The sequence below is a fragment of the Aythya fuligula genome, chromosome 1, assembly GCF_009819795.1.
Source record: "Aythya fuligula isolate bAytFul2 chromosome 1, bAytFul2.pri, whole genome shotgun sequence".
Taxonomy (NCBI): Eukaryota; Metazoa; Chordata; class Aves; order Anseriformes; family Anatidae; genus Aythya; species Aythya fuligula.
The window spans coordinates 42,259,354-42,773,178 of NC_045559.1; the positions used below are offsets into that span (position 1 = coordinate 42,259,354).

General features: G+C 37.5%; 6 protein-coding genes and 1 long non-coding RNA gene across 9 annotated transcripts; 5 read left to right on the forward strand and 2 right to left on the reverse strand.

Annotated features, from left to right (window-relative positions):
- Positions 1–39,831: 39,831 nt before the first annotated feature.
- On the forward strand, positions 39,832–43,070 carry RPS16 (ribosomal protein S16). Its single transcript, XM_032208052.1, has 6 exons — positions 39,832–39,887; positions 39,978–40,033; positions 40,661–40,762; positions 41,511–41,607; positions 42,685–42,732; positions 42,875–43,070. The coding sequence occupies exons 2-6, from the start codon at positions 39,986–39,988 to the stop codon at positions 43,018–43,020; spliced, it is 441 nt and encodes a 146-aa protein (XP_032063943.1). The 5' UTR covers positions 39,832–39,887; positions 39,978–39,985; the 3' UTR covers positions 43,021–43,070.
- Positions 43,071–49,869: 6,799 nt separating this feature from the next.
- Positions 49,870–146,588, forward strand: OTOGL (otogelin like). Its single transcript, XM_032207556.1, has 57 exons — positions 49,870–49,921; positions 50,875–50,914; positions 52,004–52,052; positions 54,281–54,341; positions 55,922–56,020; positions 56,723–56,877; positions 61,279–61,400; positions 62,894–63,099; positions 65,937–66,064; positions 66,693–66,799; positions 69,011–69,117; positions 69,877–70,002; positions 70,703–70,811; positions 71,066–71,112; positions 72,545–72,690; positions 74,158–74,281; positions 75,890–76,067; positions 76,990–77,114; positions 79,007–79,216; positions 79,953–80,118; positions 81,598–81,672; positions 82,841–82,893; positions 83,590–83,752; positions 86,153–86,260; positions 87,427–87,565; positions 100,388–100,536; positions 101,077–101,206; positions 102,902–103,021; positions 105,560–105,676; positions 108,524–108,680; positions 109,227–109,253; positions 113,195–113,362; positions 114,937–115,215; positions 115,864–115,981; positions 117,203–117,282; positions 118,226–118,863; positions 122,362–122,539; positions 123,437–123,579; positions 124,659–124,682; positions 124,796–124,888; positions 125,552–125,741; positions 128,048–128,262; positions 130,008–130,149; positions 130,486–130,671; positions 131,165–131,377; positions 132,281–132,385; positions 132,700–132,807; positions 133,291–133,392; positions 133,821–133,925; positions 134,012–134,052; positions 135,032–135,095; positions 136,055–136,233; positions 136,547–136,651; positions 137,449–137,568; positions 139,558–139,603; positions 143,782–143,861; positions 146,388–146,588. The coding sequence occupies exons 1-57, from the start codon at positions 49,870–49,872 to the stop codon at positions 146,586–146,588; spliced, it is 7,518 nt and encodes a 2,505-aa protein (XP_032063447.1).
- Positions 146,589–183,118: 36,530 nt separating this feature from the next.
- PTPRQ (protein tyrosine phosphatase receptor type Q) lies at positions 183,119–287,400 on the forward strand. Its single transcript, XM_032207501.1, has 45 exons — positions 183,119–183,280; positions 183,758–183,869; positions 184,630–184,856; positions 187,334–187,403; positions 189,741–189,940; positions 191,221–191,470; positions 194,688–194,816; positions 195,568–195,714; positions 197,194–197,366; positions 199,565–199,775; positions 201,437–201,589; positions 201,710–201,889; positions 202,652–202,759; positions 205,333–205,614; positions 207,256–207,438; positions 208,106–208,207; positions 210,580–210,700; positions 214,337–214,497; positions 216,017–216,162; positions 222,659–222,824; positions 223,300–223,590; positions 223,909–224,184; positions 224,995–225,146; positions 228,100–228,241; positions 230,145–230,414; positions 239,575–239,907; positions 246,669–246,790; positions 249,355–249,541; positions 251,624–251,868; positions 252,787–252,853; positions 253,393–253,551; positions 254,711–254,933; positions 255,401–255,474; positions 259,647–259,746; positions 260,577–260,705; positions 267,757–267,783; positions 268,487–268,568; positions 275,292–275,382; positions 276,784–276,860; positions 280,371–280,505; positions 280,609–280,734; positions 282,640–282,788; positions 284,413–284,548; positions 286,794–286,917; positions 287,201–287,400. Exons 1-45 carry the CDS (start codon positions 183,227–183,229, stop codon positions 287,236–287,238), a joined length of 6,930 nt encoding a protein of 2,309 aa, XP_032063392.1. The 5' UTR covers positions 183,119–183,226; the 3' UTR covers positions 287,239–287,400.
- Positions 252,443–270,398, reverse strand: LOC116501880. The gene is made up of 3 exons (XR_004254529.1): positions 270,342–270,398; positions 263,284–263,291; positions 252,443–252,454 (listed from the first exon to the last, which is right to left on the reverse strand). It is a non-coding gene; the product is annotated as an uncharacterized LOC116501880 (long non-coding RNA).
- A 22,823-nt stretch (positions 287,401–310,223) lies between the features above and the next one.
- On the forward strand, positions 310,224–311,202 carry MYF6 (myogenic factor 6). Its single transcript, XM_032205914.1, has 3 exons — positions 310,224–310,742; positions 310,896–310,980; positions 311,084–311,202. Exons 1-3 carry the CDS (start codon positions 310,224–310,226, stop codon positions 311,200–311,202), a joined length of 723 nt encoding a protein of 240 aa, XP_032061805.1.
- Positions 311,203–316,307: 5,105 nt separating this feature from the next.
- Positions 316,308–317,496, forward strand: MYF5 (myogenic factor 5). The gene is made up of 3 exons (XM_032207942.1): positions 316,308–316,814; positions 317,116–317,191; positions 317,312–317,496. The coding sequence occupies exons 1-3, from the start codon at positions 316,308–316,310 to the stop codon at positions 317,494–317,496; spliced, it is 768 nt and encodes a 255-aa protein (XP_032063833.1).
- A 20,965-nt stretch (positions 317,497–338,461) lies between these two features.
- LIN7A (lin-7 homolog A, crumbs cell polarity complex component) lies at positions 338,462–388,666 on the reverse strand. 3 transcript variants are annotated; one of them, XM_032181722.1, is made up of 6 exons: positions 388,348–388,446; positions 371,152–371,270; positions 352,623–352,694; positions 350,051–350,260; positions 344,116–344,324; positions 338,462–341,915 (listed from the first exon to the last, which is right to left on the reverse strand). In XM_032181722.1, exons 1-6 carry the CDS (start codon positions 388,388–388,390, stop codon positions 341,873–341,875), a joined length of 696 nt encoding a protein of 231 aa, XP_032037613.1. In that variant the 5' UTR covers positions 388,391–388,446; the 3' UTR covers positions 338,462–341,872. The 3 variants fall into 3 exon arrangements, with proteins under 3 accessions (XP_032037613.1, XP_032037621.1, XP_032037604.1); XM_032181730.1 differs by having other exon boundaries at positions 344,112–344,324; XM_032181713.1 differs by lacking the exon at positions 352,623–352,694 and having other exon boundaries at positions 388,348–388,666.
- Positions 388,667–513,825: the final 125,159 nt, after the last annotated feature.

Consider the following 513,825-nt stretch of genomic DNA (forward strand, 5'->3'; position numbering starts at 1 on the left):
TACTGACAAGTACTCACTTAATCCCTTCGGGTTATTAGCAATCAATTCTCCAAATGCAAAGTGCAGCCCAGCACTCTCTGAGGTCAGTAGAGAGACTGCTGTTAAATTCAAAAAGGTTTTGAACCAATTAATGCAAAAAATAAGTCACAATATGCTGTCTGCACTAGGATAGATTTGGATTTGAATTCCTCAGTCTGTGTTTGGAATGAAAAGACCATAGGCTTCCATTACGTGAATGGCTTCCACCAGCACAAAATTCAACAGCAGCAAAGGATTCCTGTAATCTGTTTTCAGGGGACTAAAGAGTCTTAAAGGCTAAATTTTGTTCTGGTATGGTCATAAATGATCATATAATACACAAAGGATATAGCAGGTTTTGTGTATTTCCTAATAATTGCTGTTAAACTGCCTGATCCTAAATGTGATTATATCCGCATCTACATCTTCTAAGACTTCATGATGCCTACAGTCGTAGTTAAAGCAGTACATTACCTAAATAGGCATCACATTGCTCACCGCTTAAATTTAGCCATTTCTGGGATAATATCTGGCAAGTAGTTAAAAGGCTACACAAAAATTTAGAGTAGGAAATAAATAGCAGGTCCATTAGAAGAGATAGCACCTCGAACGGCACACTGCCTCCTAGCAACTGGCCTGAGAATTTGTTTAATAATGAGTCAGAAGAAAGGGTCCAATATACACCAACACTGCTTTCCATGGCGCTGCATATTTTTCTTGGAGGATTTCCAGCTAAGCACAGGCTTAGCTCAACCTTGCTCAGCTCAGGAGCAGCGAAGAAGGCATAGGTCATTATGATAGCAATTCAGGATAAATTTGTAAAAATATAATACCTTTCTCTGCTGTTTACCTCAGTCAAATGGCAACACCTCTGACACTGTTTATCTCTGCCTTAACTAAAGTCAAGAACTGATAAAATATTTTCTTTCTCTATTACGTTAGTAATGTTGATGGATTGGGGGACGCAATGAAAGTGCAACAATGCTCCTTCCCAAAAAACCATGCAATAGTTTAGAAAGAAAAATATTTCTGAAAGCCATTGCTATGTTACACTAAAAATCAGCAGGTTTAATCGAGACAGGATTGCTTTCAATGATTTTGATATGCAAAATGCATAAAATGAATATGATACATATTTCTAATTCATTTTTCTTACATTTATTTCCTGTGCCTGTTTCTGTGATCAGATCTTACACTTATCACTGGAATTTCACAGAAAATGCTGTAACAGCATTTAAATATGGAGGTGATGAGTCCCATCAGCAGCTCTTGCTACTGCATAAAGAATAAACATTACTACATACTGTAAACATTATGAAACACAAAATTATAAAACATGATAATAAATGCTGTAATAAACACCATTCTTAATTTTTAAAATTGTATATACCTTGTACCAAAAATAAAGCAAGAATAATATGCCATATTGGAGCATTATTTACCATTCTATATTCTTTACAAATCCAAACCTAAGAAATGGTAGAGCATCTGAAATCTGCAGCTTTATTGAGAAGTGAGTACTTGAGAGATCTATGGAATACAGTCAAATCTTCAAATCTGTCATGCAATTGGAAATTTTCACTTGGTCTCCTCACTGCAGAGCACCAGCAATGATTGTCCTCTGAATAGAGCCTTCTTAGCAGCCAAGAAGACAAAGCTGGATCATGTATCCTAACAACACCCCACCTCAACGCAGGAGTTTCCATATCACAAGTATGTCAGCCACTTCAGTGAGGCTATCTGTGGAGTAATACAGTTCATGTGGTGTGTAAATACAGGATGATATGGCCCTCTGTTCAGCTACAGAAAAGAGCCAATCAAATGGAAAACAGGAATCTAATAAACAACCTCCTCAACATTCTCTTTATGAGGCTTAATACACAATATTCAGGTCCCAGGGGAGGCACCAACTAAACTCTCAAAAGAAATCACGTTGTTATCACATAGCTTGTTTGTTGTGGCAAGCGAGCAGATGCTAGTCAACAACCAGAATAATAAGGCTTTGATATAATTATCTGATACAGACCTGCACGAGACATAAGGAATGCTGAAAAGGTGGTTTACCACAGATTCAGTCCAGGGATACAAAGAGAAATCTGAGGTTTTTGTTCCAGAGCTCTAGTAAATTCATTGTGCACCATGCATTTGGGGTTATTTAGACTTACATGACTTACTGTTGGAGTGTTTGTATATATGTTAGTTTATAATGTCACCTTCCATGATGAAAATATTTTGCAGCAACTGTTTTAACATCATACTGTGTCAACCTTAGTGGGGATCTGATGGCTTAGTTTCCAGCCAGTCTGCTTTCCTGGAGGGTTTTCTGCTTGGAAAGTGTTTCCTGCTTGGAAATGCCCACTACAGTGAAGGTATAGGTCGAGAACATCCTCTTAGATTACAGGAAACCCCAAAATAGAGCTTTTTCCTAATGTAGCGTTCCCTAATGGGAACGCTACAAGGTAGATTTAGCTACACTATTCCTATTCCTATTATTGCGCTAATGCCTCCTGAAACAGGCATTAGGTTTTTGGTGTCTGCTAGTCAAATATTAAACAAAAGAAAAAAGGACATTATTGAAGGTGCAAGTTGCCCAACCAACATTTGAGGCATATTTGGTGACAGTACACTCACATAGATTAAATTAGGTCTTTAGGTTGGTTCAGGTTCGTAAGAGGAACATTTCAGCTCATATAATCATGCAGGGATCAAACCTAGCTCTTAGTTCTCTGCTGGTTAATGGAATAAATGGCATGAGGGCACAAGACTCCAAAGTAAATGGGAACACCAGTATCACAGTGTACATTAGTAAGTTCCTGTAGTCTCTGCATTTGTGGGGGACATTTTGAAGATCAGTTCTCTGACCTCTGTGTCAGAGAATATTCAAGTCAGTTACTATTCCCAAAATTGCACTTAAAGTCTTCAGCAAACTGTTGATTATAAACAATGGTCTGAGGAGATATGACTCTCTTTGACTTCATTATAAAGTGAGCAGGTTCATAGTTTATAGCTGAAGTTTGATCCTGACTAGCAAAAAGATGTAAATGTGAATTACTCTTTAATCTTGTTGGTTCCCCAGCAGCACAATTATTTTGATCACCTGACCAAAAGTGGGAGAAGAGTCTCATATACAAAAGTGTGAATTATCTCATATGTTCCTGGAGAAGATTAACACAGAAACAAAGAGAAGCAAACTGTACTTAAAAACTATTTGGTACTACACTTAATAAGTGGCATGCCTTAAAATAGATCCTTGTCATTTTCCATTAATTTTCTTAAATTGGAAACAGCAGACAAAAATTAAAAAAATATATAAATTAGCCCAAACTAGGCATATAATTTTCCTCAAAGAGGGTGGTTCTGTTCAAACTCGAGAAGCCTGGCACCATTATTGACTGTTAGAAAAACATATTGCGTTGGGAGGATGGGTTCCTTAGAACTGTGAAGTATCCACACAACCCTCCGGGCTCATTTGTTTACTTATTTGGATAGTTCTGTTTACGGCCATGCAGCAAAAGCCCTAAATAAAAAGCAACATATGTAGTCAATCGTATACAACATTAAAATCAAACAGATGTATACAAAATACATCTTACAAACTTAATACAAACTTAAACATATATAATCACCTTTACCAAACACAACAAATAACAGGAGATACAATCCAGGCTAGAATTATCTGGCCCAGTTAAATTATAAAGTATAGCAGCTTCAGATTTATTTAAACTAATTACAAAGGTGATGATATAATATGCCTGTGATGCTGCTGTCAGTAAAGATAGCTTTTGCAATAATAAATATAACTTTTCTTTCTTGTTCCTCTCTTTCATTTTTTAAATGTGAGGTAGCGAAGAGTAAATAATTTCTCTAGGTAATACACAGCTTGTGGAAAAACTTGGTTTACTTCTCTGATGCTGGCATAACATAATAATAAGTAAATGTTATTATGCAAAGTATGTTGTTAAATTAATTGTTTCTGCCACGAGAAAAAAAAAATAAAACCTGCTTAAATGAGAGAAATACTACCCATCCTATTTCTTCAATAACATATGCAATAATATAAAAGGTTTTGATTTGACAAAATGAAGAATAAAAAAATTCACACCTGTGAATACTGGTAAATGTCTAAACAGGAATGCATCTTAAAGGCCCAGATCCCTTAGATTATGGAGACCTTTCCTTAGTTTTATGCTAGTGTCTGCTTTGGGACTGCACAACAACTGTACTGAATGCCTAGGAAGCTAAAAAGAGTTGCCTTGATTTGTATGGTACCAAGATAGTTTGTCTAGACTGTAAAACCTGCACTAATCTAACTAAATTTACAGCGTTTGCCTAGTTACAAACAGAAAGTCCTTATGAACATGTTCAGAAGGCTGAAACCACGCAAAAGCCAGTTATGTTTGTATCAATAAATTACCATATAAAGCTAAACTAAAATTTGGTTTGGTCAGAACCCTATCCACTCCAGTAAAACAGTATGAAGCAAATTATCATCCCCCAGTTAGGTGATCCCTAACTGGTTGAGCAATCCTTGTCAGTAGCATACAAAGTAAATCACTCATGATTTGTTTAAACAAATGCATTTGCTTTGCGTTGAAACATATCAGGGATACATGGTTTCAACTCCTCTCCTGCAGATGTGACCTAAATCGTAAAAACCCTATAAACCTTGTTAAACCATCACGATCCTTCCAGCGATTCTGCAGTGTTTGTCATTTGAATACACGGCCTGAGATGCCAACCTCCTACCCAGGTAGGTTTGAGCCAGCTTGAATCTAAGTTTTGTTTTCATCCTGTAAAAACAAGGAGAGGTTACAGAGCTGTCACTGGGATATGAAGTTTCCAAAATATGAGGCTGCCCATGCATGCTGTCAACAATCAGACCCACGTAAGCATTTAATTTACAATCACGAACAAAGAATATGCCGTGAGGTGCAAAACTGAATCTCTCTCCTGGTTGTGCAAGCTGCTGACAGTTCAGAGGAAATCCAGATGCATTTGCATGGAGTAAACTTCTGTAAACATGTTCTGCACTCCAGCAAAGAAATAAATGTCAAGGTAAGCTTGGCAAGCAACAAAAAAGGATGAGTCATATTTCTCCAGTTTCATTCCAAAGATGCTATCTTTTACCTTCCTCAGTCCTGTAGTCACAAGACTGACAGTGTTTCTGCTCCTTTATGGGAAACAGTATTCAAACACTGCGGGTAAATGATTTAGTGGAGCCCCATAGTCATTTTTCACACATACTTTGTTTTCATTACCAAAATCTGGAAGGAATAAGTTTCCATATGCAGCGATCGATGTGAAATTACCTATCTAAAATGTTTATAAGTCACTCCTCATCCATTCTTGCAGTTGATGTATTTACATTGAAATATATAAGATGAAGTCATTTTATGAAAGATTTGTCAAGTAATTAATGTAAAATGCTATTGCAGATTTTGCAAAAGAAACTGAGGTGGCATCCCTAAGACTGGGCTTCCAAGCAGTCATTAGATTAGGGGTGTTTAAGTTCAGATTAACCACGTTGACATGCCTTGGAAACTTGTTTTCAAGAGTGCTATGCATTGTAATTTTCAATTAACATTAACAGGGTCTATATACATCTACTGCATCTGAAATTCAGGCCAAGTACTCAGAAATTAAGGAATTGGGAAGGAAAGGCCACTTTGGAAAAGATCTGCACAAGATTACATGTGATGTCTAGGACACAGCCCAGAACTAAACTCTGTCCCATAGTCTCAGACCAGAGAATTAACAGAGTAATTATTGTTCCTGCTAATGCTACTGATTAGCAAGTCCTTTCCTAACACCGACGGTTAAAAGATGAATAAAAAGTACTTTCTGTCTAGCTCATCCCTATTCCCTACAGGTTTGCTAATCTGACTGTGCCTAATTAACATTATTTTTTTTCCCAGAATGCTTGACTATTTTCACTTTGGTGAACAAAAGTCAGTACATGATACAAATATTATGTATCCTTGAAAATGCAGTGGAAATGTTCTAATGACTTTGTGTTACTCTGCATGATTAGCATTGCAGAACACAGCCATGCTCTTTTTTTTTTTTTTTTTTTTTTTGGTAAATTTCTATCTAACAGAGATAATAAAATCTGGATTATAAAACCATTTGTGATCTGTTGAATTCATCATATTTCTACGCATATCAACTCAAGATGAAATAAGTTTAATATATACAAAGCTCAGCATTTACAAAGGAGTTGGAAGTTAGGCTTTAAGGACTTTATTCATGCTTACGTACATCGATATGCATGCTGATGCATAGAGAAGACATTTATTTGGGTGCCAGTGAACAACACCATGACTATTTTAAAAAGCAAAGTCACCACATTTTCATTCAGTTCTGCCTAATGTCATTAGCTAAGCGCAAGAAAGAGCAGTATCCAGAAAATCCATTCTGAAACCTTACAACAATTATCTCTAACAGAACAATAGAAACATTTCTAAGACATGCATCTTGCTGTTATTGTTTTATAAACCTCTCAAAAGCAGGTTTCTGTATTTTTAAGATATTTCTGGTTCCTCTTAGTTATGAAGAAATCAGAAAGAGTTCTTACAGCACGGGCTCTGGAAGCTTAAGTTTTGCCATTTCCAGGCTACAGAAATAAGCACAGATGTGCAGGAGAGAAACACTAAAAGCAAGAGAGATGCAAGGCTGGTTCATGGAAGCTCTGACCTTTTCTGTGTGGTGGATTCATTCAGCTTTGCTTTAACCACATTTAGTGATGTGATTCCCCCAGCTGTGCCGGTGCACATCCCTTGTCACTGGGGTGGCAGGAGTACAGCTGAGGAAGCTATCTGCCCCTCTGTGAGAGCAGCCAAGCAAGATCTTCCTTTACACCCCCTGTCCCAGCTCAGCTCTCACATATCTCTCCCTTTGCATTTCCATGTGTCAATGCTGTCACTTACCTGCTTCCTGCTACTTTCTCATGGTATCTTTATCTTTGTTTTTTCAACATTGGAAGAAAAAGATTAAAGTTAAACCTGTCAAACGATACGCATAGTCATGCATATTATGCTCTGTAACAACAAGATGTATTTACTGTGTCCTCCCACTGTACCTTTTCCCCTGTTACTGAGCCTCAGATCAGAGTTTCAAGGTGAAATTCATCTCTCCTGAATTCAGACATCAGCCCCTGAGCCAGTCTCTTGTGGGTCTGATGTATGATCATGGAAAGAAATAGGTGCTTAGAAACATGATTCATCCCCTGTGTTTTAGATCCCCGCGTGATGAAACGTGCATTTTAGAAGACCCTCTTTCTTTCTGCTGATAATAAGGGTAGCCCAGAAGATTCGCTCAACCACAGATAGCCCTGTTTCAGATAGTTACATTTGGTCAGACAGGTCCTAGTAATACTTAGGAGGCTATGTCAATTATTTTGTGTTTTTCTGACTCCTAGAAACTGTGAAATTTCCAATTCTACATGTAGAGTACAGTGGCAAGTTGTTCTGACATAGGACTGCAACACTTTAATTGTCCTACCACATATGGACTGGAAGAAGCCAAAGAGAATTAGAAACTGGGTGACAGATGAAAACCACAATTTCAGCTGTAAGAAAAATGAATATTTAGAATTGGCAGTACTAAATAACCCTTTACTTATGAAGGTTTTTCCATACAATTGCTGTTTGCAAGTGTGCAATTCATATGTTATAAATAAAATAAAGTTTCAACAAAATCCGAATCAACAGAAACTGTAACCCCCAACATGATCTTGTAAAAATACCCTTTTACACTACAGGTTTGGCTTGATGCTTTAGATATTACGGCTGCCACTCTTTAACTGGTTTCTAGACATGAAAGATTGGATTTATGGCCCTACAAGCATGGAGGTGAGGAATCATAAGAAAAATAAGCACATTGATTCACATGAAAAGTATGTGCCAAATAAAGCCTTAAATCATTTTATGTAGCCTGTCACTCAAACATATTTGACTGTCATCCAAATTGTTGGAATTGTCTTTCATACTGAAAAAAAATCTGTTTATTTTTAGGCTAATTGGAAAAACAACAGATTATCTTTAAATTAATGAATAAGTCAACTTGTTTTTATAAGCTTAGTAATATTTTCCATTGTCACTCCCTCCTTAACACCTATCTTTATTGCCTAATCATTCACATACTTTATCTTTTTGCATTTAGATGAGTCATGAAGAGCACATTACGATGATAAATATATCATCTGCTTCCTCTTAGTGTTAACTCAGCTGCATGATTCACGCCGTAAACCTATTTTACTCATTCTATCCTTTGTTGTTCATAACCTTGACTGTTCACATCAACAGTATTGTTAGAATCACGTTCTTACTTAAAAACTAACATAAAGGTGTTATCTGCTTTGCATATAATAAATTCAGTCTGGCACTTATATATATATATATATATATATATAAATATATATATATATATAAATTCTTCTATGGTAACTATTCACATGAAATAAATGTAATTGTAATGCAAGCTGAAGAAGATAGCCTTATACATGAAGGTGGTATTTCTGCATTGTGGTGCTATCTAACTGCTTTGTTTGATTTAATTAATTTTTGTAAAAGATGTTTTCTTTTACAGCTTAGACCACTGTTTGAAGCTCAGCTGGGACTGCTTCCCAGTGATGTGTTACAAAATTGATGCACCCCCTGTGTGGGGCCCACACAGAATCCCACTCAGGGCTTTCTTGCCTGACCCCAAGGGCTACACTTAAATTCACAACATCCCTGAAACCCAGAGTACATACCTTGCTTCTCTGAATTCATGTGAGTAACAAATGAATTTGTAATAGTTCTTAGACTGTAATGTTTGATGATCCCGACTGAGAGCAATTACATGTGTCATTAAAGCAACATGTAGCTGATATGAAACGTTCTAAAGATAGTAATACAGTCTTACGTGTCTGTGTGACTGAGGAGCAAGGTAACATAAGCTCTTCCTTAATAGGAAGTTATTAGAAAACTAAAAAAAAGGCAGCACAGCACAAGTTGTTTTCTGAACAATTCTCTCTGAGCAATAGGAGGCTCCATCTTGAAATTAAATTGCTGGTTCACCCGGTTCATGAGCCTGGAGGTCAAAGGCGCACAGGACAATTAAAAGTCACTGGCTAATGATGAGGTGGAGAGCAAATTGAGAGATCTTCTGGAAGTGAACATAAGGACACACACCTGCTGTAGGAGTCTCTGGATGCAAAAAGAACATTTTTCAGTTTTCAGGCTCCCAGCCTTAGAAAAAGACAAAGAAGTATGGAGGTGGTTTTTTTTTTTTTTTTTTTTTTTTTTTTTTTTGTTTTTTAACTCCTGAAATCAAAAAAAATTAAATAAAAGTGTTCCCTCTTCCCTCTTCCCACCCAGCAATACCCAATAACCAGTGGTCTGTCTTTCCATTCAGGGCTGAATGTATGCCAGATTTATTTGGAAGGGGCTTTGCAGGAGTGTGATGTGGGAGTATGTGTGTGAAGGAGACTGGAAAACTTCTTTAGCTGGCTTATCCCTGGTAAATTTTTATCTGTTGCTTCGAAGGATCAAGAGCTACTGAATACAAATCTGCTATGGTTTGCACTGAATAGCCCTAGCCCAGTTCTTGGTCCAGCCCTATACCAGGAAATTGTGTGGCAAATTGGCCAAAGGATGTATTTTTCACTGATGCAAATGAAAATCTTGCTATTGACTTCAGTGGGTCAACTAAAGCTCCTGCTTGAACTTGCTTTTAAAATGCCTTGACCATGGATCTTTGAACTCCTTTGGTAGCCATTTCATTCCAGACATTTAAACAGCAATTAAACTCAAATTTCCATTTTCATTCAAGGATGAAAGTCAGAGTAAGTTTTTACATAACTCATATTTCCATGGTTAATTTTAATATGCAGATTAAACAAAACAAAAATAATAAAAAAAAATGATGTGATACTAGAAAAGTTCCTTTCCTTGGAAATCGCCTCACCAGCCTTTCCCCCATCCACTCATTTGGTGGCAGGCTGCAGGCCACCTGCCCTCTCCAGGTGGGATTTCAACATCCTCCCACCCACAGCCCTGCCTCCTCCGGTGCTCAACAGCATCTCCCCAGCAGGTCCAACTGGCTCTGACATCTGCAAGAGCCCTTCAGAAGCTGGGTCCAGGAAATAAAACACGGTGACTGAAAGAGGCTTCTCCCAAGAAAAACAGGACATACATAGGAGCAGTATCACACTTGAGGAGGAAAACGTTCAACGTCCTTCTGTGTTCTGTGTCTACAGTCTGCTCTCGCCAAACTCATCTGATGAAGAAACAAGTTGACACTGGAAACATTCCACTGACCACCGTGCTTCACGTACTGCGTGTGGCACATCAGCACAGGAGGACTCCCTGTTTCTAAAATTGAGCTGTCTCTTTATTAACAGATTCACTTACCAGGACACTGAGCCAGCAAATCAGATGCACACAGCTCGCCTTTCTGTGCTGCCTTCAAGCTCTGCCTTCCTGCAACATGTGCTTTTCTCTCCAAGGTCAGAGCAGGTAATTTAGTGTGTAAGTCCCTGCAGGTGGCTGACTATCTACTTTCATGCTGTTTATTGCACTGGTAATCTGTGAAGAGCTCTTAAAATGATTTATTTATGCTATGACAAAGGCACATGTAATATTCAAAAAGATAATGAAGTGTCTCCCAAGATTTCTATAGTTGATTTTAAAACTGCTTAGAAATCTACTTGTTTTGTGTTTCATCTCATTATTATTTGAAACAGATGAATTATTCTAGAATTTATAGTCACACAGTAATCAGAAAAGTATTAATGAATACAGATAATACTTTTCAAAATAGTATATGTATATATAGAAATTCCTACTTATTTTGTGTGTTTTAAAATTATTCACATTAAATATGAATTGCCTTATCTGAAGACATAATCAAGGGATTTCTTTTTCTTATGAGCAGTGACTATTATCTTGATTCAGGAAGTAAATTAAATACTTCAGAATATAGACTATCTTTCCAAATATAGAAAAAAATGGGTGGGACAAATATTTGCTGCATCTTATATTACTTGCAAGGAGTAGTAGCTTTCCTTGTGTCATTGCAAACGATATAAACGTGTTATTGCTTGCTTGCTGGCATACAGGCTAGAAATAAACTTATTATCTATTTAATATATTCTCTTCCTACTAGATCTCAGGTTTCTATCCAATTGTTTAAAGAGTTACTCTTAACTTTCATGCTGTGAGTTAAATCTCAGCCCCACAAAGATCAGTGGGAGCTTTGCCATTAAATTAATTGGGACCAGGAATTCACACAATCAGTATTTTTTGGAGAAGACCTTAAATACTGTGTTAAAAATCAAATGAGAGAAATCTCAACCTACAAATATGTATGGCATTCATTTCTATCCTAATGTTAAATGACTTAAGTCAATACCCAGAGGCAGTTAAATCAAGCTTGGTTAGAGCTTTTACTTTCAGCTAAAAATTCAGCAACTCACATCCAGAATAGATTTTGTTTTCACTAAGACAGAAACAGACTCCAGATATTTAGCCTGTGACATAGCTATGATAGTTATTTTAGACCATGCATCAGTCTACAGTCGATGGCTTAAGCTGTCAATGTCAAAGTCTTAAGGTTGTCTTAGAAGTCCTTCTTACTGTGCTGGAAAATACATACAGGTCTGTGGAAGGCACAGCATGCAGGCATGTTTCCTGACAAAACAAGCAAATACCTTAGCCAAGGATTTCTGTCTTAAAAAGCTGTCGCTTCAATGACAGCTGAGCAGTAGTGCCCTTCCAGCTGAAGAAATTCAGTTGCCCCTTGACAGCATGAGTATTAGTAACTTCTTAATATACAACAGCGTTTTGAATTTGGAAATTACATCAGTGATACTATAGCCTTTATGTACCACCCAATAATATGCAACATTTTCACGGATGCTAGCCTCCCAACCATTTGGCTTTCAATTGGAGCAGGAGGAAAATACTACAAACACACTACCTAAAAATACAGCCTTGCCATTTCTGCGAAAACCTCAATACAAGCGCAAACTGGGATCATCAGAGTGAGGACGAGAGTGTTCAGTGCAGCACCCAGGCTGTGCAAACACGGCATTGAGCCAACTTTATTTTCTCCTGGTTGGAAGCCTGTCAGGGCCAGTGTATAGCAGGGTTTAAAGGCTAGTGTAGATGCCAGCAGTCTCAAAGGGCTATTTGAGTAGCCAGGATTATTGGGGCATAAAGGAACCACAAAGCCCCTGCTCTCTGACTGCCATGTGCCAATATCACGCAGCGAGGGAGCGACAGGAGATGCTTCCAGCAGATAAAGATTTTGTTTTTCCAAGGGAATCTCTTCGTAACCAGCTCCTGTGGGATCCCAGACTCATGCAGATATGCCTCAGTTTACCAGGGCAATGGTTCTGTAGTTTTGGGGAGACAGCTGAAGTGCTGCAGATTGCATTTTAAAGACGTGATGCTGACAAATTAAGTTCAAAGTCTTAGCAGGGCCCTTCCAAATGGCAGCTCTCCAGGGCTAGACAGTTATAGCAGTAAGTTCTATAAATCTTTTCAGAAGCTCCTTGGGCTTCAAATACTTCCAACATTTCATCATACCCTTTAAACAGGGAAAATTGCCCAATCCCTTTTTGGAGACCAGCATAATTATACTCTTGGAAAATAATAATAATAATAAAGTTTAAAAACCAGAGCACTGTAGTTCACACCACATGATAGAATTAGTTAATTCACACAGTAAATACTGGCAAAAATGTTAATACAATGGCTGTCTTAGATGCAGTCCTGAAAATGTATGTTGATGCAAAGAAGTGCAAAAAGAGCTTTTAAGAGATTTGTTTGGGGCTTTTCATTGTAGCTTGGGAGAAGTTTAATTCCAGATATAAAACTTCTGTCAAGCTATTGTACATATCTCACACTGCAATGTGCATTTCGTAATTTAAACATGTCCCATACAAAACCAACTGGACAAAACTCTTGTGTTTCTTTCAATCTATTGCTTTTTCCTACTTCATATTTGCTTGCTACAGCTGTCCAGGTTAATTAGCATTTCTGAATATTTTGGAGGAAATACATGTGAATGCAAGTGTCAGAGAACTCCCTTCTCTTCTTCTACAGCAATAAAGCTGATCAAATTATTACAGCTAAATGCCTACAGGAGAGCTCACAGGACAGTATAAGCTATGTATCTGCAATTGGCTAACTCCCTGAACAATTCAAATACAGCATCACTTCTTTAAAAATGAAAACTCTTGTGTGAATTTGCACTTTACAATAACACTCTAAAGAAGACTTCCTTTTCTTCTGTTGTGACTGAAGTAATCTTGGTAAAATTTAGCATCCATCCTCACATGCTGTGTGTTTTTCTTACAATTTTTTCTCAGACAAGCATAAAACAAAATAAATCAGCTAGAACCTAGGACAGTTTTACATGGCTTCAAAAGAAAAAAATAATCAAACTAAAGAAGATTTAAAAAAAGAAAGGAAATAATGATCTGACAAATTGAAAAAATGTGATGCACTGCATTTGGACCCTGTTATATTTCAGACTCTCACAATACCTTCACTTGGCAAGACATTAATCATTCTTCATTTATTTTTTACACTGATGGATGATGAAGGTGATTTTGGTGTTCACAAAATACTCTAATTAAATTAATTCATCTGACACAAAGTGCTGTCCTATTCTTACATGAAAAATGGGAGACAGATTTAGTGCCATTTATATCATCTTAATTGAATACTCACATAAATGAGTTGCTGGATTTGTGCCAAAATTTCAGGAAGGTAGAGACCACAAAAAGAGTAAACCCAGAGGAATGCTGGACATGTAAGACTTTTCCTCAAGTGTATGTTGTTGACAGTTCATAATTTCAGGTCAAGCAAATTCTTCTCTGGATTTCCTCTTATGGGTGCGATCTAAAAGAGAAACTTTGGGGTAATGAAGAAGAGAAACAACTTATCTGGGTATAAACGGGTAGTAACTGGAAGAAACTCATAGGCATGGCTGCGATGCTGGTGTGTTTGCCATTTCAGCACTAGACGGTAGGACTGATGAAGCCAAAAGGCCAGCAGAGGTAAGGCCATTCCAGGCAAGTATATGCAAGCCAGAGGATGGAGCTGGGGAAGAAGACATCTCTATGAAGCAACAACTTCTCACAGGGAGAAGAGCAGCAGTAGCAAAGAGTGGTGCCAAACCTGAAGAGATCAAATCGCCTCAATTTCAACAAGTGGCTAATTACACACACACACACACACACACACACACATATATATATACAGTCAGTAAAGAAATTGTATATTCTCCTGTGAATTAAAAAATGCATACTTTCAACAAAATCTCAGCAAGGCTTGCATAGCACCTTAAAAAAAACAAAGCCTATATTTAAATGAGGAATACTCACAGAGCCAAGGTACATGGACTGTGAGGAAAAAGGAGCTTAGCCTGTTACAGTACTTAAATACTGAATCATTTCCAGTATTCTGTGCCAGATAATCATTCAAATGTAAGTTGTACCAGTATGATCTGATACATCAAGAAACAAGCAAGTTACATCAGTAGTCTTGATCTTATCTGAACACAAAACCTGTCTCTTTTTTTTTGTGTGTTCACTGTATCATTTCCCAAAGTTTTTTTTCTCATGTTCCCTTCTCAGATGAACTGCTCCATTCATTGTCTGCTAATTCCTCTATACAATTAACATGCCCCAGTATAATTCCTTTAGTTCATTGTTTGCTGCCTGAGTGCAACCCCAGAATTTGTTTAGTTGTCCTTCTAGTAGCCTGAAGGCTATTTCAGTCACTAAGAGAGTGATTCGATTGCTTAACTTAGGTACCTGATGCTATTTGAGAAGCTCTGGGGTATCTAAGCCACCCATCAGAGACTGATAACACAGGATCTGTGGGAGTCCTACACACTTGGCAGGTAGAGATGAGGATGGGTGACCTTTGCTTCATTTGAAGTTATGCAAGATGCCTATATTTGGGTAGCTGAACTGAGCCTCAACAGCTGATTCTTATGTGTATTATTGTACTTTTCAGTTTAACTATAAACCAATGTTTTCATGCCTAATGCTGTAAATTTCTTCTTGCAATCTGTTTTCTGAATAGCAATTAACAGGTAATTATACTCTACTTCATCTTTAGCTCATGTATGGGAAACTCAAGTACTGGGAGTTAGAATAACATTCAGAAATAATCTGTTATTTACACATTTATTCATTTACCGTATTTAACATGCATCATTCAGTTTCTAAGCTTGGCTTTCTGTATCCATAGAAACTGAAGAACACTAAAAATGGCATCACTTATTTCCTTTTTTGTTTACTGATCTTGAAAAGATTTTCTGAATCTGCAGTGCTGTATCGTATCTCATGGGTATTGTTTACAATCTACTTTTATGTCAAGTGCTGTATATGACTTAAAAAACATATAACATACTTCATATTTTAGCAATAAAACTGCATTGTGGTTCATTGTGGTACTATTCTTTCATGTCATTGCATTAAAAAAAAATTGCCCTCCTTGGTTATTCTGTCCACCCTATGAGTAGATGTTTTGTGCGTTCCTGTTCCATAGTTTTATCATTTTTCATAGCTTGCTACATACCTTTCTTGACTGCTACTGAGAATGATGTTTGCAGGAGGAAATAGATGGTAAAGACCTGATGTTAGAAAAATACTTGGCACCTCAAAGCAGTTCCTATGGCAACTGAGGCCTACAGTGGTACTAGAACATCTATGAATCCTTATGTCATTTTTAAATATGGTGTTTTTGCAAGTGCAGTTAATTTTGAAAATACCACATCATACCAATTTTTCTCTGTTAAATTTCAGAGACATACATGAACATATGTTCAGTGTTTCTAGAAGCGGACTTCTTTTGATACCGTGTCATTAGATGACAATTGTCATACCATATTACTGCCAGATTTACAAAATTTAATCCTGTTAATATTAAAAAAGGGAGAGAGTGGTCAAACACGTTCAAGTATTTTATCTTGAATGATTTATTTATTTATTTATTTTTAATGAAGCATGGTTGTAACTATACCTAAGACTAAAAACTCCTTATTCTTCTTCACTGCCTTGTTAGTATATAAATACATACCCAGTTAAAAAATTAACTGTGTATGTATTTCCTGTGTGAGTTGCCTCCACTTTCTGAAACAGTCCCTGGACTAGGTCAGAAAACAGTGGTCTTGCCCAGGAGCCTGAGGTGAATCTTGAGATTTGTTGCTGGTGCTGGAGTTTGCCTGGCCAAGGTCACCCCTCTGGCTAGGGCTGAGCTTGAGCTTCTGCACATCCCTGGTACTAGCATCCAGCCTGCCCTGCTTCTGGGTCCCACCTGGGGCAGAAGGGATAAAACAGGGACAGTAGGGTAGTCAGTGGAAAGTGATTTGTCTTACAGGCTGGGTGAAGGGAATTTTCCACATTAATTCATCTCTAGAAGTGTATTTCCTCTTGTTCTCATGAGAATTGCTTTTTTTTTTCTACAGAAGTTTCTCTTATGCTTCAATTGGTTTCTTGTTCCAGGCTGTTTCCAACTCAACAGTTGACTACAGAAATTTAACATTCAAATTCTTCTGTCAGGGAGATACAGGAGCAAGAGTCTTGTCAGAAAAATGAATATCCATGCAATGGGTTTCATGATACAATGTTTTTTAAAGTAATAATTGCTTTCCAGTGTTCTTTCTCAGCCATTGTGTCTTTTGTGCTTTCCCCTAGGATGGTCTTTTAATAATATAATGCAAATACAGCAAAGTAATTGAAGAATCTATTATCGTATATCATTAGGATCCTTAAAAAGATATTTCAGGTTGTGTTTATGTCCTGCTTCCTACCTGAGCCTAGGTGGGGGACTACAGTCACCTCTACTGTGATCAAAGAAGTCATGTGCATACCATTCTTCACTGTATACTGCACAGAAAGGGGCCTGGATTAGTGTCTCTCACAGAACCTTCACTGCTTTTAGATTATATTTTTATTACAAGTTGTTTTCCTTCTATAGTCCTCATTTAGCATGACACAGAAGAAAGCGTAATCGTCCGGGAGATTTGTCTGGAAGTAGAGAAGTAGAAGACACCAGGTGACATCCTTTTCCACCACAGGCACTGCATCAGATATATGTCTCCACATAAAAAGATAAAGGTCTTATAATTCAAGATTTTGTTCTATAAGTGTAAAGCAAAAGTGACATCCAGTGGTCTGCAAATCCAGACTGTTTGGAGTTCATATTACAAAAGCACTGCAGAATGTTTCAAAGAAAATTTCATCTTCTTTGCTGACTTCTGTGAATTTGTTATACAAATTATATATTTTTTATATATTCAAAAGAGACTTCATTAGTCTCTTTTATAAAGTTATAATTTGACTTAAAAAATGAAATCATAATGCTAAAATTGTGAACAAATTTGGTGTGAACATATAAGGTCCTCAACTGTAGTAAATAAAACATTTCAAATTTGCATGGAAGTCAAAAAGGAGAAAGATTAACTTTACAAAGACTTGAATGCTTCATTCTTGACACAAAATTTATGCAATATTTTGGAATAGTTTTCTAAAGTTACTTTAACACAAATGTAGACATTTTGTAGGAAATTTTTTAAATGTGAGTAAATAATGAGCCTGTTTAGCCTTCTGGCTAAACATTTCCCAGACTATTCTGCAAAGTAAACCAACAGTTCTGAGCAAAACTGGGCTAGCCACTCATACAAATGCCACGATGGGAGGGAACATAACCCCCCACATGAAAGAGTTAAGAGCATCGATAGCCTGAAATCAGGGCACACAGAGATGCACTAGACAATGACATTTTGCACACCAAAACTATTTTGTACTCTGTGCTTCTGTACTGCCTTCTTAACCAAGACTGATTTCAGATAGATAAACCTGCCCTTATAACTCTGCTAATGCATTTCTGTCCAGAACTGCTGAAAGGGTTTTTATTCTATGAAGAGCCCAGAGCTTTCAACTGCTGGACTTCTGCCTTTTGATACTCAAGGCTATCATTACACAGAGTAAATTTCAGAAAATAAATGGGAGAAGACAAAAAAAATAAAAGCAATCCCATCACTCTCCACTTGTGATTCAGATGTACCTAAATAAATAGGCCTTTCTGTATTCAATAAATTTTAATAATAGTTGAAGAAAAATTAGTAGAACACTAACTTTTTTGACTTTTCAGGGCAAGAGTGGCTCCCATCCTGACTCAGGGATAATGGGACTGAGGTGGTACTGACTCTTCTACTGCCACCACTGCAGTTACATCTGCTGGACTAGAGGTACATTTCATAAGGGGTTGGTACTTTTCCAATTAAAAAATAACTAAATAACAGATCCCTGTCCGTTTGATGTACCAATCAGGCAACTCTGTAATCAACCTTTCTGCAGATGGACATTCTTGTTTGGGTGACTTTCATTTGCAGCACAAAGCTAAAAGAGGAAAGAGAGTTTAACTAGGACACAGCCACCAAATTTGGCAGTGTTCCCTTTGAATATTTTTCTAAGGATTTTGTCCATATGAGTTCTGAGAGCAAATGCCAAATGACATGCAGGAGAAAAAGATTAAGCTGATAAAACTGCAGCAGCTTTTTCCTACTATTTTGGCTGTCTGTGGTACACAAATTACATTTTTTTTTTCTTGATTAAAATGAAAGGAAGTAAAAGTAGGTACTAGCCTTCCTTTTAATTAAACTGATTAAAATAGACCATCTGCATGTCTTTCCTTTTTATTTCATATTTCACTAGCCAAATGGGATCCCAAAAGCACTATGTTGCAAGATAGGATATCTCTAATGAGATAGCAATTTTTTTTGCAGGTATCTGCTCATTTTATCTGGACGCCGTATTGTTAATAGTCTCCTCTGCCCAGGCAGCTGTGCCTGTGACAGCAGAACAACATGTTCCCTCCAGTACAGCCTGTGGAGTTATTTCATGTCCGACAAGAGATAAAATGTAAGCTACTTAAAAGGAACCTCCAAATCACCCTGTAAAAGGAAACTGCAGAGAGACAGGCTGCTGGCAAGAAGAGAGATCAAAGGGCTATGTTAAGGACTTATAGACCATATTTCTCTTTCATCGGGCCAGATTATGCAACCTGCCAGGTGCAGAATACTTGCAGTTTCTAAGGGGTGAGCAAATATTGCAGATATGCGTGGAGTGAATACCTTCATTTCAATGACACACTCGGAAAACAAAGTCATTTTGCATGGAGGTCAGGATGTGGAGGGAACAGGTGCCAGACGCAGATATTTCAGATGGTTCTTCCACACTTTGTAGCAGGCGAGGGAAAAGATTTAATCTTCATTGTTACAGGGGTCGGTGGATATTTCCCTTCCCTGTTTAGCTAATATTTACTAAAAAGGGAGGGGGACAACCTGGTAATATATTTTTCAGTTTAAGTATTCCTGCAGAGCAGGGCTGTGGGGAGCTGGAGCCAGGCCCTCCTGTGGCCTTGCTGAGGCCATGGCAGACAGGCCCAGGGCTGATGCGGGGTCCTGGGCCTGGGGCACGTGGGGGAACCGTGAGGCAAGGAACAGAGACACGGCAGGGGGTGCCCTCCTGGCCCTGATGCCTCTTAAGGGTGGGTTTAAATGGAGAAAGCCACTCATCCCACCCTAAAGCAGATTAATGGTTTCCACTGGGTGCCTAACTTTCAGTCAGCTACATTCACATGAGGTTAATCCCCCACAGCAGATCTTGGCTTAGTCAGTCTAATGCTTCAGGACGAATTTTATCAGGCTTCATTCTCACTAGCAGATTTGGGAATCTTAAAACTTAAGTGCTTATGTTTTCTTTCCTCCAGCCCTTTGTCACTTGTGTGACTCGTGTGAGCCATCTGGTAGCAGATGTCCTTTGAGGAGAGTTTGGCTGCAAAAAGGCATTAAACACTTTGGCCTTCTCAGCATCTTCTGTTTATATCTTTCCTCCCCTCAGAGCAGCAGACCAAAGCTTTCTCAGCCTTCCTCTTACCAGTAGTGCAATTACAGAAGGATTTCCTGTTACTCCTTACAGTCACAGCCTTTCTGCTTTTCTCCTCCATAACAGTGTGTTACTTTTACTGTTGCATCTATGGTGGCTTTTTAAGCTGCCGTCTTCTGCATCTGGATGGGTAGCAGAACCTTCCCCAGCAGTGGCTTGCTTATCCAGCCTCTGTTCTCCCAGCCTATTTGTTTCCCTGTGGCTTTACCTATCACCCTTTGGGGATGGTGAAATCTGCTTTTTTGAGTATCTATTGCCTCATACTTTTCCTCTTTTCACAAAATAGTGAACTCCACAACTACAGAAGCAGAAGGCTGCTCCCATCATGACCTCTACACTTGTTGAACAGTTAACGCCATTGTAATATTTTTCCAAATACTTGAAGTACTTCATTACCAACAAGTCCTTTGGATGTAGAAATATAAAAACATTCAGAAATCAAAATTAACTTCACAGAAGTTAATTCTATTAACTTTCAGAATAGAAAAGGTTCTTGCTTTTAAGTTTTTAAAAATGTAAGTCACCCTTGGTACAGTAGACTCAGTTCAAAGATAAAGGTAAATACAAATCTTAGATCTTTTGTTCTAATTGAGCGAGCTGTTGGAAATGTGAAAACTGTACACAGCTTTTTAATACATTTTGTACTTAATTAAACTCTTTTTTTTTCCCTAAAAAATAAATAATAATTTAAATCTATAGGATCTCAACTGCAGTCCAATGAAACCAATGGATAATTATTTGCATTTGCTGATGGGTTTTCACTGTGTCTGAGGTATGGAGCAAGATTCAATGTACAATGCTCTATCTTTTATGTTAAATCTCAATGAACAAATTTGAGAGGGATAATTTTATTTCTTGCTTATATACATAATACTATTATCTTCATGATTACCATGTCATATTTTATTGGTTTTACAAGAAGCATAGAGTATTCCTAAAAAACACAACACATTATTAATGATCTTGAACACAGATCTTGTAAAATATAGACTAAAATACCACTCTAAAGTAAAAATAATATTTTCTTGACATTGTCTTTAGCTTCGCTGTCTTTCTGAGTAATTTATACTGCTTTAAAGTGTTAACAAACAAATAAATGTTATGATAAATTACCAAAATACTGATGCAATTCTTTACAAGCACAGTTCAGTGCTAGGAACATAAGAAAAAAGAAAGAAGGCAAGAAGGCAGGAAAAAAAGAAAGAAAGACGAAGAGAGAAAGAGAGAAAGAAGGTAGAGCGGTGTTTTGTCTTATTTATTTTTCTTTCTTTGCACAAAGTGCAAAACCCTAAAAAGCTGTTTAGAAAAGGAGACAAAGCACTATTTTATCTCCTGCTCTTCATTTTCTCAGTAGTAGCAAAACAAGGATAACAAAAGTTTGAGCTAACATCCCCAAAGCTCTAAACAAAATTTGGGTGAGTATTTCTAAGTGAAAAAGCATGCATGTCAAAATGAATCTTTTGATGAAATGAAAGTATATCTGTATTTTTATGAAAATAAGACCTTTGAAAAAAAAAAAAAAAAAAGACCAGAACCAAAAGATTATTTCTAATAATCCAGGGAATACTTTGCAAATGAAGCTTGTACCATTCTGGACAAAGCTGGGACAATGTATGGTCCTGGGATGCCAAAAAGAATGTTTTATCCTTCATTGGAAATAGACACTGTATTTATAAAGGAGAACTAACAGGTTGATAAGGATTTTGCTCAGAAAGTGATGAAGTGTTTGAGAGAGGTGTGCATATTTCAGCAGATCTTGATTTAAAGCAGATCAAAATCTTTGGCTGAGCAGCCCAGCACCTAACCACACACAAGCTGAGGAAGCTGCATGCCGCATGGGTACTGTGTGTGTTAGCATTCCAGCTCCTGCTCCCAGACAAAAGCAGCCTTCATTTAAACTGAGAGGTATTGAGTAACAAGCCTCTGCATAGCACAACAAACTGAACACAACTGTCTCAAGTGAGACTCTATTAAAGCATGGGAAATTTGCCACCTCCCCAAGATTTATCATTTTAATTGGAACAAGACAGATTCCATCAATGATGACTGAACAGAGCATCAAGAAGTATTTTTTCTTTAGCAGCTGTTATTATGCAGGAGAGACAGAGAGCTGAAGTTGGGGCAGAAACCCTTTTCAGTGTAAACAGATAGCCATCTAATCTGTAGAAGACGGGCAGGAGAAGAAGGGAAACAGGATCTTTCAGATATAATTAATACTGAAAAAGCAAAATAATGTCTTTTCCAAAGACCTTATATGGCCACATCAAGCTTTGGTTACCTTTTACAAATCTTTCTGTTAGTACTTCAGTAACTTCCAATTCTTGTTGGCATATTTGAACAAGAGTCTTCAAAGATTCATTCTTTGACCTTCCCAGGTGCTGTTCTTTTAGAGTTTCTTTTTATAAGCAGTAAGTTAAGTAGGGATCAAAGAGGACCACCATCAAGAAGAAAAAAACAGTATGCCTTGTTATATATATGGTATTTTCATGTTGCTAAATTAAAGTAATTCAATATTGCACCCTCGAGATTGATATAAGAGACCACAACAATTAAGTTTAAGGTTATAATTTTAATCATAGATGAAGCTTAATGGCCATTTTTTCCAATGTCTCATAGTCTTTGTGGAAATTACATATTATTGAGCAGAGCAGCACAGTACTTAAAGCAGGTTAACTTTTAATGCAATCCTGTTTTCTGCTATCCAAAAGATCTCTAATAACCCACTGTTTACTAAACTGAAGATCACTATTCCATTCTCTGAATACATACTGATTTCAGAGCAGACAATATAAGATTAAGGACCTAGCCATCGGAGTGCAATAAAACAAAACAAAACAAAATATGTCTGGAACATAGGCTTCCACTTCAGGACACAGGGACATGGACATGTAGAGGTAATCTAAAAAATATTTATCAAACATTCATCTTGAAATCCACCATAGAACAGCAATGGTCAGCAACGACTGAAAGACAAATAATAAAAAATAAAATAAAATCACAAGATGACTGTGCTACTGTGATCCACGTCTGAATACAGTGATCAGTTTTGGATAGCAGTGGTAGAAAAATCTTAGAGATGAGCGATACATATGACCATTTGAGAACATTTTATGGATCAAAATTTTCACCTTGAGAACACATGAAGAAGACATGCTAGGGACCTACAAGAACATGCTTGGGATCAAGAACAGAATAATGACTCATTATTTCATAGAATCATAGAAGAGCTTGGGTTGGAGGGAACCTTAAACATTACCTAGTTCCAACCCCGCTGGCATAGGCAGAGATGCCACACCCTAGATCAGGTTGCCCAGGGCCTCATCCATCCTGGTCTTGAATGCCTCCAGGGATGAGGCATCCACAACCTCTCTGGGCAACCTGTTCCAGTGCCTCACCAGCTTCTGAGGGAAGAATTTCCTCCTAATCTCTAATCTAAATCTCTCCTCTTTTAGTTTAAAACCATTCCCCTTTGTCCTGTCATTATCCAATTGAGCAAAGAGTCTCTCTCAGTCTTTTTTATAAGTTCCCTTTAAGTACTAAAATGTTGCAGTGAGGTCCCACCAGAGCTTTCTCTTCTTTAGGCTGAACAGCCCCAGCTCTCTCAGCCTTTCTTCATAGGAGAAGAAATTTCTTTATTACAATAACAGACACCCAATGAAATTGGTAGACAGCAAACTGAAAACAAAATGAGTTTTCATTGTTGTTTTACTTAATGTAAAGTAATTGAACTGTAGAAATTATAAGTCAAAGTACAAATAAATTTAAAAGAGGTGTGATGAATTCAGGGAGTGGTGATCCAAAGCTGCCTACTAAACAGGATAATCCATGTGCAGTTTCCACTGGAGGAAGAGCTAATTGCTAGCTTTTCACTGGATAAGTGAGAAAAGAAAGAAAGAAAGAAGTGTATTGGTTCATGTGCTTATCCTTCCCCCCTCCCCCCCCCCCTTTTTTTTTTTTTGTCTCAAGCAACCACTGTTGGAAATAGGATACTGAGATACTTCATTAGCTACACATGACTTGAAAATAAGAAATAAAATGAAGGCATTTAAATCACTACAGAAAAAAAAAAAACATAAAACAAAAAACATTTGTATTTTCATTACAGTAAGGACTCTTGCACAATTAATCTGACAAGCAGTCATTTTTGAGTGATGCACCATGTCTACATCTCATATCCTTCATTGTCAATCATTAGTAGGTTAGTGCAAAAAAGAGTATGTTTTAGTTCTCAAAGCTAAACTTGTTCCCATGTCCTCATTAATTGTAAAAGCATAATGAAGACTGATTCAATGCAACAAATGGGTTTTGATTAAATAACGTCATACAGAAACACCAGACAAGCCAAAACACCATCTTGCAGAGTTGTATTCCCCTCCAGTCCTGGTAGAGATTGAAACTATCTGTGTAATATATCATAATTAAATCAATTTCTGCTAATCACTTCAGCAAAAATACTCAGTCCGTGGTAAGTAGTAGGCTAAAGGGTAGGATGCTGACAGTTGCTGTCATGGGTTTGCAGGAGTACAATGCAGGAAATTGCCAGACCTCCCTTTTTCACATCTCCCAATGCACAAGGGACTGAAAAGAGGTATAGTTTTCCCATGGAAATAATAAATAAAAACAAAAACAAACTTAAATTCTCCTACTCATGAAACTTAAATTCTCACTGCCTCCTACACTTTCCTGTGAGTTAAAATGCCAGTTTCATCCTGACCGGCTCTTGGCTTCTCGCAGTTACCCACTGTCAGCTCCGAAATCTGCAGCATATTAAAAAACACAAGCTGAGGACAGCCCAAAGTAAAGTGAATTAAATGATGATAAATATTGCAAGCAATACAATTATAACTCAGTAAAGCCATACCCTTTCTATTCACTTCTTTAGTAGAATTTCTACTTTGAGATACCAGAGGGGAAAACAAAAAAAAAAAAGAAAAGGTCAGGGAGAATTTAGATAAAAATATAATGCACCTTGGTTTGAGCATTTATGATCTTCTAAAAACCTAGCTCCACAAACTGCATGCAAGTGTAACATGGTTCAAGAGAAAAGCAGAATAAAAATAAAAATCTATCATATCAGCCAATCTCTATTTCAGGAAGTGATGCAAACACAGTCCGCAGCGAAGTTGTACCTCCCAAAATATTCTGCCACCCACAACATTGTGTAACTTTCTTCTAACATGAAACAAAGTTGTGCTTAGCTACTGTCAGCACCAGCTAATTGCACCACATGTAACCTCACCAAACGTTAAAAAACAACTAACAGATGATGTTATTTCCCTCCCTCTTCAAAATCGTGTCTGATTAAGCTCGTGTTACAAAGCCCTACTATATCAGAAACACACCCTGCAGCTCCTGGTAGGAAAGCTGCCTGCTCCGCACTTCACTGAAGGGAAGGGAAAGGTTGATTTGCTCAAGAGCTGTTAGTGTTCGTGATCCTGCTTCTTTTGCACTGCTGGTGCTTCTCTAATTTTAACTCTGTTGTTTTTGTTTCATTTCTCTTATTTTTCTCACCCATCAGCTAGTTTTCTTTTTATTCCTGTCTAGCCACAATTTCCAAAACTGAATAAACAACGGAAACGTATGGTCAAGTGACAAAACTCAACACCTGACACTTAATTTGAGGCAACACTTAGTCGCAACTGACAAATGGTTCTATTGCATCATTTTTAATTTGTCTACCGCCACAGTAAGCTTCGCATATAGTATCCAACTGCTTTACCTTAAAACTGGTACTTATTTTCAATATGCCTCTACACAAACTGCTTCCCTGGCAGAGTGATGGCTGCCTCGAAACTCTTGTACCGGAGAGGTGGGCCTACAACCAGGCACAGAGCTGGGGGCTACTTATCCTGCTCTTGGGACAGCCATTTTGTGTTTTTCGGTTGCCCCACGGCTGCGAGGCCGCAGCTTCCCACCGCTGCTGCAGCGGTTCATCTGCTCTTGCTTTCTCGCTGAGCGGGGCTGGTGGCAGGAAGCCACAACTGCTCTGTGTGTTTATCTCTCCCCATCTCGCAGCCCTGCCAGAGCAAGGCTATTTGGATAGCAAGAGGCTATGGTAACCAAGCAGCCACAAAATCTAAAAAGGACGTTTCCCACTGACACTGCTAAGAGTAACTGCAAAACAAGTTTTGTAACACAACAAATATATATGTATACACGTATATATATATATCTAAACGTGAATGAAGTGAGAAAAAGCAATAGCAGCTTTTGAGTAGTTGCTTTACTTACATAATCTTAAAATAAATCTTCCTGCTTTAGAATAAAAATCTGCTTTTCCTAGGGACTGGGTGTGACTGACAAGGATATCAGCAGCAACTTCAAATTTCAACATCTCCAAAGTTCATCTTGAGCCCTCATGCCTTTACATGGCTAGTTCAGGCCCCTCTCTCTAGCAAGGAGCTCCCATTCCCTTGGGTAATCACCAGATGATGACCTTCACGAAGCAGCCAGAGCCACTGGACCCTTCTGGCCTGTTTAACACCTACGCTCTGGAAGAGGCATTTCGATCAAACACCACTGGGCAGTTACAGAAGACTTGTCAGGGGCAGGCTCATGGTGTGAGCTCCACACCTAGGTCCCAGCCTTCCCAAAGTATTTTGGTCTGTGGTAGCCTGCAGGGTCAGAAGCAGGCTTGCAGCACAGGCCAGGACCTGCAGGCACCATGGGGCAGCCTGAGCTCTCAGTTCCCTTATTTTCATTTATTAAACAAACAACGCTGCTGACTGCAAAAGGCTCCAAGTAGGACTAACAAATGGTCATGAGACAACAAAAAGGGCATTTCAAAGGTGAAAGGGGTATGCTGGCGTTCCTGCAGTGGTGAACTCCTGCTGCTGCGCACACGACTGCCCTCCTCAGCCCTGCAGCCCATGTGGCCAGGGGCCAACCATGGGGCTTGCACAGCTCGGGGTCTGCTCTGAGGAGGTGTTTGTGCATACATGGCTGTTTCAGTTGATGGGTGAGATTTCCTGGCTGCCTTTTACCACTTCAGTGGTGCAGAGCAGTCATAAAGTTTAATTGCCCAATTAAGCAGGGTTTACAGTTGCTTTGCATTGCTAGAGTGCCACAGTGCAGATTGAATAAACCAGGGAATCAGTCCCATATATTATTATTATTTTTTTTTTTGATCAGGAAAAAAACACATGGGCTAAAGTAACTTAAATAGAGAGGTGGGTTTAGCTTGGAGTGAAAGGTATGGATTTGAGCATTGTGGGACAAGTTGAAAGCGAAGATCCCTGATCTCTCCTGTTGTGGTTGCAGCACAGCCAGGAGGAAGCAATGGGTGCACAAGCACAGTGCCTTAAGGGCTGTGGGATGGGGAGGGAGGAGCACAGACTGAAGGTGGCTCCCAAATGAAGAGAAACAACTTTTTAGGAGGGAGTCATGGGAAAAGGCAACAAACAAACAAACAGAAACCAAAACCCAACCCAGCACACAGGCAGCAATGACACTTTTCAAATGGAGACTTTAAGGGGGAGTGGCATTCAGTGAAAGCCACAACAGATTATGGCTCAGCCAGCCCCAGCCCACAGCTCTGCCTCCCACCACCTGCCTGTTCTCCAGGTCCCTCTCCCATCTCTACACCCACTTCTCGTGGGTTCCTGCTTCTTTCCAAGCCTCCTGGCTGGGGGGGTGATGCCAAATGCATAAGCCCAAGTACAACGAACTCTTTAGGAAACTGGAGGCCTCTAGAGAAAATTTGACTAGACATAAATAGCACAGTTACCTAAATACTAGTAGGCACCTCAGTAAAAATGGCTTCATAATTTCAAGAAAGCTGCTTCACTACTGTCAGGCTAATATATATTTATATCATTTATTTAACTTAGCAGGTTGCTGACAATGTAAGCTATCGGCTAGAGCAGAATTTCTCCAGCTGCCCATTACAGCTACCAGAGGATGAGCCATGGGAATGTTCAAAAGGCCAGAAACTCACAAAAAATGATCAGTTCACAATATCTTATATTGTACTGCCAGGACTTTAAGGCATAAGCATTCTTCTTGACATGTAGGTAGTATCCAGGGCTTGCAGGATTTTCAGAAAAAGAAAAATCAAAAAGAAAACTTGCAAAAAAAAACAAACACAAAGAAAGGAGAGGAGAGGAGAGGAGAGGAGAGGAGAGGAGAGGAGAGGAGAGGAGAGGAGAGGAGAGGAGAGGAGAGGAGAGGAGAGGAGAGGAGAGGAGAGGAGAGGAGAGGAGAGGAGAGGAGAGGAGAGGAGAGGAGAGGAGAGGAGAGGAGAGGAAAGGGAAGGGAAGGGAAGGGAAGGGAAGGGAAGGGAAGGGAAGGGAAGGAAAGGAAAGGAAAGGAAAGGAAAGGAAAGGAAAGGAAAGGAAAGGAAAGGAAAGGAAAGGAAAGGAAAGGAAAGGAAAGGAAAGGAAAGGAAAGGAAAGGAAAGGAAAGGAAAGGAAAGGAAAGGAAAGGAAAGGAAAGGAAAGGAAAGGAAAGGAAAGGAAAGGAAAGGAAAGGAAAGGAAAGGAAAGGAAAGGAAAGGAAAGGAAAGGAACACTGCACTGGAGCAATAAAAAAAGCAAATGTGGAACCTAAGTTAATAAAGGAAAATATTGAACATTAGAAAGCTTGAATTTTTTTATAACCTTTATGAAGATTTTACAAATGTTGCAGTTTTGTATAGGTCCCAAGCAACATAATGCACACTATTATATGCTTGTTAGGGACCTGAGGGCTCCCATGATCCCTGAAACCACTGCCCAGACTCCCTTGGGGTTCCCCTGCCATGATCCAGGACCCCATTTCAGCCCCCAGGCCATCTGCCTGTCCCCACCTGAGCTATGTAGCTCCTGCAGCCCTGTCTCTGGCCTTATCTCTTGCATGGACCCTGGACCTTCTTCACCTCTTGCCGTGTCTGGGGCTGAGGGACCCTGTTACCAGCCCCAGCTGAGCCCCCATGGGGTGATGCCCATTTAGGGGAGCACTGCAAGTGCTGGCTCGCCCTCAGCTCCCAGCTCATCCCACTGTGACAAGCAGGCCCCCTCCTGCTGCTCCCAGACACAGGTTATTTGAAGGTTGTTGTGTTTTGGATCCTCTTCAAGCACATTTAGTGCAAACACACTTCTGTTTAATATGCCCACCATGTCAAGATGGGGTTTGAGGTGTAGATTTCCCTAGGGGGTGATGGAAAAGTTGAGGGAGCTTTCGCCCCATTGTAGTTGGTAGTAACACCAACCTCTCAGCTGCAGCTGAGAAGCCATGCAGCTTCCCAGTTTCTCCCTTCCCATCCCCTGCCACCCAAATGGATTTAGATCAGTGTTGAGACTGCTCCAGAGTTGTCACAACACTCTGGTAAAGTAACAAGACAAAGGGAAAAAGAATAAGGAGAGAAATAGCAGGAGTTGCAAGAAGGGGAGAGATGGAAAGCATCCACATGCTTGTGGTGTGGGAAACAGATATATAGGCGATGGGCTGAAAAAAAAAGCCATCCTACTGTGTTTTTCAGTTATGTTGTGTTTAATAAGAACTCAGTAATAACCACTTGCATAGGATCCCAAGATGACAGGAGCTGCAAAGGTGAGACTTGGAGTATAACTTCCCCAGCCTTCAGGTTACCAATGGCCTCGCTTCATTCTGTTAGATTGTGCTTTTCACAAATACGGCACAGTGACTGGGCTGGAAGTTCTCTCCAATTCTATTAGAATTTAAAATGAGCTTAAAGGGAATCCAAAACTGTTAATTTTAAAGCTTAGGAGTGGGAAGTGCTGAATAGGTCTGCTAAAGCACATGGAGACATCCACTTCAAGTAAGCTGATTTAAAATCTGGCATAAATTAGAAGGGTCTTGAGGTATGATCACTAGAAAGTTATGCAACAGTCACATGTAAAACCATCAGCTGGTCCTTGTGATCTGGTTCGAGTGATATGAGCCAGCACTGCAAAAGATCTAAACTTTGTCTGATCCAAACTCTCTGTCCAGTCTTTCCTCTTGAGAGTTAATGCAGGAGTAGCAGAAAGAAAGTGCCTTTAGTCACTGCTCTCTTGTTGTCAGAACAGAACAGACTGTAAAGCAGTTGTTTCTTTTTGATGTTTGGGAAAGAATAACTAAATATATTCTTTAGAGCAGAGTTATATTGTTTAGGGCAGAGCTACCTATTGAACAGTTGTCACATCACTACTTACTACACACATACTTTGAAATCCAAAGATGCAGAGGTTAACAGCTTCAACTAGGAAACTAAAGAATTTTGTGCATGGCAAACACTCAGCAGAGAAGTCTGCACTGATGTTGCTTTATAGAAAGCAAGATTTCAGTTGCTAGGGTTTCCAAAAGGCCACATTTTGTAAGGAAGCAATAATGACACTGAATTAAAATTAAATCAGGAAGACTGACAGGGACTGTGCAGCTTCTGATGCCGAAGGCAAGGCTCTGTGCATGGTCAGTCAGAACTGTTGGTTAGTTTGCTTAAGTCCTTGTATTCAGAGGATTGGATAACAGCATAAAGGAAACTCATGCATGTACACACATGGAGATGAAAGAAGATGGAACTTTTTTCTTTTTGCACAAATGGTGGTTCAACTCTTTGTGCTGTTGAAAGGCAAGCAACCTGTCAAACTCTTTGAGATACTACTAACTGCAAAAAATTCTCTTTGTCGTGATAAATCAATATATCACATTTGAATATTTTGTTGAAGCATGCATAAATTCATCTCTATTAAATGTGAATTGTATGAATGGTATTTTAAAAATTGATGTAATATAGAAAATCTCATGTATTCTATTCTTTTTACTTAAAAGATTTAAACAACAAAAGCATTTGAAAGATTTGAAAGATTTGAGATCTGTTGCTGTTTATGGATAAAAAAATACTGATATCAGCTCCATATGATATGTCAGAAATTCATAATTATTACCAAACTGATTTAGAATGATGAAAGATTGTGAAAAGTTTTGTTGATAGCTTATCTATCTGTATGCTTAAACAGGATTTCAACTAAAGCCTGAAACATAAAATGTCACTGACCATGGAATGGAATTACATGGTAGAGATAATATGAGACTTTTTTGTCAAAATACTTTGACTCTTAAAACAAACAGCCAGCAGCTGAATCCAGAACGCACAATAAACAGACTCAAAGAGCTTTTAACTCCATTCTTAACAAAAAAAAAAAAAAAAAAAAAAAAAAAAAAAAAAAAAAAGGAAAGAAAAGAGAAAAGAGAAAAGCCAGAGAGAGTATTAAAATTCAGAGTATTAAAAAGTAACAAAGAATGACAATTCAGAGTATCTTTAATCCAATGGATTAAATCCTTTTGGTCCTTAATGTCGTACTGCATTTGTCCTGTATTGTCTGTGAGATACTTATACGCTTTTACTTCCTACCAAGTAATGGATATGCTAGAACTGAGAGGGCTACTCCACTTGATACAGGGAGCATGTTGGACATAAAATAAATGTTCCAAACACTTCCAATGAACAGAAGTCCTATATTCAAAAGTTACAGATATTATAAAAGTCGATTCTAATTAATTTTCAATTAGAAGAATCCATGTCATTTGCAGGCTCCTGATTTACTGAAAGGGAGGTGTTTTTTTTCCTTTGGGAGTTGGGCACCTAAATGTCACAAACATTTTACACATTTTTGACACCTGGGGTTCATTTCTGAGGTAACTACTAATTTCTCTGCTATATAAAATCGCCATAGTTTGTATTTCAGTACTTTGTATTTTCAGTACTTACATTACTCTCCAAACTCCACTTGACAAGACTTTACAAGCTTGTATCAACAGTGTCTTCTACTGGGTAAGACCACATGCAATGCTAATCAGGGTGGAAAGATTGTTGCTAATTGTTCTGAGTAATGCCTTTGTTTGTTGCTATGTAGTTAATACACCTTATTTTTATTCTTCATTAAAAAAAAAAAAAAAAAAGTGCTTGACCTGTGGAAGTGAAACAGTGTCTAAGGTGCCAGTGCTGGCGCTATCATTCCTATGATGTTTATTTTGGAAAGATAATACTTTCCAGTAAAAATTATGAAGTGGTCGTTGTAATGTCTGTATCAGCTTGACACATTTGCTACCAGTAAAAAAGAAAACTGCTCTGTATTTTCTGAATTTCAACAACTCTACTGAGAAGCTATAACACTTAACAAACAATTTTGTAAAGCCAATAGCTGAGCAAGAATATGGATAAAATGAAATTTCAGCAAAACTGACATCTGGATTGAATATAAGTGTAAATAGGAACAGAGTCCGGAACAGAACTCCGTTGAAGATGTGTTAAAACATTTATGTGTGATCCTTCATAAGGAATGGATGGAAAAAGTCTGTCTATTGTTTTTAAACTACATTAAGAAAGTCACCAAAGCAATTTCTTACTTCTCAATTGGTTGATTCTAATAGATGCATCACTATATGCCACACCTACATGAGACTGTGGAAATACATTTTCCAAAAATACTTTTATCAAGCATCAATAAGAAGTAGGATCAGCAAGAGAGAAAGAAAAAAAATGGTCTAAAAGCTCCTGTGAAATTATGACATATATATAGACTAGACACTCAAAAAAGAGCCCTGCTAAGACAATATAGATCATCAGCTGCCTGTGACTACTGTGTTGCTGGATGCTACTGTCTAAGCAGTAGAGCTAGCATCAGGTTTATAACCTAACATATTCACTTTATATTGAAATAATCTAGAATCAACCTATTGTTTGCCATTTGTCAGAAAACTGGCCTCCACCTGACAGATAACTGTTTTTTGGAGTGGCTGGAGCACATCTGAGTAAGTAGAGATGAAAATTTACAAAACAGGACATTTCAAGACACCTTGAGGTTTTAACTGGTTTAGATGGAGCAGCTTTTAGAAGTGAACGAAAAATAGGTTTGCCTAGATTTTATGGTTAAGACAAATGTACTATCTGTGTTTATAGCAAAACTAAAGATAAAGGTCTGGAAGGTCAGTTTGGCTAGTTTCAAGGCTGTTTTTCTGTCCCTTTCACGGATACTGAAAAGGAGAGTTATTTCGTAGCAGACACCCATCAAATTCTTTCAGTAACAGACTATTATCTCACTCTTACTTTCCTCTATAGTAGGTCAACTTCTGTGATACTTTTCACCTTCCTTAGACTCTAAACTCTTCTGAACAAGGTCTGTATCTTCCTAAATAATTTTAAAACACTTGCCAAAAGCTGGTCATAATCCTCACTAAAGTCTTTGGAGACGACTACAGTAAAAAGAAGCAACACCACCTCAAGAGCAGCCAATGAGGACCCCAATGACGTAATTATGATGATATTTCTATTGAAAAGACAACTGTCTACTTGATGAAACTTAAAGTTGTATGAATGGTCCAGTCCATCACCATTTGCCATGTATATAACTCTTCTACTTTGTGTGTGAAACCTTCTCTAGAAGAACAAAGTACCTCACTAAATGTGAACTTTGCCTGCATAAATAAAACCATCTGGTTTGCTGTCTGACCATCTGGTTTGTCTAAAGTTTATAGTCTCCTGAGTGTTATTCACAGGCCCACATATGATCAAGCCTCCAAAGACATTTTTATTTGGTAAAAGCTTTCCCACAGCACTTTATTTTTTCTATTTGTTTTTGATCTTGTAAAAAAAAAAAAAGTCATTTTAATACGTGTGTTGTAATACTGCATGTGTTTGTGTTTCTGTGAACTGCTTGTAGTTCTGCTAGTGGGTAGATATTACAGGCTAGATTCCCTTGGGAACAGGGGAGGAACGTACTGCAGAAGAGAAACTTGGAGATAGCAGTTCCTAAGACTTCTTAACCACTATCCCTGAACAAAATGCTAGCTTAGGGTGGACAGCTCACTTAAAATGCATCGGCTATTAACATGTGACTAGATATCGAGAACCGAACTGTCTCAGCTCAAGAGCTACAGCTGGCAGCAGGTAACCAACACCTTGTCAGATCTACACCAGGCAGGGAGTCTGCTGGCTTTGATGATTCCAAGACTCCTAGCAGCATGCAGTGTCCAGATAACCCACCAGTTTTCATCCCTGTGTGAATAAAATGAATAATTGCGCTCCCTTAATACTACAAGCTGAACGGTCACTACGTTTCTGCTTGCTCTCTCTGCTTCATAAACACAAGATTTTCCATACAGAGCCTTTACAAAGCCTTGCCAAAAGGGTTCATTCTCCTTCAGAGTTCAACTGCTCCCGTTTCTGGAGAAAATGCCTCAGTTCTCCGCAGGTCAGTAAGTATACAACAGTTCATAAGCTCTGATACTTCTGCCTTATCTGCCCTCTTACCACAGGCAATGGAAAATGTTTCACTTGAAACAACAAACAGATTCAAAATCAGAAATAGAAATGACCTAAGTAAAGATTAATATAACTTAACAGAATCTACCTCGTTCTGTTCTAAGCCATCACTGATGTTTCAGCAGATTAAGCCTATGCATAATTAACTGTATTTACACAATCACTAACAATAATCACACCTTTTCATCTACCTAGAATACATATTCTCTATGCGTTACATCTAAAGTGAGATTTAAGATTAAATGTAGACATACACCATGGAGTGTGATCATGTATTTGTAATGTGAACATAACTAAAGCAACTGGGGCAAGAAGTCTGTATTTTGAAAATGTGCAAAATAGATGTCCTTTTCTATAGTCACTCTTCCCTGAATTCCTTCAACACAGAAAAACAGAAAGGATGTCAACAGGCCTGTGGAAGCTAAGACCCAGGACAATTCCTCTCTCTGCAGAAGAGTTGAGAGAGGGCAGCTGGATCCCACTGGACCCTGCTGTGTTTAGTTTCTAAAAAAGGGAACTAAAATGAGAGTCAGCCTCCAGGGGCAGCAAAATACAGCAGGAAGCTTGGAGATGCAACTCTGTTCTATAAAAATAAATTGTTTCATGTACGTGATTCTATTTACTTGTTAGTTTATTTGTGTAGCTTGGGGGTACTGGGTTGTTTCCCAGTCAGCTTCTTACAACTCTAATTCCTGTTGATATATAAAAGTGTGAGTGTATAACCTCAAGCACATACTTAAGTGCAGCTTCTGTGGATGTACAAAAGAATTTAATAATTCTAATTTACTGTCAATAAATTCCACTAAAGCTTTGTAGACTTTAAGAGAGATCATACATAGACAATGTCATATTCCAAACGTAAGGCCTTGACTTTTAGACTTTGGCCTTGAATATATCGACATGTTCTAAAATAAGCAGTGAATACACTACTGCTTTTCAGCTAAACAATGTTAATTGAATATATGCATTTTCCATCTATTGTAAATGGGACACATGTTATAAGTTTAATTCACATATCAGATGCTAGCAACAAGTCAGGCACCACAGCTGAAACAGTGCCTTAGTGACTGTCTATATGTTCAGATCCAAGATGGGCTTTGTTTCAAACTTTGTTTATTGTACCGAAACAGCTTTCCTATTCATTCAAAACTAAAGTCAAGACAATCACTAGTAGTCATTTTTCCCAAGTAGCAATGCTGAGTGGGTCCCGAGTGATCTATTGAACTGGTAATTATTTACATGCAGTAAGTTTTAGTTTTAATATGCTTGTCACTTGTCAACTTCTACATTAAAAATTGTCTTGAGTTTTCAATCTCAGTGTGCCATAAATGTTTATAATCTGTGAATGGGAGTCAGTATTCTTACCAGTCAGGATAATGCTTATCCTATTTTCCAGAGCTTCTGATACAGAGCTTCCTTAGAGAAAAATAATTAAACTAAACTAAAAACAAACAAACAAACAAACAAATAAATAAATAAAAGAAAATAGGAAAAAAAAAAAAAAAGCTTTTGATTTTAAATATTTTCTTAGAAAATAATATTTATTAATATGAAAATCTTGTGTGTTCCTTATTTGTTTTCAGAACACTATTTCCAAGAGCTGGGAAGATTTGTTTTCTGGCAAGCATCAAACATTTTTCCATTGGTCACAGCATTCTTGTACTAATTGAGTTTAGAAAACTCTTCAGCTGCTGCTTGGATGAACATGATCTGTGAAAAGCAAGCATCAGAAATAATGGGATCCATTAGCTAATTATACTTTATCATCAAACATGCATCAGTTGCAAAATATAATATGAGAACTGTACTCTGGTCCCCAGATCTTTCAGATTGTATGAACTGCCATAAAAAAAAAAACAAAAACAAAAAAACAAACAAACAAACAAAAAAAACTTTTTTCCCAAAATACTTCATATTTCTCAGTTAAGGAGACCACTGATTTTCAGAATGTATAAATCTGTACCAGACATAATCCTTCTGAAACTTATATTGATGATTTTGCTGTCTGAAGCAAAAACTGTGGAGAACATGCTATATTTATTTCAACACTTATCATGCATGCAATATCCCTGGTTAAAACTATCCATTCTAATGGGAAAAAACAACAACAACAACAAAAACACCAACACTACAATATACAATTCAACTGCAAACTGGGACATTGGATAGAGGGCATGAATGTGATTACAGACTACATAGAATAAATATTTCTTTGTGTTTCCCTTAAATGCTCCTTTATTTCTACAATTTTATTTTATTTTATATTATTTATACTCCTATGACATAGGAGTAACTGACCATATTTTGCTGTAGTTCTCACCTTTCTAGTAATATTTTGGATATTACACGAGGAAGACAATTTCCCTAGTTCTCACGCTTATTTTCCACGGAGAAAACTTACATGTACCTTCTTTCTTTTAAATATGAGGAAATTTAGAGTCACAATACAGGTGGCCTTGTTAACATATTGACCTTGACTCTTTGTTGCCTTAACGCAGAAATATGTGGCTACTGTAAGTGCAAGTTAAAATACTGTCCTCCTGGAATGTTTACCTTTTGAACTTATATATGAATTTGACTTAGAAGACGACAAGGTCCAAGTGGAGAGCCAACATCATGATTTCACATAGAAGTCCAATCACTTAATACTTGAAAGTAACTACAATCTTATTTAAAGTGTAAAAAGCTAAAATCTTCAGTATGTTTACTCCTGTGCGAGGACACCAAATAAAATCTCCATTAGCATTCAGGTAATTAACATATATGAATCTGAGGTGCATGAGTTGCACTACTTCAGCCTCACAGTACCGGTGGATAGTGGATTGACACCCAGGTTGTATACTGCAGTTTTCCACGTGCTCCACCCTGGCCAAATTCCAAACAAACAGACGCAATGCTGCTCTGGTCAGCCCAGCTCATGGACTCTGCTCGGGCCACCCTTGCCCATCCCTTGCTATTCCCTTCTTTTCTCCTCCCCATGGAGCCCTGTTACTTACACAACCTTTGTGCACAGTGAGGAAACAACCGGAGACAAGCTGTATTCCCCCGTTGTGCTACATCCTGCAAGGAGCTCTTTTCAGCAGACTGTCAGAGCAGAAGAACCTGTGCCTGGTCTGTGGGAGGACTGTTGGTCTTATGCTACATCTCATGCCCACAATGAGGTCAGAGAAGCTCCAGTAGAGGAGGTCAGTCATCGAGAGACTTTCAATCCTTTAAAGCCTCACTAAAATCCTATGTAAAAGATCTAATAGTAGCAGTAGGATACTTGTTGGTATAAAAATACACAAGATATCATCTGTTAGTACAATGCAGAATCACTGTGAAATCAAGGACATAGACTGCAGCCAAATTCAAATATTTTTCCTCCTATTAGGAAATAATAAAAATGCCTTGGCAAGACGGGTTCAAGCCTTCCGACTTTCTCTTGAAATGCTCGTTCTGGTAAAAGTGTCTTACCAGCAAATACACTTTAATTTCTGTTGGCCTTAGCTTTTGCATACTGTGTGCCTCTTCGCACCTGTGCAAAGGAAAGTAAAAAAGGGTGCTAAACAAGTGCCTGACATTCCACAGGTATAATTATTTTACAAGTATAAAGGAAGTGAAAACAAGAGTCTGTAGGGGGTGCTTGGAGGTACTTATGATTTTATTATTTTTTTTTAATGTTAGAGATATGTTACAATTTTAGAGTGTCCTGTGCTCACTAGTTAAGTAGGGATATTGTTAGTGCTTGGACTTTTTTCAGAAGTATAGTACCTTACCTGAAATTCCCCCCCTCTCCTCCCTTTTAGAGTCTTTCTTCTCAGTACTTTGGTGTATGGTGGTATTTATGATCTAATTCTCTCTTCCCACAATGCAGTGTAATTCCTGCAGTAGGTACTTAGGAAATATGTCTTGGTTCCTATTCCTATTATTATGCTAGAAAGCAAAGGAAGTAAGCAGCACAAAGCATTTAACCTTTTTGTTTGTTTGTTTCTAGACTATGCTACCAATATACGCCGGTTAACTTATTTTTGTAATGGAAAGGTATATATTTGTAGACACATTACCAGCTTTGTAAACAGACTTCTGGGATTAATGTTTTTTTTTAGTTCTAGGTAGAATGTACAGCAGACTAATACCCAAATGAGGATGAATTTTACAGGACCTAAGAAAGCATTCCTACAAAAGTTGAGCTTTATACAGCAGACATTTGAATCCCCCCCTGCCCACACACACACTTTTTAAAGGTGCATTTAGTATTAAAACATGGCTTTTCATTAGCAGACCTCAGATAATACCCACAAAAGGAACTGATTTAGATTTGCTTTCTGTTCCTTTAAAATACTGAACACCAAACAAAGCTCAGTTGGTAATGGCTCACCTTTGGGTTGATCATAAGTCTTAGCTGAACATTTTGGTCTACATGAGTACCTAGGTAATACATTTCCTTCTTCATCTGAATACAGGTTTTGTTATGTCTAATACCTCAGCTCCTGCAGCTGCTTTCATTATGCAAGTAAAAGATCTCTTATACAGAGCCACCTATTTTCACCAAATATGCACAAACTAAGTTGGTTTTGAAATTTCCATTCTTTGGTGAAAACTAACTGAAATTGGCCAACAAGCTGGCTACCATTTCCCTCCCCCCGATGATGGTGAAAGAATGGATGATAGATGTGTGTGACTGCAAAAACACTTTTCCTTAAGAAACGGCTTTAAAAAAAAACAGAACACCAACTTTTCAGGTCACATGTTGAAGCTTTGTACAATTGAGGGTTTGAGATGTGCTAAATCTTACATGCTCTGTACAGCACTATTCACTTGGAGAGAACTAATCACTCAAATTGCATAAAGCTAAGTGCTTGTTTAAATCCTCACATGACTGATGACTAATGTTCAGTATTTAAAATTCTGTCCAAAGACAGAAGAACCGATTGTTTCATTTGAGCAGTCAACTTTCACATTAATCACAGTAATCTAAATCTCTATTGTTTAAAATACCTAAGAAGCGTGACCTCGCTTAATTGATAGCTTCGGCTTTTGTCCTTCTGGAGAATTTTGCATACTGAATACAAACTGTAGAAGAAAAATATTACAGCCTGAAAATGACTTAAATTCTGTGTTTTATGACATAGTGAGAAGGAAAACGGAGATAAAAGGTCAATTTGACAATGCTCTGTGTGCTTGGATCCCTGAATGTAAGCAAAACTCTGATTTTAGACGTAATGGTTGGTGAGTATTTATGAGGGTACGAAGAACTGCCTGGACGTGACTCAGCGTGTGATGTGACTGCAGTGTACAAAGTTTAATGGTTTATGTTCTCCAGCATTTTAACAGATTTGGAGGACTAATAACGCTGCTTTTGCGTGTGGCTCACACTCGGCGCAGAAAGCGAGTGACTCCACCACACCCCTCCCAGGGCACGGTCTGCGCAGCTCCCCCCGGGGACAAATCCCCTCTGAACTGAGCGTTTTCACAAAGGAATTTTGTTTCTATTTCATATTTATTAAAAAAAAAACACCAGCGCCCCCCTCCCCCCCCCCCCCCCCAATGGCTGCCGTAAAGCACAGCCTGGCGGAGGCTTGGCGTTGCGTCGCGCGGCCGGAAGCGCGGCGCGCTTTGCGGCGGGGCCGCCCCTGAGGCGCGGCCGGGCGGCCCCGTGCGCCCTTTCCGCCGCGCCGCCGCCGACGCAGGGTGAGCGCTGCCGGGCTCCCCCCGCCGCCGGGCCCCGCTGTCCCCCCCCCGCTCCCCACAGCGCTAACCCCGCGCCCCTCTCTCTTGCAGGAGTCATCATGCCAGCCAAGGGGCCCCTGCAGAGCGTCCAGGTCTTCGGGAGGAAGGTGAGGGCCGCCCCCGCCGCCTCCCCCCCAGGACTAGGCCGCGGCCTCCGGGTGCTCGGCGCCCACCCGGGCCCTGCTTCGGGGTGGCGGAGCCCGGCGCGGTCCCGGGGGTGGTGCCCTGGAGCTGCCGTGCGGCAGGGTCGGCGCTGGAGAGGCCTGCTCAGCATCCACGTGTTGTGGGGCGGCGGGCCTGCCGGAGATGGTGCCGCCAGGGAGCAGGCCCAGCCCCGCCGGTTCAGGGAGCCTCATGGGGGCTCCCCGTAAAAGGGCCCCGATCATCTGCTGTGGTGCCCGGGAGTCGTGTTAAATAGATTGGGAAATAAAGCTTGCGCTGGGGGTTCCCATTGCCCCACAAGTCGTAGGTAGCAAGCTTTTATGAAGAATTAGGCCACAAAATTGCCGTTTTGATGAACGGATTGGGTATTTCTCCCACACTCAGATAAATATAATATTGTTAAGATGGTGCTGTAATACTCTAATATGTTGGAACGTAAGAAATGGTACTATCTTGTTTTTTGAGGGGTGCACGAAACTAAGATTTTAGATTGTTAAAGTTTCAGAAGGTTTCACTTTATGTTGCTATTGTGAAAAATGAACTGCTTCACTAACACGTGTTTGGACTTCTAGAAAACAGCAACTGCTGTTGCCCACTGCAAAAGAGGAAATGGCCTCATTAAGGTGAATGGAAGACCTCTGGAAATGATTGAACCCAGAACTCTGCAGTATAAAGTAAGCATCCGCCTAGCCTCCCTACCTGCTTGGATATTAAAATACCTTTATTCACTTAATCACTTGAGGATGGAAGAGTTGATTGCCTTATTGACAGTACTAAATATTTTTTGTGTGTAGAAATGTAAACACTGCAGAAAACGCAGAAAACTCCTGTCATAATTATGGTGTTGGTAGAGGGATTCTTGCTTAATTGGGTTAACATACCTTATTTACACTGTATAAGGTGACTTAACTTTGATACGTGCAAACATCCATATGTACACACAAAGAGTCTCAAGTGAGCATGAATGATACGAAGTGCTGTGGAACAAAATTATGTAAAATCAGTTACCATGCGTTTTGTTGTCAGAAGTATTTTCAGGAGATAATCAATTTTTTACATTGAAACAGGAAACTTCAAAGCTTCCTGTTCAAAAGATTCGTTAAAACTTAATAAAACGGTTGGTTGGCCTTTTCACAGAATCACAGAATTGTCTAGGTTGGAAGAGACCTCACATCATCGAGTCCAACCTTTTGAAACTTAAATAAAAAAACCAACAACTTAGTTTTACAGTAGTATTAGTAGATGTCAAAGAATGCTGCAAGAGATGTACAAGTCCAATTTACATGGGACACGTACTTGTAAAATTAAGGCTCTGCTTTTCAGAATGTTTAGTAACTTCACACTTCGTAAATGTGCTACAAGCTCTAGTCCTTGCAGTCTCTGATCACAAATTAACTTTTTTTATTGTGTTTTGTTTCCTAGCTGCTTGAACCTGTCCTGCTCCTGGGGAAGGAAAGATTTGCTGGTGTTGACATCAGAGTCCGTGTGAAGGGTGGTGGCCACGTAGCGCAAATCTATGGTAAGGCTTTCTGTGGAACCTTCTTTGTGGGATAGAAGAGGTCAAACCGCACATGTGAGAGGCCTGAGTTGAGAGTAGCAGCTTGTGCATCTCGGTTTCACTACTCATGCAGTTTTTTGCATGGGCATAGTGGTTATATTTTATTTGCAGAGTTGTAACATCTGGACTAAGTTGAACTAAGGAAATTTGTGAAATTGTGAGGAGATTTGAGGAATGGATCTTGCATGTTGCATCATGATAATTGGAAGTGTGCCTCTACGCAAAAATTTTTGGAAGGCAGAGAATGGGACTTACCATTAGAAATTGTCTTTAATCCTAAATTTTTAGGTTGTCCAGAATCATCTTTAATCTGACTTGCAGAGCTAGGTGGTGGTTCTTACAGAGTAGATTGAGAACATACCTGCATTAGATAGGGTTGCTCTTTACCTATGATAGATTTGTTTTGCTGTTGCAGTTTGGGTGTAGATCAGTGGAGTTGAAGCTGCTTAAAGAGCAGGAACATGTTTCAGTCTCTTAAGTAGATTGCATTAATTTTTCAGAAAATTCAGTTTTTCATCAAAACACTGATCCTAAACAAAATGTTTACAGTAACTCCCATAGCCCTGTTTTGAGGTCTGATGGGTACGTTACAGGCTTGTTTTACAGAGGAAAGCTGACGACTACGCATGCCATCCTGTTGTGCGTTTTGCCTCTATAGTATTTAAACTCACCAAAAACTTTTATTCTTGCTGAAAATTATAGACATGTTAGAGAGCTGTGTTTTTAAGGATTTGAAAATCATGCCTGGTAGAAGATAAACTGAAGTTTCTAAAGAAGGTGATCAGGACTGCCCATGTACCTTGGCTAGTTAGCAGTTGTTGAATCAGAAAATGAACTGTGGGTGGCCTCTTGGCACATGTTTCTTCAGATTTGCCAAAATAAAGGTCACATGGAGTATGTGGGAGGGGAGATGAAGGAGGGGAAGGACAATTTGGCAGAGAACAAGACAGCAAGTTTCTCAGATAATTGGCACTTTGTGTTTATTTTGAGTTTTAAATATATTTGCAATCCTTACTGATCCATCTTCTTTCTTAACAGCTATCCGTCAAGCTATTTCCAAAGCATTGGTGGCTTACTATCAAAAATGTGAGTTCGTTAGTTTGTTCGTGAGTTTTGTTTGTTATATTAGCCTTAAGTGGAAATGTATTACTTCTGATAGGTGTGAAAATGCCAAGATTTTGTTCCTTGTGAAGTTTCTAAAACTGAAATCTTTTTTTTTTCTAAACAGATGTTGATGAAGCTTCCAAGAAAGAGATCAAGGATATCCTAATCCAGTACGATAGGACTCTGCTGGTTGCAGATCCTCGCCGTTGTGAATCCAAGAAATTTGGAGGACCTGGAGCTCGTGCACGCTACCAGAAGTCTTACCGTTAAAATTGGTCAACAGTTATGTGACAGTCAATAAAAAATAAGAATTTGATAAATTCCGTGTTTATAAATTGTTTTTTTCCTGTATGGGTAGATAGATTTTCAGTTCAGATTGATTCACAAATCCATTGATATTAAAGTAAAATCAGAGGGCTTTCATCAGTTCTCTTTGATCCTTTCATGGTAAGTCTTGATAGACTTCAGGGTCTTGGGAAAGAAGAGCAATTTTCTGCTGTGGATGTATTTCAGAACATAAATTACCAGAACATAAAAGGCTTACATCCTTTTTTTTTTTTGGGGGGGGGGGCAGGGTGGCTGGTGGGGTGGGTACATGCAACAGCTTGTTGAAGTGGACTTTGCATTTCTGCTAAGTCTAAACAAATGCGGACCTTATCAGGGATCTGAATGGTCCTGGTGTTACGAGGGGAGATGAGTACCCTTGTTCTTCCCATGTGAAAATGTCTGTTAAAGCCTAGTTGCAGACAGCATGCAATGTGTAGGAGTGGGTCTGACTCCTAGCTGGTAATGCATATCTTACATGATCTTAGTATGCCATTCTAGAGTAATACTGCATTAAGTATCTCTGAATGCTTTGGGGTTGGCACTTAGTGTTCTTGCAAAGGAATTTTATTGCCATTATATATTAATGTGAAATAACCACTTTTTTAAAGTCCCAAATGTGGACATGGAATATTAAGTGACAGCACTGCATTTGCACGTACTGCTTATGTTGATGCATGCGTGAGGCAAATAATTCACCACCTTGAGGGCAACTCCCTCAGCATAGTCTAAAGTGTATATTCAGACACTATTTTAAAATTCCTATTTAAAGTTTACATCGTCAAAACCAAAGTAATTATATATGTTCATGTATGAAGAGAATGACCTCTTGCCCTACGAGCTGTTACCAGACAGTAAGAGGCAGTTTTCTGGATTAGTATGTCTAAATATAAGAAACTTTTGAAGTAAACACAACTTACTTTCAAAAATAGCTTTTTGTAATTGTAAAACATAAAAAAGGGCTTTGTTTTACAAAACACATTGGGGCTCACTTCATCTTTTGGCCATGTTTGCTCATTACAAACACAGGTGGATATAGACATGGAGAACTGTATCTAATGATAATAAAATCCATTTGGTAGCCAGACTGCTCATGTCATGAGCTAGGTGAGGTGATTGAAGTCCTTAGGGAAATACATGTGAAAAATTCAGAGCTGAAAATCTGACAGTAGTTTGGAAGAGCATAACTAGTGTGTGTGTTTATGAAACATAAAATGTTGGAGAAGTTCCAGTTTCTCATCTCTTGAAGCTTTGAGGATTTTCATTTTGGATGTGGTCTGATTAGGAAGAGGAAGAGTTAAGTTCTGAGTAAAACTTGGGATGTGTCAAGGCTGTTGGAAAGGCTAATTCTGTCCCTTGGAAGAGTTGTAAGTGATTGAATGAGACCTTGGAAATGAGCTGACCCCACAGGCATGAAAACAGCCCTATGCTGTTGTTTGCTGTTTGGAAACCAATCTGGAGAGGGACTGGAAGAAACATTGAGGACAAATCAACCAATAGCCTAGCTTCTGCCCTACTGCTCTCTTCTATCTGGATATTTTTTTTGTCTGCTGTATGCTTGTATGACAATACTGAAATTGTTATATGAGCATCTTGATACTCCAGATTTTTGTCCGGATTTCTATGAAATGTGGTATTTCTTCTCTCACTTAACTTTTTTATTTCAGTGTAAGTCTATACAAAGTTAAACTGACTTCCTTGAGTTGAGTTGGGGAACTGGAGATATAGCACGATATTGTCCTTTTGCTCTAGTTTAGGAAAACGATTATTCATAGATTTTTTTTTTTATATATATAATCATTGGCACTTGTTATCTTTTTGCCTTTTATGGATAAAGCTTTTATTTAAAGTACTCTCACTGAAGTGTAGTTACTCAGGAGTTAAACGTGTAACTTGAACAAATTCTTTCTGAAAAAGAATTCTCCATCCATCTCTCATTTTAGCTGTCAAGTGTCTGCCACAAAATCCTTCAATTCATGACCTGAATAGAAGTAGAAAACTTATTCAAACCTTTCACACTTTCATTGGAGGGGACTGTTGCCTATTCTATTGCCAATTGAAATACCAGGATTTTTTGTCTTATGCTAAATTAATGATATATTAAATCCCAGACACTTGCTGTCTCTTTGGCAAGATGAATAGTTTGCTTTCCTCAGTCCCTTCCTTCTGCATCCTCAGTGTGACCCATTTCTTGTTCAGCAAGTTGCTCAGAGTCTGTACCTTTTAAGAGTTGCTCACAAAGTACTCTGGCTCTTGGACTGCTGAGAACTCCAGTGTTCTGACTTGCAGCCTGGCTTTCTAAGGAAAAGATGCTATGTAGGGATAACTTCAAATTTGATTACTGAATTCCCATGAGTTTTGTGAAAACTGGCATCTTGATAGATGTTAATTAGTTTCAGCTGAGGAAAAATAAGCCTTTTAGTTGTTTGGCTCGTGTGGTGACTGACAAGCAATGGCTCACTCAGGGCTTAGGAAATGTGTACTAGCCTGCCAGTTGGCACATACGTACCTTATGCTGTGGCTTGTCCAAAACTGATTCTTGCTGAGCTCTTAGACCAGTCAGATGCAGGGGAAAAGGGGGGGATACAGAGTTCCTGGGATGTGAAACTCAGGGGCAGGGGAAACGGAATACCCAGTGCCAGTAACCTTAGAGGTGTTTTCACAGTTATGGGGAAACCTGATTTATCAGTTTTCTGCCCACAGAGCAGCTTGTAGCAACTGGGGGGTTTTGTTTTGTTGTTCTTTTATGGAAAGGCTGAAAATAAAACTTGCATTGCTACTAATATATCCAGAGATGATATCTGTGTGTTATTTCTTCAGACAAAAAGCTCTTAACATAATAAAAATGCTTTCTGAACTGAACTCTGATCCTATGAAAATGCCCTATTAATACTGGAGGGTGATGTCATTCCCACAAACTTGTTTTTTACATGAGAAATGTTTGCGGAATTGGACTAGTGTCTGCCTGGGTGGTGGAAGGCTGGAGATCTTTATTCTAAATGGTTGTTGGCCGATTAACCACTAGAGGGCTTAACTTCATTGCAGAAGGGTAATTAACATGAAGTTTTAAACGGAATATGTAAGGAGAAAACATTTTCATAAAAATCTTCCTTCCCCTTTTTCCTTTTCTTCTTTCCCCCTTTCCCTCCCTTTTCCTGATGTCAGTCAAGCTCTGATGATTAAGCATTTGCTCTGGCCAAGGACACCCTTCCACAAAGAAATAAAAACAATTTGATTTCAAGCCCATAGTGAGGTTTTTGAGCAGCTGTGGAGGTAGTTCTTGGAACAGAAGAAATGCCCCTAACCGTATCACCCAGCTCTTTCATGAGCTTCGCTGATATAAATTCTTAGGAAGATCAGGCACACACATTGGAATGTGTCCCCACTTTAACTATTCATTGAAAATACCATTGAATCATAGAATATCACGAGTTGGAAGGGACCCATAAGGATCATCGAGTCCAATTCCTGGCACCACACAGGTCTACCCAAAAATTCAAACCATGTGTCTAAGTGCACAGTCCAAACGCTTATTAAACTCTGACAGGCTTGGTGCAGTGACTGCTTCCCTGGGGAGCCTGTTCCAGTGTGTGACAACCCTCTCAGTGAAGAACCTCTTCCTGATGTCTAGCCTAAACCTCCCCTGTCACAGCTTGACAGTATTCCCGTGGGTCCTATCACTGGTGACTAAAGAGAATAGATCGGCGCCTGCCCCTTCACTCCCTTTCGTGAAGAATCTGTAGGCTGCGATGAGGCCTCCTCTCAGCCTCCTCTTTTCCAGGCAGAACAGGCCCAGTGACCTCAGTCTTCTCATACATCTTCCCCTCTAGGCCCTTCACCATCTTTGTAGCCCTTCTCTGGATGCTCTCTAATAATTTTACATCCTTTTTGTACTTTGGTGCCCCAAACTGCACACCGTGCTCAATTATCACTTCAATTAAGGCTGGAGTGTGAGCTCTAAAAAGTACCATGTTTTGTTACTGATGATAATGGATCCAAATCCAAAACAGGGCAAGCTTGAACCCAAGATAACTGAAGGCTGTTATTTCTTCAGCCGTTATTTATAATCATGATAAAATGCATAAGCTGTATATAAAATTAAGTCATCTCAAATGTTATGTTGGAAAATCTTGAGCAAATTTATTTTGATGGTAATAAGCAAATATTAGTGTTGAAAACTTCTGACTTAATTTTGAAAGAAAAATCTATAACTTGAAAAATGACACCAGATTTCTTTAAGTGTAGGCCAACGTGTGTTCTGTACTGTGTACTTTTTCTCACCAAAGTGATTATTTTCTAAGGTATTGTTTCTGATCACATTGTCCAGAAGTCCCAATCTGCGAGTATTCCACTACTTGTGTAGATAATTTGTCATTGCTTGAATATAATTTGATTCTTTTTTCTTTTTCTTTTTCTTTTTCTTTTTCTTTTTCTTTTTCTTTTTCTTTTTCTTTTTCTTTTTCTTTTTCTTTTTCTTTTTTTTTTTTTTCTCTCTTAATATAGTTCTATGAGCTACAGTTCAGTATACTTGGATGAATAATTCTTTTTCCTTATTAGCTAATGTCCTTCATGTGCTTGGGACTGTGCTATTTCCTACCCTGCCTTGAGCAGAGATATCCAGACCTAATGAAACCTATTGCTCTAACTCTTAAAAAGACCCTTTACAGCTGCAGAGGCTTGTTCTACTTTTAAGACATTAGAAGTCAAACAACAACGAAATACTAACACTGTATATTACCTCAACTTTACTATAGAAAAATTGAAATCAAACAAACAAACAATCATTTTAATGGCTTCTGTTAAATTAAAAGAGTTAATTTATATTAATGGAAAGTTTTATTATTTTTGATGCCACATATGAAACATGGTGTGAAATATCATCTTGAGGAGTGGAAGAATCCCAGATCAGATTTCTTACAAGAGTTTGAAATGTTTTCTACATCAGACATAGCTTCAGAGGAAAATAACTCAGAGACTGGTAATGGAAATTGGAAACTCTAATGCTGTATTGGGTTCATCTCAGCTTGACAGCAACCTCAAGGCATCATCCTCTAACAGGAGATTTATGAGAGCATGAAATGTTGATTAGCCCCTGCCACCTCCTACAGGGTAGGTGCCCCCATTAAATGTTTGCAATCTGTGACTATGACTACATTAGTGTGTTAATTTGGATAAGGAGCTCAATCCTTTTACTTCAGTCTGCAGACTGGAGTGGTTTGGGATCTTGTGGAGCAGATTAAAATAAGCTGGAAAATGCAGACTGGCTGCATATTCAGTGAGTGGGAGCAGCCTGGAATTAGTCAAAAGTAAAAACAAGGCAAAAATCTCCTTGAAATGTGAATTGTGTAAGTAAGTTTCCTTTAGGATTTACAGAATAATGAAACACAAGATGGACAGATAACCCATTTCAATGGCTGTTTGGTAAATATTTTGTGCATGTATGTATTTGTAGAAAACTGCATCCAGAGTCACTTAAATACAGTCAGTAATAAAACTTAAGAAATAGTGGAACTATAGTGTACTGTAATAAATTATATCAGTTTGCAATAATTGTCCTTAGGCCACCAGTGATCCTAAACCTGCATGGGTACTGCTGTGTGGACTTGTCTTTGACTATGGTTGAAAAGGTTGTGTGTTTTCCTTTGCCCTCTCTTCCAGTCCATCAGGGGAGAGGGGAAGAGAAAGGGCTAAAAGAGTTGATGGGAGAAATTTGTACCTGAGAGAGACACAAAACTTCTGAATTTTATTTTGTTCCACAACCACCTTGTGCAGAATGCTCCCAGCATCCTACAAAGTGCTAGGAGGAATGAAGTATAAGGCAAAAGATAGGCTTTGCAAATGAAAGTGAATTGCAGTAATTTCAATTACCGTTATATGTGTCATTAAAACTGCACTTTTTAATGATTCTATTAATGTTTAGAGTAAAGTGGGTAAGGTTTTTCCATTTTAATATATGTTCATGTTAAATTTTGGTTAATTTACACTTTTCCATTTTAATGAAAATTAGAAACAAAGCCCCTTGGCTCCGTTGACTTCTTTCTCCTTTTTGGTAGTATGAAAATTTCCAAACAAGTTTTTTAATGAAAGTGAAGTACAATTATCTTCTGGGAATTTTTATTTTGTGACAGGAGCAAACTATATACAAGAATGTATCTCAAATATTCTTAAGAATCCAAATGTGTTGTTTGATGGAATTTTGTGTCTCTCCTTTTGGAACAGATGAGGAACATTCATATGTTAATCTCTGAAATAATCTGGTTATATTTTATGCATTAACATAACTGGAGGTTCTTGCTAAATTTTTTCACTATAAGAAGCAAAGGGCAGAGATCAACGCAACCTGTAAAGCACACAAAGGTGTAATGACAACTGAAGGATCTCTCAAACCATCATGACATGGCAAAATTTCTTTCTGTCATTGTCTTCTGTGTTATAAAGGGCCGATTGAGCTCAACAGAGGAGTAATACTTGCAGGTCTAGCAAAAGTGTAACTAATACAGACTCTGCTGAGGAGTTACCATGCATTACTAATGAGAGACATGCAGCCGGAAAGTTGTATGCAACATTTGCAAAGCTCCTGAAGCTGTATGTATCTACCAAGCTTGATGTCTTCTTTTTTCCTTTTTGTGTTGTATTATTTCAAATAATGCATCCAACTGTTTATCTTTGAAAGGATTTAAACACACTGTAGGAATACGTAGTTATAAGATGCCATCATAATCAAAGCCATCAATTTGGATAAATTTCCTATTACCAAATTATACTGAAATGAACATTGTGGGAAAGCTGAATTTAATGATACCGTGGAGTATATTTTTGCTTTATTCACTGCTGTCCTCTTTGCAAGGTAAGAACTTTATTCCATTTCTGAAGAAATACTAACTTTTAAAATGAGTTCTCTAAATATTTTATTAATACAGCTCCTTCTTTTTCTATCATTATCAAACAATATTTTTAACCCTTCTTGGAATTCATGAAAGAATAACATAGGTTAAATAACCCATTTTACATATCTCCTTTCTCTCTGACAGGTGTTGAAGCTAAAATATAGCTCTTATTTTTTAAAAAGACACATTTTCTATGTCTGAATTTTGTTACAAAATAATTATAAAGGAACTATGTTTAAGTTTCTTTTATTTCTTGCCACTACTGTCAGATGAGTAAGCAGGTAATGAATTTCAACGAGGTATGACTTTATTTCATCAGACTGCACCTGCACTTTGTTTAAGCATTTTTGGAATGCTAGAATAAATAATTGCTCTTCTGGTTATAGAAACAATCCTATTTTTAACTGGTATATTCACTTCAGATGGGTCTTGCAGATAGTTTCTTTGCAGCCATTATGAAGATTTCTAAGATAATCTGAGAAAGAGTGTAACCTGATTACAATTGAATTTTGCAAGTAATATTCAGAAAATGATTACACCTAACTGCTGAAGGAGCTTGATTCTGGATAGCTCTGAGTATCCCTTGTACTTATAATTACCTTCCGTAATTTTATCAGATTTAGTCTGAGCCTCTGAACAACTAAGAACTCTTCTCTCTTTTTGGTGGTAGTATTTACCAGAGTTGAGACCATGGAAAACTGGGGTTGATAAGCCCTTGAAAGAATCAAGCTATCAGGAAGGAAAGCGTCTGTTGCTAGGTCCCTTAGGAAGAGAAAAAAGTTTATGTAAAAGTGCTCTGGAAAACTCAGGATCATTAGCTATTTTTTAAAGAATAAATTTCAGTAGTGTTGTTTGCCAAATGCAGAGTGAGTTTGTAGAAAAACATTTAACTTAATGACTTTTTAATCTACAGGATCTTATTGCAAGCTTTCTCTTTTGAGAAGAACTTCAAGGTAAGTTTTTATTCCATATTTGTCAAGTTCTACAAATAAAACAAAAACATATAAGACTTATCTGATATAGCATAAGTTAGAAAGTAAAATATAGCCTTGAATTTGACATGTAAGATGTCAAGTACATGTGCATTGGATGTAAAACACACTCTCAGAATGTTTACATCTCTTTTCAAAGAATTTACACAACAGGCATGGATCCTCTATTTGAAAAATGAAGGCACTTATGAAAAATGATACTTCTATGGTCTCAAGAAAGCTTAGTGGAATAATGGAATGAAACCAGGATGAGATCATTATTTTATGTCTGGAAAAATACATTAAATGAGTATCCTTCTACAATTTTAATTGCATGATAAAATCCTAGCTGCTATTTGAAGCACAGAAAACTAAGTGCTATACAGCCATAAAATAAACATTTTCAATACAAGTTTTCATGTAGAAGCTGAAATCCAAACAAAACCCAAACTAGGGAATGTTCCTGATCCCATTGAATTAAATGGGAACTATGCCATCGATGTTAGTAGAAGTGTCCAGTTGGACATAGCTTTGGATGTCTAGTGACCTCTGTATCTAGTGAGCACACATGCATATCAAATGATATGCCATCTTGGACTGTTGATAAAACTAAGTATGTTTTATAGCCTGTTGCCCTTGTTTCTAAACTTAATTGCAAATTTAAGTCAGCTATAGCTGGCAAGCCATCTTTTGCTATTTAAAGCCCTATCACAATATATTCAAATCATACTTGGGGGAACTTGCTGCCACACACACTGCCAGGTATCTATGAAACTGCTTTGCAATTTTGTATCCTGTCATAAAAGCTTATTTTGCCTGCTTACCTCTCCCTCATAAGACCTATGTACCTCCCTAATAAAGCATCCCATGTTTGAGAGCAGAGATTGGAGCACTATTGAATTCTGTAAAATGAGACCATGAAAAAAAATCACCATTTTAAATGTTAAGCCAAGAAAGACCTCTTTGATAAAGTGATGGTAATCAGAGAGAAACACTTCTCTCTTGGGAGCTGCTTATTCAGGCTGTTCCAGGGACCTTTGATTAAACAGGTTCCTTTTTGTTTTCTTCCAGAAATGAGTTTAATGCAACTCGACAGAAAAGAGATCTCTTAACAGCAGAGGTAGGTTATACCTCTGAAAGGGGGATGGTGGGGAAAGCCTCCCCCTTTTCTGCTCTGGGGCTTTGCTGATGTTACAATGGGGCCTTTGTAAGGAGCAAGGCTGTGGTAACAGGAGGACAGTGAGGAGGAGCTGCTGTTCCCTACCTGCTCACCTCCAGCCAAGACCCATGGCCTCACACATTCATTTGTTCTTGGCGAAACGCTCTCTGAATCACCCACCCTGATAGACTGACTGACGCATACCACGGGAAATAACACCATGGTTCTTCTGCCTTTTGTGAAGGCAAACAGAAAGCCCTAGAAAGCTGTTGGTGTTTGATGCAAAGCACAATGATGGCTGTAGACAAGGAGCCTGCATGTGGTGTGGTGATGGTGGCAGTTCCAGCCCAGGCCCGGGTCCTACCACTGCAGCCTAAGGTCTGTCCCTCCTCACTTCACACTCTGTACTGCTGCCTTATGCTGCACAAAGGTGATGTTTGACTAAAATTTAGTAGTATAAGGGGAAACTCATTCCCCTGTGGGTAGACATCTTGGGCTACAGAGCCCAAGCAGCTGTTATAGCCCTCTTCTACAGGGGCAGGCATGGAGCCCAAAGACTCTTCTCAGGGTCTTGCAGGCAGGCTGCAACAGAACCACAAATCATTTTCTCTATGTCCCTTGGAGAATTTTGTGTCTCCTCACCAAGTTAGAAGGTAGCCAGTATGAAATATAACACTGAGGTGAGTCATACCTCTTCTCCTCACTAGGAAGACACCTTCTGAGGGAAATGGGCTCTGGGAACTGATGGGGGTCCAGAGGTGTGCTCAATAGGAGAGCAAATAAGCTCTATCTCCCCAAAACAGCACAAAAGCAAAAAGCTTCTTTGCTGAGAGGCCTGGCTCAGGGTAACCAAGAGAGAATATGAAGAGGGGTGTTTTTGTGCAGGGGTGGTGGGGAACATCTCTGGCTAATGATGGACCCTGGAACAGCTTTCTGGTGAGCTGGTGAAGTCCATTTCAGATTGATTTTAGACAAATTGTGCTACTTGGGTGCATCAAAGTATTTCCAGTTGGAGGAGGGAAGTATTTATGTCACTGCATGAGGCATTGGTGGGACTTCACCTGAACCATTTACTGTACTGTTGTGTTTATGCCGAGATCCATTAGTTTAAGCTCCAGACATGGAGAAGTACTAGCAGAAGGAGTGAAGAAAGAGTATCTTGCAAATGAAGACTTAAACAAGTTGCTTTGCTCTGTTGTACTGCTGAAGGCTGGTGTTAGACGTGTGGGGAGCATGGAAGGGTAACTGCTTTCTTGTAATACAGCAGAGAGGGAATTTTTAAAAAACAAAGCAACAAAACAAAGCAGGAATGAAGAGCTATTTAAGAAAAAGGGCTAAGCTTTGTAAAACAAAAAGATTTTAAATGACCACGAATAAATGTACAGGGGAAATATTTAACTGCCCAGCACTTCATCCTGGTAAACTTCCCAACCGTACTTGTCGGGGCAAAAACCCCAGAGTGCTTGTCACGTGGAACTTGATTAGTTCTTGGAAGAGATGATGTGACGCGACAAACTGCAATAGCAGAGTGTTGGGTCAGATCCAGGACTTCCTTACAGTCCCAAGTCCCCCTGTTCCTATACAAGACAGGATGCAGATCAGGCAGATCTCTTCTCTCTCACCCCCCCCCCCCCCCCCCCTTTTTTGTTTGAGACCAGCTTAAATGAGTTCTGAAGGATCTCAAGGGGGATGTGAAATCCATCACAGTTGAAGTGGCCACAGTTAGATGACTGGGGAGTGGCACAGGGCATGAGTTAGGGGAGAAACATTTGGTATTTGACGGAAGCAAAAAAGGCAAGAGTCTTGTCTGAGCCCTCACTCTTCCTCCTGAATGTAAACACAAATCTCTCCCAGTGGAGCCCTGCTGGTTTGTTGCCTTTGGTGAAGCAGAAAACATGGAGAGGAGGCCAGCAGTGACCCCAGGGCACAGATGTATCCTTCCCTGTCCCCCAGAAACCATGCTTCCCTTCCCCACAGTGCCAGGTGCTGCAGTCACTGCCTTTCCTGCTAGTCTGGGCTGCCAATCACAGCACTTGAGGCCATGCCCTGTGCTGGACCAGCCACAAGTCTCTCTCCTGTGCTAAAATAACCCTCAAAGTCCTCACTCAACGCTGCTGCAAGTCCCTGGGCTCATAGTGGTGCATTCATAAAGCAGAAACACACTGATTTTCCTTTTGTGTTTCTGTCAGGTTCGAGCTGCCTCTCCTCAGTCACACCTGCACGGGACCTTGATGCGCAGCCCACCGGGAGGTCAGTGCTGCTCGTCCCAGGAGGAGATGCCCCTGAACACGCTGCCTTCCTGTTACTTTCCCATGTTGCCAGTGGTTTTGTCCCCTAAAAAAAAAAACAACACACTAACTCATTACTTCATTTTATCCATGTTAAATAGCATATGGTTCCCACTGAAATTAGACTTTCAAAATAATGATTTATGACCAAATCTGAACAGCTAATTAAGCTAATCCTTTGATTTTTTTTTTTTTTTTTAAAGTTTATTTCTAGTACAATTTTCTTACTACCACTTTTTCTGTCCTTGTGAGAGGATGTAATTTTGTCTGAGAGGCATGATCTGGTTATGTGTATGTACAGTTGTACCCAGACAATGAGCACAGGGTTACTCCTAGAGGGGTTCAGGCACTGTCCAAACACCTACAGCAGGTCCAAGTTATTTTGCAGAAATGTTTTTTGTATGCAACTGAACTTCAGTATCCTTGGAAAATATGTATGCCTGGGTAGGTGTGTTTTTCCATCTCAATGAATATATATAATTCATAGTTCATAGTTGTAACAGCAAAAAAGTTTTCCACATTAATGCTGTTCTATAAACAGTATTTTTGCCTTGTATTTTCAGGGTATCTGTGCATATTTGGAAAGCAATTCTTAAATGGGAAAAATTCAAAACTAAGCATTCAAAAGTAAGCTTTACTGTAAAGGTCTAGTTTTGTTCCCATTTAGCATCACTAGTAGCTTACAGTAGCTTCCATTAGGTGTGGAAGGGCCTATTTATTTCATTGCCTTCCTGCTTTCTGGAATGTTTTTTAAATCTCTGTAAGCAACTTTGTAAATGTTTGTATCTAGGGTTTTAATTCCTCCCCAACAAGGAAATCAACTATCTGCAAACCCTGAGATTTGAAATTTCCTTTCTCCTTCACTTTTGGGGAACTATGATTTAGACCCACCTCAGTGAATGGTTAGTAGACAGTGAAGTCTTAGCGTCCAAGCAGACCACATAACTCATTAATGAAACTGCATTTAGAAACAATTACTAATTATAACATAAAACAAGCCATTCCCATGGAATCTTAAGTCTCTGACTCCAGTCACCTCTTAAGCAGAAATAACCTTTTAAAAGTTTTAGCATGCGTGGAGGGTTATTTTTATCTGTTTTTGACTTTGTAAATTATGCATTCCAGACTGTTCATAAGCTGAATATACCCTTTGCTGTAAAGCCTTGGAGGGAGGAGTTGAACATATGCATAAATTGTGCTGAATTTGGACAATTAGAATAATCTGTGTCCTGTGTATTTCAAGATCAGGAGGACTGGGATTTGGTTTCTTTACATGGGAACTTGACCTTTTGTTTGCTGGGAGGAGGTTGACCTTTTGCTCCTTTGTTAGTGTACAAGTCTCAGACCAAAAGAGAACCTTGTCTTATAACCAAGAAACACAAAGGATAAATTTAAGTAAATGATAAAAACTGGAGATTTTTGTTGGTTAATTTTCTTAGCTAATACAGCTGCTAATGATTTTACAATAAACAAATTTAATGTGGGTCTCAATTTGTTTGCAGAATGCTGTATCTGCTAAAAGGCTGCTGTCCTTGCTTACAGGTTCATGTTCTCCAGACTGCCTTAATGGAGCAGGTTGCACAGAGGCAGGTGACTGTGATTGTCAGTTATTTCAGGCTCAAGGAAGCAGGTGCCAAATTGGTAAGTCTGGGACCAAAAGAGTCAAGTTTTGGGTTCAAGTAAGATTTAAGAGGAAAGTTTTTAAAACAATATTGTTAACAGCACTTTTATGATTCCTTTGTAGTAGGGATGTTATCCACTAGAAGACACGGGGGTTAAAATTATATGTTAGGGAAATATACAGAGCACCGTCACAAATGCCTACGTTTTAACATTTGGTGTATGGTGATTCACAGATGCCATAAGAAACAGATCACTGTCTAGTGTGTCAGCGGCTGGCCAGCTTTTTTATAGTTAACTGAACAACTAAAAAGTCACTGCATTTTTCTAGCAGTGACCTACTGCAAATAAAATAATTAACTCTTTCAATGCACTGGTTTCTGGAATCTCCTTTAGCAAGAATCATCTTTCTGGATCTTCAGTAGACTTTAATCTCTTGCTTCTACTTAGAATTAAAATGCCTCTACCAAAGCAAATCCAAAACTTGCAATGATTGCATGTGACTAAAACTGCATTCTAAATATTAAAAAAAAAAAAAAAAAAGAAAAAAAGTACTGACTTTAAATAAAGTTGAAGAAGTGAGGTTATCTTTCATCCTTGTTGTCCATTTTGTTTATAAGCTCTTATTTCCCTTCTAAGCATTTACTTCAGTGGACACCTTTGCCACCTGTCAATTTTTGAATACCATGCGTGCTTGTTGTAAACTCAGTGTGTTCTTTCCAGTTCCTAACACTGGTAAGGACCGAGATGGGATTTGCAAGTCATGGGGACAGTATCACTTTGAAACATTTGATGGCATCTACTACTACTTTCCGGGAAATTGCTCCTATATTTTTGCAAAAGACTGCGGTACTCCAGAACCCCAGTACACTGTTTGGGTAAGTATGTGAGCATACATTAGAAATAACATACTGCGTATACGTGTATTTCATAAGTAAAGTAAGTAGAGAGAAAATAAATAGATCAAACTGTAGCATTACTTACTTAAATACAAAACTATGCTGCTGGAAAATGTCTAAGCATGTTTGCAGCAACTCAAAACACCGATGAAATGATAATCAGCAGAGTCAGTATATTAAAAATAGTGTTTCTTACTCCCTCTCTCCTAAAAAGGATCTCTGTTCTCTCCTCTCTGGGAAATCCTGTGTAGCAAAATTGGGTCTTAAGGCAGACCTTGGAAACTTCAATAAACTTTAGCTGTCAGATTGTAGAAAAAAATTGAGTTGCCAAGTAAATTGAAAACAGCTGTTACCTGCCTGGTAGCTGGGCACCCAAGTGTACCAATCTCCAACTTGCAGCCATTGACATGCAAGGATGTGGAGCTACCTCCCCTGGCCCATGAAAAAGTTTGTCCCTGCTGTGGATTTGTGTTCTAATTTTGGATTACCCCTGTGTCATGCAGAGAAGGTTAACAGCTCAAAAGCCTTCATCTTGACCTATGTATAGGGGGCATTCTTTTTAGTAATTTCCTCAGATTTATGGGTATCCATGGTTAATGATTTTGAGATCAGGCAGAGTTCAAACCTATATCCTCTTTGAAGGAACGTGCCCTAACTACCAGGCTATAGGTTACTGTGGGCAGAGAACATAAGCTCATTATGGTATTTTTTTCAATGGTTGGGATTTGCTGCTGGTTGGGCAGGGGAGGGGGAACAAGAGAGGTCCTAACTGTAATGCAACCATGGTGGCCACAGTGATCACAGGGGCAAATCTAGGTTCTGATTCCTGCTCCAAGAACAAGTTTTCATTTATAAACATATGATTTCCTGTCCCCCCAAATACTAGCATCTTGAGAAGATTAATCTGCCCTTTCTACTCACTCAGATCATAGGCTGTTTCATCTACCTTCCATTATTTCATTTTAATTCTTTGTATGCAGCTATTATCTCTTAGGAGATTTCAGAAAATGCTATAGCAAACCCCGAGATTATATTAAAAATCTAGAATCTTTATTTCAGTGTATTCCAGTTGCTCTGGAAAGGGAGAAATTACCTTTCAGTTGCTGGAACAAATGCCATACTTTGTTAAAAACTTAAAATGTTTATTCAGAAAAGTCACAAGTAATGCTGAAGCAATACAGTCACAATCAGCTGGGCAGTGGAGAGCTGAAAGTCTTGCCAAGTGCTCACATTATGGTCCTTCTGGTTTTAATAATCCACCTCTCTAGAGCAGAATAAAACAAAAGACCTATTTTGATTTTCCTTGATTGTGTTTCTGTCTTAGGACAGGCTTACATAGAAACCATCTGTCAATACTAGTAACATTTATTATGTCTTTAATTATAACTTTCTTTATACACGTAAAAACCCTAATGCTTTTACTGGCTTGGTTTATTTCACTCAGAGAAGCAGTAACTGTTTTTCACTTCCAGCATTAACTGTCAACCTAGGAAGATTAGTTAGTGTATGTGTGAGTGCTGTATGTGTTTACCAATAAATCTTTTCTACAAAAGTGATAGCTCTAGTTACTAGTTACAGCCCCCATTACTATGCTGGCAAAATGTTTCACAGTTACTCATCTATTTAGCTTCACAGCACTGTCAAGTAAATTGGTAACATGGCTCAAATCCTTCTCGCAGAAAGCTGATGCACATGGTCAGAGGAGTCACGCTTGAGCTGTCTAAACTCTGTCTACATTTTAATTTAGGTAATGGTAGCTAAGATTCACAGCATATCCCCATGCCTCCTCAGTTGTTACTAAAACCAGCACATATGCTTTTGAAGCATAGTAGTCTAGAGCATCACACCAGTTTGGGTATTCCTGCTCCTCTGAGATTAGCATAGCATAGATTAGCGGGAGTTTTGCATAGGCCCTTGGACAAGGTATGTTCTTCAGACTCACCTAAGCTACTGTCAAAGTAATACAAAACTGTGTCGTAGTGATTAACTGGGTAAAGCATACACACAGAAAGTTGGAGACCTGCATTCTTATCATCAGTCAGAGTAAACCTGAACCAATGTTTTTCATGTCCTGAGAGTGCACCCTGGCCAACAAAAGCCCTGTTGTCTCTGGGGATACAGACAGACCTTCTATGACAGAGTGACGCGCTGGGTGGATGAGGGAAAGGCTGTGGATGTGGTCTACCTTGACTTCAGCAAGGCTTTTGACACCGTCTCCCACAGCATTCTCCTCAAGAAACTGGCTGCTCTTGGCTTGGACTGGCGCACGCTTCATTGGGTTAGAAACTGGCTGGATAGCCGGGCCCAAAGAGTCGTGGTGAATGGAGCCAAGTCCAGTTGGAGGCCAGTCACTAGTGGCGTCCCCCAGGGCTCGGTGCTGGGGCCGGTCCTCTTTAATATCTTCATCGATGATCTGGACGAGGGCATCGAGTGCACCCTCAGTAAGTTCGCAGATGACACCAAGTTAGGTGCGTGTGTCGATCTGCTCGAGGGTAGGAAAGCTCTGCAGGAGGATCTGGATAGGCTGCACCGATGGGCTGAGGTCAACTGCATGAAGTTTAACAAGGCCAAGTGCCGGGTCCTGCACCTGGGGCGCAATAACCCCAAGCAGAGCTACAGGCTGGGAGAGGAATGGTTGGAAAGCTGCCAGGCAGAGAAGGACCTGGGAGTGATGGTGGATAGTCGGCTGAATATGAGCCAGCAGTGTGCTCAGGTGGCCAAGAAGGCCAACGGCATCCTGGCTTGTATAAGAAACAGTGTGACCAGCAGGGCTAGGGAGGTGATCGTCCCCCTGTACTCAGCTCTGGTGAGGCCGCACCTCGAGTACTGTGTTCAGTTTTGGGCCCCTCGCTACAAGAAGGACATCGAGGTGCTTGAGCGGGTGCAGAGAAGGGCGACGAAGCTGGTGAGGGGCCTGGAGAACAAGTCCTACGAGGAGCGGCTGAGGGAGCTGGGCTTGTTCAGCCTGGAGAAGAGGAGGCTCAGGGGTGACCTTATCGCTCTTTTTAGGTACCTCAAGGGAGGCTGTAGCGAGGTGGGGGTTGGCCTGTTCTCCCACGTGCCTGGTGACAGGACGAGGGGGAATGGGCTTAAGTTGAGCCAGGGGAGTTTTAGGTTAGATGTTAGGAAGAACTTCTTCACTGAAAGGGTTGTGAGGCACTGGAACAGGCTGCCCAGGGAAGTGGTGGAGTCACCATCTCTGGAAGTCTTCAAAAGACGTTTAGATGTAGAGCTTAGGGATATGGTTTAGTGGAGGGCTGTTAGCGTTAGGTTGGAGGTTGGACTCGATGACCTTGAGGTCTCTTCCAACCTAGAAAATTCTGTGAAATTCTGTGAAATTACTACAAGGCAGGAGTCATGCTCTGCCATGGCTGATGACTGGGAATGGAAAGGAAGCCTGACTGCAAAGGTAGCATCCTTTCTGCAAACTATAAAAAGGATGCATGCTGGCATATCATGCCTATTCCAAGTTCTGATAAAACATTATTTTTGTTTTGAGATTACTTCATTGCCATAAATCTGTATGCACGCTAAGATAAGAATTACACATTTTTCTTTTCTAGAAGTACACATCTGGGATCTGTTTAACACCTCTAGTAGTGGGCAGTCATGGAAATTACATATTGCCAATAGTTGTGAGACCCTATTTTGCAGATCTCTCTCTGTCTGAGTGATGCTTTCTGTGCTGAAACTGGGGAAGCTGATGTCAGATTCAAGGCAACACCCTGACTCACTACCCTATCTATGTACAATGGGGACAGGCAGACTTTGGAAGAGCCTACACTTCTCCAATGACAATGCTGAGAAACTAATGCAAAATGGGTTTTAACAGATGTGTTTATGTTAGATGCCTGCAGTAATCTGTGGGAGCACTCCAAAATCTCAACAAATCCTGAGTGGTTCAGGAGGGCATGCTGGATCAGGTGGTGCCAGTCTCAGCTGGCTCGGAGAATGCTGGCACTATGCTGAGGTTTTGTATTGCACAGTAGTCCTTTCTAGACCTCTAGAAAATGAGCAGTAGGGGTGTCTCAGTGCAAGTAACAAGCTCCTACACTGGCAGTGATAAAACAGCACACTATGGTGTCTATGAAGTTCATCTGTGTAAACTACCTATTTCACACAGTGCTTAAGCCACTAACTTGTGATGCTTTGTGCTGTTAGGCACTTGCTCTATTTCTTAGTAGTACTGGGTAGTATGAACTTCTGTTTTTGCATATGTTTGTAAGTATGACCTTTTTACATTTTAAATATTTCTCTCTAAAACTCTTTCAGTGGTTCAGTGATTCAGAAAAATAAATTATCATATATGACTTTATGAAAACTTGCACGAAATTGTTGAGAACAAACATTTATTCTGTGTGTGTATTCTTCCCCTCTAAGGTTCATAACAGTCCTGACTGTTATGGTTCAGTATATTCTTGTCAGAGGTCAGTCAGCTTATTCTTTTCAAACCAAGAAGAAATAATTATTTCAGGACATGAAGTAAGAAAAGAAGGAAAAAGGTAAGTGTTCTAATGATGGTTTCAAATATTTTATTGCAGAATGACAATGTGAAGATGCTTTTGACATCAACCAGAGAAAATAACTTACTATATATTTTTACTGATCCCTGGATATTCTATATTGGGACTGATAGAGTGCTAGTGTGAGAAGATGTAATGCTGTTCATGTAATACGTGAATGAAGTGAATACGTGAATACATGAATGAGCATGTGCACCCCATGAGCCTTGTGTTCAACTTCTCAGCTCTGACATTGGGATTAACCATATAAATTTTGTATAGACAAGGTCTACATCACAATAATCTGGTTAATCTTTGGTGCATCCTGATAACATTTTGAACAAGGTAGTCTTTATTTATGCTTGGTGTGCAGCTATACTGAATTCAACACATAACCTTCATATAAATAAGCCTGAACTAATTGAATCAAAGATCTTAATTCTTCTGTGGCCCTTTTGGGCAAAACCTCCACATTTCTGAGGTACATCAAACCCTCAAATATACTTTTTTTTTTTTTTTTTTTTCTAAATAAATAAATGAGTACAAGGCTATCAACTATTTTTACTGTTAGATAAAGTGCAGAAAATTTCAAAGACTTGTAAAGATGTGGGTTTTTTTGTATCACTTTGAAGGTGATTAGATTAGATTACCTTTGATGTAACAATGCTATTAACATCTGAGACTGATGGCTACTGTGCCATCTGTCTTCACCACAACAGAGGCAATTTTTGAAGATTAGGACTAAATCGTACTGAAATATTATTTTCCAATGGTCAATGGCTGAAAGAGGAGGATATACTTTTTTTTGGTCAAGGGTATTTTCTGTACTGAAAGTTTCTTTATTGGCATACGTCTAATCTGATGATCCATCTTCTGCCCAGAAGGGCTTCTGGTGTTCACCACACCAGGAACACTGGTAGTAGTTTCACAGAGCTTCTTGTGCAACACAGCATGCTCATGAAGTCATGTGCTCTTTAATATACCTCTTCTGGTCTTTGAAAAGAAGATTCTTTCAGGCTTAGAATTAGTACAACCGATAGATGTATACAGTAGAAAAGCATTCACTTTTGATGATCAATACAGAGAAGCAAATAGAAAAGAACACGGTAAAAATGTAACAAAAAATCATAGAATCATTAAGGTTGGAAAAGACCTCCAAGAATATCTGGTCTAACCATCCCCCTACCACCAATGTCACCCACTAAACCACATCCCTAAGCATAATGTCCAACCTTTCCTTAAACACCCCCAGGGATGGTGACTCCACTGCCTCCCTGGGCAACCCACTCCAATGCTTAACTACTCTTTCTGAGAAGAAATGTCTCCTAATTTCTAACATGAACCTCTCCTGGTGCAACTTGAGGCCTTTAAGTGACTGTATACAACTGGAAAAAAGAGTGTAGTGAGTTAGAAGGTGATATTTTATGTGGTATTTTTCTATCACTAACTTCATCTCATCTGAGCTCTTTGAAGTAGGCTGTTTATTTTTGCAGATTAATGTTGCCTCAGACAGTTGGAAATGTTTTCGTTGAGAGATTGGCTGACTATATTCTGGTGAAAACTACCTTTGGTTTTTCTCTTGCTTGGGATGGAAACTCTGGTATTTATATTAAGCTGACAGAAGATCATAAAGGGAAACCTTGTGGCCTCTGTGGAAATTTTAATGGCAATAAATATGATGACCTGATACTGCAAAATAGTAAGTAAATAGCTTAGAAATGCACCCTTACCTTTGTTTAAACAGGTTCAATGTTCACTTTAAAACTATTATATAAAAAGACAGAGTCCTTATTTCAGTAGAAAATAGAATATTTCTACTCTTCAATGCCATTAAAAATGTTAAGGGGGAAAAAAAACAGTTCAAGAAAGTATTTATATGTATGCTTAAGCCTTTCTTGCTCAGCAAAGCACTCAGGGTATGTTTATCTTAGCTGATGAAAGTGCCTTCAAATTATAAATAAATAAACAAATGCTTGTGGTTTTCTCTATGTTTAAGGATGGAGGGAGAAGGAGCAAAAAGCCAAAATATTAATATTTGGAAAAAACACAATCTTGAGTCATTCGTTTACATTACCATCATAAAAATATGAGTTGAAATATGTAAATCGTTAAAGCTCTTTCCAGAAAGTTGCTCATATCTCTCTGTTGTTATGTTGTGCTATGGGTCTCTTACTACCCTGTAGGATTAGGAGTTGCCCAATGCTGTATCTGAGGAAGAGGTGATTTGCCAAGTTGATAAAGTGTTCTGTAGTCTTTGTAGTTCTATATAGGGAATATTCTATAGAGACTTTGTCCTACTCACGACTAATATGAAAAAAGAGCAAGCTTGGGAATATGAGAAATCCTTTACTTAGTCTGGTAGAAATAAAGATAGGACTGTCTTGTTTGTACTGTTAGTTACCGAGAAAATCAAGTCCCATGTCCCTGCAGATCGTTAAATCACAAAGGTTATCTCACAGTAACTGTTTTCCCTCCACTGTTTTGCACTATTCATTGTGGTTAATGGGTAGGAGGTTTTTGACTTTCTTACTAAGGGAAGAAGCAGACTACATATCTTCGCATAGTCTTTAAAAATCTTCCCAATATAAATTCCTCTTGTCTTCAACCATGACAAAAGTATGTTCCTTGTTTCATACATGAACTTCTGCACACCAGGGTATAGTATTTTTAATAATTAACTGAAAGGGTTGATCTAAAATAATGAATAAAAATGGACTTCAGAGAAGATTTACAATTCACATGAATTCATACAATCTCTTCAAAAGTAATAATTTCAGTGTCTTTAAATATATTTTATAAAAGATTTGAAGTAGGGCAGCTGTTAGCTTTCTTTATTTACAGAACCACATTTTTTTTTCTATTGTCACGTCTTTAGTATTTTTCATTGTCAGAAATGACAGCATTATTGCAGCGTACCATCCAGAGCACTGTGAATCACTTAAACCTTGAACCAGTTGTATAACATGGTGCCTTGATTCTGTGCAAATACAAAGCAAGAAGTTCTGCTATCTTCACAAGAATATATTGCTAATTAAAGTTGCTTCTAAGCAGCAACTTTTTTCTAAGTGTTTCAAAATGTCATTAATCACCCAGGATGATGATTTATCTCCCCCAACTAAACTACTCCCACAGTAGTGTAAGGGAATTTTGTACACCTATCCTGAGTCTTACAGTCAGAATGCCCTGTATTTGCATTGCTGCAAATAAAGAAGGTGCCGAGACATGTTATACTCCATTTCAAAGTATGTTTTTAAAAAATCAGCTCATTTTTTTGTTTCCTTAATCATCATCTTTAATGGTATCTTTGCATTGCTTTAATATATGAGACTGTATCTGAGCATAAAGCTATTACAAAGACAAATATTTTATTTTGTGGCAATTTTTTTTTAAGACTTAGAACTGATTTTTCAAGCTATTTTGAAATGAAAATAAAATATTTTAAAATGTGCTTGCAGAACCAGAATTATGTCAACAGGTTTACTTCTTGATAAAAACAAACAAACAAACAAACAAACAAAAAGCAACAGCCTTTTATGTTTGCAAAGTGTTTTCTGTGTAAAATGAGCTCTTTTGTCAGAGAGGAAGAAAAGTTTTAACTCTCCCTGCTTCTTAAGTAAATCAGATTGGTGGTTAGGGTAATAGCTTTGTTTATTTGTGGAGATCCAAGTACAAACATATGATTATTGTGTTTCGTGGTTTTCCACATTCTAGAGTGTCAAATTTTGTACTTGTCCTGGAAGAAGTTAGATTAAATTTTGGAAAATACAGCCCTGTGAAAACAAAACAATACAAAACAAACCGTAGCTGATTTCTTTCCAATATCCCATCTCCTAACCATGCATTGATATAGATACCCATAGTATAGATACTAATTACAGTAAGGCTCTTCAAAGTGGAGGCCATACACCCTTTTTATCATATCTAAGAACATACAGAAAATGTAATATTTATTTCTTGCTGCAAAAATATGGAAATTTGGGGTCTGTTCCTCTACTGCCAACTTTCTTGTATGTTTTTGTGTGTATGTTCTTTGCCTGTTACTGTGACTTCCAATTATGCATTACATTCATTCATTCATTCATTCATTCATTCATTCATTCATTCATTCATTCTCCCTTGCTCATGCTATGAAGAGAACTGGGCATGTAGCATTACGTTTGTCATAGGGCTTTTCTGCACTAGGGGAAAGGGAGTGAGATAATAGTGCTAACTGAGCTTTGTTAAATATGATGAAAGCTTTAAATTATTTTAAATAAATGCATTCTTTCTTAAGTATTCATTGCAGTCCTTCTTTGAATTTTTATTACAAAAATGTCAGTAATTGTATTAATTTTTTTTTGTTTGTTTCATTTAAATGTGGTATAAAATATCACTTGTAGTTAAAAAGGAAAAATAACCTTTTTCTACACTCCCATTACTCTGAACATATCTGTATCTGAAGTAATGAATATATTTTAAAACTTTCAGAAATTTCCAAGATACCTTTTGTGATTCTGTTGACAACCTTTTTTTCTGGGTGTTCTTTTCATGCAGTAGGTGAACATACAGAAGACATTGCTGAATTTGCAAATAGCTGGGCTGTGCAAACCCCAGATGATGCAGCTTGTGTACCTACTGCCTCAGATTTTTCCAGTCCTTGCTCAGCTGATGAAAAATCCACTGAGGTAAATTAATCATATAATGATTTTTTTTTTTTTTTCATCTTCACTGCATAGTGACAGTACAAGAATCTAGCCATATACACCATACTGAAAAAAAAAAAAAAAAAACACAACTCAAATTCATTGAGGCTTTGTGAAGATTCAGATCAGGACTGTTGCTAGGGAATATCTGAAGATCTTCTGAAGTTTAGCTTAAGAGTACAAATGTTCAGATAGGATGTGCCAAGTGGTACAAGTCCACTGGCAGAGCTCTTTGTTGCTGCATTATTCCTGGGTTCAGTTACCAGTTCTGGCATCTTACACCTCATTATTTTAGAAATTGTGAAATATTGCAGAAGTACCATATTCCTGGATTGACATGAAATGCTTTTTTTTTTTTTTTTTTTTTTCTTTCTGTTAGTTTTCACTTTGCCATCTAAGCTCTATGCAGGAGCAGTTTGCAATCAAGACACTGCAGAGAGGACAAATCTTAGGAAGTACAGTAAAGGAGACATAATAAAATGAGACTGTGAGATTCTCAGGTTTTAATGGGAATATAAGGGATCCTGGATTAGCTCAACAAATCAAAACAATTATGCTCATTCAGAAAGTATTTGCTAATTATTGTTTCCTGTTTCTCCTTAATGTGTAGGACATATTCTTCAAGTGCCAAATATTCCTACAGTTTCCTTTTTTCAGCTGTCATGAAAGCATAGATCCATATTCTTATATTTCTAGCTGTATGAATGATCTTTGCAGGTAAGAATGGAGTTCTTGTGTATTTATTTTTGATGCATGAAATGAATGCTCACTCTCTCTATTCAGACAAGAATTGAGCAGTACTGAGTGAAGTTAGTAGGAAATGAGTTAAAAGTGAAAGAGATGGGGTTTCGCTTAGTGGGTGATTTACTGTGGAACCAGAGGACGCGCAACCTTTGTCTCTGCCAAGGAATAGTTTGATTGCTAAAGATTTACATAGATTCAAGGAAAAACTAGACAAATGCTTGGGAAAGAAATCTGTGGAAAATCACTAATGATAGAAGAGAGAGCTGCTAACCACTCACACACAATATACCTATATCTGGAAGTCTTGAATCAAAAGTAGATGGCGATTGGGAAAATCTACTGGGGAAATGTCAATGATACTGGAAGAGTAGGTCCATTTGTCTGACACAGTTGTACTATTCTTCTGATAAAAATATAGCAGAGTAACCTTTCAACTACTAAGTCATTCAACTTAGTAGGCTTTTTTCAAAATTGTTTTATTTGTATAAATTAAGAGATGTTAAAAGAATTCAGCACTCACTGGCTTTGGTGGGAGTTATATTACCTCAGATGCTTGTGTTTTATGCAACTTGGTATTCTTTCCTTAGCTCCAGACTCCCATTTAGTTAATATCAGTTGTTCAAGCTAAACAAGTTCTCCAGAGCATAACTGAACAGAAAACTGAGCAATGTATAACTTCCTTTTAGAAAAGGTTTTATAACTAAGAAGTAATAGCAGATACTATGATGGCCTTCTCAGAGTATCATCGATTTAATCAAGAGCGTACAGAAAAATTCACAAGACTAAAAGTAAGAACCATTTAGAAGCATCCATTACAACTTTTTAGTTCATTTTCAATGAATTTTTGACTTTCTGTTTTGCTACCAAATCAGTATGGAAGAATATGGGTTTGTAAGCAGGTCTCCAAAGTGTGCTTCCTGAAGTTGATGATCTGTACATTGATTTTGCTAAGAGAAGAGCTGAGCTGCTACTTCATAATTCAGGAGTTTATTGTGCCTCTTCTTTAGCAAAAGAAGAATAATGAAAAGGAAATTTTCGAATGTGGCATTGAATCAGTGTCATGATGCTAAGGAGGATTTGATTTTTGTCAAATTGCATGTGTGTGTTGATATGAATTGTGTGAATGTTAAAAACCTTGAAGAAAGTTTCTGTGTCTGAGAACCTCATTAATTTAGGCTTATTTTGTTTATAAAAGAGACCTCTCTTCTTGTGTCTTAGTGTAAGTCTATAATGTTTCTTGTGGGGCCACTGTATATGCCAAGTATTCTTTTTATTAAGACCCATTTAATTGGATTAGGTAAGGAGAATTGGAAGAGATTCTGATCACTGTCATGAAGAATATAGTGCAGTTTGATTTGATAACGTGTTGAAAGCAGAATGCAAACACTATTTATTGTATTCTCAAGAACATTAATTTTGGAAGCTTGATCTTTTGTGCTGAAAGACAAACTCAGCTAATCTGTCCTGGTCATGCTTTACTAGAAATGTCTTGTTGTGACTAGTTCATTTTGTCATCAGGTTCACAGTGAGTGACAGGAGTTGTTGAACTTTCACGGTAAAAAAAAAATAGTGGTGTCTTGCCTTATGTGATTTGAATCTGAATAAAATTTGAGGTTACCTAAATATTGATGAATGTCTCTTTACTTGACCCTGACAAAAGTGCACTGTCTGGTTTCTTCTGTACAGACTAAGGTGGAGATAATGACTTTGTTCAAGGTTGCACTGTCTTGTAATTGTCTACAATAACTGGTTGATTATGCTTCTAGTGCCAAGCACTTCAGCACAAGGTCAGGAGGTTACCAACAGGGTTCTCCTCACCTAAGTTCAAGGACTAACTATAAATCAGAAACTTTAACTTGTTACTTGGCTCAGAATGTCTCTTATCAGTGTAGGACAGAGTTTCCATGTCATACAGGAAGGAGAGAGACCAAGACATAGATCTTGACGTCTTCATGACAAGGTCATGTTTCCCTTTCATCATAAGCATATATTTTTTTCTTATTTTGTAATAAATTACTATTTTTGTATTCAGTATAGTTTATCCTTCTTCACAGTATTTTCAATAAGTATGCCTCTAAAGCTGAGCAGCCTCAGCTGACTGAACTATCCTGAGCAGTGTTTGGTGGCAGAAATTTGTAGATGAGATTTGAGTTTGGTAATTGCTCCCTCGTTTTATCATTTCAGAGTGGATGATGATGAAACGTACTGCAGAGCCGTGACAGAGTACGCTCGAGCATGCTCTCATGCTGGGTCCCCTGTGAGGGATTGGAGGGACGATTTTCCTGCCTGTAGTAAGACTCTTTAATAAAGCATATCGTGTGAGCTTTGAAAAACCCCACATATCCGTTTCAAATAATTCCATCTTGACATTTGTTACTATTGGACTCAAACCTGATACCAAAGTAGATCATCCAGCTTCACTATTGCTGGTGAAAAATGAGGTAAATGATTTCCTAGAGGAATATTTTAATTACATTGTGATCTGATGCAGATCCATTCAAAATTCATGTTTATGCAGATTGCTTGAAACTTCATGTATGCTGATCATATTCTAGGGGGAAGAAAAAACATCTGTGGAGATCTGATGTTGCCCCTCTTCCCAGCTGACCTTTCAGCCTCTACTGGCTCTGTAACAGAATGAATACAGTGAATCCAGCTCCTTCTAGTCATCACCACCACCCATGAAATGCAGTTCAGTCTCATCCACAGAACTCTGAACTAGTTGAGATATGAACACATGTTCCCCTGTTACAGAAATTATAACTTCTAGTGGAGAAGTGATGTAAGAACTTGATAAATAGATTTTAATACTATGACGTTGTCATAGTATACTATGAAATACTAAAATACATAGAAATACTGTGATGAGAGATTTGTCACAGTTCATCTGCTACAGTTTCTCCAAACAAACACTGTACCTGATCTGAATAATTACCTATACCAGAAGTGTTGCACAACTGTTTGTTCAGATAAATAGGAGTTCTCCAGTATGGGAAGAGAAATTACACTAATGTGCAATGTAATAATGTTCTTTTTTTTTTTTTTCCTAGCTGAGACGTGTGAAGACAGCTTTGTACACCGTGATTGTATCAGTTGTTGTCCACCAACCTGCACCTTTGAAAAAGATTGTCTTGGCAGCAACTTGCACTGCTTAGATGGCTGTTACTGTCCAGATGGTAAGTACTGGTACTTTTAGGTGAAAAACATGTTTAAAGATACCATGCAGCATAATAATAAAGTTGTGTAAATAGACTATGCTTAAAGTTAAAACCAAAAAATATTGTAATTTCTGCTTTAGCTGTTGTTACTCTCACTGTGATTCTGCCTTTTGCTGTGTTCTAAACATTTATCTAGTCATTGTGGTTTAGGATGAAATATCAATTAAAACCTGGAGCCATAACTAATGCTCTCTACAATGAGGGATAGCATAAATTTAATCCACTTTATCTGAATGACTCCTAAACCTACTGAGGTTTTCTTTAAACAGAATGTATCTTACACTCTGTACAAGAAACCTTCTTTTGATCTGTACTAAACAAAAAGTAGGGACTGGACTATGAACAGTCCTATTCTGGGAGGATTGAAGATTATCTGTTCTCAGAATCTTTGTATTTTTGGCTCTACAGTTTTACACACTTCAGGCATATATTTTTCATAAAGCAACCATTCAGAGTGAAAACTGCTTTGAGAGAGCTATGTTGTTGATTGCTCTGGGCCATCTGCATTCACTAGGTGACTCTTCATGTTGGTCCCTGGCTAAGACTGATGAGCTCACCTTCTGGCATATTTGAGTATTTGAGTCAGATGGGGGAACAGCAGTGATCTGGAGTCCATTAACTTGTTTTTAATCTCAAATATAAACCTCCATCCCAATAGGTCTCATTATGGAAAATGGAACTTGTATCTCCGTGTCAAATTGTCCTTGTACTTATCATGGAACTGCCTTCTCTGTAGGCTCAAAAATTGAACAAGAATGTAGTAATTGGTATGTAAAAGCCTCATGTTTGTGTTTCCTCTGTCTGTGACTCTAGTCTGTAGTTAGTTTAACATGATAATCACACTTAAAATTTAAAGAATAGTTCGTGTTTATGCTTTACAGTCTGAGCTCTGTGTATCACCAAAATACACAGACTATTTTATGGAAACAGTGAATTCAAGACCTGTTAACTATCTCAAAGCTCCTCTTTTTGATAAATGTCAAAACAGTGAATTTCTGTGTTTTGTGATTTTTCTTTTTAGTATTTGCACTGGTGGCATTTGGAACTGTACTGATCATGATTGCCCAGGTATATATTTAAAGATTCCTTTCTCTCCTCAGTGAACATAAGAGATAAACTTTTCAAAAGACAACAGATTCAAATACAGTCTAAGAGTTTGGGATGTGATTTTAAGAAAGATTTAGCAGATGCATGCCCAGCAGCATTGGGCAAGCTGAGGCAAAGCTGTTAACTGTCTGACAGTACTAACTGTGCTTTTTCCTATTTGGTTCCATAACTCAGTGTGTTACATTCACCTTTTCTCTTCTATCTCTTACTTGCACTCTAAGTGCTTGGGGACAGGCACCTTATTCCACAGACCGGCACCACACTATCTGTACGGTGGGCCATGTTTAAGGATGTCCTCGCTTCTAGATGCTGCTGTAGTGCAGAGAACAAGAAGAGCATTATTCTAATGCTCAGAATGCTATCTTGTCTTCCTTGTAACAGCAGTTCATGTCTCGATCATCATCTTTAAAGATTGCATGCCTCTGTAATGAGTTACTCAAATATCTATTAGTCAAGTAGAGAAACTCCCTTGTCAGTTCTGTACTTTACACAAGATTATGCTATGAAACTTCTGAAAGATATATATATATATATACATATATATATATATATATTACAAATTAAGGAAACCCTTTTGAATGAAGTAGTAAACAAGACTTAGCTGGTGCTAAAAAAACCAACCAACCAACCAAACAAAAAACCTTAACAGGGTGGATCTGTAGAGTAAAAAAGCTGACATAGAACCACTCCATATGTGTCTCGTATTTGTTGTGTGTGCCTGTGAGGGGTTGGTTATGATTAGTCTTATCCTAGGGACTGAATGCTTATTAACATTGGGAGAGGGTTAGTTGTGCTCTGCTGTGGCCTCATGAACTGAACCAAGGTTGGCGTGTATGTGCTGGAGACTTGCTTCAACAGTGCACTCCTGATCTGAACTGAAGCATGAATATAGATGCATCCTGAGGACAGAGAGTGTCCTCTGCTCACCTGGAATTCAGGACAGCCCCCATATTCGGACACGGCATCTCCATGCCTGCAGTAACAGGCTCCCTGTGAGGGAGGAGAAAGAAGCTTGTTCTCTCCTTTACATTCAATCACGTCAAAAGATGAAGCTGATTCCAGGAAACTTCAGTTGTAACAAAGAAAAAGCTCTGGTTTTTTTAATTATCTCTTTCATGTATTCTAGAGAATTTGTGACTCATATCTCACTCTAGTTAGAACCAAAGCTGCAAATGGGTACGTGCAACATACCTAAAATAGAAATAAGTGTCTATAATATATTTCACTTCCAAATGCTGTAACAGCCATAAAGATTAAAGCTAGACTGGATTATGTGCCAAAAAAATAAGGGGAGAGTTTTTTTTTTTTTTTAATTATATTATATTTCTCATTTACAGAAGGACAGTAACTTCTTATGTCAGTGAACATTCTTATTTATCCTTTTTCTCTCAAGCTGAATGCTCCATCACAGGTAACTCTCATTTCACAACATTTGATGGACGTCATTTTACCTTTCTTGGGATTTGCCAGTACATTTTGGTAAAAGGCACTGGGAAAAACAAATTCACAATCACTTTACAAAAAGCATCTTGTGGACAGGTAAGTCACACTGTTATTGAACTTCCATAACAAACATGCAGTCATATATTTCATATGTATTTACTTTTGTAAAGGTGCTACTGTAAACTAGCAGTTTATGGTAACAGGAAAATATCATACATTGAAACCTTTTCACAGTTTTTTTTAAGTTGTCAAATTGCTACATGTTTTACTGTCCTTTGTAAAAGCAATGGTAACTTTCAAAGGATTAAGTCTAAAGAGTTATTAATTTACATACATTAAATAAACATATGTTTCTATGTTTACAGTACAAACAGTTGCATGAAGCTTTAGAACAGCTTTTGCTGACTGTATGGAGCATGCTTAATACACTGACAATTAGGCAAGATATTTTTGTTTTATAGCTTTAGATATCTATTTGTTATGTTATAGCATATTTACATTGTTGGAACCATTCCTTTTAGAAAATTATTGAAAAGACTAAGCACCATACATATTTTTTTGAAAGTATTTTGGCAGATATTCAATGACAGGTCTTATGAATAGAGGTGTTTATAAAAAGTACTTATTTGTGAGACTTGATTTAAAGACATTTTTAATCAACTAGGCTGTTAGGGGAAAGGACTCTGAGACTGCCTCACAGCAGCCTGTGTGCTGGTGTCTCTGATTTTCTGTACATACCTTCTTCTGCATAGGTGTTGAGATTCCTGTTTCTGCATTTCAGGTTGGCCTCAAGCATGATACAGTTAGTTAGGTAGCCACTGAGAGATAAGGCTGCTACTGAAAATGACCCTTAGCACAACTCCAAGCAACTTAAAAAGTTCCTGTGTGAAAACATAGAGGCCCAGGGGAACATAAGTTGGTTTTAGTTGGCTATGCGTCACCATTTGTCCTGTAAATGGTTTCATAAATTCTGCTTGGACAGCACTTTAAAACAATGGATGTTAGTTTACATGTCATCATTTTTTGATAGTCACACATTTATAAATTATTTTAGTATAATTCTAGAGAAATTATATCTTTTTGTCTGCAGTCAGAGGTCATGACTGTGTTTCAAGGAAGAAGAGAAGCACCTCCAGAACTGCAATAGTTTCTTTCTACTGCAGTACTATGTTTGGGCTCTGGTTGCACCAGCTTAGCCCAGATGTCAGAATTTTGCTGACACAGGTTAATCCAGCAATGAAGAGAACCCAGGGTGGACGTGCAAGTATGGTCTTGTGAACCCAGTATCAATTTTGGGGGATCTCTGTCTGCTCTGTCTACTATTAGACTGCCATAATAGCTAAAATGCATTCACCTCATTCTTACATCCATAAGCAAGGTTTTATTAAGTCCTGCATTTAATTTTGGGTACTCAGTTTAATGCTTTGAATAATAGTTTACACCTGATTTACCTGATGACAGTTCTCTCATTTTCTTTTTCTGTTTTCTCCCACTGTTTGCTTTTGCTTTCCATGCTAATATTGTCTTTGTTCTCTTTCTGATGTGAAATTTGTTTCTCCTTAGAACTTTGATCATGCCTGCATTGAGTCTATAACACTAGTTCTTGAAGATGATGCAAGCAAACAAGTAACTCTTACAAGAAATGGTCAAGTCCAAACTGGTCCTAATCAAGCTTTTAATCTTAATGGTAAGAAATAAGGAGTAGAGTTTTACCAGGATTCCCATTTATTCTTTTATATTCTCCAAAGCTTTTTAATTATATCTGTTTATCAGAAAAGGAATTTCTTCAAAGATAACATATGAAAAGTACAATCACTTACTTTTAATAACCTTTGTATTGGTTCCAGAAATATACCATTTCACCTCATGAAACTACGCCCTCCTTTCTTTGCATTTCTTATCTTGTAGAGCACCTAGAAATTCTACTCATCTGGTTTGTCTCTGTTTAGGGGGGAGGAGGTAAGAAAAAAAAAACAAACCACACACACACACAAAACAGAAGTTAAGAGAGGTTGAAAGTTGAAAGGTTGATGTTAAGGTGGAGCTTGACTGAAGTTTTTTAGAATGAATTGCATGGAATAGAATCCATGCACTCAGTGGGGTCTATGTTGCTTTCAAGGCTGACTGATGATCTTGGGCAGGTTTCTTCACATTTTTGAAAAGGATAGTAAGATAAATTTACCTTGAAAGGATGTTATAAAATCAAGCACTGAAGGTGGGAATGATATAGCTAAATTTTGTATCTCAAAATGATCAGTAATAATTTCTTACTGGCGATACAATACCGGTCCTTTCCCAGCCTCTGGCAGTCAGGAGCTTAGGGAGTTCTGAGCTGTTGGCTGCAACTATTTCTTTACTTCATTGGATTTTACTAGTCATAGTTTTGCTTTTGACATACACAGCATCCTATGACAAAGAGTTTCACAGCTCAGTTATACATGTACTTTTAATTATATCAAAATTCTGCTTCATAATTTTGCTGGTAATTTAATTTCGTATCTTCTGAATCAGACCTTATTGACTTGTCCCTTTTCACAGTCTATGACAAATACTACCTATGACAAATGTTTTAGTGTCACATTCTTGATAATTGGCTGTATCTGTTAAGTCTTATCAGCTCACATAAGCATTTTATCTTCACTGTCTGTATGTCTCTGTGCATAGAGGCTGCTGTGAAGACAGACCTGATTTAAGTCTGCAGCTGCAAGTAGCCAAACAATGTGTAGCACATGAATGCTGTGACTGTGAAATTTCCATTTCCTCGCATTATGGATGTGCTAGGAAGGAGAGCTGGGAATTTGATAGGGCCTTAGTTCACATACAATCTAAGTATGTATGTGTATGTATGAGATATACTGATGTCATATCAATAGCAGTAAGAGAGAACCTTCTATCTGAAGATTGCAATGAACTTTACAGACATCTATTAATTTATCTTATAACATCCCTGAAGGCTAAGGAACAAGTGGTTTCTTGTCTTGTCTTCTTGTTACCAGAGGCATGCTGTTGCATTGCTTTTTGTAAAGAAAAAAAAAAAAAAAGTGCATGTCGTTTCTGGATAACTCACAGGTACAGAAAGGTGAGATTTTTTTTACTGTTGACAGTAGCTGCAATACCTGATTTGTGTTGTTAATGAAAAAGATTTGTAGTCTTATAACTTTTGATAATAGAATAGAATGTGCAAAGTTATTTGGCTACAGGTGAGGTTGTACATAATCTATTTTATTTTAGGGATGAATGTAGAATCTGGAAATGGATTTCAGTGACTGCTTTTCTTTTCTTTTGCTATTTGCAGGGGCTATTGAAATTCGGAATATATCTTCCTTGTTTGTTCAACTAAAAACTACGTTTGGTTTGAAGATACTGTTTGCTAAAGATGGAGAGAGAATCTATATTCAAGTTGATGTCAGCTGGAAGAGAAGAACATTGGGACTATGTGGAACTTACAATGGGAATTTAAGAGATGATTTTCTGTAAGTTAGATACAATACATTTAGACTGTTTTTAAAAACAAGTGAAAAGTTTTGTTGAATGTAACCACCTCATATTTTTATGTCATTAATTCTGTTGTACTTTATTAAAATAACCAATACAAAATATCTTAATTAAAACTTAGGCACTTCTAAATATAAAACTCATTAGAAAAGTCATTCTAAGACATTTAACTAAGTTGTTACAGAAAGCTTGAAGATTGGTTATTGGATCATGATATTGCTTGAATGCACGCCTTTCCCTCCCTGCTGCTCCCTAAGCATCAGAGCAAATAAATGAGCACTGATAAAAGGAGTGGATGACAGTACTAGTAGAATCCTCACCTAATTAACACCTACTACTGTTTGATTTTGTTTTCCCTATATCAAGTTCTAATGGAAAAATATATTCCTGAGCCACAGGAATAGTTTAATTAGAAGGGTACATTTTCTTTATTCTTTGACTTAATTTTCACCAGAGTTCTCCAAGCTATTATATCTTGAAACTTTTCTAGTAATAATGAATTATTTTGAAATATGTAGTGAAAAACATAATCAAAATGCAAACTGCCCCCTTCTAGAATGCTGAAATAAGCTAAAGGGTTGATCTTCTGACATTCCACTGAACAAAGACCAAATTCTTCTCTCATTAATGCCTTATCCAACTTATTTCAGAGTAATTGCATGAAGTGTAAAGGAGGGCAGACTTTGAGTGTTAAGAGTATTTTTGCATGAGCAAAATATTGAGAAAAATCTTCACATACCCTCTCTTCTTTTATACTTAACAGACAGAAATTCTTTTGACATGTTGAATGTTGAATGTCTCTATGCATCTAAGGCTTTTTGATGTACCTTGTACACATGTTCTCATGTGTAGTCTGTGAGGGGAGCAGGATGCTTGCAGCGTTGATCTTTTCATTTTCAGTTCTCCAGCAGGGATGATAGAAGGGACCCCACAACTTCATGCCAATGCATGGAAGGTTTCCTCAGCTTGTTCTGTGCCTATCAACATTCCCGTGGTTGATCCCTGCAACATTAATCAGCAAAATGGTATGATTTCACAGGGCAATCTGGAATTATTTGTATCTTATTGCTACGGGACATTTTTGTTTTCTCTGTGAGTGAGTTTCACTGTTACTATTCATTAATGAATATATATATATGAATATAAAACTCATATAAAACTTAAGTTTTAAATGCACACTCTTTATTTTCCTTTTCTGTTTTGGTAAAGATGATTTTTTTCCACACATTTAGCAAATAAACTAAAAAAAGTAAGTTGATCATTTTATGCTGGGCATACTGGCCACAAGCCCTAAATTTTGCTGTCCAGAATACGTGCAGAACGTTAGGCAGAATGGTGCAGTAGTCTTGTACTGTAGTCTTGTAAGTTGTTCCAGTTAAGAAGACCAAATGATATTTTTAATGCATGTTTACTCATTGAGAAAGAAAGTAATGGGACAGTGTCTTGTCTAACCAGTGTTCAGATCAAAAGTCCTGTCTCTGGCTTCTCCATGCTTTTCTAAGCTGTATTTAAAGGTTTCCTTATCCTCCATCTATGGTCTCTCACACAAACCAAGACAAACAATCTGAGATCTGCAGATTTGTTCAAATTCCTGACTGAAGATTTACTTTTGGCTTGTTGACATGCCCACATTTTATGTTCAACTTTCACTGTCTCCTTTCCATGTTGCTGTTCTTTCCAATTAATGCAGACAATAGAGCAGAGAGCAGTTGCCAATTCTGACAGAATTTAGTTTGGTGTTTTTAATGTTTCAGAAGTAAGGATGTGGGATTTGGCCATATTTAATGGGAGTGAGCCCAGAATAACCATAAACCTTTAAGAATCTGGGGCATTATAAGACTGTTTATGCCTCCAGCATTGTCTGTCTTCTAAAGCAGTATATGTCAGCCAAGTTAGCTCTATACAAGATACTTTATGCCTTACCTTCAGTTCTGTGTTTCCTCAGAGGAGATGGAGTTTGACATATAACTAAGCTGCTTACAGCAGGAAGGTGGACTAGATAACCTTCTGAGGTCCCTTCTAACCTGCATTTTCCTGTGATTATGGAAAAAACATTCCTCGGCTACATGGTGCTGTTGCATGTTATCACCTGTGCTGAGCCAGCAGAAGCATCTTGTCAGTCCTGCCACGATCTGTTTGTTTACTTATCTTGTCAGGCTATTTTTCAGTCAAGTCACATACACTCACTCCTTAAATCTTGTTTATAGATGGACTCCAGAAACCTTTGTGTCAGCGTGTAATATAGGAATGAACAGAGAGGAGGAAGGTTAGGGACACTCTTTTAGCAGCAAAATTGGTTTAAATATGACCCACACTATGGTGTTCCTGAGATATTCCACCATTGTAATGATAGCATGTTCCAGTGGCAGCAGTAGGGTCTGTTGGTACTAGAAGGTATATGGCTAGCCTGGGGCTTGTATGCTCCTGAGTTCCATTTTGCAATGCTTGCTGAGTTGACATGCCAAGAACAATATGGATGTTACCAATTTCAAAGCTAAATGTAACATTAAGTAGGAAAAAACATATTCCAAGCTTTGGAGGACTTTGCCAACTCCCTTGAAATATGTTATATTGCCATTTACATTTCCTTCATTGCTATGGGAAGATTTTATTTTATTTTATTTTATTTTATTTTATTTTATTTTATTTTATTTTATTTTATTTTATTTTATTTTATTTTATTTTATTTTATCTTATCTTATCTTATCTTATTTTTAAATAATTAACTGTTTTAAGTGGAGTTTGTTGTTGAGATAACATAACAATCTTAAACCATAGAACTTTTCAGAAATACATTGTATAGAAGATTTTGTTGTACAACTGGCTGATTATGTTTGGTGTTAATATTCTGTGCTATTAATTTGATTAATTACTATATTAACATGGATCTGGCTAAAACAATGTCACTTTATTTTAGTTGGGTATGCTTCTCACTGTGATATCATAAATCAAGAAGTTTTTGCTCCCTGCCATGCCTACATCAGTCCAGCATTATACTACCAACTATGCCGCTTTGATGCCTGCAAATGTGGAAGCAGCTGTTTGTGTAATGCTCTTGCACACTATGCTTATGTCTGTGGAAAGCATGGCATTGCTGTGGACTTCAGATCTCATATTTCTTACTGTGGTGAGTAATGTTTGCAAAGTAGACACTCTTTTAAAATGTGTTAAATTTTAGAAATGTCACTGGCTTCATGAAATATAGCAATTGATGATTTTTTGGTGGAAGCTAGAATTGTGCCAAGGGCTAAAATCTTGCTCAGGGGGAGAATGCTGATAGCCTTATGTTAGGCATTTGAGTCAGGGACCCTGAGCTGACTCACAGAGGTGTCTGTCCCTTTCTGCTGCACACATTAGGCTACAGCCAGTAGTAAACAGTGTCAGGAAGCAGCAGAAGCAGGGCTGTTCCCTAAGGGAAGGTGAAACAGGGTGGTGGGAACTGCCTTGGGGTGGGCATGGATTTACCAAATGGGATACAGCATATTTGTGGCAGAACAGGGATTTGAAAGAGGACATTTCCAAATCATAGAGCGATGCCTTAGTTTTAACTGGACCGTTGTTCCTCTCCTGAGTTACTGGATGAATGGAGATACACACCACTCACACATACACACACACAGAAATAGAAAATAGACTTAATTCCAGCCAAGGATTTTTCTAACATAAGGCCATCCTGAACATTTCTAACTTTAGAAATCAATTAACTAGTTTATTTTTCTCATGCATTTTAACTCACTCCAGAACAGCAAAGGACCATTTTGCACTGCTGTTTTGGTGTCCCATGATATATTGTTTTGTTTTTTATTTTTCACATTTTAAGAGTATGCTGTTTTCCCTTCTCTCTCCCTCTCTCTTTCCCCCAGCTGTGATGTGTCACAGTGGTATGCTTTATCATCAGTGCTCTTCTTTTTGTAAACACTCCTGTGCTTCACTTTCTATGGCAAATATCTGTGGTGATGACTGTGCAGAAGGATGCAATTGTCCTGATGGGAAATACTTTGAAGAGTCGGTCAACTTTTGTGTATCAATGTAAGTCATACTAAAATAGAATATGTGTGTAGGCACATTTTTCTCTTTCCAGCAAGACTGAAAATAGTTTTTCTGCTGTTTCTCTCAATATGTAGACTGCCTAAGAAACGGAATAGCAAGCAATACATGAATATTTTTTACTAGGACCTGTAGTGACAGGACAAGGGGCAACATAAAGAGGGAAGATTTAGATTGGATATAAGGAAAAAAATCACAATGAGGGTGCTAAGACACAGGAACAGGTTGCTGAGAGGGGTTGTGGATGCTCTGTTATTGCAAGTGTTTGAAGTTGGGTTGGATGGGGCTTTGCATATCCTGATCTGGTGGAAGATATCCCCAAGCAGCAGGAGGCTTGGACTAGGGGATCTTTAACCATTCAATGATTCTGATTCTAAGATTTCATACACTGCTATGTACTAATCAATAGTGGAGCTTCTTCCACTATGTATGCCCTATTGTCTGTAAAGCCATCTAGGGAACATCAGAGAAAATATGTCATACTGCTTTAAAGAAGGGTGATGAAACTTTTTTTAATTCATGGGGAAGTATTTTCACATGAAACGCTTGTTTTTAACACTTAAGAAAAAATTGGAAGGGATGCACATAGCAGCACTCCATGAAGTCATAGTATGGATAAAGTGGCTAGAGGTATTTTTACTTTCTCACAGTGCAAGAATTTCCAGTTAGATGGAAGGAAATAGTCAATGAAAGGATATAGTTTCTGTAATTGTGTACCTACAGCTTGTAGCTTACAACTGTGGGTTACTGAGTTCAGGTACTGAGTAAAAAATAGAATGAATATTTATACAAATTTCAAGATTATTCAGAGATACTGCTGTTCATTGTGACATGTATTTTGGAAAGATCTGTAAAGTTCATACTGTTGGGATGAGGACTGCTTCAAACAACTGAAGAGTGTGAGGTAACCAGGTATTGCTATATTACTGGGCGGCTTCTAGGAAATTCTGTTACTACTTCTGTCCTGTCTGGCTGGAACCCTGTCAAGGTCAGGGTTAATGGATTTTTCTATGACAATTCCTCTCTCCTATGATTTTTAAACTACTTTGAACAGGAACTACATGTTGCCACACTACTCCCATAACTAGGGAGGAACGCTTCTTTCTATAAGACTGTAATGCACAGAAATAGCACATACATAAGATGGAGATTGAGGAAAGGCCTGGCTTTTTTGAAGATGGTGGGGGTATTGCCATTAACTTCAATACAGATAGAGTGTTATCCTTTAATGTTAGAAGTATGTTGTAAATATAAATTAAAAGCATAGTATGGAATGGAATGGAATGGAATGGAATGGAATGGAATGGAATGGAATGGAATGGAATAGTCCAGATGAAGGGACCTTCAAAGAGATTGAATTAGTGAATTACAAAGCCTTCTTATCATAACAGCTTGATAATTGCCTTTAAATACCATTTCATTTTGCTTTTGTATCTATATGTATAAATATTCTTTTAACAGATCTGCCTGTCGTTGTCATTACAAAGGCAAAGCCCTACAGCCTGGAGAAATCGTCCCTACACCAACAGGCTCCTGGTAGGTTTCAGTGCCAAGGGTTTTATCTTTTGTGTATTACAGCTCAGATGCTACTCAAGAGTCCTGAGATTTGTTTGTTTGTTTTTTCTTCACATAGAATGAAAGTCTCTTGTATCAAGATTTGATTTCTTTTAGACACTTATTGATAGGTAGCTTAATATAAATTGTATTGTATACTCAGTTATTTTAAGAAGAAGATACCATAAATATTCTGTAAGCCAGGGACTAAAGAGTATCTCAAAATACATGCATCAAGATTGCAGTGCTGTTCTTAGACTTGGGGCATTATGATAGCAAAGTGAGGCTGGTATCCAAAGAATAAACAATGTGATTCTATCTTGGGAAGTCTTTCAAACAAAGGCCTGTAGGGAGCTATATTTGTGTCATTTTGTATTATGAATTTGTGATGGAATCATGGCCTCACTGAAATGAGTGAGGAAACCTCCCAGGTTTCCCAGTCAAACTTGTTCATTTTACAAGGAGTGCTCTCAATCTGCTAATTAAAAAACATGTCTGGTACCTGAGTGTCAAGACTGGCTCTTGGTGAGGTCTCATATATTGCAGTTGTTATAACTGAAGCTTTGTAATCATGCAGTTGAAGAGGTGAGAGTGGGGGTTTCACTTTCTGTTATTCCTATGCTCTGTTTTTTACATTTTATTTAATGAGGAAAAAGAAAAAAAAAAAAAGTAGACTAGTTCTATTGTCTAATGTGTTTTTCTGCTATTCTGCATTTTACTAGCAAAAGAATAAAGCTATGTATCCTACCTTTTCTGCAACAAGCAATTTTGCATGATGTAGCCTTCTGTATTCACGAGGGCAGATAAGGTTTTGTGTTACACTGCCAGCATCCTGAACGACCTGGTCCTATGTTCCCAGAGAGACTTAAGTACCCACTTTATTTTTTATTTTGGTGAAACTTAGACAGTTAAATAGTACCTAACCACCTTTGTGAATCTGGGCCTTCATTACACATCAGTATTTAGAAGAGCCAAGAAAATGTTGGTCAGAACTTGCACTTTCAGATTTTAATCACTGTTCTCCTCCTGATTTCTGTTGTTTAAGTCGGGGGTAAATTGTATTTTGTTATTATTATTATTATTTTTTAAACGTGGTGGCTATGTACATTTTCCCATAGAATAAAGATGGGTTCGCTTTTCTTTTAATCAGCCAGTGTTTGAATGGAACAGTGAGATGTATGGAAGCTACTACAGACAATACAGGTAAATCATCTTGTCTATTCTTACAGTTGCACAGAGGAAGTTTTTGACACTGAATAATCATTTTTTACCCTCATGTCTACAATAATTTTGATACACTTAATGTCCTGATGTATTTAAAATAGGAGATTAGTAGCACAAGTTTTTTTTTTTTTTTTTTTTTTTTTTTTTTTTTTTTTTTTTCCTGCTTGTATAGTAAAAATTGTACTGCTTTGTCACTTGGGATTTTTTTGTTTTTAAATGCGAGGTGTAGGTCAGGATGTTTAGGAATACCTAAATTAAGGCTTGGTATCCAAATTTTAGGACCTTGATTTCTAGCAAGTAAATTTTAAAGAAATTTCTAGTGAATTCAGAAGGGATTCCAGTATACCGAAAACTGCCACTTCTAAAGAATCTGCCCACCCTGAGGCATAATGAGGCATTAATTCCTTTAAGAATTGACTGTGTATTAGATCCAGGGTGCATAGATACAGATGCCTAACATTAAATAGTTTTATTGTTTTACATTAAAACATATATCGTTATATATTTCTGTAATAAAAATGAAGCTATAGACTTTTACTCAGAATGTATTCCTGTATGCACTATGTTGTATGCTAACAGTGCACTAAAATAAATAGATTTTGAACTAAAACATCTAGAAAGTAGTCAGTGTAAGGGAGCAGTTAATCTCATTTAACCTGTATTTTATGGTTGAAGTTCACACATGCCCAGAAGGGAAAATCTACTATGACTGCAGATCTCCTGCACCTGGATTACCGGCAGCAGGTGTGAATTGCGGGATCTCCTGTGCAAACCTTGCCATGAACTTCTCCTGTGTCCCTTCACCACCCTGTGCCAGCGGCTGTATTTGCCCCCCTGGGTAAGCTTCAGCAGTACATTATGTGCATATTTTTTACAGTTTGACTCTGTGTATTCCTCTTTTTAAATTCCACTGGCATCACACCTCTAATTTTGAAACTTTATCAATTGCTCTATCTATTTTTGAAAATATAGTTACATTTAAAAGACTGTCTCTTTTGTCTCTCACAGTCCTTTTCTCCTTCCTGCTGATATGAGGCTCCATGTTTTCCTGGAGTCCCATGGTATTTCCATCCTGATACCATGATTCCAGTATCTCATGAGATACCCAGCTTACACAAACAGTCTGATTAACTGGTATTTGGGACTGTCTGGACAGGGGACGATTCCCAACTTTTGCTCAGTACAGGTTATTATGAGTATAGAAGCAAACATGACATAAATCATAAAGTAAACTATCTGTGTTCCTGCCTACTACACAAGTAATTGTCTCACCCAGACTTCTAGTCAGGGTTATGGTATTGATGGGGGTAGGGAGGGAGGGAGGGGGTATGAGCTGTATCCTGCACACTTCCTCTTCATTCACTCTCTGCTCTTTTGAACTCAGCCAAAGTTTTTGTTCTCTCCACTCACATATTTTTATTTGATGCCCAGAAACAGTCTGCTGAGCTCTGTAGGGGTCAAATCAAAGTATGAAAGCTAAAAACACTTGTTGTGAAGTCTCTGTCAGGATCTACTACCACTCACTCCTTCCCCCGCCTGTTCCCCCTCCAATACCTTCTGTGTGCACTTTCAGATTTGAGTCTTGCTGCAATTTGACCTCAAGTGGATTGCTCACCATTTTTTTTTTAAATCAACATTTGATTTTATTTTCCTGAATAGTAGTCAATGGTCCCTTGACAGTATACTGGTTGTGCACAGATCACAGTGTAGTGAGACTGCTAGAATTGCCCTTCCAAAAACTTGTAATGTTCCCAGATGACTAAGCACTACTGTGAATGGTAGTGAAGCCCTTTCCTTTGGAAACACATGGCAGGACAAACTCTGTTATGCAAAGAATGGTCCTCTTAAAACAAAAGTGCTTTAAATTTTCTATTCTTAAAGCTCTTACACAACTTGTTTTTCTTTTAGCTAGTAACTAAAGAGGTGGCAAAGAAAAAGAAATGCTGAAGCTCTCTGGAATGTTCTATAAAACCTGAAATAGCACAGCTCAAAATTTCATGAGGAAGTGAGCTGAGAATCCCAGTAATTTCATCATCCAAAGCTGTCCTTAAACATATCCTAACACTGAGATAGAGTTACAAGGGTATTGTCGAATCACAGAAGCAGAGTAGTATGGAAAGGACCTCATGGGGCCACCTAAGTCATTCTCCTGCCTTCAGGTAGTGTCAGCAGTACCTATATTATTCGTGGCAGATTTTAAACTCACTTCCATTCATGGAAACTCTAAATGACCTTCCTAAGGCATCCATTCTAGTGCTTTCCCATTTTAATCATATTTATGAATATTTAAGTTGACTTTCCTTAAAATCAATTAATTTTTAACGAACCTTTAATTATGTGGAGAAGAAAACTCTAATCTGTGTATTCCTTTTAATTTCAGCTTTAGCTTCAAGTGAAGCAATCTCCAGATCATATTTGAGGAACAAAACCCTCTGCTTCTACTTTTAACAGTTGCAGTGACAACTGCAGAAAGTGCTCCCCTCCAGAGCAACACCAGCAGTATATCATTTTTAAAAAGTTAATGCTGCCAAATAGTAGGAAAGTAGGAGACAGCAAAAAGTAGTTAGCCACATCTCTGGGTCACTTATTCATGATCTAGTTGGAATTGCAACTTTTTGCATTAAATGGTCTAACCTTGCCAGTTGTTTCAATTTCCCTGGTGTAGGCAAGTAACCTTCAGCACTGCTCTTTGTAAGCAGTATTTTGTTGATTCTGCCAACCCTGCAACAGCTAGCATAGCCCGACTCGCTCTCCTGTGCTTAGAACAGGGTGAGTGCTGCTCTGGACAGAGGAGCAGGCATGCCAGTCCGACTGTTTCTCTGGTACATGAGAATGATGGAGCAGCACAGAAAGAAGGGCAGCCTGGCTGTAGCCTCAGCAGCGTGCATAACACAAGGATGCTGTATAGTTAGGTGGGGCACTGCCCTTGAAAGATACTTGGTTTTGCAGTTGCAGTTTGCAGGGAGGAGCATTTACACCACCTGTGCTCTTGCAGAGGAGCTGCTGCCTCACACCAACATCCTGTCTTTGAGGTAGAAGGAGGAGCCATAACTGTGAGCTTTGTGAGGTCTCCAGCGGTGCACAGAGGACACTTTTTGATCTGGGCAGCTTTTGCTGCTGGAAAGATTGTCCCTGGCTGGATGCAAGGCCAGTTGCCCTTGATGTGATTTGGGCATTGATCTATGTTGATATACTTAAGAATTTACTTTTTCATCTTAATAATTCTTTTATTTCAAAGGATGGCTGAACACAGAGGGAAATGTTATATTCCTGACAGTTGTCCATGCACCTGGAAAGACAGGGAATTTTTGTCAGGAGAAGTCATAGCTACACCTTGTTACACTTGGTGAGTGGCATGCATTTTACATATTTCCAAATCATCCCAGTCTAGTCACGCAATGAAACTGGCATAGAAAATGTGTTGACTAAATTGAAAATCAAAAATGTATATGCTTGTTTATAGACAGTTGCAAGAAATATCTGTTATTAGGCTCAATAATAGTCTTGGAAGAATAGACAGACTTGGGTGAGTGCTTCTTCAGGTCTGAAAAGGAAGCAGTGGATAAGAAAGTTGAAAAGGCATCAAGAACAAATGTTTGGTTACACACATATCAGGTAATCTCTAGAGAAAAGACATCTGGTGTCTTGTGAATAGATTATCAGGAAAGAGAACCAGAGAGAAAAAAAGGAAAATTAAATGTCTAACTGGTAAATAGGCTGCACCTTGGAAATGGGACTGTTTGCAGTGTGAGTTTACCATTCAGCATGAGGGACTATAAAGGAAGTAAATGGGCAATAAAAATAGAAAGGAAATTAAAAACAAACAACAACAAAAAACCACATTAATACTGGAAAATGGGATAGTGCCCAGCATCTTTTCTGAAAAACCTGACTCATGATGACACAAAACAATTTTTCATCCTTTATAATTTGCTAGCCAAAATAGCTGTCTTTACTTCAATATTCATTGAATTATCAAAATACCAAAAGTTTGGCCTATCCATTTTTAATTAGCTGAATGCATTATTGACAAGTTGATTGAGCTTATAAACTTGGACACGCACAACCAGAGGTTCTCATAATTTTTTGTACTGCTACTTTTGAACAAATTCAAGCATGTCTCTTAATATAGCTGGCAGGAAAGGTAATCCCTCAAAGTATAAGCATTTATTTCTTAAACTCATTCCATACTTGTATGATACCCTGAAATCTTACAGGCAGCTACTGAAGGTCCTTTGCACTGAATAAGTGCCATTTATATCTTAGTAAATGTAACAAAATTTCTTAAGAAAAAATATAATATTGATGTTTTATGAATGAGCATGTTATGATATAGTGTTTTAGCTCTACTGGAGGCAGTGATAGAAAATATTTGCGTAAGTCATAAAATTTTTAAGATTTTGTATTAATTTCTTATGGATCCTTGTATCTGTGTGCTGATGGCCAAATACTCAACACTGTGTAGAAAAGAAAATGCTATGAGATGATACTGATTGTTGCTCTTCCTTACAGTGTTTGTCGGAGAGGGATATTCAATTGCACTAGTTACCCTTGTCCAGCTGTATGCACTATTTATGGTGATCGACATTATTATACCTTTGATGGACTGGAGTACGATTATGTCAGTGACTGCCAAGCTTACTTGCTAAAGGTAGGAAGATTGTTCATATATTTTCATGTGTCCAACTGAAAGTTTCCATGAGAGGGCAGATATTTGGATCATCAGAAGATGATAGAGAGAAACAAACATCAAGAAAACAGGTGTAAAACAGATGTGTCTAAAGGAAGATTCCATAAATGACATTTTGTGCTAATTCATTTGAAAATGGTACATGTACCTATGTGGTCTAGAGAAGAACAGAAATCAAAGTTTTCTGTTCTACCTTAACCATGTTTTCATCACAATGAGGGAAGAATAATATTATAGAACTGGTCTACAGCTAGATACAATCTTTACATTTATTTAAAAATTATCTGTGAACTCTGCTTGGCAGAGGGTTAATGAGGACCTCAGAGGCTGCTTGGAATCTCTCAAATGTACTCTGCATCAGATCTGGAGTTTATGTAATAATATCAAGCATGATGATTTCATAATTGAATAATGAAATACTTCATTGACATTGTCTGGCAGCTACATGCTAATGTTCCTCATAGCACATATTTACAGTACATTGCTAGCCTTTTTTGTTTAAAAATACCATTACTGACATTTAGAAATATATTCTATTTCTAACAACACTATTGTTTATTATTGTTGCTATTATTAAGATTAAGAGTGTTTTCTGAGTTACAGTGATGTGTTTAGAAGAATATTCATTTTCTGTCAACCCTAAATGTTGAACTTTAAGAACAAGAATGGTTTCTCAACAAGGACTACTGAAAATAGTTTATTTCATGTACACTTTGGCAGAGTATTCACAGCTGCAAAATAAAATGTAATGGTCCCAGAATTTTTTTCTATAAGAATACCTCATTACAAACTCCTGGCATGTATCATATTGTCTCAAAACAGAGCTCTTGCTCTTAGAAGAATATGAGTATTTGCACAACCCTGCCTCCTTTAAGATGCAAAAAACAGAGATTACTTTAACTGTGAAACAATCTCGGCCATATGACAAGGCAGAAAAGTGGGTTGCTGTTTCTTATTTTATATGCCATCCAGCTAGAGAGATGTATAAGGCAAATCTTGGCTGCTTTTTCAAATTTTCATATGATACTTGAAAGTTTTGCTTTTACAATCAAATGTCACCTGCCACTCTACTACATATGAAAACACCTATTTGGAAACAAACCATGGGGAGCATTTGGAGACCAAGAATAGCACTGGCAGTGACATCATTAAGGCACATGGCACCCTGCCAACAGTCTTTTCATCAGGTGAACACGGTAACTGGAGTGCCTATGTGTAGTTCTGTTTTTCAGACTTTTCAGATCTCACCTCCTCCCAACTTAGTTAATGTGAGAAAATATGGCCTAATTTGTTCATGATCTTTCATTTCTCTTTAGTATATGGAAAACTTGATCTATATTGAAGGAATGTTTTTCACAAATCAGGCACTACGTAATTGTGTCTAGAATAGATTATATATCTGTGGGCTCATTTTTAAATGTGAAAAGTTTGGAGAAGTTTTAGGGGAAAAAAAGAAACAAAAGATGGGATCATATGGCAGATATACAAGAACTTTGAAGGAACTAAAATATAGAATTGATGAACTATGTGATCTGTAATCCTGGAATCAGAGGAATGGAAGATTGTAGTATAACTAAATATTTTAAGAGGACTCCTCAGCTGAATTTGGCAGAAATAGACTAATACATCTGATTTCCATATGAAGGAAATTAATTGAAATCATAATAAAGAGAAATGACATGATATTGGGGAAGAACTGAACTCCTTTTTGTAAAAGAATGTCACACATCATCAATCTTCTGACTTATTCAGTGAAGACATATGGATAAGAATGATCAGGTCAATATGTGTATATCTTAGACATAAAGACATTTTGGAGACAGATTTCAACAAATATTTTTTATAGACTAGTCTCTAATAGGATGAGAATGAAGATTCTTTCAAACATAACTTAAAAGTTACAATGTAAAGGATTGGAATAAATGGCTTTTTTTACTTTTTTTTTTTTTCTTGTTCTCTGAATGGGGAGAACTTGGTGATATCCCATGAAGATTCTGAAACCTCTATTTAACATTTTCAGTAACAATTTTGAAAATGTTTTGCTGGGACTGAGCAAACAGAGTGCTGATCATATAGAAACAGTCTGAACAGCTGAAACAGGAATGGACCACCAAAAAGTTCAGAATATCTTACAGTAGAAAACACTGCAAGATAAAATGGAAGATAAAATTCTACAATGAAAAATACAGATCAGTGCACACTTAGAAAAAATAACTGTGACTGTGCTACCATGAAGATAGACTCTAAATTGCCTATTAATATGCAGGAATTAAATTTTATGTGACAAAAGTATAAGAAAGAGTTGTAATAGGTGTCTTACTAGCAGCAACCTGAGTGATAATACAAGGCATCATCCATTCTGCAATTTCACATATGCTTTTATTGCCATGTACATGGTTCCACTGCAGCTGTGTACCATGCAGTGATGTGGTTAAAGTACATTATATGAGCAGACATGTTTGCGTGATGAGGCTGCTCTTTCAAAACAGGCTTTGTTGTTCAAAGATCAGAGGATTCCATGCCTGTATTTTCATCATTGTCCTACTCTATATAATGACCATGTGCAGCATTGTTTTTTTATAGTAGTCTCACATTAATATAATGAGTCCCCTTGAGCATCTTTTTGTGTAGAATGTATGCTAGAGAGCCCTGTCTCTTACAGTCTGTTCTCCAGATCACAGAATCACAGAATCACAGAATCACAGAATTTCTAGGTTGAGATAAACAAGCCAGATGAAAGGTGGGAAAGAAGATGTAGTTGCCAATGTTTAAGTGCCTTGCCTAACACCCTGGCAGGCAGAGCTGTCTCCTAAACCATACTACCTGTCCCACAAACCAATATACCAGTATTTTTTAACTTAAAAATAAATTCAAGTATATGCACAGGTATTACAGAGAATCATAGATTTGATAGTTACTAGTGAAAAATTAATTGGTTTACTGGTAGTTTGGAGTGCTATTATAAAGTTGATTTTTAGGAATAGTGTGTAAAGGGCTCACCAAACACCTGAAACTGAAGTAGTTGATGTGGTCCTAATATTTTATATATATACAACACTGTAATAACTTTGTCCTTTTATTAATCTTTTTCCTGTTAGAACTAGACAATTTCATCTTTGCTATCTTAAATACTTTAAACAAGGGTACTATAGCAGTGCAATAAGGGAAACCATAACTACAATTAATTTGTCAGCACACTAATTCATCCCTGAGACAGAACCGGGTCTAAGAGTTATCACCTGGATCCCATGTCCCCAATTTCAGGATAACGCTCTGTTCCAACATGCTTTACAAACATACACCTTTTGATTTGGCTGTTAGACTCTATGAATCTAATATATTTGAACTATTCTTTAATTTGCCACTATATTGCACTCTACCGAACAAAGTAGTCATCCTTACTTTTTAATAAGGAACTCCTGTGCTCTGATGGGGGGAAAATCAAGTATTATCTTTCAGCCAATTATGAAACTTTAAACTTTGTTTTCAACAAGAGTATCATCTGTCAGATCTTTTTGTTTAAGGTGGCAGTAGGTGAATGAAAAAGCCCTTTATAATTAGTTCAGGAGATATATACATCAGTCAAATAATGACCAAAAAAAAAATTAATGCAATCAAGAAAATTAGGCCACTAATGTTTTATGACATGATAACAAGGAATTAGGAGTTACCATGCACACTGAGGTGTAAAGTTTCTGTATGAATAGCTGACAATCACGGAGAAGATATCAATATTTTTGCTTCTTAAAACCCGACTCAGTAATTTCAAAGGAAAAAAAGAAAACCCTAGGAGACCAATACATTTCTCTTTTATCAGTATGGATCATGCAAATACTTCATTGATTTAGTTATTCCAACCAATTTCCTAATTAAAAATATGTAAATACCTTGTTTTATTACATTTTCCTTCTTGTCTTCTGTCTTCAGTGATGCTACATTCTTTCCCTAACAAAATGATCTTATTTTCTAGCAAACTTTTACTGAGCATTATTTGTGCTTGCTATTTATTTCTTCCAGTTGTGTTTCATAGAGTTTCTGCTTTTACAGTAATATTGCGGTCTTTCTATTATACACATTGGTCTTTTTCTTGCTTTGTGTTGGTTTCCAGTCCTGCATTTCAGTGTATTCTTTATTGAGGCTTGTAGGGTCAGCATGTTTGTACTTCGGAGCCCCTCAGAATTGTTCTCTTCTGAGGAGCAGATTTATATTTTCTCTGATTTGGTGAAATCTGCAAGGGGAATTTAGAGGGACCATGGGTTTGGCCATGTTAGTCACTTTCTAAATCACTTTGATGCAACCATGAAGGCTCTTTTAAAGACAAAGTTGCCACTGGTTTTAATGTGTTGGAGGATTATGAAAACAACAAGCAGACATTTGATCAAATAATTGGCATGTTGTACCAATTAGAAGGTTCAAGAGTCACCACATGGGAGCCCATTTGTTGAGAAAGAAGTTCATTTAACAAAACATACGTGACCAACTAAGCCAGTATCCCAGTTTTCCAAATGATTGTCCTGTGTCCCTTGTGTTAGATAGTGGGTCTGCCCTCAGGAATACAGTAAGGAAGCTCCTTTTTTTACATATCCCTTCTTTTATAAATTGAGACAACTATGAAGCTCCTAGTTTATGCTCTCTTTATTAGAATGCTTAATACAGAAGTTGTTTGATGCAGTGATAATCTTTTACCTGTTACTTGCTGATATATGTGGTTACTAAATTTGTTAAATGATGACTGTATATAAACTGCAGCAACCACACACAAAGCAACCACTTTTCAATTATTCATTTGTCACATCTGAGGAGGCAGAAGTAGCCTTTATTCCACTTCCCCTTATTGAATATTTATGTATATATATTTTTTGTGTGGCTTTTTTTGACATCATTTGTGTCAGACAGTCTGTAGATCCATTAAATTAGCAAACCTATAGAATGTAGTAGTATCTTCATGATCTCTCTCATAGCCTGCTGGTAAAATTAACACATTCTGCTTGCTGTTGGTCACCCTATTGAGGATTACAGCTGCAGATTCAGTTAACCAACATCGTGAAATGAACTGTTCATAGTTAAGAAAATAATTTTCTTTTAACAGGCTGGGGGGTTTTAAATTGGAAACCTGACTCTAAAAGTTCTTTTATTCAGGGAATAAAATTGTAACATGGGATTGTAATCAGAACATCTTTATTTTTTTAATTAACCTATATAATCCTCAAAGCTACTTTCCATCAAAGGCTTTCATGAGTAAGTGATATACCAAAATATATCCACCTAAACCACTTTTCAAGTAATTTATATCAACAGTAACTGCATAGAAATAACAATGTGTTTCTTGACAATTTCTGTGCAAATTAGTGTCCAAATAAGGACATTACTATTCAGGGAAAATATTATTTACTGTGAGTTGTTTGCCTTGCTCTAGTTGCAAAGAACACCAACAGTTTGCTTTTCATCAGTCCTACTATTTTAGAGGAAACCATTCTGGATGCCCCCTTTTTTTCTGGGTCTATGGAAATCCTGCAAAAGACAGTAGCCAGGTCCCCGTGGGAGACATTCCTTTCCATCCTACTCTTCAGCTGGGCAGCACAGAGCTCAGATAATGTTGGCTTGTTTGTGTTTTTCCATTTGTTTTATCCCTTCTGTGAGCAGAAGATCTGATTACACTTGGCAATGGATTTATGCTCTGGTTCCATTTTCTCCAGATCAATGATTTCAGACTCAATTACCTCTACATGCCTTTCTGTCTCCAACACCTGATTCTTCAGACCATTAAATTATGCAGTGAATGAATCACTTTTATTCTCCAACAAAGGAAAGATTTCTTTCAATTTGTGCAGATTAGCATGGAAGGTTTCCAGGAAAGGCTTGGGGAAAAGTTTCTTGCCATGAGTTTGGCTATTCGGAGGAGCATGGTATGACTCATAAGTTAGATCCTCTTTCTGTGGGCCTTGCCATGTAGTAACCACCCAGCTTGAAGAAAGTGACCTTTTCACCTTGGATTTCTGTTTATGTTCAGCATCCATCAGCTCTTTGGTCATACCAACTCTAAAATATTATCATCTGATAGTTGCCCGAAAAGTCAGATCACTGTAAGAATGGCTGTCTCAGTTGAGACACCTCTGGTGGGTAAAGCTTTGTGGACTGTTGCTGCCCACATTCTATTGTTAGAGCAGTAAAAGTTGAGGAAAAAATAGCACCATGTGCTGCTGTTTCAGGAAGCTCTATGGTACGTTGTCAGCAGTGCAATGGAAACCTGTTGCCATCTTTGAAGTAGGAGGTGCTCAGGCTTGTCACCCATAGATGCTGCTTAGCATTTTATGGCCTCTGATGCTTGCTGTTGTCAGTGAGAGATGTGACCTAAATTTATTTTGGTTTAGTTCAGGATATGAGTATTTTTGTTTCTGAATGTATGAATATAAGACTTAAGCCTATAGCAGTGTAAGTAAGCACATTTAACATTCCTTATATTAAAAATAAATAAATAAATAGTTTTCTTGCAATTTCCAGTTTTCTAGTTCCTGCCATAGTTTGCTAGAGGTCAGAAAGGCAAATTTATCACCACTATGTCCTGTCCTTTTCTGTTTTCTGTTCTATTATGTTTTATCATTGCAAATGAATAGTGATAAAATATTTACATTTATTGTGCACTTATTAATAAAACAATACAAGTACAATACAAATAAGTCTCATATAAATAGTTATGTAGATATGTAAAAATAACATCACCAACTGTGCTGCTGGTTTATATATCAGAACAGCTTATGCTGCAGACTGTGTCACTTGGAAACAAATATTTGAATGTTCCCAAATCCTCAATCTTCAGAATATCTAATTTTTAATTAGAAAAGGATTGCAGTAATCTGACCTGTGCAAAAGTAAGTCTGCCGGCATAAACATGCAAAGCTAAATAAGTGGAACAAAAGAAAATCTGTTTTAAAGGATCTTTTCTTAAACCTCTTTAGTGCATTTATCTTAAAATATTAAAAAGAAAAACCAAACCCATTCTAGCTATCTCTATTTGATTTCATCAATTTTTTAAAAATTCAAAAGTGCTGACTTAGAAGAAAAGGTTATGAAGTGTATCAAGTAAAATTTTCCCCATTACGTACTTTACATTATTAGCAGTAGAATTATGAAATTTATTTGGATTTAAAAATGTTACTGATAAAATGCAAGAACACCCAACAACTCTAGACTGCCATAAAATTACAACTAAATATCTCTATAATAAATAAAAACTGATATGATGATCTATTTTTTCTGTTGCTTGTATACATGTACGCATACTTGTAATGATCTTTCTCAAGAGTTGTTGAGAGTTCATGTTGCCTGAGGTTTATAATTTTGGGAAGTCTCTTTTAAAGAAATAGAAAGGAGTTATCATGAATGCATTAGCAGACATCTGGAAGTAGTTTGAGAGTGAGTCAGTAGCTGGGATAATCTCTCTCCCTTTGAATTTTCTTCAGTGATTCTATTTAGTGTTGCTCTCCTGCATCTTTACTCAATTGTATGACAGTAACAGGAATGTGTCATATCGCACAGACTCATTGCAAGTTTCTTTGCCATATTTTAAGTGCAAATAATCACATAGTCTGCCACTGTAGAAGACACTGATGGAATTAAAATATTTTTGTATGTATATGAGCAATTTATCTCTTTTAGGTTCATAGTTCCTAAGTGTGTTTTTGTATACTTATGTAGAAATAACATAAGTGGGAAAATAAATAATATTACTATTCCTTTTCTCTCTCCTGTGAGAGGACAACTTCTCTCTTTCCTATAATATTGTATCCAAAATCTCATGCAGATTTTCTCCTAAACTGAGACAGTGTGTATCAGTGCCATCTGCTGACTTTGAATAATATTGCTCCAATATTTGAATACCTATAGGGAAAACTGATGGTACAAATTTGTTCAGGATAAGCAGGTATTATGTAGTTATACAGAATGTATGTGTATCATTTTGGAACGGTATAGGAGAAACTATCATACAAGCAAAACAAAAAGAAGCCTTTCAATCAGAGATGCTTCTTGCTGTCATCTGTGAATGAATTTTGAATAACTAATGTATTTTTAAAGATTATCTGGATATGAACCACCCTAGAAAATGGTACAATAAACTAACAGAAAGATCATGTCAGGTGCCAAATCATATGGCTGGTCTCCAAAACCACTTTAATATTTATGCTGAAGTGCTCACTAAACCTGGGATAAGATGCTTTACTCCCCCTTGCATCAAGCTTGCTGAAGCAATGTTTTTGAATGTTAAATTCATTCAGAAGGAATTCAGAACACTCTAAACGACCATCAGACTAATTCTGAGTTTCCTGAAAGCTTGTCTGAACAGAACTAATAGCATTTCTCTTAAAATATGCAGGAAAGAGAAATATATATATATATATATATATATATACTTTTAAGAATAATTGTATTTTTTTTCATTGTTTTGGAGCTTTTGACATGTATTTGTGTTTGCAGCTATATATGAAAATCTCCAATGAGTCATGAAAACAAAAGGAAAATGGGGCTGATCTATCTCTGTCTAGTTTACAGTATGTCCCTAGATGCTTTTGTGGGCAACTTAGTTTGCAAGTTAGCATATTGTAGGAAACAAACAAACAACAACAACAACAACAAAAGAAGGCAGCATATCAATAAAATAAAATAAGTCTTCATACTGACAAATTAGAGAGATTTTAATGAACCTTTCAAAGAAATAAATACAGCCCCCGTAAATTATCTCATCCCAGGCTTCAGTTTCATTATGTAAGTATGCTGCACAGTGCTGTTGTTGGTTGATAGAAATTTCTGCTGGGATATTGAAATAGAAAGTTTCTAACAAAAATAAGCCCTAGCATTCCCAAGCACTACTAAAAAAAATCAAAAGGACCATGTTTTTTTGGATAGGAAGAAATATGGAAAAAAGTGCAGTGAAGTCTAGAAAAAGAATGTTCTGAGAAGCGGGACTGACAATGAGCGCTTGACTGACTGCCCAGATCTGTGACTCTGTCTTCCTTGTTGCTTGGCAACTCCATGTTATCACAAAGAAACTGATATTAAGTTGGAACAGGCTGGATATGGTAATTTACGTGGGAAGATACTCTTGCAGTGGGAAAACCATTTTATTTCTAGTTTCTGTCAGCGTAAGTAGGTTTAACATGATGAACTGTAGTACATCCCCTGTCGGGTGCATTTTACCTAAAAAGGTAAAGAGCAACTCTGCCTTGGAAAGGCTGTGAAAAAAAAAAAAAAAAAAAAAAAAAAAGGGAGAGAAGGAGAGAGAAATAGAGAAAAAAATAAATAAGAGAGAGAGAGAGAAAGAGAAAGAGAAGAAGAGAGGAAGAGAGAAAGAGAAGGAGAAAAAGAGAGAGAAAGAGAAAGAGAGAGAAAGAAAGAAAGAGAGAGAGAGAGAGAAAGAAAGGAGGAAATAACACCTTGTTATTTATTAGACCTGCTCCAAGTGCCCACTCAGACATTTCTTCCAACAACATTGACAAAAGCTGGTTTTCATACCTGTGTGTGGATCCAGCACAGATTAGAGAAATAGAAATTGATCATTATCACTTATAACGTCGCAGTCCCTAAGAGCTCCAGCGATTTCCCCAAGACCTCTCTGTCTTCAATAGTAAAAGACAATCCTCACTTTATCTTAGTCCTTGTTCTTTCTTCTGCATTGGCAATAGTTAAGCACTATATTTCAACCGTACTTTTCTTCCTTGCTGATAGCAGAGGCTGCTCATACAGCAGCTACAGACTAATTTGAAGCCCATTGTAGCCATGGTGTAATCAACTTTGAATTTAGATGGTATTGCATGGGTGGGAGAAGAACCATTTTTACTGAGTTGTATGGAGAGAATGGCAAAGGCGCGTAAGTAAAGGAAATCTTGTCTTGAAAGGTTTGAGCCATAAGAGATAACTGTTCTTAAATTTGTTTTAGGTCTAAGATTTAATTGGAAAGAGACAAAGTACAGAAGATTCCGTATTTAATGTAAACATTTTTTTTTTTCTTAAACATCTGTTTACACATAGTTCTATTGAACTGCATTTCCATCCTGCACCATTTCCAGTAATTTAACACCAACATGAAGTCCTACAAGTAAGGAAGTACTTCACATGTCTTCAGGACTCCCTGTTCTGGCTTTGGTCAGCAAAACACTCCCTGTCTCCAGGCTTCTCTCTGCTGCAGAGTTAACTTGAAATATAACTCAACTTTTGCCCTTGGCTCAAATCCCAACCATACACAAAAACTTCTGTCTCGAGTATGTTGATGCTGTTCTGCTGAAGGGATTGGCCTGGACTGTCAGAAGGCACAGGCAGCAGTTTTGATTAGCATAGCTAGTACAGTTACCCGATGCTGCTCCAAGAACTTGTCTTCATTGCCAAAAAAGGTGTATTTTTACTGTGGGATAATTAGCCTGAATTAACAATCCTTATTTAAAATAAAACCCTCCATCTCTTTCCTTACAGTGAAGACATTGCTTCCCCATTAACTCAGAGTACCCCCTTTTGCTGAGGCTAAGCTAACTGAAGAGGAATGAACTTTGCAATGAAAACAGCCCGTAATGTTCCAGGCATCAATTAGATCTGCAGACTGCAAGCTAAGCCCCTTTCTGAACTGACTCATGGCAAGGGGGTAGCTTCCTTGCTCACTTTTCCCTTGGCCAGCATAGAAGGTATCGACTTGCATCCTATTTACCAAACTAATGAGTTTGTCTCCTTTTTAATTTACCACATCACCTCCAATAAATCCCAAAATGCTCTGGGCTGTTATCTGACTCGGAGGGGAATAATTACTGGATGGGCTCCAGCAGTAAGCCTGGCTTAATTAAAACATGGTGCATTTCCCAAAAAGGTAGCGACCAATTTTATTCTGAGTGCAACCTAAAACAACTTTACTGCAGGACAGGACAGATGAACCTCTCTCTACTCCAAAGCTTCCAGTACTTTTGAACTGTGCTCCCTTGCTAAAAGGTGAAGAGCAGAGCTGCTTTCCTGCAGCCCCTCACCACTGGCATCTAGACCCTGCTTAGCCCACCTTAACCACTGTGTTCCCAGCTGATTGCTGGCACACACCACCCGCTTGTTTCTTACACCCTGGTGTTAGGGTAAAAAAGCTTGCTGGCATCTACTGGATCTCATATTCATCGCATCCACTCACACTTGCTGTAGTCTTCTCTGTGCCAAGCAGCATCATTCTCTGGTTTGTGGATCATGCTAGACTCAGGGCTGCAAAGCTGTAGAGCACCTCCTCTGTGTGGCAACAAAAATACCTCTACACGTACCATCATCTAGGATTTTTTTTTTAAATGTTTGTTTTGTGGTTTTGGATTGAAAGTGTTCTTTAAAACACCTTGATTTTTATTAAAGGAAAAAAGAAAAAAAGCTGCTTCCTGCAGCAGGAATATTTTCTCTATGCAGTTTCTCACTGGTAAGGAAAAATTGCTGATATGGTTTTTATTTTTGAACTTTGATGAGTGCAGAACAAATACGGAGTAGTTAGGGGTATGCTCCCTGCACATTTTGGGGTACACTGCCGAAGGGAGGGAGCAAAGCTCTGGGGAGAGGTGCTGAGGGCGCAGACCAGGGCAGGGGCAGGGGTCCCTCCCCTTGCGGCTGAGTGGAGCTCTCCAAGAACATCGCTGGGAGCCAAGAGTTCCCAGCACTGGCAAGCTGCTGAGAGCCACCATTCCCATCTTGCCCACTATGCTCATTAGCATCTGCAATTAGTTCTAGCTAGTTGTGTTCTCAGAGAGAGGTTAAAGGAGGGTGGGAGTGAGAAGAGAAGTTTAAACATCTTTTTGTTTCCAGCACTACCCAAGTGTCTCATATGTGACTGAATGACTAAGTGCCCTTATATAGAACTTGCCACCTCCAAGATTTTTATTTCATGTCTGTCACAGGTCTGTAATGACTATAAGACTCAATGTGATCATAAATTGAGCTTATTTCAGAAGCACTGTTACTGGCTTTTATGGTTGTAAATGGTTATGTTTTTTATGGATAACCCTCTTGAGTCTGTCCTACAGCTACTGTTTCTTGTTGTCCTGCAAGGGTTGGTACAGAATTGAAATAAAAGAAAAAAAAATAGTAACAGTAATAACAACTTCATTTTTATTTGTGGCAGTGTTATTAATGCTGATAATATCACTGGTCTCCGGACAATACCTCTAAGTGTTAAAAAATAATAATAATTTAAAAAATATCGTCAGAAATGATTCCCCACTCCAATAACGTTGAGTATGACTCACAGCTTCATACATTTTTATAGATGTTTGTATGAAAATTGTTTTATCTACTACTGACTGATGGTAGGTTTCTTGGCTTTAAAAATATGAACAGCTTGATCTCAAGTACCTTGGTTTAAAAATACAGCTCTTTTTATAGCATGTCTCAATTATGACAACCAGACTGTGCAGTAAGTATTGGATTCCACGTATGAGCACATTTTGCAAGACTAAACTAGATTCTTAGTTTAGGGATAGGTTGATCCTATGAGTTTCTGAGATCCTCAGAAAGAGGACTCATAGCTGAACATAATGGTTCTTTGTGCTAAAATCCAAAGTCCAAGTTTCTTGAAGGTTCAGCTTTGAATTTAAAAATGCAGTTCCTTAATTGGTGTGTGTTTTTTTTTTTTTTTCTTGAATTTAATTTCAAAGATGTGAGAACACTAAGGTATTCAACTTTTTTGTTTGTTTGTTTTTGTTTTTGTGTTTATGAGGCTGGAATAAATCTGCAGGAATGAAATGCAATTGTATCTATAAGTAAAATGATTTCTTCTTCATGTTGCAGAGCACAGATAACTCAAACATATCTATAATTGCTCAGAACAAAAAGTGCTTTGATAATGATATTGTTTGCTCAAAGAATATTTTCATCACTGTTGGAGACATTGAGATTTATTTCAGTGAACCTTCTGAGAAGCAGGTTAGTTATTTTCTTTCCTTTTTGGGTTGCTTTTTAAGATAGAAGTTACAACTCTAAAGGAGCATATTTTTGGAAAATATCTCAGTCTGGGTTAATGAAGCACAAATGCCTAGGCCTCAAATACACAGCAGCTCCCATGAAAAATCTTACTTTATCTTTTTTTTTTTTTTTTTCTCTGAGTTCTATTTGTCTCACAAAGAAGACTTCCCCAAAGCTTCAAGGAGTCAAACCATACTGGCATTTGTTTGTTTCTCTCCGTTTGTTTTTTGTTATTGTTGTTTTTGTTTGTTTGTTTGTTTGTTTTTGAAGAGAAACCAAAGTATCTAATAAAAACAAACTTGAATGATCCAAAAGGCATAATATCGAAGAAGGCAGAATACATGTAACAAAATATTAAACAACCTTTATAGTAATAGTATTGATTCAGTTATATGCTACAGGTACAATATTATTCACTATACACTTTACATTCTTAATTGGCTGCATACCTTGGTAGAGTTACTTTATTAGATAATAAAAAATATTCATTTCTGTCAGAATGTCTTAAGGGGACAGGAAAACAAATCTAACTATCAGCTGTGGAAGGCTGGATATTATACTGTGATACACTTTCCAGAACAGGACATTACAATTCTGTGGGATAAGAAGACCATGATGCATATTAAAGTTGGACCTCGATGGAAGGTGAGCCAAAAAAATAAAAAAAATAATAAAAAAAAATCAACTGAGATTTTGTGTAGTTCTCAATGTTACTAGTGTGATATCTTCTTATATTACTGTGAATGCCTTTTCTTCATGACTAAATTTCCTAGTGATATAGCTGTTTAACATGGTGTTCAGCTGCTAGCATTTCACAGATAAGAAGTGCCTGAGGATGCAATTTAATGACTGAAGTCCTGAAGAGAAGGGGTTGTTCCTATATGCATGTTTACTCTGATGCTCCACACATTGCAGCCTTGCAATGCAAGTGATTCAGCTCTGACTCAAAGTTAATTTGGGGTGGGAAAAGAGGATTTGTTTTGAGTTACCTAGTTAAGCATATGTTTTTGTAATTGCTGAAAATAGTGGAAAAGAAACGCAGGAAATGCTTAGCTAGCAACATGGAAGAAAGCAGTTTTGTACCACAGATTGTGTTAGGTTGATGGTGGAACTGCACCCTAAGATATAGTGAACAGATGGTGTCTCGTCTTGGGTATCAAGGGTATCAATTAAAGAAAAAAAAAGAGAGATGGGAAAGGATCTAGACAAGAACTTGCACTTAAACCTCATAAGCATCCCATGACACGGTTAGGTAATGATGCAGGGAAGAATGAGGCTCTTTATCTTTCCAGTTGTTCTTCTCTAGTCCTTTTCTACATCGTCATCTGTATGCCTTGGTGCATCTGCAGCTCAATCCATGAGTTCTAATGGAGTAACTTAATCTGCACTTTCAATAATTACATCCCTGCTCCATTTTAGCTATGAGTGCATGTACTGAGAGAGAACAGTTTACAGTAAAAGAAGAGAAAGTGCACCATGCTAGAAAACAACATCAGGTATTTTGAAGCGTAGGTCAAAGTTATAATAACCATCTAATCTTATTTTAAAGCAACATTATTGTAGGCTTTTTTCTCAATAACCATAAGATGCTTGCTTGCAGATTTATCAACTGTCGATACACATAATAATGATGATGAAAAATTATTTTCCTATTTTACAGTAAGCTAACAAGAGGCTAAGATCTAAAAGTTGCACTCAGATGCAGCAATACTTCAAGTTCCTTCTGTTTCTAGCAGCTGTTTTTCCCTTAGGCTCCAGTTTAGTAAGATAAGGTCTGCAGCATTCATTATGAAAAAAATGATTAGAGTGAGCTGGAGCACCCCAGAAACCCAGCTCTACATTGTATTATCATGCAGAAGTGTCTTTTCCTGTATGTATCTATATGTGCATGTATGCATATATGTATGTTCATCAGCAGCACTTCCCTAAACACAAGAATGTTGCAGCTGCCTCTTTCATAACTGCTGTTATGAATGTTCTTGCTATGTGATCTAAAATTAGAGGCAGCGAGTTTTAATCATAACAACTAGACAGGCTGCAAAATTACAAGGTAATTCACCTGAACTTTTGACTTCTGGATTGTATGTAGTACTAAGCTTTCAGAAGAAAATATTACTAAGTTCTTTGTAGTTAGAGCAAGTTCTGGGAAACATGAAGAAATTTCTATGGAAAGTTATTTGCAATTGGTTACTGTAAGCATCACATAATATCAGATATTTTCCAAGTCTAAGTCAGAGTTGCATTCACTTTTTACAGTTTAAGAATATTTTACTTTACAAATATAGTCCATATTGATTATTGACTATCAGTATATGTAAAAAATAAATCCTTCTTGTTTAGGGTAAACTGGCAGGTTTGTGTGGAAATTTTGACAAATACACTTCAAATGATCTGACTACATCCAACAACATGGAGGTGAGAAATGCACAGGTATTTGGAGACAGCTGGGTATTAGGACAGGTAAGTTCCATGTCTAGTTAAAATTTAGAAAAAAAAAGTCATTAATTTTAATTTATAAATGAATAGATTATTAGTACATGAAGTACAGGGATTTTCTAAACTGACGGTCTGTATGCACGAGGATATTTTTATTTTTATGTCTGTAGGTATGAGATGTGTTAATAATGTCTTATATTGTAAGAAATGTATTCTGAATTTAAATGAAAGAAACATAAACTGTATTTAAATGAAACAATCCAATCTTTTTAGGTAAGGATACACTTATCCCTGTATTAATGATAACTAATTATCATTGGATAACTAATGATGCTGTCTGGATTTCAGTTTTCTACAAATTTAGATAAAATGCTTTTGATATTTAGATTCATACCAATTTTAAAAGCAATTGTAATTTTTTGGATGTTGAACACTGAAAGCAAATAGGATTTGAAAGAATAAACTGGAGAAGGAGGTGTCATCAGCCCTCCAAGGCTGCCTGCGTACAAGTGAATGCAGAAGGGGCTTTCTCCACAGCACAAGACAGAAATTCAAAGGAGGAGCTATGCCAAGGAAGCTATAAAATGTACATTCATGTTCAATCAGTGATCTTTTTTGATTGTAGTTTGTAATCAGAAAGCAAACTGATGAAGCAGCAGTGGTGAAGTGGTGGGAGAGAAAAGGCAAGAACAGCATCAGGCACAACCCATTAGCTTTCAGAGGAGGAGGGAAGAGGCTGGAGAGAGCAAGTGTGCAACTGTGTTTTATAACACAGAGAATAGGTATTTTATTCATTTGTGCTGAGGAGAAAGGTTTTATAGCATTGTGAACCTCCTGATAAATCAATATTTGTTAAACACTCCCTTAGGATGCCTGCAAGACCCGGTTTTTAATCTGTTCTCTCCCTGACCCAGAGAAGGAAATTGAACCAGAATCTCTCACCTCATGAAAGAATATGATCTCTCTTCTGCTTTGGAAGAAAGCCTTTGAGGTTTTTCTCCCTCAATTTCTCCTTTTGGGTCTATATTACACCACATAAAATCTTTTAATCCTGTGACCAAGCAAGGGAAATGTGTTGGCTCCTACACAGTGAACACTGAAAGTGTTCATCTTGGCTGAGCACTGAGTGTTGATGACTCATAGCCAGGGTTAGCAGGGTACGAGGAGGGGTCCCAGAGACTAGCTCTCCATTTGCTCTCTTCCCTTTGAAAAAAATACTTGAAGAAGCAAGTGTAACTGGGAGGCTTTGGGTTTTATTCCATAAAAAAAATAAAGATATCTTTTTGGTTCCAATCCCGTATATATATATATATATATATATATATTTTTTTTTTTTTTTTTCAATTTATCTGTTCATTGGATTCAGTGGTTGCTTTAATAAATGGCACAGTGTTTGCACAATTTGAACCTAACATGAACTTCTGGAGTTTTATGACCTTTGCTTAACCAACCCAAACTTGCACTTGCCTTTTTGAGGCCATATATTTTTGTAAAATCTCGTATGATCTTCCAGTCTCTGTGGCTGCCAGAGCACGGAGGACCTGAATTCATTACTGGCCTAGTAGGCAGCCTGTGCTCAGGCAGCCTTGGCACTGTATCTGCCTTCTCAGTAGGCATCATTAGGACATTTTTCAGAAAGGAGCTCTGGCCTTTGCAGAGAGGTATCCTGGTCATCCTTTCTGTGTAATCTAAACACTGGAAAGGCGTATTTGGTAACTGGAGGCCTACAACCCAACTCTGCTACTGGCAAACATGCCGGCATTGGCACGATGAGGCGTGTGGGATGCTTCCAGGGTTTCTCCCTCCGGGGAGTGGCAGCACATCCCCACACAACACTATCAGAACACCCGCACAGGAGGGCAGTGCACTGGGAGACTGCTCTGCAGCCGAGGCTGTGCCACAACACCCCAACTCTGCCTATAGATCCATCACTGCCATCTCCTGGGCTTCTCTGCTGCACCAAGGGAGTATGCTTTTGGATGAACTTGTGAGCCGAGTGTCGTTTTGGTTATATTTTTCTGTTCATTTTGTTTTTCTTCTTGAAGAGAGACTTAAAGAGAGGGAGCTGTATCTCAGCACTTTTGAGTTATCATGATAATCTTTGACTCTATTTTTTTATGTGTTGCTCTCTTCCTACCGCTGCTTCTTTATTTGAACTTACAGGGCTAAAGCCATCTGTAGTGTGCCTCCATTTAAAGTCAGTGCAAAACCACCAGAGATGGATTTGGACCATGTATTTGTTTGTGATGTTACAGTTGGTTGCTCTGGTAATGATTATAGTGTGTCACAAAGAAAACATTTTGTCTTCATACACTGAGCAGACAGCAGGAACATTTTAGTACTTCAGAACAAAACACAAAGATTCTGTTTTGTTCAAATGTTTTCAATTATAACAACAAATCAGGGGTAGAAGAAGATGGAGAAAATAGCATGTAAACATTATATGAGTTTTCTGAGTATGCAAGTATTGAAATATACATGTAGGATGCATATAGTGTACCTGAGTCCATGGTAAACACATCTTTGTGTAAAATGTTTGTGATGGTTTTGTTTGCTTTTAAGTGCAAGAGCCCAAATGAAACACTAAGACCATGTGAGGTACATCAGAGCAAGTTCCCTTATGCGAAAAAGGAATGCTCAATTTTATACAGTGATGTTTTCGCACCTTGTCGCAATGTGGTAAGTTTATTAAATAACCCAGATTTGCTCTCAAATAGGAAAACATTAAAATTCCAGTAATTAATTTCTTTTTGCCATTCCCCTCTGCCTGAATGCCATGGAGGATACTTAGTAGAGCTCTGCTACTATGTGGGTGGGCTATGTTTGAGCAGAGCTCCTTGTTCCTATCAAAACTGGAGCCTAAACATTATGGTGGTAACTTGGAGTCATGAGTTAGTAGACAGGACAATCAGAGTTCTGTTCTCTTTAGGCTTTATTTATATATTTTATTTATATAGGTAACTGCACTTTAAAGGCTTTTGTGTATATCATAGGTTTCTAAAATAAACATTTGTGTAATGTGCCTCCAGCTTATCTAAAATGGTTTTATTTTGTTAACTGTTCTGCTCAATATAGAAAGAAATATGAGAGAGCAAGATTTTAACTTCAGAGCTATCAGTATTTTTAATTGGCTGACAGCTTATCATCTGCTTTTTATCAAAACTCCACAGTATGGTGTCCTTATTTCCCCAATACCTGGCTGAGCTTGGAACTTGAGTTGCAAGAATGTCATTAAGATCAGTCTAAATGAGATGGGGACGACAACAGCTTGTGTGGGAATCTTTTATTCCATCATAGTTCACCCTTTATCAACGCGTGATGTGCTCATTACATTTATACCTCTTTCCGATTTTAGCCTCCCAAAGGTATTCAGTAATTGGAGGTACTTCTTAACACCTGTGCAGGCAAGACTCACTATGACATTTTGTTTCAGTCTCTGTTTTTCTTTATGACTATTAATATTAAATGAGATTGTTAGGTGTCTCAGCTGAACCTCCTGACTTTCAGGACTGAAGTTTGATATCAACATGGTGAGGAATTTGCCTGAAGAGGAGGTTGCAGAAGCTTAACCCAGGAAATTTATTAATGTTGACTTTGGTTACTATGTGAAGAATTTTTTGAGCATGTGCCTGAGAACACAGTGATGAGTGTATTTTCAAAGTGGAAAGCAATAAATAAAAATGGAACTTTTGAGAGTTTTTAAGGACCTGTATTATAATAACTCTTAAAGAAAGACATTTTCTTTTGAACATTCGTTTCCCGTATCTTACCCATGTTGTGATTAACATTTTCAATTATTATTCCAAGAATTTAGCATACTGATATTAAGAAATTCATGTCAGGTGCAAAACATGGCATTTAATCAATTGTCAGGTATTTTCATATGCACATCCATCTTGTATGAGACAGCTTTTAAAGTAAACATCTTTCAGGTGTTTTTATAACCTCTTCATTAGCATGTGAAAAATACTGCTCTTTTGAAAGGTACTGTGACTTCCTATCAAAGATACCTGCCTAACTACTGGCAGCACAGGCAGGGAAAGTGGTTCCAAGGAAAAAAAAGCATACAAGCAGAGACAGACACTGGAGGCCTGGGAGGAACAGAAGGTGTAGTTGTGAGTCTCAGGATGTGCATGGAGCTGTGCTCTTGCAGTTGCTCCTGTTGTGCGGGCAGTGAAGGATACTACTGTGCATGGGGGCAAGATTCTTCTCTAGGACAGGCAGCCTGTGTGTTCAGCATAGGCTGGAAAACCCCATTTTAAGGGAGACAAAATCTCGCATCTCTGGCTGGCAGTGACTGATGGATTGCAATTGCCTGGCTGAGCACTGAGCAAAGCAGGGCCTGAGGGGAGCCCTGACACTTGCAGAAAGAAAGGTCTTCCTCATAACTCCTGAACTCAGCAGGAGCTTTGACCCTAGCCTCCCAGCTTGTCACAAAAGTGGAGAGATGCTGTTCTGCGAATGGGAGACAGGCTGAACTCTGCTGATTTGTGATTCCTGCTAAGTTACTACATCCATTTTCAATGGAGCTAATGCTCATGTCCCTGACCCACTGGTTTTCAAAACAAGAAAAAGATTGAAAGCAAAATGGCATCTCTCTCCAAGCACTAAAGGCAGAAAAATGATCATCTTATCTCTGCCAGTGTCTAGCAACTGCCAGCTGAGAAGCTGTCTCAATGTTACATAAGTGCTGCCTTGTTGCTCTGGCGGTATTTGGGTAATCTGAAATCTGATGAGTGCCATTGGAGTGCTCTACAGCTGAGCTAGATTAGAGTCTATAAATGATTCTAAACTGAAGAAATGCATTGTTTTAAAGTTCCTATGTGTTGAGTAAGAACGCTTTTTTTTTTTTTCTTTTTGAGATCAACTCGAGATCAACTCGATATTACAAAAAAGGTGATTTAAATCCAAGAAATACTGGATCAGTATCATGCTATTAAATTTGGGACTGCAGTAGGATTTTAGAGCAGCAAAGTGAGTGCCTGATCTAATGAAGATTTTTGGACAAATTATATTAAAAACTTGATAAATGCAGAATATATTTTTTTTTTCTGTAAAATGTCACCAAGTGCTCAAGCTTTCTTTTGCTGACCAAAAGCCCCTCTAAAAATTACTACTTTAATTACTTGATCATCAGTTGCAGCTCTGGTTTTGCTGTTCTTCATGCAAAACTAACAGAATGGCTATAGGTGGCAGCATTTGCTTTATGAAAACACAGAACTGTCACATTCAACATGCTCTTCAGAATGAACAAACAGAAAGTGTAGACAGTCATACTTGTTAATAGTCACCAGTTAAATTTTTCTTTTGATCTGTAAGGTAGGTACAAAATGGTCATTCACAGTGCACTTTTTATAAAGAATTGTATCCAAACCTTAGAAAATGCCTTATATTTGTGGTAAATTACTTCAGAGACTTCTTCCAGAAGTAGCACTCCTGCTGAAAATTGTGCAACAGGAATTTGTACAGCTCATGCAATAAAGTCACCTGCTCTCTCTCCCCACCTACCCCTTTCTTTTTTTCCAGATTGATGTGACTTCCTTTGTCAAAAACTGTCATACAGATACATGTAACTGCAATCTTGGTGGGGACTGTGAATGTTTGTGTACCAGTATTGCAGCTTATGCCCACAAGTGCTGCCAGCAGGGAGCAGTGATACACTGGCGATCTCCCTCTCTCTGTGGTATGTACCTGGGCTGGCCTCACACCAGAGCCCACTCAGAGAAAGGGACATATTTGGCTTTTCTCTTCCCAAAAATAAAAATCTGACAGAAGCAGGTGGATAATAGATATACTTTACATTTTTTATTTTTATTTTTTTTTCAAGCAGCCTGTTTGTTAACTGCTAAACACCTGAATATACCATCTTTCTTAAGAGGACTGGTTTTCTGAGAGGCTGTTGGAAAGACACAGGCACACCATTGTGGGGGATGCCCAGAATTCTGTGTGGGGTAGCAAAGAGATTCAATCAGTTCTACTTTTCAGTGGCAGTGGGAAGAGTTCTTAGCTATAGAATAATTAGTGCTTCTGGTCTGCTATCCTGGCACATCTATTCAAATATAGCTCTATGTCACTGAATAAAAGCCAGAAGAAATAAAGTCACTAGTTGAAATACAATACAGAAAATGAAACTTCCTCTGATAAAAGTGAATTTTACATTTTTAGTATGAAGGTAAGCATGAACTCTATTGTTACATTATAGTAATAATTTATTTTCTTTTTGTTTTAGCTTATGACTGTGAATATTACAATCAAGGTATGTAGTACTTAATATTACTCTCTTTGATTCATCCTGGTTTTCACATACCTTGTTGAAAACATTTAGGCTTCATGTTTGCTAGTATAACACCTAGCTATATGCTAGAAACAAATCTGTATTCCCTGATTACAACATCAAATCTGTTTTTATAAAGCACTCAGTTGCAGGCCATTGATTAAAAACCAGTAATTTCTCACATTGACTGCTTTAGAATATGGAAGGTGTTTTTGACATACTATCATCTTTCTTTCTGTACTATGCTATTTTGAAATACTTTTCTCCCCACCTATTATTTTGTTTCTCTTAAAAAAAAAAAAAAAAAAAAAAAAAAAAAAAAAAAAAAGACACACTTGTCTTTTATTGGTTCACTCAGAATAAACCTGAAAAAAACATTTAATTTGGTAATATCTCTCTTTAGCTGTTATGATTTAGTTTATATCTCTATATCTCTTTAGTTGTTATGATTTATCTATTAGTTTATTTATTTATTTGTTTGGATTCTTGATTTGAGTATATGAGTTCAGTGAGCTCAGCAAGTTAGCAAAGCAGGTCTCCATGAGTCTTTCTGCTGTATGTCCAGAGACAGTGGGAGCATGGAAACAACTTACTTGTAAGTAAAAACACACATCTGGAATCTCAGATGAAAAGTGATACACTGCGCACAGAAAACAAACCCAGTTATAGCTTGTGCTGAGAAGAGTCTCTATAAGCTGCAGCAGTGTTGGAGGTTATCTCATTTCTGTGCTCCCCGTTCCCTAGGGTAGGGTTACATAGTCATAATCACTTGAGCTCTCTGGACCTTCAGATCCATTAGATAGGATAGGTGACAAATATGTAATTTGCCACATATTCCTTGCTCATTTAATATCATTATGTCACTATACTGACTATATTTTGCAACATAACCACTGATTTTGTAACAAAGGTGTTTTCCTCTGCTTAGGCAGATACAGTAAAGTGTCACTGGAGGCAAGTACTTGAACACATGCCTTGTATTCTTGAGTTTCACAGGATGAATCTACACAAAATTACTTTTTGACACTGTTTACTGGTGTTGTGCTACAATATCTGTGAGAACAAAATAAAATATATGGAAACTGGATATTGCACATGGGATGTTAAAACATGAAAGATTTGGTTGATGATTAAGGAAACCCACCATTCCTGTTATTTTTTTGGGGTTTCTTCCATTCAGTTCTGCTATAGGTATCTAAAAATACTGCATTTGTTTGTTTGTTTGTTTGTTTTCTGTGCAATATCTGATATATTATTTGGGAATTGTCTGGTGTGAATTAAAACAGATAATCTCACATTATTAAGAGATATTGACAGATTGTTGTGCATCTAACAATGTTATATATGGTTATTACCATTTGAATTTTCACCCCACTGAACTAATTGCCTTTGGTGTTGTGAAATTTAAGTCTTTTTATCCAGAAAGGAATGGTGTAGACATAATGCATCTCTGATGATACTGAGTTAAGATTAATCATCATCATCATAATTAATCTGATAGGATTTTAGGGAAAAAGAAAAGAAAAGAAAAGAAAAGAAAAGAAAAGAAAAGAAAAGAAAAGAAAAGAAAAGAAAAGAAAAGAAAAGAAAAGAAAAGAAAAGAAAAGAAAAGAAAAGAAAAGAAAAGAAAAGAAAAGAAAGGAAAAGAAAGGAAAAGAAAGGAAAAAGAAAAAGAAAACCCTCATATTTTATGAATATTTGTCACACTTATTAAGTTATGCTATTGGCTTTTATTCTAAATTGGCTTGTTTTCTTGTGATTTTCCTTCTTATATCGTAATATAAAAGAGTTTGCACTAATTCAATCAAGAATTTGGTTGAACCAACTGATGGGATGATTCTTTGACTTGGCAAGTGTAGTTAGAACTGGTTTGTTTCTACTTTTAATGGGTGAAAGTGTTAAATAATCTTTGTGTTTCCTAATGTCTCAATTCATAACCTCAACATTTTCAGCATGTGGGTGGATTGCTGTGCCATGCAGCACATTTTTGAAGTCAGGGAGAAGCTCTAGAAGGAAGTTAGCTTGTTCTTGTGCTCCAGAATGCAGAAATGAGACCTATTACATTTTGAAATTGGTAAGATACATGATTTTCTACACTGGTCTCACAAGTACTCTACCGTAAAGTAACTAACTCCTGTACTGTAAAGTAACTAACGCCTTAGAATGAGAGTAGTATTCATGCAATAAACTTCCTGTGGCATCCTGTCATGGATACTATGCAAGCATTTGTAGGAAGTGAGATATTAAAAAAGAAGGGAAAATTGGCTAACTGCAATCACACAAATGTGACTTTCAATACATCCTTTTTAGCAATTTGCAGCCTGTAATGAGCATCATACAGTAGACAATGCTTTTCTGCTGTAGAGCAGTCCATCCCTCTACTTTAGCAGAATTTAGATATTGCTAGGTATACCTAGCTTTCTACAATATTCCTTGCAATGTGGAATTTTGTCTTACTTAAAAAGTAGTAAGAAAATCAAGGGCAGTATGTGTTAGGGATATGGTTTAGTGGAGGGCTGTTAGCGTTAGGTTGGAGGTTGGACTCGATGACCTTGAGGTCTCTTCCAACCTAGAAAATTCTGTGATTCTGTGACCATTGAATGCCATCAAAACACCTTCTGGTGTGTGGGATGGCTCTTCCTCTGATTCTTTTTAGTTCTGCATGATGTCAAACTGTTGAACATTTGTGGAAACTTTCTCAGTAACAGCTTAGTCCTGCTTTTGCTGAAGTCACAGGCAAAATGTCTGTTAGTACATGGGGATGAACATCCCATGATTTAGGGTAGAGTCGGTAACTGACTTGCCACTTCCATAAAAGGGATCACATTGTGGCAAGTTTGTGAGCTTCCAGTGTATACAAACTCTAGCATAGCTTCATTATAAAAACACTGGTTATTTTCTTGCAGTTCTCTTCAGAAAATGGTGTTTAACTTCTAGCAAAGCCAAATCTCATTATTAAGATAAGTTCTTCCCTCTTAGAAGAGTCATATCAGAGAGCAGATGTTCTAGGTTAGGATAGGGGTTCAGTCTTCTCACTGGTATTAAAGGATTAAAAGCTTTCTAAAAATTTACAAAGCTTGTTTATTACTCACAAAGCAAGGTCCTAGAAGTATGCTGCTCTTGGTTCTTTCAGTGGGGTATAGTGACAAAGACTGATGCTGTTATATCTCAGTGTATCCCCGTGAGCCTTTCCAGCGCCGCAGAAATAGCTTTAAGGGTATGTTATAGGATGTCTGGGGGCATAGTTGGGACAGCAGCATTTTGGCAGCAGTACCAGCTGAAGTTGTTGTCACCGCTATATTGGCATGAACTTTTGGATGACTATGTGCTGAACCAGACTGGAAAATTTAGCTGGTCATTTTTCAGTAGGATTAGTTTACTGATGAAGTACTTAGGATGGCATAATAAATGGGGCTGTAGGGGGACAGAAGCAAGTGGTCTGTGGGAGAAGATGAACTAGACAACTGCTTAAGCAAGGGTGCTGCCAAAAGTTCAATTACAGCCTTCTTTTTTAATTGCCTTGTTGGAGTATTTTCAGTGTCTATTTGGGGAATAATATTACTCTGTTGATATTACAAAATATGGAAATAAGGACACATGAAAGACAAAATACTACACAAAGGCAACCCAGATGGCTTTCTTGCATGTGCCATTTTATGAGGATTGCTTCCCACACTTTATGCTCACTTTGTATCGATTCTGTTCTGGAAAGCAAGCAAAGAGGAATGGAGTACCTTGAACAGATAGATACAGACCTACTCCAGCATAATACCTTGAGGCATTGAGCCGTAGTTCATAAAATATTTGATTCCAGGTAAGGTGAAACATTTAAGGCAATATATTATGTCAGCTAAGGCTTAAGTTTTGTGTGTTATGCAAGTAGGATTGTTTTTTCTTTTAAAATTTGATTTTTCTTCCCTTAGGGCTTGGTGAAGGACCCTATATTTTGGCAAGTTCTGGAGAAAATGACACAATTATAGGAGCTAATCTATCTAGTAGAAGGATATTTCCCCTGCCTAGAACTGGAGCATATGGAAATGTATTTTTCAGTTTCATGATAACTCCAGGTCTTTTCAAAGATAAAGATTTATGTAAGTGTTCTCAACATTACTGTGAATGTCAATACATGTTTTTCAAACTATATGAATGTTTTTTTGCTGCACCTTCTAAACCTAAAATAGTCTAGTTATTTTTATTTATTAGAGTAATAACAATGAAGTATTCTACTTTTGAGGATGAATACTGACTTTTTGGAAAAAAAAAAAGAAAAACCTACCTGCCATCTCTAAAGCTGACTGTGCAGAAATTGTTTTAGATATGCTGCAAAATATGAGTGAAAAATTCCTTCTTGAGAAAAATGTAATTAGATTGTCTAACTGTAAAATAGAAAAATTTGCATATGTATCTAAAAAATAACAATTCTGAAGATCAGTGAAGAAAATTTTGCCTCCACTAAAATAATTTCTTTTCTATTGTTCTTTTTTTGTGACTATTAATGCACCATAAAGCATGCAAATTAGAACAACCAATCTGGCTCCTGCATTATTAGCGAGCAATATCTCAATATAATGTAGAAGGAAGTTTCATAGGTCAACAGCTATTCCTAAAGTCTGTTCTTCATTTATCAGAGACAGACCCAACCAATATATCCAAAAATAGATGTTTAAATATTTTACCTTCTGCCTTCTGTGTATGTATGTTTTCTTTTCTTCATGAACAATGAGTTTGTGCCACTGAAGTCAATATTGACTTTCTCATTGTTTTCTGTAGTTACAGAATTTAATTTTTTGACAAAATTCTAAACCCTCAAAAGTCAACATGGAGAAGGGCTGTATTTACTATAAAATTTGAAACTATAGGCACAAGCTGTGGACAATTTTCCATGTAGGTTTTTAGCTACAATTTTAAAAACAGAAAGTGTATAAAATAGAAGAATTAGTTCAGTCTTGTCCAATTTTCCAACCAGTGTCAAGTATAAGTAAAATATTCATTATGTCTGTGTAGTACACAGTTTTCATATTTGTGAGGGATGAGGTAGTGCTCATCTAGATTAAAGATATTGTTAGATTGTATTCAAGGCGACAGACAGATCTGAAGTCGGCCTTATTCTAAGTTCTTAAACTCTCAGAGAATTTTCTTCACATTCCATTTTCGGGAGGAGTAGAAAAAACAGGGGGTTGAGTCTTTTATTTGCCCATGAGTTTTCTTACCGTATTTCTGGATATGACTGCATGTAAAAAGAGCTTGACATGAAGATGAAATAAAGCATGGTCTTACAGAATTTGCGATGTTACTTACTAAACAAATTTCATTGCAGTTGAACAGTTGGATGTCCAAAGCTTAGGAAAAACTATCTCCATTTGAGCATATCCCAAGCTGAGACTGCTTATGAATTATTTTGAAGGCTGGTAGTAGTAGGCAGAATGTAGTTTTTTCTGATTAGCTCTTTTGTGAGTTCTGCATTATGCGATCACTTGAAGTTTCTTTTTGACCTGCATTTCTACCTTTTCCATACCATAGATTATTTATTTATTTTTCTATAAAGCAGGTGTTTGAAAGGAGCCACTTAGCCAATATATAGATTGAATGTCACTTTCAGACTGTTTTCTATGAAAAGTTTGCAATTAATTTACTTTTATTTATTTATTTATTTATTTTGTCGAAGCTCTCTCTCTTGTTTCCCTTGAATCTGCTGAAAGGCCAAACTACTTTCTGTACATACATGCTAATGAAACCATTGGGCTGGAACAGTGGCAGGCAAGTGCCTCCTTTCGGAGACGAGCCACGTTTTTCCACCACCATGGCCTCTGGAGTCCAGGGCTCAGTGCCTTCGAACTGCACAGTAAAAAAGGCTTTTTCATCATTCTCACATCATCTGGTGTTAAAGTGGCGAAGTATGATGACTCGGAAGAATTCAAACGTCTAAGTAGCTTTAGTATTGAAGGTAAATTTTGCATAACCTGCAGGGATAAGTTTGATTTCTTCTGCTTGCCTTCAGAGCATTTCTCATGCATTAGCAATAGTAACAAGTATTTTTATCCTATTCTTAATTACTATTCTGTCTTTGTCTTCCATTCTACATCCAAATGTTATTATTATTATTTTCAGATACAAAGGACACTTTATCTTTTGACTATATTGTCATTGTTTTATTCTTTCAAAATAAATGTGGCATGTCACAAAAAGTGCATGTTAATGTCTTGTTATTGAGCTACAGATATCTTTTATTATTTTTTTCTTAAACAAATGGAGTAACAGTATCACATCTGAAACAAAGAATACATTCACTGTGTTTAACTATGTTTAACTGATCTTTTTAAACAGAATATGTTGTGAAAAACGAGTAGTTGTTTGTATCTTTGATGTTTCAGTGTCTTTTACCTTGACTGAATTTAAAATACTTATTCAAATGACATAAATGAACAAAATCTCACCTGTTAAAGTTCTTGAATATTTCCATACCAGGTTTTCCTTTTTTACATTTTTCTGAAAATTCCAAGGATATAAAAAATACTATAAATGTATGTGTTTTTTTTTTTGTTTGTTTGTTTTTTACTACTAAACCAATAAATAATACCTTCTTCTTTCTCAGAACTCAGTGCCTCTGTGCCTTATAGAAGGATGTGTGAATGGAGATATGAACCTTGTGCTAATCCTTGTTTTAAAACATGTAGTGATCCTGAAGGAATAGCATGTAAATTTCTTCCTCCGTAAGTTAAATTAAGCTCAATATTACTGCTATATTTTTTCATTTAATGTTCATACAGTATGTTTTCTGAAAATTACTTCAGCTGCAATGTCCATTAATTTTTAGTCATCCAAATTTCAATAGCAACTCTCACAATTAGTGTGAAAACATTTGCAACAAGCCACTTGTTTTCCATGTTGTATATTCTTGTTTACATGTGATCTTTTGTCATAAGGAACAAAGAATAAAAGGGTTTGTATTTAGCCTAGGGGATTAGCTTCTGGTAGTGCTAGGTTGACATATACAGATGAAATGAACTCTGTTCCCTTCAATGGGTATTATATATTCAAATCCTAAACTAGTGTCTCATGATACTGTAACTGATTTAATCTTTCTGGTGGTTAAAAGTTTGAGACCAAAAGATAGAGGAATAGTTAGGGTGAATGACGCCCTCTCCTGTGAGAGGATGGAACTTTATACTAAAAGATGGTCTTTGGCATGACAGGAGGGATTTTACCCTGCTGGTGTTAGTTAGTCTTAGTAACAAGCTTTCCTGTTTCCATGGATCTCCCCAGCATCTATGGAAAGTGAATTTTTATAAATAAACCAAAAGAAAATATGTCTAAAAACTCAAGACACAAAATCCGGTGGAAAAGAAATGATATTTTGAATTTCAGATTATCTCCATGGGCCTATGCAATCTGTAGTTAGGGTTATTTCTAATATAACTAATTTCCTGTCTTGCTATTTTTACATTTTTTCTGTATTGGCAGACTGGTTGTTTATTAAATAATTTTATTATTAAAATTCCCCCCATAATTAAAAGGTAAGATAATATATAGACTTGAATGAGACTTTTTATAGAGTCAGTCTAAATATCTTTATATCTGAAATGAACATATCTGGGAAAAACAGCACTCTTGCAAGTTAAGTTCTTGGTCCTGTTGGAATCTGTTCAGCTTAGGCACCTGAACTTCCACCTGTTTGTGGAAGCAGAATGCTCCAAAGCCATCACATCCATCAGTATATGCAAATAATTGATTATTAACAATTTAGAAACAGAATTGTGCTGTCTCATTGACCTTAATATAACTCAGAATTCTGTGTTCATCTTTACACCGGAAAGTTCTCAGAACTCTGATGTGGAAGACATTCAAATGTTTCATTTTACCAAAATAAAATAATTAAAAATTGATTTATATTTCTGCTGTGGCTTTAGAAGTAACTATACAATATTTTAAAGGGTTGAAGGATGCTTGCCATACTGTCCCAAAAACATGATCCTTGATGAGGTCACACTTAAATGTGTTTACCCAGAAGATTGTAAGTATATTTTATGATATTAGTCTAATCTTATAAAGTGTTTTACAGATAATGAGAAGTGATTTAATCAGATGTATTTTGATTTTATTATTATTATTTATTTTTATTAAATATTTTAACAAAATATCTTTCTATTGAAGAGCTTCTCTCTGAGACCTAGGCTCCATTCCCAGTCATCCAAAATAAATCTTCTACATTCATATGAGTATTTACATTGAATACCTTCATTTATCTAATAGCATGAAATTCAACATTTCTGGTGTTTTTAGACTTACTGTAACCGTGATTTGACTATATAATGCTAGAGTGTCATATGTATATGAAAGATCTCAAATGGAAAAAATATTGCTGCGGTGAAAAATTCAGACTTTTCAGTAGGTGAACCATCCCTAACAGCTTCCTTATATCAATTTAATAACTTCTGGTGTGTGAAGATACCACTATTTGCTTATTTTTGGAATATTGCATTCTTTTAACACAACTATTGCATTTTAATACTTAATTTTTTCCTTTACAAATTTAAATTAATTGCATTTTGATATTTGCTAGTACAAAGTTATCTCACATATTACACCGCCTTCCAAAGATGTAAAAGAAGATAACATACTCTATAATCTACTTATGCCAATTTTCTTTACTATTTTAGATTTACTGAATTTTCCATAGAGTTCCCTTGTTGCTTCAAAACTGCTCTGCAAATTCAAGGTTTTCAGTAATAATAAAAATTGGCTACTCCATTTGCAAAGAAAATTAGAATCTTCTTGAGAGTGAGTTGAGTTCCTCAAAGCCATCAGGCAACCTGGAACCATTGGTAACTTATCTTTTCAGCAAAATTATGCTCTGATTTGTTAGTATTTAAATGGGACTTGAGTATACATAGATGTTGCTATCTTGCTTTACCAATAACCCACAAAAGACAGTGAAATGTGCATTTTCATTTTAGGTATACCTGTGACACCTGTGGAATCAGCAATTGAAACAAAACCTTCAATGTTATACCCTCACATGATTACTACCAGAGCGACATTTCCTCAGAAACATCCTATTCTTGTTACTTCAGGGACTGAGTCAACTCATACCCATATGACAACCGAAATTACCATGAAGGCAAACACAACGTCAGCAGGAATGAATATGTCAGCGCAGTCCATTACAGAGTTTTACTCACTGGAAGCATCTAATGCAGCCACCTATTCGACATTTTCATTATCAAGTACAGTGGAGCCTTCTGGTGTACCTCACAGCACAGCAAGCCCTTCTGTCCTTTCCAAACTCATATCTTCAACAGATTTTCTAACTGCTTTTCAAACTTCAGCAGTCACATCATATACTGTCAGTTCTACCCCATCTATAACTTTACCTATTCCAATAACAACTTCAACAACCTTACTCAGTGCCAGCCCTCTTCCAACAGGTTCTACATTTTTAATACACAATTCACTGGGGGTAGTTCCACTTCCACTTGAAGCATCAACCGCCCAGACAGGAACTGTTCCCTCTACCTCAACAAATTTGATCTCCAAACCATCATCTGTCACTTCTGAGCTGCCAGCAGGGAATGTGAGGAGTAGGAGTCCTTCAGTAAGTCATTCTAAGGGAACAGGAGTATCTTCTGAAGTGTCTTTGCCTGCTTTGCTGGCTGGCAGAGCAACTTTCACAAGATCCATATTTCTTCTAGGTTCACGGCTGACATTAAGTACACCTACTTCTCCTGTATCCACTTTATTAGAACTATGTCTGGTTTTGGCCAACCTGTAGTTCACTCAACACCCATTTCTGCATTGACTTCAGCAGCTTCTCAAATTCCTAAAACAACTAGATTTGAGAAAATTAATCACAGCTTCATCTTTGGAAGCAACCAAACCCTTGTCTAAAACTTCTCTGGTACCATTAAATACAAGTTCTTTAGCTAGGTTTTCTCCAAAGCCATTTTTATCTTCAGTGGAAATTTCAGTGTCTGTTTCTAAGCAGACATCTCCATTAATGAAAGGCAGTATTTCTACTGCTTTGCCCATAGTGAAATGCCCATAGAGATCTTTACCTCAAGTTGCTTCTCAAATTCCTATAAAAACTTCTTCAAGTCCTTCTATAACACACACAGTCTCAATACCAGTGCATTCTCTGACTACTTCCCTGAAGCCCAAAGCTATGAGAGATGTCACTGTTGTCGCAAAAAGTATTTATAAAGAACCTTCCACTTCTCTAGTCTCTACTAGTCAATCCTACAATCTCTGATATGTTTTTAGCAAGCTTAGCCTCAACAGAAAATAAATACATAAGGCTCATTGATTCCTTTTCACTGTCGTTCATTTCTAAAAAGCCAAAGAAAATCTTTAGTTCTACAGTCTTCCCTATTAGGACATTGGTATTACCTCCAAATGCAACATTACCACTGAAAAAATTACAGAGTACCTAATAAGTCCTCGCACAGAGATGAAAGTCATGCCTGTTGCACAGAGTGCAAGCACTTTCTTTCCTAAAGATCTTTCTTTCACAATACCATCATCTCTACTTAAAATCTTATCAACATCACTACCATCCTCTGTGACATCTCATACTACAAGTTTTTCAGTGATTCCCATATTCAGCAGGACATCTTCATTAACACAAAATATAACTGCTACCCAAATACCAGTTTCATCTCTAGATGCACAAGGAGTCTCAAAAGGTCCAGTTACAGACTTTGCAACTTCTGCAGATTTTCCTACATTCGCTTTAAACGTTAGCTGTTGTACTTGCCTTTCAGCAGCACTAAACACATCCAGTATAATGCCCTCTTTACTAATGCCTAAAACTCCTAAGTTCACTTTAGAAAGCCAGTCTGGTAGGGTCTCCATGTCTTCACCTCCTCCTAAGACCACTCATATCTCTACTGTTTCTCTAGGAAAGCAGAGTTCTTCGGTAAGTTCTTCAGCAGAAGATGGAAGAATATCAGTTATGTCAGCTGGAATCATCACTCAATCCACTACACCAATGATAATGAACACAACAGTGAATGCTACATCCCTAAAAGCATTTTATACTTTTGTAAAAATACCACCTAGTTCTTCAGCCAGTTTATTAATTGCTTCTGACACTACTGTAGCCCCTAGGATTACTACAAAAACATCTGATTCTTTTGTTGCTGATTTGAAGTTTCATATGGCTTCATCTTCAGTTTCTACTACCATAGAAACACCTATGTATGTATCACACAAGTCTTTATTTACATCTCCAGCATCTCACGTTTCAGAGAGCAGTACAGAAACTCCAAAAATGACAATCATGAAAACAACTGGTACTACAAACCCATTGTCACAGACAAAGAGTTTGTCATTTACAGCTTCAGAATTTAAGTATGCAACCTTATTTGAAAGAACTTCAGATACTTTAGAAAGCAGCCAGACTTCACATTTGCAAAGAAATGTAACCAAGACAAAGTCAACCACAACAGAGAAATCTTCCCTGCCTTATTTGACAGTACCTGCAGGTCAGAGTTCACCCTTTTCAAGAGAAAGAAATATAACCTTAGCAAAAAATCTCTCTGAAGTTCCAGATGTAACAACATCAGATTGGTCTAAAATTCTAACACAGGAAACAGGTAAACCTTATTTCAATTTAACAAAGACCAGAGTTGGAGAACTGAACTATAATAGATTTATCCCATTCTATTGGTGAAATGGTGCTTTCTTCCCCTTCAGAGACTGTGGAAACACAAACTTCTCTGGCAAGCACAGAAACATTGACAGCTATAGCTGACAAGGCTTCTTCTGGCACAATGATGCATGCACTGTCGTATACATCTTCTGAATGCGTGGTATGATAAGTTTTACTTGCCTTGATGTGTTAATGTATGGATATCTATACTGATATTCAGCATGTTATACCAGAGATTTTAAGTATCTTTTTTTGTGGTTTTTTTTTTTTTTTTTTTTTTTTTTTTCTATTGTGTAAAAATGAATTATTCTTAGAGGATTGTTGTATCACTGCACTTTTACTGCCCTGGTATATTTTGCAACTTAGATATCACAGAATCAAAGAATCACAGAATTGTCTAGGTTGGAAGAGACCTCAAGATCATTGAATCCAACCTTTGACCTAACACTAACAGGCACATGGGAGAATAGACCAACCCCCCCTCTCCCCCCCGATATGTTGCTCAGGAAAAAAAAAAGTCTAAAGCTATATGCTGATTCTAGACAGCAAAATATATTTCTGAGGTGCAGAAAAAAGCCATAGTCCATAGAAATGGGAGTTTTGTGCATAATCGGACCTTTCTGTTTTGCTTTTCTTTCTTTCTGATAGGGTATAAAATGATGGGAATGCATGATTCTGTATTTTTTTAAATGTGTTTGTATTATAATGGTTTATATAGAGTATTCCACTGTCACTAGATGGAACAGGAGGGGTGTAGGTGAATTGACATTCATCACTGTCATATGTGACAAATAAGCAATTTTTTCCAAAATAACTGATGCAAATAACAACTGCACAATAATTAAGTCTATACAGCAAAGTTAGACACTCAGTATTTAAATTGGAGGACATTTTTGCTTCACCCAAGCCTCCTTGGCTTGTCAGCCTGAAGAATTTAACTGTCCAAACTATATTCAGAATTCTGCTTATTTTAATGCAATTTATTTTAATGCCTTTTTTTTTTTTTTTTTGTGTGTGTGTATGTATTTATTCTCTCCGAGGAAGTGCTACATTTTTGTTCCCAGTGTTCTGGTTACTTAGGGGTCTTTTATTTTCTAGTACTAGCAGCGCAGAATATTAATTTAATTATCTCTCTCTCTTTTTTTTTTTTTTTAACCTGTGACCAGGTTGCCTGGGAGAGATCTAAAGCCTATGGTTAGCTTGCTGATATCCTATGCATCTCATGGTAGTCAAATGCAAGATCAGGTGTTTGTACTGTATCTAAAGTTGCATGACAAAAGAATATTTTAGTCCAGCTTCCAGACCCAAAGTCAAATATATAGGAGGAGTCACATAGATATGTTAATTCTGTCTCAGAGTAGGGCAATAAACAAGCGATCACCTGGACTTCATAAGTACAATGAGTGTAAAGTTGACTCTGGTTGTTTTTTCCATATATGACAGCCAAGATATCTTGAACCTGTCGACAAATGTAGCCAGTATATATGTGTTAATATGGGTTGGATGTTATACAACCTTTCAAGGAACTGTCCTAAGGATGTGAAGAAGCCAGACTGTGGTTTTCGAGGAATGCCAGTTCAAGTTAACACTGATAGTTGTTGCCCAGAATGGGAATGTCCCTGTAAGTCACCATTTTACTATTATATACTTACAACACAGAGACTTAATATGGAAATTTCAAGTAATAAATTAAGGGATTAATACAGTGGGAAGATTAATTTGAACACTGAAATGAGTTTAAAGGAGATTGTTTTGGGCCTCATTGGCAAAACAATGAAATATATTAAATGCTTTGTTATCTTTAAATTAGCATTCAGGACAGTCAAAAAGATTGTTGAACTGAAAACATTGCAATTAGATCTGCAAATCAAATGTCAACATTTTCAACTGAAAATCTTCAGAATTTCTATCATTAGAAAACATTGAGATGTTTACACTTTTGGGAAGAAAAATTAAATTCTTGTTTTTCTGAAAGACCCTCCCCCCCCCCCCCCCCCCCCCAAACTTCACTTAGCTCTAAAAGGAGTACTTAATTATATTTAGAAACTGTAGAAATAGGCAGCAGACTGTCTATCAAGGGAACCAGAAGGTTGAAGAGAAGTCATGTTAAAAGCCTTGCATCGTTTCTGAAACACAGATCACATTTTTATATATTTATTTCAAGATAGAATGGATGTGTATCTTGCTATCAGCATGCCAAATATTTGTATACATTAATGTATATATTTCATCTAACAATGTACAGATTCATTAATCTTACTTGTAAAACCTTCTTGTAAGTGAAAATTTTTACCATTTTAAAATTTCCTGGGCATATAGCACTTGGTTAAGCTATGTCCACTGAATAATACAAGGTTCTTCTTCTTGTGGCTCAATATGCTATCTACAGAAAAATGCCACCGTTATATACATGAATGTACCTCATATGAAAGCAACTACTGCTCAAACTAATAATGTTTTTAGAAATTCCTAGTATTCTGTTTCATGATAACCTCAATAAATGACAGTTCTTTTTTAGGTCAATGTTCTGTACTGTCTGAACTGAGTGTTATTACATTTGATGGAAACAACATAGCCCTCTGTAATATGGCTTCCTATATTCTAGTCAAGCTACCAGGAGAAATTATTGTTGCTCATATAGAAAAATGTCCTTCTAATCAGGTAAGATACTTGCTTTTCCTCAATAATTTGTCTTGAATGTTGGTGTTATAGGTATGAAAAAGCGCAAAAATGCATCACTAAAAACTTTCATTTTTCATAAATTCATTTTTCATATTTTTTCATATCATTTTTTTCATATCAAATCATTTCAAATATCAAATTCATTTTTCATAAATTCAACTGAATATATACTTTACAGTATTGTCAAAATGAAGAAATATTTGGAATACTTGGAAAAATCTTTTGTCTTTATTTAAGAAAGGTAGTAGAAGTTCAGGATTAGTATGATGAGATACTTTGCAATTGTCTACCTCTCTGCCTGCAGAGGGAGTCCAGACATTTCATTTTTGGACTGCCATTTTTCATCAGGTCGGTCTCATCCTTAGAGTCTGCACAGATGTTTCTTTTGCATTGTAATGTTTTAGATGTGTTCTTTTGAATTACTCTTTTCACTGTTTCTTGGATGAAGACTAAAGGTGTGGTTGTAGCTTACATAGGCAAATGAGAAGTCTGTAGTTGTATTTATTTAATAAATATTTTCTAAAAGGGTTTTATAACATATGCTGAGATTCATAAGGCTATTAATGAGTTGCTCTCAATGTTAAAGGTGATTCATTGGAAGCCAGCTGAACTATGGTATACATGAGTTGCAATCGTGTGTGGAAAGATGTTTTGGTAAAATTGTTTTATCAGAGTTAAGGCAGGGGATTATATTGGGATGACCATTATATCCCTAAGTATTCTTTTTTTAATCAACTTGTCTAGGTTGTTGGGTTGTCTTTTCTGTATTATTTGCCATATAAACCCCTTTTATTTAGCTTTTTAATAAGTAAAGAAAGTTTCTAAAATTAGTTAATTGAAAGGTGCAGTGTATTACTGGGAAATGTGTATTATTTTTTATTATTTATTATCATTATTTATTATTTATTATTATTTATAAGGAATATATTGGATGATTTAAATTAGGAAGCTGATTGTAGAAGAACTTTTAAACAAAAAGAGAACATTCAACTTATTCTTGCCAAATAAGAATTCTGCTGATTATCATTGCACTTCTAATCTACTTTTTTATTTTTCAGAGTGCCAATTCAATAAGAAATCTAGTAAGTAGTTTTTTCCTTTGTTAATTATAAATTGTACGGGTATTACATATATTGAAATAGTTGTTCTACTCCTTAAAACTTTTTTATCACTTTTTTTTTTTTTTTCTTTCAAGGTTTCCCCTGCAAGCACTTCAGGGCTCTGTTTTAAGAAGTTGAATGTAACAACACATAGATCTAAATTACTTATTAATCGTTTAGCAAGAAAAGTAAGTATATATCACCAACATATATGTGTACATTTAAGCGATAACTGGAGAGCTATTCTGTTATAGAATACAGTAGGTCAGGCTTATAGTGAACGTAGTACAAGACTAGGACTACTTCTGCAGTTCATGTTCCTGGTAATTTATGGTATGCTAGAAGAAAAAATTACATTTCTGATACTAAGCCTCACTTGCCTTTTATACAACACTTTAAAGTGATTTGAGATTTTAAAGAAGCTACAAAAGGTATTTATATTTGAGACAATATTTCCAGAAAACCTAGAACAGAATACTTTTGCAAGATTTGATAAGTATTTAGGCTGTCATTTCTGCTAGACAATAACAGATTAAAACAGATAACTTTGAATAATCAGAATAATCATTTTTTGTTGTTGTTGTTTTTTTGTTTTACCAGATGATATAGGATAAATAATATTTATTGCTTCCTTAATTAGAAAAGACTTCCACGTCATTATTTTTTCTCATGCCTACTTCATCTGCAGTTACAGAGTTGCTAACAGGAAGCACTGTGATATAAACACAGTGACTACTGCTATTGTATGTGGCAGACACTGTAAAATTATCTTTTGCTTTAAGATGCAAATAAATATAAAACACATCCTTGCAAATTGCTTTTGTCCCTAAAATGTATTTGGTTTATTGTAGGTAGTAGTGGATTCTGTAATTCCATCATTACCATTTTCAAAAGAAGGACTGAGTATTCAGGATACTGGTGCAATGTATGTCATTAATACCCCAGCTGGTATTAGCATCAAGTGGGCTCATGTTACAGGCATCATAGATATACAGTATGGATTACACTCTAACACATCAATGAAGACAGAAGGACTTTGTGGTGAGGCTATGGTCGCAATTAATTACTTTCATGTTTACAATTTACACCTTCCTTTTGTGTCTGTGATCTGTTATCCCTATAGCTTTCCTTGTGACTCACAGTAGTTACACTGACAATCATATCTGAGGTAGGCTTGTGAATTTGTATTAACAGGGATAAATCAATAATCCTGTTTGAAAGCAATGATTGATAACAGCAGTTTTCAGAACAAGTAGTGATCAATACACTGTATTTAACTATCTTTTTTTTTTTTTTTTTAAATGTACTCATCTCTTCCTGTGCTAAGAATATCATTGAAGCCAAGCAAAGAAAAGGGCAAAACTTTATATGGAAAAGTGACTGCTGAAGTTCAAATACAGAGAGTATGCTTCAATGATTATAGGAGAAAGGGATAACTATGGGATGCTGGCAGTGTCAGCTAGTGCTATGCAAACACTTATAAAAGGTGTAACTTGGGAAGGGTCTGAGTTCTCTAAGGATGGTGAATCCAAATCCAGATGTGTTACAGTTGGATCTAGAGTCAAAGGCTGTTTGAGGTATCTCAGACTTAAATTACAATGACAGTAAATTTTGCATGTTCCAAGCTTCCCTAATAATATCTTTATAACTCTGCCAGTATGAATTTTATGGAAAAACGTAAGCAGGTATTCTAGAGTAACATTAATTGCATCATAAATGTTCATTTTCTAGTGCATTTATTTTATTGAAATCTATCCCATATTGATCAGATTTTTTTTTTTTTTTTGAAATATTTCAATCTGCTTTTAGTTTTAAAAGCAAACAAAATAATTCAGGTATGGTTTACATTTTCATTCTAAGCAGATTAAGTATTTAAAATCAATTTCCGTATTCTGCTTGAACAAAAGGAAAGTTCTCCTACATCTTATGAGGGAAGGGGAATGCTGGCTGTGGCAGATACTGCACCTTTTCCCAGTATCATGCCCAGTATCTTCTCTATTCAAACCGGAAAGGTTGTGATGAGATGAGATTGCAGGTAGAAAGTATTATAGAATAGTTGCTCTTTGTGTCATGAAAAGACAGGAGGAAGATGAATATGCACAAAAATCCAATCTCAACTTAACAGTGCTGCTCTACCTGGTATTTTGCAAAAAAATATGAAGCCTCAGTTAGTTAGTTAGTTAGTTAGTTTGTTTCTTTTTTTTTTTTCCTGTTATCTTATGTTTGTTTCCATCTGGAATTCTGTCCTCTCCCCTTCATACTGAATAAAATGTTGGACTATGTGGTAAATTGGTTTTATTTTTACATCTGTATTGCTGCTGATGATCTATAGGGTGATCTTACAGAATTCTAATGCCAGTACTGACTGTGGGGTGGCATTGGGACAAGAAGAAGCAGTGCTACCATCAAGTGCACATACCATCTCCTGTATTTCCCCATGCTGTCAGAGAGAATAGCAGGGCCTATCACACCAATCACACCAGCCTAGCCCACCAGGTTCCCTGGAAGCTATATATATATACAGGGCTGGAAGCATGAAGACTTGGGCTATGATTAGCCGTGTAGAAGCAAAGTGGAGAAAGGATACAGAAACTTTGGGTATTCTGTCTCTGAGATTTAAAACACTATTATGGAAATTAAAAAGGTGTTAGAAAGAAGTTATTGACTTCTTGTATGTTCATAGCAGATACGTATTTCCATTGATAAATTAACTAAATACACTATTTCCAAACTAACTAACCAAATACACTCTATTTGCACTCTAATTCAGGTAGCCAATGGATATTTGGGGCTTGGGGAGTGCTTTTTTGAATGCTTTTGTATTAATAAATTGGTTAGGAAAAATATTTTCAATTAAGAATGCAATTTGTTCATCAAAAGGCTTCTTTCACAACTTCTTGCATTTAGAAAGTCCAATTAAATTTCAATAAAGCGTCATATTGTCAGCGATGTGCAATTAATTTGAAAATCTTTTACACTTACCCCCATGCAGATGATTGCTATTCAGTGGAACAGAAAAGAATTTGGTGCCATGTCAATGAATTTCCCCCCCCTCAACAGCATATTTCAATGACAGTTTTTCTTAAAAGTTCATTCTTTGTTGGGAAAAGCATTATTACTTGTATTATATGATCTGCTTGCCTTGCTAAGCTAATGATAAAATATCTAGACAGTTGGATCTACAGTTAACATGTAGCTGCTCTGATTTATTAATTCAAATGTCTGTCTCACACATGAACTTGATGCAATGTTAATCTTACCAAGTGCACTTTTCTTTCTCAAAGGAAGTAACACACCTTTTTGTTTGTTTGTTTGTTTTTACTTTGAATGTGATGCTCTGACTCCAGGGGTGTGTAATGGAGACCCTTCTGATGACCTGAAAATGCAAAACAGGACCATAATTACAAATATGGAAGAAATTGAAATGTTCATTAAGAGTTGGGCAATTGAGAAATCACATGATGTAACAACTAGGAGGCCAGTAAGAAACTGTACTGAAGATAACTGCACATACTGCATAGAACTGTTAAACAGAAGTGTTTTCATTCCTTGTCACAAGAAAGTGAGTACAATTTTCAAAGAAATTCCAGGTGCAAATTAAATGAAAGTTGCATTGTTAAGAAAAGAGTAAGAGAGATGCAGATTTTTTATGTTTTGCTTATTTTCATGAGTTTGTAACAGGGTGGCTCTAATGCTTTTGTCATCTTGTCTATTGTAAATAATTCCTCAGGTGATGTAACATAAAAAGAAAAGTGCATCTGTATGGATCTTTGTGCTTTAACTCTGTGTCTTAAATTACTGATTAGTCAACACAGGTATATTACTGAAGAGTGATAGCTTTTTAATAAAAGCTTGACAACAGTCACTACAAATGAAAGCCTCATGCTTCTTCTGTATACAACAGCAACTCATGTAGTCTAAGACTGATTGGACTAATGAAATTTCCTGTTAAATGGCTTTTAATGTTGCTACTATTGTGTTGACAGTTTGGTAGCTTTTCTTACAGAAATCACAATAATTTATTTCTGGAAACTGTGCTTTCAAACAGAGATGTATCTCTAGCATGCAGACTACCACTAGAGCAGCAGAGCTGCTTCCCACAATGGGAAATGAAAAAGCCCATCTCTCTCAGCACTGACTTTCTCCACATAATTCGATATAAAAAGGACTAATTATTCAAGTGCCCCTATATTTCTCAGAGATGGACATGTCTAGATTCCTGATTCAATTCTAGCTCTTCTGCCTCTCCAACCTGGATTTGCTTTGTATGACTCTGTGTGGTCTTCATCATAGACAAATGCTGTTACAGGGATTGTAGGCAATTCCAAGTCCTCTCCTCATTTTTCCCAGGTAGAAAAAATGGAGGGAAGTCTTCCTAAAAACATGGCTTAAAGAGATTTTATAGCTATCTGCCACAGACGCTGAATGGCAAGGAATGAACTGCGGAATCAAGAAGGGAGAATAGCATCAGTGGGCAGCAATAGGTTTTTCATAATTGTTTTACCATATCTGATTTTGAAATAATTTAATCTGAATAGTCAGAACTTACTCCATATATGTTTCCAGGAGAACTGTCATATCCTCAGGTGCGATGCAATTGCATATCTTCCTGGCTTATATCAAAATCTGACATAGCATGTTCATCCATTACAAAGTTTGTTTTCTTTCATGTACATTATGGTAGCAGAGTGAGACTGGATGGTGCATATTGTGTGCTTCACAGACATGAAGCAACTGGAGAAGGATAGGTAACAGAATCGTCTGTGTAACAAACTATAAGGCAGGAGTGAACAACAGCTTGAAGATTGGCTGAAACCACCAGGAGAGCTGGGTTGTTGCACAGTAGTGGATAGGCAGAATAAAACAAATTCTGACTTCTCCCACCTTTTTTGTAAACTTAGGCAAAGAAAAACAATGCAAATAAGATAGTTTGGAACCTGCATTTAGACAATCATAGGCAATCAGGCCCTATACACACACAAAAGGAGTACTCAGCAGGAATTTATGGAAGATATAGCAGCAATGTTTAATTGAGATTGTTGATTTTTAGCTGATCAGACAGTACTGCAAAAGTTCTTGTAAGTAGCATTACAGTCTCATGCCTACTAATGAGAATAAGTTTCTGGCAATTCGAGTTTTACAAAATGATTGTTCTGGAAAAAAAAAAAAAAAAAAGGTATTTTCTACTTTGGAGAATGCTTGTGATTTTATTTCCCCTGCAGCTCTGTTATTTCTTGTAATTAATGATTAATTTTATCTACAGAAAACTCTTCTACTTGTTAATTCTCAATCACAATGTGTTCCTAGGTTTCACCACAGGAGTTTTGTGAAAAGATGTGGATCAACAGCACTCATTTTTGGAATTATGAGTGTGATGCACTTTCTGCATATGTGGCATTATGCAATAAGCACAATATCTGCATTAAATGGAGGACATCTGATTATTGCTGTAAGCAAATAACAATGTTCTATATTCTAATGTGACTTTATCTTGCTGCAGTGTTTAGATGAGTTAAAAAATACATTTCTTCCTATTGCTATTGGATGTGCTGTCTCATTTTATCACAGTATTAGTAAGCCACAGTCCAAGTTCTTGAAATGTACCACCAGTTAGTGTCATGAAAGAATTTTAATCTTGATTGAACAAGAAGCTTATTTAAAGAACCACTAACAATATAAATATACGCTTTCTGTGATATACTTTATTGTTCCTACTACCTGTATACCTAATGAAATTCTGAAAGAATGATACCAGCACTCAGTTTCCTCTTTTTATGACTTGCAGCATTGAGTTGTCCAGAGGGCAAGGAATACCAGCCTTGTGTGCAACCCTGTGAAGCAAAGACATGCTTGAATAAGTGGTTGTATGAAGATTCTCCCTGCTCCTATTTAAGGGAAGACTGTGTGTGTAAAAATGGAACTATTCTACATAGAACAGACTCTGACCTCTGTATTCCAGAAGAAAAATGTAGTAAGTACAGCAAGACAGAAGAGCTAGGCAAATACTTGCTAATATTGACCACCGACCAGTGTAAGAGATGTTTAAGTTCTATTTCAGTCCTCAGTAGGTGTGAATCTGGTATAGTTCCCTTCTGCAGAACCTATCTTTAATCTCAAGCTATAGCAGTCTATACTTTAACTCCACTTGCTGATGTCACCCTGCACAGGAAAAATGATGATCATTCTTCCTTCCATAGTTCCCAGGCTTTCTTTCCTAGAGTACTCAGGAATGAGTAGAATGGACAGCTTCTTTCTCCTGCATCAACTGATTATTCCCAGCCCTAGCAGATCATTTGTTCATTTGGGGTTTTTAATGTCATCATTTTGGGGGGGGGCTCCTTCATTGTAATGTTCTGCAGCACTCTTATTTCATGCAGTATGGCCACCTAGATGACAAACTAATAGTTGCTTGCAGGAAATCTGCACTCTCTTCTTGTCAACGGGATATGATATTTTTCTCTCAGCATGTACAGATAACAGAGGCCAACCCCACTCTGCTGGGGAGATCTGGAATGAGTCCATGAGAGGTTGTTGCATATACAACTGCTTAGAAAATGGAAGTGTTGTTGCTGTAGAACCTGAATGTAATGATGATCCACCACCAGCTTGTGAAAGAGAAGGAGAAGTTATCATCCATGTCATTGAAGAAAGGGCTTGCTGTCCCAAAAAAATTTGTGGTATGTACCCAGCTGCACACGTATTCAGTAACATAAGTGTAAGTTAAGTGCTTGGTATTTGTTGGCAGAGGTTTATTTTTAGGCAGGGTTCAAGGTGACATTTTTGAGAAGTGATTTTTAGGTAATTGTGGCTGGTTGGGTCAGCAAAGCAAAGTTCTCTTCTATGTAAGAAGTGATTCACTGAAATATGTATTTATTTATTTTGTATTCCACATCCATTAGTGAAACAAACCTTCTGTTAAAAAATGATTTTTTAAGCTCCTCAGTAGAATTTCAAAAGAAATTAACAAATACTCAATGAAAGAAGTAGCTTGGTAGTTGGGGCAGTTACCCAAGCCTATCTGCATTTCTTATGAGTGTCTTGGTGCTAAATCCTCTGACCTCATGCCATTTCAAAGAAAACATTACTCCATGATATGATCATTGATTGTATTCTACCCAGCCCTGGTTTGTAGCAAAATGAATATAGTTATTGCTGCTAAAAATGTTAAGCAGAAGATACTTCCTTCTTCATAACGTCTTCAGGGAAAAAGAGAACAAATGGTCTAGCAGATCTGGTGATTTTGTTCCTTAGCTACCTGTAACTAACACTGTGTTGTTGATTTGTTTAAGGAACATTTTCACTGGGACACTTTAGCTGGCTCCATTTGTAGGAAGCAGGGCAAAGTAAGTACCTGCTTTAGGTACACTGTGCTTGCACAGTGCTACATGAACAGAGCTATACCAGCCCTAGGTTGAGCCGGGAGGCTTACGTGCCGATGTGCAGTGCACTGCAAGCTGCCTTGGACTGCTGTTAGTATGTGGATCTCCTAGTAAATGGTATAAATAGCTTGAACTGTAGGATTTACACTTGTATTTGTTTGTAAATGTTAAAGCAGTTTTTTTTTTTTTTTTATCCCACAGAATGTAACATGTCATTATGTGATGCCATTATTCCAACATGCAAAACCAATGAAAAATTGGTTGTAGGCTACAACCCTCTGTCCTGCTGTCCACAATACCGATGTGGTAAGGGAAATACAAAAACACAATTACTGGGACACTTTCCAGGCTTCTACTGTCTGTAGTAAGAAAGTTTGCCTTACAGGCTGTTTTGATTTTTAGTAGAATGGGACACTGTAAATAGCTCCAGGCAATGGTATATCTATTTCAAATTCTCAATATTATTTTGTATTTGTGTTTTGTGCCAGTTTTGATTTACTGTCCTTTTTTTTTTTTTTTTTTTTTTTTTTTAATAAGCAAAAGAAGATTTCTTTTTATTTATCTTTTTAGCATTGTTTCTTTGACTCTTTTTAAAATACTGGTTATTTCATATCCTACAGAATGTGATCCTTCAGTTTGTTTCAATGCTTCTCAGCTGGACTGCAGAGAAGACCAGTTCATTGTTGAAGCAAAACAGGAAGATCCCTGTTGTTTCTCTTATGTCTGTGGTAAAAAAAAAAATCTATTATTTTTGTGGGTAACTGAGGAATAGTTAAGTATTTACAAAAGTAGTATATATTTTTAAACCTTATAACTTAACCAGGAATTCCTGAAGACATCAGTGGGATTTCACACAGGCCAGGCTGACTGGAGCATGAATTACACTTGGGTTTGGGGATCTTTCATTTCAAACATAATTTTATCATACAGTGATCTTCACCATTGAATTATATGATCTGTGTTGTCAGTGTGCCATATCACAGTTGAGCCTCAGTAGTTCCTTACCACCAAGCTGTCTATGACTTAGTGTAAGTCCTGACACTTAAGTGTATGCACTACTACATGCACTGCATCTTTCTGGATTTGAATACCAGTCCATAAAAGTTATGTTATCCAAGTAAGAGGCATAAGACTTGTAGTAATAAATAAAATGTGCACGTTAACTTTCTATTATCTAAAATTTGTAAATATTTGTTTTGTTTTTCATTTAGTTTGTGAATCCTGTATTGAGCCTGTTCCCTTGTGTAATGAAGGGGAAATTCTCACTGTAGACCTTAATACCATACATTACTGTTGTCCTCATTACTACTGTGGTGAGTATAACTGTTAGTTCAATATGTTACCAAATTTAATAAAAATGACAGGAAGTGTGTGTGGAGGTTTCTTTGATGCAGCATTTAGGATGTGCTTCAGCTAGAGATTAAGGGCTCTAAGTGAGGGTGTCTACATTTGAGATAGGCTCAAAGTTCTTGGTATACTTAATGGTGGTCTAACCAGAACAGCCAGTGGAATCTGAAGAGTTTATTTAGTTCACCAAACACTAAAAAGCTACTTTCAGGGCTATCTAGATACCAATACATTAATCTGGATTCTGATCTGATCCTTAGTGTTTAAATATACAATTGTTCATATACATCCATACATTTAAAACATCTATAATAAAATAGACAGCGTTTATGTCATTGTACCTCTGTTGTACTCTTCATTAGTACTCTGATACCTGTCTCTTTTTCCCATTTAGTTTGTGATGAAAACCTTTGTTCTGATCCTCCTATTAATTGTACAGATGACATGAAACTTGTGAAGGAAAAAATACCTGGGCAGTGTTGTCCAGAGTGGCACTGTGGTAATTATTACTTTATTCCTTGGTCACTGTAGTTAATAAAAGTAATTAGGTAACTGACTGATATGCTTTTCTTGTTCTCTTTTCAGAATGTAGCTGTGAAAATGCTACTATGGCGACTTGCAAATTGGTAAGAGCTGCCCTTTAAATATTTTTATTAATCATGGACTGCACTCTTACTCCTCCCTTTCCATTCTTTGTTTAATTTGTTATAAAGGGTGATAAGTCTGAACTTGGACAGGCCAGGACTCTGCCTTTCAGCTCCCAGCTCAAGCGTGTAACTCGATCAAATTTCTATATGGTGTTGTCAGCTGTTCCCTGGGGAAATTTCATTCTGTGTGTTTTAGGATGACAAAAGAAGAAAAGCAACTGTAATATTATTCTGTTCAATGTTGACTCAAAACAAAATGCTAGAAGTTTCCCCACTTAAATAATTCCTAATTGTTGTTAATAATTAATGAGTGATGACCCTTACAATCATATGTATCATCCGGAGAAATGTGTTATTTTGTTAAGCATTTATGCTTTAAATTAGGATGATTTAACATTATTGAACTTAGCTATATCTTAGCTTAGATATGAAAAGTCATAAATACTTTGCTCCTTGTATGCTCCCACAGCAAGGACAGTGAGCTGGAAAATAATGATAAGCGAATCTTCAAACTTCTAATATCAGGGACATTTTCCCTATTAAATGCTTGTAGTTTGTCCCCCTTTTCCTCTTATGTGAAGAAAGATAATGTAATATGTAAACAGGAGTTGCAAATTTTAATAGCTTTTACCTATCTTTGGGAAGAAAATTCATAGCAGGCATTCTTTTGCTGATATGTTCATTATTGAAATAACTTTTTATCTCAGGAAAAACTGCTGTTAGAACCACTCTGTTGTTTATATTCATTCCTAGAGAAAATGAAGTATTTTGCGCTTATTGAAAGAGATAAATACATTGAATATTTTTGAATATGCTATTGTTTCTTGAGGACACTGCAATTTTACTCTTTTATGGAACATGGGTGAAAGTGATGAAAGCAATAATTTATATTTTTAGAGAAATTTAGAGATATACATTTGTGTATGACTGCAAATTCTTTTATCTTTTTTACACTCAGGGAGAAGTTAAAAAAATAGACAGTAACATTTACAGTGCTTGTGGATGCACTCACTACATTTGTGGTAACTTTTTATTTATGTCTGCTTGATTTTAAATTTTACTAAAAAGGGCATACAAAGAAAGAAGAAATATAATATGGGTGATAATCACTTTCTCAATTTTAACAATCTTCTGTTATGGATGTCTACCAAGATATAGAATTATGCTGTCATTACTTAATATTGTATTTCATCTGCAAACTCATCAATTTTGTGTTTGGTCTTGAGAGGCATAGGGAGTGTATTAAAACTGTCCATACTCCCTCCCTCCCTCCCTCTCTCTCTCTCTCTCTCTCTCTCTCTCTCTCTCTCTCTCTCTTTCTTTCTTTCTTTCTTTCTTTTCTTCTGCACACTATTAATCTCAAATGAGCCAGCATGAAGGTAGGAGCCCAATTTTAAGATTAGACTTCTGCTCCCTTCTGTAACTCATTTACCTTATGCAAACTAGATTACAGCCCACTGTCTATGGGAGTTCATGAGGCATCCCATAATCCTGACAGGAGCCCAGGCTAAACTGCCTCTGGTAGCAAAGCACAAATTTACAGTACAGATTGAACATATTAATGTTCCACATTTAATTGTAGGAATGCTTTATTAATTGACAAAAAAGTGCTACATTTTATGATGTGCAGAATAATTCATGTAATTTAATTGTCCCAATGTTAAAAAACAGAATTCTTTAAAAAAGAACAATAGATTGTTATTATTTAAAAAAAAATCCACAGTAGCAATATTGTCAATTTTAGTCAGTTATGCACTTTGTAGCATTTTTTTTTTTTTTTTGAGCTGAATTATACCCCCTCCCTCCTTTGTTTTGGTAACTAAATGCATAAACTGATCAAATCTAAAACTTGGAAGCCTTTTGCAGTGAATAGGACTTTGCCCTACTTTTGTCCTCACAGAGATCCTCTTAACTTGCTTGATGATTTTTTTTTTTTTTTTTTTTTTTTCTCACTTGTAACATGTTTTTCTTTTGGTGTCAGAAAAGGATGATGTGTGCATCTTCCAAGAAGTAACAGTACTGAATCCTGGACAATCAGTGATTCAGTACTTGGATGGAGACCTTTGTTATACTGTACAGTGTTTACAAGAAAAAGATCACAACACAGGATACAATGCCATGCGTTTTACAACAGTGAACTGTTCCCAGCAATGTGAAGCTGTAAGTATACTTTAAACAATGGAATGATGCAATTTTAAGCACAACTTCACAATTAGGACAAAAATCAAAGGGCAGATTTTTGTTAGTCTAGTTTACTCAGAAAGAATTTGAAAACTTAACAGTGATGATGTATATCTTCTGTGACTCCAGGCTTCTTTTAAGAGGTGATATTTAGTAGTGTTTGTGAATATATTCATCCATACATACATATTGTTTGTCTTGGTATTTTTATTTTCAGAATTCAATGAATTTTTATAAGTTGTATATTTAAAAAAAAAAAGTCTTTTTCTTTCTTTTTTCCATTTTCCTCTAGCATCAAATATATATTCCTTCCCCCAGTCACCATAGTTGCTGTGGTACCTGTCTAAATGTGTCCTGTTTTTTTCACAATGAGAATGGCACACAAATTGTATATGAGGTAAGTGCCTCTGGAGAGGGACAGAAGTATAATGACATGATAAGCACAGATGTCTGATGGTCACTTAGTAAACTCATGCAGTGAGTCTTGCTTCATACTTCCTTATTGTTGCTAATGCACTTGGGGGCTCTTTATGGTAAATGATATAACAGGGAAAAATTATGTTTATTTATACACTTGCCATTTCACAGCAGATAAATACTGTGTTTCATTTTATTGATTGTAATATCCCCCACAAAGACAGGTAAATGTAGTCATTTACTTAAGGCTGGATATGTTCTAAGTGCAAGTTAGAGGTTGAATTGTAACTCTAAGTAATATGCTGTGACTGAGAAGAGTTGGCAGTACTTTTGTGCTTCTGGGTCCACATCAGGACTCCTGTGTCACCCTCTTCTCAGGGTCACTCTTTTCTCCATTCTGGTTCCTACAGCATGCAAGTGTGCAAACAGAATGACTGGGTTTCAGAATCTGACTGTTGCATTCCAGCAGCCACATACAAGAAAATTTAGACATGGCCATGGCTTGGTTCATGCTTTCCATTGCTTTTAGAGCAAAAGAATTACTCTCTTTTTCTGGCACAGACCCCCTTCATTTTGCCCTAGTACACCCAGTACCTCCAGGGAGGAGCCGCCACTGCAGTTAGAGGACGGTTTTTGCTGGTGTGGGTAAGCGTGCAACAAACTTTCCACTCCAGTAGATACTGCAGCATGAAGGCAAGATTTGTACAGACATCTGGGAGTTGAGATGTAGCTGAAATGTGTTTCTTTGCTGACAACAGTTTTGTATTACATGTTCAGGAAGGAAGCACTTGGAGCTCCAACTGCACAAACTACAAGTGTACAAAGACTGCTGCGGGTGCTATGATACTGGGCTCTGGTGTAGTTTGCCCCCCTTTCAATGACACTGAGTGTACAAAGGTTTGTACTTTGGGTGAGGTAAGTAACAATAACTCATCTGTCAGTATGGAGTTTCGCCTACACTTGAAAATGCACACACACTTTGTGTGCTTTCTTTAAACTTAAAAAAAGTGGTAAGTTACAAGATGTAAGTGATCAATGTACAGTCTTGTTTTCTATTGTTCTGTTTGCATTTTGACTAACAATATCTGTGAGGAGTACAGAAACTCCTTGTGGGCTTTAATAATGACTGCTTTTGAAATATTCTTGAATTTGTGTTGCACTTGAGATACCGCTATATGAAGTGTTAATCACTAGTTCTTACTTAGTTCAGAATAATACTTTGAAGTTTATAGTGCATATATATTGAATAAATTGGATGAAACAGTTCAGAAATCTTGCATATAAATGCAAACTCTGTTAAAAATTACTTAAGCAATGCAAGGATTAGAAGGATGACCATGTGTATACAAACTTAATTATCTCAAACTAAACTTTGTATGACATAACAAAAAGTATTTATCATACTTGAAAGGTTATCTACCTACACCATATATCTAAAAAGGTAATTTTGGCATGCCCAATAAGCTGTTTTAAAGAATGTAGATGCTTCATGTACATTACAAATTTGTTTGAAAATTTTATTCTTGCAATTTGGTACTTCCCTAATTTTATAATACTTCTCATATTTCTAGTTCTTGCACTTGTGGTATACCAAACCATATATAAGCTATCAAACAAACAAACAAAAACACACGTAGAGAGGGTAAGTACCATCACTGTCTTGACTACACATTACAAATTTAGCCCAACTCTTATATGTCCATTGCATTTGTTTAAAATTCCTTATTTCTTCCAGTCATGAAGAAGGCATTCAATCTAAAATTAATGCCTGTTCCACTTTAACTTTATCCTTGAGTTTCTTCCTTGGAATCCTTTTGTCACTACCTATTAGGATCTTTCCTTAATAATTCTAGTTGAGATTGTAATGAACAGAGCACTAAAATTAACTTCCTGACTGACCTATTTTTTCAGAGATGCTAAACGTAGACTTGAGCCAGGAGAAAGCTCTTCTCACAGTCTGCTCAGGATAACTTTGAAACAAATACAGATTTAAGAGGCTGAGTTTAAGTGCTCATCTAAGAAGTTCTTGAACAACTTAGTAATTTTTCTGTAATGAGATAAAAAATGCATGTATACATGCAAAAAATGGAACCTTACAAATGGAAGCTTTTGTCTTTTGTTATAAAAGTGTTGTTGATGTTCAGTTGTCTGCTTTACACACAGTTCTGGGCTGTGCAATAAAACTGTGGGCACATGTTTCTTCCTTGCACACATTCTGAGAGACGGCAGGCTCTCTTTCTGTCTTTCTTTCCTTCTCACTCTCTTTTAATTTCACAAGGAAATTTTCTCCACTTTGATACACTTTTACTTTCTGGCTGACAAGTGACTTTAGAAAATAAAATAGCAAAGACTATTATTGTTTGAGAAAAAATAATTGAGCACATCAACATATATGAAATTCTGCAATTCATGTTCTCTTTCAAAAGTGTGTGTATATGTATATATACGTACTTGCACATACACGTATATCTCTAATGTTGTAAATAGCTCCTTACTAGGTACTAATTTTCTGCTAGGTATATAAGCAGTGTAAACCTTTTTACATCATCCACAAAGTTACATAAATGAATTTTTTAAACTTTCCTGCTAAATCTCACTGGTGGTGAAATAGATGATAATGGGCAATATAAAAAACAGCTTATAGAAATCAAGTGGCTTATTCAAAGGATACTAGTTAAGGTCAGATAACCAGGGGCAAGTAATTTTCAGTGTTAAAGACTAAAGAATTTATGAACCAAACATTTGATGCATATTTGTGCAATTCTCTTGATTTAGATATTACTTTTTATTAGTTGGACATCTTTAAAACATGGAATCTCTTGATATACAATATACCTTTGCATTGGGCACAGTCTTTTTTGATATATTCTTCTTTTATTTCTCTAGAACGGAGGAATTGTGCAGACATATAATGATGGCTGCTGCAAGACCTGTAAGTGATGAAGGCTGCAGTAAATGCTAGTTTGGCTTTGGTTTTGGAGGGCTGTGTTTTTTAACCTGTTGCTGGGACACAAAGAAGGAAAAAGCATGCTGTCCCTACACAAATCAAAATTGTTATAGTTACTTAACTACTCTTACTAAATGGTCTCGCTTCATTTGGCTGCTGACTTGGTGGTTTTTAATGTTAATGTTCTGGAGTATAACCAAATCTCTCCAAATATAACCTGTCGAAGATAAAAAGTTATCTCAATTAAAATAATTAAAAGATTGCCCTTATTACTAAGCAGACTCTAAAATATTGCCTAAATTATGTTCACCATAAAATATAATAATTTTCCATCTAAAATTGATACTTAATTTGATGTTAAGTTTCCAAACATACTTACTTATTCTGTTTCACTGCTGTGTATTTTCCAGGGCCAAAATACTGAAATAATTTTTTTTACTTGAAAATTATTTCTTTCTACTGTAGAAAATATATTTCAATCCCAAATGAGGAAAAGTCATTGGGAGTTGAGTAGTATTGATGTTAACAATTCTTATATAAAATTGACTTTTTAATATCTGGAAATACATCCACATTTTCTGTGTGTGTAACTTTAAAATATGATGAATGTATTGTGATGCGTGTTTACCTACATTTACATAAGTTTATGAACACATGAAGTCTTCATTATTTAAAGTTTAAAAGCAGGCTGAGAACAATCTTTGATTTGCTCTGCAGTTTTGTTTAGGAAAGGTTTTCTGATCAAGTTCGATAATCATCTAGACATAAAAATTAAGCACTGTTCTTTGAAATTAATTACATAGAGCAAGAACTTGTTGAATGCTACAGAAATTACTACCTCCCTTTTTTGATCTTTTTGTGTTCAATATCAGAGTTAAAATGTACAGAAAAAGTAATCTTTGGATTTTTTTATTTTTTTTTTAAACAAGGCTTTAATAATGTTGAATAGAAAGTCACAGGCTTGTAAGTATACTGTACTGGTATTAAGTAAAATTCAGCAATGTATTAGCTACACATGTGTTTGTATGCTAAATGATTTGGCTATGTAAGGGGAAATATTCATATTTATAAAATACAGAGCAATACTCCAGTTTCCAAATTATGTAAAACTTTGAAAGTTATCTGCAAATATTGTTGCTCTATACCATGCATAGCATAGAAAATAGAAGCTATTTTAATATAACAAAATACTTTTTTTTTTTTTTTGACTGAGAATCAGCAGAGAAAAGTAACACACCAGAATTTGCTAAAATCTTATGAATCAATATTCTTTCTCCAATGCAATAAGCTATGTTGAAAAATCTTTAACTAAAATGAGAAAAAATGGGTTGGCTTTATTTAGAAAAATATCTTGAAGAATTAATGGCTACTGACTTTCTGTTGACTAGGAAGATTTATAATTTTGGCCATATTCTGTGGCCTCAGGAAAGGTGTTGTTATACTTCAGAAATTCTTACTCAGGTGGCTGCTAAAAATATATATGATCCATACACTTATACGCTATTTTATTTTTGTTTTTGCTTTGTTTTTAACTAAAAGCATGTGCCCAGTGGTGAAGCAGATAAAAAGAGTATGTGTAAATAGAGCTTGCAAAACCTTGGGGTTTTAATGGGAACAAATAGTCTTTTTGGAAGAGCTTGATTCAGTGCATGCAAAGTGAGTGCATATATTTAATTCTTACCTTGCCATAGAGAGACTCATTGCAAAAGTTTGGTCTACAAGGAAGCATCATTCCAGTTTTGTGTTAATCAGGAGAGTAATAAAGTTTAGGACATCTTTAGTGAGACTTGAAGCAGCTACAGTTTCTAAATTTCAAATACTAACAGGAAAGCTCATCATCTTTTGCTAAAAGAAAAATTGCAATTGGCAGTGTAAGAATTAATGAAATGTCATTTATATAAATATGTTTTTATTTCATGAGAAACTTACATTCCTAATGGTTCTGCCAGGTTCTGGATTGGGTCTATTACCCTTTGCCATTAGTCCAGTAGTGCCTACTGATAGTATTAATTGTGAACCAGGTATTATTTTTAATAATGTATTTTCTTATTTTAATAGTAGTGTAAGCACTGCTTGTATATATGCATAGAGCTGTCATCATCATTAAATGTATTTAATGGTATTGGCCTGATGCTGAGAGACAGTGAACCCCTGCTGGCCTCCCAAATCAGTGACTTTTTAAAACCTGGTTAGGGTTCACTGCTCAACACCTGTCAGAATTAGGTTCATTCATTTATGTTATATGCTGAAGATGGTTCTTCCTCCTGTTTGTTTCTAAAATTGGTTTTATTACATGGACCTACTGTACAGGGTACAGCACATAATAAGAAATAATTATATAATATACAGTTATAATAAGAAATGATTTTACTTTTTAAAACATCATCATCCTTAATACTGCTACTAAGAGATAATGATCTCATGTTTATGTCTCTGAAGTTAATAACTCAACTGTTTTTGCCTTAAAATAGATCAAAAGTGCACATTACTGCCCTATCTCATCTTTGTAGATATGGATTTATACAGTACTTCTTTGTCACAGATAACACGTTTTGCAAAGTTATGAAAATGTTGGGGGAAAAAACCATACAATCCTCAAAGTAAAATCATGCATTAATAAATACTCTACAGCAGTAATTGTGGGAGCTTACAGAACTCTCGCATTATGGTCATAACTCTGCTTTTAATGATAAGTCACAGAAATTTTAGTAAGATTCCTTACTCAAATAAGGAGCAAGTGAAACAAGTACACCCAATACTGAATGAAGACCTTTTGACAGTTGAAAGTGGAAGAGAGAAAATATAGCAGCAGGGAAGTTTTCATTAGACATAAGCACCTTATATGCTGAAACGTCATATATCTGTATGAGTTCATGATGGCAAATGCTTTCTAAGGGAAAAATAATAGGAATACTTTTTTGTCTAGTGTTGCTGATGAAAGAAAAGCAAGATACTGTAGGAATTTGCAGTTTTGGTCCTACAGTCATCTTCTAGCTCCACAAGAGAATACTGTTTGATTCTGCAATGCTTAGAATAAAAACTAGATGTATTATGGAGCCAGACTAATTTTCAGATACCCACTGGAGCTATGATTGCAGAATATCTTGGTTACTCAGAGCTCATTAATTTATAAAAATGCTCAGAAGAAAACTTATGCTTTTATGGTCAGGTGTATACCTGACCATGCAGGCATGTGCTAAAGGTGAAGAGACTCTGCTGAATAGTGGTTATTATTTTATAAACTGGATGCCTAGAATGTCCACGTAGACAAACAAATAGATGATTTTGATGCTTACTGGAACTGGAGAGCTAAATAATTTCTGTTACACAAATAGTAATAGCAAACTGTCTGCTATGGAGTGCAGCATGGAAGATTTTATGTTTAATTATTTCAGTATTATATTACGATTTTTATTATGTTAAAAAAATGGCTTTGCACTGTACAGCTCTATTTTTCAAATAAAAGCTCTCCTATCAATATCTCCCAGACCATACTGATAAAATGCAGTATTTCCATAATCCTAGATCTATATGCTGACCAGGTTCAGTTCTGGATGGTAAAAGCTGCACCGTATTTAGGAAATATATGCATTCTTTCTCTTTCAAAGCTTCATTCAAGGACCTCTTTGTCAGAAAAATATTGGATATTATTCTATTTAAATTCTAAGCAGTCATAGTAGCATCAAAGTTGTAATCACATTCACAGCTTTATCTTTTCAAATGTCAAGTTTTGAATATCTTCTAAAATGCAGGAAAAAAAAAATCATACTTTTCATATTCCCATTAAAAAGAGAATTAATTCTATCACTATTCAAAATTACTTGATCTTTCTCTTGGTTACTGGTATTATGCTTATCTTGCCATATGGGCAATTTTAAACCACATTAATATTTTTGTATTTATAAAATCTCTATAGATTAATGCACAGGTTGATGCCTCATATGTGCCAGCTAAAAAAATCAATAATTCCTGAAATTATTTATTAATATATGAGTTTTTTTCTAAAAAAAAATAATAATTATAAAAGTAATAGTTTCATTGTGTACATTAATGAAGCTAATGTGTAATCATTGAATTTATTTTAATAAATTAACATTTTATTAAGAAAAATGTCATGCAAAAAGTATATTGATTCAATATGCCTTCTTTTTGTATTTTATCAGGTAAAAAGGAAGAAAGAATTTGCCAGAAAATGACAATAAGGACAACTATAAGAAAAAATGACTGTATAAGTCAAACCCCGGTAAGCATAAAAAAAACTCATGTTTTATGCTGGGCCTATGGCATACCAATCCAAGTATTTAGAAATGGGTTATGCCTATCAACAAGCAACAAAAAATGCTGCTATCTTCTCAAAAGCAGACCTTTGACCCCAGGAATGTTATTCTACTCGTAAATGGAATAGTTAGCTGTTCCTATCGCTGAAAGACTGAGTCCTCCTACCTGGAAAAACATCTGTCTTCAAATGAAAAGTACACACCATAATTGCTTATAACTAACAAAGGCACTGAACTCTTCACCATGAAATAACATCCCACTCTTCAAGAGTAGAAATGCTTCCACTTAGGATGTGATGGAAACACTGCTATATTTCTCCTTGAAGACCTTTACTCTGTGTGTCCTCTCCTCCACACAGCCTGTCTCTATATCATAAATTCATGATCCCATTTATTTATGAGTCTGCTTCATGTATCTTATTTCTCAGCTTTGATGTAGCCCCATCTATAAAACCCAGGATATGTCTGAGGAGCAAATGGGCTTCTCATGTAGCACTTAAAAGAGAAGCAATTGACACCATATCTTGAGCCTTCTGTAATGGCTCTGATAAGATTCTGCTGAAGAACTAGTCATAAGGGAAGATGTGAAACAGCATCACAGATTGAAAGATGGGCAGGTTAATTTCCAACCTGTCAGAAATACAACAGTGACATACCTAAGGTTTAACTGGAGGAATAAGCGTGTGTGGTGTATTTATTTAGTTTTAGAAAAAATGTAGGTAATGAGGGAGTATACGTCTGTAGATGAAATTAAAATTTTTTGCCATAGTTAAGAGCAGAGAAGATTGTAGATACCTTCACAGTTACTTTAGCAAGCCAGGTTAGGGGACACCAATATGACAGAACAAATACATAGTGTTGACTAAAGCAAATAATATTAAAAAGAAAGATGTAGTCAAAACTCATAGGTTTTTAAAGTAGCTGAAAAGGACCTTGCTCCTGCAACATTTAGTGAATAGGACAGGGAATGGCAACAAACTCATTCTAGTGTCTCTTATGAGCCAATGGTGCAATAAAAGAGTCCAATAATGGTGCAAAAAAAGAGTCCTCTGCAATTATGGTCTCCCTACATTGCTGTAGAACTAGAGAGGGTTCAGGGAAGGACAATGAGAATGTTCACTGAGTCATTCCATAAATGACACAAGTAATTAAGCCTTGCTTCTTCTGACTTGCTACCATACATGTAGGTTCTTTATCTTTCCTTCTACCTTTAAGCACCTTCTAATAAACATTGTCTAGAAAGAAGCCCTATCTCACTTCCATCCATCTTACAAGCCCCTTTCCACAGCATCTTCTTTCCCATTTAATTTATTGCTGCTAGCTCAGATCCATCCCCTTCCAGTTCCCCTACCACAAAAACACCTGGGACCTTATTTCATTGCAAGACTTTGGCCTATCAAATGACAGTATCTGCTGTGGCTGTTGCTGGTTTGGAGCTACATCTGTGTTCTTTGAGCAGATTAATGCTGTCAAACTTCTGATATGGCTGAGCATGATTACATTTAATTAATTATTAACTGAGATTATTAATGATTTGGACAAGATCTTATATATATATATAAATATATAAAATTATATATAGAATATATATACATATTATGTATTTTATATATAATGTATATATATTGTTATAATATATATGATTTTTTCCCTGTCAAATTTCATGAAAGTCTTAAGATTAACCTTTTGATCTAATTTGTTTAGACACTGTTTATAGGGTGTGGATCACTGTACCTTTCACAAGCTTCGCTTGAATAAGAAATCAGATTGAAACACTACCATGAAAAAACAACAACAAAACAAGCAAACAAAAAAAAAAAACTAGGTCTAATATGGCCTCCTTCCAATTTCCTGCTATATCAATGTAGTTTGAAGTTTTAATTAAAAAATACTAATTTGTTTTCTCTTACAATATTACCTAAGAAGACTTCACGTAATATAATAGTGAAAGACTAGCTCGGATGAAGTCTACAGAACAAATAATTTTATAGCCTGTTTCTCCCCTTGCTGTTTGATACTAAATCTACTTTGCAAATATATTTGTTACAGTGACGACACATCTAATATTGTTGGGCTCTTAGTTGTGAGCAGTATGAGTGAGAAAGGAAAAGCTTTAGCACTGATATACTTCTCCTCTTGAACTTTCAAAAAGAATGACAGACTATGCTTTGTTTTGCTTAGAATGTAACTTTTCAGCAGTGAACATGAAACAGGCATGAATTTTGTTTTGCTGCTTTGAAATTATTCATTTGTAAACTAGGGATACAATTTTGGTATCCACAGCACAAAGTATTGCTCAATGTTAAGACAGAATACAACAAAAATGCTTTATTTAAAAAATGTATCTCCGTTTGGAATGAATGAATTTTAGAAGATAACTTCTAAAACCAGAGTTCTTTTCAAGTATAAAAATGGATTTTAATCAGAAAGAAGTTTGAAATCTGGAAAACAAAACCTGAGATGTCTAACTACAGTTTTTTATTTACTCATAGATAAATGTGGCTTCTTGTGATGGAAAATGCCCGTCCGCAACAATTTTCAATGTCAATATTGATAGCCATTTAAGATTCTGTAAATGTTGTCGAGAAAATGGAACACGTAATCTGACTGTGCCACTACACTGTGCAGGAAATGGCACTGAAATTATGTATGTCATTCAAGAACCTATAGAATGTTCATGCCAATGGAACTGAGCATTGCATGGATATGATTTTATCTGAAGAACTGAAATGTGTTTCATTTCACCACACTATTTTTTCACCTTGGATGGTTATACTACTCTGCAGGAAAAAAAAAAAAAAAAAAAAAAAAAAAAAAAAAAAAAGACACCAATTATGTTTTATAATGTAACTTTTCAAATTTAGTAGACATTATGTTGTTGTTCAGATATTTCCTTTTTAAATATTGGCATGTACATGTATAGAGAGAAATCCTTTTTAGCAAGGTGTAATTTAATCATCATTTACTTTTAAATGGCTTTCCAATGAGTTGTTGATGTCTATGTTTCCAGTATTTTAAAATTTGGGCTTATGGCTCCCTGTCAAAACTTGGAATTTATGAGTGGTTCTTTTCCTTTTTGTTAGAAAATTTCATTTGAGGAATTTTCATCATTGGAATTAATGTTTAAATAGAAAAGATGCATATTGTGGTTTTGAGAATGACTGAATTTCTTAAAAAAAAATAAATCAGTCCAATTGAAACATTTTTTATCTTGCTGAAAGGTCTATCTTTTGTCCATTAAGCAGTAGTCAGTGACTGGACTCTGCTTAAACTGGAAGTCATAGAGAAACACCATGACTGTGGACTGTAAGTACATGTATCTCCTGTTTGTATAGAAGAAGAAGAATGTCCTTAAACCTTTGACATTTGTTTAATTTTGATATATATTTTAAGCACGAAACATGACTAGGCAAAGGCTGAAAAGTTCAGGCATTTGTGCCTGTTTTACAAATATCTAAAAGCCATTTCTGATGTGAAAGGTTCCATTTTATATCCACTTTTCAGTTTTCACAAATAAGAAATTGGCTGTCTACTAGTTGTAGAATAAGATTCTATGTATGCATATATTTATAAAAAAAAGGGGGGGGACTGAACATTTAAACTATTCAAAATTAGTTTCTTCCTTTGACTGTTTGAAATTTTGTGTTCAGTATATTTTAATAAATATATATACTTATATATATATATATATATATATATATATATATATATATATATATATATATATATACAGAGATTTGGGCTATTGACTGAATCTAGGTTTCACAATTTTTCTATACAGGAAAAAAAATCCATGTAAAATATGCTTTGAAGGGCCTAGCTGAGCTATGAGTGTTCAATCAGGTTGCAAATCTCCATGATTCAGCACCTTAAGCTGAATATGTTCTCTCACTTGTATTAAGCATACTATGTAATCGTATCTTAAAAACTGAGGATACAATTTTCAGCTTGTTTTAGAAGATTTTTTGCTTTATAAAGTTACCAAACTAGGCTTAAATGATGACTGTGAGAGTTTTGCCACTGACCCAGTGGGGTCGGTATGATACTGAACACATAAATTACGTCAGAATTAAAATGTTTGTTTAAAACTCTGACAACTCTTTGGGGGACAGTGTTTATTGCAGACTGTCATCATTTAATTACAAAATGTTAGATTATTACATTGTTTTATACAAAGAAAAATAAACAATATAAAATTAAAAAAAAAAAAAAAACTAAAGCTCTTTTGATAGTTTTTGTGAAAAATCTTGAAACTTTTGCTGTGTACAATTTGATTGCTTATTAAGAAAAATAGTATACACACTGAAATTTGTCTTTACTAAGAAGACTCTCCTCTACACAGCCATCTCCTTAAAAATAGTGACTTGGTTTAAGAATGAAAGAAAAATCCATTGTATTATTTAAAATATTTAGCTATTATAAAGAAATAGTTACCACCTAGTGATCAAGACAAAGTACTTTTTTTGAGAAAGTATATGCTTTATTTGCACTTTTTTATGACTCGCATGGCGGATATTTCAAGAATATATACAAGGGCCTAGAACCAAAACGTTCTTTGACATTATTGTTGGAATTTGTGTACAGAAAATTTCCACACAGGCCAGAAATGGAAATTAAATAATTGTCATAGCTATAAAGTTTGAGTACTTGTACAGCAAAATAAAAGGACAACTATTCAAAGAAAAATATATCTCTAGGATCTCTTGATTCATTAACATGGAGATAGGAATTCTACATTTACTTCAAGAGATTTTGGCCCCAAACTTCTTAATGAATTTAGCATTTGAAAAATGACTTCAGAAAGCTCCTGCAAGATAGCACTATTACACATGGTGACTGAACACTTACAGTGTTTTGATTGAACAGCTCTGCTTTTTGTAAACAATATGCTTTTGTAAGATTTAGAACTGTATTTGTAATTAAAGAGAAATTAATAAACATTATTTTGCAGAATCATGTATATGTTAACAAGTCAGTGTTGATGTGTTTAATTTACCTTTGTCACTGATGATAATGCAGAACCTTAGATTAACCTGGAATTAAAAACAGGCAAACTTAAAATTAAATCCATGATATCATGCGTCACTTAGCCTTTTTTTTTTTAAGTGCTACAATCAGTAGTAACTGGGCCTTCCTGAACCATACAAAAAATTATTTATGTGTTTGGTGGAGCTGAACTGAGTCTAAGATTCATTTTACAGCTAAACTTCAAATTCATACTTCAAATAGAATTCAGATTCTATTTGGCCTAGACAGAGAATGAATGTCTATTAAAACTCATTAATCATTTTCTAGACAGATCTCCACCCATACCATCTCCATGATGAAATTAGTATTATGTGGTATATTATACGTACATGAATTAACCATTGTAGCCTTCAGAATGGATATCAGGTTTTCATGAGCCTGCAGTGTGGTAGGACTGTTCTGCTCCAAATACCTTCTCAGTCTGTAACTTATATAAGTGTAGATACAGTTCCATGGTTGTTTAGGTTTCCCCATCTCCAACTCTGCATTCCTGCTTCAATCTTCCCCACCCAGGAATTACACATAACCTGGTTTGTGCAAGTATCTTGTGAACTGGTTTTGACAGCTGATCCAACTCAAATCTAAGCTTGTGAAATACCAAAATTAATTAGTTTATTATTGACTAAAAGAACTTTAATATCCACAGAGTTCCCTCCCTTCTACCCCTTCAGAAACTAAGACTTGAACAATTTCTACTCCCTAAGAGAAAGTCTGGGAATGCATGCCTTTCTTTGACTCCCACACTTCCACCAGAAAACACAAGGAACTGAGAGAAGCTTTGTGCGTGACCTACCATATGCCTTACTCTGCTGTCCTGGTGTGCCATGTCGTTGCTCCCCTCTGTAGCTGCTTGAAACCTTCCTTCTTCCCTAGGTTTTTGTGGTTCTGTACTATTTGTGCTTAGAAATGGAATTACACCATGTAAAGTGTTTACCATTAAACTATGCAGTCTTTTTTAGGTATTTAGATAAATGTTCTCAACACTTAGAACCAAATTGTAAGAGAATACGCTTCTACTAAACAGTAAGACTTTTGACACATTATTTGTAATGTGTTTTTTTATAATACTATTGTCTTATTATCAGCTCGTTCATTTTTGCCCAACTAAAAAATTAGAATTAAAAGCACAACTTCTAATACTGTGTTTAAGTCATTTATTGATTTCATTAATAAAATAAAAGACCTAGAATGTAGATATCTGTGTACTAAAAATGAAAGTAAAACAATGCATTTACATGAGTTATTACTTCTCCACATTGCAGGCATCTTTCTAATTACATCTGTGTACCAGTGATGAAAAAGCACTGAGGTCTTTATAGATAGTTTCTTTTGAGAGCAGGATCATGCCTGAAATATATTGTTTAAAAAGAGTTACAAACAAAATAATTCAGTAAAAGATGGAGGCATTTACAAGAAACCACTCCAGAAAAACAAATGCTTAAGCAGTCACAAAATGCTGCTACAAGTGAGAATCTCCTCCCCTTCCTTTTGCACTTAGTTCTGTCTAACACAATTCCATTTTTTTTTTCTCTTGACCTTCTATACTGCTGGATTTTTTTTTTTTATTGGGCATCAATTCTGTGCAGCTTTTTCCACCTCTCTCCCTTCTTTCTTTTTATAAGAATTTAAAAGACAAGACCAATGTACAGATCTAGAGGTTAGCCTTTGTGTAAAAAATTAGTGCCAAATAAATCAGAGAAACTCTGATTGGTAACTACAATCTGACAGTGGGAAACACCGACTCACACTGAATTTTTCAAGTTCTGTCCCATCAAATCCTTTTCCAGAAATTAGTTTGAGGTTATGCTGCCGATGTAATCATTCACAGGTTTATGTCCTATGGTAAAATCCCACAGATGTATGTGGGACAAAACATAAATGAACTGGAACATATAATCATGGAAGTTCTCAAGTAGTTTTTGTATGAAAAACAGGAGGAACATAGGAAGCATCTGATCTGTACTGATACTGTGTTCTGGGGAAAACCAATAGTTAATGATGGTAAAACTTAATCACTAGAAATGCTGAATAAAAGGAAAATATTTACATTTTGGGGAGTGTTCATTTGATTAAGGTGGAATGTGCCACATACTTGATTTAGTAAGTTTAAAAAAAGAGAGTACTCTTACTGTTGTCTGAAAATCACCACATTAATAAAGCCTCCTCATGTGCTTGGTGATTACAAAAGTGCTCTGGAAAATAGCTCAGTATGTCTGCTTTGTAAAACAGCTGAGTGTGCAGCAGCTTCCTTGTGGCATTCATAGCTGAAGCAGCATTCAAGTGTTATGCCCATGCATGCTCTCTGTGTGTGTGTGTCTCAGACTGACTCAATGTTTGGAAACAAGGGGTTTCTTTGCAGCCACTTCTGAATTACTGTGACCTTTTCTGAACCTGGGTTACATAAAAAGTTATTGTTATTATTATTATTATTATATACATTTATTTATTTATTTATTTATTTTGGTGTGATTCAGCCTGCCTTTTTTACTAGAAGTTCTAAATAAAGCTCCAATCAAAAATTTTATTCCTTATTTCACAATTCAAATTTCAGTTGCACATAGGTTTTAGGAAAAATGAAGAGCAGCCCACTGAAGAACAAGATGCTATCTCAAGAAAAAGAATATATTGTACCATTATACCACCTAAAAAGTACACAGTAAAAAATATGATGGTCATTGCTCATTTTTTTATGGTCCAAACTCACAATGGCACTAATTTTTGTGTATTCTATGACTACTTTGTCTGGAAATAGTTTATAAACATTTTTATCAGCTTATTAAATTAATTTAATTTCAAAGGACAGAGAGCTAGTTTTCTATTAAAAAGGTTAATTTGGGGAAGGTTAGGGCACTGAGATCTATACTGAGTGGTTTGCCTCTGAATTCACTGCTTCAGATTTGATCAAGAGCTTTCACCATCCAGTTTTTGTCTGAGCTGTCCTTGCTTAGTAGCTTTTTGAAAATAAAGCAGTGGTCCTGATGTTATGTACTCCTGTCTATTGGGCCTTCTGCTGTATATTTACATTTTCAGATGCTTGCTTTGATATCTTCACTCAGGATCTCAGTACAGAGGTCAACAACTTGGTATGGAGAAAAGAAATTCTGCCCCATGGAGCTCAATTAGGATCTTTACAGAGAGTACAACAGTGACAAGGTTTCGATGTCTAGCTCTCCTCTGGAGAAACCTGCATCTGTGTTTTCCAGTCAGGATGATGTAGGAAGCCAGTGTTATATTGAGGAGAAATGTGTGGGTTCTGAGAGCAACTTTGTTTCTAAGTTGTCTGATTTAACCCTTTTCAAGTACCACCTAGAAGTTAAAATTGTTAGAGCCCAGCCAGCTGAAAAGATAAAACTCAGGAATTAGTAATAGTTGTTTTGATTGTATTTGTTACTAATACTTTCCACAGATGTACTCTGAAACTTTATAATACTGAACTGGGAAGTATCTTCTCAAAGCAAATGAAAGCCAGAACTGGCGTGAGCAAGCATCACACCTTGCAGGTGCTTATTTACAAATCCCCAAACACTGCTGTAGCATAGAAGGAGAGTTGAAGAACGCCTGCTGGTGGCGAATTTAAGAAGGGTCCGTGTTCCAGGACAGCGGATAACGGAACCATGACAGGAATGACAAAGGATGAGCGCCCGGCTGGAGGCCGGGGCAGCAGAGCCGCAGAGCGGGGAGCGGGGCAGGGGCGGGCGGGCAACCGCCACCCCGCCGCGGGGAGCGGCGTGAAGAGAGCCCCGGGGGACTTCTCGGCTCCACATTCCTGCCGAGGGCAGGAATGGTCGGCATCAGGTGTGTGGGGGGGGGAGAGATGGGACGGAGAAGAAGGCAGCCGGCGCGGCGGCAGGGCCAGCCGAGGCTGCTTGTCCTTCCCAGGGGCACCGGCGGATGCGCTCCCCTCCCGCCTGAGGCAACGGGCGCGGTAAAATGACCCGAAAAATTGACCGGCTGAGGCGGGGGGGAGCAGTGACATCCCGCTGATTTGCCTCTCCTGCCTATGTCTTTTTGATGTTTCACGGATTTCTCTCAGTTGTGCGTTCCTGAGCCGAAATTTAAGAAGTCCTCTAATAAACAGGTAGGTTATGTGGGAGGTAGCAGATCTGTGAGCTCTGCTTCTGTGTTTCTCAAAAGTAGGATTTGTGGTTTTCCATAGGGAATTTCGTAAGTGCTCATGCAATTCCCCAGGAAATATTAGCGTACACCTGTCTTTTGATGAACAGATTTAACAGAAGTTGTCATGAATGTATAATGTTTATATTAATTCTTCTTGAACATCCTAGGAATGTACTGCTAGAGGGTTGTGCAGGGCTGCTTGGTACTTCCATTGAAAATGGTTCTAGGACTTAGGGGCTTATTTTGGGTGCTGTCAGAGGGACAACTTGTTAGAAATAGGTACTATCGATAATAGTTTCTTTTGAAGAAAGTGTAAGGGCTTCTATGGGTTTAAATGGATTGAAATCAGTAGTTTAAAAAAAAAAAAAAAAAGTAGCAAAAAAAAAAAAAAAAAGAAAAAAGAAAGAAAAAAGAAAAAGACATATTTGACTCAGGGATTTTTTACTGATAAAACAACAGGCCCACCTGGAATTTACTAATGTTAAAGGAAACCCTTTTGCTGATTGCAGTAGGCTTTGCATCAGGGCATGGAAGAAGAGGCAGGGCCAGAGTGTAGAAACAAATCTAGGGCACACCATTGGCTGCAGTTACACCTATGTGCAGTATAAATGCATGTTAGTTTTCTCATGTTGTTTTGAAGCTGTTGTGATTGGAACACAAATTAGACACTGGGACTATATGATTTCTTTATGGATCAAGTAATTTTTCTCCTGCTTTTGTTAAAATATGTATTTCAGGTAAGAAAACTATTTTCTTTTTTTGAAGGTAACTAATTGAATGTTGATTTGGATTGCTTTCTTGTCATTCTGACAGTTGCAGGGAGCTCTCATTTATTGTTGCTGAATATTCCCAGTCTACTTTCTTCCCAATTTGTTGGAAGCTCTTTTGGAAGCCTTAATCTGCTCTGTTGTCTGCTGCTTCTGGCATAATATTGATCCCCAGAAGAAGTAACAGGTCCCAGCATCTTCAAGTCCTCAACTAACTCATGGTGCTTTTGGACACTAAGATGCTGGAAATTCAGGATAGTTCTGGTACACAGGGTTATGCTCTGGCTACTGCTTTAAGAAACATTAATATAAGAACTGTGTATGTAAGGACCACATTACTATATTTCTGCTTCCCTCTGTAGTACATTTTGCAGTAGTTTTATTCATGTTTATCTATGTTTAGGTTTTGTGTATGTAATCTTTCTCTTACATTTAGATTACTGTGTTTTGTGGCAAAAGTGATTTTGAAGTTCTGTCAGCTTCTCATATGAATACCACTCATTACTTTAGGGAAGAGAGCAGTGTATTTGGGGTGGTGAGATGCCTGTACTGTACTTAGCCTCATGGTATGTTCCTCTAGAGTATCCAGATACTCCATTTTTGCTGGCCAGTTTTGAGCTCAAGAAGAGGTGTTTTTAGTGGAGTCCATAATGCAGCAGTCTGTGATCCACAGCAACTGAGGAAGTTTCAAGAGGAGAAGTTGAGAATGCCAGCCTCTTAAGGATGGTAATATGGGGTGAAATCAAAGCTTCAGTTAGCTTGGCATCAACTCTCCAGCAGCAATGAAAAGCGGGTCTTTGGCAAGGACTGTAAGAACAGCATAATATGAGAGTGACCTGTACTGTGTTACTTTCCCACTATTTGTAGCTTAAAGATTTCCTGAGATGGATGTAGTTTCAGTGCATTTACTGAGCTTTAGCGTAGTTCTCTTGTATTAACTACTCCAGCCTCCTCTGAAGCTCATACAAGCATTTAGTACTTGTTTTAGACTTTGGCAAGGAGATCTACAAATACGCTATCCTATGAAGTTGCCTTGTTTGATTTGGATCTGGACCCTACCAGCTACGTTTGGTCTTTCACACTTCTTGTACTGAAAGAGACAACTAAAAGGCAATCCTTTCTCACTTCTGACTACTTGAGATTTTATAGACCTCTTTTATATTTCCCCTTGTGCCTCTTTTTCAGACACAAAAGTTTACTTTAGTCATTTGTCAAGAAACGGTCTACAGAACAGGTTGATGGATATTTGCTTAGGAAGACACCTGTTTAGCTAGTATGCAGCTAGCCTAAATATAGATTTGAATACAGATTTGAACCTTAGCTCTTTGTGGTCAACTTAAGATCTTTATTATTATTATTATTATTTTATTTTATTTTATTTGTATTTCTGCATTCTTTGCACGGGGACCTGGCAACACCTGGCAAGGTGTTGTCAAGAAAAAGGGGCATTCTTAATCCTCTCATCTTATTTGATAAATCTGAAAATGCACTGTACACTTGCAGATTTTGTTAGTTTTAGGTCTAGCAATATGTATGTGTAATAAAAAATGGCATACAATAATCCCAATAGTGGAAAATTATTAAAAATCTCTTAAGTCAATTATTGGCAATCGCACATTTCTTTTATTAACTTTAAAAGCAGATTTTCCTGCCCTTTGGATTGCATTGTCTTGACCAGATTATTTTAGAGGAATGGAAGCCAGCTATGCATCCAACAATTAACAGCCTGTTACTTTTCCTGGAAACATCTATTATGTTTAAGCACTTTTATGTATGCCATCAGTATTAGTCTAGTATGTCACTTCAGGGGCTTCCATGAAGTAGTATGTATCCTTTTATAAGGGGCTTATAAAGTTTATAGAGGCTAAACACTCCATAAATTTTATAAATTTTATACTTTAAAAAGTATGAACTGAACATTAAGATCCTCTGCTTTTTTATTATTTTTTTTTCCCACAGTGTGTGTTTTTTTTTTTTTTTTGACTACATTTTGAGTTCATTGCTAAGTGATGGTGTTTATTTGTCTTCCAAATTCATAAAGAAAATGAAAATGGAACTTAAAAGGACTTAAAAGACAGAAAAGACTACAATGTTTAAATAATTATTATGTGGTAGGGATTGGCATCACATGCCCAACCAAATTTCTGTTAATTTTAGAGGTGTGATTCAGAAATTTGTATTGCCATGTCTAAATTGGATAGGTAAGGAGGTGTAGGATGAATTATTTTATTACCCCTTGTATGTTTTTTTTTATTTTTCTTTTTCTGTGATGTATGGCAGTTGTGAAAGTGATGCCACTAAACTACATTCTTGACTGTGGAACATGAGAGTAGGGCTGAGGCCTCCTACTCCCAACTGACAATTAACTGTGATTGAAACATGGACATTGAAAGTGCACTCTCTAGCCTTGTTCCTAAAATGATGATAGATTTCTTTCTTTCTAGTAGAACGTGTTTGGGTCCCAGCTGACATGGTTTGGCCACCTCAGAAGACAGAATGAAAATATCACCTGTAGCCACAAAGTGTGTAAAAATCATGAAGCCCTTCTGTGTCACATAGTAGGGCTGGTAATATTGGTCCATATAAAATCTAAAACTAGCTGACAAATTTTAGGTAAAAGTAGTTAATACAGACAATAAAGTAATTAAAAGTTTTTTGTTGTTGTTGTTTTTTGTTTGTTTGTTTTTTCATTATCTGTTAAGTTGCGCTCATGCATATTTCTGTTGCAGGACTCAGAGAGTCTAGACTGTGACCAAGTGAAAAAGCCTGATAGAGTAGTTTTGATGGAGTGGACTGAATTTCCCAAAGGAGAAGATCCAGACTATTATATTGTAACCTATCAGCTCACAGATGCTTTCAATCAAAAAGTAAATGTCATCAATATACGCAAGAAGTAGTTACAAATGTATTTAAGCTGTACATATGTAATTAATAGTATTTTTTAAGATCAATATGAAATGGCAAATAAAGAGAAACTTTGGAGAAATTACACTGAATTCTGTTATTCATATAGTATAAGTAAACTTTTACAGAGTCCTTTTGAAGCCAGTGGGACTTAAAATACCCTTGTGTATTTTGAATAAGAATAGATAACCATATGTTCAAAGTTCAGAATATGTAAAATTTCCAAAGTTCTCTGGTTTGATGAGGAGTCCAGCTTCCCTAGGAGAGGCACAAAACTACCCCCGGATCTTTGTGTCAGAGTATTGTTCTTATTTTGCGCACAAGATGTCCTGGAACTTAAAGAAAATAAGGATTTTCATGCGGAGGTGTTTCTTAATAGCTTGAACAATCTCTAAAAGGTTGTATTATAAATGCATTGGCTATTTTGCAGCTTAAATGTAGCCTTAAGTGTGACATGCTGCAATATCAGATGTCCATTTCAAAACCTTTACAATTTATCATTATTTTATTATCAAACCTTTAGATCATTTATGAATTGTATTTTTATTACTTTCACCTTATCTAGAAATTCTTTTAAATTACAGAATGTAAGAAACATTTCTAAACTTGAACAAAAACCTGTCAGTACTACAATTCTTCTGGAGGAAAATAAGACATATGATGTTACAATAGAATCTCTAAAAAATGGACATATCCGAGGTGTAAAATCATTTAACACACGTAAGTAGTGTAGCACAAAAATAATTTTGGTATAATTATAATTAGTCTTATACTGAAGATTGAAGGAAAACAGATTGAAATCCTGAGATTATTGAATTATTTAGAAACCTTACATGTTTTTGAGCATGAAGAGTGGAATAATTTTACTATTACTTGTTTGGTTAGCATAATAATTCTGTAATATGGGACTGATGTAAATGTTTGGGAGACTTTTAAATGTTATAAGCTTTGATATACTACAGTAATTTGGGGAGAAATATTTAAAAGACGACCATCAGGAAAGTTAATTACAACCTGGCAATTTCATATCAGTTTAGGGTTGTGATTGCTTGTCTTACTTATAGAAGTTAAATGTATTAATTACATAATTAATATTTTTGTTTCCATGTTATGAAAATCCCTCTAGTAGCTTGAAGATCTAAGTATTGTGATTGACTGGGGCAAATTTGTTAGTATAAGAACTTGTGATTGTAGCCACTGATACTGTAAAAACTTCTTTTATACCTGTAGAGTTGTTTAGGATGAGAAGTCTTGATGATAACTGGATTGAAAGGGCTTTCTAATCTTTTTTAATTGCTTTAAAATAGCTTTATAGTATTACCTTTGTACACATCAGAAGCCATATTCAGAATCCTAGTCTAGGATCTGAATACAAACTTGCATCATTGGGAAAAACGTGTAGCAAGTTGAAAACATTGCAGCACCCACTGACTATGCTGAAATAGTACATTCAGCAATCTAGCGGTAATTCATGTTTATGTTACTAAAGTGTTACTGCTCTTGATCAATGTCTATTACTTGACTAATATTCTAGTAAACTGTGTGCTTTTGTGCAATCCTTAATCCTTAATCTATGCATTTATATTTATGATTGCTTCAGACATATTTACATAGCGTCACAGTAAAAAAAAAGAGCACAACTTTCTTAATTGCTCAGTAAGAGATTTTCCATTTTGACATAATTTTATACTTTTTATATTACCTATTGTGTGTATCTCTGACAAATCTTAAAAGAAAAAAAAGCAAAGTAATGGATTAAAGATTTGGGTTAATTGGTAATGCAAGTTTTTGGTTTTGGTTTTGGTTTTTCCTTGTCTGCTAGGTGGAATTTCAGAAAATGATATCAAAACATTTGTGACAGCTACTACTGTGTCTTTTAACTGGAGTGCAATGGCCAAAGATTTTTCAGTTTCAGTTTCACTGAATGATTCTTCTCAGTTTATACAAAAAAACAATGGATTCTTTGTGTGGACTGATTTGACACCTGCAACTTTATATACATTTGAGTTTATATTTCACCAATTACATCTTGAATTTCTAAATGTGTCTCAGTCATTGGATGTTCAAGCTGAAACAGGTATATATTAGTTTGTTGTAGTCACAATGAATGCAAGGAAGCACTATCTGTTTTCTAGAAGAGTTAATAGTAAATTACAAAAAGTCTATATATACTTACACATTTTTTTAATAGATATAGGTTGTTTATTTTCTAGAAAGCAGAAATAAATTGAATGATAATGACTTTGAAAGGGCATTTCTTGCTAATTTGTTTTTTGAGGAGCAAGACTTCAATTTTGTATGTGCAAATATTTTAAGCTAACTATATGTTTTGCAGTCAAATGCGAGTCAAATGAATTCTAGTTTAGATGAAAGTGGACTGCAAACACAGGACATTTCGGATTGCAATTACTTGAAGGATATCGACTGAATTTGTTATATACTTTCAATGAAAGGCAGAGAAAATCCTATATGTTGTAAGGATTTGGAATACTTTTTGCCAGTGTTCGAAGCAGTGCTTTTGCACTGATAGGTGCCTAACCAACCTGTGCTGTTTCATAAGAAATGCTTTGAAGGATGTAGGATTCTGAGGCTGGTACACTTGATTGTGTACACCTTTCAATGCAATACACAGATAAAATTTAAAACCTTTAAAACTAGGAACACAAAAGAAAGGATGATATAAGTTCAAATTTAGCAAAATAACTGTTTTCCTAAAATCAGGAAACAATTAGAAACAGATGACTTGTAAATTTCAAAATTTTAAATTTGAAAAATGAAAAAAAAAAAAAAAAAAAAGAATAGAATAAAAAATAATGGATCTCTCTCTCTCTCTTTATTTTTTATTTTTTTCCCCTTTAGTAAGTTTTAGTAAGCTATATTTTCTTTTAATTAAATCAATCAGAATTTTTAAGACACTTAGGATTTTGAATGAGTGATGATTCATAATTAAAGACTTCTTGTATTTTCTAGTCATGATTTAATTAAATGCTATCATCTTCAAATGAATATGGATTTAAAAAATAATAATAATTATTAAATGTAACACTGCCATACACAGTACAGGAAGTCCTGAAAATACTGTTCTTGTTCACCTACAGGCACCTGTTCCCAGGGGTGGCTGGCATTCCAAAGCAGCTGCTATAGAATGAGTAAGGAGAGTAAGCCATGGAAGATGGCACAACAAGTTTGTGAAATATCTTCGCAAGGGGCACATCTTGTAGACATAGGGAGTGAAGGAGAACGTGATTTTATTTTATCTTATCTCCAGACAATTAGTCAAATAGTCATGTTATGGACAGGTCTTAATGACCTAAAGGTCAGTCTGTTTTGTCTTCTTTGCTATACATAGAAACAGGAGAATTTTAATGTGTAGAACCTAATTTTTAAAAATAAGTGCTATGCTTTAAATAGTCTTTTTTTTTTTTTTTTTGTGAAGTTATTAGTAGCTGTAAGAGGAATCATTAATTCTGCATAATTTGAAATACTGAAAATATTTAGCATTGCGGAGGGAAAAAAAAGGCTGTAGCTTTTTTTTTTTTTTTTTTTTTTTTTTTTTTTTTTAAGTGCTTCATAGGGATTTTATTTCGCCTGTAGGTGGTGCTGCTATACCAGCTTTAAAATATGATTTCATACTTTGTGTCCATTACTTTGTATGAATATCAAAGTCTGGGATTGACTTTCATAATTTTGGTGCAGAACTAAGATACTGACTGCTGGTTTAGCAGAGTGCATTCAGTATGGATGGCCAATGGAAGAAGGGACTGAAGCAAGGTATTTAATGTAAAAAGTTTAATTTCCTCCTATTGGTGATATGAGGGTTCTTAATGCCAGCTCTGCTGTTATTATGACCATTATGACTCACTGTGGTGTGTAATTTGGGAATAGCTACAGCGATAAATAAAATTATTGGGAAAGCTCTAACAATGATGGAGGCACTCTGCCAGATAATTGGGATTCAATTTTCCCATGACTAAGTTTAGTGAAAATGTATTTTGTCCTAAGTATCAGAAGGTTTAGAGAAAACCTGCTTTGCAATAAAAGTGTTTCATTGTAGAAAAGAAACTTGCAGTTGTGTTTAGTATGAGAAACACAAACCTGTCTAGATTTGTGGTTAGAGAGGCATTCTAGCCTTCCTTGTTAGAGAAGCACCTGTCTATATGTATTTTACATGTAATGTTGTTTTATGCATAAGATTTTAGAATTTCTGTAATTTTTACAGCATATTGATATTAATCTTAACCAACTTGGTATTTTAGGAATAAGGTAGTATTTGTAAGAGGCTGACAAAAATAGATATCTAATGAAAACATAATATTATTGAAGATCGATAAGAAAACTATTAAGTTTTTTTTTTTCTTTTCTTTTCTTTTTACTTTTAAATTTTTGATTACACAGGGAAGAGCTGATTGCCAGGCTGGAATTTGAATGTTAGTCTATTGTTTAATATTGATCATGACATGCATTTTTAATTTAGTGGAATCTAGTCAGTTTAATGAAAAAGATAAACACCTTATTTTAAGAATGGCAAGGGATGATTATAAAAGTATTTTTCTAGCACTTCTTTCTTAAATATTTGTCTTTAATTAGCATCTTCAAGTACTATATGTTTCAAGTACTGTATGAGTGTGTTGCAGTCCTGTCACTGTTGTCATTTGCTCATCCTTTAAGAACTCCAAATTGTAATTACATGAATATGAGTCTTAGGAGTTCAAAGATCATGGGACATACATTAGGAATGGTGGGACTTGTTTAGAATCATGAGATTAAAAAATACAGATTCAGTTATGTTTTTCTTTGGTGTTTGAGTTAATGAGTTATGAGTTAAATTTCTGTTTGCAATGTTTTTCTCTCAATACCCATGGGAGTTTAAGTATTCTATGAAATTAAATGAAAGTTTAGTTTATAACATACTCGGAGGATTTCATCAGCCTTAGGAAAACTGTGGAACACTATGACACTGATAAAAGTTAGTAACACTGCAAGGCATGATAGTTCTGTAACATTTGAATTCTGTTTCTCCTTCTTTAACTCTATTTGGATATGTAACTGCATTAAAATCTTTACTGACATGGGTGAGCATTCCTGTGAAAGACAATTGGGTACCCTGGTCATTTAGGTCTCTGTTCTGCGTAAGAAAGATGGGAGCACTTGGGTGATGTACTTACATCTGTCCTGACACTCTGTGGAGGTCTTCAGATTTAGAAAGTAAAAAGGGTAGGCAAAGACTAAGGTTTCTCTTACAAGCCCAGCTACAAAGGTTTCAAAGACCACTATAAGAAAAAAATATGCATTGAGGTACACAGTATTTTTGAAATACTAGGCTAGACACACAAGTCCTTCTAAAAGTCAAGCTGAGTTAGATATTTAATTTTTTTACCACTGGAAATCTTCACACTCTTGTGGAAATGAAAGACATCACACCATTTTGATTTCTTTTAAAACAACAGAAGAATTGAATAAAACTGGCTTAGTCTAAACCAACGTTGGTTGGTTGGTTTTCTCAGAGAAATGAAAACCGTGTTTTCTGGTGGAGTGCAGACTGAAGCTTACCTCCCTCTAGAGAGGGAGGTCTATATTACAATACTGTGAGCATATTTTATAGGCACCTTTCTCCCAAATTATCAGACTGTCTCAGTCTAGTGTATGGACTATTCTGCTGTAGAAATGGGAAATATTTCAAAGGTTAGGAACTTTGAATTAGGTGTGATTGTCCTAACTACTGAACTACTGCCATGTGGGACAATGAGGAAAAGGTTGCATTTCCCTGTTTGACTGTGAATCAAGCCCTGGGTTTTGTTTAAGCTAAACTTTTTGCTTTCGGACCAAATTTATGAATATTTGATAGCTGACTGAATTTGTTTCTTTTCCATTACTAACATTTTTAGAAAATTATCCATCCATGATTATTTGATAATCAGTGTTTTTAAAAGGATTGTCTGTAATGATCAAACAGTCTACATTATTCCTATACAGATTTTATTAAAATGTTGTATCTACTACTTTATTTTAATCGAGGGGGGAAGAATTTTACACTGAAATATTTTTCATTCAAAATGTTCCCATGCAATTAATTTTAGAAATCAAATATGTAAATTTTGGATGTTTAGGAGATACCCTTGCAATGAGAAAAGCTTCAGTAATTCGTTAATGTAATGTAAAAATATATGTATTCCTTCATTTTTTCCACATAGGACGAAGGTCAGCTGTTGTGGACAGATGGATCTCCTTATCTTCTAAAGGCTGGTATCTCATCTTTGTCAATGATACCAGAAAATGAAACAGACTGTTATGCTCTTCAGAGAGATCACAGTGGTCCAGACTACTTCTTCACAGGATTTTTCTGCTATATACAGCTACCATATATTTGTGAATATGAATGTAACTATATTTCTTCCAATCTTTTGCATTTATTTTAACAACCCCTCTCCCCCCCCCCCCATATTTGTCTTTGAATATACAAACATAAAAAGAACAAAGTTTTCATGATTTTGAATGACTTCATTTTTGATGTTCTTTTTCAGTACCCCTCGTACCAGAAAACTTCACGTTTAGTGTGCATGATGTCAAGGCAACTGAAGCTGTGTTTATATGGAGTGATACGGACATCTGGCTTAAGTCAGGCTTTGCCCTCATAATTAAGTATTATTTTGATCATATGAAACCATACATTCTGAGCTTGCCTGTGAATACAACACAGAGAAAAGTCATGCAGTTGTCTCCTGGCCTTTGCTACAGTTTTTTACTAGCAGCAAGGAACTCAGATGGGGCACAGACTGTCTTAAGTCCAATTCTGAAGGTAGAAACAAGTAAGTTACAAAAATATATCGTAATAAAAACCACATAATCATAACCACATAATTTTTCATGCTTTTCTTTTGATTATGTTATTCATTTTGTTGCTATTTATTCTGAAATCAGAAATAAATTTGAACATGACTTCTGAATCCAGGATTCACCTGCTTGTAGAGCTGATTCCAAAATCTTTGTTTTGTTTTTGTGCTAAATTGCTTATGAGAATAATGAGGAAGGGTAAGGTGTTTTCACTGGCCACAAGCAGAATGCCAGCTGCAACTTCAACTTCTGTGAAGTGCATTTTAAAAACTCATTGTTAGTTTGATTTTAGTCACAGAATTCCTACTGATGTGTAAAGATAAAGCTAGATATCAGAGTAGTAGCAAGATGTTTTTTAGCCATGCTGATGAAACGGAGTAGCAGACTTTCCAATCTAAAGTAAAAGTTTTTGTTGAAATAGAGGTAACCTCTTATACCTGCAGTAAAGATTAGAACAAAGTTTATGGTTTAAAAATACATTGCGTTTTGACCCACTACATGATGCTGTGTGGTGTAAGAAAAAAGTTATGAAGCAATTAACTTATGTTCTAGTAAAATTTAGCTAGCTGTCATTTGGATGAAGTCAAATGAAATGGGCCTGTGGATAAAGATGAAAAATACCTTCGAATACAAAGGTGAACAAATAGATATGTCTTCAAGGAAAAATTACTTCATGGACACAAATATAATGCTAAAGGTGCTCCATCTACCAAAGACTGACACTATAGAAGAGCTATCTATTTTACTACTTGGTTAGCTTTTGAGTGAATCTAATAGTTTTGTACTTTGATTTGAACAGTGCTAACTATAAATTTATATGTAATTATTTAGCGATGTGCCTTGTATTTTATACACTTAATATTTTTATTGTTTATATACTTATAAATACACACACATAACTGCAAAAAAAAAAATATTTTTTGTCAACAGATGTATAACCAGTTAACTTTAAATGTATGCGAGGAAAAAAATACATACTATTATTATTATTATTTTTAAAATCAGCAAGAAGCTGTTAGACAAGGGATTTACAAGTTTTGATCTGATGCCTGAGAATTAATTTTAGGTGCAGAGTTTCTTCAGCTTCCATTTCTGTGGTACTGGGAAAATGTTCTGATTTGTAGAAGTTAGAGAAAGCATACTCCCTTAAATTTTTTGCCAATTTTGTAAAGGCAATCCAAATATGAGACGGAAGTCCTTTGTCTTAAGGTCAGAACAAAATGCAGGGTTTTCTTTAGGGGAAAGAAGCTGTTCCTTTTTTGTAGACAGTACATTTTGATATATTTTGCTTCTTCACCCTCTGGGCTACTTGAAAGTCCCCCCATCTTCTCTGCCTACCTGCCTCTCTGGCCCCTAGTCAGGTGGCTTGTTTTCTATTTATTAGGTGTTGTACTGCAAGTTCCCTCTACAGTGGTGTAAAGATATTCCTGCTTTCTCCTATCAAAAGCAAGTATGTGTTTTACCTCAGAGATTAGCTTTACAGTTGCAAAAAAGCTATCTATAGAAAAATGATTGTCCACGCAAGAAAAAAGACAAGTTTACGGCTTATTAGACTACTGACTGAATTGTTGGAAAAGATGTAGGAGGATGAGGAGGAGGACTGATAAAAAGTGCATGCATTCAACACTTTCTGAAATTCTGTAGATTTTGCCATTTAATTCATTAGGATCGTGTTTACTTAGGTAATATATACCACTTGTCTGAGATGATATTTCTGGTCTAAATATAAGGGAGAAGGCCTAACTGAGAAGAGTGAGTTCTGCATAGAGAGCAGGGCAATTCAGAAAACCTAAATTACACAGAGTATTCCTCTACATATAAATATTAGTTATATTATAAAGGTTGCTTTTTTGTTTTGCTTTAATATTATTTTGTATTTATGTCAGTTAGTGTGTAGTGTTAGCTTTTCAGGCTTTATTTAACAAAATAAATCTTTGTTTTTGATAAAAGACAACAGACGCTTTTACCCCATTTTCTATTTCTAATCTTATTCAATAGGGCCATTGCACTCCCAGAAGTTAGAGACTACGTACGTTTCATCTGCAGAAATACATTTAAAGTGGAAGCCTCCACAGCATTCATCCAGTGCTTATTTTCATTATTACCTTATTAACATTTTGGATACTGAAACCAATGTCTGGGAACAGTTACCAGCTGAAAAAAGCAAGACTTCAACAGTTATAAGAAATGTAAAACCTTATCATCAGTATCAGATATACTTACAGAACGTAGCAAAGAAGGGAACTCTAAGCTGCCATGAAAAGCCTATATTAATCACAACAGGTGATTTCTTTTTTTTCTTTTTCTTTTTTTCTTCTTCCTTTTTTTTTTTTTTTTCTTTTTTTTTTTTTTTCTTTTTGTAAGATCATTTGCAGGGAATAGTTTGTTGGTATGTACTGAGGGAAAATCAGGGCAATTGTATTTTGTATTTTCTGTTTAGTGATGTAAACAGAACTTTTTTAAAAAAATAATTCTATTATTATAGAAGCTATAGAATCTAAATCTAAATAGAGATTTAGATTTATATATTCTAGAATCTTTAGAATCTAAATTTTCAATTAAGAGAATAATTCTATTCTCTTACTTATTTGCTTGCTTATAACACACTTCTATTTGCTAAAGCAATGGAATCATATTTGATAAATACTGTTTTATGGTTCATACATTTAATTTCAGCAAAGTAGAGACATCACTATGATATCTCAAATTATGTAGGTGAAGGCAGATTAGTTTTTGTTTGTTTGTTTTTCTAATTATTGATACTGTGACTCCAGTTACATTATCTTTTTTACCTGTATATATTAAATGGAGTGGAATATGGTTGGAAAATAAGGCACTATTTTATGAGGAAAAGTGTCTGTAAGAGGTAGTTGTCTACAAACTACTGTAAGGAATAATTAAATAGAAGTAAATTTAAAATCATAAGATATTTAGAAGAAAAAATATACCAAAAGACATTGTTGGGAAGGCTTTGTAAAGTGATTGTATGTTTGATCTGTGGTTTTATACTGAAATTCTTTTTCTTTGATTAAGCTGTCAGTCCACCTATAGCTGTTTTTATTTACCCTGAGGATGTACAAGAAGAGAGTGTAATTCTTCACTGGAAGCTGTTGCAAGAGGGTCAGGAATCCTACATTCAGGTGAAACCTAATGCAGACATCGGTGAAACTATGACGTTTTTAGTAAACAATACAGAAGCATTTAAGATTGATCATCTAATACCTGGAATGTCATATGAAATAGCAGTGGCAAGTGTGAATAATGGAAATATGAGTGAATTGAAGACCATACAATGCACTTTAAGTAAGATATCTTTAAATGCTGGAAACTACAGACTCTAGTCTAGTCTATTTTCTAACAGATTTTGTCTAACAATCTATTGTCATTACTAGTGTCTAACAGATATGGCATATCAAAATGACTTGCCTAATAGCCAAGGATCAAAACTATAATATGGAATACATTCATCCAATCTTAACTGTTAAAGGCAGAGCAGATGCTGTTAACTTTCAAAGACATGCAGCCTTGGTAAACATGTTAGTAGTACTGAATGTTGTTTAACTGTGATGAGGACCAGAGCAGGAACTGCTCTTTCCCCTGACAGAAGAAATTGATTGAATCATTCATTTGAAATAGCAGAATGGTTGAAACATTATTATTATTACTTTGGTGGAAAAGCATTAGGTGTTCTGAGAATAACGCTACTACTCGTGAGAGGGTGCTGTTAAAAGATTTAGCATTAGAAGTAGTAGTAGCTCAAAGGTAAAATCTGTAAATTATTTATTGAAAGATCTTTTGTATTAGCCTTAGTTTACCAAGATGTTGAAATGCTTTTGGAGTAGTATAATATTTTTTTTTTTTTTGGATATATGGAAGGAATGGACAGGATTCAGTCATGATATATATGTGATATGTAAAGGCTGCAGCTGTCAGATTATAGACATAAAATGCCATGTTGTCATTTTTTTCCTAAATTGTAACTGTTCTGGCTTAGCCTTTTGAGATTTATTTATTTATTTATTTATTTTAATATATAGCATTAGATTGAATACCTCATTCAGGACATAGATGACAGAAAAGTACAAATGGGATTTTTCACAGCTGTAAGAATGTATGGGAAGAAAACTGAACAGGTCAATATTGCATCTGTCAAACATATCTCATTCTCCATGCTTAATTCCACGTCCACATATATACATGTATTTCTGTCTATCGTTTCAGCTATCCTTACTGACTTACCTTTCTTGGTGCAGTTATGTTTGAAAAGGTAATTCACCTTTGGAAGCCTAACTTGCTTTGATGCTAAATCACTGGCCAAGTGTTTCAGGATTCTAGTAATAAATACCTAAAAAATTCAGGTTGTTTATTTTTTCTGAGCAATGACAAGTTTTATTATATCTATTCACCATGCAAGAATAGTTTCATGGCAGTTGCTTCTGGTTTGTTGTGTGCTTCTCATTATTTTCAGCCAATTTTAACATGTTGCAATTTCATTTTCTTCTTTTAGAGCCCAAGCCAGTTCAAATTGTAGTTCCTTATGTGGTTTATACCAATGCTGTAGTATTATTTGTTCGCATGCCTGATACTGGAGTATTTGATGGCATACATGTTACAACTAATGGAGGGCCTAATGCAACTTTCGTTTTGAAACGTGATGGTAAAATAACAATTGAAAACCTTACTCCAGGAACAGAATATGATTTCTGTGTCTCCACAAAAAGCGGAAAAATGTTGAGCTCCTTTTACCATGTAACAGGTGTAAAAACATGTGAGTATTTTAAGTTGATTCCTATAAAATTTTACAATATTAAATTCTGATTTATATTATCTGTTTTCATCTCAGTACAGTAGAAAAGACAGATTATTTAAAAATCACCTGATATATTTGTGTAAGAGATTAATAATTATAATAACACTAGCTGTTTTCTAAACAAAATTATAACTGTCCCTTTTCATTATTAAACTTTCTAAACTCTGTTTTTTATATCGAGTCTATAAAATGTATAGCAAGTATTTCAGGAATTCAGTCTGTATTAGATTGTTTTGGGGAAACAAGACCTGGTTTGACCATTTATTTTAGCCAAGGCAATAAGCATAAATGGAGTTGTTTCTATCTCTTGAAATTAACAATCTAATTACTCCCACTGCATTTTTAAGCAAGAGCTTAAGCTGAGTTAAGCAAGTGTTAAGCACCCGAACTACCCAAGTTTCAAGATAATAAATTCAACATCAAACAAAAACATTAAAAAAGTATTATGGGAAGGGGACTTCTTCTATCAAAGTCTTTCAAAAAAAATTTAATAACAACTTTAAAATTGTTTAAAATACCTATGGAAATTCTGTGTTTTGACTTTTCTATTTTTTATGATAATTGTAATTCCGGGACTTTCTCTTTTCCTGTTTTACCATTTTCCTTTGCAATCCTTTTCTACTCAGAGCGGAAGTGATATAAAAGAAACCACCAATATAGGATAAAAGGAGCAAAGAAGAAAGAAGAGAATGAGGGGGAAAAAGAAAAATTATTTACCAAATAGTGAAAACTTTGAAAACTGATTTTTCTTAGAATATAGTTTTAATAAAGATTGGGTTTTGATTACTTGTGTGAGAGCAATCCCTAAACTTAGCATGACATTTCCTTAGAAAACAGTTCTGATTTGTCCCTCCTGTGCCACAAAAAAACTTGGAAGAAAGAAAAAATCTGAGTTTCTATTAGAAAATGTGTAAATTTTGGTACATTCCAGCCAGAAGCAGCTGGGATTGGATGAAAGAAACGCAGACAAAAGTAGAAGCTCCTCCGTAGTGTGATCTGTAATATATTATACAAAGCTATACTAATTAGGGATAAAGAGTATTTGCTTTGCCTAGTCTACCCAGTTTTGCTGATCTTTCTGGCAAAATTTAGGTCAACTGTGAGCATTATTGCAGTAGTATTGGAGGGATTAATTTCATTCTGGAGGATTTTCCTGCCTAGGATTGTTGGCATGTTCAGCCCCATGTGATTTTAAGATAAGCAAAAAAGCAATTTTCTTTGAGTAGTGTCAATATTATCTCCTTGCTCTTTCACCATTTTTCTGTTTTGGAACACCTCTGTGTTTGCATGTCTGAGATCAGATTTTGCCCTCTACTTGTTTGAGTCTGTTACTGATTGTCTTCACTTTTATGTCACCATAGGAAACACAAAAAGTGTTGGATTAACAGTAATGGATTTTATTTTTTTCTTGTAGGTCTGGCAGCTCCTCTCAACGTACGAGAAGGTAATGTTACAGACACTTCAATAGAAATTGCTTGGGACCGTGCTGATGGAGATTTTCAGCGATATGAAGTCACATGTACAAACTGTGCAAGTGCATTCAGGGTATGCTTTTTAAATGACCACTTGTGTATAGACAATACAGTTATATTTTTTTAAAGTCTTACATAAAGTAATCAGAGGTTAAATTAAAAGCTATGTCTCCCACTAAAATAGGTGGAGGTGTAATTAGCATAATTAAAGCAAATTTTGCAAGCAGTTCTGTGAAAACTTTATTTGGCTTTTTAGGTCCAGAAGGTCAGGCAAGAAACAGCAACATTTTCTGATCTTATTCCTGGTAAGCTGTACAATTTTACAATTCGAACAGAAAAGGAAGGTTTCAGAGACAGCATTTTTGTCACAAAGGAAATAGAAACAGGTGAGACCTGTGTCGTTATATTTAGCATTGTTTACCTATATCTCTTTTCTTTCACAGTTCCTGGAATTTTGTTTCGAGTACAGAAAAGTCAATAAATAACTTTCCTTATTTCTTCCTCATTCTCTTTCATTGTTACTTATTTGACTGTGTCCTTTGAAAGTAAATGCAGTTGAATATGGTTGTAGTGTACAATTAACTTCTGATGTTAACATAATGACTCAAGCACGTGGATGCTCCAGGTGTACAAGTGGTACTTCCAGACAGTCTGTCTACCAGCATTACAAAAAGTAGTCTTTTCACATAGATTTCTGTTTAGTATTTGATTTTTCACTTCACTGATGAGTTTGAACACAGTTATCTGTTCAGAACTGAATTGTTTTCTGATATTCTCTCATTGGCCTCCTCTTACATCAGGACTAAATATGGGGCTTTCTACATTTATTTTTACTTTAGGTTAGGACATATGCTTCTCAGACGCACAGTTCTGTTTTAGTTCTCCAATGTTAATAATAAGTCCCATTGTCATTCTCCTTGCTGCTAGAGCTTTCCTTTAGTTGCATATATATCTTGAGATTAGGATGGGTAGTTCCATGAAAAAATGAGCATTAAAATTAGCACAGCAGCAGATTAAAATTCATCCAAGGTGATTAGGAGAAGATAGGAGAGATTATAAAACAAAACAGAAAACATTCTTGTCTTGTTGAAATCGAAGTACTCTTGCCTTCTGAACACACTGTGCAGTTCTGGTCCTGTTAGAACATGCTAAAAGCTTGTGTGCACACCCACAGCAGAGCTGAGAGAAAGACAGAGACAGGAGGGGGAGCCTAAATAATAGCCTGCCAGGCTTCTCTAGGCCCATCCAGGAGCCACCAGCCCATCAAAGGCCAAACTCCACAAGCCCAGAGGAGCACAGTGCCAGGTAGAAACTCAAATTAAGGACTCACAAGGAACAAAGTCCCTGTCAAGGCCCTTTCCAGGGCTGTCCAAGGAGAGCCACAGCCCCATTTGCCCAGGCATACAGCCCATCAAGACAAGTCATGGAGAGCAGCTATCCAGATCAGCTTTTGGACTGCGGGAGGTTGTTGCCTAAGGATGTAGGATGTGTAATGGGGTGCAGGAGAAAGGCAGCTCAGGACTGCACAGGACTTAATATGGAATGTTTAAGGGAGGAACCAAAGAGGAGGAGCAAATGTAGAAATTAGAGGGTTAAGGGGGTAAAAACAACCAGTCATATGGAAATGATTTTCTGTTCAGTATCTTGGCTGGCTATGCTGTTTCTAACTCTTTCTGGGTGCATGTTGTGTGTACCAGGGTGGGAATGTAGCAGCTGGGGTCAGACCACTGGTCTGTGGTAGCAGCGAGTGGTGTGAGGGTGGGTGGGTGAGTGAGTGTGTGGCTGCTGTTGAGGATCAAGCTGGATGAGGTGGGGAATAGGCAAAGTGGCCTGGGAGCAAGGTGGTGAATGGATCTCTCAGGGCTGGCTCCAGCTGTGAGAGTATCTGTGCTTTTCTGAGTGTGTGAGCACAGGCGGTTGGCTCTTGGGATCTGGGAAATCCTGGCCAGCTGTGTGATTGTGAGAGGGTGTGATAGTCCAGATAAGAGTGGGGCTGTAACCCTGGGAGCTTGTGTGTCCTGGTGCCAGCAGCTGGAGAGACTGGGTCCAGGGGCAGCTACTTGGCAGACTGAGTGTCTGAGCCCAGCTGCTGGAGGCACGCACCTTGTACATCTGTATATAAGTATTCTCACTAATGGACATCCATTCTCAGCCAGCAGGAGAGCAGGATGAGGCCATTAGTGCTGTTTGTATTTGTGTGAGTGCTCTGAGTGTCTGTGATCATTGTAGCTGTCCAAAAATGTATACATTGTGCATGTGTGCTCTGTATGCATGTGCCTAGTGGGAGTACATCTTCAGCCTGGTTGGACCTGGGGACATAGTTGTTTATTAAATTTGTAGATAAATTGCGGAACTCTTGGCCAGAGGACATTTGGTGTTATGATTGTGGTTTGGCTCAGGAAATCTTTCAGCTGCACAGTAGGAGATGGTAGCTTGGGAAGTTATTGAAGATGATTATCATGTGCAAGACTTGCTTTTCTGTAGACATCTGCTTTTGGCCACCACTGAATACAAGATATTTAGGTCTTGGCTCAGTATGTTAGCCCTTATGCTGACATTCCTTTTTCTGAGAAATTGTAGGGTTTTGAGGAACTTCACATCAGTGATGTTCAAACTACACTAAGCAGTATTACAGTGAAGCAATCAGTTTGGCTTTGGATCTAATGGTATTGAAAGTCCCTATGCGTGTTACTGCAGTTGCATTATTCTTTGTGTGGTTTAAATAAACAAGGACATGACATATTTATTTTTTTGGGGGGAAGGGGGAAGTTTTCATCACAGCCTGTTGAAGTAAGCCCTGCCATAGAGTAATATAGCTGAAATGTATTTTAAAAATAATGTTTTGTTTTATTTTTACACAGTACCAAATGCAGTTAAATATCTGAACTATAGCAGAGAGACTGAATCAATAACTGTTACTTGGCCACCAGCCCAAAATAAATTTGATGGATATGTTCTTTCAATAAACAGCAAGATCTTCAACAAAGAGAAAATATTATCTTCCGGTGTAAGGTATGAAGACAACATTTTAATATTCAGCTATATAAAAAATAGCTAACATGAACTGAAAATAGATGTTGCACAGTATATCTAAAATAAGTAGTCTGCAGAGTTATTTACGTGGGATTTATGTTTGATTTTTTCAGTTGATATACATTGCTAAACCCATGTGAAAAAAGGCCATTTTAAGAATTACATTTTTTAACAAATGACTTCTCATATGGTATTTCTGTATAAAGAAGAACAAATGAAATACTGCATCGGAGTGAATGCCTATAGAACCTGTGTGTCGTTCTAGATGTTTAATTTAATCTTTTAAGAATTTCTGGTACTTGAACTTGCTATCATGGAGTAATGCATCCTAATTAAGATTTTATCATGCTAGATAAGATTTTATCATGTTAGATAGTTGTATCACAGCAAAATAATTTGTTGACTGACAGCATATGTATGTATATCCACACATCATGTGTAAATAATATTCAAAATGCTATAATGAATTAAACTTATGAAGACACGTGCATTTAAAAATCCTAAAGAACACAATATCTTTTCTTTTTTATGTTTGTAGAATATACAAATTTGAGAATCTTCAGCCAGGCACTGATTTCTTAATCAATATTGTGACAACCAATGGACTAAGAAGAAGTCGTCCCACCATACTCAAGATTAGCACCTGTATGTTCACAGTTTATTAATAATATTTAGTGATAACAGATATGTAGGGCTGTTACATTTTAATGTATTGTCCAAGAAAAGCTATTTCTTATTAAATCAGTGCATGGTTTTATTCAAATCAACACATGAAGTAACATCTTTCTTTTCAAGCTAAATATCCTTGAAAGTTATAAATAAAAGCTTTTTAAGCACAAATAAGTTTCCTTTGTGTTCTATGGGAATATGCCAATAGACAAAACAGTATATTATTAGGATGATACAACTTTTCTATAAAAATTTACAAACATTGCTTTTATTTTGGATTCTGTTGCTAATATGTAGATGTGAATCGAATTTTTCAGATTTTTCTTAAGTACAAAATGAAATCTGTAACTGCACTGAACTGCAGTACAAAATAATGAATTACAGCAGAGTCTTCTGTAGATGTTAATTTCCTTCAAATTAGTATAGAGCATCTTGATACTAAATTTTGCATCTACTCTTATCTTTACCTCAGATCCTGATCCACCATCAGATTTACAGGTGTTTGGGCAAGAAGAAAATGCAGTCTATTTGTCTTGGAAACTGCCAAGAGGAGGATTTGATATGTTTCAGGTGAGATAAAAATGGGAACAATGCAATATCTTTTTACTCTTTTTAAATTTCCCAATGAAGTTATTATATTGCAGGTACTGCAAACCCAACAATAGTTATTAGTCTTTATAAACCATGAAACTACAAGGGCGAATACCATTTCTAGAGAAGGTTAGCTAAAGACATATTTCGTATTGCATAACAGTTTTGTAAATGATTATAAAATTAAGCTTTTAAAAGCTTTCAAAATGATTTTTCAGCTAACGTGCAACAGTGAAAAAAATTACAAGTCAAAGCTTAAATGCAATTGTAATGCAATAACTTATTTTCTTAGCTTTGTGAATTTTTAATACAAATTAAACTGCAAAATAAAAATTTCCTTTTATATACAAGGATCTAAATGTGTTGGTTTGAAAGTTCTAGAGTAAAATATTTTGATTTTTTTCTTAATGTAGCCATTTACAAGACAAAATTGCCAATATTTAATACCTCCCAGGCCTTCCCAGCCTTAAGCACTAAGTAATTTAGGGATTTCCTGAGTTACAGGTTAAATCTGAACATACATGAGAAAAACAGTGACTACCTTTCCTGAAATTGTTTAATTGTTCATGCTACACAATTTCATTATGTCCTATTTCAAACTGGACACTTTTTATTTTAATGTGGATATTCTTTTCCTTTGTGTGGTTTAAGAAATAGCTAAGACTGGATATTCACCATATCCATCCCTTTCACTATTTTATAGGCTTTAATTTCTCAATTGTCTTTTGTGCACCATTCTTATGTGGATGTCATTCTACAGTTCATGTAATATTTTTCTTTGTCTTTGATAGCTTTCTTGAGACTGGACTTTCACTTAGGATGTGGATGCAGAATGGTGTTATCAAAACTATTGTGGTGTTTACCCGTTTTTCTTTCTATACCTTTCATTGGCAATTACTTATCTTATGAACATTGTCAAACGTTTTTAAAACCTCTTCAGTGTGTATTTCAATTTTCAACAACAGAATTTGACTTAAACTTATACTTGATAATGGTTCTGGTGTGGGAAAATCATTGACCATCTAAAAAATTCAGTTACAATTTCTTCTATGGGCTTGTCTTTACTGAGTGATTCCTTTGCATTTTCATCAGCTAGTAGCAGCCCCATAGAATCATAGAAACATAGAATGGTTTGGGTTAGATGGGACCTTAAAGATCATCCAATTTAATTAAAGATCATCTAATTCAATTCTAAGCTTAATTTCTAAATTATTTTAAAAATATTTTTAGAATATATATATATATATTATTTCTTAGGCCATTTTTAATTTGCTCCTCTGACTCTTTTGGCCTGCTGACCCGTGTTTCTGCTCTGCCTTGCCCTTTCCTGCGCTTCTTAGGTTAGCTTGCATGAATTAGACAAGTTAGTAGTTCTTATTTTTATTGTTTGAGCACGATCTCAGTTTTTTAAGGATGACTTTTCTTAAAGTAATCCTCTTCAAGGTTCATATACCTTGGCTATTTCTACATGCCCTCTGCAACCTGTTTGTGTGTTATGTATATGAACCTTTAAGGTAGCCTTTTGTTGTTTTTCATACTATGACGAACATTTGCAAACTTAACTGCTCACCATGATTTTCTTTAAATTTCCTTTTAAATTTCCCCTTTTCTATTTAAACGTGCTAGACATTTTTTATTCTGTCAAAGAAGATAAGTTCTAATATTTCAGGGTTAGTATTACAGTGCTCTTCATCATTTGTATTTTGAACCATATCCTTTGCAACGCTTAGCACAAAATCTAGAGTAGTTTCTGTTCTTCCAGTCCTCTGGTCAGAAACAATCCACGAGGACATCTACACACTTAGTTTGTGGATCATGTTTCACCGAGACATTCAACCAGTCTCTTTTGTATCCTGTCTTTTGCAGCCTGTCTTGTATACCTTTGCCATTTGCAGTCGCTGTTTGGACACGGTCAAACGGTCAAAAAACCTCTTCTATAGTAAACTGTTCTACTGTTCTTTAAATGTTTAATTTGAATCAATAAAGAGTTCAGGGTGTAGCCCTGTACCCTTAACTCACTGACTAGGATATCCTTGATTTTGTAGCACTACCATACAACAAAGTACTTTGCTGTAATGGTTTTACACAGTTTATACCCTGATATTACAGTGTCTAATTCCCCCTCTCCTCCTGACTCCTATTATATCCTTACCTAAAACTTGAAATCTGAGTATTCTTAGTACCATTCCTTAGCGTTTCTTCTCTTCATTAGTGTACTGCTGCATTGATCTGAATGAGTAAGACTAGCTAGTTAATCTGCCACAGCACCATTTGCTAATGTAAGCTGGAGTACTTTTACAAATTTCAAAATTTAATTTAATATTCTTGTTTGTGGTGTGAACCAGTTCAGATATACTTCTGTATGTGGTCAGGTTATTTTTACCATCCTGTGGAAAGTAATTGTCATCTGTAATATTGATCTTTATGGCACAGTATTATTGTTTGGTATTGGTATCTCTCGAGCAAGCAGCCACATTGCACAGTGCTTTACCTGAATAAATGACCTTGTCTATAAATCTTTAATGAGGAAGGCTTCAGTAGACTGGTTGCTTAGTAAGGTGCACCTGCATAAAAGAGATCATTTTACTAGTCATTTAAAATTTATTATCCCAGCTCACCAACTTTCTAAGCAATATATTGTAGTTTGTGGAGTGAAGAGTACACAAAAGGTAGTTTCCTAACACACAAAAGGTAGTTTCCTAACTTGTTTATGCAAGATGTAAATCTTTAATTTATAGCTTTGCTTCTAGCATTTTGCAGTGCCATAATTCTAATGAGTTGATGTCAGTCTCCAAGATTTAGTATGCATTAACAGGTGCTGTGCTGGTACAATATGTAGATACCAAGGGGAACTGCATCATTCCTCCCCAAATAACAGCAGCTGAACCAAAGTCTTTTCAGTTCACTACCACGTTCCTCTTCTCTTGTTGACAGGACAGTACAAACTGGTGTAAGCAGCTGCAGATCTTCTTGATCTCTTGGTACTGTCTGCCATGGCTGAGAAATCTATGCATGTATGAGTGCTGGAAATGTTTGTCTAGAGCCCTCTTCTAAGGATAAACACAGTGTGCATCTTGCTTTCCATTCGTGCAAATGTGAAAACAGTGAAAACTCTTGCAACACTTTTATTCTTTTCAGTGGTTCAAAGCAGTGAATTTTCAAGGTATCCCAGTGAACAGAGTTGAGTGACTGATTCTTTCAGGCTCTTTTCAGGATCTCAGCTCTGACCAATGCGCAGTTGTTTATTTTTATTTTATTCTATTTATTTATTGCTAGAAACGTACTAAGATTTCTGAGTTATCTTTCTAAATTTCAGTATAGAAAACTATTTTTCCCATCCTGTTGATTAATCCATGGGTTGCTTTTACCCAGTGACTGTTCTTACTCTATCTTGTAGTTAATTGCACAGCCTATTAGTACAGCTGTATGACTCGGCAGTCAGAGTACACTTTATTATCCTCCCTCCAAGAGCAAAGCCAAGTAAGCATTGACTTAACTTCACTTTCCTCGCCAATTTTTAAAGATTAAGGTCACTGCTTCAGGTCATAACTATTAAGGAACATCGAGTAAGCAGTGGATCAGTGTTATGGAACATAACATAAAATTTAAGCCATATTTCTGATTATTATTTTTTTTAGCTTTAAAGTATTTGGGGATATTGTAAATATTTTTACATAAACAGGTAGTTGGAATTGCTAAACATTAATTTTATGAAGTGAAATAATAAATGACATATGAGAAATTACTTATGATCATATATTTTTTACTTATAATTACTTATGTAATAGATAATAGATGTTTATATAATAATACAAGTGTATACATATATTCAAATATAATAACATATATTATACTTAATTAAATTGGATATAAAAATTACTCTTCTTCCATAGGTTTCATATTGTCTGATGAATAATGAAAAGTTGCTTACCACAACTGTTTATGATAGCAGAGCTGTAGTGAAAAATCTGGCCCCTGGGATGGAATATTTGTTTCAGCTAAGGACAGTTAAAGGCTTGGATTCCTCTGTGGCTGTGGAGAGAAGTGTCATCACAAGTAAGGACACCTCATAACTTGTCTCTTTGAATAATGGTAAATGTGGATGCAGAAGCATTTGAATCATTGTATGTAAGTGACTCAAAAGGGTCAGAGTTCAAAATGAAGTTTAACTATGGTGGGAAATTTCTCCTCCTCTTGTGATAGTTGCTTAAGCAGGAGCCTTGTCTGTAATGCAGTGGGTTGAATTTAAAGTCTAGACATAGCTGTAGATACCCATTTGAAAAAAAGAAGTGGACTCTCAAAATTTTTACAGTTTCATCAGGAATAAATAATGTCAGAATATCATTCTATACTTAAAAAAAATACTTTGCATTTTGTTTACGATTGTTTCTGCATCTGGTAAATTCTTGCAACCCTATAGTGGATTTGATGATTGCTCCAGTACAAGACCACAAAAGACTTAAAGTGAGAAGAGAAATTGTGCATCAGATTGCATAACAAAGTCCAGAGTATTAACTCTGAATCTTGCACTCATTTTCTATCTGTGAGCAACTGTTTTCCAATGCTCCTGTGATACTGCATAAAACAGGAGACTTTGTATGTGTCAGAAATCCATAGAAAGGGATTTATATTTGTTTTTGACCTGCCGAAGGAGATAGAATAGCTAAGTGTAATCAAAATATAAATCAATGCCCAGTTTTATACACATGCATGTTATAGTCCTCCTCCCTATGATGGGTTTTCTGTGGCTTGTTGGAACTAGAACTCCTTAACTGTCAAGGAGGCTGTGCAGTTAGTTATTCAAAGGTCAGTGAATCACAGAAAAAAAAAATAGAAAAAAAAAAAAAAAAAAACAGAACTAGTTTTGCATTCTCATTAATGCAAAATGCAGCAGAATGACCATCATCTTGATCCTGAAGGTGTTCCCATTGTCTTTGGCAAGTGTTTTCAAAACTGCTGTCAGTGAGTTCAGTATATGGATAGAGCATACAGAAAGTATTCTCATCATTGTAATGGCAAACCTTTAGGGTTTTTTCATGCTTAATAATCCATACCTTAATTAGCATTTTAAATTTAAAGAAAGCTTATGGAAATGTAATAATCATGGTAGGTTCATTTTTTTTAGGAGGGCTGCAAACGTTTATTTTCTAACAGCAGCTATACTTCACATATTAATAGAGATGCTATTTGTAAATAAATATCTGCTATTTTAGAAGGCTTAATATAACCAAAACAAATAATTAACAAGGAAAAAATTGTTGATCACTGTTTCTATGCAACTTACTGTGTCCCTATGTGAACCAATGAACAATTTTTTTAAATCTTCTTTCCTGTGAAGCATGTTAGAAAACATTTAATTGAATAAAATCACTACTTCTATATGTTAAAATTTTCTCTAATTATTCAAATGAATTTACTGTAGAACCAGCTGGGATCTGCGGTCTTACATTAAAAACGGTAAATACTTCATCAGCAACTTTAATGTGGAATCCAACCAAGACTAACTTCACTTCGTATAAAGCATCTTTATCAAACAACACCTTTATAAACAAATTTAGGATTCCAGGAGCAGTGTCTAACTTCAGTGTTACAAATCTGACTGCTGGTGGCATTTATAATTTCACTCTGCGAAGACTACAAGGCAATATTGAAGGAGCTTCTGCTTTCATTGAAATTGTAACAGGTCTGTATGGTTTCTTTTTCTCCTTGCTGGTGAATGGTAGCTGTCAATACCAGTTTTACACACTTTTAGCTTTGTGTGTATCACCTTGTTCAATAACACGGGAATTTCAAGGGAGACTGCATGTAATATGTTGCTGTGGTCATGGACATACATTATTTATACCCTATGCAACATGTGTCAAGTGATACACTACCAGAAACGATATTCTTTGTCTGCACTGCATGTCTTTTGACCATTTTTAGTATCTTCATTATTTCACAGGTCTTCATCCTGTAAAGAGTTATACACAAATTGAGCTCTACCTCATCTGATTTCAGTAGTTTTTTCACTGTAAATTAAGTAAAGTAGCTTTACAAATGCTTGTAGAGTTAAGGCTTTAGATTGTAAACAGTTCCATTCAAGGACTGTTTCTTACTAGAACTGTGATTAAAGCACCAGGGTGAAAACTCAATCTTGACCTGTGTGTCTACAGTTTAATGTAATGTAATAATATGAAATAAAGATGAAATTTAAAAGACAGAAAAATGCTCCAGAATTACCTCAATAGATTTCTTTTACTACTTTCTTATGCTATGTTTTATAGTTTTTCTTTTGGCAATTATATGGTGGTATTAGAGAGACCTGAGTAGTGTTGGAAGTTCTCACTGACTGACTACTTTGTCCAAATGTCACTATGTTTGTATGTCTGCGTATGGGATCAGTGCTTGATAAATTTGTTGCTTCTGCCATAATAAAGGGGACTAAAGAAATAGGTCAAATAGAATGTTTAAAATACAGTGACATAGAGGTGGAAATACTTATATTTACTATGAGGTGATATATCGCAGGAAGAAGAATCTCGAAGTTTTTTTTTAAGTTTGAAATAACACCTCAATGCTATAATACTTTGATCACATTTTATTTTTTTTCTAATGAAAGGAAGATTTAAGTCAGCTTGGTTGGCCTAATTGTGTTTTTTCTTAAATGTATTGAGATTCCATCTCAATGGAATGAAGTTTGATGCTGAGCCTGCTGGTTTATATTGATTAATTTTTGGAAAAATTGACATGTATTTTGAACTCCATGCTTACTGATGTATCTACTCAACCTCAACTAGTTCTGTAGGTGAAATCTACAGGAAATTGTTCTAACCATGCTTTACACAAATTAACTGGCTATACTTTATTCAACTATACTGGCCACTACTGGTAAGGAGTGTATCTGTGCATGGAATGGAGAAGAGTACTGTAGAAGAGCAGGTGCAGTGAGGCTCAAGTGAACTATATGCATGTATGCATCTCCTCATATGGTTAAATCTTTAAGAGGGGAGAACTGAAACTTCTTTCCATCATCAATGGAAATGGAAATTCTCAGTCACAAGATAATGGTAGTAATAGCACTGGCTTCATGGCACTAAATTTCTCTTTCCGTGAGGATGTTTCTAGGCTGTCCACAATTGCTGGGTCAGAAGTAATTCAACTGAAGTAAAGAGATGGATTCAAGTACTGTGATAACTGTATACTGATGGAATAATCATGGGTTTGTATAAAACACCTGTACAAGCATAATAACATCAGTGGTAATAATAGTGCTGGTGACAACAGTAGGACTTAAAAGTTTCATAGAAGGAAGAAGTTATGTTCTCAGTTACACTTGCACTCCTGCATATAGATTATTGTTGTTGTTGTTCTGTTAGTATTAAAATAAAGCAATAAAGTAAAAATCATATCCATGTGACAGATATAAATTGAATATGAAATATAATAGTAATATTTGGATAGATGAATATTTCAGACCATTTGATGGCAAAGCTGGAGCTGAAAATTCAGGGAAAAAAGTTCACAAAGTATATATAATCTCAACAGATTCACAGTAAATAAAAATAAGTGGAGCTCTTTCAGGATAGAAGTATATGATATTTAGACTGGAAAGAATGTTATCAATATATTAACAATACTAGAAGACTTAGTTTGAATTCTGGAGAAACATGTTAGTAAGGGAGCTAGAAGGCTGAGTGCAAAGGTAGTGGCAGATCTGAAATGTGACAAACTATCTGACTGGGCTTGCCCTGGCAGGTATGCTTAGCTATCAGTACTATACAAAGCAGAGAGGAGACTTGCACATGGCTTTCGATTGTGCAGCTAGATTAATTATACAATATTAAATATACAATATTAAATATATATATATTATATATTTTTTTAATATATATTTTATATTGTATATATAAATATACAATATTAAAGATATATAATGCTTTAATGAGCTATCAAAGAATCTATATCTGATTATTCGCTATACCTTGAATCATTGATGCACATTTAAAGGTGCATATATGGGCAGAAAAAAAGAAGAAAGTGAGATGGTGTTGCAGGAGTGTGTGAAAACTTGACCTTAATAAAAGGAGTAAAACAACCAAATTTCATAGACTTAACTCATTAGACTTCCTGGAATTACTGGGATTCCATGTATAAAAGAAGAGTTAACTACCCTGTAACAAGCAACAGAACAAACACGGTTTCAACAGTAACACTAGTTATTATAGCAGCAGTGCTACCTTTAAGGTTTAGTACAGCAGAAACATCAAGACTTTGCAGAGATTCCTTGTTAACCAAACACTGGACAGAGATACCTGAGCTTGCTCTCCACAATACCTACACAGCATAGTTTGGAGATTATCAACCAAGTCTCAGAAGTAGTATAGCAGCTGTACTGTAAAATGCTTCTGTATCTGGACTAGTTAGCAGTTGTCCTTCATATACCCAATAAACTGTTCTTGGATCCTTTGATATTCAGGTGTAACTACTGATATATTTGTAGAGCGTTTACTCATTCTCTTTCAGAACCTGCAAAGCCAGAAGGACTAAAGTTCTTCAATGTTTCATCATACTCTTTTTCATTGTATTGGAGACTACCATACGGACATGTGGACAGATTTCATGTGAATCTTATTCCTGATCATGGATCTATTGTTATCCTAGATCGTGGAGCTAGGGATTATCAAGTATGTGCTTTTATTATTTGGATGGCCAGCTTTTCCTTATGTGCTGTGCTGATGAGGGATGCAAGTTGCTTCCTTAGCTATTTAATGCAATTATGAATGTGAAAATGTTAATGAAAAATTGGTGAAAGCAAATTTCAGCATCCAGAGTTTGGTACTTTTACAGCAGATAGTGAATTTTGTCCCCTCCACCCCTGCATCTTTTTTTTTTTTTTTTTTTTTTTGTCTGCTATAAAGATACAGCCAGTCATCCAAGGGTTCATGAATAGTTTAACAAAGGAAGGGCAGAGCTATTGAGTAATACAGGCTCATTAATTGTGTACTTGCCAGGAAGATCTGTGCTTAAATCATTAATGCAGGCAACATTTTGCTGCTGAGGCATCGAAAAGAAATAGGAGCAATTTTTCTTTCTTCTGTCTGGAAAATATAATAATATTGACAGAAATTATGGCCATTCTGGTTGGTTTGGTTTTGTTTTATATTGGAACTGCAAAGATACAGGTATTTTGTATAAATGATTGCTTATAAGTTTTTAAAGTATGTTTATCTTGAAAGATGGATTAGCTTAACTATCAGAAACCTGGAAGTTTTTCAGATTAGCTTTGTGTTTATTCTCTCAGGAAGTGATTTTAAAATGTTTCATGTATACTTAGATAACTAGGGTGATGCAGAATCACCTCTATAGATACACTGATAGGTGATTCTGTGATAAAATTAATAGTTAATTTTGTTGTTCTTTAATATTGAATGTTATACAAATGTTATGGAGGTTAGTTAAATAAGTTAGCAAAATGCTGTGCTGTAGCTAACAAATATGAATTGCTATTTTTACTGTTGCAAATGCTGCTGTATTTCTAAAAGCTTATTAACAGCTCACTTTCAGTAATGCAATGCTTAAAATTTTGAGGTTGTGTTGTTGTTTTGTTGTTGATGGGTTTTGTTTCTTTCTAAAAGACTTGAATCCATGTTATATTTTAGGCTGACTTTTCTAATACTCTACCTGGAACAACATACAATGTTACTGTTTCAGCAGTTTCTTCTTCACTGTACAGTTCTCCTGCCAGTAGAACAGTGACAACAAACGTGACAAGTGAGTTAATAATGACTGGTTATATTTTATTTTATTATTTTTTTTTTTGTTAACTATGATTTTTTTGAATAATCATCAGAATTTTTCATCTTTAACTGTAAAAAAAGGTACTGAATTGAAGGTGTTCTATGGGAGCTTGAAAGTTTCTCTGACGGGTACTTTAGGAGAAACTGGATGTGAGCAGTAATTGTATTAATCCATTAGCTTGGTTATTTATAAAGAAAGAGAGAGAGAAAGAAAGAAAAGGCAACAAAACAAAACATAAAGAAGAACAACTTTTGTAAGCTTTTGAAAAATTTGTTAGCATCACATAGTAATATCCGTAGTTCAATTTATACATATAGTAGTAGGCTTCTGAGATGTGTCAGAAAAATGTAGCCATATTAGACATGTATTGCAAGAGAATGCATTTAAAAAAAATAAATAAAGAACTGTAATGAAACTTTCTAGATTGTCTGAAATATTAAATTGGCATTAAACTCTACTTTTTCCATTAAGATATTGAGCACTACATTTTTTCCATTCTTACAAAAGAATGTTCTTGGTGTTCCAAAATTCATTTAATTATTTTTGTAACAGTACCCTAGCTTGAAAAAAAAAGGTTCTTTTTAAACCATACATTAGTCTTCAGTAGTTTATCTTATTTATTCTAGCAAATTATTTATTTTCTCTATAGTAACTTGAAGGTGTCTTTACTATCTGGAAACTTAATTAATTACTTTTTTCTACATATTATTTATTTTGTTTTATTTTATTTTAGATCCTGGGCCCCCTGTATTTCTTGCAGGTGAAAGAGTGGGCTCTGCTGGAATTCTGCTGTCATGGAATACACCACTGCGTCCAAATGGGAGAATTCTTTCCTATACTGTTAAATATAAAGAGGTCTGCCCATGGATGCAAACAGCATATACACAGGTCACAACAAAACCAGATAGTCTGGAAGTTCTTCTTACCAATCTTAACCCTGGAACAACTTACGAAATTACGGTAAAAGCTTTATAAATGCCTTTTATTACTATTGAATTATGCCTAGTTTTACAGCATGTGAGGCTACGCTGCATGCATACAGTGTTTTCTGAAGTGCATTGCTAATTACTGTTGCCATATAAAAAATATATTAGTCAGGTATTTGTTTACTGTAGTGTTTTTTAAATACACTTTAAATAATTTCCAGCCAAAACTGTTCTAAAACAGTTTATTCTGTTAATATATTATTAACATACAACGTTATATGGTAAAGAGCAAAGGTTAGAATTTTCAAAAATGTCTAAATCTTTCATTTCCATTGAGATTTAATCTTTCAAACCACTGATGCATTTTGGATGTTATGCATAGATTTCCAAAACACCTCAACCAGATCCAGAAAAGCATGTTGGTATGTAATTCACAGAATCACAGAATTGAAGGGGTTGGAAGGGACCTCGAAAGATCATCAGGTCCAACCCCCCTACCAAAGCAGGTTCCTTAGAGCAGGCTGCCCAGGTAGGCGTCCAGACTTTCTTTGATTTTAGAATTAAGGAAATAAGAAGGTGTTTTCTTGCCTGAATATGTATTTATATGTGGCCTGTAGACACCTTAGCCTGCTTTCTTTAAGCCCAAGTGTTTTACCTAGTGTCATGTCCTGAAATAAAGAAAATGTCATATTTTTCCATTTCCTTTCCATAGATTTTATTGCCTAGATATTCATGTGGAATATCTACTGTGAAAATCGGTACATGTATTTTCATGAGTTCTTTATGTGGAATTTGTTTACATTGAGAATAGGGACTCTGATCCATCTCTGAATTCTTCAAGAACAAATGACTTCAGATGGACAGAAATGAACTACTATTCTCATGGCAATATTTGCCATGCACTTCTTCACCTGACTTCCTCTTTCATAAGAACCTTGGATAGGTGCTTCTTTTTAGTGTAAAAGATGGAAAGAAATAACATGTTTTGATATGCCTTTGTGATGCCAGTGATCCTTTGTAAAGGTGGTATACATGTGTAAGAAAGTAGGTATCTAATGGTGGCTTGCTATGGTAGGAAGGTTCTCAGGCTCACTGTGAATCTAGTAGTGATGACCATGTTGATAAAAGCCTCTATATCCACAGCAGCTGCAGGAATATTTATTCTTTGATCTCCTGCCTCTGATCATCTAGAAAATAAAGAAATAAATAAAATAAAAAATAAAATAAAATAAAATTCAGCTACTATTAAATATGTAGTATTTAGAATATAATTTAGACTGTAAGCAAATTAATTAATCCAGATAAATAAGGCTATTAAGAGTTCAGTTTACAATTCTGAGTGCCTCAGTAGCACTTATGTGGGATTCACTATTAAAGGTTTTGCAAATTCATTTCTTTGCTTTGTATGATTTTTTTTTTCTAGAAAAAAATGTACATTTTAAATCACACACTTAGCAATAATTTGGCTTCGTTTGATATGTGTGGGAGGCTTTTCTTCTAATTGCTCATGCTTTAAACATTGATCTTAAAGCAGAATTTGACTCATGAAAGTGAGTTGTGACCCAACAACATCTGCCTAGCAGGGACCACATGGCTTTTGTCATGAGTAAGTGAAAGTCTGTAAGCTGAAGACCATTGCATTATCTGCTGCTTTGGTGGGCTTCCTGAATGGCTGACCTGCTAGCAAGCTCACAGAGTTGATAACTCAGGTGGAAACATTTTTTCTACCTCAAAGATGTAGCCAAAAAGAACTATTGTGTTTTCCTTGTCTACAGTAATTGTTGTTTTGTTTTGTTTTTTTTTAATTATTATTTTTTATTTTTGGTAGGGGAGGTGGAGAGAAGGTTGGTTGTGTAAAAATCAAAAGTACCTCTTGATTTTCACTTAGGTGAAAATTCTTTATTGTTTTAGGGTACCTGGTTTGGTCTTTTTAAATTCCTTCTGGTAAATACTATGGCAGTAAAATTGAATGTAGTCAACTTCTTATGATCTTTGAACATTCCAATCTGTTTGTGACAGTGCGGTCTTAATTTTGTTTCTTTATATCTGAAGAAGAATCATTTGTAGAGAAATAACAGATAAAAGTGATGATTTGTTAAATGTTTGAGGGTTACGGATAATTTTGAACCCCTTATTGATCATTTTGTGAAAATGTACAGTCAAGTGAGATGTTTCCTAAACTTCAAATAATTACTGGCAGCATTATGCTTCAAAGCATGGACATTAATATTCCTTTAAAATGTGAATTACTGCTACTTGAACTTTGTAGAGTACTTGCATTATTCACATAATAAAATTTGTCCTTTTTAAACGTTTTCAAAAATTTTGATATGATGTCACTGTGTGTCAGTGATCTCTAAAAGCTAATGGTGCAATTTTATTTTCAAAGCTAATCAGTGTGTGTAGCTAACATATGCAAACTTTTGTATGTTTGGTCCATGACACTATACATCCTATAGGTTCTCTACTTAGACTTCTTTTTTTTTTCTTTTTTTTTTTTTTCTTCTTTAGGTTGCTGCTGAGAACAGTGCTGGTCTTGGAGTATTTAGTGACCCTTTTCTTTTTCAGACTGCAGAAAGTGGTAATTTTAATAGACTTGTTCATTAAATAGAGCTGCTCTAATTTGTTCAAATAAAATATCCCTGACATTCCATAATTTATACTTGAACAAATTTTGATACATTTTGAAGAAAATCACAATTCTTTCCGTATTTCCTCACTCTCTAGAAAAGGTGCATTTTGTCTTATTTTCTAGTAACAGCATTTAGGGTGTGCACATATGAGGGTTTCTCATATGCAAAGCCTATTTCTTTCTTTCTATGAAAATATTACGAAATTTCATTTCTATGAAAATTTTCATTTCTATCTTCATTTTCATTTCTATGATATTCGAAAATTCTTACGATCTATGAAGCCGATCCATCAGTTATTGCCTGCAGCAGTACTAGGAGACTGGGAGTACTTATATTGACTCCTTGTGTCAAGCTGTTATTTGGTTAGTGCTGGAATCGAGTACCTTTTCTAAGCCCAGCACAGAATATATTCTACTAAGTTTATACTTATTAGTTCTGAAGGAAAAAAAAAAATAAAAGGCATAACTGAAATGAAAATTTGATTTGATGCTTTTGAAGACTAAAAAGAGATACAGTTTTAGTCTAGATTTCCATAATTAATTTAGTATTTGTGGTCTTGGTCTTTGGAGCACTCCAGGAACCTTGGCCAAAGAACTGGCTCCAGGCCAATTATGTTGGGATGAACGAGTCTCAGTGAAATATAGAATTTGTGCTGCCATGGTGGTGACTGTCCCTCTGTCTTTAGGACTCACATTTGGTTCTGTAGCAGGGCAAACTACGCACTGTCAAACCTCAGTTAACGGCAGGAAATTACTACTCTGCAAGAGATTTCACAATGAATTATGAAACTGAATATGAGAAGGGGTAGCGAGCTTACCTGGTGGAGCTATGCAAATCATTTTTCTTCACTACTCTTTGTAATTCATTGGTCATAGAAAACCAGATTTCAGTGGGCTCTATTTACTCATTTGACAGAGGACAACACTAGCATTTTTTCATATGAAACCATTAGCTTTTAACTCTTTTATGCTTTCTGCTCACATTTTTAATAAGGGTAAAAATGCTTGTTTTAAATGTAATTGGATGGTCTGTTAAAATTGTAGGTGAAAGTTATGTGTCACTGATACTATTTTTTTTGTTTAATTCTCCCTGTGATGGTTAAAGAAACCCCAACATCTTAATCAAAATAAACATATACAGTTTAAAATAGTAAAATTAACCAGAAGATAAAACTTTGTTTAAAACTGTTTAAATAAAAAGGCTGTAGTCCAGGGGAGTAAAAAACAAGATCTAGAAAAGAACTCTAGAAATAAGACCCTAATTCGACAGGTCCTAAGCAAGAGCAAAACACGAGGCATGGAGGATTTGTCTCAGTTAAGCAGTGGAAGATCTGTAATTGTGAACATTTGTATATGTATACATTTTTAAGGCAGCATAACCCTTTTCTTCACAGTAGTAAGGCTGGCTGTCACAGGAGCTGTTACTGCCCATGCCATCTAAACAGGGCAAAGACACCTGCAGTACTTTAATTCAAAGGAATTGACAGAACTCAGACAGCATGTACATGTAAAAATCTTATTTAGATTCCAAATCCCATTCCTTTGTGCTGTGCTTAATAAAAAAGTTCTGAAACAAGGTCCTGGAAACTGTCATTGATACAAAGAACACATTTTTTGCGGTAATAGTGAATACTTAAATTAAATTGAACTTTTTAAAGCTACCAAAAATCTGTATCCAGCTGAAAAGATCATGCAGGGAAAGTAAAATAGAACACCCAATAATGTCATACGCTCTTAAACTGAGAAAAAGAGGTCAGTATTTATACTTTAATTTCTTTCAGATAGAATAAAACTGTTTGCTAGTTCTGACATGGTAGATCAGTTACTTCTGCAAAGAATATTTTTAAGTTTACCAAACTAATTACTATAATTATATTCATCACTTAAACTAGAAAGAAAAGTACTTGATTGCATATCACCTACTTTAAGTATGTTTGTGAAGAATTGGTATTTCTTTGCTCTAGAGTAAAGAACCTAGAAATGGCATAATAAAAATGGCTATTTTTTTCTAGTGCTTGGAAGTGGAGTTGAATAGATGATAGTAGAGTGGATAGTTGAGTGAAAAAACATATTCAAACAGACCTTTCTTTCATTTGTTTAGCTTAAATGATTATTTAGAAGTTACTTAATGAAAACAGGAAAGCAGAAATCTTTGAAATATAATAGGTTCCTTGGATACTAAATGATAATGAAATTCATTTTAGATCATGGTAGATTTGTTTCTGAAATAAGTATTTCCTGAGAAGAAAAGTATGTCTCACTGCTTTTGTTTGTTTTGTTTTCAAGCTCCAGGTAAAGTAGTGAATCTCACAGTTGAAGCCTTAAATTATTCAGCTGTAAATCTGATCTGGTTTCTCCCTCGGCAACCAAATGGAAAGATAACTAGTTTCAAGATTAGTGTGAAACATGCAAGAAGTGGAATTGTAGTGAAAGATGTCTTGGTTAAAGTAGAGGACCTTCTGTCTGGGAGGTTACCAGAATGTAATGTAAGTGCTATAAACCTTTTAAATTAGAAATAGACTCAAGCTATAGGAAATTGTTTTAAATTTGCATTTTGAGACCTAAAAAATTTTGGAGGCTTGCTTTTCAAAGCAATTCCAACTTTTTTACGAAGTTAGGCCCAAGGCAGGATATAATGGGTAAAGGAAAACCTTTTCACTTTGGAAAATCAAGAATTCATTGTTTTGGTCAGGGAGGACACATAGAACTGTTAATATTTTATTGTTATAAATAATTTGATAATGCTTTGTTTAAGTTGTGCTCTATTTTGTGTATCAAATTTCAACGTTATTTAAACCCTCTTCATAACAATATAAAAAGAACTAGAATTAGCAAAGTGATTTTCTAAAAATGTTTGTAGATCAAGTTGTTCAGAAATTGTCAATGAATGTTTAAGAATTCTGACTATCCATTGGATTTCAACCTGAATTTCAATCAGTGCATACCTTTCAGAATTTCTTGAAGAAAATTCTTCTTTCCAGCCCTTATTCTCCTTTTCTCCTTTATGTGGAACAAAGTGTTGTGATTAGTAGGATGTTAAATTGCCTATTTTATTTTTTTTTCGGGATGCTAGACTTAGTACTTATTGAAAAGTGCAGTTTTTAATGACAAAAATTATCAGGACTTGGGTTTCAGATTTTATTTTCAAGATCATTTTAAGCATTGTGAAAGCTCACAACATTTTGCTGATTTTATTTAACACTGAAAGAGAGACTACCAACTACTGAATCATAAACATTGATTATTGTAATGTCTATCAATTTTTCAGAGCTGGCAGAGCTGGCAGTATGGATCAGGAAACCCCTGTCTGATCTTATCTGTTACATATATGTGGTTTGTATATATATACACACATATATATGCACTATATATATATGTATACACAAACAACATATATGATACATATATACATAGAAATGTATATATACATAGAAAGACCTTGCTAGGGGGGCTTTTTTTTTTGGAGAGACAGAGTCTAAATGCTAAAACTTGAATCTGTGAATAATTAAATAGAGCCTAAAGAGTTGCTTCTGTTCAATCATGTTTGAAATATTTTGGAATAAGGGCAGAAACTATAATATTGTCACTAACAAGATGTACTAGCAATATCACCTAATGAAATTATAAACTAATTTGGGTATTGAAGTATAAAAATAAGAACCAGTTACAATAGATTTTGTTTCAAAGAGTGTCTGCCTTTCTTGATCTATATTTATTAACAATTGTATAATTTCTGTTTATCATATTTCATATTTTGTCTTATTAGGATAACAGTGAATCATTTTTGTGGAGTACTACTACTCCTTCAACTACTTTTGGCAAATCCACAATTCCTTCAAGGACTACAGTTGCGTCAAGTACAGAGGCATCTAGTCAAATGAGCTCTGTTTGGAATGAACCGATCAGTTTTGTTATAACTAACCTGAGGCCATATACCACCTATCTTTTTGAAGTCTCTGCAGTTACCACTGAAGCAGGTTACATTGATAGTGCAATTGTCCGGACACCAGAATCAGGTATATATTGCTTTCAAAAGGAAAGGAAGTTCTCAGATTTGTAGGAAAACATGCAAAATATCAACTTGAACTTATGTTACAATATACTTCAGTCTGACTCTTTCTTCATCTGTATCACACACTTAGATGCATGCAGTTACCTAATTTTTAAGTTGATGAAATCAACAGAAAGAGTACATAATGTATTTAACACTATACGGTGGGTAGGAGTTCAGTTCCTGTGAAAAGTTAAATCAAATATGCCTAGGATAGCTATTTTTTTTCCTTAATTTTATGAAAACTAAGGATAATTCAGGAACTGCAGTTATTAATGGTACAATGGAAGGAGAATTAAAAATTAAGGGAACAGGTATCAGGTATAGTATTCAAAAAGCATATGTGTTGTATACATAGCAATGAAATTAAAGCTTTTTTGGTTTTGTGGAAAAACAAGCAGTATAGAGAAAACTCCTTTCCCATGGTTCCTCAGTCTGGATCTGTTGCGGAAAGTTGTTCAGTGCTAAAGAAATCTCTAATCACTAGGAAAGTTGGTTTTTGGAATATTCACAATACTCAGAAGTTAGAATTGAAAGCGAAGGTCATCCAGAAGAAGTTTTGTAATTGCCCCTACGTAGTGGGCAACACTATTAATACAGCCATACCAAAAATGTATGTTTCTAAAGGAATGCTGTTCTGGCTTTCTTTTTACTTTTTTTTTTTTTTTTTTTTTTACTTTTTTTTTTACTTCCTTTACATCCTGCTTTTGCCTGATTCAGTTTGATATTACTGTTACTCTTTCATATATCCAAAATTCGTAGTACTGTTCAGATGAAAATAAATGTAATTCTCTTCTAGCACTGTTCATTTGAATGGCTTTGCTAGAATTAAAATATCCTTTGTTTTCAGTTCTGTCTGGGGATAATGAAGTTTTGGATTGTTTCTGTTCTAACATTTGCAGGGCTGCTGTCCAGTTCATTTTTCATCCTATCAGTTTCCTAAGATAGGTGCACTGGTAATAACAAAATGTTGGGAAGTACTGGAAAGCTTATGCTGTAGGGCTTGGTTCTGCCAAATACACAGAAATACACAGAAAGGTGTCAACCGAAGAGATCTTTGGACCTTATCAGTACTTATCCTTACAACCAGAGTTCATCCATTAATGCATGGTCTGGGAAAAGGGAAGTTGGTTACTGGTCTATGTGGGTGGTGGTGACCCACCAGCACCCCTGCCACCAGCTTAGTAAGTCTTTCCTCTTAGAAGCATGCAAGTTTCTGAATCTACCTGTATTGGGTCTTTACCTCATGAACATTCAGGTGCTTGCTAAAATCTTTCCCTGTGAGTTCTGCATGCGTGCATGCTAAGGATACTTTTCTGAAGCTGATTATAACATTGGCTGGTGATTTGTTAGGAAGACATTATGAAATAATAGATGTTTTGCCTCATGATTTTTACAGACTTAACTTTCCTTTGTTTTGGTGTGAAAGATATCTTTATATGTTGGAATGGATATTGATCTATATAGCCTACACAGTAAAACTATGATTTAGGAATGTTGTTTTGCAATTACTGTAACAGCCTACCACCTCCTCCAATATCAAGCACCATCATCCAGTCTCTCTGCAATTACTGAAATCCACTTCCCTTTTTTCAAATGTCTTATTCTTTTGAGAATCTCTTTAGAGTCACACCAGCTAGCACCCCAAGTTGCCAGTTTCTCCTATGGCCAAAACCTTGCATCTCAGTACATGACTTGATTGTTTGAGGTGAGGCTGAAGGAAGAGGAATTGGGTTCGTGTTAGCAGATGGTGGGATGGAGAGTGCATTTGTTTCAAATACCACTTTGCTCACAAAAGAAAATGGCATGGATTTGTTGTCATACCTATCTGGCAGCACAAGAAAAATTATATATCCCTATAGTATAGTATAGTATAGTATAGCATAGCATAGCATAGCATAGCATAGCTCAGTGATGTTTTCTTTTAAAATGCTGAAAATTGTTTTTGTCCCTTCCAACCAGAATTTTCAGAGCCATGCTGAAGCTCTCCTATGTTCTTGACAAAGATGGTACCTTTCTGGCTTTGATTTTATAATAATGCATTTTAAAATGCTTTAAAGAAGTTGCTTTTCTTTTAAATATGAATTACATTACAGCATGTTCTCTGAAAACCCAGCTGTGATGGCTGTCAAGGGAGGATGTTTCTACAAAGAGAAAAATGTTTAGAACTTGAAAAAATGGTCTACAGTTGAAAAAATGGTCTAAATTAACTTTTCCATCTGTACAGAAAAATTAAAATGTGTCGGCCATCTCTAATGTGGTCAATATTTTAGGAAACTTGTTTTTACAAAAAAAAAAAAACAAACAAACAAAAAAAAAAAACTTTTTAATGGTATTGTGTGAATATTTTTTGAAGGATCAGTTTGAATGTCCACATTGGCTTAAATCTCATATATGACATATGAAGACCAGATTTTCATAGTAATTTGTATCAAGCAGTTTCAGTATTTTTTTTTTTATTTTTTTTTTTGGGGGGGGGGTATGCAGCATTTTTCCAAATCAGGTTTATTTTAACTCTATATGAATGAAAAGAATTATACCTCCTTTAGTTGTCTTTGAATTTGGTTTTCCATCTCAGTGATAATCTCTCTTTAGATTGTGAAGGTATGCTTTAGAAAGGAAGGTATGCCTTAGAAAGGACAGGGATTGAATTCCATAATCACTTGAGTTTATGATTCATGTAATTTATGTGAATAATTCCATTAAAATATAATGTTAAATGTTTTTGCAGTCTTAATCATTACTGGGTTTGCATTTTTGGATAAGGAGGTATATCTGTGCTGTCAGAAATCTATGTGATGTACTCTATATGGGCTTAAAAAATGTTCAGGAAAGAAAATCTTACCAATGTGATCTCTACAGTGCTGAACATCACGATACTATTTGAGCATCTTCTGTATATAATCTGTTTCATGATAAAGTCCATGTTAAACCTGATAGAATCCCTTTATCTTTTAATGATTATTTGCATACTACCAGCTCTCTTGATATCTTTCACAAGCATAACCCTAAAAATAAATGAAATAAAAAATAGCCATTTTAATGAGCTGTGCTTTTAATGTAACTTTCCTGCAGCACATTTACTGTTTATGTTTAAAATGTTAAATTGTCTGATATGTGGTTCTTGGAAATCCTAATCTCAATTATTTTATGTTCAAAGACTTTTTCCAATATTGTTTAAGTTCCAGAAGATCCACCACAAAATTTTGCCAAGAGCAACATTACAGCAAAGTCTTTCTCAGTGACGTGGGACCCACCAACCATTGTAACAGGAAAATTTGGTTACAGAGTTGAGCTGCATGGGCCATCTGGTAAGTTTGAATTGATGTTTTTGTTTCATTTATATTTTTGTGATTTTTTCCTTACACTGTCACTCTTATTGTCACTACCAGTCAATAATGAATATTTGAAAGCATTGTTATCTATGCTTTTCTCTATTAAAATCATTAGGAGTTCTTAGATAACTTATAATGGGCAGGATTTTCCCTTAAAAGGATAGGTATACAATTAAATTTGCTTTAGATATTCTTAAGAGTGGAGAAAATCAGCTTTCCTCAGTCTTTCAGAGAAACAACAGGCTAAGCTCACAGCTTAATTAGGAGGCTTATATATTCAAAACATTCTTTAACTTATGTTTACTCTTTCCTCTTTCTGTTAAATATTTCTGGAGGATTTTCATCCTTGTGTAATATACAATCAACTATGTGAGTCTGTTTTGGTGTTTTTATATTTTTTTGTAACTCAGACATAGTTAAGATCTTACATAACTACATATAGTTAAAGAAGTCAACGAGCTGTATACTAATGCTTTTATGGGATCATACAGGAAAAGCAAGTTGAATTAATTTATAAACAAACAAAACCCCTCCTCTTAAAACCTATACCTCTTTGATTACTTTTTCTTCAGGCAATCAGTCTTATTTCCAATGAGGCTGATACTAAATTTTCTTTTCCAGAATCAAACTTCACTTTTCATCATCCTAGACAGTAGCTATATTCAGTATAAGCAAAAGGTGGATTTTTTATATATTTGAGCTAGATTATTTTTATTTTTCATTCCAGGACATATTCTGGATAACAGCACAAAAGAACATAAGTTTGTATTCCGTAACCTTGTACCATTTACAACATACAATGTGTATGTTGGTGCAGAGACAAGTGCTGGGGTGGGACCAAAGACTAGCCTTACAGTTTTCACTCCTGCAGATGGTAAGTTTAAATAAATGAAGTAAATAGACTGTAAATAACTGATGTCAGTTTTTCATTTAAAGCTCTTTAGGTACCGTTCAAAAGAAACAATGGGCGTGTTATTGTAAAATAAAAGTATTTTCTACCTGAATGGAAGTAGTGTTTTTTAATTTGGTAATTAAATTGCAGGTCACCCTTCTAGTCGTTAGATGGCAGCAAGTGGTAGGGAAATAACTACGGAAATACACCTCGGCTGCTTTCTTCAACCCTGAACATCTTGTTTGACTAATTTTCTCTAAATCCAGGGTCTCATACCAGTTTTGAAGGTAGCCACCTTCACAGAGTGCAGCTCTGAGGCAGATGCAACACTGAGATCCTTTCCTGGGAAAGCCAAGTAGTTAGCTCTGCCCCAGAGCCATCTATGCTATGATTTGGGAGTTTTGGCTCCCAGTAGTTCACTCATCAGGAGACAGTCCTTTGCTCAGTAGGAACGCTGTTTTGTCTTATATATATGTGAGATTGTACAGAAGTACTGCTCTGCAGCTGAGGATTCAACCAGAAAAATTTGAGAGTCGCTATGCAATATATCGTTGACTTCAACATTGTTATCTTTATGTTTATGTTAGAGAGCACAAATTTAGAAAATCTCTTCATCAGTGCTTGCTGCAAAGCTTCCTATTAAGGTGTAACAGCAGGAGTAACACCTGTCATTATCTGATGCATTTGTTCCTGAAGTATCTGCTTTAGTCGGGTCTCAGAGTCACTTTCCAGAGATGACCCAGCTCAGTACAGAAATGCTTATCTTCTGTCTAAAATCACTGTCATAAGCCAAATTTTTTGTTTTGTTTTGAGTGACATGGATTGTCTAATGTCTAAATTAACATCGAATATGCAAGCCTTCAATACGCAAATAATTTCAATTTTATCTTTTTCTGTGGTATATTAGGGGAATTTTTTTATCATTATATAAATACAATAAAAACTTTTTCTGAAACTCTGGCAGTCCTATGTAAAGTACTGCATAGTTAAAGAAGAAATTGAAACTAAAGTCATTATAAACCTGAAATGAACAAGATATATCACGTGCATAATGTTTTCTTTTCAGATTTTAACTTCATTCTTGGTATGGTATTGAATTTAGAATTAAGTTTTCATTGTCGATATACTCAGGTTTCCATACTTAGTAAGCAAGTGAAGGCCTGCTTACTTCCAGTGCACTGACTTGAGTAGAGCTACCCTGATTTAAATTTAAAAGATTTTATTAATATGCATATCATATCATAACTTATCATAGATGTGGAAAAAGTGTGCATATTTTTAGAAATATTACTTGCTTGACAAAACAAACATGTGAAGTAACTTTCTAACTGTACAGGAGCAACTCAGAAGATAGGGATATAAAATTTGATGAAATCCCTATTGTACTTTGCTTACAGTGCTGAGGAAGCTTGTACTAATCAGAGATGTTTAATTAAATCATTTTTCCTCTTGAATATTTAGTCCCAGGTGCTGTATCAGATTTGCATTTAGTGGAAGTGGAAGCCACATATATAATAATTGCTTGGAGGAAGCCACAACAACCAAATGGGATCATTACCCAGTACAGAGTTAAAGTGCATGTGCAAGAAACAGAGGTGACTCTGGAAAACACTATTCTCAATGGAAAAAATAAGGTATTTAGTGTTTGTTTGTCTGATTTTATATATATATATATACATATATATATATATGTATATATATATATGTATATATATGTATATTGATACAAAGTATAAATATAAATATAAATAAAGTATAAATATAAAATAAAGTATAAATATATATATAAAGTATATATATATATATTGATACAGATTTCCTTGCTAGATTGAATTTGGTCCTCTGTCTTATTCTTATTCCACTCAGAATGTGGAATTTACCACCACAGATGAGTTCTCAGTGCATTTAAATTTCACCTTCACCTTCTCCATGCCACCCTCTTCCTCTGGCTGTTTTTTGTTTGTTTGTTTTATCAATACTGCTATTTGTACTACATGAAAATCAAATAATTTCTGGAGAAATTATCCAGAATTTCTTGGCTACTGAAGGCAGGTTGCAATAGCCATCAATCTTATTTTCCCTTCTAGCCCTTTAGTTCTTTGCAGTATAATAGTTCTTAGCAGATCTAACAGTAGGAGTATGGATGTAGGTGCCTAGATCAATACATAGCCACCCAAGCACAGATCTAACACATAATCTAAGTTCTTAATGCAGAGCTCAGTGAAGGAGTTTGCTTTCAAGTTGAACGGTATACATTAAATAGAGCCCTGGAGCCAAACATTATATAAAGGAGTAGGGGGAAAAAATGAGGATAAGGATCCATTCATTAAATCAGGCTGGGGTCCTTGGAAAGTGAAAGTATATGACTCTACTGTGATACAATCTTTAATTATAAAGACACAGAAAAGATGAAAATTATCTGCACAGACATGTTTTAATGCTGGGATTTCCTTATTTTGGAGTTCTTATTTTAGAATCACATGTGCTTTATTGAATATAATTTTCTAATTAAAGAAAAAAAAAATCATAACAAACCTTACCTCATTTGGAACTCCATTGACTGCACTTTAGAGCATCTACAGGATTTCAGCTGTTGGAAACACACTGATAATAGCACTCAACAATGTTTAGCAATGAAAGGCTGTTATCTCAAATGGAAAAGCCTCAGAGGCAAATGATATTTCCATGTGGGTTACTATTTTCCTATAAAATGTATGTGAAAATGAGGTGCATATAGGTTTTACCTGTTGGTACTTAGGTGAGATTGTTGCTGTATGTCTGCCTGTGGTCAATCCCACCTAGTTACAGTGGTTAAAAAACCTGCTTTGCCGTCTTTCCACCTGGGGTCTGTAGGGAGAGGGCTAATGTGTATTAATTACATCACTGTAAAAGCATCTCTTTCTGGCAGTGAATTTGGCCATATGTGCAAGTGGGGAGTATTCACAGATGACAGAAGAACAATTTAGAGACACTGTAGTCCTGGATTATGTCCCAGATTCTGAAGGGGCATAATGATCTAGTGCTTACACACCATTTTGTACCTACATGTATGTTCTAGCCTCTGTCTTTTCAGCTTTCTTTGTTCCTCTCATATTAGTTGTTACTCCCTTTATATCTACTCCCATCCCTTTCTAACTTTGTCTTTTGTCCATGGTATCCTACTGACTTTGCCTTCCTTTCATTCTCCCTTTCCTCATATTTACTCACTTATTTTCCCTCACCTCTTTATTTCATTGGCTTCTATTTTTCTCCTTATCTCCTTCTCATCTCTCCCTCACCCAAAGGCCACACAGGAATATTTTTTCCTCCAATCAGCCTAATCAACCTGTTATTCTTTTTCTTCAGGAGCATTTGAAACCTTCTGTCTGTATCTTCAACCTTGTTTTGGAATATGTATAGTAGAAAACTCCCAAACTCAAATATGTCTTTTCATTGTATCTCTAAGGATAATAACATTAAATTTAAAGGCCTTGCTCTAAAACATGGGAGAATTGCAGTTTTATTGCAATGTAAACCCATAAATTAAGAAATATTAAGAAATTAAAAAAAAAAATGCATTTGGTGCTGTGTTTTGTTGTGTATTTTTTTGTTTGGTTGGTTGGTTTTGGGGGTTTTTGTTTTTTTTTTTTTTAATTTTTAAAATGAACAGAAATGTTAAGCTACTAGCAACTGAGCTTTTTCATGAGAAATATTGTTTTGCAAAATTCATTACAATATAGTGTATAAATATTGCAAAGTTGACAAATGCACAATTATATACTATATATAACGTATTAAATAATGTAATGTTGACAAAACTTGTGATTTTTTTTTATATCTTTCTAATTTTTAGTATTTGATCGATACTTTGGAACCATACATGATAAATGAAAACATTAAGCCTTCTCCCATTTCAAATTCAGTGGAAACAGCCAATGAATTATACGAAGGTTCTGCTGAAATATTTTCCAGTATTCAGACAGCTTCCCCAGTAGTATTTACTAGTGTACCTGGTGATAATTTGCCTACTATAAATGGAGCTGCTGAATTACATTCTGCTTTGGGTAAGGTATTTTAATATATTTTTCTGCCTGCTCCTTTTCTCTAAAGGACCCCCCATCACTGTCCCAAATATGATCTTTAGCACATGGTTCAAGCAAATTATGAATGGGTCATTTGCTGGAGTCAGATTTTTTTACTACTGAATAACTTTCTGAAGCAAATGGGAAGGCCACACAGGCAGGAACTAGCCCCTTGTCACCCAGCTGACCTTCTTCCTAGTGAAAGGAGCACCCGAAAGCCATCAGCCAAGCTGCATAGACAATCAGTTATTACAGTTGCCAAAGCAGGTGTGATTGTCAGGGATTAACATATCTCCAAGCCCTTCAGAGACCTTGATTTCTCTAAGCCTTTTGACTAATAGGTTTTCAAATGTCAGTGAAGGTAAATAGGTCAAAAAGTTACAACTTTGCTATATGGGTGACAAACAGGTGGAGATGACCCCATGACATGGTGATGTCATTAGTGTGTACACTTGTTCTGTATTATCAATGGAACAGTGTTTCTTTTCTAAGTATGGATATTTACAAATCATTAAGCAGGCCATAGTTGACAAGCAGGGGCTTAAGATACTGTTGCCATTTTTTACAATGAGAGTTTTGAACAGTAGACAGTCAATTTTTTATATTCTGAATGCATTTTTAAATCATTGAATTTCTCCATATATACCACCATCAAAGACCTGAATTATATCCATTAATGTAAACTAAAGTGGAATTTTTCTTTACAATTTTAATCCTAAAGGATCTCCTCTGTCATACAAAGCGTATGGTGCTTAAAATGTGAGTGTTCTTTTTACCACCTCATTCAGCTTGAGCTAGTCAGTTGCTAAAATATGTCTATATTGCTGAAAAATTGATTTCAGACAGCATCTGTTGTAATCTAGTACACAACTATTATAGTAGTTACAGTAAAGTTGTTGACAGCCAAGTTTTCAACAGTGCTTGCTGATTTTTAGATGCCTCCATTTTAATGCTGATCTTGCAAAACTTTTAACCTGATGCTCAGATATGTGTACCCAGACTTTGTCACATTGCAGTGGTGTAATGGCTCCTTGCACTGGAGGATTTTGACTAGCATAGTTGGGTTGCTGCCAACTTTGAACTTTATCACAGATACACTGAAAACTCTTTGTGGACATATGCATAATTTCTTCATTTTGCTGATCCCAACTCTTCTGCTAAAAATACCAGAGTGAAGGGATATGTGATGGGAGCCATTTCAAGTATAGCTGTTACAGCACAATTGAGAGGGTAAAGAGAAGAGAATTTGTCTTTCCTAATTTAAATTTTTTTCCTAAATTATAAAATAAATAAATAAATAAATCCAAAAACATCAACAGCCTAGGAGCCAGTATTCGGAACTATGTTCCAGTGTTCCTAGGAAGTATAGGAAGATTGCTTTTTCCTAGTTCCTAGACATTTCTCTCTTTTTTAATTTTTTTTTTTTTTTTTGAGATATTTCTCAAATATCTCAAAAATGGCTCCTTGATTATGAGATGCTGTGTAACATTTTCTTTATATTTTTGTAATTGCCATGAAAGTTGATTCTTTTTGCAGTAAAATAGTTCAAGGTTATCATGTCAAACTGAGTTTAGAATGCAAAAACAAAAAAAAAAAAAAAAAGGTTTTCAGGTAAGTAACTATTTCTCTCCATTTGATTGCAGATAATCAGTATGCCATTAACATTTTGGCTGAAGAGCTGTCATATGTTATAAAGGGCCTTGTACCTTTCACAGACTACACAATCAGTGTGTCTGCTTTCACTGCTATTGGAGAAGGGCCACCATCTGTTCTCACAGTCAGAACACATGAGCAAGGTAATGTGTAACTTAGAAATAAGTTAACATACATAACTTCTTTCATTGAAATTTTATTCTATTTTTAATAATTTCTTTTACTTACTGTTTTTTTTTCTTTTGTGTGTGTTTTTGTTGAAGTTCCAAGTTCAGTGCAAAATATATCATATAAGAATCTTAGCTCCTCCTCTGTTTTGCTGTGTTGGGACCCTCCAGCAAATCCCAATGGCAAAATTATTCATTATACCGTTTATGCAATGGAGCTGGATACAAAAAGAGCATTCCACACAACAACTTCAAACAACAGCTTAATTATGACAGGTACAGTGTCATTTGATAAAAAATAATTGCAAATATATTATGCAAAATCATTTATGCCAACTTTATGTAACGTAGCCATTTGTAAGGCAGATAGATCAAATCTCCCCCATCCACACACAACACAACAATCTGCATGTGAAAACAAAGCTGGGACACTATTGTCAGACTTGTCTGCTGTGGAGAGGTATACAGGGAATGTGAAATGGAGGAGAGGACTACATAAGGCACATAATGTAGCAAGTAGTAATTTGTGAAATGGATTTTCCATTATTTTTTTTTCCTTAGCCTCTTCTTTCCATACAGGAAAATGTTTCTAAATTGATAATACTTTTTCAGACTTGATTTCTCCTTCCCAGACAGTATTTGTATGCTGTTAATAATAATTTTTGTCTTTTAAGGTGAAAATTTTGATAATAATTGAAGAAAATGCATGCTTAATGGGGTTTGGGGAGTTTATTTGTGCTAAACAGAGTAATTCATATAGAATAAAAACACGTACTTGTATGTACACATACACATCCCTTGTTTTCACAACTAAATTAAAGCTATTTACAGGGTTGAAGCTAGTTGACTTATTTCAAAATTTATTGATTTGACTAAGTGTTTATTTGACTCTCCCCAGATAAATGGTATTATACTTTTAGATGGCAAATGTATATCAAAAAGTCTTAGAACAGCATCCATTTTAACAGTTTTATAAATAAGCTATGAAATGTTCAAGGAGGATTATCAGCAATAATTTGTTTTTTACTTTTTTTTTAGGTTTAAAAAAATACACAAATTATAAAATGAGAGTTGCAGCCTCTACCATGGTTGGAGAAAGTGCTTTGTCTGAAGAGAATGATGTTTTTGTGAGAACTCCTGAAGATGGTAAATACACTGATTGCAATGATGATTTGATTTCTGTACTGAGGTTTATACTTCTTCATAAGTCTGGACACATAACTAAGGAGGGGAAGAAAGCATACAAATAAAATCAATGTTTCTTGAAATTGTTATTTTATCAGTCAGTGACTTTATTCAGCTTATTTTCAGGTAAGTGCTAGAAATAATTATAAAACCTGCAGCATGACCAGGAATCCACTAATTTCAACTCGGATAGGCCAAGAGGTGAGGTAGGAAAGCTGAAGAGCTGAGGTTCCTTCACTGAAAACAGTGTGTCCCTAGACCCCATCTAAATTATAATCATTTATCTTTGGAACTCAAAATCCCCCCCCTTGGTTATCATATGGAAATTAGGTCGGTTTCTGAAGCATCTAGAAACCACAGCTTTCACCAATTCAGAAGCCATATTGATGTCTATAAACAGAGCTCCTGATAAAGTGAGCTTTTAATGGTATTATATGTGCTTGTTTTTATACAGGTTTAGGGCTTTAGCCCTCTTAAGACTGATCAATAGTTTTAATGTAAGGTATAATACTACCTTATAAAGATTTCTGAGGCTTGCTTCTTTGCAAGACATTATCCACACATGAAGGTACAGTAGCTGGAGTTGCCATTGGCAAAGAGAACTTGGGAATTTGATTTACAAAGCAGCAATATGAGTTTAATACTTAATCTTTCCTCATTTATATCAGGTTTTTACTTTCACTGGTTTGAAAAGAGATATTTCCAACTTTTATCAAAGTAATAAAGAAGGTAATTGTCGAATTGTCATTTATCTCTCACAGCTGCCAAATATGCTACATACAGGAGGAATAATTAAGTGGGTATAAAAGAGAGCAAAGGATTGAAGGATTAAAAATTATAGAGATTTATGAGGTTTACATGATATGAGTAGCCGGCCAACCGAAATATCAAATTAAACAGTGAAGCTTAAAGTGCTACTAATTTTTTTTAAAGGTTGCATCCTTCTACACTGTTAGTTTTTCCAGAAGAAAGGCATATCACAAGAACAGAAAATTACCTACTTATGTATCTTTTTTTCTCAGAAATAAATTTTAAGTTTTCAATTCCCTGCCTCTGAACATAACAGAAAGTTGTTCAAAGCTGAGTATCAGGACAACAGTTCATCCATTGGTAAGAGATACATGCAAACCTAGGGGAAGTCAGAGAGAGAATCACTGATAATTCTTACCTTTTTATAAAACTCTGTGTAATTACTCTTATCTTGTTCTTTGTTTTCCTTAGTTTTCCTGAGGTAATTTGTTTTGAGATTCATGTCTCTTAACTTTAACCAACCTAGCAATTACAACTTGTTTGACTCCTGAAAAGAGAGAGATACTTCCAAATAAAAGAGTCATTACATCTGTCTTAGATGATATGACATATTAGAATTGAAGATAATATGCTGTGGTGTTTAAATATTTTTAACATGCCAGATAAATTGAAAATGCATTTCAGTTGAAAATTAAGCTTCTTCACATCGGAGTTATCCATGTGGGCAGTCCTGTCATCCAGAGAATAGTGATCTATTACAGTTAATGTTTTTTATTCACAGGCTCAGAAATCAGGAATGAAATGGGTTTGTGAGACCTTTACACAAAAACCTTTCAAGATAAATTCTGAAATGCCTGTGTATGTGTACACAAACTTAAAGTATAATCCTAAGTTCTTACTACATTTTGTTGTTGTTGTTGTTATTTTATAGAGAGGTTATTTCAGGGGTGAAGCGATGAAGCCTTCAGAGGAATCAAGGTTGACATTCAGAGCTGATCTTATTCATAAGTGCAGCCCACTCACTCCTTCAACACTTCAATGTGTTATGAGCTCACTGGAGTCACATGAGTACATTGCCAGTAGATTTAGCCAACACATTGCCCTGGAGCTGGAATTGTTTTGTGCCTGACCTTCTCACCAGTGTATGCAAGATTTACACTGGGGTCTTTGGGGTTATCAATTAACAACTGTATCAGTAAACTAAAAGGGAATTCAGTTACGCTGCATACAGTCCCTTTCCTTTGTTCAGTTGTTGGTTGAGTGAAGTAAGATGAGTGGTTATTTAAGAAGAAAGCAGAAAGATAACATTCAAAGTTAAAGAACTTGAATTAGAGGAAGCCAATAAAAGGATTTGAAGAATGAATCTGAATGAAAGCAATAGACAAGAGGTTGTATTTTTTTGTTTGTTTGTTTGTTTTGTTTCTTTGTTTTTTTAAGCTGAACTTTTGGATACATTTGTAAGTGAATGAAAAGAAAAAAGATCCAGAAAAGCTAAAGTGTCTGGGATGCAAAAAGATGTCTAGTTTTATTAGTGGAAAAAAAAAAAAAAAAAAAAAAAAAAAGCCACAGAAATTAACTAAGTTAAAAAGAGGTAAAACTTTGAGAAGGAATGTGAGTAAGTAAATTAGTGCCTTTTTGCTACAGTTAGCTATGCATTTTGTTACAGTCTCAGGATATCTCAGTGTGTTAGAATCCAATAGGTTTATTAGATCAGTCCTATATTCAATTAACTGAACTTCTCAGACTTGTTTATTTTTTTTTTCTCTTTGATTTCTGTATTGTAGAACCAGACTCCCCACCCCAAAATGTAGAGTTAGTAAATGTGACTGCAACAGAGATATATCTGAGATGGTTACCACCTGAACAACCCAATGGTCTCATAACTCACTATGAAGTTCTCTACAGTGATTCCAATGATTTATTTATTAAAAATGCCTCATCTACAAGCATATCACTTACTGAACTGAGTCCATATACTCTCTACAACATCTCTGTAAGGTCATTCACCAGACTTGGCCATGGGAATCAGTCATCTTTCCCACTTCTGGTGAGAACTTCTGAAACTGGTGAGTATATGGCTTTTAAAAAAATACTGTACTTTTTTCAGTCAACGGCTTTATGGTGATGTTTGATAAACAAAACATCTTCTGAGATGAGAAGAATGAAAATAAGGGAGGATCTGAAAGGTGGAGCATTTTGAGTGAACTACAACCTATTAACGGGCTGATGTATCCAAGAGCTCTTGGGAGTTCTGTTACCATTCTGCCATGAACTTAGGCAGAGTTGTGGGCTTATTTCACTGGGTCTCATGGTATTTATTCAATTTCTTGATGTTGCTTAAGCAGAAAAGTTTTTTTAAATGTCCTTACTTTGATAAGAATGTTTTGGGCATTCCAAACATCTGTCCATGCCTTATGTGATCTTTGGAGCAAATTGTGCTGTCATTGTATGATTATAAGTTGCTGGAATCAGATATATTATTATATCAGAAAAATTTGGATAACAGAAAACACTTGTGTATTTCTGTGAGGATAGAAATAAACATGTACACAAAAAACAATTGCCATGATAAAGCAATTGACAGCTGCTCCCTAAGGGACAGGGATTCAAGACCCAAGGAGGGTCCCTGGGCTTGCAGGGCAGGAGCTTCACTAGCCAGGGCCTGTCCCACCAACCCTCAGTGCGGGGGGCAGCCAGGAGCAGCCGAGTCCAGGTTGCCAAACGAGTCCGTGGTGATGAGGCAGGTCAAGTGAGGAAAGTGAGTCAGCAAGTCAGGGTCAGGATCAGTTTCAGTGACAGTAACTAAGTCAGACACAGCCCAGTGATAGCTGAGCAGGCCCATGGTGGTGGGGCCAAGTGGAGGCCAGCCTGAGATGTCTGTCTGCAAGTCGGAGCTAGGTCAGTGGTACTTCAGCAATGCAGCAGGAGCTGTAGCTCAACCAAGGACACAGCAAGAGAGCCCTGGTTGAAAGTATCTCCCAGAGGACAGTGGTCAGCCCTGGCTGTGGCCTCACTGATGCAATGTCTGTGAGTGTGTCTCCAGCGAGGAGGTGAAAAAAAGATAGAGCAGCTCAGCTACTCTATCGCTGAGCTGGCCCCAAGACCCCACAGCCAAACCCCCGGGAGGCAAATTGATCTCAGGGCCCTCACAGCATAAAGTTAGGGTTCCTCACCCCCTCCCCCTTTTTTCCCCTTAATACAGGCATTCATGCAGTTTGCATATTTCACCTTGAAAGAAGGAATACAAAGGCTGTTCCTGATATGAAGAGTAAATTACAGCAGCACATGAAAAATCTTCTAATAACAGCTAGCTTAGAGGATAGCAGTAATAGTTATGGGATAGTAGAGGGAAAGTTTAGTACCATGCTCTAGCAGCTTTTTTATCTGGCATGTTAAGATGATTTTAATATTTTTTTTTTTAAAAGAATGACCTCTCCTTTATCAATGCAGTGCATGTCTGTCATATATTTTTGATCTTCCAATTTAGCCTCCTGAAATTTATTTCATGCAACAGACAACATTGCTCCCCAAAGTCCCCCCCAAAAAAACAAACAAACAAACAAACAAAAACGAGAAAACCATCACCAAGATAAAAATCAAAATGTTCACAGTGTGTTTCCTTGTAGCCAGTTTTAAAAAAAAAAAAATGTTTAAGAAATCAATGAAACTAACTGTGATCTTTTACAAGTCTAAATTTCATCTTCTAGTTCCTGATTCTGCACCGGAAAGCATAACCTATAGGAACATCTCATCTGTGGAAATTGAATTATCATTTTTTCCACCATCCATTCCCAATGGAATCATACAGACATACACAATCTATCTCAAGAGGACTGGTGGAACTGAGCAAAGAGTCATAAACACTACTCATCTGGTACTACGTATTACAGGCTAGTATATAATGATCTGGAACTTAAGGCAACTGTAACTTATTCTGAGAAGGATTCAACTGACCCACTGATTCATATCAATTAATTCCCTGAAAGGACAAAATCATTCTTGTCCTTACATAACTATATGCTGCCTCTGCTGAGAGGCAGCCAGTTGTGTCCTGCAGTAATGTGGTAGAATGGGCCATGCTTGGTACAGAATCTAACATGCCTCTTATTGTGTTGTAGATGTTTAAAGTATAAAGAACTTCAATAATATTTTTCATGTATCTATCATTGTAACAAAGTAAACACTGAGCTCACCTATGTATCTTTCTAATCTTTTTATTTATTCTGTCATTATAACTGCAGCATAATTCACCAGCTAATACTGGCAGCCGAATACTTCAACTAGTATATTTTCAGAGTATCACTAAGCATAAACTTTAAAGCATTCCAGGAATATGAGATATAAAGTAGTCTAGAGGGCAAGACGTATGAGGTGCAGCTGAAGTCACTTTTTTTTTTTTTCAGTCTCTAAAGGCATCAATCAGAGTAAATGCTGTGCCTGTTCAGTACTTCAGAACTTCTACTTGTGGAATAGGATCTCAATATATTTTTTTTCCATTAAAAGAAAAAACTTTCCCTACTGAATGGTTGATTTTCTGAATTGTTCTTCTTTACTTAGATTTAAAGAAATATACAGAATATACAATAGAAGTGTCTGCTAGTACCACGATGGGAGAGGGCCTTTGTAGTGCACCTCTGCATGTACTGACTGATGAGGACGGTAAGTCAGAACAGAAGTTGTGATGTTTCATTGCTTGTAGTCTTAATCTAATCTTATGCTTTATATCAGCTATGCATGGGTTTTATACACATTTTTGTAACCTCTATATCTATTTATCTACACATTCAACGATATGCATCCGTGTTTGCATCTTTGTGTGTGTGTGTTTATAGATACTATGTAATATGTTAACCAATACAATCTCTATGAATCATAAGATTGCTGTGCACGGGCATTTGGTCTTAACATCTTCTGCATTTGAAGGATCTTAATTTACTAGTATTATTCTAATCAAACACTAGAATTGAATGTTGCATTTTGTTCTGCAGACTTGTGAGAGCTGGAGAAAAGGAAAACCAAAACCATCTTAAATGGTCCAGGGACATTTCTGGTTCTTTTACTTGGAGATTTTGGGGCTCTTCTAAACAGAGGCACACATGCACACATAGATGCAAAATTATTAATATTATGAAAATACTCAAAGTCCATTTTCAGTAGTACTAGACTTTGAAATTTAGCAGGGGAGTGTTCTATGGGCTCACAGTAGAACATAGTCATTGCATTCCCTGCTAATTTGTACAATTCGTAAATCAGCAGAGGTACCATAAAATGATATTTGCACTTTCAGTAGCCAATGCAGTTGTATGAAGTTGTCACTGATCTCCTCTATAGATACTGGTAAGGGACTCCTGAAAAAAATTCAAAGCAGAATCTCAATTAAGTGCTGTGACTTGCATTTGAAGAAGCCTGTCTGTCTCTCTCCATTGCTTAGGGAGGAAATTTCTGAAAACCTAGATTAAAGCTGCATTGACGCAAACATCCCATGAGGCATTCCCAAATTGTCTCTTTCCATCTATTAGGAAGCATTGACTTGCCCAAGATCCAATTTTTGATGATAATAGATCTTTGCAAATCTCCAAGGTGTTGGTGAGCTTATGTTCACCAAAAGTAATAAACTTTTGTTCAATAGTAATGTTATTGGAGCATACTGGGAACAGCTAATTTGGATAAAACTATCTTTTACATAGTGTATTTTCAGTTAGAACAATATTAATTCTATACTCTAGCAAAAAAAAATCCCCTGAACAAGAATTGTACAATAAACTGGACATGCCAAGAAGATACAACATTCGGTGTTTCATAGATCTTTTATTGTATAGTCTCTGAGGACAGTGTAACAAGAAAAACACTAAATACATCTGTCACCATTTTTTTTGTTACTAAATGCAGATGCTTACTGAATTCAGTGAACCTTTGTTCATGAAAAATATCTTTGTCTTGAATGTACAGAGTTGTAAAACCTTTATGCCAACTTTTAAGATAGCAATAGAAGGAACAACAACTGAGAAACAAAAATATTTATAATACACCACATGTACTTTTTTCACAGGAACACAGTGTTCCAAGTTTTGGACCAAATGTTTCATAGATTTGCTAATAGCTATGCTCATATTCTCAATTTCCATGCATGACTACAACTATGACCTGAATTTTTAGTACATGATGCTATTTGGATTAATTTGAGAAAAACAGAAGTCATTCTAATAGTACCACATAGTGATGCATATATACATGAATCAAGAAGACGGTTTGCTTCTCAATAACATGCTAATACAAAGCAATATCACTTATACATACATAGGTATGTTTTTCTTCAGTAATACTTATATGAACTTCAGAGTAATTCAATTAAAATGAATTCAAACATGGTGTAACACTTTCCCTTACTTATGATGTTTCCCTGCACAGTTGTAACATGGTGTCATGTAAAGTTCATCTTAACATGAATTTTAATGGTCTCAGTCAATGCCTATCTTTATAGTTGCCCTTGTGACATGCTAAGTGTATGAATGTGGTCCTTATTTGATGGAGTGCATAGATTTTACTGCTGCCTAGTATCCCACATTTTTATCATCTCTCAGTGCCGTGCTTGTGCATTTTTCCACATTTTGGTGCTTCATATAATTATTTCCAGCACCTCTTTTTCCTCAGGGGAACTATTTAGCTGTATTTTACACGTGTTCATACCTATAAAGCTCTTGCTTTTATTAGAAGAAAAAACATTACAGCAACATACTTGGACAGTAGGTGAATCACTGTGACCTACCCATTGCCCCGTTTTCTCATGAAGTACTTTTTCCATTGAATCACAGAAACAGATGTTCTAACACCACCATGCAAAATCTTCTTTTATCATCTGTCAGAAAAAGGAAAAGAAGCTGTGCTATAACATTAGTTGATGGATACTGTACCTGTGTAGCACAAAGTTCACTTTCCATCACAAATAATTAAAATCCTATTTAAGGATGCTGCATATCCCATCAATCTTAGCTGTTTAACAAGATGTTGTGTCCTGTTCTCTCATTTCATAGCTCCTAGTTCTCCTCCAGAATCCCTCTCAGTAAAACAGTTGTCGGGTGTCACTGTGAAGTTGTCATGGAAACCTCCACTGGAGCCAAATGGAATTATCCTCTATTACACAGTTTACGTCTGGTAAGATTTTCTGGAAATAGTTCTGAGGATAAATATTAATCTGTAACCTAGCAGGAATGTTAGGTTTTTCTTACACAATGTGTTGATTACATGTTTTTGGAGAATACATATTCATCCAGCACTTAGAATACTAGCCTTTTGTGTATACAAATTCAAATATAATGTGGTAATTGAAAACTGAGGTATTAAATATTTTGCAAGTGGTTTCAATGTTTCTTTTTTATTTTTTATTTTTTTTTTTTCCTGAGGGTTTTATTTTTGTAAATTAATTCAAATTTTAATTAGAGCGTGATGACTTTCATTCTATACTGATTGGGCCTATTTTAAGGCAGGGCACTGGCTAATCCTAAAACGTAAAGGAAATCTGAAATTGACATGAAGGAGATTTATTTTGTAGAAAGTGTGTAAAAACAATTTGAGATCTCTACTAGCTACCATCCATATGGCATAAGAGCTCAAGATTTGCAATTTTAGTCTTTGTATGTGCTATTAGTTATGCTTGATGTTGTATTTTGTATATATTTATAACAAAACAAATATTTCTTTCATATATAATTTTCACTTGCTATATAGTTTTTTCTCCTTTTCTTCTTCCATGCATTTGTTTCCTGTCCTTGCTCCTGGGATCTTTTATTTTTTTAATCTTTCAAAAGGAATTTGGGCATTTTTAAACTTGCAGCTTCTGTCCTGTTCTCCGTACAATGTTGTTCAGTCTGGTGCTTTGCCGTTTCTTCATAGATCTATTTATAACTTCTTATGGGATTGAAAAGATTTTGTTTATGATTACTTTTAATAACTGTATTTATGCTGTACCATTTTATTGCCAATACAAAAACATGGCAAGCAAATGCTAAAGAATTCCACCTTATGAGATTTGAACCAAGTGTGCAAATTAAGTCTTTATAAATGTAATATTATTGGGCTTACATTTATTATTTTAATGTAACTTCACAGTTTTGGGGTAAGATTTGTCCTCAGTTCTTCAGTAGAAATTATAATTTCTAGTTAAGTTTGTGATCAAATGAATAGGAGTGTGCTTTTCTTTCCAGAAGAGTTACATTTAGCTTGTCTTGTTAATTCTGCTGTGTTGGCAAGGTCTGGTAGTCCTTAATAACAAACTATAAATTTAATACTGTCTTCTATCTAGGAAGGAGCTGCTTCATGATATAGATTACTGTTTTGGAGGACTTGAGGTTATAGAACTTTTCATCCTTATATTGCCTAAAAGCTTACTGCTTTTGTTACGACAAGTGAGTTAGTAAGAATTAGTTTTTAAAAACTGTTAATTGATCCATCCTTCCAAACATTTGAATTAAACAAACACATAACTTTTTGCAGTAACCCTTGTTCTTTTTCAGTCCGTATTCTCCTTGCTGTGTCTTATCTGTCCTTACTGTGCCATATCTAAAATTAGACAGGGATTAGGTATCATCCTGAGGCAAGGACATTGGAGGAAAACTCCCTTTGCCTTCCAAAGGGTCACAGCTTCACTCTTTTTTTTTTTTTTTTTTCTTTTTTTCTTTTTTTAATTTATGTATTTAACAGAATTGGCTATATAATTTCATCCAGTGTGTTTCAGGGTGATATATGACAAGGCAAACTGCCATGCCATAGCTTCTGCTTTTGGAGAGGCATTCTCTGTGTTACTGGGGAGATTGTTATTCCCAGAGCTTCTTGATAAAGCAGGAAAAGGAAAGCTAATACAGGTTCTATATATAGTTAAATAATTGTTCATTCTCTTAAATACATCATGGCAATTACAGAAAATTTGGTAAGATTTCTTTAATGATTTGGGAACAAGAATCCACAACTTCTGTAAAGAGCAACGTTCTCTTTGGTATTGTCCTTCATGAATTTGTCACAGGACACGGTGGTTTTGGGTACAAGTAAGTAGCAAAGGAACTTTCTGGGTACCTTGAGTCTATAAACTCATATTGCGAGTCAGCAGTTCCATAGTACCAAGGCATATTAATGAAACTGCTCAACTTGCCAATAGCTATTTACTTCTTGCTGTACTTGCACAGCAACCCATACCACTGTTCTTTTAAAGAAAATATTTCAGGCTCAAAAATTAGCATTATCCCATTGAGCTTTTTTTTTTTTTTTTTCTGAGGTAATTACTGAATAGATCTACTTAGAGGTGCAATCTTTTAATGAAACTATAGTGCCTGTCTTTGTCTAGTACACAATTTCTTAGGACCTCCTTTATCTAGGTTTTTGAAAAATCTCATTTAAAACTTAATATTATTGTTCCTTATTGGAATTCCTCAGGTTAGTGTATTCTGCTAGACCTCTTTCTCATTGTCTGTGAAGACTAAATTCACCTTGATCATTCTATTCTTATTATTTTGATTGCAGTCTCAGTTGTTTTCTGAACAGAAAATCAACTTTTCTTGAAAAACTCCAAGCTTTAGTTCTTCTTTGTAACGATGGCCTAATTGTGGAGATGTTCTTTGGCAAATAAGACATTATGAGAATGCAATTACTCAGCATGGAAATGTTTGCAGCAGTGAGCTGTACGTTTTCTTCTTAAATTACAACCAGCTACCTTTTTCTGTACTAAGAATATATTGGACAAAGATCAAAGAAAATGTGTTTTCTTTGTATAGAATTTAATAATTGTGACAGCAGCCTTTTGTTTTCCTTTATACACTACTCAAAATATCAAAACTTTGAGAAAAATATAATGTTGGTGGCACTGTGTTACAAAGACTGTTTCCCTGAAAAGGATCAGCCTTCATTGTTTTGCTTTTTTTTTTTTTTTTATTGTAAAATTATCATCCCTCTATGAAATCCCATTAGAAACACAGAGTATCCATTCATACAGAATTATTTGCAGAATGGAATGTTAGCCAGATTTTTATTTTTCTTCTGTAAAATAATAAATTAATTTCTTCAGGAATAACAGACTTTTAAAATTCAAATTAGTTATTTCTGTATCTTACTTTACTTTCTTATAATCATTTCATACCTATGCTAATACCAGCATTTTATTAATGTTACATCTTATGGTCATTCTAGGCTGGTTTTGGCCTGACTAGAGTTCCATTCTGATCCCTTGCTACATTCCACCAGAATTAACTCAGCACCAGCTAATTCCTGCTCCATATCATCTTCTATTATTCCATTTATAACTTCAGCCTTCTGACCAATTTCACAGAGTCACAGTAGGGCATGCTCCCTGCTATAATCTTTTTATATTTCGCTATTCCTGTCCAGGGAGACAGTTTAGTTATGCCCTCCTGTGTCCTTCCCAAGGGTACCATATAACCATTTGATAGCAGTTACAAGATGGACCTACTCCTCCTCAGTATTCAATATAATAATCTCCTTTGCTGATGGAATTGACATACATTTTTGTTGGTGTTTGTTGTTGTTGTTGTTTTGTTTTGTTGTTGTTGTTTTGTTGTTGGTGTTTTTTTTTAATAAATAAATAAATAAAGAGCCCTATTGTGATGCAAAAGTACAAACGTGAGCTTTTCAATATATGAGATGGAACTTACCAAGGCCTTCTTTAAAGCCTAAAATATTTGTATTTACCACAATATAGCATTTTTTCAATTTAATATCATATTCCAGAGTTGTATACATAGAGAAATGGCATGCATATATAATTAATAAAATATTTTTCTTTAGGAATAAAATATCAAAAAGGAGTGTTAATGTAACAGAAACATCACTGCAGTTCACAGATCTGGAAAATAACTCTGAGTATAGTGCATACGTTACAGCAAGTACAAGATTTGGAGATGGCAACATAAAAAGCGATACTATAATATTCAGAACTTCTGAAGGAGGTAAGCTTATATGTTACATGTAGTAGGAATCTTTGATTTCATGTAGCCTTGAATTTCTGTTAGGCTCATATAAGTTAATAATGCTGCTGAAGGAGAATGGCATTTGACTGGTCAAGAAGAGATGTTCTACTTGTATATACGTGTGTGTGGATGTGTGTCTGTGTTTGTACACTATATCTATGGTTCTATAAAATTATGTTTGGAATTTCTGTTGTTCTACTGAGCAGAATGTGTTTCCCTTCAAGACAGGTAAGACTAAAATAATTTAGTTTTAAATTTTGAAATAAACCTAATTAATATTATAATATACGTAATAGCTCTTTGCTCTATCTTGCTCTGCCATAATTTCTGAGAGGGAAAATACTCTCTAGAGTCTTTCTCACAATCCTGAAATGGATTTAATTTGAAAGTTAAATCTGTAGGTGTGCAATGATTTAATCGTTTGTTCTTTTTTAATGATTTTCAAAGTTGTAGTTAACTTCTATAAATGATCATACTGTATACTGTGCTTTTAAAGGTTTTCAGTTACATTAATATTTCTGTTTTTCCCACTAATTATATTGCTGCAATATGTTCCAAAATGGATTGTGTGCAGACATATTTTAGAATCATCATGCACAGATAAACTCAACTATCAGTAGCAAGATTAGTGTCTATCCAAAGCATCTCTCAAAAGACTGAAACACCAAATTTTAGGTATTCCCAATCTTTGCTAATAAAGCTTGAAACGGACTTTTTAAGGCAGGATTTTTAGGCATCAATCTTAGAGTTCTCCCTCCAATATTTTAGTATGTTATACAAACTAGAACAACACAAAACAAGAGTTTTCACCTACAGTGTTCAGTACTCTATGGCACTTGTGTAGAGCACTTTCTTGAATGGCCAGAATGTAGACTTAAGTTCTCTTCAACTGAAATGATGAAATTAAGGAATTTGAGTTTCCTGCATCCCTGTGCTACTGAGAAGGACCATATGCTTTACAGGATAGGAGGACGGATTAATTGAAGAATACTTACACAGTCCTTCCTGTATATTCAGTAGGCTGAGGAAAGAGATTAAAAAGCAGAGAAAATCATGCTGTCCAAGCTTAGGTATCTGGTTAACATATAAGAGTTGGAAGCCTAAACTCTGTTTATAATCATCAAAGACAGAAACAGGCTTTTAATTTAGATCTGAAGTCCTTTTTTTGTTTGTAAATTGTGATAACTGTCACTTACTTGTGTACATACACAGTGTAGACTATGTACGCAAAACATAGTAAATAAAGGACAAATAAGAAAATAGTTTTTGTGTGCCAGTGTGGCAAAATAAAAATGTGTCTTAAAAAAAAAAAAAAAAAAAAGTTTTAAAAAATTGTTTACAGTTACTATTTTATCATTTTCAGAAGCAATTTTTATACCACATTCAGAAATGTATTCAATTTGACATAGGCTGTTGTGAAATCAATAGTGGCTATGTCTTGGACACAGTAATGTACTAAGCCTTCTGTTAGGCATGCTAAAACTTAACATTTTTTCAGCACCAGGTGATCCTCCGAAAAATGTTATATACAGAAACGTTACTTCTACATCAGTAATGCTGTTCTGGTCTCCTCCTCAAAAGCCTAATGGAAAAATACTGTACTACTCAGTTTATTTCAAAAATAATTCAGGGATATTCATACAGGTAAGCTTCTCTTTATGTTCTTCATTTGTATGATTCAGTGAACTGTTCTAATAATTAATTCATTAAAGATTCATTGCACATCCTTGAGACTGTTATTCTAATCTATCAAGTTGAATTAATTTCTGTAACAGCTCTGTTTAAACATTTTAATGCTTGTATAGAATGCATGCTTGAAAATAAGGTAATACAGTCAAATTAGAGAATAGATTCTCTCATAGTTTTGTTACTCTGAGAAGGACATATTTGTTTAGCATCTTGAAACAAAACTATTGAGAATCCTAAATTAAAGCATAAAAGACAAATAATATTTATTATTTTTTGGTGATCTGGACATTTCTATTTTTTCTGTTGTTGATACTTTCATCCTTAATTATGGATCATATGTATTAATTTACATATAGTTTTTCTGCTCTTCTTTTGAATAATGTATTCTGATACAGAAGTGTAATAAGAAGAAGTAAGCTTCTTTTACAGGTTTTTGTTTACAAGCTTTACACGTGGGGAGGAAAAGGAAGAAAAGAAAAAATGCTCACAGATTTTACAAATACCTGTGGTTGAGTCATTGCTGACATGGTTTTGTGTATCTCTGACTTCTCTGAAGCTGTGTGGTTTCTAGGCTCTGTATGCGTATTTTGAGATGCAAGCAGGACCATGCCATGTGTTCACATGTTGATGAGATTAAAATTAGGGCTGCTTTTCAGAGTGTTAGCCTCTGCTTGCACACAGTTCTGTACCAACAACATTTTTGTTAGCCTAACAAATTCCTGGAGAAACCTTTACACCAGTGCATTGCCTGAACAAGCCCATCCTATGAGAAGTGTCTGCATTTGTCTAATTCTTGTACAACTGAAGGGATATTAGAGGAGGACTACAGACTTGGCCTAATTCCTGCCTTTAGGAAGGTGGAACTCTGAGGTGAAAGAGTATGGTGAAACTGATACAACAAGAACTATAATCCCTCTGGACTTGCCCAGGACTCTGGAAATGAAGGAGCAAGATAGGGAAGATGGAACATAGTAGCATTGGCCCAACAAGGTGAGGGTCCAGTTTCATTGTCACATAATATAGTTGTGCAAGTGAAGGATGGTGGCATGGGTAGTAGTTACTGCTGCTTTGGCATATAATCTGTTTGACAGAAGAATACTGACAGTTGCTCCACTTACAGATGTGGAACCCATCATCTTCACCCATTCAGATTTGATTTTTAACTCATCCCACTGTAGAAAACTACCAGAAGATAAACTTCACCTGCTATTGCATCTCTCTCTTACTGGCCTTGGGAGAACACCATTAATCTCTCAAATCATGATCCACTCCTAATCTGTCTGTTCCCCTTAACTCTCTCTGCCTTTCACATACATCTGTGTTCACTGTTTAGCATGGAAACCACCAAACCTACATTACGCTCCTATTCTGTTCCTTGTCATTCCTGTGTATGCGAGACATTTCAAACAGGAGTTTAAAAACATCTCTCCCCAACTTCTTTCTGACAGATAATTTATATTTACAGAGAAATGCTTGTATGAAAGCCAGCATATAAACATCTGTAATATATACATACAGGTGTATATATACGTACATATACACACACAGGGCAGGGCTTAGAACTGTCTGTAACTTAGAAGGATATTTGTATAGTTTCAGGGTATCCTGCTAAGTTTTGTATTGCACACATATGAAAAGGCATAATACTTGTTTGGATGCTCCTGCATCTAGGTCACCATTACTCATATATATCAAACTCTGTTTTCAGTTTTGAGAATGATAATAGAGGAATAGAAAATATAGATGATCTTTTCACACTTCTATGAACCCTCCATTCTCAGACACTCTGTTGTTCCCTGCTAGTTTTTCTGCTTCTTTTTTAGGACATAATAGGAAACAAGAGGTCCAAGCCTTAAAGTCTATCTTACAAATGCCTGAAAACTGTCCCAGTTGAAGAACTTCAAGCAAATTAACATATTCTAATGTTTTCATAATCTGAAATAGATATAAACATCATACTAAAACTATTACTATTCTGTTGTCTCAGGTTCTCATGTCTCCACATATTCTCAGACTCATCAGATATATTAATGAATAGAAATCTGTTATTATAAACAACATTGTTAAGGTCAGGAAATTGGTAGCTGCAGAGTAATTTGTTCAGGGAAAAAAAGTAAAAGACCTGAGATAAAGGGTGCATTTTACTCCTTGACATGCTGCAGAAACTTAGAGGAAAAAGAGTTTCCCCCAACCTTTTTTTTTCCTTTTTTTTTTTCTTTTCTGTAGGGCAGAAAAATAATTTATAGTCTCTTTGCTTTACAGGTCTACATGAAAAATAACACTGTGACTGTCCATTCAGAAGGCCTGCACGATGCTCAGACCTGGGATTCAGAACAGAACAGCAGAAGGAAAAATTTAGTGATGGAGATTAGATTTGAGGATTTTGATAGATGAGTAGGTTGTTTCTGTGGGATACTGACAGGCTGTAAAAGAAAGTGTCAGAGAGGGATGACTGGTAGCCAAATACATTGTTCATTATCAAATAAAGACAAAGATTCACAGAAATACAGTGAGACGAAATGGTAGTCTGCAGAGATAACTTGAATGTCTTCCAGGCAGAGCTGCTAGAAGGTAGCAGAACAAACCAACGCTTGCACTAGTTTCAAGTTCAGCTGTATTTTTCAGATTCTGTCATAGATCTAGGGAAAATACTTTTTGGTTTATGTTCGTGACTCTGCACCAGTCCAGTAAAGAGATGATGTGCATTCTGACCAAGAGCACTCCCTACACAGACTATATGGCACTGTAGCTCTTGGTCTTGTCACTTCTATGTCATGCTGCTGGATTCCTGCAGTTCAAGCTTTTACTGTCTGCAGCAGCAGCTTTGCAAGCTTTGTTTAGTGGTTCCTTGCATGATACTTGAAGCAGATACTTCCCATATTCTAAATTTTACCATGGAAAAACAGACAAAGAATTTATGGAAATAATTGTCTTATTGTTAAATGTTGATCTATAAACAGTAATATTGACTTGAATAAACTCTTCTATTCAATCTCTCTATATCTGTGTTTTGATTAACAAGAAAGTGGGAAAGGTGCTAATTACTAATATAAATGTATGCTTGGAGAAACCTCTCCAGCATAGGAATTTCAGAACAGATGAAAACTGTCCTACTCTGCCAAACTAGGCAGGGGAACCAGGAACTAAGAAGAGAAAGAAAGCCCGCTGCTCTTCTGAGTATTAGACCCGAAATCATCCAGCTCCCATACCACCAGGTTTTTGTTGAAGCCAAGTTAAGTGAACGTGACTGGACACAGTTCAGAATGGAATTTGGCTTGGTCTACCTTGGAATGAAGACAAGGGTTGCAAGGAATGCAGTGTATTAACTTAAAAAGCAAAAATTTTCTCTCACCAGTATGACCAAAATAAGGGAAAAAGGGAGACTCCCTAAAGTACACTGGAGATTTTTGAAAAGATGGTCTTAGTACAGTACAGACCACAAAAAGCAAGTATCTTCACTTAGATAAGTACTGGAACAGTGTACATTACATTGACGGATGGCTTGGATTAGCCCTCATGGTGTCAGTGCTCTCCTAATTACCAGAGTCAAGTATGTGATATTCTAACTCAAAATAGCCCTACAGTACAATGAACAAATGTGCAAAGAAAGAAACAATGGGGGGAAATGGTTAACAGTGAAGAAGAGCAACACTATATTGTCTGTATACAACTAATTACAGCTTTATGCCACTGGAAATTTCTGCTGATTCCTAGAGTGAAGAAGATACTACTTTCTTCTGACACTTTCATGGCTTGTATTGCTTACACTTAGCTGCTTTTAATAATCTGATACTTTGCTATGTCAAAACTTCTTTCATGTATGGATGAAGAAGGGGATAGAAGGAAGAATTTCTTCAGCTGTAGCCAAAGATCCTAAGCTGTTTGCTTTCATCTGCAGCCACAGTTAATTCTAAAACTTCCTATAGTGGTCTGTCCCCAGGGTACAATTAGTACAAGTTTCATCTTTTCTCAGTTTGTACCCACACAGCTCTTCCTGTTCACCCTTACTCTTAATTATGTGTTCATTCTTTGCTAATATTATGTCATATCGGAAGTTTGAGGTAGTTCTCTCTTATCAGTCCTTGGGCTCCTCATTGTAAGGAGACTTTCTCTTAAAAAAGTGTTTGTTGAACCACCAAAACTTCTGTTGTTACAGCCTTCACATTGGTTCACTGAGTGTGTAACTGGCAGGCAGCTGACTAAATTGTAAAGGTATGCCTTTTAAACTAAGGCTTGGGTTTTCAGCTGTTCATACCAGTAAACTCTCTATAAAGCTAGAATCAAAACTTTGTCTTGTATCTTTGACATTTTAACCTTGAAAACTCAGGGAAATAGTTTAAGTCTTTGTTAGATCTTAGTAGATACTATTACTGTCAATCACTAATTATTACTCATAATACGTAGCAATAATAACATGAGAGTAGTAGAACGATACATTTGGTTCAGAAAGCATTTTATGTTACGTGTTTGAGCATCAGATGATTTAATTAAATTCCTCAGAATTCAGTCCTTGTTTTCCAGTATCTTTCCCCACTCAAGTGTAAAGCAAAGCTTTTCCCAATATTTTTCAGTTAGTGACATGAAGACAGTGTTAACTTCCATCTATATTTAGACAAAAGTCTAAGTTAAGGTGGAATTCCTTTGTATTTCGTTTGATGTTGACCTAACCAGATCTTTCAGACAAGCTTGTGAGTGTGTTTTAAGTCTGTGGTTCTAGGATTCTGTTTCTCTACTCCAAGTCTGTCAGTAGGAGTGTATATAGAAATGTATACCATCAATTGGAGCAGCTTCTGTTCTGCATTCAAAAAACAAAACAAAACAAAACAAAACAAAACAAATGGTTTATTTGCTTATTTACTTTATTTACTTACTTATTTTATGTGAGCATTGGTAACCATAGGCAAAAATAGGTCTGCAGATATTGGTGTGAAAATCTCAGGGAAAACAATGAGTATGGCCTTTTTTTTTTTTTTTTTTTTTTTTTTTTCCCTACAGAAATAGTTTTGACTGTATGAAAAAAAAACAACAAAGAAATTGGTCATGCCATGTTACATATAGAAATCAGTACATTTCAGTGACAGACATGAAGATTGTATACCAAACTATCAACTTTCAAGATATTGAATCAACTGTTTAGCAGAGCATATCACACTAATTTCTTCAGTAAGAAATTTCCTCAAGAGAAATACAACTTATTTTTTAGTATATGGTTTTAATATGCCCGTGTTTATATACAGTATTTCTGAATTTAGATATGCAAACATTATAGTCATCTTGGCTGCTGATGCCACGTGCTCAATGGAGCAAAGTGGCTGCTAGAGAGGAATGATGCTGATAATTCAAAGCTGGAACACAAGTGTGACTTCCTACCACATACAGGTGCTGAGTTTCCTTATGGGGCCCATGACCTCTCAATAGTTTTCAAATCATGAGCCAAACTGCTGTGGGCCTTCTAAGTCAAGTTCCTTTAAAACAGTGGGAAAATACAGATTCGGTTATGTGGTATAGCTTTGGTATAATCTGAGTTAATTTTTTTCTTTTCAGTTTCCAAAATTGCTCATTCCAAACAAGAACAGACTCCTTATAGGGTCTGAAGCAGTAACATATTGCAGCAGTCATAGTTTTAGTGAAAATTTTTATATAGTTTGAAAGAAAGTAGGATGTGGTCCTCATGTGGTTGTCTTTTGTTAACAAGTAACTGCACAAGGAAAAGAATTCTGTTGGTCCATTCAGTTCAAAACAATCCACTGGAGATATTTGTTTGTAATAGAAACAATGACATGTTTTTAATGAAAACTGGAGGAAAGGTTTATCAAGTGTTCCAGTGAGATCTCTGCCTCTGGAAACTTTTAATTCAAAGTTAGCCAAGTAGACAAACATAAGGTCTACTCTCATTAAAAAAAAAAAAAAGAAAAAAAAAAGAGCAAAGTGGGAGAAGTGCTTTCATGCAGATCACTTTATGCAGATCAGACAAGACAATCAAGTGCGCTCATGTAATCTATGAACAATTAGCAGATTTTTTGTTGTTGTTTTCCTGTTGCAGTATGGATAAACCCATTGCAATATTACATATTTGTAATATTTGTAATATTTGTAATATTTGTCAATGTGTATAAAAGAGGTCGATTGTCATTCAACAGCTACAAATGACAGGATGAGTCAATTAGGTAGTGTGTACAAGGAGTAATAGACAACATACAATAAATAACTTGATTATTTCAGAAAAATCAGTACCTACTACTAGTCAAAGTATATATTTATGTCTCTTGAATGATCTGGTGAATCATCTGTCTTGGTGGTGGTGATGAGAAGTCAATGAATAAGTAACATTTATGTTCAGAGACAATACATTTTATTATTATTATTATTATTATTATTATTATTATTATTATTATTATTATTATTATTATTATTATTATTATTATTATTATTATTTATTTTTTTCCTTCAGAATTTCACAAGTTCTGGTAACTACAGCGATGTCAATATGTCCCAGTCTGCAGTTCTAGATGACTTGGCCAAATACAGCCATTATACTCTGTGGGTAACTGCAAGCACAGCTTTTGGAGATGGAAACAAAACCAGTGAAATTATAGATGTATATACAGATCAGGATAGTAAGTGAATAACTTTTTTTAATGTTACAATGTATATCAATGCTTCTATTTATTAAATATTCTCTAACTTTAAAATGATTTTTACTGTTACGATGGCAAAGCTAAAAAAAAACTAGTAATTTTTTTTTTTTTCATGTTCCCTTGCATGAAAGACATTTTGATTTCTCTGCTTTGTAATACAGAGAATATAGTTCACAAGCTTCTTCTTTGGATGCAAGCAATAAGTATATTATATTAAACCATCATTAAGGCTGTTTCAAAAATCAAATGTAACATAGATGGTTATTCGTATATACCATCAAAATATTTTGGTTTTGATAGTAAAAAAAAAAAATCGTTAAAAAAATTGTACAAAATATTTAGTGTTTTACAAATAAGATTTATAAAACAATCATACTTAGGGCGTGTATATCTGTTTTGGTTTTGGATTCTTTAGTATTGTAATCCATGCATTTGTTTTGTTTATCTCTCATAGTCCCAGATGGTTCTGTTGAAAATCTGGTCTATCAAAACATTTCCTCATCTTCTGTAAATGTAAGCTGGCTTCCACCATCCCAGCCAAATGGTTTAGTCTTCTTTCATGTTTCTCTAAGTTTATTGCAACTGGGAACCAATAAGATATTGTCTTTCCTTACTTACAACACAAGTATCATTTTTGACAATCTGGAGAAATACACTGATTACATTCTGAAAATCATACCAGCCACTGATAAAGGGTCTTCTGAACTGCATGCTCTAAGTCTGCATATAAGAACTGATGAAGATGGTAAGTTTAAGAATAGTTTTTATTCATTCCTAAGGAAATGTAGAAAAAGCAAAATGCTTCTGTTTCTAAAAGAAAAAAAAAATAGTTTATCTTTCTCATTTTACTTAAAACTTTGTGTGTGTGTGTGTGTGTGAGAGATACAGTAACACAAAAAACTGCTACACATTTCTGTGTTGAGACCGTGAAATAGAATTTTCTGCTCAGAGCACAATTTCAACTAAGACTAAACTAGCTAATACAAGTAAAACACATTTTTCATTATAACTCATATTTTTCTGAGGTTATCCTTGTTTTTCTGTTTCTTATTTCTTTGTGTAGTCCCAGAATCAGCACCTATAATCAAAAAATTTTCAAATCTCTCAACTACCTCAGTTATGCTTTCATGGGACCCTCCTGTTAAGCCAAGTGGTGTTATAATAAGTTATGATTTAAATTTGTTTGGGCCAGAAAGGAATATCTCGTTCTCTACCACTAATAATTTCATCATTTTGGAAGACCTTGTACCATTCACATTATACAGTATTTACACAGCTGCAAGAACTATAAAAGGATCTGGTCCATCTTCCATGCTTCTGTTCTACACAGATGAGTCAGGTGAGCAAACGCAATTGTAACAAACTTTGAAATTTTATCCCTGTGATATGGCGTCTGATTTAAATCTGAACGTCACACGTTGAAAGAGTCGAGGTGAAGAATTCATTTTCCATTGGTCTTGTGTGAAGAACTCTCAGAAGAAAGAAACACTTTTCTGAGTTTTTTCTGAGTCTTTTCTGAGTTCTCCTCCTCCAATCACAGTGTGCCAGAGGTGGTCATATTCTGCGAAGGATTACAAAACTCCAAGAAAGATATTTTTTTTCCTTTGGAATTTACCATTTGGACAAGTGTCAGGGATTTTGAAGCAAACAACAATACCTTTTTTTTTTTTTTTTTTTTTTCTCTCCTATGTACAAAATTAAAAAAATACAAGCATGAAAACATTTCTGACACTCTTTCAGGTCTCTCTTACATGGACCTCCTCCCACCTGTGTGGTAAATGATGTTCTCTTGTAGATATATGAGTTGTGCTCACTATAAGCTTTAGAAAGTGAAATATATTTCATTCCAAGATATACGTACTATGACTTTTTAAATGTCATAGCTCTGACAATGAGCCTGTTTAAGTGACAAATAGCTTTCTTAGGTATCTGAGAAGATCCCTTGCTGACTAAACATATTCCTGGTTAATGGAATTTGTTTTCTTTTCAAAAAGAAAGAAACAAACAAAAAGATAGAAATGAAGTACTGTTTTGTTGAGTTCAGATTGAAATGGTAACAGATGTTCATATGTTCTGCTGCTTCTCTGAAATATTTGGTTTTGCCTGGTTTATTTGTAATTTGTAAGTCAAGACCATTTCTCTTTTGCAGTGCCATTAGCTCCACCTCAGAATTTGACCATTACCAATTACACTTCAGATTCTGTGTGGCTAAAATGGGATCCAAGTCCTCAGCCAAATGGTGTTATTATGAGATATAATTTTAAGATTTATCAAAACAACACTGAAAAAATATTTTATCAGGTATGTTTCTAATATTTGTGTTTAATTTCTTCAGATGATAAATGCTTTTTTAATGTTTTACAAACAACACAAATAATTTAAATGTCTCTTTTTCTCCTACATTTATGGAGCTCCTACAAATTCTTTTTTGTTAAGACAGCTTACTTACCCTCCCACAATGTCTATAACTCAATTTTTAAAATTAGATAGAAAAATATATCTACATCTTAATTTGTTTTCAGCTTCTAATATTCCATTAATGATGAGCTTTATTAATCTTTAGTTCATATTTCATTGTAAGTTTGTTGTTAGAAAATGACAGAAGTTACTTGTATCTGCATGTGTGTGCCATGTAGTATCTGTGGGCTTCCAAGATTAAAAAAGGAAAGAAATTTCTTGTAATCTTGAAAAATAATTTTAAAATGTTTAGAGGTTTGTGGGTTTAGTTTGTTTGTTTGTTTTTTTACAGAGTAACAGAATAAATTTTAACTGAAATAGAAGCTATAAAATTAGATGTAGAAATTGGTCAAGGCATTTATGTCTGGTTGCTGGCATGGCATCAAATATGTGCCATGAACTGTAAGGGCAGCAAGTGAGACTTGGATTGTATCTCAGGTTTAGAAACTAAATAGTGAGTTCTGTTCACCTGAGACATGGCTAAAAGTTACAGTGAAAAGGCATTGCTGCAGTCAGCTATGAGCTTAAGACATACAGTGTGAGGTACACTGTGATACTGTGATGACAAACTCCCTCAGCAGTTCCAGAGACTTAGTATGCAAGGGAAGTGCTTGTGCTGTTGTTAAGTTTATCCATTGCAGCAGTCATTCCCCATGAGGTGGCCTGCTGTGCAGTCTTTGCAATCTGTTCCCTGTGGTGAATGAAGGGCTATCATGATCCAGTTTCTTCCATGGTCCTTGGAGGAGGGGGGGCCGAATGCAGATACGGAAGAAAGCTCTCTATAGAGAGTTGCCTTTGGAATCATGTTCTTTGAGAGCTCATGAAGGCCACCAAAGGAGGCCATAGGCTATCTGTGGCAGACTTAAACCCAATTAGATTACAGAAACTGGCAGCAGTTTCTGCTTTGCTCCAAGTTTCTTTGTGTTACATAAAGTAATGTTTCTTCATGTTATGTGATGTAGTGGACAAGAAACTGGATTTAGATTGTGGCAGTGAGACAAGCAGAGCAATTTATTCTGAAATATTGAAGTTAGGCACCATAATTCCCTGATGATATGAATTCCACAAAATGCTCACCAGGTTTTCTTGCTGAAGTTTATCTCTCTCCCTGCTTCCATTAGAGTCCTTTCAAAATATACACAAAATATGACTTGCATGCTCTGTGTCCCCCATAAGACCCTGTTAGAGAAGCCATTGAAGTAAAGGCTGGATAAGCAGACAGTGAAGGGGATTGAAAACTGACTGAACTGCTGGACCAGGAGGATAGGCTTCAGTGATGCAAAGTCTAGTTGGAGGCCCATAAGCAGAGTGCCCTAAGGGTCAGTACTGGGTTCAGTCCTGCTTATCTTCATTAACAATCTGGACGATGGGATACCTTCAGTAAATTAGTGAATGACATGAAAGTGGATGGAATGTCTGACTCACCAGAGGGCTGTGCTGCCATGCAGAGGGACTTTGACAGGGTGGAGAGGTGGCCTGACAAGAGTCTCATGAAGTTCAACAAGGAGAAATGCAGAGTCCTGCACCTGGAGAGGAACAACTCTAGGCACCAGGACATTCTGGGGACCACCCACTTGCAAAGGAGCTTTACAGAAAAGGACTTAGGAGTCCCGGCAGACACCAAGCTTTACATGAGTCAGCAGTGTACCCTTGCTGCAAGATAACCTAACAGTGGCTAAAAGTATTGCCAGCAGGTTGAGGGAGGTGATCCTTCTTGTCTGTTTGGAACTGGTGAGGCCACACCTGGAGTGTTGTGTTCAGCTCTGGGATCCCCAGTACAAGGGAGACTTGGACTTACTGGAAAAAGTCCAGCAGAGGGCCACCAAGATGACAAAGGGACTGGAGCACTTCTCCTATGAGGAGAGGATGAGAGAGCTGGGACTCAGCCTGGAGGAGCCTCACAGGGGATCTTGTCAATGTGTATAAGTACCAGAAGGGAGGGTGCAAAAAGGACAGAACCAGGCTCTTATCAGTGGTGCCCAGTGCAAGGACAAGCAGCAATGGGCACAAACGGGAACACAGGAGGTTCCGTCTAAACATTAGGAAGCATGTCTTCACTGTGCAGGTGACAGAGCACTGGCACAGGCTGCCCAGAGAGGTATCTCCTTCCTCGGAGAGCTTCAAAAAGACATGGTCATGGACAACCTGCTGTAGGTGGCTCTGCTTGAGCAGGGGGATTGGACCAGATGACCTCTGGAGGTCCCTTCCAACCTTAACCATTCTGTGATTCTGTGATTCTCTGAAAAACTGCTATGAGGAACCAAACTGTGGGTTTTAGCTCTTCATCAGTCTGTGTGTCTGACTCAGATAAAGTGAGGGAAATATTGAGCTATGATCCATGACCTTTTTCGTTGAAGACATGTAGTAAGAAAGTAGAAGAAGTAGAGGGTGAGAGGGGGTTGATAAGGTGGGGCAGAGGTAACAAGAGTTCTCAGTATTGGTGAAAAAAAAAAAAAAAAGAAAAAAGAAAGACATACTTGGAGTTAATCTGTTCTAAAAGTGCTATGTAATTATGATACCATCCTTTGGCATATCTTCCTCACAAGCTACATTGAAAGAGGGAGAGGAGAAAGGGAAGGAAGAATTTGACCCTGCATTCCTTTTAGTTGAGCTCAGGGACTACTTTGTCTGACTGAAAGCTACTGAGAGTAGAAGAGGAAAGACTATAGCTCTAAATAACCTGTAGCAAAACTATAGCAAGACTCTAGCTCTAAATCTCTTCGTTTCAGCATGTTCAAGGTGAGGCCAACAATGTTTACAAAGATTAATCATGTACTAATATTTTTTCCTCTTTAAGAATGTTTCAGGTTCAGACAATAAGGCAAACCTTGTTGGATTAGAACCATTCAGCACTTACCTTATCAGTGTATCTGCATTTACCAGACTTGGGAACGGCAATCAGTTCAGTAATGCTGTCCAATTTACAACGATGGAATCAGGTTAGATGTGATATTTTGTGAGCTGCAGTTTTGTTTGTGTAGATTTTCCTTGTGTTACTGAACAGCAGCCTTCCTTTTCTCTCCAAATAAAGTGTAATGTAACACTATCTCATTGTCTTCTGCTTCTGTAACACCAATTCCCATTCCTATTGTACTGGGTAGACTGGGCTTGAAGTTTGATGTTGGAAGTGTAGAATTAGAAATGTCCTCATCTGAAATGAGAAGCTTATATAGCTACTATAAATCTTTTAATAGCATCACAGATAAAGGGAGGAAAATTAGATAGATATCAGACTTTGCAGATAAAAGCAATAGTTCAGATCCCTGTGGAAATAACTGAAACTTTAGCAGTACTAAAAGCAACTGGACAAAAGATTGGCAAATGAACTGGAAATTCTATTAAACATATAATTTTTTACAATTTTTGGTTATTTATTTTAGGAAGGGTAACAATTCTCTAATTAAACACATAATTTGTTACATCTTGTTCTTCCTTACAACTGGGGAGGGCTGTGTGATGTAACTGATTTAGTTAATTAATTACATGGAATTTTGTCATGTGTCATGCTGTTCTACTGTACAAGTGCTGTCAAAACTGGAGGACTGGGTCATGTCATAGGGGGCCATGCCTGATCTCCCAAGTTCCTTTACACTGATAGCAGAGGAAGTAGAGGAAATATCAAAAAGTTCCAAATGGTGACTACGATTTTTCAAGATCACACTTCCAGTGAAATATTATTTCCAGAGTTGACAAAACATCAGTTTTGGAAAAAGAAAAAATGCTGTTTATTGTAGTCAGCTGTTAGAACACCATGGACCATCACTAAACTGGTTCATGTTGGCTGTTGGATCCCTGCAGCTGGAGTCTGTGCTACCTAAGAGCCACAATTACCCCTCATTTGTCTCATTCCATCACTGACAATCCATTCCCCTGGTACTTTCTTCAGGAGTGTTGGAGAGACATTGCCCATGGAAGTGTGGTCTAGCCATTTTTAATCTTTTTCTCAGATCTTGTAAAAGACTATTCTTCAAAGAGAAAAGACAATAGTTTTAAAGAGATTCATTTACCTTTGTGCAGTGATAGTTAACATGTTTCCCTTTATATCTGTTTCCTCAGTAACAGTCCTTTCACTATTTTATGGATTCCTGGACGTGTTTCAGTAGAGAAGATAGGCAGGGCCACCCCAGATTACGTATTCACTTTTTCTTAGCTGGTACAGCCAGCAATTTAGCCTTTTCTGCAATACAATACATTGTTCTATTTAATCAATTGTTCACATGTAAATGCTCTATTTTAAGCATGAGTTTAATATTTGATACCTTTTATTAAATTTTTATAAGCATTAAAAATTTCTCCTACTAGAACCAGCAAGGAGGTGGGGAGCATTGGGTAATAGCTTTGATATGGAAGCTCTAAAGCCTACATAGTGACTTATGTGCAGGTCATGCCTCAGCTGAAAGGACAGTGAGAGATGATTCAGTGTCTAAAAGAAACAGAGCTAAGAGACAAAAAGAAATTTCTGCTGTTGATGCTATTGTGGAGTGTATGAGTTTCACACTGCTGTGTATGTTCTACTACATTTTGATTACAAAAACGTAGGGAAATATAAGATGAGAAAACAAAACTGGAGTACACAACAAGGAAAAAGACAGATAGATGGCCTCTTCTATGCCAAGTACTTGCATCACTCATGTTCATGCTATTCAGAAATGAACCATATAATAAGAACAAAGACATATTTTTGTTTTTTCAACACATTTCTATTACAATATCTATTTGCTTGCCTCTGGAATGTTTAACCCTGTCTTTGATATTATGGCTGCTTCTCCAATTATATTGTTCTGTGAGTACAATTTAAATTGTGTGTGAATATTAACCTCTAGTGTATGTGTATCTTTTAAGTCCCAGATGTTGTCCAGAATGTTCGCTGTATTGCAATGAGTTGGCAATCGATCCTAGTGCAATGGGACCCCCCTGCTTCATCCAACGGTGTGATTACTCATTACATCATAACTGTTGAAGGAAGTTCTACAAATTTTTCATCTTATGATACGCTGCATATTTTTAGAAATCTGCTTTCTAATATTTCTTACCATTTTAAAATAAAAGCTGCAACATCTGCTGGTGATGGTGAAGAACAGATATGTAATGCCAGTACACTTCCAGAAAGAGGTAACAAATTACTGAAGCTAATTCTTTTGTTTAATTTAAATGATAACCAAGAGGCAAGCAGACCCAAAATACCTGCTTCACTACAGGCAGGTAAATCCTCTTTTTTTTTTTTTTTTTTTTTCTAAACTTGATTCTAATAGTGGAAGGGAAGAAACAGGCCTTCCTCTTTCTCCTTTTTTAGAATACGAGTCCCGTCCTTTCTGTCTTATTGGAGATTTATGAACTCTATCTTGGTCATCTTTCCTCTTGTTGGCTCAGAAACTTCTGTCCATTGACAGGGTTCAAAATCCTCTTTTGAAGGAAGCATTTTTAAATATTAGAGATAACCATGCTTATATCTTACAGCAGTGGCTGGAAATATGTACTGAGGTTAACTGCTGTGCTGAACATGGATGTATGTGAGCATGCACCTAAGAACACTTCTGAGTTGCAGTTGTAACTCTCCACCCTTTAGATGGTGAAAAATCAGTCCTGACTCAGAGCTACAGTAAGACTGAAACTGAGGGTGGGTGCCCAGACTAGCAAGCCAATGACTGATTAAAACTGGACTCGTCCAAAACCAGAAAGTTTTGGAGACAGGTTTATAGGAGACATTTTACCCTCTGGTACAGATGAGAACAGGAGGCTTCCTGTTCACATGTAAATGCTCACATGTAAATGTTCACATGTAAATGCCTACTTCATGGAAGGCAGAGAAAGGCTGCTGCTAGTGTCAAAGAAGCCTGGCACCTGTGAAAGTTGATGCAATTTCTGAGGAATTTGGGGTTGGATGCTAATTAGTGCTTGAGGAAAGCCTGGAAAAAACTGTGGATGTGGTATTAGCCATGAGCTTGAAAGACAAACTACTAGCCTGTTGTGGTCTACATTATGTAGAGTTGTACTAGCAGGAGAAAATAAAACAAAAACAGTCTCATTTTCTAACAACACATGGCTGATGTATCTTATCACTAAGAGTTGTCTGAGTGAAGGGTTTCTACTACAACACTTTTTTTTTTTTGGTACATACACTGCACAAACTCTTTCTTGCTGTTTTAGTATTTGGCTTACAGGTTGTTGCTTAGTCATATTTACAGCAAACTAGTTATTATTAGAACATTTCCTTTACTGTGTGTTTGCATGAATTGTTTTCTGGTGACTGGCTACTAGGAACTGGAGATTCATGGTTGGGAATGGAAACAGTTTTATAGCTGTTGTCAGCTTCTTATTTATGGTGGTCTAAGATTAGTCACAGAATATGTAGCCAGCACTGAGTCACTGACAATGCATTTATTTCTGACATAAAGTGAAATCGAATTTGGCTCAGTGTCTCACTGCATAGTGTTTGACCTTTACATTCTTACCAAGATTATTTGACTTTTTTTTTTTTTTTTTTTTTTAGGTAATCTTGTTCAAAAATGGGTAAAATTAAACTCAAATCATGAAGATTAAATTTATGAGGAGATTAGTAGTGTTTTGTGTCTAATCTAGCTCCATTGTCATGGTAAACCACTTCTGCCAGGCTGCAGTATGTTACAAAAACTGTCAACTTTGTAGTGGTAATACTACTTTGTGTTTAAAAATATTATGCGATATATGAAAGACAATATAGCAAGCACACATGAAAAAATGATTTGGAATATTATGACTGAATAGCTACCCTTGGATTATTTTCAAGAAAATGCATACATTAAAATTGTTTCATTAGGGTTGAATTTTTAGAAGGGAAAAAGATCTATAAATTAGTAGGATAGTTATCAGAAAGACTTAGTAAAGCTGTGCAGCTTCAGGTAGCTCAGAAGTCTGGGGCTAGTGTAATTGCCATTCAGTTAAGAAGAAAAATAAAAGAACTAAAAAGCCACTTGGGGGTTGAAGTATAAATAACCAAAAGAAAACTGCAGCTGCTGTCAATTTTTTTAAATTTAGATTTTTCTTGTACTTATTATTATTTTCTGAAAATATTAACCATGTTGATCACGCAATTAACATGTGCAGAGTACTTTTTCTCTCATTACTACTGGTCCTACTTAATATTATAACTGAACACAGAATCTTGGAACAGGTCGAGGACCACATTGTACTATGGTTACAGTCCTTACTATTTGTTTTCTGCTAAACAGAGATTCATTCATAACTTCCATTTAAATGAAATATTGCTAGGAAATTGTCCAAGAGACATTTTTTAATTTAATCTGAGCTTAATTTTGCTGGCCTATGCTAAATTGCAGCTGTACACAGAAGTATGCTTTGTGGATGAAAAATAGGAGTGCCTAAAAGGATTGTTAATAGGAAACTTTCTTAGGTCATCTGATGTGGAGCTGGCAAGTTAACATCATCTGTTGTTACTTGTGCTAAAACATGTTTATTCTCTAATAAGTCTCTGAATAAGTGAACATATAAAGATTCTGGTTTTGTACCTCTGAGTTGGAAAAGCTTACTAGAAAATGTGGTCAGCTTTCTCATTTAGGCTTGTGAGGAACACAAAATGTAGCATGGGCTTAAAACCTTCTTCATACCCAAAGAAATGGTCTATTTCTACCACCATATATTCTTTTCATAGAACATGGCAGCTCTAGGAGTTGGGGTTGCATGAATTTCTTCATTAACTTGTAAAAAGAACTACAGATGTCCATAATGCACTGAAAAAATCATTTAATTTAGTACTTTAAAGCAGTCCTGAGGGTCCCAAGCATGATGTGGAAGTGCAGTGTTTTGGCCTGGTTATCCAGAGGAATCACTTGTTGTAGAGTCCCAGTATGGAAAATGGAAGAACTTTGTTCCATATCACTACTACAGATAAGAGAAGTATGTTTCACATGTTCAAATCAACTCACATTTCCAATATGTATTAAAGCAGAAGCATCACAAAAACATGGGGTGAATCATGACTAAGAATCTTTGAAACACTTCTTTCCAAGATGACTGGAACTGCTTTCTTTTCCAGACTTTACTTTCTTAAGAGCGTGGAGCTTTTTTTAGATTTTCTCATTAGTTGATATGTCCAAATGTAAGTTAATGGCTTTGATGTTGATGGCAGGTCTTCTCTAGACAAATGAAACAATCAGTTGGTGGCTGCCAATGAAATTGCATTGATGTTATTTTTATAAGAAGTTGGATAAGAATAGAAAAATCATATAGCATAGGGTGAAAGAACTTTTTTTGTAAGGAGTAGGTCAACTCAGAACATAAAAAAAATGGTGGCAAGATATACATACAAAGCTGATGTTGAAAGCATTTTGAGGTCAATTATGTTGTTTACTGAAAAGTAAACAGTAGTCCACTTTGTTGGTAAGCTAGGCATTCTTTATTTAATTTAAGACTCAAGAATACTGATAGTTATTCACTACTTTTCTAAGCTTAGCTTTGAGGTGTGCATTTATCCTTAGATATGTAAGACTTGGTCTTTCATTCCTTAGACCCCACAGTTAGATATTGAATTTTCTAATGTGCTAGGGACTCAGAGATCTAGTTCAAGGAAGCTTTTTAAATACATGTTCTCAACTGTGCAATTTCCTTTAAAGCATGTCTGATAGTATCAGTCCCAAGTCATGGGAAAAATAGTCTACAGTTTTTTACATTTTTATGTTAGTAAAATCATCTGGGACCTATTTTCAATGTCCTTGTTCATACCAAGCAGGACCTTATCTCACAAGGAGTTAGCAGTCCATACTAGAGTAGTATTTAGTATCATCAGGGATATCAGCTTAACTCAGGAAACTCCTTTGGGTAACAAAGCTTTCAAAAATTAATAGAGATAAGCAATATGGAATATTAATCTGCTTTTCCAATACCTCAATTTTCTGAAGATTATTTCATTGTGCCCACTGCTCTCTGTTCTACTTTGTTCTTCACTTTCCTCATGTTGATGCTCTTAATACCACCCAACAGACTTCTAGGCTGCCGCTGTTCTTTTAATCCAAACTCCAGCTACAAGCAGCTGTTCTGTAGGCAGAGTTTTTTTATTAGCTTCGTTAGGAACTATGCCATATCATATTACTGTCTTCTGTTCCCGGCCCGCGCAGCTGTAGTCATTGCTTTCCACAGAAGTCTTTATGGAAAGCCGTAACTGCTCTCTTTTCTCAGTAGATTTTTGTGTGTGTCCTTTGCTGCCCTTAGGTTATCTTTGCAATGCAAATAAGATTTTTTCTACCAAGTGTTTCTGTTGCTTTAAACTAGTTCCACTGGCCCAGTTCAACTTTATCTGAGTTTTTGTGCAGTCAGGTGCCTTTTCTACCAGGAATTTTCTTTCATTTAGGTTCTCAAATAAAAAGTTAATCTCAGAGCAGTCTGCCAACTTTGGAAGGGCTGATTAGCATTGCAGCCAGACGAGCATAGGGAAACGGGGCCAAGATCTGTGAAAGTAACTTCTATTTAGGTGCTTAACTTCCTGTCAACTTCAGTAGGAGTTCAGGCACGTAAATAGGTTTTAGGAGCTTAAAATCCCATGTGGATCTGGCTCCAGGCACTTTTCCTTGGAGTTTGGCCATCATGTGAACAATGGTGGATGAACCTGAAAACACCTCGTTCCTCCTCCTGTCCAGAAACGGAATTACCAGCATTTCACAGCCAGCCTCTCTGCCTGCATCCTGGCTGGCTTTCAGAAGCTGAATTAAAAGCTATTAAATTAAAAACTATAGAGTACATTGCACCAAAAATTACAGACTTTGAAAAACTTCTCACACCCAAAGGTAAATGAATTAGAGCAAATGCGATATAATTGGATAGGGAAAGACTCTTGGGTGAATGATGATGAACTTAAGGGATCCTACCCGCAATTCACAGGGAATTTAAATATGTGATTAGCTCTAGAATTCCCACAAAGTAATCAGGATACAGATATGGACAATTTGTGACCTAGACAACCCCAAGCACATCTTTTCAAGTTTTTTTTTCTTTAAATGCACTTTTCTGGAAGTCAGGAAGAATACTAGTTTCTTTTAGGCTCATAACAAAGTAGGAGTATCTTTGAGCAGATAGATAAGTCTTTGTTACAGTTCCAATTTAATATGAAAGAATAATTCACAGATACAATTTTTGGCTTCAGATGCTTTTAGTGTGAACAGTGATCACTTCATCATAGTTGAGTCATGTTTAGAAAATTTAAACAAGCTGCATGATTACTCTAGGAAGCATGGAATGGTTTGTTCAAATCAGTACCATCTGTGGAGAGAAGAAGTTGGGGGAATTTTAGTCATTCTTGAGGAATGGAAATCTGATTCTCCATGCTGGAGTAATTGTAATCCTCTTTGTATCTGTAACCCAATAGCATAGTTGTCTTGAAATTGTCTCGTAGAACACAGTCATCAAGTGCAAGAGAGACTGTGCCACTGGGTGTCACTGCTCCTCGCTGTGGCCCTCTCAGCACCCTTGAGATTTACTCCGGATTCAGATCTCAGCTTTTCATTTGCTCTAACAAAAAACGCATTTACAGTTCATTTTTCTATTCAAGAAATGAAATAAAATGAACTAGATTTTAAGCTGATTTTAAGGCTCTGATTCCATATTAAAGATCTGTCTAGGTGCTGACACAGAAAAATTTCCTGTATCTTCTACTGAGTATACTGAGTAGGTTTTTTGTAGAAATATTTAGAAATAGTTTGCAAATATGTGTCTTAGTAAACTGGGAAAAAAAAAAAAAAAAAAAAAAAAAAAAAAAAAAGGGGGTGACATAAAATAGAAATAAATGCTTTTGTATGTAAGTTGTCTCTGTCTAATATATCTGTTGTGTTTATACCTGCAATCTTATCTTTCAAAATGGTGGGTTTGCTGTAGTATTACTCACTGGGATAATCACAGAGATTATCTCCAGCCTTGTGAGAGTAATTTTTATGGGCTCCCCCTGTAGTCAGTGGGAAAAAGAACCCTTCTCTAGGTAACAGATGGAAAGAGAAACAATTTTTCTTCCCTCCCTTCTTTCCCCTGCTCTATGGGAGTTTGTCTCTTCCCACCAGGTACATGGAGAGCTTGAAGAGGCTGGCATTATTAGACCAGAGTGGTGTGTGAGAACCCACAAATCACAGCCACTGTTATTTTTCCGGAAACAATTTGTAGTTCTATCAAACAGCCAAGCATCTTTTCTTCCTTTACTACAGCATTGTTAGCTCTCAGGTCTTCAAAATAGCATCAACCCTGTTGAAACTGGGAGACCAGGATACTCTACTTGAGAAGGAAAGCCCACCATGCTGGCTAGCACATGACTTCTACCAGCAACTCACATCTTCAACCTGTCTAGTTTTAGATGCACAGAGACTGTAGTTGTGCCAGACGTGGATTTACCAGCTGTACATTGGTAATGGGTATATATTTCCACCTTCCTTTTGGCACCCAGCAATTAAGCAGTTGTTATGTACTTTATCCCAAACCCCTGTTTGTAAGTTTTCCCTTTATTATATTCAGACAGACACTTGCGGTTCTGCTTTTCTACCAGAATCCTTGATTATGGTAAGATCTATGTTGCTTTTTAAAACCTGCTCTGCTTAAAATCTTGTGGTGAAGAGGCATCAGAATATATTGAATCATTTTTCCTATCCCCAGGCAGAAACCTTTAAGCTCCATGCAGGGTGTTTTTTTCAGTATTTAATCCTGTCTTCCATTTAAATGGGAGTATTGTTCAATAATCAGTTTTCAGCAGATGGAAGTTAATGGTGGTAGACTAAGAGGTATTAGGGCCAGTTGTTTTGATCTCCATGTTGTTTCCTTTCACATTTTTATTCCAAGTCATCCAATGATGGGTGTTCCCATCAAAACAGAATCTCCTAGTCATGTGCCCAGGATGATTAGGTCATATTCCTTAAAAAAAAAAAAAAAAAAAAAAAAAAAAAAAAAAAAAAAAGAGTAATCAAAAGAGTAATCTCTTCTGACTGAGGAGGAGGATGAAATTTTCTTAAATTATCTTAATTTGGATCTGATCTGATGTCTTTGAATACCTGACTCTTGATTTTTCACTTCCTGGAATGTATAGCATTGGGTCTTAAATATATTTTAATTCAAGTTCAGGGTAAGACTTGGTGATAACTTTTATTTCAGACAAATGACTTCATCCATTCTATATCAAATTTTATTGCCATCATAATGGAGTGTGTACAATTAATATTCTCTGCAGTATCTGAACAGATATTAACAGCCTATATTCTAATAGAGTACATGATTTTTTAAAGAAGGATACAAAATTTTCATAAAAATTATTGAACATTTCTGTGCCTTTATTTTCCAACAACTAGTGGATAAATTAAACCTTTCCATGTAATTTGCATAAGTAGAAAATATAGTTTATAGAACTATTAAGAAAATATTGCAGTGTTTATGTCTCTTCCAAAGTGAATAAATTGAATATTGCCACTCCAAAATTGTGATTAAGCAAAAAGGTTTCTACCTGGTTTTATTTACTCCTTCCTGTACTTTGCTTCTCTACATGCTAATAACAACAGAGCAAAACAATTTTGATTTTGATATTATGGAGCATTATGATGAAAGTTGGCAGTGACAGAGACTTTTTTTGACAGTTAGCTTTTGGTCTGTGTCTACTTAGTAGGCTGCTCAGTAGGCTGGGAGCGTCTGGAGCTACTATGCGCTGTGACAGAGTAAGTCCCCACAGCTACTGTGTCTGCCCTCTGTCCTGCAGGCTCCACCTTCTTTGGGCTCATTTGAAGGGGTTTGGATTTCTCAACTTTTTCATTGTTAGAGCTTGGTTTGACTCTGAATCTACATCTCTTTCTTGTTAAATATTCACATTTAGTGATGAGGCTTCAGCTTGTTACATTATGATGATGTTTTGTGAACAAATGGTTGTGGATGGAAGCTGAGGTCAGACATTACCATAAGGCTGAAAAAAACAAAAAAAAAAAAAAAAAAAAAAGAAACCTTTTCTCTTTTTTCCCCAGTAACATGGGCTTTGGATCCTTTTATTCTTTATGTAAGCCTTGGGGCTTCTTCAGTTTCAGTTTGAGGATATATCATGTGTTTTCTTTTACCAGAGATACTTCTTCCCCCCCAAAAGGCTAAAGCACTCTTTAAAGCTAAGTGTGCAAAATGATTTCTGAGCTGATTTCTCTGCACAGTTTTTGCCATAGAGTATTAGTATTATCTTACAGAGGGTCTTAGAGATAATATTAGCTTACTGTATGACTATTTGATATAGCACAAAACCATATGTTGCATCCAGTCTGCAAGAGCTGAGAGTACACTGTTGTCTTAATATAGATATGGATAAATGTGTGTGTGTGTATCTATACCCTACTTCTGTCTCCATGCACATGAATATAAATCTGTGCATACCCATGTATACATATGCATTTAAATACATGGAAGCAAACTTAATGGGAAGTTAGTTTGTTTTTTGCCTTGTATTGCTGTGTTATTTAATTGTTCCTGCTTTTTTAAAAAATATATATTTTTTATTTTTTATTTTTAGTTTACTGAACAATTTATAAAACAGCTACATTATGTATGTATTGATACTTTTCATTCAGAAGGTGAAATAGGACTCAAAATGAAACCTGGAGGTGTTGTTTGAGGACTTCGTGTGTTACAAAGAGAGAGGGTTATAAATGAGTATTTCTAAGTGAGAGGTGAGGAATCTCAGTTAGCAAGAGCAGTAAGATGCTGTGGGTAGGTCAAAAATAACTTCGCTTGATGCTCCCTCCACAAGTTGAGACATAACCCCAAATGTAGTAACAGCAATGTCACACCTCTCAAAGCTTGCCTTGCATGCCACATTTAAAAGTATTTGCCTTTTTCAAAAGCTATAGTACACGTTTCCCATCTATATATGTTTGGTGTAGGTTACACCAATGGAATTGCTCCTTATTAACTATAGGAACTTGAATCTGGTTCACCAGTTGTGCTTATTAAAATATTTTAAAAACACTGGTTAAAAGGGTTATAGTTGAAAAAAAAAAAAATCATTCAAATGAAGATATCATATAATCATAGAATATTCTGAGTTGGAAGAAAACCACAAGGATCACTGAGTCCAACTCCTGGCTCTACACAGGACCACCAAAAATCAGACCCGATGTCTGAGAGCCTTGTCCAAGCACTACTTGAACTCCAGCAGCTTGATGCCATGACCATTTCTCTGGCAATCCTGTTCCAGACTATACTCTTGGTAGAGAAATTTTTCCTAACATCCAGCCTAAACCTCCCCTGTCCCTGTTGTATATCTTACACGTGTTTTAATTTGTAGTTCCTAGTGCTCCCAGGGATATTGTTTTTTCCAATGTGCAATCAACAAGTGTGACCTTGAACTGGAGATCACCAAAATCTATCTTTGGCTACTTTCAAAACTACAAGATTACCACACAGCTACAGTCCATCCACTGCAGCAACTGGGAAATTAAGGAATGTATTGAATATGAGATGCATCAATATTTATATGAAAACATGGTGGATGACAAGATAGAAAAGACTGTGTATGGACTAAAAAAATACAGATGGTACAGATTTGCAGTTGCTGCCAGTACGAATGTTGGTTATGGCAGTTCTTCACCTTGGATTTCTACACAAACGCTTCCTGGCTGTAAGTAAGGATGTTTGTCATATGTAATATTGCTCTTACAATATGTATAACAATGTGGTCATGTAAATAATCAAGAACACTTATTAGAAGTTATTTCTTCATAGACCTGTAATACTGGTTTTCTTGCAACTCTTCAAGTACAAAATATGATTTTAATCATTTGGTAGGTATGTGTTCTTCACACTACTTCAGATTTTAATACCTTTTACTTGCTATATTATATATACTGTTTGCTCATTAGCAATTTAATTTCTCAGCCCTCGTCTGCCTCTAGAGTTGGTAAATCTGATTTTTTTCTACTTTGGGTTGATATGCTGTTTTCAATTCATCTTCATATGTGGGAATGAAGTTATTCATTATTAAGTAAGTGGGAACGAAATAACACTTTTCTGAAGTTCTGCTGTACATTCCTGTCAGAATAATATAAAGAGTATTTTCAGAGGAATTCAGATTTCTTTTCAATACCATTGTCTACCTAACGAGATTGCAGATCAGAGTAGCCATGGGGCTGACATGCCTCAGCTGAGGTTTCAGTTTCCAAAGAGGAGTTAATTGTCACAGACATGTTGTCACTAGATATTTGAGACAAAAGGACATGAAACATAAATTATTTAGGTCGTTGACATGGGGACATATAACCTTTCCTACCAGTCCACAGCCTGCCTAGGTCAGAGCACATTTGAGATCTGGCCTTTGGTCTGTGTGGAGCAAAAGAGAACCACCGTGAGTGGCCCGACTAAATCATAGCTCCTTCACTCCATTCCTCTTTCACTTAGTAATCTTAGTAGAGACCAAAGAATTAAATAGCTGTGTACCAAGGACTATTCAGTGGTCTACCAACTTACTTTGTTCTGTTCATGTTTTAACAATCATGTGATCTGAATGCAGAAAGCTTTTTTAAGCTTGCATTCATTTAAGCTTTTTTTTCACCATAAAAGTGAACTTCACAACAACCCATTTTTCATACAGAGCGCAGAAGCAGTCCTTTGGACTGAAAAGTACTGGAATCAGCTATGGAGTCATTCTCATGTGTGCTGACTCTTTGTCCAGTGTTTTTTGGAGGGATGTAAATAAATACAATATTATAAATGAAAGTTAAAACAAACAAACAAACAAACAAAAACACCATATGACTCCAGATGGAACAAAAAAAAAATAGCTAAAAGAAGCTGTGCAACTTGTGATCCAGAAGTTCTGAGAGATTTTGTACTATTAGATAGATCTCAGCTGCTGAGATGTCATGGAATGAATCACAGAATGGTTTGGGTTGGAAGGGACCTTAAAGACCATCTGGTTCCAACGCTCCTGCCATGGGAAAGGACACCTCCCTCAAGATCAGATTGCTGTAAGCCCCATCCAGCCTGGCTTTGAACACTTCCAGGGATGGGGCATCCACAGTTTCTCTGGGCAACCTGTGCCAGTGCCTCACCACTCTTTGAAAGAAGAATTTCTTCCTAATGCCTAATCTAAATCTAGCTTTTTCAGTTCAGAGCCATTAGCTCCTGTCCTATCACTACATGAGCTTTTAAAAAGTTCCTCCCCAGCTTTCCTGTAGGCCCCCTTTAAGTACTGGAAGGCCACTATAAGGTCTATGATTCTATGATTCTATGATTCTATAAGGTCTCCCTGGAGCCTTCTCTTCTCCAGGCTGAACATCCCCAGCTCTCTCCACCTGTCCCCAAAGGAGAGCTGATCCAGCCCCCTGAGCATCCTTGTGGCCCTCCTGTGGACTCAGTCCAACAGGTCCATGTCTATGCAAATACTTTTCTTCCAAAAAATATTGCTGAACTTAGGAAAGGTAGGGATTTAAAGCAGACAGAGAGGCAGATAATCAAAACATACGCAATCACATAAAGATAGGATCATCTTTATGATTTCCTGTCCAGACAGTGACAGTTTGGTTTATAATAATTAGTTTATAATAACTAGTTTAGTTTCTTATCAGTCTTACTGAGGAGTTGGAAGTTAAAAGCAGAAAAGCCTCACTTGACTGCGCAAACCATTTCCATGCGGATGCAGTGTTGTTCTCAGCACTAGGTTTCCAGTGTGCTCTATTAGCCTGTTTAAAAACATTTCTAGAAGTTAAGTTCCACCAGCCCAGATGTGAGTGGCCCCTGGCCTGTGTCTGTAGTGGGAGAAGAGAGCAGCAACACATTACCTGTGAACTAAATCAATGACACATAGAGAGATGAACTGCCTATAAAACATACTGCCCCAGAGTCAAGGGAGCATGGGCAGTATTCCAGATATGTCTGGGTGCTGGTCTTTTTCCTGGGGCAATGGCAATCAGCTGAGGAGGAAAAAAGAGGAACAAGGCATGTCACAGCTGGGTAGCCAGCTGGCAGCTTCAGCAGCGCCAAGACCCTCCCTGAGCAGTGGTTGGATTTCGTGAAAGGCAGGTTTCGAACTACCTGACCTTATGCACCCCACAGACTCATCTGTAAAAGTATCATTAAATAGACTAAGAAATTTTACTTCTTTTTCCTTTGCAAAGGTTACTCTCTGTAGCAGAGAAGAGAAGTTTGGGGAGTGAACAAAAAAAATCTTGCCCAGTGCTCTGGGAAGCCCTGTAGAGTGCATCCACAGAACAGGTGTAGCTCCCCCTCTCCTCTCTCTCTGTAGCTCCCCCTGTCCTCTCCCTCATGGACTGAGCCAAGCATCCCCTGGATTAGTCTGCTGGTACCCAGCCAATATACATGGTCTGTTAGGGCTTAAGGGTGCTTAGATGCTATGTAAAATAGCCTGAGTACTTAGCCCCTAAAATCAATGGGAGTTGTGTTTGCAGATTTGAGGGCAGAAGTTAGCCACCATTCTGATTTTATAGAAATGCCTCTGTAAGACATTGCTTCCAAAAAAAAAAAAAATCACAAACAAACAAACCACACACGTTACCTTGGTTCTGAAATAATACTCAAATGATTTTGCTTCAGAAATAATTGGGAACTCAGAATTTTTTTGTTTTTCTCAAGCCTATAGTTATATTCAGGAATATACAACATTTAAGCAAAAAACTGTTAGACTCGGTTCCAAGAATGTAAAGAGATGAAATATTGACAACAACAACAAAAAAATACATAACAGAAACTGTAAAAATATTCTTTACATTTTCAAGTGTTGAGTATTGGACTGTTGTGCTACAGCAGCAAAAGCTAATAATTGTTAATATCCAATGACAAAGGTGAAGATCTTTAATTCTTTATTTCAGTTGTTCATTATGAAGGTAAACTTAAGGCTAATGGAATTATTTTTAAGATTCTTCAACTCACTATCACGTTTCAAACAAAAAATAATGGCAGCCTTCTGTACTGAAGGAAGTTATAGTGTTATGCCATGGAAAATGTTACAGGTTATGCGGTACAGTCCAGTTCTCACAGTCAGATAAACTATTCAGTCTTCTGTCTTGCAGATTATTCTCACAGGAACTGTCCTACTGCCTCATAAACTAGTTTGATGGCACTGTTATTGCTTAGCTGATGGATTACCTAAGAGCCAAATCTACTTTGCAAGATGAAATATTTTCAACATAACTTAGATTTATATAGTTACCAGTACAGAAGATCATAGTGCTGTGTCACAGTAAGGGAAAGGGCAACAAATGTTTTCCATAGCTAAGGAAACTTTGTTCCCTCATACCTGCGCTTCCACTAAGTTTCATTTTTGTATTTATAAGAATAAGATTGGCTGAATTCATACTTTCTAAGAGACAAATCACTTTGAAGGGTGGATGTTAAGGCTGGTAAACGAAGGACAGTGAGATCATTGAACTTATTTTGGATCTCATACAGTTACACAATGCAATGCTTTTTGGTAAACTTCCAAGTCTCCTAATGCCAGGATATACTGAGATACAAGGGAAAATCCCAGATGTTAGAATGTCCCATGAAGGATAGAACAAAGATGCATGGGGCAGAGAGTTATGCTACCTTCTTTCCCAATCCCAGCTGATACCCAGTTGCTTGGTACACTTCTAAAAATATTTCTGTGTGGTGAAAAGCTTTGGCTGTATACCAGATAGATTTTGCCTGGGAGAATTTGGTTTTCTGTGCTCCTTTCATTCTCTCAGAACACAATATTGGAGAGTAAGTATGGTCTAGTATAAGATATAAATGTTTCAATTTATGTAAAAGTAACCTAGGTAATTATAAAATGATATAAATTAGCCTCACACTTAAATTTTGTTGGGAAAAAGGGCTGGTCTTAGCCAAACTGGCAAGCATGAATTCATGAATTTCTGTTAGAAGATTGGACTATTCAGATTTATTTTTGAGGGTTATCCTAAATGATGGGCTATCCAGACTTATGTTTAAGCTAACACACTTAACTGCTGCCTTAGCATCAGGACACAGATGGATGGGAAAGATGACCCTGACCTCCATAAGACCCACATTCCTCTGCAAGGATAGAAGCATGATAATCAGGAAATGATGGTTATTAGTTACAGAAAATGCATTATTGTGAAAACCAGGAGAAAAGTGCTTATGAGAGGAAGTGATTGGATTATGGCGGAATGAGAGAATAAGTCTAGGTCATTTCTACTGAGTAAATTGCTGTGATTTATAAGAGAAAGGGTATAGTGATATCATGGACTTGTATTGACTGGATTCATTTCACAAACAAACCTAAATCAGAATATGGCAGCTACCTACTGAAGCAAAACATTTTTTAGAAAGATGGTTTTTGTAAAACATGAGGCACTTCAGACACATTTCGTTTGCTAGTTGCCTAAGTATGTAGCTTATTTCAGAAAATATTTAATTTTAGTATCATTCAGTTGATGTCTGATATATTACTTTTAATGATGAAAATAAATCAGGTATTAATGCTTACGTGTATTTTAGATCAGTGCCCTAAGTACAGTATGCTCAATTAGAATTTTCTTGAAAGTATCTCAAAATGTGTCAAATAGAACTATAGAAATATGGAAATAAAATAATTCAGATTGGATAATTTGTACATTACGTTATGCTTAAAGTCATTTCATGCCATCATCATCTAATGAATAAGTGTAAATTGGCTTTGGGGGAAAAAAAGGAAAAAAAAAAAAAAAAAAGAAAGATTAAACACTCCATTAATGCTATAAAAGAGTAATGGAAGTTTATCTATGGAAACTAGGTAGGTTTGGAAACGAACAAAGGCTTGAGAAACTATATAAAGTTTTATACTGTTTTTAAGAAAGTTTGGTTGGAGATGCAACTACCACAGTTACTGAAAGCACTATTCACAGTAAAAGTCACTGTTTGAACAAGTCTCATATGTATTACCTGAAAAGTAACCTTAATTTGCTCTAATTCTATTTTTTAGGGGAGCAGTGTTTTCACCACCCCTTATGTACTTTCATACATAGTTCACTCAGTTACAGTCTTCATTCAGTTGTTTGATCCTATTCATTATTTTAGAGGACTGCTTCCAATGGCTGAATTTGATCCTCCCTACAAAGTCTAGTATATTCCTGCTAATCCCGGCACACAACTCTACCTCCTATATCCAATATCCTGAACTCTTCACAGCACCTTCTCAACTCCCAGTTTTTCCCATTTTATTCTGCCAACATGGTGCAAAATGTGCACCTTCACAGTGCAAAATCTCTCCTCGTGAGGCTTCACAACTAATTTCAATAGTTACATACCTTCTGTGCTATTTTTCATTTTCCTAATATTTTCTACCTGACAAGCTAAGTAACTTTGTATACACTAAAATTCCTCATAAAACTCTCTGACAGACTGTTTGCTGATATGTGTTAATCACTGTTGTAATTTTTTTTCAGGTAGATTAAAAAAAAAAAAAAAAAAAAAAAAAGCACCATGAAGCCAAGGAATTATGTACAAATCTGTTGTGCCTTCTATAACACACTGTTCACTGGTATATGTCACAGTTGTCTTTTTTGTAGTAGACAAAAAAAGAAGGCACCATGGAGCAAATTTATGGCATTATATACAAATCTGTTGTCCATTGTATTCCAAATTTTAGCTTCCCCAAATTTACCACAGGCATTGAGAAAAAGTAATGCCACTTACTCTGAGAGTTTCTGTATTGTTATATGAATTCAAGAACATAATAAATTTATCATTTATGAGTAAGAAATAACTAGGTGAATTCACATATCACCATGACAAAGAAAATTTTAGGAAACGCTATTTTTTAATGTGATCATTCTTCCCTTCTTACAATTCCTGCTAGTTTTTGGTATGTATTTTCCAGAGTTTCTCAACATGTTAAGAGTAAGTGAAAATGAAACCTAGATTTTTTTTTCTGTATATATTTTTTGAACCAGTACTGTCCAACATTATTGGAAATCTTTTCCAGCTTGCAGAAGACCTTGTATTTTTATAATTTCTTGTTCTTTGCATGATTAGTCTGACATAAACTTTCTCCTGTATATTATGCATGCCTTTTCATGTAAATAGCTATATATATATATTGTTTGTGATGCAAAATGCATGTAATCAACCTGTAATTAAAAAAAAAGACAACAAAAAAACCCTGTAGTTTCCAGTTACAATGATGTTGTAGGCATTTAAGACACTATAAATGCTGTGATATGTTTAACAAAAGCTGTGTTTCTAAATCCCAGTGTATACTTCATAAATGAGAACAAATATATATATATATATATATAATTATTTAAGCAGTCTACAATCGTAAAGTTGTGAAAAAGTTTTATTTTCAAATAGAAAAATAATCTCTACTGGCTGCTAAAATTGCTGGTTTATTTGTTGTGAACTTCTCTGGCTGTGATTCACATAAGCATTTTTTTTCTGTAGCTCCAGATGGTCCTCCAGAAAATGTGACGGTGTTAGCTACATCTCCTCACAGTATTAATATCAGCTGGAGTGAACCTGTCATCATTACTGGACCAACATGCTATCTTATAGACATTGCCTCAGTAAGACAACTCTGTTCTACTTTTTATAATAATACAGATGCTTAGTGATATAAAAACTCACAACAATTTATTTTTTTTTTAATGGAAGTTATAGCATAGACATAAACTGGAGTGAAAAATTATATGACTGAAGCATCCATTTTCACATCAACTCCAAAAAAGAATTCATTACACATTTATAAATTTCTTAATGGGAGATAGATTAATTAATTGATATGAAAGAATGTGTGCTAATAGATCTTGCACAATAAAGGTTTAGCTATAATTGTATGCAGCAAAACAATAGCTGAGCTTTGCAGAGGTGTACCTTCTTCCAACAATAATGATATTGTTTACCAGTAAAAATGATAATGACATATTTAATCCAAAGAAAAAGGTCATTGTCATAATTTTACAGATGAGTGAAGAGCCTAGCAATCAGAATTGACTTGTACAAAGTTACACAGTGCATCAGAGGGCCAATTTTAAAGTCAAACCAGATTTTTCACTTTCCACTTGGTGCTCTGTCCATCAAATTAACTGTATTTTGGTAGCACAGCAATAACACTTCTTTCTTCTTGATCTTTATAAGCAAAAAAAAAGCATAAGAGAAAATCTCTAATGGCCTTTTTGTTTTCATCCTGTACTGCCCTTAAAACAACCATTAATAAACCACAAGTTGTTTTTGTTTTTAAAAAGTAGTACTTTTTTGCCTGAGAGTATTTCAAGTAAGCCATTTTATCTTTAGGGATTCCTTGTTACCTGATGTTATCTTTCTAATGATCAGTAGCTACAGGTGTCGATTCTGTAGATAATTCTCTTAATAGACAAATCTGCTACTTCCTAAAGGCCGATGTACCTGTCACAATATGTTTGCAATGAAAATTTGGATGTATGTTTTATTTTCCCAATGAGAATTTTGTGAAGACTCCAAATTCCACAAAATTCTGTATGTACAAACTCATTCATTTTAGTTCTCAACTGAGTGTTTTTAAGGATTTACAAAAATTGGCTCACAGAACAGAATAATTTCAGATTTCTACTCTGACATATTTATTCTTAAAAGGCCTTAATTAGGCCTTATTTTTTAATAATGTATTTGGATTTTATAAGGCAAATGGAACCAAACCATACAACTTTAGAAAGAATATAAATATAATGATGCATTGTTGTGATTGTATTTTAGCTCTGGTATAAATATTTATATGCCAAATTTTTGATAGTCAGATAGGAAAAGCCCTTGATGGCCATCCCAGGAAATGAATGTCTGTTAAGTCCATCAGAAAGTTTAGTTCAGGTTAATTCTCAGTGGGGATAGATGCATATCTGTCGAATAAAAGGTATGATAGAACTATTCTAATGTTTTAGCAGCTGTGTTTAATACAGATTGCATCCAGTGGGAAAACTACTGTACAGCTTCCTAATCCTCTTTTCAAATAACATACTGAAGAAACAATAATGAAAACATCATTAACTGAAGTAGTGGGAATAGACATAAAAAGAATTTTGAAAATGATACTTGATCATATGCTAGAAAAAAAAACAAACATATTTTATCTTTCTCCTTTTTTTAACTTAAGATTAGATTGGATATGAAGCTCAACATTGTATATTTTTCTACAGAACTACAGATTACTTTAGATGTAGGGATCTCAATAAGTAATCTTGTGCATATACTTGCTGTAATGCAGAAACAAGCATACCTGGAATCTTCCTGACAGGCAATTCATTATCTTGTTCTTAAAAATGTCCAGTGTGGAAAGCTGCTCAACAACCTTCCATAGATTATTCTTAGATTAATTTTTATTAATTTTATTTAATTTATTTAATTTAATTTATTTATTCATGTATTGTTTTTAACTAACATTACAGTCACAGCCTTAGTTATATGGTTAGGTATATTGTTGCAATTCTTGTAATATTTAATAATTATCTTTTTTAGTGAAAATATCATTTTTATTTGTATTTTCTCAAACACCAAAACCAATGGATTATCCTCAGTTCAGTAACATCCTTCTTATATTTTGAAGTTATTACTGTCTTCTGCCACCTTTCCCTTTCTAGATTAATCCCCAATTATTTAAACCTTCCAGCTCTTCTTGTGATAGAATTACCCCATTCTACTGTCTTAGCAGTAGTGTTGTTATTAATGAATCCCAAGAAGAATTGCTTTCTCTGTGGTGCTATCAACATCATACATTGCTACCCAATTTTCTTTTTGTTTTTGTATTCCAAATCATTTAAAACTATATAGCTGATCTTCTTCTGGATCTCTGCCTAGTTTGTTTCCCATTTCAGATTAGTACTGCTCTCTTGACCCACTGTCTGCCAATTGGTCTATGTTTGCTCCGTGGAAGAGGGCACCAATTTCCTTCCAACCCATTACATCCATATTACACAAAGTATTTAAGAACCAACATGAGTGGGGTGGGTGTATACCCCCTTGTGCAGCTTTCTAGCTGTGCAGCGGTTAGGAAAGGAGTGAGATACAAGTTAAATATGGTGTTCAAATAGTAATACCCTGCTGTTGGCTGTTTGAAATCTTGTAAATATTTTATTATATTTTTTTAATTATTATTTTGCAGGTAGATAATGACAATTATAAAGCCCAGTTTCTGAAGACAAATGATGAGGATAAAATCCTAGAAATTTCTGATTTGAAGGCATTTACAAGATATTCTGTAGTAATCATTGCCTTTACGGGTGACGTTAATGCTGCAGCCATTGAAGGCAAGGCTAGTTCTCCAGTAATTGTATCCACTTTTGAAGCAGGTTTGTATTTTTCTCCACTTCATCTGGATCAAAGTTTGCTGTTTTTCTTTCATCTGATAAATGACAGTTTTGAAGAAATGGTGCGCTTTTAATGCAGATTTGTACTCACAATATTTTTTTCTTTAATGTTTAGAAGGTGCCAATCAGCAAGAAAACTATGGTGATAATAAATAATAAGATTTACCTTTAAGTGATTTGGATCACACTGCTTATAAATGGCACCTGTACTGAACTTAGGACATAATTTGTGTATTATTAGTGGAAGGAGGTTGGTAGCCCAGAAGTGCTGTGCTAAAGTCAGCTGTACATTTTCAAAACAATCTGGAGAAGGAGGTAGATATTAAGGTGAAAAACCTGCTGATGCTATTAAGTTTTTCAGAGAAATATAATTGAGCACTGAATGTGAGGAACTATATGAGGAGTCATGACACCAAGAGGCTTTACAGTAAAGTAGACAACATTTGCTTAGGAAAATATAAACATGTACATAGGAAAGATATAGTTCTATCTTAATATACATAGTTCCTGGTTGTGCTCCATCTGTTACTTCTGCAAGTTTTGAGTGGTTCACTAAGGATATTTAAAAAAAAAATCTGAAAAAAACATTGAAGTTTTGTTTCATTCAAACTAATTATCAACTCCATCTAAAGTACAATTTCCTTATCTATAGTGAGGTTAGCCCCAAGTCAACCAGTTTATCTATATATTCAAATTAATTTCAGATTAGCATATACTACATAGTGATTGTATTTATCATTTATCTTTCCTTCCATGTATGAAAATCTAATGTCCCTAGTGATAGGATAAGTGTGTGCATATATGTAAATATATATATAATGCCTTTAATATGACAAATTCTAAGGTTTTCATGACCTGTTTATATCCCCAGGGATTTTTATTGTGGAAAAATGAATGAAGATTAAATTTTTTGGTATCTGAGTCTGTCTTGTGAGCTATCTTTTTTGGTTTGTGAGCCACCTTTTTTGGTAGCCTTTTCCTTCATGTGAAAGTGTGATACACTAGAAGGTTGGGTAACCACAATGAAGAACAGTTGTTTTTTCCATCTCATCTCATCTGGTTTGCATAGTCTAGCACACAGTTGAGTATCTGAGGAAGATAGGACTAATTTACATAGACTTTACTCCTCCAGAGAAATCTGAGTTATTATACATTGGCTAGGGTAAAAATAATAAAAAAAATAAAAAAAATAAAAATTTAAAAAAAAAAAAAAAAAAGGAATATTGACAACTGCATCTAAGTCCTTGTCTGAGGGAATGTTTTTACTCTCAGTTACTTCATTTCACTGTTTAGAGGTCATGCTACATATTTGTCTGCTCAGGTAGAGCAGTAAATATTCAGCTGCCTGGAAAGAATGTTACAGCCTTTTTCTTTCAGACAGAGACATTGGGAAAATGATTTATACCTCTGCTGTCTTGACAATAAACTACTGGAATAAAAGTTTGACAAATAACTGTCTTTGGCAAAAGTTCATGTTGTGTTTGTGTGGTTGTTGGCTTCTGATACAATTTTGGACAGAAGCAGAAACACTTGTTTGACCCATTGTAATTTCCTGCATATGTCTGGGCATCAGCTAGTGGAAAACTTTTTTCTTAGAGTTAGCTGTGATAAGCATGGTGGTTTGTTTATATGTTGGGAGGGAGCTCACTGTTGTGGGAAGGCTTTCAAGAAAGGATACTCAAGACTAACACTTGCTTCTTGCATGTCAACCCATGAGAGGATTTGTTTACCTCAGGATATATTTCAAGGTACAGTGGTGCCTTTAGGCTCTCTGAGTAGAAAATCAGAAGAAACTTTTCTGAGTAGAAACTAATGAGGGTTATCTAACAATTATTTTTAATATTTATAGCATTAAATGCTATCATCAAGAATAATACTTAAATTTAACTTTCATTTGTCTTTGTAAATATTTACATAAGTAATAAAATTGAGATTTTTTGGTAAAAGCAGAAAATACAAATGAAATATAGATAATGTGAAAGTATAATTTGTAATTTTTCAGGTTTTACTCTAATAGTCATAGCAGTGAACTGATTTAAGTGGATCACTAAATGTCTGTTTCAGTGCCTGAAGACTCACCTAACAACATAACATTTCAGAAGATACCTGATGAGGTAACAAAGTTCCAAGTGACATTTGTGCCGCCATCTGAACCAAATGGGAATATTCAGGTGTATCAAGCTATGGTGTACAATGAAGATGACCCTGCTGCTATCCAGATCCACAACCTTAGTGTCATTGATAAAACAGATCAGTCGGTCACTGCGATGATAGAAGGACTGAAAGGAGGACATACCTATAATGTCAGCGTAAGAATTAATACTTTTTCTTTGGTGTGATTGAGAGATTAGCCTGGATACGGAACACAAAACTAAGCCAAATCAAAACTGTCATACAGAGAATGTTAGCTGGGTTGTGAAGAATGTGAAGTCTGAGGAAAGGGGGGAACAATGAGGAGGAATGAATGGCAGCCCAAAACATCACTAGTGGTAGCTGTGCACAAGTTCATGTCCTACTGAAGCAGCCTGTGAAGCATTGTCACGGGCACAAGACTAAATTTCTCTCTTAATTCCAGCACTTGCATTGCAAATTTGGTTCAGATGAAAGGTCCAGTTCTCCAAGGGGAGCTTACTAGAAGAATATGCTTGTAGTTATATAATCACAGAATGGTTTGGGTTGCAAGGGACCTTAAAGGTCATCTACTTCCAAACATTCTGCCATGGGCAGGGACACTTCCCATCAGACCAGGTTGCTCAAAACCCCATCTAACCTGGCCTTGAACACTTCCAGGAATGGGGCGTCCACAGTTTCTCTGGGAAACCTGTTCCAGTGCCTCCCCACCCTTTGAGTAAAGAATTTCTTCCTAATATCTAACCTAAACCTACCCTCTTTCAGCTTAAAATTGTTACCCTTTTTCCTGTCACTGTACTCCCTGACAGAGTCCCTTTCTATGTGAAAGAATCCTTTCATATAATCAGAGAATCATACATGAGAGGTGACAACAGAACTGTTCAAGTAGGTTTCTTTTTCTCCTTTTTGTAAGAGCTACATTACAAGTGATAAAGGATTACTGTACTTAGGATTGTAAAGAAATATGAGGTAAAATCTATCAAAGTGTGAATGACGTAAAAGGAGTGTTTCAGCATTCATTGTTGCTTCAGATATATCTAGATTTGGATGATTTGAAGCTAGTACAAATACTCATTAACAAGTGTTTTTTTTTTAAGGTGTATGCAATTAATGGTGCTGGTGCAGGACCAAAAATTCAATTGAAAATAACCATGGATATCAAAGGTATATCTCAAAAAGTGCACTTTTTCTGACATCTCTATAAATGCTGAAGAAATTGCTTTTCTACCTGTGACTACATAGCTGTGTGCCGTTGTGTACTTTTAGAGGAAGTAGGAATGGGAGCACATAACTGATAGCCTGGAATTGCAGTGCTCAGTTTTGCTATGTGTCACTAATCATTTGCTAAACCATGTGCAGCACAGCAAAGCAGGCATATTTTAGTTACCATCAGCAAACAGCTTAGAAGAATATAATGGAGGTATAGCTAGGTATACGGTGTCATATTCATGAATATAAATACAGTTTTTGGCTGAAATTCCTCTGAAAATCTAAGACAATGTTTTTATTTTTTTTTAATGGAAAACTGATATGCAGAGGCATTTAAGAGAATACAGTTTTTTGAGGCTTAGAGCATGAATTAGGACATTAAATTGTCCCTGAAAATATGGCGATGATTTGTCTTCCATAACACAGCCATGTGCCTGAACAAAGTACTTGCAGTGTAAAACAAAACTCTGTGGTATATCTTTGTTTAAAAACAGAACCACCACGGCCCAAAAAGAAACCAGCACCTGTTTATGATACCAATGGGGCCTTACTTGTCACAGCCACAACAATTACAATCAGAATGCCAATTTGCTATTACAGTGATGATCATGGACCTATCAAGAAGATACAGGTTCTTGTTGCGGAAGCTGGAGGTAGAATTTTATATATTCTCTTGAAAATTGTTTTCTGTTTTTTACAGATTTATTTTCAGCTTTTTTTGGGGGGGAGGGGGGTTGTCAGAAACTTGTCAGAAAACAGCTGACAAAATTACTTTAGCTGTGACAGCAGTACTAACAGCAAAGAGTCTTCCACAATACCTGTAGCCTGGGTTTTGAGAACACTTGCCAATGAAGCCCTACTGTTATCATTATATTTTCTTTATATTTTCTTCATCTTCTTGAAGAAATAAACACATATAGCTTTTGTGAAGGATGAATAAATATAATACTTTTTTTTTTCAAGTTTTTTTTTCTATTGCTATTAGTGTTGCCTGTAAAAGAATGCAGTCATGTGCAGTTGATATTTCCATTTCATAATGGGGGCAGAGGGATTTATATAAATCCCTTCTGTAGACTGTGGGGTTAGAATGCGTATTCCCTTGTATGGGCTGATGAACACTTACGCATGTGACCAGTCTCATAATACTCTTTTGAGTAATTGCCTACCAATGTGTGTGGGAGTTTCATGAGTGGACATCATACGGTCAGGCTTACTTTACCTAAGAAGGAAAAATTCCAGGTATTTACTTTGCTTGGTTTGCTATCTTTAAAAGCGTGGAGGTAAAGTATTCACATGAAGTGGTACAGTCTCTCACCTTTTTCTGAATGATGTATTTCAGCACTAATCCTAGAGACATTTACTTCATAGCTATTTCTGTGAAGTTTCTCTTGAACTGAACTAAATACCATGTTAAGAGATATTTTGAAGATATTTCTCCTGTCAGAGTTGCTCAGTACTGACCAAAAGTAGTCATTTCATTTATGAAACTGTATTTAGAGTAAACAATTCTTACTGTCTTTGCTAGACATTCCCAGTTTCAAAGTAAATGGCTTGTACGAGTGATGTCTTCTACAGGCACATCTTATGTGTGAAACTGACACTGAAGTTTTCTATCTGTGATTCAGTTGACTTACTCTTAGCAAAATACAGGTGGTGTGGGGTCTTTAGAGACCTAAAAAGAGAGCTACAGCCTTAGTTGTATAAATGGCACTAATAGCATGCTAAGTCCTTAAAAAATAATCTTTTATTTAACTTATTTACAATCTGATTAGAATGTAAATTATTTCTGATTATTTCTTTTCTTGACAATAGCTCAGCATGATGGGAATGTTACTAAGTGGTATGATGCCTACTTCAACAGACCAAGACCGTATTTTACAAATGAAGGCTTTCCAAACCCACCATGTATAGAAGGAAAAGAAGATCTGAGTGGCAAAGAAGAGATATATGTCATAGGCGCTGATACCACATGTATGATACCAGGCAGTCAAGATAAAATATGTAACGGCCCACTGAAACCAAGAAAACAGTACCTGTAAGTATGTTTGCCTGTATGTTCGTCCAAGAGAAACATTTAAGTGAAATATATATTTACACAAACATGTATAAATACATAAATAAATAAACAAAACAAATAGTTCAATAATGAAAAATTGGAGCTTGAAATATCACTGTGTGTTTTAATTTCAAGTTTTTGTCTGAAGTGGAAGTATGGGAGACAATTATTTTTTATTTTTTAGTGCTTACTGAGTTCCTAAATTAAATAAGCCCAAATTCAAGATATATAGCCTGCTTCATATAGTTTCATTATACATTTAACATATTGACACTGAGTCCTAGATGTCTGTCATAATGCTACTTTTGCAGGTGGATAAGGATACCAGGTTATATTATGCTAAAACTTCAATAGTTCTAAATTAAATATTTTTAAGGAAATACACATAAACTTTAAGTTAATTAGTAAACTTTAAGTTAATTAGTTTTCTTTGTTTTATTTTACAGATTTAAGTTCAGAGCAACTAATGTTAAAGGACAATTTACAGATTCTGACTTTTCTGATCCTGTCAAAACTTTAGGTAAGGACAGTGTTAATTATTAAAGTATTTCTCTATTTCCAAAGAATTTAGGCAATTTATTGTGCCTTTTTAGTAGACTGATTTCATTGTAGTACATAGTATCTATTTTTGTTGGGCCTAGATTAACCAGGATGGTTGTTGCCTGGTGAGGAAATGCATCCATTCTTTCCTATGTCCTTTTCAGGATGTCTTGCCTCAGCCTGGACCATTAAATGAAAAAGAAATATTGTCAAAGTTCATTAGCAGAGATTCAGTTGTATCAATGACAATACTATGTTGCCAGGATTGCTTATCTTGATTAGGTGGACTATAGTCAGAAGTTATGCTGTTTGTTCAATGTCCCTCTCTGTTCGACTTACTATTACAGCTATTCCAGTGAGCATGGTGTAGTAAACCTCTCAGCTGCTGATCATTTCTTCAACTGGTAGGTCATTTGAGGACATGACCCTGTAGCCCTTCAGCTTTTATATACAGACAAAGCTCTGTATTAATAAATTACTATTGTCTAATAGAAACCATCTGGTTCTGATGTCACTGGCCAATAAGGCAGCTGTTACAGGGTCTCAAATCCAGCATGAATTCTTCCATGGAGGTGTTGATATACCACCAAAATTGGGAATGAAGATTCTCTTCTGAGATCGCAATAAGATCTCTAGGTTCTTTTTATACATTGGTAAGCCAAAACTTACTTAGCTAAGCTTTAGCCCTGACTTTCTGAAAAGGGATCCCAAGACAACTGGATGAGTACCCAGAAGAATTTTAGTGGGCACATATTTTTCATTTGGCATTCATCTTCTGTGATATGAGCTCCCTTATTCATCTAATCCATGTTAGAAATTTGTTACATGATCTGATATTGAAGATCCCGAAATGCTAATTCACTACCTGAATATTCTGAAAGGATCTGGCACTGTTTCTCCAGTCCTGAATGTTTCAGAAAGTGAAAGACAAAAGTAGTTTTTATTGGTTCTGAGTTAAAAATTTCTAATCCAATGAAGCAAATAGCTTGACCAGTGAGGAAGAGACTTTATGTCTGATCAGAGAAAAAAAGTCTGATGGAAATGGGTCAGACTCTATCCAGTCAGATGGACATATCTGGGCACCTTTCTAACAGGAAACTCTGAAATGCTTAAAGAAATCATCAAGACAAATAGAGAAATTATGTTGTAGTAGCAGGCAGATATGGTAATTCATGCTATTCTTTTTTGTTACTGAAAACTTGTGACATTGTCTCCTGTGGTGTAAATCATAAAAAAGCAAGAGCTGTTTGTATGCTGAATAAAATGTAGTGGGATAAAAAATAGCCCTGATAAATTCCTCAAATGTCTATGGCTCCTAGTATCCATATTCTATTGCCTTCTATGCTAATGTTTAACATCAAGTACTGCTTACAAAACTTAAGTGGACTAGGTAATTAAGAGTTCCTTCTGTGTTTTCATACAAAACTGTTGTGAAATCAACATCAAATTCATATATCACAAGTGTGACAGGTACTGCAGTTAAGTAGCCTTGGTACAGCACCAGAACTGCTGTTGTCAGCCCCAGCACAGCAATTGCTGCATGTTAACTGAATAAAGAAAGTTATATTTTTTAAACACATTTCCTCTTGAGACTCATAATTTGAGGAACCTCGCCTAAGTGTTTCTTTATAGAACATGCTTTGGTAATATGAACTTCAGACTTGCTCTAGAAGCATAACTCAGAAAACATGCTAAAATGATCAGTAGCTGTTGGATATCTCTGTGACCAATGACTTCTATTTCACTTTTAACAACACTACATTTTCAGAAGAAATTTATGCTGCCTGAAATCAGAAATGCAATTCCATTTTGAATCAATAATTATCTTTTGTAATAATCACTGAAATCTGTGCTTTGCTAACACAACACTTTTGTTTTAGGAGATAAAACAATAACTTGAATTTTGTCATAGGTATTCATTACAGCGCAGAAAACATCCTTGATTATTTTGGTTTCTAAGTCTACTTATACTTTTGATCTGGAAAACCAGAGAACTGACCTTGTATCTGTGCAATTTAATACTGTATGTTAAATAGGTTTGAAGAAGAAAAAATATGGAAATCTATAAGAGAGATCTCTGTCACAGATTTCTGATGCTCTTGTTGAGCAACAGCAATTTTACTAGAGAGGAACAACGAAGCAGAAACTATTGTGATACACAGCTGCAATAATGATTTCTTAATGGTAACGAAGAATACATTTTAGTATCACCTTCCCACTCAGCCATACTTCGAGTACCACAACTCTCCTCTTGAGCTGGAGAATTAGGGTTTCTTCCTTATAACTCATGTCTAGGATTGCAAAAATAATGTCCACACTACAAGGAATGGTCAGAATTTTTCCATGAGATAGTTAAGATGTGGTGGCAAATACTGTTTAAAACTGTAGTACATCAAGACAGATTATAAGCTTTCTATAAATTGTAATAGCTAGTTCAGCAAATCATTGCAGGCAACTCAGTAGTCCTGTACAAGTGTGGTCTTTTTCCATATGAAATAAAAATCCATTGAAACTGGAAATAATCAAAATTTTGTTGTGGTTATTGATGCTGTCTTATGCATAGATCGATCACAGAGATCAGGGACTTATTCGTTCCTTTTCCCCTTGCAACTTTTTTTTATATACTCACTTTTTTCTGTGTTGTCTGGGCCTGGTCTAAACTGTTTTGACCTTGTAGTGTCCTGTGTTGCACCTGAGGCTTTACTAATTCAGTGGAGGAATTATGTCAGGTGTTTAGAAAACTACACTTAATTCTCTGTACTACAAGGCTATGTCTGTCACTTCATACAGGCATGATATCGCATATTCATGTTGCTTGTGGTCTACAATAATCTCAAATTTCTGATAAATTGCTACCTAACCTACTGTTTACTGTATTGTATTATTGTAATTGATTATTCCTGTCTACATGTAGAACTATGTACTTGGTCTTACAAAATTGTATCCTATTGTTTTAAGACAATTTATTCAGCTAAGTCAAGATCATTGAATTTTAATCAAGCTCTATAGTGTACATAAAGTCCAAATCATCTGCAATATGCTCTCTAAGTGTTTTGAGAGAAGTGAAATCAGGACTTCACTGTGTCCTTGGGAGGATGTTGTTCCATGAGTGAGAAATCTCGGTTTCATACAGGAAGGCAGTATATTTTTCTGTCCTTCCTCAAAGCTGGACAGAAGCTAGGTTTCCTATTGTGGATCAGAACGCTGAGATGTATACCAGCACAAGCAAAGAATATCAGCAGTAGTAATACCTTGTTATTCTTATTTTCTCTGTGTGCCTATGGAGAAAAGAGACTAAGGTTTCTGAGATAGGGACAGTATTACCAAGAAGAATGGGAAATTAAAGGACTTAGCAACAAAGAAGCTGGAAAAGAGGTTTCGAAAATACTAAAAAACAGGTTTATCAGTTTTTAAATGAACCTTCATTCTCACCTGCAGGGACTGATAAGAATACCAGCCCCTTTAACTTAATATCATCAAGCTCTTTAAGATACCTTCAGACCCGCTAATGGCTGTTCTAACAGTATCACCAATTTCCACATGAATAAAGAGCATGAGTTAATCATCCATGAGGCAGATTAATCCAGACTGTTCAGATCCAGTCACTAGGTGCATTCCTTCAATAACATGAGGAGGGGATCTCCAAAAAGTATCTTTTATTTCTGTCTGTAAGTGATGGCTACAAACATCATAGCTTTAGATTATTGCTCTTTCTTTTCCGCTTTTGGCGCTTGGTTATTCATAACTGATAGAGCAGTGTGTCTGTTCTTGGCTGCACTGAGGCTGAAGCAGGAGCTCAACTAAGGTTAGTGTTATACATGCTCCAACTGATGTGAGTGAAGTGTATATCTACCATAACCTGCTTAGCAGGTAAACCTGAAAAGCACTACTGGATGGTTGCACAAATAACTGTGGACATATACTGTTAGCATATGTATTACATAGATCAGAAATGCTTAGGAGCTTCTAAATAAATTGCTCCTGTTTTTCTTTTTTGTTTTGTTTTTTAGCACCTCTGCAACTGATAAAAAACACATGCAGCTATTTTGAGATAGAAGTGTCTGTCTTTCATCTCTACCTGATTCCTTCCTGTTAGAAATGTAGAAATGATAATGAATCTATTAAATATTAGTTTTCCACTTTCTGTTGCAGGTGAAGGACTGTCAGGAAGATCTGTAGAAGTTATTCTTGCAGTTACTTTGTGCATACTTTCAGTTGTTCTCCTGGTGGCTGCAGTCTATGCTTTTGCAAGGTAAGATTTATATGTTCTTTTCATACCGTGTTTGCAAACACTCAAGAATGTTTTAATGAAGAGCTGAAATAATTCTATAAATGGAACTAACCTGTCATTTCAAAATGTACTGTTTTCTTTTTTTTTTTTTTTTTCTTTTTTTAATCTTTTTATGTAGAAACATAGGGAGGCTAACTTTAGTCTTGTAGGGCTAATCTCCATAATTGAAGAAGGAAAACAAGCTTCTCCAGAGGGTGAATCAGACCAGACTCTATCTTACCATTTTAGAGTCACTTCTCCATTCACTTGAGTGGAAGGTACAGCTCAGTGTCAGCTGGTAAAGTTAGCATGATGGCTAACCCTACTTACTGTCAGCTCTATAGGGAAACAGAATGATATGAAGTAAATATTCCAAATGCTATTTTCTGCCTTACTGATAAATTTAACAATTAAATACTTTAAAGTCTTACCTGTGAAAGAAAAATGAACCTCTAATTTGAACTGTGAACAAATGCCCACATAAAGAAGCAGGCTAGGTAATGCATAAATGATGTTAGCTTGCTCATTCCAGTGCAAGTTCTGTTCTTCCTCAGCTGCATCATTCAGGCATTGCTGAAGAATGTCTGTAGGAAAACTAAAAGAATGAGTAGGCTAGATTCTTTCTGCATGAGTTTTAGACAAAATAGCAGCTGGATTTGACTAAGTTGGAAGTGAGAGCGGAATAAAGGTTAAGGAAGGACTTCTTGCAGCCATTTTTAAGTTCCATCCTGTCTAATTATTGTATTGATTATGTGTTTCTTTAAATTGTTTGCATATTTATTTTTCCACTAATATTTTATCACTATTTTTAGAATTCGGCAAAAGCAAAAAGAGGGAGGCACATACTCACCACGAGATGCTGAAATTATTGACACTAAATTCAAATTGGATCAGTTGATTACAGTGGCAGACCTGGAGCTGAAGGATGAGAGATTTACACGGTAAGCATACTCCTTACGCAAAATAGTAGTCCAAAGGGGCTGTAGCCGTGACCTCTTTCTGACCTTTGCTTGTTTGGAAGTGTTTGTGGTGTTCTTATTTACACAGGTCACTGAGATCCTTTTTCAAAGAATGACCTCCTTCCTCAAGACACTTCTCACTAGCTTTTAGAAAATCACTTAATCTTCAGCTCTTTCTACAACAAGATAAAGATCTAAGTGCAAATCACTGTTTAATTGTGTTGGCAAAAAAAAAAAAAAAAAAAAAAAAAGGCTACATATTTTTAAACATACAGAATTTAAACACAGTATTTTTGATGGCCCAGTGTTTTGTATAGGTTGCAAACCTATCTAAACATTTTGAAATAGTCAACCCCTGCAGAAGTCCTGGTTAGCTAATTCAATAACAAATCCATCATTGTTTAATTGACATTTAGAAAGGTTTTTTGTTGTTGTTGTGTGTGTGTGTGTGTGTGTGTGTTTTGTTTTGTTTTTTTCACAAAAGGTTTTGAATAGTGTCTGAGTTTCTGAGGAGTTCAGCACACTGATTATGTAGCAAGTCCAGGCAACTCATTTTTTCTGTCCAACAGAGAATCTTGTCATGGGTACATATCTAAAGGAAAACAGATTGCTTTTTCTGACTGCTGGAAAAATTGATATTATTCACCATTTTAAAAAAATATAATGATGATTCTCAACAATCTATGGCATCCAACCGAGTTAGAAATGTTTGGTGAACATTCTTTACCTACCTGCATTTTCCCTGCTGTGTCACAGATGAAACACTGTGGTAGGCAATCTCCTTAAAGATGAGAAGCCTAAAATAGTCTTGCCCTAGCAGTCAGACATCCTACTGTTGCAGACTAGGAATAGCTGGAAGATGAAAGGTTGTAGCTGTTGACCTGTTTTGTTTGAATGTGTACATGTCTATGTGTGTGGTACAGAGTAAGCCAATTGCATGTACAAACGTGTTCAAAATAGTGCACACAGGAATGGCTGCTTGTAATAGATGAGAAATCGTAGTAGGAATCATCTGGAAGTCATTGATATAGTGCATGTGGTGTGTTCTGTGTGGGGCACATGCCATTCAGATAACAGTGTTTTTACCTGCTAATAACGGTGGAATACATTCTCTGGAGACAGAATTATTTTCTATGCACTATGATAACTGTAACTTGTATAAATGACCATGACAGATCTTCAAAATGGCATTGTTTCCAAACTGTTAGCTGAATAAGAATAGTAATAGTTTTGTTTATATACTAAAGTGTTGATGGGTTTTACTTCCAGATACTCCTCGTTTTTCTTTAGACGCAAGGAGATTTTTGTCATCCAGTAAGTTTTTGTCTTACTGAAGCAAAGTGGTGTGTTTTCCATTCTGTTCTCTTAATCTGTGTGCTACCATACTATATTGAATGATATAGTTAATCAATGTGAAATATCAACCTTTGCAGCTATACTTATGGCAACCAGTGGTATCTTTCATCATGAAATCCTGTTTATTTTCAGTCCCTAGTGTTCGTGTACAACAGTTCCACAACTTTTTGAAATAAATCAGGACAATTTTTACATGCAATTGTAAGTTATAATAATATAGCACTCATGTATACTATCTATTCCTGAAACAAATATAGTGCAAATGTGACATATGAAATATGCTGTTTCTTTCCTCCGACAGTTAGAAGATGTGCATTTAAGAGAAGTAGTTTTTGTGCTTGTTTGTTTGCTTGCTTTTTGGTTTTTTCTCAACTGCTTTTTTAATTATACTACAGATGTTTTGTTACCATTCCACTACAATCGCAGCAATATGTAGCCAATTCCTTTTTCAGTTTGAGTAGTGCCATTGTGCCACTTCTCTGTCTTAATTATGTGCAGTTTTTGATTTATACAGTATAATATTTCATGCTCAAATGCACTTCATTATGTGATTTATGTACAGCAAGGCTTTCACTGCACAGTGCTTCAGCAGTTTAATTACATCACCCTTTATTTTAATGAGTCAGTTTCACATTTTGGTGTGGGGTTTATTTCCTTCCATCTGTATTTTCATCTTTCCTCCTTCCCCATGCCACTAATGGGCTTAAGCAAAGACTTGCTCCCAGGCCATTCTTGTAAGTTACAGGATGCAGCTGTTAAATTTTGGACTATTATTTTTCAAACAGTAGCTGTACTAGAGCTACAGCAGGCTCCTTACCCAGGCTCTTTGTTGAACATTATGTCAAATTGTGGAAGATTGAAGTGGAGGTATTAACTGAGCACTCCTCAGGACAGAATTCATGCAATATTTTCAACTAGAAGGCAGTAAACATACTGCGTGACACTACTAGATTACATATATACAATAATAAGGGGACAGGATACCTTTGATCTGCTCAAAACCTTTGAGTTTATTAGGGCTCCTTTCAAGCTTTAAAGAATGTTTCAGTGTATGTAAGATTCTGCTCTAGTAATGTCAGTAGCCAAAAGAGTGTTTTCAGGTATCTGACTTAGGCTGTCTTTTGTATAGATAAATTCTTCCTAGTAGTGAAGAGTTATTTCAAGCAGTTGGCAGAAGCAAACAGTATGCACGGAGGTGGCTTACTTTAAAACCTGATGTCTAAGCTATTTTTGCTGTGTGTTTCCCACAGTATACACGGAAAGATCTTTTGTACCTGTTGCATTCAGGGAATAACTATATAGAAGTCAATCTACATAGCTAGATTGACTTTTAGTTCATGTATTGTTCTTATCATTCTCATGGTATATGGTTAAAGCAGTGTCATGTCAGCATGGTAAATTATTGTATTACAAGTTGATGACTGCACTATAACCTTAGCAAATTTCCCATGCATTTAGAATGGTATTGTGTATTACTACATCTGCATAAGCTACCCAGATATATTGGCTGTGTTTAGGCAGCTATCTCACCTATGTTTGAAAAGCTTGCTGTGTTGCAGAATGCCAGGTGCAATTCATGGCATCTTTTTTTCAAATCAATAAATTCATGGTAAATCACAATTCCCTATAATAATTGTGCAATCGTGGTCATCAGAAAAAAAAAAAAAAAAAAAAAAAACTTGAAAAATTTCAGTGTCTGAAAATACTGGCTGCTGAATATACACCTTCTCTCACCAAGTCTTTGTTAGACAATTAATTAATTAGATGTATCTTCAGAGGGCATTCAGGGAATTATATTCTACCGTATTCAGCAGAAAATTGGGTCCACGATATGAAAACAAAATGTTGACTTTGGAAGTTTGGGAAATACATTGGTCTCCATGGTAGTAGAGATGATATGAGACAGGCAATAACAGAAAAAAATCTAATCCTTTAAAACATGTATAGCCCATCAGTCTAGGCTGAATTAAACATTGATTCATTTAGTGCACTAAATATTTATATACTTGGTCCTCTCATCTCTTACTTTTTTTTTTTTTAATTTTGTCCATAGTGTTTGTCAATTCAATTTTCAAAGCAGATATTCATCTGCTGTGAATGGTTTCCAGTAAATTTTCAGGGCCCACCAGGCTTAGCCAGAGACAAGTAACTCCTCCGTCTTCAAGGTGCTCACCTAGGAGAGAACTTCTCTGGCACCTACTTTCACAGTGATTTCTGTCAAAGGGGTAAAGCCATGTAGGTCCCTGTTTCTTAAAATCTTTCCATGAAAGTTACACTTTGTGGTGGATACTTTTAGGCTTTTGTTCATTCCATATGAGACAGATTGACAAGCAAATGGGCACATATTTAGAAGAAATATTTCTTAATTACAGACACTGTAACCCTTACAAATAAATAACAGGCAATTAGAACTCTATGGAAAAGTGTTGTATATAAAATTCTCATGTTGTCTCACTTTTCCTGAATATTCTGCACTCAATATGTGTCTATATTCAAAGTAATAGTTCTGCACAGACTTTCTCCAGACCAGCCTGTTTCTTCTTTCTTTGAGGGAGGATAGCCATAGCTCCTGCCTTACCTTTTCCTTCAACATGTTTCTCTTTAGTAATCAGCTATCACTCATAGGCTTCCTGAGCTTTGTATCCCAGGAGTACAAGGTTTATAACTCTTTGTGTCCTGGTACAACGGAAGAAATGACCATGTGTTCTCTTTCCCGAGGCCTTTAATATTCAGGAAGGGTTAAGCTCCGTATTGCTTTCAATTAACTTGCTAAAAATTAGTTCCTCCGTTATTCCTAGGAAGTGTCAATGGTGCTCATGAGTTAAGCCTTTTGCCTACATTCTCATTTCTGTTGTTTTCTATTTGGACAAAGTTTTAATTCTCTGTGGATTTTAGATGATTGACCCAGAAAGAAAGCTGAGTCTGTGTGACAATATGGTCTTCAGTTACCACTGCCAACACAAATAAATGGCTTCTTTCTAGCTCTATCATAAGTAATCTGAGTGGGATTCAGATTTTTGATAGACTTCAAAAAAAAATTCCACACATGAAACAATACACTGTTTTAAAAGAAAATCAGATTTAAGGCAATAAAGCATTCTTTATCTTAGAGAATGTTTTTCTTTCCTGGTTTCAAAGTCGGACAACTGGGAACCTGGAATTGTCCTCCTGAAATAGGGAAATTGGCAACTTCATAGTTTGATTCTAAATTGTGCTCATCAAGATCTAATGATACCTAAGTTCTTGTTCTTTATACAAAAGACTGGGAAATGTGGAGAATGAGATTACAGGTAGATGGGTTCATTGACCAAATAATGTAAGATTATCACTATATATGTCATTCTCAAGAGACTTGGGAAAAAATGCTGTTTTCTAATGCCTGAGGATGCTAAAGCTGAGCATAGCCACCTCTTATAAACCTGTAGTGAAGGTACAAAGCTCTTTCCTTCTGAAGATTCTTATCCAGAAAAGCCAGTATCTTTGCCAGTCTTACTTTCCAAGTTGCCAAGCTACTGCAATGTGCACTTGCTACCAACAGAAGTGTGAATTCAGTAGTTCTAACAACCAAATTCTTCACTACAATATCTAAAGATAGGTTAAAGTGTCAAAGTGTAGGTGTCTTCTTTAAAATTTAGTACTTCTTAAAGACAATATATGATTATGCCTATAAAAAAATTGCCTGTCAGTAACATTTAAAAAAATGAACAAGAAAGTACCATCTGTAGCCCTGTTTAGTTCATTTTCTATGCTTTTTCAGTGCTTTACTTCATTGCTTTGAGTGAGAGTAAAGTATTGAGGAGGTTGTATTACGGTGCTGCTTATCTCTGTGTTCTTTGTTGTTGGATCCATGTACCTTCAACAATGAAGCACTAAATGCCATATTCAGGTTGCATATGCATTGATGTAATTTTTATTACCTAATGACCAAACTATGGTGCAGTAGGCCCCTATTTGCTATCAGTTTGAGAAGAGGAAAGACAATAGTATTCCAAAAATTTATAGAATGTCAGCTGGGAGATTACTTTTATTCTGTTGTTCTATGGTGAAGATAGATGAATTCAAAGGAAAAGCAAATACTTTTTCTTTGTATGGACTGCTTAGAATTTTGTCCTAAAAAAGGCCTAAAACCAATGTTTACTTTCTGCTCAATGGCAAGTGTATGTGTGCAACACATGGGCACACTTATTAAGAATACTTTCCCTTCTGAAAACTGTAGCCCTATAATGTTGCCAATATTACTAGACCATAATTACAGCCGATGTGTAATGCAAACAACATAAGTGATACCGTAACAGTAGCTAGATGTCTAAAAATTCTGAATAAATAGAGTTGCTTGCTTTGTTGTCTTATTGCCTTCTTATTTTCTGTTTAAAGTTCTCCTTCTGTTGTCCTAGTAAGTGCATGAGTTCAAGCAAAGAGTTTGAGCCTTTTTCTGTGAATTCTTACACTTCTTTTCACTCCAGTAAAAGTGACCCAGATGTTTCATAGCCAGTTTGACAAGTTTGTCATAACGGCATATGTACCATGAAGGCATCTTCAGTAGCTTTGACATTAACTTTTTAGATGCTTAATATTAAATGGTACGACAATTGTACTAATCTAATTTTGTTATCTAATTTAAAAAGTAAATATTTAAGAACAACGTCGCAAAACCAAGTATTTTTAAAGGAAATTTTTGTCTTTTCTACTGAATTTCTGGCAGTAGTAGGCATTTATATTTGTATCATAGAATATTTTTTGTAAGATTTGTTTTTAAGCATGTATGAATATTGGAGAGAGCAACACTCAAAATTCATACTTAGAGGTTTTTGAAGGGGCAAGTTATCTTTTAAGTTGTATTTCTTCAAATGTTTTTATTTAGTCCTTTAGACAATCTTTCTGAGTCCGAGTGCCTGACATTTGTCTTCTAAATCCATAATGCTGAGACATTCTTACATTCAGAGGTGATGATGATGACTAGGTTACAAGACTATCTGAAAAGTCCCTGGGGTTGTATGCTTATGTAACATCTACATGAATCCTGCTGTGGAATTAGGTTAAAGATAAAATATGTTGCACAGTTTTTAAAATAACAGTGTTCCAGAAACAGAATTAAACATGTAAAAAATGAACATGAAAACAGATACTAATTTTAAAAACAAAACAGCTATTGCTGTTGTTTCCTTCCTTAGAGGCACACTGATAGCATAATTCACCTGTGACTCATGTTAGATACGTGCTTAAAATGAGATGAAATCATAGCTATTTGTCTTCATTGATTATAAAAAGAATCTAGAGCGACTAGCTCAGATACAGGTGTCTGTATTCAGTCAGAATAATCCAATCTCTGTTCTCTGAAATGTCCCTCAGAAGAACAACATTGAGTACATAGTGTAAAATGAAGCCTGTCAATGTATATGAAGTGGTGTGCTAGAGGTATGGATTTCTCAGGTCCATATGAGCCCAGAACATTGTAAAATGATCTGAAGGGAATGATAGAAACTGCAGCTACCATACCTGCCAATACTGGAGATAAGAACTAAGTGAGAGTATCCCTCAAGATATCTGACGTATTTGAATTCATGAGAGAAATAAATCTGTTTCTTTAGCTAATTGAATAGTTCATCTAAAATCTATTAACATGCATAATATTGGTTAATTCACAACTTACCATATTTAACAAAAATCTCTGTTGCAGGTTACTTAGTTATAGAAAATCCATCAAGTAAGTAGATTAAAGATTATTATTTTTTGTGGTCATTGGTCAATGTGTGGTTCCCTCTTCCATGTTTATAAGGAAAAAAAAAATAACAAAAGCCAACAACAGAAAAAAAAAAACTCCAAGCTGCGTATAAATCATAAAAGCGTGACTAATTGCATGGTAACTGGAGAAATGCTTTCTCTCTCTCTGGGGTGAAGCCTGCATGTCTGTGTTTTAGCTTGGGAAGTAATACAGGGATATTTAAACTCCTTGGGGTTTAAAAACCATGTCATTATGAGAATGAGGTCACTGCAATATTTTATATGTCTAAAACTTTGCAATGTATAAAATGTTTTCGGTGCGACAACGAAGTATTATGTACTTTAGAATGCAATGGTAACTTTACAAACATCCATTAATGTCAAAACCTTGCTTTGGAATGTTGTTACCTATAAAAAACAATCCTACCCAACAGTAGTGTTAGGTAGGTTAACATTAGCAACTGAAAAATTTGGTGAGGGGAAACAATAGGAGAAAATGCTTCTATTTCAAGTGACTGAAAAGAAACCAATTATGTGGACCATAAACAATTTATAATTTTCTGTCTGTTAATATGAATTGCTATTGAAGTGGAAAATGTTATTAATAAAAGTGCAGTTAAATACAAATTGAAAGAATGATAAAGAAATCCCCTGTAGGTCTCTAATTCTTCTGTCATTACTTGCAGGCCAATAAGCAAGAAATCCTTCCTACAACATGTCGAAGAGCTTTGTACAAACAACAACCTAAAGTTTCAGGAAGAATTTTCGGTATGTTGCTAGCAGTTGTCACAACATTGCAAGACCTTCTGTCATTTCATGTGTCACATTTCATGTCCATTTTAAGCAGGCAAGGCCATGAAGGACCCTGGCCTTGATAATCAATACCCAATTACCAGGTTGATTGTTTAGAAGGTAATATTACCTGATTTGAATTCTGTAGTCTACACTGCAACCTGATCAGAATTATTCACCTAAGTGTCAGCAAAAGATGATCTTCTTTAGACTCCAATCTTTGCAAGAACACCACAATATTTATGTTTTTGCATATGTAGTAATGCATATGTTGCTTAATTGAGAACAAATTATTTAGGAATGGTTTCTACATATATACAGATATATTTAACTGCTAAGTTGATTTTCCTCACCAAAAACACAGCTGACATTAATTTTCTGAAATGTTCAGGGCCCAGTCATATTGCCATAGAGTTTCAAAATGTTTTTCTTTCATAGGTTTCAGTGCAGACAGTAAAAAGTGTACGCACAGTAGTCTTGCTTTGCATTTCTCTACAAATAATAGGTCATACCTGTCATGCTTTTGAGAACAGTGTCCATGTGAAGAGCGTTTCATGTACGAGACGAAGAACTCAGCAAGCCTGTGTTTCCATCTGAAAAGAGACCAGCTTTCAAAATATACATAATATATATATATATATATATAATGCATATGCATTTACACATTTAAACCTCAAAGTTTTCACCATTTTCATTAAGTAACATTTTTATGGCTATCAAATTTTTGTTCTCAACAATATCTTTTCTCCTCGTTATTACAGAATCTTTATCATCATCATCATCATTTTTAACACATACAGTCATTTGCCCTCACAAAAATAATTTGTCATTCTCCAGTGACTTTATTGTTTTGGATTTATAGATTTACCATGCATTGCTTACCATTTGGATTAACAGAAGTGAAGACTAAACAATTGGCTTTTCTTCTGCTAGATTATAATATTTCAGTCTCTTAGGGAATGCCAACAAAAGTGTGAAAAGATTAATGGTATTTCCTACAGCTTTTTGTTATGCTCCTTAGGTAAAACTGGTCTGGATTTAATAATAAAAAGCACCATAAAATTCTCTGAGCAGTAAAGCAAGGAAAACTTTTTCTTCCAAGAGTAGAACTGTTATTTCACTTGAACAAGAGTGATTATAGTTATATTATGCATGACTTAGCAGATGAAAAGTTTTACTAGCAATAACATTTTCACATGTCAACTAATGTTCATCGCTGGAAAGTTTTTAATACTACTTTCTTTAGGTGTGACCCGAATTAGGTAACCCTTAAGGTATTGTAATGCCTTAAGACTTAAAATAAACAAGTGTTTTATCAAGTAAAAATGTTGGCAATGCAATTGAAACATAATCAAATTCAAGTAGCTGAAGCCTTCTTCAACTAAACTATATAGTCAATTCATAATAACAGCTTTATGTTATTCGGGCTTCCATTTCATTTCATGGAAGCTTCAGCTTCCATATACCATAGTGTAGTGATGTCTTAAAATCACAGAAGCATAGAATTATAGAATAGTTTGGATCGAAAGGGACTTTAAACATTACCTGGTTCCAGTCCCCCTGCCATGGACAGGGACACCTTCCACTAGACCAGGTTGCTCAAATCTGTATCTAATCTGGCCTTGAACACTCCCAGGCTTGGGGCATCCACAGCTTCTCTGGGCAACCTGTGCCAGTGCCTCACCACCCTCAGAGTAAATAATTTCTTCTTAATATCTAACTAAATCTACACTTTTTGTAGAGTGAAACCATTACTCCTTGTCCTATCACTACACTCCCTGGCAAAGAGTCCCTCCACAGCTTTCCACAGCCTTCTTTAGGTACTGGAAAGTCTTTATAAGATCTCCCTGGAGCCTTCCCTTCTCCAGGCTGAACAACCCCAGCTCCACCAGACTGTCTTCCTAGGAGAGGTGCTTCGGTCCTTTAATCATCCTCATGGCCTTCCTCTGGACTCATCCTAATAGGTCCATGTCCTTGTTGTGCTGGTGGCCCCAAAGCTGAATGTAGTGCTCCAGGTGAGGTTTCGCAAGAACAGAGTAGAAAGCGAGAATCACCTCCTCGAACTGCTGGCCACACTGCTTTTGATGTAACACAGGATATGGTTGGCTTTCTGGGCTGCAAGCACCCATTGACTGTTCATGTCAAACTTCTCATTAACTAACACCCCCAGGTCCTTCTCGTTAGGGCTGCTTTCAATCCATTCTCTCTGCCCAGTCTGTATTGGGATTGCCCTGGCCCAGCTGCAGGACTTTGTTGAACTTTATGAGGTTTGCGTGGGCCCATCTCTTGAGATTGTCAAGGTCCTTCTGGATGGCGTCCCATCCCTCCAGTGTGCTGACCACACCACACAGCTTGGTGTCATCGGCAGACTTGCTGAGGGTACACTCTATTTCACTGCCTATGTCTGCATGGTCTGCCTTTAGTGAAGCCATGTTGGGTGTCACCAATCATCGTGTTATTTTCCATGAGCCTTACTGTAGTTTCCAGGAGGATCTGCTCCATGATCATGCCAGCCACAGAGGTGAGATTGACTGGCCTGTAGTTCCTCTGGTCTTCTTTTTTAGCTTTTTTAAAAGTGGGGGTTATGTTTCTCCTCTTCCAGTCAATGGGAACCTCACTGGTTTGTCATTTTCCCAGTCCCCACCTTTGCCTTCTGGGGCCTGGGTTTTGTGGCTGGAGCTCTTGTTGGTGAAGACTCAGGCAAAAAAAAAAAAAAAAAATAGTCATTTAGTACATCAGCCTTCTCCATGTCCTGTGTAACCAGCTTTTCCATTTCCTTCTGGAGAGGGCCCACAATTTCCCTAGTCTTCCTTTTATCAATGATGTACCTATAGAAGATTTTCATATTGCTCTTGATGTCCCTGGCCAAATTTAATTCTAACAGGGCTTTGGCTTTCCTAACCTGATTACTGGATACTCTGGCTGTTACTCTGGATTCCTCTCAGGCTATCTGTCCTTGCTTTCACCTTTGGTAGGCCTCCTTTTTCTGTCTGAGTTTAGCCAGGAGCTCCATGTTCATCCTTGAAGGCCCCTGGCTTTTTGCCTGACTTTCTCTTTGTTGGGATACATCAATCCTGAGTTTGTAGGAGCCTTCACAGAAGGCTTGTCCAAGAGCAAGCAGAACTAAACAGTAGGTGCAATGTTTGACTGAGAGTGTATCTACACCATCTGTAGCACCTATCTTATCAGATGAGAAACAGGACTGACAATGCACTTGAATGACATCAGAAATGACAATGCATAGAAGCAAACAGTGCACAAAGCAAGCAAACAGACCCCATGACCTGTATTGTTTCCATCTGCAGGCAAAACTTTAGTTTGAAGTAAATGACTCAAGGCTCATACAATGTGTGTAGGAAAGCTGAATTGAGGCTATAAAGCCATGGACCATTATATTTAAAGCATGTAGCCTGTTCCTGAGCTTTCTTGGTTTCTCTGGCTGGCTATTAGTAAATCCAAGCACACTAGAAACTGGCTGTAAAAATATGGCAATTTATACTAATAAACTGTTAGTATATTCCCTGCCTTGAATTTGGACTGTTCCAGCAAGAAGTTATCCTGGTCAATTCCATGGTACATTTTGGTAGGCAAAGTAGTCTGGGGATCATTTCCAATAGGCAGTTTGTAGACAACATACCTGCTACACAGTTTTGTTAGCATAAATTAGCTTTCTTCCTTGCATGTAGTCTTGGAATCCAAGGACATTCTTGGGCTCATTTAATTTACTGGATTGACCCAGCTGCTGTGCTTAGAGATATCTGGGGTTCAGTCTTGGACCATGTATGAACATTGCCTTTGTGTAAAATGATGAGTAGAGGATCTGGACCTAAGAATGGATCTGGATTCATGTTGTATCAGAAAAAACAAGTTTAAAGAAACCATAGGGAACCACAGGAACTGATGGCACTGCCTAACTGATATTCAAACTTCCAGCTTTCCAGAAGATTAACGTATCTCTTAATACCTTTGGAAAATCAAGTTTTTCTAGTAGCTGAAAAATTACTGAAACAGAAATACTTCCAACACTGTTTTACAATAATGTCTGTTCATGAATAAAAAAGTGAAATACCTTTGAATGCCACCACAAAAGTACTACAGTAAACAAAGTTCAAATGAATTATTTGAAAGCTTTATGAGTCTGCAATGAAATGTGGTTTCTGTGACAAATTGGATTCTGGGAATCCAAATAGTCTTTCCCCAGTTCTGAAAACAACCATTGACTGAAATCCACACTGAAGCAGAGAATTAGTACAAGGCTTTTAAGCTCTCATTCAGATATGGTAGCATCATTACAAAAGCAATATAATTTACTTCTGTATCTCCTCTTTAATACGGAATACTGTATAACAGTACTACTATTGTAATAGTTACCTGGCAAGCTAAGACTCAGAGGAGTGAGGCAAATGAGGCAAGTAAAAGATCACATGACATGCACTTGATATGAGATCCCATAGCCCATAACACCTGCAAAACACCCCAGACATTTCATCTTTTTTTTTTTTTTTTCCTTAATGCAAACTTCAAGGACAAAAATTCTGCTGAAGAGTTTCAGCTTTTCAAATGAGAGGAATTTTGACCCCTGAGGTGTGTTTCACTGTTCTTATCAAATCCTAACAATAATTCACAGAAGTCATTCTGTTCTGAGAACAGGAATCTTTCTTTAGGTTCAGTCATAGGACTGAGGCTTTAGTTCTTTAAGGGATTGTTGGGAAGAAACAATGAGGCAACTCAAAGATAAAAGAAATGTACTTTGAGTATGCCAGACGTTGATTCAAATGCAAGATTTTAAAGCAACAAATGTTTTAAAGAAATGAGAATTATGTTTTTCTATAATATATTACAGTCCTTCATTTAATTTTATATTTACTTCATGTCTATTAACCATGTTATCTAATTATTTGACATAAGGATATAAATTTAATGCCAGACATTCTTTATATTGTAAGATTTTAAGTCACAAACTTTCTTTTTAGAAGAACAGGCAAATCATAGACTTTTCATCCATAGATGAAACAGATATTCAGCAACATTTTGAAGGGCATGGATAGGATCTAGTCCCTTGTTAATATTCAAAGGTAGTTGAGCATCTAGTTGTTCTCTGCAATTCTTCCCCTAATTCTTTTCCCAAGGAAATATGTGTCAGAGCTAGAAAGAGATCAAGTCTCTAGTTGGAAAGTCCTTTACTTTCATTGTAAAACTTTCTCTTCGTGATCAGAAACACCTGCAGTTATACATTATTGAGGATATAATTATAGAAGTGAAATAGTCTTCATGCTTTTTGCAATAGGCTTTTTGTGAGTTGGTGAAATAAACAAATTGCCCAGGGGTTAATATCGCATGAAATACAGTTGAAGGGTTTTGAGCTCTCTTACATGTCAGGCACCATCCATTGGAAGAAATAGTATATCAAATTAGATGGATTATTGGCTTAGTTCATTATGTCACATTTTTAAATTGTGCCATTTTGATAATGCTTATATCAAATTATTAATATCAAAAGCCATTGAATAAGACTGACAAAATATTTGATTTAGCAATGAGACGAAAATCACTGGAATATAAAATACTCTTGCTTTTTAAATTTTTTCATTATTTTATCTATTTATTTGCTAAGAGTTTCCCATTAAATTTTTTTTATAGAATACAACTCTCTCAATACTTGGGTGAACGAGCACTTGAACATGATTGACATGGAGTCTGATTATATGGCTCTCTGTCCCACTAGAGAGTAACTAAAAGAGAAATTTGAAGGGATTACTCAGCACAAGCAACAGAAGTGTGTATAGTACACATTCAGAGCAATAGGTAGATTTCATTTGAATCTTCAATTAGATGTTGAGATATATCTACATATAAAATTTGTCAAAGAAAGGGAAAATCTATTAAAGTTAATGTAGTTAACTGAGAAATAAATAGTCTGAATTCTGTTTTTTCTAGGAGTTCTTAACTGTCTCTTCACCACCATGAGATCATCACTTTAATGTATTTACTGCATTAAAAAGTCATGAGTTTGTCTCCCCTCTTTTACTCAGCTTTAGAAATTACAAATATCTATGTACAGAAACACCCTCATCAAGTAAGTTCTTCAATGTGAATGATTTATTCATCTCTGCCCTTCTGCAACAGAACTAATGACCAGTTATGAAACTGGTATGACCAAAAATAACTCTTCCCACCCTTTTCATGAACAGTCCTGTGAACAATAACTAATTGACAGTTGTCTCAACTTAATTAAATTCTCATCAGTTCTCATGCTATGGCAAAAGCTCTCCCAAGCTACAGGAGTCAGGGAGAGGCATTAATCAAAAACAAAATTGAGGGCATGGCTAACAAGTATGTCATTTCATGAAGAGACAGAAAAGAACTACAGAAGGTGATAGGCTGACTTTATCTGGATTTGGAAAGGTGAATGTTCATGCAAGTTTTAATTCTTCAACTCAACAGCATTTTTTGCCATGCTTCATCTAATGTAGCTGGTGTAACTAGGGTTGACAGGAAACTGGGATGCTCCATAATTTTTCCAGCTTTTCTCAGAAACACAGTGTTACAGAACTAAAGAATTCTCACTCTTACTGGAGTGATTGTATCTGGGGAAATTGCTATTAATCCATTCCTTATATTTACTGCAGGTGAAATGCAAAGTTTTGTTAACAAATATTTATGATTCATTCTGTGATTCTACATTTTATTCCTTTACAGGAACTTCCCAAGTTTCTTGAAGACCTTGCTTCAACTGATGCTGATCTGCCTTGGAACAGGTCTAAGAATCGTTTCCCAAACATAAAGCCATGTATGTGTGTTTACTAATCAACTCCTCAGTTTTGCTCTCTACCTCAATAGCACAACATATATTTGAAATACAGCTGTGGTTTTATTTGATCTGTCTTTGGTATGGCAGTACAATCATGTCCACATTATGAAATAATTTTATCAAGTAGTTGGTCTTTTTTTTTTTTTTTTTTTTTTTTTAAAGACAGGTTTATTTGCAAGTAGCTTTTATCTTGCTCTCACAAGCTTTAATATGCAGGTGCAAGAAACTGTAGCCTCAGTAGTTTCTTAGCTTTGTAATTCAACCCATGTAGCAAACTCTTTAACATTCTTCCTGTTTTTTCTTTTTTTTTTTTTTTCCTTTAGTGAGAAGTAATTTTTTTAAAACATAAAATCCACATGTTTGTGCATTCAGCTACCACTGGAGCTTGGGTATGCTTTCTTGTGGATATGTGTAAATGTGCTGCAAAGGTTCCATAGAAGATCAGAGTAACTGTATGATAACTTATAAGCCAAGGCTAGATTTTATCACAGGAGACAGAAGTCTGTCTCTCTGTACTCAACACTGCTTCATTTTTCAGTTAATAAGACAAGAAATGTCCTTATTATTTTAAGCATTAGCTGTGATGTGAGATGGGCAGAATGGCATTCCTTGGTTAATAATGCTACATTCTGTGCTATTAACTTTTCACAGCAGCTGTTACTGCTATCTACTGCCTTGTTCAAGCCATGCTTTAAATTACAGTTACTAAAAATTGATATTCATGACACAATAAAATATAAGCACAATAAAATATAAACAGACGAGTTTTGCAATTTTTTAACTTTGTGTTCTAGTTTTTCTAATAAGGTGTGGACTAAACATCAGAATTTGGAATGTTTGGTTCCAACATTTACTTACATATAGTAAGTTTTTCACCATTTCTGAATACACACTGTGGGCCCAAATTGGAAACCCTCAATCACTTTTTATTTAGTCTTCTTTGAAACAAACTTTTCTGTAACAATGAGCTTACGTTATATAAAAGAAGTTTGAAAAGTGCCAACATCTGGCTCAAATCTGTCACCTGATAAAAAGACTGTCAGTTCCTTGTCCCTGCTCTCTGATTTGTATGGAGGTTGCCTATGCCAGAACAGCGTGGTTTAAAGTACAGTGGCTACCATTAGTCAGAGGATTCTCCTACATACATCTAACTTGAAGATTTGGAGCATCCACCATTTTAATATTAAAATATTTCTGGAACAAGAATGACCATGCAATAGTGAAGATTTATTAAATTGCCTTTGTTATGACTGTTCTACTATGTCAAGTGTTGTTATATTAAAAATAATAATATTTTTTAATTCTTAGTACTCCATTTGTTATATGCAGCTATGTTTTTGAACAAATCTTCTAGTTAACTAGACTTTATTTTCATGATAGATAATAACAACAGAGTAAAGCTGATGCCTGATGCTGGTATTCCCGGATCTGACTACATTAATGCCAGCTATGTATCTGTAAGTAGAAAGTCTCTCACGTTGTTACTATTTCTATTTTATAGTACAAGAACGGATCAAAAAAATAACTTCCAAGAAGACTAGTATTCTAATCTTTCTTTCATTCACTACAGCTACTGTTTCTGTGGCATTGTTCACGTGATTTCTGTGGCATTGAAAATGCCACAGTTAAAATATAAATTCTCCCATTTTCATTGCTCACCAATGATTTTCAGTACTAATTGAAACTGAGTTCATCAAATTACTTTCTTTAAATCATCTCATATCACTATTGTTAAAGGCAAGAATGAAACTCGCACTAAGATCACTTGTTTAGAGATGAGCATTATTTTCTCTCTTGGTATAAGAGTTGGAACTGTTGTATACAAACAGAATAATTCAAAGATAACCAAACAGTTTTATAGAAATAGCTAGTAATTTGGGTGGTCAGGGTTTGTATGGCTGTATTATTTTGTGAAAAATATGTTGTTGGAAAATGTAAATATGCTTTTTGAAAAAGAAAACAATACTGTATTTCTCATTGTCAACTTTCTTCCTAGACCTTGCATTTTCTAGTTGTGTTCTCAGTAAATTCTCTGACTATATTTTTCTGTCTCCAGTCTTGCCTATATCATTTTTGTCCTCCTGAAGCTCAAGTATCACTCATAATTACGCATTTATTTTGTTGTAGCAGTGGATGGTGGTCTCAGGTGAGGTCAAGACTTGATTTACATTAAGGGCTGTTCATACGCATAGCCAGACATGCAGACTGTAGTCTAAATGGATGACACAGTGGCAAATAGAGATAGTTACTTCCAGGCAACTAGAACACATTCACAGGGAATCAGCCATAGAGCTGAGTATGGGTTTCATACCTCAGTCACATCTTCCCTTCTCACTAGCAAAAGCATGTAATTTCCTGATTCTGACAAGCAGTAGAAAGAGCCACACCATGCTGTTACTTGCCTACATGGCTCTGGGACACACAACCACTGAGAAGGAGATGAGATGGAGCATGATCTGGACTTTACCCTTTTTGTCACTAGCTAACATGCCAAGGGTTAGGAAAGAAAAACTATCAGCAGAAGCCAGCTGCAGAGAGTATTCCCTGCTGAGATGATTGTGTATCTTTACTGCATGCAGGCATCACACTTTAGATGACCATTCATCAGGGAATAGACCACTTTTTCAAGGCTAAAGCTTTACCCTTTATATGTTCTCACTTAATGTATTTGTGGACATGCAAATATATACATAAACATATAGGAGTAAATATACAATATGTGTTTGTGTGTATTTACCTACTTTTTTATCTAGGTGTATATAGATATGCATATGTATAAAGAGAAGAAAATAGACATCTTTAACAAATAGAAACTTGGATGTTACTTTTATTTCCACCATTTAAACAAGAAAATGTCAGTAACTGATGTGTGAATTTTGTATCCCTGAACTACAGTTCCTCATCTCACTCTTTAACTAGGGAGGATTAACATGGTTTCCCACTGCTACCTGTACTGTATATTATAGACAGAGTAAATAAGAGGCATCTGTGAATTATAGGGCTATATTCCAATAAAGAACTTTGATGGTACTATAAACTACTGTGTCAAGTTTTTTGAACAATAAGCAGAACTCTGTGATATCACAGACTGCTTGCTCTATAGCATAAACATATTCTTCTTATTGCTATTGCTGTTATTTTAAATGTTCTGTACGTAGAGTTCTGCAGGGTATGTTTGGTTTATTGGAGAAAACAGATCCATGAGAACCCATCCTCGCACATTTACACAGATTTTTTTAACTTTCTTTTCACTAAATTTTGTATCAATTTATAAATGAACTAAACAGACAAAGCCAACGCTGGAAAAAAGAATCAACCTCTACAGAAAGGTTTCTTAAAGACCTTCTATCAAAGATCATTTGTTTAAGTATGTTCCATCCCTCACTTAGAACAGATCCAGTCTGGATGGCCAGGCACAAAGGGTTTTTTCAAATGTAGCTAAATCTGATCAGCAGCCAGTCCCAATGGTATTCCCTAGCACATAGTACTGGGGCTCGTTTTGTTTAATCTCTTTACTGCTTATATTGATGAGGGGATCAGGGATCAAATGCACCCTCAGTAAGTTTGTGGATGACATCAAATTGTTTGGGAGTTGTTGTTGATCTGCTTGAGGGCAGGAAGGCATTGCAAAGGGATCTGGATAGGCTGTATCGACGGGCCATGTCCAGACATGACATTCAACAAGGCTAAATGCTGGTCCTGCACTTGCGTCATAACAACCCCATGCAGTGGTGTAGGCTTAGGGAAGAGCAGCTGGGAAGTTGCCTGTCAGAAAAGGACCGAGGAGTGCTGGTTGACAGCCTGCAGATTATGAGCCAGTAGTGTGTCAAGGGAGTCAAGAAGGCCAATGGCTTCCTGGCTTTCATCAGAAATAGTGTGGCCAGCAGGACTGGGGAAGTAATTATCCCCCTGTACTCAGCACTGGTGAGGCTGCAACCCAAGTACTTTTTGAGACTGCACCTCAAGTATTGTTCAGTTTCTGGCCCCTCACTGCAAGAAGGACATCAAAGTGCTCAAGTGTACATAAAGAAGAGCAACAAAGCTGGTGAAGGGACTAGAAAACAAGATTTTCTGAGGAGTGATCTAGAGAATTGGGACTGTTTAGCCTGGAGAAGAGGAGTCTGAGGGGGAAACCTCATCATTCTCTATAACTACCTGAAAGGACTTTGGAGCAAGGTGTGTGTTGGTCTTTTTTCTCAGGTGACAAGCGACAGAATGTGAAGCAACAGCCTCAAGTTGCACCAGGGAGGTTTAGATTGGATATCATGAAGCATTTCTTCATGGAAATAGTGGTTAGGCATTGGAATGGGCTGCTCAGGGAGGTGGTGGCATCCCCATCCCTGGAGATATTTAAGAGATGTATGGGCATGGCACTTACGGACATGGTTTAGCAGTGGACTTGTAGAATTAGATTGATGGTTAGACTTGATGATTTTAAAGGTCTTTTCCAACCTAAATGATTCTGTGGTTCTTGATGATCATTGGAAAAACATCAGTGTTGTGTATAGCTTGCACTAGCTCTCACGTAGCTCCTCAGTTTTTTTCTCTGGCTTTGCTGCTCCTTTGCACTGTTTTAATTCTGCTGTGCTGGCCTTCTCCTAACACCTGTCTTTGTGACTGGATCTGCAGTAAGGTTAATATGAAGACTTAGGTATTTTTTAAAGGGAACTACTAGCCTGATATCCTTTTAATATTTCTGCTAAAAGCATTTCTGTTAGGATGGTATTTCCAAAACTTTGTTAGGGCATTGGTTCATATCTAATCTATACAGTGGAGAAAATGCCTTACATCCTTAGGTCTCCATGGCCATCTGCCATGCAATGATTAGTCAGGCCTACACCAATTATTTTAACATGTCTGACAAGGTTCTAGCCTTAGGCATGTTAACTACAGGCACAGCTATGAGTCACATTCAAACTCTTTTCTCCTTACCAACCATTATGCATTAAACATTTTCTCTTTCTTAGGGCTATTTGTGTCCAAATGAATTTATCGCAACTCAGGGACCATTACCAGGAACAGTAGGTGATTTCTGGAGAATGGTGTGGGAGACTAGAGCAAAAACCCTTGTGATGCTTACACAGTGTTTTGAAAAAGGACGGGTAAGTTACCAGTGTATAACATTGCTATAATTGAAAACTCTGTATGTAGTTTTTGTCAAATTTATAATATAATTATTGCTAATTAGTAATCATCTCCCTGCAGATAAGATGCCATCAATACTGGCCAGAAGATAATAAACCAGTGACTGTGTTTGGGGATATAGTAATTACTAAATTGATGGAAGATACTCAAATAGACTGGACCATCAGAGATCTAAAAATTGAAAGGGTAAGTCAGAAATGGAAACTGGTTGAACAAAATCTATCCAACAACTCAAACATCAGATGTTCTCCATCCCACCCAACTACCTCTCAGTGTTCTTTTAATCTTTTAATATGTATGTACTCTACAGGCTGTTTTTTCTGAGCATTTTGTTTTCATTCCTGGTTGTTTTTCATGGTGGTCGTGGTTTTGTTGTTGTTTTCATTTTTCCTGAAAATTTTCTCCAGTTTCTGTCACAAAGAACTCAGATATATGGCCGACATGCTATGAAGGACCAATCAAGGTTACTGAACATCTCTGATCTGGTGGGAGGTGAAGTTTCTATTTGGACACCTCAGTTGTCTCTTCTAAAAAGGAGTAATCCTAACCATTCTGTTATCAGACAAAGCCCTTTGAATGTATCCCTCTCAGATTAAAGGGCAAGATTCTCTGGTGTAGCGCAGCTGTTTTGCATTGTACTACCAGCTGTATTGGCCTCCACCCCCAGGAAATTCACCCAATATAAATGAGAATCATCAGTACATGTATTACTCCCACTCTGTGCTGGGAATGGAGGTGTGGGGGGTACAGCATAGATGTTCATCTTTGCCATGATCCACCTCTGTAGTTTCCACGCTTTGGAAAAATTAGCACTCAACATTAAGTCAGACCAGAAAGTGGTCTTGGAAAGGAATCTGGACATAATGACCCAAGATGAAGTCAGCTTTCTTTTGCATTCCCAACATTGACCTGTGTTATATGTAGTAAAGCCACTTCTGAGGACCTGGACTCAGCTATCCAAATACAAAGATGCACTACCATCCCAAGGTGTGTGCCATATTGCTGTCTTTAAGATTGCACTTCACCTTCCATCCAAATGGATGGATTCTTGATGATCTTCCTGTGCAGGTAAAAGGCATGTATACAGTAAATCATTCACAATTTTTACCATATTGCATCCAAAATCACTTCTCTTTTGTTTTTATGTTGATCAGTTTTAGTACTATAGACCTTAAGTAGTAGCACATAATTGTTCACAGTTGCTCCATGTTTCTTGCAATATGAAAAGAGCTAGTGGTTGGTTCAAAACAAAGACAATAAAAATTAATTCATTGCACAAGGGCTGATTAAGCTGCAGAACTCCTTGCTGCAAGGTATTGTGAATGCTGAAAATGTTCAGGACTTCAAAAAATCTGAAGAAATTAATGGAATAAAAGTCTGTTGAGTGCTATCAAATTTTTAGATACCATCTCTGACTGAGGAGGTTCGTGGCTTGCAAACAGTTAGAATGGAAGGGATATACTATGGAACTACGGATACATTGTTGTCTTGTATTATAATTTTCATTAATATTTTTCACCGACTACTGTTGGAAGCATAATATTGAGCTAGACAGACCTTTGGCCTGACCCAGTGCTTTTATTGTTATGTCCTTCGTAGTTAATTTAGATATCAGAACATAATCAGCTGTTTGTGTTGAGTTACTGTTACTGCTGCTCTGATTGAGAGGGCACCAAATACATAGAAAACATATTTGTATTGACCAACATATTTGTTTGCCTTAACTATACTAGAACAGTTGCCTTCCCCTAAATAAATTTGCCAGACCAGTTCACTGAACTTCTAGAAAAGCTATAGAAATGTCGACACATAATCTACTAATTACACTGGTACAGTGACTGAAGTCAAAGGTAGAGTGATTGCTGAAGTCATTAATACTTCATGAAAAATTAATTTGATGCCATTTCTCCCCCCAAAAAACTTGCAATTAGACCTGTGCTCAACAAATTATCCCTTGATACAAGTACCATCCTATGGTTATGCTATTCTGACTTTCTTTGTTAAATGAAATTGCTGAGAAGTTTACAAGTAGCTTACTGGATAATCTTTCACATTTGTTTTGTAAAAACTGCCTTATTTTATATTTTACAGCATGGAGATTGCATGATGGTGCGCCAGTGTAACTTTACTTCTTGGCCAGAACATGGAGTCCCTGAAACTACTGCACCAATTATCCATTTTGTAAAACTTATCCGTGCAAGTCGAGCAGGTGATAACACACCAATGGTGGTTCACTGCAGGTAAGTGTATTCACCAGGTCATGATGTAGTATCTTATCATTCCAAGTGCATATTAATGCTCAGGGAAGTTGACAAAGAACAATAGTGAATGCCCAGGTATGGCTTTCATATGGATAGCTGTGAAGTTTTCTCCATCAGGGCTCCTTAGTCCTTTATAGGAGGCAAAATACCGAAGTAGGCCTGTTCTTCCATTCTCAGAAACCCCATTGAGGTGACGTCTTTGAAAGAGTTATTTCAAAGTTACCATAATGTACTGCTAGATGTATCTCAAGTTTTCTCTTTATCTTAAGAAGAGGAATAGCAACAATTGACATGCTTTTAATGACTTCTATTATAGTTATAGCTTTTCTTAAGAATTAATTCCCTAAAATTCTGTTTAAAATGTGTATGTCATTATTATGAGGAAGAAACTATTTGTGAGCCACAGAGAATGACAAATATGTGTAGGGGTTTGCATATGCTAAATTTCAAGTTTGTATGCCTGAAAACAGCTAAGATCTAAACTTAGACTTTTAAATAAATGGTCTGGTGCTTATTTGGTCCAAGTGATATGAACTGAGATGTCTAGGCTTGATTCTTTGCCTCATTCTCACTTAGTGTGAGTCTGGAAATATGTGGAAGAAAAAGCTAAACTTTTTGCTACAAATTCCTTCTCTGTCCAGTGAGTTTATCATGCGCTGTGGTTCTTTTTATTTGTCCTCAATGTCCTACAGGTGCCATCCACAACGTGAGATAAAACTTCCTTATTTTATTTGACGTTGTTATCATTGATAGCTTGACATTTTCCTCTACAGAAGGGGTCATAGAAACTTCTACAGGAGATAACTACAGAGTCTTCGTGTTTTGAGGACATTTATATACTTTTGGGCCCTTCTGCAATGAATGCTATCCCATTTTCACAACACAGATACATGAAGGGTTCAGCATGGGCCAGATAAACTGCCCACTGTCCCAGTGATTGTAAAGCAGCAGCATGTATTCTCATATCCAGAAAACTCATCCTTTATATTCTGCTCATTAGATTCTGCAGGTTCAAAACAGCCTTGCTATACATTACCTGATTATCTGTAGTGGTATTTCTTGTATTTATTACACTAATTGCAGAAAAGGCTGATAATGATTTGAAGAAAATACTATTCATTTTCAAACCCTTAATTTAAACAATACTAGCTACCAGTGTGTGCTACACACCTGTCTTCCTTTTAAAAGTATTTTCTTTTAAATGTTTTGCTAGATACCAAGTTGTCTCAAATAAAAGAAGCATCACAAAATCAGGATAGGGTGTGATTTCGAAAAATCTTGTGAATTCTTTGAATCAGTGAACACTAGAAAATTCACATAAAAGTTGTAGGGTGTTTTTTTCATTTACAAGGGTTTCATTTAGTTAAATCTCACTAGTCCTATACTACATCTTGTAAAGTCAAAATCAGAAGATAGCTCAAATCCAGATTACACTTTATCCCATTCACTAAGGAGACACACAAACAAAAGTAGTGCAAACGAGTTCAAATTTTCAAGTTTTCTTCTCACAATCAGCTTACTTTAACCAAAATGTTCTGAGAAAATATTCTGTAATGAGAAAACAAAAACAAACTTAATTTTATCTTGTGTATTATGTTTGCAGTGCTGGTGTTGGAAGAACAGGTGTTTATATTGCACTAGACCATTTAACGCAACATGTAAATGACCACGATTTTGTGGATATCTATGGCCTTGTAGCTGAGTTAAGAAGTGAAAGAATGTGTATGGTACAGAATCTGGTAAGACGAGTATTTGAATTCTGTTCTTCTGCTGTTAAAAAGTAAGTCATCAGATCTACAAAACTAGACTAGAAAGCTAATGGCATTCAGCTACCTAATATATTTCCTATTAACTCCTACCAATATTTGGATTACAAATTTGGTACGATCAGTGTACATTTTTAAAACTTGAATCAGTTTTTCTTTTCTCTGCATTTGCATATTTAGGCAGATGCTATGAAAAGGCCTACCAAAATGTAATAGAAGATGCTTTCATAATTCTGATTTCCAAACAAAACAAATATAGATCTGTATACTAGTTTCAAAATCCTGAGACAGGTTGTTCTCCATCCAGATCATTTCTACCTCATGTCTGAAAGCCTACAAAATGCAGATCAGTGCTAAAAGTTGACCAAAGTGAACTGAACCTTGTTAAGTTTTATGGCAGATTCAGTAATCAAGCTATTCTGAAAACTCAGTTACAAACCACTACTTAGTAGTCTACAAATAAGATTTTATGTGATCAGCGCAGAAGGTGTGAGGAGAGGAGCAATTTCTTTCCAGAACTCAGTTTAGAGATCCCTCAGTGAAACCGTAGGATTAAAATAAGTTTAAAAATCAGTTGCTGTCAGACCTATTTTTTTCCTTCTTATAACTTCAAAATTGTTTTCATTTTGCCAGCAATCATTGTCTGTTACCAACAGGCACAGAATGGCCCATATTTGTACAATTAAACATCTCTGCAGTTACCACACTCCCCCCCAAAAACTGGCTGCATGCAAGCTCTCTACAGGGATTGACCCATAGTCTGTTATAATTCCTGAAACATACCTGGGAATTATTTGGGATAGTGGTGGTTGGTGTGGATCAAAACTACGTGAAAGGCTATTCAAACATTTTCAAGGAGTTTGGTTGATCAAATTCCACCATCTGACAATGTACCCAGGCAGTGTTTAATTCACTAGTATAGGTATAATCTAAGTATCAGGGTATTTTGCCTGATGGCCTGTACATTACAAAGGTCTGCCTTTGGACTCCAGCTCATAAACTAATCTTTAGTGATTTTTTTGGTCTCTCTCACTTCCAACCATAAAAATACCTCCAAATAATTAAAAACGTCATAACTGGGAAATACCATATATTCTCATATCCTGCTTCGCTCTCCCCTGGCAAACCTAGAAAGATTTTCATTGCTACATGCCCAAAGCTAACTGTATGAATGTGAGAAATTATGAAGCTTTCAGAGTTCTAAACTCTGAATTCTAAACTCCACTGAAACTTAACAATTAGCAATTATTGAGCAGAGAAATTACACTAATATATTTACCCATGCAAAAATGAAGGAAGCTAACCTTATTTTGGCCATCTTCATCAATGGAGATATTCAAAACCCATCTGAACAAGAACCTGGGCAACATGATCTAGCTGACTCAGCATGTTACACTAGCTCATCTCAAAAGGTCCCTTCTAGCCTAAATGAATCTGTGCCTCTGTGATCTTGCTCATTTTCTGCATCTACTTCTGTGTGAAGATTTAATCCATTTATTTTTCTGTCTGCTTTCATTCTTTTATTTCATTATTTATTTCATCCTGACATTGCCCTTTTTTATTTTTCTCTTTTCAGTGACTATTACCCAGAGTTACTTTATACCCTTGGAAATGTCAAAGTAACTTTAGTTTTCTGCTCTTCACATTATAGTCTGCTAAAAATGATGCCACAGTACAAGAAGTATCACTAAAAATAATGTGGTTTTGTTTTGTTTTGTTTTTTATCTTAGCATGGTGCATCCTCCCAGAACATTTTGCATCCTCCTTGAACTTTTGCATTTGAGTGCACCCTGCTGGTTTTCTCTATGCTATAAGGAGGGAAATTTTCTCACCGAAATATTAAATTCACGTTCAGTTTGTTCAGTCTTACTAGTAACAAAAAGTAGTCATTCATCTCTTCATAAAACAAAACTTTACAGAAAAATGTGATTCATCCTGTAATTCTCAGTAATTATAATAATAATTTCATATATTTTACTAGCTATATGAAATAACATCTTTTGACAAATTTTAATGCTTTATGCTTTGTAATGAATGAAATCAGGTCAGGCATGTATAATATCACCAAAGTCCTGAGATTACTGAGTTAATCTGCAGTTACTTTGATAATATCTGGATGTTATATAAAATTCAAAAAGCTTTTTTTTGTTTGTTTGTTTGTTTTGTTTTGGAAGTATATTTTTTGTCTAATCAAACATTTCAAATTCACATCTCACAGGCACAATATATATTTTTGCATCAGTGTGTATTGGATCTATTGACAAGCAAAGGAAGTACTCAACCCATATGTTTTGTAAATTATTCAGCACTTCAAAAGATGGACTCTCTGGATGCCATGGAAGGTAAACAGATACGGATTATATTTTTTTTTCATTGCAGGTGCATCAACTTGCCCAGTGTTAGAAACATAAACAAATACTTTGACAAGCTTTTTTTTTGGCTCCAGAAGTGTAAAATTTTAGCATTTTTCTCCCCTTTTGTCTCCCTCACGGTAACAGTCATTGCTCAAGCTTTCCACTTTTTTCCCTGTGAGAACTTTTAACTTCAGCCTATACAGTTATCTGCCATTAGTTACTATTTAATGGCAAAGGAGGTTAATGTTATATATCTGTTTTTCTTTTGTAGGTGATGTGGAGCTTGAATGGGAAGAAACTACAATGTAAACATTAAGACTAGATATTAAAAATAATCAGGTTTTGAAAATCAGTCATATTTTTCTAAGCAAAAGGGCCAAAGCGAACTCCCTTATTTTGATGATTAAAACATACAGTGATGATTGAAACAACTTTTCTTCTATCAATGTGCCTTCGTAAATATGTTAAAGTATTTTATTCAGATCACAAAGCAATAATGATATGAAGTACTTTTGCACAGACTGCATTTCTGATATTATATGAACACTGCATTCAGTATGTATTTAAATATAAAGTGTGTTTGAACATGCTCCTTTTTCCCATTTATCTTTGTGAAGAGGAACAATGAGCCAAATAAGATGTAAAAAGTTCTTATTCCCAGTGAACTTATTTTTGTGTGAATTTGCTGTGTTCAGTGTGTTTTGGTTTTAAGTAAAAGCTACAGTTTCTGGAACCATTCTTGCTAGATTGGTTTTAATGTTGCTGTCAGTTCTTGCAGATTACCATCACAGTGATCTTTACCTAAATGTATGTTCTTGTGTTTTGAATCTTTTTTTATGAGTAGTAGCATATCAGCTTGTGATCCTGAACAGCTGAAGAGTCACCTTCTGACATGGGGAGGATTATTCAGCTTTTACACAACACACAGTAGCTCTTCAGGGACACTTGGGGCTATTTAAGCTATCCTATAATCAGAGATGTTGTTTTTTTTTAAATATGCAATGGTGATTACATATGTTCAGTGCTGAAGAAAGTATTTAATGTTCCTGCTACTTTTTAAAACATATAAAATAATAATAATAATAAGTTTATACATTTATTACCTGTTATGATGCATATTATGTTGACTTCAGTAATAGAAAGTTTATAATTCATTCACGTTTCTTGTATATGGCACTGTTCAGTATTTTAAAAGGATACTCAAAATTTAATAACAGTATTTTTTATAACATAGTGTTGTCAAGTAAGAAAAATGTTGCTCCTTTCTCTGGTTTGTTGAATCACTGTAGACATTAGAAAGTACAGGAAGTAATATTGGGAGATTTAATGAAAGGAAACATCTCCCACTGGTTATCTTTATCAGAGCTAGATCTGAAACAGGAATGAGAGAAGCAGGAAGCTCTTATCTGAGAAGCAAAACAAAAACTGGAAGAATAGGAAGACTTCAGAGAGAGTACTAAACTGTGTACCCTGTTTTTACATGGGAGTATTGAATTTTCTGGTGGGGGGACCGATTGCTCAGTTTTTCTCTGCATAAAGAAATGTATCGTTCTAAATAATACTAAAGTTGTAACCTTAATCTATAATGAAGAACACAGTAGCAAGGAGACTTTGGAGTTGCCATCTTGTATTCTGTTCAACAGAAGAAATCCATAGCCTTCTGGAGGCATCAAGCTCAGGAAAGTCAGATGAGCCTCTTTAGAAAGATACTCTCCTAGAAAGATGCAAGTGTGGGTGGTGTGTTTATGTGCATCCACTCTGAACAGAACAGTAAACGAAAAAAATTTTCCATCCCTTAACAGTAGCTACCAGGCAGAAAATACTGTACAGTATGTAATCTGATATTTATTCATAAGTAAATGGCAGTAGGTGTTTGATATCTTTTTAGAATCTGGCAAGGGTGGTGCAGATTACAAATCAGTGAGGGTCCTTTGTAAATTAGCAGAAAGTGCCAAATATCTAAATCAAAATTAAAAGGCAGCATTTAAGGAGATGGAAATGGTCTGCAGACATATTTTGGGCAATCTGTCTTTCATGAAGACTGACGGTATTGTAAACATCACCTGTCAAGCTAAAAGGAAAACAATGCCTTTTAAAGCTGGATAGAGGGAGAGAGAGGTGATGTCCACAGCTGTTCAAGTCTCTGGCAAAGCATTCGGTACAGCTCTTGTTTCATTTGGTTCTTATGAAACATGTGTTCTTCATTTATTATACATGTACTTTAAAGTATTCTGACAAATCACTTATAGGGGCTTACAGATGTTTTTCATGATTTGTATTTGTACTTGGTAGCAGTACATGCAGCACTGTGATAAATGAATATTATAAAGTCATAATCTTTTATAATCTTGCATCTATAATGGTGGAATATATGTGTGTGTGTCATTACTCGTTTCTCTGTAGAAAACAACTAAGAAGCCTTAGGCAACTTATAGATGAACTCCAGAAGTTCCAAATGTGTTTAAATGTTTTTCTGGTTTATAGAATATTTAGCATGAAGATTCCTACATCTCCTTGTAGAGGACCTGTCGGTAGTTGAACTACATTCAGTAGCATACTTGCCTGACATCTCAATAAGACATTAGAATATTTGTCTCTCTTTTCTGTGGGTCAAAGTGAAAAACTGAATAGTAATTTAAATATATTATTGTTAATTTTGGTGTAAGCAATCTGATATATGCTACTTTGAAACATTTTGCATTGTATTTAGGATAAAAAGCCAATATTCAACATAAACTGGCCACAACTCATAGAACATATACCAAGGGGGAGAAAAATCTACAAGCAATTCTCTGCAATAGATATTTTTCAGTATAAGTGGAGCAGTAGTTCACTGACCTCTTCATGTGCCCACCAGTGATTTGCAGGGGGAGGAGAGTATCTATATATCATGAGATCCCCCAGACCTCTGTCCAGTCATGAAGAAAAAATTTCCACATGGTCTCTTGTTTTCCAGCCCTCCTTCCCATTTGCAATAGCTCCTGTGCTAGTTCTGCTGACATAACTAGAGATCTGGAGGTGGGCAGGATTTATCCGATTGCTATTTTAAGAATGTATATACATAAAACAGCACGCCATTTTCATTCTTAACTTTGCCACTCAATTTTATACAGATTCTAGGAGCTACTAATGTAGCAAGAGTCTATCCAAAGCAGAAACTGAATGAACAAGAACCAGAGAAGGATACCAGAATTTGTTTCACCTCATTACAATTACTTTGAAATTTGGTCACACAGAATTACAGAATGGCTGAGGTTGGAAGGGCCGTCTGGAGATCATCTGGTCCAAGTCCCCTGCTCAAGTAGGGTGCATGTTGCACATTCCAGGCAGGTTTTAAATATCTCGAAAGAAGGAGAATCTGCCTTCAGCCTGTACTGGTGCTTGGGGTTATTCCTCCCTAGGTGCAGGGCCCTGCACATGCCCTTGTTGAACTTCATGAAGTTCCTCACTTCCCAGCTCTCCAGGCTGTGGAGATCCTTCTGAATGGCAACACAGCCCTCTGGGGTTTCAGCCACTCCTCACAGTTTTGTGTCATCAGCAAACTTACTCTCTGTGCCAAAGTCCTGGCCACTGATGAAGTTGAACAGGACTGGACCCAGTACTGACCCCTGGGGGACACTTCTAGCTGCAGGCCTCCAACCAGACTGCACCACTGAGCACAGCCCTCTGAGCTCTGCTGTCCAGACAATTCTCAATCCACCCTACCTTACTATATTATGTTGCTCAGTACAATTCTATGAAAACTGACATCTACATACACAGAAGTCTCTCCATACGTATTTATAGCCAACTCTGTTGGATATCTGCAGAAGAGGCTACTGTCAGTGACCTGTTCTGCTTACAAAAGCAGTAGAGAGAACAGCAGCACATTACATTTGTATTGAATTTAAAGCATGTTTTTGAACTTTTATAAGAGCAGATAAAATAATTGCACATTCAAACTTTTCCCTTTACTACATAGTGGAAGCTACTCAGCACTTTAATTTCATAACATTATGTGAAAGATCAGTAGGGTGTGCCATCTGTGTATTGCTACAATACAAAGTGCTCAAATGTGGTTAATAAGAAAAAGCAGCAAAGAGCAATGAATTAATTGTATTTCATATTAAAGTAACATGTGACAGTGAGCTTTCCTAGTTACTTGCAGAAATCTACAAAGCGTCCTAGATTTGGAAATGAAACAAAAATCTCCAAGACTTCAATTTGACAGAGAAGTTAACATTAAACCTTCGTAAACATGAAATATAGGATAGGTGTGGTGTGTACTTGCTTTTTCCACACCAAAATCACACTGCACAGTTAGTGTCTTCTTTACCAAAATGAACCTTAGAAGTGCCTTAATGTAAATTATTTGGAATTTTCAAAGCACATTCAGAACCAAACCTGGAAAAACAGTGATGGAATTGAAGATAGAAAGTGACAAAAAAGTGCTGATCAATATGTACCATACCTGGTAGTCGCAACTTTTTTAACAGAATCTTAAACAAAACAGGTGCAACAAAAGAGGTGCCGAAACAAAGTGAAACAAATATTCCTTCAGTTACCTTAAATAAATAAATAAAAATATATGAAAAGTATCCATTTAGCTGTCAGTTTTAGGAGATACACATAGGGTAATAATGAATTCAGTGCATGTATATAATTAAGATGCCTGTTCATTCACTGCTGCAAAGACTGCAATGCATTGAGTGCAGTAGCCTGCAGTTGGAAAACATTGACACGTAGTTTTGGGCATATATTTGTCAATTTTTGATTGTAAGGAACTAGGTCAAAGAAAATATACTGAAACCGGTACACTGTTCCCCCAATTTTCCACAACTGCTGTGTCACCACTATGCATGATACTGAAAAGACAATTCTTCCCAATATTGTTCTTCATGTGTTCTGTTTTCTATTTTTCATTGCTTCTGTATTTGTTTCTGTTTTGTGTTGTTTGTCAATATGTGACATATCATAAGGTACTGTAAACAAATACGGGTCATCTAAGTCAGATACTACAGGCTCAATCATATGTCATTCTCAGGTGAGGAGTGTAGTGGTCTTCAAACTTTCTCTATTCCCTTCCCTCTAAGTTGGTTTGCAGATAACATCACAGAATATCAGCTGCATTTCTGCACTGGCCCTTCCCCAGAATACATTTTCTTTCCTGTCCTGTGTGTGGCTACAGTTATGAGCTATAAGACAAGTGCAGACCTACTATAGTGCAGACCTCAGAGCTGAACAGCAGTATCAGTTGCATGTCTTTGCAGCATAGGCACTGCATACAGTTGTAAGGATAAACTAAATTACTGGCTTCCTATCCCCAGGTTCCCTCTACTGCTATCACAAATTCTGGTATAAATTTTAGTGCTTTTCACTGTTCAGTCAGTTGAAAACAGCAAGATGGATCCAATGTTTAGTATTTTGCATAGCAATTCTCTTTTCCCAAACAATGCCAAACAAATTACTGATTTTAATTCCTTTTTCTCCCAGCTCACTTATCCTGTAGTCCCTTTCTCATATTCTTTCTCATATTCAACTGTGTAAAGAAAACTGCAAATCAATGGCTTTTTAGCAGTGAATAACAATGTCCATGGCACATTTCACAGATCTCACTTCACCAGGGAAAGTCTGTGATGAAGTTGTGCCTCTATATTTGAGTTGAAAGACAACATTTAGAAGGTTTCAGTTATATTTGGATCATCTTACTCTGCTTGTTGATTGGTGTTACCAGGGTGATCTTTTTGTAGGATGACAGCTGCACACAGCTATCCACTGTAATAATGAATAAACCATCCTGGTACTCTTCATAGTCAATAATAAGCTGAAGGAAGTTTTACAAGGATATTCCTAAAATATTTTGCAGGAGATGGAGTTATGGATGATCAGAGAAGAATATTTGGATAATGGAAATCTAATACACAGCTAAAGCTTTACCGTTCACAGTTACATTCCCCAAAGCCTGCTGAGCAGGAAGCGTCCTGGAACACAGAGCATATTTGAGACAACATAATGCAACCTTTGAGCTGAGTTCTGCAACATACCGAACACTCTTGTCAGTCATGCAGGAATGCACTTAAATAAGCTTTATTATAAATGTCCCCAGCTCATTTGAAAAACGCAAATACGGGAAATACGTATTATGACAGCTGATAACAACCTTTGTGATTCGAGTTAATACTGGGAACCAAGGGACTCTGTTCAGTCAATGCTTTCACTAATCTGAAATATAAAAACAAATATTTTTTCTCCACAAGTGCAGAACCTGGACTGACGGAGTGTAGACAGAGGAGAGGGTTTTATTCCTCTAATGAAGGCATAAGCATAAAAGTAAGCCTGTATATGTATCTCTCTCCCTCAGTCTGATGTCTGCATGTGCTCTCCAGTTGGAAATAACTGCAGATAGATGAAATTTATCCACTTCTAATGCAAACCATATATCAGTAATCCCATTCTCAGAATCCACTATAAAACAGTTCAGCACCTTTTTGTTTATCACTTTTCCGTTGGCATTCACAATAGTTCCTCTTAACTATTTTTCTTAGAGAAATCTACTACTCCTCTGCAAGTATTGCAAAGACAAAGCACATAGTGTGGATCTGAGCTTGTGTATTGGGCACAGAATTCTTAAATGAGCTGCAACAACACAGCACTACTCACTAGGCAGGCGCAAGGATCGACCTGAGGAGATCCTGGCTCTCCAGCATGTAATCTTACTCCCTTTTGAGAACAAGACAGTTGTCTGACAGTCCAGTTCTGTCCAAGCTGGGGTATCCAGAAAACATTCCTGAAGCAGACTGACTTTGGGATGTGTGGAATTTAGTCTGGATATCTCTCTGCTAAACAAGAAAATTCAGAATTAACATTATCAGTGAAATGTACCATTCTGCAATTAGCTGAAGTCTTATACAACAGTACAATAAGGCAAACAGATGCACTGGACATTTCCAACCTGAACATTATACCTTGAACTCTTAGGACCACTGACTACCTGTGGTTAGTCTTATGTTCTGCTTTGGTGTAATACCTTGGTAAGGCTAGGCCGGAACTTTAATCTTCCTCTGTGTTAGAGTTGAATTAATCTTGCCTAGTTTCACCCATATAGTAGTTACAATTTAAGCTAACCTTCTGCTATTGTCAGTGGTGAGACATGGGCATGCATAGAGGGCAGTTCATGCCAGGTCTAGAACAGATCTGGCACACCTAGACGGAAGTAAATTTACTTTGTGTCTCTCACCTTTGGCTATAGGAGCTTAGCCAACTTGGGTATCTGCCAAATACTATATTCAGTAAATTTCATCAAAGGAGCACTTCTAAACAAAATGTACTCTTTATACCAACTGTACAGTTTTGTTTAACTTTAGGAAGGTCTTCAGTAGGAAATGGAGCATCTATGCAAATACACCACATAATTCCATATCCAAAGCCCTATGCAGAGAAGATTAAGTCACAGGAACTCATCTTCATGACACTGAACAGCAAAACCTCTCACTTCCTTGGTATTAACAGTGCCTTAGACTTGTAAAGACATACTGTCTTCCTTGTGGTTCACACTCAAAGTTTTGACACATTTCTTTGCTTTATATATATATATATATATATAAATATATAAATATATATATATATATATATTTATATATATATATATTTCCCTCATTCAGAATGGAAATTTGGAAATACTGACCTTGGAATAGTTACAGATTATTATAGGAAAATACAGAGCTGTCCTGATAAAACAGCTATAAGGAAGATGCTTTCATTAAAAATGTTCTAGAATTCCATATTACTGTAGTTCCTCAAAATATGTCTACTCCTGTGAAGTGGTTGTTGTAGGAACATTACTAAATATAGAGTACACAAAGACCATGACTGCATGGTCAAGGTGGTGGATACATTTATCACTTCTTGATTTTCCCTTCTTTTGCCCTTCCCATTTTTCCTTTTCCTTTCCGGCACCCCTAAACAGATTAGGGGACATATCAGGTTGATGGTTAATGGAGATTAATTGTGTGAGCTATACTAACTATGTACAAAACTTAATGAGACAAACATTGCTCTCCTGTATACTGACATGCTCTCTGAAACAAGAAAGGATCCCTGACATCACTACTAGTGCTGAATGTCAGAGAAAGGTGGTCTAGCAAGATGGTCATGTGCTACCATGGGATAAAATCTGTTTTCAGAGACTTTGCACAAATCACTTAATTTCTGTCTCTCAGCTTCTTGGGGAGGGAAATATTAAACCTGTTTTCCCAACTTTTATCCATCCTATCTGTTCATATTTGGAATCTCTGTGGGGAAAGTGATTTCTTCCAAAATGTCTTTGTACACTTGCTATCACAACTAAGATGTTGTCCAAGGAATAAATTCTTTCTCCTGTCAGTGTTATCCCAGTACAAACAAAAGGCATAGATATTGTCAAGAGATACTGTAGACAGTATCACTGCCACACAGTGCTCATGCTTTACTTTGTGTTCATCATCCTGTCAGTTCTTGCATCTTGAACTTGTGGTAAGCAGCAGCTCTTGGTGTCGAAAGTGGGTATTAGCTAAAACAGTATTTGCAAAGAGCTTCATTTCTGGAAAGGTTCAAATGAGTACCCCTGGAGCACAGCAGGCTACTTGTGACAAAAAGCACCTTGCTTCTTACTCAACCTCTGGACACAAATCTCTTGTCTCTGTGTTTAGAATAATAGCAAAATGTCAAGAATTAACTTGTTTGAGATGCCAACATTTTTTCTAACTTGTGGTCGCTATTAGGATATACTACATCCACATGTAGTTTATCCCATGCACACACATAAACACATACTCAAGCTCTTAAAGGGACATCTGAATTTGTCAAGTATAACTATCTTCCTTCATGCTAACAGAGGGACATATGACTTGGATTAATAGTTGTCATGACCATTAAGTTTTGGTCTACAGAAATAATTGATTTTGATTTTAACAGATTGCAAGGGGTTAGAATGAAGCTTCATTTTCTTGAATGACCACTGGAACAAGTGGAAAATTATTCTGATAGAGCTGTGAAATACTTTGTGCCATCATATTATATGGTTCTCCAAAACCAGGAAAATGTTGTGAGGTCTTGTAAAGAGGCATTGTAAAATATAAAATTGCTACAACAGCTGAAAGACAGAGAATGATTCCATTGAGAGAAAACTAATGAGCAAGTGTCAAAATGGACAGTTGGTGTCAGCTCCAGAAGGATTTAAAACCTAGACATAAGCTTGAAGAAACCATGTTAACAGAGCCAATGTCTGTATGAAAAGAACTTTGTACTTAACAAAAATCCATTGTAAACAACATATTTGACAAAGCCTTTATTAAAGTGCTTAGGAGAAAAGAATGGTCCATTAATTAAATACTTAAGTACTATATTCCACTGATATTCAACATTATACAATGTTATCCTTTTTCCTGAAAAAATAAATTCCAAACATAAAGTGAGAGCTTGGTATATTGATAAATTTTGGTAAGAAATTCATCTTTCCAAAAAGGCAAATCTATGAGAAAGTTCTTAACGTTTCATTTATAATGAAATTAAGATTACATATCAAATGAAACAAGATTTTCTGCTACCATTTTAAAACAGTTCTTTATGATCTATATAGAATAGTCTCAATCACATTTAGGAAATCAATTGTATATACTGTAGAACTATTTATAATTCATCTCAGAGGACTGCAAAAATAATTTTAGGCTTTATATTTCAGCAGAGGCTAACCTTGTGTTGCACATGGCTTGCACACAATTCAAATAAAGTTTCCTTGCCAAAGATGTATCACATGGCTGGTCTGCTGGCATGGCTGCGTAATCCAAACCCCTGACTTTGGGAGGAAGTGAGCCAGTGGAAGTTGTTGAGGCCAACACCTTCAAAACAGCCTGGACGCTCAGCCCAGTCCTGGTCACAAAGGGGCAGTGAGATATTAGGGCAACCATTGCCATATCCTGCATGCGAGCCTTTCCAAATGTAAGCTTCTCTCTGGCTTGTCTGCATACTCAAAGCACTTGTGGCTCTTGGGCATATTAACTTTTCAGTAAATAGACCACACTGATTACCATCCACCCCGTGTTCCATGAAGCTGGAAGTGTGTGAAATTCTGTTGTTTTTTGTTGCTATTGGTGGGTTTTTTCTTCTTCTTTCCTGAAGGTCAAAGAGGGAGAGGCATTGAGAAAGGAGTAATGACACTGAACAGGAGTTGGCTTGTGCTCAAGGATCTCAAGGACATTTAAGCATTACAATGCTTAACTCTGGGACATCCTGCTGTGCAGCAGAATCCTTAGTTGGCAAGTGCCCAACCTCAAAGCACACAGAAAAACTGTCACTAAGGAAAGGAAGTCTCAGAAATTATGAGTGGAATCTGGGAGACAGCAAGCATTGACAATGGAGACAAAAAACAGCAAATTACACATGCCCACATAGCTCTGACTGTAGCTTGCACTGGCTTGGGAGTTATCATCTCATTATCATTGTTGTCAAAAAATAGGGAATTGCCAGTTTTGATTTACCCTCTAAAAAGGATCCAGAACTACATCTCTAGGCTTGTATTTTAAACATTTAAATAATACACAGGAGACACTGATTTATTTTCATCCTCTGCTTGGTTCAGAACAGGGATCTGTTTATCTGCGTTTATCACATCAAATATGCTGGTCTCTGGGCTAAGGCTGCTGAGGAATCACTGTCTATCTGCCGTACTCCAGTAGTGCAATTTTCAACAATATTTGAATGTCCATTCAGAAAGTGATGTAGCCTGAGGGGGGCAGGCTCTCACATGAAATATGGAAGGCACAGTTCACACACCCAAGTACAGTATTCAAAAAAACTGTCGTGAGCCTGGCTGGATCTCGTCCCATCTTACAAGAGTTCTGATACCTAGACCATCTTCCTTTTTTCCATCTTAATTTTCCTTAGTTAATATTGTAGAATCCATTCTAATAGGAAATAATGATAGCATAGATCATAGGAAAATAAGGCAAAAAACAAATCTTAGAAAGTTCCAGATTCTATCATATTCTGCTTGAAGGCGACATCGTTACTGGCAGAGGTCTATATAGCTATTGCTCCACAGGCAAACCAGTCTAGTATTTATCCTTCCATCAGAAGACAGACAAAACTGCCTTGTTATAACTAATTGTATAATTTATTTTCAGTTCACATAACCACGAGCAACAGTTTACTACATACTCAATCACAGACAGTATTACAGTATTACTATTAACACCTCTGTTCTCTAATCTAGACAACATTCATTCAGCATTTATTCAGCTAATGTTTCTAAGCCTCCCAGTTGCTCTTTTTAGCATTCTACATTTTCTCTAGTTGTACCAGTTGTATCTGTTTTGAGATACAATGCCTGAAAATGGGCACAGGATTGCAGCTAAAGCCTTATTAGCATAGAACAGAACAGAAGGATAACCTCATGTGCCTCCTGCCTGCTTGTGAGTCCCAGTCCCTTCCTTCTTTTGAAGAATTACCTTTTACCTAGTTAGCCTATAGTTCATTAGGCTTTCCAACATGCTCAGTTTTGTCCTTGCTCCCATCAAAATGGAATCTATTAAAGACCATATTTCTGATTTTTCACAATCAGCTTAAAATCTAAGCTTGCCCTCCAACAAGCTCAGAATTCATACTGTTTGGGATACCTGCAAATTTGATGGGCTCTATACCTTCATCTGAGATATTAATTAAGACATGAGTTCCCAGAGCAGAACCGTTTAAGAGTTCTTCTTTGAGCAGTTTCCAAACAGTTGAATACACAAAGGGGGTTCGTTTTCCTGTTTTTCATATGAAAATGTCAAGTGAAGCTATAAAAAACTACATTAAAATCAAGATAAGTGGTTTCTCATGATCCTATAACCACAAGAATTGTTGACTTACTACAGATGATTAAATTGATTTGGCACAGCTCCTTCTTGAAGATTTTGTAATGAGAATAAGACTGCTCCAAGTTAGCGTTATTTACTCCTTTGTATTCTTCCAGGAACATATAAATATTCTATTATTTTCCCAGCATTTTTAGAGAAACCTAGGTTGAACTACTCACCTAAAAGAAATTTTTTTTTTTTTTTTTTTTTTTTTTCTGTTTAAGAATATGCTTTCCATTTGCTCATCTATAATATTCTGCAATCTCATCATCCGTGATCTCTCAAAGATATCAGGAAATGGCACTGAGATAAATTCAGTCAATTTTCTAAGTATGCTGAGGCTGAACCAGTTTTAATAGATACAATAATCTAATTACTTTTACCTCTTGGTTTTCCTGTCTTGACCCCTTATCTTTTTGTCAATAATGTTAATTGTGTTAACTAGTTAAACCCACTTAACTTCTTGTTGTAATTTGAATTGACAGGGGCATTAAGCACAGCTTCATCAGTTAAAGTCTTTCTCTCTATTCAGGATCCCTTAGTTTTCTTGCTACTATAATATTTGTTGAAAGTTTCTTCTTACTTTTTGTGTCATTTGATAGTTGTTTTTTTTATTTGTCCTTTGCCTTTCTGATTTTGTCTTAAGATGACTATGCCATTTTTTCTTTCGCAGCCTGAGGTCTGTCTTCTGGTTTTTGTTTGTTTGCTTTGGTTAGGTTTGGTTTTCTTTGGTTCTGTTTGGTTTGGTTGGTTGTTTTTTTTTCCTCTTCTTACTTCAGCAACATGACTTTAAGAACAGCTTAAAACTTCCCCAAAACACTCAGCAAGATCTCTGTTTTAACCCAACATCAGGACATAATCACAGTATTGAATGGTTAGAATTCTGAAAAATAGTTTACATAAAGTGTTACTAAATTCCTGGAACCATGGAAACCTCAAATTTGAGATGCTTGCCTGAGAAAGCTCCCAATAAGATGTGATAATCTGAGCTTCTGCAGACTCTTGTTTATAAACTGTTGCTGCTGCCTGTGTAAAATCAAATTCTGCAGACACATCCTCTGACCAAGAGACAACTAATTATAAGAAGCCATTGGTCATTGATGTTGCTTGATTTTGCTCATACATTACTTTTCAGCTTGTATAATGAATGATATAGTTGGCAAAGAATGTCAGTCATGTGATCGCTTGTTCCAGAAAACATGAAGCCTTAGCATCTGTTGCCAAAAGATACATACATACCTAGTCAATTTACTATTAACTTCACTTTTGGATCCAAATGGAGCAACACTGATGATCCAGAACCTTCAGGGACCTCTCTTCTCCAGAAACAAGTTCAATTAATTAGTTCTTAATTAGTTGGCAATCCTTCTTGTTCATTCTTCACTAATGACACTGATGACATTAATACTTTGAATGCTGATACCTAATTCTCTTATAATAATGAAAACTGATCTCCTTGATAAGAACTGTAGAAGTCCACGTAAGGTTTCTCACACTGTCAATTTCTTTACCATAATGACCTTGACTGTTAGTAGACTGTGCAGGATGGATTTTTCATCTTGAAAGAAACACAAAAAGAAAATCTTGACTGTTCATGGACAATCAATATCACAGACAACTTCTGCCTTACCCACGTCACTGTTAATGATCAATCTTGTAAACATTTCAAAGCCCTTATATTCTTCACTGGGAACCCTCTAAATATAACAAACTTTCTTTACCCTGTTGTTAAATACTTGTTTGATGCCTACATATCTTTGTTAGGTTGTTCTCTTTTATATTGTTACATTATTTTAGTTCATAATGTATAATATAATAGTAATATATACATACACATACATACTATGTGCTTAACTGATTTTTTGGAACACTACTATGAATCTTTAATTTGTTTTGAAAAATGCTAATGCTGTCCTCCACAAACACAGTTTACAGATTGGTATTCATTTCTGAAATACAGGTTCTGTCCTGTGTAGCTATTATTTATTTCTAGTGATCCTGATCCCTCAAACCAAGACATCTCTTACTGATGACACCAAAGTGAGTGCAAGATGAAAGTATTCTGTGATTGGACTTGTACCCTGAAGACTGCTTTCCTGCTGTACACACAACTGCTCTCATTATCTCCACTCACTATTGAATTTGCAACTTGCTAATTAACATGGCTGCAAGTAACCAATTCTGAAGGAAAAGAAAGATAGGTGCTCTAACATGAACTGGCAAGTGCCATGCTGTGAACTTACCTGTCCCTTACACTACCATCCCTTTTCAGAAACTGCCTGCAGACATTGCTAGTTGCTTTTTAGTGCTGCTCCAATGTTGCTGTCCCAAGCTGAAGACAGTAGTTCCAGTACAAAGCTTTTAAAAGAAAGTGTATTCTCATAAAATGGCATTTATAATATATAATTAGTCATCTAATTCAAGCAATAGGCTTTTTAGAAATAAAAAGTACTCAGTAGCTCCCACTGAACATAATGTGACTAGGCTACTACATGTGGACATATCTAAAATAGATTGATTATTTGTCACTTGGAGCTTGCAGCGTACATAGCATCTGCTTATTATTCATGGTGCACAGTTACTTCTGTTCTGTCTATTTTTCAGCTATTATAGTAGTCAATAATACTACAAAATGATAATTACACTGCTTAGCACTTCCAGCCAAACATTTCTGTTAGCCTGCTGTAATGCACAAATGTTGTTTAAAAATACTGGCACTGCAGGTCAACAGATTCTGTTATAAGCCAGCTGTTTCACACTTCACAAGAAAAATATTTCCTCACTATTTTCTTTAAGTCTAAACATAGCTATATGTTGTCTAGATACAAATTTCAGAATGCAGATCTGGGATTGGTCTTCCAGGGATTCTCTATGTAATCAGAATACATTCTTAAGTTATTTCTTTCTTCTAAGATTTTCCTCAATGTTTAATTATCAATATTTATTTTCTAAGAAACATAATTAGTATAACTTCTATAAAAATCCAAACATTTCTATCGAATCAGTTTAAGCCATATTTTGGAGATTTTTTTTCTTTCGGGCAGAGTGCACTTCTGGCAATATTTTAGTCTACGCAGTTTCTCTGAAATGTTCTCCAGCCTGGTCTGGTGAAATACAGAAATTTTTTGAGTATGATTGTGTAAAGTGTGACTAGAACGAAAAGGGTAAGAATCATTTTGTCAGGTAGAATTTCTAAATACTGATCCTTTTTCACTCCTGTATTGTTTCCTACATGTGAGATGAACTTCATGGGGAAGAAAGAATGTCAACTAAGACAAGGTTCTTCCTGACTTTGAGAAATGTCATGTTTTCTTTTAGGGTGACCATAAGACTCCTCTGTACTGTTGGAGCATCACAGAGGTGACTTAGCATGGTACAGAAAAAGTGGCCAGGGACAGTTACTTATTTCAAAAATCTCACATGAAAAAACTGCAGATTTTCTTTGTGCCACAAACCCACAGCACGTTCAAGAGACTGTTGCAACCCCTAGGTCCTGTTCTACTTAAAAAAATACATTTCTGAGCCTAAGGAATCTCAAAGCAAGTGTAACCTTGCATATAAACATGCAGAAGTTATGAAGTGACATGAAATGAACAGAACAGATGAAGGAATATGAGATAGACTGTTGTATTTCTTACACTGACAGATCACAGGTAACCTTATTTACAAAGCATGTACCTTAAATGACATATAGTCAAATAACATAATGACCTTCACAGCCTAAAAGAGTTTTGCATCTGTGCAACAGGTTCTGATAACAACATGATACAATATATGCTAGATTCAAGGTCATTATTGCTATTTAATTCAGAGCAAAATTATTTTCAGAAGCCTTTCTCTTAATGGCTTCTATTTTCCAAAAGAAGCAGATATTTTCCTTTTGAAAACTGGTGTAGATAAGATACATGGGGATTCTGCATCAACATCTTCTCAAGTCCCGGATGTGTTATACAGAATTTAAGTTTGCAAGAGATTCCATCTATCACGTTTGAGGATGGATATCACAGTAACTACAGGAATTAGGAATAAAATTTCCTGTTGAAACCAACAGAGCTTGCTATATCTTCAGCTGAAGCATCTGATACACATCTTTCTCAGAAAATACAGATGACAGATTTGGTGGACAGCAGTGAGACAAGTCATTCCTGGCACCTTGAACACATCTTCCCTATATTTGGTGGGAGACAAAACTTTAAGGACTTTTGAGGTATTTTCCAGGTAGACTACTGACTAGGTTATAGCCAGGAAGGGACAGGCATATATTTGTCTTTTAATGAGTAAAAGAAACCAGCAGATGCAGGATACTGTGAGTGACACAAAACGGCCCCAAAATACACCAACTAATGTATCAGCTCCATCCTAGTGGAGACAGTAAGAAGATATTAGAATGAATAGTTAAAATGTTTGAAGATCTGTATATTCTTCAGAGATAAAGGTAGGTCTGTGAAAACATTTTTTTTTCTATACTACAGAAAGAGAGGGAGAAAGTGATATATATATATATATATATTTAAGAATGAATATACAAACCCAGTTGTTTTATTTTTGGATTAAAGCCCAGTAAAGCCCAAGGATTTTGGATATGCAGGAAGCAAAAGACTTGTGAAAAGCTACACAGAGAACAAAATCTGACCAGTGCATAGAAAGGAATGGTCACATCAGACTACCCCAAGTTCATGTTGTGAACATTACATTCAAATCAGTCAGCAACATATTGGAAAACATATGGAAATTCAGATGATGGCAGTACTATGACAGTAGCAGGAGTATAAAAATATCCAGCACCAAATATGAGTTAAAAAAAAAAAAGTACTAAATATCTAAATGATAAATAAACAAAGATGTAAACTAAAACTTCATTCCTCTGATGGTGGGAAAGAGCTCTTTATAAATACAAAGAACAAAAGTAATTCAAATGTCTACATTAAAGGGTTAAAGAGAACAATAGCTATGCCTTGAAATTGACTGGTTCACAGAAGGATTCAAAGGTAAAATTGAAATCACCTAGAGGGACAAAATTCCAGTCCTAGAAAAACATTTTATACCTAAGAATACATGAATATACATGTATATTTGTTGCAGGAAGAACATCCAAAAATCCCTCAACATATATTCAAAGTTGAGTCTGACTTAGCAAAGCCAATTGTACCTAAGCAAGAACTGGGAAGAGAACACTTGAGATGTAGCATTTATGTCTGCTAAGGCTGAAAACATGGCAGGACAGAAAAACATCATTCTATATTTACCATATATTATGGAAAGATTGATGACATGTCACCCAAAGGATCTCAAGCAAGCCATAACAATGTATATGAGACAAGCTTTATTTGTTCAGTTGGCTGGTAGTGGAAAGAAAAAGAGATAATGATGATTCACAGAAAAAAATCTCAAAGTATAAATCATGCACAATGTTCAAAATACAAATCATGGATAAATCAGCACTTCTTCCAAATTATGAGCTAAATTGTTTGTCCACAAAAGCAGAACAATGTTGAAAATATAATGAAAAAAAAAAATTGAAATTATAGACAACAGAGAAAATGTATACTGTAGGAGTTGGACTTGATGATCCTTATGGGTCCCTTCCAACTCGGGATATTCTATGATTCTATGATGAACAAGGAAATCTATGGGACAATGAAAGGATTGCATTACTTCCAATACATTATTTACATTTTAGAAAGGGATCTCAGGAGATTCTCATATCAGTTGTTTCTGCATTTTAAATCCACAAGTGCATGGAATAACTGAGTATATTAATGTAGCACCAGGAAATAAGTCAAGACCCAGTAATGCCTACATGTGACTACAGCTTACTAACTTTATCTTAGTTATCCAGTGCTATGTATCTCTAATCAAATGGCTCATTGTACTGGTACATCCATATGTCAAAGGGTTCATATCAGGAACCCAAAAAAAAAATTTGGCGATGGATAATGAAACTGTTTAATGCAATTCGTGTATAGAAGGTGATCATTCAGCATAAACACTTGGTGGCTTTGTGATGTACTGTTTAAAACAATCCCTATGTTATTGCTGGGAAGAGAGCTCTGTACATCCATAACTTCCATTGTACCTTCATGGTTTCCAGACTCCAGGGCACTGTCATCCCATTTTTCCATGAAGTGTTGTGGTTCTGCCAAAATCTCTTATGAGCTTCAGAAAAGAAAGCTGCTTTTTTCCACTGCCTGGACACTGAGCTCTCTTTCTGTCCATAGGCAGCAGGGATATGATTAGTCTAAGTGCTGGACTGCAGACACTGATTCTCCTACAAGCTTTTCTTTACTTTCACTTACAGAATTTAAAATTGTATTTATTTTAATTAGTAGTAGCAGCTATGGTTTAATTATTGTCCTTTTGACTGAGTCGGGTTTAGATATCATTGTCATTACATTCTGAAACTGTATAGTGTGAAAATGCACTTTCTGCTTATAGTCTAAACAAATAAATAAGTATATAACTATAAAATGATCTTTCCTGTACTTACAAAAAAAAATGTGATAGCAAAAAATATGATTATGAAGCACATGATGTGTCTTGGACTCTTGTCAAATTTCAAGTCCCCCCCCTCCCCTCCTTTTTTTTTTTTTTTTTTCTTCCTAATCAAAAGTAGAAGATGACTATAATTTTTATTGCTTTCTTTCCTGCAAAGAATCCCAGGATAGAACCACGGAAAATGCCTGTCCCAGCCAGCAACAGTGCAATGGGCTTCTGGTTTCTGATTGGCAATGCCTCCTCCCCAGGAAAACGTCTTGTAGTAAAATAAATGTGTTTGTGCAGTGGTGACTATTTGTCACTGTAGACCCTGACACAGGCATTAAAGCATCTGCCATTTAGAACTGTGTCTCATAACTGCCCAACATGAGAGCTGTAATGAAATCCTACCTTACCATCTTGAACCAGAGGAGTCTGTTTAGTTAGCAAGGTTGCACCTCTCAGATACTAACAGGACTGTAACTGATATGAACACTAAAGTCCATATCCAATCAAAGGAAAACAGCAGTGATTTGGAACAGCAATAGAGCCAAGGCCACTGTGAATAAGACTTTTTTTTTTTTTTTTTAAATCTTCCCCTACAGAGACTGTATAATTATATGAAGTAGTCTTTTTCATATCTCTGCCTTACTGACTTTCTAGCCCCACAGCATGCATTATGATTCACTACTCCACTTGCCAAACTTGCATTTCAGGGATGCTTGTTTACATGTTCTCTGAAATGGCCATATACTTACACACAAGCACCAGCATGCAGACTACACGCACTTCCTCTATTCAGTTCCCAAATTTGCAGTGAGTGCACGTGACATTGTGGATATCCAAATAATATAATTTCCCTGGAAAAATAGAATTTGAAGAGAGTACAGTAAATAATAGAATCTAAGTAAGCAAAAGTCAGCTGGAAGTATAACAACATATATAAATGAAAATCAGGACTTAAAGCTGCTCCATGTTCCATGCTCCTGCAGACCAATCTGGAGTTCATATAACTTAGATAATTGAGTTCAGAAAAGCAGTGTCCCTACATACCACAGGCCATGGAGTCTGGCATGCTTCATTCCAGCAGCAGGAGTTATTTTTCCATGAATGACAGTTAAGTTCCTTTGCTTAAATTTCGCACAGGCCATTGTCAGCATAATAAAATCTGGTCTCCCATAGGGTCACCATTGCTCAGACTTTCAAGAAAATTCATGGAAATTATCTAATCTCTCTTCAACAAACATTTATCTGGCAAATTGTAGATTTGGGATAAATACATGTTCTTTACCAGATTGCATGCCTTTTGTGCACTAGCTTTGCCCTTATGATGTCCACATCACTGAGACATTTGAAACATCTCTAGAAAAGAAAAATGTCTTAGTCCTTCTCACCTGCTTAAAACTTCTTTCCATGTTTCATTCTTTTAGGCTTTTGCAATCCTTGGCATAATGTACTATTTCAGCAGTGAATTTCATAGTGCAGCAACACATCAAATTTTTCTGTAGTTCTTACCAGTGAACTGTGACTATCAGCAGATTAGCAGATAGTATAGGTACATCAGGATCAGATCTGTAGAAATTAGTAGTGCTGATGACCTAGCATCCACTTCACTTTTTAGGGTACCTTCCCGCTTAGTTTCCTTGGAACAAAATCCAGATGACACATGCTGAGAGCACCCTGTAATGAGTATCAAAATGCAGTAAGTGTGGGCTATTCAGAGATTGGCTCCATAAGGGCATTCCTTACAAATGAAAATGAGAATGTAAACACACCCTATATGGGTATTTGAGTGCACCTCTTTACACTTCAGGAGGAAAGGCAAAAAATTAACCCTAGAAAAACTTTGACTGGTGTCGTAATTATACAACATACAGGTAATAACAGACAAAAAAAAAAAAAAAAAAAAAAAAGGATGTTAACTGATATCCCCAGATATGCTGTTGAGCCCAATCTGAATATGCTAAAAAACTCAGGTGAGAAGGTCTATGTGAATGGGAAGTGACTGAGAACAGGACAGGAGAACGAGCTTAGACTTTGTGGCAAAATTACTCTAAGTGGTTGCCTTGAGACTATAATGAGGACAGTGTATGAATTTTCCTGTTGAGAAGCTAGATTAAAAATTGTAAAATTGAAACAGGAGGTGATACAATTCACACTAAAAAATAAAAGTAAAAAAAAAAAAAAAATCATCCTTACCTAGGTGCCCATTCAGAGTGCTAAACAGGATCAGATATGCCTGATCCCCACTGGTTATCGATACCGCTGTGAAGAGTCAAAGGGATAAAAGGTTAAAATTCCATCATGCCTGTGGCTGAAGTAAGTGAAGAAGAAAAAGGAAGCATTTGGAGTGGTACGCAGGGCCCTGTGGGTCCAAGATAATAAAATATTTCTCTGTAATTCCAGACTATAAACTTCTGCTCAAGCCATAAGATGTCAAGAGTGACCTGATCAGTTATGAACTCACTATTCAACCCTAATTATACAGAATATTTTAGAATTAATTTGGAGGAAAGGGTGATTGAAGTTCTAGAGATCAGCTGTGACGTAAAAGCAAATTGATTACAGGTAGAGTTTTGCAGTGGTCCCCCTTCCAATTCCATGTCCACTTTTTTCTTGTTTTTACTTCCTTTTAGATCTTGTGTTTATATCAAGCAAGATCTGGCATGTAAGGTGTGAAGAGAAAAAGACAAGCATCAACTTATGAATCCTCCACTTGGCCCACTATTGTAATGGAGAACATTACTAACAGCATTTTCTTCACATATGTTCTGGTTGCTTGCTAAGTGTATTATTTTATGACATTGGTTATGACCAAGGAGCAGAAACGGGTCACACACTGTGATGGCTATAGCACAATCAAAGTTGCTTGTGTGGAGGGGGAAGGGACAACTTCATCAAACTAAAAATCAGTTGCAGTTGATGAAAGTTCTGCTCAATAAAGAACTAAGTTTTTATTTGTGCACCTTACCAGTAGATTGATCTTTTCTGTCTTGTTCAAAACACCACCAGAGCAGCAGCAAAAAAACTAATGATTAAAAGAAAAAAAAAATAATAACTGTAGTAAAGGTGGAAAGTTTTAAGCAATCAGCAGACATTATTATTTTTTTATTACCACTGTCATTACTGGTATGGGGAAAAATTCCCTTTGGTACTGAAAAGCACATAATGGCAAGGGGCAATATGAGAAATGCAAAGGATGGGTAAAGGCTGACATATCCCTTTTTAAAGGTAGAAAATTAAATCACATGGAAATTAAATGACTGGTCAAAGGTCAAACAGCAAACTAAGTACAGAGAGAGGAAACTCTGTCTTATGTTCAGCTCCTTAACTGTAAGGCTACTACAAAGTGAAAAAAATACCTCAGTGTTGGAATATTAATATCAAAATTAGTTTCACTGAAAACAGGTTGAATTTCTCTGTCTCATTCAAAAATGGGTTGTGTTCTGCCTAATTAAAACTGAAATGAGATCCATTTCAGCAATATTGATTTGGTCAAAACAAAACTGCAGCTACTCCATAATATATTTGTACTCATAAAAACTGGTTTGCAATCAGTTTTGGAGAAAGTCATGCCAATAATCAAGGTAACTGCAGCTTTTAAGAATGGAACAAGAATGCCACAGTTCCTTTCAGAAAGAAGTCAAAAGCTAGCTTTGAGAGATACCCTGGTATTCCAGGGCTATATATGTTTTATTTATATATATATATATATATATATATATATATTCTATATATTCTATATATATATATATATATAGAATATATATATATATTTGTATAAGCAGTGAGAAATTGCATGTGATTAAAGAAAGCAAGGCAGCTCAGGGAAAGAAGCAGACAGGACATTTTCCCATAGCTTACCTTCCGTGAGGTGAGAGAGGCCTAGACATGATGTGACATTACAGTATATGCTAACAGAGAGTGATCACAAGCTGCGTTTCTGTCTCCAGGGCCAGGAAGCCCTGGAAGTCTTGCCAGGCCCTGGGGATTAAACTGCAATTAGAACAGATGCCTGAGCTTCGATTGCCCTAAACACTGTCAAGGACAGGGGCTGTCCGGAGAGCCACATCGGACCGTAACCCAGTCACCTGGAGTCACTTCTGTCACCTCATGGGCATCATGGGAAAGTTCAAATGAAAACGCCACACTGAGGTGCACTAACTGGGTGCTTCGACACCGCAGCAAGGCTCTGCCTTGGCAGAGGCACTCTGTGTGTGGAGGAATAGTGAGCTTGGCTCCTAACCTTGGGCTGGCCCGGGCAGCGTGGGTCACAGGAATGGCATGCCTCAAGGCGGGGGGGGGGGGGGGGGGGAGAGAGAGGAGGGGGAATAGCAAGGGCTTCTTCTCAAAATATTAACCCTTCTATTTGGAGAGCTGTGGCTGCCTTTGAAACCTCTCCTTGTAGACCTATACTTAGCACTGGGTAAGAAGCGTGCAGTGCATATCTGTGTGTGCATGTGTGTGTGTGTGTGCATGAGTGTGTGTGAGCCAGGGAGGGCTGGGGGCGGGCTCCACCCGCAGCCCCCCGCCTTTGTCCTGCGGCCGAGCCCCTTGAGCTCCACAGCCGGGCCTCCCGCTGCACCCAGACACGGCTCCACGAGCCCCCTCCACATGTTCCCTCACACATCCCACACTCACCGTTTTCGGGGTGTATTTTTCTATTTCATTTGTTTTTCTTTAAAAAAAAAAATATTTTTTTTTCCTGTGTCCCCTTGTTCTGCCCCCTTTCCTCCCCCCTTCTAAATTGGAGATGTTCTCAGGACAGCGCCCAGGAGACTGGCTGGAATCAGTTTTGGAGGGTGATGCACCGCGACAGCTAAAAGTTGGATAGGGTTTCAGCAGCTCCTATATATAAAGCAGGGGGGACTTATGTCACTGCACTAATTAAATTCCATCTGGGTTGTTCCTCGGGGTGTTTTCGAGCCTGCCACCCAACTCGAGCAGGCAGAAGGGCCGAGGGACAGCATGATGATGGACCTTTTCGAAACTGGCTCCTATTTCTTCTACTTGGACGGGGAGAATGGAGCCCTGCAGCAACTGGAGATGGCGGAGGGTTCCCCGCTGTACCCAGGCAGCGACGGCACTTTGTCCCCCTGTCAGGACCAAATGCCGCCAGAGGCCGGCAGCGACAGCAGCGGCGAGGAGCATGTGCTGGCCCCCCCGGGCCTGCAGCCCCCTCACTGCCCCGGCCAGTGTTTGATCTGGGCTTGTAAAACCTGCAAGAGAAAGTCGGCCCCCACGGACAGGCGGAAAGCGGCCACCCTGCGGGAGAGGAGGCGGCTGAAGAAGATCAACGAAGCCTTCGAGGCGCTGAAAAGGCGGACTGTGGCCAACCCCAACCAGCGGCTGCCCAAGGTGGAGATCCTGAGGAGCGCCATCAGCTACATCGAGAGGCTGCAGGACCTCCTGCACAGGCTGGATCAGCAAGAGAAAATGCAGGAGGTCGGGGGGGACGCCTTCAGCTTCAGCCCCAAGCAGGCAAATGTAAGCACGGCCGCCCGGCACCCGGCTGCGGGGCCGCCGCTCCCCTCCCTCCCCGCCCGCCTCCCTCCTTCCCCCGCAGCCCCGGGGCACGGGGGGGCTGCCCCCCGCTAACGCAGGCACCTTCCCCTCTCCCCGCGTCCCCCCCTGCCGCAGGGCTCGGACTTCCTCGGCACCTGCGGCTCCGACTGGAGAAACCTCTCCGACCATTCCCGGGCGCTGGGAGCCAGCCCCAGAGCAGGTAACACCCCACTGTGTGTCCCCCCCCGCCCCCAGCCCCACCGGCCGTAGCCGCCGTCCCCACGAGGCACCCCCCCCGCCTCTCTTTTTCTCTCGCCTGGCAGGAGGCTCCGCCGTCGAGTCGTCGGCTTCCAGCAGCCTGCGCTGCCTCTCCTCCATAGTGGACAGTATTTCCTCCGACGAGCCCAAGCTGCCCGGCGTGGAGGAAGCGGTGGAGAAATGAGGCAGGGCCGGCGGGGCTCGGGCCGAGGTACCGCGGCCCCCCCAAGCCTGACGGAGCGGCCTCCGCCGACCCGAGCCCGAAGGACTCCTCCTGCCCCCCTTTTCACCCTGAGTTTTGTTTTCTTTACGCCTCGTCGCATAGACCAGCCTCCCCCCCCCCCAATTTTCCGTTTTTAATTTAAGAGACTTACTCGCGTGCCGGTGATCCGCTTTGCCCGAGGCTCACCGAAACGTCCATTCCTGTCTGAGTGGAGCTGCCGGCTGCCTTCCGTGTTAGCGGCGTTCAGAGAGGTCCCGCCTCGTTGCGTTTCTGTAAATACTTTTAGTACTGTCTTTTCTTTTGTAAACACGAAAAAAAAAAAAAAAAAAAAAAGAAAAAAAAAAAAAAGAATATATATATATTTAAATGGTGGGATGTGATATTGTATATAAGGACGGACGGATCTCCCGGGTTGTAAAATAAAGCCCTTTGTGTTACAGTGTCTCTCCCCCCGGTCAGTCAGTACTAACCCGAGCCTGGAGCCCGAGCCCGCCGTGCCCTCAGCCGGACGACCCCGCAGAGCCGGACCCGTGTGGCGGAGGCAGCTGCGGGGACACATTTCCCTCTGCTCCCTCCTCTAAGGACCGTCTCTCCTCGCCCAGGCCCGCCCCGGCGGTGCTAATTACCCCCTCCTCCCCTGCCGTCTCCCCGGGGAAGCGGGGTCGGGCGCTGGGAGCCGGGGAGAAGGAACCCCCCAGCCGCGCCGTGTGCCCCTAAACAGCCAGGGAGAGGGCACCGCTGGCTAAGAAATGGGGGTCTGCAGCACGCTTTATGGGCCCCGAGGGGCAGCGGCAGGCTGTGACGGTACCCGGCTCCCCGCGGGGCCGGAGGGCCGTGATTTCCCCCGAGGAAAGGCGACTCCCCTTGGCTTCCCTACTATTTGAGGGAGAAGAGAGAGGGGTCCCTCGGGGAGGAAGGAGTTAAGCGGCGAGAGGAGGGGGGCAGCAGCAGACGAAGCCTTTCACTCAGTGATGTAAAAAAAAAAAAAAAAAAAAAAAAAAACACAACACAGCCTGTCCGAGGATGGCGGAGCGGCAGCTCCTCGCGGCCAGGACGTTCCGGTTTGTAAGGGATTGTTTGTAATCCCAGGAAGGGGCGACCACCGGGAAACCAGCGCGCCCTGCCCTGCGCGCACACACACAGCGCGCTGCGAGACAGCTGACAGAGGCACCGGCTTCAGCTCAAAGGCTCTGCTGCGACTCTTTGCCCGTGGGCGCTCTCCTCGGCAGCTCTAACCCCTGATTTATTTTTTGTTTTTGTTTTTGAAAGGTCACAGCCACGTTTCTGGAAGGTCTCACCCTTCCCGGCCACACTGGCACGGCTGCGCTCGCCCGAAGGGGAAGCCCTTGAAGGAGACGCGCGATGCCGGTGCCGTCCTTCCTCCCTTTTTGTTCGCCGTGGCCAGCCTGGTTTTAAACCTGTTAAGTAATTGCTCTCCGCTGAGAGCGAAATGAGTTGTATCCGTTGGTAACAACTCATTGCGGAGGTACGGTGCGATGGGCATGTAGTGACAGAGGACACACGCTTGCCCCCCTTTTCTGGTTCCAAATAAACCCTTTGCTTTGGGGAACTCACGGCCTGCTAAGAAAGCGGCGCCTCGGGGAGCTCGGGCTCCTTTCTGCGCGTTATTTGGAGCTCTGGAGGAAGATCGACGAGCCGAGGTCCCGGGGTCCCGTCCCAGCGCCCAGCACCGCGGCCCGGCGGGGCAGGACCCCGGCAGGACCCCCCCGCAGCGCCTCCTTCGTCGGCCGGGCAACTCGAGCGGTTCCTGGGAATAGATTTGCCCCAAGGAAGTACTTTCCTTGAAAATACCTCCCGAAGAGACGCTCCGTGACCGCCGTGCGGCCGGCGTGCCAGGCTTCCCGGCGAACTTCTCGGTGTGTTTGCAATTAAACTGTTTGCGTTTGATATTAATAACGATAATCTTCGCCTAAATCCGAAGCCAAAGCAAACAGGGCCGTGGAATCACAGAACCAGAGGCCAGCCACCGGGGGAGGCTAGGGATTTAACCCAGCCTTTCTCCCCAGGCGCCCCGCAGGGAGCCAGCGGGGCGGACACGGGGTGCCGGCGGGCACTGCGGGGCGCTCCCGCAGCTCGCCACCTGCCCCGCGCCCCTCGCCAGCCCTCCCCGCAGCCAGCCACCTGCTCACGCACCCGGGGGACCCGCACGGAGCTGCCACTGCCCTCTCCCGAGGGGAACCCGCATGTGTTTTTTTCCAGAGCTTTCACCTTCCTGCAGAAAACGAGCTGCGGGAACGGGAGCGGGGGGCAGGGGAGAGAGGGGGGTGAGTAATTGAGCCATGTGCTCGCCGGGCCGCCCCTTCGGTAGCAGGAACTAGCAACTTTTCCCAGTCTCAAGGCTGCTAAAAATCCCCCTCGCGTCCCTTTGATCTCTCCTGGGAGTCCCAGAGTGCCAGCAGAGGCCAATGCCTTCTTCAGCTGTCTTCCATACAAATCCCTCTGGCAGGTACTAATGTGTTTACTTAGGTGTGCGCCGTTCCCAGCGCTGGGGGGAACCAAACGTTTCGCACCCGCCTGCAAGCGCCCGTCCACACGAGCCCAACTGGGAAACCGCTTTGCGGGGAGCCCCGAGGGGTCCCCGCCGCCCCCGGCCCCAGCGCTGCGGTTCCCGCAGGCTCAGGGCACAAAAATCGCCCCCGCAGCGCCGAGCCCCGGCCGTGCGGGCCCCCGGTGCGCCCCAGCCCCCCGGCACCGTGCCCGTGCTCCGGGTCGGATGCTCCGGTTTCGGCTCGGTTTGTTCCGGTAGCAACTCTCTGGGTGTGAAAAAGGATTGGAAGCGCTGCAAACGGGCCGAATCCATGCAGAAATGCGTGCAGCGCGGCAGCGGGGAGGAAAACCTCCCGAAGAGCTCCTGGGCACCATTTCCTCCCCGCCGGTGCCCGGTTGCTCCTGCCTTGCAGGCTTGAGGCTCCCGTCTCCTAAAATGCAGCGCTGTCACACACCCGCACTCCCCCCCACACACACACACACCACGACCAGCAGCCTCTTAGCTGCTGTTTTCTCTCCCCTGTCTTCAGTTCCGCTCGCCTACAGCACTTTTGCAAATTTGTTTTGAGATCACTTTACCAGAGGAGCTGGGGGCTCTTCAGGGATACTAATTGCAGATTTTTTTTTTCTTCCTGAGTGACAGGCTGTTCCATCCTTTCTTCTTCTCTCCCCCACCCCCATATACTCAAGGAAAAGGAAACCAATTTTCCTGGGTCCTCCAGGACTTTGGGGAAAAGGCACGTTTCTTCCCAGCCCCAGCCCCGCGGGATTAAGCGTTAAACTACGAGCTAAAGCCCTGCCCGCAAGGAGAGCTCAGCGGCTGGCATTGTGCTCCACGGGGCAAGCCTGGAAAGAAACCGCTGAAAGGTGATCGGAACTCTGCAACCGGCACGGTAAAGAGCAAGTTTATTTGTGCACAAAGCATAAATCTGTAAACAGGTCTATTTTAGCCGGAGTAAACGTGGTAAATCAAAGTGTGTGTGTGCGTGTGGCACAGCCCAGTAAAGAGTTCAAGTTACCGCCGAGCAGAGCCCTCCTGACTGGCGGCTTCTTGGGAAAACAATAGGGCACCGCCGTGTTTCAGATGTGGCCCAGCTCGGCATCAACCTGCACCTCGGAGCGGCAGAAGCCTGACATTCTGAGCTTTCCCCTTTCTGTAACTTTACTCCTTTTATCAACTTTCTGCTTTTCCTACAGTATTCATTTCAAAGGGGGCTCCCCCCGTTTATGGCCCCAAATAAACCAAAGCAGCGCAGATGTAGCCTTCCCAACCCTTCAGATAATCAGGCATCCTTTCTGCCGAAGCAGGGTGTGCTGCCGCTTGCGTTTTCCTTCAGGCTGCCCGAGTTGATGCGAGGGCTCCTCGGCGGCGTGATCCCCTCTGGGGAGGTCCCCCCAATCGCGCTGCTCTCTGCAAGGGTCCTTGAGCTGAATTTCCCAGGGCTGGAAATGCCCCGCATCACCTCCTCCCAGTCCCAGACGCCTTTCCCTGGGCGCACACCGGGCTTTTGAACCATCTCTGGGTCACGCTCCCTCTCCGTTTGAGTTAACCCAGGGTGCAGGGTTTTATTCCCAGGTAGGGAAAGTTTCCTTTGCCCTCTCGTAGTGTTTTCCTCAGCTACAAAAGCCACCTGGATGAAACCAAAGGATTCCTGCGCGTTAGCAAATGCCTGTTAAATGGCTTCATTACCACTCTAATGACCCTTGCACAGCTCCACTCGGCTACTGCTGCGGCTGGGTCTCTGCAAAGCTTTTGTCCCTGACTTGTGTAAAGTTACTTAGGGATTGCGGGGTTAGAAATTTTACACTTCCAGGAGGGGTTTGTTGCGCTGGCAGCTGGGACGCATCTGTAACGGTACAAGATTGCCTGAAAGCAGAAAATTAGCAAGCTCAGGGCGCTGCTCAACTGTTGTGTCTCTTGCAGCACCGGGTCACACGAGTAGGAGAAGGAATGGGAAGGGGATTTGTCTCGGGGAAAACGCGTACATTTTCCTTTGTGAGTACTTTTCCGTGTGACCCGATCCCAGAACACCCAAATCTATGTTCCCCCCACCTCGCCTCACGCAGTCATGCATTTTTGTCCCCCTTGGCGAACTTAAACAGTTAGTGACACCACTTTAACTACAGGACAAAGCACCCGAGGGCCAAAGAGAGGAGCAAACCCTTTCGGCTTAGTACAGGTCTGCTGGGACCATTTTCCCCTTTTCACCCCCAAACCCCACGCCCCCAAGACTTGGCCGAAACGTCGCCAGCAGCTTCACTTCCCCCCCCCCCCCCCTCCCATAAGCGGCCGGCCCAGCCGGCGGCCAGAGGCGCGGTGCGGAGCGAATTTGTCCCTTGGGGGCTGGAGGGGGCTTGCCCAGCCAGCCGCGGCAGGGGATGCGGGGGGATATGCTAATGCCGGCCGGCCGCCGCGGACCAGCCCCCCGGAACGTGGAGATATAAGGGCCCCCCGCATCGGGGAAAGGACACTTCGGCTTAGGTCGCTAATTAGGCAGGAAACCTCCCCGGCCAGCTCGCTTGCCCGAGCTCGGTGGCTGCCGCCCCGGGCTGCAGGGATGGAGGTGATGGACAGCTGCCAGTTCTCCCCGTCCGAGCTCTTCTACGACAGCTCCTGCCTCTCCTCTCCGGAGGGCGAGTTCCCCGAGGACTTCGAGCCCAGGGACCTGCCTCCCTTCGGCGCCCACCAGCCCGCCGAGCCCGCCTGCTCCGAGGAAGAGGAGCACGTCCGAGCCCCCAGCGGCCACCACCAGGCCGGCCACTGCCTGATGTGGGCTTGCAAAGCCTGCAAGAGAAAGTCCACCACGATGGACCGGCGGAAGGCGGCCACCATGAGGGAGAGGAGGAGGCTGAAGAAAGTGAACCAGGCGTTTGAGACCCTGAAGAGGTGCACCACGGCCAACCCCAACCAAAGACTCCCCAAAGTAGAGATCCTGAGGAACGCCATCAGATACATCGAGAGCCTCCAGGAGCTCTTGAGGGAGCAGGTAGAAAACTACTATCACCTGCCGGGACAGAGCTGCTCCGAGCCGACCAGCCCCACCTCCAGCTGCTCCGACGGCATGGTAAGAGAGGGGCAGGAGCTTGGGGCCGCAGGCAGGGCCCCCTCGGCAGCAGGACGTCAGGAAAAGGTGGCTGCTTTGAGTTAAAACAGGCCCTTTCCTCGGAGCTAGCGCCGAGTGTGCCCGGGGGCCGTCGGGGCAGAGAGGGAGCCACCGCCCCGCCAGCTCCCCAAGTCCCTGGGGCTGTCCTGTGTGTCCCCCCTCCCCGCTCACTGCAGCCAGGGGGCCGTGCATGGGGTTTGGGGACGGGGGGCGGCCGGGGGGAGCGCGGCGGGGCCGGCACTCGCCCCTCGCTGTCTTGCAGGCTGACTGCGGCAGCCCGGTGTGGCCGGCGAGAGGCAGCAGCTTCGAGGCCGGTTACTGCTCCGAGATGCCCCACGGTAAGGCCGGCAGCGGCGGGCGGGGGGGCAGCGGGCAGGGGCGGACCGGGGGCCCTGTCGGGCCGGGGTCGCGGAGCGGGGGGCTCCGGTAACGGGCCCCTCGCCTCGCCCCGGCCACAGGGTACGGCGCGGAGCCCAGCAGCACCCTGTCCAGCCTGGACTGCCTCTCCAGCATCGTGGACCGCCTCTCCCCGGGGGGGGAGCCCCTCCGACACCCCGGCTCCCTCTCGCCGGGCGCCAGCATCGACTCGGGGCCCGGGACGCCCGGGACGCCGCCGCCCCGACGGACCTACCAAGCGCTATGAGGGACGCCAGCGCTATCCTGCAAACCCCGCTGCAAATAAAGCGTGCTACAACACGGCCGGCTCGCCTGGTGCTTCTTTGAACGCATCCCCCGGCGTTACGGGGGGCGGCGGGGGGCCCGCAGCCTGCGCGGGGACGGGGCCGCATCCTGCCGGGCTGCGGGGGCTGTGCGGGGTGGCCCAAATCTGCCCCCGCTCCCCTCCAGCTGCGGGCACTTTCCTTTGTCTCCTGTGGGAGTGAAAATAACATTTCCTAGTCATCATCTGTAGTATTATCATTATTACTTCTACTACTACTACTACAACCACCCCTACTACTACTACTTCTACTACTACTATTACTATTTCTTGCAAAGCCCTCGTTTCTTTCCATGAACACAAAGACCAAATAAGTACGTCAAGATTTGGCCCTAATATTGCCCGGTCACTCTGCTCTGTAAAAGAACTGCACGATCCAGGTCCGATACCCTGTAGGGGAATTTTGATCCCAGTCACTCTCGGTGCTCTTGCAGAGACAAATTTAGTAGATTTGGTAAGAACACTTGTATCTCTTTCACAACCCGCAAAGTACATTTCACAATATTCAGAAAGCAATGTAGAAGTATTTGTTCCTAATGCCTCTTGGTCTCATTGTGCAGGATGAAAACTCATGACTTAGTATTTGCAGTTGTATGGATCTAGAAACAACCAGGTCAAGTATTTGTGAGTTTCAGGTTAACAAATACTTCCTTCCAGACACTATGGCTAACTATTTCTACCACAAAAAAAATCCAAACTTTTACACTTTTTACAACTGAAATCAAAAACTTTTGTAACTCCCACAAAACAGCCAGGGATGGGAGGGAGAAACAGACTCCTTCGGTGCATCCAGAAATGTGTTCTCCGATAAATACTCTGAGGGGGAAGGGACGTACACTTGCGTGTTTGCCATTTGTGTTTATGCTGCTATCAATGGGTGGCCAAGGGGCCTGGAAGCAGTAATTCACCTCTGATAAACCTTCCACTTGAAGCCAGCGCAGCTCAGCCACGTCACCGAGAGTTGCCACCTGCCTGCTCTTTGGCAGCGTCTGCAAAATACGGGTGAGGGGAGCGCAGCTTGGGACTGCCCTGTCCTCACAGCACACCCCTGGCAGGCTGCAGGAGGCGAGGTGGCACCTGCCTGCCCCACTGAAGTGGCTGGGCTGCTGGCCAGGGCCCCTCCAGCACGGCTCCCCCCAGAAAGGCCCTTTGCCTGTGCTATGTCACCTCGAGGTAGGTGTTTCCTTTCCTGCAGCGTAATTCAGGAAGAGCTCTTTCCAGAATAGGCTTCCGGCCTGTGTGGGTAGGTCCCAAATAGTCATCAAGCAGGGAAAGTGTTTTGACAGCCCTGGACTTAGGCTATGCAGAGGCACAAACAAGGCGTTAGCACACTGGTTATTAGGAGTATACAAGTGCCTAACTCTCATGCAGTCTTTCTCGGTTATGGGTGGTAACATCCCAAGCCCTCTGTTCATAGAAATCCTTACACAAGACCTTGAGCGTCACTGGTTTTATTCACAATCTCTCACACATTGCTGCATTGGTGCAGTGCTTGCTCCTTTCAAGCAAAATCCTGTCTCAGGGACTCATCTTGAGGCTAGGATACAGTGCAGAGCATTTTAAATGATGGTTTAAAATGAGCCAAGTGGGGAACTTTCTGCATTTCATTCTGCGCAGTGCTGACCTTGGCAAGCAATCTCCTGTGAAGCATGCAGAGCAACACCAGCAAATCACATGTTGGTAATGTACACCTCTCTTTGGCTGGCAGACATTTTGAGAGTTGCAAAAAGGTCAATACTTCTGAGAACTGGCTTTTAAGAGAGTGAGCAGAAGTATCCAGCCTGTGGGATGTTTGTCCATAGCCTCCCCAGCCCCACCAGACTCGATTACGATCTCAGACATTGTTACACACAGCAAGAAGATCGCCTTTTGGTTATAGGACATCTATAAACAAAGTTCCTATGAACCTAACCATGTGGTAATCCTGGGAAGGAGTGGAAGTTAGCACTGTGAAAACACCTTTGGCCTGTGGATTGGGAAAAACAAGGTGTAAAAGGCTGCTGTCTTGGGAGATAGGCTGTTGTGGTCAAATTTTGTGTGGTCAATAATAATGACAAGTGCAAATGAAAAGAAAGATTAATGTTCTATGTGAATCAGGCTCACTTAAGGAAGGAAGGCTGTCCCCACAAATACTTAAGAAGATGATGGTCTCGAGAACCTAAGCTCCATCTCTCCCAGCTCCTGCTGCCAGCTGAGTGTTGCAGCCTTGGGGAAGGCATGCAGCAACCTCACCCACAGGCAGGCAGGTGGAGTGATGCCTCATGGCCTTGGGTTAATGTAACACAGAAGTTAGAAGTTTTCTGTCTGTCACTTACTGCAATGAAAGGCATAATTCTGTGCATATTTTTTTTTTTTTAATAAAATTAATGTTATATTTTAACTTTACCTCTGAAAGTAATGTTTGCTTGGATTATATTCTGACTGAAGGAAGCAGCTGGGTTTATATTTGGTGATGAGTTTCTTGTATCTTTCATTAAGAAACCAAGCAGAGGTCTTCAGAGAAATACTTATTGTAATCTCAGATCAAAAGGCCTGCTGTACACTACAAAGCTACTACAGGAACCTAGCAAAGATCTCCTAAATATAACCCAGGAAAATTTTGGCTCAAGGGAGTGAGAGATGTAAGGAGCACTGAGTGTGAATCCACTTCATGTGAAGATCTCCTCATATGAAATTACAGATATCCAACAAATCAAATCATCATATATTACTTTTCTAACATCAGAAAAGATGTAAAACTGAGCTTTATGCTTAGTGTTAGGAAACCCTGGCTTGCAGGGCCTGTGTATTCAGGCCCTCTTCCCTCTCTTTAGTGTGCTTGCATGTTTCTGGAAGATTTTTGTTGTTGTTATTGGTTTTGTTTGTTTGTTTTTGTTTTGTTTTCTGTGTAATGTCCATGTGTTACTTGTGCGTAGATGGCTGATAATCTGCTTGTGCTTTTTATACCTTATGTGTTATGAGTGTGTGAATCACTGGGTGTCAGAAGTGCTTGTGCATGCCTCCCAGAATTTCTAGCTGCTGATTGTGTATCTGTGTGCCTATTTCTGGAAATCTTTTCTACCTGATATAAATATTTGTTTTTCTATGAATGTTTTTCCATCTGAGGCATGTGTCGGTGTATTTGTGAGAATCCATTCTGTGTGTCTGTCTGTTCTGTAATGAGCTCTTGCAGAGCTTCTTATAGCAAAGGTTGAAAAACAAGTGTCATCACGATGTTTTTAGTCACTTGCATCTTTTTAAAATGCAGATCACTTGAGTTTATGCATTTCATGCTTGTCTCCAAGTGGGAAAAATCCTGCTTGCTCTATGCTTGTATTTTTGAAAGAAAAGATCAAATCTGCTCCTTCTGTGATGAGGCTTGAAAGTGATTAACTTTTAGTAATTAAGGAAAAGGATGAAAGGATCTTAATTTATAATATTTGTTAAAATGCATATTTTTATGGAACTGCATATTTTCCAGGAATACCCTGAACTCACAGCAGCAGGCAGCTCTGCTCTTCCCACCCCAGGCCTGCTCCCTCCCTTTCTCCTCCTTTACAGAGCCCCTGGCTCGCTCATCACTTCTCCTTACTCCTTTCAGCTGGACCTTGGTGTGCCCCAGGAGGACCTGCAGCTGGCCAGCTGATGACTGCTGACCTTTGGCAGGCTCTGCCTGGGGTATCAGCCTTACAGCTGGCCACAACTGCCTTCCTGGCAACCAGAGCCCTAATGAGCATGGCCAGATGGAGCTTGGGCTGGGATCCTGCTGGCTAATTGCACCTTGTGTGAGGAATGGAAGAGCTCACCCCCAGCCGTGGAGGGGTCGAGCAATGCATCCGGGCACGTGCTAGGCTCCTCCTGCAGCCAACTGGATGAGTGAAAAAAATGGACAAGTAAAACAAGGACTTCAGAGCTGTTTTTCTTGTGATCTGAGTTTTCCCTTGGGTATTAGTTTAGGTTTCAGTAGTGGCCTTCTTTTCCCTCCCTCACTTCACAGTCTTCTCACCATTCAGTCCAGGAGAGACATCCATCTACCAGGACAGGACAGGACTGCAGGAATTATTCCCCTTCCCAGATACAGCGTGATAAGTTTTCCCTTCAGTCTGCTGGTGTCCCACTTTTCTTACTCCAGGAGCTTACACATCCCAGATGCTCATGGATCTCATGCCAAACCCACTATACCAAAGAGTCCAGATACTTTCTGAAAGGTCTTTTGCTTTCTGCTGCCTGGGCCTGCTGACCAGGACCATCTAGTGCTGGAGGCTGGATGTGTTTTGAGCATTAGTAACATTTATGGACTGCCTGGCAATCTGCTGGAAGATGTTAGTGGCTATGATGCCAAAGACATTGCTGAGCTATGTTTGAAGAAGGTGATAGCGGGCATGATATACAAGGGTCAGCAAGCCCAGTGAGAGATCACAAAGGTAGCTCAATGTCTGCATTAAATCAAGTGCATCTGAATCATAGACTCTCTTAGACTCTCCGAGAGGCCTTCAAAACTGGAGCAGCAGCAGAAAATAACTGTGCAGTTTTTCTCTTTATTTCTCTGACCTTCCTCTATTAGTGTAAACTTTTTAGCTGATATTATTTTCTGCTTTAAAAATCCATACAAAATGTATGCTGAGCAAAAGGTAAAAACAGAAAAGAAGCACTAAAATCTCAAGCTCTGATTTTTTTATTTTTTTTTTTTAATAGTGCCAAATTCTACTGCTTGCACTGGGACTCAACCACCTAGCAGAGACTCCAGTACCCAGCAAAAGCTCAAGCTGGTGTGCCTGTCATACATTACAGGGAGAAAAAATGTGGATTTAATCAAGTCTGAATCCAGCCTCTTGGCTTTAATTGTTTGATTTCACACAATTTATTAAATTAAAAAATGAATAACTCTGTAATTAATGGTAAGCAAACAATGATTATAGCCTCAATTATACCTGGGTACGGTTCAGTGCAAAGACCTCATTAGCAAACGCACCACTGCTCCAGCAAGAAAACCTGCCCTGCTCCCCTCATTTCCACCTTTTAACTAACCATATATGCAATCTGTGGTCATGCATTGTTTTTGTTTGTTTGTTTGTTTTAGCATGGGAAAATATTGTTTGTTTGTTTTCCTTTCCACTTCATAATGTTTTGAGGAAATAGACAAACAGTATTATTGAATTTCAAGAGTATTTCTTTCTACAACTGCTCTTTTGGAGCATCTTCCAGTTGAGCTTATAGTACAATTCTGAATCTTGCTATCTGAGTATGTTGAAAAGCAGAGGGGGAAATGTCTCTGCTGAACATGGTGAAGGTATATAAAAAGTATATATCTGAAATCCCTTCCACAAATGCAAGGCTTACGTATAGAGCTGTGGCAAATACAGACAGCAATGACCATAGCAAAAATTCTTACATTTAGCTATTATTTCCTTGAAAAAGTAGCTTTAAAAACATCACAGGCCTGTAGAGATAGCTGGAGTGAGCCAGTCAGGCACCTGGGAGGTGGGTGCCTCTGCTCTGGTCTTCACTCATCTGATTCTCTCTTTTTGGATAATATTGACTTGCTGTTAGGAGCAGACCACCAGGCTCCATTCACCCTTGTGTATGCCTCTCAAAGATTGTCTTTCTGGTCATATGACTCCCACATTTCATTAAAGGTGTGTCTTAAGCAGCTAGGGTCCTTCTTTTCAGGCATGTGTAATGTTGTGCATTCCCCAAAGTGCAGGAAATGGCTTATCTGCAAAGCTTCTGCAAATGTGTGAGGACCATCCTCTCAGGCACCTGCAGGGGTGAGCAGTATCTAAGGAGTAAGATGAGTTCATAATCCATGCATGAAAACATAGTGTTTTGGGGGGCTTCATCCTGAACTTTAAGCATTCACTCTTGTTTCCTTGCAAAACACTAAGAGCCTGTCTACCTGGTCACAGCAGAAGGCAGGAGCTTGTCCCTCCCATAGGAGTAGCCAAGGAAGACACAACCCATGGCTGGGATGGTGTCTCATGTGCTGGGAAAGGAGGCACCTCAGTTGTCTGAAGCTTTTTGACTGCTGGAAATGTAGGTGGATTAACACTCAGTGACTGTCTCATAACTTGGGAATTACCTTTGGAAGATGTGCCTGGTGACAAGAAAAAGGGCTTCTGCAAAAGATGGAAAGGTAAGCACTGAAAGCTGAGAGGGCTGTTGTCAGATACATGGCTGCTCATAGGGTGTAAAGGACTTGTGACCCCAGGCAACTGGGAAAAAGTTTAATAACTCTAAAATCCCCCATGCTGAGCATGAAGTAGAGGAGAAACCAAGTAAACAAGGGCAAAGACAGCTGTATCCTACTGGTGTCTGAAATGCACATTTTTCACAGGGTACAAATTTCTCACATGGTTATCGCCCGGGTGAAATCCAAAAATGACTGAACTCTGAAATATGAAACTTATTATTTCTGAAATTCCTAATAAGTAGGGCAGCGAAACCTTGTTTTAGGAAACTGCGCATGAAGTAGATCTTCTCCAGCAGAAGCGGTCTGCTCCAGGGGCTCTCCTGATCACATCTGCTTGTCACAGCCCATGTCCCCACCTCTCACAGGGCTTATCTCACCTGCCAGACAGAGGGATCGGATGCACACCTTTACTCTCCCACCTCCTGACAACAAGCCTCCTTCCTCCTCCTGTACTCCCACTCCCACAGGATGCCTGTTCTATGTCCCCACTTTCTATATCCTCCCACAAATGTTGCTCCAACTTGCTGCTGGTGTGTTCTCAGCCCAAATTTCAGCACTGCTACTGCCAAAATTTGGAGGGGGGAATGTGCCGAATCCCTCGCCAGCTGCAGCAATGCCTGCAGCAACTCCGGCCCTTGGTGACGGTGGTGGCCACAGCCTTGCAGCCCACCTGCACAGTCCCTCTCTTCCCAGGCAGGGGTTTTGAAAGACCAAAGGCAGAACCAGCTTCTGTGGGAGCATTTCTGCAGCAAAACAGAAAGAGCTGGGTGTTGTGGGGGAGAGAAAATTCCAGAAGAAAAAAACCTCTGCACTCTCTCTTGCTTAACATTCATCCTAAGGGTACACATGTCTATTCTGCAGTTTATAGCACTGGCTTTTAGTGGTTAAACTGCATGTGTGGAAGTGGCTAAATTCCACATTTACAGTGGAAGATAAGAATTCTGAGAAAAATATGTATGTATTTTGCTGTACAGTCTTGCTTTAATGCATTGTTACACTAATAACATACATCCTAACATTTACATTTATAAAATAAATAGTACTATTGTTATAACTGTTATAACTCTTTATTCTCATATTTTTCAATCTATAAAATGCCTTAATTGTTCATAAATGATGAAGTCAGTTACATGAAAAAGATCGAATGCCGTTTTGGTTTCATATTTATGGAAACAAATCCTTATCTTTGTGTATATCCCCTTTTAATCAGAAATAGTGCATTATAAAGTACAGCTAGGCAGTAAGTTTATTTCTGACGTAACTCTACTGAAACCCCTGGAGTTTCACCAGGAACAGATTCAGGCCAGAAGGCCTAGAATATAGTTACAATATATTCATTTTCTCATGCCTCAGAAATGGACTGTTTATGTGCCAAGCTGTAAAGTGATATCCATGATGACTGAAGCCCGAACAACATTAAAATATCCAGATCCCCCGCTCCAAATCCTCTGGTATCCAAAACTGTTCCTTTCCTTCCAAAAGGAGGGGGTTCGGCTGCCGAGGGCAAGCGAGGGCAGAGCACGGCCCAGCCATGGGCAGCGCTGGCTGGCGCGGCCTGCTGGCGCCTGCCGCCCGGCTTGGTGGGCTTGGCAGGCTTGGCCTCCCTGCTCCACTGCCCCTCACACAGCCACCCCAAAACCTGGCCTGAGCACCTGAATCTTGCTTGAAATGACAAGTGATGTGGAAAATTGTTTTTCACTGCAATTGCAGTAGTTCACACAACAAGCTGGTGCACTTGAGAGCCAGGGCCTGCTCTTGGTTCACATATGCTGGAATACCAAGTACAGTCATGTTTGCTGTTTTATTTGGCTAGGCTTTCCACAAGTACAAGCTTGAAACTGCACTCGCAATAACTGCAGTAATTTTTGAATGGTCTTCAATGTCAGGCAGCCCCTACTGAGTACCAGGACAGGTAGAAAATGCAAAGAATTCATGAAGAACTCTTGTTTTGGAGACTAGTTTTTTTGTTGTTGTTGTTGTTTGTTTGTTTAATTCCATCCCTCTGTGTAGGTAAGAACAGAGTGTAGTCAGAGGGAAAGTTTTGCTGAATGTATGATAAAACCATTCACTTTTTTAAAAGACTTTTTAGAACCATTAAAAAGAAATCAGCGTATGAGATCTTAAAGGAAGATGTAGACAAGCCTCATTTTCTTTGTCCTTTTGAAACAATGAAGCTGGAGTCCTGCATTCAGCTCCCTTATGGGCAGGGATGCCACCCACTAGCTCAGGCTGACCAAGACATTGTCCAACCTAGCCTTGAACACCTCCACAACTTCTCTGGGCAACCTGTTTCAGTGCACTGGCAGAGGTTTCCCAGAGAAGCAGTGGATGTCCCACCCTCTGAGGGAATAATTTCCTCCTAATATCTAATCTAAATCTCCCCTCTTTTACTTTAAAACCATTCCTTCTTGTCCTGTTATTATCTGCCTGAGCAAAAGCTTGCTCTTCATCTTTTTTATAAGCCCCCTTTAAGTTGCAATTAGGTCTCCCTGGAGCCTTCTCTTCTCATTCTCCAAGCTGAACGCCCCCAGCTCTTTCAGCCTTTCTTCATAGGAGAGGTGCTTCAGCCTTCTGACTGTCTTTTTGGCCCTCCTCTGGACATGCTTTATCAGATTCACATCCTTCTTGTGCTGGGGGCTCTAGACCTAGATGCAGCACTCCAAGCGGGACCTCAAAAGGGCAGAGCAGAGGGGGACAATCACCTCCCTCAGCCTGCTGGCCACTCCTCTGTTGATGCAGCGCATGATGCAGTTGGCCTCCTGGGCTCGTGTCAAGCTTTTCCTTCCAACCAGAACTAGGTGTCCTTGCCCATGGCAGAGGGGTTGGAACTGAGTGGTTTTTAAGGTCTCTTCCAACTCAAAGCATTCTGTGATTCTGTGATTAGATGAAACACCTATGCACGGGCATATTTATACATGCAAGTTTTAGCAAGTTCAAGGCTTAAAAATAGAGGAGAGGTCTTTCTTTATGACTACAGTGATTTGGAGGAGGAAGAAAAGCAGTATATAGGGATCACCAGATTATTTATATGAACTGACATAGGACACCTCTGGTGGAGATTGGTCACTCTATGCCTGACTCTTCAATGCCCAATTCATTATTATGATAAATAATCCTGGCATGTCGGGAGCCAGCGACCAGAGCACCTCTGGCAAAACCTTCATACAGCAGCAACCTTATCATACTGCTGTGGGCAATTGTCTTGGAAAGCTCACTGGAGGAGCTAGGGGCACATGGCAGGCCCCTGAGCTAGGAGATGTTCTGTATGTTTTAGGCACATGAAGGGCTCCATTTGATTTGTATCTTGAAAGTTGCTTGGCCTAAAGCTGTGGGCAACACCTACAGCTCTTTGGCTAATTCCAGAAAGAAATATGCCTGGTGAATATTTTGTGTTTTATGGATGATTTTAGGTTCCTGTTTCTTGTTTCCTTGAGAAAAAAGGAGAAAAGCAGTCCACAACCCAGTTGAAAACATGGGTTATGTGGGTTATGTGAGAGAATTAGAGCAGCAGATGCTCTACATCAGATTATTTGGAAAATCCTATTTTTCAAAATGTTGCAGCACAGAATTTTCAATATGTGACTTTTAGTTTTTATTTTTTTTTTAACCAACCGTGTTATTTAAAGCCTTGAAATCTATCAGACTGGCACACTTTTCAAAATCCTACAGCAGGCAAAGTTTCCAACCCTCCAGTGGGATTATATGTTCAAATATATTTGAGAATCAGACTCTAGATCCACAATGGGGATTTAGAGATCCCCAATGCCAAGTGTGTTGCATAACTTTACAGAACATTGTAAATAAGGGAAATTTAGAGTGTACACAGAGGCTCCTGATCTCCCCGTGTAGTGTCTGGGAACACATTATGTAAAGCAGGACTCTGCCTAAGTACAAGAACACGATGAAGCACATGTCTTAACTTAAACGTCTTAATCTGGCTGGAATACAATGTCTTCCCCCAGTCAAGATTTGTATTTCTTTCATCTGCCTGAGCCCTTCATTTCATGGTCTAGGCAGGAATCAATATTTCATGTGACCAGCAAAAGGTGTGTGTGTGTAGTTTCTCCCCTTCTTTTAAACAGGTTACTACTTAACAGCTCTCACCCGTGGTACGTAAAACAAGTCACGGCCCTTTCCTGCCTGTATCAGATGTAGTGCCTTAATTAGGAGGGGAGAGGGTGTCAACAGCAGTGACAGGGAGATCTCAAACCAGCACTGCTGCCTTCCAGTGACTTTGGCCTCCTTGCTTTGTAGAGGAGGTCTCCTTGCCAGACCTGATTCCCCTGGGGCAAGCTGGAGTTCTAGGATGACCGTGGCCTGATAAATATCAAGCATATATACTGGAACAGTGATGCATGACAACTTATTCTCTGCCTTTGCCTAGTATTGGAGGAGGTATCTTTCCAACAGTGACCAGTGGTGTTTGCCTATTACACGTAGCATTTGCTGCTGCAGCCCAGACCACTGAATGAGAAATGCAGACAGAAAAATCTGTGTTACTTCCAGGTATTTGTAGTGTCTGCTGTTGAATCAAATTGTGGCTATATGAGAAGCAGATCAATGAACTGAGGGTAAAGTGGTATCAGTGGTTGGCTCGGGCAGACACGCTGGAGCACATTGTGTTATGTCTGCTACACCACTGGGAGAATGCAGCTGCAGGCTGGAGTGCTGCTGGGGCTTGCTGTAAGGACTGGGGTGTGCCCTGTGATCCTGAAGCAGAGCACAGCATGCATCAGTCTTTTCCCAGTGTTCAAGCTGCTTTGAACACCCTCAGGATAAACATGTGTGGGCAGCTGTTCACAGGGTATAGCTGAAGGGAACAGCAATGTCCAGGCAGAGCGTTTGTCCTCTCTCTGCACCACACAGATAATTTGGCATGATTCCCTGTATGCCTGTATTTTCCTGGTGCCAGAAGTTGTCTTTTTATTATTATTATTATTATTATTTATTTAGCCTGTATCCTTTAAAATCCTGTGATGCAATGATGAAGAGACTCAAAGCAATGGCAGTCACCCACATCAGATTCCTGGCATGCTCAAGGATGCTAACGCAGCGTGGTTCCTCTTGCAGTACACAGGATGCTTCAGATGCTTGTAACTGCCTACCCTGTTTCTACCTGCATATCTATCTCCTTGGAGGAAAAACTGTTTGAAAAGTGTACGCTGCCTTAATAAATCCATCTTCCATTACTAACTCCTGATAAAAAGCCAGGCTTCTGTTCACACCTTTCAGAAGCTGTTGTGATGTGGAGTGGCAGCAAAATGCCCAGAACAATTTTCTGTCTGAGTCACTGAGGAAACAGTTTAATGAATGTGGATGTTGTCCTCGTGTTTTAACTGAGCCCTTACTTCTGCTGTTCTCAGTCTTCTCAATTATTAATAATACTGATACACCAAATGGCGCCATCTCTCCAAATTATGGTTCCATTCACGGTCTTATTTTGAAATTTTGGATCTCATTGGGTGGAAATGTCCCTTTATCTCATTCTCACATTTTCCAGGACTTTGTTCTGCAAGCATTAGGAATTACACTGGAGTAAAGAAGGGCAGAACCAAGTTCATTACATGGATCCATTCTCATTAGGAAATGTCAGCATCTACAAATAACAGTCAACCCCCCAGATGACAGGAATATTTGAAAGAACAACCAGCAACAAAAAAATCCCACCAACCTTGGCTGTTTATATATATATACACTACAAAAAGGAAAACAGTTAATAAGGGACACTTTTCAGGGAACTAAAATCACAGGTTTTTTTTGACTGGTGAATTAAAGGGCATTTGGAGTCCAATCCCATCTCCAGATTGTTCTAACCATCTGGCTTGCTGTGGCCCATTGAACTATAATTGACCAATTTAAGAATTCATATTTGCAATTTCAATCATTGCCTTGGTAAATCTCTGGCCAGTTCTTCTGATATTGTCATCCACAACTTGACTTTGCACCCAAACTTCCAAAAATTGTCTTTTCCCATGCCCTTTACATTTACTGATTTCATGCCAGGCTATTAAATCATCATCTTGGTAACAGATAGAGCAGTTATCCACAATAAAATTGCCTAAATAAGAGCTCTTTTAGCTAACCTTTTCCTGGACTGTGTAGTAGTAGCACAAGGTAAATCATGCCACACTTTACAGGTGACACTGTTGCCCAAAGGGTAAAAGGGCTACACAAAGTGGATATGAACACAGGCTGAAGTGGCCACTTGTTTCTTTCAGGGAGGTGGGTGATGTGGGGGTTTCTGTGGTTGGCATTCAGGGTCACCAGAGAGAGTGCAGCAATGTTGAGATGAGACACTGTGCTGTTAGGAGAGCAGGCTTTCAGGAGTGTCCTTGTGGAAACTGAGATACTGGTAAATGCTGGTGCCCTCAGGGTTATCAGCAGCTGGATTGTTATTCTGAAAAATCTAATTTTGGGTCTTAGATTATTCAAAGGAAGGATTTTCCTATCTCCTGTAGGGATTTAGTCCTTGGATCTTGCCTCTACTTACAGACAGATGAATGTCTTAGAAAATCTGTAAGACCTCAGCTCAATAAGATATCATGGTCAGCTTCTATTGGCATGCACTCCCTGATGAAGCTTGCATTATACATCCAGGTGCGTGGTTGTGTGTTTTGGGCTACAGATGGCAATCATTTCTTCTATTTTTTGTGCTGATCATTGTAATGAAGATTTGGTCTTTGATTGTGCCTTTAAGAGATAATCAGCACCTAATAAATAAGAGCATTTTAAAAGTGCTAAAAAGCACAGTTAGTCATATGCTGGTTGCATAAGTGTAATTTTGCTACCTTTTTTAGAGTATCTTAAAATCTGTACATAAGGGTTTCTGTAATAATTTGCTATTGTATCTGGTTTTATGCTGGTAAACTTTCAGCAGAATAATTTATGACGCTATGTGCCATCTGCTGTGAGCTGTCATAAAATTAATTTATTCTGCCTAGTTATGGATATTGTCTTCTGTATGAAGTTGGTTTCTGGAGTGCTTTCTTCTAACAAGAGGCAGGTGGTGCTTCCACCATCCAGGTAGTGGATTTCAGATAGGGATGTCTTTAGAGGATTTCAGGATTTAGTTGCAATATATAACAGGTTGCCATTTCATGAACAAATAGTTCTCCAGGCACAAACCCTAATCACCTGTGATTTTCTTAGAAACACCACAAATTCCTCAGCTTAAAAATACAATGTATGGTGACTGCAGGTGTCCTGGAGAGCAAGCAGTGCCCTCTGCCTGTTGCAGTGGCATCGGGGTGAGTCTGTGGGACAGAAAGGAGGAGGCTGATGCTGCAGCAGTACCAGGCAGCACATGTGCACATGCTGTAGGTAGGTATGTGTGCGCAGCACATAGGTCACCCTGGGGGCAGCGCTGCTTTGGTGGCTGCCAAGGGGACACCTTCCAGGGGATTGGGACATGGCAGCAAGGGTGCTCCCAGGCTCCCAGGTGACACACTGACAGGGAACAAAGGCACGTGCAGCCCTGAGAGACATCGGGTGCAGCAACACATTGATGACAGTGTGCTGTGGTCTCGCGCTGCTTGTGCTGGTTGCCGTTTTTCATCCTTCCTGTCGGTTCTTCTCCAAGCAGCTGCTGGAAGGCACCACACAAGTGTTTAAAGTAAATCAAGTATTTTTGGCAATAAAAACATTTGTTTTGCTGAAGTTTTAATGAAAGAATTTCTTATTTCTTTTGGCCATATGTCTCTGATTTCAGTCTGTTAGTAAGACTAAGCACTGCTTGTTGTGTTTGTGTTGTGTTGCTGTGTTGCAAATAACAGAGGGAAATGCCCATTACACAAAGCAAAACACATGTAAAATGCAGAGAGCTATTTTGTTTACTACAGAGGTTGCCTTTGTTTTAACAAATCTTCCTTTCCATATTGTTTGGGAAACTGCCAGGTAGCCCAGTGACATGCAGGGGCCTCTGAAGAAGGAGCAGGAGCACAGCGGCAGTGCCTGCCAGAGGGGGCAATAATTGTTCTGCCCAGTAAGTGAGCAAAGGAGGTATTTTCCCAGCTTCGTCAAAAGCAGAATTAATTTGACATTAAGCAGTTGGTATCTTAATTAGGAATAAGGCCTGAGGAGAAGAACACCTCCCTGGAGGTGTCGATGACCAGGTTGGACAAGGGCAAACTGGTCTAGTGGGTGGCATCGCTGCCTGGCAGAGGATTGGAACCAGATGGTCTTTTAGGTCCCTTCCAACCCAAGCATTTCTGTGATTGTATGATTCTGAATTGGAGACTGAAGCCCAGCCTCCCACTTGAAGCAGAGCAAGATGAGAGTAACCAAGCTGGGAGGTACAAGCCATTCTCCCCACATAAAAGCGGGAGGAATTCAATGTCCTGCACATCTCCTGGGGTGTTCAGATCTTCGGCCAAGCCTCAGTGCCTCTGGAAGCTTCACTAGAGAAGCCCTGCAGGCACCTGCACTGTATAACTTATTCACAAGTGATCTGTACCGGCAAAGAAACAGTATTTATTGATGTTAACAAATAAGGATAGTAAAAATAAGGCCTGGCTGTACGAATTGCAGGAAGATTTCATGAGACTCAGTGACTGTGTGTTACAATGGCAGATGGAAGTCGGTTTTGATAAATGGAAAATGAGGCACACAGGGAAAAAACACCCCTAACTTCACACATAAAATCATGGGTTGTCTTACCATTTACCACTTGGGGAAGAGATCTGAGAGTTGTAATAAATGGTTTTCTGCAAAATTCAGCTCAATTCTCAGAGTGGTCAGAAAGGCAAATTAGATTTTATGTATTATAGAGCAGGAGATAATGAAGAGTCAGAAAATATCATTATGCTATTATGCAAATCCCAGTGTGCCATCAGACTGCATAGGCACCTCCAGTAATCCCATCTGAAAACTTATGTAGCAGAATGGGAAAAGATTCATGGAAAGGCAACAAAATGTGATCAAAGATTCCCAAACGGCTTACTCTACTACAAGCAAGGTAGCTTGCAGGGTAACCTAGAACTTTTGTTTAATTTTTAATTCTTACCATTTTTCTAACATCAGAAGAGTGATAACTCAAGGAAAATGTGGTTCTACATCAAAAGCCCTAGATAAAAGATAAAGTGTCTAGAATGGCACAGGAAGGTATAGAGGGAAGGATTGTTTAATGTCTGCTCTAGCAGGACAACCAGAGGGCACCAAATTAATTATTTAATAAATAATAAAAAAAAAAAAAAACGTAAGTTCAAGCTTTTTACACTTAATGAGCAATTCCCTTCTGTTCTGAATATACTGTGTAACTCTGCTGCAGGACAGGTGGACGCTGAAAAGAACTGGCTTCAAAAAAACTCTAGAAAAATTAACAAAAGAGAAACTCATCAAGGGCTCCCAAATATAGTGACACCAATTTTTGGTTCAAGAAGCTTCTGAGGAATCTCCAAGTTGCTGGAAGCTGGAAGAGCGTTGCGGAGGGACCTCAGTGCAATGCTTGCCCCATTGTTTGCTCTTCAGAGGTGGATTACAGGTCTCCCCAGCCCTCTGGTTGCACCCTGTGTGCTCCCTCTTTCTCTCTTTATGTTCTGTTCTCTTGAAACCAACGGAAGACCTATCACTGGATGTTTTTATGGCCAGGTAGCATGCTATTTCTTAGAATTATATCCATAGCAGTTGTTGATTCAATAATGTCTCCGTGTTACAGAAAATGTGCAGACATAGTTCTTTGTCTTAGTTATTGCCCATTGGCTTCACACAGTCTATCAGTTTCCTTGGCTTCTGTGCTCTAATCGCTGGCAGTTACTACTTTGGCAATAAGCATTTTTTGTGCTATTTGTCAGCTAGATTGTTGCATTATGCAGCATTTAAAATGTAGGCTTCTTATCTGGCCTATTCATCTAGGTTCCTTCTGTAGTGAATAATAATAATAAAAAAAAAATAGTCATTTCCCACAAACAACTTTATTCTGAGGCAGGGGAGATGTAATAACCCAATATATTTTCTTCAGTGACAAGTTGGGAACAGTACATTCCTACAAAGGAAAGAAGAAACCGTGGTACTTCCTATGGGGAAGGTGAAAATTTTTATGCTGCTTCCATGGACCTAGCAGAAAATCTGCAAAGCTGGGGTAGGAATAAAGCCTGGCATTAGAGAGGGGAGAAGGGTGGAGGAGGATGATTAGAAAATTCTTCTAGTGTCTTCACTGAAAAAAAAAAAAAAAAAAAAGAAACTATTATATTGCATCACTAACCTTTACACAGATGAGATGAATCACCCTTTGGAGATAATTGTCTCTCCATTAACTGCAGAGGTTTACACTTGGATTAGACCAGAAACCTCAATTTCGGACAGCTAATGTTAGCTGTGATGAGTGTCACTTTCACTGACACTGGCCTCTGAAAACAAAGTCAGGTGTTCTGACTGACTCCTGAGTCACTTCAGCCACTTCAATAGTTACTGTTACAGTCAGAAATCTGACAAATCTTCATCTAGCCTGACATTTGGAAGCGTCCTTTTTTTCCTCTTGTTACTCCAGCTTTAAGGATTGCTATCTTTGATTCCTGGCTTACAGAGCAAATTTGTGTTGATTGCACTACTCTCCATAGTAAGACAGATCAGTATTACCCCTGAGTAGCTGAATAATAAGCTGAGTGAGCTACATAATTAACTAACAGCAAGATGAGTGCTTCAAAACCATGGCTCTGAGGTGTACTCATCGTTATGCAGATAGCTGCTAAAGGTTCCTTAATTCAGCAAAGAATCTGATTGGAAACTCTTCAGCATCTCATGAAAGTCACTTGGCCCTATATATAAATATATATATGTATATTTATTGACTGTCCAGAAATGGAGAAATAAAATGTCTCTACAGCTAGTAGATGCAGCAGCTAAATCTAATGATCTGTGACTGTCTGGGTGTCACTCTGAGGAAGGCAGTACCAGGCAGTGGTAGAGACCACGAGCATCATTGAGAAAATCACAGCTACAGGGAAACCCACTTTGATGCCTGTTTTTGGCAACTTTCCCCCTGAAAGCAGAGCAGCTGCTGCAGTGTGAAAGTCCTTACTTGCATCAAACTGCAACTACACCTGGTTCACGTGGCTCCTTTCAGCAAGGCACAAAGGTTCGTGCTTAATGTTTCATTTACTTCTAGTGTTTAGCACTCCTTTGCGGTATTGCTCATCAGCACAAGTATGAACTGAGGAGCAGCTGGTGAGGTATGATCAGACGTTGACTGTGTGCAGCCCACTGATCATACTAAGCAATTCTTATATTACCAGAGAATTCTTAACCAGGTAAGAATATTGCTGCTGCTATTCACCATTTGGAGGGCACAGAGGGTTTGCTTATTGGTGTAATGGCAAATAGAGCCTTTTTTGAACTGTCCATTCACTGTGAAATGTGTGGAAATGTTCTGAATAAGCATCACATACGTCTGTGCACATCTGCATTTTTAATGCTAGCAGAAAGCCAACTCTAGCAGTGGTAGGGACAGCCAAAGATGCTACGCACATCGTTAAACACTAGGCGTCTCCCTTGGTGTATGTATTCAGCTCGGAACTGTAGGGTGTCACGGTGCAAAGGAAATGGAGCAGTTGTGCAAGCCAGTTCGTAAATCTATGCAAAATATGTGTAACAATAACTAGATGTGTCCATTCAACAAACTTCCGAGCTTGCTGTGCATATAGATGAATCAAATGTAATGTGTCTGGGATCGAATTAATGATATTGCAATATTTGGTGCAAAACAAAACAGTGGAGATAAATACTGCTACATAAGAAGTTGCCAGCACCCACCTGTTAGTCTGAGTTAATTGATGCTCAGGTCCCCTTCCTGTAAAAGTGCTCCAAGAGGTGGACCTGGCTAAGTTTGAATGCTGCAGCTGGCTGAGGAGATTGTACATGCAGGAAATGTATGTGGGCAAGTGTCAGTGCTCAGCTGAAAGAAAACTCATGTGAAGGAAGTAGAGTGTATTTCTCCCATGGTAGAGTTGTAATAGCATGGTGATAGTGTGGGGCTAGTCAGAGGAAAATTAGGTGGCAAAACTGGGGAAATCAGGAGTAGATTTGGGATATGAGAAAAAATGGGAGTTTTTCTAAGAGTATTCTGATTTGAGGTGCATTCACCCTTAGCACTAAATTGTCCACAGCTACCTTACCATACAGTGTGGGGCTCTTCCCACACTGTTCCTTTTTTTTTTTTTTTTTTGCTAGGCCTCTTGCCTTGTTTCTACCAAAACCTGCTACTAGACAAGTGGATTGTCCTCCCAACATTGCAAAATAATTTACTTATATATAGAAAAAAAGTATTACTGGAGAAGATTTAATGAAATGTGAGAAAAGTCATAAATACGACTCCCCTTTCTGTAGCATTGCACTGGCTGCTCTCAGTAATTCAGAAGTTACACTTTGTGTTTGTCTTTTTCATTTCTTTCATCGTGACAGAACTATTTGAGAAGTGACTCCTGGAATAAAGTTTTTACTTGGATCAGTTTAAAAACAAATCCTAGTCTCCCAGCTAGACTATTACAAGTGCAATAGTTGGTCTGTCAAAACAAAAAGGCTGGGAAAGACTTCACGCTTAACACAGAGTTTCCTTGAAATAATCAGGAGCCTGCAGATCTATAAAACATACCCACTTTGTTGAAACTTGTTGAGAAATGCAGGTGTGGAGGCACTGCTAACAGTGGCTACAGTAGAGAAAGTAGCAGCAGCAGGTCAGGAGAGGTGATCCTTCTGCTCTGCTCAGCACTGGTGAGGCCACACCTGGAGTGCTGTGCCCAGTTCTGGGTCCCCCAATACAAGAGAGATTTGGACATACTGGAGAGAGTCCAGCAGAGGGCCGCCAAGGTGACAAAGGGACTGGAGCACTTCTCCTATGAGGAGAGGATGAGAGAGCTGGGACTACTGAGCCTGAAGGAGTCTCACAAGGGATCTTGTCAATGTGTATAAATACCTGAGGGGAGGGTGCAAAAAGGACAGAGCCTGGCTCTTATCAGTGGTGCCCAGTGCCAGGCCAAGAGGCAATGGCCACAAACTGGAACACAGAAGGTTCCCTTTTCCTCAACACCAGGCAGCACGTCTTTTCTGTGCAGGTGACAGAGCAGTGGCACAGGCTGCCCGGAGAGGCTGTGGAGTCTCCTTCTTGGAGACCTTCAAAACCCTCCAGGACATGGCCCTGGGCAGCCTGCTCTGTGTGGCCCTGCTTGTGCAGGGCTTGGGCCTGGCGGGCCCCAGAGGCCCTGCCAGCCTCAGCCACTCAGTTCACTGGTGAACTGTAAATTTGACTAACGAAGAAACTTTCTCTAGCACTGGGACGTGTTTGGGTGTTACTTTCTTGCAGACAGAACCCAACCTGATGTAAGTCTCAGAGAAAGACAGGAGGAAGGAAGAGAAGAGGTATTCATCTACTCTTTACTCATCTACTCAGCTGTTTATAGTTTAGCCAAAAGTAAGTGCAACTGCTGAGCCTTTCAGTCACATGAGTTGATAATAATAAAACTAACTGTAAGAAAACAAATTAAAGCAGAATGGGGATTAAATTCCTATAGTTTTGTTTTTTGATTGTTTGTTTGTTGGCTGCTCCTTATAGACATCTTTCCTTTTGTCACCTTTTTAATTTACCCCAAATTAATGCAGGTTTCTAAATTTCAAAACTGGTTACGTTTTGCTATGAATTTTGGTATCACAAATTCCTACATTGGAAGATTGATGGATTTATTTTTGTGCATCTCTGTCTGTAACCAAAAATCAAAAGCAATTGTTCATCTTCCGGACTACAGCTATTTTAAAATACTAGCCCAGTGCTACTGGTGGCAGCATAGACTTCTGTTATTAACACTCACAGACTGGATTTCGGTAGTCTGCTCTTGGATATAACACAGACTAAAACAATTGCTAAGGATAGCCCTGAGCTCTCAAATTTCTTTTAGAATTATTGCATATTGTTATGTTGGGAATTACATGAAACGTTTCCGAATGTTTCAGAACAGACAACTGCATCAACAGGAACCTTCCTGCAAATCAGATCATGTGTAAGGCGTATTAGTCATCTCAGCTACGCAGGTAGAAATTTTAGACTAGGGAATTCAACACAGGCAGCTTGCTTGCTTATTTATTTATTTATTTATTACATGAAGCTGTGCATGAGCAGAGCAGCAAGAAAACAAAAGATACTGCTTACTCCAACCTAGTCAGTCATTTAGGCTCTCTGTTCAGTCAGGGGCTCTGCTTGTAAGCCCTTTCACAGGGCGCATTATCCTGTTTTAAGATAGATGTCAGAGACAGGTGGAATGAATCACATTCTAGGGATGCCTCTAACTCACCACTGACCAAAGAAACAGTCGGCTTAAGCTCTGCAGATTGCTTTTAGACAGCTGGAGGTAGAGGCAATGAATCCATCAAGCATATATCTAAATCTTTTTGCTGGTTCAGAGCACCAGATTACATTTCCTTCATGGAGAAGTGGGGTGAGCTTGGGCCTGCTGGCAAGACTGTCTGAACGCATCCCTAATTCATCTTGACCTTCTCCTGGTTAAGCGTAATGGATTGTGTTTCTCACAAGACATGTATCATAGCATGCAGCACATTCTTACATTCTTGCAAACCATTCCTGAATGCTCTCTTCTTTTGAAACCTGTAGTTTTGTTTTCTTTAACGCTAGACACAGAAATGGTTTTACTAATGCTTATGCAGGGACAGTACTACTTCTAGCTGATAATCCTCTGCTTATATATGCACAAATTCCCTTAGCTCTTCTAGACACAATTCTGCATTAGAAGACTGCTTGGTCCCACCTTTTTTTTTTTTTCAATCTCATACTTTTTAACATAGCTGCTACTTTCTGAAACAGTCTCTCATCTTGTAATGAAATACATCTTGTATGCACACAATAACTATTTTTAATTCTGTAATTATACTTAAAATCCTGTATTATTTCAAGCACAGGCAAAAACAACCTTCTTCTTGTGTGGAATTTTTTATTCTAAAAACCTTGTTTGCTTATAAGATCTTAGATTTCATATAGAACTCTAAAATCTCTAAAATCAGTAGCTGAATAAACAGTTTCTTATCCAGCAAATGTGGCATATATTTTTGTGCCTTCTGCAAGAGTTCCCAAAGGTCAGGTTTGTCACATTGGCTGTGACAAATCTGTACAAAAGGTACAACACATAGGACTAAGAGGTCTGCAGTATTATTCACCAAGGAACTGCAGACAGGTTTTTATGTCATTGCTTCCACTCATGTGCGTTCACTGACCTTTCATCTATGATTTCTCACTGTAGAAGGAGAAGAGGAAAATGCAACCTGGTGAGTTTTTCACTTTGTCAAGGGATATAAAATCATTAAATCCCCAATAAACTGCCAGTCAGATCAAATGGCACAAATAGAAAAACTATGGCTAGAACAGCAGATCCATCAACTTCCGTAAGTAAATGACACTGACCCTCAATGTCTATTATCATCAGTTTTTACATCTGAATCTTTGGCATAGGTGAACATAATGCAACAGCTTGTAAAAATCACAACACCCCTTTGGTTACTGTAGTACGGAGACAGAAAAGACTTCTTGGATCTCCTAGTTTGATTTGCTGCCAGTGCAGGGAAGCACAGGGAAGCCCCAAGGGTAAATGTGAGCAATAAAAGTCACTAAGTTGCCTGAAGGAATGTCAGCCTGTGTCATGAAACAGTAAACTCCATGTAGTGAAACAGCAAATGTCAGAAGACCAGTCAGTTAAAATGTGATGCACAAGTACCTTCAGACCTGCATGTGGTAAATAAATGTTGTCCTTCCTGCACTACTTTTAGGGCCTAATTCAGCAGTGCCGATGTGGAAATGCCTTACTGCATATCAGGACCAAAGGCATTGAAATCACAAACAGTAAGACTGTTTATAAAAAAATGCAACGATAGTTTTAAGAGACACAGATTACTCTGTGATGAAGTGGCTATATGTTTTATTGATCAGTAGGGGGCATGAAAAGTAACCCTTAAGGAGTTTTTTCTCCCTGCTTCTACTTCACATTTGTTAACGGTTATATTTTACTTGTATTTGTCTTTCATCTTATTTTTAAATGCTGGCAAAGACTGGAGTGTTAATATTAGTGTGCATAAATAATTTATTGAATAATAATATATGAAAATGAATTTGATATGCTTCTCTATATGAATGACATTCTATTATTGAAATTTATTAATCAGCACATTCCACTCCAGCAAACCTAAATTTTTTGAGGAAGAGGAGGGGAGGAGGTGGAGAGGCAGTCTGGAAAAATGCAGTACAGTGGGCTGACTAAATCTGAATAGTATTTGGTCTCTGAAAACGCACAAATATCAGTGTAACTCAAATCATACTGATGAGATAACAGTTTTATGTAGTCATAATGACAAGTTATATACCGCCAATATTAACAGCAATGTCTGTTTGAGAAAACAGCTTTAAAATAGGTACATACAATTTTATTAAGTATAAAAAGACACTGGGCAGAGCACAATACAATATATTTCATCTTTAATTCTGGCAGTGCTCAAGCTCCACTGTCTTAATTCATATTGTCACCAACAGCCACTGGATAGAATTACTTTTCTGTATAAAATGAGCTTTTTCTGCATGTCTTCATGATGTCTGGCTTTAAAAATACAGTAATTTCTTTTCAATTGCTACTTACACTAATAAAACACTGTCAAGACTGGTGGCCAGCCTCCATCTGTTTTTTAACATACATATGATACTGCCCATTACCCCTGCTTTGCTTTGCCTCCCTCTGAGAGTAGATCCTTCAAAATAAAATCTGTTGCTGACTTTTTTCCAAGTTTAGAACAAAAACACTTGTTCAGACTATTTCTACTTTCCTTGCATTGCTAAAATTTCACTAACATCAGCTAGAGTTTTCAATATGCAAGGGCTGTAGGGCTCTGCCCTAAGCTCTTTTTCTTCCCCTTGCATTTCCTAATGTAGCACAGAAGGCATGCTTTAAATGATCATTTATTAGAATATGGGGATTCCACTTTCTTAATTTCTTGAAAGTAGATGACATTTAAAGCCTTCCAGCTTTGACTATTTTCTTTGGAAAAGCAGACATGTAAACTTAAGAACTTAATTATGTGTTTTGTTTGTGCATTCCAATTTGGTTTGATTAAAAAAAAAAAAAGTCAGAACCATTAACTTCAAATTGATTTAAACAATAACGTGAAGGTTTTAAAAGAAACAACTTACACTTCCTCCTCTCTAAAATATATTAACATTAGACTGGAAAATAAATTAAATAATACAAAAAAAGCTTAGATTATGCTATCACAGGAATATCTGCCAAACAAAGCTTGGTCTTTTGCTAACATTAGCTTACTACATTTGCAATACATGCTAAGCAAAGACCCTACTTCTCTAACAGGTACATTCAGACAATATATATTTTATGGAATAAATATATAATATATCCAGTTATAGATTTCTGAATAGTAGCTATAATAGATACAAGCAATGCCTACATTTAAAAATACAGTTCTAGGATTCCCTAACTTTACTACTAATAAAATTAAAATTGACCTAAAACTTTCTCACTCTGTTGATGCATAATAAAATATATGGAAACACCAAGAGTAAAAAGCTAATTGCTTCTACAAATGGAATACTTTATAAATATAGTAAATTGCTATTTTCAGAGGGAAAATTGAAAATTATAAACAGGAAGTTAGGTTAAAACTGCTCTACAATATAAATTACAAAGTGGCTATGAAGCGCAACGTGTGAGTTTGATGTCTGTGGCAAAATTCTGAAATGATGTAGTTTATTTCTGGAGATAACTGTAAAGAAAGATTTTGTCCCCCAAAGCAGCCAATCTTGATCTCCTTAAACCAAAACTTTCACTGACTAGAGAAAGCCAACTGGCCAATTTGTAAGAGTAAGGAGTGCAAGATTAGAATAAACAGAATTATTTGGAAGCCCTGGACTTCTCTGTCTCATATTGTTTACTTACCATGCTGTTCTCATTAGGCATAGAGTCACAGAAGTAGTATGTACCTGTGACTGCCATGTTCTGAAAAGCCTTATAATGAAAGTACCCTCTATATGGCTGTCTTAACTACATTATTCTTGAACTGTACATTCTCCAGATGAATTCTATTTTGTGTTCCTGTAGTTGTTCCCTTTTGCTGGAATACTGAAGTACAGCTCTGGTTGCTTGATTACTGCACTCTTGATCGAGGCTTTTTTTTTCTTGAGAATAACCTAGAATTAAAGAAACACATTTCTCAGAGCAAGCACAAGGAATTGAGGAATTAAATTGCTGGCTGTTTCTGCCTGCCTTCCTTCCCTTTCAGTTAAAAAAAAAAAAAAAAAAAGTAAAATCAGTAAAAATATCTTACTTGCTAAAAAAATATTTAAGTAATTGGAAATCTCACACTTTATGTGAGACTGTGCAGTTTTGGCTCCTGCAATGGGCCTATTTTATACAGAAACCCAAAATTTACATCACTAAACGCTACTATTTATAGCTCCTTCCTGAGTTAGGGCCCTGAAGTAGTATTGAGATCCCACTCAGAATCTTCATAGACACTTCAGCGTCTGTTTGCATCAACAAAACGAATTCTAACAGTCACAGAACAGCCTGTCTACATGGTTGTTTGTTTTCCCCCCTAAATATCAGCAGAGGTCAGTGTCACCATGAGTAACACCACCACCATCTCTTGGAGCTTCAGTTTCTCATCATTTAATCATAGAATGGTTTGGGTTGGAAGGTACCTTAAATATCATTCAATTTTAACCCCCTTGCCATGGACACTTTCCACTAGACCAGGTTACTCAAACCTGTATCCAATCTGGCCTTGAATACTTCTCAGGATGGGGTATCCACAACTTCTCTAGGCAACCTGCTCCCACGCCTTATCACCTTCAGAATAAAGAATTTCTTCCTAATATCTAATTAAATCTACCTTTCTTTAGTTTAAAGACATTACTCCCTGTCCTATCACTACACTCCCTGACAGAATCCCTCCCCAGCTTTCCCGTAGGCCTCCTTTAGGTACTGGAAGGCCGCTATAAGGTCTCTCTGGAGCCTTCTTTTCTTCACGCCAAACAATCCCAGCTCCCTCAGCCTGTCTTCACAGGTGAGGTGCTCCAGCCCTTTGATCATTCTTGTGGCCCTCCTCTAGAGTCTTTCTAGTATGTCCATGTCCTTCTTGTGCTGGGAGCCCCAGAGCTGAATGTAGTACTCCAGGTGATATTTCATGAGAGCAGAGCAGATGGAGAGAATCACTTCCCTTGACCTGCTGGCCGCAATTCTTTTGATGCAGCCCAGGATACAACTGGCTTTCTGGGCTGCAAGCACACATTAGCAAGAACACATGTTGAGCTTTTCATTAACAAGCAGTTTAGGGATTTTATGAGTTACCTGTAGACTACTGCTGACACAACTGATACAAATGTCCTGTTTAGGGAACAGCTGGTATAAGATGTGGAAGATTAGGATTTAAGTCCTTGCTTTACCACGTGCTTCCTATTTGATTTCATTTGGGAAAACTGAGCAGATCTGTAAATGTGTTCATGACACAAGCTCTCACTGATTTCAGAAACCATGCATCTATGGAGAATCTGGGTTTTGATGTGTCTGAACCTCACAAGCTACCTGTTTTGACTACCCTGGAAAACGTGCAAGCCTTTTGGAAGCTACTGTAATACTGAACGTCAGTCATGAATAAATACTTCTCACCAAACTGTACAGAAGTAAACAGTTGTAGGTTCCCTGCAGAGGAACCATGGACTCAAGTTTGGGGTTCCTGCAGCAGGATAAGGATTAGAAAGACTTTTCTTCACATATCAGCAGAAAATACTGGTGCTCTGTTGCCCAGTAGTAAAGGAACAATTGAAAATATGTTAAACTATGTCTAAATCTGGTAGCATTTTCTTACTTGTCACAAATGTTCCCCAGAAACACAGATTTTGTATGCAGTCTTCCTTGCACAGAAGCCCATGCTGCATAGTGGGTATTGATCTATGGGTTATTAATAGGAAATTGGCTCCAGAATTTGTTGTTTTCAAAATACATTTCTAATGGGACAGACCACGTGGAAATGTACCAAAGATCAACCTCTTCTCATTGTCACTGTGCTAAGTGCTTGCGGGGCCCCAAAGGCACAACCAGCCCTGCCCCAGTCCACCCCCATGGCTCCCCCACCCGCCCCATGCCCAGGACCCCTCGTCACCCCCAGGGCTGCCAGCCCCTGCCTTGCCAGGCCATGGGCTCTGCTCATCTGGGCCCACCCACGGGCCATGGCCCTGTCTGGCCTTGGCCTGTTCCTGTCCCCAGAGAGATGCCCGGTGCCCAGGCTGGGGCTACCCTGGTGCCCCTGGCTGGTCGTGGGACAGGCCCTGGTGTGAGGCCCTGCCCTGCCAGGGGGCCTTAAGGAAGACAATGAATACTCTCACCTACGACATGTGATTTTGCTGTGTAGTTTGCTGCTGTTGCTGCTGCTGAATGAGCAATTGCTGCTGTTGCCGGCGCCGCGCTGTTCTCAGTTTTTCGAAACGAGCCTCCATCTCCTCCAGCACCTTGGGAGTGTAGCGCACCACCAGCTTGACGCTGTCCTTAGCCGCCTTCAGCAGCTCCACTGCCTTCTCGTGGTGCTCCCCTTCCACGCTCTGGAGGCAAGGAGCACAGATTTAACAGCGAAAATGCTGCTTTGATCTATAGCTCTGCCCTTTATTTTATACATGGTGCCATGGAAAGACTGCCAGTGTTTTAGAAAATTTACAGACCATACAGTTTTCAAGGAGCCATTAAGGCAAAGTGTGGAATTAAGTAAGATTTCTGTGCTATTGTGAAATGTATTCATTTTCAAACATTAAATAACCCAAATCTGTTTTAGGTTGCTTTACAAACCTAACCTATGATCTATGTGAAAAGGAGGGTAAATACTCTGCATGTTTTATGCAAACAATGTCAAAAACCAAACCAAACCAAAACAACAACCCCTGCAGTAAAACCCCAACCAATTTATTTGCAAGGTAGAAAAATAAAATGTAATAGAGCGAACATGGAATCTTATTTACATGTTGGTAAGAAATGAAGAAATTGCAAGTCTGAAATTAGGATGTCTTTCTCACATCCTGGTCCTGCCTGGATCCTGCTGTGAATTGCACGTGGTGATTTGGCAGTCACATAGCTGCAGGAAAAGGAGCACGGCCACCGCTCCTAGGGACGTCCCATGTGCTAGAAAGTTAATGGGACTGCTCACACATTCAACATAGATATAACACTGGTTCTGCTGGAAATAAACCAGTCTTTATCTAGTTAGTTGTATGCAATCAAACACTAACAACTGAAACATTTCAAGTCCTTGCTTAAGGAACATATATATTTTCCCTCCCTTGCTGGAACATGTTTTGTAGCAACATGGTATCTGCTGTGAAGTCAAACCTACACCCAAAGGGGCACAAGCTCTGATTTCTGTGCCAGCATTGTTTGAAACAGTAAATTTCCAAAAGGGGGAGGTGATTTGGCTGTGAAAAGAATATATAATTTCTACCATTAAATGGATTGACTGGAGTGCTTTTCAGGCATGCTGATTGTTCCACACCTTAGGAGCAAGGGTGACATTTTCTAGTGGTCTGTGATTGCCCACGTGTCGTAGGATGTATTCCAACAAACAAAAGTATCTCTGCACAGAAAAAAGCCTGCACAACAGAGATCTTCAAATGGATTTTAGACCATTTAAAAAATAAGCCAATTTCTTCCCACATAAAATAAGAAATCAAAGTTTTACTGCATGCTGTTTTAAAACTTCTATGTATACCATGCTATTTAAAGTGAAACTATACCCATAAGCCTCCAAAGAGAAGCAGCAGCGTTCAAAATATTTGATGCTCAATTCATGCTAAAAGAATAACTTAGCATTGTTATAGCAACTGTCAGATGTTAGAAGAAAATTCTATTTTCATCTCACCTATTTGACTGAGTAACATTGTGCAAGAACAGAATGAATAAAAATTACTTCTGCTGTGGGACATTATGAGCTAGCAATAATGATTTAAAAGTTTCAAAAAACAGACACAATGCACTTCTACATAAATAATATAAACAACACCATTCAAGCTTATCACTTTGCTGTTTATCTTCCTGGCCCTTGTTAAATGTCCTTCAACATACTCATCCAAATAATTATTTCATATGTTGGTCAACTCACTGGAACCACGTTTCTACAGAAATGTAAGATGCTTTAAGAACAACTCAACTTAGAGAAATAGTCTTAGGCAAAGTGCTCTAGGGGACCCTTCTTGAAAAGGGAGGTTGTACTAGATGATCTCCAAAGGTCCCTCTGAATTTCAGATAATCTGTGATTCTATGATAATGAATGTTATTTTAAGTGCCGAAATGACTACCAGAAACAGAGGAAACCCTGAAATAAATATCCATTGATCACTGAGAGAAATAAATGGCTTTATGTCTTTCAACTGTATGCTCACGAAATTCCTCCAGTAGGTCTCCTATTAAAAGATCTTCAAGAGAATTCATTATTTGTGATAACCCGATGTGTTACAAAATGTGATTGGGATAAATCTGCTCAACAAACACTGCCACCCATAACTAATTTGGTGAAAAAACAATTTTGTCAAAAATATTTGAAGAATTAATTGTTGCTGCATAAGAAACAGTGAGTGTATCTGATGCTCCAAAAAGAGCAGAAATAGGAAGTTATAGATGCACAACTCGTTGCTTTGTGACATGGTAATACTGGCTTTTGTAAACCCACTTCTCACCATTAAAAGAACTGTATAAAACTGCATTATTCTGCATTTCATTTTTCTCTTGTAAATCAGTATGATGTGGCATGGACATTCAAAGGAAAAGACACTATTCAATGTGATCAGTTTTGTTGTGAAACAATATGGACTTACAACAGGCTATGACAAAAAAATAAGTTCTCCAAGCTAGGCAGAGAAGCTAAAATATTCATTGGCTTTCAAAGATTTGGATGGTTTTAACTGACATCAATAAGCAACTGTGATTGTGTCTGCTCTTTAAAGGAATTACAAGATGGTGTACTTTAACACTTCATCCAAATTAGTAATCTGTATTTAATTTAATTCCTGATTGCCTGTTTTATTTTCCATTCGCCTCCAGCCTTGTTCTTCCAGTTTACAGGCAGTACTTTTTAATTAGAAATGAAGGATTTGATTTTGTTGCTATTCAGGTCAATGGAAAACTCCCATTGATTTGAACAGTAATGATAAAGAATTGAGCCTAAAGCTCTGAACCATAACGCAAATGGGGAAACTAACAAAGCCAAAGTAAAAGATTGTGCTGCTAAATATGAATCCTACTTACCAAACTTACCCAGCTCAGATCTTAACAGACATTTTTCAGCTGCTTTTAAATATCGTTGCTGTACTTGCTATTAGCATCTTCACCTTTGCTTCTACTCATATTTTCAAGGCCTCTGAAATGCTTTACGTGCGTAGCTGTAGCTGCACAACTAAAAGAGTGCCTTGGAGTAGGGAAAAGAGCTTATACCAGCAAAGAAAGTTGTTTTGCTTCTTGACTTTTCCCACCTCTGCAAACTCTGCTGACAAAGGACTCCTGCTGGGTTCAGTCACAGCTGCACAAGGGATTTTGCTGCCTGGATTACAGTGGCTGGGGACATGGCAAGGATATGACTCTCGTGTTACTCTAGACCTGCCCACCAAACATGGGATTTAATACATTTGTTTCAGAATATATATTTTAATACATAATTTTTGGTTATATATATATTTATTTACGTTCATGTTATTCATGTATTTCTTTTCCCTTACTGCATTGGCAGATTGCATCAAAAGGAATGACAAACGGCTTCAGAGACAGGAAGAGCTAAAAGAGCTGCAGACATGGTGCAGGAAAGCACCAATCTTTAAAGTATCCAGGCACGCATATCTGTCATAGACATAAACAAAACAAAAACCCATTCCTTTGCAGACAAAAAAGAGAAATCTGGTTGTTATCCAAAAGTTGAGAAACAGAGAAGAATTTTCTATTATATATTTTTCTTGCAGGTAACTGCAAGAAAATGCTTGGGTGAGAAATTTGCCATTACAAATCTATTTTGCGTCCCTGTCTATATCTGACTCTCACCAGGTATTTGATAAACATAGAATCTTTGCCAGGTATGAACAGTCACCAGCAAGAGCCTTTGCTGAGCCATCTGCAGGGCTTACTGCTTTCAATTTCCTTTACTTTTAGGGGGTGTGGGACAAAAGTATGCAACAAAATCCCCAGTGTAATGAGAAATCATTTTTTTTAATATCCGGTGAAACAGCTCAAGGAACAGTCGTCCCAGTCATGCTGGGATATCAAATCTGGATTCTGAACACACAGCTCTAATTTTACATTGATAATTATAAAGTTGGATAACCACCAACTTCTGAGTGTAAACAAGTTACAGATATTTCATTTTCATTCCATGTTCCACTGCTGAGCCGTCTGTTGTATTGTACATACTGTATATTATTTGCTTTTCTCCAGTTAAATTGAGAGAAGCACAGAGTGAACTAGTCCCACTGAACAATGTTAAATTTAGACCTTTTTCCTCCTGTCTCAAGCTGTCTGCAAACAAATTGTTACTTCTATAATTTTTGTCTTTTATCTTGTATGGGCTTAAATAAGCCTAAGATTGGTTTATGAACAGTTGCTCGTAGGCATTATTTCAAGTATGCAATTGTAATTCAAACTTCAAATTCTGTTGTTTAGACTCCAAACACAAAAATAGCTCTGTTGTAACTCAGAATTGACTTTCTTGCATGCCTACACGCAACAAGAAATTTTATGGTGTTTTCCACTATATTAGCTTAATCCGTATTGTAGAGCACATTTGTGAATTTTTTTGAAGCTTATCATAGAATAGAGGTGACAATAGAGTCAAAGTCAATATATCTAGATGTTGGAAGGTTCACCACTTTCCTGCCCAGTATCTGCCTACATGTTGTTGAAAGTAAAAGGGCTTTTTGAGAATCATATATCAGTTAGAGTATATAAACTCTTTTCACCTGCATCTTTAGTCACCTACAGAAAGCTGAACAATCACGAAATTATTTGATCTACTTCCAGAAAGTGAAGTTCAGGCAATTTACTTATTAAATGTTCACTTGATTTCTTTTTCCCTGAGACTAAATAATCTTTGTAGTGACTTGTCTTTGTTAGTTTTCTGTCTTCTCCTTCTCATTGCGTACTGGGGCTAGCAAGCTTGCAGAATTATTGTTTCTTTTTTGAGAATAAGATTGTTGATAATGAAATGGTAGAAAGTCTGTCTGAAGTGTTGCTCTGATACTGTTTCAAGATAAGGGGAATACCTATTGTTTGAAAGAAACCGATGACAACATGAAAGCATATAAAATACAGCATTTTCTTCATTCTTTACAAGCTTTCAAGAAGCAGAAAATTTAAGTTGGAAAGTCTTATATTTATGACTGGATTTGGAAATTGCTCATAACTCCCCTTGGTGTATTTAAATACGAGGTTTAGATGTAGGTTTTGCATGAAAAACTATTATGTTTTCATTAAGACAATTGTGGGGTTATATGAATGAACATGCTTACATTTTTAGTAGTTTACGTTCCCTTGTAAAAGGGAATAAAAGGCAAAGTAAAAGGTAAAATTTGACCCACATTATATAGGTGGAACTTGCTTTTCCTCTGTTCCAGCAGCCTTTTTATTTTTACCTCCATACTGACATTCATTTCATTGTAGTGAAACTACAGCAAAACACTCCATCTTGCAGTACTGACTTAAGTGCAGAATGACTATGTAAAAATTTACCTTTTTACTGACCATACAGGCTCCCTGTATGTGTTCATCTGTACAGCTCATTCTCTTATAAAGGTTTTATAGATGGATGAATGTCATTGAAAGAAATCCAGAATGTACTTTCCACAGGAAATCAGCAGCAAATGTGCATATCAAATTTCTTTTATTTTATGTTTTCGAATTCTCTGAAGGTCACAAGACTACTGCCACTGAGGCATCATTGTACTTAGAAAGATCTGTGTGCCTCAGAGGATATGGAGTGCAAAAATGACAAAGCCAGTTTTAATGCTCTTACCACAGAAGAAATTTGCAGAATTAACAATTAGAAAGACATAGCTTCCCTGTAAATTCAGCATGTGGTGTGAATTTAAAATAAAGTTCTTCAAGCAACCTCCACTCCAACAGAAATTGTAATGGCACAAAGTTGTCCATGTAGCTTTGCCTCACTACACCACAAATGCACACTGAAGGTCTCTCACAGAGCTATTTCTTTTTATTTCATGTATTGCGTTTTCTATCATGGTATCAGAACAATTGTGAAAAATTAAAATCCAGATGAAAATGAAATGTCTATCAAACTTCAACATACCACTCCATTAACTGAAAGCAGCTGGTCCCCTCGTTTGAGCCCTCCATGCCTTTCTGCCACTCCTCCAGGAATGATGCGAGAAATATAAATAGGTGAATTTTGTTCCTTTCCTCCCATCACATTAAATCCCAGGCCTTCATCAGTCTTTGGCAGCTCCACCACTCGCGGGTGTGAATGGCCTTCACTTGCAGCAAAAGCAGCAACTGTTGCCTGGAAGAAAAAAAGAGCCATTTGGCTATGCAGAGAGAACACTTATACACTCTGTTGATCATTTTGCAGGAAGAATTAAGTCCAGTGAAAACATTCAAGTATCTTATTCTGCCTTTTTTCTGATTGTCTGAAAGCACTTTGCAAAAATTAAGTTCCATGCCAATGCTTTTGAAATAAAGGAATAAGCAGAGGAACAGAGAGTTTAAGTGACTTATCAAAGATAACGCAGAAAGTTAGCAGCAGAGCCAGAAGGAGACACCAGGAAGCCTGACTGCGCGGTGGTGAGCATTTATGATCACTAGTGAGCTGCTTCTTTGCCTTTTCACACGGAAAAAGTGTTACTGTTGGATAAGATGATGTGATCTGTACTGTATTCCTAGTTGAAATATCAAGTGGATGAACTGAATTCTTTACTCTCTGCTCTGCTTTTGGAGGTGCGTAATTGGTTACTTTATTCTGTGAGAACAGAAAAAATCCTGAAAGAGTATTATTTTTTTAAAGTTTAATTTTAATCTTCATGAAATCTCAGTAACTAAATAACTCCTGGAACAGGAATATGATTTTTTATAATATAATCAGATCAAAACTTTTATTGAAAAATTACACCTTAAGACAATAGATTTATAAATCAATTTTAAAAACAGATTGTTATTATGGAAAAAAAAAACATACAACTGTAAAGCTTGCACTCAGAAAATTATGACACATTGTATTTCATTTTTCACTGTGTTTTCCTACTTTAATTATAGATCTCAGTAAATCATTAAATAAACATCAGGAAATTCTTTTATCCTTTTCAACATGTGTTTGTAGCCCAACCTGCTAGTACAATTCTGCATTACGCTAATACTTTCTGAGCATCCTAATAATGCTTATGCTTAATAGAAGCTAGTGGATGATGTGACATAATGGATCATTCTCAGTTACATGTTTTTGCACATGCAGACCTTGTCATCATGCACACATTTTATGTCAGACATGAAGGCACTAGGAGAATGCAATGCAGACAGCCCAGAAATAACCAGGAAATTGCGATATTGAAACATTGCTCTGTAACCCTGCTGTTCTATATGAATAAGAAATGAGAATGGCAAACACTAATTGGATATTTCCCCATTTACTATACAACATAGTAATAATTTCTATGTTTACCTGCAGTGTAGACAAATCAGGATCTCCTATACACATTTCTCTGTATAGTAGCATAGATCTAAAAATTTACATTGTCCATTAAGCTTCTCTCAGAACAAGGTTAAAATCAGTACAGCCTTCAGAAAGGAATGTTCTACTTAGTAAGGAAAACATACTGCAATTTTGTGTGTAATAGGTTATTTGCTGGCTCCTATTGGGCTTGCTTCTATGAAATACTGTAGAAATCTTTTTATAACATACTCCCGATCTTCATCTTCCGATACAGCTTTAAATGAAAATCCCTAATGCAAATACATAATGGTAAGATCTTAGTTCCATTAAGATTTCTGGCAGTTTTGTCACTAAATTCACATGATTGGGACCAACATGAAATATTTCTAATACGGATTTATGGCTTTTGCAGGTTTAACTGTTTTGCATAGTACCTGCTTTACCATCCAGAAGATAGTCTTGAGCACAAAATGATAATGGGAAAAAGAAAGCCATGGTGGGTGGACGTCCCTGTTTGAAAGCATCTATCTTTGTGCATGTTATGAAAATACAGAGCACACTACATGCCAGCACACAGAACGTATTCCTCCATAGTTGTGTGAATTTCCTTAGAAGATTATCATTTTAATAGTTGCAACAAGGTAGCTGTCATGGTCTAAGGATATGAGAAAGGCAGATTCATATGGATAGAGAGACAAAATACTTTATTAAAACAGGCAATGCATTAGAAGAAGTGGGCTTGCTTTTGGCTGTGGATTCTCTTGATCTGGTCATTTCTGTCAACATTCATCCTCACTACTTTCTCAGCACCTATAGCTCCTGTTAGTTGAAGTGGAATTTTGACTGCATACTTGCTACCTCCTAAATCATTGTGTTCTCACTGGATGAGCTGTATGGGAAAATAGTCCATTAAAATATAGGTTGTTGCAGGCAGACTTCTATAGAACGAACCAGTAGATTTGCTTTTGCAAAGCGGCTTTTCAAAAAACATCAAATTCCATAAAATCATTCTCTTTTCTTAAGCTACAGAAGCAGCATAAAGGTTTAAATTTTCCATTATGATTGTTACCTGGGAAGTAGCACTGGTTCTAGACTCTGGGCTGCCACTGATGTCTAAATTTTCTTACAGTGTACACACGAATACCTGAAACACACACGCGCACAGTCAATTACTAGGTCACTTTGGTACCACGTACTTCAACAGTTGCACGTATCCTACCTTTGCAGTGGCCCTGGCTCGGAACTCGGGGCAGCCATTAACAGTTATGGTTTCATGCATGTATTGATACACCTAAAATGTTCATGAAAACAAAATGAAATTAATTATAGAAACAAAACAAGGACTTTATATTAACTGAGACAGGACAGTCCCTTTCCCTCATAAGACAATGTTAATGCTGAATTCATGCAATCACATAGTTGAATGTCTGCTAAACATGTTTCATGCTTAAGTTTACAGAAAACATCAATCTATATTTCTCAAGACACTTTTCAGTCTTAACTGTTCATCTTCCAGTGCTTTTCCCTTCACTTCTCTAGCACACCATTTCACAAAACTGAGACAATTGAGTTCGGTGTTATCCAGAAACCAGGGTCTCCCTGCAACTGATCCAAATTCAAATGATCTGAATTGGTCAGAGCGGTATCTTACCCTCCACCCCTGGCTTCTTTGTTCTGTCACCTTTCTGGTGAAATACAGAGGTACCAGTTTTCATCAACCACAGCTGTGAATAGGCAAAAGTGCTGGCAGTCTGGTAGGTCAGACATGGAAAATGGTAACATAATCCTTTACAACAAAATTGTACACTTATATAAAGGGCATAAAGCCAACACTGCCAACATATATAACTTTCCCTGTGTTGTCTTTTCTGGTATACACTTTTGGCCTACTATCTCCGGTCCTTAACTCTCCCTTTTAAACATTTTCAGTAAGGAAAAATGAAAAGTCTCTCTGCAGGCAGGAAAACTGGTATTGTTCTATAGATTTGTCTCACCCTTAGATGAAAAATATAAAAAAGTGCCTTGATACTAGCTTGATACTAGTTGTTTTGAAATCAGCCTTAAAAATAATAATATTTATATAAGACATATGGACAATTTTTTGAAAGACAAAGGTGAATGCATACAAACAAAATCTCTTATTTAATCTTCCCATAAAACCAGCAAACTGTATGTCATTTATTTACTCTGGGCATTGGCTTGACCTACTTCATCAGGAATTTCACCTTTTCATGTGTTGTATGTCATAGGTTTTATTCCTCAGAGAGAACCTTTGCAGGTAAAGTATGTTAGCATTTACAGCAATCTCTTGTTTGGGGTCCTTGAGGACTGCAGATTCAATTGTACTTTACACACTATATTTACCTTTCACTGGTCTGGTGATACTTTAGCAGGAATTCCAAAACATCCCTATTTGGTAATGTCAGTGTTACTTTGGCAGACAGGGTGTCAGATCCTGTATTGAATTGACCTATAAGCAACAGCTTGTCAAAATTGATAGGCAAAACTTCCCCATCACACTAGTCTGATGATGTGTCATACACTATCATATTTATGAATCTCTCCCCATTTCTATATTTGAAATGAAATTTTTCTTGCATTGGTAGAATTGACCTTGCTTTCAGCTGAGGCCAGGATTTTGCCCTTAATTAAAAATATGGAAAAAGATATTGTACAGCTTCTAAAGGGTCTCTGGTTTGCTTTAGCTTTTTACTGGGTTATGCCATCATAAAATGGGTTGAGTCTACATTCTCAGTATAACCTTGCAAAGATTAGTTCAACATTTATTGTAAGTATTATGGTTTAGGAACAAATAATTCATTATATAAAACAACTACGGTGCAACTGCAGTTATGAATCATTAAATACTTGTTGCTTCAAAACCCATACTGCATTGAACCATTGGTAATGCTCTATTTTATCAATACTTGCAGGTTCCCCTTTATCTTAAATCACGAGAGTAGGCTGTCCACATCATTTTTTCTTGCACAGCCATAAATGTTGTGGCTGGCTAGAATGTCCAAAAGCATGTATTTAATTATCGAATAATTATGACCTTAAATTGTTTTGAAAACAGGTCACAACATTTCATATATAGGAACAGTTACTGACAAGATATTCATTACTACGTAGAAGCTTACACAAAGGCGAGCTGAACATTTCATATATAGGAACAGTTACTGACAAGATATTCATTACTACGTAGAAGCTTACACAAAGGTGAGCTGATGATACTTTATGTGATTATTAGCTAGGTTTGATGTCCTGTAACTACATATTGCCTACATCCTACTAGTAGGTAACTAACAGGCTTCGTAACACCCAGTATCCTGGTAGATAACTTGTGTTCTGGTGAAAGAACAAACTCATTATTGCTCTTAAAAAAATAAACCTTCCATGTTAAATCTCACTCTCTATAAGACTACAGGTGCTACCAGTCTCGAATATCTGCTTGAGAATATAGCTAACCTAACTCTCCTACATAATGATTGTTGCATAATGCTTAATATAATTTGAGATAAATAAGCATAAAACATACACCTAATTACTTTTTTTTATTAACTGTGTTTAACAACCAAGCACAGACTGGTTATTCCGCCAAGTCCCTTAAATTTCTGCTAAGGTTCATATTGCTCATTCTAGCAATGCACAAAAAGCATACTGAAGCCTACAAATAATATTTAGAACAGATCAGTTGGAAGGGACCTTCAAAGATCATCAAGTTGACCTGACCTGCTCAGTGCTAACCAAAAGTTAAAGCATGTTATTGAGGACATTATCCAAAGACACATTGAACATTGGCAGGCATGAAGTAACAACCACCTCTAGAAAACCTCTTCCACTGTTTTACTGCTCATGGTAAAGAAATCTTTCCTTATATCCAGTCTGAACCTCCCCTGGTGCAGCTTTATGCCATTTCCACCTGTCCTGACATTGGTTATCAGGGAGAAGAGACCAGCACCTTTGTCACTGCTTCCTCTCCTCGAGAAGTTGCAGAGAGCAATGAGGTCAACTCTCAGCTGTTCCTCGTAAGACACACCTGCCAGCCCTTTTACCAGCTTTGCTGTCCTCAGGATGTTTTCAAGGACCTTAACATCCTTTTCATATTGTGGAGACCAGAACTGCAAGCAATATTCAAAGTAAGGATGCACCAACACTAAATGTAGTGGGAGAATCACCTCTTTTGACCAGCTGACTATGCTGTTCAGCACACCCAAAATGTAGTTTACCCTCTTGGCTGCCAGGGCACACTGCTGGCTTCTGCTGAGCCTGCTGCTGACCGGCACCCCCACGTCCCTCTATGCTGAGCTGCTCTCCAGCCACTCGTCTCCCTCTCTGTGCTTGTGTATGGCATTACTCTGTCCCAGGTGCAGAACCCAGCATTTTCCTTCGCTGAACTTCATGCTGCTGATGATTGCCCAATGCTCCAATCCATCTAGATCCCTCTGCAAGACCTCTCATCCCTGCAGGGAGTCAGCAGCACCTCCCAGTTCATCATCAGCAAACTTCCTGAGGATGCATTACACTCCAGATCACTGATAAAAATGTTCAGCAGGACTGGCTCTAGACTTGAGTCCCAGGGAACACTACTGGTGACTGTCTGCCAGCCAGATGAAACACCATTCACTATTTTGAGCTCTACCATCAAACCAGTTCATTACCTAGTGTAGCATGAACCTGTTTGCCACATGGCTGGACAATTTGTTCATAAATATGCCAAGACAGATAGTATCAAAGGCTCTACTGAAATTCAGAAAGATTACTTCCACTGCCTTCCCTTCATCCACCACGCCAGTGACCTCATCATAGAAGGAAGTCATCCCGTTTGTTCCTCATACTGTGTGCACTGGTATACAAACATCTTAGAGGTGCTCCTGAATCCATTGCACTCCCTGGAGTGGCATATGTTCCCATTAGCCTTGTCTCCCTCAGACAGCACCATCCTTTGGCATAACTTCAGCATTCCTAATGGCATCGCCCACCCCAGTCAATCCTAGCTATAAAGCCATCTCAAATCAGTTTCAGCAGGTTATGGGCCAAGAAACATTTCCCCCATCGAGATAGATGGGTCCTGTCCATAATTATAAAACCCAAAATTCTGGTGGAAGAACCAGGCTTGGAGCCAGGCACTGATGACCAGGGCTTACCTGTTTCTTTCCCTGTCTCTCCCCATTACTGTGAGGATTGAAGAAAACAGTGTGTGCTCCAGAGTCTTTTAGTTGCCTCCCTAGGGCCATTAAATCTTTCTTGATTGATTTCAGGCTTTCTGTAGCCACGTTGTTGGTACCCATTTGAAAGAGGAGGAACACATAATGGTCTATAGGCATTATGCTTGAAAGCTTCCTGGTAACATCCCTCATCTGGGACCAAGGGAGGCAGCAAACCTCTGTGATAAAGCTCTGGTCTGCAGATGAGAGCCTCCATTCCCTTGAGAAGGAGTCAACTTTGAATACAACTCAACACTGTTTTATCACAGTAGTGGTCTTGATGTTGCCCTTGCTACAAGGCCTCAGATGACTTGACCTTGGATGGAGAACTTGCATGGATGCCTTTTTCCCTCTTTTCACATCCCTCACCTGCCACAGCCAAGGCTTTGTACCTACCCAGTGGAAGGTGAGCAGACAGACAGGTGCTCCTCTCTTGGTTCCATGCAGTAACTTCCATCAGGGCTGCAACCCACACCTGCTGGAGAGCAAAGCAAGCATGCAGAGCAGGCTGCCCACTGACAAAGCATGCTGCCCTCCTCGCACACCCTTCCACACCAACTGATGCACAAACAGCCCTGGCCCTGGCCCTGTCTGTGGCTGCCCCTGCTCTGTGGCACTCCCTGAGGGCAGGCACCATGTGGCTTCCCACCATTTTGAACTGGACACGTCCTCAGCCACCTCCACACAACACTTGGCAGGCCTTCTTGCCTTCTGTGCCTCCACACACACAGCCCCAGGGAGTTGGGGCTCAGAAACCCTCAGACAGCCCTGGGACCTCACCAGCTTTGTGCTCTGCCTGGCGTGTGGTGCTTACTGCTGCCATCGCCACCACTGGGAGTGAGAGCACTCATAGCACACCTGTAGTCCCACTGACTGACCCCCTTATCCAGGGTGTTCTCAGTGACACCTTAGGTATGTTTTGTGCACGAAGAATCCATTCTGTTCCCTTGGTATGTACACAGAACAGATAAACTGAAAGTGCTCTTTGTTCTCCAACTAAATGAGGTGGTGTTTGAATTCTCCTGGCATGAGTACAGCTTGTTGTTCAATCCATAGTACCTGACAACTAATACACATGGTTTTATAAAATCTCTTATTTTGCTGCCTACTATTACCTGTACACTTGATGTCTTCCTTATGTCCTGTCACATCTGTAGATTTGCTTATTTGGACAAATATCACTCAGCATGGAAGATGATAAAGGTGCAGAATCTACTCCTTTGGAAAAACTCCTTTAGGATATTTACTACAGAAGACTGAAAACAGTGACCTCTGTTGACCATGAAAGATGGATCATTCGGAAAGACATCATCATGTAATATTAATGAGTTGAAGAAAGAAAAGTAACATATATGTCACTAATTTAGAAAAGAGTTACAGATCTAATTTTGACACTTTTTACAGTGTCTGAAAGTCTACATGAGTGTTTAGCAACATTTGCTGATAATACATAGTCTGACTGTCTAGTGCTTAGAGAGAAGAGTTTCCACAATTTGTTAATAACAGAGATGAAATTACAGGTGAAACGCCAACGTTTCAAGATGAAAAGCTGCAACGCTAAGGTAAATAGTGACTTTTCGAATAATTTTCCCTCACAGCACATTGTACTCAGACTGTCAGCTTCTGTATGCTGTATGTTCATTAGGTAAAAGCATGCTGCATATGGGGGTTTGTTTGTACAGCCCTGATTTGTGCTGTGGAGCTAGAAATTCTCATCACTGTTTTCCTTCATGAAGCACTGAGATTACAGCCCTCTCATCAATACTGAAAGCACACATATAGATCTCAGAATTTTTCAGCTGCTGCAGGTCATCTTCTCAGAGACCATAATCTAAAGTTCCTCTCCCCCGGTACTAAAAAAATACAAGAGGACCGAGGGAGGAAAATTAAAACTAGAAAAATTGAAGTTGGAAATGAATTCTCCTTGTGCTGTGGCAGCTTGTGCTGGCACAGAGAAGCGTACTTTTTATTACTTCTCCCAGCAGGCGCTGTAGCGAGTCAGATGCAGCAGGTATTATTGTCATGACGATGGTCCTCATCCCCACGCATTCAGCTGGGAGGCAAAGCAGCTGGTTTAGCGTTACTGAAGCACAAGAACCGGGGCTGCTTTACAGGTACTTTAGGAGCTGGCTTCTTAACAGAAATTACTCCATATGGACTCATAACAAAACAGCGTGTTCTGGGCTGGCCTATTTACAGCGATGCGAAGCTTTAGTAAGAGGTTCAGGGGTAACAGGGCACTTAGCAGCCTGCTTTATAAAGGTGGCTAGAGGAAGCATTCTGAAAAAACCTGCATGATGCAGCATATTTTCTGCTGGATTCTAGAAGTTACAATTCAATTAAAGAGATTCTATTCCACTAACTTCTGTAAGAGGTATTCAATGTTTCCTCTCCTTATGCAATATTATATAATTCTGTGTTCAACTGTACCTACAGTGATAATGCTCAACAGATTTTAGGACAACCTGGTCTAAACAGGAAGGTAAAGGCAAGAGGCAGAAATCATTCTGCAGCAATGAACAAATATTCAAACAAACCAAAACAAACCAAAACAAAACAACCCAAGACAGAGTAAATTGTAATTTAGATCTGTGAAGTAGCAGGCCCAGATAAACTTTGCTGAGATTTGCAAGTGAGGAAATAACCTCTTTGAAAACGCTGGGGCTTTCTCAGCACATAAGGTAACGTAAGTGTAGGAGGTTGAAATCAGCTCTGTTTCTATAATGCCTGAAGTATCATACTATATAAATAAAGACGCAAAAGCCTTCCTTCAAGAAGTCACAACCTAAGTGTGTGCCATATGTAAGCAGGGTAAAGGGTGGAATGAAAAAACCTGCAAAAAAGATTGGTGAGTGATGTTTAGCACATAGATCGACATTGTTTGTATTTAGTTTCTTTAGTTTGTCTGCCATTTTTGTTATTGATTCAGTGTGGAAGGGAATTTCATATATTTTTTTGGAAGAGGTCTTTCAAGGAAGGGAATACAGGAGCCTGACAGACTGCATAGATGTGAGAAATAGCATGAAAATAACGAGTGCAAGGAAGACCTAATTAGTTTCACTGCATTTATGTAGTCATGTCAATGGAACGGTATACCTGTGCACCCTTGCAGAACTGAAGGTAAGCTATACAAGAGAAATTATTACCTACTTACACCTCAGTATGATGCTTCTGCCATATACCCATATATCACCTGATGGGTGTAGGCCAGTCCTTGGGGCAGAAGGCTAGCTGCTTTTGTGACAGGGAGAAGTTGCAGTGCAAAGCTGCACAGGGGAGTTGCTGACTTCCACTGCAGTGCCTGTGAATGCCTTGCTTCTGACAGAAAACTTCCACCTGCAGTTAAAACCATCCTGTCTTTTTTCCGCTCTACTTGGTTTTAGTTTTTACCTCTTCGGGTTCTATTCTGTGTATATTTTTCTTTCCCCATAACCTCTTCCTCATATTTTCCATTCTTAACCCAATATATTTGTATGTCTGCGGAGGTGGATGCATTAGTTCTACCTGAACAGACACCTCTAGAGCTGTACATTAGCACTCAATTCAGAGTGTAAGCCTACCACAGAAATGGAAAAAGATGTTTTAAACACTACAAAGACCAGGAGAGACTCTGGTCTCCCTTAAACCTCTTGTTCCATAAACCATGGAACCTCATTTGGTAATTTCTTCAACAATTTGTAACTTTTGGTTGAACTACAGAGTCATTAGAAAGGCCTGTGAATTCAAAGCCTCCTGCTTGTTTAGGAAACTGGTCTTCTAGTTGACAGCGTTACCATTAAAATGGCTGATTTCTAAACTAAATTTGTCCAATTTCAAGTTATAATTGTTGGACATACTTAGGTCACTTTCATCTCTTTCAATAACCTTTCCTTCTCCACCAGAAGTGTTTGAGGGTATTAGTCTCATCTTGTATCTATATGCTTTATGACAGGCTTGTCAGGACTTCAAATAACATTTTCTTTTACAGAAAAACCACAAACCCATCTAACTATCCATTTAAGTTGATGCCTGAACAGATGAACACATAAAATAATGACAAAAGAGAAAAATCAAACACAGCCAGAAGAGTATGCAAGCAATGTGGAAGTAAGCAGCTTACCAGACTACTCTTCCACTCTGATAATGACTTTTTACCTCTGTAACCTTACCTAAGCTCAACACTAATGTAATGGAGCACTGCCATTCAGCCATAAAACTGTGATAGCTCAACGAAAATGGAAAATCTCTAATGATGGCGTGTTACTTTATAGTTTTCTCTCTGAGTACCATATGGAATTCCTAGTTTTTGCATGTGTTTTGCTTCTTTAAATTACCGCATATGATAAGCATGCTCAGGAAAGCATGACTACGTCTTAGAAGTGTATTTCTTCATGAGAGCTGCAGCCTCTTGCTACGATGCTGTACTAAGCACGGTCACACACCACAGTGCAGAACACAGCAGTTCCATCTGAAAGTTTAATGCAGGCTTACTTTCTTTTTCAGCTACCAAGTTGACGCAAACCAAATTTGTTTATAGTGGCTTATTTGCTGCTGATAGTTACTTTTATCTTTAGTAGTTAATAAAAAAATGGGGAAGTGAGTATTCTGGGTAATTGAAAAGAATGAGAATTTGACATATTATTGGTAATCTCACAGAACCACTGGCTGTGGATGCCATGTACACATGGGACATCTGGGTAACAATAAACTTAGATTCTTCTTAAGCACAATTATTTGAGCAAATGAATCACAAGGGCCCATTTTGCTATAGGCTTATGCCACACGTTTGAAGAATTAGACACACACATATTTACACTCTACAGTTTACGTCATCTTCATTCTGACAAAAGGTCCTCTTAACGATGGACAAGCAAATGGATGACTGTGAGCACTGTGATGTTGAAAAGGTTGACAAATACCTTTGAGGGGAAGACTTGATATATTACAAGGCTTACTGGAAGTACCAAAAAGTCTGTATTATGTAAGTTATCTCCTGCAGCTACCTCATTTGGACAACTTGCAGAAAAAAAACACTTTGTGACAATTTGTCTGTATTCATGAGCTATTTATGTCTGATAGAGCACGGTCATTCAAGGTTGTTGGCATTTTGAACATGGTGACATTACAAGCTTTCATTAGCCTATAAGCAGTTAGATGTTTTCATCAGGAAAACCTGGTGTTCATTTTCAAAATTAAGTATCTGTATCATTTTCACAATTGTCATAACAATCCTTCTCCATGAAGTAACACTATGTGCACACGCCACAGGCAGTAGGGAGGATATGCTTTAGAAAGCTCAAAATTGTAAATGAGCTCAGTCTCGTTTAACAAACTGAGGAGATGGGACAGTTTTAATTTCAGAATGTGTGGGAGAAATATTGGAAATGTTGGCTTTTACATTTTCATAGAGGATATTTTATTTAAAATTTTCTTTGTTTGGGGTGCAGGGTTATGGAGAAAACTAGGTCAGTTTTATTAAAGTAAAAAACAAAACAAAACAAAACAAAAAAAAAAACACCAATCCGGATCTTGATGCATTATTAAGCTGTCCTTAGGCCTAACAGGAAAAAAAAAAAAAAAAAAAAAAAAAAAAAAAAAAAACAGGGCTGAAACACTGTAAAAAATAAATGAAGAATAATCACTGTAAGGGTATAGTATTTTAACTTAGAGTAGAACACTGTATGGAGGCTCTATCTGAAAAGCCAGAATACTACTTGCTCCAGCTTTTCTCCTTTTTTTTTTTTGTCTGTGTAGCTCTCTGAAAGCTGAACACAGTTTTGGTCCGTGAGTTCTGGCCATATGAGTGCTGTGCCTGTCCAAGGAACAACCCAACAGGGGTTACGGGCTAGGGCCAGAATCCCTTTCCTCCCTTCAGTGCTAGCAGAAGAACACAGCAGATGTACCAGCGGGAAACGCATGCTGTCACATCCTCTGCTCTGGTGTAAGCACTGACACGTAGTGGATCATCCCGCTGACACATTCCCAGTGCTGCTGTTAGGACACACAAGACCTCTCTGTGCCCTCTCGCTTTCCCTCCAACGTTAGTTCTGTCTGAAAATGCCATTCTGACACCGTGAAGTCTATAGGAATTTGCTTGGCATCCTCTTCAGAATAATGAAAAATGGAATTTCATACACAAACAGGAAATTCTAGGAGCAATAAAAATATGGTTGGGTCATATAGTTTATTTTATGTCCTTTACACACTGTTCTGTACTGGCTCGAAGTCTGGGACAGCTATGATCTGACACCTTTGAAGACAATGCTATATGTGTCTTTGAAGCTGTAAGCTTCACAGTCACTGAACTACTGTCATGAAAGTCTTTTTTGCTGCTTCTACTTCTACTGCACTGGGATCAAAGGAAATAACAACGTGTGTCATTAGATAATTCCCATAAGGCTACTTGGAAGTGATGGGTCATCATTTAAATCTCTATTTTAGACCTTACTGGCAGTTACCTTCGAGCTCAAAAATATGCCAAGCAACAATAAACACTCATTTCCTTCACTTTATCCATAAGTTTGCATATGTTGTTGGGTATGCAGTATGCAATAGCCATATTCCCAAAATTAAGGGCTTTGGCAAAGCCATGTCAAAATCAGCACCTGGACAAAAGATGACATAACGTGAGCCACTCGTGCAAGTTTATCCCAAATGTTCCTGTTGAGCTGAGAAGGCAAGGAGAATGAAGGAAACTGCTGATGTTTCTTGTTTTAAATACTAACAAAAATGTACCTAAATGGAGTTTTCAAATAGTTTTATAGTATCTTTTCTTTTCTGAAGGCATAATGAAAAACAGAGATTGAGGAGCATTACTCTGGAGCCTCGTCAACAACTTCTGTTAAGTAGAAGTGGGGGGATGCTGAGGCTCCATCAAGGCAGAAATGAGAGCTTATGCAGATGCTACAGGGGCTTCCAACAAACTGTCAGCATAAATATTCCTCGGTAGTTCACCTAGCTGCTGATTTCTCTCAAGAGGAAGAAGCAGGCTTCAGATGAACTGCAGCAGAGGCTATGCTGTTTAGCTCTAAGAGCGTTATGTAATGAAATTCAATACTGCAAAAATAAACTAAAATGACAATGCGAAGAAAACAAAAAAGATGCTGAGATGCATCGCCATCGAGCCATGAGAGTGACCTTCTGCAAGACATATGACCACTGCTCTGTACGGTTCTAAGAACCACTCATCGGCACCACTCATCTAAGAGGTTTAGTAAACATGAACCAGCAACCCAGATAAACTAGAACATGGACAAGATATGTCATTGCTTTGATTTTATCTATTGCAGGACTCTTGTTGCACTCAAACACTCCTCTTTTGTGAAAAGCACAACTAAGCAAGCAGAGTGCAAATCCAAGTAGATACACAGCCATCAGCTGACTCGGAAAATTGATCTTTAATCAAAGCCAATGGGAGAAAGCACTGATTAAAGATTAGTGCTATGGTATGGACCCAGATTCGGGGGTACTACATCTGTGAAATCAATGTACTTAGCTCTAGGCGGCTAAAAGAAAAAGTGACAACAGCAGCTGTTTTAAATCTCCTGCAGTGAAGTCATGGAACTCATAGGGACTTAGTAATTGCATAGAGACTTAATAATGCCTTCTCTCAGATAATGCTTGGGCTGCCTGGTAAATTCATATAATTGCCATTAATGAAGGCCATCTGCTGAGTGACAAGGTAATTATTCCAAAAGTTCTCATTCATGCCATCCAGGGCTTGCAAGCAACTGAGTAAAGCTTCAATCATTTATGGCAAAGTGGTAATTGCAACTTCATTGTTTTTCAAAATTTGTGTAATTTCTGGTTACATTCATAGTTTAAAAAAAAAGCACATATTTGAACACAGTGGGGTAATTTTATATAAAAATATATTTTCTGTACTTATTGCTAACTTCAGCTTTTCAAACTGCTGAACTTTCTAAATGCCTAAATACAGCATGGCGACATGACAAAAAACAGTCAGGCCTTGAAGTTTTTTTCTGCCCTAATTTATATACTTTACAAATCTCTTCCTCAACTCATCATTATAGATATAACACTTGTAACCAGGAGAGGGAAAGCAAAACTTGGCAAAACATGAAAGTGTTACTATTTTGCCATACCATCACCTTTGAATGAAACTAAGTAATAACCTTTCCAAACAGGGATGGATGTATTTAAATTATTTTTATCATTATTTTATGTGGCTTTTCATTGCTGGGATGCTGGTCATGCAAAAAGGACACAATGGTGCAGCAGAAGATTCTTGCAAATGTTACCCAGCCCCAGAATTCAGGTAAACTGGACTGGTTCAGCTGACATTTGAACCTACCTCAGTATTTTTAAAAAGTAAAACACTAAAACTTGACAATTAGCAACCAGGAATGCTGTTTTTAATGAAAAGCACAAATCTATCAATGTTTAAGCATGTGAAAATCTGAGTGAATTTGGTCTATTTGGACAAATCCGTATTTCCTACTGCATAAATGCTACTGCTAAATTATCAGTGCAGCAATTCTAAGTAAACTATCTGTAATACCAAAACCAGGTATCAGATTAGCCTAAGGAGAACTTTGCTTCCCTGCCAGTCTAATAGGGCATCATGCTAATCTAACTATACTGCTGTTGTGACCTGAGTTACAAATCTGAGCTGACAAATCTCACTTGCTTCACTCCTATGAGTTGTCCTATTGGCCTTTTGCTTACTAATTGCCTTATTAGTAAGTCCAATATAGCACTTTTGCTTAATCCTGACTAATAAATACCACCATTTGCATGGGTAAATGTGACAGTAGGGGACCTTGGACGTCAGGTTTCATACTGGACCTATGTCACAGTTCTGTGCTGTGAATGATAGCATCTCTAGAGGTAAGTCTTTTCAATATATATGTGTAGAAGTTTCACTTTCTATTTAAAAACATATTTTTTAAAGCTGTGCTTGCCCTGTGGAGGTGAGAGACTGCAAGAATTCTGTTCCTCCTCCTGTAACAAATACTCATCTCCCAATAAAAAGAAAGAGTAACAGAGGGCAGGACTTCTACTCCAGGGCTGCCCTCACTGCCAGCCAAGGGTTTGGCCTAAGGAACCTCTATTTTTACTGGGAATGGGATCCATCAGGCAGAAAACAATTAAACTCTGCTTTCAGAGGCTAGGTTTGGGAGGTAGAGGAAATGCATTGTGTTATAAATAGAATAAACCAATCTCGGAATTCTTGAAACACAACAAAACAAAGACTTTCAATGGCACCTGTAGTTCTACATTAAAATTCTAAATGGGTAATTTTAATAAAAGCATGAATGAAAAGTTTTGCCTGAGTCCCGCTGACAGCATTACTGTTACATTTAGTACAGCCCTTTAAAATGGAGTAAACCAGCATGCTGGATTACCTGAAGTGAACAGCCAAGGCTTCTGGGTGTCATAAATAGTAAAGTAATAAACATAGGCTGTTTAGGTTGGAAATTAGGAGAAATTTCTTCTCAGAAAGAGTAGTCAGGTGTTGCCACGGGTTGCCCAGGGAGGTGGCGGAGTCACTGTCCCTGGGGCTGTTCAAGGAAAGGTTGGACGTGGTACTTAGGGACATGGTTTAATGGGTGATACTGGTGGCAGGCGGATGGTTGGACTAGGTGATCTTGAAGATCTTTTCCAACCCTAATGATTCTATGATAGTATTGCTAGACTCAGCTTTCACCAACTAGCACTCTTCTTCTGGTTCTTTAATACTTGAAAAAATGCGTATCAGGGTTAGTTACAAAAAGCACACACAGCTTGAGAAAATGACCAGATAGTAACACATTGTGGGATTCCAGTCATTCAGATTGCTAAAGCATGAAAATGACAATCATTAATTAAAGAAAATCATTAAAGAAAATCATGCCAACTTGGCTTGCAGAACTGTATTACCTAGCATATAGTGAAGCTATGTTTTTAATATCATAAAATGTAATCAAATGTATCTCAGAAGTAATTGTGGGGGGGAGTATCCAGATCTCCTCAGAAATGGGTTAGAGTTCTGCCACTGCCATGTTTTTGCCTGGAAGTCACTAGTGGTCTCCAAATTTTTAGGATGCTCCATCCTTAAGATAATTTTATAGTAAGTATAAAAGGTTTAAATTACCAAAGTATAAACCAAACTGTCTTCAAAAACAACATGCTGTTCCACAGACTGTTTTCATACAAAACACACAACAGTATTTTGTCTTGACTGTTCCTCCTTTTAAGAAACGATTGTCGTTGACCTAATCTTGCAGAAGTGCTGATGTGCAATGACCTGATATTTTGGTGGGAGTCATAAGATAACAGAGTAAAATAATGGCGACTGTTGTGCTTCTGGCTGCCACACAGCATCTTATAAAGGCCTTCTGAACAGATTATGTTTGGTATTGATAAATGTTTCACTATTGGGATATATCAGTCAGATTTATTTTAAATAATATCCACAGAGAAATACATTTGATTTGATCTTGAAATAAAAATGGAGAAGAGAAGGATGGGTAGCAGGAAAGCCGGATACTCCTGAACGTTACACTACTATTGAACATACAGAAAAAGAAACTTCAGAAACAACCTGAAAGAAAACTTCAGCTCATAAGGAGACGCATGGGCTTATCAACCTGTATCATTACTCTCCTGGCATTTCAGTACTGATTACCAAGTGTTAACAGTAAATAAAATTCTCATAATCTCTTAAGGCATGCCATATTTTCTGTTGATGATTTAGTGTGTTTTGCTCCATTGTTCAGTCTAACTTCTGTGCCTACAGCTCTCTTCATGGTTTATTGCCATACCAGAAGTTCATCATATTTTACAGTTCACCTAACATCCTTTTCACTGACTTACAACAATTAAAGACACTTTATCAATTCAGGTTGCCTAGTTTTTGTTTGTTTGTTTGTTTTGTTGTTGTTTTTTTTTTTGGTTGGTTGTTTTTTTTCTGTTGTTGTTTTGTTGTTGTTGTTCTACATGAATATACCTTCTTAGTATTTCGGTTATGTATTCACTCTTTGTGCCTTGCAGTTCATCTCTTTCAGTAATCCCCCAGCAATCAGAAGAATACAACACAGCAACGACTTTGAATAAATAGCAAAAACACATAGAAGAAAGGACTTAATAGTATAGTGGACGAGATTCATGCATCTTTTGCTGGGTGACAAGGCTATAGAAGCTTAATTAATTTTCATAAAGCTGGAGAGCTTTTGAAACAAATAATTTTAAAATGCAATTACTTTAAAAAAAAAATCAATTTGCCTGTGACCAAATTTGGGTTACCTTGTCTTCTGGACTATGTGGTACAGCTAGGGGTCTTCAGACAAAAAAGGAAATACTAAGGCCATTACATACTTCAGTTATTTCCATTATTTTCAGAGCTAATACGAATTCCTTCCTAGTGCCAGACAGAATATTTCAGCTGCTGGTACTTATATTCAGCTAATTGAGAACCATTAATCACCATTTCCTGACATAGTATCCTAGAAAAATGCCAAAGTACTTCTATTTAAATTTCATTCACTCAGACGCTTTAAAAATATTTTATTTCTGTGGAATATCAGTTTGGGGATTTGAATTTGTGGGTTGATTTACCAAATAAGTTCCCATAAATACAATTCATTAGAGCTATTTAATAGATTCCCACATATTAGACTGGAATGTATATCATTAATAAAGTATCTCATACTTTTAAAGGCTAATTGATCATAAAGGTGACCTACTGCTTCTGTAGTTAAATAATTCCTAGTTACAGAGGGACGAGTCACAGCCAATCAATATTGCGTGGATTATAATTTATCTTCAATCATTTCATCTGCACTCAGCACAATATTAAGTCTCTCTGGGACACCCTTTAACAGTCAAACTCACTGGATAGTTAAGTTTCCATAATTTCTTAGACTGGAAAAGAAAATGTTTATTTTCCTAAGCTCCCTCATTATGGAATTTATAGGACTATAGGCATCTGCATTAACCTGCTTTATTAGATTTTCTGATGAAAGAAAGTTAGGCTCAGACCTTGCATTATATAATGTACACACCACAATGCAAATCTGAATCTCTGCATATATTTAATAAGCAGCCTCTTCCAGAATTTGCATACTAATACACAGCCTGCCACTGCTCCTCATTCCATTTCAATTACTCCTACCTACTGCTGACACCCTGCCTACTGCACTGCTTTCACCAGGAAGGCTTCCGTGCTCCTCACAACTTTTCACATTACTTCCTGTCATACTTTCTCTTGTATGCTCAACAACTCTTCTCCCTTTATTTTTGTAGGTGGGTAAGAGAGGGAATAAAAAGCTAGTCTCCACACTCTCACAGCTTGCACTCAGGCTAAGAGAAGATAAACAATGGGAAGGAGCATTTGCAGGGGAATTTCTGTCCATCCTCAGCTATCTCAGGCTCAAATATGCTTGGGGAAGACTTCTCAATAAAATAGCTACCAGTCTCTCATGAACTCCAGTGCACACAAAGGACATGCAAGAAGGACATCCCTGATTAATTGCAAGGCAAAGGACAAATATTCTGCAAGCCCTTGCTGCAGAGCTTGGAGATGTCTAACAATTCAACAAGGCCAAAACACTCCATGCTTTTAAACTATTATTTTTTAAATGGAAGAAATTATTTTGCTGGAATTTTCCAACATCTTTTCATCTGGCGAAAAAAAAGAGCTACAGTATAAACTTTTGCCAAAGGTAAGTAACTGAAAAGAAGAGTCACATTTTGTACAACCATAAGTATTGCCAATACATATATGTCAATTCCTCTGCCCTCCTTGGATAAAAGGTTTTGCTACTGGACATTTTATATTGAATTTTTTCCTCTAAGAAAATATTTTTATATGTCATTCTGACTGGCTTTAATATTTTTTTCTTGTAGAATTTTGTTCTCCAATAGTGATATATTAGATAGATAGTCGATATGTATGTAATATATGCTAAATATTTAAAAAGAAATAAACTATTTTGTTTACGAAGTTGGTAACAATGACCTAACTGCTCATTCATCATACTCAACTCTTGTATAACACCTAGCTGCAGGCTTATCAAATCAGCCATTACCTGGCCAGTAAGACTCTAATAGCAATCAGATTGCCTGCCATTTGCAGATTGTCTTTACAGGACACTCTATAAAGACCTTTCATGCCATTGAGATGGTTTTGTCAAAATTCACTTTCAGTTTGCTGAACTGACAGTGCATTTGTCTAAGCCACTTTCCGACCTCCTAGGCTCTGTATCCATTCCAAAAAGCTTCTTGTCTGTTTCTGTTACAAATATTTTCCAGAGATGAATGTAAATTTGGTAAGATTTAACTGATGATGAGAGATTGAAAATTCCTGTAACAATTGTAGTGCCAAACTCTGCTATATGAAGAAAACTAACTTTTCAATGCTCTGTGGTCAATTAAGGAAGCATTTAGTTAGTTAAATGAAAGGACTAGTCAGAGTATCAGCTTTTCAGGGTACATAGTGACATTATTTATTGTCTTTGAACACTATTCGCATTAAAAAGCCTTGAAAACAGCCATTCATTTTAGTGGAAACCTCTCTCTGTTTCTCACATTGAAGAATATATTCCATAAAACAAAGAGCGTGATTGCGTTCTGCTTATTAAACTGATGTCTGTTCTTCTCTTTCTTCCTTCCAGCCACCCAGCAGTCCACTCAATCAATGTGCTGCTGTTGCCTAGTTATCAGGAATTCAATCCTGCTGCCACTGAGGTAACATTAGATTTCCCATTGATTCAGTGCGGGAGGACTGGTTCCAGGCAGTAGATAGACAAACTGAAACACAATTTCTTACAGATTTTCTGGAAGAAAAAAAAAATATTGCCTTCATCAGGGCATTTAGAGCTGCTTCGGACAGGCAGACTAAAAACATCCAGTTTAGTAGGTAAGAAATGTGACACGAAATTTAGTTTTTTTTTGTCTAAGAAACTTCTTTTAGAAGTATTTATAATGTAACTGCTTTAAAGATACTACTAGTATGTGTGTAGGAAGGGAGGTGCTTCTTCTTTATCTTGCCTTGAAGAAATCATCATTTATCTACTGCTAGGCAGAGCTTAGGAAGGACCCTGACCATGCCTTGCAGTGTAATGATCACAGTTCTTAGCAATCTAACAAATATTTCTGACATGTGGAGCAAAATCCACTGGGACCTGACCACTGACTTCAAATGCAAGATTCCTGTTAGCTCCAGTTATCTTCCATGCTCTGATTATATCTCACACCTGAGTTCAAAGAAAAGGCATTTAAGCTTGCACTGACCCAACTTGGCTTGTCCCCATGTGCTGTACAGGTTAGTGTAGACACTGAAACAGCATCAGCAGAATACTAAAGTACTAGTTAATCACCCTTTCCCCTCAGCAAGGCTAATTGCCTCAGGCTTGATGCTGACGCAACTGGCAACTGTTCCGTGTCTGCTCTTCAGTAACTTCAGCTTCCTGCACACTACAGGCAGCTACAGACACATCTCAGATCCATTGTCTTATATATAAGGTACTCCTGCTTCCCCAGCACTGAAAGGCAACTGGACTTTTATTTTTATGATAGGAATGTTACTCTGAGAAATAACTGAAAATCTCACTTCCATACCTCTCTGATAGCTGTACAAAACTCACTCTGCAGCACCTTCTTTAGAGACTGTAGCTTGTGTACCGGTACTTCTCCAGATTCTTGCAGTTTCTCCAGTAGCTCAATTGCTCTTGCAACATCTGAGTGGAAAAAGAAAAGGAGTACAAGTCAGTATAAACAGAGGTTGTAAATGGAACAGCAACTAGTAAGTGACTAAACCAGGGCACAGTGATGGTGAATTTAAATCCACTTTAGCAATAACTATTGTACTAATCTCGCGTTATACCAGCCTCAGATAGGTACCAGCACCAAGATCCAAATCCAACAAACACGCACACACAATGCTACATTCTCAATTGCAAAACTTTTCTGGAACAAAGCTAACAGTTCAAAGCAGCTAATCCACATCAGCAGACCTTAAATATTTCTTACTTTTCTGCATACAAGAAAGCAGCACTGAAACACTGGGGTTTAATTTCACGAAGTCTGAAAGAATGAGGCTGAAAGTACACTAACAACAATGTGCAAGAAAAGTATTTTATCTTCCCTTCTCTTAAATCTAAACATAAATTATGGATAAAGAAAATCTTCTAGAGACAAGTAAGAGTCTGCTAGTGAAGAATGAGAAGCCTGCTAATGAAGAGTAAATGAGAGTATATGGGTAAGGCTCTTATCTAAGTCTCCAAAGACCTATGCTAAGTTTGCTGATTTGCCATGTAAAAATCCATATTACCAACAGAAGTGCTTTTGGTGGCCTAAATCCTTCTTAAACCTGTGTGTATCATCAAGGGCAAAATCTAGGTGTTTCTGAAGAGCAGTCCAGAGGGCTTAAGTGAGTAGCCATTCAGAGTGGTGAGCAGGACTCTGGTCCAGCTGAACCAGCCCATAACCTCACTCATAACATTTTTCATCTTTAACACAAGTTCCTAATTCACACACTAATTACTAAGATACTTTAAAAAAAAAAAAAAAAAAAAAAAAAAAAACACCAAAAAAAAAAAAAAACTGTCCATGAGATGCCCAACAATCCTTTATGGCTGGGGACACAGGAGCAGAAGAAATACTAGCCTGTCTGACAGAGGCTAGCCTTATAAAGAAAGAGACATTGACTCATTTGGAGGAGTGAGCTGAGCAATACACATCCCAGTCAGCCTTCAAAATGGTAGAGCTTAATAGACGTTTTTCTCCTCCTGTGCCATTTAATGCTGCCTTGAGGCTCATCCTGTACATTTGCAGATATAGCTGAACCTGGCAATGCTGTTGCCTTGACTGTGTGGTCACTCTCACATCTTCTGGTGTATTTTGCATAGCTACCAGAGCCACTATTGGTGAACTGCACTACTCTACTAAAAATAGGTCTGTATCCTAGCAATTAAATGAATTTATAGTACTAAATGATAAATGAATAATTGAAGTATTTTAATTCTGTGCGTTAACTGCGCTATAAAGAAATAAGCTCCCTCCCCCTTGCCACACCACTCCAAAACATCTACAATGACTAGATGCATCCCTGTATAATTCTCCCAGCTGATGACAAGGATTTTACTGTTTGTGACTGGGAGATTATGCTAATTGAGAGAGTTCTTACAATCCTTGGCTTGTAGCTGAGCTATACTGACCAGATGTCTTAGACATAAAAGACGTGAGAAATTTTCTGGAAATAGAAAAGAGATAACAGTAGATGAGCTGTAATGGGAATAAAACTATAATAACGTATTTGCATTTGTAACACAATAATTATTATCCATCTGCATCGGTGTTAGGAAAAGAGAAGATGATGCCTCAAAGAATTTACAAGTAAGGTGATTTACACAGGAGGTAAGCAACCGGTTAGTGTGGTAGGTTATGCCACAGCACCAACACCCAAATAATTCCCAAGCTCTTTTACAGACCCAAATATGAGAGGAAACATGGCAGAAAGCATGCAGTGTTTATTTAAGAAGGAAGTTTCCCCTTACCAGGCTTCAGTTTACATTGCAGAGCAGTCTTTCATGCACACTCTACCGAGTGTACATGAAATTTCAGATGAAACTAAACCTAAACCCATGCTCAAAGACTGCACCCATGCATTTACTCCAAGCTGTGCTTCAACTGCTAGTGGGTATCCAGTCCATGTCACTAGGCCACGGCCAGTCTGAAATAACCTCTCCATACAACACACACGATGTGGGCATGAGGTCCTCAGCACCACCTGCCCTACTTCGCTGATCTGCCCATTGTTCCACTGCACACTATCCAATGTAGCCAATGTCATCCATAAGGGGTCATCTGAGACCCCCGAGACCTTGGTGTGATGGGAAATAGGTTGTATTTCCTTCCTTTAATAACCCTAACGAGAAGCTTAAGGTACACTTAAAAATTGAAATTGCTCAAAGCACAGGAACTTAAAAGCAGCAAAGGCTTTTTGCAGATCCTTTATACAAGGTGAATTCCAGCTAAAACCGAAGAAAGTGCTTATTCAAAGAAGTGATGTCACTGGCAATGAAGCAGATTTCAAAGTCACATTGAAGAAAAAGCATATAGCACGGAATCCACCCCTGGTGAAGTCAGACACGTCACTGCCATATGTTTCAGAAGTACTGGTATTCACCTGCTGGGATATTTTTCTTGTCTCAAACCCTCCTTTGATTACAAATGTAATCAGCTTTGCTTGCAAAAGTTATCATCAAGTAATTGTTCTTAAATACCATTTTCTTACATACTTGTGGAAAGCACAAATTTATGAAAAGTGTGGGTGTAAGAAATACTCCAAGAATTATGTTAAAACCAGTTAAATTTTATGTAAATAAAATACTCTTGCTTTTCATTTCTGATTTGTCCTTTCTTTAATCAAAGGTATTTTTGAAACACAACAGAAAATAATCTCTTGCCTACTACATTATAAAATATGAACTCCATTATATTAACATTAAGCTGATGGTAATGTCACTGAGATCCATCCTCATTTCCCATATTTACATCCCTCATAAATTATCAGGAATTTTGAGTAATGATGTGGGTAGAATTATTCCTCTGCATTCTATGATGCGTACACTTTGAAAGGACTATGCACTTATTTGCCCTCTTTTTATTATCCAATGCTCTTTTTTATTATTTTTTATCTCTTTCTTCTTACTTCCTCCTACGTACACAAAACTCCTTTCTTTCCCATTCTCCTTAACATTCACTTCCCTTTTTGTCTTCTCATCGTGATGCTTGCCTACAGCCTTTCAGGAAATAATAACGTTTCAGTGTGGTGGGTCACGTTATCAGTGAAACACAGAGAAGGCAGGGGGCTGTGGGTGGAACACATTTTATCAAGTGCGCTCATCAAAAGAAAAGCATGGCTCTCAGAGAAAAAAAAAATCTCATTCCAAGTGTTCTTTCTGTTTTCATTTGAATGAATTTTCATCTGCAATGCTAGTGGGACAGAAGCAGGAGGTTACTATATAGACATTATGAAAGAGAAGTATCACTAGAACACAGAACCAGCAAGATATCTACTGTGATATAAGAGGAACATTTCCATGGAATACTAAATGAATTCTGTAGACGTAGAAATATATCACAGCGCAACTGATAAAAAGGTCTTCCTGCCTAGTTACCACTTTTTTCTTCATGCTTTTGTTCTGGTATTACAAGCTGTTTTCACTAGCTGATTTTGTTCACATAGCTAAGCAATAAACAATGTAGACTGATCTGTTTAATTAGCTGGATGTTTTGAAAAGTAAATGTTATTTCCAATGTTTTGCAATCCAGCTTTTACGACTTGATAATTACGAATCCATGCATTACAGAAAGAATCTTGGCTAGTCTCCACTCGGTGGTCCTTCCACAGGACTGTTAGCTTTGGGCAGATGAGATCCAGCATTCTGTGAAAGTTGAGTGTGGTTTCATGCTGGTATATTTTGTGCAGGCTAAGTTTGTTTCAATTTCACCGAATCATAAAATCATAGAATCATTCAGGTTGGAAAAGACCTCTAAGATCATCTAGTCCAACCTTAATTTAGTCAGATACGTTACACATTACTAGGAAAAAAACATAGAAAATTATTTTAGCTTGTTAAATGCTCCCCATCTAATACCAGAGTGACTCTTCAAAAAGAACGTACTTGCATGCTTTGTAATGCAAAATATGGAAACTGGTGTGTATCTACCAGCGTTCATCCTTCCTGTCGTGCTCCTCCTCTGTGAGCAAGTCAAATGTCAGTATGCAGTCCTTAAAAGAAATATATTATCCTCTGACTTAAGAGACAATTAAGCAGAAAATAGTATGCTCTGTAATGCTAGCTTGGGTTCAAACAGTAATTACTCAGAAACATAGTATTTCTATACTCTGGTAAATATTCTAGAATCGTATTGTTGGGTTGCTCCTGAAGCAAAAATATGGTGATCACTTGCTTTTTAACAAGACATGAGGAAACAGACTTCTCACATTCTCAAGGTCATTCTGCTGCCTCATTCATGTTAATTGTGGAGAACTTCAATGACTTAGTATGCCAGTTATTAAGAAAAGTAAATGTGCTGAATAAACACCATGCTTTGGTACCTCACAAATTGATAGCAAGGACACTCAGTAAACCTCTGATACATTCACTAACTTCACTGTGGCATTACAAAAAAATAATCCTGGCAATTTACAAGCTATATACCATTGTGTCCAAAGACCTTTAATTAGGCTGAGCGTGAAGAATTTACATGACATAACAGGTCTTCATAATTGTCAGCTTTTGTTTCTCCAATACTTTTGTTAAGGTTTAGTTGTTCCTTTACAGCTCATGAAAACATATTCCCGAATTCTGTTATTCTGTCAATTTTTTATCATCACTTCCAAAGCCTATGCAGGATGCTTACTTAGCAAACTTCTTCAAATACCATCAAATGACAGTAGGTGATCAACGGTCAGGCAATTAGAATTCCATAGTGATTAGCAAAGTTCATTCATGATTCATAGCCAGTAGCCCTAATGCATTATATCAGACTCTCTCTGTGACTTCTTCGTTAAAGCACAAGCTGTAGAAGATTTTCAGTGTGTATCTTTTGAAAATTTTCTGAATTACTAGAGCTCTGCTGTCAGCTGCTGCTTTGCATAACATAACAATTCCCACCCTGGTATCAAAGAGCAGAGTGTCCCATGTCCCTTCATTCAGCTCTTTGGTTCCTTGCTAACGGCACAGTGCTCTCCTGAAATACAACTTAATACATTTCATCTAACCTAGAGAGTTCAGGAAAATTAAGGCAGAAAGCAGACTTTTTTGCCAATTTGAGTTGCTGTGTTTGTCTTGCCCAGAATTTCATGGCAATCAGTAAGCGTAAAGGTGTACTTCACCACGGTAAATCAGACTTGATGTGCAGGGAGCAACAAGCCAAGCTGTTAGGATACAGCAATACTATTCAGAACTTGATCGTGTATATCTGTGAGGTCTGCTCAAAATAATTATAGCAAGAATAATAATATCAGTGCATTCATACTCAAGTTTAGATGACATGGGTAGCAGTTAGAGATTTACTGCAGTGTCACTTCATACTCCTGTGGTTAAACATCACTATGAATGCACAAATAAATGTAACAAAGAGCAACCAAACAGAGCCCTCATGATTCATCTCGTGGTGAGGGTTTCAACTCACCACACTTCTGATGCAGACATCTACAGCTCAGCTTCTCACCCTAGACTGTCGCTACTTTTGATGAAGAAAAACAGACACTTTCAGGCTACAATTCATCTGGCCTAATTTAGATGAGATGAATCATGCTCTGGGAGCGCCTGTTCTCTTTGTTGACTACAAAGGGAGAATAGATGATTAACTCAGATGTACATGCCTACATCCTACATATTAAATGGTATGATGAAACCCACTCTTATTGTCCAGATACATTGTGAATGACTCAAGCAAATTTACCTCCGTGTGGTCCAGGTGACACCACATTTGATAAGAACAGTGTTGTCAGCAGGCAGGCCAATATGCATTTTAGTTAAGGCTTTTAAAAATGTCTTAATCAAAGATTTTATTGATTTCTTTTCTTGATGTATCAACCATGAAATAAGATTGAGCACACTTGCATGTGTCTCATTTTGCCTGACGTGATGTGACTGCTCCCAGGGACAATGGTGCAATTTCCCTGAAGGTTCCTACATACATTCCTCCACTGCCTCGGTCACAGAAGCATAGAATCATTCAGGTTGGAAAAGACCTCTAAGATCATCAAGTCCAAGCGCCAGTCTAGCACATTCATTTTTTGTGGCCACTCATCAGACTCTGTTTGGGTTTAAACTGATCTATTTCTGCATGTTTGTGCTACACTCAGGCTTTATCTGGCTCTAGCTTCTCGGACACACCACAGCCACACAAAATCCTCAGCTTCACTTGGTCTCCCAGAAGTAAAGCCTGTGACCCAGCTGCTGCACACCCCAAGGCAGTGCTAAGCACCACGAGACTTCCCAGCAGCTTTGGCAGGAGAACCGGAATATGACAGTAAAGGTCTGAAATGTTTTGCTAAATAACTTATAGAAAGGACAGAGTTTATTTGCAGGGAAAGCACAGTCACCTTTAATCCAAAATACAGACAGAAACTGTGTGGAGATCTCTCCGTCCAGCATCCTCAGCACTACAGAAGACCCTTAAGGTTCTCTTCAGCAATTTCAGTCACTTTTGCTGTTGCAGGCATACTGCCTTAAACACTGCCATTTCAGGCATGCTGCTCCTGAAAACTCTGCTTAGCTTGTTCAAATTGAGCACTCAAAAGGTTCCTTTAAATGAAAAAATATGCTCTTTATATTCTCTGAACCTCACAACATCTACAATGACCAAGTAATCTTCCCTACTCTCAAACTCCAAAGATTTATCTAGTGATTTCCATTCTTCAGCTAGGCATTTTTCATAGCCTTAACCTACCACGAAGGCCACCTGGGAGAACTGGATTTGCTTCACCTTGGTCAATCTTCTTAACCTATTCATTGCTGTATAAGGGCAAAGCCATTCCTCTAACTGTTTGAGATTGTTAGATGCTTTGAGAGAGTGGCTTGGTACTGTCACATTCCCACTACTGCTTTTTAAAGGAATAATAATAAATCATGAAACAGAAGAAATTGAATTAACAGGTAATTCAAGATTGTTTCAAGATGATGGGTTTCACTGGCTTAGCTCTAGGCCTGAAGAGCAATAATACAATTCAGAATTTTCAAAGATGGGGATATAAAACTAACCTTAAAACCAAACGATTTTAAAACAGTGAAGTAGTTTTTATTCTTCCAAACCATTAGTTTCATTACAATTTCTAAAGCAAGGCAGGTGACGAGGTGCATAAATGTGAGTATGAAGATTTTCACCACATGATTTTACCATCTGTGAGTAAGCAAGACATTAAAGATAACACCAGCCCTTTACATTTGACAGCACCCACTACTTTTGTATAGAAGACATTCAACACAGCAGCAGTATGAAAACAAGTTCCCACATTATCCTTCAAGAGAGAGGGTTAAAAAATAAAGCTGAAAATGCAAAGAATAGAGAAGAACTGAAGACACTGATATTTCCTAACACATTACTTAAACAAGAATGACATTTTTTCCCCTGCATTAGCTATGGAGAAAAGAGAAGGGAGTGTAAAATTTCTTTTTTTTTTTTTTTTCTTTCTCTGCATATAGATTCAATTTTATATTGTTCAATCATGCCTGCTCTTTGTGATCAGAACTATGATTTATAGCTAGCCACTAACTGCTGAATAGAACAGATGAGACATGATTCTGATGATTTTTCTGAGTAGGGACAGTTAGTTATGAATATGACACAAAAAGAACAAGGTTTGTTAGACTTTGAAAAAAATGTATTCAAGTAAATATATATTGTATATATTTCGAATATATGTGTACATATTAATTCATTAAGTAAAATAATTAAATCCTCATTTCCTGCAGGAAGCATAATATGTACATATTTCTTTAAAATAAAAAAGAAAAGTAACAGTATTTAAAACAGTTATTTGCCTACCCAGAAGTGTAAAATAGCGTTCCGTCTTGGCTTCCTGAAACTATGAAATAATGGCAAAAAAAGAGCCCTCTGAAGCTAAGCTATAAACCCCTGAGAAATTGTGAAATTCAGTAGGGTAAGGACCTGGCTGTAATAAATAAGTTCTTGCAAGCTGAACTCTGTGGAAATAGGAAAACTGTATATTCTCTCCTGTAGCCATTGGTATCTTGTAAAGAGATGTCGAGAACTCCTCCAGCCTCAGCTGTCTCCTGATCACATAGCTTGGTTTTGCAAGAACAGTTCAGCAGAACCACTCTCATGCTGGAGTGGAGCTGTTTAAAACGGCAGGCAGAAGTATGCTGGACACCTAGCTGAAACTGCAAATGTAAACGCTTTACAGGTTCTGATCCCAAATTAAAAAAAATAAAAGGCTGCTACATTAAAATACCCCAAGGAAGGGTCCTTAATTGAAACTTAATAGAATGCTTGCTTTTGTGTTTTAGTCTGCAAGCATACAGAGAAAACCATTACAATCAGTGAAGGAATTAAATGTTTGGCTAACCTAGAGAAGCAGAAAACAGAAACAATTACAATGAATAGGCTTGTGCGAACAACAAAAAACAGGATGAAAAACAACACTATTTCTAATTGCCATATACTTTTCTCTTAGCTGAATTCCATTCTTTCACTCCCCTCCCTATGCAAAAGCATGTATTTACGTGTCCTACATGTGCACTGCAAAACAAAAGCATTGGCCATATGGGCCACCTCATGCGTTACCCACACGGATGCTTGCAGCCTGTCTTTAGTTTGCAGCTGAGAGATTTTTCTTGGCAGGGAAGCCGACAGGAAGAGGTGAAAAAGGCACCAAGAGGTGTCTCGCAAAGGGAGGCAAGGTTAACCTAGGGATGCTAATTCTCTGTCACAACAGGCACTGCGCGTTGGAGCCAAGGCAGTTGCTCCCCCTTCTCCTCCCTGCTCATGTGTCATTACCAGTCTCCTGCTGCCTCTCCTCAGTTCTTACCTCGCCAGCTAATCTTAACCTTAAATCTTTTTCTGTTATTACCAGAAAGATGGCTGTGGGCTACTGGCAGTTGTACCTAGCAGCAATGCAAATCATCACTGGAAGTCAAGCATTATGATTTTATCTTCTGTTGCTTGGTGTGTTTTCTTAGGTGATTTGAGATGACAGAGAAAAGATGACATTTGCGCAATACAATGGATGTGATGCAGTCATTACAGACACACATCTAACACAACTTTTTCCCTGTAGGGTCAGGTAACAAGAAGAAAGTTAATATTCTCTCTTCAATTTTAGTGGATTTAAGGATATTACTTCTTGCAGATCGAATCCCTCTGGTAGCTGGCTACATCCTAGCCATTTCTCAGAAAAGGGGAAAAAAAACAACAACTTTCTTTGAAGACATGTATGTGAAAAGCTACAACAGCAGAAGGCAGTATAAATAAAATCCTTTGGCAGTACAACTAGGTGGTACAGATATCTGCTGATAGATCTCAACAACTGCTTGCTGCTAACTTTCAGCTCTGAGATGGCTATGACCTCAGAAGAAAGTCGTGACTCCTGAATTGCTGCTGCAAGGTACACACAAAACTTTGAAACTGAAAACCCCTGTGAGAAACAGAGCTCACGGCCACCTTTGTGCCGTTGCTTGGTGTTGTATGTGTGCTACAATGCTGAGAACAGGAGCAGGGGGAACTGGAACTCATCTCAGGTTGCAGCCTTATTTCACAAGGTAAGTTATCTGCCTAAAATACAAGGAGCACACCTGGCATCTTCTGACATGGCCATACTGTTAGGAAGCAAAAAGCACTGTATAAACGAGCATAAGTTCCACTAATGGATTACAAGTCTATCAGGCTACAGAGGGGACCAGACGTACAACCACCTCTTTTCCAAAGAGTGCCTCATGGATTTTAAAGTCATCATGCCCTCTTAAAGTTTCTCTGGTCTGGCTCTGTATAACAAAGAACTGATACATTATCCTTTTATTCCTGTGATGATTCAGTAAATAGCATTTGACAGAAACACTACTGCCAAATCTACTGAAAAGTGAAGAGATGATGGTAAATAAATTTCTGAGGGTTAAAACTGCTGCTGATGGCCACAGTGATCCACCTGAGCTATTTCAAGTACACTCTTCCCCAATACTTAACTGGTTCCAGAGGGACTGATACCTTACGGTCTAGGAGATTTATTATTTTTCAGAAAACATGGTTGAATAAGAAAATCAAAGAGTTAGTGAAACTGGAGGATTAGTGCTTAAACTTGGGCTCTCATTAAAAAGAAACAGTAAAAATATAATTTAGGTTCAGAAGAAATAAATTAGGAGTCTATTTTGGGCCACATTCTTCCTTATTTGATTACCCATGTTTACACAGAAACAATTAAAATCAATGCTTTGATGCTCTGTGCATTCATGGATACTTCATTGTTCTATCTTTTAAATGGTAACAGTTTTCCAATCCCTTCTGGAAATCAACTTTTCTAATATATATATTTTAACTATTACTAGTAAACTAGCACTAAGGTAATAACTCATTATAAGAAGCATTTCCTCGTGACTTTGGGGAATTGGTTTTGGGAAGTTCACGGTTTATTTAACCATTCTGTTTTGGACCTCAGAAAATCACATTCTCAAATATATACATACATCTCCTTCTGTATTTAACTTAACTGAGACCTGAGCTTGTGGTTTAAATACTCATTATTAAAAGAAAACTGCTAGTATGCAAATGTGCATTTCTGAATCAAATCATCTTATCTGAATAGAGAATTAACCATTAAATGTTTGTCATTCAGAGGGTAACTCTCCAGCAAATATCACAAAAGAAGATTAAACTGACTTAGATTAACTTTGAAAATCCTTGGATTTATACATATGTGCGGTTTCCAGCACATTAGTATTATTTTTTAATGTCAAAAATACATCATGTGAAACAATTGTGCATGATGGAAAGCAGATTTATAAATTTACAGTTAAGTGCTCTCAAAATGCTATCTATCTGCCTTTCCTTGGTTTCCTCTTAAATCCTCAACTTCTAATTATTTGTGCTTCTGAGTAAGTAAAATCAACAGTTTTACATAATTCATATTTTAAATTCTATAGCTTTACCTACAAGAACCTCGTTTTGTATCAGAATGACACAAGTCACCAAAGGCTTGTATTTCTTTTTTTGCATGTGCATGACTGTCATCCATGTTAAGGAGAGATGTGAATATATGTGTTGTGAAATGGGGAACAAAAAGGACAAATTATCCTCGTCACAAAGCTGAGAACTTCAGTAATTTGTCACTTTTTAAATTTTTCTCTGTGATAACATTATCAGGGGAGTCCAACTGGAGCTTCAGGATAGAATTAAGCAAATTGTTTACTTACAATTACATTAAGAGGTTAATCCTTTTTTCATTAGTTACACAAATGTCTCTTGGACATCAGCATGCAACTGAAGTGTGTACAAATCAGCATAGGGATATTATTTACAAAAACTAATCTTTCCTTTTCAACATTATCTATAGACAGAGGGCATACATTTGCTACACACACACACAGGAAAAAAAAATATATATCATCCCATGTTCTTTCTGATCATTAACACTCTCATATTGCAACCTGCTGCAAATGGTGAATTCTGCACCTGCCCAGGGGCTTGTGACAGGCTCCATCCACTTCACCAAGTTTCAGGAGCAAGCCCCTTCTGGAGAACAAGCAGACGAATGTACACACATTAGTTGTGTTTACCACTTTGTTCTATGTAGGGTAAATTCAGGTAGATTACAATGATTATTTCATTGCTACCACCATCTCAGAAATTTTTTTTCAGCCTGACAGACCAGAGGGAATGGTAGGAACAGCTGCTCTCACAGAGGTGTCTCTCAAAAATCCCCTGACTTTGAACACAGCTTCTGATCAGTTACATCTTTCAGAAGTAAACACAGCTGGAAATTTAAGATATTCCCCCTCTATGCCCCACAAAGGTGGCCTAGCGTTAAAAACGCCACTACTTTTTGGAAGACGTTTCTGTGTCCACGTAGCGCCAGCCATGAAGGCGCATTTCTCTGAAGAAAGGCAGTGCTGGAGGGCCCGCCGTGCCTGGTGCACACAGAAGATGATGCAGTGAACTTGGATTCGTTTCCATCCCCTGAGACCATGCTCAGTTTCAATGGCCACATCATCACAAGCTGTTTCAGACCCGAGGACAGAGCCTTGTCCCTCAGCACGCGGCCGGCTGAACCCAAGCCACCTCGTGAGGCAGAGCCCCCCTTGCCACAGCGAACCCTGGCACCTCTTCCAGTTCAGGCTTCTACTGCCAGAGGTGTTTAAGTCGGACGTCAGCTTTTAACTTTTCAAACTGTCTATTTTTGCATCCCTGACTGAAATCAAAGATGACATTCAGGTTGGGACTTCCTCTTGTTCTTGCTACAGAGCTCCAGGAGACACAACTGAAATGCATACTTAGCTAAAAAAAAAACTCTTAAACTGCTCGGATCTTCAGAAAACATCCTTATATGTAAAACATCAATCGCTGGTGCAGTCTGCTTACCTGAAACCATCCCTTCATATAAATACATTAGGAAAAAAATCAAATAAATGTTGACACACTGATGCAAAACAAAAGAAAAAAAAATACATTTTGATCTGTCACCAGAATTGTCAATTGTTTCTGGTCCTACACATAACAGGCCCCCTTTTTTTCCCTTGGAAGAATGAATTTGGTTATTTATATGTCATCATCTGGCATACCAAATAGAGTAATATTAGACTTAAAGCGTGTGGCACTTGCAGAAATATTTTTCTGCTTTAACATGCTAGGCTGAAGAGCTCTACAAGAAATCTCTATGACAGATAGAAACGCTTTGTTGAAAGCCATGCAGGGAGCAGCATAACCGCTTAACACTGTTTTGAAGGGCTTAACCGCAGCGTAAAAGATATCTGGCCTTATGTTGCACCTCTGCCAAGGAGTGTATTTCACACTTTATGACTCTGATTTTCTCTTCCTGATGAGTATGCTGCATTTTTTTCTCCAAAGATAATATACAGAAACTTCTATTCAAAACAATTTCTATTACATACAAATGAATGGGCACCGATGGGGAAAAATCCCTATTTATGTAGGCTTTGAAAATAAAAAGAGAAATGACAAGATGAGAGAAGGAAGGAAGAGCACTCCAGCAAGCAACAATGCATACTAATGGTCAAACACCATTCAGTATCACATTTCATAGAGTATGTCTACCACTGCTATCAGCTGATGGCGATACCAAGCCTGTTTGAATTCTTATTCATTGTCACTAAACACAGTGTTTTATAAAGGATTTTCTGGAAGTTATGGGACACCTACTCCACTAGAAAAATATCTGATTGAATTGTTAAAAAGACAATAGAGATTAGCTATGTGTTACAGCTCAAGAACAAGAAGTCTCTCCAGTTGCCAAGGATATATTTGAAAGAAGGAGAAATTTGGTTGTCAACAGCCAATAGCTATGACCTTGTTGTGAAACTTCACAGGGATTAAAATATCAGCACTGGATATTCAGTCTATTCAAATTTCTTCTTTCATCCTTAATCACATGAAGAAGTGCAACCATCAGTGGCATGAGTGGTAGCTATATAAGGAAAAATGTAGCGGGACCTGGATTATTAATAAGAAGTCCCCCTTCACATTAAAAGATATTTCCATGCTCTTTATCATGAGACGGTCTTTGCACAGGCTAATTGTATAATATCTTCAAAAGCAAGAAGAACAATCAAGAAGTGCTCTTTTAAAGCTACTCTTCCCATGGAGAAAAGGAAGAGGGGCTGAAGTTTCACAGAACTCCAAGAAAATAAATGGTCAGTTTCCTGTCCGAGCAGATTTTCATCTTGGAAGGAAGAGCGCGGGTGAAATTTTATGTAAAACGAGCTTTATGAAAAACTTGCCAGATTTTTAGCAAAACCAAAAAGTTCAGATGGAGAACATCTGTTAAGCCTTACCAGGACACTGCCTGCTACAAACTGCATGCCTTCATAGGGCCGCTCCTAAAATGAGTGCTGAGGGAAGCACAGAAACCTACTCCTCCCGGCATGTATCTGGGAGCACAGTGCCATTTGCAAAAAATGCTTCCACCAGACTGTGCTAACGCACCCTTTGCGTGCTTCACACCGATGAGGAGCTTCTTATCACTGTGCAACACAACTGGCATTGTAAGGAGAGGCACATGCAGTGCTGCTGGCCCAACACAGAGAACAGCGAGGCACAAGGTGCGACAAGTGGTACACAGTTAAAAAAAATAAAAATAAAAATAATAGTATGGGCATTGTTAAGCATTTCCCTTTTGGTTTGGACTGCCTGTTTTGTTCTTTTAAATGGAGGCAAATTAAACTGGGAGCATAATTTAAAATCCATAACCTGGAACACAAAATGAAAAAAAAAAATCCCAACCTTACTCTTTTTGTTTGTCCGTTTATGAAACACAGCATTGTAGCTGTTCATCTCAACATGGAACCAAGTAATGCTTTCAAAGTTTCTAACATCATCCCTGAATCGGCCTAAAATATTCCCACAGTGTGCTCTGATGGGCACTGGGGATTACTGATGGGGTGCTTCCAATACGTGCTGAAAAGACAGGAAGGTGCACGTTTTCTTTTTTTTTTTTCTTTTTAAGTAAGAGACTTACATGGCTGTTAGAAGGTGCCTGGCAGAAGGCTCTTCCCCCTCACAAAGCTCTCAACCACTGGGCCCGTGTGCCCGCAGCAGCCCCCACATGTAGCTCCACTGCTATATGCTTCTACCCTGCAGCAGTTGCTGATTCCTTCCCCTCCTCCCAGCAGAGCACCACGCAAAGGTCAGGCAAAAGCCTTGGAGATTAAATTGTAAGTGATTAAAATTTCCATTATTTTGTGAACTTGTTCCACATATTAAAAAGCCCTAATGGAACTTGCACACATTTGTGCAGGTAGAAAGGCACATGATGACAGGAATTAAGGAAATTAATTCCTGTGCTTTGGACTGAAGTAATCTTCCAGAATGTAATTGGCTTTCAATCATTCACACACAACATGCCCTTCACCTTTAAATGGTAATTCATTTTACCATACAGATTTTGAATTCCGTTTGTGTCAGGCTTTAGGAAAGCTCCATCGTCATACTGGAACACAGTACATGTTTTGTCCAGGAGCAGACTACGTCAGAGCGTAACTTAGATTTCTGATGTATGCATCCGTATGGTGTTTTACCATTTCTGTGCCCCTTAGCAGGAGGAAACGCAAACACTCCCTGACCAGAGATCAAGCAGCCATTCAAGGCTCCGCAGTGCAATGTTATTAGTGCTGCCGCTCATGGAATGCTCTTTATTTTTCCGCTGCGCTGCGCTCTCTGTGGGACATGGAAAAGTGGTTACAAGTCTACAAGGCTCTCCTGGGCTATGTCTAGATCACAGCAGAGCTGCGCAAAGCACAGTGACAGTAAACATAGCCGTGTCTGCTTTAATAAAAGCAACAGAAATGTGCAAAATCTCACTACATAGCACTTTCCTTCTTCCGCGGCTGAGAGAGAAAGACTACAGAGGAAGTATCTGGAAGCACTAGGGTTGGAGTTGCTTCTGGAGTGTCAGCCCACCCGCTCCACTTGACGTAGCAGCAACCTGTTACGGGTGATGAAGCACACCTCACTGACGAAACAGCCTTCTCAGGCCAGGTGCAGTATTTAAATCTATTTCCCCTTGTCTGTATTTTCCTTTTGCACATCACATCCTATCATTCCATGATGTTGCATCTCCCTCACACTACTGTCAGCCCTGGCTGACGACCAGGGAGACCGTAACATTGGCACCTCTGCCAAATGGTTAGGCATATCCAGGACACAGCAAACAGATATATATTATATTTAAATTGGGACTAATTTGCATTTTTTGTGTACTGTGGATTTTTTAAAGTGTTTTTTTCGTGATGAAGAGGAATGTGTAATTCTGAAATAGTAATACTTGCCTCAGAAAAGCCAGGTTTGCTAATGGATTGCCATCTGTTCAGCCCTTTGCCAGGAAATAGATTTGTCCTGCTTACTGAAAACAGTATTAGGGTGAAACTGTAGATTACACAGTGGATTTCTGAGCAGTTTAATTTAAAGTGCGTGCTAGCACTTTGTTATTTCAGTAAGAATAATTTTAGATTCTCCTTTTCTACCGATGTTTGAATTTAAGCCATCTAGCAAAGTGTATTTAGAGTACTTTGGATATTAGGAAAATGCTGTTCACCAAAAGGGTTGTTGGGCACTAGGACAGGCTCCCCAGGGAAGTGGTCACAGCACTGAGCCTACTGGAGTCCAAAAAGCGTTTGGACAATGCTCTTGGACATAAGGTCTGATTTTTGAGTGGTCCTGTGTGGAGCCAGAAGTTGGACTAGTTGATCCTTGTGGGTCCCGTCCAGCTCAGGATATTCTGTGATTCTATGATATTTTGTGGGCTGTTCTGCTCTCAGTTGAGTTCCAGGAAAGCTGTCCACATCACCTTTATCATTTTGAAACCGTGCTCATCAGGCTCCTTTTGCCCAAGATTTACAGAAGGTGCTCTCTATCTTGCTTTGAAAGCACATCTTAACCCTCTAGAAAGAACATGTTAAAAAAAAAAAAACAAGGCAAGAAAAAAAGAAAACAAACAACACTGGCCTAAATCACACCTTCAAGGGTAGAAGATCCATCTTCACATGCTGGGAGCCTCTCAGAGCTCCTCGATGCAAGTCAGGAAGAAAAATACATCAGCAACTCAAAATGCTGTTTTGGGAACTGTTTGACCTCTTTAGCTCACGGAGCCCAAGAAGCAACACAACTCCGGCACCAGGTAAGTTATTCTCCCCGGCAACCCACAGAAACCCAGCGGCTGAGCCTTGCCAGGGGCACAAACACGCGGCGAGGGAGAGGTCCAATTTTTCCATCCCGCGGGCGAAGGACGAATTGAAACCCAACTTCCAGACTCCGGCACCCCCTCGGCGAGGCTGCCGACACCAAGTCGAAGCAGCCGGCGGGGGGACAGGGCTCCGCGAGGCAGGCAGCACCCCGACACCCGCAGCAGCAGCCAGGCCGGGCTCGGGGCCAGGCGGCGGGGGCGAGCCGGGCGGAGGCGGCGGCGGCACGGCCGCGGAGCCCCAGCCCGGGGGCTGCCGGCGCTGCCGGTGGCCGCTCAGCCGCTCGCCGCCGGCGGACAAAGTTTCCTCGGCCGCCTGGCAGCCCCGCTCCTCCCGCCCGCCGCGGGGCCGTGCCGCGCCGAGCCGCGCTTACCTCTGTCCAGCGTGAGCGGCTGCACGGCGGCCAGCGTCGCCATGTCTGCGGCGGGGCTGGAGCCCGAGTGACGCGCGGCTCCGGCAGCGGCGTGGGGCGCGGGGAAGGGCGGGGAGGAGGCTGGCAGGGAGAGGGGGCGGAGGACGAGGGTGGCTCCGTGGGAGGAGGAGGAGGAGGAGGAGGAGAAGGTGGAGGAGGAGGAGGAAGAGGAGGAGGAGGCGGACAGGGTGCCCAGGGGAGCGCGGCTGGCTGCAGCCGGGGCGCCGCGATGCAGCGGGCGCAGGGCGGCCCGGCGGGGCCCGGCGCGGGCTGCCGGCATGGCTGCGCCGCCGGGCCCGGGGCTGCCGGGGGGCTGCAGCCGCGCCGGGCTCGCCTCGGGGCTGAGTGCCGGGGCCCTGCGGGCCGGGGGCGGCGGAGGGGAGGCGGAGGGGCGGGCCGGCTCTGGCCCCGCCGCCCGGGGGTGCCGCAGCGGAGGGAGGGAGGGAGGGAGCGGGGCGAGGACGGAGCCGGGGCCGGGCAGCTCCGCAGCGCCACGGGGTGGGCAGGACGGGCCCGGCCGGCCTCGGCTGGGGCTGGGGGCGAGGAGCCCGGGTGCCTGTCAGAAACGGGGGGGGGACGTGGCCTGGCAGGGCGCTGCGGTGGCTGCCGCCTTCCCCTCTGTGGGCAGCGGTGCAGGGAAACGGCTGGGTGGAAGCTGTGCCTTCTCCGGCTGCTGCCATGTGCAGTACCGGCATTTCTGTGTTTGGCCAAGAAGCGCTGAAACTGGGGGGATGTTACGGGGGACCACGGTGCTGTCTTCCTTCCCCATACCCACAGGGGAGCTGGCAAAACAGGATGAGAAAGTGCAGCAGCAGCAGGCTGCACCTCAGCAAAAGCCTTAACGGCGAGGCTATTTAAGCACTGGTATGGATAATTAGGGGAGCTGTGGAAATTCTGTCATTAAAAGTTTTAAGAGGAGATTAAAAATGCATTCAGCGGTTTTAAAGCTAAAGAAGCTTAAATAATAAATACCAGCCACCCACTTCTGATGAACTCAAATCAGCACAAATTTCTCTAATTAGTAAACAATAAACAGTGGACCATCCAGATATCTTGACAAGAAAATGTTTCGTTTGGCTAAAACGCTGAAGTCGAGAAATCAGTTCCTGGCGAGCAGTCAGTTTTTAAAAGTGAAATTAACGTAAGGATTTTTATTATGCAGATTTTACGTACTTGCAGAGCAGCTGGATTGACATAAAGCGTAACAGCGCCTCTAAAGTAGTCACATTACTGTATATTGGATTCAGTCCTGAGCAGGGAAGAAGTACGCATTTGGAGCTATAACAACCGAATGTGACAACTCTCAAACTGTTATGACACTTTAAAGAATCTACTACAGATATTAAAGTATGTTTAAATAATAGAAAAAGCATGGCGCCTAGTTAATGAGCCAATCGGGTTGTTTTTCATAGAGGACTTCGTAAGCCTCAGGCTTGCTCTTTTAAACTGCCATATTGCAAACCGACATCTTGAAGCAAAGTGCAGTTATGACAATAACTTTTCTATTAATATCTATGTAATGTTAATGCCAAATATATAGCTTCTCAGAAATATCCAACTTTAGAAATTGCAATGTTTGGGCTTGAGCTGGGTGCCTGTGGAAAGCAATAAGCTTATTCTGACTTTATCCTTTTTTATCTACCGCTGGTCAGATTTCATGTGCTCTGCCACAGGGGCTAATTGGCACTTGGAGGAGAGACTTGAATGTGAGTATTATCTGCATTCAAGGAAGATGAAAAGCAGTATTTGCTGAAATTAAACATTTCCTAATCAGCATAGCTGCACAGCTAATGCTCAAGGACATTAAAGAATTAGCCGAAGAATACTTTAAGCAACTGAACTGGGAAAATTTCAGAAATTGTCCAGCAGAATTCTTCTATTGCAGAAGGGGAGGTGGAATGAATCAGGGATTTGTGAAATGTCTCTCACTTTCCAGTGGCAATTCCCAGTAGAAATAGCAGACTATAACAGCACAAGTTAGCAAAGAGAAGTGGAACCACTTTCTTAGAAGGTGGATCATTTTAGGAAGAAGCGATGGGTCTGCCTCCCAGCCTGCTTGCTGATTCCTTGGGCTACGCTGGACCTTTTAATTCAGTAATGTGTGATGTTTACTGAACCATCAAAACTAGACTGAATTAACAGAAACTAGGTTGTATGGACTGCAAACTGGCTTAGTGCCAGACTTTCAACATGTAGTCAGCAGTCAGATGCCAGCAAACAAGACTATTTCTAATAGGATGCTTGACAACTTTGTCAATTTAGTATTTTATTCAAAGATCTAAAATGTAGATATAGAGGCTTTGGTTACTATGCATTTAGATGACACAAGTTTTGTTTTGTTTTTTAAAAAAGGATCACTGTGACTGAGTAAATATTAAAAGAAGTTGTCCTTGAAAGAAGGAATCTCTGCCCTTCAAGATTTTCCAACCTGATTGGGCAAGGACTTGGGGAACCTGCTTTTGCTGCAAAGTTAGCCCTGCTTTGAGCAAGAGGTCAGACTGGATGTATTTCAAGTCCTTTTCAACCAAAATCATTAGAATCATAGGATCATAGAAAAATTAAGGTTGGAAAAGACCTTCGAGATCATCTGGTCCAACCATCACCCTACTACCAATGTCACCCACTAAACCATGTCCCTAAGCCTTTCCTTGAACACCCCCAGGGATGATTATTGTATGATTTTGTAATCAAGTGTCTGAATTGCTGGTAAGAATTATCTGAATAACTGTACTGAATTATTACATTCCCAAAGTAGTGTGTTTTAATGCCGCTGCGAGCAAGTAATGAAGAATGCAATGGATACTTGCAGGACTGGAGATTGTCTTGGGGAGGGGTGTTCTCACGTAGCAGTCTCAACATACGTTCTTGGTGTGATGTTGCCTAGAGGGCTCGTGTGATCCTTGAATGTATAGAAAAAGGAGTGGCACATAGAACTAGGGAAATGAGCACTGAGAAAGCACCTTACTGGAATGCTGTGTCCAGACCTGGTGTTTGTCTTTCAAGGTGGGAAATCAGCTTTGACATGAAATTTAAGGAACTCAGTCCAAGCTTACTGAAGAAAAGGGTAAGAAGGAACTAAATCACTGTGTGTAGGTAGGCCAATATATATGGAAGAGGCGTAATGGTGGAGGGATTTATAGCCTTAAAATTTATTGTTTTATGACATAAGGTGGCCCCATGGCTGGAAGTTTAACAAATTCAACCTTGAATAAGATGTACTATTCTGGCAGTAAGGATAACATAGGGACCAATTACTCACTGTTGCTCGTAATCTGAACAAAATTAGGTGTCTTTCTAAAAGGCTTGCTTTGATCTAACTTCTAAAGAAAAGTAGAATGGCTGAGGTATTCAGGAGGTTAGATGAGATAATGATAGTGATCTATTACTCTCAGGACTTTTATGACCTTTTGCCTTCCCTCATGAGTTGGTGTTGCAAGGGCTAGAAAATTATTTCTACACAGCATGGTGCAATGGAACATGGAAAAAAAATACAGCACAGCTCCAAATAGGCTTGCTGGCTGCCTCCACCTCCACCTGTCCTAAGCTTTGCGTGGGATAATTAACTCCCTGGAACTAAGATGCTGCTGCATGACTGGAATACTGCAGTAAATGCAGCTATTTGCTTCAATGCCAGAGCCACCTCTAACAGATAGAATCCCTGCTTTCTGGTGGCGACAGAGGCCATACCACACTGGCATAGTTAAATCTGTTTGGGTTCTACAGCACTGTATTATGCCTTCTAGCCAAGTTCTACATGATAGTCACTGGATTAAATGTCTTGTCATGACTGAATTTCACCTTGGGTACTTGCACATGGGTTCCTACCTACCTCTCCCATGAAATTTCAGCTTGCTGCAGGACTCTTCACATCCAAGTTTACATTGGAAAATTTGTTGGGCAGCTGCTTTATTTCACCAGAGGCTACAAAAATGATTATTTTTATTTTATAATATAGTTTTATCCTGCTTATACCCCTTTTTCTTAAAGCAATATGTTACTCCATCTCTTGTTATCGACTTGACAGCACTGGGGAATGCTGCACGCTCTATTTGCAGGATGATCAGCTGTATCAGGCATTCCCCCATCAAACATAGTTTGATTATATTTGCATATTACGTGAAACTCCGGGTTATTTCAGTGAAGATCCCAGGTACAAGAAGCTTTCAAAATTATAGATCACACCTTAGAACTGAGTCACAACACACAAATGCAATTGCAATAGCAATAGCCTTTTCTCTTTTTCTGTGCTGACCAGTGGTTTCACTTGTACATTGCACTTCAGTACAACTAAAAGCAGATTCCAGTAATGTAATATGGACTGTGAATTCTCAAAAGACTGAGGATTTTTTTCATCATTCAAATTTGCTTTTTGAGTGGCGTTTTGCCTCTATGGGGGAAAGAATCCTTCCTTTTTTAAAACCCATCAGTTATTTCCATGCAGTTTCCATGGCAGAACTTGCTATATGAGACATCTAATGGTTTAACAGCAGTTTGTTTATTGGGCAAAAAACTGCATAAGTTTCCCATAAGAAGTGTAATTTAGTGCTTTCTGAGAATTATAAGCATTACTCACATGCACATTCTAATATCATGTAATGGATTACTTTTTGTAGATAACACAGTGGCTGTTTTCCCAGACACTGAAACTAATCTGGCCTTTAAAAATACTTCACAGAATCACACAGAATCACAGAATTTCTAGGTTGGAAGAGACCTCAAGATCATCAAGTCCAACCTCTGACCTAACACTGATTTTTTTTTTCTTTTTCATTTGTTGTTTAAGACTCAACTCCAGTTGACAACAGGGATAACAGGATCAAGCTTTGCTGAAAGATTCTGTATGGACCTCGCTGAACTTCAGATGTAGGGTCTATTCCTCAGTGCAGTGAGTTTCAACATGTGGTCTATAGCAGCCTGTAAGTCTATGTACTCTCTAAAAATAACTGCTGCAAAAGAAGAGCAAGCCTGCTGGGCAGGGCCCACCCCTTCTTTTAGGCCTGGAGGCAGTTTAAAAGCACCTACAAATCAGACCTTTTATCCTTGATCACCTTTGGATATCCTTGGTATCTGAAACTTGAATCTCGTTCCCTTTGTTGCCGTGACTTATTGTGGCTGCTTTAAGGACTGAGTCTCTATTGAAGTTTTGTCTGTACAGAGGCTCTTTGAGAAGAGGGCAAATTGCCCTCTGTAAGGCCACAAGCAACTTCATCTGGCTAATTCAGTGCCAGTTCAGGTTTCATCTACAAGCACCATATCGGTAACATCAGCATATTGACAATACATGAAGTCACACAGATCATAGCTAGTGTTTTTAGTTATTTGAAGAACTGAACAAAAGCATTATCCACCTACCTTCTTTGTCCAGTGTATTAATATATACTTTAGATTGAATTTTTGGATCAACATGATTTATTTTAGAACTCTATGAATGAAAAGAAAAAAGAGGAAAAATGTAGACTTTTCTGTGGAAACATGTTTATTGATTATGCTTTACTGGGTTTCTCACTGTTTACATCAAAAGATTTCTATACAAAATAAAGGAGGAGAAATAATGTGTTGTCATGAAATAGACAAACTTGACCTTAAAGGATGTTAAAACAGCAGAACATATTTTAAATTGTTCCAGAATTATCAGTGGTGAGCTAATATGCAGTGACTATGCAATGGTGCATAGTCAAATGCGTAGGCGTAGAGAAAAAAAAAAAGTGCAAGGGCAAATCATGATTCCATAAAATTGCAACAGCTAATTAATTTGGGGATGTGAACAGTGCAACAGATAACACTGGCTTCAACCTTATATTTACTGAAGCTGTTAGCCCTGTGTTCATTTTCAGGTGAGATCAGTGACATTATGATATGCATCTGAAAATGGGTGGGACCTTGATTACAAGGAGTTATTGTAATTAACTCTGATTTTAGTATACTCTGTAAGTATCTTTCTGAGCCCTAAAAATTAAAATATGATTGAAAAGCCCTTTTGGAATCTAAAGTGCATTTTCAAATTTTAATTAGGAAGTTGAGAAAAGCAAGCTGTTTACTAAGCAAATGTGTTTATTAAGCTAATGTGAGACATATGAGGTTGAAGTTAAGCTTAAGTCTGATCTGAAATCATCAATGACATGATGGGGCTACACAGATAACCAGTTTTGTCAGTCTAAGCATCAAAAAGTGGAAACAAGCCAGTGAAGAATAAAAAACTTCACCATTTGGAGAAAAGGTGTTGTGACTGAAATGAAACTCAGCAGTATTTCTGTTTCAGGCCTGCTTACTTTAAATAAATAAATAAATAAATAAATAGTTTTCAGAAGGCAGGTTGTGATGGTACTGAAGCTTTCCCCTGCTTTTTTATTGACATGCTCACAATAAATGCACTGATGTGGGCCAGAATATGAGGAGTGCTTAATGATTGTTGTAAATAATACTTTGTCTTCAGAAGGAGAGAGAGACAATGGGAAATATGATTAAGTTGTCTTGGGCGAAGAAGCAGTTTAATAGTTGTCTCTACATCTCCAATCAATGTCACTTCAGGGCTGATCTGCATGACACTGCGAACAATTAAATCACATCTGGTCACTGCAATGCAGTCACGCTCATTTGCCAAGTTATTCTCTTTCCTTGTGCATCCCAGTGGCAAAACCAGCTTCAGGGTACGTGTGCAAATGCTGGTGTGTCGGTGCATAGTCCCAGTATTTCAGTAAACTTTCTTTTCTACAGGCAGTTTGAAGTCCTGCTTCCTGAGCTGGAGAGTCTGCAGAACTAATCCTGCAAGCATCTGGACATAAGTCTCTCTGCTGTCATGGTAAACTTACTTGCTTCAGTGCTGTTAGCTTGTGAGAACAAGTGACTGAGTCAGTTCAGAATCTAATTAAATGGCGTATACAATATTTACTTTGTGGAAGGCCTTCAGGGAAACCTGAAATGTACAGATTAAAGGTTCCTGGCTGATTTCTGGATAACTTATTTTTAATAGTCAGAGGAACATTTCCTCTTGGCGCTACAGGAACAGCATTTTCCAACACATGCTGTTGTCCATCTGCTCAGAGCCCTCAGATGACACCATTCTGGTAAATTTGCTCTTCATTCACATTTAGAGCCATCAAATTTGCCTTCAAGTTGACCCATGTTCCATTCCAGGCCAGAGAACAAATTCTCATTTTTTTCCACACTAATGACTGCAGCACTGTCAACACTTTATATCTAACTTTTTCTTTAAATAGACAGATAACAGCTGGGATTAACTGCAGGGATTAACACCAGGCCGTAGGGGTCTTGTGACCTGCTTTGTCCCTGGCCACTGATGATGATCAATGCCCCCTGAAGCAGCACTCCAGGCGCCATTAACAGCTATCATCAAGCAACCATGAGCCTCCAATTTTTCTGTAAGCCTGTGTTAGTTTCTGCAGTGACAGTCAGGACCATCTCATCTAGTCAGTGACTCCAGTGGGCTTGTAAGCACAGAGAGTTCTCTCTGTTCATGCTGAAGCTCTGTTCTCTGGTGCCATCTCCCAGTGTTGGCACCAGAAACCATTTCTTGTTGCATCCCTTTGCTTAGTCAGACAAACTCCCTTATGGAAATGTAGTTGTGCTCTACTAGCAGCCCTTGGAGACAGTGGCTGTGATCACAGTGACCACTGTACAGCTGCCAGACTGTGCCTGACAATAATTCATGTGAAGGAACCCCAGACAGCACCCTGCTTGTGCCTCCCCCAGGAACAAGCTCAGTGTGTCAGCGATTCACAGGCCTCTTTAGCATCTTTCCAGTAATGCCCTTCTGCTGAGATACGCTGTGAGGCTAGATTATGGACATGCGCTGTGTAGAGGTGTATGAGACCAGCCAGTCACTCCCAGCCAACTAGGTGATTCTTACTTGAGTTGGGGAACTGCAGTGGACTCAAGTGCAGGCCTAGGGACAGACCTGGTAAAGACCTCATGGTCTGATCACTACAGTAGTACGGGACAGTGGACCATAAGATTATCCCTAACCAAGACCTTCTGCTTTGTCAGAGATGGAGGTGGCAGGGTAGGGGAGAGAAATCATGCCCTGGTTTGATTCTGCTCTGCCTATTTTTGTTGAATCCAGCTGTGTCCTTTGACTTACATAATCATTTTTTATAACAACGATTGACCCAATCTGCTGCCCTCCAGTGAGTACTGGATATACTGTAGCACAACACTGAAATGTGGCAGAATGAAACCATTTAAATTAAATGCATCTGGAAGACAATAGCTTCCCCTACAGCTTATTACTGCAATGTTGCTGTTGTCCTGTGAGCTCCTCTTTTCATCACCTGATGATATCTCATGTGCTGGGAAAGAAGGAAGAATATGAGAAGTTTGGGTAATGAGAAGACGTTTGGGTTCAGCAGCTCTACATCCTGGCTAAAAGCCAGCCCTTCCAGACCCAGTTCTGCCTTGCCAGCTGGGGAGAGTCCTCTGACCTTCCCTACCAGCCCATGTTACTAACCGGCATGGAGCATGAGCCCTGCACAATGTCAGTGATTTACCAAGACAGAAATAATAAATGTTGCAAAACGCAGTGCACTTTACAGGGCCGAATGTCTCTGTGTTGCACGCCCCAGTGCTGTGTGAAACCTGCATGGGCAGCTAGAGCTTTATTTGATTATGCATGACTAAGATAATGTCCTTGGATTTCAGTCGCAACACTGGGCAGTCCAGAAACTAAGCAAGAACAATAGCAAGAGAAGGGCACTGCTATCAGCAGGCTGTGGGATGGGAATTTGCTCAACTTATCATTTTTTCTTTTGCTCTCTGTCCTCAAAAGGTCTCAATTTTGCATATTTTTTTTTTCTCCTCCTGAAATGAGACTGAAGAGACTATTTTGAGCTTGAGTTCTCTGGCAGCAAGAAGGGAAACTCTTTATCTCACAGATGTGCCAGTAAGAGATTTAAAGGCTGTTTTCTTTTTTCCCTCTAGAGATACCTGTAGGTTCTTATTACCCCTGTGAAAGAAAAGCTGTGTCTGTTTTCCTTGCTTGTGAGGGATTTAGGAACTCTCTTTATGTAAAACTGCTGAACCTGGCTGTACACCTGGGCATTTCCAGGAAAAAGAACTATTATTATGACTAGATAACAATTTCAGAAGAGCAGAGAATTTCAGGATCTCAGTTCACGTTCATCTTCTAGTATGGTGATTAGATCCAGTAGATATGGAGCTGGAAGGATTTCCCCTCTGCATCCAAACCTTACAAAACCATCCCCCACCAATTACATGTGCTTTACATTTTCACCCAGTGCAGCTGCTAAAGAAGAAGCTTTTCCCACAGCACAGCATTCATCCTTCAGGGCTGATAATATACAAGCAGAGCTGGCTTCAGTCACAAGCAACGTGGGGAGCAACACACCGAGAGCATCGCGGTGTGTCACTGCCCCAGGGCTGCCCTCCTGAGCTCCGCTGCCAGGCCAGAGGTGAGCACTCCCTGCTTGCAGGGAGCACTGCCTCATGGCAAGAGACAGCAGTGCTGGGGGAGCTCTGCCTGCCCATGGCTTTGCTACACGACAAAGTGTTGTCTGCTGGCAGGGTAGATAGACTGTTCCTGCATTTCGGAACAGGAGGAGGTGTGGGCATCACCACCTACCCACAGCCCCCAGAAATGTTCCTGGCCACTTGGACCTGTGCTGGGCCCCTCCACTTCAACAGCTGCTGCTCTGCTGTAAAACTGAATTTTGTTGCAACGCTGAGGGCCGGAGACATCAAAATTCAAACGTTTTCAGCTGTCAGCAAGCCCTGCACTGAAGGTAACGGGTTGATCTAGTGTGCCATGGTATGGTCAGGCTGTAGGGCTGTATGCACAAGGGGGCAGACCTGAGCTGCAGTGGGACTCCTTGCTTGTGGTTCTCAGTAGGAACATCCTAAAATTAAAGGAGAATGTCTACAAGGTTTTGGAAGAGCTTTCAGGGGTAATGAAGCAAGAAGAAACGCTCTGTTATAGGCCACAGAGGCCCCTCAGCCAGGACCCAGCTGTGGAGCCTGAGAAGCAGTAATAGCCTCTTTGCTCTGTGAGATTCCACATTTTCATTTCCTGGGAGCATAATGCTCAAAATGGATGTGCTGACTGGCCTTCCCCTCTAAATGGGATTCCCACAGGGAAGGAAAAGAGCTATTAGCTTTCTCCTGTTTCTGCTGAACCACCTTTCAGGGCTGAGGAGTGAGATGGTTTACGGTTGCTCTTGGTGTTTGATACAAGGGTTGATAAAACAGGTGTGAAACTTGAAACATTTGGCGGCTGGAATGTAGCTATGGCTCAAAAAGTCTGGCAATAACCAGTGAGCTTAAAAAGAAATGCTTCTTATTAAAAAAGCCATTAAGCCTTTGTATTATTATTATTATTATTATTATTATTATTATTATTTGTCACAATTAATATCACTTGGCTATTTCTGTCAGGTCTGACAACTTGACACAGTAAGACTGTATCACTGCAGACAGACTCTAAAAGCTTGATTCCCTCCTCCAGTTTCATGATAGTCATGCTATTATTCCTTGCTCCCTCCCTCCCCTTTCTGTTAAAATACCGTGTTTGATGTACCAAGAGGTCCCAACACTACAGCTCTTCATGCCTGTGTTAGTATTTCTGATAACAGCTTAAGGGTATTTACATCCATGAATCAACTACAGTGTATTCAATAGAGTATTTAAGTGAATTTTGTACTTTGAGACTGGCATGCTAAGGGACTTTGTTAATAATAATGCAGAAAATGCTTTTTAACTGTGTTTCTATGGCATTGAAACCCTGAGAAATGGTCTAAAACCAGTTTCACTGATACGTACAGGAACAGAGTCTCTGCATATATGTATAATCACCCAATGAACTGCAGTGAGGCATGAAGGCTATTTTAGGATACAGTGCTGCAAGATATTGAGCTGTGCTAATTCCCTGGAAAGTTGAGCAGGGGAATACTGTGGAAAAGTCCCAGGCTTTTGACTTTGCTTTATTCAAAGCCACTCCCCTCTGCCCCCATGCAAATACAGATGACATGGAGTGCAACTAAAGACAACACAACAGGCATTATTCTACAGGCTAGCTAAACAAAACAACATTGTGGACAAGCTAAGAAGAACAGTCAAGTGTTATGCTGAGCATAGCAAGCACTCTCTGAGATAATTTATCAATTGCATTCATTAGTGTATAGGGCTGTCATTATTGTAACAGGTTGGATTGTCAACACCACAAGGACAGCAGAAGAACTGAGGAAATCCAAGGAAATGGGCAAAGCAGAGAGACATGTTTTGCCAACTGGTGGCTCAGAAAACATTTCAATACAGAGATGGTCAGCTCTCTAGGGCAAAGCTGAACTGCAGGTGTTCAGAGCCTCCTGGATGATGCCTCCATCACCAGCTGTTAGACATTTTAAAGAGATTACTTCATTTTTAACTAACCCCTAAGCAAAATGTAAGGCACTGGAAGGCATTTTAGCTTTGTGTCACTGAGAATTTAAGAAAGAGAAAAAATATTGTTTTGTTCAGACCAAAATGATTGTTTTGGAGCCTGTTTCAGTCAAGCTTCAGCTATCTTAAAAGTGGGAATGTAAATGTTTCTACCAGTGCAGTCCTGGGACACTGCAGGCATTAAACTGCATTCACCAGTACTTGGGTTTGGTCATATAGAGCCCCGTAAACAAAGAAGGGCATGTTCCAGATGTTAGATGTAGCAATTTAAAAGGGAAAGGGATCCTACCCCCATTTTTAGGAAGACTACTTTCCTAATATAAATGAAGCAATTTCAGAGAGTGGGATTATGAGTCAGCTACAAAGCTGGCCTTGTTTAGACATGTACAGAATATAAATATCATAAAGCTTTAGAGAACAGATGGCAAGAGATTTCAGAAATGATGAACAACTGCTTTCTCCTTTGGACTGGTCAGTTTTAGGTACAGGTCGCATGTGTTTGTGACCTTCTGTTTGCTCATTATGTATATTTTTTTTTCTTCTGAGTGATCTTTGGGGATCGAGAAACACTGAATGAATCAAAAAGGATTCTTTGGGTGCAGACAGACTTAAAACATGACAGGAGCGATCATCAATAGTGGATGATGTTTTACAGGAAGCAAACTGTTGAGAACGATTCCCTCTGTACACTGCAGAGCTCAAGCTTTAGCCAACTGCTGTAACATTTGAGGTTGTCAGATTTTGGGAAGCATCAAGATATATGAATTGTACTGCTGTCTTCACATAGCTTATGGGAAGTGAGGAAAGTCTATGTGAACTCCTATGTGTTTTATGCTGTCAGCAGTCTGACTAGGTTCCAAAAATGTGGGACAGATTGGGGCAAAATTGAGCAAAGACTTAGGGAATAAAAGGATCGCTTGGTGTTCATCCCAAAAGGATCTGAGTCATTTCTGAAGCTTCCCAGGGAAAAAAAAAAAAAAAAAAAAAAAAAAAAAAGCATTTGTGACCTGTCATAGCAAAAAAATAAATAAATAAATAAATAAAAATCATTAAATCGTTGTGGGGCTTTTTCTAATTATCTTTGGACTGTCTATTAGCAGCATATGCATGTTCATAATTTCAGCCAATAGCAGACTGATTGGGGATATGCACCTTTAAAACAGATTTTGCATTTGTCACCTGCTGTCGGAGGATGATGTCATCTTACATGTGGCTTGTGACAACAGCTACTCGAATTGGAGTATTTTCTTTCATGCCCTGCTCTGCTCTCACAGGCAAGAGAGGTTCATCATAATTAGAAATCTAAGTCACTGCTCTCACCAACCACTCACGGGATTAGAAAAGACACCAACAAAGACATCAGTTATTTAACCGCAATTTACTTGATTGTGTCCAGAGTAGCTGGTTATAAAGAAAATGCCATTTATTTTTCAGTAGCGCCCAGAATAATTTATGCATTGCAGTCAAAGTATGTGAACTGCAATGATAATTTAGCATAAATATGCAGCATTTGAGGAGCCAGGAATCTCAGGGAAGGAACAAACTCTTTGTCCTTACCTTTCACTGCCTGTAATCAGCTCTCCTTGCTGGGCAAGTGCTGCTATTCTTGGTTATTGGCAGAGCAGGCTGTGAAGCTGACTGTCAGCAAAATGACGCAAATTATGTTATCACCTCTCTCTTTCTTACAGACCCCTTCATAGTTTATCTCTTAGTTTTTAATGTTGTTATTAGGTCTGATGTTTTTCTTCTCTACAGTTCCTGGAGGAAAAGGTACATTTTCTTCAGTACTTGTTACTTTGGCACAGTGTATAACACATTCCTCCTTAATATAGGTGTATATATATACAAATATTTTTACATATTAAAATGAGCAACAAAAGTTAGTATTTTGCATTTGAAAATGGCAGCTCTACTTTCTTCCTGTAACTCTGTGGCAGTGCATTGATGCAATTTATCTTTCTTCCAGCCACTCACCCCTTTCCAATCTCAGACTGTCTCAATCTGTTCCCAATCTGTTGCATCTGAGTTACAGAATAGGTGGCTTGAAGTCCCACCAGTTTGTTACACTCAAAATCTTGTTATGGGAAAAAGGAAGGACCACATAGGCAAAGCCAAGAATTTATGGTTAATCTAATTGAAGTCCTAACAGTCTAATCAGTCTCATCAGCAAGGTGTCAGCATCCCAAGTCTTTTCCTAGGATAAATATGATGCTAACAGCATATCATATCAGATGTTAATGGCATCTTTCTCCTAACTCCTGGGCTTGTTTTCATGTTTGCTAACACATGCTACACTTTGTTTTACTTCACTGATCTGCAATGCATTATTACATCTGGATTTGCTATATATGTTGTGTTACATATGCTCGATATGCATGTGTTTGGTTAAGCCTAACACTGGTTTTATGCAGTTCCCAAGGCTGCATTCCTTGGATAACCAGAAATTGACTGTTGGTGAGTTGTTCATAGCCCTGTTACTCCAGTGTTAACCTGTGCTGTCATCTCACTCTTGCACTCTTCCATGCTACATTGTTTTAGTATAAAAAGTAGTTTACCCCATATGTGTTTCACCTCACAGCTGTCTAAATCCTAGCAAAAACTAAGAGAATAGTAGCCACATGGTTATTCAATAATTGCTGCTACAGAAACAAAGTAAACCATAGGTCCATACAGGCCTGGACAAGACCAGACAAATCCTCATAAGACCTGAGATCTGTGTTGGTAGCTGTGTGGTGCCTTCTGATCTGCTATAAGCAGGGACACCCCATATCTTCTGGACTGCAAGGTTGCAGATCTGTAGCAGGAGATCGAGAACAGAGTCACTAGATGTCATGTCCTACTCCAGGAAGTTAAAAGGTGTATTTTAGCACTGTGAAATGCTCAAAGTCCCAGCTCTGTTGAACCTTGCAGGTGCCCAAGCCTCTGCTGGTCATCCTGACATCAGCCACAACTGTGCTGGTACTGCATTGCTTCTTAGAACACATCTTAGGCTGAACAAGTCTCCCAGGTCAGATGTGGGCTGACCTTTAGGGGTTCAGCTGTGCACATATTTTGAGAATATCTACCAGGCTGAGTGTTGGGCCAAAGACAGGTGAGAATGTGCAGTTTGGGATTTGGGGAGGACGGATTGTATAGATCTCTCTGTGTTAAAATATTGGATACCCAGTTCCTGCATAATTTTAAGTCTTGTTTAATATGCCTTTTGTAAAACTCTTCCCTTATTGTGGAAGTTTTTAATAACAAAGATCACAGCTATTCAAAAATGCCAAGATAAATAAATGTTATATATGTATATATATATATGTGTGTGTGTAGCAACTTGATCTCTTCCACAATGGATTGTGTTATTATTTCATAGTTTAATGCAGATCTTGTATGGGGTTTAAAATAGAAGGTCAGTGGCCGTGGTTGTGCAGATAGCAACTAGTAAAGCAAACTTGTCTAGTAAAGCAAAGGTCTGGAATTGGTTCTAATTTTCTTCCAGATGCCATGCCATTTCACTAATATATATATATATGATCAATAAGTTGTTATTGCTGAGATATTTAATTTTTTTACTGCTTGATAACTTTTACTCAGCTTTCAATATGATTTACTTTGGGGGTCAAAGTTATTGGAATTAGAAGCTTGGTAGATTTACCTTCTCTATGCTCACTGAATATAGGTCTCTCTAAGTCCTGACCCACAGGACTTGTTCTTCAGTTCTTGTTAGAAGAGAACAAAATATCATTTCCTTATTGGTCCTGTTTATATTATTTCCTCATAACACGTAGCTGTATTAATTATTGTGGTGTTTTTAGTCTTGGGTATTTCATTGAACTATTCCATTATCAAAGTATTTAATTTTTAAAAGTGAGAGAACTTGAAATATAAAACCTGTGTGCTGCCTCTGCTTAAGATTCAAATCCTGCTTGATCCTTTCCTGACAGAATTTATTATAACACTAAAAATGAGTGAGTTTTTTTGTTTTAATATAGTCAAAGCAGTGTAGCAAACATCTGAAGAAAACTTTCTGATAGCAGGGAGTTTTCTGGTAAGAGGATGAGTCTGATGTATGTTTACATGGCCCTGAAATCAATATGAATAAACTGCTACTAAGCTTGTCTCAAACATATCCAAATTTATTGTTGTAGCAAATATTTCTCTCATAAAATTGATGTAATAAAGAATATCGCTTCACCACAGATAGGTTGATGCAGTAGGTATTTAAACATAAAACATTGACAGATCTAATCTGAAATGCATGAAATTCCAGTTTCACTCATTGCTATATTTACTGACACATTGCTGACAAAGTTTTGTCTCAGTGATCTAAATGTGATAAAAATCAGCTAGGCATTATTGAGCATTCGTGGGGTACAAGGCAGATTAGGTATTCACAGCTGGCAGGAGATTACTGAAACCTTGACAAATCATTTGAGGATGATTTCCTGTAAGCACATATCATGGCCATTTGCCTAGGCATTTATTAAATGACATAGATGCCCAACAGCAGTCCTCAAAGAAGAAAATTCCACTATGGTTTGTTTTTCAGATCACTTGTTTCCTGAGAGTTGCATAATACTCATAGGGCTTCATTTGGTGGCTTTTAATGGAAAGGGTTAAGATTTCTTTGTACACAAGATGTATCTTACTTGTTTATTTACATGTTAATTTTGCAACCCTTTTTTAATTGTGTCCAAGAATAAGAGTTCTCTGCTGTGATGCGCAAGCGTGAACCAGGAGCTAGTTAAACTCAAGTAAGTACACAATTTTCTGGATAAGCAGAAAAAAAAAAAGAAGAAAAGGAAAAAAAAAAAAATTACAGGTTTCACATAGACCATTTCTCAGAGTTCAAAAGGCTAAGTAGAAACAGTTGCTGGAGAATTTATATACCTGAAGATGATTGAAGTAGTCATTGACGTGAATCTTCTATAAAATAAGGAAATCCAAGAGGTAAATGTCTGGAAAAAATGTCTTTACAGAAGGAGAGACAAGGGAAATGATAGGAATGGTTGGCATGACCAATAGGTAAGAAAATAAAATTACTTTTTCTGATAGGAAGAGACTTACAAGGACCATAGCTGTCCAGATTAGAACCTTACAGAAGCATAAATGAAAGTTCCAGCAGTGAAAAATATAGTATTGAATTATTCAGCAAAAGCTTAAACCCAATGGTAGCACAGAGCATGCTGACACTGCATAAAATGACACTAAATTCAGCCTAACTGGGGTCTTCTGACTATCTCTTTTCTGTACGAAATATAGATATGTACATACATTTTGTACATATAGATATGTATAAAATTACAGGTGACGGGTGAATATACCACACAATCTATTTTATTAAAACTATTGCTGTCAGCGTATCGAGTACAGTAAATAATAAATAAATAAAGATTGAAAGAGAAATTTTAAAACACTGGTCCTAAGATCCAGAAGCAACAAATCAGTTTCTTATCTATACCACATCTGCTCTGAAGAAGATGCTGGTATATGCTTAAAGTGCAAAATACTGTAGAGTGGCCCACTTCTCTACTTAGCAATGGTGAGACCACACCTGGAGTACTGTGTCCATATTTATTAATAAATAATTTATAAATCTCCAGATAAATATGGATAAATTTATAAATCTCCAGATTTATTTTCCTGCCAATAATAATAATAATAATATTAAAAAAAAAAAAGTAGAAATGTTGAGACAGTTAAAGATTACAGAACATAAACTCAGAGGGTTTATGCAGCAAGGAGAGTTATCAAAGTAGAGGTATTCAGACCTCAAATGATTGAGTTCGCCTCACACTTTGATTGGATGCTAGATAAATATGAAACTTTGTAGAACATAGTACATTAAGAAGCAGTACAAGTCATTTTGTACTTTAATATACCAAAGCTCCTCATTATTTGGCATAGGAAGCCTAACAAGACAGCAGAACATCTCTATAGAAAGATCAGCATGGCTTACAGAGAACATTTATTTTAAAATCAGTTATTAAAACTAAAAGAATTGAATATATTCTTTCCAAATACATACAAGGTAGAGAAGCTCACCAAAACCATGGAAGGATAAATTTTCTCACCTATTTAACATGTTTAAACTTCAGATTACTGAAAGACATGGAGAAATGTTTCTCTGATAATTAATTAGCAGTATTAATGCTAGTTTTGTCACAAATGGTAATCATTACTCAATGAAATTGATTTACTAATGAATATATAGGAGAAACTTAATTAAACCAAGTGTTTTGCACAATTTTGGTAAGACATCAGTGCAGTTAACATTGGCAACATGAGGCCTCAAAGTTGGCTAGCTGGAAAAAAGTCACCTAGTATGTATGTAATTTATGTAAGACTTGCTCAGCAACAGCAAAAAAAAAAAAAAAAAGAAATAGAAAAAGAAAAATGGTTCTTTTGATGAAATCAAAGCTACCTGCTTCTTCTTTGCACAGCTGTTCACTTTTTGGCTAGCTGCATTTAAAGACAAAGGCCAAGAAACTAAACTTTAAATAAGTATTTTGCTCAGTCTCCCAGTAGTTGTTATATTAATAAGGAGAATAAAACTGCAGACACCTTTGTTCAGTATTATAAAAAAGCTTTACAAATTAGAATCAGCTCTAGATCCTCATGCCACCTCTAGCTCCCTTGACATTCTTCTCTGAAAAAAAAAAGTACAGAAAATTCGATTTTGTTATACTGCTTTTCTATCACAGAAGGAGCTGTAATATAGACAACTACACCACAAAAATCCCAAAAGCATGAGGTCTAAATATCTTCAGTAAGGAATTTTATATCCAATTAAGAAGTTTCAAAACAGAATGATTTACAAGTTGTAAAGCTCATTTCTTTAAAAGTGAGTGATATATAATTTCATTTTAATTGATGCTACGGTCTGAATCATAAGTTTAGTCTGGAGCTATTTCAGAAGGCAGAGAAATGGTTGTATGCAGTCTTATTCCCCCTTTTTTCTCTGGTTTGCTGTTCTGGAACAAAGATGCTAGGCAAAGTACAAAGGAAAACCAATCACTGTGCTAATAGGATCTGCTTTATAAGAGTAACAACCAAGTTACCCAGTAGGTTCTGGCGAGAAGGGAGAGTGGAAGGGTTTCAGAGAGGACTGAACTACAGCATTTCTTGAAGTCTGTCCTAGCCGTACCTTCCTGTGGACCCTTATAAATGAAAAATCTAGAAGCAGTATGAAAGATGGAAATAGACAATGCTTGTCAAATTCACAGCAAATTCATGGCACATTCTGAGCTAATTACTCTCCTGTGAGGAAATTCAAGTTAAGGTTAATTGGTACAGAGCATAAAACAGAATTTTACTTTTTGGAGGAACAGATCACCCCACAGTTCCATCTCTTATGGATAAAATTGTGACAAGGACATAGTCAATTTCCAGTCTGGCTTTTCAGGTGCTTCAGCAGCTAACTGGATTGTAGTGTGTTTGATGATATACTCCCCACATCAGAAGAATGGCAAAACACTTAAAACAGGTTGCCAAATTGATGAGAGTCCTTATTTTCACACCTAGGATGGTCTAGGATGAACCATTTTTGCAGGAATTTGCCACTTCCTTCTGTTTTCCTAGTTCATGTCTCAGTTAAATCTATCCCATGATCAAACTTAGTGATTTATATGAGTAGACTGGTATCCTGTTCCCACAAAATAGCTATCTGATCATTCAGATTTTTTTTCTCATTACAGAATTAATGAAAGTGAAATACTTTTCCTAACAGTTTCATAATTGTGCCTCAGTATTTGCTTAATTTCCTTTAAAAAAAAGTCTGTAGTTCTGTAGGATATGAATGCCAAGTATATTCCAAGCCTCAAAGAAGGAGTTGCAAAATAATAATAAAATTTAGGGGAAGGAGAAGTTCCTTCTCTGTTGTTGTTGTTTTTGCTTTCTTTTCTGTACAGTCTTAAAATGAAGGTCCCATTTTCTGGCCTTGGGCAGATTGTAAGCATGCCGGAACACTTCACATTACATAGATCATATTTGTCTGAAATGATATCATACCTATAGTCTGCTGCAGGCTGAAAAGTAGCCTATGCCTCAGGTACTGTTTTATGCCTTTGTTTTTGTTACTACATCCTTGTAAGTCTTCAAAAGGGAAATGAAATTATCATATTCACAAGAAACACCATACAGAAGAAACTTCAGATGTGAGGACCTGAATTCTCGCTGAAACCATAGAATCATAGAATAACCTGAGTTGGAATGGTCCTGTAAGGATCACTGAGTCCAACTTCTGGCACCACACAGGTCTACCCAAAAATTCAGACCATATGACTAAGTGCACAATCCAAATGCTTCTTAAACTCCTACCTGTCTTTATTGTTAATAGGCATTTGCACGTCTAATCTGTCTTGCACTGTGCTGAGATTTCAGTACTAGAGTGGCAAAACATAAAAACTACTTAACTGTATTTTGAAAAAAAAAAAAAAAACAAAAACCTGAGTCTGGTCTGGTAACTCAACAAAATTCTAAGTTCTCTCAGCTTCTGAGTAATAGGCTCAGCCTGATCCCAAAGGCTGCATTTCAGTCTTTTCATTAGCAGAGCTTGAGAGCGCTTCTTGGCTGGCAAATTAAGTCACTGTGGAGCAAACTTTGCATTCTGACTCATAAATGCTCTTTGCAAATATCATTAACAGGCATTGGAATAAATCCTGCCTTTGGTTTTTCATTGCATTTTTTAACCGCCAAAAAGGATTGAACATATCAAGATATTTTGTACATGTTACCAGTTTTTTGATGTGAATAATTTCCTGTGGGACACAACTGTCATGCTATATCTGATCAGCTCTTCTGAATAGATTTAGAAAATCCGTATAGTCTAGAAAGGTTAGCTTTCAATATATCTTTTTCTTTTATGATGCAAAACAACTGCAAATCTGCTGATTTGGAATAGTACGAGACCTGTTCCATGGACAACACCATTTACAGCACACACTAAGTTTAGAAGCCTAACTATGTCAAACACAATCAAGCTATATAATGAAAGCAGTTAAAGGTGAATGCTGTAGGACTCAGAGATTGGTAGACTTAATTAAATAGATTTAGGTTATTGCCTGCTTCGTTATCTTCTATACGATAATGGTTAAGTCATATGGAAGAAAATAGAATTCTGTGTAAAACACTCCTCTTCATACAAATCTGAGGATAACTTTGCAATTTCTGGGTAATACAGAATGAAGTTCTTGTATAAATAAATACCATAATTAATATTTATTTAATGGAGAAAACGTCAAGTAGTAAATGAAATTTAAAAAAAGATAATCTTGAAAATAAAACGCCAGTTTTGTTCTAGGAGTTATGAATTTCATTAATTTCCTGTCAGTATTTTATTTCTGTAGTACTCATTTTTACTTCTGAGTAGGTGGCTCTTAAGATGAACAGCTGAAACAATTTAACTGAGCGCCTTGAGTTGGAAATTACAAATGTAAACTATGAAAGAGGTTCATAGGGAGCCAGAGTTCAGCAGAAGTGCTGCTTTGACACACAATCCCTTTGAATTCCAGATAATCAAGTTTTCTATCTGTGGTGTTTCCTTTTGTTTCTAAAGGAAAGATTTAAAAAAAAAAAATCACATGGAGATGGTAGCTACCTGCAGGTCAGGTCTCTCACTTGCCTCTGATAGTGTAATCATGTGAATTGGCTTTGTTATCCTGTGCAGTAAGGAAGACAGGGTTAGCATCAATCATGGGTAGAACTGTGAACCATTTTGTTGCGTGCTTAAGTTTCATGAGCATAATGTGAAAATCTCAGTCCTAATCAGTAACCGAAAATCAAAATACATGCATAAAATGCTACTGTTATATAAACAGATGCTGATCATAAGACTGTAGACCACTCTGATGATACTAAACATATTGGCCTGGTGCCAAACTTAATGAAGAAGCGTAGGAAAGAGAAAGAGGAAGGAACATGTTCAGTCAGCTGTTGTCATTTCTCATCTTGCGTGTATTCAATCTCTCTTTTGATGGGTTTCTACTTCCAAATCACAATTAGTTTTAAAATCTATCTGATAATTTTAAAACTCTCATCATGGAAGAAATCCCAGATGAAATTATTATTATTATTGTTCTCATCATCATCCCCCTCAAAGTTCAGCATCTGCAATGTCTTTCTTGTCTCATTTTATCAGTCAGTCATGCTTTTGTTTTACATTGCCTGAAACCTATTAATGGTTCACTGAAATAGTAATCAAGGTTTGACTACATTTGTATTGACTTGGAAAAGGTAGTAAAGAGAGAATTTAGTATATTATCTGTTCATTGCACTAAATGGTGTTACCTTGGCTATCAATAGAAAATACAGCTTCTTTCCAGCCTTTAAGTGTCATTTTCCTTTCCCTTAACATCTCTGCTCTGCTCTCTGAATGGGAGACCAGAGGCATTTCTTTCTCTACTAGAAATTCATTCCAGGGATGCTCAGACATAGCAAGGGCCTTTTTGTCCAGTCAATCGCCATGTTATTTTATATGTTATTCAAGTTATAATACTGTGCTCTCCTTTACATGTTTATTCTCTATGAACAGAGAGGTTCCTTCTGTAATGTATGTGATCACTAATATAATGTTGGCTATGTCACCTGGAACAGCTAAAGACATGTCTCACACAAGATTTTAGGTTTATGAGACAGAACAGCACTCAAACTAATATGGAAGTGCCTGAAAATAAAAGGCAAAGAAGAGTTAGAAGTTTCTAAGAGGTGATAAAGAATGGTGTGATTTTTTTTTAACATAAGACAGAGAAAATCTCTGGCACAAAATTCTTATGAAAATACAAACCAGGATCTCAAAACAGAGGGAAGAAATGCATTATTTGAAAAATTTCTGCACTCAAGGAATATGGCAAATCTTTGCTTAGTGGACATTTTTGAATGCTTGAAATTTTTTGAAAGAGTGATAGGTTGTCATGCAGGAATCATTGCACTGATACAAATCTTTAAATGTTTTCTATATTGGCAGTCAGAGGAATAAAATGAAAGTCACCACATATGGTTCTCAGAAGTGAAAAGTAAGATAGAGAGCATTTTCTGAAAGTATTGTGGGCATTGTTGACCTAGCAGCACAAGTATTAATAATTGACTTAAAAACAAATTTGTAATTTTCTATCCTTGAAAATGGTCCCAAACAATTAGATATTTCATGCACAAGGTCACTACCTGAGGCAAACACTGGCATGTTTGCATACAATATGATTGTATTTCTATTTTTTTAATTAGAAAGGAAATCATGAAAAGTTATTGTAGTGAAAAAAAAAAAAAAATCTTACATTTCCTGCATTTATACATTTTTAATGGCCACAGGAAAGTTCTCCAGCCTGTATCACAGTAGATTTGTCTAGACAAATGGATGAGTAAGTGTGTGCTGTGAAGTACTGAGTTATCTAGCACCTGTCAGCAGCAGTGAGACTTCACCCATTAGTACATTAACAAGGAGTATGACTTCTTGCTCATCATTAATATACTTCCTGCCTAGGCTGACAAACCTTGTAACCATAGCCAAGACTGAAAGTATTCCCCGAACAGTTGGAGAAAGGTAAACTTTGCTGCTCTAAATTGCTTAAAATGTTTCTCTTCCACATGCAGTCTGAAGAAGCAGGCACAACTGAGCTTGATGAGAGTTTTTCCAAGAGTAGTCTCTTCAAGCTGAAAAAAGCTTGTAATGGAAATTTTAGGAAATGGTATACACTCTTCCCAGTGGCCTCCTCAAATCTTCATTTTTATATTTTATTCACCTACATACTTCCCTTTTCCTTTCTTGGTTCAATGATAAAACAGAAGGGTCTAGATTGTGTTATAAAACCTTGTGACTTCATATCTGTGTGGCAGGGTTTGAGTGCTTTAAAAGAAGATTTAATGTTACTTCTAGATTCTTGAAGTGGAAACACCAATCCTTAGGGAGAAATGGTTTCATTTTCTTTTAATTTCAAAACAAATGAATGTCATTTAGTCGGTCCCCTTTCAACGCTCCTTACATCATTACCACAACATATTGCTTTCTGCGACTGAGATTCTTTTGGCTGGATATTGAGATGTCTGAAATTCTTTCAATGACTGAATGACTGTTTTTTCATGTTTGGTTGGTTTTGTTGTGGTTGGTTGGTTTGCATGAACTTGTTGTCCTGGTAGCCTTCTAATATCATCCTAATGCCAGAAATTATCCAAGGGTTATCTTAGTACTGTAAAAATATTTAGGAGATTCAAAAGTTTGGGTGTTAGTAAGATGATCTGACCAAATAGAAATAGCAGAATAATGGAACTCAGCTGGCTGTGCTTTTCATTTGAAAAACTATTTTATTTTTAAAAGTAGACAGTCTGTATGGATCGGTCCGTCTCATAAATTCCACATAATATTAACAACAGCAAATACATTAGCCTCCCACTTCAGCCTACATCTCATGTTAGGTACCAAAATCCTTTTGTGTGTTTGTCTTACTGCTCCTGTCTAAATGTTCTCTTTCACTAACTCTGGTTTTGATTCTTACATGCTCAAACAGAGCTAAAACTGTTCATAGAAATCCCCCACAATGAAACATGTTGTCCTGGTTTCAGTTAGCACAGAATTAATTTTCTTCCTAGTAGCTGGTGGAATGCTGTGTTTTGGCTTAGAATGAGAAGAGTGCTGATAACACCCCGATGCTTTAATTGTTGCAGAGCAGTGCTTATACTAAGCCAAGGACATCTCAGCCTTTGCTCTGTCCTGCCAACGGGCAGGCTGGGGGGTGCAGTAAGAGCTGGGAGGGGACAGACCCAGGACAGGTGACCCAAACTAGCCAAAGGGGTATTCCATACCATCTGACGTCATGCTAAACAATATATAGGGGTGGCTAGCCGGGGGGAGGGGGCCGGACTGCTCGGGGTTAGGCTGGGCATCGGTCAGCGGGTGGTGAGCAATTGCATTGTGCATCACTTGTTTGTACATACTATTATTACTTTCGTATTATCACCATTGTATCATCATTATTATTATTATTATTATTATTTTCCTGTCTTATTAAACTGTCTTTATCTCAACTCACGGGCTTCACTTTCCATTTCTCTCCCCCGTCCCAGAGAGGGAGGGGGGAGGGTGAGCGAACGGCTGCGTGGTGTTTAGCTGCCAGCCGGGTTAAACCACGACAGTCTTTTTGGCGCCCAACGTGGGGCACGAAAGGTTGAGATAACGGCAGATCTGACCAGAGTGTGTTAAACTAAAATTGGTATAAGTATTAGACCTGCTTAATAGTCACTTGTCATAATGCTGATTGCTTTAATCTCAACTGTGCTGCGCCTGTTTTCCAAATTGAGTATTATAGCACGTTATTTTCCGTATGTGCTCTCTGTCATGTTGTTTATCCTCTCCGGGCCCTGGTTTCAGACCATTATGGTACTGTGTGTTGTATCAGTGGCTTATGAGATGATGAAATATCTGGCCATGACTCTAACCTGGTATTTGTACTCAGTAACATCTTCGATTCTATACTTTGGAAACTGTATTTTGGAAACTATTAGCAATTGTATCTGTTGCCTTTTTTCATTAGGGAGTCAATCTGTGGAGGGGAAAGGGGAAGATAATTTTTCTTACTTGATCACTCTCCCTTTCTCCTTCACCACCCCTGTACCCTCCTTGATCACTCTCCCTTCCTCCTTCACCACCCTCTTATCCTCCGAGTTTATTACAATAGCTCTCCAAGATATTGAATATCCTTGGGATACTCAGACCAGCATAGTCCTGTTGTTCTGCCTCCTGAATGCACTTCAGGTTCTGCTTAAAGTTAAACAACTACTTAGGAAGCTCATCCGGAGATCTGCCCGGAGGCAGTATAGTTGTGGGTGGCAGGGAGTATGGGAGGATATGGGCAGGCATCTAGACCAGTTGGCACCCCCAGTGTTTTGGAAATTCACCCCTGAACAAGTGCAAAATCCTCAAAAACTGGCAGAATGCTTGAATAAAAGGTGTCGCGATTCGGGAAGTTCCAAAGTAACACAAATCATTGTAACATGCTGGGGCCTGGCTTACGCCTATCGAGCTGCCATGGATACTGCTATCAACTTAGTGACAGACCCTGCGGCCACTCCAAGTCCCGTGACAGATCCAACGGCCACTGTGACCCCTACGGTGGACTCTGCAGCCGCTCCAGTCCCAGCTTCTGCAGATGCTCCAGTCCCAGCTCCTGCAGATGCTCCAGTCCCAGCTCCTGCAGCCACTCCAGTCCCAGCTCCTGCAGCCGCTCCAGTCCCAGCTCCTGCAGCCGCTCCAGTCCCAGTTCCTGAAGCCGCCCCAGTCCCAGCTCCTGAAGCCGCCCCAGTCCCAGTTCCTGCAGTCGCTCCAGTTCCAGCTCCGGCCGCTACTCCAGTCCCAGTTCCTGCAACTGCTCCAGTCCCAGCTCCTGAAGCTGCTCCAGCTCCAGCTCCTGAAGCCGCTCCAGCTCCAGCTCCTGCAGCTGCTCCAGTCCCAGTTCCTGCAGTCGCTCCAGTTCCAGCTCCGGCCGCTACTCCAGTCCCAGTTCCTGCAACTGCTCCAGTCCCAGCTCCTGCAACTGCTCCAGCTCCAACTCCAGCTCCTGTAGCCGCTACAGCTCCGGTTCCTGCAACTGCTCCAGCTCCTGTAGCCGCTCCAGCTCCTGTGGCCGTGTCAGAGAAACGAGCTGTAGCAGTGCAAGTTGACCCTGCAGAGGGCATTCCAACCCCTGTGGCAGACCCTGTAACAAAGTCAGAGAAACGAGCAGTAGCAGTGCAAGCTGCCCCTGTAGAGAAGGTGAAAATATGGTATAGAAATTCAAGTCGTTTAGAACGCAGAGAGTCTTCTGCCAATCCAGGTAAGGCTTCTGCCAAAACTAAGTATAGAGATGACGAAGATGATGACGACGCTGGGCCGTCAAGGATTCAGGAGGAGGAAGATGAGGATGCCGAAAGAGCAACAGTAACTACCCGAAGCCTAAACGAGCGCGAGCTACGAGATGTGCGAAAAGATTTTGGTCGCTGTATAGGTGAGCAGCTTGTCACCTGGCTGCTCCGGTGCTGGGACTCTGGAGCCAATTGTGTGGAATTAGACGGCAGGGAAGCCAAGCGGCTGGGATCCCTTGCTCGAGACGCCGGCATTGACAAAGCAATTGCAGATGGAGCACGACCCACCAGCCTCTGGAGGCGTCTCCTCTCAGCTGTGAGGGAAAGGTATCCCTTCAAGGAAGATATTTTATGTCTACCAGGCAAGTGGACCACTATGGAGAAGGGAATCCAGTACCTGAGGGAATTAGCCGTACGGGAAGTGATTTATGAGGATCCAGACCTCAAACAAACATCCACAGATCCAGATGAAGTCAAGTGTACACGACCCATGTGGCGGAAGTTTGTACGGAGTGCACCATCATCATATGCCAGCTCATTGGCAATAATGGCCTGGAAAGAGGATGAGGAACCCACAGTGGGTGAAGCGGCTAAACAACTCCGGCAGTACGAAGAAAGTCTCTCCTCTTCCTTACAGGCCTGCGTCTCAGCTGTGGAGAAACTTTCTGAAAAGGTTCACCAACTTGAAGAGAATCTATTGTCCTCCCCACCTGAACCAACCAGTGCCCACCGACCAAAGGAGAACACTTGGGAGAAACTTTCTGAAAAGGTTCACCAACTTGAAGAGAGATTATTCTCCTTCGCACCTGTACAAAGCAGTGTCTCAGCTGTCAGGGGTAGGCGTTCACCCACACAAGGAAGACGATATGGTGGGTACTCACCCCGTGCCACCCTGTGGTTTTACTTACGAGACCATGGAGAGGACATGAGAAAGTGGGATGGAAAATCTACCGCGACCCTAGAGGCACGGGTACGTGAGTTGCAAAAGAAAACAATCAGGAAAAAGGGATTCTCCGAAAAGTTTGCTGCTCCAACTTCCAGCAGACAGTCCTTCAAACACAGAAACGAGGAAGATTCTGACCAGGATTAGGGGGGCCCTGCCTCCAGCCAGGGGGAGGAAAGGGACAATCGAGTTTATTGGACTGTGTGGATTCGATGGCCTGGCACATCACGCGCACAGAAGTATAAGGCTTTAGTAGACACCGGTGCACAATGTACTATAATGCCATCGAGCTATAAAGGACCAGAGCCCATCTATATTTGTGGAGTGACAGGGGGATCTCAGCAGTTGACTGTATTGGAGGCTGAAGTGAGTCTGACTGGGAATGAGTGGGAAAAGCACCGCATTGTGACTGGTCCGGATGCTCCATGTATCCTTGGCATAGACTATCTTAGAAGAGGATACTGCAAGGACCCAAAAGGGTTCCGGTGGGCTTTTGGTATTGCTGCCTTAGAGACAGAGGGCATTAAACAATTATCTACCTTGCCTGGTCTCTCAGAGGACCCCTCTGTTGTGGGGTTGCTGAGGGTCGAAGAACAGCAAGTGCCAATCGCTACCACAACTGTGCACCGGCGGCAATATCGCACCAACCGAGACTCCCTGATTCCCATCCATAAGCTAATTCGTCAATTGGAGAGCCAAGGAGTGATCAGCAAGACTCATTCACCTTTCAATAGTCCCATATGGCCAGTGCGAAAGTCTAATGGCGAGTGGAGACTAACAGTGGACTATCGCGGCCTGAACGAAGTCACGCCACCACTGAGTGCTGCAGTGCCGGACATGCTGGAACTTCAGTATGAACTTGAATCGAAGGCAGCCAAGTGGTACGCCACAATTGATATCGCTAATGCATTTTTCTCCATCCCTCTAGCCGCAGAGTGCAGGCCACAATTTGCCTTCACTTGGAGGGGAGTCCAATATACCTGGAATAGGCTGCCCCAGGGGTGGAAACACAGCCCTACCATTTGCCATGGGCTGATCCAGTCTGCACTAGAGCAGGGGGAAGCTCCTGAACACCTGCAGTACATCGATGACATTATTGTGTGGGGTGACACAGCAGAGGAAGTTTTCGAGAAAGGGAAGAAAATAGTCCAAATCCTTCTGAAAGCCGGTTTTGCCATAAAACAAAATAAAGTCAAAGGACCTGCACGGGAGATCCAGTTTTTAGGAATAAAATGGCAAGATGGACGTCGTCAAATCCCAATGGATGTGATCAACAAAATAACAGCTATGTCTCCACCAACTAACAAAAAAGAAACACAGACTTTCCTAGGTGTTGTGGGGTTTTGGAGAATGCACATCCCAAATTACAGTCTGATTGTAAACCCACTCTACCAAGTAACTCGTAAGAAGAATGAGTTTGAATGGGGCCCTGAACAACGACAAGCCTTTGAACAAATCAAGCAGGAAATAGTCCATGCAGTAGCCCTTGGGCCAGTTCGAACAGGACCAGATGTAAAGAACGTGCTCTACACTGCAGCCGGGGAGAACGGCCCCACCTGGAGCCTCTGGCAGAAAGAACCTGGGGAAACTCGAGGTCGGCCTCTGGGGTTTTGGAGTCGGGGATACAGAGGATCTGAGGCCCGCTATACTCCAACTGAAAAGGAGATATTGGCAGCATATGAAGGAGTTCGATCTGCTTCGGAGGTGGTCGGTACTGAAGCGCAGCTCCTCCTAGCACCCCGATTACCGGTACTAGGCTGGATGTTCAAGGGAAGGGTCCCCTCTACGCATCATGCAACTGATGCTACATGGAGCAAGTGGGTTGCACTGATTACTCAGCGGGCTCGAATAGGAAACCCCAGTCGCCCAGGAATATTGGAAGTGATCATGGACTGGCCAGAAGGCAAATACTTTGGGATATCATCAGAGGAGGAGGTGGGTCGTGCTGAAGAAGCCCCACTGTACAACCAGTTGCCAGAGAATGAAAAGAAATATGCCCTGTTCACTGATGGGTCCTGTCGTATTGTGGGGAAGCATCGGAGATGGAAGGCTGCTGTATGGAGTCCTACGCGACGAGTTGCAGAAGCTGCTGAGGGAGAAGGTGAATCGAGTCAGTTTGCAGAAGTGAAAGCCATTCAGCTGGCTTTAGACATTGCTGAACGAGAAAAATGGCCAGTTCTCTATCTCTACACCGATTCATGGATGGTAGCAAATGCCCTGTGGGGATGGTTACAGCAATGGAAGCAAAACAACTGGCAGCGTAGGGGCAAACCTATCTGGGCTGCTGCATTGTGGCAAGATATTGCTGCTCGGGTAGAGAACCTGGCTGTGAAAGTACGCCACGTAGATGCTCATGTGCCCAAGAATCGGGCTACTGAAGAACATCAAAACAACCAGCAGGTGGATCAGGCTGCTAAGATTGAAGTAGCTCAGGTGGACCTGGATTGGCAGCATAAAGGTGAATTATTTATAGCCCGATGGGCCCATGACACCTCAGGCCATCAAGGTAGAGATGCAACATACAGATGGGCTCGTGATCGAGGGGTGGACTTGACCATGGACGCTATAGCACAGGTTATTCATGACTGTGAAACATGTGCTGCAATCAAGCAAGCCAAACGGTCAAAGCCTCTTTGGTATGGAGGACGATGGCTGAAATATAAATATGGAGAGGCCTGGCAGATTGATTACATCACACTCCCTCAAACTCGCAATGGCAAGCGCCACGTACTTACAATGGTGGAAGCAACCACCGGATGGCTGGAAACATATCCTGTGCCTCATGCTACCGCCCGGAACACCATCCTGGGCCTTGAAAAGCAAGTCCTATGGCGACATGGCACCCCAGAAAGAATAGAATCAGACAATGGGACTCACTTCCGAAACAACCTTATAGACACTTGGGCCAAAGAACATGGTATTGAATGGGTGTATCACATCCCCTATCATGCACCAGCCTCCGGGAAAGTTGAACGATACAATGGCCTGTTAAAGACTACCTTGAAAGCAATGGGCGCTGGGACGTTCAAAAACTGGGATACGCATTTGGCAAAGGCCACCTGGTTAGTCAATACTAGGGGATCTACCAACCGAGCTGGACCTGCCCAATCAAACCTGTTACGTACTGTAGATGGGGATAAAGTTCCTGTAGTGCATGTAAAAAATATGCTGGGTAAAACAGTTTGGGCTACTCCTGCCTCAGGAAAAGGCAAACCTATTCGTGGAATTGTTTTCGCTCAGGGACCTGGATATACTTGGTGGGTAATGCAAAAGAACGGAGAGGTCCGGTGTGTACCTCAAGGAGATTTAATACTGGGTGAGAATAGCCCATGAACTGAATTGCACCATGTTAAATAGTATATTATGCTGTATATTATCACTACCATGATTACTATAGGTGACTAATTAGAATGTATGGAAAAGAGTGTAACCTGAGCATGACATAAATGGTATGGAATAAGGGGTGGATAGATGTCCTGGTTTCAGTTAGCACAGAATTAATTTTCTTCCTAGTAGCTGGTGGAATGCTGTGTTTTGGCTTAGAATGAGAAGAGTGCTGATAACACCCCGATGCTTTAATTGTTGCAGAGCAGTGCTTATACTAAGCCAAGGACATCTCAGCCTTTGCTCTGTCCTGCCAACGGGCAGGCTGGGGGGTGCAGTAAGAGCTGGGAGGGGACAGACCCAGGACAGGTGACCCAAACTAGCCAAAGGGGTATTCCATACCATCTGACGTCATGCTAAACAATATATAGGGGTGGCTAGCCGGGGGGAGGGGGCCGGACTGCTCGGGGTTAGGCTGGGCATCGGTCAGCGGGTGGTGAGCAATTGCATTGTGCATCACTTGTTTGTACATACTATTATTACTTTCGTATTATCACCATTGTATCATCATTATTATTATTATTATTATTATTTTCCTGTCTTATTAAACTGTCTTTATCTCAACTCACGGGCTTCACTTTCCATTTCTCTCCCCCGTCCCAGAGAGGGAGGGGGGAGGGTGAGCGAACGGCTGCGTGGTGTTTAGCTGCCAGCCGGGTTAAACCACGACACATGTATTGCTGTGTTTTGAGGAGAGAAAATCTGTGTTAACGATTTCATTTTTTTTTCCAGCTGAGAATATCTATTAACAATACTTGTGCTGTTGTTTACCACCAACAGATACCTAGGTTCAAAACAACCTGTCTTGCTTGTCCTGTTTTTCTTTCTTGTGCTTTTAATTTTAATAAATTGTACTACTCCACAAGCAGTAGTGATACTGAGGTTGCAAAGCGTATTTTGCTAAAAAAAAAATGATTTCAAATAATGAATTTGTGACTCATTAGTATTCAGATTGTAATTTTCTATTTCTGGTTTCTGACCAAAGAATAATCTTGTCAGTCTGCATTGAAGCAGCTCAATTACTTTTGACTCAAGACCATGCAGGGAAAAATGCTGTCCCCAAATATAAAAATCCTTCTACCATTCAACAGGTGCTACCTGGGGAGACCAATGTGCTATCACATTGTGAAGATGTTAACTGTTGATGACACTGCTGAAAAATACAGAAAAGAGCTTTCTTTGAGGGTTACCTTTTTGCAGTTCTTTAACAAAACTGGAGATGCCCACCTAAAGAATGTTATGGTTGAAAGGTACATGAAGCAGGATAAACAGTGAAATGCCAAGTTCTCAGGCCAGTTGTAATCTGATCATGCTACTCAACAGAACTGGATGAAAGGGTTCCTTGTGCCATTTCAAGGCCCTTTTACTGCTAAATCTTTCACTGTAGTCATGGAGCTAATGGCAACGTATAGGTGTGTGGATAGGCACAGCAGAGACCAGGCATCAAGGCTTTGCAAGAGCATGTGAAAAATTGATGCATCATAGGAGTTTTTCTGTCTGGAAAGACAGTTCTTGTGAAGGGGGTGAGAATAAAATGAATCCTTAACAAGATAGTTGTTTTCTTTCATTTTCAACACCTATTACTTACACTTATGGTGTGAAAGCATGTATAGGAGTATCTAAGTAACCTACTTACAATATCCATTCTCTTTTATACTTCTAACATTTTTTTTCCTCTTTGACTTATAAAATTCACATTTATTTATAGCACACTGCATCCATTTCTAGTGTCCTTTGATGCTGATGATATTGCAGGTGAAAGTATATATTTTAATTTATATAATGTAATTTCTTTCTTACTATCTTATACGCTCTTCTTAGTATTTTCTATCTATATACATGCTTATACATTGCCCTAGTGATTTTTTTTTAAATACAAAATTGCAATGCATAAAAGTGTTCTTTCATTTTATATTGTGTGGATATTGTGATGGATTTGCTGACATCAAATTTTACCTATCATTATTTTCTTGTACACTAGAGTTAATATTTGTTGGAAATTCTGTCATTTTCTTATTACTTATTTGTTTTTCCTAAGAAATTAAGAAACTCAGGTATTCTTGTTTCTCTTCTGAAGGAAGACAAGAACTCTTCTGTCAAGACAGAAGTGAGACAGCATGTGCGAGTTCCAGACAGCTAATACCATAGTTATCCAAATAGTTAGCCTATTAATTGACAAGTCCCAGTATTTGTGTCTGTGCCACTAAATAATAGGAGCAGGGAATTAATTTTATCTCTGAGCAGTCCTCACTGCTAAATTGTTGGCAAAGTTCACCATATACTTTTTCCCTCTGCCAACTAACAATCTTCAAGGTAATGCCCAGGCATGGATGGTGCAGGGGATAACCCCTGCTGTGGACTGATCCTTGCAAGTAGAAAGTACAAGGTGCCTCCCTGCATCCTTCCCACTCTCCCACAGTATCTGTTTTTCATCCTCCAATATGCCCTTTTGCCCATATCCTAAGACCTGCCACACATTCTCCAAGGTTCATGCTATGAATTTATTACTCTGATAGGCTGTAACACAGCCCCCACAATACTTAACATACATTGAGCCAAGAAGACACATACAGAAAATTCTTGAAGCAAAAGAAATATCGCATGGATCCCAGAACTAAGAGCTTAGTGTGGACTTGGCCAGATTGTGCCACTTAGCCTTAAGGTCAAGGTATTGTACCAGCCCCCTTTACTTTGTAAGTATATACACAGGTATGGCCTCTCTGTCCTAGGATGGTGAGAATTGTGAGGTTCCTTTCTTTGAGGAGTCTCCTTACTACAGCTCATTTTTATTCTCTTACTTGATGCATAATTTAATGAGCTGATCCCCTTTCTCTACCAGTAATTTTGCTGACCTTGTTTCCTGATTCAGCTAAATATGTGTTAAGATGCAATTTGTAGGATGCTTGCCACTAGATTCAAGCAACACACACACACACATGCACACCAAAAAACAAACAAACAAACAAACAAACAAAACCACCCTGTTAATCCATTCTGTATTTCACATTGCAATTGGTTATTGAATAGCACATGCTGCTTTTCAATTTTCTTTTTGTGTAAGTTTTTTGACATCTTTTTAAACAACAGAAGCTCAATGGCTAATGCACAAATATATACCCAATAAGAACAAACACTTTTTGCAACTTTTTTCTGTAATGCTTATCTTCTCTGGAGTAGTTCAGAATTTGCTGGAAAGAAAAACACATTTTGTGAAAATTTTGCAAAATTGCATTTTTTATGTATTTATTTATTACAGTACCTGATGATCTTTAAGAGGTCATGTTAAAGATGGACCTTGTTTTTAAGGCTTGAGCAGTCATGATGAAGCCTTGAGCAGCTGCTGTAAAGGAACATGCTTGAGGGCCCTGTGCCATCCTGTGCTGTGCTTTGGTGGACAGTGACAGGGAAAACATAGTGCAGCCTGTCAGGAGAAGAAATGTGGTTTTGCTTGTTACAAAAAATAAAAGGTACAACATCATGGGGCAAGGGAGGGACGAGAAGCCCCATAAATAAAATAAGCCCCAAAAAAATACCCCATACAACAACAATAAAGAAAACCAACTCAACCTAAACCCAAACTGAAAGAACCCCACATCAACAAGAGAATTGTAAGGAAACTTGAAAATAAGACTAACAAAAGTTAGCAGGGTCATTTTTTGTCCATGAGAGTTTAGGCATCCCAAGTGAATCAGAAGACATGAACAACTGCATCTGTATTCCAGGGATATTTAGAGAAAATCTGGTTTAGGTCTGTGAAATATTTATGCTATGCTGTATTTATAAAACAAAGAAAAGAACAAAAATATCTAGAAAGTGACAAACAATAAAACATATTGGTATTTTTATGATGACCTTAAATAAAACTTCTTTGTAAAAATAACATAGAGTGCAACATGGAAATTTATAATTGAGTCAAATACGTCACCAGTGAAACATAACACACAAGACTTAGAAAAAACATTAGAAGAAAACAAATACAAAATTGTCCTATACCACTAAATAGAAATTAAGTACAGTATTATGAAATCAGTTTACTTTGACTTTTCTTTAATGATTTCAGAAAATAGATACATTTCTATGTTAATTCTTGTTGTATGTCTTGATGGATAATAAAATATATTTTAAAAATAAGCAAGTCTAACTTTTTTATTTTTCTACTTTATTGCTCTACTATATTAAAAGATTTTCTGCTGCATTAAATTAAGATCAGAATATTTTTCAAAAAAAAAGTTGTTATACTTTAGAAAAAAATAAGTTTTTACGGCTTGAGTTCTTTGCTTTATTCTCTGAATAAGTAACAACATTATCAAAGCAGCAGGCCAGTCCTTCCTTAGAAACACTTCAAGAATTTCAAATGAGAAAAACACTATCTCAAAAGTTTTTATTCTTTTTAAATGCAAATACATGAACAATCTAATTAAAGATGTATGGTTTGTTGACACTACTTTTTTCAAAGTTAGATTTTATGCCATTTTTAAATGGAAGTCTTAAATAATGCCTGGTCTTTATGAAACCTTCATTTTTTTCATAAGGAACATGTTGATTATTCTTCTATTGATTTAGTATAAACAACACTGTCATAAAGTACATGACAGTATTCTGTTTAAAATAGGAAAGGATAAGTATGTTTTTTCTATCATTCTAAATGTAAATTAATTTTGATAGAAGTTTGTATATTTTTGTTTCCTTTTTTTTTTTTTTTCTAGGGAACTACAAACATACAACTTACACTTTTAAAAGTGTTCCGTTCCTATATCCTGACCACCCTGAATAGCAAGGATTAAAGGGTTTCTGGCAGAGAAAACATGACTGTTTCTTCCACTCCACTCTGTCCACTAGGCGTGCATCCTGTTCTTGTGCCAAACCCAATCCAATATAGCTCGCTGATTTGAAAACAGACCCTTTGGAACATCATTGGTATGGGATGGTCATATGTTCCTTCTGCAGGCAAGAAATTCATTGATTTACATGAGCAACACAAAAATCACAGATGACCCTTCTGTGTGTCTTGCGTATGTAGATCAAATGCAGCTCCAGTAACTGCCAGTAGCACTGTGATAACTAGAAAGCTGCTGAACCCTGTGAACCCCCAGCTGCAGGAGGAAGTGAACCAGCTGAGCATCCAACATGTGACACTGGTTGCCCTGAGACACTACTGCTCAGCTCTGACCTTCAGTAGAGTGATGGGCACTAAAGACCTCACTCGCTCATAGATAACTCATGAATTTTCTTACCTAAGTCCTTTGGCATAGGATGTACGCATTTTATGATTATTTGTGCATGTTCTTTCTTTCTTTCTTTTTTTTCTTTTTTTTCTTTTTTTTTTTTTTTTTTTTTTTGGTTTGCTGTTCAGAAAGGCTCATCACATTCTTCTGAAGTTCTCAGATCACAATTGTGATATCAGTATCATGGGAATCAGTAATTTGTAACTGAGACAATGCAATTTATTGCTGTGAAATGACGCAGAGTGCTCAGTGAGGAATTTATGGGAGACCTCATTTGGTGAGAAAAGCACAATAACATCTCATTTTCGCACTGGCTGAACTCCACAAAGCAGTATCCTATATCCTGATAGTGTCTTGGCCATAAAAGAGTTAGCTGGAATGCATAAACAGTTGTGACCAGTATTAATGGGTGTTAGAAAGCTGAGCTCTTTTGGCTAGCATAGTGCCCCCTAGGTCTTGCTGGGGAAGTGAGCTAGTGCCTTGGAAAGTGCCCAACTTCTAAGTCAGGCCTGAAATATGAGAGGAAAGATTATGACATCTGATTCCTTATGTTGTATATAAATGTGTACTTTTTGCAGCTTTGGGCTCCACAGAAGTCCTGTGTTTACTCACTACAAGGATTTGTCTTATAATTGAATGTCACATCTAAAGAGAGGAAAAAAAAAAAAAAAAGAGAGAGAGAGATTACTTTTTGTAGATGTACAGGCTTCACATTACTTACATTTGGATTAAGTGAGATCTTGCAGATATTAGCCAAAGGAAGCCTGATTAGATAAGAATTCTCCTGGTCACATCACTTCATCAGGACTTTTTTAGGAATAAAAAATACTTCAAATATAGCCTATAAAATGTCAGGGATAAAAAAACAGCAGCAGATGATTTAATGTGAGTGAAATAATTGCTATGATTGGCTATAAAGCTATCTTAATATAACATTCAATTTTGCAGTTAAGCATTTTCTTCACAAATAGGAATCAAATTGCATCAGTTTAGATACTAAAGTCATTGATTGCAACAAAAAAAAAAGTCATTTCTACAAAAAGCCTTTTGAAGTTTATCTTTCTATTTGAAAATGCGTTTCAGGAAAAAGAAAAAGCCTATTTCTGATTGTGTTAATTTTCATTGTGGTTGGACATATTTTTATGGTACTTGCTGAAGGGTGGATAAATGAGTATTTCATTTCTTCTTTTTTTTTTTTTTTGTTCTTTGGAAGGGTAGTCAGATGTACTCTTGTTTGCAACCACACAAGATTCACTAAGTTTTTCTTCTGTTTCAGTACAACTAAATACATGCAATTATCCATTCTCTTAATTAATGACTTCTCAAGCTTTAGCTGCCTGCATTGTCAGAAAAAGTTCTGGTTCTTGCTTCTTTGTCACTTTCTTTTGTTATTCCATCAGAACTAAGAGGGATCAACGTATCTCTTGGTTTTTGCACTGTTTAAAAGAGAATGTATCAAAACTAGGGCAGCTATCAAATAAATGCTCCGTTACCACATACAGCTGCTGGTTTATATAAAACCAGCTCGGTATTAACAAACGTGAGGAAAGTGGGTGATAAAATAAACTGCAGGAAAAAAACTGCCTTTTGTTATCAGTCTCCTTTTAAAGAATTGCACTGAAATAGATTTATTTACTAACATCATAGCTCATGTTAAACACATGAACAGAAAACGAACTCTAAAATTAATAGCTTTGTTTAACTTTTTTTTGCTTGTTTTTGTTTTTTTTTGTTTGTTTGTTTTTGTTGTTTTTTTTTTTTGTACAACCAGAAGAGTATTTCTTAATCAACCAGAAAACAATTCAGTACATTTAAGTCCTTAAACTATTTTGGCAGTGTGCCTTCTGATGTTGCGCACTTGAGCAGCGACTAAGCACAAGTAGGTCAATAGTGTATTTAGCAATTGTGCTTGGCCTTGGACAGCATGTCTGTTCTGTTAGAGACAAGAAGGCTGCTACCACAAAACCTTTCAAGACCTTATTCTAACATATTTTGCAAAGCCACAAGCTGAAGTTCAGAACACCTGTAACATTTTCATAAAGAAATTCAGTGCAGCCTGTTCCATGACAAACAGTTCCTGGAAGTGCACAGAACAGAGTAGACCTTGAACAGGCAAGTGGAATTCTTCAGGTGGTGCTGGAGTAGAAGAAACAGTCACAGCTGTACATGTACATAATACATCTCAATTGTTAACAGCAATTTGGATCAGTGTAAAGACAATCAAAATAAGAGTTCTGTATATTTTAGCCATTAATGTTCTCAGTGCTGAATTTTTCCTTCTATATATCCAGTCCTATTACGCCCTATGACTTGCTGATTTAAGTAAAGCCTCTATTGCCTGAGACAGGTTGTCCTAATAACCGTTGTTAATAATGTATTACATGTTGGAATACTTGTATGCATTGCCCTGCACACATCTTTTAACTTTTTGCTCCTAAAATTAAAACATTTGTAATTGCAGATTGTGTTTATATTTTCTCACTTCACTTATATAGATATTGGTAATATCTATTAAAACTTCCTGAATCCCAGACAAGATATAGAACATAATTTTGGAGTCAAGCTTCCTGTAGAGGATACTCAGCTGTGTAAGCAGAAGGCTGGGTTCCTGTCATACTCAATGTATTTTGATGCTTTTTCAATTCATGTTATTTAATGCAGCTGGTTCTAGGGAAAATGATGGATCTGTCATCTAGTTTGTGACTGAATTTTCTTGGCTTCAATTATTTGTCAATTGTACTAAATGCTTGCAGAAGCAAAAGCCAGTTAATATGATAGCTGAGAAGTCCTTTTGTCATTACGGTTATCCCCGAGTCTGGCTACATTGGTACGAATAGGGCGGAAAGAAGGGGAAAATGGTATATCAGAAAGCACCATTAATGTAAAAACAGCACGAAGACAGAAAGCCAAGCAGATAGAGAGGTATCTCAGCTCGTAGTGTTATCTTTTTCATAGTCTTAAAATAAGTGGCCCCTGGTAACTTTTAGCTAGGGGAAAGATAAGAAACAGGATCATGGCTTGAAACCTGTAGATGGAGGGCACAATTATTGCCATGCAGCTGTATAGAGCTGACAGTTAATAACTCAGATTTTACCAGTTGCTCTGAAAAACAAACAAACAAACAACACCACAAAAAAAAAGAAAAAAAAGAAAAAAAAAAAAACTTTCAGGGGATATTACTGTCAAGACAGCATTTTATAGAGGAAGAAGCAAAAGCATAGAGTTTAAATGACTTACAAGCATCTCTGTGGTAAACATTGGTCCCCTGAGTCCTATCAATTGTCTGTTTGTTATGCTACTGACACTGCTGTGTCTTGTCTGGAGCTCTCCCAAGGCTTACCCCAGTGCAGGAAGCCATGACAGTTATTATGACATAGGCCTGGTAATGAAAAGCCTGTGCATAGCACACAGGTCTTTTCATAACCGCTTCCAACAATGGTAAGGTGTTCTGGGGCTAAAAACCTTCCTGCATGCTCTGCATGCAATGTAGGCACTCCTTCAGCTTGTAAATTACAAAAACCTGACAAGGTCTCCAGGATATGGGGGTGATACGGAGGACTCTCCATGTTGTGCTTTTCTAAGGCTGTGGTGCCTCTGCTATCCTTTTGTCTACATAGACACATGAGCCATTCCAGTTTTATCTACATAAAACAGAAGGTGACATTATATGACACGTATGTCATTGTTTCAGTTGTTCTTTCTGTTCACTTACGTTAGCTACTTTTGTTGGATCAGTGTGTGGATGATGTGGAATAAAGGTCTTTCTTTCCCGCCTCTAAATGCATAAATATGCAAACCCTTGTTATTGATCTGAAAGGATGTAGTGAAAGGTGCACACTAGATCTTACATCTGGCTTGAGTAATATCCAAAGCTTCCATTTGTCCTTCATAACATTGTTTATTCAGATGCACAGTACCTGCCTTCAGTGTGCAAAGGAGAAAGAAGTATTCAGTAACCCAGGACAAGGGGCAGAATAGCTTCAGTTTTACACTGGTTTACTGAAGGATTAGAGAATGTGAGAAAGACCCTTCAGCAATATGAAGAGGTAGACCATGAAAGGAGTAGGTGACAGAATATTGTATAGTTGATTTCATTCCAATCATTTTCAAAACTGTGTGTCAAAAGGAAACAGGAGAAGCTGTAATAAATTTAAGAAAAGCTGAAGATACAGCATGAACAATGAAACTTTTTGTCTAGTTAGTAGAGATAAACTATAAATTTCAAAGGCAGCAGGATGAGAGGCCAGATTAACAGTGGAGGAAGTGGTTGGGTTTTTTGTTTTGTTTTTTTTTCTTGAACTTTCAGTAATGCAGAATCAGAGGAATTTGCTTTGATAAAATATTTAGCCTACTTTAGAAGCCAATAGCACAAGCCAGATCAGAGAGGAATTCAGGAATCCTAGAGGAGAGTAGAAATAGAGAAAACTCTAAGACATTGTCTCAAAATCTGTTTAGGTTAGTGGGAGAAGGACTTCAATATGAAGTCTGAACAACCTGTGTGAGGATGTAGATTTTAATTTTGTGACAGACTGGACATTCTCATTTTGCATTTTTTAGTGAAAAAAAAAAAAAAAAAAAAAAAAAAGTTATTGATCTCTGTGCAAACACAGTTAGATAAAATGCTGTGAAGAAATTAGAAAAGAATTACAAATTTAGCACTGGGAGAAATGATCAACATATTTTACCAAAAGAAATAAGTAGTCAAGAGAAACCTGTGTTTCCTTGAATAAAAACAGTTGGAGGAGATTCATTCAATTCAAATTATGATACTATGCATCCAATTCAGAAATAAATATGGTAATATTGGGTTTCATTATGTCAGTTGTCCATAGGAGTTACCATGACAAAACAGCTGAATTTTCTGAAAGTCAAAAACCTGCCCATACGTGGAGCTGTTACACATATAAGATGCAGTGTAGGGGCAACCATTTCAGTTTTGGGGTTTGTTTTATTGAAATGTTTAGCTACAGCATGGTTCATTTAGAGACATTAGGTAAGGAGATTGTGTAGAATTAGGAATAAAAGTATCTCACTCAAAAATGAGGCACATCATGGCAGGACTATCCATTATCATATGCTTGGAAAATAGGTTTTAGCAAGTGGCTTACATTAGCATTCAGACACTTGTTTTATATTTTTCCTGTTTTTACAGTGCTATCCCCTTGAAACTCATTAAACCTTTTTCTGCAGCAGGCTAGCCACTCAGGCATGAATAATCTAAGGGGTAAACAGAATATTGTTATAAATACACAAGTGTCCATGATAAGAAGTAGCAAATATAAAGATGATTAAAAAGCAACAACAAAGCACAAACACACTCTCAAGCACATACAGCTATCACATAAGCAGTATGTGTTTTTGTTGTGAGGGATTTATTAGAACATAAGTCTTAGAATTGAGTGAAATAAAGAATTTCCTGATCAGTGGGTGAACATTAATCATCTCTATATCACACCCTCAGAAACAACAACAACAAGAAAAGAGGATTGATTTGTTATTGCTTTGTGCTTTATTTAACCACAAGAGACCCATGCAAAGTAGGTGTACAAATGCTGTACTGTTTATAATGAGGACACGTTCTTACCTGATAGTGTTGTGTGCCTTTTTACAGGTCTACTGAGAGCTCCAGTTCAACAGACCATCTCAACAGTCACCCCTCTATTTACAAGTCCTTAAGTTGAACTGACTTAAGTGCAACTATATGTGGGCTATATAAGTTTTAAATAATAATAATAATAATAAAAAGTTGAGATGTCTGAATCAGACGTCTGAATCTAGGCAGATGAGGTAATTAATTCCAAACCTGCAGTCTTAACTTCTTCCACTTCAAAGCTGGGGAAACACAGGAAGAGTTGCAAAGGAAACCAATGCATCTCCAGCACTGTGTCTCACAAGCATGAGTGTGCCTTTTGTGGACAAGGGAGTAGGTGGGGAATGGCTTTGTCCCTCCTGCCTGTAGTGGCTTTTATATAAAGATCATATTTGTTATCCAACCCTTGGAGAGCAAAAGCAGGGTTCTTTTTCCTCCTGTCATGTCTCCCGTCTGCAGTGCGCAGGTCAGTATTAGCAACCAGGGTGCTCTCCTAGGAGAGAGGAGGTATGGGCTGGAGCCACTTCAGAGTGCCAAGGGACTGACTTATTTATTTTTGATTTACAGAAAAACAGGCTTCTTTAATTGAAATTATTTAATTGCCTTTGTCCTAATGTCTTTCCTTTCTTCAGACAACCACCAAAACAAAATAGGTTCCAACAGAAAGTCAAAAGGAAATAATGAGTAGCAAAGTATGCCTGAAATCCCTTTCCCTCCCTGTTCTTGAAATTTAGACACCTAGGTCAAGGTTGTAGGCTGATGCTGACATTGTTTTTTGACCCTCAAATCCTGTCTTCAAAATCAACATGTGCAGCAGTTATTTCAAGTAACTGAACAGGTTACCTAGAGCCTTTGAGAAGGGTGTAGGTCTCCTATATATATGGTGTCATTAGTAACCATGCTGGGCAATGTGACAGCACAGTTTATGGACCTTCAGGGTTTTCTTTGGTTGATCTCTTGAGCTGAGATGCAGAGATTCCACTTAAATATTTATTTGGATACATACATAAATGCTTTCTTAGACATAATCCTTCCTGTTTGATTTCAGCTAAGGAGAAGTGCCTGATTTGATTTAGTTTGTGATGGTTGTAAATTGGGAAAAAATCATGATGCCCAGTGAAGCTATATTCATATAACACCACAGTATTTCATATTTTATTTTACCCTAGCATAAATATGGTTCTAATGCATATTTCCTAACTCATAGGGCTACTGAGAAAATAAATTCATTATTGTTTATAGGTTGGTTATGGTCCTCAAATGGAAGGCATTCAGAATGGAATGTTGCTGTTTAAGATAACCTTGACATTTAAAATTCAATATTTTTGTGTGTCAAATAGGCAGTTCATTTTGAATATATGGAAAGCATTCAGAGGCATATTCAAGCTTATGCATTTTTCTCTGCACTGCAATGGTGACCATTTGCAATACATTAAAAAAAAAAAAAAAAAAAAAAAAAAAGAAGATAGGTTCTGTATAACTGAAGGGGTGAAATTTGATCATGAACAAGTCTGTCATATGGAGCTTTCTCTTTGTAGCTTCAGATGTGTAAGGGTTATGGGAAGTGGAAGTGGCATCCCTTTGCTTTAATGGTAAGTTTGTGACAGAGAACAAGATTTCATGTTTGGATAAATTGTTAGATTGAAGTTTTATTAGAGTTTGCTTTTTATTCTTTCATTGTTGCATGACACTAATTAATCCTTATGATATAGAAGTACCCTGAAAGAAACCATAATCTCGTGGCCAATATGTGTGAAGACATGTAACAGTGGAGTAATTTTTCCTTTGGCTAAGGCAAAAATAAGGTACTAAGAAAGCTATTCCTTGTGATTTTTCAACTTCTTTTTATGCTACATATTACAAAGCCTTTTTTTCCTCATTAGAATGTGCTTTTGCAAAATGTTCATAGATCTGGAGGTAGCCTTGCAAAAATTCTAAAAGCCTTGAAAATGCATGCAAAATATCGAGGAAGGATTTTTTTTCCAAACTATCATCATTGAAATTACAATAGAATTATCATGAGCCTTTATACTGGGGAGTAGGGTTGAGGATATTGACCATTTCTCAGCTATTTTGCATAGGCCAGCCTGCTGTGTTTCTTTCTCTGTTTTTTTGTTTGTTTGTTTGTTCTTATGGATTTAGTTTTTTAAATTCATTCATATATTTTACTGTCCTTTTGTTCAGTCAGACTGGTTACTAAAATGTAAAGAAATGTGTATAATTGGAATGATTTCCCATACCTGGGGTTTCTTGGGTCTGAGGACTTTTATGGGTAAAACCCATAACCAAGTAGGTAGTGATTGTCCAGAAAACCACCCTCTACTTGTCCTATAAAAGATAACTTATACATGCATGTTCTGGGAGAGAATATGATTTGGTATTCATTGTTTTTTTCTAGTCTTCAAATGGAGATGATGGAATGATCAAATTAGACTCAGAAAATATCCATAATAATTTCATCTTCTCTATAATAAGTTTATTCTTGCAATTTAAAAGGTAGTTTAGGCTGTTCAGTGTGTAGCTCACGGTGTTCTTGACTGTTTGTATAGGTACTAGTACTGAAACTTTTGACATTTAATTGTGGTCAGTAAGCAATCAGAAATTAACAAATTTTTCTATTTATTTTATTCATGATGTTTTACCTACTGTCACTTCCGTCACTTAGTGCCAGAATGAGGAGACAGGTTTTTATCTCTTGTTTTCCAGATTTACCTACACTTAAAAAAAACGCAAAGATGACATTTGGTAGCAGACCACAAATGGTGTAAAAAGTGACTAATTACCGTTATTGGGAAAACAGAATCCCATTATTTCATTTTTCATTAACTATGTTATCTGTTCAGAAAATCAGTCAACTTTGGGGGAAATTAATTTTCTAGAAGATGCTATCTGGCTTCTCCAGTTGTTACAAAGCAGGGTGCTTTTTATGCCTTTTGTGTGTGTGTGTGTGTGTGTGTGTATGCTTTTTTTTTTTTTTAATTAAATCATAATTTTCTCTATTGGGATAGCTATACTTCAGAGTGGATCTTTAAAAGAAAAGAGACATTTTATAATATCAAAAAAAAAGTATTAACTGCATCTGAAAATGTTTTTCTGCTGTCAGTGAGACATGTAGAATTTTAATGTGAGATGAAAAACAAATGCATATCAAAAGAAAGAAGAAAGCTTTCACTCAATATTTATTTTCATTTTCACCTGGCACAAGTATAAAGAATGGACATTGGTTTTGCTTGTCTAATGTTCTCCCAGTCCAAGAAGTCAATCTTTGGACTCTGGTTTCTAAAGACCATTATACACAGGCACCATGATTTAAATGTGCTGTTTGGGTTTAACAGCTGATAAAGTAATTTGTTTTGATGTAGCCTATAAGACTTGGCTCTAAAATTCTAACAAAATCCCCACATCACATTAGATGCTGAAGCTGCTCTCTGTAATGCATATCTGAATATTTCACATAAATATTCATGAATTTGGTCTTCACAAAGGCTGAGGTAACAAATATAGCACTTAGAAGTCCACTAGAGATTTATACCTTCAAAATGAATGAGAAACTTACTCTATGTTATTAAATTACACAGTTATAATATAAATTGTATATATAATTCCAAGTACATACATGGGATAATTGAGCAAGTACCAGCTGAAGGCCCTTAAGATTTATAAATAAACCAGTTATTCCAGTGAACAGAAATAAAGTATAAACCTCCCAAAGTTTTACTGAAAATTAAATACTGGAGATCCGCTATTGTACACAATTTAAAACACATACCTAGAAGTCATTCACCACTTTCCCTTAATAAGAGTAAGCAAATATTTGAACATGCAGAGTACATGTTGAAATTCTTTTCTTTGACCCTGAAAAAGCAGAACTGTATAGATACTTTGAGTAAACTTCAGTGTGCTTGGAGAAAAAAAACAATAGGACATCAAGGATAAGGCAAATGACTAGGTTTTAATTTGGGGTGTCTGCCTCATTGATTTCCACTCATTTGATATTTATTTGACAGAGAATTTTTTCAACTTAAGTTGATTATCTGATGTCCTTCTTCATTGCCTTTTGCCTTGTGCTTCTCCTCAAAGTTTGAAAAGTAGGTATAAGCATTCATGAAACTGCTTTATTCATTATAGACTAGTATAAAGAACTATGGATGCTGAAATTAATAAAAAACAGTATCTTGAAGGTGGGCATGCAGCCTCATCTCTATTATAATCAATGACTTCTGGCCTCTAGCTTTAGTGAGTATAAATTTTTACTCTACAGTCTAAAATGTACTGAGCTTTTCTGGAATTATATTTCCATGGGTGAAAACATACATGTAAGTGTCTGGCAGCACCATAAGAGAGTGAGGTGAACCTGAATGCATAATGGAATTTATTTGGATATATGGTTTTGCTACTTGCTTACCAGTAAGAGTTTTTCTGCTTCTCATTATGATTCTTGGGCCTGAATCCATACTTATTTTTCATGTTTAGATTCTCACAGAATCCTGTGACATGCTAATTTGCAGTATGAGCTATAGAAAAAGCTATTTCTGGAGTTTATTACTATGTTATTTGGGGCAATCTGAGTGACAAGCTACTATTTCTTCCCAAAGCTGCTGTGAAATTTCATCCATTCTCTGCCAGTCTGAGCTGCTCAAGACTGGGATCATTCAAGACATCCACAGAACTGTCATAGAGCTACAGATGAACTCGCATTCTTAAAAATAAAGCACACATTAATAAATGACAGTTGTTATGAAGTACATTATTGACTTTGCACTGAGTCAACTTAGGTGTTCATTTCTGTTTTGCTTGCAAGATAATTCTGCAGTTGAACTTAAACAGCACATTGTCACAATGTTTGAACATTAGCTTTCCTTGTCATGTAGTGAGTATAGTTATGTAGTGGAATAAGGATCACAAAATACATCACAACTGCTAAGAATGGGATTGCAAGAATGAAACTTTGGAATATAACTAGAAATGGAACAGACTTAAGCAAATGTCAGTTATGTAAAAATAGGCCTTTCAGTATACATTAAGATGCTGAGCCATAATTTGCCATGGATCAGGTTCATATGGAAGTTTGCTAGTCTTGCAGTACAACTGATAATTTCTTTCAGAGGGATGTGACAGGAGCCTAGATAAATACTAAGGCTGTGCCAGCTCCTTGCTCCTATGTCTGCCTCACAGGAGTCCTTAGCCCAGCCAATACCAATAGCACAGCTCTGCATTCCTCATGTGCTCAGAGCTCTTGGAAGAAAGAGCACAGCGAGTGCACAAGCAGTTCATGAAGAGATTTGAGATATTGTTTTCAAAATATCAAGCATATGTTTTTGTTTTTTGTTTTTGTTTTTTCTTCCCATCTTTAGCTATGTAAAACTCATTCCCACCTCACTCCCCCAAAAACCCGTCAAGAGAGGATACAGAATCCCTGTACCTTAGGCCCAGATAAATCTGAATATTCTGGGAAAAAAAAAAAAAAAAAAGAAAAAAAGAAAAAAAGAAAAGAAAAAAAAAAAAAACAGCTTTCCTGTTTAATCTTAGGCAAGGAAGGTTGAAAATGCAATTCAGAGTACTTGCAATTTTAAGTATAGAGTTTCTCCAGGAGCAGCTAACTGCCATATGCTTCTTGATCTGCATTCTCAGTTTGAGAAAGTATAATGAATGTGCTGATAACAGAGATCAATATTATAGATAATTTTAAAATGACTTTATTTGCATGCCAATAGTGATATTAACGCTTAGATTGAGTGTTAGTGGACCTTTTCTTAGTTCTGTGAAAATGAAAATATTCTGAGTAAAAATATGGTTGCAAAATCCATGGTTATTTCTGTTACCAAGTTTAAAAGCAACGTCTACAAGAATGCCAGTCCTTATGTCTTCTTCAAAGAACATATATACTGAATGCTGACTATTTTTTAACAATAGTGCTTGTGCTTGTGGTCGTTCTGATGCAGTGATCTGGAAAACAATGGTAGAGGCATATAAAAGAAAAGGGAATAGGTTTGGAAAAAACAGCAAATTTTACTCATGTAGAGATGATCAATAACCCGCTATTTCAGGAACCTGGGGAGCTCTGGGACATGGATTCCATCAGAATCAAAGTTCAATGCCAATCTTTATAAAATTACATCATCTAGTTTGTGAATTAAATCCACGACAGCAGAAACTCAAAGCAGTAGCTAAAATGCTACCTGTCCCCCATAAAGTTTACCACAAATTCTGTTGTTTTTTTGGTTTTGTTGCTGTTAAGTTGTTTTGTTGTTGTTGTTGCTGTTTTAAGAAGATCCCCATAATCTCTCTGGTTTTGTTTCTCTCACTTTCAAAGTCTTCTTAGAACTTAAAAATATGAAAGTTTATTGCCCAGAAGAATTTTATCAAAGCTGTCTGAACATTTGACTCAGATTTAGCAGAGTCTCATGTGAGTACAACTACTCAAATGAACAAAGCTAAGCACATGACCAAGAAGCTGTCTGAAAGTGCACTTAAATCTGGAAATATATGGATGAAATACAGGTTGTCCTGAACTGTAAGACCTCCTCGGGGAGGAATCAAATGATAACATCAGTAATAATTGATACTAAAATTTCATTTTCATCCCATAGGATCTCTAAGTCATGTTATGCCTCATTCTCACCTGGATTGAGTCACAGGCTTTCATTTCAGCACTTTCCACAAGCATGTGAAAAGTGGTTTCTCCCTGAGGAGACAAATGTTTTAGCATTTTTATAAGTTCTCCTCTGTCTACCAGCATACTGCATACAATCATTTCTGGAAGACAGAAATAAACAGAAAGTTGTGAATTCGGTGGACAGACAGGTGACCCACAACGATGTACATGTAGATGTTGATTTCAGCACTGATCTGAGTGCTGCAAAAAACTAAGGACCTATGACATAAAGGCAGCTTTAGGCTAGAAGACAGCAATCAAGCAGTGTAGTGAGTACAGGTATTTCTATGGGCTGTTGTGTTTTTTTTCTCTTCTATGGCCAAATCTTATTATTGTAGAACAATATTGTAGGACAGTAACCTCTTTTATATTCACTAAAAATAGCCAAAATGTCTACTTGAAGAGTTCTGTCCAAATAGGTATTTTTTTCAAGCCATATCTTAATTATTTTCTGTGCAATCATTCTGTGCAAGATTTTTGGTTCATTTCAAGTAAAGCTGTGATATGTTTTAGATTCTAAGATGGCTAGAAACCTGGAAGAATAATTGTATGCATTTATGTACATAAGAAGGTGCCTGCTTCCATCACCTTACAGGAAAATGAAAAAGTTTATTCTGACTTAAAGTTAATTCTGTGGACTACCACATATTATAGAAATTTGACTGCCTCTATTTGTTAGATATTTACGGCATGTAGGACTTTGAAATTATTCGTGGTCTTGTTCACATTAGAGTGTCAGTTCTTTGGGAGAGATGCTGCCTAAAAGTTGGACAAAAGGTGCTATAAAACCTTAGCAAAGTGGTTTAACTTATGTCCTAATTCTTTTAATTCTTTTACAGTTGTTCTCCATGCTTCTGAAAGGACTCATGACCTGCAATTTGAATTAGCAAGTTCTGAAGGTCTTGTACACTACGATGATCAAATCATTTCAGATACAAGAAATGATATAATAATTTTTCTGCTAGAAATGATATTTATAATACTTTTTCTGCGAATCTTTTTTTCAACATATATATAAACTTCAAGCTTGCACGCCTTGCTTGAAAGGATACAGTTGTGGAGAATGTTATTTTTAAGCAAAAGAAAGGCATCAGATAAATTATGTTATAACAGCATAATTACCTAGGCCAATATTCATTGTTTGTTAGTTACATCCATGCCTAGAAACAAGCATGTGTTTTACTATGAAGTCTGCAGCTACAAGGGTAAATGTTACACACATCACTAGATATCATTTCAAAATTCTGTGTTGAATGTGAGTTTCAGAAGCATCAACTTTTGCAAAAAAAGAAAAAAATCCTTGGAGGGAAAATTCAACAGCTCAGAAATCTGCTATAATGGCATTTGTAAGTGAATCTTAAATGACTAGCATACAATTGGGAGAGTTTGCAATCCCTTCTTTGCCCTTCAAATATCAGTATGGGCTGTGAGTAGTTTAATTAATGAAGTATATTCCACAGATACTCATTGGAAACATTCCTTTAGGAAACAGATATTAGTATGTTACCTAAAATAGGAATTTAATGCACTTCATGTTCAGATTAAATTCATTTGTCTCCTCTACATCTCTGGTGTATTATTTCTAGTAGGCCATATAATAAAAATGAATAAAATGAATAAAGAGCTCTTACTGTTGCAATACTAATTCCTTTGCCAAGTGCTTATACCTTGATATTAAACATATAAAATGGGCAGAGTGGAAACATGGTTAGCATTGCTTTTCAACACCGTAAGAAATGTTAGGCATCACCACACACTACCCATGAGGTGTCTGAATCTAGGGATACTTCTTTCAGTGTTAGCCCCTACAACTAGCACATTATAGAACACACATAATTAAATATTTCAGATAGTCTTTGTCCTTGATAGTTTAATTTACAGTAGAAAAAAAAGGGGGGGGGGGGGGGGGGGGATATTGTTCTGGCTTACAGACAGTTTTCTATCACCACTCAGAGGTTGGCTACATTCAATTGTTACAGGTTTCTTGCAAACCATATGAGCATCAAAGTGTCAATGATCTGAAGAATGTTGCTTTTAAGGTAATTAATAAGAAAGGTTATTCCTTGGGAGTGGATATAATGTACAGCTCTAACAATCTGATTTGGGGAGAATGGGCTTCACAAATTGTGCAGAGGCAAAAAAAAAAAAAAAAAAAAAAAAAGTCCACTGGCAGTGCACCACAGGTAGGGAGATCACTGCACAGCACTCAGCCATGTGGTGGACTTATGGACAGCCACAGGTCTAAGGCCTATTTGTTAGGTCTGAACAGGTGTCCCCAAAGGGGGAAAAAAAACATATTTCCATGTTTCTATAACTGCTTTCAGTCAGAATTTTCAGTCACAATGAGGCTAGTCATCTTAAAAGTATGAAATACAAGATAAAACTCTGGGAATATTTTTAAAATGCTACGAGCAACTATGTTTTATCCATGAAGCAGTGTTCTACAGGCACATTTGTACAGCACGCGTCATACTAGCAGGCACTCAGCAGCAGCATCTCATTTCAGGGCTATCAGGGGGTCACAGTGTTTGCAACCTCCATAAGCTCCTCTGTTTGTACTTTTTTTCTTTCTCTCTTTCTTTTCCTTCCTTCCTTCCTTCCTTCCTTCCTTCCTTCCTTCCTTCCTTCCTTCCTTCCTTCCTTCCTTCCTTCCTCACAAATGTATTTCCGATTTTCCAGCTTTGTTGGCATGCTGTAGGGAAATGTTCATAACTTGCCTGCTTAGTCCTTTAGGTGTTTCAGGCTTCTGGGGAGGATGAACTTACTATAAATGAGTCTCTGATGCTAACGTGCTACATCAATGCTTTGTGTTACTACAACTCTGGTGGGGAGGAGAGCAAGCTGAACTGCAGTGCAGTGTGGGACAGGTAGTTCACACAGCACTGGGCAGTACTGATAGCTCCTTCAAGCCATGGGAAACTGTCAGAGTGATCATTATTTTATTTGCCTCAGAAACAGAATAAGAAATTGATTTAATATATTAAACCTATTGTAGTGAGTAAACAGACTAATTCTTCTCATCCCTGTATTCCTTTGCCAGTAATGTGATACACCATTATGTTCTCATTGTACTAATTCATCAGTAGTCAGGTAACAGATGCCTAAATCAACTATGAGTACAAAACGTATCTTCTTTGAATTACAGAGTTCCTCTTAACCATATAACATCTTTTATAATGTGATAGCAGGAAGAATTTCCTGAGAGCCTGGTGTCTCTTTGAAGCTGGTGTATGTCTTAGCTGATTTGTGCATTACGATATCCTGAAACATTACCATTGAAACTTAGGAAGGGTTTCTAAATATATGCCAAGATATGCAAAACAAAAGACCCACTACAGATGATGGAGGTCTTCTGGAATATGGAACAGAATTTTTTCCATGGTACTAGTAATATGCCTTATTTTTTCATAGGCAGTTTTTCTCAAAGTAAAAGTGTATTTCAAAATAAATACTTGAGGAGTATTGTGACTATATATCATGCAAGTCATTAAGCCAAACATAATTTCAGTTTCTCCATCTCTCCTTTTTCTGTCTTCACTTTCTCTCTCTGATGACATTTGATTATAGTAAATTCCTCTCCATTCATGTTATTACATTCTGCTACCTCAGGCTGACAGTCAACATATGGACATATGTATGCAATAGCTTAAAGAACTGTTGTGGAGTCTTGAGTGCAGTATTCAAGGGGACAAAGCTTAGTGGTGGTCTTCATTTATTATTATTATTATTATTAATCCATTTGTGGATAGGGTTTAGGAGCTGGTGTTTGATTTAGGACATGGAATTTGGTGTAATGATGATGATCTGCAACCATGACTTACTTTTCTCAGGGAAAGAAAAAAACATAAAGCAGGAAAATCTTCAAATTGCAATGGCTTTCTGGAGAAGAATTTTACCAGGAGAAAAAGCATCTGGACATGGAAAAAAACGGGCAACACTTGCACCAACCGCTCAGGAACCTGGACTGCCTGTGGTTTTGAGGGAAAAGAGTAACATCTCCAGGGTTCGTCTCTTCTCCTGCCATCCCTGCAAGCCCACAGCAGTGCTGTGGAACCTGCCCTCACCTGTGCCCTTCCCTCACCTAGCAGCCACCGCACACCCATGGGACTCCAGGCCTGTCCCTTGATGGCCACCAGGGCAGGGCGGAGGGCGGCAGTGCCTGTCCCCAACCCTGACCCCAACCCCAAGATGGGGCTGGTCTCAGTGGAGCTGCTGCCATCTGAGGGGGTTTCCGAGGGCTATCTGGCATCAGGGGACAGAAGATTGCCTATGGGAACACAGAGACGCTGGATTTAATTTTTTTAATCTTAAAAATTAGCTGAGTAGGTCATAGCTTCAAGGGCATGATAAGGTAAAGTTTAGCAAAAGTGTTAGCCTGGTATGTGCATCCATGTGGTGAGTGGCGACTGCTCAGACAGAATGGACATCCTTTTTACAAATTTCAGGGAAAGATTTTCAGTACTTCTTCGAAGGCAATTTGCCTGTTAAAGTTTTGTCATGAGCACCGTCACCTCTTTTTCAGCAAATTTACATCATCCTCTTTGAACTGTTCTCAAAGAGAAACTAATCCAAGATAAAAAAGGCAAGGCAGGATGGGGGGCGTCTTTGGCACATTGATGTTCTTTGCCTTTTAATGTTTTTTTTTTTTTTTTTTTCTGGCTTGATTTTAATTTTAAAATACTAAGCATTCTCAAAATATAATTAAAAATACTCATCACTCAAATCTGTCAGAGTGAGACACAGAACCAGCAGTGTGGAAACTTACTTTCTTATTGGTGTCTGTGATTGCCGCTTGGCAGCTCTCACGGTGAAAATTGTTTTTATCTCTTAAGCTGAATGTTAAGCAGCACCAAGCCAGCATAAATCTCTTTACTGGCATTGTGGCTGTATAATAGTCAGGAGTCTTAAAGTGGATTGATAAGGAGACCTGTGGTTCACTGACCTTGGATTTTAAGGTCATGGCACTGGTCAGAAAGGACAAGTAGGTTTGCCTGCACGATTAAGGACCACTGAAGCTCCTTGGCTTTCCTGAAAAAAAATAATGAAAATTATGATAAAATGGTTACTTTTTAAAAGTTAAGGGATAAGAATCTGATACACACTAGCGAGCATGTTTTTTTCTATCAGATCCTGTCAAACAAATGTGATTTGATTTGATGAGTGCGATAAGCTTGCTAGCTGCAAGTGATGTGGTTTTGTCTTTTTAAAGCATTTTGGCTTCTTAGATGAAGTCATTTGGGCTTATGACGGGGATGGCTGGATAAAGTTTCATATGCTAAGGTCAGATTTGTCTTTCAGTGGTCTTTTCTGACCTTTGACCACTGTCATCTTTACCCTTCTCTGGATGCAGATTGCCATGGACTGAAGTTATCTCATCAGTGTGTGCAAGTAGGAGGGAAGGTGTAAGCAAGATGGAGCCAGGCTCTTTCCAGTGGTGCCCAGCGCCAGGACAAGAGGCAGTGGGCACCTTCTGAGAGATCTTCAAAAGCCTCCTGGACATGGTCATGGGCAACCTGTTCAAGTGGCCCCCTCTAGGGGGACCTTCCAACCTCAACCGTTCTTAGATTCAGTGGGATTATACATGGGTGCAAGTCTCTGAAGACTCATCTTCAGGCCCTAATTATTGTTTGGTTGTCAGGTGTCTGTTGCTCTGTTGTGGATAATAAAGCTTCAATTCAAATTTGTTTAGTGCTATTTATTGCCTTAATGTGCAATGTATTGGGTTTTGTTTGTTTGCTTGCTTCTTTTATTTAAATTCATATTAAGAGATACCAGTCTGTATGGGATACTGGTGTAGTGTAGCTGCCTCTGAAGTCCCAGATGATTGCCACCATTCTCTGTGCCTAGCAGAACAACAGACGGATGAACTTTTTGAGGATAAGACTAAATTTAAGAAAGAAAGAAGGTACAGGAGGCTCTTTCAGAATATGTTCTGAACAAGCAGGACAGAACAGATCTGAACATGAGACCAGGCTTCCGAGAAAAACAAAGTTTGCTGGTCTAACACTTTAAAGGTGGTTCTGGTTCTGAAGTTTGCCTAGGAAGCAGTTTATTATTTTAAAATAGTGTTAAGAAATTCATGTATGTGCTTCTTGAGTTAGAAAATGTGTTGGAGACATATTGTTAGGTCAATTAACAAACATTCTTTATTTTCAGTGTCATTGTTTTTGGTTGCCAAACCCGAGACCTGCAGAAACAGACACTTTATGTCTGTTTTCTGGTCCCATTTACTTCACCTGAAAAAGGTTTTTAGCATATATGAAACTTCAGTTTATAAGGCTAATCCTATTTCTGCCTTTCTAAGTACTATAAGAGCATAAAAGAAATGTGCAGCATGCCCTAGTGCACTTTCTTTAGTCTCTTCTATTGGAAATACCAACATTATGTTAGTGGGATGCAAAATGCTTTCCAAAAGGTATGCAATCAGTGCCACTGTTTTCTCTTTTGCTGAAGCAGTAATCTCAGGCACCATTAACTATTCTGACTTGCATCAGTGGCTGGTATGGGGGAAAAATTAATGAGAATAGTAAAGAAGGATGATTAGTCAAAGAAAGGATGAAGGAACTGAAATTGTTTGGTAGAGAAGACTAAAAGAAGACATGTTTTGAAATCTGTCAATTTTGGCTACAAAGCTCAAGGAGAAATTCAAGTCTGTTTTGAAGTGGTCAGAAAAATAGGGATCTTAAATTGCAACAGGGGAGATGTAAATTTTAGACCTTGGAAAGGAAAAATCTTTTTAATGCTAACGGTAGTGAAACACTTGAACGTATTATTTGGGGATCTTGTAGGATCCTGATTAGGAAGGGTAAACATTTTTTTTGTTGTTGTTAGGAATGGTAATAAAGTGGGGTGTTTTTTTTCCCAACTGATGCAGGTAGAGGCCAATTTTGCAGGCTGTGTTCTTGATAACTCTAAGACATAAGCATTATGTAAAATCACCTTTGAGCTTCAGGAATGTTACCCTGATTGCTATTTAAGTGTTACTGACACTTTAAAAAAATGTGGCTGGATCAGTTAATGTACATTTATCTTAAAATATCTAATACTGTAGTGGTTTTGTTTAATGCTTTGTTCAATTTCTGTTCTAACTTCACCTAAACAAATTGAAAAAAAAGGAGATTGATTCATGGGAACTCAAGCTGGAGAAATGTTTGTACCCTTCATGGCATTATGGGAATTAGTGATACATATTTTTTTTTCAGTTAAAGTGCAAAATAATTGTACAGTTGTTTTTTCTTTTGCATACATGCTGAGTTTATTCAGAACATTTGCCATCTTTCTTTTTTCTTAATTATCTTTGCTTCTGAGCCACTGACTGAAGACTAAAAATTGTCTCTGAACAGATACTTTGATTTTGAAGATAGCAGATATTGTTGGAAATTACAACATAATCTTTGAATATTTGAATTTAGGCTTAATTATGTGTTGCCTTCATCATGATTATACTTATTTTATTACTAGCAAGTAGGCTGTTGACTGAAAAAAATTCTGAATGCGATAAGAAACATTTCTGTTCCACAGACAGTATATATTACACTGTATGTAACTGGAGTCCTGCTATGGAAGACCCAGCTACCTGACTTGTCATGAGTAGGAGAATGTGAACAGTGCTTCCTTGCCCTCTTCTGCTTCCCCTTGAAGATAAAGTCCTTTTAAAGAACAGTTAAAGAAAAGTCAGTGCCTGTACTTGAGATTCCTGGTTGTGCAACAAGACCAGCTCTGCCAGACGTGCAGGAGATGGGAGGCACTGGCCCCGAACCAGGGAGTCAGGAATTTCTGCTGACAGCTGGAGGCAGCTTTAAAGGGGCTCAGGGGGTCCTAGTGAGGTAATCACACTGAAATTCTTACAGGGATGCCTTATTGGATGAAAGTTACACATCCTGTGGATTACCAAAGGCTACTGTTTTCAGGGATGTACAAGAAAAAAGACTTACCAAAAAGATAGGTAGATATTGGCAGAACACTAGCTTAAAAAGTTGCTGTGAAGCAAGCTGTTTTGGTATTATAACCACATTTAAATTCTGCTGTGATTTTGGCAGGAGGAACCCTACCATTTTTCTTCCACAGTAGTATCAGTGGGCAGAAGGCGAGCTCTTCCAAGAGACTGGTGGTGAAACTGAATACAGTTTCTTTTATGTATTGGCTTTGTTACTGTTCACTCTTTTTGTTTCTCTTTTTCTCCTCCTCTGCTCCATTTGTTTAATGTTATTCCTTTCCCAGTCTTAGGAACTTAGCCTAAAGAAAGGATCTTCAGGCTGAAATTCAGTCCATAAGCTGTATTGAGGTAAATGTCCGGTTAGCAACAGATTAGCATTTTACAGCCCTGCTTATGGCGAGATTCACCTGCAACTCTTACAAACATCCTGCAGATCCATCCCATATCTTTCTGCAGCCTAGCGGAATATTTTATTTTCAGATCTAGGTCTCTTTTTTAAATTAATGTCCCTGTTCCACGACTGAGGCCTGTTTTAATGCTGCTGTTGCTTTCCAGCCAAAGCTTATCCAAGCAAATTGATGTTCTTCGGAGATGTTCAACTCTTTGGCAAAAAGATGAATACACAAAAACTTTTAGCAGCACTGGGCAGCTTTTCGAAGCAAGGCGTTTTTTAATTTGTCAGCCAAAATGGGGTATTCCAGCACGTTCTTGAGAAGCAAGAGACTTGCACTTCTGTCCACAGTAGGTGCCTCTCTGCTTTCTCCACTTTGTGGCAGCCTGTGCACCCTCCCTCCCTCTGACCTGGGCACCATAGCTCTTGGTGCAGAGCCTTGGATTTTGCTTCAGCCTGCAGTCACATGATTTTTTTGCTTGTTCACAAGCAGTAGTTAAAAAATGTCTTTGATTATGTTGATCTTACTTCATAACTTAATGGGAATCCAAGCTCTTCTACTCACTCATGTTTCCACCATTCTTAAGTAGCAATGCATGGTAACCCAGATACTGTGCTCTGCTGTCCCTTGTTCACATCGTCCTACAGAGATATGATATAAAAATCAGTGGATGACCTAAGCCTACACAGCTTTTATGACAATAATACAGAGTTTATCTGTATTACTTGAAGCAACTGTATTACTTGAAGCAACTGGCAAGCCTTTATTGTTCATATAACTCTTTTATGGGAAGAGGTTTATAGCACAGAATGTTGTGGTTTTTTGTTTTGTTTTGTTTGTTTTTTTTTTTTGCTTTCTTGGTCCCCCACTTTCTCCTTATTAATGGCATTGTAAAGGAGTCACAGGAAAAGTTTGCTACATCGTAACATCCTAATTGGTTTTGCTTTTATAATTGCAATTCTTTGACAATAGGGACTATTCAATGGCCTGTGTTCATATGGATATATGAATAATACATCAAATATCCTAATTTAGAACAGTCCTGTACAATACGGGAAGGAAAGAAGGAAATGCTCTCTTTTAACTGGTAGTGGGTTACTTCAGGCCATCTATTTTTTATTTTTTTTACATTACAATAAGACATTATGACAGTGAGTATCCCCACAGAATTTTTGGAAACGCTCAACTCTATTTTTTCTGTGTGTTGCTCTTCTTATGCTGTAGATAGATCTGTGCAGATAGAAAAACACAAAGAAAAGCATTATTTTGAGTAAGCTAATTCTTAGGTTCTGTGTCATCTTTGAGCTAATTGTCATTGTAGCATCTGGTGCCTTCTTTGTTTTCTTACTTGAGGATTATGCTACACTTGAGTTTTCTTTTTCTGTGTACAATTACAATAAAAATGAAACCCATGTTTGTGCAGATTATTTTTTTTTAATTAAAAGATAAGATTCTTCTGTAAATGTCTGACTGTTGAAGAGACTATGACTCACACTACTTTACAGGGGCTTTTGAGTCACTGATGTAGAACATGGTAATGTCAAATGCATTATGAGTATCAGATGAATTTATAAGGTTTTATGACTGTTGGGGTCAGTTTCAGTTAGATACAGATGCGTGTATGCTTAACTGTTACTGCCAAGACGTGAATGAGAACATTTTGAGTCCTGAACCTTTTCTTCTTAAAATATAAGTTTACATGCCAGAAATAAAAAGTAATAAGATATTTTTATAATGTCAAAATTATTTTACATGAATGCGTGTCTTGTTCCCTGAAATCATAGCTATAAAAATCAGAATGATTGATGCAAAGTAAGTTAAATCAAGTCCTAGTTTAGCACATTCTTAGTTAAGTCAATTAAGGTATAAGTACTTTATTTCTTTTACTTATCTTTGTTTATGTAGCTCTTTGACTAAATTGTAGGATTATAGAATAAAAAATGACTCCCCAAATGGAGTGTAAAGTTTTATGGACTATACTAAGCTCTCATTCCTTAAAAAGAGAAAAAAAAAAAAAAAAAAAAAAAAAAAAAACAATAACAATCAACCATATCTTAGTCAGTAGAAAGGTTGACTGTAATGTACTTTCAACTTCTCTTTTTGGCGGAGAGCTGAATATTTGTTACAATGCTGTAGATCGTCACATTGAGAATCGACAAGGAGACCACATTGTCGTTATTTATGACAGTTCTGTAACAAATATCAAAGAGAAAATAACATATAAGGGACTCCTTGGGCAGGTATGTTTGAGAATAACTTTATTACTGGAAATAGATTGGAAATACTGCATATTAGGGAGGCAGAAGTAGTCTGCCTTGGTAGTTTATTCCTTTTGCTGTGCTCAGTATTGATTTATAAGCTTTACTACTTTTATCTGATAATAGAGCATCTAAGAAGTTTTGATCTTCCTCTAATTATCTTTTTTCTTCAGTTTATTATTTTTTGTCCTGGTCAGTTAAATTCTGAACTTTTCTCTCTTGAATTTCTTTTTTCCCCCTCTCCCAACAGTTTTTATTTCCTATATAACAGATAAAGCAAAATATTAGTCAAGCCACTCGACACTGAGTTGCTACAAAGAACAACAATGCTGCCTTAGTAGAAATGAAGGTGCACACCTTGGCTGTTGCTGCAGATAATGGAGTGTAAAGACAAATGCCAAGTTAACAGGAAGCAGGTCTAGGCAGAGCTGCATCACATGCCTGGTATAAATATAGAGGGTGCCAGTGGCCTGAACTAGTTCTCTGTCTGGGAAGCCTGTGGATTTTGACTGTCGGCTGTGGTGGCTGATGCAGCTTACCTCTAGCTTGCCCCTGGCTGGGGTGGTGAATACAGCATCAGTCCCAAGTACCAGGCTCTTTGTGTACCCATCTCACTGCCAGCAGCTACCTGTGGGCCTCACACTGCTCCTCTGTGCCGATAATTTGGCAGCCTCATTACCTGATGTTGTCATTTACCAAAGGTCACCTGCTGATGCAACCCTCAACCAGGCCCAACGCATGCTGGTTTCTATAATTGGTAGTTAAATTGAATTTCCTGCTCAACTTCTGTATTTTAACTTTTTTTGCTCTGTTTTTCTGTTCTAGTTATATATAGCAGTTGCACTTAACACTGAATACAAAGAAACTTTGGAGTCAGACTCCTATTCTTGCTTAATGAATTTCAGAGTGCAAGATGCATTACAGAGGATGGAACACACTCACTGCACTGCAGATACATGTAATATTTTTAAAATGTTAAATGAAGTTCACAATACACTAGTTTGGTGTGTGAGGTTTGTATTGCACTGTTGGAAGAGTAATCATACAGATACAAAAACTGATACATCTCTGCTCTACCATACCTTGTAATAAAAGTATAGAAAATATTTACTCCTCACAGTTTTTTTGTTGATTTACCAAGTCTAAAACCAAACTTTAAAGTTACCATGCAGTATGCTGGATCTAAAGCCACTATTTCAGTTTTAAGAAATCAGGCAGCTTTAAAAGGGCACAGCTTCTCATCTAATTTTGTTTTTTATGTCTATCTATATATAAATAAATTGTATTTATATGCAATTTTATTTGTCATGTGCCATATATAAATGTACATGTATAAATGAAAAAATATAGATATGTAAATACCTAATAATTTATTTTAATAAATACATCATTTTGATATAAATTATCTTCTGTGGGCTTCCTCTTCAGAAATTTCCTCTAAACAGCACTTGAAAAGTAGACTTGGTTCACTTTTTGGGGTGGATGTTGGTGTCTGTCTCCTAAGTTTGTGCATCTTTGTTTTCTGAAAGCACATTAAATATATTACAGCATGGAACATTTATCCAGAATGAGAAAGTTTTGCTAATGTACATACACATACTTTCTTCCATATTTCCTCTTACTGAGCATAATAAACTAAATGGGATAACCGAAGTTTTTTGAGGCTAAGTAACAGAACTTATTCAAAAGTTCATTGTAATCTTGCTGGTAGCTGAGTCCTATCTTAATATTGTTTTTGAATTCTTTACTTTTTGTTATTCTCTTTAATCAAAAGGGCATATGATCGTGAAAGGCAGGATTTGAGATTAATAACTTCTCGTTTGCATCTTTCTAGTCCACTCTTGTGGAATAAATTTAACTTGGTTCATCTAGTAACTGTTGAACACCTGGTAACAAATATACCCACAGAGAGGTTGGCTGAAAATTGCAGATACATGGGCTGCTGTGTTTTGTGTCATAGATCTCATAAAGACTAGGAAAGATTTTGGGAAAAGGCCTAGTAAACCACTCTGAAGCATGCCTTACAGTGATTGGCTCGCATCCCGCTGTCATTGCTTGTTGCTGTGTTCTCAGGCCGCTCAGTGTAAGCCAAAAGTACTATATGCTGTAGTTTTGAAATAGACTGTCACTGCTTTGCATGCTTCATTACAGTCTGGTATGAGTGTAGACCAGACATATGAACAAAGTTGACAAATAGGCTTAGTAATACCCCAGAGGCAAAAGAAACCTTCTGCTTCCTTTCCGGAGTTCCTTTCCCTGTTTAAAATAACCTTCAATGGGAATCCATGTGCAGACTGTAGTTTGAACTATACTCACCCAATGGATGTTTAGTAGCCTGTCGGGCCAATAAGCTGTTATTTCACTGAGAATGTCTTTTCAGAGAAGCTGCCTGTTCAAAATGTCTCTACAGGAGATCAGGGTTTGAGGTGATGGATTTCTTTCTGGCTTTTGGTAACAAAAGAGGACTTGATAGGTGGATTAACTAAAAGTTACGTAGAATAACAGTGGGTTGCAGGATGGGGAGATGCAGAATTTTGTAGCAGGTTGAATCATTTATCCAAGGATCAAACACATGGTAAGGATGAAAAAAAAATGACATAGGTGCTTGGTTGGAGATAATACAATTCCTTAGGAAGGGTGGGATAGCTTGAGCTACATCCTCAGGAAGCCTGAGGCTTTCAGATTACCTCTATCATTTTTACTCATTGCACTGCTGTTCAGATCTAAGAGCTACAATGATGCTGCAATTTTAAGGTTAAGCACCACTAAATTGTAAATAATTGAAAGAAATGTTGGAAGCTTGTGGATGTTTAGTGTCCAACCTGTGAGGAACAATTTTTTTTTATTATTATTATTTTCAGAATTGAAGTAGAAGGATTGCAGGAAAATTTCAACAGTTTATTGATACAAATAATGACAAGATCTATCTGTGCTGATACTCTGTGGAACTATATTTGGAAAGTCTTGGGACTCTTAAAGTGAAATTTTACATAGTGCGTATGATTGCATTGTATTAATTATATGTTGTTATGTATGGAATGCTGCAAATGTGGAGAGTAGGGCTCTGATGAGACTTAAGACATTAAGTCTTCCAGAATGTATCTATTGGATTTATTTTATTTACTGATGCCTCTTATAGGCTTTTAAATGTGCATTACATAATTGAACAGGTTACAGTGAAATGGGGATGTAGCTGTAAGCTTTGTATATGCCTTGGGATAGTCTCGAATTCCAGTAGTGAGATGCCAGAAAAAGATAAGGGAAGCATGAATTATTTTAGAAATGTTACTGAATCTCTGTAGTGTTAGGGAAAAATAGATATACGCAGAAAAAAAAAAAAAAAAAAGGAGCAATGGCTTCTGTTCATTTAAAAACAATCTTTCTATCTTTCTGATTGTGTTGGAAAGTAGTACCATTTTCAGATTAAGAGCTGGTTGGTTAGGTGGGTGAAAAAAACTCTCTGTTTACATTACTGGGTGATTTTCTGTAGGCTGCTTCCATTGCTAAAAATAAAATAAAATAAATAAAATAAAATAAAATAAAATAAAATAAAATAAAATAAAATAAAATAAAATAAAATAAAATAAAATAAAATAAAATAAAATAAAATAAAATAAAATAATAAAATAAAATAAAATAAAATAAAATAAAATAAAATAAAATAAAATAAAATAAAATAAAATAAAATAAAATAAAATAAAATAAAATAAAATAAAATCTCAAGGATTTGAATGCCATTGCAGCTGTTGACACTTGACAGATACTGTACACGAAAACAGTATGATTTCTCTTGGTCATTATTTCAGAAACAATGCACAGTTAATGTGCTGAATTCAGTGCTGTAATAAAAAATTTCTGAGTGCAATAACCTGACAAGAGTACTAAAATCCAGCCCTCCTTCCCCCCAAGCTGAGTCTCTGACAGCACTGAATGTTGCAAAAATATGAATGAGAGAGAAGGGCTTGCAGGTTATCAGCATTGGGTTATGATGTAATTTCTTTGTTTGGATGTTTGTTTTTTATTTCCATAATTACCCACCCTAAAGGCATCTCCTTCTGAAATAGCTGTATTAGGAATTGTCAGGTTGCATTTATGTGTCTTGTCTGTCTGTCTTGCACTGCATTTATCTCCTGTATATATATGACTGAAGAATTGCCCAGGTTGTTTTGCTTCTAGTAGTCTTTTTCATTCCGCATGCTTTACTCCATCTTCTTTCTTTGCCTTCTCCCTTGAAAAATGGCCAATTTCTTCTTAGCTAGAAATAGTGACTTTCATTTCAAGATATTCATTCTCAGAAGTGCTATAAAATCAAAACTAAAGTACAGACAGAAAATCCTACAGAAACTGACAATCAAACTTTTTATTCTGTTTGTCTGATAAAGCAAAATTACCTTGCTAGAACTATGTATTAGGATTCTTGTTTAATGCTGTTTTTCATTGTCCTATTTAAATTTCAAAATTCATTCTTCAATGGATGTGCTAGAAAGATTTAACTATGATGTACAAGAGTAGCTCTTCAAAAATATCAATATTAGTATTCTGGAAAGGATGAGACTAATCAGGAGTTTACAAAGAGTGGTGCCTTGGGTTTTTCACATTCCACACAAAAGACTTCCAAACCACCTTAGAAATCTGAAGTAGCAGGAACTTGATCTAACTTGACTTAAGTGTTATACTACTCCCTTGACTTAAGTGTTATTCTGCAGCATGTCAACAGCAGTGATATCTGCAGTAATGTATAATGTGGTGCAGTATTGGCAGAGTGAAGCAAAACCATGTTGAATTAATTGCTGAGGCTCCTGACATTTCCACTATATGTGGTTTGCAGGTTTTTCTTTGGAATAGGTTTATTTTGATCCTTTGAAGCAAATGCCCCATAACTCACTTCAAAGCTGTCAGAACATAGCTGTTCCACAAATCTCTGCTTTCTTGACTTGTGGATGCCTTTAGGAAATGCCATGCTTTTCTTTGATCAGTCTCACTGCTACTTGATTACTCTCCCAACTCTGAATGGAGGTTGTTCAAATAATAGCATGTAAGGGAAATAGGTGCTGTAGGAGTTTTGCAGAATGCTACAGTCTATCACTTACAACTACCTGAAATTTCTTCTGTGGCAAATGCTTGTCTGGAACTCAACTCTTCTGCAGAGTGAATGCTGTTGCATTGCTTCTGACCAAACATGAAATCCAAGCCAAGCTGGTGAGTGTTACAGAATCCCTATCTCATTCCAGGCCCTTCCGTCAGGCACATGCTCCACAGCTGGTCTCCCAAACCAGAAAGAAAAAAGGACCAGTATTTGTGCCCTACCCTCAGGCCCCAGTTTTCCCTCAATCCAAAGAGCATGTTGGCACATGAAAGAAGGAAGGAGAAATTACTGCAATTAACCACAATCCCAGCAGCTGTCTGCCTGCATTAGAAAGAAATAAAAATCATCCCAACTTAAATTTTTTTCTTTTATTTGTGAAGCGGTATATGTGCACCACTACAACCACTAGGTAGGTCCCTCATATACTGCATCTGAGGAGAGAAAAAGACAGTGCAATGGAATTTTGTGCAGAAACCTGCAGGGACTGTGCTATCAAGGCATGCCACGTGCATGGCTTATGGAGTTGCCAGGACCGTGCCTGGCACACAGGCAGAGAAGGATCAAGGCAGGTGGTCTCTGATGGAGCTTCTTGCCCCACTGAACTTCCTTCACAGCCCCTGGGGAATCATCTCAAGACATTACAGCTCTCACAGGCAGACTTGCATTGCCTCTTCACAGCTCTGGGACCACTGCCCTGACTGGACCAGAAAGCTAAACACAATCCTAACCTGAATACATGTCTAGGAAAGGAGTACATGTACTTACTCAGGCAGGCATCTGGACCACATTTTACAGTTCCCAGAGCCTGGTGTGGCAAAGAGTCAGTCAAGGGGATGTTCCTGCATGTCATCTTCTGAAGTTCATCAGGGGCTTGTGCAATGCAGACGTGTGTACACTTGGCAGGTGTGTGTGGCACTCTTTTCCCTGGACTAGGGGGCATGTGCACCAAGCCACTTCTGAAGCATGACTGTCCCATGTGTTTAAGAATGTGGTCTTCATCTGCTTGAAGTGAATGCAGCACCACGTGTCCATCCTTTCCCAGTTGGCAGCAGGCTTGACATTAGCAACATGATGGTGCATCTGCTGAAGAAACTCTTTGCAGCAGTAGGAAAAGGAGGAAGTAATAATTAAAAGGAGTAATGGAAGAGTGAAGAGGTTGATCAGCGCATGGGGGGCAGCAGCAAGGACTACTTTCTTTAGTAGCCTTCCAAGAATGGCATGAAGCTGAAGAGGAGAGGAAAGCTTGCTGCCTTTGGTTTAGAGGAATGCTTATGTGGCATGACTATTTTTACAGCATGAAATGAGCTTCAGGGTCTTTCAGGAGCTCTCAATATTTGATAAATCTTTTTGTATGTAGCTTGTGTTGAGGGACTTGACACTGTTGAGATCCACACTGTTCAAGACGGTCAGGTTTGGAATTCATTTTTGGAGCATTTGGAGTGGAATTTCTGTTTTAATATCTTCTAAACAGAATTCTTCTGGCATGGACCAAAACTGAACTGCATTTTAAACCACTAGGGACAGATGGGTGATTTATCTCAGAACTGCACTACTTCTCCAAACCTGAACTGCTAATATTATATCTCATAACTATATGAGATATAGTATTTGTTTGGTGGCAGGGTAAAAACAAAACTGTGCTCACTAAGGCTTGCATTTGATGCAAGTGTAATTTAAGTCCAGATCTTCAAATCTGAAAACCTACTTCAGCCTCCTGTTATATCACTTTGTCTCAGGTCATTTTATTACCGAAGTGTCAAATATATTAAGGCAATAGAGCAGTCTTAAACTTTAAAGAAGTGCAGAGAAATAGCATGCTGGTAGGAAAATAGCAACTGTAAAATCTTAAGTGATAAAGTATGCTGTCTTAATGTAAACCATAAATGACAACTCACTGTAACAAACTGGATGGTTTCATGGCTTTTAACATTTTAATGAAATGTCACTACTCACTATTTTTTTTTTCTTTTAGGAAGAATGATTGCTTGAATGTTTCGGGGTTTCCACATAAATCTTAGGGGAAAGTAAAACTGCTTTATGATGTTCCACAATCTTCCAAATAGTTGCAGATGGAGATAGTGTTTTATTCTGTAGGGCAAATGCTCACTGTCTGTCAGAAGGATGAAGGAAAAGACAAAAGGAAAATCATAGCTATCCATGTATTGTATTGGGTTAATGCCTTTGGTGACATTGAACTCTACAGAGTAGGGAGGTTAAGTACAGTCAAGTAACTAGTGAGCTTGCCTGGAAGATGTGCTTTCTGCCTGCAAAATGCTACATATATTCTGCTTGAAATCTACCATGAATAAATTTTATTTAAAGAAAACTTCCATATATGCAGTTCTCTTCACTGTCTCCAGCATACAGCCAAATACCAAAGTTATGCAGCTCCTATACAGGCACTGGGAGTCTTCCATTACAAAATTACTAATTATCATCTTGAATTGATGCCTTTTCCATCCACAGGCAAACACTGCCTTTTTTCAGCATCAGTAATAATTATAAAAGTAATGAATGTGTTGTCCATTGGGTTTAATTATTTATTTCTTACTATCCTTACTATTACTTATATGGAATATATAATTACTCATTAAATATTAGTTTTGTTTCCTCTGGCCTTTTTGTCTACATGCTTAAGAGACTCACAATCAGCAAAGATGAGGATTAGGTTTCTAAATCTTTTGAGATCAGTTGATATTTTCTCTCTGTTAAAATGATTTTTCAGATTTTAATGTTTTCACAGTGGGAAGTGGAAAAAGGAATTTGCCTTTGGAAGCAGAGTTGTTATCCATACCTACAGTTATTTTCACTGATCTTATCTAGAAATGAGTAAATGACAGTGGTATGGCTATAAATTGTAGCTGTATAGATGTCCAAGCCATGTTGATTTGTGTTGGTACTTGACAGCACATTGATATAATGTGCATTGATATAATAATAGGTCTAGAATTAAAAGATATTTTCTTCTGATAATCAATGATGTTTAATGTGTGAGCTCTGTTATGAATGAATTGCATACATTAGTTTATGTGTATTTGAATCTTGGTACATTGATGACTTTGCTTTATAAACATATTCTTTGTCTTGTGGCTCCAAATAACAGCAGGAATTTATGCATTGTTTATGAAAAAGGGAAGCTGTTCTTACCTTCTGATGGAAGCATGCATGCCTAGGGCTCCTATGTTTCCATTTTCTTAAATCCTCAGGCAGAGGTGTAGAAATATTATATGCATGGTTGTGAATGGGCTGTGTATTTAATGCAAACACAGCTCAGATGCATCTGAATCTCTTGGGTGTTACTGTCTCATGTTGCAGGAAGTCTGCATGTGTGGTCCCACTAAGAGAGAAGCAGTGAAGTAATGCCATGCCACTCAGCAGTACATGCATGGGCTGGGTTCAAGGGATGGATGTACTTGCCCCATGATTTCTTGAGTGCAATCATAGAAGAAGGCGTATAAATGCCTGAAAATTACTGAAAGTAACATTGCCATTAGGATTTGAAATATTAAACTGGGATAAGGTTTTAAATAGAGAAAATACAAATTTGATGAATAATATAAATTAAAATGTTTCATAACTGATCTACCCTGCTGACTGGTGCATCCTTGAAAAAGAAGGTCCTTCCCTCCTGTCCTATTTACACAAGAGTGCCATAGGCTGTTGCCATTGCTTGCATTATTTTCTGGGTCACTGCAAACATCTCTTTTTGATTCGGTGGCTTGGAAGTGGTTATTTTCTGTTCTACAGGCAACATCCTCCTGCTGCTCTCAGAAGCTTGTCTCCCCTTTCCTTTCTCATCAGTCTGGTAGGAACCAAAGGGAAGAGTCTTTCACAAGTCTCAACTTTACTTAAAACCTATGTGATATAATGAATAAATAAGGAATAACACAGTGTAGGCAAGGTGTGACATACTCATATATGAGTAGGTTCACATAGCATCAATAGTGAAAGAAATCAGAATCTCAAAATTTCTATTACTTACTGTGGTATTTTCTAGTGAGTGGCAACCTATCAAATAAAAGTGTTTTACTATTGTGGATAAGAATAGTTGCCCTGCAAAACAGAGCAACTCCTTTACTCTGAACTTAGATTTATATGTGAATTTAGCTATCCCAAGAACTTCCCAGAGAATTTAACATTTTAGTCTTATCGTTACTGTAGGACTGTGCAAACAAAGCACCAGCTCTTGTTACTTCTGATTGGACTCTGTAACCCTGCTTCTGGAATTCTCCAGCTTGTGACTTCCTGGGATGTTTCTACTTCTGACCTGTTTTGTAACAGTTTTTTAGCCTACTCTGTGTCTTCTCAGTCTACAGTTTTTCCTGTTAACCTATTAGCCAGTGTTTTGTACACAGCTACATGCAGTTGTACCTCTTTACTTATACTCACAGAATCACGGAATGCCTGAGGTTGGAAGGGACCTCTGGAGGTCATCTCATCCAACTTCCCTGCTTCAGCAGGCCTCTTAGAGCAGGTTGCCTCTCTAAACTCTGATGTTTATTTAAAAAATTAAATGAGGTTGGCAAGTTTAGGTATTATCTGAGTGTCACACAACTGTCAGCCTCTTGAACTCCAGAAACCTCTGACAGTAAGTTAATTTGTTTGCTCTTGGGGAATTAGTAATTTGATTTTCCTTCAGAAGATGCCATTTTCCATGCTGCTACAAGTGCACAGCGCTTGTCACAGGCTTCCCAGTTCACATTCTAAAAGAACTTACTAGGCACCGTCCTGGTGTACTAATGAAATAGTACATTATCACAAAAGTAGTATTGACTATACACTCTTGAGGTAATGAATATTTACCTCGCAGTGATACGGATGACTGACATTGCTTCTGAGCTTCCAGATTTGTTTGTCAGTTCTTTGTTCCCATACACAGTCTATCTTCAGGCTTTTACATACAAGAAATTTGAAAATTAGAGGTAAAACATTTTCCTAAATCTAATTGTGTTTCTTTGAATTTGTACCTGCATTTGGCTCAGGGTATAAGACTTCTTGTCGTAAGTTCTGGGAAGTTTACCGCACTGCACTGGAGAAAATTGGAAAACTTATTTCACATTGATTTGTGTTCCAAATGTAGGTAGAACAGAAGTTGTGTGATGAAATGATTTGTTTATGCATATTTTTAAAAATTAAAATTTAGAAACATGAGCTGGATAAAAGAATGTATGGTTAGAGTGGCATTTAAAATTTGCAAAACTTTGCTATTAATTTTGGCTATAATTTTACAATAATAATAATTCACATATGTGAATTAAAAAAAAAATGTGTTTCAAAACACATTGTTTCAAAAATATAAATTGTGTTTCAAAAAATATATATTGTTTTAAATGTATTGAACCTTGATTACATTGTTCATCAACTTTCTTTATCTTACTGGCTTGTTTCCTTAATGTCCTGCATCTATTGATTGTGTGAAGGTTGTTTTTCATGAGGCAACGTCAGATCTCGATAAGTTTTTAATATGTTGTAAACGTTTTGCCAGTACAGGTGTCCAAGCTAGCAGATGTCATGGTCAGACACGGTATGAAGAAAGGAGGTCATGTTGTCATCTACATGCCCATGATTCCACAGAGTATACTGTAAGCTGGCTTGTGCAACAGTAGGAGCCATCCATAGCCTGATTTTCAGTGGATTTGCCTCTAAAGAGATTGTTGTTCACATAATCACACAAAGGTAATACATATTTAGAACAACAAATGCCATTGCATTAGTTATTTATGTAAACCAATGTCAAAAACATTTTTTTCCCTGAAAGAATAATATTTCCTTTTGTGTGGCACATAGTCTCAATTTGCTTGTAACATCTAACATTGAAATGTGAACGAAGTACTTACTACTTGTGTGCTAAAGGTCGTATTTTGATAGCAGACATTGAAGTCCAGTTTTTTATTTCTTAAAAATTAATGAGTATTTTACATACTGTTGTCTGTTTAGACTTTCTTCTTTTTTGTCAGTTAGTCTCTACTAAGCATCTCTTTAAAATTTTGGCTTCTCACCCAACATTTTTCTCAAGTGTCAACAGTCTACATCATGCCAACCCTCAGTGACTTCATTGGTTTACCTGATGGTTGTACATGTTAAGTAGTAAGTTTTTCAGCTATATCTACTTCTTCTAATTCATACAGGAATCAAGGCAACCAGTGAGCTAATTGTCTGAAGTTAATGGTTCTGTAGAGAACACAGATAATAGACGTGAATGCTTTAAAGGCTTCCAAGTTAGCACAAGTTAAACATGTTTATGAAGCATTATGTAAGTCTTTTTAAGTGAAAACACATATAATACTTTTAATAACCTGCTTAGTAGCTTTTATTGACATATTAATAGCTTGTGTATGTATATGTATACAGTGTTTGTACTTTAAGTTTCTGTTCTTGTTTTCTACCAATGAACAAAACTCTGACTTCTTGATCAGTCACTTGGATCATTCAGACCTTCTGCAGTAGCCATAACCACTGAATTATTTCGGCTAGACTTAGAATCCTTAGCTTAGAAGAAATGCTATACAGGGTAAAGTCTGCAGGATTTGTGGAACTTTTGCTGAGATTTTTTGTGTATAAGTGCTCTTCAGATCCCTAAAGTTTGAATTTTATGAATATCTGTAAATTGAAAGCACTTCTTTTAAAAAGTTGAATGCATTCCCCCTTTCCTGCAACCCCTGTTTTGTGTCTTAACAAAGCAGAAGTTAATAGAAGAGCTGAAGCGCTCTGCTGGACTTATGAAAAGTAGCTGGAAGGAGACTAATGGAAGGTCCATTTTTTCCATGTCTTTCTTCCTGCTCCCTGACTTTTTCAACAAGCTGTAAAAATTAATTTTAACTCATAGAAGTTTTTGATTAGAAAATTAATAGATTAGATTTTGATTAGAAAAAAAAATAAACTTTTAAAATGAAGGTTGTTACAATATGAATCATCTAGCATGTTTACTTTTAGACTATTTAGCAATTGCTAACTATTTAATCTCAGTAGAATTTCTCTGAGGGACAAAAAGAGACAGCACTGTAATCATAGTCTTTGCTTCATGCATTAAAAGGAAAACAGAGAAAATTTAAGTTATTTACAGAAGGTCACATAGCAGATCTTTTTAATGGTCAGCTATAGAATTGCTACTTGCAGGCCTTGGATTAAATCTTAATTTATGTTGCCTTTTTCTCCTTTAAAAGGCAGAGCTAAATATTTTGTTTTATTTTTTGATCCATCTGATGAAAATGTAAGAAAAGAGGAGAGGCACATTATCAATCTAAATTTCAAGCCTTTCCCTGGTTATGCAATACTGTAAAACTTTCTTGATAAGTGAATTGCACACTACTGGATTATCTTTAAGATATGAATATAAGTAGCTGTGATAGAAAGTGTTCTCCTGAACTCAGATATTAATTGAAGCAGTCTCAGAACCCCCAGTATTTGTATCAGGCTTTTGTACGAATTAGGTACCACAGTACAGGGCTTAATTTTGGAAAGATTAACTAGAAAGAGTTAAAGACGTGAAATGGAAAGCTGGCTTTGAGGTGCTTTTTCGGAAGAAAGGTCAAACTTCAAGTTTTGTCAGAAGAACTAAATAACAGACACTTTCTAGTGACTATGAAAAGCTACATATACTTTAACAGCTTGCCTTAATTTAACTTGAATTTTAAATAGGACTGGGAATGCTGCAGTGTCCTGCAGCTGATAATTTTTACTCTTGTCAGGTATCAGCAATGTTATAGACCTTCTATGGTGAATTGTGATGAAGTGATACAGTGTATGAGAAGAGGCATTTCTTCTAATCTTTTATTTCATCTGAATTTGAGAATATGTAGTTTTCAATATCAAAACAGTAGATACTTTTGAAGAATGTTAATTATATTTTGAGAAATTAACATGACGTATTTAAGCACTTTATCTTAATACACTAGGAAGGCTGAGAAGGATTTTTTAAGAACAGTGCTTCTATGTTTATTTAATAAGGTAGTTGCTGTGCCTTCGACAAACAGATTCTTTTTTTTTTTTTTTTTTTTGAATCACAATAATTATATAGCAATTCCAGAGGGCTTTTTAGACTTAAAGTCCTAACCCTGCAAGATAAATATGAGTAATGGAGTTTTTCAGACATGATTTTTGAAAGCTCTTCAGGCTAAAGCAGAATTATGATTTTCACATGAACAACAGTTCTTTGAAATGCAAAATATGAGAGACACCCAAGTTATTCAAAACTTTCTTTTATTATCTTCCATTGAGGTCAGAAATACTGTATTCCTCACTTATTTACAGTTGACACAGTCAGGGATTTTAATAAGGCATCCTTGAAAAAATGAGTTAATATTTTGTAATAGTTTATTCTGAATAAGACATAGTTCCTCTGCACAGATGTGGCTATAAATGGTTAAACCTACTTCTTGTCATAATGAGCACATACGGGACCATGGAGTGATCAGAAGCAGCCAGCATGGATTTATGAAGGGTAGGTCCTGGATGACGAACTTGGTCTCCTTCTAAGACAAGGTGACCTGCTTAGTAGATGTGGGAAAGGTGGGAAAGGTTATAGATGTTTTTTACCTTGATTTTAGTGAGGCATTTGATGCCATTTTTCACAGTACTCTCCTGGAGAAATGCAGCTCACGTGTACAGTTTGCTGGGTGAAGGATTGGCTGGAGAGTCATAGTGAACAGAGTTCTGTCCAGATGGTGGCTGGTCACCAGTGGCGTTCCCCAGGGCTCAGTACTGGGGCCAGTTTTGTTTAATATTTTTATCAATGTGTATGAGCGAATTGAGTGCACCCTCAGTACGTTTGTAAATGACACCAAGGTAAGCAGGAGTGTTGATCTGCTTGAGGGTAGGAAGGCTCTGCAGAGGGATCTGGATAGGCTGGACTGATGGGCTGAGTCCAGTCACAAGATATTCAACAAGGCTAAGTGCGGGGTCCTGCATTTGGGTCATAACAACCCAATGCAGTGCTATAGGCTGGGGGAAGAGTGGTTAGGAAGTTGCCTGGCAGAAAAGGACCTGGGAGTGCTGGCTGACAGCTAGCTGAACATGAGCCACCAGTTGGCCCAGGTGTCCAGGAAGGCCAATGGCATCCTGGCCTCAGAAATAGTGTGGCCAGCTGGACTGGGGAAGAGATTTTCCCTTTGTGCTTGGCACTGGTGGCACTACAGCTCAAGTGCTGTGTTCAGTGCTGGGCCCCTCACTACAAGAAGGACATTGAGGTGCTGGAGTGTGTGTAGAGAAGAGCAATGAAGCTGGTGAAGGGACTAGAAAATAGGGCTTATGTGGAGCAGCTAAAGGAACTGGGGAGTTTGGAGAAGAGAAGGCTGAGAGACCTCATTGTGCAACTGCCTGAAAGGAGGTTGCAGTGAGGAGGGTGTCCATCTCTTTTCACAGATGAAAAGTGGTTGAATGTGAGGAAATGGACTCAAGTGGCATTAGGGGAGGTTTAGATTGGATATTAGGAAGAATTTTTTCATGGAGAGGGTGGTTATGTGTTGCAATGGGCTGCCCAGGGAAGTGGTGGAGTCCCAGTTCCTGACAGTATTTAAGAGACATGGGGATGTGGCATTAAGGGACATGGTTTAGTGATGGGACTCAGTAGGTCATGTTAATGGTTGGTTGGACTTGGTGGTCTTGAAGGTCTTTTCCAGCCTAAATGATTATATGATTAAGACTGCAGGCTCAGCTGCTAAAACTTAATTTCCTTATAATATTGGCAGTCCTGTCTTGTCTTGAAGCACTATTTATTTTTGTAATATGTTTTTAGAAATGTATTATAGATTAGAAGGCATTATCTTACTCTTTATTTTTTACTTGTATGGTATGATTCAGGTCTCTTTGTAGAGCAGTATATAATACCTGATGGAAATAAGTGTTCATGGCAGTCTGAAATGGATCATGTAACAACATAGCCAGAGCACTATCAGCAGGTGCAGCAGAGTTATATAATGGTTGTATGAGCACTGGATTTCTTTAAAATGTGTGTCGCTTTTCTTAAGGAGGAGGGAGGCGCAACGAAAGTCCAAGAAGTTTGAAGACAGGCTTGTAATCAGATGTGTGGCTGGGGCAAGAAATGGAAAGAGCTTTGTGTTGAATGGTTGGTTCAGTGCTTGAGTGCAGGATCTCTCTTTATATGTCTTCTTGTGTTTGCTTGTTTTCAGTTTCTGCAGCTTTCTGAGTTGGCCCACTAAAAGCATTTGTTGCTTCTTCTAAACCTTGCTTTGCATGCTGCTAGACACTATGGAAGAATTTGTAGAAGGAGCTTTTGCAGAAGAATAAAATCGTTGGTCTAGTACTATTGGACTTTGCTTTATCTCACTTCTACTCCTTCATATTTTTTTTCTATAGCTCACTAGTTCTGGCATTCCTTCTCCAGCAAATCTCAGAGCTTCTCTGCTTTTCCATCGTACTAGTTGTATTTCTATGTACTCTATCGTGCCGGATTACATGGAGGCATGGAAGAGGTGGGAAACGGGTGTATAAAAGCAATATGGGAGTGGAGGTGCAGGGAAAATAATATTAGTAGACAGAGAGGTAAAACACTAGTAAACAACCAGTGATGAACCTTTGATTTGCACAGAGTGATGCATTATGTTTACAAGCATCACTTGGGAAATACATCAGCTTAGTCAATATGGTACTGGCTATATTTAGATTTCCTTGCTGCTTACAAAGTAGTTGATGAGCAGAGGGGGCACAATTTACAAATGACTGTAAACCTGGCATTGATAACAGTAATTCATTGTAACAATTGAATACAAACATGTTAATAACATATTAATTATATCTAATTCCAGAGTAGCCTGATGATGAATTTTCATTTTAACTGCATTGTATTGTATCATCTTTTATCAAAATCGTTGCATCCCAAAAGGGAAAGATGACAAATGCTGAAATTTTAAAGCTCATCAGAAACCTTTACTTTGAGTATGAGTTAATAAGCAAACTTTCCTGAGTGGCAGATTTAAGCAGGAAATATTTTGTTATTATTCAAAATAATCTTAAGAATAAATTGTAAGAAAGCAGTCTGTGCTTTCTGTGTAAAGCTTAATACAACCTTAACTGTGGCATTGTGGTTTGTGCCTACCTAATGAGATTTATGCTAATGCATACATTTACTAAACTAGCTGGATCAAACTGAGATACACAAGATAAATATACTTCTAAAACTCCAAAAGCAAGGAGATTGAAGGCTTATTCTTCTAAAATTAAAATGTGTTCTAACATATAGTTTCTTTGGTGCTTTTTGTTTCCTGAAATACAAGAAATAAAAATACTGATCTTGGGACTTAAATAAGAATTGTTTGTATGCAGTGAAGTGACTTTTTTGCCTTAGGAAATCTTACATCAGCATCTTACTGAGGTTGATTTAATGAAAAATGTAATGGAAAAGCTGGAAATCTACTAAATCCACATCTGGAAATAGAAATTATTCTAAAAAAAAAAAAAAAAAAAAAAAAAAAAAAAAAAAGCCAACAACAAAGCAGAACTACAGAAATTTGATTTTAACAGGATTTGCATCCTGAATCCTGCAGCCATCACTTGAAAGACTCTACATGTAGCTTAAATTCCCTTGTGTGCTTTGTGACTTTAGCTTATTCTTTTCTGGTATTTCTAGTTTCTTGTCATCTCTTGTTTGTTTTCTTTTTCCTTTTTCCCCCTATTACCTTCCCGTGTCATTAAATTGCAGGCTGAAAAAGAGCCACCAAAGTGCAATAGTTAGTTGGGTTCAGACAGATAATTAGGAAGCAGGCTAACTAGGATAAATGATTGTTGGCATCGCTGTAGAGCTTTTTCTTAGTGGTGGGCTACATGGAGATGGCGTTTTCTGTCTGATCAGTAAATTTTGTACAATTTACAAGATCTTAATATTGTTGCTCAAATTTGGTTGAAAATGGTGAAGAGTGTCAGAGTTATTAGAGTGCTGCAGAACAAAAAACAGATGCACAGACAGCAAGATCACACAAGCCTTGTTTCCTTAGAAAACTGATCTAACCCCTGGTTCTAATTATAAAAATACAGATTTTCTATATTGAGTTTCATCAACCAACTAATTGCATAGAAAACATGTTATTAGGTTACATATACTTTATAAAAATATATTGCAAATATATATATTAACAGTCTAACTTCTTCATTTTAGCTCAAACATATTGTAATAGGAAGTTTGGGATTTGAACCGAAAAGGAAAGTGGAATACATATCAATTTAACAAAATAACAAATCAAATACTTGCACTTGCAAGAGTACAGAACAAACCTGAGAAAGTTCTCGTTTACCAGCGACCTAACTTGCTGAGTGTACAGTTGCAGTGCCTTACTGTTAACTTGCAGATATATAAGTAGTCCATGTTTCTTCTGTCTTCTACAAGTAAAATTTTTTTATGTATGTGTTCTAGTTTGGTTTTGTATTTTATGGGGAAAACTTAAATGCTTAATATTTACATAGTAAATGGAACTAATGCTACTGTACAGAAAATTGAATAGTATTTTTTTTTGACCCATTTACATTTTATTCCATCTGTTTTTCTTTGAACTTTTTTCTGTTTTTCGATGGGCAGGGATATGTTCCTCTTTCCCCAGGTTGTGATCTTGACTGGGAAGAAGAGCTTTCAAAAGCACAATGTTATAAGTGTGTCTGTTCCTTCAGACCATCCATTTTATATTTTGAATACCGCTGGAACAACAGGCTTGCCCATGGTAAAGGACTATCTGTAGTCTAACTGTCTGTAACCTATTTGCAGTTCCACTTGAGGAAAATATTTAATTAAAAAGGTTGAAAATGTTTACCGGAGCTCACTGCTATAAATGATTAGCATTGGTAGGTATGCTTTAATCTCATTTATTCATATTTTTCTACTTCAAAGTCCAGGAGTAAATTGTGTTTGTTTATTTAAATAGTAGTAATATAAAAATATACTTCACTTAATCCCAAATATTCATACAATAAAAACTTGTGAGGATAGCAGAATGTCTTCCATCCATGAACATCTTCTGTACTTTAACTGTTTGAGATAAGCATAGGATAGTCCTTTAATGGCAAGATTAGTTAATATATCACTTCTACGATAGCATTTATAGCTCATTAGTCTTTGCTTATTTGTTATTTATATTTTAGCTAATGTTGTCGTAGATGAGATGTAATGGATGACATTACAGATTAAATGGAATTAGGCATCTTCTAAAGGCTTGCATTGCTGAACAGTTCTGAGACTATAAATTCCATAAAGATGAAAGTTAAGGTTGAGTAAGGCTGAAAATCAACATAGGGCGTTCTTTGGAAATGTTTGCTTTCAAGCATCAATTAGTCTCAATGATCTGTTTCTAAAATATTTTATTTTATAAGCAAACTCTTTGTGTTTGCTTGGTTCTTACAATTCTTACAAACTTTCTGGCAGTGCCTACTGGTGGTGTGTGAAATGACATGCTACTGTCATTTGGAAGAGACTGATGATAGGGACAGCTTGACACTTCCGATCACTTTCAGCCAACGGAGCAAAGATCTCTAGGATAACTCTCCATCAGAATGTTTTGAACTGCATTTTTGGTCCAACGAGCAAGGCTAAATCTGGTCTAAAATAACCTTCAAATGACATCTAATGGAAGATGTAAAGAGCATTGGCATTGAATGGTTTGATCTACTAATTTGCTCTAATTCACCTTACTATCTGCTTTGTGAACCATATATTTGACACAGTGTGTGCTCACATTCATGTTTCATGTTACTATTTCACATGATACTAAGTTTATTTTTGTCAATGTGTGTAGTAAGAAGAAGATTGGTAATCTCTCAAGGAACAGAAGATTGTGCCCAACTGACAGCTGTGTACGTTGCTTTCTGCTTTTGTTTATCATCTTTGTAATGGAAAAAATGTGAAATAAAATAAAATAAAATAAAATAAAATAAAATAAAATAAAATAAAATAAAATAAAATAAAATAAAATAAAATAAAATAAAATAAAATAAAATAAAATAAAATAAAATAAAATAAAATAATAAAATGTTTAAAAGCATAGCAAACTTTGAGGTCTTAAAAATATGGTATGGAATTTGGTCTCGTCTTCGTAGTTTAACTGATTTCTTCTCTTCACTGGAAGACTCCAGGTAAAGTGTTAAGCTGTTATATGAAACAGAAAGTGATCTTTTGTTAGGGTGTTTTTCTTCTACACGTTGTGATCTGTAAGGTCTGAGGCAAATAACTTTGTTTTTTTTAGCATCTAGGCCTTGAATTGATTTTTCAATAATCTCTCAGGAAAGCAGGCCTGGAAAACAAGTATTTTATATTAAATATTAAAGTACACAGAGTGATAACAATAAGTGGTTTGTTATTTTTTTCCTAAACAGCTAAGACAGAGAGAATCTCACATACTGTAATATTCCCAGCCAATGACTGCAGCAACTGGAGGAAACTTAAACAAATGGTTATTATTAATTTCAAACTCAGTTTCCTTTCGGTGAAGATGAAGTTTACTGACTTGTTTAATGCGTCATCATTCAGCATGAAAGTTTTAAATGAATGCATCACTTTCCTGTGAAGATGACAAACAGTCCAGACACTCCTTTTAGCACAATGGGTTGGCAGAAGAGATGACTGTGAACAAGCTTTGGCTCTTAAAAATTAACTAAAGCTAAAATTTTGCATACGAATATATTCGGTATCCAGTTTTCACCTGTGTTTTTCTGAGGTGGAGAGGTGAAGAAAAACAGTCCGTGTTTTGCACACAATGTCCCACAAGATTCCATTTGTCTTTCTCCTTTAAGTGGTAATGATCTTCGCTGTTACACATGTATGCTATGTAAAAGCTCTGCAAGATCTTTGGAAAAAAATATCTTTGGAAATTCAGTATCTTTAAGCAAAAATCTGTTACTTATTTTGACCTTGTCCTGTTTTCTGGAAATGAAGGCTTAAAAGTATGTGTGGCCATCACTGCAGGCTATGTTTAAGTACTAAGAAGCCATCCCTCAATCTTGAACCTATTTTCCCAGCAACTTAAATGATTTGTATAGGTGATAAGAGTTAATGTTAGGTATGTTCAAAATTCAAGAAGTGAAATACACTCTAGGAAATACTTCTATTATTTGCTGAACTTCCAGTTGATGACAATTTGTGTGTGTGTGTGTTGGAAAGAATAGGTTAATAAATGAGGTTAAATTTCTGGTATATGGTCTCCACACAAGCTAGAAATCTTTGTTTTCTTCCTTCACTTGGATTTACTCACATGGGGTAGAACTGGGCAAATTTAGGAGATAGACAAACAAACAAATTGCAGGGAATGCTAGAAGCACTGGTGCTAGCATTTAATATGTGCTCCCTGTAAGTAAGGTGTATGTTATTGATTAAAATACCATTTACTCAAGCTAACACTAGGAGGAAAGGGGACAGATAATTTTATGTCCCTTTTGATGCTGCTCATTGTGCAGCATTGTAAAATAAAATCTCTTCATTATTGCTGCTGTTAAACAAAAATATGTTCACATGAGAACATGCTGCTTCACTGTAAAATAATGACAAGGCCTTTCTGGTAGCCAGGGCCAAGAGGGCTACAGACAAGCTCCTCCATTAGGATTAGCTGGCAAAGTTTGTCCTTCAGCCAAGGGTTATGTGCAACACAACCCAGCCTTTAGGACCAAATTTTATGTGCAGCACAGCACAGGCCTCAGGTCAACTGTTAAATGGATTGCTAACTGTGATGTGCAATAGTCTTCCAGTTCAGATCACTTCTGGGTTTGGAGTACATGAAGGAGTGAACCATTGACTGCTTTGACTAAAGAATCTGTAGACTGAATTCTTATTTTTTTGTGTATGAATGTGATAAATCTCAGCATATGCTGCTAGGAGCTGGTGCTTGCAGTGTCAGCATGTCGTGCATGTGCATTCGCATATGCAGGTGTACATGTATGTCCATCAAGGTAAACATAAATGCCATGTAAATATACCTATATAGATACTAATCTCTTTTCTCACCTTTGTGTTTGTGTTTTTTACATTTCTAAGTGTATTTACTTATCCAGAGTTTTTAGTTGATTTGTTCATCTGTTCCATCCACTAGTCAAAATGTTGTGTTTTGTGTTTTGTTTTGTTTTGTTTTTAATTTTCTTTTTAGAAATCTAGTTTATGAATAATAGAGTCATAGAGTCATAGAATCATTAGGGTTGGAAAAGACCTTCAAGATCATGTGGTCCAACCATCCCCCTACCACCAATAACACCCACTAAATCATGTCCCTAAGCACCATGTCCAACCTTTCCATGAACACCCACAGGGACAGTGACTCAGGCTCCTTTGCTGTTTAATTAAGAGATTTTGGAGGCAGTGAATACATAACATACCTATTTGGAGTATATTGACACTAAATGTGTGAGCTCAACTGAAGTTCAGAAAATAAAGAAATTAAGCATTTTTCTATGTTGATTTGGTGATTTGGACAATTTACCTAATGTTGCATACCTTCCAAACCCATCTTCATCTTTACTTCGTTTCAAGGTGCTCAGTGTAGTTCTAGTCTACAATTTGGGGGGCTTCAGTGGCTTAAGGATCTCTACAAATAATTAAACAGAGAATTCCAGTAATAAATGTCTTTCATTAGAAAAACAAAGAAAAAAGATTAAAGAAAAAAGAGTAAAGAAAAAAGAGAAAAGAAAAAAGAAATGGTTGTTACTCCTTTTCAAGTTTAACTCTTTTATTAAATAGTTCCATTTTCTATTATGAATAAAAAAAAACACACACACGCAATAGTTTCACAGTGGACTTAATTTTAAGGCTGGAGACCACCATGATTGACTTTTCTGATATTCTGAATAACACAGAGCAAAAACTTCAGCCAGTAGCAGAAGTACACATTCATAGAATCAAATATTATATTAGCTTGAGTATTAAATTATTATACTCTAATTAATGTTTAAGCACATAATAGTGTTAATTGGATTCTTTATTCCAGAGGGATTAACTCATCACCACTGTTCTAGTTAAGTAGAAGTGGAAAGTGTTGTGGATAAGTGACATTTTCCCAGACCTAAGAAAAAGACTTTGATAGTTTTATAGTATCTATTCTTTACCACTGAGAACGTTAAAATTGTTGCATGCATTTGTCAGAAGAGAATCACTAAAATGAATACTGCAATGAAGATGTTCTCATTCCAGAGGGTATAAAGTAACACAAGAAAAAATGATGAGGAAAGAATGTGTTCCTTCAGTAGACTCTTACATGATTGTCTTACAGAGGAGCTTTATCTCTGTGCAAATGTGTGAGGATCAGAATGGTTACTGTGGAAAAAAAAAAAAAAAAAAAAAAAAAAAAAAAAAAAAAAAAAGTACCTCTGAATTTAAAGTGTGTTGTTTTTGTAAAATATGTAAAAATCATATTTCTTCAATAATAAAGAAGGAGAATTAGTCTCTGGTTGACCTATGTGCCTGGTTTGTGGTTTTGCTCTCAGTGAGATCATTATTAAACAGTAATAGTACATTTCCCATCTTTCTGTCTCTAGGATGCCAGCAATGGAGCTTTCAGACAATATTCATGACATCAGTGACTTCTTTTTGAGGACTAAAAATGGGAAGAAAAGAATTCTGTACACATAGGGAGGAAAATGATATTTATGAAAGGGAATAGCATATAATTTTTCCTCTGGTCAGAAGATTCCCTTAACAGTGAATATTCATAAATTTGTAGTCAGTTTTTCCTGAAGATAGCCTAATGCCAAGTTTTGGTTAGGGAGGAACAGCAATGTTCTTCAGGTAAGAGAAAAGGAGAACTCATCACATTTGCCCACAGGTAAATATAGACTGGACTGACTTCTTAGCGACACTTCTTAGAATGATTTGTTTATTTTTAAATGACGTCTTGTCATTTGACAACTTGCTGTTTTAATAATTGCTATGGAAACCACATGCTTTCAGTTTTTACTTGCTACCAAACCATTGTCAGGAATGTGACAACAGTAATGAATTCCTTTGAATACAACAAGTATGTTTTTTATCTGTCCTGGATTGTTTTTCTCTAAAGAATGACAGACTTCAGCTATAAATACGCTACCTGAAGTCTCACAGCCCACTGTGGATTGTTTGTGAGGATTGGATCCCAAGCAAAAGGGAAGCAGGAAGAAAAAGTCTAGTTTCTTCTTGTGATCTGAAATGCCAGGAAAAAGGCAGCATTGTCATTACTGCAATGCTCTGGACATGGAATTAGAGCTGGGGAAATAGGACGGTGCCCATACCTGCCAAGGAGTCGTGCCTTGAGGACTTCCTTTGACTGATGTAGGACAGAGAAGGAGCTGTAGTCCCACACAGAGCTATAGTGAGACGTTTCTGTGCTTGGGGAGACTTCCTCACAGCTCTCGCAGGGGTCTTTCCAGTCACTGCTCTTGCAACAAGCCTACAGCCTACACAGCAGCCGCAGCAACAGAAGGGTCCAGGTTTACAATTACTTTGCCACATTTCTTAGCTACTTAGGGGCGTCCAGCCTTGCTACAGTTCTTGTAAGCCATTATCAGCTTCCAAAGAAAGCACTGTCCCTGGAGTTTGCCAGTTCTGCCATTGTCGATGTTGGTCATATTTGTGGAATAAATTCAGTAAGATGTGTCATCTCAAGTCCATAGTGAGGGGTTGGCAGCAGGGCTGGCAGCAGAAGGAGGAATACCTCTATGAATATTTTCTTTTGAATCCTGATACCTCTTTGGTGTCAGCAGAGTTTAGTGGCATTGAGCTTCGTGTATAATATTTGCTATGCAGAGAGAATTTCTTCATCATGAGTTGAAGTTTATCTTTAATTGAATAGCCCCATGTTGTTAGGAGTCAGGCAGAAAAGGAATTGCTGAGCTGTTACTGCTGCGTAGTTGGTTATTTTATTATAGCTTTTCTAACATGTCTTTTTTCTCAAGTAATCCATCCCAATGGCTTCAGACTTTCTCCACAGGAGAAGTTTTCTATCCCCTTGATCATCCTGGCTGCCTATGAATTTTCTTTCATAATCATGCATTATCCATCAACACATTCTGCCTGAAGATGTCTGCTCAGTTGGTAGACATTTGATAAATTACATGTTCAGCCTAGGTACTTCCAGAGAGAAAGACGTTCCTATCTGTCTGTCATTCTGAGTCTCTTGGTAGGTTATTAAAAGAAAGTCTTTTCTACCCGAATCCCCTTATCTGATTCAAGAAGTGTCTGCTCCTATGTCTCTTTTTTAACACTGGATGATGCAGATCACTCTCTTCCTGACTGCCTTGTTCTTGATCACCACCATCTCAATTCCTGCCAACCATGGATACTACTGACAGTGATTTTTTTTTAATGTTTTCATCTTCAGTATTGATGCAAATATTGCATCAGGTCTTGAGCTGATCCCTGCAGAAGTGCAGTGGAGTCATCTCATTTGCTAACATTCCCCACTTGACTCAGCAACCTGTCAGCATATTTTGAATTCAATTACCTTGCGCTGTACTTTTTATAGCAGTGACTTTTTAAAAATCAAAACTGCATGTGATAATAGGCCTCTCGTGGCATCTTTCAGTACTCTTTACCATTTTTTGTATGATAAATGATAACACAATTTGGTGATTTTACTTGTAGTTTTTTTGTGATCTGAAATTAATTTGCTCTGTCTCAGATTTGTTTTGCCTACGTCAGTTTTTGTTTATGCATTTGCTAAACTGTGAACATCTGCCAAGGCACTGGAGAGCATTTTCTGCAGAATCAGTAAGAATATTTTGCAGCTAGGCCAGATTTTTTTTTCCCTAAATGAAACTTCTAAGTGTTGCCTTATTGGGAACTATTTCCAATTGACTGTCAGGGGAATTTTCTATTCCTTTACTTCCACAGTTCTTTGTTGTTTTACTTGTTTTTCTCCTCTATCTGAGAATTGCACTTCTCCAAAGTGAAGCTGAGGTCGGGGTTTGGGCTAGCTGGAGCTTGCTTGAGGTGCAAGGCCCAAGCAGTGCTGCAGCATGGCTTGGCCAGGCACCAAGGGCCCAGGCCTGAGCGTGCATTGCCTCTGAAACGAAGGAAGCTCCTCGCAGCTCTTTGCAGCTCTCTCACCAGAGGTTACACAGCCCCACCATAGCAATCCTGGCCTGGAGCACTTGCATCCAAGCCCAGAGGGGGGAGTTGGGTGTACTAGAGGCCACACAGCATTTGTAGGGGCTCTAGAAAGTCATTTGCTTAAGAATTGCAGGCTACATTATTATAGGCAAAGTAACCGATTTCAGTTTGCCTCACAGTTAGGTTTTTGTTTGCTTGTTCTTTTCTGTCCAAGAGGACTACAAGTGGTACTAGGTCAATTACTTAATTAGTTAATGAGAATTTTATGGAAATTTGGAATTTTTGCTCAAAGTCCATTTGTTTTAGTGACGCAATGTTTAACTCCTTCAGAGATTATTACAGGTATAGTGAATATTATATGGAGATAACATGAACTTGAATAAAGAGGTTCATCCACAAATACTGATGAACACTTGGATGACATCATAACATGAAAGTTACGATGAAGATGTGTGTGAGAAGTCTTAAGGACAGAAAATCTGATGAAGGATTTTTCTTTGGGAACTGTGTGTTATATGGAACAAACAAAAAAAAAAAATCAGTAAACAAATCTTTTGCATGCCTCTTTGGGAATCTAGGACAGGTTATTAGTAAAAAGAAAGTTTTTGGCATTAATGATACTCCTCCCTACTTCTTTGACTGTGAATTCTTTTTGTTGTTATTGGTTGGTTGGTTTTGTTTTGTTTTTGTTTATACTCTCTTCATTTGCTTCTTATCACTCATCACCTCCTCTATCCTTAAAAGAAAAAAAAAAGAAAAAAAAAAAAAAAAAAAGAGAGAGACTCTTCAGTTGTGCCTTCTGGTTTGCCCTGCTTTTTTTCCTTTTGTGGCCAACCTCCGCTCTGGCACTGCTCTCAGCAGCAGTAGCTCACTGTAGGGCTGCAAAGCCAGCAGTAGGTATCCATCCTTGGCTGGGCATCCTGCACTCTGGAAATTGCCAGCTGACCATTGTTGCTCTTGCAGCTGGAAAGAGACGAAGTCCTGGAAGCCTGCATCACAGCCAGCAGGCAGTTTGCTGTTTGGGGATGGGGAAACAAACCTGATTTGTGTGTGTTTTTGTAAAGGCATTTACAATTAGTGCCTTCTTACTGCAATAAAAATACGGGATTTAGTAAACTCTTCAAGGTATTCAAATGCCTGTGTTCCATTTGCATCTTAGCAAATTGAAAAGTATTAATTAGAGTTTTGCATGTTACTTTCTTTTTCACTGAACCTATTAATCTATCTATTGTATTGTGTTTGTCTTATTGCAAATGTGCTGCTTTAGAGGAAAAAAAGTAAAAAAATAAACGTTTCTTGAACATTACTGGCAGATCTCCAGACCATACTGCCTATAGCTGGTAAAGAATTCAAAGTTGTGCCTGCAGCTCTTGAAAGTAATAAAATACATGAACATGGGTGACACTTGTTAGGAAGGACACGCTCCAAATTTGCATTTACACAAAGCTGGTGGAGGTATAAATTTGTTTTGTGAATGGTAAACTGCTGTAAAATTGGTGACATTTTCAGTGGTGAAACTTTCTCTTTATTCATGGTTTCCTGCATAACACATTGACAAAGCTGTTTTGCATTATGAAAAGCGTTTGTCTCTCCTATCTTGTTTGTGTGCTTTGTCAAAGTTCATCTTCCAAGCTTGGCCTTTCTAGCGAAAAGGTTATGTAGCAATACCTGTACAGCTAAAGATCATTCCACTTTAACAACATCTTTTCATCATTTTGATATACGTATGGAGCAATTCATTCATTCCAGTAACACATACAGAAAGACTGTTGTTAGGTGATCCTGTGCTGACTGCTTTTCATATTTGCAGAACCACAGAAAAATATTTTTGATTATTTTTTGTTATTATTATTATTTACCAGTGGACAATTTGTCATGTCCAATTACTTCTGTTTACAATTTTCCTGACTATGCCCTGTAGCTCAAGACAATGTTTAGTTTTCTAAAACCAAACCAAACAAAAAATAACAGATACCACACTAACACAGTTAAAGGGGTCTTTGGCTTCTCTCCAGTTTTTGCATGCAGTAGCAGCACAATGATGTCAATAAGCCAATTGTAAGCAGCTGAGTGGGAATTTTTCCAGAAACGAGAGACAAATTCTAAGTGACAAAAAGCTGGTGTTACGAGCTGCAGCCCTGTGCAAAGGGTATATGGCTGAAGTGCCACTATATCCGGAGACTCTTAGTTCCGTGGGACTCTGAACGTTTTACAGCCCGTTTCACAGTAAGGACAAATGAAGGAATGACTCCCTCTGCTGGCAGTGTAATAAAAGCTGTTTGAGGCTGTCTTTTCATTTGCTTGTCCATTTGTCCTATTTTTCTTAGTAGCAGCTAGTATGTCCTTTGGTCATTCAAGAGATTGTGCCCAAAGCTTGTGAAATTTATTCCTGCAAGTGAGTACACTTACTGTATTATTATTTTTAACAAATCCTTCTTTAAAGTCTTACTTGAAATTACTTCAGTTGCTGTGTTACCGCTACTATTACATGTTCAAGCCTTGGACTGTCAAGGAATTATGAAGTATTTTTATCCTGTGACATTTTAAATTATTCTCTCCATAGGGGAAGCCTGTGGGAATGCCAGATGCTGGTGCCTATTTCCGCGTGCTAGCAGAGCATGAAGTAGCTGCCCTCTTTACTTCACCAACTGCAATTAGAGCAATCCGTCAGCAGGACCCTGAGGCAGCCCTGGGAAAGCAGTACTCTCTGAAAAGGTGAACTAAGGATACACTGGAAGCAGTTTCTTACAGAAGCAGACTGGATGAGCTAAGAATAGCAATGTCTGGGGCTTTGCCCACCTCTGTATAACAGAATTCAAATATAGTCTAGGTGTACGTGTATTTGCTTGTGAATTTATATTGATAGTTTGGAGGAAAGGCAAGCTATTAAAAAGATGACTCTTTAATTGCTCATTAAAAAGAAGACTCTGAGGTTAAGAATTCTTAGTGAGTTAAGATTGCTTACTCAATCTTCATTTTACTCCACTGTGCTCATACCCTTTAATACAGACTTGGATTACATGATCCCGTACTGTTTTCCCACATGACCTCCCACTTCTCTGAGTTCACAGGATCTTCAGTGTTCATTTAATCAGCAGCTAGTCAATATTTATCTCCCTAAAATTTAGTTACTGCTTATGGTTATATGTTGCTATTTCATGCTGTTTTTAAAGTGTTTATCACTGTGCTACCTCATGCTTCAACATCATGACTGAGTTCATCCTCACAAATCCCTTGTGAGATGAGAGAGTGGTATTATCCGTGTTTTGCAGATGAGAGGCTGAGGCACAGAGAGATTAAGGTCAAAGTCTTCTATTAATTTTGCATACTCAGACTGAGCCATTGAACTACCACTATATCTGAGTTTTTAGAATCATATGGTTAAAATACTTTATTAGTATTTTGTGGTTAAAATGCCTCTCACACTGACTTGATGCATCTGTGAGTGTTTAGTACTTCTACAAATCACGTTTCAGTATTGTACACCAAATATTCTAAAAAAGAAAAATATGTGGTTTTAGACCAGATACAGTCTTGGACCTGAATAATTTGCTCAGTATTCAGTCATGAACATCTTTTATCACACTTCTCCAAAGAGAAAAGGAAGATGTAAAGCCATGTAGCTTAATTAGACCTCCACTCTCATAATTGCTCTGGGAAGTTTTGTTTATCAATAAGCTGGATTTATTCCTCAGGTATTCATTACAAGTTCATCATTACTTTCTTCCACGTTGAGTGTTGTCATCAATCGTTTCCCTTCCATGAAATGGGGAACAAACTCATTTGGGACCCTAATGCCCTATTCTTCTATGATGTTTAGTGACAAGAAAATGATACAGATTCTAGAAAATTTAATTGCTATTCCTCAGCATTTTTTTAGGCAGTAACTAAAATGAGTCAGTGTGTAATTAGAGTAATAATTGACTAGAAAATCTGCTAACCTGCTCTGTAAGTTGTTGCATTTTCTGACCAAAGAATTACAGGCAAGTTAGAGTCCCTATGCTGATAGCAGTTGCCCCAGATATAAAGAGGTATTTCACCAGTCCTACTCAGTGTGTAGTTCATGAGCTTCTCCATTTGTGCACAGATTTATTCATCTCATAATTAATGCAGCTTTGGGCTATGCAATCCCTTGGTATGCAACTTCTCCTCTAGTGAAGCATTTAGTATCTAGTATTCTTGTGGATTGTCTTTAGTCACTTTTATGCAAAATCCAAAGCCTTTTGCACCTGTGGGTAAAAAAGGCAAGTCTGGTGACTGTTCTCTGAATCCCAGTGTAGTGCTATAAGTCTTCTTAGTGTAGTGCTGACAGTCTTCTACGTGCCTTTCCTTCCATGTTAGATAAGGATTATCTTACTGTAAACATCTAGTCATGGCTCTAACTTCCTGGCTATGTGTGATACTGTGGTGTATATTATTGAACTGGGAAAGGTGCTTAAATTAGACTGGCTATCCTATAATGATTTCAATACTAATGTCCAGCTAGTTACAGTGAGTGTTATTTTATAGGTTAAGCTTCAGTTCTTAAAAAATCAAATCCAGTGGGTGATTGAAATTTTCTTTCTAGGAAAATTCTTGCTTTTGGGTGTTATTTAGGTGGACTTTTCCATCCAAGGTCAAGATAATTTTCTGTTTCAGTTTGGATTAAGACTTACTTTTACTTGATACTCTCGATCTATGATACATCCTTCTCCATTATTTGGTGCAGACTCTGTGAAGTGAGATATCTTTCTCCCACCTGGAGTAAAATGTATTCCTATTTACTCTAAGACTATAGACTAAGACTCTAAGACTAAGTAAAATGGCTAGGAATGCATCCCTGAAAGAGGGTACCACCATGTTTCTTTTAATTCCTGAAAACTTCTATTAAAAACTGAAATAGGTTAAGGCGATTTATTTTTAAATCTGATTAAAAACAAAAAAAAAGACTACTGCTGTTAAGGTACAGGGGTGGTGGACAATGCCAGCTTCCAGCATACAAGGGAGTACTTGATTTACAGGAGTAAATTGAATGATGAACAGATTTTTGTTCTTTTGAAATAAGTTAAATAGGTCCCTGTTAAAAATTAATGTTGGCGGCATCACTCACAACTAAACAAAATTATGTGTGATGTTTCCAAAGGTTATAGTGTGCCTGCTTCAAAATCCTTGTTGGATTTTGGAGTCAAATCTTGAAATTTGTTTGCTTTCAAAACATCACCTGAGTCTTAAACATGACTTATGCTAAACACCAAAAGAGATTTGTAATTTGTATTACTACAGGATAAAAGCCCTGTTCAACCACATATTGCTACAGGATCTGTAGCAGGCCTGTTTTTTTGACAACTCACAGTGCTGTTAAGCTGGCCATCTAATCATATTGCTGCCTGTTGTGTTTGAAAAGCAGCGAACACCCAAATTCCATGACCTGGGTGTATTCTGGTTGGCTTGTGGAATCTGTTCTCATCTTCACAAGGTAACTCTGTAACGTTGACCTATTGACTCTTCCCCTGTTTGGAATCACACTTCATCTTTTAAGTGACTTAATTCTTACGAACTGTGTAGGTCTGATTTCCAAATGACTGACAACTGACAGTTGTGCACGAAATGAGGCAATAACACTGCAGATTAGATTAAGAAACAAGTAAAAATTTGTAGCTTGTGTTCCATAGTGTAATTGGCTTTCTTTGCCTTAGGTCAGTTGTGAATGTTCTGCCATTTTATACCGACAGAGTCTGGAGACTGAAGCATGTTCGTCTGATAACAGATATTAATGTGCTTGCTTTAGAAAGAAATACAAGGCTGCCTAAAATCTGTTCAGAAATAATGGATATACAGTCAATTAGTAACTGCTAGTTTCTATCTCACACAGAAACATAACACAGGAACAAGGGGATGTGAAATTAAAGTAGCAAATTCAAAGCTGTTAGAAAGAAATGCTTTCTCACATAATTCATGTGTCGCACGTGCTGCTAGAGATGTGATTAAGACTCAGAATCTAGGACAATTGAAGTACAGTATGCAGTGCTCTCTGCTACCCCCTACTCTGTGCTATTAAAGTTTATGTATGGCCTATTGGAGTCTCGAGCTGAATTTATGAAGAGTCTTTGTGAAGCTCCCCTTCACCTGCATTGGGAGAAGGAGCTGAGCTGCTCTTAATGTTCTGCATTTCTGGCTCTGTCACCCAAACCTCAAGTGCTTGGATTGTCATGAACAAGATAAAATCTGTTCAGTGGAGAAGAACAAAGATAACAAGGGAGAGAAAATAAAATTTATTTAATTATTTATTTATTACATATTTAAGTGTCTACAGTCTCCAGGTGCATTAAGAATTAGTAAGAGTTCTTTATTTCCAGTTTCTGTAAAGAAGTACAAATTAATCTCCTCATTGTTTTTTCAGGAAAAAAAGAAAAAGGTGGGGGCGGGGGGGGGGGAATCTTATTTAATGTGATGCAGAGACTTTCTTTGCCAGTAAAAACTGGTATATATATTCCAGAGTTAAAAACACTTTTATTATCTTTTAATCTTGAATAATGTAACTGAGATTATTACCCATGTGAATGCTCCTGCTCTGGGGCAATGTGGTTTCTTCTGTGCTTGGAGTATGAAAAGGTACGTACTTTGCTGAACAACTTAGGTTGTGCTAGGGCCACTAGGGACCTTGATCTGTCCCCTGCATTAGGGGGGTACTTCACATCCAGTCCACTGGACTCTTGAATAGGGTTTAAAGTCTGGATTGAACTGAAATTTATGTTAGGAGTGTAGGTTTTCAAAATGGCAATGTAGAACATGTTTACTTAGAGAAGTTTTAAGATCCTTCTTCCCCATTAAATGTGTTGCAGTGATAGACAATTGCAATAATAGGTGCATTGACATGCTGTGAAGTTTTAAGTGGATTGTAATGATTTGTTCACAGCAGGACATTTTATAACCATTGCTATCTCTCTCGTTATACTGTTTGATAGGAGAAGATAATTTCATATTCTTAGACTTTGTTAGGCTTATGGCACTTTGCTCTTGTATTCTTTTTGATGGATTTGAACCATAAGTTGCCCAAAGAGCTGATCCCTGTCCTTCCCACAACATAGGATTCCTCTAGATCCTGCAGATCCAGGCCGGATTATTAAAGCAGGGAATTCAAAAGGAGGAATTCTGGTTTTGGTCTAGAGGAAAACACACTGATTTAACTTTTTGGCAAGCCTTTTAAGACATTGGGGTATTGCTAGCTCTGTTTTTAAAACAAGAACACTTAACAGAGTTTTTCAACACTTTATAAAGTTAATAAGTTCATAAATTTAATTTTTAAATCAAAGCTGAAATTTTGTGTTTAGCATGCCTAGTTACAGGATATACAATGCAATGTAAATTTAACAGTGCTTAACAGGAGTGTCCTGAATGTAAACATGAGTCTTAAAAAACTTCGGAAAATACAATTTGTGGTTTTTACTTATACAATATTTTGCTTTCTTCTATCATAAACTTTTATCTGTTCTGTAACTCCCACTTAACTATTAGCTGTTATTGTCAGCAATGGCTTGTGCTTTCAAAGAAAATGCATTCGTGTGCAAGATACTAATTGGAGACACACTCATTATCTTCTAATTATCTTTGAATATTTTCACTGTGCTTCTTTGATGTAAAAGCTGCTTGCTTACACATTTGCTTTAAGGTTTTGTATATTTTATCTGTATCTCATATGAAAATACATACTCCAGAGTAACCTGGAAGTTCCAACAAGAAGTGCAAGGGCAATCAAGAAAGACTTCAGGGCTTTGCGACAACTCAAGGGATCAGGACCACGAGTAGCTTTGTCCTCTCTCTCTTCAGTTGCAGGGAATGATGAGAGGAGAAGCAGGAAATGACAGCAGATCAATCCCTGGCTCCAAGCTTGGTGTTGTTGGCAGAACTTTGTTTTGTTTTTTGATCACAGGTTGTTTTACATGACCCCAGGCCTGCTCGCAACAGCGGGGTTCACCAGTCTCAAAGGGGGAAAGGGGTTTTGCTCAGGAGTTAGCAGAGCTCACCGAGAGATCTTTAAACTAGATTTGAAGGAGGAAAGGGATAAAAACAGGCTCACTAGAGATAAGCCAGAGCGTGATATGTCAGTAGCTGCAGGACAATGTGCTAGCAAGGCCCTTCAGTATGCTGTCCCAGGCCAGGTAGGGGATGGAGAGCCATGTGACAGCAAAGACACAAGGGATATGATGGGTTAGAAATCATGGAAGTGCCTGAGAAAAGGTCATGTAGCAATTAGAGCTTCTCCCCCTAGAAAGGTGATGGGATCACTAAACCAACTGAAATGCATCTACACCAATGCACACAGCATGGGAAACAAACAGGAGGATCTGGAAGCCATTGTGCAGCAGGAAAATGGATATAGCTGCCATCACAGAAACATGGTGGGATGACTTGCACAACTGGAGTGCTGTAATGGGTGGCTGTAGTGTCTTCAGAAGAGATAGGCTCAGAAGGAGAGGTGGTGGCCTAGCACTGTATGTTAGGGAGTGTTTTGACTGTCTTGAGCTTAATGATGGTGACAATCAGGTTGAGTGTTTATGGGTAAGAATGGGGGAGGGCCAACCAGGCAGGTGTCATGGGAGTCTGCTACAGACTGCCCAACCAGGATGAAAAGGCAGTTGAAATAGAGAAGAGGAGGCTGAGGAGAATCCTTATTGTGATCTACACCTTCCTCACAAGGGGGAGTGGAGAGGCAGCTTTTCTCTGGTGACCAGCAATAAGACCCAAGGGAACGGCTTGAAGCTGCTACAGGGGAGGGTCAGGCTGGACATCAGGAAAAGTTTTTTCACCAGACAGGTGGTCAGGCACTGAAGCAGTCTATGCAGGGAAGTGGTCATGGCACAGAGCCTGCCAGATTTCAGGAAGTGTTTGGACAATACGCTCAGACACATGGTCTGATTTTAATTTTTCTTTCTTTTTTTTTTTTTTGATGGAGGTGGTCTTTTGGAGGAGTGTGTTGCAAAGAAAGATAGGGGGTATTTTGGAGTAGTTTTAATGCCAGAGTCAGTTGTTGGGCTACTTGAAGCTCCAAAAGTAAATTACTCTCTAAAGTTGCCTCTTACTCTTTTTGTGGACTATAGAAGCCTAGAGAACTAGTTCAGCTTAGACTTTTTTTTTTTTTTTTTTTGATGATAAGATTCAAATAAGATAAATATTATGCATTGCTGTCACAAACTATATTATAAAACCAGACTTATACTATTGATACTGCACTGAATATAAACGAGTGGTTCACCTCAGCATAGTTGGCCATTTTTACTTCTTGTTCATCTGTACTTCATGAACCTGAATTCAAAGTTCTGTGTTTCTACCTGAAGATGACTGCTTATTTTTTTGTTGGAGGTGTGGGGGCAAGATTATAAATCATTCTTCACTTTAGTACCTTCTTATTAGATGATGATATTTGGTCATGAGTATCCATGAGTTTAAATGCAATTTTAAGTTGCTTGTTAGGAAATTAGAAGTGCAAAAAATCTGCTATGACAAGAATAAAGTTACTGTACAACTGTACAGAGATCAAAACCTTGGCAGCGTGCAGTAATATACTGTAAAGTCTCACTTCTAAGTACGAATAGTCATGTTTAAGAAAGCTACAGTTGACACAGAGGACCTTGCCATACTAAACAGGGCATGAAGTGAATTTGTGATGTTTAAGGAGGGACAACAAAGTTTGACAGAACATCCAATAAAAGGTGATGAAGATTGAGACTGTCGGGGGGTTTATTACTCAGGTGTATATCGCTGTATAATTTAGATACGGAGATTGTATCAGTTGTTACTGCCAGGTGTTGCATTTCTTTTCTGCCAAAATTGGCTGCAGAGTATCCAGCCAAATAAGCTGAATTCCAGTACTATTGTTATAAGATTGCCATTATCTGATAGAATTGCATTATTTATTTATTTTTTTATAAGTAAATAGCTCCTATCTATGCAGGAAAAGGGCTTTAGCTGCCATTGTTTCTCCACAAAAATCATTTCCAAAGACTTATAAAAAGAACATGGGGAGCTAGTTAGCAGTGTCCCCTGGGAGTCTACTCTAGAGAATTTTGGGAGGTCCATGAAAGCTAGTCAGTTTTCGAGAACCACTTTTTAAAAGTCCCAAGATTGAAACCTAATGGCTTATTTCTTTATATGAAAATGCTTTTTATCTCTAATATTCTAGCAAATTATTACATATTCCCAAATTTGATATTTGTCTGTATTCTTCCAAAGCAAGAACAAAACTGTGAGAAATATTGGTATCTCAATTTTACCTGAATACTGTAGTCTTATTCATGCAAGTCTTAGATGTTGACATTCATGCAAGTCTTAGATGTTGACTCTTTCAAATAAGGCTAAAGCAGAAGATGGTGGAGGAGAGAAGTCTAGTATCTGTGTTATCAGTATTTCTTGTAAGATGGAGTAATTTCTATTATTTTGCTTATGACTGAGCTAAGTAAGGAAGAGATCAGCTTTGCAGAATAGAGGTGACCGAGTCACTATTTGGAGGCAGAAATGAGTGAAAGGAAGTAAAAGTTTGACATGCTAAATTATTTAAAAAAAAAAAAAAAAAAAAAAAAAAAAGATGAAAACAAAAAAAAGAGACAGAGAAAAGGAAATGTAAAACAGCTATTCAGAAATTGTAGGTTAAGACTTTCATTTTGTCTTTGGAAGATTTATGGAGTATATGAAACCATTGTGAATTGAAGCAGTTGAAATGAAAGGAAGCTTTCATTAGAGGTCTTCAAGGTGTTTATACCAGAAAAGCCCAATTGATTACTGCTTTGATTTGTGTCAATGTCTTCATCAATAACATTTTTTTATTTTAATATTTGTGTTGCAAATATAGTAAGCACACATTGAAAAATGTGCAATGCATGTCACAAGATCAATAAGTGGCACGTAGGATTTTAGGAAATAAGGACTGCTAAGCATTTGCCGTTTTCTTTGGAGACATGGCAGTGAATGAAAGAATAGTCCTTTCAGATCCTGTACTCATCTGTACATAGGGAGAGGATAATTTTGTTTTGGATTTGTACAGGTGTTTTTTTTTTTGCTTATATATACAAAATGGCACTTAGTATTTAAATAGTAATTTTCATCTTCAAAGTAATTGTGCAAACAGGAGTAAATTAATTCCTTTAAAACCCTGGTGAAGTAACTAAAGTTGTTCCAGTCTGGCAGACATTAAATTGAGAAAGACAAGTATCTTTCCTACCCCAAGCTATTCAGGAAGCCACTGCAAATTTTGTGTTAGAAATCAGTTTTCTCTGCTCAAAGATAGATTTTTATATCATATTTACATATGTTTTGTGGTATTTTGAGTCTTTGTGAAGGAAAACAGAAAAGTGTTTTTCAGACCTCTAAGTCTCTGTGTGTGATGATGTTTATAGAGAATGATGCTACATTTCAGTATTCCTGCTAGGAGCTTCACGAGGAACTTTGCCAAATCTATTTGAAATAACCTAAACAATGTTTAAGTTGCACTCACTGTGTCAAATTCTTTGGAGCAGTCTCAGTACACAAAGAAATGTGGGTTACCTTGGGTTTGGATCTAGCTTTCAAATCAAAAAAAAAAAAAAAAAAAAACAGCAATGAAGGTGTGAAGGTGTGAAGAGCTGCGGAAGCACAGACGCTCTGAAAGTTTGTGCTAAACATTAAACATTCCTAGCTGCTTCCATGGTAGCTATTCAGTATTTGTAGCAGAAGGAAATAAAATGAGTCTTCTACACCTTTTTTGACATTTTCAGAAGTTAGCAAGATTTCCATTTCTTCTAAACAAATACAGGATGCAAAGAAAAAAATTCAGATATAAATTTGCAGTATAAAATGCCAGTCAAGAGACATATTCAAGGGGGGGATTTTTTTATTTATTCTTGGTTGTGTACTTCTCATACTACAGGAATCTAAGTTACATAGCGTGCAAGCATAGGGGGTTCGAGTTGGAGAATCAACCATTTCATGTTGTGATACAATTGCCTTAAGTGTTCTGACTGTCAGTTCACTAACAGGCAGAACTAAGAAGATTGTGCACGTTTTCAGTTTTCATGGAATCAATGAATGGCTTGGGTTGGAAGTGACTTTAAAGATCATCTAGTTCCAACACACCTGCCATGGGCGGGGACACCTCCCACTTGACCAGGTTGGCCAAGGCCTCATCCAGCATAGCCTTGAACACCTCCAGGGGTGAAGCATCCACAGCTTCTCTGGGCAACCTGTGCCAGTGCTAGTTCCACAGGACTACTGGTCATGCTGATATTTTATTAGGACTATGCAAGCAGAAAACTGTACCATTTAATTCAGTATAAAAATATACACAGTGTAATATATTAAAGGAATTGTTTCCTACTACAATTATTTAAGCAGAAGAGTTCATTAATGTGGTCTCCAAGCAGCATGGTCTGGTCCCCTGTCTTCAGTTTCCATCGTGTTGTCTTGGTAACATTGTACATAATGTTCTTGTGAGCATCCAGAAAGACGGATCCTGCAGCTGAATTCTGTTAGGTAATCTATGCAGGTGTCTGCTACAGAACTGTTCCTCAGGTGAGTTACCTTGCCAATTTAGACCTCCATCTCCCCCCATTTGACAGTTGGGTTCCACATTTTGTTCTTCAGTCATCTCTGCTTTGCCTGGGTCAAAACTGTGCACATGTGCATTTCAGTCCATTGAATATGATGAAATTTTCAGAGAAAGAGGCAACAGGAAAGGCAAATTAAACAAAAGGTAACTGTTCATTTACAGTGAAAGAGTCAGTTCTTGGATATATTTTTTTTAATTATTTATTTTTTTGTCAGAGTTGCTGTTGTGGAGTTACATAACCAAAGCATCTAGAGCTCTGGTGGAAGATGGTGCTCAGATCTAGGTACTCAGATGGCTGGCAGAGATTTCTTTCAGAGTTCAGACTGTTGTTTTAGGTTATCAGATAGTTCCTCAGTACACATTCTGTTCTTGCTTTTAAAGACATTTGTATCCTGTAGACTAGTATCATATTTTGCTTTTGGTGGAAACTAATCTACAAAACAGTTCTTTAAAACTGGGAATTACTCTGTGGAAAATTCTGCAGCTATGTAGCCCTGAATTGCAGAGGCCTCAGAGCATAATGTTGTGGATAACTGAACTTGTAACAGGTGTTCATGTTGAGGGAGAAATGCAGTCATTTTCCCAGTCATAGTGAACTATTCTATTCTATTCTATTCTATTCTATTCTATTCTATTCTATTCTATTCTATTCTAATTTAGCATAACTTCAAAGAGCCAATATAATTTAATGTAATTTCAGTTTTTTAATGAGCCAAGTAAAAAGCTTTGGGCAAGCCAACTGATCTCTTAAACCTGTGAAGAACAGTCAGTGCCTCTTTCTCAGTATTTAAGTAATGCTAGCGTTCAGACATGGAGGGAGAGAGAGAGAGAGGAAACAGCTCCTTTTCAGCATGGGATGTGGGAGACCTGAATTCACACGTACATCCCATGTTGCAAAGATTGTACTGGTTCAGTGAGAGGAAGAGTGTTCTGGCTTGGAATAAATAATAATAATAATAATAATTTTAAAAGGGGGGGGGGGGGGGAGAGATATCTTGTTTTTATTTATGGAATTGACTGTACTTTGAGTATGTTAGCCAGTAAGCACACCAGGCCCTTCTAGTAAAAAGAAAAAAAGAAAAAAAAAAGAAAAAAAAAAAGTGCACCTCTTGTCTTTAAATTCCTGGGAATTCTCTTTTCGCTCTTTTCCACCTGGGTGTTCTGTCTTTTTTCCTCCCACTGGTGAGCACCTCTTCTGTGTTGATTAAAAATTCAGTATCAAACGTGCTGTCTCATGTACAATTTCAGTTTTCTGTCTTACGTATACTGACATTTTCTAATTTAAAATAATTAGAAAGTACCTTAAGCTTTTCTGTTCCCATATGACTTCAGTTTCTCTGTGCTTATTAATCTTAATCACTTCTGATTGCCTTTCCACATGCAGCCAGGGGCATCCATTAATATGAATGAAGCATTATTCATGTTTTTCTGCTTTTAAAAAAATTATTTGTATGATTGAGATGACTGAGAATAAAAGAACTGTAAAGCGAACTTAAGTTACAGAGTTCATCCATGAACAACTTAGAGTTGCCCTGGATAGGCAGATGAAGAAGAGCTACCTTTAGGAGCTACTGTGTTAAGAGAGAGTAGAGCAGCCTCAAGTGCTCAAAGGAGACAAGCTGTGGCAGCACCTCCAGTTTGTGTGTGTGAAGATGTTACAGGTTGCTGATCTTGTTCTTGTTGCATGGCAACTGTTTTGTGTTGTGTTGTTGTTTTTTTTTTTTTTGTAGCTCGGAGATTGAAGCCCTCATTAGTGTAAAGTAGATGATTTTTTTTTCTGATGATTTGAGAACAGAAATGCTAGTAGTAAGCTGCATGAGTCTACTGCTTGTAAGGAATAATCCTTTACAAGATTTAGAGCTGTCCAGTGAAAGTAGAGAGAGAACAAGAGTTTCTAAGATGTTAAACCCAGATACAGAAAAAAAATATTGTGAATTACACAGTAGTAATTTTATCTGTCTTTTCTATCTTGGTAGTATTACTATGCATACGATGTATTAAGATTTCCCCAAACGATTAAACAGTAAACTATTAGCACTGAGATGTGTAATTATTTTTTATAATCTCCATTTATCTCTTAGTACTTCATCATGTATCAGTTATGATATTACAGTAGGAAGGAAATAAAAATCTGAAATTCATTTACAGTCTGGAAGCATATTATAATTCAGTGCGTTTCCTGACATCTTCAAACATGCTATTGGGCTTCTTCATAATATGACCACAAAACCACATTTTGCTATATGCAAGTTGTAAGACATACATTAAAATTTACCATTTGATAGCAAAGGAACCGGGTATGTTTATTACAAAATGCATGCATAAACTTCAGATACTTTGTGACTAGCTTGCCAATTCATGATGACTGAAGTTATTTCCTTCTTTGGAGAATTTTATTTTGATAATTGCCACGGTCTACCAACATTTAAGTAAGTTAAACGATATCTATATAGCTAACTAAACTGTATTGTGTACGTTTATTCTGTTAATTTTGATTGGATGTGCTTTGAAATCTTCATAGGCCTTGTATGTATGTATTATTCCACTCCACACAGCACAGTTTGTAAATATGTTCTGTATTTGGATAGAATCATGAAAGGGAGCCTTGAGGGAATTCTAATGTTCTGGGGGGTTGATTTTATTTTTAAATGATTGGATCAAACACAGCAATAGAATCATTATACAAGAAGTATTTGGCCTTCAAAAGTGTAATATGTATTCATGGTAATTGATGCATTATGCCTACAAGTGCTTTGAAACATTTAGAAATACTTCAAAAATTACTTGTTTCTTATCTGACTTTCAATTCTAAAAATAAGCATGGAAACTCAGGCACTTCAGGCACTTCAGAAAATATATTACTTTATAAACAAATGGATTTTTTTGAGAAACAGGCTTCAGATTTTCAAATAGCTTTAGCTTATTTTGTGGTTTTCCTAAGCTTCTGTACATCTGCAAGAAATGAGGCAAATACTCTGCTTTTGGCTAGCTGTGCACAGCTGTTATACAGGTATTAACATGGCTCCACAGTCAAGTTGATATTAATATAATACCTAGATCGTGCAAACAAGCTTGAAGTTGTCACACTCAGCACAGTGTGCATGCCTAATAATACGGGAATGCCTGCCCATTCATTTAAAAAATTAAAATATATTTAATTCATGCAACTTGCAACATAATGCAGTATTCGTTTCTAAAGGTGGGGGATTGTGTCCCAGCTGAGGTGGGAGGGGGAGGCATTCATCAACAGAGCTGAAGGTTAGAATCTGAAATAAAGTGAAACCAATGGAATAACTACCTAGATGAGCTTTGAGCAAGCTAGTGGTTGCTAAAGCTCTGCTCCAGAAAAATGGAAGCACTTAAATGTGTACCCGTGTTTCATTTGTCATGTAAGGTGATATTCTGAATAAGGGACAAATGGATTGTGGGGGAGACAATACTTATGATCCTATTCCTGTTTTGATGAAACATACTGAAATAAATAGCTTTGCACTGTGTGTGTGTGATATTGTGAATGCAAAGCGCAAACCAGCCCTGAGAAAGGGAGATCATCTCTGACAATTTGTTTGTACCCCTTCTTTTAAGCCAGTCCTAGCACGCATGTGGCTGTGTGGTGAGCAATATCAGCCAAAAACTAAGCTACCTAAAAGGAGGAACATTTTTTTAAATCTTTGTCAGTTCATCCAGTTGCCTATAAAAGTATGGGAGTATTCATGCTGAAAAAAAGAAAAAAAAAAAAAGGAATTTACTGCCAAGGTGCAGAATGATAATGAGAACCAATTTTGTTTTTCCGTAATCTGTGCTGATGTGTATTTAAATCAACTCAAGTCAGCTGTGCAACTGATTGTCCGGTTGTGCATTTTAATTGCAAAATTAGCCTTCTTCATATGTTGGATAATTAAAATGAATATGGCTGTCACATCTTTGTCCCTTTACGTTTTTGTTTGTGCTGCATTTCAGACAGTAAACACTCCTTCTGTGGTGTCTGTACTCTATGGCCCTGTTCTTTAAGCATTTTTGATGCTACTGTACATTAAAGAATATGGAGAATAAGGAAAACTTGAAATGGAAGTGAATAAGGAACAGTAAGTAGCCATAACCAGAAGGAATGCAAATTTTTGTGCCAGGCACAGTTTGTATCGTACAAACGCACAAGTACTGGATGGTCTGCTTAATTAACAGGTCTTTCTGATTTCCTTAGTCACCCTTTTAGAAATGGGTTCATTTCCTATTTATGTGTCTTTGCCATGCATTTTTTCTAGTAGTTAATATATCACAGTTTCAGAGTAGAGAAAATTAAGCAATTCAGCATTTTTTAAGGTTCTGTATACAAATTAACATGGTGAGAAAGGCTGGATTTATTTTCACTTGGATGTGAAGAATAAGGTGAGCAAAACGGTTGTTTTTCTGTGAGGCTTACAGTTAATTTGTTACACTGCTTTGTAGAGTAATAGTGAGAGTAATAAGCATGTTTTACTTCTGTCCCACCACAAGGTAACAAATAGTCTGTTCTGATCTGCTGAATGAATGCAATCTAAATGGTAGGCAGCCTGAAGGAAAAATCACGCTTTAGGTATAATAGCGTCTCTTAAGGCTGGTGCAAGAAAGTCTTAGCTGACTTTTTCTTTCCAGTTGGTTTCCTGCACATGCTTTACACTAGCTTTACATATTTTTGTAAGGCATTTCACAACTCCCTATAAAACATGTATGAAAAGGAGTACCTATGGAAGTCCTGATTACAAATCATTCAGCCTGTGTACCTCACCTAAAATTGGGTATTTTTTGGGGGTTTTGCCATTACGAAAGACCCCTACTACTCACTGTATTTTGACATTCTGTATGTACCTTGTATGTATTGTGTTGATTCTGTATGAGTTTAATTCACAAGAGGAGGAAGTTAAGAATAAAGTCAGATGGAGGAAAAATAAATGGTAATTGCTATCACTGTTCAAGAATTTATCTGCTGCATCCATCACACTCCTCAAAATAAGGGTTGAAATGAAACACAAAATGATGCATGACAGAGTTTTTGAAGTTTTGCTATTATTCAGCAAAGCCTTTCACAGTTTAGGATGACAGATTGTCTTTACTCTACCCTAATTGTGCATAATGTGTGAATTGGATTTAGTTTCATACTTCCTTTCTGAAAGCATTAGTAAAACTGAATCAGGGAATCCTTAAGAATTTACAGGTCTCCAGATTCTTCATTGTTGTCCTCTTGTGGCTTTTCTCATTTCTCTCTTATAATTCGTTGCAGTACCCTGCTAAATATGTTCAGAAGATGATGAAAATTTCAGTAAATAAAAGCTCTGTCATAAAATTTCACTTCATTTGATGGCAGGCTTAAGCATATTTAAGAGGGAGTAGGTAAAACAAATGGAGAATTTCTTGATATGATTATCATATATGTTAAAAAACAATTTTCACTAGCCTTTAATCTTAGAAGGCTGTAAAAATCATTGCATATCAATGTACACTGACAATATGGGTTCATCTGTACTGTACTTTTTTGGCAGTCTTCCATCTGACAGCCCAGCATCACATCCCACACCCACAGCCAACCTGTGTACCTCTTTGCCGTGTGTGGTGTCATCTTGTTTTAATTTTGACAGATAATTAGAGTCAGATTATTTGTAGTGAAGTGCCCAACACTAGCCAAGTGTACTTTGTATATCTGCACATTAATACTTCATTAGGTGTCAGCCTGGAGCTCTGCAGAGAATATAGATATCTTCTAGGGAAAAGATGCAGAAAACTGTGGCAAAATTTTGCAGTTGATGTTTTTGAGTGTCTGTTGAAGGCATAGCTGAGCTATACTGTAAAAAGATTATCTGAAATTCTCTTCCAAGACCAGTGAGCATAAGACTAAAGTGGTGCTTGTGCCTATCTATAGCAGCAATGTGCCTATCTATAATTTATCATGGCTTAACAGTGCTAAATCCGAAGTTGTGAGTGAGGCCACCTATAGCTAGTGCAGTCAGAGACTTGGAAGCTTGCTTGGGTTTTAATGACAGAGAATCACCTGGGAAACTGACAAATGTGCACAGTTGTATGCTGAAGGATGAAGAACACAAGGGCTGTATGAACACTTGATGAGCTGGTCCCTGAATGTCAGAGTCCTCCCCAGTACATATTCCTTTGATGTGTTCGGTTTAGTTTTATTATAAGGAAGCAGCATGGCATGCTGTGATGTGGATTTTGAGTGCTAGAACTTATCTGGTACTGTGGTTTTCTGTTTCTGGGTGCCCATTAGTTGTTGCCATGCTGAGAATACATGTTCATGGTACATTATTGATTTCTTCATTCCATCCTTCCTGGCATAACTAAAATGACTGCTGTGTGGAGGGAGCATGTGCAGGGAGTTTTCAGAGCTGTCTTCTTGCTGTGTGGATGGATACTGCATGTTAATGTGTACTGCCTAAGCGTCCTCCCTTCTGTAAACCCTTGTCTCCATTTCATCTGTGCTGTCTTCTGCTGTAGTAATCCCTTTAATTCCCCTTTACCAAAATTGCAGTTTTACCAGGAAAATGTCTGAAAACAGCACTGCCACAGTAAGAATTTAGTTTATTACATTTGTCGTATATGTTAATGTGTTAATGTATGACGATTGTTCCTTTTTCTTTTCTTTGTCTTCTGCTACATAAGAACTCGCCACCTCTTCTGCATGCTTCAAGCATCTATATGTGGCATCCTGACAAATTCAGCTGTACATTAGTCACTTAGTGCAGCCCAAACCCAAATATTAATGTTGGAGTGCAGTGTATTTTCCCTAAGCATATCCTACCAGAAAATAAAATAGTTTAGCAATCTAACAGTTTATTATATTGAAGAACATAAGACAGTTTAGCAATTGTAAGTGGTACAGGGCATTTTTCATCTTGAAAGTTGTGAGTTAATTCAAAACTGTTTATTTTGATTGAACTCGAATGTGTACTGTGAATGAGCAAGACGGTTTGGGGCACAGAACTACTAGCTGTTGCTCTGCATCATTTAGCAAAGCCCAGCTTCTTCAAGTCAGGCATGTGGGCAGATGGAGGAATTGTGATGAATAAAGTCAGGCATACAGACTTCCCGTAGTACTCATAAGTAAATGCACACTTTGCTTCTGCATCAGCAGCACTTTCTGTAATGTAAGAATTGCTTTCAGAGACACCAATGCAACAAAAATGCCTGTATCAGACTATCCATTAAGTGTCCAATAGAGCACAGTAATATTGAAGTCTCTTTGAAATAATATCTTTCTCTTACATGTAGAGAGAGGCACATCTTTGAAATTCGAGGGTGATTTTCTTTAGATCGGCCCCTATCCTGAAAGTAGAGATGTAAGGAGGGATTTGGGACATTTTAACTGCTGTGATTTTAAGACAATCTCTCAGTTATTCTGTCTTGCAAGTCTCAGTAAAGTGCTTTTCATTATTCTCAGAGGTATATATATTCCCTCCATTGTAACTCAAAGCAGATGTTGAATGTACTTCAACATCTGAACTGTAGTTCAGACTGGTTGTGAAACATTGCTCTTCTAAATAGCTGTTTCATTGTCACATTATAAGGTGTTAGGCAAGAAGTAAATAGGGTTTATGATCCAGTTGTCCCTGAAAAGCCTTGCACAGCCGGAGGGCTGCTGACTTGCTTACATAGGGAGTGGAAGGCTAGCACCTTAGATGTGTGCAGAAGGGATTGATAAGACAGACCTACTCTTCTATTTGTTACAATAAAAATATGCAAGTTCCTAAAGATTGTGTTATTGGGAATCTGTCTAGACACTGCACATTAATTTCAGAGAATCTCCAACTATAAACAAATTAATCAAGTAAGGGATATCTGTGTGCACATTTAGACACCTGGTGGAAGGGGTGGGTAGAATACAACGTCCATTTGGCAAATGTTATCCTACTTCAAACCGCTGCTGTTTTTACTTTCTGACCTGTGTCTTGTAATCTTCATATAAATCCTGAATTTAATTGTAAATAAATCAAACTTAATTTAAACAGAGAAGCAGCTTTGCTTATTAGAAATATAAAAAATGGCCACACAGAACTTGTAGTATTCATAATTGGTAAGGAGAATTTCTCATCAGTGGTTGTTTTTCTGTATTCTTCTGAACAATGTTGATTTCTTTTCAGCAGGATTTTCTATTCAATTCGTTCAAGTCAGGCTGTTTTTTTCTTGATGAAAAATGCTGTCCTGGAAAGCACTTGCTGTTTTCTGATTGGCTTGGGAAATTGATATTTCAATCCAGCAACCTGTTTGAAAGATACACATTGATTTCCTAAGAAATGTACAGCACAAAGATGCATGCAATCCTTTGGCAGTACTCCTTGATGCTTATATTTTGTAAGAGAATCTTTAGCATTCAGGAACTGTTAACCTAGCATAAAGAGTGGATGCTTCTGAGATTCTCTCTCTTAATTGGTCCAAATACCAACGAGCAATATTTTTTTCATGTATTTAAAAAGTCTTATTGACCCATGGGAAATGAATGCATAGCCAAGAGATTAGAGCACTGGCTAAATATGAAAGTGATATATTTCTACTGGTAATTAAGAAGACAATAGAAGAAGCAGCAGCAATTTTAAAGACTTACTCAGAAAGTTTTAGAACTTGTGATTCTTGTTTAGAATAAATGGGCTTACATTCAGTCTTATTCACTGTTTTCCAAAAAGCAGAAACACAAACTAATATGACCATGTTTCCTTTCTAGTTTGTATTATTTTAATTAGCAGTGTATTAAAGAGCCAAACAAATCCAAACTAGTTTTCAGAAATTTCCCCAAGGGTTTTTTGATTGAGAGCTTTGCAGTTAGAAATCTCTGTCAGTTCCTGAGTCATGCTAAATCTTACTGGTGCATCCAGTTACAGTGGTGCTGCGTTCCTTCTCTCTCAACAGTGAATCTAATGTCTGCATTTTGTTGATGAGTACCTTTCTCATCTGATCTGTTACAGTATGGTTTTTAGCTCTTACCTTGCAATATGTAAAGCAAGATATTATCTGTGCTATCACTTCTTCTCCTGCCAATGCAGTCAAAAAGAAATTGTCCCTTCCACTGTCAGTGAAAGTTAGTGAAAAATTAGAAAATCAGTGAAAGTGAAATGTTCCAATTCACCTTTCTCTAAGGAATATACCTTTTTTCATTCTGCTCTAAGGAAAAAAAGGGAAAAGGTTGAGGTCAGTAACTTCCGTATTGTGTAGAATATGGAGCTCTGAAACTGCTGAATAAATTGTGGGTTTCTCTTCCTTCAGCTTTCAATATGATCACTTGCTGGCTATATTAGGTCATGTTGATGTTGTGTCATCTCTATAATTGCAGCTTGGATGTTGTGCTTTTTTTTGGGGAAAAAAAAAAAAAAAAAAAAAAAAAAAAAAAAAAAAAGATCAGTTTTTGTGTGGGAAATGTGCATTATGTAGAAAAGATAGAACAACAATAAATGGGAAGCAACCAAGGAAACTTTTTAGCATTCTTTTTAGCATTGAGGGTTGATTATTCTTGGTCTGTGCTCTGCAGCTGGAGTTAGGCCCTAGCATAACTGTGTGATGTCAATGTTAATTTTCAGCTAGTTACTGACGCCTTACTTAATATTACAATATTAACTTAATATTACACAAACTTGTGGTGGTTTTGTTCTTGCTCTTGCTTCTTTAAGCAATTGAGTAGTCATTTGACTACTTCTGAAGTGGCAGATAAATGCTGTGGAAGCTGAGAAAATTCACAGCAAAAACAACTCTAGTGAGCTAATGTGAGAGAACCGAAGATAAATTTGGGCTTACTGATCAGAGTCCAAACACACAGCTGAACACAAACCTGCTTAGCTGTGTGGAAACTTGAGCACGATGTGGACTATGAATGTTAGGTCAAGTGACATGAGACCTGGGACATCTCCAGAATGATAAAACTGCATTTTTATAGTGCTAGCCCCATATTGTGTCCCTGCTAATATCTATAGCCACCTACACTTTTTTTTTTCCCCTTACAGCTCAGAGTTATAGCAGCATTATAAAATAAAATAAATATAATAAATATAAATAATATTATATATATATATTATAATATAATATATATTTATTTTTATATTATTTATATATTTATGTATATAAATATTATATATAATATTATATATAAATTATATATTTATATATACTATAATATTATATATAAATTATATATAAATAAGTATAATAAATAAATAGATAAAATAAATTTATCTATTTTTCTTACAGGGAAAGGAAGGAGAAGTGGTCTTTTTTCAAATTTAGACTCTGCTATATGACTTAATATATTTTTTTATTCTTCTTTCTTAATAATAGCTCTTGTAGTCTAAAAGCATTATGTGAAATTGAACTTTTTTAAGGGGAAAAAACAGGGGGCGGGTGAGAAGGGAAGACTTTGTAGCTGCCTAACTGTGGGTATAATTATGAAGGTGTAGGCACTACAGGGGATATTCATGCTGTCTGAAGAAGGTATTTTATTTTACCAGTGCAGCAGAGATTCCAGACCTACTTCCCTTCAGTGAGCTCCACAGTGGGAGCAAAGGCACGCAGTGCAAGTGTTTAAGTTACTTGTCTGCAGTTAGATGAATGCATTTCTTCCTAAGATTCAAAAACCAGGAAATATTTGTCTTCCGGCAAAATAAACAAATAAGAAACACAACACAACTCTAATATGCTGTCATTAGTAAAACTTTAATGTTTGTAGATGTGTTTGTAGATGGAGGAGAAAACAGCTGGATTATGACCACAAAATCTTGGAACAGTTTGATTCCCATTCCTTACAGGATTCCTTTCAAGTTTATTTTGGCAACATGAAATTTAGGTCTGACTTTTCTACCTTATTTCTTCTTGAATCTTTTTATTGCCTGAAATAGTTCTCACCAAGAAATACTAGTGAGACCTCCAGGATTATAAAAGAGGTATTTTATACCTCTTTTATACCCTGAATTTTCTGCATTATTTATAATAAATGTTGTGAAGTTTTTCCTTTTTATGATTTTGCTGACCAATATTGCTGTGGAGATTTTGTGTTTATTTACCTTCCAAACCTCAGAATATGTAGAATTTTTCAGCTCCACAGTAGAACAACAGATACTTTGATATCACTGCCCTACATCGATAAGATAATCAGCCAAGAGTGGATCGATGTTTTTTCTGGAATTCATTCTTCCAAAGATATTGATTTGTAAAACAACCCCTGAAATACACCTGCCATACACATTATTTCTGTCATGGCTTTGCTGTGGGCAGTTTCCTACTGGTGTGGAATAACATCATACCCATAGCAGAATAAGCTAAAGGTGTAATGCAGAATGTTTGTATTTTTGATTGTCTCCTTTGGAATGGAAAAGCTCCCTTGTGAAGAATGCAGATTTCTTTGATGAACTGACATTTATTAGGTAACAGATACGAAGCTCCTGAATTCTAAATCTTCCATGATGCATGTCTGGTATTTTTATTTATTTATTTATTTTAATTGTGATACGCTGAGCTAGAAGCAAAACTCAGAAACAATAAATACTCAATGACACAAGACGCAGTCTTGGATTATATATTTGTGTTCTTTTACCAGAATCTGGTTCTGCAATTACCGCTTTCTGCATTGGTTTGGGAAACTCTACAACGCCTCCACCTGGACAAGCAGGAAAACCAGTGCTGTGGTACAATGGGAAGACTGTGCTAGCATGCTGCTAGAACAGGATATTGCTTATATTCCTGTGTAAGTGCGCTTTAATCTAAGACTTCATACGGAAAGCAAATTACAGTCTTGCTAACACATTTTCCTCCTTCTTGTAACAGGAAGCTGCCTTTTTGTGTGTTGTGGAATATGACTGTGCTTAAGAAATTCCGGGTAATTTTCCAAAACATTGAGAAACCACTCCTACCTTTGTTACATAAAAGGGCTACCACATACTTCTAAATGGGATATAACAAAGGTATGAAAAAAATATTGTGCTTTAAGGCTTTACCTACAATTGTGCAGAATTAAATGAGAAGCAGCAGTAAAACTGTATTGGCACAGCGGGAAGAAAAATGTTAGTCATAACCATCAACAGAAGAGGAAATGATAACTAGACAAATAATTGCTGTAACTTGCACTTTGAGTGTTTTGTCATACCTGTGTTTTCAATTTTCAGAGCCTAAATAGTTTTGTTTTTGAAGATGTACATCAAATAACTATGTCTCAGAGACTTATTGATTAGACTCTCTTTTGGTGCTACAGTTTTATATGAGAAGTATCCTAAAGTGCACAAAGAGAATTCTTACTGTGAGGTCCATGTCTTCCACAAATGTGTCACGCGTGAACTAACAAGCAACCTGGCAAGGATATGAATCTTTTTTCTTTCATTCTTTATTAATCAAAAGTGGTTTACTGACTGTATGTACAGGCGTATGGACTCATATTTGAGAGAGATGTTAAGCATCTTTGAGTACTTGTAGAGAGTTTTTATTTCCAGCTGGGAAAATGGTAGGTTATGAACCAGCAGTAAAAGGGAGAGCACTCATTGTCTGGAAGCTATTTCTTTGTAGAGGGTACAGCTACAGGATTAAGAATGCAAAAATATTTTCGTACTTGGGAAGTCTGATCTTAACACAGTTCTCAAGAGTTTCTCTAAGTCCAAATAATAATTACATTTCTTAAAGATCAAACTGTCTTCAGAAAAGGTTCTCACATTCTTAGGCAGAAAAAAAGATTAGCTATTTTTTCTCCTAATAGATGGAAGAAATGGAAATGAACATTAAAGAAAATACTTGCAGCAGTTCTGAGTTCTAGCACTTACAGCATGAAGAAAAACAGCATGTTAAAAACAGCATTAAAACCAAGCTGTGTAGTTCATCTACACTTGTAATAAATAGGGAAGAGTGGAAGAAGGTATGACACATGCTAGAAAATGTATGAGTAGCGAGAATATAAAAATTTCACGATTTTTTTTGAAATATGACACCAAGTGTAAGGAATTCTTTCAAATAGGACAGAGTAAATATCTTAAACATGCAATAAAAAAAAATAAAAATAAAAATAAAATGAATACTGAAATTCACTAAAGATTTAGGAAAGAACCGTACCTTTTTTACTTACTGGTTTGAGGCCAATTATGTCCTGTAATGCAGCCATTCATTAAGTAGCGGATCTTTTGAAATTACTCTGTGCAGACAGCTGTCTTGCTGTCACCCACATCTGTTTTGATGTTGTTTTGGCTGCTGTTACCGTATTAATTAGAAGAGTTCCTTACGCCTTATGCATTAGAAGGTAGAATTTGTGTTCTTGGATTATATAACTGGTAATGATTTTTGGACGTTGCTAAAGTTTTGTTTTATTTATGCTACTATGTAAACAGAAAGTTACAACATCTACTTAAGTGGACTTCTTTCCTGTCATACTGCTGAAATAAATTGATTAATTTGAATCTTTTCAGATAATTTCATTGCATTGTTCACAGACTGAAGCAAGTCCTGCATTTAGAAGTAGTGTCACTTTTTCAGTAATTCAGAAGTAATCAGTGTAGTACCCACCTTCCCCAGATTTTTGTACATTGGAATAAACTGCTTGCAAGGAGGAGAATAAATTCTGGAATTCCTACCCTAATAAAATAAACTCTTTACATGTAGATTTTACTTTAATATAATAAAAAACATGAAAAATAAGCTGGGGGTTAGGGAAGCATTGAAGGATACAGGTAAGTGGATCTTTGTCTTTCTGTGTTCTAAGTCCAAATTCTCCAAATGTACCATTACCACGTTCTCACAACTTCTAAAAAGATACAAGATTCCAAGTCACTGAATTGTAAAACCAGTGTGGTTGATTTGCCTGTGTCTGTGTGCTGAGCTGTTGCTTTCAGCAGGCTCTTCAGTTACTTAAAAAACACTATTCTCTGTGAAGGAGTGGCTTCATCCAGAAATAGTAAATTACAGACTTTTCTGTTCTTTGGACAGATCAAGTATGATATTACTCATAAGACTCTTAGCGGGGTGTTAGTCAGAAGTCTGTCATCCTCTTTTCCCCATTTCCTCTGTAACTTTTTAATACAGAATGTAAGATTATTTGTATTAGTTTAATTCCAGCTGAACATAGCTTTCTTTGCTTGGGCAGACTTCAAAAAGCATGTTTTTAAATCTGTGTCAGCTTAGTCTGTCAAAACCATTCCTCCCTGTTTTTCCATAGTGTAGCCATTTCATTTTGTTTGATTCCATTTATCATAGGCCAAGTTGATACTCTAGTTAAGAAGTACTGTGGCCTATCTACCATTCTTCCTTATCCCTATGCCTTCTGATGAAAAGGGTGGTTGTAGTGGATTTCCCAGCTGACTGACCTGGGGAGGCCGTTTCAGGTGGTTTTCCTCAGAAGCCTACATACTTCATACCAAAATACGATCTGAAGGTGATGGGTCATTGTCATCTGGGGAAAAGTCTTCTGTTCAAAGGTCCAAATATTTTGGTGTTCTCTAGCATTACACTGCTGGACAGCTTTGGGTAATTCACAAGTTAAAATACATCTTTGCGTTAGACCTTGTATAACCTTGATAACCTTGATAACCTTGTCAGTTGGGTACCATCTTTCTGAGTCTCCTGAGAGCCTTTGAAAACCAGGCATATTTATTTACTGCTAACAGCACTTCTCACATCAGCTAGATGAGCCTCCAGTAATCTTAGTTATTATTTCTTACTCATGTTATCTGAACACTTTTTCTTGTAATATATCTGAAAAATCCTTCGTTATTTACAAGCTTAGAATTCTTAGAATTTCCAATATGAAGGTGTCTTAATTTTCGGTTCTATATTTTTCCCTTTTTGACTTTGTGCTGTCTACTCCCATAGCACAAGTGTTATTCAAGACTTCTTGGACTTAAGGCTGAATGTTAATAAGGTCATAGGATTATCCAGTTTTGTACACTCAAATTACTTAATACCTTTTGTTGCTTGGTGTATTGCTGTTCTCAACTGTGACATAAATTGATATCCTTGAACAAAGACACTGTCCTCCACCTAAAAATGCTCTACTTAACAGGAGTTCTCTTTCTATATTACTTTTTTTTTTTTTTACAGTGATGATTCTGGATGAAAATAAGGAACCAGACTTCACTTCAGGAAATATTGTGGTAAAGTAAGCAAACTAAATATTTTTGAAACTTCTGCCTCTTTAGTGCATAACTGTTACCATAATAAAATCGAGCTTTGTAATTAATGGATAGACAAAGGTATTTTGAAGAAATTTTCCCCTAGCTATCGTAGGCATTCAGCTAGGATGGAAGAAATCACCTTCTAAATGTGCTTATGTCTCTTCACTGGCTGTAGGGGTGACACAGACAGCTTAGAATAGGTGCTTAACATTAGCTACCTAAAGCTAAGCAAAATTAATTTCATCCTTAGTAACACTCTGCCAAATAATCTGAATTATATCTACAAACAGGTAGATAACATTTCTGAGTCAGAACTATCTTGGCATTTACATGCCTGTCAGAAGTGGATATTGTCGTTAGGAGATCTGTTGGGGCTGTTGTCAAAGTTTTAAAGCCAAGATTTATCTTCCCTAACACTGCCCCATATTTAAGCCTTTTTCTTAAGGGATTACAAGTGTGTTTGTGTATTGATTTGTTGTTTTATCTTTCCCAGCATGCTTTTTGCTGCAGCCAAATAAACTGATAGGGAAATAGTGGGGAGATTTTCCTCCTTTTATTTATTTATTTTTTTTATTGGATCACTCAATGAGTAGTGTCCCTGTACCATTACTATTAATTTATTATCATGTCCTTATTTATTATAATGTCCATTCTGAAATAGGGGAAAAAGAGTAGTAAGGACAAAATTAAACCGTTTCAAAGTCATTATGAAACCAATTTTGTGTAGGTTAATTGTCACACATCTTTCTGTTTCAGCATCTTTTCTGACAATGTTTCAAGACACTAGGACCTCTTAAAATTCATTCTGCAGCTTAACTGTAAAATACAGACAAACAAACCAAAAAAAAAAAAAAAAAAAAAAAAAAAAAAAAAAACAAGACAAAGGTTTTGATGAACTTTAGGAGACCAATTCTGAGTGTTTTTAACATGTCCTATGTTTGAATCTATAGATCGTTCGTTGTTTTTAGGATATTTATGATATTATGGTTTGAAGTGTCTTAATAATTTTGTTCCAGGTTTTATTCTAATAAGTGCCAATTTCCTGACAGTGTTTCGTTGGTTATTTTGTTCATAAAAATCTGTGGCTGTTAGGTTAAGATATCACATTTTCTATCTTCTGTTGTATTCAGCTCAATTGTTTTTTTATCTGTAAAACTTTTTCCTTTCTCCTTTTTTTTTCCTTAATTATTAGATTAGGACCAGTTTTCATAAAGCCCTCCTGCAAAGGAAGCCTTTCCCATCTTTGTTTCTTTAGCAGACCTCTACACATACAGACCCTTTAAAAATAGTGGCGATGATCCTTGTTACTAGCAGGGTTTGTTTATCACCCCAGGATCCTCAGGCATCTAGAGGTGATGAAGTGGGGGGATCAGAATAGTTTTGACTCTTACTCTGTCATACAGTCAGCAGCAAAATATGGTCTACTGCTTTAGAAAAACAAAGCAAAAAACAACAAAACACAGGTATTTGCTTTATCTGCAGCATACGTGAATTGAGAAATATTCTTCAGTATTTCTGGGAATGGAGTATGACCACACACTGCCTACAATACAAGCTGTGCAAAAGTGGTATGATGCAGCTCTTGGTTATTTTTAGCCTACTCTAACTGCTAGTAAGGACTGTTGGGGGCTGCTTGAGGCCTGCAGTGCTCAAAAATATAGTATTTAAAATACCTGTTCTTGAAATAGAGTTTTAAAATTTAATTTTATCCTGAAGGAGTCAAATAGTTTAGAAAGGTCATTCTTACACCTCATTGCTCCATCTCCCTGCACCAAGTATGTTATTTTCTTTACTCATACCTACCAGATGTTTTTTCATATAATCATTATCTTTGTGCCCTTTGGAAAGATTTTTTACTGATGAGAACTCTCACAGAGGATAATTTACCTGGATATGCAATAATATTTTTGACTTCACAAGTCTTTTGGGATAGAGTAATCAAATGCAGTGTCACAACATTTATGATGAAAGGGCAAAGGAAAATGAAGATTACTGCAGCTCATAAGAATGGGTTTATATGAATTGTTTCCACGTTTACATTTTTTTGAGCTAGAATCTTGGACATGAAGGGTAATTAACCAAGAATTCATTCTGAAGTGAAAATCGTAGCAGCGATGACCTCCACTTCCTTTAGCAAGACCAGTCTGATTTAGTGACACCCTTGGGCTTGCTTTGTTCTGACCTGCCTATAATTAATACCAAAACAGAGAAGCTGTGTATGTGTATATATGTGTAATCGTGATTAGCAATGAGAATTTTCAAAGGAATGTTAGCAAAGAGAAATACTATTTAAATTCCAGTGCAGTGGGAAATTCAATTTTGCTCTTTTTCATTATGGACATTTCAGACCTATTATTTTTATTTAATGAGACAGTTGTCAGCATTGTCTCGTTCTTTACATTCATTCACAAAAGAAAGAGGACTACATTTGCCATATATTCATTCTATCAAGAGAGTAATGTCTACCAGTAAATTTCACTCTAGATCCTTTTAGGAATGTCCATAACCATGATACACTTCCTCTAGTGTTTTGTTTAGTTAATTTTGTTCCACTGAAATGGGGCTTTATGTGATAAGTATTTAAAACTTAGCTTTACCATTCTCCACTGCATAGAATCACAGAAGTTCCCTATTCAGAAAGAGGAGAGACAATGCATTACATGTATAGTGATTCTGAAATGTTTTTTAAGTTGGAGTGGACAACTGATAAGTGTTACATTAGTTAAACTGCATTTAAGATTAGAATCATAGAATATCCGAATCAGAAGGGACCCACAAGGATCATTAAGTCCAACTCTTGAGTCTCCAAGGGACCACCCCCCAAAAAAAAACACCCCAAACCACCAGACCATGTGTCTGAGAGTGTTCTCCAAACACTTCCTGAAGACTGATGCAGATACAAAAGTGTTGCTTTTAGAACCCTTTAAAGAAAGTGTGTCATCCTGCTTAGACTACTCGCAATGCATTTTTGTAATTAACAGCCATACACCTAAGAACAATTTGCTAAATCTGTAAAATGAAAGACTGTATAATGATTCTGGTTTTGGTTTTGGTTTGGTTTATCAGCTTTGTCTTTTCTCTTTATAAGTGAAATAATGAGTAGGAGTAATTTGTCCAAAAATGAGCTGAATACTATGGGTAGCATTTGAACTTTTTTACTTTTACTCTTTCCAGTAATTTTAACAATTTTTGATGCTTTTTCTCTTCCCCATTAAACTGTAGGGTTTTTTTCCTGCAAAATCCACACTGAAGCCAACTCCTTCTGTGACCTTTTTCAATTAACTAAGGGGGCATTTCATGCAGAATTGTAAATTCTCGAGATCCTCCCTTCTCTTACCCCTTCTCCACCCTTGTTCCAGTACTGTTGTTCTTTGTGTCTGAAAAAGCTTCAAGATTGGAGATGGTTTTCAAACTTGCAATCAAAAAAACACTTGCTGTGTTTACACACAGCACCACATAAATGCTGAGTAATAATATAGCTGCCAATCAGCATGACTTAGTTCCATTCACAGGCCTAACTCATGTAACAATGGCTTATCCTTGCTTTGACTGGCTGTAATGAACAGCCTGTGACTGCCATTGTCTACCATAAAATAAAGGGATGACTTTTCTGTTTTCTGAAAGTCAGCAAGGTAGCACCTCTAATAGTTTTGACTTTCAGTTGTACTTTCAGAAAGCTGTTGTGTTTGTGTTTGTGTTTTTTTTTTTTTTCTATAAATTATATTCTGAGTGCTGTGTCAATAATTTGTTCCAGCAGCAAGAAATCTTGCATCATTTTGCCAAGTGGCATCCTGAAAGGATGTGACACAGTCAGCTTTTCCTGGGCTGTGGGTTGGCCCAGGTGGGTCAGCCACTGTTGCATGAAAAACAAATGAACTGTGAAACAATGCTCAAAAAACAGCTAATGATTGTAGTTTAAAATTGGCTACTAGAAAACAGTTATTGTGAGAGTACTTCAGAGGCTTTTGTTATGCTGCCAAACTCACCTAATCTTAATATCTCTCTTTGTAATAAAATTACCTTATTTTTATAAAATGCAACCAGAGTGTTACATTTCAGCCTTCTGTCTCCTCTCACATCATTATGTTTTAGCACTACTCCCTTTAGAATTCATGGTAGCGTTCCCATGGACAGCAGTGGGATGGAGATACTTTTGGCTCTGGATATTTTAATCCTGATGTCTTGGCAAAATTCCGGTACACTGAATTATTTTCTGGCAAGCTGCATTCTACATTTTATTAATTTTATTAGCAATTTGTGTTTTCCCAGCACCTACAAATTCTAGTCAGTTGTGATCCTAAGCACTTTGCTATCACTGAAGAATTGTATGTGCCCATCACTGTGTAATTATTTTGCCCGAAAGACCGATATAGAAGATGGCATTTGTTTTTTGCAGAGGAAGATGGAATGGAGTCCTAACTACAAATAGTGTTTTATAGAAAAAAAAGGAGGAGTATTTTCAGATTGTGTCTGTATTGTGCTATGTTTTGTGCTGTGGAAATAGCTGTGGTAGCCAATAGTTTAGCAGCCTGGTTTCCATAGACTGAGGAAGATTATTTCTCTTGCTTCTCAGCAATATGCACCGTGGATGTACTAATCATTGCAGTTTTTCTTAACACAAAACCAACTAACTGACCAGGCAAACAAAAACGTTGGAGGCAGGGATTATATTTTTGATGATATGTTCCACAGTTCTTGGTTTAGATTTCTAAACAATTGTAATTACAGAAAGCAAAATGTTTTTCTGGTTTCTGCAATAAATTTGGTTCTTCTATTTAATGGCTAACTGGAAACCACTGAATAGAGCCTTGGGAAATTTATTAAGGATTTTGTCGATGTGAATTGTCCTTCCTTTCCCATTACAAGAATGTTTAAGACTGTTAAATAAATTGAAAGTTCAGAATTTGCAATGATTCAGGCCGTTATGAACTGCTACGCTATTTGCAACCAAGCAACAACCATAGTAACTACCATTCTCAGGTGATTTTTCTTTAATCTGAACAAGAGGTTTTTCATTTTAAACTCATACATACACAAACATGGGGATTGATATATTGCTTTTCTAATTTATTTCTTTCAAGGCAAATGCTCTGTCATGTTTTTGTATCATAAGGGTGCTTACTAAGCTGGTAGGTCTCATGGTAGGCCAGTGAATTCCTGCCAGAGGGGCAGAAGCCAGCCTGCTCTCCTGAAACCTGGGTACCTAACTGGAAAGTGTCTGGCATTTGTGGCCTTGCCTTAACCATACTTTCAGGAAATGTGATTTAAAGGATGTGTTGAGCCAAAACACTTAGAATTAACAGTAGTATTTATAGTAGTATATTCTATTATGCTACTTGAGCTGAATTAGCCTGGAGATACCTGGGATTGTTAAAAGTCATTAATTTAAATCATTGTTATATGATGTGGCCTTAGCAGCATTATGCCTTTTAGATAAAAATAAATTAATATATATATATAATTTTTATGATTGTAACATGAGAATTGTGCATGTATCAACAGAGATGGTAGCATCTGTTCCTGGAACCTGAACATCATAGAAGACTTGTAATGATATCAGTGTTGCTGCCATACAGGGGGGTGTTTTGCTGCTAGAGATGTTGCCTTTTGGGCTCATAGGGACACTACCATTGTTAAAAAATAAAATGCCCTGGATAAAGATTTTTTTGTAAGGAATGCATTCTGTAGGAGGTATTTACAGTTTTACCAGTATAAATATGCCTGATCATTCTCTCTCTGCTACTTAGGGGTAAGCTTTATAAAATTTGCGTTGGATGTCCTGTGCCTGAATATGTGTCTTTTAGGGTTAAACATAGCTTCCTGCCTTTGAAGAACAAAAATGACCACTTCTCTGTTAGCTGTGTGGAGGAATGGTTAAGTGAAGTAGGTCATGTGAATGTTGAGCAACTAGGAGGTCGCGAGCTAACAAAGTATCGAACGCAGCTCATATGAGTCTGAGAAAGTACGTAAAATCTGGGAGGTTTCTGGGAGGTTTTAGGGAGGTTTCAGGGAGGTTTCAGGTACAAGGACATGATATCTGTTGGTGGTCTGGGAAAGTACTAACTGTGTTATTTCGGTTGATGGGAGTGAGAAACTAGCTGATAGAATAGAGAAATGCACTAACCAATCATGAGCTTAGCTTTTGCAATATGTATGAGCTAATTATATTGAATTAGATAAAAGACGACTGAGCTATCCAATAAATCAAAGTTCACTGATCACTCATATTGAGCGTCTGTGTCTTCCTTCCGTCGACAACAAATGTCCTCGCAACAAGCTGTCTTGTCTAGCTTCTCCTATTCTGGCAGATAGGTGCAATGTCCTGTCTTTTGTCATGTCCCTATTCTTGACTGAAGAATGGATATATAGTATGCATTAAAAACTCAACTAATAAATCATTCCAGAATTTTGCAGCTTTACTTCTTAAAATGCATATATATAACTCCAGTTATTTTAAAATTTTTTAAATTGACTTTTTTATATAATATTATGTGGAAAATAAAATAAAATAAAATAAAATAAAATAAAATAAAATAAAATAAAATAAAATAAAATAAAATAAAATAAAATAAAATATAAAATAAAATAAAATAAAATAAAGGAAGGAAAACATTTTTATTCGGATTATTGTGACTGAAATCATTATATCTTTTTACAGAAAATGAAGATTTGTGTGCCTGATAATCTGTTTGCCTATACACAAGCTTGTATGTGTTAGATAAATAGACAGCTATAATAATGAAGTTGTCTGAATCACAACATATATGCACACTTTTTTGAGAGATACTTAATTCATCAAAATGTTGAAAGCTGAATGCCGGTAACATATTTGTAGTGTAGCATATAGTACATGTAGACCAAACACCATTTTGTTGAATGTTAGACACACTTATATTATATACAAGGTATGGACTGGATACAGTACAGAGACATATGCATGTGATCACAACAAATGCACAGTCTTGTTGACCTGTTATCAACATGTTATTAAACAAACTGTTTTCTTATTCCTACTCAATGACTGTTATCTGAATATAAAGTATGAATGGAGAGCATGAGCTGTACTTGTTATATTTGTGTTTCTAACTACTTCACTCTGCTCTTTTTAATTTAAGGTTGTCTTTGCCTCCTGGAGCATTTTTATTTTGGGTTCTGTTGTGTTTAGGGATATTATGATACTATGAATGCAGGTTATATGGATGAAAATGGCAATTTATATGTCCTGTCTCAAGCTGAGTTCATGAAGACTAAAAATCTCCCAAAAATCTATTTTCATTCTGCTTATCTTGCTTGCATTTGCACTGGTACTTTTAGGAAAAACATTAATTGTTTAAGGTGCTTCCTATTAAGGTGTGTTCCAGGACAATAATAAGCAATTTGTATCATAGGCTTGGGAAAACAGGCATGATTTGACCTATGCAGATGGAGGTAAGGGGCAGTGTGGTAGCATGGAAAGCATTCCTGAAGCTCTAACATATTTACTTGGGAATACTTCAAGGTAATGTAGGCTCAGTGTGTCAAGTCATTGCATTAGCTACTGAAATCACTTAGGAGTAGAAACTTTTTATTAGTGTTTTTTTGTTGTTGTTTTGTTTTGTTTTTATTATTTATTTTTTTTTAGTGTTAGGTGTTATCTGAATTCTTTTTGCATAGATCCACATTTGGTGCTTTTTCTTGTTTTGAAGAATGTCCTTCTCAGTTCCTCGAGACCTGTTTTTGGTCTCTCTCTTACTGTAAGAGCAGTGCTAAATGAACAATAACATTTTATTTAAAAAAAATCCTACTGCTAAAATGAAAATTATTAATGTAATTCCCATGAAACTCAAAAAGTTACAAATACTGCAGTTCATAATAGTATCTTAATTTCATGTCTTTGCTCACTTACCCCTTCACAACTGCTGTGATTGCCTGTTATAAATTTTCCTGATCAGCTGCCTTCTCAGGGAGGCTAGGAAAAGGTATGCTAGGTAAGTACAAGGGAAAAATACATTTAAAATTCTGAATTTAACTGTTCACCAAATCACAAACTAATTTGTCTATTTTTTTCCTTTCTAATATTTGTATTAGCAATATGTTAACTAGTATGTTTTAGTGACTGTATTTTCTTAAAGACTTTAAAAAATAAAATAGAAGAAACTCTGGTTTCACGCAAGTGAACAAATCCTGATAAATGTAGGCAGTCCTTCAAGCCAGGAAGTTGGATCCACTGCTGTACTGACAGGTCTGTGAAGACATTAGGGTGTCTTTCAGTCTGCTTAAACCTATTTCCCCTTTGAAGTGAGTGTCTTGTGTTGCTCTACAACAGGGAAACTCATCCCCACCCATTATTGCTCTACTACTACAAGGGCACTGTTTCCTGGCATCAAGCTAGATCTGAAGCTAGCGCAGCAAATAAAGAACTGAATTATCTCAAAGATGACATTCGTATCATCTTTGTATCCATCTGAAACAGGTCAGGAGCTCAGTGTTGCTGTTTTTCTCCCTGTTAGAGCTTTCCCAAGAAATGGTGTTTTGTCACTACAGACTTCTAGATGCTTCTCTATTCACCTTCTGAACAAAGCTAAAAAACAGTGTTCTTATTACATGCACAGCAAATTGCTAGTTAAATGGGAAAGCATTAACAAGAACACAATTAGCTTTTCAGTAAGATCAGTAAATACAGAATTAGAGGTTCATTGAATAGCCTTCTAATTAAGTGACAGTCACCTTGTTGAGCAAGTATATTAACTGCATTTACATTATAGCTGCACTACAAGCTTAACAAGTTTTTCCTTAGTGCTTTGGCATTTCAGCTTCATTATGTTCCAAACAATTAGTTTCTTTGTCTATTAGTATCATCAGGGCTCCATCTTTACTGAGATGCAGTAGGAGTTACTGTTTACCTTGCCAATCACTGAATGTTAGCCATTTTGGTAACCTCAGCTTGTGTTGAACCATCTATCTCTGTACATCAATGGTTCAGTGCTTGTCTAGACTTTTTCTAAAATTGCTCTGATGTTAAGGAATTTAACATGAAAAATTCCCCTAGTGACAATGGGGTTTCTGTCTGCTGCTACATTAGAAGTACATCCTTGTGCCCACTGATCACAGTCAAGGAATTCCCCTTCACTTTCTCTGTTTCTTACTTGTAAGCAGTTTTTAGATGGCTAGTATTGATTCTGTTCTCTGATCATCTTTTCAGCCTGTCTTACAAAGTTTGATAACCTTTAACTTAGTATTTACATTTTCAGTCGTATGAAACTAGCTCTTCAAATGTCAAAGGCATGCTTTTGAGATTTTTTTTTGATAGATTAGTGAAGGAAAATATTGCAGTGATTGGAATATTCCAGCTCAACGTAAGACTTTTCTGAACAAGTGACAGACTGGAATAATGCAAACAAGCTTCTACAAAATGAAGCTGGGTACACTTTACATCTTCACGTTAGGGGTCCTGTTGGATCCTGATAGATAATTATCGAATTGATGGTAATGTCACATTACTGAAGATATTATTCCTATGATTTTGAGGAAAGGCCTCAGCACCTCTGGTCATAGACCTTACTAGTCTACTTCTGTATAATTCATTGAAAAGTAAATGAAAAATAGTTCCATCTTTTTCTTTCTTTCTTAATTCTATGACAATCAAGTTTCTGTGGCCAGGATCAAGAAGTCCGAGCAGTAAATAAAAGGTATTTAAGCATAATGGGTATTTAAGCATGAAATAGAATGCATTACTGCTCTCTGGACTAGAGGTGACCCAAGCTCATAGGTGTATGTGATGCAGACAAATATCACCAGGATTTGAAGTTGCATGAAAAGAGCTAGGTGCTTTGGAAGAGGCTTCACAACTGCTGATTTCTTAAGTCCGACTTTGTCCCAGACTTAGTGATGCATATCTCAGTATGTATTAAGACATCTTGGTCATTTTTCTTCCAGGAAGTAAGAACCTCAGCTAGCTAACTGGAAACAAGAGAGTCGAGTCTCTCACATTTTGTTTTCCTGAAAGAGATTTTGAGGTAGTGCCCATCACTTGTGTAATTGTGTACGTGTGCAATAGGAAAGAAGGGACTTCAGTTTAACTCCATTTTTTGTCTAAGAATGTTGAGACCCCACATTTCCAAGAGGATCAGCTGAATGCTAGGTTGGCTGCAAGCTGAGCCAGGGCTTGTATTTGGCAAGGAATGAAAAAGATACAAGGCATCAGAGAGAACAAGAATGAATAAATACAACTTGATAGCCCCGTAATAGAAGTGCTTCTGTGGTTTTGGTCCTTACTCACTTAGCTTCAAAATATTTGTAGTGTTAGACTAGCATTATTTGTCCCAGCAAAAAATCAAACTAACAAGAACAGATGTGACAGTCTTGTTTTCCCAAAACTATAAGGAAATCACCTTTGCTTTGTTCAAGCCTAGATAATTCTTTTTTATTATTTTTATTGTTTTAAATTAGTTTTCTCTATTCCACAGATTTTTCCTAAATCCTGATGCTATAAATTCCTCTAATTGCTTTATTCAATGACTTTTTGAAGTGCCTTTTTTTTTTTTTTTTGTAAAATAATAGGTGATTTCTGTCTTTCAAGTCTGTTAAAATCTTAATTTATCTATAATAATGTTGAATAGAAAATAAGTATTTTAAATAAATTCAAGCATTTACCCCTTGCATTTTCTGATAATTTTGTTGTTGTGTTTTTTTATCACTCTTATGAAAAGGATAAACCAGGATGTGCTTTCACTGACATAATTATATGTTTCAGGCTTGCTGAGATACATATCACTAAGAAATACATACTAGACAACTCCTCCTTGAGGGTGTAGGCATTTTCAAAATACTTTCAGAGTTCTTAACATATCAGGAAGTGGAGGATCTAAATGCTTTACTCTAAATGCATTACTTCTTAAGCCACAGATTTTGACTGTACAAGAAATGTAAAAATCCTGAAATGTAAAAATATATTAAATACATTGAAATACGTGTAAAAAATAAATGAAAAGTTTAAAAGAAGAAAGGTTACTCAAATGCAGCATTTCTATTCAGAGGAATAAACAATAAGCAATTGGAAAATTCAGAAGTTGTGAGCATATTTTAAGATTTTTTTTTTTCCTGTCTGCTGGAAAACATTCAAGATAAAAACAGAGATAATAGAGGGGCAGAGTGGTCAGGTGCACTCCCTGCTACTGCCATGATAATGTGGAGGATTCCAGAAAAGCCAAAGGGCTCATTCATCAGCACTGAGAAAACCCAGATAAAGAGAGCCACATCATAGCAGTGATGCAGTATGGAAAAACAGGTGTGGGTTGTTTTGTTTTGTTTTGTTTTCATGAGTATTGCTTTTGTTTCCCAAAAAAGCCTTTTTCTGAGGACCTGTGATTGCAGAATTTTTTGGTTACAGCTTTTGGTTTGTGCCAAGCTGTGGAAAGGGAAAGAGGTAATTATTCTTGTACCCAGGTCCATTGCTGCATGCAACCTGGTTGTACAATCAAGAAAGAACAATCCTATTTAACAAGTGATAGGAGAGCACTTGGTGTTTTTTTTTGTTTGTTTGTTTTGTGTTGTTGTTGTTTTTGTTTTTTTTTATAGAGAAGAAGCATGTGGGTAATGTGGGTAGATCTGAATGGCCAGTGAGATACTGAAATTTGGCTGGAAGAGTTTGATACAATAATTATTCACCAATTGTGGATCATAACCTAGCATAGCCACAATTTCTATCTGTTGAGATAGACATCTCAACAGCTGTGGCTGTTACTAGGAGTTTTGATATGTTAGCCTGAGATCAAAAATGAAGTCACAGTAGCACTTTTTATTATTATCATTATTATTCAATATATTTTTAACCCTTCTGGCCTGTTTTTTCCACTGTGGAAATAAATAGGGGGTACTCCCAAGGCAGTATTCCTAGAGCTTCATTTGCAGATCTTGCTCGCTCTTTTCCCTAACACAGCTCATTTCCTTCTGGCCCCTATCCCCCACGCCACCAAATTTGAGTGTGGGCTGTGACTGGAAATGTATGCTGGAAAAGAAATTCTGGAAAACTGGAGCTTGAGTTTATGAGAAGTGTATATGATGTAAATGATACTACAAACATGCAAAGGGTGTTTGCATTGTTTTACTTGGGGAAATCCTGGAATAAACTAATCCAAAGTAGGGCTGAGGGTGGAAAAGAAGGAGCATCAGCAGCAAGGTCAGGTAAGCCCCAGAAGCTGTATGTAGAAGAGCTGTGTCTGGTGTCTCTGTACAGCTCTATTCTACCCAAAGCTATCAGAGCAGATGCATCAGCAAGTTCCGTGCTCCCTCTCGTGGCAAATTCTGACCAGAAAATTCATCGTAACTCGTACCTGTTAGTGGCAAAATGTGCTTCTGCTTAGCTACGACAAGTACATGACATCCAAACTATTTTAATGCTACTACGTACCAAGCTTAATAGACTTATAAACACAAATAGCACTGAATTCTTTTTTATTGACATTGGGGGAGAAATATCTTTCACCATCTGATTGACTGAAGTTTGCCAAATGAAAATAGACAAAACAAATGTTTATGTATGTGCAAACATGGCAGGTCAAACTGCTAAAAGAAATGACTAAAAGAGAGGTCTTGAGCTAAGATCAAGCAACAGAAAAATAGCAAATAGGTAAATAACTATTAAGTAGGTCTTACTTTGAAACTTCACATTTAAACAAATAAATAACAATAACACCACTAAATAAAGCCTCAGCAGGTAATATTTGCTCTTCTAAACTTTTATACACTATATATTAATCACTCTGTCTTTCAGTTATTTCCTCTGATAAAACAGACTTGTGTGAAGTCTCAGCAAGGCCCTCTTGGCTAAAAGCAGAACATGAGACAGGAGCCTGTCTAATGCCCTGTTACGATGAAGTGGTGGGGTTTGGCTTCTCTTTTCTTTCATTTTCTTTGTGGAATATATTTGGGAACTTGAGAATCTCACTCTATTGATTCTGTCACTCTATTCTATTCATGCAACTATTAGATTTAATTTTCCAATTCTGGCTGGTGTCTGAAGATCCTGGAACAAAAGAGTGGCTCTTGGTAAACCAAGATTCTTCTTGGTCCACAGGTAAGAAGGAAGAAAGTTTTGGGTTTTTTTGTGGTTTTGTTTGTTTGTTTGTTTGTGTATAAATCCTGTTGTATTAAATTGTACTTTTTTGTTTGTTTGTTGTTTGTAAACAGTTCTGGGTTTATTTGTGTGTTTTTAAGAGGTAAGCCTGAGCCATCATCATGCTTCTCTATAGATATCTAACATTTCCATTTTGTCTTTAGAGGTCCATTTTGGCTCCATTTCCAGGTTACATCATTCTATTATACATCATCAGAAGCAGGTGTTCAGCTTTAAATATTGACAGATTTTACAGTAGGAACACGTTGAAGCTACTACCTCTGCTAAACATATTCATTTCACTGTTACAATCCAAAAACTGTAAAAATGGTGGAATGGAAAGTTACACACAGTATTATAGATACTGTATTGTCAAATGCTTGCACTGAAACCCCATGTACCATAGATTTTATTTGTAAAAAATCATGTTTATATCCATTTACAGACATACACATTTTAAAAGAAATACATACACAATAAATACATAGCTGTCTAGTATTTTACAATAAAACACATGAAACAATGTAAAAATGAGTGGTCTCATTTGATAAAAGCTTTGGATGTGCACTACTGCCAAATTTCTCTTGACAGAGATCATGGGAGGAAAGGGGGAAGTTGTTTTGTCTTTTTTTTTTTAAGCAACTTTTTTTTTTTAATTTTTATTTTTATTTTAAATTAACAAATACATGAAAGAAACATCATATCTGTTTGTCTGATAAACCTTTTGTGTTCTCTTCCCTATTACCCTGTTCATGCAGAGAGTTTTAATGCTCTTTTTCATAAGTAGTGGTAGTGCACTTCAGGTAAAGTAGAAGAAAGAGATGACATCTAGAGGAAAAAATAGACATTAATTAGTAAGGTTTTTTCATTGTAATTGGATCCAGGATGCAAGGACGCTAGAAAATATTATAGCACTAACTAAGCTGTTGCATATTTTACTGAAAATTAAGCATCTGAGGGAGACATGTATTTGTTCTTTAATTTTAGATCTATAATATTAA

What these genes read in the sequence shown, in the direction of transcription:
- LIN7A (XM_032181713.1), bottom strand. Translation starts at nt 388,666, where the DNA reads ATGCCGGCAGCCCGCGCCGGGCCCCGCCGGGCCGCCCTGCGCCCGCTG. An exon ending in GCCGCTCACGCTGGACAGAG is followed by an intron (nt 371,271 to 388,347) that starts GTAAGCGCGGCT and finishes TTTTCCACTCAG; the next exon opens with ATGTTGCAAGAGCAATTGAG. An exon ending in TGCTTTCAGTTAATGGAGTG is followed by an intron (nt 344,325 to 350,050) that starts GTATGTTGAAGT and finishes CCTTGCCTCCAG; the next exon opens with AGCGTGGAAGGGGAGCACCA.
- OTOGL (XM_032207556.1), top strand. Translation starts at nt 49,870, where the DNA reads ATGATACCGTGGAGTATATTTTTGCTTTATTCACTGCTGTCCTCTTTG. An exon ending in CAACATTAATCAGCAAAATG is followed by an intron (nt 77,115 to 79,006) that starts GTATGATTTCAC and finishes ACTTTATTTTAG; the next exon opens with TTGGGTATGCTTCTCACTGT. An exon ending in TGATGGCTGCTGCAAGACCT is followed by an intron (nt 139,604 to 143,781) that starts GTAAGTGATGAA and finishes GTATTTTATCAG; the next exon opens with GTAAAAAGGAAGAAAGAATT.
- MYF6 (XM_032205914.1), top strand. Translation starts at nt 310,224, where the DNA reads ATGATGATGGACCTTTTCGAAACTGGCTCCTATTTCTTCTACTTGGAC. An exon ending in TCAGCCCCAAGCAGGCAAAT is followed by an intron (nt 310,743 to 310,895) that starts GTAAGCACGGCC and finishes CCCCTGCCGCAG; the next exon opens with GGCTCGGACTTCCTCGGCAC. An exon ending in GGGAGCCAGCCCCAGAGCAG is followed by an intron (nt 310,981 to 311,083) that starts GTAACACCCCAC and finishes CTCGCCTGGCAG; the next exon opens with GAGGCTCCGCCGTCGAGTCG.
- PTPRQ (XM_032207501.1), top strand. Translation starts at nt 183,227, where the DNA reads ATGGCCATTCTGGTTGGTTTGGTTTTGTTTTATATTGGAACTGCAAAG. An exon ending in TACACAAACGCTTCCTGGCT is followed by an intron (nt 239,908 to 246,668) that starts GTAAGTAAGGAT and finishes TTTTTTCTGTAG; the next exon opens with CTCCAGATGGTCCTCCAGAA. An exon ending in TTTCCCAAACATAAAGCCAT is followed by an intron (nt 275,383 to 276,783) that starts GTATGTGTGTTT and finishes TTTTCATGATAG; the next exon opens with ATAATAACAACAGAGTAAAG.
- MYF5 (XM_032207942.1), top strand. Translation starts at nt 316,308, where the DNA reads ATGGAGGTGATGGACAGCTGCCAGTTCTCCCCGTCCGAGCTCTTCTAC. An exon ending in CCAGCTGCTCCGACGGCATG is followed by an intron (nt 316,815 to 317,115) that starts GTAAGAGAGGGG and finishes GCTGTCTTGCAG; the next exon opens with GCTGACTGCGGCAGCCCGGT. An exon ending in CTGCTCCGAGATGCCCCACG is followed by an intron (nt 317,192 to 317,311) that starts GTAAGGCCGGCA and finishes CCCCGGCCACAG; the next exon opens with GGTACGGCGCGGAGCCCAGC.
- RPS16 (XM_032208052.1), top strand. Translation starts at nt 39,986, where the DNA reads ATGCCAGCCAAGGGGCCCCTGCAGAGCGTCCAGGTCTTCGGGAGGAAG. An exon ending in CCACGTAGCGCAAATCTATG is followed by an intron (nt 41,608 to 42,684) that starts GTAAGGCTTTCT and finishes CTTTCTTAACAG; the next exon opens with CTATCCGTCAAGCTATTTCC. An exon ending in GGTGGCTTACTATCAAAAAT is followed by an intron (nt 42,733 to 42,874) that starts GTGAGTTCGTTA and finishes TTTTCTAAACAG; the next exon opens with ATGTTGATGAAGCTTCCAAG.